Raw genomic sequence first — 576,716 nt, 5'->3', positions numbered from 1 at the left:
ACATGTATTTCTTACATTTGTCTTAAATGCTTATAATTGATTTGTAATGTTTTGTTGGAAACATGAATAAATTGAAATTGAAATTGAAATTGATATAGAAGTAGCATGCATGTATTTAAAAAGAAGAAATAATAAAAAAAGAGTTGAAGGCGAAGAAGAATAAAAAGACGGAGGAGGAGGAGGAGAAGAAGAAGAAGAAGAAGAAGAAGAAGAAGAGGGAGGAGGAGGAGAAGAAGAAGAAGAAGAAGAAGCAGAGGGAGGAGGAGGAGAAGAAGACGAAGAAGAAGAAGAAGAAGAAGAAGAAGAAGAGGAGGAGGAAGAAGAAGAAGAAGAAGAAGAAGAAGAAGAAGAAGAAGAAGAAGAAGAAGAGGGAGGAGGAGGAGAAGAAGACGAAGAAGAAGAAGAAGAAGAAGAAGAAGAGGAGGAGGAAGAAGAAGAAGAAGAAGAAGAAGAAGAAGAAGAAGAAGAAGAAGAAGAAGAGGGAGGAGGAGGAGAAGAAGACGAAGAAGAAGACGAAGAAGAAGAAGAAGAAGAAGAAGAAGAAGAAGAAGAAGAGGAAGAAGCAGAAGAAGAAGAAGAAGAAGAAGAAGGAGGAGGAGAACGAGAATCAGGGGAAGGAGGAGGGATAAGACCTTTCTTGCAGGTGCTCGGCCTCATGACCGACGGGCAGGAGGCGGCTAGGAAGGAAGGGAGGATGATGCCTCAATCAACCAGTGACATTTCATAACATTCACAAACTCAGCTCTATATGCCGGGCTGTCATAACACAAGGCATGCTAGAAACGAAGTAATCTCAGCTTTAGCGAATGTCACATCTATAGGAATTAACCCTTCACAAATGTTGGCTAGAAAGAAGATGAAAAATCACAGATACATGACTTAAGGTTTGAGAACATAGAAAGAAGATTAGTATACGATTGATGAGAACACACACACACACACACACATTCCTCTCTCTCTCTCTCTCTCTCCTTCTCTCTCTCTCGCACTCCTTTTTTTCTTTTTCTCTCTCCCTTTCTGTCTCTCCCCTCTCTTTAAACAATTGGGGATATTGGATGTTTTGGGTTTGCATTAACTGGCAGTTTTAACATTTGTATATGATTTGTATAATAGAAATTTGCCACACACATTATTAGATTATTGTAAGATTGTACACCATACTTAAACAATAGAAAAAGAAAAACAATGCTACCCTTTTTGTAGGACGACACAAGGTACATTCACTATTTCTTTTATTGGACCGAAGCTTTGGAATAGCTTACCTCAGAAGATTAGAGACTAAAAAACAAGATATTCATTTCGCAATACCCTCAAAATGTATTTGATAAACAAATAAATTATCTGTTATGTTAGCAGTTAGTATTGTTTTGTACTTGAATGTATACAACATAATTGTAAGAACTAGTATAATGCTAAAGTAATGAAGAGATACACTATCGATATACGTGAACAGAGAAAACCGATCTCGACTAGCACTTGTGCTAACTTTCGTTTTTCTTTTAGCAACAACTTGAACTTTTGTATAAATGTGCTTTATGTAAGCATTAAATGAGCTTTAGCAGTAATTCGTTGTTTTGTACATTATGTACAGTTTGTAATTTATTGTTTTGCCTTACATACTTTGTTTTATGATGTTCTTACATTTTTGTTGTTGTTAATAAACTTCAAACTTCTGTTTTGTTACAGATGATTTCAACTGTATCCAGATAATTATGTGGTTATAGGGAAGAAGCATTGCATATTACGATGGAACAAGATCAATTCAGTATGACTTCAACGCCTCTGCTCCACGGTAACCGGACTCACTTTGAAGATGGGAATGGTGTCCGTTCTCATCAAGACAACTGGCTACTACTTTGCGAGAGTGTAAGGTAAAACAATGTTACCCGTCTGGCGTTATGATGATAACAAATGAATTAGAAAGAAATAAAACCTTGGCATTGTATCTTAAACTCATACAAAATGCACAGTTTCTCAACCAACTACTAATTCTTCATTAGGCGAAGTATTCAGGAACATTCTTAGTATTGAGTTTACATTTGCTTACGTATTTACTGGAATAGAAGTCCGTTGTAGTTTTCACAGTTTTACTAGTAAAAAAAATAGTGTATGTTAAAAACGCTTATTAACCAGTATTGTGATATTCAGACCATTATTTGGTAGTATGAGGAGAGTGGGTTGTGAAAACGGACAGCGCATGTGTCATTGCCCCATTCCTAACTTGAATGGTTAGTGAGCTTTAAACCTACATTTGAATCATACTAGATTAAGTTTGATTAATTCCTATCCTTAGTTTTAATTAAATCTCCGATATGCGGAAGTTCACAAGGACTGACGGAGTTATCAATGTCAAAATGTTGAAAGACGGTAATTAATGAGTCTGTTTATCTTTAGACTCCATGAAAAGTAATAGATTCCTTTTGATAATCATTTGCGACTTAGGTGAGCATTGCTGCAGTACGGTATTAAATAATTGCTAGTTACAGTATCAAATAATTGCTGGTAACAGCAAATACTGAGAGCGCAATGCCTTATTGTATACCAATGAAAGAATATCGTTGTAGTAGTATGTAAAGCAAAGTGCAAGCGTGCACTTTGTCCCCCCCCCCCCCCCCCTCTGTAATTCAAAATGATATCATCTCCGTGGAACTGCAACAATTTGTTATAAAAGGTTAGGTTGTAAACGTATGCCATGAAATGTAAGGCACTTTCAGTCTTTCTTCTAATTAGTTTTGTTTTATAAAGAGACGAGTTCTGTGAAACACAAAGTGTTTTCCATTTATAAACATGAGCTATTTCAACTTCCCACAAAAATGGTGTTAATAAGGTTAACCTATGAGCATGTTGAGATCAGATTTCCATTGTGTTTCAAATATGGTTGATTTGACTTAAAGGGCAATCTAACCCTTATGATAAGTTCATTATTTTGTATAAAAGCATAAGAATAAGCGAAGCGGAATGGCGAAAGTTTTAATAAATCAGACCAATAGTAAGAAAGTTATGAATGATTGAAAGATGAGATCACTAATACGTGCGAATTTCAAATTGCTAGTTTGGTTATTGGATTGTGACGTAATCGAGGATAACCCTCCCGTTTTGTCGTGAACAAATATATTATTTATTTACTTTTCTCTCACGCGCTTCAAACTTAGAGCATTACTCGAAATATATTTGGATATAGCATATGAGAGAAAAGACCTTCTGAGTCTTACGTTTAAAACAAAATCACCAGTTGTGTGTTTGGAACAAGTGGGAGAGTTGTTCGCCTCTACATCACAGAGATATTACCGATTCAGCTAACTTTAAAAAATGTATAATTTATTTCATTTCTTGTCCGATTTCATTTAAACTTTCAACAGTCTTTCTGCTTTCCTCTACAGTAGTTTCCTATCAATGTTGAATTTCCCTTTAGTTTAGTTGCAAATGCGCGCTTTTAAAAATGTGTACGTCTTCTTTCACACTGACCACTCTTCCAGTCTTGGGATAATCATCATCACATCTTTGGTCGCCAATACGGTTGCTATAGGAACCATTCTACGCCTGCGCAGTCTGAGAAACGTTCCTCACCATCTGCTCGTCTTGAATCTCAGTGTTGCCGACTTGGGGATCACACTAACCAGCATGCCTTTCGCCCTATATTCCATCTTCGACGATGGGTTACTTTTGCAGAACAATCCAATTCTTTGCAAGGTATGTAAAATCTATTTATAATTTATGGTAGACCTCTACCGATATGGAAATATTGATCGTGAATACCAGAAAGTTTAATTGTAACTGTAATGAAAATCACTTTCATTTATTAAACATACTCCAATCACTTACTGATAAACACCGACGTGTACTAATGTTCACTAGGGACTTTTAGATTTGCACGACGACATAGTGGACTGCTACGTGTGACATCCTAATAAAGCATTGGCAGTGCCTTAAAAGGACACCACAGTGCCTTAAGGACGCCACACGTAGCAGTCCACTATGTCGTCGTGCAAATCTAAAAATCCCTATTGTGATTCTATCGTGAACATCATGATTCAAAGTGTAAATTGACTGTTTTAGTAGACCATGTCTAAAAACTGATATTTAATATGACGAATCGTGCAAGTTTCGTCCTTGTTATCATGAAAATTCATTATTTTAACTGAGCATTAATGACGTAACTGTTACATAATGCCAGACTCATGCAGGTTTGACTCACTGGGTGACAAGCGAATGATTGTTGATGGATTGGTCATGTATTCAGTAACAAACCACTGCAAGAGATAGAACACAGATATTGAGCAGAATGTAGTTAAATGACAGAGATAAGTACAGAGCATGGGCGTCACTGACAGTTTTATAAGAGGTGGGTGTGACACCCCAATAGACCATTTTCGTAACGTAATCAAATTTAATACATAAATCTTTGCCATGTTACAAATAATGTCTATCACCTGATATGTATAATTGTATCTGAATAGTCAGAATGCGAATTGCACATATTACGTGTTTTTAAGTAGGACAAGTCGTAAGGTTATTTTTTAACAGTTCCATCCTTAATGCTCAGTTAAAATAATGAATGTTTGTGATTACAACGCCGGAAATTTGACTATTTATCGGCTTAAATATCAGTCTGTATATGTTGCAATCATGATGCTCGCAATAGTTTCACAATTAATACTTAGTACAATTCCGTGGTTAATTACTTAATTGTTGCTAGGTAGGACAAACATGATGGCTCATCCTACCTAACACCACGTAATATATACAATTCGCATTCTAACTGTTATGATACAACTATATGTAACAGGTGAATGAAATAAATTGTAACGAGGCACTTAACTAAGATGTGTACATTAAATTTAATTACATTACGAAAATGGCCTATTTTATTATTATGTCGAAAATGTAAGGGCTAGAGTTGACTCACCTGTTTACAGTTTGATCATGATTGATTGATTGGCTACTCAAGAGGTCAGTGCCTGACATAACACCGCACGAGACAAAACAGTTAACACTTTTTCAGCATACATGATAAAGAACAGAAACTAATTAAACGATATGGATATTTACAGAACATGTGTGTCACTAAGGGGAGAGATGTTCATTCAAATAACATTTACTTACACATGTATAATTATATGCACCTGCACAACAAGAACAAAAAGTTAAAATGTGGAATAACAGGATATGTGAAAGTCTCCGCGTTTATCTTCATCACCTTGAAGCAGCACTTAACTGGAAGAAGAAGAAGAAGAAGAAGAAGAACATGTAGGATTTAAAAAAAAATGTTGTCACCTTGGTCAGTCTATTTGTAAAATTTAGACATACAGGTTTTTGACCATTTGATTTTCGGTATGATTGAAGTCCGCCACACTAAAAGGGAACTGAATTAGTTACCGACTTTTAACTATGCAGCTTGTACAGTCTCCAATTTACATTACTAAGTCCTGGTATAATTACTGACCCCATATAAAGTACAGTCGTATCCGAAGTTTCCTGTGGCTATTTTATTCTGGAATTAATCAATGATAAATAGTACTTTCCCGCACAGACTGATCAAGAGACAATCTAATTTTACCCTTAACTTATAACAATAAATCATTTAACCTGCTGACCTTGACAAGGGAAGTCTCTCATGACATTTAGTTGATTTGACCAAAAAAAAAGGTCACTGCAATTTTGACCCAAATATGACTAAGAATATAAAAGTAATAAATGTCAGAGTATATAGACTTCCACTTCAACAATGTTGGTCAATGGGCTATAACTTGGCTTTAGGCTGGTTTTGTCATCAAATTCAACACGACATGCACATTTTCCAACGTATTGTAACAAAACGCGGATAACCAATGTATTCATATATTGCAAATGTTTTTTCCGAGTAATACCAATCAATACTAAACATTTAATGAATGGGTAAGATTATTTTTTTGGAAAGTTATACCAAACTGTATTGAAATATACGAAATTTGTACTTTAAAAGAATAAGAAGGATGTTTCATTTTTCCAACGTCACGGTGTTTTCATAAATATTTTTATAGATATATTCCAGTTAACGCGACAAAAATAATACAGATCGCTGCACAAAGCTATCGATCCGTGATCTTTCATTGAAGAAAAGAGTTCAAAGATGTAGAGATCGCTAAAAACGTTGATATAAACATTTCAGAAAATGATCCGGAAATAAAATAAATATAGACGAACGAGTGCCACAAGGAAGTCTAAATTTTAAATTTGATGCTTGCGACCTCGAAGAGAAATTAATGTTAGAGTTCTGCTCTTAATTTCCAGACTGGACTTAGAGCTCAATGGATAAATATTTCAAAGAACTGTTTTCCTCATAAGGAAATGACTGGGGCTTTCCTGGTATCAAAGTTTCCCCACATTACGTAACACTTTCCATCCTGTCCACTGTAAAAGGCGGGAAATTTTAGAGTGTTTCGTTTGGGAATCATATGTTGTGAATGAAACTAATGGCAGATTGTTTTCGCTTTACGAAAAGTAGATTGGTAAAACAAACATTACATTGACATCAGAGAGCGGGCGTGGAGGCATCCTGAAAAAGTATTTTTAATTTGAACAACAGCCACCCCCCCTCCATTAACAAGTAAAATGGAGATTTTAAAAGTATGATAGAAATCCTTAGATTTTTAATTTTGGCAGCCAAGGTTAGAATCCCCTTCGAACAAGAATGTGAGGAAAAAGCTTGATGTCGAAGGATAAAAGGACCCTCAAATTCATATTTTAGCCCTAGTATTACCCAAATTGAGATTTTTCAGTAGAAATTCCAAACATGGATGTTACGCCCTCATAATCACTAAAGCGACATCGTACCCCTTGGTCAATAATTTCGACTACGTGGACCAATTCTTCGAAAACTATCTTCTGTTTTACATTTTTTCGGACTGATTAATCATGCATGGATTGGTTTCCTTTTTAAAGGAAGTAGGAGGGGTAATAACGATCACCATGGGATCACTGTAATGACCCATGTTTCCGGGTTGAGGGGTGCATCTCGTCTGCGGAAACCGTCTGGGTCATGTCGTTTGATTCAGAACACTAATAGACTCATCTAGCTTGTCTGACGCCCACGATGGACAATAATATTCCGGAAATGTTTCTTTTCAATTTACCATCGGGAGACATACATGTGAATCCTTTTCTTAATGAATGCCATGCTTATCACAGTCATTGAAGGATGATGCACACGATGCGTCACTTCACTGACGGAGGACTGCGTCATTGACTGGCGGAGTCTCTGACGCACCATGCGAGAGTGGTCTCGGCCAAAAAGTGAATGCACCATGCATAGCGCAAACAATAATTGAACGTTGGGTCAATCCACCTCTGCAGATTGAATAGCGCAGGTAATAGCGCAATGGAATTAACGCCTCGTGTGCCAGGGGCAATATGTATGGTCCCACTAGCGATCTAATCATGTGTGTTTGGGCGCTCGTCTTCCTCTCCTTAAAGGGAACAATAATCCGATCCCACTCTAAGGACAATGATTATATCATCTTATGTCCTGGGACCGTAATAGCCATCACCAAGGTTATTTTCATTACTCTGTCTGGATAAGTAATCGTTTACCACGATAGTAAGGCAGTCAAAAGAGAAAGATAAAAGGTTATGCGGATTTATGAATCATGTACGGGAGCACTAATCTATACCAAGGACAATCAAGAATGAAATGATTATTAACATTGTCGACTGCATACATGTCTCGCGAGTAAACCTACCATCAACGGAATCATTAATTGCAAGGTTTCTTCTGGAAATAATGTGTCTATCTTGGAACATGCACGTTTCAGACCTTCAGAACTAGAAACTCATATAATCCAAACCACGAACAGTTAGAAAATCTGCCATGTCGTTTAATCACGGGACCTTCTTGTGCATGGCCAGATGATTTTTTTTAATAATAGCTCACATTTATAATGCGCCTAATACTTTGTTTCTAGGCGCGGAACATAATTATTGCCCCGGTCATCGGATTCAGGCCTACCCGCAACACAATGTATGCACATTTTCCACTCCCTGGGGAGTATTCCAGCCAGTCGCAATTTTACAAGCGCCATTTGCTTATCCAACCACATTAACTTTCGCATCCTACCGGGTACCCATCTTAACACCTGGGTGGAGAGTGGCAAATGTAGATCAATGTCTTGCCAAAGGACATTAGTGCCGCGGCGGGACTTGAACCGCGGACCTTGTGATCCACAGTCCGGTGACATATCCACTCGACCACGACACCTCTACTTTAAAGGAGAAAAGGCTTGATGGTTATCCGTATTCACAGGAACAGTGCGAAAATTACATTAAAATTGTGGCACAGTTCTTCTTGTTTATCATGATGTCCGAAAAAATATGATGAGCATAATCATTTCCGACTTTCAATGTCATTGAGTCATGTGCAGAAGTGTTCACGATAAACCAAGTCAAGTCAAGTCTGGGAATAAGTTTCACTTTTTTTTTAAGGATGTTTTTTTTTTTTTTAAATAAATGGGATGCCTTTACCGAGCCAAAATGTTTTTTTTTTTTTTTTTTTTTTGGGGGGGGGGGGGGGGGGGGTAGGGCTCTCCCTTTATTTGATACGAACACAAAGCTCATAGAGAAGATAAAATGACAGGTGTTTGATATTTCTTGTTTATATTTTCCATATTTATAGGTCAACGGTTTCTTCGCAACGCTGTTCACCCTAGCAAACTTCCCGACAGTCCTAGCCATAGCCATCGACCGATTCCTGATAGTAGTCTACTCAAGCCGTTTCCCTCCGAACCGTTTTCGCATCTTCATCATGATCGCCTTCTCCTGGAGTTCTGCTTTCCTCATGGCGTTCATGCCCGCTGTCGACGTCCTTTCTGAGTATTCCTACTCGCTCAACACATGGCACTGCTCTCCACGATGGGATCACAATATTTTCCGCATCGTCTGCGCGATATCGATCTTCGGGTTAGCGATACCGATGGTTGCCGTCTGCTACGCGGCGATTGTGTACTTCATCTGGACCAAACAGAAGCTTCTGAGGTCTTACAGCAAAAGGGAATACTCGGCCTACAAGGATCGCAGAAGGATGTCACGCAGCAAAAGACAGTCCATGCCTAGCGGCTATAATTCGGCGATGGTCTCGCAGCAGCTGCCGACATCACCCACGGATCAATCTGCCGCTGATGATCAGAAGTTCCAATCGGGAAGCCAACCGGGTTGCCAGCCAGGCTGCCAAACTCTAGACCAATCACATGGTCAGATACAGCTCAACAAGCAGAACAAGATAAACCTGAGTCAAGACAAAAGGCAGGAACCTCACCAGCAACAGCCAAACGCTCAAGGAGATGCCATAGATAACAAGGTATCGCTAGAGTCAGAGAAAATGGAAATAATATACAATCTGGAACAGAAATCTTACTGCAATAAGGCCGGCAGCATAGATACGTTGGCAACGACAGCGATAGCGAACAAGTCCCGTACGCAGTCCGCCGTACCCGAACCAAGCTGGGAGGACTCCGACTTCGTTGGTCAGGATCGTGATCAGAATAGACAGCGAGAAGTGAGACAGAGTCAACTCTCTATAGACAAGAGGGTAGCCATTATGGGTAAGACTGCTGATCATTCTGTACGAACCGTCAACAACCTGACTTGGTTTTAGATATGCAATCATCGTATCCGGACACCTACCCCCTGGATATCCACCCCCGGATAACCATACCCAGTCAACTACATCATAGGGCAACCACCCTCTAGGACGAATACCCCCCCCCCGGACTACCCTCGGACAACTACCTACTGGGATAGTTGTCGGGGGGGGGGGTAGTTGTCCTAGAGGATGGTTTTCGTAGGGGTAGTTGTCTTGGGGGTAGTTGTCTTTGGTGTAGTTGTCTTGGGGGTATTTGTCCGGGGGTAGTTGTCCTAGGGGGTGGTTGTCCGGGGGTAGTTGTCAGGGGGAAGTTGTTCTAGGGGGTAGTTGTCCTAGAGGTAGTTTACTGGGGGTAGTTGTTCGGGGGTAGTTTCCCCATGGGGTAGTCGTACTAGGGGTGGTGGCCCTAGGGGGTAGTTGACCTAGAGGGTAGTTGACCTAGAGGGGTATTTGTCCTAGGGGTAGTTGACTTGGGATGGTTATCAGGGGGTGGATGTCTAGGAGGTCCTAGAACCATCAAATCATATCAGAGTGAAATATTTATGAATGCGGTTTGAACCATCATTATGCATGATAAAACGTGTTTTTGTGGAAACATGGACAATTTGTTTTGACGAAAAAATTTCGGTTCTGGAAAAGGCCGATACGAAACGAATCTGTTCCAGACATTTATATTCAGATGATGACAAAACCCGCAAATTTGGAACATCTTTATATGCAAGAATTTTCAAATATTTTCAAGTTCTTCCAAAATAAGTTCGTAGCCGGTACCTATTTGATCAGCCTTTGATGACCTGATGAAAGTTTTCATAACCTATCATACAAATTAACATACATCAGCCGTCGCAGAGTTTGTTGTGTTATCGGATGTATGAATAGCCTATTTAGATATTTCAAGTTATCTAATAAATGGGTAATCATCAAGTCGTTCAGACTTTCTTTATGGAATGATGAATATTTTTTATTTTGTTAAACGCAGATATCTACATATTTTATTCTGCAATTTATTTTCCCTTTCTGTTCTTATGTTTGCCAGGCGCCCTCCTCGTCCTCACCACGCTCATCTGCTGGATGCCCTACCTGCTTGTCCATTCCAACTACATCCGGGTCGGCGAGGGTCATTGGTTTGGGGTCTTCACCATGTTGCTAGGATACACGAATGCTATCTGGGATCCGCTTATTTATACTTTCATCAACAAGCGTGCAAGGAAGGAATGCAAGAAATACTTCGGGTACATCGCACCTTTCTCAAGAAGAAGCATGAACGGATCAGTTGTTAAACAAAACTAGAGGGCGCTCTATATCTTCACTGGATATAATATATCGACTTCAACATTAATATTAATTTTTTAGGCTTAGAAGTTGTGAATCCAATAAATAGAGAACGAATATAAAGAAGAAGTAAATTGATTTAAGAACGTGTTATGACTGTAAAAAGGCACTCGATATTTGTTTTCCTTTACTCGATTACAGCGCCCCATCGCCCAAATAATGATTGAAACAGGGGCGTCTCTATGCCACAACAAAGAGCAAAATCTGGGATGAGGAGCTTCAGAGACACTTTACTGCTATACTGTGTGGCACCTATGCCTACATGACTTGATAAGGCAAGAGTGGTGCCATTTCCGTGTAGGGACCCTATATTTTGTATTTGTCATTTGTTATTTGACTGGCAATAATAAATACATATAATTATCGTACCCGAAGTCGTTTCCGATTTTTTTTTTCTTCAGACCAGTATATAACAAAAAAAGAGACGGCAAATAGTCGGGGAAGGAAGAGAGTGAGAAAAAAAAACGGATAAAATGATAAGAAAGAGTCAGTGGCGGATCCAGGGGGGGGGACAGGGGGCGCGTGCCCCCCCCCCCCCCCGGATAAAAAAATATGTTGAAATCAGCCCCAAATTCGCCAAAAAGGTACTGGCAAACAAAAATAAATAAATAAATATTGCGCACCCCCCTCCCCCTGCCCCCCCCCGCTTATTCAGCTGCTAGCTGAGTCGTTGCGATTTTTTTGGGAACAATATATATATGCCCTCTTACCCCCCCGTGTGCCCCCCCCCCCCCCCCCCCCCCTGGGAAGAAATTCCTGGATCCGCCCCTGAGAGTGAGGAAAAATATAAGTAAATAGGTTGGTTGGTGACAGAAAAATGTAAAGTAGAAAGGGACGAAGAAAGGAAAAGAGATAGAGAGAAAGAGAGAGAGGACAGGTAGAAATCCATGTATCCACTTAAAACATTTCTTCTTTTTTTCCAACTTTTCTTACGCCCAGCCCCCCCCCCCCCCCCATCACCACCATCCCACCGCCCGCCGAAAGTATCTAGAGAGAGAAAGAAAGAAAGAAAATATGTTAAGAGAGTATAAATTCTTCAGACAAAGGGGAAACGATTGGGAATTACGCATTGTACATCTCAATTCTCTTACCCCCCCCCCCTTTCCATCTCTCTCTTCTCCGCCCTACCCCTCTCTCTATTTCTCTATTTCTATTTTTGTTTCTCGCTCTCCCCTTTTCGATAACCAGAGGCGTCAGTCCGTGTTCATGATCGGGGAAGGTAATGCATCAATCGGAATAATAATTATTTTCCATATATAGTGACCCACATCCTTATAATTATGCTGATGGTCGTTTCAGGTAGAGTGGTGGGGGGGGGGGGGGGGGGGGGGGGGAGGGGGAGTAGATAACTTGCTCCACGCCCCACCCTCCAAAAACAGAAATCGGCAGTTAAGACTGTGAATTCAAAAAAACACTTTAATATACATGTACATGTATCATGCAATATAAAAGGACGGGTGGATTTCTTCGAAAGATTTTTAAATGGGGAGATTTTTGGCGTAGAGGACGTACTTCCATCATATGAATTCAGTCAACATTGGGCTAATCTGTTCTGCAACATAAAATCTGTTTGCAAACAATACATTCAACTAAAGACCTAAAGTTCGTTTACCTACACACTATCCACATGCCCTAACCTACATAATGACACATTTGCATACAATATCAAGATCGACAGTCACACTCTAGTCTGTTTATTTGCTGCCAAATTGTAGTTTTTTATACTAGGTATATGTTGACTTGCTGGCCTACATACTTATTATTCTTGACCACACAGATAAAAGGAATAAGCATACTGGCCTATATGATAGTCCATCGTTTAGGAAATCGCCAACGACTTCTTGAAAGGAAAGGCTCTCGCGACAATTGCTCCGGAGTTTTTTTCTTCTTTGAAACTAGTCGAATTTCTAACATTAAAACTAATATCCCTAACCCACAATATCTCTTAAATCCAATCGCATACCTAACCCTGCCTCCTTCACGATATCAAATCGAAACGAAATTTTAACAGGCCTTGATATATTGTTTACTAATGAATATACTACTGTTTTTCTTATTTTTCAGAAACCCAAACATTTTTGTTTTACAGGGTATTTCAAACATAATGTACATCTACCTCTGATCGATATAATACATTCCAATAATCTAGTTGAAATTCTAGCACAGATTGTCACTTTCCTTTAGATAGGAACTTGGAGAAAGCTATCGGATCATTACATAATAATATTAATAATAATACATACGATTTATAAGGCGCCAAATCCACTTGACAATCAAATGCTCAAGGCATATTACTGTTTGATGGTAGAACCAGGACTCTACTTCAATTTCCCCTTATACCACGGCTACTCTTTTTTATTTTGGTTCCATAAAAGGGGCAAAAGGTCATCTGATATTTTGTCCACTTTTTAACGAACATGATCAAGGGTCACCAAAAAGCTTTTCAAAAATTATGAAAAGATTTGCGATCGTGTTTCGATGCTTTTAATCAGAGTCAGTCAGATCCTCTTAAGCCTACACCAAGAAATTTGAAGAATTTGTTTATTGGATCCGACTATTTATAATAAACGGAACTTGATGGGTTTAACAATGCGCATTTTTAATCTTATTTCATTACACTTCGTCTAAACCGATTTCTGGAAGATTTTGTAGTTTTCCTGATTTCATCATCACGCAACATCCCAAATTTGTCTGATCTATATATATTTTGTTATTCATTTTTTTAAAATGATGTATGAACCCCCCCCCCCCCCTCCAAAATATACACTGCTGTAGATATGAGCTTTCCAAAATATAAATGAACTAATGGATTCCTATTTCACACAAATGATCCTTCAGTATTTGTGTTGCTCGCGACCTCTGGCTACTCATGTTGCAAACAATACACCAGACACCAGGCGCGTACACAGGGGGGGGGGGGGAGGGGGTTGAACCCCCCCTTTGGTATTGTTATGTGTGTAAACCCCCCTAAAACCCCCCCCCCCTTTGGTATTTTTATTTTTTTTTTATTATTTTTTTTAATTATATTAAAAATTAAAAAAAAATTATGCCCATGGCTGACCTAAAAAAGGTGACCTCACCCCCCCAACAAAAAAATGTCAAATTTCCAAATTTCGAGACCCCCCCCCCCAAAAAAAAGGGTCCTCTTGCCCCCCCCCCCCCCTCCGCTTATTCAGCGGCTGGCTGAGTCGTTGCAATTTTTTCGAGAGCAAAACAAAAACAAAATAAATGTCCTCTTACCCCCCCCCCTCCCACCCCCCCCCCCCCCCACTGAGCAAAATAATAAAGCTGAGTCGTTGCAAAATTTTGGGCCCGATTTTAAACCCCCCCCCCCCCCTTGAAAAAATCCTGCGTACGCCCCTGCCGGACATGACCTTCAGTTCTTTTATATCTTACATTGTTCGAGTCTTTTTTATATTTTTTATTGTGCACTTATTGTGCGGAGTTTCTGCAATTGTAATTTTACACGCGTGATCTTTGGTCGAATCACCCTGATACTAACAGTGTGTGCGTGTGTGCACACATTCGCATCCATCACACAGTATGTGCAAATAAAATAATGTGTGCATGCACAGTGAAGAAGGAAAGAGGAGGGAAGGGGAGGGAAGGGAGTTTACAAATGGCGGACAATAACGGAGAGAATGAGGAAGCAAAATAGAGAGCAGCTCCTGAAAATAGGCTAACAATCTTTGGTCAGTCAGCTGATCGCGATCGAGCCAAGGCAATGGTCATTCTGTCATACACAGTTCGTTGATCCTAAAAATCTCCGCTGTATGACAGGTTACATATCTGGTATAATGTTTGATGTTTCCTTCAGTCCTCGAAAGAAAGGAAGCTGATTCTCTGGCACTGGCGCACAGCAGTTCGTCTCATAAAACGTGTCAGTAGCAAATGTAATACTACCTCTACATCATGGTATGGTTTAGTTCAGTTCAGTTCAGGACAATGCTTTAGCGCAGGAGATGTCAGGTAAGTATTTACAATTATTATGTTTGAAGGATTCTTGATATTGAGAGAGATATTCGGGCAGTGTAACATGGGAAAACAAAGAACCTTTGTGATATTGTTTTTCTCAGCCACACATTATTTTTATAAAGATAGAGTAACATAATATTTCAGTGATTTCATTCTATTCAAATATTTCGAAAATCCGGATTAATGTTTCTGCGAGTTGGAACACAACGTATGCTAAATTTTGTAAATAATTTTGTCATTTACAGTTTTGATGTTTGAGCCTGCAATCCTTGTCCATGTTGCTGTCATATTTCTAAATTTGTCTGTAAATGAAAGGACCAAATATCAAGGACAAGTGTATTTCTTGTAATGTTTTCGTATCAGTAATTAAGAACATTACAGTATTACACTTATCCATGACATGTAAAATTATTCCCCGCTACTCCTTATTTTGTAAAGCGGCCTGGACCAGTTTATGACAGTCTGTGTTCCCATTGTTCGCATAATTCTAGAATTACTTTATGTTACTCTAGACTCTTGACTTCATCTCAGCTTGCAACCCAACCCTTGTAATAATAAGTCCATTGTGCAAAAGATAGGATAAACAGAATGGTGAAAGTGAAGTCGATCGGACCAATGATAAGAACGTTTATTTATGAGCGCGTTTATCTAGGCTTGCCACTAGATATGTACATATCGTACCCCACTATCGAACCCCACTATACGATCGTGATTTGCGGATGTCGCGTTTATCGACCCTTCACGATTCAAAATAAGGGTCTTGTGTCTGCCCAGCTGTTTTGACCCGGGAAGCAGACAGTTTCTCGGAGGTCAACTTCACACGTATGCTTGTACACAACACCTGGGTGATCATATTTGTATGTGAGGTTCAAAACAGCTTTGCGTTTATCGATCTCTCAGAAACGTGGTTCTGGCTGTATGTCACATTCAAAACGCACCTTTTTGCGTCTTTAGATAATTATGCCCATATCTAAAGACGTTTGAAAAAGGCTTTGCGTTTATCTACTTCTAAATTTGCCTGAAAGACGTTTGAGAAACCTGATTCTAGCCAAAAATTTGCTAGATAAACGCAACCTATGATATATGAGATATCTGTATGCGAATCGCAAATTGCCAGTTTGGTCATTGGATTGTGACGTAGTCGCTGAAAACTCTCCGGTTTTATCGTGTACAAAAATTATCATCAGTTTCTGTTTTTCTTCTCCATTTGGGCACTACTCAAAATATATTATGGATAGCATATAAACTAGTATATATCCCCTAAAGAGAATAGATAAACGAAGAATTTAAAGTTCAAGATGGTATATTTATTGAAGATAATACCAACAAGATGAGAGGGTTATAATATATGACATAAAAGCGGTTATGAGCGGCCACCCTCTATCATCTGCTTCCTAAAGGCAGGGGCCTTTGCTGTTGAATCCTCACCTGAAGGTAGTGAGGACCAGAAGAAGAACACCGATTTCTTATTTTTACAAATCATGTATAGGTATGTGCTAGGGCTTAGTAACTCATAATATTTCTTAAAGTACTAGGAATATTATTGTTGACCGTGGAACAGGGAGTGTGTCCGAAGGAGCCCACTGGGTAGAAGCAGAGAAAGCGAGAGAATATAAAGACGATATACATAGGGCTGCATTGTGAAGGATGGTCATTTCTGAGGAATAAAACCTTGGCTAAGAAGGAGTGTACATAAATGCACAAGCGGTAAACAATCCCCTCTTATAGGTTATTGATTTTCTGGGAATGCAGTGTTAAATACATCATACATGACAAGAAATTATGAGGGATGTTTTATCTCTACACTCTAAGAAAAAAGGGTGCAAAAGAGGGTGCAAAATAAGAGTTTGCACCCTTTACATAAAAATGAACCCTATTGAAGGAAAAGGGGTTCAAAAAAGGGTGCAATATAAAATTTTGCACCCTTCCCACAAAAATGAACCCTAACAACCCAAAAAGGTGCAAAATAAAAGTTTGCATATTGCATGCATATTCATGATTACTTTCCACGTGTTAACATAAAAATACATTTATCATATGATTTGTTAAGCAAATTATGACAATGCACATCAATTTTGTGATTTGTATTTTCCTTTTCGGCAATCATTAACCAATAGATTATTTTGTCTGATCATGTTACAATTACATTCACGTTTTAGCAATATATATATATATATTGATTATATGATTACTAACCAAGAAACATCATGCATGTTTAATATGTATATGTGTACGGGCAAATGGCACGAGTATTCCTCGATGATGGGTGCAGGATTACACCTTTTAAAGGGTGCAGGATTGCACCTTTTAAAGGGTGCAGGATTGAACCCCTTTAATAAGGTGCTGCTATTGCATCGGTTTGCACCCCTAAAGGAGCAGGATTGAACCATTAAGGGTACTAACATGTCTCCTAAAAGGTGCATTCTGGCACTCTCCTAAAGGGTGCAGGATTTAACCCCTAAAGGTGCTGCTATTGTTGCATCGGTTCGCACCCCTAAAGGTGCAGGATTGAACCATAAAGGGTACTAACATTTCCCCCAAAAGGTTCAATCTGGCACCCTTTTGAAGGGTGCAGGATTGCACCTTTAAAAAGGGTGCAGGATTGCACCTTTAAAAAGGGTGCAGGATTGCACCTTTAAAAAGGGTGCAGGATTTAACCCCTAAAGGTGCTGCTATTGTTGCATCGGTTTGAACCCCTAAAGGTGCATAGTTGCACCATTTTTTCTTAGTGTGTAACATTAATTTCAGGGTGGACTTCAACCTTAAAATGTGAGACATGTATTTGTTTATACTATTCATGCAGTCTGTTTGCAATGACTTGTTGCCAAAGAGAAAGTGATGTAGGCCAACGTACTTTGACAGGACTACGGGTATAGCCATTAGTTTAGATCATGGTAGATAATGAGGCGGTAGAAGCTGGGTGCTTGCCATAGAGGTGGTGTCGGGAAAGACGATGATCCTCGTCTGGTGGATAAGTTTAGTCATCGTGTTGTAGTTCACAAGGTACAGGGTTCGAATCCTTGTCATTGCGCTCACGTCATTTGGCGAGACATTTATCTATAAATGCGACACATATACATGTGGTTCCATAATGTAACTTTATTTCAGCCTGGGTTTGAACGAAATACAATAGGTTCGACCTTATGAACTTTCGGATATACAAACCTTAGGAAAAACGAGTGCCTCCCAGTCTTACTATATGTCGATTAATGCTAGAGAGTAGCGACCGAGCTGGGGACAGTGGTAACAACAAAAAAATAAAATAAAAACCTGAAGCTTTATCTCAAAACTATACTTTGAAGGAGCGTCATACAACATACTGAAAAAGAAATCAATACTCTCTAACTTTTCAATGTCCAAACGGCAGTATACAAGCTGTAGGTTTTGAGTTATTATCAATCAAAAGAGTAAATATTAAACGCCGAGTATATACTTATGCGAAATATAGGGTGGGGGTAGGGTATAAATAATGCTTCAACACATATTGTAGCCTGAATCAAAATAATATCTTTTGTTTTAAACAATGTATCGTTGGTGTTTCCTCATCATAAACAAAAGAGTAACGCATGAACGTTTCATAGCGGAGTAAAAAATGATCCCTTTTTTTCGTAAAATTTCCCGTACATTTTTCGCGATATGACCCTTTTCTGTTTAAAACATACTATCGTAACTCTTTTTGGGCCATCGAGTATGCATTTACAAAAAGTAACCTGACTTGTTTTTCGGAAAAACAGGTATATTTGCATTCAAACACTCGAGAATGTTGTGAGAATGCTTGTATTGTTCCTTTTCGCGAAACAAAAAAGTACCCTAAATTCCAAAGCCACACAAATTACCCTTTTGTATGCGAAATTTCTTTCGTCCTCGAAGTTATTGTGAATAGATACCATCGAGGTTAAAGGGATTGGGTATCTTTGTCTCAGATTCTAAACAAAATCCTGGATTTAGCTCATGCTGCAATCATAATTATAGTCATAGTCATGAATCCCATGACTTTTACAAGCCGATCGCCTGTCTGATTATCAAGACATTCATGATATTGGTTCATTGGTATTGGTTAATGGTTGGATTTCCAAAAGTTTTGATGTCGAAAGAGGCATACGACAAGGATGTCCATTGTCAGCACTGCTGTTTATCTTAGCTGCCGAGCTCATGGCAAACAAAGTGAGAAAAAATAATATTATTAAACCAATAGAAATGGTCGGGTATGACCTTAAACTAAAGTTGTTACAATATGCCGACGATACATTATTTTTTGTTCCGGATGAAACTTCATTAAATGGAATTTTACATGAACTGAATCAGTTTGGCGAAGTAGCAGGTCCAAGAATAAATAAAGAAAAGACAGCCATTATATGGCTAGGAGACACTGATAGAAGTTAGAATTTAGAGAATCATGATCTGAAATGGTCCCACAAACCTATAAGATACTTAGGTCACTACATATATTTTAATAATAATGAAGCTCTAAAGATGGACTGGGAGCAGAAGTTGATAAAATTGAGGAAAATTCTTGATAGCTGGACAAAAAGAAGCTTAACCATTTTTGGAAGAGTCACGGTACTGAAAAGTCTAGCACTTAGCCAAGTTACTCACTTGATCATGGTTGATTCCATCCCTCCAAACTTTTTGAAGTTGATAGAAGGCATTATATTCAAATTTATTTGGAGTGGGAAAACAGAAAAAAATCAAAAGGGTTTCTCTTATGGAAGACTACAGTAAAGGTGGTATAAAAATACTTGACATACAAAGGCAATTGTTCAGCTTCCGACTGAAATGGTTAGGTAGATTTTTCAATGAGAGTAATGGAGCGTGGAAAACATTTTTTTCTTACTGGTTCAACTTATTGGGAAGCATCAAGCTACTGCTGAACTGCTCCTACAATATAACCACACTTAATGATATTCTAGTTCAAAAGAAAATTCCGTCATTTTACGTAGAAATCTTAAAGGCATGGGAAATGATTAGATACTGCACTACAGTGAAAGATGTTTGTATATCTATACATGAACCAGTTAAAGTTTCAGATCAGATTATTTGGCACAACAAACATGTGGTGTATGATAATCAGTCGCTCTTTTATAAAGGCTGGTATGACAGTGGTCTAGTATATTTAGGAGACCTTTTTACGAGAGATGGCTTTCGGTCAACAGAATATATTAGATCGCAGGTGCATTCCAAACGAAAATGCAATGCAATGTTTGACTATGCAAGACTTAAACTAGCGATACCTCCTGTATGGGTCAATAGTTTAAAAGAAGAATTTATGCATGATTATACTAGACAAGAAAATGAAAACAATGTTCCATATCTGTTGGTGGCAAATAAGGTGAAACATGTTACTGATATAAGTAGTAATCGTTTCTATAAACTCATTCCTTCGAGAACTGTATTAACTAACACATGTTGCCTTTATTGGGAAAAAAAAAACTTAATGTAGATATTGATTGGTCTAAGGTATTCAAGCGTAATCTTGCTCAAATTAGAGAAAGCAAATTACGAGAGTTTAATTTGAAATTACTGTATAACCTATTGCCAGTAAGAAGTAATCTTTTCAAATAGGGAATATCCAATGACGATGTATGCCCAACATGTAATATAAAAGAGGATATGAATCACGCATTTATAGAATGCAAACTAATTGAGCCCTTCATTAAACATATCAAAGAAATATTAAGAGATATATACAAAGTAAGGATACTGACGCTCAATATCCAACACCTACTCAAAATAGATTGTGAAAGTCATTGTATATTATTCTTTACAATAGCATTTTGGACCATTTATAAATTGATTGTTAAACGAAATATAACTGGGATAGACAAGAGAAAAGTTGCTTCTAAACAAAATCTCCATAGAGAAATTATAAAAAGAATGGAAAGTAAATCAAACTTAAAGATGAACAGAAAGCTTTTACCAAAAGAACTGTTGGGTGTTATTTAAGAAAAGAAAAGAAAAAAAAAAGAAAATAAAGAAAAACAAAAGAAAGGGAATCAAAACTATCAGTATAATTTGTATGTTAATTATGATAATATCTTAATTCAATTGCTTTGCAAAGCAAAACTTAATTTCAATGCTTTGTTATGACAATAATAATGTTTTTGCGATTATGTAAATTTGATTTGTAGTATTGTATCTTTGAATGTAACCATGTATATATAATCAATAAATCCTCTGATGAGGCAAAGAAAAAAAAAAAAAAAGACATTCATGATCGAAATTCAAAATTTCCGAAACCATTTTCCCAACGGTTTTTATAACACTACAGTCTACTAGGGAAAATAAGTATGGTAAAACTGGTCACTTTATGATTTTAAAAAACTTTTTTGAGGCACTTCATGATCATTTTGTAGCGCAATTTTTGTAGGGCTTCAATATTACACCATAACAGACACTGAGAACACGTAGGGCCATGCATCTGAGATTTGAATATTACTAAACAATGCCTTTAATGTGCGGTTTACTTTTGTGACGTACCATTGATGTAATAAGTCATGTCAAGTGTTCAACACGATCTCGATTACAGACTTATCGTCATTTTCAAAGAACTGATGCTATTTTAAACTCAGTCACGTACGTGAAGTAAATTAAGTCGCCTTGTATATTCCGTTTGTTGTTTATCAGTCAATATTATTAAAGGTAAAATGCTAAGTTCGGTGGATGAATTCTTGAGAAATCAAACCAAGCTTACATCAAGAGTTTTATACTACACATAGGCTGATAGTGGCAGACAGTGTCCCTTTTGCAGCCAACATCAAATTCTGTAGAACTTTGCAGGAATTATGAATATGTCATGTATGATCCTATCTGTGAAATTTAAACGTTAGCAGTGTCCTAATATTCAAATCATGCAAGGCAACCCGTATACTTGCTAGACTTCACTGTCAGACACTATTGAGTGACAAGCTGGCCTTTTTCTTCTTTGGTAATAACATACATAAAATGAGCTGTAAAGGCTACATGAGCATTTGTCTACATCAATAACCCATTTATTGTAATGGCCAAATTTAAACTGATTGAATCTTGGCGCAGCACACAACGTACGACCATTCGGTACAATGGTCTGAAAATCAGACTATTACTTAATGACTCGGTAGCATTAAAGTCGATTTGACAACTAATGGTCGTTATTTTCCCACTTAAAGACATTTTCAACCCCCCCCTTTTTTTTGGGGGGGGGGGGGGGGATTTCTAATTTAGTATTATCTTTCAACTGCCGTTGGAATCTAGGCCTATCCTATTCATTTTTTGGCCTGCAAATGGGACAGAGTAGATGAGGGGTGAGTAAAGGATTGTAAACAAATCAAGTTTTAGTCTCAACAATTGGAACAATAAAATCAAACCGGCCAAAGTACAAGAGAGATAGCTGTCTTGCAGAATCCAAAAGTCAATGAGATCATTATTTCAAATCAGCCTCCACTGACAAAGATCATGACACGTAACGTGGTTTATTGGTTTTGTTATTAAACCGTGCTAGTATAGCGCAAATCACATTATAATATCATATCAGTATGAGGCCGCCATCCATCTCCAGCCTATCCGCTCACGATGGTGGTCTCCTGCGTTCTAAATTACCTCTCTAATTTATTGAAAAATATTTCATATTTCTTATCTTATCTGTATGCTTCGTACATGTTTATCGTATGATATAATTGTACATGATTTTCTATTTAATTACTTTTGTAAACATTGTATTCATTGTATTTGTTATTGTTCGAATTTTTGTACTTTGAATTTGAAATTGTATCTTTTGAACGCAGAAATAAAATCAATCAAACAAACACAATATCCCTTATTCGGGAACATGATGTCTTTAATGACATAACTCGTTCATACAAGAACTATGATTCTAAATGGCTAAAAAAGACACATCTGCATATAATTATTTTTTCGATTGGCGGAAAAAACATCGAACATTGCACTCCAGATAACACATTTTTTTGGCAGCCTTGACATTAATTTTTGGCAATAGCAGAATGATTCAAAGGAAAAGGAAAAACATGGAGATCCGGTTTCTGGTTTGAAAAAAGAAAGTAAAACAAACTTTTACATGACTTTGTAGAGGCATTAGATTGTATATATTTGTTGTAAACAAGTGCAAAAAGTTACCTCCCACCCGTACCTAAATATACTTTAACAAGTGACTTTAAACTGTGGTTTAATATTGGGACAAATTTAGAATAGAGACAATGAACCCGAATGTTCGCGCAAAAAAAAAAGGGGGGGGGGGTGCTTTTATTTATGCCTATTTATTACCGGTAGTCAAATATATCGTGTGTGTAGTTTGTTTGTTTTTCATGGGGGAAAACAAAAATTGATCCTGGAAGATTTAAGTACTTGATACTCGTGACCTTTCCTTAAAAACGATGAATCTTGGAACGACAAACTATGGATACTATGGGCTATGGGCTCATTAATCCATGATATGTTATCAAAATAATTTTATATGCTTGACATTAACATGAATTTACGCCAAAATAATCTCAATATTTCATGCGTTTTTAATGTGTCATTCTTCCGTCGTTGGCTTGCTTGCTTTGAATATTGAAGGGTGTACACACGTTCGTAGATAATGTATAGTTTGAACTTTGAAGGAAAATAATAAGTCACGCGATCAAGTCACTCTGCAACATATATGAAGACATCCAGGAAATGCGTGAAAATACACGTTTGCGTTAATTAGATACAAAGTTCATTGCTTGATTTGATTTAGTTCATTTTGCATTCATTGCAAGTATAATCAAATTTTGTTTACATAACTTACATAAAATGCTAAAAGGTACTTTCTGACGATGAAACATAACATAATAAGCAATGTTATGCTGCGCATAAAAGTGTAATGGCAGTTTAATATTAAGACAAATTTTCTTCTATATCAAAATTTCTAGTCTACACTTCAAACAACAAAGGTGAAACGTGACCCAAAATATGACATAGAAAAAAAATATATATACATTTCGAAATTTTGTATTGCCACTTCGTTCTGTAAAAAAGTTACAATTTTTTAAAATCGTGAATAAATATATCTTCAACTAATTGAAACACATAATATAATTCCAGCCAAAGATAATGATATCGCAAAAATACGCTTAGTTGTGTTAGAGAAATATTTTCATCAGATGTTTTTTTCTTCTTTAGTTGAATTTATGTGCCAAATTAGTTAGATAGCTCGCTCAAAATATTAACGTAATACCTGTTTTTCTTCAGCTGTAGACGTATTAATGGGTTGGTGGTGGGGAGGGGGGGGGGGGGTGGTCGATATTGGGTTGTCATAAACTTGGTAAATGTTTCAGGAGCACATTGTGTAGCTATGTCCTTCCTGTACATCCTTTATGTGACATCAACACAATATTCTTTTTCGGGTTAACGGACTTTGCTTCTTGTACCAGCAATGTCATTCGCCTGCATACTATGGGATCAACTGTGCATAAATCAGATGTTGCTATGCCGGATCAGCCTCTGACAAGCCTTTTAGTTGCAAAGAGAAAGTTTTGTTTAAAAAGTATGCATCAAATTAGCAAACTGGTATAATGTTTACGGGTAATTAGGACATCAAATCCTGAATCTGATGGGTCAGATTTAAATACACATAAGTGGCCAGTTATCAGATGCTCCATCGACATTGACCTCGATTACATCGAGCTATCCTTGATAAAAGGTATTGTTGTGGAGGTTGCCAATGGTTCGGATGTGCACGTGGTTTGACCAGGGACTGCTTGCCGAGACCCTGGGTTAACCATTATCTCATCCGAGGTCATTTTGCACGATAAACATATTTTCATTAAAGGAAAATCCAACCTTGATAAACAACTACTCTATAGAGAAAAGCAGAAAATTATGATAAGTGTATATATATTATAAACTATAGTAATGGTTCAAATGAAATCGGACAAAAATTAAGAAAGCTAAAAATAATGTTGAAAGCAATCATTATACGTATGGGCACTTCAAATCGGCTGATTCGTTAATGTCACTGTGACGTTGTGCTGAACAACTTTCTTCAAATGTAAATTTTTCATTATGTATAAATGACTAAAGCAGGGCTCCCACTTAACCGAGTTGGAGCCTCGAGTTGTGGCGAGCTGGTGCGAGCTTATGTCAAGCCGTTTTTATCATTAAAACATATTTCTTGATATCAAGAATTGAATTCTTGATATCACGAAATCGAATTCTTGATATCACGAAATCGAATTCTTGATATCAAGAATTACCATTGCTTTACAACGTAAAATTATTTCTTGATATCAAGAAATATGTTTTAATGATAAAACGGCTTGCCATAAACTCGCGCAAGCTCGCCACAACTCGAGGCTCCAACTCGGCTAAGTGGGAGCCCTGCTTAAGGATTGCCTTTTATTTTGCCTTGTGATGGAGATAGTTTGCATCTTCAGAAGGACAAGATCCGAGGCGGATTTGGTAAGGGTACCTAATTCGTCTAGAAACCGTATTTGCCTTGACACCGACCCTTCGTCCACCCCCCCCCCCCCCAAGGGGGAGGCTCTAAAAATCTCCTTATTACCAGTCCATGCCGGGCATATCTTGGCACATGTCGTTATCAGTCATTCTTTTTAGGGATTTTTATAGATTTAATTCAGTTTGAACTCTTTTCTAGAATTTAGACAAAAGTACATTATTTTAAGCTTGTTACCAGCTTACCAGAAATAATTGATAATTCAGTTGACTGAAATTCAAGTTCACACCAAGTGATGGCTGTGATGGAACAGAAATAAAAGTTATAGAAGTTATGAAATAGCTATTTGTATTATATAAAGTGCGAAATTTAACCTGTCTCGAACTTGGAGTATTTCCTGAGAACTTTAAAGTTGAATATTTAGGATCCCAGATTTGGCACCTTTCCTTAAATCAATTGTAATAGATTTCTTCTTTAATATTAGGTGAATGAACACGCTTGATTGACATCTCTCTCCAAACGGGTTCAGCTCATATTTAGTCATCGTCGTCTTCGTCATCGTCGTCGTCGTCATCGTTGTCGTCGTCATCGTCGTCGTCACCATCATCGCGCCCGTCATCGCAACCGATGTCATCATGGCAGTATTCAGCTTCAGGCTCGGCCTGTTGACGGTGATCATATGCGGGGTCGTGTTCACATCATGGACACTGGATGCGTTGATATCGGAGCAGGAGACTCTTGAGAGGTAAACTCATACTTTATTTGATTCATGATTTATGACTGAAAAGATTCTGGTATCTTGTATTATACAAAATATTAAAGATATTCAGGCAACCGTCACCCCATTAGGGCAGAGGGGTTCCCAATTGTGTAATTGTATATGTACTTTTTTCCTAGTTCACTTAGCTCACTTGCCCCCCCCCCCCCCCCATAAAAAAAGAAAGAAAAAGGATTAGAAAGTTGACAGTCGGGCAAGATGCGTCAGCCCCCTCCCACAACTTGCGTAAACGTGCCCATACATTTTTTTATTTTTTTATTTATCGTTATGTCACGGTGTGGAATCGGGGGAATCTAACGATTATAAACGCCCACTTGCACACATCATAACGCACGTATTTGTAACCTTTTTAAACCCTGATTGGAAAATGAAATGAGTCCTTTAATTAATCATTCTTTACAATAATTATCATGTCTGAATTTAGATTTGTAAATAATTAATGTTTATGTGAAATGGACTGGTAAAGTAGATATAATGTTTAGCTTGATTATTTCTGTTTATCGACGCTGTAAGTTTGAAATAAAGTATGAGTGTTTTTTTTCTTTTATCTGCATACTGTTTTTCTTTAATATTGTAAAAATAGGCTACATGTAGGCCCGATATTTATTTATTTTTTTATTATAATTGTGTAATGAGATTGGAATCGTATAGCTGTGGAGAAAAAAATGATTGATGCTTGAAATATAGTGAGTATAACCATGATTACTATAAAAAAAAAAAATTAAATCCATACAATTCGTATAATTTGTCATCATTGTACATGTATTTTGTTTGTTATAGCGCTTAGAGCTTCGGTGATAAGCGCTTTATTTTTTATCAAAATGCTTGATTTTCACGTAAAATCAAATCATTTATTTGTTTTCCCATCCTTTAATTTGTTTCACTCAGCAGCAGCAGCAGTATAAGCAGCAATATGCCTAGTGAGAAATCGTTGAAAACAAAGACTGTGATTGGTGTACAGAAACTTGAGAACAGATTGTTAGCCAATAGGAAACATGCTAACGAAATGACATTAGCCAATATGATTCATGAAGATACGTCTGATTCAGCCTTCCCCTTTGATGAGGAAAGCATTGATGAGGAAAATGAGAAAGAGGACGGAGATGAAATCAGGTCCGATCGTGAAAGTGGAAAAGCAAACGATGCTGCTCTGCCGGAGATAAAAACATTTTACACAGCGGTGAAAACAACGTGAGTAAAAAGATTAATAATTTGAGGATCCAACTAAAAGCCGCCGAGAAACTGAACAAATGGACTGCTACTACTACTATTGCTACTATAACTACTACCACTACTACTACTACTACTACTACTACTACTACTACTACTACTACTACTACTACTACTAATACCATAACTACTACTACTACTACTACTACTACTACTACTACTACTACTACTACTACTACTACTACTATTACTATAACTATTACTTCTACTTCTACTACTACTACTACTACTACTACTACTACTACTACTACTACTACTACTACTATTACTTATACTTCTACTACTACTACTACTACTACTACTACTACTACTACTACTGCTACTACTACTACTTCTACAACAACAAGAATGGTGGAGATTTGTAATGGTTTTCTTTATCTTATCCAGGTTCAAAGATGTTCCAATTTTACCAGACAAGTCGCTTCCGACTCTTAAATTCCTTGATGCCTGCATCGATGCATTACAGGTATTAAGTAAGTATTCATTGGCTGTGATGTCCCAGTGGTAGAGGAGTGGTCTCGTAACTAGGTCCTGGGTTCGAATTCAAGCCGATGCAAATGCGTATAATGTCACGCATTAGTCCTAGTTTATCATTACCAAGTCCCTCGGTTAGGATTCAGAGTCGTTTCTTCCGTAGTTGCCAATCTAAAAGCTTTATTTAATTTCTTAGAAGTCATGTAGAGAAACGTCTTTATTATCATTCCATTCCATTTCATTCCATCATATCTGTGTCAGCTAACATGTGGGATAGGTCCATTGTACCAAAAAATGATACTACACCAAGATTTTGTATATTTAAATTTATAATGGGCTTCGGAATCGTGATAAGCCCCCTTTCCTCTCCTTGGTAAAGAGTGGCAAAAAGTAGATGAATGCCTAGCCCAATTACATTGATGTTTCATGTAGCCCACGAAGCCAGTTGCCTTTTTACTGTGAGCTTCGATATATTGGTTGTTTTCTTTTTCACTACAACAGTGAAAATTAAATTTTAGGGTCTCTTGATGTTCTCTCAAAAAAAGAAGATAGTCCTTGTATAATGTGACGTAACTACAAAGTTTTTAAAAGGATGCATGTACCCTCATTTTTTAGGGGGGGGGGGTGTATTTGCTGTCAGTAATATATGGACTTATAAGTTTATAGATAACTAGAGTGCCTTAAACGACTGTAACAGCTCTTGACAGTCGCATTGTGAATCACTTATTACTGAAATGAAAACATGGTCTCGGCGATAAGGGACCTTTATCAAACAGTTAATGGAGGAAATGTCTTTTGGTTTGTATATGTTTTATTTGGGACAGACAGGAAAGTAAGGAAATTATATTTGGTGGCATTCATAAACGTGATTAATCATTTTGTGGTAATTAAAAAAAAACCTTCTTGGAATAAAGTAAAGGCAGTTTATTTTAGATTTTTTTTAAAGAATTCCATCAAATCCGATGTGCCTGTTCTGGTGGATACAATCGTAATATGGTGACATATACAGTGAGACACAGACAGAGACAGAGAGAGAGAAAGAGACATCAACGCTCAGATTAGCAATATTCCTGATCAATGGGCCCGATCCTATCGCACGTCTAATCGTTATTTATTCATTGTTATCGTTTTAATATACCTGATAAAATAACTTAAGAGGGCGGCTGCAAGTATTTTTTTAAGGATGTGGAGGGGTGTATAGTTATTTGAATAAAATAAATGTGAAGTTCTTTAAAATCGTTATGAATTTATTGCAATGTTGTACGAGGAGCTACCTCCTACCCTACCCCCATCAACAACAACAAAAAAAAGGGGGGGGGGGTCGTAAACCCTACGCCCCTTAATATCCCACCGATGCCTAGCACACTGTAATTTGCCGAGACATTGCTCTACATTTCTGCCACTTTTTGGTAATCTATGTATATATTTTTTTTTCCAGTCAATATATTTACATGTAACAAAAAATTATGTTTGTCATTATTTTGAGGGATCCACATTTTACAAGCTCTGTTTTTGAGTGGATCTCTCCATTTCCACAGGTTTATCCACAAAAACCCATTATACTGGATATGTAGACACATATCATTGTATAATTATTCATGTATTGGCATTCAAACCACTACTCTCCCTTTAATTTGTCATACGCTTGATTTATCCAATATTTTGAAAGGTCAAGTGGTTTGGGGTCCTCGTACTGTCCAAAGGTCAAGATTATATAGATAATTATAATTTTACTCATAAGTCAACAACATAACCCGTATTATTTTTGCTTCGTACACACAAAGAGATAACAAAGTTTGATATTACTTATCGAGTGATACGATAAAGACAGGAAAATTTGATTATGTGTGATAAATTATTTTTTGTGTGTGTGTTTTAGTTGTGCTTATTTGTTTATATTCATATCTATTAGTGTGTTTGTATTGCCTTGAAATAAACATAATATCATTACAAGATTCGGTATCTTATTTAAACCTGTCTGCACTAGTTTGGCCAGGAGAGATTAGACCTCCCTGCATGGTCATTGACAGGTGATTATCTCATCAAATCAGCTCTCAATTAATATAAGAAAAAGATGATCATGGGGGGACCAACTGGTACCGCTTAGGCATTGTTTGCTATAGAGGGCGCAAGTAGCTACACGTAGTGCAGCCCCGCTTTGAAAATACTTACAGGGTGAGAGCACTGTAGTATATCCACGAAGGCTCTTGACTCTCATATGAGATGTCCCAGGTTCCTGAGGTTCGATCCTTGGCTTGGTGCTTACTTCCTTGGACAAGGTGTTTTACCTACATTTTGTCCCTCGCGACCCAGGTGTACATTCTAAAAACTGAAATGTTAATTCACCATTTAAAAGGGCCGAGGGGTGACCATCTTTCAAAATGGTGAATTAACACTTTAAAACTCGATCCAACACTTTAAAGGTTGAATCTAGCATGATAAAAGAAACAATCTGACATTTCGAAAGAGTGGTCACTCCTCGGCCCTTTTAAATTGACATTTAACATTTCAGTTTTTAGAGTGTATAAAATAATGGATACCTGGCAATGCTGAGGTAGTTATAGCTGCAAGGCCCTCAATACAGAGCATAAATACCGACGAGGCTATAATATACACTGGGTAATTAGGCCATTGTAATATATATAGATGAAAAGGGCCCCGATTTCATTACTTACACCTCAATTGATATCATTCTGGTAATTAATCGTTTGTTTGGTGATCATGAGAACAGAGAACAATGGTCATCAGGGTCATTTCGTTTGTTGAACCTTATTCCAAGTCATTTTTAAATTTAAATTAATGAAGATTTATTGCAGTTTCTGTTTTTTATTTAATTTATGGAAACTGCCCCCTACCCTAGCCCCCGCTGCGTACAGTCATGGTTCAGTGACAAAGCAATGGCCTCGTAACTGTGAGGCCCCAGGATCAAAACCGTGTCGATGTGCTATATTAGTGCCCTTTTGTGGGGCATTAATTCTCATTACTGTCATTTATGACTTAAGGGCGTAGGTCCCCTAGTTGATAAGCATAGTAGCATACACATGCTTTAGCAGTCACGCAAAACACACATTGTCAAATTATTATTCAATAAAATCTGAGAATGTAAACTATTATCTAGATCTATTATTTTTAAATTATTTTAAAAATAATTCCATAAATTGGGGTAAAACAAAAATAGTCCAACTATATGAGCTACAGTGTATCACAATCCGTCCATTCTGTTGTCTTGTTTGTTTACAGCAAATATGAGGAAAAGGATATTCGATGGGGTTGTAGGAGATATACAAGGAAATATACAGGTAACTATCATCTACTTGAACTTAAATGGGGTAAAATTACAGTTCTTTTGCTTTGTATATGTGCTACTAGTTCCAATAACTATCTCTGTTAAATTTGGATCTTCTTGGCTATTATTGGCGTCAGTCTTACGATATATAATCCAACGCTAATTCCCTCCGCACTCGATATCCTACATACACAAACCAAAGTCTTAACTTCAACACTGGACCAAACACTGGACCAAACACCCTAACCTTTATACTCTAATTCTAAACCTAAACACCGATTTTATCCCTAACCCTTGCCTTGCCCCACATCTATGACGAAATGAATCCCGGGAGCGTTATTTTTTTCGGCGGCACAGATCGGGGTTAGGTGTGTGTTGAGCCTATGGGAAAGTTTAGGGTTAGGGTTAGGGTTAGGGTTAGGGTTAGGGTTAAATCAAGACCTCTTAAAAAAAAAAAGCCCCGATCTGTGCCGCAGAAGAAAAAAAAAAGCATCCCGGGACATTTATCGCCGGAGCACCATTTCCTTCTTCCCTTCATGTCTCTCGTTTCAATCCTTGCAAAAGTCCGACGACAACAATAATCTAAAATATATTTAATCGTATTTTGCCCTTGAGGCAGACATAACAAAAGACGTCTATTTGCTTTCTGTCACATGTGCTATGATTACCTGTGTCACTGTTGTCTCAAAGTTTGTCTCTCTCCTCTACATAACATAAATCTCTGTTTGCCTCCTAATCTGTATGCGTATTTATAGATTTGATGCAAAATAATCACAAGATATTTCTTACAAACAAAATAGGAGATCAGTTTAAAAAAAGAGGATCCATTCTTTTAATATCTGTAATGAATTTATACTTTCGTTTGACTATTGCAGCAAATTCGTCATAACTACGACGCTCGTCCAAACGAAAGCTATACTCTTCAGTCTTTGGTTCTGTATGATGTAGAGCAGTTACGTATACTAAACGAAGACCCGGATTATTATGCAGCATCCACACTTAATGCCCTAAAATGGGTCGTCAGGTATAATTTGATCTTCTAGATAATTTAGTCGTTGTTTGTTGATTGATTTATCAGGCAAAATTATACAATATTATAAGGAAAATTTGAATCTGTTTAGCTTACCCAATGCACAACATGTGAATGATTTTTATATTTTTGGGCGAAACCCGTTTTTCACTAACAGTTTTGTGTAGTTGCATGAGTACAGGGGGAATAGGGTCACCGTCATTCCAATAAAATGCCAAAGCCCCCCCCCCCCTCCACTCAAGCAACAACAAAAAATAGAGAAAGGGGCAGAGGGAGGAAATGAAAACGAGATTTATTTCCCCCCCCCCCCCCGTTTTCCAAAATCTGGTGAATGACCTTGTTAAAATACGTTTCGTCCACCTATATAGTATACTGATGCCCCCCCCCCCCCTCCTCGCTCCATGATGCCGGTGCCTTCTCTATATCTTCGCCCTTGCTATGCCACTTGATGAGTGGTATTATCCGTTATTATTAACGGAACTTGCATTTTTTTCATTTTAATGTGCCTTTAACTTTTAATTCACTCCCAACGTTTTGTTGGATGACCAACATTCATCTTTGTCACTCTAACCGATTTGTGTCATGGTATAATCTGAATATGGAACACCAGTGTGATTATTATCATGAACCATGAACATAATAGACTCATTTTGCTAGTTTTATTCTCTTTTTCTACAGAGCATTCCGGTTTATATCCAGGTTTGCGACACATATAAGTGAGGGCCAAGAGCAAGGTCCGAGCGCAAGTGAGTTGCTTTGTGATCTTCAGAAAACAATGGAACATTATATCATTTATAATTTTATATTTCGTTGTTAAGTAATGCCTATAGGTCACATTTGCCGCGGCGACCGTGCGGTCTAAAATATCTACGGCCAATAGCAATTACCTACGGTATAGCGGTCTTTATGTCTTTAGGTAGCCGCACGGACTATTTTGAATTTGTGGAGACAGAAAATCTGCGGCTGCCGTACGGACTTTTAAGTGATGACGCACGGTCGCCTTAGGGCGTCCCTGCGGCGGCCGTAGGTTTTTGACAAATACCAAGGCAGACGCAATGTAGCCGCAAGGTGCCCGCAAGGCGGCCGAAGGGGGACCATTCGGCGACCGTGCGGCTAGACTGATGCTACCGCTTCACACCTGGGGGTGTTTCACAAAGATCCTAAGTTGAACTTATCTCTAAGTTGGACTTAAAATTTATGGGAAGCCATTAGCATCCTTGAAAATATTTTGTAATTTTTTTTAGAAGGCATAAAATGTTGATTCAAATCATTCATATTTTCTATTATCATGGGAGATTTCATGTTCTTGATGTGGAATTGATGAAAAGTCTAAAATACTCCCAATTTTTGCTTTTGAATATATTTCATTTTAAGGCTCCAATGGCTGTCCATACTTTTTAAGTCCAACTGAGTGTTAAGTTCTACTTAGGATCTTTGTGAAACACTCCCCAGGAGTATATAAAACGCAAGGCCAACGTACGTCCGACGTATACAGTCGTCGTGGAATCGCTCTACGGCATGGCTACGGCGTGTCTCATCGCTACGCCGAACCTAGAAATAAAAACAGTTATAACTCCGCGTTATAATCCCACAGCGACCCGTACGGCCTGTAAAGATAGGGATACGCCCTAGGGTGACACTGAGGCCACCGCCGCAAGTATCTCTCGATTTCCGAGGCGTACGGCCGCCGTATCCAAGCCGTAGAGAAAATGTGACCCAGGCATAAGTCTATATTAGAGAAAAAAAGCCGCAACAATATATAATTATATTTTGTTTCAGGGAGTATACTATATATTTAAGTATTGTCATGCTACAATAATTTTTTATTCATCGTTTCTACTCAGGTATTTTAAACGAGGGGGCACTTGCGCTCCCCCAGTGGCCAAATTCAATCCGGAACGGGTAAACAACGGGAATGGAAATAATGTGCCCTCCCACCCCCATGTGATGACCCTCTTACTTTTTGACTTTCATATTTTATTTTGGATTTGTGCCCCCTCCCCGAGAATCCTGGATCTTCCACAGAAGTAGCTAAGTTGCCATGACAATCGTTGTTTCACATAACTCCATCCCCAAATGGTTATTCTCGTGTTTCTTTATCGGACATATTGTGTGCAGGTAACAACAGAGTTGCTTAAACAATTATTAGAGATAGTGTGTACCTATGGAAACACTATGGTAAAGATAATTATTCTCTAACGGCTTAATAATTCCATGAATTTCTTTCTTTTTCGTACACCTCATGTACAGGACTGGCCTATGATGAGACTTTGACAAAGCACCATGGGTTTGTCGTCAGAGCATGTTTTAAGGTAAGACATCATACTATAACTATACATGTATATTATAAGTGATAGAGTAGCCGGTCTCGTTACCGATGGTCCTATAGATTCGAAACGCGCTATTGCAGTTTGGAAAGGCAGTAAGCCTTTTTCAGATATGCCGCGGCTAACTGCAGCAGGTTCGCGGTCAACTGCAGCAGGTTTTATTTTTAAGATATGACTTACGGTGTCATAGGCATGACATTTCTCTATCTTATAACACAGTTTACAGCTCAGTGAACAAACTCTGCACCTTTGTCGGGCGCAGTTGCAATTTATAAAGGCGTGAACAAACAACAACAACAACAACTTGGCGGCTTTTTTGTTGCGGTAAACCGCGTCTTAAACGCGTCATATCTGAATGAGCATATACAGTGCGTCCCAGAAAAAAACGAAACCGAGAATTATCGATGCTTTATCATAACTTAATCACGATTATAATTGATAAATGACACATGATTTGTAAAGCTTAGATCCTCCTCTTTCATTTGATGCAATTTATATGATGCATAATTTATTTGCATAATTCCTGGCTCATTTTTCCTGATTGAGGTGTCATATGAAAGGGCAGATGTTGAACTTTTTAGAAATGTGATTTTCTCTAAATTCAGATACCGCCCGCCAAATGACTTTTTGGTTTCCTCGCTTCAATTTTATTTTAATCACTTATGCGTGAAATATGCATCATATGAGTTGCATCAAACGAAAGAGGAGGATCTAAGCTTTACAGATATGTGTCATCTATTAATTATAATTGCGATTAAGTTATGATAAAACATCGATAATTCTCGGTTTCGTTTTATCTGGGATGCACTGTATAACCCCCAATTTCTCAAGTCTGTAGGTTCCCCTGGTTGCTTTCTGACAAGTATCTACATGTATTTGCTTTATTACCTGTATCTGTCCGGTTAATTAAAAATAAATCATCATTATCTGACGAGAAGGTCCCGGCTAATAAAGATTAAGACAAAGGTCGTAATAATGATAAGCATACCTGAGCTGGGTTCGGGATATTAGTTATTGTTAGTGTTTGAGTTGCAAATTGCGGGTGGATGGGGAGGGGAGGGGGGGGGGGGGGTGGAGGAGGAGTTCACTGGCATGCAAGCTGTTTTCCATGCACGACAAGGCGCGACAAGGCATCTCACTTTCCCCTATTACTTGTTGCATATGATGCGCTATTTCGATAGCGTAATTACTTACGCTAATCAATTATGTGAAGGTAACTAGTGCATGCGCCATTACAGAAATGTTACGCTTGCACTGTTACATTCACTTTATGTACGATATCGCTCCCTGTCATTGGAGCATGGAAAAACGCGCCAGTTCTAGACGCAGTCACTAATGACGTCTCATGTGCAACTACATGCAGTGTAAAATGCGTAATATTATAATGTATAAGCGGATGAATAGTGCACATCTTTTTGACGTGGATATCGAGAACAGGTTGAAATATGACTCCAGAGCCTGTTGTTCGTGAGGTGTCATTCGCCTGACGTAGCATTGCGTCAGTGACTCACGGGGTCTCTGACGCGCCAAGAGAGAGTAACATCGTATAATGAGTGATTGCAAAACGAATATTGGAAACAAGAATAATTATGATAGCTGACGTAAGGCTAAAGGCATTTACAGACGTGATTAGCGCAGATAATATTAACGCAATCGAAATGACGCAACGTGTACAATGGGAATAAAGGGAAAATATAATTTCTACTTTGTTTTTTTCCTGCAGGCTGCCTTCCTGACGCTGTCGACGCGGCAGGACTTTCTAAAAGAAATTGCTGTGAACAAGGCTGACCTCGATCGACCCGACTTTGAAAAGACAGCAATAGCCGACTCCCGGGATTATTTCTTCGCCTTGGAGGAGAGATTAAAACTCATTGAAGAATTCTATACACGACATCATATAGAACCTTAGATTTGGATGATTGACAGTGGTTCTTATTTTTCCCTCTAGAATTGCAGTCACAAAGTAATTCTCTTGGATAATATCCTTACAAGCAATATAAAATACGTTGTCATAATATGAATACGCCTACATTATTTGTTATTAACAAAAAAGGTGCATGTTTCATTGCCTAAATGACTGTTACAAAAAAGTGTTCATTACGAAACGTGTGCAATATCGCGAAAGTATTTAAAATTTCTGCAATTTTTTTATACAGCTTTCTCTGTTTTATTAATAGGGGTTACGGTGATGACTTGTTTAAATCCATTGACGTACAAACAGGAACCACTGTCTGTGTCTAGATAAAGCTTCTTTTATACTATGTTTTGAACATGCCTTTTTGGGGCGTAGTTCCAGGGAGCACGAGGCCCAAATCGAATTGCTCAAACGGAAGAAGAAGAAGAAGAAGAAGAAGAAGAAGAAGAAGAAGAAGAAGAAGAAGAAGAAGAAGAAGAAGAAGAAGAAGAAGAAGAAGAAGAAGAAGAAGAAGAAGAAGAAGAAGAAGAAGAAGAAGAAGAAGAAGAAGAAGAAGAAGAAGAAGAAGAAGAAGAAGAAGAAGAGGAGAGGAAGAAGAAGAGAAGAAGAAGAAGAAGAAGAGGAGAGGAAGAAGAAGGAGAAGAAGAAGAAGAAGAAGAAGAAGAAGAAGAAGAAGAAGAAGAAGAAGAAGAAGAAGAAGAGGAGAGGAAGAAGAAGAAGAAGAAGAAGAAGAAGAAGAAGAAGAAGAAGAAGAGAGAAGAAGAAGAAGAAGAAAAGAAGAAGAAGAAGAAGAAGAAGAAAAAGAAAAAGAAGAAGAAGAAAGAAGAAGAAGAAGAAGAAGAAGAAGAAGAAGAAGAAGAAGAAGAAGAAGAAGAGGAGAGGAAGAAGAAGAGAAGAAGAAGAAGAAGAAGAGGAGAGGAAGAAGAAGGAGAAGAAGAAGAAGAAGAAGAAGAAGAAGAAGAAGAAGAAGAAGAGGAGAGGAAGAAGAAGAAGAAGAAGAAGAAGAAGAAGAAGAAGAAGAAGAAGAAGAAGAAGAAGAAGAAGAAGAAGAAGAAGAAAAGAAGAAGAAGAAGAAGAAAGAAGAAGAAAAAGAAGAAGAAGAAAGAAGAAGAAGAAGAAGAAGAAGAAGAAGAAGAAGAAGAAGAAGAAGAAGAAGAAGAAGAAGAAGAAGTTTACGATGAATAGCTGAATATACTCCTAAATTATCTTATGCTCTATCTTTATACACATTCATAAAATAAAAAAAAAACCGGTTACGTAACAATCGGAGGGGTAATATTTACACTGTGTCCCCGAAACTTATTTGGTTCTTACATTTTTTAAAAATTGATTCTTGTTTTACACCGATGCCTACTTGGAATTAGCTAGTAAAGAGCTATTCGATATACATATTTATGTATACTAAAGATAGATAAATAGATAGAAAGATAAGTAGGAAGGAAGAGATATTCACTTTTGTGTAGATCGTCAATCTCGAATTGTCGAGGTCTACGTTAGCGTGTATAATTAAAGAGTACATGTAGGAAGTATGGTAGAGATCCATATCAAAAATAGAATCATATATTTAGTCACATTTTTTGAATATTTCGATTTCATGTAGCAATGATATAAATTGTCATTTCATAGAGCCCAATACACTTGCCATATTTATATATCTCAGAATATAATGTGATTGTGATCAGTTTTCATGAAACTCATTTTGATAGAATCATTTTGTGATTTAAAGGAATAAATTGATTTATGTGATGGGAAATTATACCATGTGTTCTGAAATATCAAGAAGAAGAAGAAGAAGAAGAAGTGTTTTCTTCCAAACATTTTTATATATCTGAGCAATGATCAATAAAATATGAGGAAATCGGGTTGATTGTTTGTTATGTATAATCATTTCTGTGTTTTGCTTTTAAGTGTATTTTCAGTAAGTTTTTTTTATCATCTAGCTAAGTTATGAAGGAAGAGAAAGGGATGGAGAGAGGGAGAGTAGGAGAGAGGGAGAGTAGGACGCAGAGAAACACTCTGGTTATGAACATTAAAAGCAGAACGAAGTTTTCAATTTTAGAGAGTTGTCAACTGTGAATCCGTGCCAAGTTCATGTATGTGGGATGAAACACTTCAACATCAACAGGGGGTCTTCTTTTCTACCAGAGCAGGGGTAGAGTCATTTCAAGGGGAGGGGAGGCAGGTATTAGTTGGATGTTTGAGATTGGGGCTTGTTAACAATAACATTAGACAGGGTTACATGAAAGCTATTGCAAGCTAGGGAATGAAATCTTAGACTTCAGACTTTCTTTCTCTTACTTTATGAAAACACATGAGGGAACTAAGTGGATTTACACATACTAATAAAATCAACTTTAAAAGAAAATGCAATACTAGCAACAAGAGTAATTTCACAACTCCACACAGAAAATGCAACACACGAGAAACGTCACACAACATGCGAGGCAAGGGACACGAGAAGTAACTTAAGAATTTTTTAAGTGTATTTTTTGTTGTCTGCTTTATCTCCCAAGCATTTCACAAACCCCAAATGCACATCCTTTGTTATACATACAAATAAACAGCAGAACAATAATACAAAACTCTACATTTCATCTCTTCATCTCTGTGTACGCAGCACGAAATGAAAGAACATTATAACAGAAAATAAAGGCAACATATCCCGCTATGATTTTGGCATTAAATGATTCACGAACAAAAATAAAAAAGATGCAGATGTTGTCACTAGATACTAGCTGATCACATTATACATGTTTCGCATTACATAAATAAACAATTACATATTTACTTTAAATTTATAATCTTTCATGTCTACATTTATGCATGCATCTTTTCTTTCCGATGATAGCTCACCTCCAGTTAGAAGAAAGTACAACCAGTTTCTCAACTTTATTTACCAATTTTACATCTATTTTTCTCGATATAAATGAACAATTCTAACCCTAGAGCGAACATTTGGATGTAACTTTTTGAATAATATAAAATTTTGCTTCTACTATACTCAACTTTACAAACATGTGGAAGATAAAGATATATGATCATATATAATAATTCTTGTCTGTCTTTACATGTAATTGCAAGATATTTATAAACACACAATGCTAGAGTACATGACAAATTCATACAAAATATTCACAGAAAATTTACAGGGAGCACTAGACATATATTGGTGGTTACAGCTATACAAATTGCGAACTTCAAATGAACTACTTTGGGCAGTAGCGACAATGACAATCTGCAGAACAAAAAAAAGATAAACACAAGATGTCTTATTTATAGAGTGCATTCAAGCAATCGCTACAGATCATTACCAAACAGTACATGCACATAAATGACTATTTCAAATAGTGTATTTTACCTCCAATATTAAAAGTTCAATGAAAAAGGGCTGTACCAAAAATAGGTGCAAATCTACATGTATACATTTGACTTACCACTTGACTCAGTGATATGATGCATTATTTTCATTTACACTGCCAGAATTTAGTCTAAGGATAAAGCACTAAAGGATACAAACTACAAAACAACTCAAAGCATGTGCATTTATTGTTCCAAGCATCCAACCTAATGCATACATTGATTGATCGTAAGCACAAGTTTGCACAAAATTACCTTCACTATTAGAGATCTTAACTATCAAAATCTTGTTCTTCTGAAACTTAATCAATTTCTCTGATTCGTTTCTCCTTGTGTGTATGTGAACTTGTCATAAAGGATGTTCCATCCAAAGGAAATCCTGTCTGTATTAAAGTATGGCAACAGGCCTGCAAACTCTTTACTTTTTAAACACTGGAAAATGTTGGCAATGTATCAAGAAAGGTAAATTACATCTATCAATTATTGAAACAGAAATTACATCCTTCAAGATTTCCTCTATACACATATACATATGCAGGAGCTATATTCTGCAATTGCATACATGATTACATTAATACTTTCTAAGTTAAATAGATAATACCCATATGTGATTTTAATCATTAAACAATTCGGCCCAATGGAAAAGGCAAGTATTACCCCTTTTTGTCACACTCGGTTTACTGAAAATTTTCATAAATTTTCATAAATGGACTTCACTATTTTAAAAACCAAATCAGGCACATAATAGACTTTAAAGTATGTGCACCCATTTCTCTTTCACAAAAATATCACTGCTTTTAATAAAACATTCCAATTCTAGGATGGGCTTTGTCACTCACAACATGAAAGGGGCACCAAGAGTTTATCTTGTTTAAATTTTTCGAAATACTTCACAGTTTAATATTATTTACAGTCCGCTGTATTCTAGGGCTTTTTAAAAATTTACAATTAAACACAATCAAGCTGCAACAACACAAATACTCACTGCGCAACAAATCAAGGCACATTTCATTAAAGCAAAATAGATCAAGAATAAATCATAAAAATAAAACGAGATGCTTTTTATAGAATGGTGACACAATCACATTAGAAGAACGCTAGGCTCTGTTCATACCACTCAGACTAAATGGTTTCCATATGTACAATGAACACTGGACCGCTTTATAGTGTGAACAAACCCTCTTCTGTATGTTGTTAAAGATACATACAGCTTGACCACAATTTAAAACGAAGTCTAAGCAATGTGAACATGCCGTGAGACATACAGATTTTCACACGACACCTGGTATAATATAATCATCTCTTTCAATCTTACAAGCTACAATTGCACAAGAAACTACCGCACCACATTGTATTCTCTTTAGACACTTAAACTGCTTTTCGAAGGTACATCTACCGACTTAGCCTTAATAGCAATATATATATAGATATACATGTACATATACCATATGGTTATAGAAGTGTGTACAAAAAACATATACCATCCAATAATCATAGCGTAAATTATGTTTTTTACAAAAAAATTATCATGTGATTGTAAAATTATACAAAAATATCAGATTCAATGGCAACCAAGTCCAATAAGTCATATTTCAAAACTCATCTTTGATTTTGTACAGTATCTGAAGATTAGAGAAAAAAGATCAGTTACTAATGATCGAACATGTCCCTTTTCTGTATCTCAACTTCAAGGAAGAGATGTTTAAATATGATAAGATACATGTAGACAAACTTTTTCTACCGAGATCCATTTGAAACGCCTATACAATTTACATGGAATAAATCCACTTCACTTACATTCTATACAGAAATCTTCCTGTATCCAAGAAACTTAGAACAGTAAAAGAAGACTCAATATGAAATTTGTTTCAAGTGATTGTCACACGATATAATAAAATAAATGATTATCAATAAAGTTCATGAGAGGAAAAAGAAAACTTCTTCCCAAAGTGAATCCTTCTCTGTGTGTCTGTACACATACCTACAGGTGCATTTACTCACTATTTGCATGTACATTACTTGGAATAATTAACAAATAAACCAAAATGGAGCATGGGTATTAATGTACCCTGGAAAAAAAATCCTCTCAATACTTCTTTGTTTTCATAAGTGAATACGCCACCTACAATAGAAAAAGAGCAATATGGAAGAATATCTACTGGCAAAAAAGAGACATTTGACTCCATTAATTGGCTTTGTGGTGCCTTTGCGTTTCTTGCTATAACAAAACGGGATGAGGTGCACGATATCAATTTGGCTGTGAGGCTAAAACCAAACAATCGATGTGTTCCTCCCCTACTAATTTTGTTGCAGCAAGACACTGCAACACAGGCTTTGTCTTCTTTCATGAAGTTGTATACCATTTATCCATGCTCCTGTAACATGTCGCAGGCAACACAGCCATGCGGCCTCAACACGCTACAACTTCCACGGAGAATGGGGGCGCAACTTGTGGGCACAGAACACGGTCCAGCCGCATATGGTCACTAAACCAATAAGGTTGAAGGTTCAAACCTCTACTAGAGTTTTTACATCAGAGGCTTTGACGCTGACATTATAACTAATTCCTCTCTGTTTCACTTTGATTTATAAACACATGAGAGGATGCCTTTTGAAGCGTCCCTTCTTCTCTGTCAGATAACAACTAGAAGGTATTAAGAAATGTATTAATTAGACCTTGATCTACTGTGGAGTTTAGGCATTGATGGGAGCATCCAAAAGACATCTGCACTCACATTTATACCATTTATCCATGCTCCTGTAACATTATAAACAAGTAGTGCTATTTAAGCATCTTTGAGAATGACTGAAAGATAGTATTGATGCATGATATCATGAAATTTAATAGATTTATATCTGCCTCTAAACTTGATACAATTCACTTTTAGTTACACTTCTTACACTAACTTTTGGAAAAGGAGCCATTCTAAAAGTCAAGATGTTACGATAAAAAGTAGTTCCTATTGAGTAAGGAGTCATTTGCCATGGCTTAAGAATTATCAGAGCTTACAAGAAGTTTCTAAAAATTCATTACACAATCATCTCTATCATAAACAGATCTCCAAGGGAGCTTAACCCAATGAATACTAGGCCTAAGATAACTCTGGCTGGCGTCTATTGAATATGAATGTTACACCAAAACTAAAATTGTAGTCAATGGTTTAAGATAGTAAGATCATCAAAGGCATCCTCTGCGCAGAGATCTAAATAGATATCAAGTGAAATCTACCTATCAAGGGTACCTCTTCTATCGTCACATTCAAAAGACCGTGTGTGAAAGGACCTTCCCCCAGCAGATCAGCCTTACTACCTGTGCCTGTGCCACACAAGACAGTGTGCCCACCACTCTCCTTTGTTGCTACCACACGAGGCAGGCAACGCAGGATGTGTTGCCTCTACATGTTGTAGGCCACATAGATGGGGTCTAGCTGGTCGGCGAGGAAGCCGTCCCTAAGGTGCATGCGTTGCTTCTCTCCCCTGGAGTTGATGGGGATGACGGCAGGGTCTACCATCACGACCACGCCCACGATGAGGTAATGCTCCTCCAGGACGGCGTTGGTGACCAGGGGCACGAGGTCAAGGGCCTCGGACTCCTTGCCATCGAGTTCGACGACAACCACCAGCAAGTTGGTCCAGGTGAAGACAGCACTGAAGAGAGATAAAAAGTTATTTATAGAGCTTTGATTTTCATTGATTCCTCTTTATCAAGTTCCACAAAATCACAGCTCCATATCATCAAAGAACTCTTTACAAATCCCAGGAATATTTTCTCTCTACAACATGTGTAGCACAAATTGTTTTCATGTTTAAAGCTGGCATTATCACTATGCAAACCTTTAAACATATCAATATTTTTTAATGGCTTTTACTTTACCCAAGTCCTCATCAATCTACCACTCTATACCCTTCTTCTCTTCTCATTTATTCACATCATTTTAGTGGCATAATAGTGAAGTGTTCTCGATGGATTGTACAACATATTGACACAAGTACAGAGTCCTGAATGTTACCTGGGCAATGTACACATCCTCCCCATTATGCCATCATTTTGTCGCCCTATGTTACCTCCTGTCTCTATTCCATGAGTCCTTCTTATGAAGTATCCTCTTACCATCTATCCATTCTTCCTTCATCAATCTTTATAAATATATGTCCTTTTGTTCTTACCATTCACACACATTCTTGTGGCATCTTAGTACGGTGTTCTCAATGTCTATGGGATGGTATCTCATTCCTCTCATCATCAACGTCTCATCAAGAGAGCCAACAACAAACAGAGCATCATGACGATCTGAAGAAAACAAAATATAAGATTCCAAGGGTTAATATGTTTCAATACACCACTTTGAGGAAAGAACTTAGGCCCTATATCATTGGTACAGGCAATCTGTTGGTAAAATATCTACCATTTTTGTGAATTCATTATGCACATCAGACCTAATTTTCAATCCAGTCCAATCTACAAATCTTAATTTGTAGAGCTCTAGTATCTACATGAAATTATCTAATCAATTTCACTAGAAATTCATAATGTATTAGGGAAAGACTAGAATAGTGGCTATTTGTGAGCAGTTTCGTATTATGTAAAGGAGAGTTTTGGATGTAGACATGACAGCATATCACACAAGCGAAGGAGCAGAGAAAGACTGTTCTTTAATATAGGTACAGAAGAAGAAAATCCTTATTGCATTTCAGAACACCTTTTTAATATTATTAAAGAGTATGACAAATTCAACAAACATTGACGAAATAAACAAATTACTCACAATGAGAGATCATGGAAGTTAGGAGACTTGAAGATATATTAAAGGCCGTCTGTACTAGTTTGGCCAGGGGGGACTAGACCACACAGGGTGGTCACTGACAGGTGGCTATCTCATCAACTCAGCTCCCAATTAACATAAGAAAAAGAGGATCATGGGGACCAATGATCACCGATTAGGCATTGTTTCTATAAAGAGGGAGCAAGTAGCTACAAATAATACAGTGTGGCTTTAACAATGAAAACATTTCCTTGAAAGGTTGACAGACATACAACCCACCTCCATCAGCCTGTGTGAGATCCGTTCTCTTGAGGAAGCCAAGATAACCAGTCCTAGCGAACGTTCCGCGGGTCTCACCCGTCCTCAGCTGAGCACTGAAGTGATCGTTGTGAAGCGACTCATCCCCATAGATGGTGAAGTAGCCGCACGAGTTGTGGGGTGATGAGACCCAGATCTAAGTGATAAAATTATAATAAGTACATGTACAGTCAAACCTGTTTTTAGTGACCACCTGTCTACAAAGATCATATTTGTTTTTGTTTCCCTTGCAAATGGTTTCTCATTGACACATGTACAAAAGAAATCAGTACATAAGGACCGATTGCCTATAAAGACCACTTTTCTTGTCTCCCTTGGGTGGTCTTTATAGACAGGTTTCATTTTATATCAAAGATCATGGAATCATTTGTGCACTTTAGTAGTCTGGATATCCGGTTCTGCCTAACTTTAGTGGATGGGCAGGGTAAGAACTGGAAGTTATCTACACTGAATTGCAAAAGCCTTGGTAAAAATTATTACCAGTCACTGAATGCTGGCTACTTGTTCTGAAGGCATCATCTACCAAATAGAATATAAACTGGCAGAAATTTAACTGAACATTGAATATCATGCCAATGAAGATACATGTGGCAGAAGTGGGGCGTGGGGATGGTTAGTGGATAGGTGACATATTGCAGTTTGCATATAGGTGACATGAATAACAGTGATGTATTTGATCTTGAGAGTAAAGCTACAGCATTCTATTCATGTCAATTTACTCTACACATTACCTCCAGCTATAGCCGAGCAATACCACGATCAACTTCTTGTTTCATAAGTAGAACACAGTGACTACTAAATTCTCAAATTCCCCTAGGCATGATAATAATACACTAAAATTAATCTATTGACAACTTAATTCCCCTGTTCCTCTTGGCAAGACAAAGAGGCTTTTTGGCCAAATAGGCAATGGCTTTTAAAGGCTCTGGATACCCTTACCTCTCCAAGATGGGAGTCTGCACACTGGCCCATGGTCTCAGGGTGAGCTATTACAATCTTCACCCCAGGCAAGATCTAGTAACAAAACAAAAATCAGATAGAAAACATTAAAGCTCAACTTAAAGACAGGGAGGAATATATATAAAATATAATAATCATAATCATCATCATAATAATGATAATAAACATAATCATAATCATCAACATGTTCAACACCATCATAATCATCTGCTAATTGCTTTCCTTTAACCACATAGTAAATGCCCCCTGGCTCTCTGACAGGCTAAATGTCTAGTTAAAAGTAGTTTTCTGATGATGATTTTATATTCTTTAACACTGCATATCTTACCTTTCCAGACTCCATGACACAGAGACTGTGAGGGCTCCCTTTCTCTACGATGGTCACCCTGTCATTCCTCAGAGCTCTCGTGTCAACATAGACGGTGGTGGGGTCTGGACTGGATGCCCCCTGATACAAAGACAATTACAAAAACAATAAACATTAGCATAACCACGTACAAATACAGTCAAACCTGTCAAACCAATGATTCTTGGTTTATAAATGCATGTGTATGCTGGATAACATATCAACAAGGCCTGCTCACATGAACACATTTCCTTGTTTAAACTTTAGATGGAGGGATATCTATCAAAACCATACATTTTTTGTGACCCAACAGATTTAGGATTTAGGGTTAGGTAGATTAATTCATGAATCAATTTAGGGTTGGAAATTGCCCATAGATTAATTGGATTATTCCTTGAAATGTTCTGTGCGTCGATAACGGCTCCTGGAGCTAGGGTGATAATTTCCAAAGTTCTTTGGAAGCAGATAGAGATATTATTTCATAATGTATTTTGCGCTATACAAGAACTGAATATCATTATTATTATTAATTGTCACCTAAGCTCATTCCATAGAATCATTTTACGAAGTGCAAAAGGCCGTGTTGTTGAGCATACCTGTAATGCGATGGCCATGTTGACCCTGCAGCCAAAGGATGTACTGACTGCTCTAGGTGAGAGACCAAGACTGGAGAAGAGCTTGGAGAAGGAGTTTGTGAGAGCTACTCTTGGTCTCTCCTCTGCCACCACCACGCAGTACCGCACAGCTGACAGTAATATCCCTCGTGTCTGGAAATTAGATCATCATTATATGTCATTATTTATTTGGCAAAGAAAAACATTAAAGATTACCGATAAAAGAAACGGTTGTATAAAATCCGATGTTACAACCAATGGAATGCCAGGGAATGATTGAGAAAATTGAATGAAAAGTGTTATATTTAGTCTCCAAATGTTCTGCTTGTGTAAAGAAACAAATGTGGATGTTCCATCCATTACTTCTCAAGAAATTTAAGTCTAAGTATCTGAAAGGAAATTCCAAATCAAGGTCCTATGCCAAGATTCTTCTACGCCAGCAGATCGCGTTATCTCAAGAACCGACCGATGGATTCCTACCATCTGCATGTTGAAATAACTGGATTATTTTTTCAAAATGATTTAAATCCAGTATACCCACTGACTGCTACATTTTCTCATTCCCCCTCAGCTCAACACAGAAAACACCTTGCCCCAGTATGCAATGTGTTTGACGGAATTCCATTACCAGAGCTCCACATTAGTTTTGATAATAGAAAATACTTCCTACGGATGAAATGATTCATGAAAGTAACTTTTGGGGCGTGTATTTACCTTGAGTGTGGAGACACTCTGGCCGAGTCCCTTAGTACAGATCTCCATTACTGAGTAGGAGCAGAAGGTATCACGAACTGTAGGATGGAAGATAGAAAAAACATACATAAGAAGAGAAATATAAACAAAGCAAAACAGGTGTATGTTGTAAGCTAGACTTTCACATATGGAAATTACACCAAGTACAATTTAAAGGCATCGTTTAACAATGTTAAATTTGAGATGCATGGCCCTATGTGTTATCAGTGTCTGTTATGGTGTAATATTGAAGCCCTAAAACAAATTGTGCTTCAAAATGATTATGAAGTGCCTCAAAAAAGTAAATATCTTTGAGTGACCGGTTTTACGATACTCGTTTTCCCCAATAGACTGTAGTGTTATGAAAACCTTTTGGCAAACACAAAATTTGATTTCGATTTTCAATCATAAATATCTTGATAATCAGACAGGCGATCGGCTTGTAAAAGTCATGGGGTTCCTGACTGACCTAAGGGTTTATAACTATCATTGCAGTATGAGCTAAATCATGGATTTTTTTAAAGGATCTAAGACAAAGATACCCAATCCCTTTAATGGAAATTGCACCAAGTCGCTTTAAGCCAACTGTTACATACACATATTGCATTAAAAAACTCACAAAAGGCCACCTGTAAGTTCTTACCTTTGTGTTGGCTGAGAGCGGTCAACCAGAGGGCTGGATTGGTCTCGATTTCAGTTGGAGGAATCAGGATCGACTGATGGCCGGAGTACACACTGATCAGGAAAACAAATGATATTTGCGAGAATGTTGTAAATACAAATTTAAGTTAAAAATACAAAAATCATTATTGCAAGATTCATTTTAAGAGAAGGTTGAGTTCTGGGAAAGAGTGAAAAATAATTTGTGAGCATTATCATTGTATTATGCAAGTGTGGACAATTTCCTATCATTTTAATGATTCAAGAACCTTGCAGTACACGCCAATACTTGTATCCTAGATGATCAACCTTTTCTGATCGATTCCTCAACGTTTCTTTCACAATGCAATCATATGACCAGAACTCAACTTTATCTTTAAAATGGTATACAAGCAAAAAATGTTAAAAGGCGAGGCCTAGTTTCCCACTGTATCAAGTTGATATATTGGAGGCAAGCACCCCTGGTAAATGGGAGTTTTCAGAGGTTTTTTTTTTTCCTTCCAACCCAGGTGTTAAATGGGTACCAGTAGGAAGGAATTCCTTGAATGCTGTGAGCACTGAAATCAGCAGCCTAGCAGAGCTGGATAATATTTAGAGTGTCTTGAGCACCTTGCATGGTGGATATGTACGCTATATAAATATCTGAAATTATTATTATTATTACCTGCTTAGTACCCAGAGGACAAAACCTAGCCCACAGTAGGGATCTAGACACAGACACACAACCCTGGAGGGGTAGAGTTCACAGGCAAGCTTCTGGGCTCGGCACACCGCACTCGCTGCTGCATGAGACATCTAAAAAATGAAAAATAAGAATTTTTTAATTACACGCATCCCTCACCATAATGTAGGTACAGTCAAATCCGTCTATAGCCACCGCGCAAGGGAAACACAAAATTTGGTCTTTGTAGACAGGTTTCTTCAGTAAATGTTTCAATGAAAACCATTTTCAAGGGAAACAAAAAATGTGGTCATTGAAGAAAGTTGGTCTTTGTAGACAGGTGGTCACTAAAGCAGGTTTGACTGTATTAACATTAAACTCCTACCTACAATAATGTGTATCTCAAAAGCTGTCTGTACAACGCAAGATCTGGCAACATTGCTCATTCCATTGCATGTTTTTTTCTTAACAACCCTAACCCTAACCCAATACTTGATTTCTCAAGCTGTCAACAACCCACAATGTGGTATCTTCCATCTGATTCTACAGTCAAAGTACAATTATAAGCAATGGATAAAGAAAGAATTTGAACTTCTTCCAAAGACTTCTTTTTCGATGCTTGAAATTCATAATAAAGGCAAAATCATCAATGCGAATACTCTTTTTAAATCCAAAGATGTTACAGTGATGTAACCAGGAAACATAGCAATTCTTTACAAGTCGCAAGTAAGCATTGACATATTCATAACCTTTTCAGTACCCTGGTACACGTACAATGCAGGATAGAATAGAATACTTCCTTAACTGGGCGTTCCAATATTTGGTATTAGCAGCAGGGCGAGAACCCTGGGGGGCGTTTCACAAAACTTGTCATCAGTGACAAATAACAGTTTTTGTTATAAGCTACTGAAATCCTTGCTTCTGATTGGTTATCAGCAGATTTGTCACTGATTTTGTCATTGACAAAAGGCTTTGTGAAACGGGTCCCTGGACGTTGTCACCCTTACCTTGACCCCAGCAAGCATGCCTGTCGTTGAGACACTGAAGTCTAGGAAGCACAGCATCTCAGGGGTGGGGGCTTTGTAGATATTGGACAGTTTCTTCTTGGGAAGGTCATCAGTGTCTAGGAGAGGGGGCCACGTCTTGATATCCACCGTTCCCATCGCTTCCTGCAAGAGAAAATACACCAAGGGCACTTAGGCTGGAGTTTTTTTCTTTTCTTCTTCTCATTAACACTCTAATGGACATGCCTATCATTCGAGGTGATTCTGTAGATCTCATGTACACTGGAATTTGACTTGGATAGGGTCAATTTATCACAATACATGTAGTTCATCAGGATAACTTAGCCATTTTACTACACTGTACAAAGAGGGTAGATGTCACTTTAGTGCTCTGGAACAACAAACATCACAGACCATATTATAGAAGTTCATTTCTGCATAACCATTTAGGATGCAGAAGGGAAAAGTCATACATCAAATTTAGAACCCATAACAGTAAGTTTTGATAATCACTGAAAACTTCTTAGTTATAGTTTGCTTGTTTTCCTCTCAGCAAGCTGCGTTGAACTGTATCAGCAGTAACTCCCTCCATATACAACAAGCAACTGATAAAGGTTGCGGAAACAGCAGCAAGCAAAATCTAAGCAAACAGGTAATTACCACTGTTTTGTAAGAATAACTTTCTCACATTCTTAAGGAGATAATTTCAAAGAATTACAATAACGCTGACTGACCTTTGACTTGAGGAGTTTAACGATGGTTGCCGTGGAGAGGACCACCACTGATTTGCTGACCTCCACCACCATACGCACTGTAGGCAACGTCGTAACAAGGCTCTGGGCATGGGGAGGACGTACAGTCACCGGAACAGCACCTAGAAATGAAATACAGGGAACTATATTGTACGAAACACTGTCTATCAGGGGTATTGATGTTACTTGAAGTCAATTGGCAATGAGTTTTGCCATCAGAAAAATGTCAAACTACAAGTATTCTCATTGTGTGTTTCTTTGTGCGGCTGCTGCAACTCTACCTGATTATAAAGTTTTCTATGATTAATCCAACATGGCATGTCCCAGGGAGATGCAGTATTCAAGACTTGACCTGACCCAAGACCTAAAGCTAAAGAGATTGAGCTACCCATTTTCGTTCAGGTCTTGGACTTGGGGATCCTGTTTTGCTACATCACTAACAGGTACTACCTATAAACTGGACAGATTCTGCCTGGAATGACTTCTATGAAAAATATGGGGAAAAAAGAGAGAAATATGAAATAAAAGAAAACCCACTTGACAATGAAAGCATGAAATCTTAAAAGTAGCCAGTCTGAAACCATGTGGCAGATAAAGAGAAGCTTGAGGTAAAACTGTGGCCTCTGGCAACAAGACCTTAAAGCCTGTCTGTACTTGTTTGGCCAGGGGGATTAGACCTCCCTGCAAGGTCACTGACAGGTGGTTATCTCATCAAATCAGCTCTCAATTAACATAAGAAAAAGGAGATCATGGGGGACCAACAGGCATCGATTAGGCATTGTTTGCTATATAGAGGGCTTAAGTAGCTATAAGTAGTGCAGTGGGGCTGTAAGATGGGGGAAATTCATCTTCAAAATCTGCATTATGGGGAATACGGTCGATAAATGGATATGGATGATGATGAAAATGGTTGATACTCACCAACATAGAGACATCCATAGAAGGCTACGATGAGATCCAGGCCAGGAGGATAGATGAGAGCCACATGGTCACCAGAGTTGACCTTACCCTTCTCCTGGAGCAGCAGGGCTACCCGCTCTGACCGCTTGTGCAGCTGGCTGCAGTTGAGCGTCATTCCGACTTGACCCTGCAAAGGTACAACAAAAGAAGATAAAAGGTGAATTTGAGTCATTGAGTCATTCATGTTGACATAAAAAGAATGTTTTGGACACAATTTGATTCATGACAAAGGCAGTACTTTTTAACCATTCGCAAGTGTAGAGGCAGGACTAGGATCAATAGAAGCACAAGCAAAACAAAAGGGATAGAATGATAAATACTGTATATATACGGTAAGCAAGAAAAGAAAGAGAGAGAAAGCATAATATTAAAAACAAGAAAAGAAGGGAATCCTCTTACTATGCTGTTATCAAAACACAATCCAATGAAACATACCAAGAATGTTCAACATAAAGAAGAAAAGCAATCTTCAAAGAAAATTCATCATTATGTACATATTACTTTAATAAAGGTTGCAATGAGAAACACTGTACAACAAACACATGTGATTTTTATTGACAGAGGGTCTTTTTAGACAAATAGTTTTACTACACATGTAGCCGCTAGGGCAGATATGATTGCATTAGTACATACCTTGTTGTTTAGGAGTGAGAAGAGGACATGATCTGGTGTGCTCTGCGCTCTCCATTGTAACACCTCTGCCAAGAACTGGTTCTATACATTGTAAAGAATACAAAAGGTAAGTTACAAAAGTGTGAACATGATTCAGTGACATAAAACAAAATGGAGGTTGGGAATAACTAACAGAAATATACTAGATCATCATAGATTCTGTAAATATGGAGGTATGTTGTAATAATGAAAAATTAAGAATGTCAAATAAATTAAAAAAAATATTGTTGATGTATGTAAATAAACGTTTGTGAAAGAATAATGTAAAGAAGAAAAAATTCCATCACAACATAGATATTTTGCAATTCATGAGTTTTTTTGGGGTGTGACTGTTATCAATAATACAAAGTTTAGGATGCCACGATTGTCATTTTACAGTAGTGTTCTCTGACCTCATATCAAAGGTGGCTCATGTGATATCAAATAGGAAAATGGGCAATAGAGTACCGAAGCTGTGACGTCATAAACATCTCAGTGTTATTTGCTCTGGCTCCTAACCATGAAGAAAAACAAAGAAATTCTAAAGATAAATTTTGGATGACGTCACACTTCACCACTCTATTCATGTGTAAGTGTTATAGCTAACCTTTCTTGATGTTTCTGTATCTTCATCCCATGATCCGATCTCTCTTCCTGATGCTCCTGCTATGCGTGATCCTGCTACCAGGTTACCCATCATCACCGAGGCGGGACCAACGTCTGTAGGCTTGATCCTTGGCTTCGGTAGATTGGTGACGCACCTGCAAGTCAGTTAATGGAATATATATAATTTCTTTGAAATCGGTTCCATATCTTTGTCTTTTAATTCGAACAAAATCATGCTACTTTGGAATACTTGACTTATAACAGAAGAACAGGTTTATCAAATTCAAGGGTGATAGTGAGCACTAAAAAAAAAAAAAAATTTTGTTTTCCCCTCAACCAGGCCCCCCTTGATTAAAAAAAAGAGGAGGATTCGCGGGGGGAAATGGCATCTAACAACATTCCCCCTTTCGAGTTAGAAAATTGGGGGAAAAATAGGGCAAAATATGGAAGATTAGAGAAAATAACGGGGATATCGGTAAAATCAGGATAAAAGAGGAAAGAAGAAAAAAAAATCTAGTAAAAATAAAAAAATTTTTTAAAAAGATTACCGGTAAAAAAAAAAAAAATTGGGAAACCGATTTAAATCAGGTTTTTATCAGGCCTGCAATCAGGCCTGCAAATTAAATGTACTTTGATTTTTTTTAAAATTCATCTTTTTACTAAACTACAAGAGAGTTGCTCTGAATATGAGCATCTACATGGACATCTATTTATTTATTTATCTATCAGTCTGTCTGTCTGTCTGTCTGTCTATTTATCTATCTATCAGTCTAATGTATCTAGTCCGTTACCAATCTATCTAGAGAATATAACTATCATGTTATCAATCTCACTTCTCATCTATTTATCTATCTACATGCACCTACTTATTCATATCAATCTATCAATCACTGTTGGAGGTCTGTATAGCAAATTATTTATCAGTGTACCAATAAACATAGCCAATCGACCCATCCATCTACTTACGTATGAGGGCACATGAGTACATTAGTAGGATGAAGAGTTCCATTGATGAACCTTTGTTTCGTCTCTGACAGGTGGATTCCACCAAGAGGAGTCTAAAATGGAAGAAGAATAGATCAAAGATAAATCAGTGTTATGAAGATTATGGACTCCATAAAACATATTTTACAAGCATCATTGAGGAAGACTAAAGAGGCAGTTCTTAAACATTTTACCCAGCTGAGGCTATTAATGCTTTTAAACAAAAAGGAGTATGATTTTATAGTGTGGCTGAATGATTCTTCAAGATACAGTTCTTCTCTACTGAAAATGGGACACTGAAAACAAAAATTGCTATTTCATTTTGTTCTTCTTCATATCTCGCTAAAGGGAACATTCTCAGCCCAAAACCCTAACATTGATCAATATATTGGATTTTTCAAACTGATACTCTGCTTTAATGGAAACAGAAAGTGAATCTTACCTTGGGGAGTGAGTTTGGAGGAACTAAGGCCAGACAGTAGACTCCCACCTGATGAATGCTATCCACAGCCTGTAGTACTCTACTCATCCATTGGAAACACTGTGTAAGAGGGAGGAAAAACAACACATGTAATTTTTTTTTTCTTCCTCACTTTATTAACAATTAGTCACGTAGCTGACCTATTAAGAAAATATTTTAGATGTGAACAAAAGCCCATTGGCATTAGGCAGAATAGTATGATAAAGTCTTTTTTAAAAAGTTTAATATCTATTTTCTTCTCGTAATATATCTAACAAATTTGCTCTATTTTTTAACCTGTAGTCTGACACTAATTACCCTTTCAATGCAAATGTGAATTCGTTTAACCGTCATCCATTCCATAAGTACCACCCAACGGTTTTGTATCCTAGTCTGATAAATGGATTGTCCCATAACACAGCTCTTGCTGTTAGGAGTGGACAGTCCCATTCATACAGAGAGGGGTGCTTTACCTCTTCTTCTGAGGCTTCTGGTCTTTGCTCAGCAATGATGATTATCCTATCATCCTTCAGAACCTTGATGGAGAACACTGCGATTCTGCAGGAGAAAGAAAAAAATAGGTGTCACGATAGATGTCAAATTTTACAACAGTAGGATGGGAGGTAATAAATAATGAATGAAGAGAAACTGACAACATTTAGTAGAACATCTATCATTTATACATGTTATGGTCAATTAGTTCATTCACTTGAATTTCAATGCAGAGGGTTGAGGGTTCAAATCCCAGCCCTTGTAAACCATAGTTTTGACTTTCACTAAAAGAATACTTCAAAACAGCAATTCAGAAAATTCTTGAGAAATTGTGCATGGTTACCGACCAATAATTTACATTTCAGCCAGCAGTCATTCTAGACATTATCCAAAGGAACACTAATTTGAATCAATATTTCCTTGACACAAAGGGGGGGGGGGGGGGGTGTCATGTAACAGGGAAAATAGAGCAAAATATTTGAACATATCAACATACCTCCCTCTGTAGATGAACTTGAGTGGTTCGACAGCCAGTACGGTTGCAATGATGTCATCCATGTTGTGTCTTCTGCCGCTGATGATCATAAGACCATCCACCTTCCCACACACAAAGACCAGTCCACCCTGATAAGAAACAATAGAAAAAATGGTGTCAGTGGAGCTTCAAAATGGCAGATGCTTATTTATCTTCAAATAAAAGCATGTTCCCATGCTTCTCTACTTTCAACCATCTCTGAGGCAATCTTTAAGTCGTTCCCAAATCCAGTTTTTAGGTTCAACTTAACTTCAACTTTACTTTTAACTTACAAACATGCTTTGAGTTTCCAGAATAATACTCCTGGTAAAGTACCACTAAAATTAATAGAATTCATACCAATCACAAATGACAGACATAGAGACAAACAGATGGAAGGACAGAGAAAGAGACTCACAGACAAAAAATAATAGGCAGACATTAACCACAGAAAATGTATCTCATGATATAGGTTTATGAGATGAAAAGGAAGAGGGGCAGACATACAGGCATGAATAAAGTAAAAAATATGAAAGAATATGAGATTTCAAATAGACTGTCCAGCAAACAACAGATAAGATGGAGAAAGAAGTGGGATACCATATGCATTAGAGACGAAAAGTTAGGAAATTCAAATTATTTTGAGACTTACAGGTCCAAGGAAACCAAGCAGTCCCGTCCTCACAAAGTGCTGATCACTGATTGGCTGCTCAAAGTCTGTCAACGCTGTCACCTGACATTCATGAAGAAGAAAAAAAAAGAAATATACAAATTCAACTAACAATTCATAAATGATTCAGTAAAAGTTTCTTACATTCAGGATGCAAAAAATACCCATCATATTAAAAAAGTATAATCTCTTTTTAATCATTACAGACTAATGTCTTAAGAGTTGATACCTAATCCTATGTGAGGTTTTAGTTTTGTTGAAAATATATTTGGGCTATGACCTTGATTGGTTGTCCCATTCATATATATTGTAACTTTATATTCTTGGAAAATCATGGACAGAATAATGAAATATCTGGGACAAGTATCATTTGGTAGAACAATGTGACACCATATTTAAAATTACATTTCAATTACCTTTCACATTACCATAACTGAATATCATCTTTGAATACCAAGTATCACATTTTATGTACACACAGTGTTCAACATTGTTTTAATATCAAATGAACAATAAAAGAAAGGAGTCACTTACATTGAATGTACCATTAGTCTTGCCCTTCAGACCCCAGAACGATCCTCCGACTGATTCTGATGAGACGCAGAGTTCTCCTATCTCATCTGTCTTGCATAGTATAGGTGGACCTTCTATCTTCACAACTACCATGGCAGCTGTAGGTAATGGTAGCAGGGGAGGAAAAAAGGATGAACATTTTGCATGAATGACAGATGATGATGATGATGGGTGTCCAGATACTTACAAACAGTAATTGCTCTGGGCTTCATTATGTCAAAAATATAGCATTAGGGTTGCATGTATGTAGTACATTCATCATGAGGAGGACATAACATATATACGATTTTTATAACACTACAGTCTATTGGGGAAATGAGTATGGTAAAACCGGTCACTCAAAGATTTTTAATTTTTGAGACACTTCATGATCACTTTTAATCACAATTTTGTATGTTGTATGTATCACAGACTCTGATAACACATAGGGCCCTGCATCTCAGATTTAACATTGTTAAATGATGCTTTTAAAGCAATTTATTTGGCACTCACCTCCTGGCATGACCACTCCTACATCCTGCAGCGTTAATGATGTGAGCTTGTCGTCTGTATCTACCCTGACCACACCATAGGAGAGACCAGCCATGGATAACACCCCTCGTCCTGATGCTGTCATCCCAGTCTTACCCGGCCTGTTACCATCACGATAGAGAATGCATTAAAATGATATAGTAAATGTAGGAGTGGAAGATTGGAAGAGACAATCAAGGGACAGTAACATAAACAACGATTGAGGCAAAAGACCCCCATCCAAAAATTAAAAAAAAAAAAAAATGGTCAGAATATCAGAAGACTTGAATTGATCTTTGTTTTTAATTTCCCTAAAATTATTATCGCATGAATAAAGTGCCCCTTACCTGGAAAGAACATGACTTGGAGAAATGTTAAGTTTCAGATTAAAAATAAAGTTGTTGTACTTAACATATTGTATAAGACTAATGCATATTTAGAAAACGAGTCATAATTATCTTTTTCTTTACCTTTCATTTATATATAACAGATATTTTGGATAGAGGAAATGGATTGGGGGTTGGGGAGGGGGTTAAGGTGCATAGTTCATAAACCATCAATTGAAATTAAATTATATCTTTTGGAACAAAATTTCATGCTATGCCATTTCTGTCCTACCGGTATATGCAGTTTCAGATGAAAATGTTGACACACTGTGAGGTTCTATTGTTGGTTAGTCTGTGCTCATTTACATAATGCCATGATCAAATCATAAATCACCCAACGTGAGAGAACACATTCAAACCACACCCACCCTTCCACCTACATGTACACACACAAAGCAGTATAGTAGGGTGCAGTGCTGCATCAGTTTGACCCCAAAACTCATGTGTATATACATTCATGTGTGTGTGTTTATACTAGTATTTATGTGCTAAAATGGTATAATCATTTATAATTTACATGTACTAGTGTTAATTCTATCTTTTTTCTGTCAATAAATTGTTGTAAAATTCGATTCCATTCTAAATACACTGCAAATTCAATTCTAAATTCATAAAGTAAGTCCAATATCTTTGTCCCTTTGTCTGAGATATGACTATGCTCCAGAGGTGTCACATTAAATGTTGTCTTATCTAACTTGCACCAAAATCAGGTGTAATGTTGTATGTCAACTTATGTTCAACAATATACATGTTTATGGTATAATGTAGAGGATAAAAGGAACCGATAATGTTAGCTTGGCCTTTTTAGCATGCACACTGACATGTCTTTGGATTTTGGAATAGCAGAACGACTTTTATTTTCTTCTCCTTCTGTACTACACACATTTTCATTGGGAAAAATAATTCATACAGCAAAGGTCATCACTCCATGCCTACACTGATACCTCAATATGATAAGAAATATAAATAAAGAACAGGATTTTAAAGGGGTAAAATCATGCCTTTCTTGAATATTTATTAAGGGGTATCTGTTGGCCTAAAGCCCTGATGAGCATGAGATGACAATAAGCTATTTTAAAAGAATAAACGGGTTTCACAAAGAATCACACGCTTGAACAGGCCTTGGACATAATTTCTGCATTCCCATAAAAGATGCACGGCTTTCATTGTTACGACAACAAACAAAACACTTAGACAAGGCCAAAGGTCAAATCGCTTACCAAAATTTAGAACTGTTGACAAACAAATGAAAACACAAAGATGATGATGGTTTGTTTGACACCTACTGCCTAATGTAGCATCAATAATCGCAGAGGGAACTGGCAAAGAATTGTTATGATGAATGCCTCTATACAAAACTACCCACTGAGTGTGAAAGAGGTACCACATTAAATCATCTGCCTGTTCTCATAGAACAAACTTCATCGCCAAGGCTTCGCATTAATTATTTCCTTTGCTGACAAACTACATAGGCTGACAAACTAGCCTCATCATGAAACTCCTCTTCATGGTTTGATTTGGGATGTTCGAATGTATCGTAGTGTTATGAATTAGATCATACACTGTATGGGTACTTCTCTGGGGTTAAATGCTCTGTTTAAATATAGGAGCTATTAGCCAAAAGTATTGAGATGTAAAAAAAAATACAAATAATAATACAAAATACATATGGAATATGGAAAGGACCGGTAAATAGATTCAGGTTGAAATTTTGAAAAAGATGGAAGATTTATTGTAATTTTATAGTGTTCACAATTCCTTTGAATTAAAAGAAATGGTAAATGGGGGAAAATAAAGAGTTTCGTTCAACAACACAACACTGGAATATAACCTCGAACAGAGCTAACAGAGTAATTGTCTAACTATCATCTGTTGAGAGCCAGAAGGGTGTTAACCCATATTCTTGAGCAAAGAGTTAACACCCTTCTGGCTCTAAGCAGCTTCTATTTGTTCTTTGCATAACTCTTAAGTTCTCATTTTCCTTTCCAAACAGCTTGAGTTGTGAATTACCTTCGTATTGAGACAGTGAGGGCTTCTGCAGCACATGCACACGGACATAGCACTTCAGGTTTGAGACCTTTGCTCTGGAAAGTACTCAGGAACGCATCGCACGATGACAGGGACCCTAGAAAGAAGGAGACAAAATAAATAATCATAAAAATAAATCAGGATTTATACAGTGTTTGATATGTAATAATGTCTCTAAGCACCTCATAGATGCATGTATTATTACCTTAAGTCAGATAATTCTTTCATGCATATAATGTGTACACAATCTCCATTCAACAGGGAGTATTCCTATGAAATAGTTATAGTGAGGACACATGGCAATCAGTATGTGCTTTGTCATCCTACCAGGTGTCTATTTGTCTCCTGTGTATGGAGTCTCCATTTTAAACCACTGTTCTGCAAGTGAAATGCTCATTAACACTTTTGAAAGGATATTTGTCTCCTGGGTATGGAGTGGCAAAATCGAAAAGGTCACTTTGTATTGGACCAGGGCTCTGTCGCACAACTTCACATCTCCAGTCTAGTGTTCAAACCAGTTGAATGGAAAGCGAAATGTTCATGACACTTTTTAAAGGACGTATGACTTACATGGGTTAGCTCCGTCAGCAACTAGAAGCATCCTGAGCGTGCTAAGGTTGATTCCTTTGTGTTCTTTCTGGGCCATCAGACCCCAGTGCATGTCTCTCGACTTCACAATGGCAAGGGTGGCTGTAAAGGAAAAACAGAAATGGAAAATATAAATCATGATTTCAAGGGTTATCCCAATTATAATGTTCTTCGTATTTTTCTCATTGATGCTGCTTTTGAAAGCTAGTATGAGGCAGGGGCTTTTAGAAGTCATAATAGGCATGGAAAGACTGAAGCATGTATCAAAAAGAGTACAAGGGCACGTGAAATAATGTAAAAAGGAATATTTTGCATACAGAGGGGTGGAACATTTGAACACATGAAGTGGAAAATCTCAGTTGACATTAGCTTTGAAGAGGTGATTTTGATCCTGATCTATTGTATGAGATTTCTTTTTGGAACATGGCATAAAGACTGGAAAGAGAAAACAATTTCAATTTTTATTGCTTACCTTTGTACTTGGTGACGATGTGCATCCATGATGCTGGATTGACTTTCATGAGTGAGTAGGGAACAAAATAGACTTGCATCCCATTGAAGATACTCTGCAAAATAACACAAAAGCAACAGCATACGACATAAATTATCATTCATTCATTCCAAAAATATATGGTATGGCATCTTTTAGATAGTACCTGCCTTTCAGGAAGGGTGTTTACAGTGAAATATGTATTAATGAGACGATCCAAGGGAAGCAGAACAATAAAGTTATGTCAGTAGAAAATGATTTAAACATAGCTGCCAAACATTCTTATTTTGGAGGAATGAGTCTGATTTTTTGTTGGCCTTCAAGCTATTGTTTTGAACCCTAGATTCCTCTCTTTGTCTGAAATATTCTATTTACAAAGTATACAAAATTCACTATATTCCTAATTTTCACTGTGAATGGTTGGCAGGTACGCTTTAATGCCCGGACTGCTCAGTGAAGCGAGAGAAGTGGTTTATCATATCTAATGAGAAATGCTGTTTTTCAAACAAAATATGTGGTCTTTACAGATAGCTGGTCAATATGCAGTGTTGACAAACTACCTTTAAATGTCAAAAACTGTCAGACTGTTAACCAATTCAAAACTTGTCTGAAGACACATCTATTTGAAATTGCTTTTGATGATTAACTTACTCTGTTCACATTGATGTATAATTGCATATGTATTGTAATTTATAGGTTTATTTGCATTTTCTTTTTGTTTTGTTTTGTTTAATATGTAATTGTTTATCATTGTATTTTGTTTGTTAAAGCGCTTAGAGACTTCGGTGGTAAGTGCTTTATAAGCACCGTTTTTATTATTATCATTATTATAGTAATTTAAGAATAAACAGGAGTTACTCACGGCTTGCACGCTATGCCATAGTCCCACGTCCCTCTTGAAGTCCAGAACGTTGACCATGGTCTCTCCTTCTCCGTAGTTACAAGCTACCGTCAGCGTCCGACAGTGGTATACCATCGACCGCCTCGGGATGGTCACGCCCATTACACTGCCCTCGTTGTCAGTTGTGTACTGCAAAGCAAATAGAGAAATAAGCATGAATCATGCCATATCTTGTGTAAGGCAATTTATTATTTTCTTAATGCCATTCTTCAACTCAAATCAATTCAATTTAGTTCAATTCAATTCAATTTCAATTCAATTCATTCATTTCAATTACAGCAAATAAAGTATTCAGTATAATACAGTACAAGTTTTCCAATCGGTATAATGGGACTTAGGATGGCCATTAAAAACCAGATGAGGGTTTTGTCAAGATGACCAACCGGAAAAAACGTGTAATGAATTTTATTTTTTCAAAGCAAAGAACAAGTTCTTATGACTAATGTGAACAGCTTGCTTGTAAAGGACACTTGTCTAGGGGACAGATTCAATAATCCTTGCGATCAAGAGCCAGTGCTTCAACAGCACCTTTGATGAGTACAGAACACCCCCCTCCCCCCCCCCCCCCTGCTCCACTGTATCAATAGCACTTTCACTAGTCAAAGAGAAGATGAGGTCTAGACAGACCATTTCTTACCTCAATGTAAGCAGCCATATCGTCTGCTGGGCGGGGTGGGATCTGCCAATCCTTGGGAGGTTTTGAGAGATGCTCTGTTACATGCCATGCAAGCTTGGGCCAGCCTGTAAACAAATACATGTAAATAGACAAAAGAACGGTTAGTGGTCATATATTTGATGAACAGCATGATGGAAAAAAGGAGGATGAGTTCTGATGAAGTGAAGAGTAATTTGTGAGCTTTCTCATTCATTTTATTTCTATGAGAAAGACAATCATAGAAGCTGAATATGCACCATGAAAACGATCGCTCTTGACATGCTACTGCTCTCATACTTTAAATATAACTAGGATTAGTATGGAACTTTGGACCAGATTATGAAGCAAATGTACCTTAATCTATTTCTGGTACCTTTCACTGTATGTGTTTTTCAGAAATATAAAGTCCATTTGTTATGGTATTGATGATTCCATTGATGAGAAAGTTGGTAGTCCAGCAGTCTTCAATAGCACAAACGTTCAAAGGAAAAGGTTCATATAAATGACTTTTTTCTAAAGGTCATATAAAAACAAATGTTTACCTTTGAACCTTGACACCTCGCCGGATTGCGTCTTTGGTAGCTCCTTGAGACAGGCACTGGTTGTCAAGGCAACGGAGATGCCACAACCTCCAAGTAAGAAACCAATCTGTTGACTACCAGCATCCTGAGAGGGAAAAGATGGAAGGAGAGAGGGTGAGGGAGGGGCAGACAGACAGAGACAGCCAGAGAAAAGAGCATGAGATGAGATGAGAGAGAAAGAGAGAGAGAGAGAGAGAGAGAGAGAGAGAGAGAAACCAAGAGAATGATAGGTTTCATTTAACACCAGTACTGTAAGCATGTGGTTGAAACACTTGTTAATCTTTTTTTTTAATGATGTGGTTGAAATACTTGCCGTGATACAACCATTATTCCCCATAGCATTGACGTAATTCTATTCTGCTATACAGTACATAACCAAAAACTTCATTTGAAAGAAGAAGCACTGAGATACATGTACAGTCAATCAAAGACACTGAAAATACCTTTTTGGTTCTCGAAGCTTAGAGTGACATAGACAATTTTGTTGTCTTACTAAAATGTTCCTGATAGCTGATAAGGAGAGAGAGAGACAGGTCAACTTACCTTCTTAGTGACTGGAACATCTATTGCAACTGGTACAATCCCTGCAAAGAGACAGCCATAGAAGGCGCACATGTATGCTGCTGGGTCAGAGTTGGGGTATACAAGGGCCACCTGGAACAAAGAATACCACACAAAAAAAGGACACAAATTATTATTTATGAATACATTGCAACATTGGTAGTGATAACAAATATTAGCCAAAAGGTAACTTCAAACATATATACATGTATATACTCCAGGCCATTTTACTTATACTAGAAGTAATTTCTGCCTTTTTGTCAAAAAAATCTGCCAATACTCATTATCTAATACTCTGGACACCAATGTTATGGTGTTTGAATATTGGTATTACAGGTACATGAATATTAACGTGTTATCCAAAGAAACATGAAAACATATATTGGTAAATCATCATATAAACCTTCAAACCCTCTCTGAAAGAAAGAAGAAATGTGGTTGGACTTACTCTGTCTCCTGGTTTCAGTATGGGTTCCTTTCCACCAATTTTATTCAGCAAGAAATAAGCAATTTTGTTGGCTCGGCTTAGTAATTTTCCTGTTGGGGAAAAAAACAACATTCAATTGATTACACATTATTAACATCGGCCTTCTGGGATGTTAAAAAATAAATAGATGGTGAATCTAATCAGAAATTTCATTTCATCAATTTCATGAGTTCTGAGGCAGCTTAATAAAGTTACATTCATTATTTTTCTGAATTGTCTGAATTAGTTACTGATATAATAGAAAGGTATTATGGTATCTCTTTTTCAAGAACTTATGAATCTATCAAAAGCTTAAGGGGTTATTTAAGAAGAATGTTGGAAGGTATATTATATACTTACTCCAGATTCTACACTGATCAAATGCACAAATGCGAACTTCATTTTATAATGTGATGATTACATATGATTGGATGTATTTACATAATCATGATGAACATGTATAACTTCGTTTTGTAACAATTTCAATAGTAGTTTGTAGTTTCTGAGTTATATAAACATGTCATATTTTTTCGCAAAAAAGATATAACCGATATGTCTCTTCACATATACATCAGATGTACATGCAGTTCATTTTAATTCATAACAAAAACAGATTAGTTGATTGATTTACATGTGGCTTACCGTAAGTCAGCTGGAAATGTACTTTGCCGTTGGCATCTAGTGATGAGACGACCGGAACCTTGGGGGTTGCAGTCCCATATCTCTGGACCGCTGACTCCAAATTCCTGGGCAGGCCTGTCGGAACCTGTACCAAGGATGAGGATAATGCAAGGTGATAGCTTCGGATGAGTGGAAGTAATTATAGGGTTGGTGTTGACTGTCTAGAACCTTTGATATCTATGGTGATATTTTGATGACTTGTGATTCCTAAACTAGAATTAATTATAGTTTGAAGATCAACTTAATAAATTGCATGTGTATAAATGGATGTATGTCAAAGTTTGTCATATTTTTTAGATGAAATTCCAGCCATGTGAATCTGATTGTGTAAACAGAATGTTTTTTCTGATCAGCTCTACCAATCAAATGAACCACTTTTTGTCAACACCAGTACCACCACCATCATCATCATCATCACTATCTTCATCATCATCATCACCATCACCGTCATCATTATCCTCATCACCACCAGCACCATCATTTTCATTATCATCATCAAATCATCACCATGAAATCATCATTGTGATCATATCATCGCCATTGTTATATATGGATGACGTCATACGATGACCCACGATTGTAAAGCTGCGCATGCGCCTTGCGCAATAAACTTGCTTTGGAATCTTATACCATGAGTATCAAACATGTGCTATTATCTGTCTTGAGTATTCATCTGTGTACCTTAAGTAAGAGTACATAACAGCTATCATTGCCATCGTCTATCAATTCCAATGTCATAGAAACAATCATCTGTTCCACTTACATTCAGCTGCTCTCCAATGGCTGGGGTGATGGTGTTACCCTCTGGTTGAGGGGCGTTGGGGTCCATCTCGTTTGCAGCTGAAGGAAGAAAACAAAAACATAATTCAAAAGTTTGTCCAATTCATGATCATTTTCTATGTTGTCAATGAAGGAAACTATCTATTTTAATGAGAGGTATGTATGTGTCCAATGTTACATATAAAGCACACGTATACAGAATTATTCTCTTTAAAGAAAACAAGTAATTCATTTGATTCATTTGAGTTAGTGCAGAAAGACTGGAGATAATCCTAAGGTAAATCGCAGTTCCCAATTTTGTATAGATCAATTGCAACTTTTAAAATTTTTGCACTCTCTTATCTTGTATTGGCTTTCCACAGACTTTCACTGGTCAATTTCTCCCATGTATACTTGTACCAGATTAGATTTCCCTGTTCAACAGTGTTTTACAGGCCCCTACTATTACATAAAACAGAGTAAAGCCTACTTAAGGTATGTTAGTACAACAGCAAAAAAAGAAAAAAAAGAAAGAAAAGAAATAAAGACAAAATTTTGTATTACCTTCTAGTTCTTCTTCTTCATCTTGGAAGAATTCTTGGAGTGGTTTTCTCTTGGGTCTCTTCAGTGTGTTGAGTAGCTGCTGAATCTTTGCAGACACCTTACTGTTCACCATCGACCCTGTGAATGAGAGACGCGAGAGAGAGAGAGAGAGAGAGAGAGGTGGTAAAGTAGAGAGTTAGGGGAGGGAAAAAAGGTAGGCTCAGAACATGTACAGTACACTAGGGTGACAATTTCATTATCATGATTGTAAGTGGAATCTCTTTATTTTGCAAGCCATTGGCTTTTTAATGCGTTTTCCTAGGCACAATTCTAACATATATTATATCTTTGTATTTCATGACATTAATGAATCAAATTGAATTAAAATCCACATTTTGGTAACATTATCATTGAAGGTACTTTTTAAAAACATATTGGCAGAGTAATAAAAGTACATTAAAACATTTGTTCATTAATTTTGTTAAGAATGTAAGAAAATTAATCCCTGAAAGTTTGAAGACTGATCAGTGTTTAGAAAGGAAAGAATCATTTTTTTTTAAAGAGTTCAGAATAAACTTACATGTAATCTAACCAAATATACGATATGAGTGTGAATAATCCTATTCATGTACCATATTCACAATTAAATATAATCATCAGGTTACATTTTAACTATGTTATCAAAGGAACATATTTTACATCATCTTTATAATGTAATTAATCTTATTATTCCAAATGCCACTAAATTGTAATCATTACTATAATGCATTTTTGATAACCAGTTCTCATCATTACAACATTGAAAATTAGAAATATCAAATACAAGCATGAAAAAGAATAATACAAAACATAGAAATTAATTCTATTACTTGCACTAGAGTATAACAATATTGCATGAGTCAGTGACTTGGGACTGTCAAGGATAATGTATTCAATGTCATTAGAAAGTAAGAGCTTTTCATGATATTAATTTCATACCAGGCACAAGTTGCTGGTACATAAACTGTCATGCAAAATACAATTTGTATAAACTCCAATAGTACAGACTTCCATTCAAATCTACAATAATGAATACAATATGCATTACTCTACTGTACCTTGAATATTCATATTTTACAAACATAAAAAATGTAATCAATAAACTGCATATAGTGAACCATACTCAATGTATTACACCTAACACCATACTTTAACACAAATATTTAATAGCAAAAAAAAAAACATTCATATATATATATATATATATCCAGAAAAATGTACAAAATAATATATTTTACAATATAAGAATCTTTGAACGATACCAAGTAGTTAACTACTTAATTCTACAGACATAATTAATAAAATAGAACTCACAATCAGATACAGTCCTACACTTCCAAAATAAAGTAGTCTTTCAATATGGCACCAAACTAAGGAAGCAAACAAACACACCCAGCTGTCTGATTCTATTCCTCAATCTGTTAGGAGCTGACATATGAATTTATCGTCGATTCAATTATCATCTATAAATCCGTAACCTTGTCCCTGTTCATACTTGTACATGACCATGCCAGTTTGATTTATTACACATAGGTACAGTATAAATAAACAGAATGTGGTTATACTGATGTTATGGTTGGGTTGGTACCAGTATCTACATGATTGTACAAAATCCTTGTATTAGGCAGTGAGAAGATTTTTAACACACAATCCGGTGACATTTGCTCTGTGGTATACACTGTATATCCTTCACTAACCACCTGTATTCTTTTAACTTCAATATCCTTGATCGCAACCCAACCCTTAAACTAACCTAAAGGTAACCTAAAACCAGATTAAAAACCTACCTCTAAACCTAAACCTAACCCTAACCTAGATCCAATTTCAATCCAAACCCTAGCCTCTGATCAAATCACATCCCAGCGTGATTCCCACTGGGCAAATTTCAGAGCACCTATGTGAAAGGTCACAATTTTGAGTAGAAAAGATAAGCAGGTCTGTAAGACCTAGCATATGAACAGGGTCTGTATAAATTCCTTCATCCTAACAATAACTCCACCTTCCTGTATGAATCCATCAATAATCTTTTGCAGATTTAAACATAATTTTAATGATTTCAGATGATTCTTCAGACCTTGGTTGCAGGATAGCCTTTGTTGTTTTAGAAACAAGTGCATTGTACAAAGAAGCAGTGGTTTTACAGATATACACCGTATATTACTGTAATAGCCAAGAATGCTTTATATCTATCACATATATATACATGATATCTGAATTGCTCTCAGCCTCCACCTTTCATCTACATGTGCAAACGAATGAAATAAAATGAATGAAATCTAGCTTCAGAAAGCAATAAAATATGTACTTACATGATCCACAGGCTTCATCAAATTGTTTATTTGTAGCCTTTGCAAGAGATCTGACCAAAAAAGGGCACTTTTTAAAATCATAAAATGTGATAGCAATTCATGATGCACTGCATGTATATTCTATAGACAATCAAAATAATCTACATCGATAGAGTTAAAATCCAAAACAATACAAAATATATCCATGTTAACATCAAGCATTAACTCGATCATTATGTTCTTTCCAATAAATTTCCAAGACAATGTAAAGACAGCTGTCCCTCACATTTTGTTGTTCTTTATCATGTGCTGGCTTTTATCAAGACCAATTAGAGGAGTGGAACACTCAAGTGTACAGCAATTACATACAATAAGAACTTGCGAAGAGATAGTATCCTCTTTAATAAACACCTTTAAATACAAGTACATGTATCTATAAAGTGAGTCACTGTTCCATAGTGTTCAGAATTATGATTTGCAGGCATGTCTGGCAGCTAAATTTTTAAGTAGGACTCTCTCGTAAGAGAAAATTTTCTGCAGGTTGTTCATTCTGTCAACCTTGGACAATAAATTCCCTGGAAAATCGCCCCTTCCTGTACTTTTCTCACTAGACAGCATGCATAACAAACGTACATGTAGCCTGTATCAACTGTATTAGGCCCGGCAGACCAATGTGACTATTCGTCTGTACACAGAGCTTACTGCATGGCTCAATATGCGCTAATTATGGAGTATAGATAAGTCGTAAGGCTCCTAAAAAGATAATTTTGTCTTGTCGATAGTGCGAAGTGGGCTAGCTTACACAATTTAAAAAGCTTTTGGTATCCTATCAGCCCCTTTCTCAATAATAACCTCAGAATTGTCCTGATTATTTTATACATTCAGCAAATATAAATGTACATGTATCATATGAATACATGTATACAATGTCTACAAACCCAATATCGTTTGTTCTTAGACTGTCTACAGTTACCAGTGTCATCATGACCTACGCATTCCTGACAATAACGAACTGCTAATTGATCAGTGATAGCAGTACAGATTCTACACATGCTTCTTCAACAATGATATACAAATAAAAAACAAGAAGCAAAGTCTTACAATTGACCCTCTATGATCTATCTGGTGTAATGGAATCTTGCCCATGAAATGCCATTCACTTACGCTGAACATGGACACTCCATAACGAATAGCAATGATGCCTTGCGATTTATCCTTTCCTCAAGAGAGCACTGACTTGCACCAATGCAGGAAGCGTTTGCACCTTCCTGCAACGTTCCAATGGCAAGCCTGCACCGCTACGCATACAGTACTCTGCGTAGATCGTTCAAACATCCAGTATCCGTGACAACGTCGGGATCCTGCGCCGGATGACAACCCACGTCGCCCAGGAAGCACAAGACGAACTAAGACTCTCTTAAGAGGCTCTCCAACTCATTGTTAAAGACACGGCAAGAACACTTTTCATGTGACTTGAATGAATTCTGCAGTCCCACCTAATCAAATCGGTGTCACATCCATTATACACACATGTATAACCTTTGCTAATTGTAACTCACTTCCCCCTTCAAATCACCACCATTACTGAAGATAGTTTTCCTTGAACGAGCGCATGCATCCAGTTTGCTGCTGCTCTCCTTGCAGTATTTTCAGGGGGAAAGAAGAATTCATGTAACCCTACATGTTTGTTTATGAATCATCTAGGCCATTCCTTAAATGGTCTAGGAAATTACCAATTTCTTCTTTGCACTTCACTGCCTTTCAACAAAACATATGCCCTGTACATCTACATGTATCTAATAATTAACTATTCACCCTATTATTGAGTGTGTAAAGTTGTAAACACAATTTGAACATCAACATACAAAATCCTGAACAGACCTGAATATTAACCTGCCTGTATAATGTATCTCAATTAAATCTACGCTTAATATTGACAGTGTTATTTTAATTCATAACATTGTTCATTACATTGTTCATGAGTATGATTTTATTTTCAACACAACATGCAACTGAATATCCATGCCAGCAATTCTTTATCAAGGAGCAATATATATTCTTTAAACGTAAAAAGCTATGATACTTACAGAACATCGGTATCACAACAATAAGAAAGAAATACAACCGATAAAAACTTAATGAAATAAGACACTGTTGTGGAGTTCACAATATTAACAAGTCCTCCTTTAAGATGATACTCACTATGTACATGTAGTTGACAAAGCATATTTTGAAAAACATAATAAGCCTTTTTCAAAATACAAATAACTTTTTCTCTCAATGATGCAAAACAAAAGATATCATGAAGCATAACAGTTCCAAGGTACATTCTACAGCAATAAATCTGTCATATCTTTGTAAAACAGAGACACACTACCATCCAACTCTAAACCTACCATGGTCTTTATCAGTGATGTGCAGCCCCAAGTTATCATCAGTTTCTTAACGACAACTCTAAACACATGCTGCTATAGTGAAAGCACACTTGATTACTCATCCCGGCTGATCGAGAGAGTAACAAAAATCCTTGTTGCTACTCAACAAAACTGAGAAAGGAAGGAGAGAAATCACGAGGATATCTCGAAACAAACGTGAGAGGAAGCCGGGGCAACTCACCTGAATCGTCAGCGTGCTTGCTCGTTCCCTGGACGTAAGCGATGTGACCCGAGCTCGCTGTCACGTCGGGAGGCGGCTGCACAGCGCCACCAGCCCCTGTGAGTTAACAAAGTCGGGATAAAGGAATAGTACAGTGAGAGGAAGGTGATGACGGCTACCACACTTTACTTTGTCTTGACGAGTACTGGAGAGGTGTACATGCCGTATTAGAGAACTGGTCTCAAGGGCATTTCAACCTTCTCCAGACTCAGACCAAAATTACCTCACAGATATTATTACACAAAGGAATGCTCCTGTGTTGGGTATGAAATGACAATTAGATAAGATCTTCTTTGTTTCAATCAAAGAAAGAGAAGTGTGCATCCAATCATACTAGATGAAATATATCCTGTTATGTCCGCTACTGAACCTGAATGGTCTCATTCATACTGAATACCAGCAAGAATGTTTTAATGTAATGTATCCATGAGCAATAGCCAACATTTAGCAGAAAGTATGACAGATGTGGAGGTGGGGAAAAGATTTGTTTTAATCTTTCTTTTCCAAAAATATTCTTGAACAGCCTTCAAGGAGTTTGGTAAAGTCACAATAATTCAGGGATCGTCATTATTCTCTTAAACTATTTTAGACTAGAGGAAAATGTGAGAGGAGGCTGGAGTTTGACCAATATGGGTTGTGTTCGCATACAGGATATTTCCAAGGTTAGGCTTTAACGAGAAGCCGCAGCACTTTGTTGGGTGGGTGTGCTATTTGCCACATCCAACCCCCGGGCATTTCGGGAGGAAAAGATCATTTAAGACAAATAAGGCAATAATTTCTTTTCCATTCTTTCAGTCTGCTTTGTCTCCTCTTTTCTTAGAAAGCAATTATGTTGTCATGTTCATAGATGAACTTTGAACTACATACAATGCTCATGATCTAGGAACTAAGAGGAAGAGCACTTAAACTATAATTGTCAATGTTCTCTAAGATGCAAAACAACTGTCCTACACATGTTTAAAATTACTCTCTTGAAATAGATCAGTAAATTGATGCCTTATGTATCCATGTCACTCATCAGAGATGGTTTAGTATACATAAGGAAGGAAGGCCCAAGAAGTAGCTGGAATGTTGTTTGATAACAAAGTCCTGACATCCATGTATATGTAATAGAAATATCTGTCAAAACAGAAAAACCACGCTTGTAAGCTTTGCTGTAAAACCATTTTAAACAATTTATTGTTTTGTACAAGACAAAGTAAAACATCATTGTAGGAAGGATTAGGTTCTCAAAATAACTCTTGTACATACTTACAGTGAGCAAAACCTTCATCATAGCAATGTAAACATACTGATCTGTCTGTGCTGTATATTTGTGTATGGTTATGATTTTTGTAATGTATGGGAAATAGCCTCTGTTGGGTATCAAGTCCATATACATGCACTACATTAGTCTACATTTGCATCATATGACTTTTAGTGTAGATCCAACAAGCTTTGCTGTGTATTTTGAGTCATATTTATGTCAAGATATTTCATGATGTAAACATAAAAGTCGTTGCCATCAGTCACAGAAAGGGAAGATATTTTGTAACTTAATGCCCATTGCATGATTCATACATGACAGATAATGAAAGAGGAAGAAATGGATTGAGGTCTTAGGAGGTGGGTTCAAGTTTCCGGTCCAATTTTGTCTATTACATGCCAGATATTCTTCATCAATATGATGATTTTCTACATGAAGATTATCAATATTCCCCAATAAAGATATAGGACACCAACAAGACTTTTCCACTAGCTTGAATGAAGTGGTCGAGTTGTGCTATGCAGCTAGCCACCTCCTCATGTATATAATAAGCTAGATGAGCCCCTCCCCCATATCACAAAGTGCCCTTAAAGGGATCTGGTAAACTTGTCTCAGATTCTGAAACAAAATCCTGGATTTTGCTCATGCTGCAATGATAATTATAAACATTTAGGTCAGTCAGGAACCCCATGACTTTTACAAGCCAATTGTCTGTCTGATTATCAAGATATTTATGATTGGAATTACAAATTTTGAAAACCGTTTGCCAAACGTTTTTCATAAAACTAAAGTCTATTGGGGAAAACGAGTATGGTAAAACCGGTCACTCAAAGATTTTTACTTTTTTGAGGCACTTCACGATCATTTTGAAGAGCAATTTTGTCTAGGGCTTCAATATTACACCTTATCTCAGATTTAACATTGATAAACGATTCCTTGAAGAGAGAAGGAAACCCTGACTTACAGCTGCTTGCAATGTCGAGCCCCCTGGCTCCAGAGGCAGCCCCTCGGCCAGCACTGACGTGTCCATTGGCTGGTTGTAGTCTGTGGTAATGTGGATTGAGGCCCGGCTCGCCACTCCCCACATAGTGGAAGCTGGATGACCCCGCCCCAATGTCGTGGGTGTGGTGGGAGGATGAGGAGGAGATGGAATCGTCATCGTCTGTCTCTGATTCTAAAGATGAAGATGAAGATGAGGAGGAAGTCGTTAGCAGGGAAAAAATAATTAAACAATTTCGGGGGCTACTTTTCAAGCTTGCTTGCATGAAAATAACACTCTTTAATTTGTTTTGCATATTTTTGTGGGCTCTTTTATGACTTTCAGGGCTAATTCGCCCTGAGCCCCAATGTATTCCCCCCCGGTCGTTAGTGTCTAAATGGACAGAAGCTTGTCGAACATCTATTACCATATTGGCATTTATACAGAATCTGAATCTGTGTGCTTTACAATTAATCGGAACATACACAAAATTATACAATTTAAGAATGGCATTTAAATTGAACTTTTTGAATATGTGTATTGCAGCTGTGTACAGAAAAAAAAAGAGGAAAGAGAGATTTATGGCTTGTGTATATGAGGTTGATGGGACTTTATACAGATATAATTTATCACTGAATGTCTTTAAAGCCCATTCAAGTGTTGGGAACCCCAAATTTGCCAAAAATTTGAAGTCAAAATTTCACTTAAATTGTACCATAATGGTAAGAGGACACACTTTTGCAAAAAGTTCCCCCCCCCCAAAAAAAAGAATATAATTTTGGTTTTATGTTACACGCCGAAAATCTAAACTGTCTGGGTATTGAAATCTGTTATATAAATAAAATAAAATAAAAAAGACGACTTTCAGAATTAGGGGTGGGGATAGCCTTTAAACAAGGCCACATGCCTGATAGACGCCGAGCGACTAAAAAGAGACTAATCGCGAAAACCTGAATGAACGCCAGTGCGAATTGTCCTGACCTGTGGCCTTTATCAATCTGGTTTGGATTTCTTATGTTAACCCTTGTTTCCGACTGGAACTCGCTTCAGAAAACGTAGTGTCCAATCAGCGAACGTATCCTAGCACGACGTCAGCATATAGTATCCATCACACACACACACACACACACACAGTAAACTCTACGTAGTGCGAACATGGACCTACATGCCTACTATACGTACGTGCTAAGACCACTGACCACTGACCTCTACATGGAATGAATCACGAACGAAGCCAACTAGGAGATCGCCGTTCTGATTGGTCAATGAATCCAAAGTAGGCGTATTGGCCTACTAATATGTATCTATGAATAATTCATGCGGAGCAGTGAAACCCACTTTCCAAAAGGCCTCATGACATTCGTCATTCGGTCGCGCGTTCACTCCGGGTATCTAGACTCATCTCAGCCACTTAGCCAGAGTCAACGAGGCCTTGTCAAAAGGCTAGGGTGGGGAAGGAACTAGTCAAGGAACTTTTCATAAATGTATGTCCACTACAGTTCACATGTGCTAATTTCCCTCCAATTCTAAGAGCGAGCTTCCTATTTCATAGGAATACAAATCTGCACAACAATTGCAAAGTCTTACCATTGTATCATAACAACAAAAAAGTTCACTGACCTGGTGGTGTTTCTATGGCAACCACATTGGCATGCAGCGAATGTCTCTTGGATGGTAAGGGCATCACCAGTTCATTGTGTTTGGCGAGGGCCACCTTCACCGCCTCCTCCCGAATATCTACATGGTGTACAGGAAGAGGGAGACGAAGGATGAGAAAGAAAACACAAGCGTGCTTATTAGCAACAAACGAGATAATGCACAAATTCCTAATCAAGTCATAAAAGTTCACCCGTTCTAATTACAACATAAATTCAGATTGGCGTGTTGACTTGCAGATGACCTGGCAGACTTCCAGATTCCAACCGTACATACCTTTCACTTCTCTTTACACGGTCTTTTGCTGGAATCCCCTCTTAAAGGGGTACTGATGAAGGACATGTATCTGTCTTGATCAACTACATGTATGCTATGAAGTTTACAAACTAGATTTGAATCATTGCCAAGGGTGCAAACAACATTTTTCTCATAAATACTTAAAACTAAAATTCAGAAGAAAATGAATACATTAAATGTTAAAAAAATAATGGTGATTTTTTTTTTTTTTTTCAATGTCAAGAATTTTGTATAAAAATTGAAAGAACGTCACTCAAAACAGAAGAAGATAGTAACCCTTTCATATTCACTGCCATAGAGGATTAAGCCCAGGACTCAGTCCAGACCCGAAAGCTAATATGAATGGTTGAAGCTCAACTGTATCACATGCTCCACACTCAGTATGGACCTCTTATCCCGCATTGATTTAATAGGATGGTAAAAGGCAAAACAACACACCATAAATGGATTCTCTGTTACAGATCAAAATATAAATAATTCCTTCTGGATGTACTGTAATATTTTCATACTGCATGGAAGGAAACACATCAGAAAGCATGGCAACAAGTTATGGTCATTTGGCGAAAGCTATGCCAAACCCAATTTCCGCAGCCAGACTTGATAAGCTTTGGTAGATTTGAATATGAAAGGTACAAGATTTGGGTGGAGATTGTATCTGTAGCAATGGTACCCTTTGGACCCAATCGTGAAAATGAAAACTGTGTGAGGGACCAACCTGATCTATATCGTGTCTCTGGTTCATGATGTTCTCTCCTCCTACTCCTTGAACTTCTGCGCCCCACCCCTGAGCCACCTTGGTCCGGTGGTCCTCCTGGAGAGAGAGAAAGAAAATTGGGAGATGCAATGAAAATGACAATTGTTTATTAAAGATGTACAAAGATAAATTATTGCAGCAAGAGCCTGATCATAATCTAAACATCATGATTCCAGAGCACCTGAACATCCTGTGCTAAAAGTTTGTTGACATTTATCACATCAATTTCTTGTAACCAGACTCTTCGATGCACAGGGTGTTGCAGAACATCTACATGTAGAGTATATGTACTGTTGAACATATGAGGAAAAGTGGATACCGGTACTTCTACTTCTACTTCTATGGTAATACTCATTAACGCCTGTTCATCATCTAGATGAGGGTAATACAATATTAACCAAGTCAAACACTCAGTAACAAACAAATGATTTAATGTTAACACCTACAACAATTTCAAAATAATTACGTCATCTTTATCATGAACAGAGTATCAAGATAATAATAATAATAATATTTCATTTACAAAGCGCCTTTTCATTGGATATAAAGCGCATACAAGTACCAATGAACTTACAAATGTTAGCATTCTTCTCTACCGGTAATTAAATTTATTTATATTATATACAAACTCAATTTCATATTACACCATTTGAAACTTGTATTTTTCTTTAGGGTACACTGTCAGTCAAGTAGAATACAATTTTGAATAATTTTTATACAAAATCATCCCATGAAATGCCCCACTTTTGACATCTCATTTTCTGTGGATGCTGAGCATATTGTACCTGGTTGAAAGACGAATTCATCGTTGCCTTCTAACAGGAAATGAGAAAGTCGTGATCTGGCGACTTGATAATCCATCACTATGACGCCTTAAATCCTCACAGATACTTGGTCCAAGAAAACAAGATTTCAATATGCTTTCAGCAAAGGCACAAATCGAGCCTGGTAGCAAGCAATTAGAGGTTTGTTTTGAAAATGTTTTTGAGAGACAGTTTGACGGTTTTTGTCTCAGCTAGATACTGTTCATCGTCTTCAAATTTCAGGATTCCTTGCCTGGTGAAGTTATAAAATAGTTAGGTCCAATTATTCACATCCAGTAGCTTTATCAAGAAATGTATTGCACCTTGCATTGTTCAAACATGTGAACTATATTGCAAGGATCTGTTGGCAAGAAGAACTACAAAGCATTGAAAGGAAATGTTGAAATTAATCACTCTCAATTTCTGGAAGACTCAAAAATGGTTACAACGGAACGGAAAAACTTGAAGAATCTGAAGAATAGATACTTGTACGTGTATATTGTATGATCCTCCTGTAGAAAACCTAAAAAATTATGATCCGGAAAAAAAAAGTACTGCGTACTGGTGCAACCAAAGCGTAACTGAGCAGTTGCTAACATTGAGTTACAATGTGCCTTACATATACCCCGTGACAAATCTTGAGCGGTGAGGTATGAAGGTGAGTATGATACATGAGTTTCTACGAACGAACCAAAGTTCAAGCAATGACTAATAGGACATCCACATTGTTGAATGCGTACACACAGAGCATTGTAGAATGCACCACAGGCGATAACAATAGATACGAAACCAACTGTGGGCAGAATCAATTGGTAGAGCAATGGCCCTTTCACTCTCCAGACAGCAAAATTTGTGAGCTTCAGAAAAATGTGTGATATACATGTATGTCCGATAACAAGCGTGTCTATAGCAACTTAGAAAGGTGTTTTTTCCTCAATCAATTACATGTAATCTTACTTGATCATAAAAATTGAGACTTCATGGATGTTTTACTTTTAAAAATAAGGGAAATTGTTCATAAATTTGACAAAGGAATTACAAAAAACTTTCTTTGTTGAGAATTAGGAAAATTTCCATTTGGTTTCTACCATGACAGGGACAATTGGTGACCATGCATACCAATAACATGAAAGTGCCGCAGAGATGATAAGTCTATGCATGTTTCAGCCTCGAACAAACAAAAGGTTATTTCTAATTAGTGGAGGGGGGGGGGGGAGAGGGGGGAGGACGCACAGGGTATGTGCCCCCACTTGAACCAAATCTACTCTACCTTCATACAAAACTGAGGGGGGGGGGATGTGTAGTAATATTTCCTTATCATTCTGAAAACCTGTAACCCCCCTCCCCCCCAAAAAAAATATCCTCAGTCAAAGGATAACGAATCCTATGCCATTGTTCAAATTCGTGTTTTGATAAAGGCAGATGTTTTGAGAGGACAATACTTCCAATGAGACAATGTACACAGATATGGTTGAGACAATGTACACTATATGCTTTAGACAATGGCTTTCTTTTTCCGTGAGACGCCAGCATAAATGTGAAACTCCTCAAAAACCATTTATCACATGACTGCTTTAAAGGTAGTGTAGCGTTGACAATCATAAATCAAAATGGAATCTTGATAATTCGTAAGAAATTCTTTCATAGTCACTGATAAATCTATCTTTTTGATCTTTAGAAATGGACAAACTATAAATTAAATGAAAACTATGAATTAATTAAACGAAAAATATTTGCATATCGAAGCACAGCTACAGGCCCATGCCAGGCTTGTTAGCCCCCTACACAAAATTATACAGCAACTTTCTTTTATTTTAGCTAAATTCCGATAATTTACAAAGTTTTCCTATCTTTCAAAAAAGTATATCCATGAATAAGTACTCACAAGGATAAAAACCATTAATAGATTTTAAAGCCGTCATGTGTTATGCACTTATATTAGTTTTTGTTATATTTGCAATAACATTTATATTTTTTTCCTCTCAGAGCATTTCAATCAAATGGCTGTACTGATTTTTCTTTGCTCCACCTCCCTCCCCCCCCCCCCCCCCCCTCAAGGAAAACCAGGATCGCAACTGAAAACAAATCAAATGATTGAAAATTAAAATTTAACTGGGGGAATCCCAGAGGATAATAAAAAAAGTGGTACCAATATCACTGGTATCTTAAAACAACATAATGTAAGATTTAATCATAACAGAACCATGATTAAATACAAGCCCCTGGGGGCACTTTATAACAAATATGTAACTATGTATACACTTTCACTCTCGATCGGTTCATTCACACACAAGAAAACTGTGAGATGTTAATCTTGAATAAAATCTCACTTTTCTGCGGTCGGTCACTGAGCGGGATATCAGAAATGGATTTTTTTCTCACCTCACTTTTGCTGACAATGGCTGGCAAATGACTATGGTCATGCACAAAAATGCAATAATTGTAAGATTTGAAATGCAGTTGGAATTTCACTAATTCGGGAGATAGTTTGGTTCATAAATAAGAATTGAGATTAAAATGCAAAGTAGATGTAAGACAAATGGCACAGGTTTTATACAATTCTCTCATAGGTATGCATCGTCCAGCGATAACATTTAATTAACTTCTGTTCTAGTTGGCATTCTAACTGACAAAACACACTTCATAATAAACATCTGCCAGTGCCAGAGGAAAATACAGCAAAGATCATAACAAGAAGAAGAGAATTTTCAAAGTTACAATAATCCCAGAAAAATTCATTCTAACACATACATGTACGCAGTCCATCAATCACAACACTCATGTAAACCAAGTCAAACAAGAATAGACAAATCTGAAAGTAATTCCTTGCGACCTGATTTCAGCTTCTAACAAAGCAAAAAAATTAAAAAATAGAATCTGATTCCTAATCCCCACAACGGTACATGTGCAAGCACACCGCTCTTTATATCTGCTGCAACCAAATTGAAGATAACTTGTCACATCCGTTTCCAAATCCACAAAAGGGAGGTTCAATCGGCAGAAAAGCAAACGGCTCACAAAAGATTGATATTTACAAGTACTAAAACTCCTCCATTGACAACTGTATATCACACCACCTGAAGTTCTGCACCTCGCTTCTCTAGCCTCTCCAATAAACTTTGCATTTACAAAATTACACATTTAGCAAACTTGATATGCTTTAGGTGCCAAAATGAGGACCATGTCCTTGATGAAAATGGCAAAGAAATTAATAACCGATCAATCTCGAATCCTGAGGAAGCGCTGAGCACTGAAACTGAAAGGTTTTGCTCCTTCACAGACCATGGATGGGTGGATACATATATTCCAGGGAATCATACAGTTCCATGCATTTTCCAAACAGCAACACGTTGGTTGTGGTCTGTGGGTCGTCTGCGATCCTTCGCTAACGAGATCGAGGTCTGCGCGAACCCTAGGTACTGTATGATTGATCCCTTCTGCCCAGACAAGTAGACACAACAACAAGGGTCACTCCCAAATTCCTCTCCTCACGTTCAGTTCACCAAGTTGATTGGCAAGAAAGAGAGAGATGGGGGGAGGGGGGTGAGAAGAAAGACAGAGAAAAGAAAAGAGAGGGAAAGAGGAAGAGAGGGAAAGAGGAAGAGAGGGAAAGAGGGGGAGAGGACAGAGAGAGAGAGAGATAGGGGGGGGGGTGAGAAGAAAGACAGAGAAAAGAAAAGAGATGGAAAGAGGGGAAGAGGACAGAGAGAGAGAGAGAGAGAGAGAGAGAGAGAGAGAGAGAGAGATAGAGAGAGAGAGAGAGAAAGAGAGAGAGAGAGAGAAAGAGAGAGAGAGAGAGAGAGAGAGGGAGAGAGAGAGAGACACACACACACACACACATGTAGACAGGACTGGCTGTAGAGTTACATTTCTGAGATCAGAAATGCAAAGTAGGCCCTAGAGCCAAAGGTTTTAAGACTGTATTACAGTTCTGCCTCCTCCTATGGACTTCATAAACAATCTCAACTGTGGCTGCTACAAAATCATGAAAATATGAGCACTTTTGTGACAAATTGCAGCAATAGAACATCGGGGCCACACCATGGTTGACGGACACATCACTGTAAATTTTAGATATTATCTTGGTATAGGTATGCACAAAATACTAACCACATGAAAGTGCAACTGAAAAAAAAAATGATAAAAGACCATTACATCCTTGAAGCCCTTTATTATTCTACACTGCACATTCACCATAGTCTTACATCTTATGTTCAAGATTATAATATTCTCCCCCACTCAACTGGATGACATTTCAAGCACCGGTAAATGCTTTATCAATTAGTACATTATCAAAATCTATCAAGGCATTTGCGTGTCAAGGAGGGAGGAAAGAGAACATCAGCTGCTTGTAACGATTTTTGTTCTCAAACATGGCAAATTAACTGTGCTAATTGGCAATGTTCACCTGGCTGCTAGCATGCAGGCACCAATCTATGTCATACTGATTTGATAATCATATTAGTGAGGTTCACATGACAGTCTTTAACTTTAAGTTTAGGCCAGGTTTTAAACCTCAAGTTATCTTGATATCAGGGACTGTACATACACACTTGTGTAATGTGCTGTTCGGACACGATTAACGTTGTTGTTACGTCAGCTTGTAGTTAAAATGAATACTTTCCGTGGCTTGTACCCTGTAATTAACTTTTAAATACTTGTTGTTTCGGTCCCGTGTAAAGGCTCATCATCGTAATAGTGGATCATTTTTTATAAATTTGAGGTTTCAGAAAATTAAAGTTCAAAACTAAAATGGTACTTTGTACCATATGAACGTAGCTATTGACAGTGAAAAGACATTGGTAAGATATCAGCTGTGCAACTACTAAAAGCAAAAACGGTGGAATTATCTGGTCAAAGGTTCACCAGTTTAAGCCCAGAAATATTTCTCTCTTATAATCCTTGTCTGGGACGGCGATGTCAGAAGTACAGCTGCGTCCTCCTTTTCCGATCATGCCTGCCTGCCTATCCCTAGCGTCTCTTTGCCTCTCCTGCCCTCGCGCTCTCTCTCTCTGGTTTAACCATCTAGAGCACATGGATATAACTTATAAATGTAACATGGCCGTTAAACCTTTTGAAGGTAAACCACAGTGTCTGTGAAAGCCACAATATAGAATTTATTAATTTGATCAAAATTTCATACCATGGGACACCAGGACATGTATGAAGAAAGAAAGAAAAGTTCATTTGTTTCTGGATTACCTGCATTTATGATGAAGCACACCTTTGGTGTTCAATTTCATTTCTGCAAGCCCCTGAGATTATAGAATTTCTTCAAATTTACATGATGTACTAGAAATTCATGATGCCCTGCATTATGAAATTCAATATTTCTCCTCCAAAAAAAGTTGATGACTCATTCAATATCACCACGGCAACCATGAACATATAACTATAAGGGTGGAGGGGGGGGGGGGGGGACTGAAGATCAATTTATCTTTTACAATCTGATGTCAATAATGGAATACAAGTAATTCACTTCAACATTGAACAGAATGAAGAAAAGTCTGAGCTTTGGCCTTATGTTCTGCCTAATATTTTAATCCTTGTTTTCAGTGTTTCTTGTAACTCAGATTATGTTGTGGTAAAGGTGGTGTATGAGTCACCCCATGACTCAAGGGGGTGGAACAGCACAGTGGTTTGGGGGTAGTGGTCTTCAAACCAGAAGGTTCAAAGTTCAAACCCAAGTCTGGACCCTGCTGCCCCTGGGTATGACATCGATGCTACCTAATCATAGGAGAGAACTTTTAACCCCCAAATATTTTACTTTTTTACTTTCTGACATGTGTTTAAATCAGCCTATCCAGACAGAATACTTCCAAGAGTAACACCCTCCTCCCCCCCCCCTGAAATCCAATGACTGCAATTTAAGGACAACGATATGCTAAATTTTCTCTTTCAAATGCTACTTGAGATATATAAATTACCTCAGTAGCCTATCATACCCGATTGATTGAAAGAAATGGATTTATACATGTATAACCACATAATCGCTGTGGTCCAGACAATGGTTTCCAACCATTTCATAGCCATTTCAAGGTACATGTACATGTAAGAGCTCATAAATTATGATACCTGTCACAGCTTAAAATGTTTAGCCTTCCAGAGCACAATAGAGCTTTGTAAAATTAAGTTCTTACAATGAAGGATCGTTGTGTAAATACAAGCCATAAAAGAATATTATGAAATAAACCATATATTGTTGTCATTCCGTTAACTTGGATGTTATGTAGAGTTTACCAAACCACGCCCTATCCTGTTTGCTTCGGGCACACAAGGTATTGAGACAGCAGATCGGCACATAATCAACCCTACTGGCACTTCCAACCTGTAAATTTGGACCATAGCAGACAGCAATAGAACATAGCTACATCATAAATGATTTACTCCTCCCCTCTGCACACAGAAGAAAGTGTGTTGATCAAACACAACACAATTTCAGATATTCAATTTTCCAATCTTCCACCTTCCAACTTTGACAAATTGAAACAGGCGATCCTTTGGTTAGTTTCTTGAAATTTCCAAAGCATAGGTGATCACAAGAAAATTGTTCCAACGACGATTAGGACCATTTGCAAGGTTTACCGGCTCAACGCAATTCATTGAGATTAATCACAAGAAAAGATCACTGCTATTAAGTTCAAGATGAAATCCAACCACAAACAACTTGGTATGAATATTGTATCCTTTTCTAGTGCAAAATAGCCCCCCAAAAGAACACTCAGGACACACAATTAGTAAATGCAACCATCTCTTCTGAAAGTCCAACTAAGATTGCGAAGATTGAAAATACCAGCGGAGTATAAAGACCTAGGAGGTCTTCTTCAACGGGCGGCTTTGATAAGTTTACGATAACACAGCCGCTAATCAAACTGCATGTAGTTTCTATGCTGTACCCTAAGCATCCATGTGTCACATGCAGGATCCAACGCTAACTGGCAAACCACATCTCCACTTCGCGTGTGAGGCAGGATGTACATGTATTTGAAGCTCCTTAAAGGGAGACATCAATCATATCCGATACCTTATTATCATTCAAGGAAGTTTCAAGCATTAGCAAGCTACATGCATCCCCATTCTAAACAAAACTTCAAGAACATTTTCTACATATGAATCAGATGTAAGGAATCGCAAGATCAAAGTAATTTTTGAAAAAGAAAAACTAATGTCTGGTATTTATTGTGCAGATCAGTTTGAAATCTTTGCCGTGCGCATGCCTTGCTGGAACTCATGTGATCATTGCCTGCTCTATACCGCTGAACAAGAAAGAACATCTCAAATCTTTATCTTTTGTGAGACAAATGCACTCAGGACTTGCTCTCACCAAAAAATTTAGGCTCATATTATAAGTTTATAACCTCTTTCATTGTTTGTCTGACATCTTGATGATACAAATATGTTGTTATTCTACTAACTGGACCAAAATTCTTGTCAACAGAACAAAAAGATAAAGAAGATTCCTACACAGATCTACCATTAAGGCATTTACTTGAGTTTCATTTGTTATCTAAATTTTGTTGAAGGTTTTAGGTCTTGCTAGTTGTCCTCCATTCATCTATTATACTCAAGTTCACATTAGCTAGTAACAGGACATTCAAATTGCGAGACAAACAGGAAGACTATATTTTAAAGGACCATATCAAGGAGGGTAAAATAGCAAGCTAAAATATGAGCTTCTTAGCACTTGATTTCCATCCATCTGAGAAGCAGACATGTGTAGTTTGTCAGGTCATTTAATAACTGCATTTACAGTATACTATTATCCTGTGGATGTTAAACTAGGAAAAGGATTTCCTGGTATGAAATAGACATTCCAAATATTTCTTGGCATTGATTCTTATGAAAAGAAATTATTATTCAACCGACCACTAACAAAACAACTTCTACTGTTAATCGTCAAACATGAGAAAGCATGACAATTGATCATACTAAAAAAAATTAAAAACCTTAAGCCCCAGTCCCATATAAAGCCGGACCAGCACGGACGAGCACGGACCACTCCGGACCATCCCGGACCATGGTCTGGGGTGATCCGGGATGGTCCGGGATGTTTTGTTCAAAAAAGTGTGATGCTTTAAAAGCTACAGTCCCATATACGTCCCGGACCGTCCCGGACCATCCCGGACCCCATCCGGGGTGATCCGGGATTCGGTCCGTGTTGACACCGTGTTGGCACCGGGGTGGTCCTGGGTGGTCCTGGATGGTCCTGGATGGTCCTGGATGGTCCTGGGTGGTCAATAACTCACTCCCGGACTGCCACGGATCAACACGGACCGCCCCAGCGCCACTACAGATGACCCCGGACCCAGCACGGTGGCTACACGGATCACCCCGGATCAAACTATTGTCCCGGACCGTCCCGGACCACCCCGGCAGTTTTTGACCGTCAAAAACATCCGGGGTCGACTCCCGGACCGCCCAGGACCATCCAGGACCATCCAGGACCATCCAGGACTACCCCGGTGCCAACACGGTGTCAACACGGACCGAATCCCGGATCACCCCGGATGGGGTCCGGGATGGTCCGGGACAGTCCGGGACGTATATGGGACTGTAGCTTTACTCGAACAATTGGCAAATTTCTAATTAGTGCCATTCAACTTTCAAGCAGCAGGAAACTTCTTGAATTGCACAACTTTGGTGTCGTAATTATTAAGGTAAATTTTTCTCAACATGACACCCTCATAAATTTGGACCGACTGCAATATTAGGAAATACTAAGTTACCGGTACACAGTATACATGTACATACATGTACATGTATGCTACTATAAATTCCTTTACATGTAGCACAGCAATGATTGCGCTAGCATAGTTGGCACACTTTCCTACAATTGCATGGAAAATTATGAATCTACATTAGAAATTGCTTGTTTTCAACATAATTTAAATAAAAAGGCCGTTTGTCACTGGATTAAAGGTAAAGACCAGTTATGGTCATGCGATTGCATTGTGAAAGAAACGTTTGGGAATTGATCAGAAAAGGTTGATCATCTAGCATATAAGTATTGGTGTGTACTGCAAGGTTCTGGAATCATCAAAATGATAAGAAATTTGGCCCAGTCTTCGTAAAGTTACAAACACTGTACACAGAAAGATGTATATGGGACTATACGCACACGTGCGCGACACATGCGTTTATCTCTCACAGACCATGTACATGTAGATAAACTAATTTACCAAATATATCAATTAGTAGGCGGTTTCCCGACAAAATTGTTATCATCATGTATGAGTCAAAACATATTCTTTCACATGATTGGTAATAAGAGCTTCCATTTCTTTTTTTGAAATTGGGGCGTTTCCAATACTGGTCTTTACCTTTAATGATCGATCAGATTGTGATATTAGATGCCATTTTCTCTCCATCTTTGAGTTAATAGTGTCATGAAATACTTGTACCTGAACCACTTTATCATTCAATGCAGTTTTTTGTCATCAAGTACCCTCCAAAACAGGATCAGAATACACCACACAATTATCCTACCCTGGAACAGAGAGCTAGTAAAAGGTTCATGGCTTGTACTTCCCTATATGAGCCTTTGAAAGATTGAGCTTTATAATAAGACACATATCAGCACTTCCTAAGAAATTAGTCCAAAGTTGAAATTACCCTGTTTCCATTATCCTGAGATGAACAAGATTAAACAGGATTGTGGAACATGCACACTCTACATGTATGTACAGTACATGAGACATGATTTTTCAAACACGCGTATACTCAAGACGACAGCGATGCACCAAATCCATGAATTTGGCCACGTTTCGACAAGCTAGAACACAGCTGCATTTTACACTACAAGCAAGAAGCATCGAGTTTTCTCATATTCCAGTGTTTTGTCGGAAGTTGCTATTTAAATTGCTAGGTTACTACCAGTATAAATAATAAGCCTCTCTGGAGTGTGATTTTGTTTTAATCGCTGGGAGAACTTTAACGATTTTTGCAGTGTTAAATGCTCACTCTCAAAACATTTATGAATGCTTCCGTTTTCAGTCACGTGACCTTTCTTGCTTCTGTGCAATAACACGCAGAGCCCCCAAAACAGAATGAGAAAACACCAATGGTTTTTATGGGTTACGGTATTCCAGTAGTTTACATAAATGGCAGTAACAAAAAATGATTTTGGGGCTGTGTAAATGGGCCTCACGATGATACATGGTAGCTCATGTACCTTGAGGTAATTTATGAAGTGCAGTGGCGAAGAAGCCTGCAAGCTTCACTGCAGATAATAAAGATTACTTGAGATCTGGGATCCGTCTTATAAAGAGTTCTGATTGATTCAAATCGATTGCAAATATTAGTAAAAGGGCCCTTGCAATTTCCCCAGATGAGAATTAATTGCATCAATGCCGAAGCTGTTTTTGAAATCTTGGGCTAATGGAAACACACCCATCTTTCACTACCAACAACAGTTCGGGGAAATTTCAGGTGATTATACTCAGGGCATGCATGATTATGTAGTTTTCATGCCATATTTTGAAGAGATTTACTTTTCAACACAGCATATCAAGTGTTATTTCCTACAAAACACATTTTAGTCTACACATTCAGACTGTTTAATCATCAGACTTTCATAATAGGTGAATCAAAATTATTTAAATAAAGTACATTCATGGAAATTAAAGTCTAAACAGGAAGTGATATACATGATTAAATATTGCATGTAGCTCCATTAGAATGTATAAGAATTTATTTATTTATCGGTTACTCTTCTGTTGACTGATGGTACAACCATACCTACATGTACGTTAATGTGCAAATGTTTAAGTATGCGATGCAAGCCTAGCTGAAAATTAAAATCATAGAGGGTGTACCGCTTGGATTTTCTGGCAGAGAAACTGACAGAATCTGAGGTTTAAAGCATGAACATATTAGGTTCATGTTTAAAGACCGTCATTACTACTGGGCCAGAAGGGATTAGACCACACAGCGAGGTCACTGACAGGTGGCTATCTCATTAACTCAGCTCTCAACTAACATAAGAAAAAGAGGATCATGGGGGACCAACAGGCACCAATTGGGGAAGTTTTCTATATACCGGTAGAGTGAGCAAGTAGCTACAAGTAGGACAGTGGGGCTTTAAATAAAATTCACTGATTCCGGACAGGGCTTTTAAATGACGAGCAAAGCTGTAGGAAAATTCTCACTTCATCCGATGAAAACAATCTCAACATGGTTAATGTGGATTGTCTTACCTCTCATTCGCCTTTAATCATGGCAACAAAACATTATCTAAAATTCCCAATTACAGAAATTTATCAGTCCAGTCTTCAGGCATTCTGAGATTTGTTTATCATTTTCACTCAAATCATAAGTGTTAAAGTTATTGGTAGCAACAGTTGAAAAAAAATGAAATAACCAAAATAGGACAGTTCTTATTGTAGGAACTCTTTGTACAAATACCCCAAACTTTATCGTCACATCAGTCTTAATAGCATAATAAGACTTCCTCTGGGCCCTCGAAATATGTCTCTTTTTTTTTAAAGGAAAATTATTTTGATTTTGAAGTTCAACATACATATATAGGCGAGGGATTCAATATGGCACAAGATACTGGGGTCAAGCTATCCTTAGCAGAGGAGATAACGGCGGAGACACCACTGAGACAGGATATGGGCCCCCTTCCTCGCTAATTTTCAAAATGGACTCCCCACCCTTTTCTTAAAACCCACCCAACCTCCGACAACAGGACCCATAACCATCATCCGAGCCAGCTGGACTGTTGTGAAGTAATATCATCCTGTTTCAGTGCTAGTGCTTCCATTCGTTGCCAATTTTTTAATTTTTTAAATGGTGAATATTTCATTAAGACAGAAGTTTCTGGATTTTCAGCTTTGAGTTTAATTTTGTTCCTCGGCTGCATCAAAAATATAATCTCACCGAAACAAAAATGTTTAATATTAAAAAACTATGAGGATACACAAATACTTTACTAAGTCTTATTTTATACATGGTGCAGCATGCAGACAAAATCTTCATCCCAAATTTATGATTACGTGTATACATTTGTACAAAATGTAGGTGGCAGCAGTTCATATCACACATCTGATTCTGGAAATTATTCTTAAGAGGGCATCCAAAATCAAGAAACACTCTTTCTAAAAAAATTGTTACCACTCACTCTTGAAATACATTCTTCTTATTGGCATCACTATTCTTCCCCAATCATAAATTTAGCCAAGACTTTTTTGTATTTTTTTCTATGTGTTTACACCATAAAGTAATTTCAATAAGTTCCTTTTATTTTCTGAATTATTTGATGATCTAAATTACCTCTTCCCTTTTTTTGTCAATCAAAAAGATGATGAACTCTGTACTTATTACTTTAATTTACTTACCATCCTCTACACTGCATATACTATCATCAAGCGACCACTCAGAGAACATTGTCAATTTTTTCCTTATTTCTGGTAAAATCAGTCTTCAAAGAACTTTCCAAATTTTATGATCCAATAGTGTTCTAGGAATGCATATTGAGCCACAATTCAAAATGTTCACACACAAAGAAAAGATCACTAGTAGCCAGACAGTTGTTTCACAAACGCTTACTGTTCCTCAATATTTTCCATAGAACTGGTGTAATAATCACAGATCAATTTATAATGTACGTTCCTGTCTAATATCAGAATATCAAAAGGAAAAGTGAAGATAAACAGTCTACAAATGTAAACTTGTTATTCTTGTAAATTAATCCAACTCGAATTTGATATTGCAGTCAGTTGCCTTCCCTTCACAATGAACTTTGTAACAAATTTTAAATTGTTGAGCGTTTTTATCCAATGTTATTGACGTCACATGCATTGCCTATGGAATACCACAAAAATCATGCTTGGCCTTCTTTCAGACTCCCTGTATAAACATTTTCTAATGGTCAGAGATTTACACTTGGTGTGCAACAAATAGCACATCTCTCTTTCACTTCTTTTTACTTGACCATGTTGAATAAATTAATTTTACACTATTTTAGCGAGAAATGATAGGAAGTATGAAAAATCATTGAAATCATATTCACTTATTGTCTTAAATGAGCCTAAATTGAACACAAATAAGCATGCCCTCATTATTCCTATAACACCACATTGGGCAAGAATTGTACAGCTTATCCTACCCTCATGTTGGAGTTAAATGACAATTTTAGGAAGAGTAAGTACCATCATGACCTTTTACACATCAACAGGACATTGAAATGCGATCATTCTTTGAGGAGCTGACGACATTGTGGGGAATTTATAGTGCAACAGGGAAACAAAAACATAGACCCCGTTCTCATTCACTTCGTTGGAGCGGTCTAACTAAGACCCATTCCTCAGGAGCAGTTCTTAGGTGAGTGAGAACGGTCAAAGTGGTCCAGGAAGTGGACTTCTGGACCGCTCCAGAAGACCACCTCGGGAGGTGGTCTTGAGGAACGGGTCTTATTAAGAGCGGTTTGGACCGCTCTAACGTGCAATGTGAATGAAGCGTACCTTGACCGGAAGTGAGCTAGTGACGTTCCGTGCGAAACATGTAGTACGGTACATACGGTTTGTATTCCGCGCGCGAAAAAATTGACCTGCTGACCTAAGCTGCCATAGCAACAAGACCACTTTGACTCGTGGAGCGGTTTGAGCCATAAAAAACTGCTCGGAGTGTGAACGCTCGCAAACCGTTCCTCAAGACCCGTTCCTCAAGACCCGTTCCTCTGGAGCGGTCTAACTAAGACCACTTTCAAAGTGAGTGAGAACGGGGTCATAGAAGACAATTAACTACCACAGTTTGTTCCGATTGTTTGAACTTATAGATCCACAAAAGTCACACAACAGATGCTCAGTTCTAAATTCAACTTTTAAATCTTACAAATACATGTAATTGCTCATTGCTGTATCCCCTGCATATGTTTTTAAAAGTACGGTACTCAAAAAGTTAGTGTTCTCTCTCTCTCCCTCTCTCTCTCTCTTTCATGCTTAACACTACCTGACTAATAATGCTATAAGACATTCAAATAAAATTTTCAATTATATTACCCTTATATTTATATGTAAGTAGAAAGTTGCATTTTTTTTAATCTCATGAGATCTTGTCATGAATGACAAGGAAAGAAAGAAATAATAAAGCATATAGTGTTATCATATCTTCACTGGCTGCACATAGATGCAGTCCCAATGGTTTATTTTCATGTCAGGTGCATGGACTACAATATGACATTTATAATTGGAAAAATACCCTTGATTTAGGGTTGCATCGCAATCAAATTCCTGGAAAATATGAATGAATGAGTTCGTAACTGACCTCAGTTGACAGTTTAGATCCTCTCTGAAATGTTTGTTTTGTTTATTACCTCTTTGATGAGTAAATTTGACGAAGAGGAATCTTTTCCCATATAACAAATGGTTTACTGACCTTTGTATGAAACCAGGACATGTAAACATCTACGTATGTATACAAACATGTATATCTCCATAAGGGAATTTTGAGTAATGATTTTGTTTTTCAAAATACGCTTTAACAGTTTTCAAGCACCTTTAAATAATCCTCTTTGTCTGTATCATCAGCCTGAATGCAAATGTTATATGATTATTACTCCAAAACTACATGAACATGGACAGTCTGTAAAATACAAAATGAGTGTTTTCTTTTTCAATACATAGAAACTCAAACATGTGATGACCAAAGTGAAACCCATAAAGTCAATGAACCCTATGGAAGAGACACTGAACCCTCTAATTGTCAAAAGTTGCTGTTTAACTTAAAAACAACATATTTCCTGGTATCTTTTGTAAAACAAAATCAATCTGTGTTGTGACTCATGACATTGAAATACACACCAAAGAGCGCAGTGATTACCTGGTTTTGAATATACAAAACGGAAGACAGATAATAAATTACAGAGTTTCACAAAAGTAGTGGTACATGTAACTGATAGGTCTCAGCTAGACACGACATAAAGGGAGCAAAACTTTACTTTACATGCACCTTTCATTTTATTGCAACAGAAAAAATCAGACAAATAAGATGGCATGATTAATGGATCCTACCAGTATTTTAGATAATCCTTTAATATTCAGATTAGTAGCTGTTCATGGTATTCTTTGGGATACCTGTAGGCGTGTCTGCACTATCTCGAGATTGCCAAATATCCAGCTATTTTGAACTATCCCGATCGAAACTATCCAGCTATTTGCGTCTTCATTAGACCGAAGTGGCAAATTAGCTGGATAGTTGGTCGGGATAATATCCCAAGATATCTCGGTCTAGTTTGCAAAATATCCTTCTATTTCCGAACTAGCGGGATAGTTTGCGACCGTCTTCATTAGACCGAAGTACGGAGTCAATTATCCCGATCCCATCATGCACAACGATTTCCGGTTCGCACATGCGATCTATACTGCTCAGCGCTGACCTCGCAACCACTGACCTCGAGTAAACACGGAAAACCGCAAACTAGACCGAGATATCTTGGGATATTATCCCGACCAACTATCCAGCTAATTTGCTACTTCGGTCTAATGAAGACGCAAATAAGCTGGATAGTTTGCGATCGGGATAATTCAAATAGCTGCATATTTGGCAATCTCGAGATAGTGCAGACACGCCTTGTGTCATCTTCAGTCACAGGGGTGGTTTCCAAAGAGGGAATTTGTCCTTAGGGTGTAGTTACATGTATCCAGGGGTTAATTGTCCTAGGGGGTAGTTAATGTTATCCTAGAATCAAAATAAAAGATGTTTATAAAATGGTAGAATTGAATAAAGAAAGAATAAATGACATGACTTACCTATCTCTGAATCGTACATAATCATGTACGTTCCCGACAGATATTGGTTGGGGGCAGGCCATCGTTTGGAATGACTGTCTTTCATCATCATTTTGAATAGTTCCAATTTAATGCTGTTCCTTTAAATCAGTTCAGCTCAGTTCACATTCAAACATGGAAACTTTTAAAAGGCATTGCTTTATCCAGTTTGTAATGTTATTTTGAATGTGTACTCCATTGTTTATAAAATACTGATAATTCCCCTCGACATTCTGATCCAATCTTTCACATCCTTCAAAGGGTTACATGCAAGTAATGTTCCTTTATTCCGATCGATACTCGCTGGAAGATGAAAACATCCTGGATTAAGTTTCATTCATAAGTCTTCCTTCTGACGAGAGTTGAAAAACAGCAATCAAAAGTAAACATGAAGGTCTGGCACTCAAGACTAATGATGGATAGATATAAACAAAGAAAAGAGACTTGAGAATCGAATACAACTTCCCTTGAAGCAAGGCTATATACAACAAGCCTTGAATCAAGGCTAGAACACAACAAGCCTTGAAGCAAGGCTAGAATACAAGCTTTGGTAGAACTTTCGAGGAAAAATCAAAGTAACGAATGGTGTCAATGCCATGAAGCCGTTATCCTATAGTGATGTAGGCTACAACTAGGAGAAATTTCCTCAGGCTACCGGTATCTGAATTCTGTTTCTTCAGGGACGAGTTCTTTATCTCTTCGTGAATTTACATTCCATTGAAGCAACCCCGAAAATGAGATACCGCACAAAGGTGCACAAATAATAAGGATTACATTTCATGAAACATGAACACAAGTAAGATCATGTTCATGAAACTCAAAGAAGCTCAAGTATTGCCATCCATCACTACAAAAGGAAGAAGAAAGGGAGAGAGAAAGAGTGTGGGGGGAGGGGACAATGGTTACTCCTACACCGCATATGTAATAAACAGAGACTTCTCTGAGGGCTTCATCGAAAGTCACCAAGACAGTAAGCAACAACAAAGTACAACAAAGTATGAGGGCCTGTATTTTTTCATATATTCTCCATCTCTGTGACAGACATGTTAAGCCTAGAAAGCTTTGCTTGGACTCCCAAGTACAGGCATACCAGAAGCTGGCCACATACCGGTTTATCCGCAGATGAGACATCACTCACGCAGAAATTATCCCCATAATTAGCTCCAGTTGGTCAGCTCACCAGCCAGTATTCCTCCGGTATAAATTGCAAAGAGGCACCGGTCGGGTGATATGTTCTTAGAGTTTAATAGAGAAGATGGCACAAGTCTGCATCAATCAAAAAGTTATAAACCAGCTTACGTGTAGGTGACAGCTACACGTAATGGGAGTTGGCAGCACGATCAGACTATTCTAGTTCATCAAATATAGTTTTGTAGACCACACAGGTAACATTTTATTTGAAATACTAATTTAGAAATTATGCATCTTCTAGGATGATTACAAAATATAGGATCATCTCAACAGCCAACACAACTTCATGTGATCAACTTTAGTTCATGGTAAAAAATCTAGATTTACTGGTCAATATTAAGTCAGCTATTAATGTAGTTCACATAGGCCAACTGAAAACATCCTACATATGGTCATAGTCCTGTATAAACTGTAAACTCTCAGTCTTCTCAATATTAGCTGCAAAATTTGAAGAGTCACAGAGTGGTATCAAAGATTAAAGGTCTCTCAGACATCTATCACTTTATTTACAATTGCAAATGTGTCCTTTTATTACAATTATCCACTAAATCGTCCATCTTCATCAGGGAAGTTCAAAACACTGCTTTCCTTCATGGAACCATTTATATAAAAAAAATCATATCTTGAAGTACATGCAGGGACTTGGGATACATGTACCTTCCAAAACCAGAAACACATAAAAACAAAAGTTATCACCAAATGCCATAAAAGATGAGAGAGAAAAGTGCTGGCTGAGAGCTGTAGAGTGATGTCACTATAAACAACTGAAGAGTCCTCATTTCTCCAAAACTCAAACCACAATGACCTGTCAAAGGGCTGGATGACTGACGAGTCATGAACTTTGTATCTTCTCTCTCCTTTCACCCATCGCAGTCCCATCCATCTGGATTGGTGTCAGTTTGTAGCTCTACGCAAGAAGCAAGCAAAATTAGCATGTGCGCACCTGGCAGAACATATAACGTCTCAAGATTAAAAGGTCCATCCAGTAGACTGCACTTTCAAAGATAGAACAAACAAGGATTCAAATAAGCAAATTAGATATTTCTGCTTATCCAGAGATCAACATATCACCTTGCACCTTTTTCCAGTTTTACAAACTTTCTGAAACTTCAGTGTGAGACAGCATTTCCAAAATATGATCCATGTTCTTGAAGTACTGATGTGACCGTGAAGAAATCATGCATGGCGTCTTAATAATACTGTGCGATGTTGTTCTACTTCATTGAGTCTATCAGACAAGCATTGTGCATTTGAATTCAAAATGCCAACTTTTAGTTCAAAGATCATTAATCTCACATATGTATATCTCCTCTCCTGACAGCGCAAGACAGACTAATCTGCAAAATGTCAGGCTCCTTTAAACATAGCCTGGTTGACAAAAAGCAGAGACAATGGAAGATATCATGCAACAGAAGGGTCATGTATGCCAAAAGCCTGTACGATTCTGCAATCTGTATATTGACGCCTTCCTGCAAGAAAGCTGTTACTGCCACTGACAATACACACCTCCAGCAGCCTTTTTGCGGGAAGCTGACAATATTTGGTTATTACATTTCAAGACCTGCACAATGAAATGCTAATAGTAATATGGAGGACTATAGTACCCCTTGTAGATCTATTTGACAACACTGTCAGGTTATGATATTAATCTAAATTTGACTCCAACCATGCGTGCTTCTGAACGACTGCGGATGACATGGCACAACAAATCCAGACCCCATCCATATAAGGAGTGGTGTAATTTTGAACCACCAGTACCATCAAGAACGACCACAATCAAGCTTCCACAAGACGTCGTCCCTTTCTGTCTGGAGAACTCTTCCAAAATGAAATTGCTAGTTTCTTGATTAATTTCAGTTTAATCCAACTGATCGATGCATGCCATAAGGCCTCACCTTCACAATATTGCAGCTTCTCCTATTAAACATGTACCATACCAATGGATGCCACATACAAAAAACATTAGAATCTCACCAACAAAACGTGACGTAGATGTAAATTTAACCCCTATACAAAATTATCTCCACTCGTTCCAATCTGGTACCAGAACAGGGCCATTTTTACACAGGAAACACCCATGATAAGCTCACCTGATACAACACAAATCAAATCCGCTTCTTTACTAAAACCCTCTCCACATTCTCTTCAGAAACCACTGCTCCATGCCGATCAGTAATTCATTTATGGACAGTTTGGGGTCTGCAGTGAGCTAACCAAAAATCCCCCACTTTTGGGACTTGTGAATGGGAAGAAAAGAGAAGAATAGGAGAAAATCTGAGGGCCTTTTGTTGTGTCTCTTGACAAACCACAGATTACGGAAGCCCATGGTGCATGAAAAGGACCTCTGCATGTATGCATTTAATCCCTAACTCTACCTCCTTCTCTTTCCATGATTTGAGAATACGAAGAAATAAAAATAAATAAAAAGACAATGGAAAAAAGAAAAAAACATCACTTAGACACTGTCGTAGGGATTACTATTTCTGTCTCCATCTCTGACTAGTACCTCCTTGGTTGTAATAATATGGTATTATAGGTCTGTAAGTATCATCTGCTTGTTCTTCCAGTAAGCTTACATAGTTTTTGTTTAAAAGTTTATCTTTTGCTCTCTTCTTGACCCACTAAGCAAAGTAGCTAACATAATCTAATAATTAATAATAATAATCACTATTGACATGATAAAAAAGAATCAAATTGAGAGCTGTTCGAAATGAATGTCTCTATGTTAATCGTAGCGACACATAGGCCTTTATCCTACCATTATATCATGCCCATACAGTATGTAAGTAGCCTTACCTGAATGCCTAAACTGAATTTAAGGCTTCTGAGGCTGGACATAAATGACAATGACAGGCTAGATGCAACATACAAGATTGGTATCAGACAACTGAATCAAATAGCATCAATCAGGATTAGTCTTCAGTAAGAGTTTGGACCATTTAGAACGTAATCAACGCAACCTGGTCCACACCGAACAGATACAAAAAAACCCATCAATATCAAGATATCATTTAATAAATTTGAAAATGATCCAATGATACGTATGTATCGCAACCTTGGAGATGACAGTGATTCTCCCTCTGCAACGACAAAGTCCCTTCTGCCTAAATCAAAAATATATTGTAGACTAATATTATAAAGCAAGGATGCTGTGACTTACACATTCAAATATTCTTAGAATGACCAAAACAAGTAAATAATCAGTAATCAAGTGCTTCAGATATTTACTTGTAAGGGAGCTCTCTTGAAGACAAACAAAACATGAGATTATCTTTACCCCATTCCACTGAAGTCAATGACCTTGGACTGTGAAAACTACCGGTAATCATCCTAAGGTAGGAGTTTGTAGTAAACAATTAGTAATCATGTTTGTTTTGTAACTGGACCTTTGTAGAGCTCAACTAACAAACATTTAAACCATTTTTGGTGGTTTAAAGATTATAGGAATGAGATGATGACAAAATACATACATGTACCAAATCTACAACATGAAATCGGTTTAAAGCTCTGATGGGAAGCCATTTTGGAGGAAGATACATAAAGGGCATTCAAAACTGTAAATTAATTTACCGGTAATACACTTTAATGATCCAATCAATACATGTGTTGTAAAACAACAGGGACACAGTTTCACTACATCTCTCTACAGAATGGAAATTCAGTTTTCTGCTAAAGTATACATTTCTGGCAGGTGTTTTTTATTATGAAATACATGAGACATGATTTCCCTCAATTTCAATAACTTTGTCAAGATTTTTCTTCCACCAATGAAACAACAGTTTTTTAGTATACAAATAAAATGTTCAAAGCAAAATGCAAATGCAAGCCAAGTCTTAAGCCATACACTCAGATTAAATCATCTATGGCAGTAAACAACTGTACCTCAAAAGTGATTAGGTCAGATCCTGAAAGAATTCATGCAGACAGATGACTTCGCTGTTCACAAAATAAAAATGCAGCATGCAGCCAGTGCATTCAAAAACCCATATACCTGTAGAAAAATATGACTATCACAACTCTGAAGAAACATATGGCGTTCTCATTAAATGGGTGGAGTACTTTGAAATATGAATTGCAGTGGCTTGGAAGTTGGATTCAATTTTCATATCTGCAGTGTTAGCAGACAAAGACCTGTATGAGTCATTGAAATTTATCTCTTTGAATTGGAAAGCATTTTAAAGTATTTTATCAATACAGCCAACACATTAGGAACAGCTGGGTGAGATGCAAAGGTAGTCAAACTAAACAAAATTCTAGCTGTATTACACTTACAGTAAGAATGTCCTAACATATTGTTACAAATTTTCTTATCCCTTGTATATACATGTAATATCCTTTGTTTTCGTCAAATTTTATTTATCACTTTCGTAACTTTCTTGTTCTGGTCATGCGATTGCATTGTGAAAGAAATGTTGTATTGTGGAATCGAACAGAAAAGGTTGATCATCTAGGATATAAGTATTGGTGTGTACTGCAAGTTTCTGTAATCATCAAAATGATAAGAAATTTGGCCCAGTCTTGGTAAAGTTACAAGCACTGTACACAGAAAGATGTATATGGGACTGCGCGACATGTGCACGATATCTCTCCGGTCCAGATAGATATAATAATTTACCAAATATATCAATTAGTAGGCGGTTTCTTAGCAAAATTTATATCATCACGTATTGGTCAAAACATATTCTTTCACATGATTGGTAATAAGAGCTTCCATTTCATTTTTTAAGAGGGGGACGTTTCCAAAATTGGTCTATATCTTTAAAGTTAAAATACTTTTTTTTATATTCTAGCTGTGTAATGTAGTAAGAATATCCTTTAAAAATACGTTTAAAGGTAAAGACCAGTATTGGAAACGCCCCAATTTAAAAAAATGAAATGGAAGCTCTCATTACCAATCATGTGAAAGAATATGTTTTGACTAATACATGATGATACAAAATTTGCCGGGAAACCGCCTACTAATTCATATATTTGGTAAATTTGTTTCTCTCATGGTCTGTGAGAGATATAGGGTAGTCCCATATACATCTTTCTGTGTATAGTGCTTGTAACTTTACGAAGAATGGGCCAAATTTCTTATCATTTTGATGATTCCAGAACCTTGCAGATGCTAGATGCTAGATGATCAACCTTTTCTGATCGATTCCACAACGTTTCTTTCACAATGCAATCGCATGACCATAACTGGTCTTTACCTTTAATATTTTCCTGTTCCTTGTATATTATATCCTTTCATGTTTCATCAAATTTCTTCTTTTATCACTTTCCTAACTAAGTTTCTTGTACTTCATGCTACCTGCTCTTGCTTCTTGCTTCTACAGTTGAGTTCAAAGCAAACTATCCTGTCTTGTTTACCAGACAGATGGACAATCAAATAGCAGGGAGCGAGTAAATGGGACGTTGGCTATATCCTTACCGTCATACATTCTTCAACATGACTCATCAAATCTACTAGACTTTCCTCTTCCAAAAATAGAATTATTTCTTTGGCATACCATCCATATGACAGTATAAAAAAAAACACAAAAACAAGCAATACTTGCTTCCTCTCACATATGTAAAATCGACTGCCAAATTAATGCAGTCTATCACAAATAAATGTTGTAAAACAAGTTTTAAAGTACATGACAACATGAAGTGATTTTACTTTTTCCCTGTTTTTCAGATTGATACAACATGTACCATAACTGCACCCCACAATTCTTAAAGCTATTCTGGTAACAGTTTTCCATTTATTAAGTACAGTGTACATTCAAAGAAATAATTTGATATTCAAACTGTAACCATTTTCTTCAAAAATACAAAAATAAACAAATGTATTGTATAAGTCTACTTATGAATAATACAGAAAGAAAATTATACAAAAGATACAATCAAGGAAGGTCTTCTTATTGGACATTGTAGACCCTATTGGCTCATTTTGGAAATCCTTTCCATTCATTCCTTGTAGTACAATCAGATGACTGAAGTGTCAATCTCGTGAGTCATTCAATCAAACTTTGAATGCATCTTCCAGGAGCCAAATAGGTAAACAATTTGTTCTTGACCAGCTCCTGACCTAAACAATGGACCAAGGATGACACACTTATGTCCAGTGTCTCAAGAGGGTTAAAGAGGTCTTAGCAAACAAACAAAAGTTCTTTCTTATTCGTAAAGTCTATTTCAGTACTAATCCTTGAAAAAGTACCAACAACTATAACGCATGACAAATAAAATAATGTATATAAATACAATGTTTCCCCAAAGGATCGCTACTACTTTGCCGGACAAGCATCAACAAAAATTAGTGAAAACAAATTAAATATCGTTGACAATAGACGGATGAAAAGGTTGCAATTCTAGAACATCACTCGCAGAAAAAATTGAAGAGATGGGTTGTTATGTTCCAGTGTAATCCCATAATGCAATGGAAAGGAAAGTGATTATGAGTACATCCATCATCATCATCATCATCGTCACAGGCACATGAAGCTATACAGAACCAATCAAACTATTCATCCAAATATGGGAACAGGAGCACAAGCTGGTGACAAGATATCCTTCTTTAAATTCCCAAAACAAGGTGTAACCATGTAAGAAAACATTATTTTCCCCTAAAAAAATATGACTTGAGAGTCATTAAAACCTGCCATGTACAGACGACTGTCCAGATGCTGTCTGAAGTGAAGGGAGTATGAAATACAATAGCTCATCTAGGAAAGACGATTCTGTTCACTTGAGCAGAACCACAATAACCCTATCATCTTTGAGCCTTGGACGAAAGAGACAGGAGGATCAAGGTGGTAATCGGAGAGGCGAAGGATGTGACTACCGTCTCTCTGGTCTTTCCCCCATTCTGAATTGGTTTGTATAAGATGGAACGTTACATATGGGACTGTTTGTCATGTGCTTGGAGCTGGTCTGTAGGTTTAATCATACAGGAAGGCAGTGTTAGTGCTCCGTCTTGTATACCTATTCCAGATGAGATTGATACATCATTCTCTTTCACTTTCATCTATTCTCCATCCCCCTATACCTCTGACCCATTCTTCTCTACCATTCTTCACCCCCCTCTCTCTTTCACCTTTCACCTTCTTAACTTGAGAAGTAGGACATGGATATTCATGGTTGTTTACTCCATTTTCATACATTTCTAATAGTTCTAACATACATCCATCATTTCCACCACCTCTTTTATAAAGTGAGTTTTAATTCTCTTTCTTTCTCCTGGTTTTTCATTACCTCTGCCTGCTGCACCAGTCTGGCAAACCCATTACCCCCTCCCCAAACCATCTTTGCCTTTTCCTTTCATCGACCCCCCCCCCCCCCCCCCCCCTCCTCTTCCAGTCTCTGACCATTTCAGTTTCTAGGAAGACAGAGAGCAAGTTCTGAAAACAAAAATGTCTTGAGCATATCTGATTCCAAAACTAGTTTTTCTTCACCACCATTATCTGTATTTTTAAACATTTATTGCATTTGACCAAAGTTTTTCAAGCACAAACATATCAATCAGAGTATCACATGTTCTAATAAAGCATTGATCAGTTTAGAATGCTAAGAAGTAGTCCACGTGGGATGACTATAATATAGGGATTGATGCAATCTGCAATTAATAATGACATCATTCGACTTCTTAGCCTTAGAAGAAGACTAATTGAGGCATCATTGTTTCTCGTTGAGATGGATAGATTCATCCGGTCTCTATAGGTTATCCCTCGATGCCCGCCATCACATCTCTAGCTGTCTCTTTCGGTTTGTGATTGCTGCTGATGCATGGATCGTGTCGGGTTTACCCCACTTAGATGCTGACATGAAACCCTTTTTTCTTAATTTGAAGATATCATAGTAAACTGGCATATTACAGGGATTTTGCTTTTATTTGAAAATAAGTAGAAGAGTATTTAAAGTGTGAATGTACAATTTCAGCTCTTCAATATGCCACTTGGATATTTATTCCTCCTTAATTAAGATGTGGTGTATTACTATTAGGACCTAAACATTAACATTTATCTTGATACTTATTGTCCAATGCCATTTCAATATGAGTCTTTGAAAAGGTGCGAAAAACTGCACTGCACTAAATTGATAGGATTAAAGCAGCCAGTAGTTAGAGGGTTTTTTTAAATCCTAAAATGCCTTGCTCTACACATAGACCTACCACCAACTCTCTATGCTCTACAACATTGTATCCGGTACCAGGGTCTGATGGTCTAAGACTATTGACCTCAGCTTGCCTTGTAACAAAGATAGCAGTATGTTTCTAGCACAACACCATCAAATAGTAGCACATGAAATAAAAAAAAAAATAATAAACTCCATAATATTCATATTAAGCAATCTTTGCCATCTTACTGTAGGTCAATGCAAGAAATAACTTGGAAACATGCATTAATTTACAAATCAATGACCAGACAATGGATATTCACCAGATGTGTAAATACATGATTTAGTTTACTTGGCTGTCATATTCATATCTCATAATTCTGTCAATACTTAGTTACTGATATGTGTGGTATTTCCTCAAAATTAAAGGAAGGATGGATTAATCCTCAAGGATATGACTTTGGAAAGTCATTTTTAATGTTGCTTGCCTTAAAGATGCTTATTTTTAAAAACACAGTTGTTTTTTCAGCAAAGATCAAAAATAGAAAGAAATCTCAAATGTATTGGTGTCGCATCAAGTGTAATAAAGGTCTTCATGTAGCTAAAGCTCATGCATGCACACTAAAATGGGGGCACACAGGCATGTCTCAAGATTTGAGCAAAAGCCAATAAAAATTCTAAAATTGGAAAGGGGCAGAGGGTGCCCCCTACTAATCTGGAAGAGGGGGAAATCCACATACAAACTGTTCCAACATACAACGTGTGAAGTTGTTTTGCGGAGGGTGTTACTGTGTTCCTCATTACTCTGCGGTCTTCACAAACCCCATTAGCATTTGTTTTTGAAAAAATGATGTGTTTTCCATCTTTCCCCACACACTGTAGGAGAGGATATGTCAATTTTCATCGAAGCGAAGAGTTCACTGGGTTAACCGATAAACTAATCAAATGAGAAATTCTAAAGCGGGGCAGAACAATGACTTCATTGTGATTTTCTTTCTGCGGTTACGAGCCTTTTCCTTTTACAAAAAAGGAATCCAACTCATGGGAGGTGTTGGGAATACTTTTCCCCATGAATCTAATGAGGATAACACAAATGTTATTGCTGGAGATGAAATCAACTATTGTGCCTTAATAAGAATGAATATCAGTCGAAACATATATCAGAATTGCATCTTGATTTTATGGGCTAGACATCTGTTAACATATGCATTGTAATCAACACAAGCACAAACCAGAAATAAAATTCACTCTCGATAGGTATCAACATTTTCATTGACTTTAAATTTACAATCAGTTTTGGTAAAAATCCCAAGCCTAAAGTCCTATATAACAGATACGTAGCGTTCATTTCAGATTTTACAGATACTAGATGTGGTTTTGGTGTTGATGACATCATCAGAGGAATACAACCCTGAAGCTATAGGTAAGACAATTGACCTTAAATTGAACTTGGCCCTGCGGCAACAGGTCGAAGGTTACACCAAGCCTTCAATTGATTATGTTGAAAGAAAATTATATCTGGGGTAAAGGGCGACCACAAAACAATTACTCACGAATATATACCACAATGGCATAAAGAACATTTAGTGTCATACTGTTCAGAGCTTTGGTACAACAGTCTAGACATCTTGAAAAGTTTCTGCAAAATGCATCATAGTCAATCCAAAAGGTTGGGCAATTATGGTTGAACAACTCACCCTAAAGGAGGTCTCCAATTCAATAAGATTTGCTAAAAAGGCCAACACCCTCTTTTGCCTAAATCCCAAGACATTCACATTAAGAATTCAGTCGCATAAATAATGACTAAGAACTTTGTGAATTATTTCAAAGTAATTTTGAGAAAACCATCATGTACTCAACTTCTGAGGTTTCAAAATAGCCTGGTACTATTCATGAATTATCTGTTGTACCAAAATACAATTGATTTCTTTTTATCATTTATATATCTACTTTATTATATTATCAACATTATTTTTTATCTCTACCCCAAAAAAAGGAAGAAAAAAAAAGTAGAATTTAAAACAGGATATCCTGTCAGGGTGTGGAATCAACTTTTGAGTTCACAATTTCTTCAAAACTCAATAAAGCTTATTATAAGGTCAAGAACATTTGAATAAAAGGGTCTAAAAAAGCTCAGACCGTAGTTTAATTGATTAAAAAAAATATTTGATCAACAATACCAGGCCTGATACTGCTAAATTAATTAAAATCTATGTTCAACAAGAATAAACTTTCATTGTTTTGTGAGTATCAAAGTGTGACACAATTTCAGGACGAAGGCTACACACAAACCTAGCGTATCAAATACCAGACATATGAGTGTTTGGATGATGATGTCATGTTTTGGTACCCAGCTGAGCTGAGGTTAGATGGACAACGTGGAAGGAATGACATCATCTCTATTTTAAGCATGCTCAGTGGTGGAAAGGAGTTTCCTTGGACAGTGAGAGAGAGGGAGAGGGAGAAAGAGAATAAGAGAGGGAAAGAGAATAAGAGAGGGATAGAGAGAGAGAGTAAGAGAGAGAGAGAGAGAGAGTAAGAGAGAGAAAGAGAGAGAGAGAGAGAGAGAGAGAGAGGGAGAAAGAGAGAGAGGGAGAAAGAGAGAGGGATGGGAGAGAAGAAGCATATAGTGAGGAGGGAGAGGTTGGGGGAAAGGTGGGGGAAAGGTGGGGGAAAGGTGGGGGAAAGTAGGGGTAAAGAGGGAGAGGGTGGGCGACAAGAATTGAAAAAGTAAAGAAGAGAGGTACATGAGCCAAATAAAAAAGGGGGAAGATGGCACTGTGAGAGAAAATATGTTATATCAAAAAGAAAATTGATAGATCATGAGATAAAAAATAGAAAGGAATATCAAGATGAGGAGACAATGAGGAGGAGACAATGAGGTGGAGACAATGAGGTAGAGACTCAGTCCACAGTACATACAAGGGACAAACCTTGAGTCTTCATTTTTCATTTTCCATGTAGGTATGTTTAATGTTTTTCCACTGATTAATAACATCCCATTTTCAAGAATAAATGAAGTGATTCAGGTCGGTAATCACAGCATTACCCTTCAAAACAACTCGCATCGATGAACCACTGTATGCTCTGGTATCACCACGAGATGGCACTGTGCACTTTTTAGCATGACAACCCCATGAACAGGAGAGGGTGCTATACAACTTCAGCACATCTGCATGATTGCACTGAGATTGATCCATTTAGTAAGGCAGCAAACTGAAAGTGACAAGGCAGGTCAGAAAGACCCACCCTGACCTGGATTCGCTCAAAAGGTTCTATGGCCAAACAGTGAATGATTGAATTGTCGTTAGCCTATTAACAGCTTATTAGCTGACCAATGGCCAACTTGAAAAGATTGCTTTATGGCCCATTCAGCCTCCCCTGCTGTGCTATGTGACTTGTGAGGAAGGTTTTCTTCATTCAAGATTTACTTTACATGACAAGGTTTCTAATATATCTTTGATAGTGATATGTGTAAGAGGATTTAAATAGTAGGCCTACTTATTCTATTTGCCATATGAAAAATAAAATGTATAAATATTTTCTGATGACGATCAGCCATGCATGAAGTCTTTCATCTTCTTTGTACATGGCTGATCGTCAACAAAACACAGTTAAGTCTTTTGTCAACTGTTTGTTGCTACGGCAGGCAGCCAGTGAAAACGAACTTGTTTAATCAAATTATGGAAATGCAAGCATTACTTTAAACAAACAGAAACAAACAGAAATTTGTTATTCCTGATTGAGGTGTCATATGAAAGGGCAAAACTTGAACTTTCTATAAATGTGATTTTCTCTTTGAAATTCAGATACCGCCTGCCAAATTACTTTTGGGTTTCCTCTCATCAAATTCATTTTAATCACTCATGCATGAAATATGCATCATATGAAAGAGGAGGATCTAAGCTTTACAAATATGTGTCATTTCTTAATCATAATTGTGATTAAGTCATGATAAAAAAATGATAACTCTTGGTTATGTTTTTTCTGGGACGCACTGTCTATACATGTCAGGAGAAAGCCATAAAACATTATGAAATCAACCATGTTTTTGGTGAAGTGGTGAATTGACTTGGTATTGGGCCTAGAATCATCCATTTTCAAAACCCCTTCAAAAACCACTGAGCCAATTGTTTTCCACCAACGGTGTAGTATCATCTGTGTATCAATGGTTGTAGTACTCTGACAGCAGCGGCATCCCTTAAACTATTTAGAATAGGGAGGTGTCAGCCTTAATTTGACCATCACTTAGCCGATAACACTCACAGGAGATACCCATGAAGAACAGACCTTAAAACTCATGCAAAAATCATAGCCCTTTAGATGACCCCAACATATATAAGCTTTCTCAGTAAAATCATAATTACCATTCCAGCATTAGAGTCATTATTAGCCACTAATCACCTGCTATTAACCCTCAATGGCTATCTAACAGGCAGATCAATGTATCAAAATATGACATGAGGGAATATGAGACCTTGCATTGTGAATACATAATACAGGTTGATAGTCAATTAATAGAGGCTGCAGTAAGTGTAAAAGAGAATAGCAATTATGATGAGAAAGTGCTACAGGAGTGTCAAGGCTCATGGTAGATTGGAGATGACAAGCGGGCTGGACCATACTCCCATTTAAAACATTCCCAGGCATGTCATCACTCAAAGGTCGGGCTTGATTGTCAGTCTCGCTGCATCATACGGGCATTCACTGTCAAGGTGGGCCGACACAAATTTGAGTACATGGGACAAGGAATAAATGATGAGTGCACATACATTGTATACCCCTACCAGAGATCTAATAAATATTGGGCTCATGTATGGCACTCATGTCTGTCATGCATGACAGGCACTCGTGTGACATACAGTATATTGTGTCATCTGCCTACGACATTCATGACATTCAATGTGTTATCAAATTCAAGGTCCTCAAATATTTCAGCATAAGATGTACATGCACATCAACTGAGATAACACTAAAAGATAATTATACATTGTACATTTGCCTGCATCCTGCATAGGAAATTAATTACACATCAGCCTTAATTTATTATTGATTGCAACAAGAAAATAACTTTAAATTTTCAATATATATTAAATGAAATAAGGACCGATACCAATTAACACAAAATAAAGCTAAAAAACGGCAATCAGTACACCTCAGATGCTGCACGTGTCATGGCAATACAGAAAATGACTATAAGCAAACAAATACATGTTTAGGGAATGTTATCATCACTACATTATAACATCATTTCATTGGTCTGAGGCTGAATAAATGACCTGATATTTAATTTATCGGAATGACATTTCATGTTTATCTAAGGAAAACATTGCCAAATAAGAATTAAATTGTGTAGATGAATTGTTGTAAATTGCTAGCATTTGCTACAATATGTGGAGCGCATATGCCGCTATGACAGGCATACCACCTCTCCTTTTTTTAAAGACAGTGAAAAGCAATATTGGTCCCGACTGATAAATATTTTATTCCAAATACCATTGTGTAATGGGTAACTGCTCATAATGAACAGCTATCTTAACATGTATAGTCAGAATCTAAACTATTCATTTGTCTCCACTCTCCACATGACTGTGAGGATTTCTGGCACAGATGGAATTGCTCCTAAAATACACAGGATGTCTGCATGCAATAAAGGTTCCAATATAACGAGTTTGACTAGCAATAGGGCTATATATAGCAACGAGGAGAGAGATAGATAGTTTGATGACCTCTGCTCGCTTTCCGCCATGTAAAGTGCAAGGACGGTATGATAAAGATTCATACAAACACGAAAGGATTTATCAAGGATATTACATGATTCAATTTGCTCCAAATTGAATGCAAAATGGATGGTATTGCACATGTTTTTTTTATAAATCACACATGCAATACAAATACAAATATAGATATGTCATCATTATTTTAGTTGCAATTGTGTTTCAACTTACTGTCAATGTATGATAAAGATTCATACAAACACGAAAGGATCAAGGATATTCCATGATTCAATTTGCTCCAAATTGAATGCAGAATGGATGGTATTGCATGTGTTTTTTTGTAAATCACACATGCAATACAAATATAGATTTGTCATCTTTATTTTTGATGCAGCATTGCTAGTTGTGTTCCATATTACGTGCAATGTTTGACTGAGGGTAACAAGTGACCACAATATCTGCAAAACTATGGCAAATCCTGCTCAGGTATTTACACACTTTAATCATGTTTCATCATAGAATAAGTAATCCTTTTTTCTTCCAATGACCGGGCTAAAAGTATATTTGTAAAGTGCTTAGAGACATAAAAGCGCTATATAAAAGCTAACTATTATTATTGTTATTACACACGACATGAGATTTTATTTTTATCTAATGGTAATGTAACACTGACACCAAAGATTAAATCCATGCTCCGACTCTATTACAGTTGTTCAAGTGGCAGAGAAGGCCTTTATATTTCATATTTTTATCAAACACATAGAAGCTAATACTGGGTAAAACTACATTTATATAGAGGCATGCATTTGTACACGTTGTCACTTTGGAGCCAGAAGGGCATTAACTCCTATAATTTTACACAGAGCTAACACTCCTTTTTTGGCTCCGAACAGACGGTATGAACAATTTCAACGATCATGTGATTGCCTTATGGCAGGTCACATCCACAATTTTTTAACCTTGAAGAACTTTCATTTGGAGGAAGTGACAATTTTCAAGTCAAGATAGAGGAAGGAATACTCCTGAAAACTATCTGGAAGTGTCTGAGGAAATTTGTGCCCTTCCAATACCGGTTTGGCACTGACAAAATGTCTACTCTGACATATTGTAGGTTCTTTGATGCAAACCCATTGCCTAGTTGTAGCAGTGTATTTAACTACAATATTAATATACAGTCAAACCTGTCTATAGCGACCGCCCAAGGGAAACACAAAAAGTGGTCTTTGTAGAAAGGTGGTCTTTAGTACATGTTTCAATGAGAAACCGTTTTTAAGGGGGGAGGGGGGGGAAGAATGTGGTCTTTGTAGACAGGTGGTCACTAAAGCAGGTTTGACTGAATAAACATCCATGAATCAATAGAAGGTACAGACTAACCCCGTAAAGATTTGCAGCTTGACAGTTGAGCACACATTTCCAGGCATCCAACGCATTTGCACATTTCGTCCCTATTTTCACGAAGTGACGGTAGTGAGGAAAATCGTAACGCAAAGTGAATGCAATTTTTTTTCACTACCGTCACTTCGTGAAAACAGCGACGATTTGTATGCTAGCTTTTTGGTTATAGCTTAAAGATGGCTAGATGGTTTAAGCCCACTAAATGCTACATCTCTTAAAATAATAATAAAAATGTTGTTTACACTGGGAAACCTCGGTTTAAATTCTGTCTTCCTGAGGGCCCTGCAATTATTTTTACCCCAGTGATTGCCAGGTACCTAATTACACCTGGGTGGAGAGTGGCAAATGTGGATTAATGTCTTGTCAAAGGATGTTAGTATCGGGCTGGGATTTTATTCCTCAAACCGTGGATTGAAAGTCAAGTGAATGAACCACTATCCTACGACAATGTTGCCAGCTGCGTCCAATATCTTGGGTTGACCGCTATGAAAAAAATTCATGTTTTTATAAAAAATTATATTATTTTCAAGAGGTTAACATGGAATATGTTCCTACCTTGTGGTATGATGATCTGTGGCGGTCTGAGGTATGGTTCCAAGAGCTTTGCCTTCTTCTTTTCAAATCCCTTTCTTGTGATGTCACCTAGAAATAGAGAGCGAAAAAGAGACATACAATTAACTGCAAAGGAACAAAGCCAAACGATAGCAACAATTATGGTAATTGCAGCTAAAGATTGTTTACCATAGAATTTCCATTGCATGCAACATTTTGCAAATTTCTCTCTTGGTTGAAATTCGCTACAGTTTCATGTCACAAAATAAATGAATAACAATTAACAGTGAATCTTAAAACTTTGTGAAATTTTCTTGCTACCAAAAACTGGTTGTAGTTTACTATTTGCGAAAATATCAGGTTGCAAATGTTTCTGTGTTTTACAGAATCCATCTCGGCACCTACAAACAGTGGAACGTACAAGTAGTTCAAATGATTAATGATATTTAATGATGGAGAAGAACATTGCAAGGTGATGTCCAAGTGACCGTTGGTCCCATTTGTTTAATTGTTAATGAAGCGGCATCCCATTACTGATCCCTCCCAGGCTCCATCTAGGGATGGCATCATCACCTGTTGCCTAGCAACTATCTCTTGGGCTCCTCACAACAAATCACACAGATATCTCTTCCCATACAGATGAAGAGTCACTAAAGCCACCCTGGTGATAAAGCAAGCTTACCTCGATGGGAAAATGACCCTCAACAATTAAGAATTTTCCAAAGAATATCCTTTTTTATGGAATAGAGCATGACCCATAATTTCATAATATCATTGAAATGATGATGTTACATAAAAGGATAAAGTAGAATCTAAAATGTACCTCTACTCTACTCTCATATGAAGATATTTGAGAAAAAAAACAGGTAAAGAAGGGTTTGACCTCCGATTGAGATTCTAAGATGTTACATAAGTAAAGCGTGCTACATGTTTATTTTTATTAGAGTGGTCAGGATATTCAAAGGACAGCACAGGCTTCACATTAACTTGGAAACATAGAGCAAATCCTTTTTACATTAAATTGCAGGGTAGTTGCCGGCAAACAAGCTGCTATAATGTAAATAGAGAGAGATGTGACAACCCCAACTTTAATATTAAAATGAGATGATTAAACCAATCAAGCACCATCATCTCATGTAACTCAGATTCTTAGTTTGTAGGACACCTTTGTGGATACAGCCCTATAGAATACACTGTTCACCTCCCCATTCCTTGGCCTCTGTGGCATGGATCAACTTTCACACCAGAGTTTAACTCAATTGATTTATGATAATTGATGAATGCATAAGATAGTGGCACCCATGTCCATAATATTGTGGCCACACTACCGACATGATACAACACAAATATTAGCACCGCTGCACCCCAATTAACTGCCTTGCATATAAAATAGGTGTAGGCCGAACGTGTTCTTGATTTTCTGTTTTTGCTGGAAACGTTCATGCCAAAATATATTTGCGTAAAATAATGACTACCTACTGTATAATGGTTCATGAATAATCAAGCACAATCTAATATTAATATTTGTACATGATAATACATGATTCACAACAGGAAAATATTCATTGCTGTCATCATCACCATTATAATCTTACCACCACCACCACTATCATTATTATCACCAGCACCATCATCAGCCTCATCCACCTCCTCCTCCTCCTCATCATAACCTTCACCAATATAATCATCATCAAATTAATAATCATCATTACCTTCACCTTCATAATCACCACCACAAATCCTAATCACCATTGCTTCGAAATTTCTATTATCATCATCATCTTCTTTGCTATTTCCTTAAAACCTCATTTATCCACCGTTATTCGCATCATCATTCACACTCTCCATCAAATGACATGCTCCATTGGTACTTGCATATTTGGATTTGACTGCATGAAGTCAATATGCATGATTCTTTTCTATTTCTGGATAGCATTCACCATGCTCTTCATTTCTATTTTTAGATTCTGCATCATTAACATACCAGCCAGACACACCCTTCCAGGCACACCTGTAGCTACTGTAGGTCGAGATGGCTGCCCATATGATAATCCTCACCGATGGGAGTTACCACGGCGACGATGCAGCAGCATCCATTTGCAAGTCACTTATGCCCTTATCAATGAATTCACTCTCCATCCTCCCTCCCTCCATCCTCCCTCAATCTCACAACATTCAAGCATGCATCATGTGTGATGATGTCAGGAATGTAGTAATGACTGTACATTATGCGCCCGCTCACCCGCCCGCTGAGAATTGCCATTTTCCTGAATTATTTCGTTCTGCGCTTGTAATATTCCCTGATGTCGTATTTGTTCCCTTTTTGCTCTCTACTCTCATTCGCCTAATGCGACAGACTTCCACTTTTTTGTCCTCCCTCTCCATTTTTCCGTCTTTTCTTGCTTCTCTCTCTTTCTTTTTCTTTCTCTCTTGCAGAAAATGTCTGGGCAACGGGCCACCTTTCCTAGCATGAACAATCAGTCCTAAGAGGCAATGCCCTCACATTAAATTGTCATGTTCTGTTTATGAATAATTCAATAATGATTCTTTTCTCTTTCTTAAGTGTTCCTAGACAGTAAAATTTTTTATGAAGAATATGTGCCAACCTCTAATGAAAAATGAGGCACCACTCAGGGTATAATCATTATTGTATCTAATTTTCAATATATAACTGCTATTTTCTCCTCTTTTGTTAAATATCGCTTCCTTTAATCTACAAGTCCCTTCTTCTTATCCATCATTTTCTACTTGAATCATCACCTTCGCCATTTCTCTCTTGTATCCTCCTTATCTTTCCTAATTTTCTCTACTTTCTGAGCTTATTTTCTCCTCCTTATCTTATTTACCCATATACCTGAATTTCAATTTAACCTCATTCATTAACATACATTAGCCTGTTCTACATCTCTGCCTCTTCTCTTCTCCACTCCACCCTCTCCTAGAAGCTAAACATCTCTCCCTCTATCATTTATGCCCTCTATAAATCTCTTTATGGGTGTGAGGCGGTTAGCACGGCAACCGTATCCCGCCCCTAGGAACCGAGCATCCTCTCATTGTAATAAAGCAGCCTATCTCCTTACACACAGAGGGTGCCGCGTGCTGAAGATAGCATCCAATCAAAGTCTACCCTTAAAGAGAGGAGTGAGTTCCGGTAGAGGTTACAAATCATTTAGGAGTTTGATCCATTTTCTTATTCATGTTCAAAGCAATATCACATGAAAAGAATCGTTCTTAAAATGCTCTATTATTTCAAAGATGACAAATATTTGATAACTTTGGACAAAATATCTGAAGTCACAATTCATTGAGTCCTTCATGTACATGTATGTACATCTATCCAATATGCAGTGATTATAACATTGTTTACGAGCTTCAGAAATATCTTGTAAACCTGTTTTTATTCTAAAACCTTAAAACTCCAATTATTCCTATTTACTAAATAATCAACAATTCACCTTAATCAATAGACAGTTTCTTTTACAAAGCCACTGAAAAAACAATATCAAATATCAACCTTTTAAAGGTAAAATCATCTCCAGTTCAACATTTCCTTGATACATATATTTCTGCATGCACTCACAAGTAGGCCTACATGTATCGGCTTACCTTACAACATGGATCGATACATTAGTTTAGAAAGCTCAATTCAAAGCTTAGCTTGTATGCAGACTAGTACACTATATTTACAAATTCAAAAATGATATGATGATGACGATGAACAGCATATGTATGGCGCCATATATCTGTTTAAAAAACATTCAAAGGCGAAAAAAGGCCACAACAGAAGGATAATGAGAAGAAAAAATTATGGACAACATCACGATCATTCTAACAAATAAACATTGAAATTCAACCTAATGTCTTGAACTTGGATTTCAGCATTTCTCTGACCTTAAAAAATAGAAAATCCTTATCTCCTAGGCCTGTCCACCATCCCGTGAAATTTGACCACAAATTCAAACCCTTAATGTCATGGCTAGTTGACACTGCTGACTACTGAATCAACAAAGCCCATGCCCATTTTCAAGATCCCCATGGCGTAGGATTGTTGTCAGAGTATGATCATCTTTAAGATGCAGAATGAGTGATAACCCCTTGTCTATAAAGCAAACAGACTGTTTTAATGACCTGTTCCTTTGTCCTATGAAAGATGTCTGTTGAGAGCCAGTAGGGAGCTATTAATTAAAGTTAAAGATAAACTTGAGTTCTGGTAAAAAAAGAAAATTAATTCTGACAGAATCTAACGAAACTTACACTAAATGTTCAAGATTACAAATAAATGTCATGTGCCAAACAATTTTGGAAGAAAATGTATACTGGCTGAGTAATGAGCATAGAAAGATAAGGAAATCAGGGTAGTACTAGCCCCAACACCATGTGTGTTGTCCCATATACATCTCTCTGTGTAAGTGATTGTTACTTTACCAAGACTCTGCCAAATTTATGATGATTTTGATGACTCCAGAACCTTGCATTACACACCATTACTTACATGCTATATGATCAACTTTTCTGATCCATTCCACACCTTTTCTTTCACAATGCAATCGCATCACCAGAACTCAAGTTTATCTTTAACATTTGAGTTAACACCCTTCTGGCTCTCAATAGTTAGTACATGTGTTTCTTCATAATTTGAATGCACCTGTCTTATGAATCAAAACTATTTTTGTTAATGGTATCATATTTAATTAGAAACAAAACAGGCAGTAGTAAATACATATAATTATGAGAGAGAAAAAACAAAGGCATTCCCAGTCTATCCCGATACACAAAAACTGTATAAAAGAGCACTTTGAAAACAAAAATGAGAATGATTAGAATTTATTAGATTTTACCCTTACCTGCACTCAGGGTATTTTTAATATTTATCAGGTGTATGTAAACTACTGAGCACAACTGTATAGTTGAATCACTTTATCTACAGGAGTACATGTGAATTAAAGTTACATTACAAAGACTCTTCAAGGCAGAGACATTTCATGTTAGTTTACAATGCTTGCTCAATTACTAAATTTTCCTGCCCTGGTCCTCACAAATTATGATTACATACCATACAAACAGACAGACATGGTCAGGTAATTAATTAGCTGAATAACAAGCCTTGTGTCAAAGGCATAACAGAAAGCCATCACATTATCTCACATTATCCAATAGCAGAGATTCGCAACAGCTGAAATCAATTAGCTCACAGGACTCATTAAGTTAATTAACATCAGGAAATCAGTTCAGGATGAGGTTAATTATTGGACCATATGAAGTTCATAATACATTCAACATAAGAAAACTTTCTGTCTGACTGAAATAATGAACATTTTTCATCTTAAAAATTACTAATTTAATGGAATATAAAGATTAATATACATGTAGATTAAAATTCCTCAGATGAAATTAAATGTAGAAAATGTAATGTCAAACAATATTTGCATTTATTTTCAATTCAAGTATTTTTATATACAAGAACACTCTCATTGGGAAAGGGGGTTGGCTATGATCTGAATCAAATATAAATTCCATACATTAACACATTATTGGAGGGCGTTAACATGATTTAACGAGATGAATTTCCTTATTTGATCATATAATGTATATTTGTTATTGTATACTTCTTTTGTATGTATGATTCTGCTGTTACATGATCTTTGTTATTGTTAAACCTATTAAAAAAAAAAAGTAATTCTATCGTATGACAGATGAATCAATAACTTAAATCCAATTCAATTAAAAATATGTGAGTTCATGTACAAAAGTATGTAGTAATGTTCAAAGATTTATGGATACTGCCACACTGCAGCATGCAATTGAGAGGGAAAAGGATTTACCTGACAATTACAAATCTGCACAAGCATGTAGCAAGAAAATTTTCACAAATACTTGTAATATTAAAGCAAACATTCAAATAAAACAGACTTCAATCAATACAAACTTTCATATCACCATGGCAACTAATCATACATTTCATCATATCGTATGACCCTAAATGATATTCTGTCATCTATATGATCCAAGCTTTTACTCCTTTCACTTACGTGATATAAGGTGCTTCTCTTCATGGCATTAACAGAAAGCCAATTAACTAATATACTTTAGGGATTTCTACCCCATCAAAGCATGGCCGGGGACACTGCACTTTGCCCATGAGCGTGTACATGTACGTAATGGTGGTGAGAAAGTGATATGGACACCGCTCCTGTTAGTAACAATACTTTTTCTTCTGCTGAAGACGTACTGGTGTCAAATACATCTGAATTACCAGATGTAAAGCATTAATGGGAAGATTGATCATGAATGTGTAATGATTTTATTTAATGAATGTACCACAAGTGCATTGCTATTTCCAAGCATCTGACAACCTGTATCATACTTGTCCTGTTGAGATAATGAATCTAAATATTTAGGTTGGAAATGTTTCCATTGACCGAGTTCTTCCTACTCCCCCTCCCCCCCCCCAAAAGTCTCTCCCTCACGGCAATGGTATCACGCCCCTAGGAACCTCCCCCCCCCCCCCCCCCCCACAAGAAAAAAAAAAAAAACACATCCCTCAACACCCATTGTGAATTCCTCATCCTATTCTCTTCACTGTATCTAATCCTTCTTTTTATGTATCTTGTTTAAATCCCTCCGGTCCTTGCTCACCCTCCCCCTCCCCCTTCATACCCTTGTCACCCCATCACCATTCCTCAACCCAAAAATGTTTTAACTGGCTAAACCACCAAGTGTGTATGGGTGATGTCATCTAGAAATCCCTGTTAATTGGTACAGACTTGGACCATTGTCTACTACTCGGAACCAAAAGTGTGAAAAAGACAACAGATGCTTTTAACACTTTGTAAAAAAAAAAAGGAAAAAAAGAAATAGGTTAAATCCCTGTTTACAATGTCACAGCTGATGGTTTCATACATTTCTATGAGTACAAACGACACTGTACATGATGTAATCGTTTGTAACAATTTGGACGATAATGGTCATCATTGCAACAAAGTGCACACCCTTTGTGTATAGAGCAAGGTCCTGTAAGAATACTGTACCAGCAACAGTTCTAAATTATGTAAATGATATCCATTGTGTCCCATCAGTTTCAGACAACGCAGGTGCACAGAGTACAAGGCTCCGGGGTTGCCGTAGGCTATATAGTTATATTGCACTCATAATTTGATTATCCCTAATACATTATTATCACACCATCATACTGTAATAGTATCACACTCTACATGTACATCATAAATGTCAGGTATCAAGATACTGAACATTCATATGTTTTTGTAAAACTAAAAGATCAACAAGATCTGCAGGGGTGCTCATCTGTAATATGTATGGAAAGCCATGCAGGGACGTTGCTTTTATTTTTTGTAATTTTTTTAAAGATAAATTATTTAATATAAATGTATACATGTATATGTACAATGACAAGGATAGAATTAAACTCAAAGAGGTAGAATTTAGTAAATACATTTCGCCAGCTGTTTTATGAACCAACAGATCTGTCTTATACATGTATATCAATGTATAGATTAGGCAGTTCATAATATTGACAACAATTTGTAAGTGGGTACATGTAGGTAGATAAACTTTACATGAATATACACACTTATTCATCCCTGAAATGGTTAAATGACAGTTGACAGCAGATAATTGATACAGCATGAAATAGGGTTTCAAGCATTGTAACTGATGAAAAACGAGGGTGTTGACAAGTATCTGCATGATAGCTACATTGTACATGAAGCTGGCCAAAATAAACAACCACTTCCTTTAATCTCCTTCCGGCTTCTCCCAGTATCTAGCAATAGGCCATTTACATTGCTGAAAAGCCAATTTGAAATCCCTCAGTTGTTTGAACTACCATTTATACTACAGTAACGGAAAAATCCATAAAAAAACTGTCTGTATTTTTACAATTCTGTTGTTTTTTTGTAGGTTGTGAACACATACATGTACGCCTTTTGTCGCCGCTCTGCATGCGTTAGCACGGATGCGAGGAATGTAAGGTGACCAAAATCTGAATAACTCACCAATGTTTTGAGAGTGAGCATTCTGGTTAATGAACACACTTTGCTCGAATAACAATTTTTTGTTGTTTTTGGTATACATGTTGAAAATAAAAAAGTTACCAATTTATCTAATTCAAAATAACGCTACAATTCCATGTTCTAAAGTCTCATCATTAGTGAAGCAAGTGTAGAGCTGCTATAATATAACGTTTTCTCCACCGAAAAAAATAAGAATATTTAAAATAATTGCAGTACGGGCAAAGCACCATATTAATTCAGCTGGAGCATCAAATTTTAAAGGAGTGTATCAAATGAAACAATAAAAGGAAATGAAACGTAAACACACTTCCATTGATGGGGTAATAAAAGAAGATTCCCATTCCACTGTTTGCGCTAAGATTTATCCAGGAGATTTATCCGAGACTATAGAAGATGAGGGAGAGGCTGGAGTCTAAAGGTCAATTCTTCTTCCCAAGTTTGCTTCAGTGGACATGTATCCTACCATCAGGGACGAAGCATAGGTGTAGGCCTACATGTACATCTTGAGATTTTGCTGGCATGCAGCAGTATACAGCAGATATTGCATTTTGGAATTTTCATTTAAAGGTACATTAGTCTTTGTGGCTGTAAACAAAATGTTAATTTACTTTTTACACGAATGAAGAAGGGGGTGTTTCTTGAATCAATGACCCATTTAATTATATGAGAATAGTATCCTGACTAGCCTCTGTAGTATTTTGTTGGGGATGAGAAAAAGAAACAAAATGCTGCAGTTAGATGACTAAGTCTATTAAGCAGCCCAATGAACAAAGATACTGAGTTTTTATTTCCTATTGTTAGAACAATAAGAAGTTTACACACTCAAGAAGGACTGTAACTGTGAGGGTCCACTCCCTTTCATTATCCCCACTTCAAGGCCTATTTAATATAACAGTAAATGGTCCTATTCAAATAGCACACCACTCACTAGGACCAAGTCCTTTGTAGACCAGTGGTGACTCACTTCTTAGAGCACAACACCACGCACACACCCACACCCACAAGTTCTGAATGGACAAGCAATCGGTCTTTTGTACTGGAACAAAGAAGGTCTCCCATTTCTTTGTGACCTAAAAACACCCAACACTAAACTCTATGAATAGGACTGTGTCTACGTACTGCCTGTGTCTCGATTTCTTTGTGACCTAAAAAGACCCAACACTAAACTCAATGAATGGGACTGTGTCTACATTGTACACGTACTGCCTGTGTATACAGTTCTACATCATGGACTTCATTATGTTGTACTGGATGGTTCAATTCATAGACAATGTAGGTAAATCCATGTAAAGGGAAGTTTGGAGTGATAATCATTATGAATTATCAAGGAAACAAAAGGCATGAACATGCAAATGATCCAGAATTACAAAAGATTTCTGAACAATAGGACTTAAAGGTAGTGTTTCCCTTTTGCAGCCTACATAAAACTCTGTAGAACTTTGCAGGCATTAGGAATATGTCACGTACTGTATGTCCTATCTGTGAAATTTAAATGTTAGCAGTGTCCTAGTATTCAAATAATAGACTTCACTGTCAGACACTATTGAGTGACTTTTTTCTTTGGTAATAACATACATAAAATTAACTGTGAAAGGATACAAAAGCATTTGTCTACATCAATAACCCACTTCTTGTAATGTCCAAAAATGAAACTGATTGAATCTTTGCGCAGCACAAACATACCACCATTCGGTACAAGGGCCTGAAAATCAGATCATTTAATTAAACGAGCGTGCTCGCTAAATTTGACTTGACAACTAACTTAAATTATTTTTCCACAAAAAAGACATTTTCAAGCCCTTTTGTTTTGAGGGAAGTTCTAAATTAGTATCATCTTTAAAATTCCGTTGGTATTTAACCTTTTCAGTTTTTTGGCCTGCGAACTGTAGTAACTTTAACCTAATTATCTTACATTCAAAAGGTGGTTTGCTATGCCATGTGTGCATGGGGAGTCATTGGGGAGTCATTGGGGGATGCAACCCCTCCCTTATGGACCATTTATTTTTACCTAACAAATATGATATTGTCTATTGGGATCCAGAAGAGTGTTACAAGTCTGTGTATACATGAACATGTAGGAATTAACACCCTTCTGGCTCTCAACAGAGTGAATAGGTATTATAATATGGGCAAACTATACACTTCAAACTACATCATACATGTACATGTTGGCACACATTCCTGCCTGAAAAGGGACAAACAATGACAGCTGATTCAGCCTTGAAGACAGCCTATGTCTGACACCATTAAATAGACGGAGCCAATTGATTAGGCAATAGAAAGCAATACTGTGTACTTAGATGAACTGAACGAGACACTCGTATTGATTTCTACATGCAACAATAATCAGTTATTCAAGAATACAATTGTGTATGCAATTGATGACTCAACTTAATATACACCGGTATGTATTACACCCATCAACATACAGTAGATCAACATTTAGTTAGCTCTACTTACAAACAAGAATAATTCTTATTCTATGGGTGAAAATATCCTAAAGGGGATATTGAAAAGACTTTAGTTGAAACATTTGGTACTTATCCTTAACATTCAAATTTACGATATATAATGGAGAAACAAAATGTACACAGTAGGCCTATGATACACAGGAACCTTTTTTCATTTTAAGCAAAGTAAAGTTCATTTTAAAATATAATTCTGTGCTAATTTTCTTATTCCAAAAAGTAAATTTAAATATTTCATACACACTAATAAGAGAAATAAGCGTTTACAACTTTCCTAAATTGGAAACATTCATCCCCCATTTAAGAATCCTCTATCTAATGAAGGGAAACATCGGATATTCGGATTAATTCACATAATTGGTTTATTTCCGATGAAACTACAATATCCCTCCAGCTTTGGTTTGTAGACAGAAGACATTAAAATATAGGGCAGGAAGGTTGCATTAGTACTAGTCAAGATCCTTCGCCAGACTCAAATATAAGGTGCTAGTGCTACCACATAATCCAATCAGTACAATATTAGCATTTTGAAAGGAGTAGTATACCCTGATATTATCAACCTGTTGTTGTTTTTGAAGCAGCAAATGAGAAAACAAATTAATGAAAGTTTGAGCAATATCCAATTAGAAATAGGAAGGTTTTGAATTTTCGAGGTTGTCGTTAGTGAAACACAATTTGCTGTGGACACAAAATATCATAAACTTTCATTTTCTTACTTATTGATGGTGGAATAGATTTGTGTCATATTATCAATGATTATATTTAGGGTGAAATTTTCTTAAGGGTGAAAATTTTCTTTGGGGGAAAATACTTATTTTTTTTTTAAGTATAGGGCAAATGGAAGGGAACCTTGCAAGATATGTCACGGAACTGCCATTTTGAGTTTGATTGATGGCACCTTCAAAAGTTCATAACTTTCTTTAATTTTTTCCTCTCATTTTTCTACTCTTATTAATACTTAAAATCGAGGTGGTGTTCCCTTTAAATACTCCATGAGACATGAACAGTGGTCTTTACCAATTCTACTAAGACAGAAAAAAGGTACGGTCTTCACAGAGTTAATTTGTGTCTAGTACATCTCTGATTACATCAATGGAATAACACCCACAATACAAGGGTGTCATTTTACGTTGATATTAAATATTTTGGTAAAATGACACCTTCAAATTAGATTTACCGGTATGTTCATTATTCCACTGATGCACTCAGTGACTTGAGCACATTATGTGCAAATACATAGTTCATGTCTGCCAACAATTACACTGTGTGTGGTAATACCAATAACTCCTCTGGCAGTATCAAAAACTTGGCCTACACTAACAACCTGTACAAACTGTATATGAAGTACTGTAGGGCCATAACAAGTTTATAAACAAGGCCTTCAACTTCATAAACTTCTTGGATACAGGAGGATTCAAAAGAGCAACAAAAACGACAAAGTCATAATAATGTGATACATTGTCATGAACATTACCTTCATCTGGTTCCTGGCTGGCCATAATTAAAGTCCTCAAAAACAAAACTTGCAAAATTAGATGATTATTCCCCAAAACTCACTGTTAGCTGTAGAGCACAGTGTACAGTTGTGAGTGGTACTGTTTGTACCTCCACGCATAAAAATACCAAACTTTTCCACAGTACTGTAGCTTGTCCTGCTCTATTGCTCATCTGTGCAGTGGTATTCCAAGGCTTAGAACTCGACCTCTATACCACTGGGTCATGTCAAACGAGACCCTTTGTGCCCGCCCATCGTGGTTGCTTTCACACCCATCAATATTTGACAAAATGTTTATAGAAAGGGTCAGGTCAGACAGAGGTCTGATGTGAAGGGATGTAGCTGAAGATAGAAGAAGGTGAAAAAATAAAGAGCACAGAGGAGAGAGAGAGAGAGAGGGGGAGAAACGAGATGAGAGAAGAGGAGCCAAACTTTGCAGAAAAACAGAGAAACCAGAATTATCTTGAAAAGAGATGTAACCTCAATTCTAAAAAAAAATGAGAAGTTCTAAACCGCAAAGGTATTGTCATAAACCAATACCAAATACATGTAGCTATTGATACTAAGCAATCTTCCTTTTATGATACTTTTTCCTGTCTTTTCAAAGAATATGAATAGAAATGTTACAATTATTTAGGTGAAAACGCCTCAGAGCAACTGAGGTCAATCACTGACCTGTTCAGTAATTTTGAAATAATAATCATACTGGAAATGGTCCTTGTTCACACAAAGTGGAAATATCTTAATACTAATATTAATATAATGGTTTACATTAGACCTCTATCAATACTAGATATTAAGACACCAAGGGGATAAAGGGTTTATGCAATTGCATGATGGTCATGTTTATCCTGTCTTTCTGGTCATGTTGAAAGTCTAAAAGTAGTCTTGATTTCAGGTATAATGCTCCAATAAATTACATACTCTATGGCCCAAATTCACAAAGGAGGTTTGTCGACAAACCAAGGTTTATGTACGTCATGTGACGCGTTGTGACGCGTTTTTTACAAACCCGGTTTGTTAAAAACAAAAGGAGGTTTGTCGACAAACCTCCTTTGTGAATTCGGGCCAAAGAATCCAATAATTCTACATGAATGTTTGAAACTGCTAGAATAAATAAATAAATAAATAAATAAATAAATAAACAAAATTTATGTATTAAATTGTAATGAAATGAATCGTAAGCAGTTGTGTACAGTGGTCCCATATAACTCATATGTGTGTACGTCCATTTCAATGTATGCCATTTCAGCAAGTGTGAATAAATCAAGTAATGTGTTACTTTGCTGCAAGCATGTGTATTTACTGGACGTTACACAGTTGAGAACTCGACCTTGAGAACTCAACCTTGATTACTCCCAAAGCATTATTTTTTCAAATGAATTATTGTACCTAGTGAACAGGAAAGAAAAGCTGTATATTAAACCAGAATCATATTTCTGTGCGATCTTACAGGTTTTACCAGTGAGAAAGAGCCCAACAATACATTTTACCTTTAAACAAGTGAACCGATCACATTCAGGGCTGTCTAGACAGACTTCAACTTCTAATCTCTCTCTCTCTCTCATATCACATTCCAAAAAGGTGCATAGCATGACAGACAAGATCTGGATGACATTTCTGTTGTCATTCTCTGATCTTGGAAATGTGTTTGTTGTGCTGACAACTTGTTTTGGAAGTCTTGTTGCAGGTGAACCTTGAAAAATAGGGCAGTTTGGAGAAAGAGTCCAATTTTTTTTTTTTTTAATGGACCTAAGAAAGAATATGGGGACAAGTATATCAGCGTCATCATTCCATTGATATCTTTTTCACCAGTATATACAACAACGAAAAATTGGATAGAATTTTGCAAATATGTATATGTAATTCTGAAAAAAGAAATAAAAGTCTCCTTTTGCGCTCTGTAAAGAAACTACAATATTTGCTGCTATGTCAGGTAAATGAGGCAATGTCTTAAAATCTCTCAGAAGAAGTCTTTGGATATTTGTTGGCAATTTCTATAAAAGAAATAGAGCCATTGCATCGACAAAAGTTTGAAGGCTAGAAGATTTATTAGGAACAACGCCTAATATCACATGATACCCGTTGTTGTGTTCCATTGTCTTTTAGTCAGCTTTGATTGTTGTGACAGATAGCTTATTGCGCTAGCTAGGAAACGGTTCCCAAACAGGAAATCTCTCCTAAAGTGGAACTTTGGTGTCACTGATTAACCTGAAAGCACTACAAAATCTTTGACGTACCGGTAGTCGATCACTGAACCCTTTTATCAAACAAACCTGAATTGTAATTGAGTTCAATACATGTAGGCTGGAGGCCCATGCATACACATAACTTACGATAGGACCAATTTCACACTGTTACACAAATGAGCTCTGAAACTCAGGACTGAAATGCATTTCATATGTTTGAGTAGAAAACTAGAAATGTAAAGTTTACATGTATGCCAACACATACCAAATCCATACTATTTACAGTACATTAAAAATATTTTTTCAGCCCCCCCCCCCCCCCCTTGTACAGTTCATCTATTCATTGGTGTATACAAAACTGATCAGCATTGTAGGCTGAATAGATCAGGAAAAACAAAAAAACAAAAAACAATTGACATACAAAATGTTTAAAAACTCAATCCATTACAAAGTTATCACTAGTAGAGGTTTTTCATCAAAATAATTCTCTTTTTTTGTACAAACATTGTGAATTGCACCTTTAAAGCAGATTGGCAATAATTCTCTGCTGCAATCTCTCCACATTCTGGTTGACATTCACAACACGAGCTCATGAATGCTCAACGCAGCGTGTGACCAGCATCCAAGCGGAAGAGATGGTAAGGAATAGCCGCAATGTACATGTACATGCTAAGGATGATGAGGAGGATGAAGATTGTGATGAGTATAAACCCCATGATGGTGGTGGTGAGATGGAGAATACACGGGAAAAGGGTGGGAAAGAGAAGATGAGGAATTGATGGAGTAGAGTGAGGATGGTGATGATGATGATGATGATGATGATGATGATAATGTTAATTACTGGAAAGATAATAATGATGCTGATTTTGATAATGGCGAAGGTGATGTTGCTGATGATTATTATTATTATTATTATTTATTTGGCAAAAACAAAGAAAATCATTGAATATAAAACAAGAGAACAATTGGAAAAGATTCACATGGATGCCTGGAAAAGAAAAAAGATTAACTAAATAACTGTAACCCGAAGGTCTTCTTTTCCAATCCATGTGACCTTACAGAAATGGTAACAATGATGATGATGATGATGACGATGATGATATGGATGAGGCAGATGTTAAAAACCTCAAACTTTCATTTGGGAGCCGGGAGATTGAACCTAGATTGTGTGTTAATGGCAGGAACAAATAAAACTGTAGGCCTGTAATAAATGTTTCTAACCAAAGAATAGGCTATTGAGTATTGAAAATACCTTATGTCAATTTCTTGAGAGTCTTTATGATCGATCGCATTATTTGGATCCCAGCATTCATCCTCTCATATCCGCTCCTCCCCTGCAAGCAAATCTCCTACAATTATTTTTGGTTTTGTTTGACATGGGCAGCAAAATCCTATGAATACTAATCACAGCATGGGACAGGCATGCAAGAACGAACTAGTTTATATTCACAAACCCTTTTCAGTTTCAGTAAAATGTGAACATCCAGTTAATTTGGCATATAGTGGTAATGTTAAGGTAACAAGCTAATTCAAAGATAGTCTTGACATACAATGTGGCCCACTCATTGTAAAGTAAGTATAATAACTGATTTATTAATATCAATTAGTGTCAGTACAGTAAATACATGTAAATATCAAATTGTTTTCATATCTTTTGTTGGATTATTTGGCCTAATACAAATACCACTTCAGATTATACACTGTACTCTATACATGTAACAGGATTGACAAGTATTCAAGAAGAATTTGTCTCCATTTTTACTTGCAATTTAAGACTACATTGTACATCCAAAGATGGAACATTGTATATTGCTTCAGGGTTCAATTATTTCCTTGGAAAAGACTCATACAACAACCAAAATCTACCAAATCGCTAATTCAGCTTCCAAAATTGTTATCAACCATTCTGATGGCAGTTTCTAGGTGTAGCTTAGTACTGAGACCCAGATTTACATATAGATCAATTTTACCGATACAGATAAATTTATAGATTTGCAGATAGAGAAAATGCATGTATTGTCACTGCCTGTACTGCAAGGAAAAGATCTACAAGAAAATAGGGGCCACAAGCCCACAACTAACATCACTGTCTGCCTACTTGTAATTATTTGGGAAACAAATTACCGGCGACGCTATAAATTGACATCAATTACACAATTATTTGTAATTGAGACCCCTTCCCTCCCTTCCCTCCCCTCCCCCCCCCCCCCCCCCCAATTAAAAAAATTGAATTAAAATCCAGTGGCCCTTCTTAACATTCTAATTATAGAAATGCTAACACAAAATGCAAATCGGCAACTTGCTAATTACGCAAATTGCAAACATTGCTATACATGTATTAATTATCTTTTTTAAAATGTATTTATGAATGTTTATTTTTTCTTTTTAATAAATTTTGGGGTAAGAGATATGAGTATCGTAGAGATGCCCTGAATGATGAAAGTAAAATAATTGTTTTTAAACCTGCATGGTGGGCCCAGAGACCTACACGTACATATAATTCTATCTCGAGACACGTAATCTTTTGTGTACATGCACAGCCAACCTAATGGAATGGCCTGGTATATATGTGCCCTGGTTGTTTTAATGAGGCCATTAAAGAGAATCCATGCATAATGTTTTAATGGGAACGAGCAGTGCAGTGGAAAGACTCCCTACATGCATCTCCTTCACGGATTCTGAAATGCACGAAATTTTGAGACCCATATATAGTTATCTTGACTTGAGATTCTTGGTAAAAGGAAACGACAGGTAAAAATACATTTCATAAATTTACATTTCTCGGGTATTGGGCTAGAATTTAGAACATGCACGCCTTACAGTATGTCATCTAATGACAAAGAATATAATTCTCTGTGCTTGGAAGTATTAATGAGCATTTTTACATACCGGTAGAATTGGAAAGGGTACATTTAAATTATTCTACTGGAAGGCCAGACTACCAGACTAAATCAATTTTGGAACAATAGATAAGCATTCAGCAACTTTCCAGTACAGGAAATAAATTATAGAATTAAAAAATTTAAATCTAAAATTGTGATAACTAGACCCAAATCCCATTTTAACCTTTGTTCGCCCTTTTCATTAGTAAAAATTTAGACTCTTAAAAGCGGGGAATCCATTTCATTACCAAAGATTAATCACACTACATTAAACTCTATCACCTCTCTATCCAGCCTAATGATTCCTAGAATACCTCTGTCGTAGACTTTTCCAGGGAATTTTTATATATTTATTCATAGTTTTCATACACTGCCATTTTATACACAAACACGATTGGAGGGTAGAGTAGGCCTACAACGGTAGTATACATGTAATATAGTTGAGGCCTAAATTTTAATGAAAGATTTATGCTGGAGGCAGTGGAGGGAAATATTTTGTAATTATGTTTAATCCCTTAAAGTTGTAGCCTTCATTCAAGCAACCTACATGTACATGCACATGCACATCAAACAAATATCTTTACAGTGTTATAATACAATTTATGCCATTCCAGATGCAAGTACTCCATATCTAACCAAACTCATAAAAGAAAAATTTCAATTTTCTGTTCAATTTTACTTTCTACAAATTTAGGGCATAGAGGTTGAATACATCTCAGATAATAACACACCAGACTAACGTTAGTCTAAGATAGAGCCTTGAGGAGGAAAACAAAATCATGAGGGCGAGGAGGCCAATGAGACTGACATGTTGGTATCATGCCTTGTGGACCTCAGAAAATCTTTCTTCAAGTCTGCGACACTGACATTTTCAGAACCATGTCGTCAGTCTCTGGGTCGTGGTGGAGAATACGGGGACTTGGGTTACTCCGCTAAAAATAAGGCTACATTGTAGAGCACACAAACCATGCACAAACAAACAACAAACACACAATGACACAAAGAAACAAATGAATTGAGCCTGAGGACAAGCCATAAACTTATTCATCTGATCATAACAAATGGTCTCAAACTTAGGATAGTCTGAATGAACAGACACTTGAATAACAATTTCAGATGATTTGATTTGAAAAGATTTGAAATAAATCATCTGTACAAGTATTGTATTCTTGAATATCAAAATGTTGATAAAACAAGCATAAGGTGCAACATTCATGACATAAAATCACACACACACACACGACAAATACCAACGAAAGATCAATCAATCAGGTGAAATATACGCCATCTTTATTCTAGATCCATCACACTGATCGAATCGGGTCTGTAATGGTAGACTACCGAGGGTCTTTGATTTGACTTGGGAAGCGACAATATGTGTCCACGCCTCTGAAAACATTGACACTTCTGGACCAACCAAGAATTGGTAATCAATGCCTTCCCTGTCTATGCACATAGGCCTACATTTTCAACATGCATCTACACATACCCTATTATGTACACTGTATTAGAGGACACCTACTGTACATAGCATTTGTATTTCTACACACCTGGATCGAGATCAGATGTTCTCCCTAGAATTTGTGTTTATGCTCCCTGAGTGCATACAAAAACAGCACTTTACTAGCTCCATCAATCATGTGTTGTCATATTTTTTTTCTTCAAACAGACATGGCTACCATTTAAAGCTAATTTATGAAACTGTCAAAATCCCGGTAGACCTAAATGTTGATGATGAATTCACTGTTTCTTTGTTTTCTTTTTTCACCAACCAATCTATAACGTAGGCTTATATAGTTATATCCTTGAAGTGTTTTAAGCAAAGCCTCACCACTTCCAAACACATACATCATAGCAATATGTACCCTAATAAAATTTAAAGAAATATTCAAAGAAGGACACAAAACTTAGCATTACGTATTTCCTACAGATCTAGAGTTTTTTTTTTAAAGAGATAATATATGGAAATTACGAACATTAATCAATCTATCACTAGCAAAATACACATTTTCCAGCAGCATCTCCTCCAAGGTTTACAATCCCCTCTCCTTTTGATTTGTGATTTCCAATCAATCCACCGATAAATCACTTTCACTGAAAGTGGCAAAATATCTAATCAGCTCGACTTTACTGCGGCAACATGGAATGCTCGCTATGTGCAATTGGAGGGAGAGATTCAGGGCCCAAAGAGGGGAGCCGGTTTAGTTTAGATTGAGGGAAATGACATAAATTATGACTATTTGCGGCACATCTGACCTCCATGCACAACACACAGTCAGTAGAAACATGCATGCAATGTACCAGCCTAGTATGATTTACAATGTAGTCTGCTGAGAGCCAGAAGGGCATTAACTCATATATGCTTTTACATAGAGCTAACTTCCTTGTTGCTCTCAACCGACATATACACTGTACATGAACATGTATGTCCACATTTCAAAGATGCCGTTTACAACACAAAGCATGATAAAGACAAAGCATGTTCTTTTCATTAAAAATTGATATTGACAAGAAATCTTGATTCTTTTGAACTTTAGTTGTTGCTGTTGTTGTTGTTGTTGTTGTTGTTGTTAAAATGTACAGTGTACTAGAAATAGTTGCTCTCTTATGAAACAAAAGATGAAAAAGTTGATGCAAAACATGTTGGCTACTCTCGGAATACAATAAAGATATCTGATGATGTGGGCGTTTCTCTGAACAGGAAATCCTACTGCTGCTTGTCAACATCACAATTTTTTGTGGACCCCCCACCCACGAACCCTGCTACACGATTTCTATGCCCATATCACTCTCTCTATGATGAAAAAATGGTTTAATTATCTCCTGCTCACAATAGACATCATATTGAGTTAACTCCCCACTATGCAATCGTGATCTCTGATCATCTTCCAATTTCGAGATGAACTCAGCGTGAACTCCGCAGAGGTAGAGGGAGGTAGAGGAAGGAAGAAAAGGAAGGATGGCTTACAGCGGAAGAGAGGAGGTACAAATAGAAAGATGAGAAGTGGGAAATAGAACAAGTCCCTGCATGCTGGTGTTTGTAACAAGAACACAATGTAGCCTGTAGGAATGTTGTTCATTGATAGTCAAATAGGTCCTACTTATAATAATCGACTTGTCGTTTTACCATTGCCCATTTAGGTTGCGTTTATCGACCAAATTTTTGGCTAGAATCAGGTTTCTCAAACGTCTTTCAGGCAAATTTAGAAGGTGATAAACGCAAAGCCTTTTTTAAAGGGCTTTAGATATGGGCATATCTAAAGACGCAAAAAGGTGTGTTTTGAATGTGACATACAGCCAGAATCACGTTTCTGAGAGATCGATAAACGCAAAGCTGTTTTGAACCTCACATACAAATAGGAATTCCCAGGCTAGTTTCCGGTTCGGAGAAATTGCGCTGAGCAGCTGCGAAGAGACAAGACCTTTATTGTGAATCGTGAAGAGTCGATAAACGCGACATCCCGCAAATCACGATCGTATAGTGGGGTTCGATAGTGGGGTACGATATGTACATATCTAGTGGCAAGCCCCGATAAACGCGCCCATACACAACCCAAACACCTTTTTGAAGAAAAAAAATACATAAAAACCGACGGTGTTTGTTCATTCTAAAAATTTTGGTGAGTAGTACACATGTGCGACTTGTCGCTGGTCTGCATGCAATCGCACAGAAGCAATGAGATTAATGTGACCAAAAATCATTCCCAATCATCCAGTATCAACAGTTGCTTCTCTTTAAAATTTTGACCAAGTATTTTGCAAGAAAATAAAAAGTAAACTCATTTATCTTCTTCTAGACTAATAACAATGCACTTTTCCTTTCTTAATCACCACTACACTTCTTCAAATCAATAAAATATTATTACACCATAAAAGAGTAATATTACATATTCATCTCGAGAGGGACTAATAAACCTGTATTATTTGACTTATTCTGGGAAAACGAAAGAAGAAGAAAAAAAAATCAATAGGGGATAGTGGAATGCCACTGTTAACATCCAAAAGTGTTTTAATAAAGAAAGGGAGAACAAAAATAGAAAGTCTGAACTCTGAAACTCTTTCTACTAAACTTGTCAGCTTTCCAGATTGTGTAAAGCAGTGCAATACGTTCCTTGAGCTGAACAATGCTCATTTTGTATTCTTTTAGGTATTCTATTTCTAATCACTGATTCTAGCATTGGTGTTCATGTGGAGCACAAGGGGTCAAAGGTTATAGCTACCCATAAAACTGTATTATGACATCATCATTATAGATGATTCAAAGCAGAGGAATGCAAACCAAAAAGAAGTCAAAATACTGACACCACACACACACACACACACACACACACCCTTATTCTATAAATAGAGGATTATGTCATCAGTGGCCTAGGTACCCCATGGAAACATCCATCTACGGAGTTTGACCCTGTTTTCTTCTCTTGCATAAACGTAAAATAAAGAGGGTTCTCATATTATCCTCGGGTGGGGGCATCATGATACATGTACGTACAATGTATGTATAAGAAGATGCACTGTTCTTTCTTCTCAAATTTTATAAAGATTAAGCAAGCAACTCCCATTCTTTTTTGGACAGGCCCTACCCATTTCTTTTTCCCCTTTCCTTACCCTTTTTTCTCTTGTATACAATTTACATCATCATTTTACCTCCAATTTCCTGTGATTTTTTTCCCTCTACGCAAGCCCCTCGCCCCCCCCCCCCCCACCCCCCAATAAAAATTCTGTAATTCATTCCAACTCCATGCGTCTACTCTCCATCATCTCCTCAATGCATATTCTGTATAGGACTACTTCACCTGAGCTTCGATCATGGAATGAACATTATGCACGCAATACTCTGTAGGAGCAGGGTAGGAGAGTGACCTAGTATGCACACAGCTGCTGGGGGAGGGCACAACTTAGTTAAAGCTGCATTCTTATATTTACATGTTATGGGCTAGTAACTTCAATTTCCATACTGGATGCATCATACATGTACATGTACACTGATCTCTTTAAAGACTATAAAGAGGAAGAAAAAAAAAAATCAAAAATCAAATAACTTTAATAAAACTTGAAACTCTTTGGGGTTGAACGAAAGTGAAACTGTCGTCAACAAAGAATGACATTTATAAATCAATTTTCAAATGTGTTGAGTTTTGTTTCGAGTTATCACCATTTGAAAAACAAAGACAAATTTATTCAATTCAAAGATATGCATGTCCATTATGACATGGAGAGTTAGAGATATACATGTAACCTACATGTATAACATTAGAGAGAGAGAAAAAAAGAGAGAGAAAAAAAAAGAGAGAGAGAAAAAAGAGAGAGAGAGAGAGAAAAGAGAGAGAGAGAGAGAGAGAGAAAGAGAGAGTGGGGAGAGAGAGGAAGGGAGTGAGTGTGTGTTTGTGGGGAGGGGGACATACAAAAAAGGAGGAAGTTGTACAATTAAAACTATGGCTTAGTGAGAAAAGAGGATATCGTATGACAACAGGAAATATCAACTGCCATTAAAATAATAACAAAAGAGACTCATAACAGAACACACAGTGTTCTATGGAGCTGTATATTATTCCATAGAATATACATGTACACGCAGAATGTATAAAGCCATTCACAATGCAAGTAATAAACATAACAATCAGCTGTTATAACACTTATAATGGAGTGTTCTTCTTTTCTCGAAATAATTTAAAAGAAATAGATCATGTATGGCTTAGGCAAAAATCAAATACCGTTGTGACATTATTTTTTATTTGTAAACAAAAGCCATTTTTGCAGCATGAAACGTCTGCCAATTGGTAATATTCAGTATGATCATTCTATTTCACAGCATGGTCCTTTATTTTAAATTTCAACCACTCACAGAATGCTTTAAAATTGTGAAATTATCCAGGTTTAAAATAGGCATTTTCTTGTGTTGCCTTCAAAGTTGGATTCTCTCTTTAAGGCTAAGCATAGATGTGAGATGATGAATCCAGCCAGCCCCATAAGAAATACCTGCATCCTACTGAGCTACATGTACAATGTACCAACCCGGTGTTTGCTGGACATCTCTCTCTCTCTCTCTCTCTCTCTCTGTCATTTACACTATGCCAACACAACAAACAAATACAGACCTACACTGTACTGCTGAATTAAAAAAGGGAAAATAAAATATTCACTTTAATAATTAATGGAAATCTTTTGTAATAGGCCCCTATACACTTTGTCATGACCTTCCTTTTCTTACAAATGCATTTATAACTCCATTGATTAGGACTCATCTTATACGTGTAGGCCTACATGTACATGAATAAATATATCTAGTGTATATGCATGTATATATGCAAATAACAGGATTTAATCTAGTAAGTGTTTACTATTACATGTACAATGTACAATTTGACATGGCTACAAGGAAGAATAGCAGATCAGTTGAAGTGTTCCAACAAAAGTGTACATGTACATGTATCTGTTTATTAATTTCAAGTGGATTTGGTGGCTTTCTAATCTTGATATTATTATTTTACTATTTATTAATAAACTGGCCAACATTCACTTGCACAATGATGAAGGCCTTCATCTAATGACATACCCCTGCTTAGTTTTGTGCAGTTAACCAGCATTGAGTGAATATTACTATCAAAATGCTCACCAATATGTACAGTAAATGTATCTGGCCAGATAAATTGCAGTGGTTTAAACATTGCATGGCTAGATCCATTGTAAAACATGAGATGTACATGTACATGTACATGTACAAGTGTATAATGTGATTGTGTTTCTCCAACAAAACAAAATTAAAATAATGCTTTGTGCATGCACTGAAATAAAGCCTCGTTTTCCCTAAAGGTCATTTTAAAAGGCACATCTTTAAAACATTCAAAGTCCATACCCTGAACAAATATGTTAATGTAAAATGTAAATACAAAGGATTTCTATACAGTGTTGACAAACGTACTGTATGTATTTAGTGAAAACCTGGAATGTCCTGTGAAAACCTGGAATGTCCTCCAAAAACAGTGTTGCCTTGTTAGAATACACAATCAATGACGAAGGCAGACCCATGTGGAGAGGGACCAACCAAAAACGGCGAGCTGGTCAATTGGAATGACCCTTGGGGGCTTTCACATCGGTTCGATTTCATTACAACAAAAGCCCTCTCACAAAGCCAAGTGTGCGTTGTTATTAAATTTTCTGCATTGTTGCCAGGGAGAATCCCAAGAAATAATATTAGTGCTTTGGACGAGCGACTAGGAAGGCAGATGGCGCTTCATTTTGTGCATCATAAGATTCTGTAATAAGTCAATCTTACGATAATAATGGTCTAATATGCATCGTTCACTGAATTTAATTAAATGCATTCAGCCACATACACAAAAGACAAAGGACATTAAACATTTTTCTGACAGTAAGAAAAAAGGAACTCAGATGAAATTGAAATTTTAATGATGGTCATGCATCTTACATGAACTACCATACCATACTAATCAAATCATTTGGCACATCAGGAGATTTACCCTTTAATATTTTTCTTTACAAAGTCAGCAAAGTGAGCTACTTACAGTCATCCAGGTATTACCAGTATTGAATAGAAATACATACACAACAATTGGATGCTCGGGCTATCAATATACAGTAACAAAATATATATGAACCAACATACATTGTATGTATAGATAATGTACATGTACATTGCACATTTGTACAATTACTTTTTTTAAAGCGCAAAATCCAATCAAATATTGCTCAATGCGTTTGAAAGATGTAGTCTTTCACAGAGCCCGCAGGCCGAGGTTGAAATATAATTGCACGAGGGGATTTTTAATTTGGAGATGAACAACAAAATGCACAAAAAATTGAAGGTATTTGCAATTTCAATAAAGATAACTACATGTAAATATTTTATCCAGAGTATGGGGCCTGAGTTATACACAAAAAAGCCTCCATTCTACCAGAGTGTGACTGTGAGACAGGTTCCCCACAGACATGAACATGTACATATAACTGTCTTTAACAATTTTTTTTTTTTTTAAAGATGCCCCTCTTTATGTGGTAAGATGTGTTACGATGCACATAAACATGTACAACTGTATGTACTTTGAATCAGTTTGATAATAAATTTCCATTTCATTTATGTGAAGTTTATCATGTACATGTATTTACAGTATGCATCATATTGTACATTGAAGCTCAGTAAGCATCCATATTAGCGAACTAAATGTGATAGGTTCACAAATCAGAATACATAGTCCCCCAAAGCCCTTGAACAGGTGAGAGCTCTGCATCAGTTTGATCAATTTCATGTTCATCCATCAATATCTCATGTGAAGGTATGCAACCTCCAGCTCACAAGTCAGAAAGTCATAGATCTAGGCAAGCACCCACCCAGGGGTCATGGGTCACTATTACGGGTCAACTCAGTGACCCCATTAAGCTTTATTATGAGAAAATAAGGCACCAGTTCATATCAAGTTTCAAGATCATGATGTATTTTTGTACCCAGGTAGCACTTTACCAAAATACAAAACAACCTTCCCTCCCCCCTCTCTCTTTTTCGCTCTCTCTTTCTCTCTTCTCTCTCTCTCTTTCTCTCTTTCAACCCCCAAATCTACAGATTCCTCTATTTTTGCTCTCTGCATTCAATTTACTCTTTGACTTGCTCACTCTTTCTTTCTTTGAGTCACCCCACCTCTCTTTTCTCTCCTTCTCTTTCTCGTATCAGTTTCAGGACAAGAAGGGAGTTGACATTACATTTAAATTTAAGTGAGTTAAGTCCCTTTAGGCTCTAAGCACTCTCAATTTCCCTTTCTCAACTACTTCTTTGTTTGTCTGTACATGTACATGTCCGTCTGTCTGTCTATCTGTACCTTGTTATCTTTTCCCTTATCTTCCATCTTTGCCATTTTCTGAAGATGCAGAGAGCCATTATGAAATACATTCCTGTTTTGATTCAACTTGGACTTTGGACTTGGCTGTTTTCTTGCTTCCCTATCTAAACAAAATCTACCATTGTATGGCTCAATTGATTGTTTTCAACACATTGCTTTACTATAATCAAACATATCATTGGAGAGCCATAGATATCCCCTATTTTTCATACGCACTCATTTGATGGAAACTCTAGTAGACATTCAAGTACCGCCTATAAAAATGCAATCAATCATGGAAAGGGTTTTAAAAAGTAATTTACTTCATATCAAGGAAGAGCTTAACAATACATTGATCAAGCATTATGACATGAATTGAAAGGGAAATTGTGCTTTAATTTTTAAAGTACACTGTACCAGAATAAATACAATATAGGTCTGGTTATTCTGAATAAGAATATAAATAAATCACTAGTTACAATAAAATAATTGTGAGAACTGTCTTCTAGCAGTATTTACAGTGTACATTCTTCTTTAGATTCACTCAACAAAAGAAAAAAAATTGCTGCAGTTTTATCACCCTCAATGTTCCCTTCCTAAATGATTTTGGCACAAAGTACCAAACTTATAAGAAAATTTCCCCCAAAATAAACATGCACTGTCTGTGGTTATGTGGTGCATCTCATGACGTTTCTGTGGCACAACGCAACAGATATTTTGGACACAATTAGTCATCGCTGAATCAACCGATATCAACCATGCATACACAAGAAAACACTTGATATGGTTGGGAATGGGTGTCACACAGGGTTGCTAAGGGTGGTTATTCTGGACGCACGCTGGTTTTGAAAATGGTAAAATCAACAAATCGGTTTCGGCACCTGTAAGTTCAAAAGTGACGGTCTATGGATTTCATTGTGTTGGTATTTGATTGCAACCATTGTTCTTCCATTCAGGCATAACGGTCATTACACCACATACATTCAAAACTCCCACAAGTTTATCGGTCATGTACAGTACAGTGAATTCTTTTGGCAATATTTATCATCATTTTTCATTACAGAAGGAGCATTTTTTAAATATCACATCATGATATTTTAGCTTCTGGTGCTTCATTTTCAATGATGACCAGTACAAGAGATTTATTGATTACAAAACACAAACAAAAAATTAAATACTTAATATCTGGAAGCCAGCATGCAGGAATTTACCTTTTTACTTTGTAAAGTGCGTAGAGAAACTTCTGTTTATTATGCGCTCAATAAATCTATCTTTATTATTATTATTATCAGTGTCAAATACCTTTCTTCATAAATTCTGTTAACTTAATGCCATGATTGAAAATGAGCATCAGTCAAACTTGGTGGTCACTGACTCTACTGTATGGACCGTGTCTACGGTAGATTTGTGATGAAGACTCAAGGCCGAACATCCATTGTAAATCTTTGTCTTTCTAAACAAAAGATCAATACCGGTACCTGAAAGCAGCACTTGGCCAAATGTACAGGTACATATATTCACATGTATTCACCTGTCATGTCTATTTTTTATTAATATACTGTAGTTACATTGTGTACCGGGTAGTCGGGTACACATATTTTTCTCATCAGTTTAAATCAGTGTAAGGCATGCACTCTGGTACAGTATTAATATAACCCTAGAGCAGGTATAACTAGAATCAGGTGCAATGATACAATCTGGTCCAGGGGGGATGTCAGGAAAGGAAAAAGGAAAAGGATCAAGGTTCTAACAAATTAAGCTACCATCCTGTCTCCCTACAGACTACAGTACTGCAAGCCGTTAGACGAATACGTTAACACCTTGAGAAATGCTGCATACATGTACATGTACTTTATACATTTACTATGCAGTATTATATAAATGTACATCTAGATGATGTCATTGGAACTATATTTTGAAAAGCTCTTTGTATTGTATGTATTTAAGTATTAAGGTACTGAACTTTTGAGATTACATGTGATAAAAATCAGTCCAAAAACGTTGGTGCTAATCAAGATTATATGGGTAGTGAGTACTAATGACAGTATTACGGAATTCCAATATACTCCTCAACATATAGTTTTATATCATATGGGCAATTTTTTATCATGGTTATTTCTCTGTGATTTACTAACTGTGCACTTATCCATGTTACCCAGTTTAACTACTGAATCCTCTTGTTCCCATATATAGGCTTAAAAAACAGGGACCATTCAGTTCCCATAGGCAATGGGTTAAGGTTCATAAACAATGGACCAATGAGCTGAAATTGTCACTGCCCTACAATTCATCAATTTACAAGTTATGTCTTTCATTGTTGTTTAATTTGTCATAATGTTTCTACTTTGTAATCTTACATTGTTGGTTACAAAATTGTGTCTAACAGCTTTTAGTTAGTGACCGGAGGGGGCAGCCAAATTGGCAACGTCTAGACAGGGGAAAGACAAGGGGCATAACCAAGTTTATTAGGGTGCAGGAAGTGCTTGATGTGGGTATTACTTCTTGAGCAATGTCTGAGACGAATGCTGTGTTTCACAGATGATAGACGTGATAACTACTGGGTAAAGCTACAAAACAAAAAGATATTCTAATTTCTAAGTAATCATGTTTCAAGATGGAACTTCTCCTAAGGTCCAGTTAGTTTTAAACAATAAGTTTATTTTTAAAAAAAGAGAAAGCAAAGAAATAAGAGCTTTAAAATCAACTAATTTCTGGTGTGTCATAAAGTTTGCCTTCCATGACATGGCTGAAATTTATTTGCAATTGCCAAAAGTCAAAATATTGTGACCACATTCAGGATATGACATTCCAACTTCAAATATTCATAAAGAATACAACAACAAGAATGACATTGAAAGGTGCTTTGTATTGTATTTTATCTCATTCCTTTAGAATATGAATCTCAAGTTGTCACTTCAATTTCAAGACCTTTAACAGTCAATCATGACAAAAGTATTTTGGGGAATACACCTGTAAATAGTTCCATCATGAAGAAATGTGAATGTTGATTCATCTCTCAAAAAAAAAAATACACAGAAGAATAATGGCTGAATTTATTCAAAATTATGATGAAATGCTCATGGAGACATTATATTTTGTTAAGGAATTTTGTTTAAAAATCCAGATATGTAAATATACATCAGTCTCTCCGATCATTTCTTTAAAATATTCTCAATTATACAGTTCAGAGATCACATCAGGACAATATTTGTTTACAAACTGTACAGACTGTGCATGTCTTCTTTTAACTCTACAAGCATGAAAATCATCCTGGATCACAAGCCACTACCTAGACAAACATTCACAAGGCATGCACTACCTGTGAACCGCATATCTCTACACACCATCACCAGAAATGCGCAAGGGAATCGAGGCAAATGAGAGAAAGGAAATTATCAAGCTTCCCTGGATGAAACCCAACTTCCTTCAAGTTCCTCTCAGATCCCTCAAGATCGGATAAGACCATGAGCGACACTGATCTTTATGAGCTGCTGAAGTACGCTTGCTCAGCAGTACATGTACCTGTATGAACACATCCCGAATGGTTTGTGGACACTGTCAGGTACACAGTTCACCTGCCAAGAAAGTCTAGAAATCTGCCATTCTTGTTCTGACAAGATTTTTCCATGTCTACAGGCTACTTTTTGTTTTGCACAACCAAAATACAGATAATTGACAATTTCAGGTAACATGAGAATTTCTATACATTTTAAAACCAAATTTTCTTTTTTTTTAATGATATTATAATAATTATAGTTTATATTTATATATACCATATATTCAACAACAAAATGTAAGTATGACATTTTCTTTCATGGGTCCTAATAGGCTCAGTTACTCATGTGACAGCCAGGGCTCTTAAAAACATAACAATCCACCCAAATTGTGAGTTGTACAACTTATAATAGCTGAAGTTACCAAAGTGAGCTTTTTGTTTATGTGATCATTTACAGGTCCCTGATTCTCTCCTGGGTATGGACTATGGAGGTGCCAATGTAGATTGATGTCTTGCCAAAGGACATTAGTGTCGTGTCAGGGATTGTGTTACAACTATTTTATTTCCAGTCATACGCTTAAACCAATCCTTAAGTGAAAAAATCATAACAAATGGAGGGTTTGACTGAAATATCATAATTTTGGTATCGAAAAAAAAGAAGGAAAATTGCAAGCTTGCTCGTCGCACAAATATCTTATAGCATTGAGTGAATGGAAAACAGCGATAGCCAATAAGAAAAGCCCTTGTCTGCGTTAATTTAGTAAAATGAGGCTGTGATTTGCCAAGATCGGATGAACGATTTGCACATGCGCTAAATGTAAGCTAAAGTTCTATATGCCATTGTGCCATGTTGACTTTTTCAAATGCTAAGGATGACAAATTTCTTCATCGTTAAACTCTCTGGTACTTCACGTTTTCAGTAGATCTAGTCTACAATTTTACTTTCCTTTTTTTAAATTTGAAATTTAGTCTACGGTAATTAAATTCGACCCCAAAATCAGTCTATTTCCTTTGGGGATATGATCCCATGAGATTAGCTACGTTGTATGACGTATGTCTGGCTCCCCTAATTCCCTCACAAGTCACTACTTAAAAGACAAATATGTTTTTAGAATCTCTTCCAAACGACGGTGGACACTCCACCATGCACCATACACATCACATGAGTACATCAATTACAATTTTAGATCTACATGAAATAATGTATCTAGACTCTAGATCTAGTAATTCGGTATAGGAATGTGTTATTCATGATAGAGAAAGTATTTCTTTCAAAATGTTATGTTAGATGAAGTCTTCAAGTTTCAGCAGTGTTAAACATGTCATTATTATCATTGGTTTTGAAATACTGGAATGCAAGTGCTCACATTCAATTAACAGGCCACACATTCTTCGTACACACCACACTCACGCCAGCACACGCCCGTAGCGCTGGCTAAAATATGCGGCAGCGTATGGACCTTACCTTCAGCTAATTCTTGTTCCAGTTCGCCTAACGACTCCTGAATGTGGGTCGGAATTTGAAACCGAGACACGTCCAGTCCTCTCTCCGCCATCTCTGAAAAATAAGAGCTGACGCCACTCAATTCTCAAAATTAATAAGGGCCTAAAAGCAAAAACTGTTGGGCCTCCAGACCTCCGATATACTATTTTCCGAGATTTTAAACAAGTCAGTTTGAGAAGATTTTATGATCTCGGAGCTGTTACCGTACTGCAAAAAGCCAGCGATCAGGAATATGCATGTTGTACACAGATTACACACTCACGAGAAACACACATCCGCATCTCGTATACGTACAGCACACACACTTTATCTATACGTCGATTCTCGGATTCATATATCACGTGACTAAACAAACCTTTCTTTACCCCCCCCCCCCCCCCCCTATCTCCAAAAAAAAAAACTTCCTTCTATGGAACGCTAGCGGTTCACAGTTTACGATATATTCAGAGAAAGTGTATATCATAAAAAGTATAAATTGTAAAATCAGTGGGTACCGGTGCATTTCAAAAGTATCATAACTAGTTAAGAAAATCCATATCTCATTTCAAATTTCATTTAAGACAAAAAATTAAATTATACCTGTTATTTTCTTATCAATAGATTGTCAACATTTTATCAGTTGTTTTAAATTCAATTTTCTGATTTAAAATCCCAACACCATTGCTTTACCTCACTTTTTCTCTATGATTGGAAATCGAAATCAAATTTTGCGTTTTCCTAACGGTTTTCATAACACTACAGTCTATTGGGGGAAACGAGTATGGTAAAAACCGGTCATTCAAATATATTTACTTTTTTTAAGCACTTCTTGATCATTTTCTTAGGGCTTCAATATCACACAATATCACAGACACTGATAACACGTAGGGCCGTGCATCTTACAGTTAAAATTGTTAAACGATGCCTTTAACATCACATTCAGAATAATCAAAATGCAATACAAAAGTATAATTCTTAATTTAACATCAATTGCTAAACAAAATGGCAACTCTTTCATACATTTCCTTATTCATTTAAAACAAAAATAGTAATCATACAAATGATAAGATACCTTAGTAATTTCATGTTCATTTTTCTTCTTTCAAAAACGCTTTATCTGTTGAAGTAAACAAAATAAATAAATGCTTGCACCTGAAATATTATAATCTGTCAATTTTTGTGTGTGTAATACAGTACTACTTCTGAAGAGAGAAAAAAAAAATCACTCAGAGAGAGAGAGAGAGAGAGAGATAAAGATTTTTTTAAATTAAAATAAACCGACAACAACAAAAACAACAACAAACAAACACAAAGCAAAGAAAGACTGCTTGGATAGAGGGCTGGGAAGTTGCCTCTTTCACACAAAACCTTCCAAGACCTCCCATTTTTAAAAAGTGAATAGAAAGAGTAGCCCTTTCCATTGCAATTTGTTTTCCTCTTTCCTCAAGGTATAGTTGAACTTGAATGTTCGACTGGGATGTTCGATAACATGCATTGGTGTAATGACAAAACCTGAGGGGGGGGGGCTTAATGTCTTGAAATGCAACATGGTCTTAAATTGTAAAACGGTGCCTAAGCTCCTCATATTTTTCTGGGAAATGTACCGATGTAAAGAGTATTTTGGCAGTATATATAGACCTTTTCAACTTCTGCTTAACAAAAAAGGTTCCCGTTCTTTCTTATGAACTGTTGTTATTTCATGTCTTTTATTGCTTGCATCTGATTTCTCTTTCTTTCTTGATTCGTTTCATTTCTTTCTTTCCTCCTTTCTTCTTTCCTCCTTTCTTCTTTCCTTCCTTTCTTCGTTACTCTCTATCTCTCTTTCTTTTTCTCTTTCTCCACCACTATATTCACCACACGAACATTCTAGCCTACTTTGTTAGTCTCTCATGCAGGAAAAGAATAACGATTGTGTTATGAACAAAAAGTGCTTCTCTTTTCAATTTTGTTCTCTTTATGTTTCCTTATCTTCATATCCGAACACTTTCTATGATTTTCTTCTTTTGGTGAGTTTTCCTCTTTCCTTATCTGATTTGGCTAACATGAACAAGGAACTGGGAAACTTTTCAGATCTCTCACACTCTCGCTATTTCCTTTCCCTTCCCCCGATCCCATTCCCTCAAAACCTCTATCTAGTCTCTTTCTCTCTAGTCTCTCTCTCTCTCTCTCTCTCTCTCTCTCTCTCTCTCTCTCTCTCTCTCTCTCCCGAGTTACAATATGCGTATCGAAAAATTGTGCATCCTATCCTTTTCTTTGAACAAACAGTCCGTGGTCGCCTTTTCTGCTGAAATTGAAACCCGACGCTGGCTTTGAAGTTCGAGTTCCACCAAGGCATGTCTTGTCGCCTAACCCTTAAGTTTCCCTTTGTTTAAACGTGAGACTTCGCGTCGGATTTAATTTAGTAGAATGTGGGCCAAAACGACCCCCAAAATAGCTGAAATTAATAAAAACTAAAACAGCAGTTAATCGTTTAACGATCTCTACCCATGTTTTCATAAGCAATACCTGAAAAAATATGTTATTTTAAATATTTAATTTTGTTTACAACCGGATAGTTTTCCATGTGTGATATTATTAGACATCCTTATCCTATAGAATTTCGTTGGGTGGTTAGGGGGGGGGGGGTGATTTTATTCCTTGTCCGATTTTTCTCGAAGATTCATTATGTTTTCTGAGTTTTCTACTCCCATTAATTGGGAGCCCCAAAGATTTCTTGGAAAAATTTCACCCAAATTGTATAATGATAAATAAGGATGTCATTCAACACAAACTTCTGCAAGGAATTTCAAAATAAATGTGTTTGAAAACGAATATTGATGAAAGAAAACAAAACTCTGTTTTTCTGCGTACAACAAAAATCCCAAATATGGTATTTTGTCATCAATATTCGTCTTCAAATACATTTTTTTTTATTCCTTGCAGAAGTGTGTGTTAAAGACATCCTCTTTCACATCATTATACAATTTAAGTTATTTTTTTTAAACCACAATTCTTTTAGCAAATTTTGGGCTTCCAACATTTTCGGTGCGTGAAGGATCATTACAACAAAGTTCGACATAGTTCGACATAGTTTCATAACAAGAGATGGCGCTCTTTCATTAGATCACAGGATCCTCATTGAGATAATATAGTTAGATGTCACCATTGTTTATCATTCAAGTCAGATCAGCTGTCGGTCCCTTCTTGTTCTGCACCAATCAGTGACTCGATGTAGTCATTGGACAACACTCTAAGGACTCAATGGGGAACACATGGGGAACACATCTTCCAAGGATAAAAGTACAGATTATTATTTAATCTTTAATAAACTATAGGCCCACACCTAGATTTACAAGAAAGAGTGAACATCATTAACACCACTTCTCTCTCTCTCTCTTTCTCTTCCTTTCTCCCCACTCTCTGCCCTGTTCTATCTCTCTCTGCCCCCTCCTTTGTACCTCTCTCCCTTGGTCTGTCTCTCCCTTTCCCTTACTTTTTACCCCTTATTTTTTTAATTTTTTTTATTTTTTATTTATTTATTTATTATTATTTTTTTTTTTTTTGGGGGGGGGGGGCATGTTCATGATAAGCCTCTTAACTGCAACAGACAAAAATGAACACAATGAGAATGCACGTACATGAATTGGTAAATTTATTCTGTGCAAACACATCCACACAGGCACTTTGGTAACCCAATTCACATTGATGTATACAACAATAATAAATAGGAAATAATCATTTTCAAAACGTTCTGTCATAAATTCATCTGAACAACATTTAGCCAGATGTCCATCTATTACGATGTGATGGGTCTTATGAGCTCTAAAGCTCTAGTACGTTTTGTAACAGTGGTATTCCCTAATCTCAATCCAATGTCTGTACCGAGTCTGGGAGTCAACAACTAACCATCACTGGCCTGTATTCCACCAGCTTGGTCTATCTACATCAGACTCTGCGCTCATTTTTCCCGTTTAGGAAAGAAATTAGTATATACATACATACCGGTAATTGGTCAACTTTTGTCCTTAATTGGCAAAACTGGCACCTATCTTTTATTGCTACATTTATATAACAAGAATTCATGTATGTGAAAAAGATATACATGGACAGAAACTATGTCAAATAAAGGAGAAACATGGATTTTGGACTTTACAACATGTTGCCAATTTAAGAATTTTAATGCTATTTTATGCTTAGTGATTCCTGAAATCAAGAGCTATATGGTACTGTAAAAAAGTGTGGGCAGATTTGTTTTTTCTTCAGGGTTCTGAATCAAAAATTTATAGAGCCATACCACAAAATGTGTGTGAATATCCTCAATTTTAGCTAAGTAAATAATTTGACAAGTTGTAAATATTACAAATACAAGAAATATGCCTAATGATACACATGTTTATTAATTAAATCATATATTGATTAAAAACAATTTGCATAGACTCATTGTTAATCACAATTAAACACAAATAAACAAACCTTGGTCACAGTATAACTTGCCCTCCTGTGGTTAAAAGATATATACCGGTATTCTCAACCCTTCTACTCCCCCCCCCCCCCTCTCTTTACCACCCTCCAAATCCCCTTTATTCTTTACATTGGCTACATGTTCACAGAATACCTAAAATCATATTTCAGATAGGATAAAGCTAAGAATTTCTAGTCAACTATCTACAACCCCACTGAGCGACTTTTCGGCCGGCTCGATTTTCAAATTTTCGGGAGCAAAATATTTTGGGCCAGATTTTAAACCCCCCCCCCCCTTGAAAAAATCCTGCGTACGCCCCTGTATGCACATATACCTTATGTAAAATAGTTCCCGCACAATGCCAACTACCCTCCTAATGCTAATACACTGTAGTAAATATCACTCAAATATAGCAAATTCTATGAGATATTAGTAGTTTTGGATAAATACTGAAAACAAATTTCTGATGACATGCATCATAAAATCATCTCTGGTTGAACGGCAGAGCTTCTTTTAGTAACACAAAGTAAAGCATTTAACATAATGATGATAAAAAATAAACATAACAACAATATTATTTAAACATATTTGTGGCTTACACCCAGTAAATAAGATTGATTGATCGATCTGTAATTGAATCAGGAGAGTCTGGGTATTTGTTTCTAGTTCATCGTGACTGTGCCATGGACAGTAGATGGCAGGTTCAAATCGTGCTGGTTCCAAGATTTTTTCTGGCTTGTTTTTCAATACAGATCGATCAATCAATCTTATTTACTGGGTGTAAGCCACAAATATGTTTAAATAATTGAAATTTCTGCCAGGAAGCATTAACCCTACGTTAACTGGGGGGGGGGGGGGTCAATTTGACCCCCCCCCCCCCAGTAGAAATTTTGCGACTACTCCGAAACCGCGGCAGATATAAAATTTTCCTTTTATGACTTTTTTCTTTTGAATCTTACGCATCTTTTAAAACAATTTTGTCAAAAATCGGACGTATAGTTACAAAGTCACGTGACCTTTTATGTTCGCATGTCAGCCCGAAAATCGCTCATTATTGTGATTTGTATACAAAACATATGGAAATGTCATTTTTCCTAAAAAGAGATAAAATATTGGTTATTTAGTCTTGTTTAAAGTTTAGGTGTTTGTTTTGGGGTCAAAATAGTTGAATTGTAGTTATTACAGAAATAAAACAACAAAAACAACAAAAACAATAAAATACATAAGTTAAAAAACAATGAAATACATAAGAAATTATCAAAACAAGAGATAACATAAGGAATAACCTGGCTCTTCCAATTTTTTGTGTTGTATTATTATTCCAAATGGTCTAACAAATATATGTATCGAAAAAGAATGCTTAGATATAAATAATGTATGATATATGGGCAAAAATGGGAATTTTATGACCTTATTTGCATCAATTACCATAAATATGCAAATGAGTGAATTTTTCAAAAAAATTGAAATTACCATAGTATTCTATACACTTCACTTGACATGAATGCAAATTTTCGCGGCGATCGGCTGTGAAACGGCCGAGATCTTAGGGGGGGGGGTCAAATTGACCCCCCCCCCCCATTAAAAACCTGGTCTGAAATAGCCCAGTTAAAATAGGGTATATTGATAAAAACAATAATACTATTCAGACTTGATGGTAGCTCAAAAACAATGCTTTACAAAATGGTAATTGTAAATGGAATTCAAGCTGGTGAACAATGCATAAGTGTACTTTCTCCACTTCTGAGGGATTATAGTTGCACCATTTTTAAAGAAAAAAACATCAAAAATTGTCTCCTGCCTACATGACATATTCTTGTGAAAAAGAAAGGAAATAATATGATAACATAAATATCTTCAACACTGCAATTTAAACACAACAGGTATCATTTGAACAACATCAACAAGAGACAAACTCAGCAAGAGCATGTTTCATAATTAGCTTTCAAAACATTGCACTAGCATAAGAATTTGTTTTGTGTGTACATGCGCACAAGGAGGGATTGTGAATAGCTTACTTAACCTCAAGTCTTATACACAGGAACTTCTTTATTGATTTAATGCAATTGCTCTCCCATTTGCACTCTCTTTGCATCACCCATTAGAAGAAGGAAAAAAACACAATTTCTGGAATGACCATTCATGTCAGATATGTCTGCAGAGTGCAGAGCTTAATTAATATGCGTCAGCTGCATCCAGAGTAAATTCTGTTCACTTGAATTTCCATCTAAAGTGGAAGCCACATCTCGGCACCATGGACTACAGAGCATGTATTGTCTCCATATGGCATCTTGATGATGCCTCGGGTTGCTCCATTCACCAACACGGTGCGGTTTCCTTTCGCTCATCCATCAGGATTCTTCTAGTTTCTTTCACTTGTCCTTGCTCGATTCTGCCACACTGCCCTCTAGAGTCCCGTTAGTGAGAACCGACATCTCCATCTGGATCTTCTTGTCTTGGCGTTTCTTGATGGCGCGTCCACTCAAGAAGCCTATAGCCCCGCCCCCAATGGCAGCGGCCGCACCGACCTTCATACCAGCCACGAAGCCAACAGGGCCGCCACATATTCCTCCTAGAATGGCGCCACCTATTGGTAGCATGGCTGCTTTGTACGTAGATGCCTGTTTTAATCAAAAAGCAAGTGATTTGAAAAAGTGAATCTCCTGGCAACACCATTCAAATCACTAATATCAACAATTTTTTCTTCTTCTCAAAATTGAAATAATCATGCTGCACATAGCAAAAGATATGGGTAAGTGGGTGATGGGACTACATACAAAGTAATCATGTGACATAATTTTGGATTTTGGCCCACAGTGATTAACTATTTTTTAACCATATTTGATATATGACAACATTGCCACTATAACATTTTTACACGAAAATAAAAAGAATGAGTAAGCTCATGAATTATTTCATCATTACTAGAAGTCACTCTTCTTTTTACCATGTGCTTAACCCATGTACGGTACACAAATTTACAGCACAATCTTCACCCATCCTTTGTTAACCCATTAGCAACAAGAGATTTTGAAAAAAAATTGCCTCTTACTCACTGGAAGATGTTGCAATGTTGCTCTTATTTTGACATTGTTCTCAACAATATGAAACATGCGCTATTTTTCATTTAAATTGTATAATGATGTGAAAGAGGATATCATTTAAAACACAAGGCTTACGTACGTATAACATTTTCACGGTAGACCCTAGAACGGATACTACAGTGCATTAAACGGAGGGAAACGGATGGGTAGTTTAGGCCAGTTCAGTGAGTAAAAGGAAGGGTGGTTTCAGGCGGTTTGGTTGCTAAAGGGTTAATCGTCACCCATCCCTTGTTAATTCACTGATTTTACTTCTAGAAGGTCTCACCTTTAAGAGATGTTTCACACCAGTTTGGATATTTGTCTGAGCTACCTGAATGTTGTTCTGTATACTGTCCACCTGCTCTTGCTGTGCCTATGTCACATAATAAAATAAAAAGATAAACTTTCTTTAAGTAGGCTTGCAATGATTTTCAACAAAACACAGGACTTACAGGCTCACACTAGTATAAAGTTTAGAAATGATATAACACAGTTTAGAATATAAAAAGTGACAAATCAATAGAAAGAATATAATCACAACAAGAACCTGAACTATCACCCATTCCCATGTTGTTGCTTAAACCTTATTTGAGAATTACCACTAGCTCAGGGTAATTGGAGGCAGGTAAAAATAGTCACATCCACTAATTCCTTTAACAAAAAATAAAGCTTTAATTTTCAGAGAGTTTTTGTTTTTTGGGGCAGCCACCCATAATTCAAAGAGTACATTTAACTGCATTTCAAATTTTTTATTTAAAGCCATGATTAAAAGTCGAGTGCAAGACACTGTTTACAATGGCCAACTGAAACAACAGGTGTGAGGAGAGAATTGATGAATAATAAATGGATCTCTTGATTAATCCATTAGTTCAATTACTTGCCTGTACTTGGGCAGCAAACTCATGCGTGAGGCTGTTTAATTCAACCAGCTCATTTTTCAGCATGTCCCATGATTCTTGGACTTGCTCCGATGGCATCGCAGCTTCTTGAGTTTGTTGCTGCTGTTGTTGTTGCTCATCGTGTAGAAGGGGATGATGCACTTCACTGGCTTCTTGTGTTAAGTCTTCTGGGATAGCATCCGAGGACTCCATGGAAGAACTATGGCTACTTGCTAAGAGTGGGTATAGGGGTAGGAGGGAAAAGGAAAAAAAAGTTTTATTCGAATATTCCTGTAAACTTTAGCACATGAGATACTACATTTGTGCATTATGATCGATTCAACATTTTTGCCTCTTTTAATTGGCTCCACATGCACCAAAGTAAAAGTTTTACGGATGTAAGGTCTATGGTCGGAAAAAAAGAAAGTGATAGTGCATAGTACATTTTTAGTTCATCTATAAATGCGCCTCGGAATAGAATTTCTAGATAGACGGCGCTATAGAAATGCCTATTATTATTATTATAATTATTATTACCCCCATTCCATCTTTCCCATTAACTGGTGAAAATCCCTAAAATCTGGCCAATGATAATCTCATATGCCAGTTTTACCACCGAACTAAAAACTCTATAATGTGGCTTTATATTATCATACATACCGTACCTTCAAGTGAGTTTGTATGTCTAAATCTAGATCGCAGACCCTCGTCAGTGCCAAGCAGCGATTCTGTGAGTGACTGGGTCATGATTGGTGGGTCTAGCGGTGAACTCTCTACCCCACATAGCTCAATGACCTTTACTACAGCTTGGATGACCTCTTCCTTGACCGGTGCGACCTGGTCATCAAATGTCTTCTGGTCGTCATCACAGACCTGCATTCTGACCTTCTCCATCTCCCGGACATTGGCTTTGAGTTGCTTCAAGACGAAAAGAAGAGTAGAACAAGAGGAAGATAGGATAGGATATAATGCCATTTGAGTTGAAATGAATTAGATCCTGATTTTGCCTTCACGAAAGGCATCAGTTATCTTAACATTGGATGTCTTCTTAATAATCTAATGATGTCTCACACACCAAGGTATCCATGAAGATGAAGAAAGTTTCAGATACTTTTAAAAGCTATAAAAGAGCAATGATGTTCTTCAGATAGGTTGTTAAATAGAGGTCACACCCCAAGTACAACCCTAACCCACTGTACTCTTAATAAAGAGTCCCATTAGGGGGTCGAGACCCCTCTTTAGTGGTACTCCTGTATATCTAGTCAGGTCAACTGGGAAGAGAGACACCCAGGGGTCCAAGTGATCAAGTTCACTTATCCCATCCACGGACATCTCTGTCTGGCCAATTTTGAGTACTTCTTGTCTCACAATTGCTACTGTAATGCTAAGACAGTACAGCCAGCAACGTGCAGGGTTATGGATAATTGTAGATGCCTTGAGAGCTATGAGAGATCAAGTTGGATGATACATGGGCTAGCTGTAGCTAGTAAGTAGGGTATAACCTGTCTTACTAGAGCACCTGTGAATGATGTTCTAGCTGGTCTTGTACCTTAACTTGCTGGAGAATAGTGAATGATTAACCAATACTTACTTGTACTGTTCTCCTGGCATTAATCTGCTCCACTCTTAGTTTATCCCATTGTTGTAGTTGCTGAAACTGAACAACAAAAACACAAAAGACAATTGCAAGATGAAATTCTACACAATTTGTTATCTTTTGAACGAATTGAATTGCCCAGGTGATAGGGGTTGCAGAGCAAAGGGAGGGAGGAAGGAAGAATGGGATGGGAGGACATAGGAAATATCAGAGATAGACAATATTCCACAAGAGCATAGGCAAGGTTACTCTATCATAAAAGGAGACTATATTGTAAACTACTGAAACCTGTGTGATTTCCAAAACACTTGCAATCTAAACCAATACAACAATGATCTGAGATGCTTCTCTGCATTTCTGTATTAACTTAAACCAATTTTCTATGAATCATTGAATCCCCCCATCTCAATGCATGCTTCAACTTTAAACTGGGGTTATTATTATGGAAGACACTTGAGTGTACTTATGGAGCAGAATGTAGCTGGTAGATGGTTACAAAACATTATGAGAGTTTCTACAAATTGCGACATTGTATCACTATGTGCCCATCAGAAGGGTGCCAATGAATGCGACGGCAATAAACAACAAAGCTTAGACTACATTTCCCACAGTTTGGACTCCTACATGTTTGGACTTCTACATGTTTGCCACATATACGCATCACCCAAAATGTAAATTATCTGCGATCGACAATGAAGTATAATCACAGTTATGCACCTTCTGAATGTTTCTGCAATGATTGGCAAGCCTTTCTAGGTCCACTGGTATTGCGATCTTGGTGAACCTGTTGATTGCAGGTTCAAGCTTCTTGATAGGCTGTTTCATGATATCTGTGGGTTCTTGGTCTCTGCAACTTGGGCTTTCACCAAACTCTGCCATTGCTCTTCATGGCTAGGTCTAAAATAATCAAAGAAAAAAAGAGATATATTTTTGTGATTTAGACTTTGTTTAGAATGTTGAATGATTCACATGCAGACTATCGGCAGATATACAAGAGACAGAGCTCTTAAAGGGGGTGTAGCATGGCACTGGTTAACACCATCTATAACTTCTTTTGGAGAACTGCACATAAACGAATAGACTTGATTAATGGTCAGCGCGCACAAGCGTTCGTGAAACAGACCAAAATTCTCCTCACGCTTTCGGTTTTACGTATGTTGCACAGACGAGAATACTGTGATGCATCGTCCGTAGTCGCATTATACTCGATTGTACCCAAGTCAGGACACGGGAAAGACGCGTAGTCTCGTCATGGAACACCCCCTTTAATGAGGATCTAGTATTTAAATGTCACAGTGAATAATTAAAATACTCGGGTCTTATGTACCCTTTAATCATGCCAAAGTTCACGCATTCATGTTTGAGGTCATCTCCACAGCGAGAGAGATACATGGAAGTGGTGAGTGATTTAACTCTTGAAAGCGCCAAAAGTCCTCTGGTACATTGAAGAAGAATTCTGGTTAAATTAAGAATCACACTTACATATAAAGAAAAAACTCCTGGGGAACACTGCTACTCCATACATGTATTTTTACAAACCTCCTGCTCCTAGCCGCCTCCTACTATTACAAACCTCCTCTTCATTACAGCATGGGATTTTTTCCATCTTCTTGAGAATCTTATCTTTTGTTTAAACAAATTTTATTAATCAATTACACTGGACAGCATACCATAATTAACTACCGTGTAAGTTTTGTCTACATTAAAAACAAGCCAATATGGAATTCTTCATTCAACCCCCTTCCATGAACTAACATAGCCAAAATATATATGTTAATGCGTGATTGACAATTGTACATAAAAACAAGCAAGTCCTTATCTTAGAGGTGTCGTGGTCGAGTGGACACATCATCGTACGTACTGTAGATCACAAGGCACTATATGTCCTTTGGCAAGACATTAATCTATGTTTGCCACACTCAACCCAGGTCAGGTAAATGGGTACCTGGTAGGATTATTCCTTGAAATGCACTGTGCCCTGATAACGGCTGACGCATGACGGAGCTAAAGCTAGGGACGGGTAATAATTTCCAAAGCTCTTTGGAATCGCATAGGCCTAGCTAGGGATGTTATATAAAATGCGCTAAATCTATACAAGAACTGAATATTATTATTATCATCAGTGACAAAGGCATGTTCCTGAATTCAGTCATGACTCTTTGATGATTAGTTTGAATTTATTCTTGTAGATTCTAATTAAATTGTAGTTGTACTTGTACCGGTACTTGTAGAGTCTACAGATATCAGAATTCAGAGTCGTAATCTTGCACAAATTTTGAGCACAATTAAGAAGACAATGAAGCATAGAGCAACCTAATAGAATATCATAATTGCAGTCATTTTATATAATTTCCAATTTCTTAATCAATCTAAAATTAAAGAACTATTTATTAATCGTAAGGCATAACTTTGGCAGAGCGTAGGCCAAGTCCTATAGCATCTGCTAGCTGCTCAGCGTCGGGCACGTTCCACACCGGGCTGGCTCCCTTTGCTTTAGACCGAATTTTTCTGTCTCTTTCGTTCGTTAGCCTCTGATTTGGGTAGGTCGGCTCTAAAGAGAGAGCCGACCTACCCAAATCAGAGGCTAACGAACGAAAGAGACAGAAAAATTCGGTCTACCTTTGCTTTAGCTTTGGTTTCACTCACTCACAGTCACACGACCGAGTCACAACCATACGTCGCAAACATGAATGCAATTAATAAGTTTTACCACTTACAAGGAAACTCTTGATGTTCATATGCTATTTCCTGTCCATCAGAAAAATACAGGTAAATTTCTTTCGCATTGATATATGATAAGAAATGGAACAAGAGATGGAAAAGCTGTCTTCGACTTTTGTTTACGAAATCGGCCGTGGGAATTCCCGCATAATAATATAACGTCACTCGAGCTCGATCGTCCTCTCAATTTAAACAATGTCGCCCTCTATACAGGGCTAGTTGTCCAATTCCAAACGCGCAGAAAAATAATAAAGGTATAGGTCTAGTTTAGAATGCTTTTTTCATAAATTCTTAGGAATTGGTATATCGGAATATTTACATACAAACATTAATTGATACATAATTTAACCATTGGCATATATCAGACATTGTTAGAAAAAATTACAAAGTGATCAGCAGCTTGAAATTTCTCCATGGCTTCTTGTTGTTGTTGTTTTCATTAATACAACTAATTAATAATACCATTAATACCATTAATTCCTTGCTGTCGTAATGATCGTTGTTTTTACTGATGGTGGAGTTGGTGCTGTTTGTATTATTATCATCATAATAATCATTATCATCATTTGTTGGTTTCAATCTCAGTTTTGCTTTCAGTTGATTCCACATGAATTTTAAAAAAAACGTAATTAAGTACATACAATATAATATCAAATCAATTCGTTTCCTCAGTACCTCAGTAACTTATAAGTTAAGGACTAATTCAAAATGTAAATGAGAATATAAAAAAGGCTTTAGACTTACTAAATTTCTTTTCTTGTTGTTTTTATGGGCAAGAGTTGATAAGTGGATAAATGTGTAATTAAACTGCATCTTTAGGCACAACATGATTACGATATGTATACCTATAAGCAAGAAAGACATACTAAGTATATAGGCCCACAATTAAGTTATGGACATCCAATTACCTTCGAATCGTTTTACTGACCTTCTTATTATTCATAATATTATAGCTGAATCTCATAAATCATATTATGATAATAGCGGAAATAAACCACGCTTTTCTCATCAATCTATCAGGTGATGCAAATCGTTTCCTGGACATACTAAGTGAGATGAATGCATCCGTATAATATTCACATAATAATGACTATCCTGCCAAGGAGCTTTCATCCCATATCTGATACGCTTTAAAGATTTATTTTCTATTTTGGGGATATTCCAATCATAATTCAATTTTGTCAGATTTATGACTGGCGCCCGTTCGTATTTACAGTTTAATATTCACGTAATTCTTAAATAGGCCCATTCCTTTTCTTTTAGTTGTTCTTTTCTAATGAGTGTCTTTTCCCCCTTTTGATAAATGCCCATTTCCTTTCACCAAAAATGTGTCCCTAATTGACAGCGACTAAGAGCAACTTTTTTCTTTAATTTACCCCAAAGCTCGCTCACTGTTTAGGGTCTGTTCAGCCTTCCATTATTAGGTTGTGCTTAAACCTCCATCAGGATTGATTTTTCATCTTTGTAAGATGATGTTTTGTTTGCACTGCAAGTCTGCAGCCACACAAATCTTAAAATTTTACTCGCTTGCTTCGCTCGCTCGCTCGCAAATAAATATTCAGACCGCCACACCTATAATTGCAGTGTATAATGCTTAAGCAGTGAACACTCCTTTTTTCCTCAACATCCACCCCCCCCCCCCTTGAGTAAAAAAAAAAGGGGGGGGGCATAGATAAAACACAGATAAAGGGTGTCTTTAAAATTCTAAAACACCCCCGATACGCCGATGATCCTATTTAGTTAAATTGGCGTATAGCTACCGGGAAGGGGAGGGGGCGGCATGTGCCCCGTGAATCAAATGACAAAAAGTTAATGGGAAAGTGAGAATGAGACAGATTGATAGAGAGAGAAAGAGAGAGAGAGAGAGAGTGAGAGAGAAAGAGAGAGAGAGGAGGAGGTGGGGCAACATGAACAAAAATTACACGAACATCTTCATACCCTCCAATCACTCCATGATATTGTCTCTCATCCATGAATGAATCATTTTTATCCATTATAGTAAGGCAGGTGTCGCCCCGCCCCCCCCCCCCCCGACAAAAGCTCCCTTTCAGTGCTTGGACCAACGCAAGTCCACAGCACATCATATTCATAGGCTACTACCATTCCTGTTCCCTTTCACTACCTAAATTTCTTCACATTCCTCCATTTTGATCTAGAAATACCCTCCCTGACATCGCTAACAGAAACAGCCATAAGAGATCGAGACCGTCGTCGCGCCGGAAGCTAAAATATGATCTATGAACCCCTTTGAGAGCAATCGTGCGCTGATAAATTGGTCAATTGATCATCATGAGCTGTTTACGGGGAAAGTTCAAGACGATCGACGGCGGGGGGTAATCATTTTATATTAACCTCTTTGTTTTTTTCCTGATTTCCTTACATTCATGAAACTGCCAATCAACATCTTCTTCAGAGAATTGAATATCTTCCTAGACATGCATACGTCAGAAAATAATCGCCGTTTGAATTTAGTTGCTGTGTGCATGTTCAGATTAACCAAATTTTATTCTTAATCATCCCCGCAAAAATATATTAGACATTGTCTCTCTTTCCCTCTCCCCCCCCCCCCTCTCTCTCTCTCTCTCTCTCTCTCTCTTTCTATATATCTATATCTCCCCCTCTCTCTTTCTGCATGTTTCTTTCTCTGTCTTTATCTGTCTCTCCATTTCTCTCTCTCTCTCTCTCTCTCTCTCTCTCTCCACTCTTCTTTTCCTCTTCCTAACTTTCTTTCTCTCACATATTTGCTTTTACTTCACCCCTCTATATAATTGTGTCCGCTTTCTCATCATAATAATGATAATAACATGGAGTATTTAGGAGCGCTAAAACAAGTTGTAGCGTAGCGCTTACAAAATGTGAAGAGTAACATAAAAGACAAATGCTCCCAAAAACATAAAATCCCATTACGTTACTGATGGAAGAAGTGTTTTAAATTGATCTTTTAAAAGGGGCAAGACAGGTTTAATTCTCTCATAGGAAGTGTGATATCATTTAATTAATAACCCACTCACCCATTGCCCTTGGTCATCCCTTGGGGGTCAACCAAAAAACACACTTGACCGCAAAAAGACCAATAACAACGTATTCCACGCAGCAAAACCGATGGATTGGGGGGGGGGGGGGGGAGGGGGTGGTGCAGTGCCCCATCTATTAAAGGACACTAAACAAATGGCATGATTTACTGCAAAACGTATAGTGTATCTCTTTAAACGTGAAAATAGCCTTTTAAGGGTGCAATTTTGTATGTAACACAACGTACTACGGCAAAAGAAAATAACGTGCCCCAGCTCAGCTACGCTTAAATCCTTTCATAGATCACAAGTCATGCCTTTTTATTACAATATTAAAACTCACATGTACTTCCAAGCCAATCATAGTATGTCCTTGGAAGATTGACCTTTCAAACTTTATGTGTTACTATTTGTACTTCTGAATTCCTCGAAAATGTCACATTGAAAATTTACACCAAGTGCCCCTTTTTATATGAACATATTTCTCCCTTTCCAACGAGAACCGCACAAACATAACATACCCCATCTGTCGGCCTATATTATGTATTCACCTCACGAATCCCAAGTCATCCTCTCTCTCTCACCACGAGAGCTCTTGTGCGTAGGTTTGCACATAAGAACCACCCTCGCCGTTCTGCCATTTTCTGCACTTCCTAAAATAGTTTGACCTTTAATTATTCTGCGTGAATGATTAAATTTTCTACAATGTAAAATCGGTTGTATTCAATAATATGCATTTTGCCTTTATTGTGTAATTTGATGACAAAATGACATGGCGATTAGAATAAAGGGTCTAAACCGATCTTGACTTGCTTTGTTCTCTCGCAAAACAGTTTAGAAACCGATAGGGAGATATTCTGGCAAGATCCCAAGCATCATTGTGCCCGCATGCCTTTGTGCCAGTTAATGCAATGCGTTTAATTCTACTCGGGCTTGATAGTAATTTGACGTTGAAAATCTTGACAGCTTGTTTGATAAAATACAAAATTGAGAAATCAAGAGAATGATAGTGAAAACGGATATTGAGAAGAGTGAGATTTCTACACAGTCATATTCAACGACCAGTGCGCATTATCTCCAAGAAGACCGTGTAAAGAGAGGAGGAAATAATTCGGAACACTGATTATATTTTGAATATGTATCAAACTGACAAAGTGCAAATTATCCTTGGCGACGGGGAATGGATGGGGTAGACCTATAGTGATATATTTCACTGGAAGAAATTATGCAATCAGCGTGTTTTTTTTCTTCTCAATACTTCTAAAGATTGAATTGCTGCAATAAATCAGATTAATAGTTTCTTCTTGTCGTTTTACGTCGACTATCTTCCGGGTCATTTATTCGATGAATATCTTCATCTCCTTGGTTGTGATCATCCTGGTGACCATCCATCAAGAAGGCAACAATATTCATCGTTACCATGGAAACCATGCCTTGATGTGCGGGTCCACCCTGCGATTTCTCTTTCTAATAAATGAAAAACATATTTTTTTTCAATGCCTCTTTTCAAAATAAATGGGGGAAGGGGAGGGTGGGAAGGGGAGGTTACGAGAAAGAAGACAAATTGTAAGACGTTAAAAAGTGGGTGTATATGGATACAGAAAATAGAAGAAGATAGCAGGGCTTCATCAAGTCAAATCTCTTTCTCCTCATGGATTCAAATCTTCCACTTCCCTATCTCCAATGTCTTTCCGACTATATTCTATTTATCTCTTTTTCTTGTCTCTTCGTCTCCGTTGATTTTATTAACTCTTTCTGTCTCTTTTCTTTTGGCCTCTCCTGCTTTATTTCGTTCTGTTGTTGTTCCCTCTCTCAGTTCACCTCTCTATTTCGCTTTTCTCCCCCCCTCTCTCTCTCTCTCTCTCTCTCTCTCTCTCTCTCTCTCTCCGTCCCTCTTTATCTTTATATCTATATATCTATCTATCTATCTATCTATCTATCTATCTATCTATCTATATCTATCTATCTATCTATCTATCTATCTATATCTATCTATCTATCTATCTACCTATTGGTCTGTCTATATTCTAGCGATCTCCTATTCTTCACGGTAAATCTATATATGGATTAATCTTTTCCCCTCATTCTAAATTTGGAATACCCTGTCCTCTATCTGTTACCAGTTCTCTCCTTCTTATCCTCATATAAGTCGAATCTTTCATATTTATATCGAACGATTCTATATTAAAGTATTCTACCCCTCTTCCCTCCACGAAAAATCCTATCTTTGGTCTCTCGTCGGGGGCTAGGGTTTCTTTCCTGCTGGCACTGTGGCAAACGGGAATAGAGGACACTTTCCCCGGGCGGTTTACGGGGGAGACTTTGAAAGACTTCCGTTAGAGCGAACGGTCACGAACCTTCATGGCGAAACTGGACCGTTTTAAAAGTCAAAATTGGAAACGCAATACCCTTTGTCAGGAAAGAGAACTGCATTGTATGCATGCCAATGATCGTAATATTCGGCGGAGAACACGAAAGAATATTCTAAGATTCAACAAGAAAGCACTTTGATATGGCATAGGCCTAGTTTTTTTTTAAACTGAGGGCGACTTTAGGATGTTTTGTTAAAAATCATGCTTAACGGAGAAAAGGAAATAATTAACCCTGTGGTCCGTCCTATATATACGAAAAATTGTTTAAAGTGTCGAACGTAGCATTTTTAAGGAAGTCCTCCTTCCCAGGACAAAACAGAAACATACAGTGTGAGCTTAGGCAAATCACACTACAAAGTGCATAACATTATTATGTATGAAGAAAAAAGAAGAAAGACTTATTCTGTTTGTGAATTGGAATAGTTTTTACCATGAAAACATTGTGGAACATTGAATACCACTCTACATCGATTCACACAACTTGTTTTAATAAAGGAAAGACTCATACATTTAATTCCGTATTATAATGCGCGAAGACAGGTGAACATCGAAACTCTGAAGACTATTTTGGCTTTTCTTCTGAAAAAAGCAATGCTTATTCTTCTTTTTGATCATTAACTAACTGTGTTAAAGGTACTATGTCCCTTTTGCAGCCAACCTCAAATGCTGTAGAAATTTGCAGGAATTATGAATATGTCATGTATGTCCTATCTGTGAAATTTAAACGTTAGCAGTGTCCTCATATTCAAATTATGCAAGGGAAACCGTTTACTTGCTAGACTTCACTGTCAGACACTATTGAGTGACTGACAGGCTTTTCTTCTTCTTTGGTAATAACATACATGAAAAGAGTTGTAAAGGGTACATGAGCATTTGTCTACATCAATAACCTACTTCTTGTGATGGCCAAGATTAAACTGATTGAATCTTTGTGCAGCATAAAACGTATGACCATTCGGTACAATTGTCTGAAAATCAAGACTATTACTTTTGGGCTCTATAGCCCTAAAGTCGATTTGACAACTAATAGTCGTTATTTTCCCACTTGAAGACAATTTCAAGCCCCACCTTTTTTAGGGAAGTTCTAAATTAGTATTATCTTTCAAATGCAGTTGGAATTTAACTTTTTCATTTTTTTTGGCCTGCAAATGGGACATAGTCCCTTTAAGCGATAATATGTTCATATCATGTAATTGTGCTATAATCTTAATAATATATTTCTATGGATAATATTTTGCTTTTATGTTATGTACGAAACAGAATAAGAGTTTTAAGAAATAAAATCAATAAATAGAACCCAAAGACATACTGTGAATACATACAAACATACATACATACACGCGCAATGTCAGTTATGTAACGGAGGTGGTCATGGGAATGTTTTACTCAACATTAAACAGCGTACTGTATCGATAAACTCACATGCATAATGATGGGGTCATTCTCTCAGTTTTATTCACTTTTTCTTTTTCGTCTTCAGTAGATATGAATTGTTTAGGTTTCAAATTGTGGGGGGAAAAATATTCATTTACTTACATCATTTCTCACGATTGTTAAAGTAATGTAGAAAATCTGAGATGCATACCATCATACTATTCAACTCAGCCGTGGCTACCCGTGACTGGAGGTTTCTCAAATGATATGATTGTTCATGATATTCCTTCAGTCCAACGAACTAAGACAATGCGTGAAGAATGAGACTTTGAAAGGATGTAAGAAATCAAAAGAAATCTTCACTTTCTTACATTAATTGATATATATTTCTTGAACTCTTCAGCCTATTAAAATTCGTATTTTGCTAACGAACTAAAGTTATTTCTTTGAATAAATTATGTGCCATTATCCACATTATTAAAAAAAGGATATTAATCCTTTTGTCATGTATTATATTATATTTTTTATTATATTCATATTTATTTAATTTCCAACAGAAAGGTAAACAAAGATATTACATTTGATTTCATACATAATTCATTTTTTCAAGAAACTATACAAATAAACTTTGCACATAATAAAATTATTACAAGAATTTCTTAATTTCTGAGGAAATGGGGGGGGGGGGGATCCACTAAAAAGCAGTGCTTGTAGGTTGTGGATCCCCCAGACACGATGTAGTCCGTTACACTCTTTAAATTTATTTTTTTCATCAAACTCCTGAGAAATCACTAAAATATTTAAATTCCTAAAAAGAAAGTTGATGATGAATACTGCAGCTACGTCAGGATAAATGTGCAGTGACGAACGCATTTTCTACGAAATTCGTTCCATCGATACATTCTCCTTCTTGATCTGACACTGTCATGAATGATGTCGTTGATGGCGACAGACAATTAAAAGGAACCCAATCCCTTTGGGAGGCATATTTCTGACGAAATTTGACATTCTAAAGAAAACAACCAAATTACGGGTAATGATTGACAGTATAAGATGAAAGATAAACAACTTATGGTTAGCTCTGGGGTAAAGGAAATTACACGATGTCTGCGGTACTCTATGAAAAGAAATGAAAAGAAATGGAAACGTGAAAACAAAATCATTCTGGACCTCTCCTAAAGATGTATTTTTCATGGTAATTAATTTTTCTCGACGATATGGGATAACAAAATGCTAATTCATTTCCGATTTGAAAGCAAAGTTATTTTTAAGATTAAGATTTGATTTATCTTTCGCGCGCAAACAAATTTCGACCTTCAAGATATTGCACAAAGAAGACCAAACTCAATAATGCAAAATTGTATGACTGCATACAGAAGAATAGCATTTCTAATCCTTTCATTATAAACATGAAACGCCATGTCGGGCTCTTGGCTGTCGGTATAAATTTCTGTGAAGACTGGGACGAAAATGGGCCAATTTATAAAAGAAGTGACACAATTCCTCAATTAAGCCATCAATTAGACAAGTTATAAGTTCAGCTAGAAGAAAACACAAGAATGTCTCGTATTAGTGATTCAGAATTTTTGCTCAAAATGACATGTTTCACCAAACTAATAAATGAATGACAAAATTTATATAAAAAATAAAAACAAAAACTGGTGAACTTGGGGTCAAATCCCTAGGAATCACCTATAGTAAGCCTTTTAGGTGGACCAATTTTGCCTCTTAAGTATTATAAAAAGAACACACCACAAACACATGACTATTAGAAAGCACTAAATATCTTGAAAATCGCATTACAATACAATTCTATTTCTAAGTGCTTAAAATGAATATAGAAGATAATCATTTGGCTTAAGCTCCACCTGTCATGGATGAAGGTAGGATGCAGAATTAATAAAGAGGATTAAGTTGAGCAGGTGATCTAGATCGGTAAAAGGTAGAGTGACTTTTAGCCGGATTAAGCGCTTATATACGTCCAAGCTCGATTATCTCTTTCTTGCGGATATAATGTCAGTTAGAGAGATAATATTATTTGATGTTTATTTGATCTGACAGCTAAATAAGCAAATATGGTTGTAAGTATAACTAAATGGACTTATAAAGCATACCAATGCCTTGTCTGTCTGTCCAATCCGAGGGATGCAATGAACAAGAGTATGAACATTCTCATGACAGAGTGCACGTGCATATGACATGGTTCTATATGTTTGGAACCTAGCTAGGCCTTCTTATACCGAGGCCACTCTTTTATTATAGGGCCATTGCGCATTCAATTTATTACAGAGTCAAAGTGATTAAATTATTAAAGGCTCTATGAAATAACAATAATCATAAGTCAGACTGTTTGAGTAACTAAATTCGCCTGAAATGCTTTGCCTTGAAATGATTTTGCCAGCCTCATAACATTTGGAAATTCGATTTAAACGAATCGTACTAAATTTGGGCAGTGAGATTTATTTGTAGAATCCAATCCAATCCAGGTATTTATAAATCGCATATATCTAGTTGCCTATAATCAAAGGCACTGCAGTGAATTAGTATAGGAATTCGTTTTCAGCAGGTTTCGTAATAAAGTCATAATGTTAATACCACAAACCTAAGATGTCTCATGATGTGGACTTCTCTGCATTTTCTCTGTTATACTCAATAACCATTAAAGGCCTACAACTGTAGATCATAGGCTTCTAAAAGAAGGAAACTATAACTATCCCCATCCCAATGATAAGATGCATTTCACATGACATCCTATATAAGTCCTGAGTTTCGGGTCTACTATTACGAATCTATTTTACGGGGATTCTTGAATCATGAATCAGAAATTAAAGGTCCTATCAATGAACCAACCAAAATTGTGATAGACTACACAAGACATGTGTAATCAAGCCGAAATACTAAAGTTAACCCTCCGTGCAAATATTTTATTCGTCATGATCTGATGATAATAATAATGTACGTAATGCAAATGAACGCAAAAAAAGGAAGAAACAAACAAACATACTCAATAAGCCTAAATTATGTATCAGCAAACCAAACAGAAAATTATATAATAGTTTCTTTTGAAAACCTTCATCAATGAAGCTTTCAAATATAAGGAAAAAAATGCAGATGCGTAAAAGAACCACTTTTTCTTCTCCTTAAGAATTGGGTACCTTTAAGGCCTCTGCTGACAGGCCAGCTAGCAGGTGCATGTAAATAATCAGTTATCTATCTTAACATCATGGATACAGTGATACAAGTATATCACCATCTTGTTACCATCTACTTATTTATCTGTTTAGCTTTTATGCATCGCCCTATTTCTTTGCACGCATAATGTAATTGATTTGTGTGTCATTGTAGTATCATCTAAATATCTCTTGACTGTGGTCAAATTCGTAAGCTTTGAATTTCCAACTTACACGAGAGAATCAACGATGACAGAGCGGTGACTTTTTGTCTTGGTTTCATAAATATTCATTTTCAATATTAAAGAGAATATCTCGTAATCGTATGCATGATGGGATTTGCTGTGACAGTTAGCCTACATTAGAATTGTTCTGGAAAAAAATTAGGGCGACTGATCGAAACAACTGGAGCACAACGTTAAGCTATTAACTCGGGTTGTCTTTCTTGAACTCTTGATTGCGCTAACTGTATTAAAGTAACAAATCTGCAAAAATCAAAAGGATTTATGCAAAAGGGTAAAATATGATTAAAGTAAGGTGAGGTGGGGGAAAGGGGGTGGATGGGTATAGGGAGGGACAGATTCAGTATAAGTGCATACTTCTGGTTTATATTTTAACTTAGCAATGAGTGTCTATTATGAAGAAGTCAACATAATATTCAATTAAAAACTATTCACGAATCAAAGTTTTATTGTCTATAATTGATACAGAAATATGTTTTCATTGATGATACATGCATCATAAACATAGACAAAATATGGTACCGCAAAAAGACGTCTTTATGGAACTAACTGTACTGAATACTACAAATTAAATATAAATGTTGACCGTTACATTATTGGTTTGAAAGACAATAGCAAGTGTCGCCAAAATAACGTGGTTTTTTATTTTCCTTTTTTTTTTTGGGGGGGGGGGCATTAATACGCTTCATAATTTTGTCAAAATTGGACCCTATAAAAGCTTTTAAAGTACACTTAACCTGTGTGGTTCTCCTTTTTTGCACAGTTCCATTAGGAATGAAAAAAGGAACTTGATAAGGAATTCTTAAAAGAAGTTCCCATCTGCCTCATCCAATTCGCAATCTAAACACGTTCCTTATCGAGCCGTGTCACTTCTCGCTCGCACAAAAAAGAGGGAAAGAGAGAGGAAATTAAACCATGAACAGTTTCCGCCATTCCGATCGAAAATGTTATTATATTCTACGGGAAAACAATCGGTTGGATGTGAGCAAGAATAGCCGATCGAAATCAGTGGTCGTGTCAGTGACCAATGAGGAAAAAAAACATGATTAACCTGCGCTAGCGAACTAAATAATATCCTTGCACGGCGGCAGAGAGTTCATCTTGATAGTTTTAACATCTTCAATTGTATTATTTTTAGAATCAGCATTTTCTTATTTTTGACCCTTCCCTTGTACCTTGACTCTCTTTCTCTCTCTCTCTCTCTCTCTCTCTCCCTCTTCTTCTTCTCTCTCTCTTCCCCTCAATCCCACAATGCACCTTCCCATTATCTGTTTATCCCCTCTTTTTCATCGCTCCCCCTCCCTATCCTTCCCATATACTTTAATCGCATGGCAATCATTTGCTTTCATATATAAAATTGATAATTATCAAAACAAATCACATCAAAAGAATATGTTCATAATACCTCTTTAGTATAATATTTAAGGATGCAATATTACCAACACCGTGTCAATATTAAAATACTAAAATATTAAAGACAATGCATATATAAGTTTCCATGCGGCCGTCATAATTATGGCCAGTGACACCTTCAAAGCTCGTTTGAACCCTTTAAACGAATAAAGTCTACTGTTATTCTAAATTTATGACAATTGAGAAAATAGGGACTCACGCATTCAAGCAACATTTATGCATATTTTAATATTCAAATATAATGTATGACTTTTAAATATTTCTCTTGGGGTCATGCTGAATATTTTTATAGGCTCCCTATAGTCCCATTAGGCACCAAAATTTTTTTTTTTTTAATTAATCTTTTGATTAATATTATTCTATATATAGAGTAAAAATAGGTTTTGACAGAAAATTTCGTAAGTGATTCAAGTTGGAAGTTAGTAAGTCGCTCGTTAATATTAAGAAATGGGCTTGAAACCCCCGCCAAACGTTTCTGTCAAGGATAACTGTGATTTTAATCCGTGGCGTAGCTAAGGGGTCACGGGGGGGGGCGCTCCCCTATTGAATGGCGATAAAGGGGTAAAAGGACAAAGTGAAAGGCAAAATGAAAATGAGAACCAAGGAATTAATCCTCCGTGACCGAATTTCCTCCACGTTTTTTTTTTTTTTTTACCCCGGGCCCTTTCCGTGGATCACGTGCAGTGAGTTTATCTAGAGGAGTGTTTGTTTCTTTCCAAACTGCTCTTTTAACGTCATAGGTCAAAGATAAGACGAAAACGAAAAGAAAAGAAGAATGAAGAAACGTTTAAACTCAAATGTCATCCGTCATTGATCGCTTCCACAGAAGGCGGGTATGCAAACATTATTTTGAGAAATCAATTAAGGCACTCGAAACTGAGAGAGAGCCTCATTATCATATTGCCATGCAATCAGAATAAAAGAGATCGGATGTGTGGTCCGAAATCAAATTCTAATTATCTCAGCTCTTTGTTGACACTTCCTATTAGTCTCAGATTTGCGTTATTCCCGTTCGATTTTACGCACCGTAACCGCCGCGGCGTTCGCAACGTACGAATCGGAAGGTAAATATAGGACTACATTGGCATGAATTCTGACCATGTTGAGTTTTACGCAGCAAATTTACTCAAAGGGCATATAAAAACAAGATCCCAACACAATGACAGAGAGATGTGTGTATTACATTTTTTTGTAAAAGTTACCGCAATTTTCTTCTGCAACGGCCGTAGAAAACATGAAAGAGACACATCTGTTTTAGCACACTATAATGATCTTATATGATGCTCGAACCTTGAAAGTAGAAAGCCGAGATAATTTATGAGCCATCAAAACACGATATACGCCGAATATCTTGAATGAAAACATACGCATATAATTGTATTCATCTGATTTTTTAGCGCAATGTTTGCGGATTTAACATAACTTTCTCATGCAAATCCAAGTTGCGTTTAAAAAATAAGGGACAACTGTTTTGGGCTACTAAAAATGTCTACCGAAATGAAATTTATGTTATAGGGTGGTTGGACAATTTTCAACGAATATATTGAGATAAATTAAAAATTGTCAGAACGCTGAACGTCCGTATTTAATGTTAACAAAATGTATTGATTTTTGATGGGTTGAGAGCTCTTCACGTGATCAAAAATAAACACACAATTTTGTAAAGAGTACTATTTAGGGCTAGCAATTTTTGTTATCCAAACTGTAAAATATTTAAATGTTACATTTTTGTTTAAGTTTTTTTTGATAATTTTTTTTTAAATTTAATAAATTTTTATTAAACAAAATGTTAAAAGATTTAATTTTCAATAATTTTAACAAAAATCTTTATATATATATATATATATATATATATATATATATATTTAATGCAAGATATAAAACAAAAATACCCAGCAAATAGTACTATTGGAGTTACCTCTTGCCCATGGATTCAACCAGAACCTCTTAAGACAGTATGTATTCAGCATAAGAAAATGCCATACTCTACCAACTTACGCCTAGCCTTCACGCAAACATGTAATCCAGGATTGATATGATTGCAAGTGGAAAGTGAAATACTAATTCGATATAAAACTATTATTCCTAATATAACCCATAATAGCCAGACAAAATAAGAATTATATGCTATTGTATTCCATATGCGAATTAAAATGAGGTTTCTGAAAGGAAGATTATTTCCAGGATCTCGTGCCCAGGGTATACAGGCTAGAAAAAAAATATATAAAACAGATTATAACACTCGAAAGATTCAGGGTAATTTGGGTGCAATATTTTGATGACGATATTCTAGTCAGCTCAGAGGATTTTGATCTAGGTATATGGATCATTATCATTGGTATTCATCATGATAGGCTCTGTGAATTATATACATGACGATTGAGAGTGGAGAGAATGTAGAGAGTGCGATACGAAGCATGATGGAACAAACTAATTATAAAAGGAGCAGAGGATGTTTGAGAAGAATACTTAATAGTGTGTGTGTGTGTGTGTGTATGTATGTGCGTGTGGGTGTGCGCGATTGTGTGTGTGCGTGAGGGAGTGTGGATTTGTGTGCGTATGTGCGTGTGGGTGTGCGTGATTTTATGTGCGCGTGGGTGTGCGTGATTATCGGTGTATACGTGTTTGCGGGAGTGTGGATGTGTGTGCGTGAGGGTGGGTGGGTGTGTACTTGCGTATATGGCTGTGCGTGTGTGTGTATATACATACATATCATTACATACATATAATTATGATCAAAGGAATGCTAGGTTAATTCGTGTAAAATATCAAATTAACTACATGTAGATACCTGTGATTAAGACCACCTAGACATTCAAAGTTTACGAATTCGACAAGACTTTTATCAGGTCCCACGGATAAAATTTATTGTGTCTTTTTGTCAATCACAAAATTAAAGGAGTGTTGTGGTATCGTTCAGTAATCTTCTTGCAAACAGATAAAGAGGTTTTCATCTTTTATCTAAACATCCGTTTCCGGAAAACCCCAATATGAAGACCCCGTCGCACACTGACCGTAATCTAGCGTATTCTCGAAGACCAATGACGGGGAAACCATTTTTTTGTGCATAAAAATGAATGAATTAATCAATTATGATGACTTTCAGCATCATTTGTTCATTATGACATTGTTTTCAGTTCGCATCATTATCATCATCATCATCTTCTCCTTTAATGTACTGGACATTCTATTTAATTTTATAATTTAAATTAAAAAAACGGCTAAATGTGAGTTGCTGTGTGTTAGATTCTTGTTAAAAATAATGTATATGTATTTACATATATATTGCTTAGTTCAGTTATATTGCTCAGTTTAGTATTACTATAAATCATATCACTACTCGCGTGCACACAAGCAAACATAAATAAATTTAAATATTTGATTTTTTTCCCTACTTTTTGTCATTCTTGTCGCTATAGTATCACTATAGTATCACTCACGTTAAAAAAAAAAAATCTCCTTTTTCTTCAGAGTAAATAACTTGAGCTTGGCAATATATATTTAAAAACTAGTTTCTCTAGTTGTCATACGAAACATGGCTTATTATCCGATTTGACTGACTTATGATTAGATTATTATAAGTCTATCACATGAATAATCAAGTTATTAAATTACAATTGAAATAGACTTATAACTACATGATTACATGTAAATTACTGTGATGGATCTCTTATGAATTCAAGAAGACTATGGCAATGTTAACCACTCCGAAGGTCCGGTAGATATTCTCCAGAAATTGTGTCTTTTTATCTGTACTATATCAAGCAGTTGGGTGCTTCTGGAAAAACATGTATTCTCTCTACAAAATGTGACTACATTACACTTAAGTTGTTATTTACTCCTTGTTGGCGTTTTGGGTATTGTTTTTTTCTTCTTGATTCAAGGTCTCATGGTTTTGCTTCGAAAAATCTCGGACAAGAGTCCCTTGGTTGCGGACATCACCCAAACCTCTACCCATCTAGCCCCTGGCTGCTTCATATGCGTGTGGATACGATCTCCAGACTCACAGTCGATTAGCCGAGGTTCGTACCAAAATCGAAACAGTATGCTATTTTGATTATCCTGATAGGAAAATGATGGGTAAAAGTGTAAAACGTCCACGCGTAACCTCTCTTGATATTCCAGATCCATTTCCTTTGCTATGACATCCGAAACCTGTACCCCAAAATATCACAATCTCTAGACCGTCTTTGTGATTATGCACCTTACTATTTTATCTCGTCTGTTCTAATGATCAAGCCTTATCGATTACATTTTTTCTTCAAGCACCCCATTAATGGCAGGAGAGATGAACATGTTTTTGTTTCTAACCTTGAAGATCTTACCAACAAAAAGTTCATTTGACAAACTGAGAGAAGAGCCCCAACCCCTTCCAACTACACCCACTTCGTTAAAGAAGGTAATATTCCATTAACCTATACAAAAGAGGGGGAAGGGGGAGGGGAGGGGTCCCCTAGCGCATGTCTCTTCACTCTTGCTCCTATAATCTTAATGCAGACATATTTTATTTCCTGTCATTGCAGTTTATGACCAGCAGATGTCCAGTGATATTGTTTATTATTATCAGTTTACAGTCGCCCCAGTGGCCTATAGCACCAGCGCTTTGGAGATCGGTGGAAATGATTCTCATAACATTTTTTTTACAACTAAAGTTTATTTTTTGCCATCTCATGCACCAACTACTACCACTACGTTGATATTAATTTCACTGTCACTACACACTTAGCGATGTACCTTAAATATGAATTAAAGAAACTGTGATTGAGAAAATTAAGGTTTGAGCACGTTTCATGAATTCTGCTTTACATGTGTCTGTAAATGGTCGATGCTTTCACCGAAGACCTATTGCTTCTCATCAGCAGAAGGAGCTTCCCTGCATTAGCTTAATTTAACAATATCTACATGTGTGCGTATGTGTGTGTCGTGTGGGTGTGGGGGAGGGAGGGGTGGGGGAGTGGGTGGTAGCCCCATGTGCACTGTAAAATGTATCGGGTAAAAAAAGTGCTCAATAACTGTAATGATGTGTACAGAAGGCTTTAAGGGCATTTAAATGCCCAGAACACTGGATATTTGTTTTAGAAAATGTGATCGTGATTCAGCAGAAACTACCTCAAGTCGAGCACAATATTGCCCATCAAAGTCAGTCGGATAGACTATAATTCCCCTTATTGGGCAATTTTTTGACCCTGTCTCTTCAGTATTGTGCCTATACAATTTCATCAAGAATAGTAGCTATTCCCGACAGAATGTTAAATGTGTGTATCAAATATTGATGCATCCATTAATTCATATCTCATATCAAGGGATCGCCTCTTGAGCCCCCCCCCCCCCCACCCCACTCGATACGCTGAGCTAATGGTAGCTTGTAGATGACATGCATAGAAAGATCATAATCTGGAACAATCATTACAGAAGTCGTTACGAATAAGGGTTGTGGGTTTCGTTCCTCTTGGGTGAACCTACAATTAACTTATATACGTGAAAGATTTGTTATTTTCAATCTTCCCTAAAGTCAATCACTGTTGGTTGAAGGCTTTCCTATTCAAATGATTCTGATTTATAATGAGAAGTGTGACGTGTGCTCGGTATGAAATTCGAAATAGGCTTACTATTTACGGGAAGACAATTTTACAGGCAAGAGAGTAAGGACGAACGAAATATGACATTGTGGATAAAATCGAAATTCCTTGCGGGAGCGAAACTTATATGATAACGTTAGAATAATGTATTCTAAATAATCAATATGACAAAATAATAACAATAAAGAAAAAAGTAATTTGAAGAACTCTCAAAATCTATAAGAGTGACATTGACGCATTCGATGTCTTTCCCAAGATTCGTCCACCCCAACACGATGACAGCAACGTGATTTGCGCGTACCTTTTTCTGATCCTCCTCTAGTCCTTATAATGTACACATTCTTTATTTTGTTTTCTTCCATCACTCATGATGTTGTGGAGAGCCCCTTTATTTAGTGCGTCTCGCTTTGTGAATCACACACCAAACAGTGATGGAGTACTGGCGTATTAAACTCGCCTGTGAGGAGAGGCGCGGTGACAGAGTTGGGGCCATGCGAACACCCCCTCTCTGTGGCGTCGCGGGCCTTCCACGGTGTGTATATAAACCGCCAAAGTCGTCCGGTATGCGATCATTTAAACATCCCGAACAAGAAGCAACGCTACGACACAGCGCCTTAGAACCAACAAACCAACCTCAAGTCAAAACACCAGAGAGGAAAAGACCAGACGTAACACTTGTTTTTATTTCGTCGACTTCTTTATTACCTCTTCAGTTTCAAAGTAAGTAAACCGACATTTTTCCAAATAATTCTTTAGAGGATCATTGGCCTCTTAGGGCTTTACTTTTTTTCTTTCTTTAATTTGTTTTTATACATTTATAAAAACCAAATTATTGTGTGCATTGTTGAAAAACTTTTCTATCACCCTGATGAATCTGTATCATTTTAATGCTGCTTATTCTTAACCATTTGATAAAGTTATTTCTCAAACACTTTGGAGATGACAATGCCTGAATAACTTGCCTGTTGCAGACGTATTTTAACTACGAATTTAAGACGTTTGGTGTTGAATGGTTATTGGGATGATTTGAATTATGATGATGTTGGTTAAGGTGCTGATAGTTGTGATGAGGAGTTTGATGATGGTTCAGAGTAGCGGCGGCGGTGGTGGTAGAGGTGATAGTGAAGTAAGTGGTGGCGGTAATGATGGTGGTGGTGGAAGTTGTGGATGCGGTAGTGATTTTGGTTATGGTAGTGGTCCGTAGTGGTCGGGATAGCTTCAATGGTACCATAATTATTGTGCTCAGAATGGACGAAAGAAACGATAACAATAGTAAGCGTGTTGATAATTAGTGCGAATTATACATTGTTCAATAAGGAGCATAAAAAAGGTGATGACGATCAACAAAAATGTTAGTTGGATATAATGTGTGATTGCTTAAAATAAATTTCTGTTTATTTGTAATGGAATATGTCGCATTTCCATGATAAATTATCCACCTTTCTGTATTGAGTATGCTTTCACCTTAACTTAATTTATTGTGAGTGTTGCACCCCCTTCCCGGGGGACTTGTCTGATGTGGATATTTAGAGACAGAGAAGCCACAAAACAACATACTTCCGTCACTCGTCAGAAATATGGATTTTGTAAATGACTGCGTGATTCATCTATTTTCACATTACTAACTTCATTCTTCCACTGACATGACAAATTGCGAATTTAGATAACTGATTATCACAATTATGATTATTTTACACGAATTCCACTTCCATTGGGGAACTCTATACCTTTAGTTAGCGTCTACAAATTACCCAATACATCAAAGTATTTGATGCCATTATTAAGGATAATTGGCAATACATACTATCCCAGAATGTGATGATTCCATGAAAAGTATGACTATTCGTCTCCTTTTCATTCGAATGGTGGACCACGTCGGTGGAATTACCAGGCCAATTATGAGGAAGGTCTTCTATCAAAATGGGGCCTAACGAGAAATGAGAGAAGAAGCGATTTACAATCCAGCCTGAGTTTCAGACGGAGAAAATTGGCATTGGACACAAGGGAGGGTGAGAAGGGGGTGAGAAAATTAATGTTCGGGAGAGAGAGAGAGAGAGAGAGAGACAGACAGACATAGACAGACAGAGGGAGAGAGAGAGGGAAGACGAACAATAAGAAAACGAGAGGGAGAACCAAAGAGAGAGAGAGAGAGAGAGAGAGAATAAAAAGAGAACAGAAAGAAAGCCGAATTAATGAATGGTGTCAATCTTGTACTTCGACATCAAAATATGCCTCCACTGGCTAGTAGCCCAAATGCATGAAAACTAATAATAGGATGATATTGATATCTGTTTCATCTTCTTGACTTTCCATGAAGACATTTCGAATCTTAGACTTGTATTTTATACACATTATATTTCAGCGCGACATTTATCTGTACTTACCACTTTTCATCCAGAAGAAGAGGTATCGGCTAGGAATAAAAGTTTATTTTTATTTTAGAGTGCTGCAATTACAAAAGACATCTGAAGGGGCCTCTTATTAATTGTTTACTGTGACGTGAATGATATTGAATTAGACAATAGTGGAAAGCGCCTCGCGTGCGACTGCCCTAAGTTAAAATACGTATTAGATACGATTGCGTTACATTATTTCATCGTCAAGGTTGAGATTTTGAAAACAATCATTCAATAAATGTTAGAATCGCCAGGATTAAAAAGAAAAGATGACGTGCCACACGCGATCCTTGGACGTTAGAGCTGCTAATCTCGTACTACCCTTCTTTTTCTACTACACAGGATAATGTTACAAATGTGAGATATCCTTGAGTTTCCTAAAGTCATTAGTTATCTGGGAGGGTACGGTAATGTCACACGCTTCTTGATGAATTTTTATCCGTCAGAAACTTTCAAATGCGAACTTCGATTTTGTTAAACAAAGAAAAGAAATTTTAGATTGCGCATTTTCACCCCTCTGTTGGCACTCATACCCTTCTGTAATTCCCCAGTCGTAACCCCATGCTTCGGTAAGCATAGGGCCTGATAACATTAGGACCTCTTTATGAGTATCTGGCTTCGAGAAAATTAAGGATCGTGAAACATCAGATGAACCTCGGCTGAAACACTGTTCGGAAAAGAAAAAAAAATCATATTCCGTGGACTGCCAACGTCATCCATTAATGTCGTCCATTCCGTTTTGGTAATAAAGTGTAGGCTCTAATGATTTTCTGCCTAATGCTACATTTCGGAAAAATTTATTCATAATCATGTACCTGACCTATAGAGCTGAAACATGGTATTTTCTCCTTTCTCACTTTTCAAAATCAAGGACGCAACCTTTAAACGATTGCCGGTGGCGTCACTTACATCCCCGCGTGTTTCATGAAGAAAATCAAGACAAGAGAAAAGAGGGGGCTGTAGAAATCTGTTTTTACTTAATAATTTCACATTATTAAGTAAAAACAGATTTCTTAATAATTTCACATTACCAAACTGTTGTGTGTGTTGCGTAAGCACATCAAAGGCACCAAGAGGTGTTTCAGTCTACATCATGTCATAAAATATCAATAATAATCAATAAGCTCCTTCTCTGTCGTTAAATGCGAGGGTGCCCTTGACAAATTGTAAAATTACGTGTTAATCGGGACAAACAGGTATATAGACAGCATAAATACCAGTACAGATTTAGTGAAAATAGCATGAGAGAGAGAGAGAGAGAGAGAGAGAGAGAGAGAGAGAGGATGGATGGAGAGAGAGAGAGAGAGATAGAGAGAGATGCAATGACAACAGAGAAAAAGAGACGAATGACAAATGGAGATGGACAATATATCCAATTACTTGATTTGTAATAAAGTCAATCTTATGCGATGGTTTCTAAGCCAGTTTCAAAAAGGCAATCACATTTAGAAACTAGGAATACTGATTTCTTTTCTTCAGTTAACAGTCATTGCTGAAGTCATGGAAGTCAAAGAACTTTCCTGAAGTGCTATACCAACGCAATATGAGAAGTGTAAAAATTTAGATTTTTTCCTTGAGCGTTTCAAATAGTGAGTCGTACGTGCTCACGTGACGTGATGGGTTCAATGTTAGAAATTCGATCTTCTTAAAATTGTCCGTGAGCTGTAGAGACCACAGTATTCCGTGGTCATCCACATCTTTGGGTAAAGTTGCCATGTAACTCAGTAGAGAAAATCTTATGAAACATGAACGGAACCCAATCTTATGAAAAGTCCTTTTGATAGAAATAGATAAGATAATTTCTCTTGCCTTGGCCATGTCCCTTACAAATCGATAAGCTATATCACATTACAGAAGGAGAGTGCGTATCATCACAATTAAAGAATAGAAAACCTTCCTTTTCAACCACAAAATGAATATAAGTACATTCAATAAATGTTCATGTTTTACAAGAACAATAATTGTTCATTGATGTTTGAAGAAAAGTTATCTTTGTAGGTCGATATAGTGTATCGCTTGACTTTGAGTCTATCATGTAATAAAACAATAAAGAAAAGGTCACAACTCTTACCTGTTTCCCATATAGTATAGAGCTACTACATATAAAACAAATTTATTTCCGTCTTTTTCTAATTTATTTCATGGTTAAAGCAGGTTTTTTCTCGATATACCTTATTCATATGATTCATACCTGTGCTGCTTGGGATGACTGAGCACTAGGGTTTAGCAACAAATGTGTAGATTTTTTTTTCCATCACGTGTTAATGATTAGCTCTTACACGTTCTTTATTGATTCACGTTCAAAGTGATAATCTGATAATCTCAGCATTTTCATGATTCTGAGTCAGTGCTTCTTCCCAACCAATATGAGTTCTTTTTAATCAACCATTTTTTTTCTTCTTCTTGTTCATCTTACCTTGTCGAGGGAAACCCTGCTCATTTCAATGTCTCCAATTTTCCTGCATAAAATGTTTATCTTGATTACAAAATGGAGAAAGGTTACCTCATTGAAACAGTAAATACAAAGGAAGCCAAACTTGTCTCATCATGGCAGGGAACGACTCATAACTTCTGCTTGCGATTTCAATTTTCTTGACTTCGGATTGAAATTGAACTTTTTTAGTCAAAAATCAAAAGCGCACGATCGATTGCAAAAAGAAACTTTGGTCCATCAATAATTGTTGCGAAGATGATGGAAAGCGGAAGAAGAGGAAGGATTCGGAAAAGTAGAAGAAGACGAAAAAAGAAGAGTTAAGGACAACCATAGGAATGCAACCCCCTAACTTAGCAACCCACTAACAGGGCAACATTATAACTTCCACGGGGGTACGTCATGCAGCCCTTTCAATAAAATTAAAGAAAACAGTAATTTCGGGTGACGATGGTTAACTTTTATTCGATTTCACGTCCGGTCTGAAAGGGGTATATCAGACGGACGTTTCACCCACCCCTGCGAAAGGGCCTCACCAAAATGAATCGAACGCAGATCTGGGCGAAATGTGTCACGTGACCTCTTGAATCAAGATGATTGATCGTAACGGATTGTTTCAAGTATGGTAGCTTTGCTGAAGAACCCTGAACGGAAAGCAGGCGATTTTTGCCTCAGGAAAGTCGGCGTAGCGCGGGAAAAGTATTTTTTTTTTTGTCAAAGCAGATTTTTGTTTTTCTCTGTGTTTGCGTGGAACAAAATAATCAATAACAGCAGAAATTTGGCGTAGAACATCTTTGTCCATTAAGCCCCTGGCATTCGCATTTCGTGTCATTTGCTCTTCAAATAGCATCCGAGTTTACATAATTGATCGAATGATATGGGGTAGGAGAAGGAAGAATCTCCCCGAAGTAAAACGGTCAAAATGGGATTGGGCCGATAGATTTGTGATTTTTTTTTTGTTTGCTTTTTTTTGGTCTTTGGAGGGTATTGATCCAATCGGAACGGATGGTTGATTATGGTAATAACGATGACCCGTTAGTGAGGTAGCTACGGGGTAACATTGATAGTTAGAAAAGATTGAATATAAAGAGCCCCATCCTCCTCTATCGTACTCTATATTTTTGGATTCTTTCAGACACAGAGTCCACAGAGAACTGCCTTTTCCAACTATACACCACCCGCAAGGACAGAGTTGCAAAAGGTCTATCCTCATTCAAGAATACCCAACTGAATAATGATAGAAGGAATAGATAGAACGAACCATGATACCGCGATGTAATGTTATCCCAAAACTGGATGCGCACACTCTCATGAGATTCGATCGCGTGTACTTTAGTTGAAATGTTTCAGTATATTGTCAAAGACGTTTTTAAAGGCATTTTTTTTTTATCTGACTTCTTTCATAATTACCAATTCAAGAGAATAAAACAAAAGTATTGAAAAGCAAGGGGTTAATTCCACCTGAAATAATGGAGGATTTGAGCATTATCCCTGTCAACTCGAATCTAGAACGCAATGATGAAATATACTTTAAAAACATTCCCCACGACTAATAATCGTTCCAACGAGATGGCAAGTCTGGGGTTCTCCCTTCCTGTTCCCGGATAACATGTTACAGTTTTTCATTCATTCGCCAATACAAATGTAATTCGAACCCAAAATAGATCCCAGTCCGATTTGGCTTAAGCGTGGATTTGGGCATAGTTGGGGAAACAAGGGTCTTTCTCTCGGCTGCCAGCGCGTTAGAAAAAAAAAGAACTTCGTGCATACGCACTCACTCACTCTAACTTTCTGCATCCTTCCTTTTCGTGTCATCTTCCTTTCCTATATCTTTTCTTCATCTTCCTTTTAACGCGCCATACAATTTCTTCTTCTTTTTGTTCACTTATTGTTATTTTTCCATTCATTTTTTTGCTTTCAAGACAAAACCATTAACGACTTCACAAAATTTGGACTTGTGAATGGACATTTTCTTTTATGTTTCAATAATGTTTATTACCACGATTAATAGACCAATTGAAGGCACATCGTAAGTCAATCTCTTACTTGATTGTAATGGATTGGAATGGAACTTGTTGAATATATCTAATTATTGTTCTACTCTTCTTGAAAGGTCCATTTGAATGATATTTTGACGTGATATTTACCGTGAATATCTTAAAGGATTGCTAAATCAAGACTACCGGCCATCTCTGTCTGCACTCAAACGCACCTCTAAGAGTCCTATAAAATGATGAACTTTAAAGGGAAGGTCGTGTTAAAGGCAGTTCCGTTGGAATAGAAAATACCACCTATTCTTAAGACCATGCATATTCGTGAAATTTTGTGTTGGAAACTAAATTTGCCGAGTATTGCTTCGACCTGAGTCACTTAGTTTAAACACTCCAACTTGTCTATAGGATCTGTGCTTTCACAGGTAAATCTGATTATCGATATAACAAGACGTGCAATGAACTTAGGGGTAAGAATACATATAAGTGATGTCAAAGGTGAACTGTGCCTTTAATGGGGAACAAAAGGCGACATAGGGGTGCGAGGGTGGAGGGCACCTCTGCAGGCAAGATCACGGGTGAGTGAAATGTCTTAAATGCGTAGAGGAAGAGAACGCTTGAGAGTTCGTGGGCTGGTATAATCATCCCATGTTCGGACATGATGGAGACATGGAGATTGACTATGTTGGTGAAAGGTAGAATTATCTTTCAAGGAGGGAGCATGGGCAATGGAGGAGCCTACGGTGGCTCGAGGCTCCCCACCCCCTCACCCCCATGGATATTAGAGAAGTTCTGCCAGATAACCATCCGCCGACCATTGTTTGAAGTTGGTGTTCAATTCATGTCGGTTTCGGTCCCGCCAACATAGACAAAAAACTTTGTGCTCACAGAATGACCCGATTGTGGATGGGGGTGCTAAGATTGTTCGGGTGTGGGTGTGGGTGTGGGTGTGCATAACACGACCAACAGGTAGTCCGGGTGACAGTGGGTAAGGGAATCAGAGAGATAGAGAGAGGGGAAGAGATATATTTGGTACAGAAGTTGAGGGGATACAGAATGGGCAAATATTTTGGTCAATTTTTCACCTGAACTTATCGACAGTATTCAGGTCCGTAATCTGCCGAAGGTAGTAACCTATTTTAAGTCACTGTGGAAAGAGAGAGAGAGAGCGATGGTGGAAAGGGGGGGGGGGGTTGCAGAATGATTTAGAATATGTTTCATCTTCGGAATAGTATATTCACAACCTGTCATTGGGGCCAGGAAAATCTATTTTCACTCGAAGGGGATATTGAATAGGTCTACAGATGAAAACAAAAAGGGGGAAAAGATGTGAAATAGATAAAGAGAAGGTGAAATTTACTTTTTAAAAGGAGAGAGAAAAGAGAGAGAAAGAGAAAGAGAGAGAGAGAGAGAAATAGAGAAGAGGGAGAGGGTGAGAGGGGGAGACAGAGTAGGTGAGTGAAGAAGCGGCACTATATACAAATGCTTTAGGAGGTGATAGAACTATATCACTTAAGTTTTTGAAGACGGAGTTTTATGGTTATATCATCAACATTAGCTAAGTTATCTTTTTTAAACATCATCTTAGCTCGTTTAAGGGTACTTAAAAGCAGCTGGACATACGGCACATCGCCTTATAAGTAACCTATCCATATAAAGCGAGTGAAAAAGCACAGTTATCTAGTTCCCGGTTGTACCCGAATGTTGTGCTTGCAGGTGAACGGAGGATACTGAAAACAGCACAATGAATCATCAACATCATCACCACCACCATTATCATCAACATCATCATTTGCATCAATTGCCAGGTCTGTTACAGACATCGGCGGTAAAGGCCCTCTCTCCATTCCTGTCTATTATCTGCTGTTCTTGAAAAACGAAATTCGGTCGACCAATTGGTCGTTGACTTCCCCCGCTTCTCTTTCCAGCAATCTTCTCAAAGGAGTCACAGTAGAATAAAAGACAGGACTAGCTAGTCTTTAAATCCAGTTTAAATTCATTCTTTTATCATCCATAATCCATGAATCACAGTTCATTTTGCTTATATGAGTGATCCAAAATTGGATAAAGGATATAATGATATTACAATGCATAGCATTTGTACAAAATCAACAGATATCGAACAAATGCAAATGTTGAAGTAATCTCCTAAACTTATCGGTTTTCTTTGATATCATCCTGATCAAAGGCACTATAGACCGACAGAAATACCCTTTATATATATATATATATATATATATATATATATATAGTTTGTTTTAAAATTGAAAATGTCAGACAGTTAGTATTCAGACTTGGCTACTAGTACTGCATTTGACAAACCATTCATAGGTTTTGTCATCTTTCTCACAACCCCCTCCCCCCTCTCTCTCTCTCTCTCTCTCCCTCCCTCCCTCTCTTTCTATTTTTACCCTGTCCCAGTGATATTGAAGGAAATTCAATATTATAAGCTTAAAACCGGACAGGTGTGCAAACTCATCATGAGATCTGAGCTGATCGCCCTCAAATATAATCAGCACAAAGCTACTTTTAGTTTTTAATCGCAGCCTGTTTCAATAAACCGAAGTGATCTTTATTGAACCAATATCCTGTTTCAATACCACGGCAAGTTATTAACGATATTTTATCTCTTAATGTATCGGCGCATGAACGGTGAATTGTAATTAAAGTGTAATCGGAGTTTTCGACATTGTTTGAACTCAAAGGAACCCGTCATTAAATTGCAAATGACGTTTGACTGCATTGTAAATGTCGCACACGATTAAATAAGGAGTAGAACATTTTATAATGGAATCATTAGTTTTATATATCATTCAATCAAAAATGAAAACAAAAACAGATTAGATGTCGAGTTGACTTATTGACAGATGCCGTCTCATTGATTTTTTTACATTTGAGATCGTTATGTGCTAACAATTAAAAATATTTAAATGGCCTATCTCGATTATGCATGCAGATTGAAGAATGGCCAGTCTTTATTCTTCCTTTAACCACAATTTTTGTCGGTCTGTTACAAATTAATGTCATTATGCAAACAAACAGCATTCGAAAATTAGGCAATTAAGGTGCTAAATTTTCATATCGTTTTCAGTAATGAGTACATGCGTCACGCTTGAGTAATGAAGATGATATTGACGATCGCTTTTCATAAAACCCATAATGTGAGCAATATTAGCTTCATAAATATTTTAATGATGACGAAAATGGAATATAGTTTGTTGTACTGGAAAAGGGCTTTAACAAGAACGGAAGGAAATAAATTCTTCTGTTCGAAAGCATTTTGGTGACATAAAAAATATATGATATTACTGATGCTATATTAACATTTTTATTTGCTACCTGCATGGTGAACATTCTTTTTGTTTTGATAGAATTTCATTCAAAATTGTAGCTCTAAAAAAATAAGGGTTTTATGCATTTGACTATTCTTTTTAATAATGCGAAATAACAGTATACAAAGCTTATAAAAGGTATTACATGTACAAAGTTTTGGTATATGGGGTCATGAATTTGGTTCAAATGAACATACATACTAGAAGCATATGCGATTTTAAAATATTCAATGATCGTTGTCGTTGTTGAAATTGAGTCTAACGTGATGAAATTGTAAATAATAAACTCTTTATTTTATATAGCTTCCTCTCAAGACTGATATTACTTTAGCTTTAAAACAATGTTTCTTGACTAGAATCGACCAATTTGCTATTCCCGTTTGGAAATTATATACCAGTACTGCATATTCTGAGATTTTCATGGTCGCAACTACCATGGAATGGCCTTTTTGAAATATTTAAAATTTACCGGGAGCACCGGTAAATTTTTCATTATACAACTTCTCGAAAGCAGAAGTGTTTTAGGGGCTAAATTTTCTAGTGCTTATAATACATCCACAGGGGCATCCAAATACATAAATATTTTAAAGAATTACTATCAATCCAATTTTCAAAATTTCCCAAAACTTTGTATTACCTTTAAAGTTCCTCTGGTGGCTTTGCTGTGTGTTGCCGCGTAAACAGAAATGACCGGTAACCTAGATTTAGAGTGTTTGCACTAATAGTCACTGGAAAATCAGCAACGGAATATTCAGATATAATTTACAAATGTCTCTGATACAGGAAGAATAATATGGTGCCATTTATATTTGTAAAGAAGTCTCGTTCCAATATCCCTTTCACGACCATAACTTAATATTGCATCTAAGTCCGCTCACACTTTCCTGTACACACAAACACGCGCGCACGCACACATACACACCCACGCCCACATACAAAATCTCACACACAACGCACACCCACTAACTCACCCATACCATGCGACGCACCCAATGCACACACAAACCAACTACCTGCTTAATGATCTCTTGTCTGATGGTGTTGATGTTGTTGTTTCTGTGTTGCTGTTGTTGCTGTTGTTGTTCAATTGTCCATTAATGCTTCCCACTGCACCAGAAAGCAAAGTTTTGTAGACCACCGATGGAAAGAAATCATTTAATTAGGGCAACATGATTTACCTTACTTCAAGACCTAATTATTGCTTCATACATGAAATCTTTCTAAAGCAATTCAAAACATCTAAGACCGCAACCCAAAAGAGAGAATAAATCAACTTAGTTGAGAAATCGTGAAATTGCCAAGGTTTTTGATGGCTACATTCCATGACCAGAATTGTTTTTGAATAAATCAAGAGGTGGATATGAAAATATAATTTTGTCTTTTGTTGGCAGGGCAAAAAACGAATTTTATGGATTATTTTGTGCGAGACCTGTTGCATGAACATTAAATTCTCAACCCTGTGCCCAGCTTCAGAGGGACCCCTCCCCCTCCCCCTCTCCCCGTCTCTCCTTCTCTTTCATGTTTATATAGTTTTCGCATCTTCCCATGTTTCTTTCTCATTCCGATGATTATTTTTCTCTCTTTGTCATTGTTTTGCTTTTCCATTATTTCTTTCAACACATGTGACTAAATATCGCGTGTCCCTATCACATTTTTACTTTTGATTTCTCTGTCTTTTCCCCTGCATCTTCTTTATTTGTCTACTTTACTTCTAAGGGTGGGTTATGGCAACTTTTAATGCTTTTAAAACCCTTTGTCTTCTTTAAAGTTCTTTCCCCTTCCATCTTCTTCTTGTTTTTCACGCATTGACGGCACATTCCAAACTTCAAAAGATTAAAAGTCAATAGCTAATCCCATCTAACACTCGTGCTTGCGCAAACATCACTCAATTGTATTGATTTATTTCAATTTTATTTTGAATCTTGAGTCTCTAAAATCATTTTCCCCCTCTGTGTTCCCCTCGCTTTCCCTCTCTTTCTCTGAGGAATAAATCGTTTTTAATTGCCAAAGACCGGAAAATGTTTGCCGAACATTATTTTTATTCAATAACGACTACTAATACCCGTAAATCAATACACGCGTTGGAGACGCTCGCACCCGCAGTCACGGGCTGGCAGTCGAAAACGCCACACACTTCACGCTCGCCCGTGACTGCGCGGGGGTCGGTGCTTACTTTCCACCGGCTGATATGGCTCCCAGTGGAACCGGGCCAGTTGGGCCCCAAGTCGTGAACTGGAAATCTCAAGTACACCGCATGCATTGGCACTGGCCGTCACGGGATGGTTATATACCCTTAGCCCGCTGTGATGGCGTCGTAGGGTATAAGGTTTCATCACGATCTCCCACTCTCACTAAGAAGTCATAACGGTATGGCAAAAATCGAAAAGAATCAACAACAACATTTCTTTAAGATCATGAGTAACCATTGGGGAGAAGTATTGACATGAGTGATGAAGAAAAGTATGATTCTCCACGGTGAAATTGAGACAAAAACATTATCAAAGTCAAATGAGGTCATTTAAACCTTCAGTATTCATGACCATTTCTCGACAAGGGATCAGGGTTATAACTCTTGCCATTTATCTTTCGGGACAAGCCGACTGACGTTTTTTTACATGCTTGTTTTCTCTAGAGCTCTCTCTCTCAACTTCGTCCCATTTCGTGAATATCGAAAAAGTTGATATGGTGGATGGAGACATCCTGTGAAACCTTCGTCTCAAAATGGTGCGTGATGGCGAGTGACGTCACAATGAAAAAATTCTCTTGAGAATTTAAAAAAAAGTTTTAGATTATGAATAAATTTAATATCATAAGATCTATTTTAGAATTCTCAAATGCGTCTAGAAGATGTGCATCAAGACCTTAGCAAGAGAGAGAGAGAGAGAGAGGGAGAGAGAGAGGGGGGGGGGGGGGTGGGAGGCACAGAATCCTCGACGATGGAAATCCATGTAAATATGAGAATATCACTTCTTCAGGCCCTTAAGGGAACGTGATGGGGCAACAGACGACCCTTTATCCTATACAATAGACAATTTACACGATATTGTAGTTTCATTAACAAAAAACGAGCAAATTTGTTGAACCTATTAATTATCTGAAACCACATATTTCATATAGGCCTACTAATGCGAAAGCAGAGTGTTTCAGGGCTACACAGACATAATACCATATTTTAAAGGCGAAGAGCTTTCATATGGAACCAATATCTAAAAGAATGCTTTTCACCAATTTTGTCTCCTCTTACTCGTACTCAGCTTCATGTAGGCCGTATTTTGTTTGTTCTTGCTTATGCATACTAATCGGTCACCATCAAATATGACACTGTTAGGGATGATTTTATGACTTCCGATTATACTACATGTATGTGTGATGTGTCCCCTTAAATATAGAATTTGACATAGTTACCTGTTTGACAGGGGTCACTCACTTCACACCCGTCCGTACTTTTGTTTCTTCTGATAAAGATCCGATGTCATTTTTTTCCGTCGTTCCAGCGTAAGATAATTCGAGAGTCCTGGTAATGATAGCGATCCATCACTATAATGAGAGAGGCAAAAAAGCTCTATGAAAGAAGCCCCGAGGCCTGGGAGGAGTTTTGAGATCAGTCTATCAATTTTAGGGAAATTAAAAGAAAAAGGGCCCCGCGAAAGAACCAAGTGGATATCATCTTCGAATGACAGTATTGGAAGTTGCACCGGATGTGTGATATGGGAGGAAAAATACTAGCTGACAAAACGTCTTTGACCGGAATCTGAACTCGCTTCAACTTGGTCTTGTTTTTCTTTTCTGTGTTGATGATCGGTGTTGAGCAGCTATCACTGCTGCTACAAGTAACGATACATGACACGTGTGTGTGTGGCTTATTTGTGGTTGCAACTTACAAGCATACACCTGCTATTTTAGGAGGGAAAAAATCAAACCATCGAAGCATTGATTTGACTTTCTTCTTTCTTTGATCCTTGTTGGTTTGTTTCCATACTCCATTGCAAATTAACTTGTATTTTTCAGAATATTACTTTAATTTCAATATATGAGAGAGAGAGAGAGGTAGAGAGAGAGAGAGAGAGAGAGAGAGCAAAGGGGGAGGGGTGTAGTCGGGTGGAGTGAGAAGGTAAGGTGCACAATAGCGGTCATAGACGGGACCTACAAAAGACTTTATGCACGAATTTAAGCGAGGCACAGATAGAAAATGAATGCAAGAACCTCCGAGCCTTTCAGCTTCAAAAGCCCCCACCCTAACAAAAAGAGAATATTCTAGAACCGCGCCTGAAGGACTTGAAAGCGGTACAGTATGTCAAGAGGAGAAACAGTGGTAGAGATAGCAAGACATTGAGAAATGGAAGATAGTGCTAAAGAGAGAGAGAGAGAGTGAAAGATATACTGAGATGTTCGGTGAGTATGTGAGATATATATATAATTTATATAGGTAATGTGAATGGGTACCTGGCAGGAATTTAATTCCTTAAAATGCTTAAGCGCCTTACTATATAAATATATATGAGAGAGAGAGAGAGAGAGGGAGAGAGAGTGAGAGAGATACAGAGATGTTCGGTGGATGTGTGAGATTTATATATATGATTTATATAGGTAATGTGAATGGGTACCTGGCAGGAATTTAATTCCTTAATATGCTTTAGCGCCATATTATATAAATATATATATGAGAGAGAGAGAGAGAGGGGGGGGGGGGGGGGGAGGGGGAGGCAGAGAGAACATAACATAGCAGCAGATTGTTTATAATCCAGATTGAACCAAATTTCCTGGCATTTTCGACGGACACGAGTGCGAGAGGCAAATGACACTCGTGAGTATACGCGTAATAATAATATACGACTAATGTTGCGTGATGTTATGTTTATACTTTATAGCTCATAAGGGAGAGTCTCCGTCGTCATCACATGGGAACACAAAGCGACATTCATGACATTGTCATTGGGAGAGCGAAAGGTGGATGTGCAATTTAAGCAGCTTTTTTAGTTAATGCTGTTGTTGATACGTGAACTACTAATTCATTAATTCCCAAATGTTAACGCCAGTGATAAAAGTTAATTATAGTATCTTTAAAGTCTGTTTCAAGTTTTTATTCGAAAAGAAAATGTATTTATCCAGGTAACTATTTAACGCTTTTACAATGGACTAATGTCACTCCGATACAAGGTTATCATTTTGAGTTAAAGAAGTGTTGATATTCTCTCTTACACCAAGTGTATCCAGGCAAGTCTTGCTCTAAATCCAAATATCATTGACAAGATTGAGAACGACGTAGTCGCCATAATTGCGTAATACCCGGTGCATGTGAGGCGCCAATTTGATTGTGGTATTATATGTATACGCAACGAGCATAATGACACACGTCATCAGCCGTGTCATAATTATGGTCGGGCATACACAACACATTCCCTCCTTTTAAAAATGTTCTCGGCCCAATTCTTGACTTTCGTTGATGTCGGCGAGAACCGATAATCCCATCAATAACTTATTTCATTTTTTCGAAACTATTAATTACACCGTTCCCATTAGCAGATTCTTATTTTTATTTCTTCGGATGAGACTTTCATTTTGAAGTTACTCGCACTTTGACTAAATTAAGCTTGACAATCATTTCATTATGATCTGTTTGATTGTTGAATCCTGTGTCTGTTTTGACATTTTGCAATGAAGAGAGATGTGTACACGGACAAATATTTACCTTCGAACGATAAATCGATATTTGTGTTCACTGACTGTCTTCCGTCATCACATCCACTCGTACCGGTACACACTTTCTTAATTGGAAATATTCATTTAATATATCGCACTTACTATACTCACACTTTCACGTAAGGCCTCGCGTTATAAATAATACCAATAAATAAATAATAATGAAAAAATGGGATCGTAAACAGGAGAGCCCTGGATAGCCACGCCCTGCATCCTCGACTTCATACCTATAAATAACCCGTATCCGTCACGTAAGATCACGTACATTTTACAGGTAACTGTCACTTAACACTACGTAATTCCACGTAAGGCCAGATAAAGCTACGTAGTACGACGTAGGAGCCACTGCAGTGAACAGGACTGATTGTATAGGTTGGACAATTTCGAACCATGTGAAATAGCAACTTCATATTTTTCAGGAAACATTTCAAAAGTTGTTTCTTCCCCTTTTTGATTTTCGAATTGTGGAATGTGCAGTTGTGCTGATGCAGGTGTAATAGGAAAGGTCAGATGGGAATAAGTTATTTTGGATTATTTTATGCATGGATGTTTGTGAAATGGTTTTTAGACATTTCGTTAAAATTTATAAGCCATAAATGCCATTGGGATCATTAACAAGGGACATGAACAGAGGTACGAATGTCAACGTAATGATGATAACATAGTAACATGAGAGATGTTATCAATCAAATTAAGATTTCCGAACAATTTTGGCGAGTTTATTGGTCTCTCGCCTTTCCCCCCCCCCCCAAAAAAAAAAAAAAAACGCAGATAAAAGACTTCCCTTTTCGCTTTTTTGTAAAGGGGGAAAATGAGGCCTAACCAAAGACACGAACCAAGGGTAAAATAATTAGGATCGTTTTCTTATATTTTGTTTCTTAATCTCCATTCTATATGTATTAGTTGGGGACAGATACTGAAAGTGCTCCGAGCAAGTTTCGCTCGGGAAACATACATACGATTTGAATACGTAACGAAAATGGCGTGTTTGGCGGGGGAAAAAATTCACTTGGTTGTTTGGCGGTGAAGTGGTACCGCGTCTGCCCTCCTACATTCCCGTGGGCTTTGTCTTGTAAGCCCCTCTCAACCCGGTGAGTTAAGAGCCCTTGAATTTTAGCCGTCGACTTCTCATCTTACGCTTGAATATTCAAAACCGAGACCCACAGGAAATGCTAACAAAACTGGATAAACACCTACTTCAGAATATTGAATAAGAGGACATATACCACCCTTGACTTTGTTAAAAAGGATTTTTTCACCGTCATTCCAAAATGATTACGTCTCGAAGCCATGGTCACATACTTTTCTGTGTTTTTTTTTGTGGGTGAAGATACTTGGCCAACCTTCTAACAAAATGACTCAGAGTAAACCTTGATTCTCAGCCCACAGGGGGCGAACACAGAAGGAGTATGGTAGTTTGACCATGAACGTCTACCTCAGCTAACAAATTGAAAAAGACAGATCAATGCAAGATAAAAAAAAAAATCCACATTTGCCACTCTCCATACTGCTGGTGAAGTTTTTTAGGACAATTACCGTATCGGAAGTAATTCTTTAAATCAATTGCGTCACTTCACTTTTCTATTCTCAAATATTATGTTATTTAAATCTCCAAACCACATGGTCAAACTGCTAAAGCATGAATGTTTAGGCGCGTGAATTCAATAATCACATTATTATTTATTATTAAGTTTATAATAAATGAATCCTCGAACCGTTACAATAACGGGTCCAAAATAGAGACATGCTACTTTTAATTCCAAACAAATTTTCCTCATGTAGCTGAAGAGTACTAGTTTAGCTCTTCATCCATTTTAAGACATCCATGACACAGATTCCCCGGTTTTTGGAACAAATCTTGTAAGCGCACTTATACTTACTATGGGAGGTTTGTATTTGATTTCATTTGCCGACAATGTAACTTAAGAAGCTGCATTTAAGTCACTTGAGTGTGTTAGCGTGTATAAGACTGGTGTCCTAACGCAGGCTCGTGTAATCTTTACCAGTGTGGACTGTCTTAAGGAAATGAAAGGGAGGTGAGAGATAGGATTAAGAAGGGTACACGTATTGAGTGTTATTAGAGACTTCCTCTTGTCCATTCCGTAAGCTGTTCTAAGGGGCGTCTCTTGATATTTTATATGGGGGGGGGGGGTGTCGAAGAGGGTAACAACTTCCTGGAAAAAATTTGTCCGTTCATTTTCCAAAAAGTAGGGAAATTTAAAGATTTTGTTCACATTTGCAGAAGATTTTGAAACGTGGTTTGTCAGACATTTCAATTTTAAGACAGAGATTTAAGTTTCTATTTTACAATGGCGTAAATTAATATTGAGGGTTGTTTTTATGGATATCCATCATTCTGATATTTTCTTAAAGATGGTTGGGCATCTGTATTAATAATTAATCGCCTTTTATTTAACCCAATATCAACTCAGATTCCCTTGCCCTCACCAAAAGTATTAGTTTATATTTCAAAGAATGGTTTCATGATACGTGGATTGATGAATGTTACGGACAATTAACCTCATATCTTTAATCGGTATCAGTCTGCAAATCAATCGATATTCCTTTAACATTGTCTAAAGATGTCCTTACCAATCCCCGTTTCGAACCACTCGATAATCTTGTCACCACTTACTCATTTCCCTTCGTCAACGCAACCCTTACGAAATAAAATGCTTGTGTGACGTCACTAGCTTCCCAAGACTATCACCACGCATCATGAAAGACATTATCGATTGAATTGGTGACGTCACGACCGCTGACGTCATCCGGCTGTTGTTGAAGCACAAAGACGAGTAAAGCCAAAACATTTTTTCCTTCTTTTCTTGTCTTGTCATCTATTACTGAAAGGATTTAGCAATAAAACTGGTTTAACAGACGTCATTATTATTTCAAAATTCATAATCAATACCCATATTGATTTTCTAGCCGATAGATAAAAAAATGTCTTTTTCTTACATTTTGGGACATAGGCTTTTCTGACCCCAGAATTTCACATTCCTCATATTTTCCACTAAAAAGTGTAAGTTTTAATACTTACGAGATAAGTCAATTTCAATTTTTTTTTTTCGGAAATAAAACTATGATGATTATTGATTGGCCATATAAAATGTGCCCCTCCAAATTAAAAAGAAACAAACATGAAAGTGGAAAGTACTTTGACAGGACAGATATGCCAGTTCCCTCGAAAATCTTATTTTAACCTTATTATCATTATTATTCCTGAAATAATTGTAACAATTTAATCTCATAGCACACACACAAGATTACTCTAACGCAAGACTCCAACGCTTAATTTCTTCGAGGAAAAAAGCAATTATTTTTGCAAAATGAGAACGCTGTCGCCGAATATCCATTACATTAGCTTTCTGATACAAAGTAGGCAGTTTTAATCTTATACAAATTTCAACTCGGTTAAATTTACTCCTCTTGTGAATCACGCAAATAGATATGATCGGGTATGATCGCGATGATGGGAGTGGGAATGCTGAAGCAAGATGAAATTTCCATGATGGCAATTAAGGGAGATGGTGTGTCCCATTTAGTCTTAACGACATCCCTTGAGTATTCAGGTAGCATACTGATAATTTCACTTTGCTGGAAGAATATGAATAAGGTCAACGACATTATGGCCCGAATATATTTATAAAGAAAGAATTGCAAAAAATATGTATTTCATAATTGACTTGATTTCCGTCAGGGCAATGTCACATAATTCCTCATTAACTATTTGCAACGTGGTCAGATTTCTAATATTAGGTACTGTTTGAGTGTAAGAAGTTATGAATTAGGCTTTCGACTAAACAAAGGTAGAATAGAAAAGACCATTAAAGGAGAAATGAAACGAAGTTGTTTGCGTTTCGAAGCTAAAACAAAACCAAACAAATTCGTAAAAGGGTTTACATTTTCACCAAATATTTTAGAAAGTGGTAAAAGAGTTTAGGTCAGTATTTAAGATTTTCAGAAAGGACATTAGTTTTTTCTCTTAGCATGTAAAGTTTGATATTGAAGTTCTTTTTCTCCGGACATAGAATCTTCGTATGTAGTTACGATTCCCGTTTCTTAATATTCACACACTCTCACAAAATGATATACAACTTCGCATTGATATAGTTGCTTCCAGTACTGCTTTAGTTCAAACTTTTTAAGAAAATAAAAAGTTGTATCGCTTTTGTTGTTGTTTGTGTATTTCCAGTTGAGTTCAGTTTGGAATGTCGAGTCGAGTTCAGTTTGGATTATTTTAATATTTTACTTTTCACTTTTCACATTGCGGAATCGAAGTCTTATTAAAGGAAAGATCAAAGACCATTAGTTTGAAACTGCGGGGCAAAACAGGACAACAAATTCATATTTTCTCCATTTACTTCCCTTTTCCCTAAACATGTATAGGCTATATCGTGACAGAAAAAAAAAATATGCATTCGCCCCGGGATATAGCTCGTAAGCCATGAAACTTAAGAGCTATTTTGCTGGAATCAACACTTTGTCGATGAATTATGATTTATATTCCAAGGAGAAGGACACGCTATTCGTTATGCTTTTCTTGATACCACAGCGAGGGGTATCGAAACTATAACTAAACATTATCAGCAGTTCAACAACCTGAGCAAAGTTCCTTGTAGTATGGGCTGGACACTAGCATGCATAGGACCAAGGAAGCTAGCTTATGCAGCTTTATTAATGGAAAATAGGTGGTAATTTTTGAGGATACATCCATGGGCTTTCATCTTTTGAAATTCATGAGGCGGAAAAGAAAGGCCATCAATCTCCATCCCGAGATATATCCGGGTTTTGGGCGCGCGGCCGGCGTAACGAAAGAATTTCATAAACAGTCCGCATTGATGGAGAGATCGGCCGCCGAACTTAAACAAAGTGCCCGTGGTATAGGAAGATGGAGAGGGGAGAAGGTTATGAGAAATGGAGACATCGTATGAGGAGTGATGGTGAGAGAAGGTGAGAGAGGGAGGATAGATAAGCAGAAAGATAGTAAAGAGGGATGAAAAAAGAGGGAGAGAGAGAGAAGATAAAGATGAAAGAGGACTGAATTTAAGAGATAGAATCGACAGCAAGAATAGAGAAAAAAAGTAGAGTAACACAAATGCAAATAGCTTGTATAATTTTTTTCTTCAATAAGACAGAAAGACAGAGAGAGAGACAAAGTCTGTGTGAGAGAGGAAGAGAGATAGAGGGAAAGAGAGAGAGAGAGAGAGAGAGAGAGAGAGAGAGAGAGAGAAGGCAGATAGTGAGCATAACATAAAAGCAGATTGTTTATAATTTAGATTCAACCAAATTTCCGGACATTTTAGACGGACACGAAAGCGCCACCCAGTTATCTATTATAATGCTGTCCAAATATACGTTCACGCAGTCAATTCGTTATCCCCTCTCCCTCCCTCATCGCAGGCCCTCTCGATGACCACCGATCCTTTATTTACAAAGGATTCGATGGTCTAATGAATCGGTCGACGACAGAAGTCTAGAAATCTCGGCCGTCTCTTGGCACCCCGACCCGGATTCAAACCACAAGTTGCCCCGGCGTGTGTATACAGTGTTGTGAGAGTTAATTTGAAACACTTTAATCTCGAGGAGAAGGGAGGGGGGGGGGGGGGGTTGATTTCACTACCTTGATATGGGTAGATTGAAATAAACATGTATGGAGTTCTATTTATTTTAGTAAACGGTGATTTTGTCCATAGTGACAGTCAAGTGATCAGCTCATAAAACTGACCGAATGCCCAAGTTGTCAACGCCTTCACTATTATCACACCGACCCTTAATGATTAAGAATTTCCTCCCTTGCTGAGTAAAACGAAATTCACAAATTCCATCGGGACTGCCCACTGAAAAAAAACTAAGTTTCAGAAAGTGACTAGATTTCAAGAGCATGTCGAGTTCATCGTCAGTCCTTTTATGGTTTGATATGATAACTCCGCTTGAAATAATGTAACATTCATGTACATGCGATGTTCCGCATGAAAAATAAAGTATGAAATTGAAACAGAAGAAAACCTGGGACCCGTTTCACAAAGCCTCCTTTCAATGACAAAAGACCAAAAGCAGTGACAAATCTGTTGATAACCAATCAGAAGCAAGGATTTCACTAGCTTATAACAGAAACTGTCATTTGTCACTGTGAAAAGTTTTGTGAAATGAGGACCTGATAGAAGTTTATTTACTATCTTGGGTAGATATGAAACTATTAATGACCCTGTTGTTTACTTTATGAACCGGAAGGAGTCAATTTTCCCAGATGACATCAGGGGCGTTGACTTGCTACGTTATAAAGCTGAATACTGGCTGAAAAGAAAGACAGAACAATTCATTATTGTTCATGTATTTCATCCAGTTATTCTCGAAGACATTCTTGCATGACGGTACAGCCTCGCGATAAACACTTTACGATATTGATAAATGAATTAAAGCTTGCTAAATATGGACAGCTGACCTTATCAAACATTGTTATCAAATATTTGCGACGTTTAGTTATTGATTGATCCGTGTCGTAATAAGAACCCTCGTTAAGGAACCGTAATGTTTTAAAGTTGATTCATAAATGGAGATGACCTAACTACCGAGTAACGCGACCTTTGATATAATGTTTCTGACTAGATGTTTATGATGTTTAGTCTAGTACATATCTACCGTGGTATGCCCTTCTCTCATAATCTGCCTACCTGTGTGTTTTATTCTTGTGTCTGCTTTTCACTTCTTCTTCTAACATTATTAATTGTTCTTTTACTGTCTTTGTCATATAAGCTGTTTGGTTTTGTGGAATATACCATCGTAATTGTATATCCCTTACCGCCTTCCTCCCATCTCTCTCTCTTTCTCTCCCTCTCTCTATCTCTCTATTTCTCTTTCTTTCTCTCTTCTCGCTGGCATCACACCCCTCTCCCCTCTCTCCTTTTCTCTCTCTCTGTCTCTTTTTCTCTCTCCATCTCAATTTCTCTCTTCTCGCTGCCAGTGCTCGTACACGTCCACGTAAAACCACGTAACTCATCGACTTACGTGGTTTACCAAATCAGCGCGTAGATGTCGTGTAAGGCACTTGCCGACTTAAACTTTGTTTTTCTAAAGCAGCGAATGCATGATACGTAGAACGTACTCATTGACTTGCGTGGTTTTACCAAATTACTGCAGAGTGGTACGGATGAGTGTTTGCTGTTAAAACAATGTTTCTCTACAAAATCTTCTGATAGTTAGAGGGAAAAAAGAGAAAATGTTATTAGCTACATACAGTTAATGTGTCTTGTAAAATGGCGAAAACAGCAGTGATTAAACACCTAACGTGTAAAACTCTCAAATCTATTACCTCGAATATCTTGAAAGCGCCGAAACAAAAATATTTGCTTTTAACGATTTCAGCCGTCTCTCTCTCTCTCTCTCTCTCTGTCTCTCTCTGTCTCTCTCACGCGCTCTCTCTCACTCTCTCTCTCTCTCTCTCTCTAAATCTCTACCAATCTCCCCCTCTCACTCTCTCTTCCTCTCACTGCTCATTTGCCCATCTCTCTTTTTCCATTTCCCCACCCCTTCCTCTCTCATCATGCACGCTGCCTCCCATTTCCATTTTCCATTTTCTCTGATATTCCTCTCTATTTCTTCCTAGACATCAATGTTGTCATTCTTCGATCAATTTTTTTTCCTCTCTGTTCATTATTCGTGAAAGGTAAATAGTACTATTAACGAATGCGGGTGAGATGGCAAAGTACTCATACCCACCCCTTCTTCGTCTCTAATTCCCTTTCAGGACCCTGTCATTTTCATTGTAGCTGATATTTAAAACTCCCGGGAAATGATGGATTTTAGCTGCATGTCATCGAAACTATGTAATAAGATCGCTTGTCTGACGTAGTAGACTTTACTCGGCTGCGAGTCACTTCATCGAGCTCAAGAGCCCAGTTCTCACAAGATATCATTATGGAGGGGGATGAAAGCTTGTATTTTTTTCTAAATCAATATATTTTTGAAATAATTTGTATTCCATCTATCTCTTGTTCAAGATTCAGGATGTTAGTGTTAATCATTTGTCCACCCCTTCTTCGGATTTGCCTTCTCCTCATGATTCATTTCCACACTCTCTTTTTGTGTGTGTGTGTGTGTGGGGGGGGGGGGGGTAGCATGATACATCAATAATAAACATGTCTGTCTTAAAAGGTGATGAATTACATAAGTTTGAAAAATCAGTCATTATTTCTGTATAATATGTATTTTGAAAGTAAAATTCGTTAAGTTGCCATCTCCATTTCCTGTTATTTCTTTTTGGTTCGCTTGATCTTCTTCTGACTTCTTCCGTGACAACGGTAACATCATTAGCGCTATCATCAATTTCAATTCGTGAAAACGGGGTCATTTGGCGCTGCCCGTGAGTCGGATCACCAGTCAATTACGAGCTCGTATTCACAACCGGTCTTGTTTACACTGCTATCCACAACGTTAACAATTTATTCTAGCTTCAATAACGGACTCCGTACGGTGGCCTTAGCGCGCCCACACGAAATGAAATTTGTTCCTAACCAACACAAATCCATCATAAATCAGTACAAACAAGTCAGTATTATGGCGAGCCGTGAGGGTTTATATTGGTACTTGGGAAAGGTGATGAAAGACTATATTCCCCTTTTTTCTTTATTTTCTTTCTGGGATTCCTGTGTGTGATTGGAGATAAGTCACGATCTGTTTGAGATCTCTCATCCCTCGTGCGCCTAATTGGGATGTCGTGAGGGTTGTTCATATTATTTGGTCAGGCTAATTTTATTTTATTCTTTTATACCCTTATCTTTCCCACTTCACTCTGTTGTCGATTTCAGTTTTGAGTATTTCCTTATGTATTTTATTCTTTCATTGCCTCCCTTTTTGTTGCTTATAGACTGCTTATTAGAGCTTCAGTGGTTGATGTATTTCAGTTTTCCCTTGCTTTCCCCCTATTTAAAAAATATTTTAAAAATTCGGGGGGGGGGGGGTATATTCAATTTTTTTCTTCTTCATTTCCCTCTCTCCTATCATACATCTCTTCTTTTATATTGAATTGATTTATTTTCTTTCTCTATCTTCTCTATCTATTTGTGTCCTGCCGTCCTTCTTTCCTTCTTCTATTTAATGTTATGTAAAGAGAAGAAACTAGGAATACGACTAGATATCGGATGGTTTGTCAACGGAACCTGAGTCGTACATTCTCTGAAGTGAGTTTCGGTTCTGATATATCATATTATTATTGCTTTAAAGTCTAAAACCTCTTCTTTGACTTTTTCTGATTCAATTCTTTCAGATAACACCATAATTTCAGATCTCTTAGTCCTGTAATCTTTCCCACCCTGCTTTAGTTGGAGTTTAATTATCTCTCCCCACCCCTTGTCCCTATATGCTATACGAGTCACCATGTTTATGAGTTTAGGCAGACTTTTATACATAATTAAGCTTGCTCTGAATTAACTATAATTATCTTTTGTGCCTTACCATGTTAACGTACGCCTGTTGGTACGGTAGCAGGGGACATGATTTTTACCGAATCTTAAGAAGAGTTCCTATAACGGAACGTATAAATTACAGCCAACATTATAGGCCTACAAACTGTATTTAAGGGCTACCAGTCGCGGAAAATGCAAATAAAATGTAAAGGAGTCATACAGGAACCGCATGGAAAACTGCACTAATAAAAAGAATGTAACAAAAAATTGTGCAGGAAACGCCGGTTTTGTGAAGTAGAGGTTTTCATTTAAACGGCGTATGACCATGGATGACAATGCAAATTGAGATTTTGTTACAGATGCCGCTTTTTGAGATACCATAGTTGACTTTGTGTACTGAGAGGACAATACAAGGGCCCTCCATTATGCTTAAAAGGTGTACCTGCTGCGATTTAACATTCCAAGCACGAGCCACGCACGTCTAGTCATTGGCCGACTATATCTGACCATATCTATAGGTTCGCTGGCCAGCCAGTTGCGGTATAGTCATTCTCCTTGCTCTCAAACAGCTTGAGCAGCAGTCCAATCATGGCCACTTTGCAGAGCTGTTCGTGAAGGGCCCTTGCCCCCTCCAAGTGCCACTAGAGGATGTGCCCCTCGCCCCCTCGGGGACTCCCTAGGGGAAGACCCACAGATCCTCACCTTTTTTCTCTCTTCGCTATATAATTTCTCCCACTCTCGTTTTCGCGGGAATTAATCTCCTGGGAAGCGATTGTGACGAACCTGAGAAAAGTTCATATGCAAGGGAGATGTGTGGTTTATATTTCTAATGTACCTCGAAAAGGAAGAATTCTCTGAAACTAGAAGATAATTTCCGTTATGATAGCGTCCTAGCATGGAAACCTTCTGTAATAGATATTTCCTTTTAGTTTGGTAAGCTTACTATTCACAGTGAAGAAAGAAGTGAGGTAGAGAGAAAGTAAAAGAGAAGAGAGAGAGAGAGAGAGAGAGAGAGAGAGAGAGAGAGAGAGAGATGAATAGAGCGACAGACAGACACACAGACAATCATTACGTGACGTGACATGACGACGATAAATGGGAAATCTGGAACCTTTCCTATACAAATCAATAACAAGTTAAAATAAGTGTTATAAGCTTCTGAAATCGTGGCACTTGATTGGCTGCGAGCAAATTTTCCATTTAGCATTTGTTATTGATAGCAAGTTTAAGAAACGCCCATACCTGCTCCTAAAAGAGCGAAGCTGGCGCTCTTTAGAATTAAAACAGACTTATTTTTAGTTCGTTTTGCATGAAAACATTAATTTGTGAAATTCGCATTGCTGATTGGTAATTTTTTCTTGTTTCGGGTTGTTCGTAAATGTTGTTAATCAGTGCATGTTATTGGTTGGGTAATTCGCAATATTATAAGAGTAAGTTGATTCCGGAGGGGAATGGGGGAGGTGAAGGAGGGGTCGATTTAGGATAAATCGGTCTGTGTTTAAACTTTAATCAAAGTACTAATTGTCGGGGAGTCATTTTCCTAGGATGTGTGTACAAGTACGCTTTTGCTAATTATAAAGCTCATAATTTAATCAATATAAGCGCTTTTCTTGATAGGTTCAACCCCTTTTTTCGTTAGAGCTCCAATGTTGTGCTATGTTACAACATAAATTAAACTAATTTTACAATTCTAGAAAAGTTTAGGCTCATTCAGTTTCCAGTGAGGTTGAGCAAATTCAACATTTTCGTTTAATCAAAATATATATCATACAATTATATTAAAGAATAACCAGGTAAAATCAAGTCAAGCTCTAATTGCAGGTGCTGTTTTTAGTTAGTCCATCTAATTAGTTCATCTAAGTTTCGTCAGTAATTTTATTTATATTAAATTCTGTATGGACATTTCGTCTTAAGAACCACTTTCTCCACCGCTCCTATTTTTCAAAAATATTTTAGTGATGCCCTGTACTGCAGAGGAATGGAAATCCATTTTAGAAGTCATGTTAGGAATCACTTTCTTCTAAAGCCGAATCCACTCCAAATTAGTGGTTGAAGTACTCTTCTGAGAGTGGATTCCACTATTTTGAGCATGGATTCCACTCCTCTCCGAATTAATCCCTAATATGACTTTTAAAGATTTATTTCCACAGTCCTCAGAGAGTACGATTACAACAAGTTGTGTTTAACCCGACTGTTTTTCTCCTTCTTTTTCTTCTTCTACTTCCTTGTTCTTGTTGTTCTTTTCCTTCTCCTCCTTCTTCTTCTTCTTCTTCTTCTTCATCTTCTCCTTCTTCTCCTTCTTCCTCTTCTTTGTCAATCTAAACTTTTTCCAGCTGACCATGGCAAACAGACAACTCCTCGCCCTCGCCTTTATCGTCTCTCTCGCCCTCGCCGTCGTAGAAGCAAGGAACTTCCATGCGGCGATGGGGGGTCCTCGCCCGTGGCAGGCCGGAATGAAACAGCAAAGCGCACTACCCGATAAAGGCACTAACCCATTCCTGAAGAGGCTCAAGCAAATCGTCTTCCAACCTGATGGCTTCTACGATCCAGGCATGGACCACTTTGCCTTTGGAGAGGCTTTCAATGCCGATGAGTAGGTAGTCTGTTTTTGTTAAGGGACGGATCCTAATGTAGAAGAGGGGACAACTTAACCCTAACCCTAACACTAACCCTACACTGTGAAAATGTTGGGCAATATTTTCCAACACTTTGCCAAAAGTCAACCCAACTATCTATTGGGCAATATTTTCGTATTTTGCCCAACAGTTGGTCAAGATTTTCCCAACAAGTGGGCTACCGTAGTCGGGCAGTTGAAGTGTCATATCTTTGCCCAAGTTTTGGTCAAAATACGAAACAATTATGACGTGTGAAGTAGAGTACTTACGTTTACCAATACAAAATATTGCCCAATAGATGGTTGGGTTGACTATTGGCACAACGTTGGGCAAGGTTTTGAAAAAATATTACCCAACCTTTTCACAGTGTACCCTTAACACCAAACCCTTAAATTAATTCTAACCTTAACTCTAAACTTAATCTTAAACCACATCTTTCTGGCGAGATCGCGCGCAGCACCAATGCTTAACTTTATCCGAGAACAGACTCAATACCTCAATCTCGCCTAAAACTACATTTTCATCCTAATCCTAACCCTATTCCTCTGACGAGTCCTGAAACATGATTGGATGAGTCTGGATGGACTTGGTATATATAGGCTTATACATTAGACACACCGCCAAACTGACTCTATTAACCGACTCTAAAGCAGCCGATTTTTGGCCATTCGGGATATTGAAAGTTTTTTTAATCGGTTTGATGAACACAAATGTTTTGTATATTAAGCATTAAGAATTCTTTATTATAGCAGCAGATACCTGATATTGAGGGAAAATTCTTTGGAATACCTCTCGATATATTTTCTCACTTTTGTCAATCATGTGAAAAACTCTTTTCGCGTGCGAATGTAATAGGCTGATGATGTTAATATTAAAAGCGCATTACCTTAATCAAAATTGTATTATTCCGATGGGCTTATTCGCACGTAGCCAATCTGATTATTGAAAATGAGAGAGGAGACTCAAGATTTTATAGAAAACTAAAAATATATCCAAAAAGATTTTACGATCTATTTCACATGCATGATACGGTGCAACGTTAAGTTATATTTATTTACTTGTTTTCTAAATGTAAAGTAGAAACACGGATCAATTTCGCTGAGTTCCTTGCAATTATTTTAAATCCATCTCAATATCATCCAAAAGAAAAGCATCAATGCACGTGACATCCAATCACGGACGAGTATTTTGTGTTATAGTTTGAAACCTCTATATTATGACATGCGAGAGAATTACCCTTAACCAGTAATGCAAAAAATCCTTTCTCACGGTATCTATTTTACAAGAATTGCCGATGCCCGTATTACATAATGTATGATATCGTGTGTTTTGGAGTTGTTGTTTTTTTCTTCCCCTTTTTTCCTCATTCATATCACTTTTCCATCGTAACCATCATTACACAAGCAGGTCACAATCGCGAAGTTTGGCTTTCGCGAGTGTTTCTCAATATTCCCTATCCGATTAGATATATTCTTTATCTTCCCTTCATATTGCCGACGAGGAAATCCCAATAGTGCACAAGCCATGAATTTGAGAAGACTATTTCGCTAGAAGCATAACTGTATTCATGACTTGTAACGAGGAGAAAAGGTAAAAATACCTAAGCAAAGATGCAACCGATCGAAGCGCACTATCTAGCCCTGGGCAAGAGGCACACGAATTGGGCGACGGAAGTAACGTCTGCGTGCACAGCGTTAGAATTTTTTCTGATTGGTTCCTGTGACTTATAAGTAGAAATCATGATAATCCGTTTGAAGAAAGAAAATTCCATTGATGTGAGAATTCTTGTAGAGCCCATTAAAATCTGTATTGAGATAAATCCCAAATATTGATAAGAAATTGATAAAAAAACTACAAAACACTGAACAAACTCCCACTGTTTGTGTAATGTTTATTAGTAATAATATTATACGATGAAAAGTATCACAGGGTCGGTTTAAAGAAATAACTTGAAAACGGATATCTTTAAGTGAAGAACGAATCATTTTATATCAGTAAAAATATATATACGATGCAATGAAAATGGATTTTCGAACGGACGATGAACAATTAATTTGGTTTTCATTTTAATTGTTCAGAATATGTTTTATTGCATTCTTGCAACTTTTACCCTTTGTTTTCTTTCTGGTCTTATTTCAGATAGAGAACCCATCGACCACACAGAAGATGCTGAGTAAACATTTATTTTTTCAGGTAATATTTTTGTTCTGTATGCTCCAAAAATTAACCAATGCCGTGTTTTTAATCCCGTCTAATTGAGTTTTTTGTTTTCATAGGTTTTAATTCATTTCTCTCATAAAGATAATTGTACATACTTTATAACATTGTATACCAAATAACAAAATAATCTTCACATAGGTCTAAATAAATTTGCAAGTGAACTTTTACATTTCCATACAAAAAGGTTACAAATAAAGTTACACATTTACAGATGAAAAAAATATACTTAACCAAAATTATATTTTTACATTTTAAACAAATCGCAAATAAAGTTTGTACTATTTCCTCAAATATTTTGAAAAAAAAACATCTGCATCATTTATAAATCACCATAACTCTGGACCTAAATAAGAATATATTAACATGTCTCTACCGCTTTCCGAAATATGGTTTGTTGACTCTGCCTGTATTCTACAAAACTCGTACTGAATAGTAATTTTGGCAGTAATAAGGATAAAATATATTCCCTACATGTTTAAGAATCCTTATGTTTTGCCGTAAGTAGGCCTTATATTATATTTTGCTCTCTCTCTCTCTCAAGTAAATATTCGTCCAATTTTGCTGTTTAAAATCCAGGATTGAGTTAATGACAGATGTTTCATTGATTTTTTTCTTTCGTAACCCAGCAATATGAAAACAATTATTGATCGTTTATAATGGTCATCTAAGTAAACAAGCCATCTATTATCTTAAACAAGTTTTATGGTAAACCGAATGAAATGGGTATATTTAGTAAGATATAAAAATGTTCAATTTTTACACACAATTCATAATTAGCAGTAATGCCTTGTTTACCCAGGGTAGCCACATAAGTATTAATACTGCTCTTCCTGTGATCCCTGCAATTGCCTCGTACCCATACACACCTGGGTGGAGAGTGGCAAATGCGGATTGATGTCTTGCAAAAAGACGTTAGTGCCGGGCTTGGATTCGAACCCTCAGCCCTTGTATCGAGAGAGTCAAGTTAATGAACCATTGTACCACGGCACCTTAAATTGAGTTATAAGGATTGCATAAATATGGATTCAGAAACGTTATTTGACTCTAATCATACTAATGCAACGTCTTTTCGCTGTTTTTCCTTGCAGAAACCCCCCCGGCTAACCTTGCAGATAAACTCCTTCGTCCTCTGTCGATTACCTCAGCACCAGAATGTGCGCTACTCCTTACCATGATTCCAGAATTTCGTTCTCACCCATGTAACACCTTAGTCGCAAGGCCGCCATTTTGTTTCCAGCCTAGGACAAATGTATGGAAACCTGCCAGCAACTGTTTCTGCGATAAACTGTTTTTTGAAAAAACAATTTACAAATTAAAGTGCTCATGCCTGTTAATAACTTAAGATATTTTATCGAGTCAGATGGTCATAATGCAGATCGGCTTTTTTCAGGTGGTAGTTCATGCTTATCATGCTTACCATGCCGCGCTTTGGGTGGATCCTGTCGTGGCCAATTTGGTGTTTCCTCTCAAAGAGAGAGAAAGAGAGAAATAGAGAGAGAGAGAGAGGGTAAGGTGTCACAGATGTGATTAAAGTTATTTAGGCAGGACATAAATGAACGAGCCCTGACGGAATTGTGACTGTTTGTAATGGTGAAATTATCTTTAGATTCCATGAGCACGTACTATTGCGTTCTTGGACAGCATCTTATATACAATTATGATTGCGTTTGGTCTGAATCGATCGCAAGTCTATCATTGCAAATTCCATGTTTTATGTTGGCAGTTGAACTGATAGCAAACTCAGGTTGAGTTGCAGTCGATTCTGATCAATCGCAACTCCATTTACGAGACCGAACACAACCTTTATTCTTTGGAAATCAGCCGTTACAAGGGTAGTTACATAATGTTGATGGTTCCAAATAATCATACCACTGAGGACCAAATCATGAGATGGCGACGACCTAATACCACCTTTATACCCGATTTGCGATAAATCTAATGCAACCTAAATTATACTTACGTGCAATCTCTATTTGTTCTCTCATGTGCAATGTTCTTTTAACTTTAACTTATTTTTCTAGTACATGTACATTCCTCCCCAAAAAGCGTAAACACTCAATTAGGATCCCAATTTATTTTACCACCGGTAGTTGTAATTAGTTTCTTTTTTGTAAATAATAGAAGTTTAGCTATGGTTTATTTTCTACATTGTGTAAAGACTTCATGAATGTGTGTACCCACCCTATCATGTCTATAAATGTAAGCAGATATTTTATGTTTGTCATACTGCATTAGTTATATGCATAGAAAGGTATGTAGCGACGTCTACGACAGCACTTATTTATAAATACTCTGTGTAAATTAATGATAATTCCACAATCCTTTTTACAGACTAGGACCGAAAAAAAAAGAAACTTTGGATTGTTAACAGTTAAAAAGGGGGTTACTATATATTTGATGAACCCAAGCATTTAATAAGAACAAAAAATATAATATTCAAAGTTGGATTAAAATGAACGTAAGTGTATATTAGGACGCTTAGTTAAGTTCTTATCAGTAAAAAAAATCAGCCAATAACTTTGTAACTTGTAAAACAAATTAAGCGAATTATTATCATCGTTACCTTAATCTTGTCTAAAATCTTTGTTATTTTTTAGTATAGTCTTCTCAAGTTTTAAATAAATTATTTCACAGCCCAAACTGTGCTTCTATCCCCAAATAAAAACTAGAAAGCAGTATTTCTTCGTAGAAAAATCGGATTAGTGTATTGTGTAGCGTGAAAAATGTTTTGGGAGATTTTTGTAATCTTGATAATAAAAATACCTGTAAAATGAAAAGAAAGATTCAGAGGAAAAGAGAATGTGTGCATTGTGCGGCGGAGGGGTTGTGCGTATGATTTGCGAGTGTGTGAGATGTGAAAGTGTGCAGTGCGCGGCGGATGGGGTGTGCGTGTGATTTGCGAGTGTGTGAGATGTGAAAGTGTGCAGTGCGCGGCGGAGGGGGTATATGTGTGATTTGCGAGTGTGTGGGATGTGAAAGTGTGCAGTGCGACGCGGAGGGGGTGTGCGTGTGATTTGCGAGTGTGTGAGATGTGAAAGTGTGCAGGGCGCGGTGGAGGGGGTATGTGTGTGATTTGCGAGTGTGTGGGATGTGAAAGTGTGCAGTGCGCGGCGGAGGGGGTGTGCGTGTGATTTACGAGTGTGTGAGATGTGAAAGTGTGCAGTGCAAGGCGGAGGGGGTATATGTGTGATTTGCGAGTGTGTGGGATGTGAAAGTGTGCAGTGCGACGCGGAGGGGGTGTGCGTGTGATTTGCGAGTGTGTGAGATGTGAAAGTGTGCAGGGCGCGGTGGAGGGGGTATGTGTGTGATTTGCGAGTGTGTGGGATGTGAAAGTGTGCAGTGCGACGCGGAGGGGGTGTGCGTGTGATTTGCGAGTGTGTGGGATGTGAAAGTGTGCAGTGCGCGGTGGAGGGGTTGTGCGTGTCATTTGTGAGTTTGTGAGATGTGAAAGTGCAATGTGCGGAGGAGGGGTATGTGTGTGACTTGTGAGGGTGTGGGATGTGAAAGTGTGCAGTGCGCGGCTGATGGGTATTTGTGTGACTTGCGAGGGTGTGAGATGTGAAAGTGTGCAGGGCGCGGTAGAGGGGGTATGTGTGTGATTTGCGAGTGTGTGGGATGTGAAAGTGTGCAGTGCGACGCGGAGGGGGTGTGCGTGTGATTTTCGAGTGTGTGGGATGTGAAAGTGTGCAGTGCGCGGTGGAGGGGTTGTGCGTGTCATTTGTGAGTTTGTGAGATGTGAAAGTGCAATGTGCGGAGGAGGGGTATGTGTGTGACTTGTGAGGGTGTGGGATGTGAAAGTGTGCAGTGCGCGGCTGATGGGTATTTGTGTGACTTGCGAGGGTGTGAGATGTGAAAGTGTGTAGTGCGCGGCGGAGGGGGTGTGTGTGTGATTTGCGAGTGTGTGAGATGTGAAAGTGTGCAGTGCGCGGCTGATGGGTATTTGTGTGACTTGTGAGGATGTGGGATGTGAAAGTGTGCAGTGCGCGGCGGAGGGGGTGTGCGTGTCATTTGCGAGTGTGTGAGATGTGAAAGTGTGCAGTGCGCGGCGGAGGAGTATGTGTGTGACTTGTGAGGGTGTGGGATGTGAAAGTGTGCAGTGCGCGGCGGAGGGGGTGTGCGTGTGATCTGCGAGTGTGTGAGATGTGAAAGTTTGCAGCATATATAGTCATATTTTATCACGTTACCGTGTGATAAGACTTGTCTCTGAGACAAAATAACCAAATGATTGATGTGAACTACCAGAAGTGAAGTGAGAGAGTGGGAGAGGGAGAGAGAGAGGGAGAGGGAGGGGGGGTGGGTCATAACAAGGCATTGATAAAGTCATATTAGTAGAGACAGATACGGAATACGAGGAAATACTGATAAAGAACGGAAAGGATAAACAGCTAGAGAGAAGGGGGAGGGGGAAAGATAAACAAAAGAGAAAGGGAGCAATAGAGATAGCGAAAGAGCGAGAGAGACATGATGAAGAATGGGGTGATGCTGTAAAATTAAAATTGTATATTAAGCTTAAATTGATTAACAAAAAACATTTAGGTTTTGAAAAGGCAAACCAGACTAGAAAAACTGGAATGCTACTACAGGGTGTTTTGGTGACAAATAAAAACATGAGATTGGTATCCTGTCTTGCAAAACAGCAGTATGGTGTAAACTAAAGGAACATCATGATACAATAATAAAAAATTCTGTTATACAGTGCGTCTGATAACAAAGCCTTTAATTTTGCCAAAAAGAAAATCCATATAAAGATGCAATGAAAGAGAGATAAAATGAAAAAAAACCTATCTTGATATGTTACAGTTCAACAGTGAAGCTAATTAAGACTAGAGGCTCGATACCATTATTTAACTTGTCATTTGCTTGTGCTTCGTGACGATAAAATAATATCACAAATCAACTAGTTGTTTGCCATGTCATTTTGGGCGTAACAGAAAGCGTGAGCGACACTCGTTCGACAAATGGCATGATCGTTCAATTATGAGGAAAGTGATGAGTTTGTTTGTTGCATAGATTGATGGTAAGAAGATGTGATGACACATTTAGCGCTGACTCTGAAGGTGGAAGGATTAACTGAACGGTTTACTCTTTACATGTTCGGGATACACTTGAAAAGGAAGCAACGAAAGAGCATTTTTGCAGATAGGTCGTTGTAAATTACAATCAGCTAAAGAACATAGCCACGGTTTGTGCTCTGATGCTAAAGGAAGGGACGTTATCGACCACACTCGTAGTTCTGGTAGTTCACATCAACCATTTGGTTATTTTGTCTCAGAGACAAGTCTTATCACACGGTAACGTGATAGAAATATGACTATGTGATATGCTCCTAATCCATGGCAATCAGGAATCTCGTAGTCATCAAATAGATGTATAACTGAACAAGAGGAAAAATATCTCACCTAAGGCGAAATATTCCGAGAGAAGAGTACTTAGACTTTGAGAGGAACGACCATAGTATATATTCTTCAAGATAGGCATAAGTACTTTAGTTTTGCGTTTTAAGTTTACAGATCATAGCTCACACGTACATGTACAACATAAAGAGGGGTATATCATATTTATTAAGCCCGGGTGAAGGGTTAAACTCTGTGATTAATCCACTTGGAAAAGGGGCACTGTCTTACTAACTATTTTTGCTCTATTACAATGGGTGCCAGCGGCTTCGCACTCACTTTATGCCGAATCTTGTTGTGCCTATTCAGCGGCTTCAACTTTTTATCCTATATCTTCATTATCGTGTGCATCATCCGACATCCTTATCTTCAAACTATCACCAATTACACCCTGTTCTCGACGGGTGTGGCTCATATTGTATTTCAATTCATGTGCGTCATCTCAATCTTTGAACTGCAGGACATCTGTTCCGTCAGCAAGCCTTTTACTCTTATTGCATTCCTCTACATCGGTATGGTAGCAGTCTTTGCTAATACTGTTCTGGTCACTATAGAAACCTATCTCAAGGTATGCCATCCCTTCTTATACGCCCGCGTCATAACTGGCCGGAAGTGTTTCCTCTTGATCGCCTTGATCTGGGTAATCAGCTTTTGCTTTGCAGCTATAGCTGGAGAAGCTGGAAACAATTTGGAACATGATAAGTATAGAGATTGTCCTTTTTTGGCTGTTCAAGATCACGATAAAACCATCGGCAACATTTTGAACATAGTCCTCGTGCCTTCTTTGGTCATCATCAGTGTCTTAAAGTTTCTAGTGATCCGTACTGCGAGGAAACAAGCCGTTAGGATAGGAGCTTTGGGCGAAAGAGAACCTTCACAACCTCCACACCAACAACCGAACGGTGACATAGTCGAACAGCTCCAACAGAAATTCAAGAATATTCGCAAGAGCACCATTAATCTTACTATCTTTGTCGGAACATACATCTGCGGCTGGGTACCCGTTCTTATCATTTCAAATATCATTTTCTACACTGATCACCCGGTGGGTCTCAATGCATCAGTCATCATTTTTATGGCTGTGGCTAATCTGACATCGGTAGGACCATTGGTCTATACTTTAAGACAGACGGAGTTCTCGCGTCTGCAGAAGCGCTACGTTCAACAAATAAAAGCCTACGTATGTGAACGTTTTGGGGACATACGCAAGGAGGTTCATGTAAACGTTATCCAGACCAAAACAACAACAGAGACCGAGTTTGGCGCCTCCGTGCCTCAGTAATGCCCATTCGCATTACACACGAGCAAAATATTAAATTAGTATCCTGTCTTGCAAAACAGCAATATGGTGTATACTATAGGCAGATCAAGATACCGGACTCACTAAAAAATAGCAAAAGTAATTCCAATACACAAAAAAGACGACTCTTCTCTAGTTTCAAATTACCGACCTGTATCTATATTACCAAGTATTTATAAAGTCTTAGAAAGACTGACTTATAATAGACTGTATGATTTTCTAACAAAACATGAATTGTTGTATGAAAATCAATATGGTTTTGGAAAATTTCATTCAACGGAGTTAGCATTGTTACAATTATTTGAAAGAGTGTCAAATGCCTTAGCTGATCATAAGCAAGTTATTGGAGTATACATGGATCTGAGCAAGGCATTTGACACTCTTGACCATACAATACTTATACGTAAATTGGAATACTATGGATTGAGGGGTGTTGCTATACAATGGTTTAAAAATTATTTAACAACTAGAAAACAATATGTATGGTATGATTCAAATGAATCAGAATTAGAATCTATTACGTGTGGAGTGCCACAAGGGTCAATCCTCGGCCCGTTGTTATTTCTGATATATGTAAATGATATTTATAATTCATCAAATGCACTACAGTATATTTTATTCGCTGATGACACCAATGCATTTTGTTCCAATTCAGATATTCAGATTCTTTTAAGAAATATTAACGCTGAATTACCAAAATTATCAAAATTGTTTAGAAGTAATAAACTGTCTTAATTTAAAGAAAACAAACTATATATATTTCTGATACTATTTCACGTGATATTGGTATTCTCTGTAAATTGAAATATTATGTCCCTTCAAATATCTTGTTTATGTTATATAATTCATTAACACTGCCTTATATTTCATATTGTAACATTGTATGGGCAAATTCGAAAAGCAACGTTGATGCCATTTTACTGTTACAAAAGAAAGCAATGCGTATATGTACTGATTCTTCCTATCGCGACTACACCAATCCCTTGTTTTAAAAACTATAAACTCTAAAAGCTGATGATATAAATATTCTACAAATAGCACTTTTCATGTTTCGCTTACAAAATGGTCTACTACCTTCATACTCCCCCCCCCCCATTATTTAATTTGAATAAAACCATCCACTCTTACTCTACAGGGGAAACTGAAAAAAAAATCCATTTAAGAAATCCAAAAACCGCATTGGCTCTCAAATCGCCGGCCCAGACATCTGGAACTGTCTGCCCATTGTAATAAGAAACCTTAGGACATTGAACTCTTTTGAGAAGGCAGTTGAAACTATGTTATTGTCTAAGTATTGATCCTGTCGTGTGTAATTGTATTGTATTCTAGTTCGTATGAACATTGACTGTATATTCAACAATGATGTGTAATCGTCCATGTAAACTGCATTCAATCAGCAGATGTATGAGATTTATTGTATTATTACCAACGTTCCTTCTCTCCTCTTTCCTTTTCTTCTCTGCAACTCACTCTTTTGTATTGTTATTATTGTATCTAAGTTAAGGGCTGGCACGTCAAGCTACTTTGCTTATTTCTGTAGCCCTCCTGCATCTAATGTATGTTAATTATGCATTCAATATATTTGTTTAATTTCGTTTAGCTGTATAAAATTATATACACTTTCTTAAAATATTGTATCAAACCATATTATGTTCATGAAAATGTATGATGAAAAAAAGAAAAAAGATGCAGAAACCAACAAATCAAATCAAATCAAATCAAATCAAATCAAATCAAATAATCCAGAATTTTGTTATATTTCACTTAAGAAATCGGCTCTTCTTCTACTTTTAAGAGGGTAACATATCTAACAAAGCACAACTTATTTGAAATCAAAGGGTAATGGGTTATTGCCTTTCCCATTGGTTGTTAGAAATGTCCCCCTCCCACCAAATAGTCCTCATCCTTTGCTGTAAGCGAGTTTTGAAGAAATAAAAAGGAAGAAAGGGCGAACATTTTGATATCGTATCAAAATTGTATTAACAGATTGGGAACATTAGGCAATTATAATTAGGCAATTTGGTAGTACACCAGGAACTCGTTTGCTATGTTTGAAAGTAATGCCATCCATGGACGTCGTTAAACCATTGACAGTGGAGATGAGGGGGGGGGGGGTCGGGAGCTTAATGCAGCCATAGGCGTATAAGGCTGGGTACTGGGCTGCAGCCCAGGGTTTTTAAAGATCCAATATTCGGGCAACAATCACCCCAGATTCGGGCAAGAGGTACCCGGTAATTTAATTTTTTTAATTTTACTACAAAAAGTGTGAAAATATTTGCGTGAAAAGTCTTTTTTTTTAAATCATTATTTTTGTTATATTTCCAAAAACAACAATGACTAAAGAATACGGTGGAAGACATATGGAATAATAATTTGATTACACCAGATTTTTTTCACCACCCAAAATTGTGTCGTTTGTATATTCATTTTTTTTGTCCGGAAATCTGACATGGATGGAGATTTTCACCTGCAATACCAGCGGGGTAAAGTGAAACACCAGATTGTCAGATTTTCCATACAAAAAAAAATTGAAATTTAATTTTGTTGTTGAAAGGTTTAAACGAGGTCCGATACAAGAGAAGTAATCGGAGATCTGTCACATCCCATTCCTTCAGCAACACAGTGACAGGGAAGGCAACAAATATTCCAATCTTTAAATTGGGGAAACATCCACCTGCAGCACAACGCATTTATCATGCAACAGCTTTAAGAACACGATCATATTCCGATAGGCATATTTGTTTATTGCTCCTCAAATTTACAGGTTCTTTTGTTGCTTGATAACAAGCCTTTAATTTTGTCAGAAAGAAAATTTATATAAAGTTTCAATGAAATAGAGATACAATGAGAAAACCAATCTTAATCTGACAACGTTCAATAGCGAAACTAATTAGGAGGCTCAATACAATTATCAAACGTGTCATTTGCTTGTGGCCTCGTGACGATGAAACAACTTTATAATTCATCTGGTTGTGTACCATGTCATAACAGAGAGCGTGAGCGATACTCTTTCGAATAATGGCATGATCGTTCAATTATGAGGAAAGTGAAGTTTTTGATTGTAGCACAGTTTGATGGTGACACGATATGATGACACACGGAGCGCTGATTCCGAAGGCGGAAGGATTATAAATTGAAAGGTTTACTTTTTACATGTTCGGGAAACACTTGACAAGGAAGCAACGAAAGAGCATTTTGCAGATAGGTTGTTGTAAATTATGGACAACTTAAGAACATAGCCACGGTTTGTGCTCTGATGCATCATATTGATTGAGCCCGAGCGTAGGATTATATAACTCTGTAATTAATCATTTTGGAAAAAGGGCACTAATCCCGGTGTTTTATTTTCGCTCTGCTACAATGGATGCCAGAGAATTCGCACTCACTTTATGCCGAATCTTGTTGTGCCTATTCAGCGGCTTCAACTTTTTATCCTATATCTTCATTATCGTGTGCATCATCCGACATCCTATTCTTCAAACTATCACCAATTACACCCTGTTCTCGACGGGTGTGGCTCATATTGTTTTTCAATTCATTTGCGTCATCTCAATTTTTGAAATGAAGGACATCTGTTCTGTCAGCAGCCCTTTTATTTATCTAGCATTTATCTACGTCAGTATGGTAGCTGTTTTTGCTAATACTGTTCTAGTCACTATAGAAACCTATCTCAAGGTATGCCATCCCTTCTTATACGCCCGCGTCATAACTGACCGGAAGTGTTTCCTCTTGATTGCCTTGATCTGGGTAATCATCTTTTGCTCTGGAGCCATAGTTGGAAAAGCTGGACATAATTTAAAAGATGAGAACTATGAAAATTGTCCTTTTGCCGCTATTATAGAACATGGTAAAACCTTCGGCAACATGTTGAACATAGTTCTCGTGCCCTCTTTGGTCATCATCAGTGTCTTAAAGTTTCTAGTGATCCGTACTGCGAGAAAACACGCCGGTAGGATAGGAGCTTTGGGCGCAAGAGATCCTCCCCAGCAACTACAACCAAACAGTGACATAGTCGAACAACTACAACAGAAATTCAAGAACATTCGCAAGAGCACCATTAATCTTGCTATCTTTGTTGGAACATACTTCTGTGGTTGGGTACCCTTTTTTATCATTACAAATATCAATTTCTACTCTGGTAACCCGGTGGGTCTCAATGCATCCGTCATCATTTTTATGGTTGTGGCTAATCTGACATCGGTAGGACCATTGGTCTATACGTTAAGACAGACAGAGTTCTCCCGTCTGCAGAAGCGCTACGTCCAACAAATAAAAGCCTACGTACGTGGACATTTAGGAGACATACGCAAGGAGGTTCAGGTAAACGTTATCAAGACCAAACCAACAACAGAGACCGAGTTTGGCGCATCCGTGCCTCAGTAATGCCCATTCGCATTGCAACGAGCCGTCATTCGCCTGACGTAGAACTTCGACGGAGGTTGCCAAGGTCTTTGCCGCTCCATATGAGTTTGACATCGTACAAAAATGGATTGCAGAATATATAGTGCATTGGATTACTGGCGGATAGGCTCATTGCCATCGGGGTTGATGAGCTCAGGTGAAACGCATCCTTTATGCCGCCTCATGCGCAACAAGATGAAGAACAATTCTTGGTTGTTATTGAACAAAATCGGTCAAACACTGTTCTAAAAATGTTTGAAGAAATTTAATATGTCAATATTTCCTAAATGTATATAACATGAATGAATATTCAAAGAATTCATGTGAACTGAGAGGGCAATGTGCATTACAAAAGTTGTATTATTATTATGACATTCGCAACCCAAACTAAAGGACACACCAATTGGCAGTATAAAAACAAAACAGGGATATCAAAGATATTGAAATTCAAACATTTCTTTTGGGTTTATAAAAAACATGGATGGTTAGTCCGTTTTTAGTGAATTACCCTATAATATATTACGAAGATTGTGTCTCTATCCATGTTAACCCATTAATGCATTGAAATGATCTGGAAAAAATCTGGAGTACGTGAGAGAAATTTAATTTCAATAATTTAAAAACTTCATGTTAAATTGAAGGATTAATAAAATAAGTCACTTTTGCACTAAAACTGTGAATATGTAAGATTTTGTTGTTTGAAGGAGTAATTTATACCCTTATTGTGCATACCGGAATTAAATATTTTAATGATGTATTCTTCAATGTATTATCTTTCAACTGAAACAAAATTTAAAAAATAAATCACAAAAAAAAAGAGTTTTGGCGCACTTTGGTTCCTCTCTGGCCCACTGTGCGGCTTTAAGAACACGATCAGATTTCGAATAGGTATATTTATTTATTGCTCCCCCTAATTACAAGTACTTTTTGTTGCTTGATAACAAGCCTTTAATTTTGTCAAAAAGAAAATCTATATAAAGTTTCAATGAAAAAGAGATAAAATGAGAAAACCCATCTTAATCTGATAACGTTCATTATAAGCGAAGCTAATTAGGAGGCTCAATACAGTTATTAAACCTGTCATTGCTTGTGGCCTCGTGACGTGAAATAATATTATAATTCATCTAGTTGTTTGCCATATCATTTTAATATAACAGAAAGCGCGAGCGATACTCGTTCGAAAAATGGCATGATCGTTCACTGTAAAAAAGAATTTGTTCATTGGTAATTTTTACGTATTTTTTCCATGTAGAATTTACTTGAAAACATTAGTTTTGCCACTTACGCACTAAATTTAAGTCTTGCTAACTCAAACTTTCAATTTAGTAGAACATACGTGGAATATTTAAGTAAAATCAAATACATAAGAACTTTAAGTAATTTCAGCTTGTATTAATTAAGTAATTTTAACTCAAAATCAGAAATTATACGTATTACTCAAACAATTTATGTTGATTATTCTTATCTTTTTAAAGTAAGGACCGATGCAGTGCGTAATAGAAATATTTACATAATTTATGAATATTCATTAAGACCAAATTAAACTCTTTTTTAAATAAAACAATTCTTTTTTGTGGTTGAATGAAAATTTAAGGACTTTAAAACATTTACTAATTCATTTAACATGGCTAAGCAAAGACAAGACAATTTTTAATTGTTACCCAGTTCAAAACAAATCAAAACTTGATATTTCAGGAAATTGTCAACCAATTTTCCTTTTAAGATGCTACGATCAAGTACATATAAAATTTGGAGCCTTTCAATATGTGTCGAATTGAAGCGTATGTAATAATTTGTGATGGTGGTAGATATATATACGGTTAAATCTTAAAGAGAAGTAGTGTTAGTGATTAGTGATTAATCTTAAATAGAAGTAGTGAATGATTAGTGGATGTTACTTGTTAGATTAGATGGGTACCAAATCGTGCAATATGTAATCCTATCATAGCTTTTTTTTAATTATCTTAAATGATTACAATACTTAAATTATTTACGTTAATGTAACTCGATTTAACTGAGTAAAAATTTATTCAGCAAAATAGGTAAATTCTACTAAAGATGCCGTAGGTAATATTTACTTAATAAAAATAAGGCAATTCTTTTCCTCAATTTTATTGAGTTATTTCGACTATTATTTTTTTACAGTGTTCAATTATGAGGAGAGTGAAGACTTTGATCGTAGCGCAGTTTGGTGTTGACACAATGGGATGACACACGGAGCGCTGACTTTTAAGGCGGAAGGATTAACTGAACGGTTGATCATTCACATGTTCATGATCATACACTCGAAAAGGAAACAGCGAAAAAGAGCAATTTTGCAGATAGGTCGTTGTAAATTATGGACAACTTAAGAAAATAGCAACGGTTTGTGCTCTGATGCTATGGGACGTTAGGCCTATGGGCCACATTTGTTGCTGACAAACTCTGCTTTCAGGTAGTTCACATGAACTATTAAATTATTTTGTCACAGAGACAACTCTAATCAAACAGGAACGTGATACCAATATGATTATGTGATATGCTCCAAATCCATCGTAATCAGGAATCTCTCAGTCATCAAATGCATTTTTAACTCAACATGAGGAAGAATACTTTTCCTAATGCGAAGTATTCCGAGGGAGAAGTTAATTAGACTTTGAGAGGAACGACAACAGTATATATTCTTCAAAATAGGCATAAGTACTTTTGTTTTGCTTTTTGAGTGTAAAGACCATGACTCACATTAACAAGTGAAAGAAGGGTACATCGTATTGTCTAAGCCCGGGTGTAGGATTATATAACTCTGTGATTAATCCATTTGGAAAAAAGGCACTGTCTTACTAATACCGCTGTTTTATTTTCTCTCTGGTAGAATGGAAATACTCACCTTTTGCAGAATCTTGTTGTGCCTATTCAGCGGCTTTAACCTTTTATCCTATATCTTCATTGTCGTGTGCATCATCCGACATCCTAGTCTTCAAACTACCACCAATTACACCCTGTTCTCGACGGGTGTGGCGCATATTGTATTTCAATTCATGTGCCTCATCTTCATCTTTAAAATGGAGGACTTCTGTTCCTTCGGCAGCCCTTTGACTTTTCTAGCATTCCTCTTCATCGGTATGGTAGCTGTCTTTGCTAATACTGTTCTGGTCACTATAGAAACCTATCTCAAGGTATGCCATCCCTTCTTATACGCCCGCGTCGTAACTGACCGGAAGTGTTTCCTCTTGATTGCCTTGATCTGGGTAATCAGCTTTTGCTCTGGAGCTATGGCTGGAACAGCTGTAAATGGAAATGGAAATGATAATGATGAACGGTGTCCTTTTGCGGCTGTAATTGAAGATCACGGTAGAATCCTCGGCATCATTTTGAACATAACCCTCGTGCCTTCTTTAGTTATCATCAGTGTCTTAAAGTTTCTGGTAATCCGTACTGCGAGGAAACAAGCCATGAGGATAGGAGCTTTGGACGTAAGAGAACCTCCACAACCTCCACAACCTCCACACCAACAACCGAACGATGACATGGTCGAACAACTCCAACATAAAATCAAGAACATTCGGAAGAGCACCATCAATCTTGCTATCTTTGTCGGAACATACATATGTGGCTGGGTACCCATTCTGCTCATTTCAAATATCTCTTTCTACACTAATAAGTCGGTCGGTATTCATGCCCCAGTCATCATTTTTCTGGTTGTGGCTAATCTGACATCTGTAGGACCATTGGTCTATACTTTAAGACAGACGGAGTTCTCACGTCTGCAGAAGCGCTACGTACAACAAATAAAAGCCTACGTATGTGGACATTTCGGAGACATACGTATAAGGATCCAGGTAAACGTTATCAAGACCAAACCAACAACAGAGACTGAGTTTGGCGAATCCGTGCCTCAGTAATGCCCATTTGCATTGCATACGAGCCGTCATTCGCCTGACGTAGAACTTCGACGGAGGTTGCCAAGGTCTTTGCCGCTCCATATGAGTTTGACATCGTACAAAAATGGATTGCAGAATATATAGTGCATTGGATTACTGGCGGATAGGCTCATTGCCATCGGGGTTGATGAGCTCAGGTGAAACGCATCCTATATGCCGCCTCATGCGCAACAAGATGAAGAACAATTCTTGGTTGTTATTGAACAAAATCGGGGCAAACACTGTTCTTAAAATGTTTTGAAGAAATTATATCATGTCAATATTTCCTATATGTATAAAATATAAATGAATGGTCAAAGAATTTATGGGAACTGTGGGGCAAAGTGCATTCGAAAACAAGTCGGTACTTTATGCTTGCATTCGCATCTAATGTTCAATCTTAAGGGAGTTTACAAACATCATACCTTGCATATTATATTTTCAATTAGATTTAGATAACTTTTGATTGTGCGTCCATTGAATGGACCTTATTTTCAGCGTCATTATCCATTGGAAAATAATACATAGTCGAGTAAAATCAATGTTGACTATGAAACATGAAGATAACTGTTGAATTATAATGTAAAGTATATATATGGAAACTTTTTTCAAAAACCTATTGCAGAAACGTGTATACAACTGGCTGTCGCTGTGAAACTATGGTCACATCAAATACTAATACGAATGGTGTTCTTATTAGCTATTAATAATATTTCCTACTCTATTATTTCTCATTCTAGTAGCATCCTGATTTAAAAACCCATATATTTTCATTAGAAGTGTCGACTAACCTGAAAACACTAAATATTCTTTTTCTTTGGCTGCCAGAGAGACAAAAAACAGGAGCGCCTAAGGTTTTTCAATGTAGCCCGCATCCATTAACTTATTCTTTTAGTATTGTGCTGCAATATGTGCCATTAATATGACACAACGCTAACAACCCAGTCACAGCAACAAACCGATAACAGACGGTTTAGTCGATTAGGAGCCGGTTTGGTGGTTGACTACGGTGTAATGGCTGTACTCTATTCATTATGACCAACGTACATTTATGGAATGGAATTATTGCTAAATCATCCAGTGCATAATGCTCTAATGGATAAGACGAAAAGCTTAATGCATTAGAAGGGTACATAATTTTATTGCATGCCAAAGTAGTTGATTATCAAAGACAGAGAGAGAGAGTGGGAGAGAGAGAAGGGGGTGAGATAGAGGGAGTGTGAGAATTAGAGAGAGAGAGAGGGGGGAGAGAGAGAGAGAGAGAGGGGGGGGGGGCAGATGGAGTAAAAGCGGAGGGACCCACGTTCGTATTCATTAAACTTCGTGAGCTTTTTTGCTTTGAGCTATTATGATGAAGCCATTTCTACCCTTAAAATTGGTAATGAAATTTACTACCAGGAACTAATTTTTGTTTGCGTAGATACTTATCAATATTCGTTACTTGCATAAATCATTTGTTCTACTACATTTTTATTTGATACTGTTTAGTTTATAAACAGTATTTTAAGTTTGGATATTTGAGTGGAAAAATAAATGAATCAAATCAAATCAAATCAACTAAAAACGAATAATGAAATACAACTATTCGACCGATCATTAATTTGCTTGTGACCTCGTGTCGAGAAAGTAATATTATAATTAATGTAGTTGTTTGTCATCTAATTTTGGGCATTAGCACGAGCGATGGGTCGTTCGAAAAGTGGCATGATCACTCAATTATGAGGAAAGTGATTATTTTGATTGCAGCACAGTTTGATGGTGACACGATAGGATGACACACAGAGCGCTGACTTTAAAGGCGGAAGGATCAACTGAACTGTTTACTCTTTACATGTTCGGGATTCACTTGGAAAGGAAGCACCGAAAGAATACTTTTGCAGATAGGTCGCTGTAAATTATGGACAACTTAAGAACATATCCACGGTTTGTGCTCTGATGCATCATATTGATTAAGCCCGAGCGTAGGATTATATAACTCTGTAAAAAATCATTTTGGAAAAAGGGCACTAATCCCGGTGTTTTATTTTCGCTCTGCTACAATGGATGCCAGAGAATTCGCACTCACTTTATGCCGAATCTTGTTGTGCCTATTCAGCGGCTTCAACTTTTTATCCTATATCTTCATTATCGTGTGCATCATCCGACATCCTATTCTTCAAACTATCACCAATTACACCCTGTTCTCGACGGGTGTGGCTCATATTGTTTTTCAATTCATTTGCGTCATCTCAATTTTTGAAATGAAGGACATCTGTTCTGTCAGCAGCCCTTTTATTTATCTAGCATTTATCTACGTCAGTATGGTAGCTGTTTTTGCTAATACTGTTCTGGTCACTATAGAAACCTATCTAAAGGTATGCCATCCCTTCTTATACGCCCGCGTCATTACTGACCGGAAGTGTTTCCTCTTGATCGCCTTGATCTGGGCAATCATCTTTTGCTCTGGAGCCATAGTTGGAAAAGCTGGACATAATTTAAAAGATGAGAACTATGAAAATTGTCCTTTTGCCGCTATTATAGAACATGGTAAAACCTTCGGCAACATGTTGAACATAGTTCTCGTGCCCTCTTTGGTCATCATCAGTGTCTTAAAGTTTCTGGTGATCCGTACTGCGAGAAAACACGCCGGTAGGATAGGAGCTTTGGGCGCAAGAGATCCTCCCCAGCAACTACAACCAAACAGTGACATAGTCGAACAACTACAACAGAAATTCAAGAACATTCGCAAGAGCACCATTAATCTTGCTATCTTTGTTGGAACATACTTCTGTGGTTGGGTACCCTTTTTTATCATTACAAATATCAATTTCTACTCTGGTAACCCGGTGGGTCTCAATGCATCCGTCATCATTTTTATGGTTGTGGCTAATCTGACATCGGTAGGACCATTGGTCTATACGTTAAGACAGACAGAGTTCTCCCGTCTGCAGAAGCGCTACGTCCAACAAATAAAAGCCTACGTACGTGGACATTTAGGAGACATACGCAAGGAGGTTCAGGTAAACGTTATCAAGACCAAACCAACAACAGAGACCGAGTTTGGCGCATCCGTGCCTCAGTAATGCCCATTCGCATTGCAACGAGCCGTCATTCACCTGACGTAGAACTTCGACGGAGGCTGCCAAGGTCTTTGCCGCTCCATATGAGTTTGACATCGTACAGAAATGGATTGCAGAATATATAGTGCACATTGGATTACTGGCGGATAGGCTAATTGCCATCGGGGTTGATGAGCTCGGGTGAATCGCATCCTATATGCCGCCTCATGCGCAACAAGATGAAGAACAATTCTTGGTTGTTATTGAACAAAATCGGTCAAACACTGTTCTAAAAATGTTTGAAGAAATTTAACATGTCAATATTTCCTAAATGTATATAACATAAATGAATATTCAAAGAACTCATGTGAACTGAGAGGGCAATGTGCATTACAAAAGTTGTATTATTATTATGACATTCGCAACCCAAACTAAAGGACACAACAATTGGCAGTATAAAAACAAAACAGGGATATCAAAGATATTGAAATTTAAACATTTCTTTTGGGTTTATAAAAAACATGGATGGTTAGTCCGTTTTTAGTGAATTACCCTACAATATATTACGAAGATTGTGTTTCTATCCATGTAAACCCATTAATGCAGTGAAATGAACTATCTGGAGTACGTGAGAGAAATTTCATTTCAATAACTTAAAAACTTCATGTTAAATTGAAGGATTTATAAAATAAGTCACTATTGCACTAAAACTGTGAATATGTAAGATTTTGTTGTTTGAAGGAGTAATTTATACCCTTATTGTGCATACCGAAATTAAATATTTTAATGATGTATTCTTCAATGTATTATCTTTCGACTGAAACAAAATTTTAAAAATAAATCACAAAAAAAGAGTTTTGGCGCACTTTGGTTCCTCCTGGCCCACTGTGCGGCTTTAAGAACACGATCAGATTCTGAATAGGCATATTTATTTATTGCTCCCCCTAATTACAAGTACTTTTTGTTGCTTGATAACAAGTCTTTAATTTTGTCAAAAAGAAAATCTATATAAAGTTTCAATGAAAGAGAGATAACATGAGAAAACCCATCTTAATCTGATAACGTTCATTATAATCGAAGCTAATTAGGAGGCTCAATACAGTTATTAAACCTGTCATTGCTTGTGGCCTCGTGACCTGAAATAATATTATAATTCATCTAGCTGTTTGCCATATCATTTTGATATAACAGAAAGCGCGAGCGATACTCGTTCGAAAAATGGCATGATCGTTCAATTATGAGGAGAGTGAAGACTTTGATCGTAGCGCAGTTTGGTGTTGACACAATGGGATGACACACGGAGCGCTGACTTTTAAGGCGGAAGGATTAATTGAACGGTTGACCATTCACATGTTCATGATACACTCGATAAGGAAGCAGCGAAAAAGAGCAATTTTGCAGATAGGTCGTTGTAAATTATGGACAACTTAAGAACATAGCCACGTTTTGTGCATTGATGCTAAGGGACGTTATGGGCCACATTTTTTGCTGACAAACTCTGCTTTCAGGTAGTTCACATGAACTATTAAATTATTTTGTCACAGAGACAACTCTAATCAAACAGGAACGTGATAACAATATGATTATGTGATATGCTCCAAATCCATCGTAATCAGGAATCTCTCTTTTAACTCAACATGAGGAAGAATACTTTTCCTAATGCGAAGTATTCCGAGGGAGAAGTTAATTAGACTTTGAGAGGAACGACGACAGTATATATTCTTCAAAATAGGCATAAGTACTTTTGTTTTGCTTTTTGAGTGTAAAGACCATGACTCACATTAACAAGTGAAAGAAGGGTACATCGTAATGTCTAAGCCCGGGTGTAGGATTATATAAAAAAAAAGGCACTGTCTTACTAATCCCGGTGTTTTATTTTCTCTCTGGTAGAATGGAAATACTCACCTTTTGCCGAACCTTGTTGTGCCTATTCAGCGGCTTCAACCTTTTATCCTATATGTTCATTGTCGTGTGCATCATCCGACATCCTAGTCTTCAAACTATCACCAATTACACCCTGTTCTCGACGGGTATGGCGCATATTGTATTTCAATTCATGTGCCTCATCTTCATCTTTAAAATGGAGGACTTCTGTTCCTTCGGCAGCCCTTTGACTTTTCTAGCATTCCTCTTCATCGGTATGGTAGCTGTCTTTGCTAATACTGTTCTGGTCACTATAGAAACCTATCTGAAGGTATGCCATCCCTTCTTATACGCCCGCGTCGTAACTGACCGGAAGTGCTTCATCTTGATCGCCTTGATCTGGGTAATCAGCTTTTGCTCTGGAGCTATGGCTGGAACAGCTGTAAATGGAAATGGAAATGATAATGATGAACGGTGTCCTTTTGCGGCTGTAATTGAAGATCACGGTAGAATCCTCGGCATCATTTTGAACATAACCCTCGTGCCTTCTTTAGTTATCATCAGTGTCTTAAAGTTTCTGGTAATCCGTACTGCGAGGAAACAAGCCATGAGGATAGGAGCTTTGGACGTAAGAGAACCTCCACAACCTCCACAACCTCCACACCAACAACCGAACGATGACATGGTCGAACAACTCCAACATAAAATCAAGAACATTCGGAAGAGCACCATCAATCTTGCTATCTTTGTCGGAACATACATATGTGGCTGGGTACCCATTCTGCTCATTTCAAATATCTCTTTCTACACTAATAAGTCGATCGGTATTCATGCCCCAGTCATCATTTTTCTGGTTGTGGCTAATCTGACATCTGTAGGACCATTGGTCTATACTTTAAGACAGACGGAGTTCTCACGTCTGCAGAAGCGCTACGTACAACAAATAAAAGCCTACGTATGTGGACATTTCGGAGACATACGTATAAGGATCCAGGTAAACGTTATCAAGACCAAACCAACAACAGAGACTGAGTTTGGCGAATCCGTGCCTCAGTAATGCCTATTTGCATTGCATACGAGCCGTCATTCGCCTGACGTAGAACTTCGACGGAGGTTGCCAAGGTCTTTGCCGCTCCATATGAGTTTGACATCGTACAAAAATGGATTGCAGAATATATAGTGCATTGGATTACTGGCGGATAGGCTAATTGCCATCGGGGTTGATGAGCTCGTGTGAAACGCATCCTATATGCCGCCTCATGCGCAACAAGATGAAGAACAATTCTTGGTTGAACAAAATCGGGGCAAACACTGTTCTTAAAATGTTTTGAAGAAATTATATCATGTCAATATTTCCTATATGTATAAAATATAAATGAATGGTCAAAGAATTTATGGGAACTGTGGGGCAAAGTGCATTCGAAAACAAGTCGGTACTTTATGCTTGCATTCGCATCTAAAGTCCAATCTTAAGGGAGTTTACAAACATCATACCTTGCATATTATATTTTCAATTAGATTTAGATAACTTTTGATTGTGCGTCCATTGAATGGACCTTATTTTCAGCGTCATTATCCATTGGAAAATAATACATAGTCGAGTAAAATCAATGTTGACTATGAAACATGAAGATAACTGTTGAATTATAATGTAAAGTATATATATGGAAACTTTTTTCAAAAACCTATTGCCTAAACGTGTATACAACTGGCTGTCGCTGTGAAACTATTGTAACATCAAACACTAATACGAATGGTGTTCTTATTAGCTATTAATAATATTTCCTACTCTATCATTTCTCATTCTATTAGCATCTGGATTTAAAAACCCATATATTTTCATCAGAAGTGTCGACTAACCTGAAAACACTAAATATTCTTTTTCTTTGGCTGCCAGAGAGACAAAAAACGGGAGCGCCTAAGGTTTTTCTATGTAGCCCGCATCCATGAGTATTGTGCTGCAATATGTGTCATTAATATGACACAACGCTAACAACCCAGTCACAGCAACAAACCGATAACAGACGGTTCAGTCGATTAGGAGCCGGTTTGGCGGTTGACTATGGTGTAATGGCGGTACTCTATTCATTATGACCAACGTACATTTATGGAATGGAATTATTGCTAAATCATCCAGTGCATAATGCTCTAATGGATAAGACGAAAAGCTTAATGCATTAGAAGGGTATATAATTTTATTGCATGTCAAAGTAGTTGATTATCAAAGACAGAGAGAGAGGGAGAGAGAGAGAAGGGGTGAGATAGAGGGAGTGTGAGAATTAGAGAGAGAGAGAGCGAGAGAGAGAGAGAGAGAGAGAGAGAGGGGGCAGATGGAGTTAAAGCGGAGGGACCCACGTTCGTATTCATTAAACTTCGTGAGCTTTTTTGCTTTGAGCTATTATGATGAAGCCATTTCTACCCTTAAAATTGGTAATGAAATTTACTACCATGAACTAATTTTTGTTTGCGTAGATACTTATCAATATTCGTTACTTGCATAAATCATTTGTTCTACTACATTTTGATTTGATACTGTTTAGTTTATAAACAGTATTTTAAGTTTGGATATTTGAGTGGAAAAATAAATGAATCATATCAAATCAAATCAACTAAAAACAAATAATGGAATACAACTATTCGACCGATCATTAATTTGCTTGTGACCTCGTGTCGAGGAAGTAATATTATAATTAATGTAGTTGTTTGTCATCTAATTTTGGGCATTAGCACGAGCGATGGGTCGTTCGAAAAGTGGCATGATCACTCAATTATGAGGAAAGTGATTATTTTGATTGCAGCACAGTTTGATGGTGGCACGATAGGATGACACACAGAGCGCTGACTTTAAAGGCGGAAGGATTAACTGAACTGTTTACTCTTTACATGTTCGGGATTCACTTGGAAAGGAAGCCCCGAAAGAATACTTTTGCAGATAGGTCGCTGTAAATTACGAACAACTTAAGAACATAGCCACGGTTTGTGCTCTGATGCTAAGGAAGGGGACATTATGGGCCACATTTGTTGCTGACGAACTCTTCTTTCATGTGGTTCATATGAACTATTTAGTTATTTTGTCACAGGGACAACTGTAATCGTACAGGAACGTGATAACAATAAGATTATGTGATATGCTCCAAATCCGTCGTAATCGGGTATGTATAATCGAACAAGTGGAAGAAACCTCGCCAAAGGCGAAGTAATCTGAGGGGAAAATCAATGAGACTTTGAGAGGAACGACCACAGTATATATTCTTCAAAATAGGCATAAGTACTTTTGTTTTGCTTTTTGAGTGTAAAGACCATGACTCACATTAACAAGTGAAAGAAGGGTATATCGTATTGTCTAAGCCCGGGTGTAGGATTATATAACTCTGTGATTAATCCATTTGGAAAAAAGGCACTGTCTTACTAATACCGCTGTTTTTTTCTCTCTGGTAGAATGGGCGTACTCATTTTATACCGAATCTTGTTGTCCTTATTCAGCGGCTTCAACATTTTTTCCTATATCTTCATTGTCGTGTGCATCATCCGACATCCTAGTCTTCAAACTATCACCAATTACACCCTGTTCTCGACGGGTGTGGCTCATATTGTATTTCAATTCATGTGCCTCATCTCAATTTTTAAACAGGACGTCTGTTCCTTCGACAACCCTTTCACTATTTTAGCATTCTTCTACATCGGTATGGTAGCTGTTTTTGCTAATACTGTTCTAGTCACTATAGAAACCTATCTAAAGGTATGCCATCCCTTTTTATACGCCCGCGTCATAACTGGCCGGAAGTGTTTCCTCTTGATCGCCTTGATCTGGGTAATCAGCTTTTGCTCTGGAGCTATGGCTGGAACAGCTGTAAATGGTTTAGAACATGGTAGCAATTATGAAAGATGTCCTTTTGCGGCTGTTATTGAAAATCACGGTACAACCCTCGGCATCATTATAAATATAACCCTCGTGCCTTCTTTGGTCATCATCAGTGTCTTAAAGTTTCTGGTGATCCGTACTGCGAGGGAACAAGCCGGTAGGATAGGACCTTTGGACGCAAGAGAACCTCCACAAAAACAACAGCCAAACGCTGACATAGTCGAACAACTCCAACGGAAATTCAAGAACATTCGCAAGAGCACCATTAATCTTGCTATCTTTGTCGGAACATACTTCTGTGGTTGGGTACCTTTTCTTATCATTTCAAATATCAATTACTACTCTAAGAACCCGGTGGGAAGCCATGCAACATTCATCATTTTTGGGGTAGTGGCTAATCTGACATCGGTTGGACCATTGATCTATACTTTAAGACAGACGGAGTTCTCTCGTCTGCAGAAGCGCTACGTCCAACAAATAAAAGCCTACCTATGTGGACATTTAGGAGACATACGCAAAAAGGTTCAGGTAAACGTAATCCAGTCGAAACCAAGAACAACAGAGACCGAGTTTGGCGCATCCGTGCCTCAGTAATGCCCATTCGCATTGCACACAAGCTGTCATTCGCCTGACGTAGAACTGTGACGGAGGCTGCCGAGGTCTTTGACGCTTCATATGAGGCTGACGTCGCGCAAAAAATGGATCGCAGAATTTATAGTGCATACGATGCGACGGATTACTGGCGTAGAGGGTGTAACGTAGCCGACATGACACCTCATGCGCAACAAGTTGGAGACAAATTCTTGGTTGTCATTGAACAAATGATATCATGTCAATATTTTCTTTATGTAATATATAAATGAATGGTCAAATTATTTATGTCAACTGTGAGGGTAAACTCCCATCTAGACGGACATTACAAACATCATACCAGTTGCAAATTGTATTTTCTATTGGATAGATAACTTGGGATTGTTCGTCCATTATAATGACATTTTTTCAGTATCATTGTCCATTGGATATTGATACACAGTCGAGTAAAATCAATGTTGATAACTGTTGAATTAAACGAAAAGTATGAAAATGAAAACCTTTCTAAAAACCTATCGCAGAAACATGTATACAACTGGTTGTCATCAATTACTAATACGAATGGTTCTAATTAGCTATTAATAATATATCCTCCTCCATCCTTTCTTATTTTATAGTAGCATTCTGATTTGAAAGCCCTTTATCAGAAGTGTCAACTAACCTGCAAACGCTAAATATGCATTTCTTTGGTTGCCATAGAGACAAAAAACTGGAGCACCTAAGGATTTTCTTTGTACCCCGAATCCATTAATTAATTCATAGAGTCCTGTGTTTCGATATATGCCATTAATATGCCACAACGCTAACAACCCAGTCACTGCAACGAACCGATAATAGACGGTTCAAACAATTACATTACCCCCCAATGGCAAAAGTCAGTCGATAAGGAGTAGGTAAGGAGTTGGTTTGGTGGTGTGACAGAGGTGTAATGGCGGTACTCTATTCATTATGACCTACGTACATTTTATGGAATGGAACTACTGCCCATTCATCCATTGCATAATGCTCTAATGGATAAGACGAAAGGCTAAATGTATTACAAGGGTACCTATGGCATATCAAAGTAATTTATTATTAAAGACAGAGAGAGAGAGATAGAGAGAGAGATATATAGAGAGGGGGTGAGATAAATAGAGAGAGAGAGAGAGAGGGGGGGGGGAGTGAGATAGAAATAGAGAGAGAGTGAGAGGGATAGAGGTTACTCTTATCTTTTCACATTGGCTCTCTCCTTCCAACCAAAAAGTCATTATTTATTCCACCTTTCGCCAACCGGCAATGCATTTTCAGGTCTTTGCTGAAAGGACAATGCAAACCACACAACTGAAAAAAATTAACCTAAACATTACAAATTTAAGCCTTGAACTCGTTTTCACTTTCTTTTACTTAAACCGGGCCTAATTAATGATCGAAAAACCTGGCGCTAATCTTATTTCACAGACCTCAACAATTATTCATTTCCGTCACTAAATAAAGATTGTGTACCCTTTATACCTTACACACCAATCACACCAACATGACTGACCAGAGACCGACAAGAAACCGGAAAAACCGAATGGCCAAGAATCGGTACGTTTGGAGTCGATTTGCAGTCGGTTCGAAGGTGTGATTGAGGCATTAGTCACACTGCTAAACCGATTTCAACCCGGTTCCAAACAAACCGATTCTTGTACATCATGGGAAATGTATTATTCCAATTTTGTCTGTTGTGGATCTCGTGTTGGTTTCGTTGTTGTCACTGTGGTATTAGCCCAGAGACCAGTGGTGATTCGATTACAGATCGGGAGGCACTCGTTTTTCTGAAGGTTCAATTTCGAAGGTTCGTAGTTCTAACACACAAATTCCCACATCAGAGAATTCATATTTTCGAAAATGAAGCGGGGTTTATAAATCCGAACATTTGCTGCGTTATCCTGTTTTTTTCTTCCCGTAATTCCGAAAACCGATACAAGTTACATTTTAATTTTCGGAATTATGAAACTTTGGAATTATGAGCCCTGGGAGTGTCGTGGTCGAGTGGTTTAAGGCGCTTGGCTTGGAGATGCGAAGGTCGAGGGTCCAAATCCCGACACTGCACTAATATCCTTGGCAAGATATTAACCTGCACTTGCTACTCTCCACCCAGGTGTAAAATGGGTACCCGATAGGATGCGACCGTCATTGTTGGTCAAACAGTTTGTGAGCGTCATGTGACGCCTGGCTGGAATGCTCCCCAGGGAGTGGAGATTGTGCACACATTGTGTGCGGTTAAGCACTGAATCCAATGACCGGGGTAATAATATATTTGTAAAGCGCTAAGAGGCATTTGTATTAAGCGCTATATAAAAATTAAATATTATTATTATTATTTTCGGAATGAAGAACCCTATTTCTTATCTCGGAAATACGATCCTCATGAATCTTCTGAAAAACATAGATCATAACATCGTGATGTCATCAAGTGTTGATTTCAAAGACAGACTGATAAATATTCATGTCCACCTTTCATTTGATTATCCTAGGGCAACAATAATAATTGGCCTTTATGTGAAAATCTTTCATAACCTGATTGATGTATGCTGTAATATGTTGTACTGTTGTGTAATGTATATAAGGTAAAAATACTCAACATGATAAAATGGAATATGATAGTAAAGTTTGAACATTTTGATTTTATTTAGTGTAAAATACTAACTTATACTGTATACTTCTTTATCATTGATAACATGACTTATCCGTCATCGAAGCTACTATTTTTCTTCTAATGGTTTGTTCTCTAAGTCTTACATATTGTTTTATTTATTCGAATTTCTGTTCAAACTTGCTTTTTACATTTATTCATATTTGAGAGGAATAGCTTCAGTCTTTGTTCAAAGCTATTTTTCGATCTTGCCGTATAAATCATATTTACTTGTTTATAGATTTAAATTTATGCGAGAAATATATCTATCGTGTTGTTTTCGTTATTCGAAATATCCTGTTGTCTAAATTGGTACAAACAATTCTTCAATATATATCTACAATTTAAATCATTTTATTTTGTTCTCCCTAATGTAAGTATTTAATCACCTGTACATATTAAATGTTATCATGCACTTTCAACCGGAGTCTCATCTTTATATTATTACTAGGAAACCCTGCGTTTTTGTTTTGGTAATGATATTGTGTCTTAAAAAAGCTGATTTTCTGAAAAAATTATCTTGCAGAAGATGAAATAAATATATATACATGTAAGTTATATGATGATGTAAGAAAGTCTATATTTCTGCTCGGAGTTCGAGAAAATACATAAAATACAAGAAATACTGATGCTCCGTAGACGAAGAAATAATATTATAAAAATAAATGTTCGCCCTCGGGGCTTTGTTATGATTTTATTTTACTTTGAAAATGGTATTGTTATGCATTAAAATATGCGCATCCAATCCCCATAAATTTCCCTGTGCCTTAGCGCATTTTATGGGCTGGCGAATGTTCATAATTATGGGTGCGCGTGAGGGCGGATGTGTGTGTGTGCGTGTGTGTGTGTGTGTGCGTGTGCGTGTGTGTGTGTGTGCGTGTGTGTGTGTGTGTTAGTATGTATCGGGGGGGGGGGGGCGGGTGGCTGCAGATGGGTTTCATTGGTGTTGGCAAGCATTTTACCAAATGTGTGAGTGAGAGTATATTAGTATATTGATGATGGCTCTTTACCCCTCATACGAGTCCTTAATTCGATTTTTGACCGGTTCTCACATCCTTGGGGAAGGCCTTATATTTTTTTACCCACTAAGGTCATTCATTAGGGTACCTGTGGAAATGATAATTTCATGGCCCTTTTGGTGAGCATTATTATACTGATGAGGAAATTAAAATCACTATAAACTATGTCTTGTGAGTTTTTTGAATGGAAAGAAAAAGACCCACACTTTCTGAAAATCACATGCACCGCATACATAAATGTGTAAATAAGAATCAAACAAAATGTAGTGTGAAAGTGGGGTCCTAACTTTTCAGCTATTAAAACAAAAATATATTGATCATATTTTAGAATGTGAGGTCATTTGAAGAGCAATTTCTATCAGGGACATTATTTTCTTCTAAGATGTTCTTCAACAGTGACATACAAAGAATGAGACAGCTCAGTCCCAATTCAATCCTCTCTTCAACTCAACTAGGTTGACGAATTAATTTATTTGTTAGGAATTGTGTTCTTCTCTTTAAATTTCATACATGATTTGCAATTAGTTTGAAGGCTTACGTTCTTAGCACTTTATTTGGAAAGCAGTTAATTACTGTGACACGATGTGTCTGTCAATATATATAGTTATTAATTTGGATATTAGAGACATTATTCCATCCGCTTTCAATTTTTGCAGTAAGCGATGAATTGTCAATCACGAGCAATTATATGATAATGAAAATGGTATTTTACTGGTAGCATACGGAAATTGCTTTCGCCTTCAAACACGAGTATGTCAAAGTATGATGCGAGAGATAAACGAAAGCTGGAAATTAAAGCTCTTTGCTAATAATTACACCGGGAAATAAATATAGAACCACATGACAAACAAGAAAAAATGAGTCGTTATTTGCAGAAACTCGCTAAGGTTATATTGCCCCACCCTGATCGAGTGAGAATGTGTGGGTAGGAAAGGACATCAAGTTTTATATATTGTCCATACAAATCTATTCAAGAATATTAGATCAAGCTTTGAGTATTGTTCATAATTATAATTTTTTAACGTGACATCATGCTTCAAATATTGCTCATTAAAGTGTATTTAGAAATTTGACGTCATGTTTTAATTTTTTTTCTTCATGTTTTGGTCCCTCCAACAGGCCATTTTATTAAAAATCAATCTCCAAATAACATATTTGAACACTTGTACCAATGAATATCATATAATAGTTCAGAATAAGATACACATAACGAATATCAACCATAATAAGCGATTATTGAAACCGAAGCATATTGATAACAATAATATGATGATAATACTGCATATACAGAAATACATGTTTTAAATATTGTTCATAAAAGGAACTATATTAATGAATATGACATAATTCTTCACATATTATTAATAAAAGCATAAATACTGTTCATAACAAATAATTTGAATATATGGCATCAAGATTTAATATTCATAATACTGCAAATATTGTTCTCAAAATAAATTAACAAATATGGCATCGTGCTTCCAAATAATGTTGGTCATAAAAAAGGTTAAAATACGACGTTGTGTGTGCTACAAATATATTTTGATAGATTGAAAAGCTTTCTATTATGATTGCACTTTGCAGCCAAATGGCTGAATTATATACAATTTAAATTGGCAATAATACATACAAATGTGTTTGATATTTGCACAAAGTATAATATGCAGTATATAACAAAATTCATAACCAATATTACTAGGCAATAACAGACAATGTGTGTTCACAAAACGTCTGATACAAAAAATTCACCGATTGGTCCGCTAAATCCAATAATATCATTCACTGATAGAGAACTCAAACAAACGTGCTGCTGCCTGCCAAGCGCCATTTCCCGTTTATTGTTATATGTTCATAAAATAAACATACGAAACGTGTTGATTTGTTACATACGGACATACTGTCGACGCGGTGCTGTCTGTCTGGGTATCAAATTCCTGTTTTTTAATATTTTCATCATCTTAAAAAAATGTTATCTTGTCATCAACATAATATGGTAGATACTAGATTATGTTTATATAGACAGCCTCCCGCCCGAAATAAGATGGCAGGTGTCTGAATATTTTGCTAATCTCCAAATCCTGGGGGATGTCTGTCGGTTTAGGTCATCAGCCATCCTCACCCGGTATGCCTATTCTTGTAGATGATACCAATTAAATAGATTTCAAGCCTACTTCCTAGCTTTACCTAAAAAAAAATAACCCACCAAACTCAACTGTTTCCCATTTTTCTTAGTTTGATTAGAACAAACGGCTATGTAGGGTTAACTTTGCGCTACGCTTTTTCTTTCTGATCTCGCCTAGTAGACTTCAGAAAATGAATCAGCTACACATTATAGCCCAACTTCAATAGATTCGTTAATCAATTCGTTTAATGAAATCAGTTCAACAGTTGTATGTATTCGGAGCAGGATCGGTAAATGGATTTTGGGGCTAGATTATGAACGTTAATGCCAAATGGTAAAGACTACATTAATGAAAGTGCGTGGTAGCCTTTTTTCCCCTTTCCTTCTATATTTCTTTCTGCCTTTCTTCTCCCCTTTGTAATTTTTGTTATTTCATTCCTTCTTTAATTAGTTTTTTCTTTCTGTCTTTCTTCTCCCTCCATTTAATAATGATAATAATAATGGTGGCTTCTTATATAGCGCACATGTCCGTCAGGTACCCATTTACATCACCTGGGTTGAGTGTGGCAAATGTAGATGAATGTCTTGCCAAATGACATTAGTGCCGCGGCGGGACTCGAACCGCAGACATTAAGATCGACAGTCCGTCGACGTATCCACTCCACCACGACACCTCTATCTCACAGAAGAGTTTCTATTTTCCTATTGAATCTATGCTGAGACTAAAGGTGAATCTTTGGTTAGCCTTGTTTCAGGCTTCATGGTTCTGTAATATGCCAACGAGTGCCAAATTGCCAAATAAAACTCTTAAAACCATCACGTCATTGGCACATTTATGATAGATTGGTTGAAACTGCTCAGAGTGATCAGCCTGTCTGTTATTTCTCTAATTACACAATGACAATCATGGCAACCGAGTATCGGGTAAATATTATTTACCTGTGTGCACAAGTCAGAGTTCATACTTATATTTGCACTCTTGTTACTAATTGAAAGTTTTTTGTCACGCGATTGCGTTGGTAACGGTGGACCCCAAGCTTTAGTCAACTGACAGAAACTGGAGTGTCTTTTTAACAATCATCACACGTAGTGGTTAGTAGCAACATAAGCACTTTTCAATTTCATATTAGCCTGAATACCCATTGATTTAAATGACATTTCTACAGTGGTGTTGCTGAATATTACGGTTTACTTCGCTAGAGAACAGCATGTAGTATTTCCTCAATGTGGTACCTTCTCGATATGATTGATTTGTAATCGAAGCTCTGCGGATGTCTCCAACTTATGTACTTAGATAAACAACAATTGGACTTAACTACAAAATAGGTTGCTAAAACACATGTTTGTATCTATTTCAATACGTTCATAACCATGCTGGTTTCGACTCCCAACATATTGTGGGATTATGATGTGGATGTGACCGTTGTATCTGCTACATATCCTAGTTCGTCGGATGATAAGGACTTGTACAATGTTTCAGTCGTCCCAACCGATGTGGATCAGTTACCTGGAGGCCTACCACCCTGGTTTAGAGTCATTGTTTATATATTATTCAGTAGTCTTACTGTTCTTGGTGTCCTCGGTTTAACCGCCCTGATTGTCGCTTGTTACAAAATGAAATACTCCTGGACCCCGACGCACAGCGTTATCTTATCAGCGGCTTTAAGCCAGCTTTGCATGGACATTACAGTGCTAGTTTCACTGCCAAATTTGTTGGATATTTGTAAATTCAAAACGCAGAGTGGAATCAAAATTTACATCGCCGTCATGTTCACGAATGCCGCCAATGCTCTTTTACACACAACGATCTTCTCCACTGACACCTGTATGAAAATACGATGGCCGTTCTTCTATACGCGGGTGACACGTTCTTGGAAGACTAACATCGTGCTGGCACTCACCTGGATCGTAAGTTTGGCAATGGGATGTAGCATGCTACTGTGGGTTAACTTCCCGCCAGATTTAGATGACATTGACTGCCTGGTATACAGCGGCACCTTCATCGAGAACAAAGAATCTATCATCATCTTCACGAACGTGGCTGCGATATCGTTGGTAGTCGTCAATGTGGTGGAGGAGATCATTGTGATTATGACAGCAAGAAAGCAAGCCATGCAGATCAGAGACCAAACCCGATCGGTAGAGCGAGCACTAGAGCGACCACATGCCAATACGGAGGAATCTACCGAAGATGTAGAACAACCGCACGCGGCATCGCGAATGCGCAGACGCATACAGGAACACGTGGGACCATTAACTCTCCGAACCATTGTTTCATTTGTCTTTGGCCTGTGGTCTATGATCATCTGTTGGAGTGTTTTAATATCCATGTTTAACCTATTCGTTTTGTATGGGTGTGATTACATCTACCATGTTGTCTTGACATTCATAATAACGTTCAATGTGTCAGGATTCGGTTTGATTATCTGTACTAACAAAATGTCGGACTATAAGGTGGTCTTTGAGAAAACAAGAGCTGGTTTCATGATCGCCATGAACAGTTACTGGCTATTCTTTACTATGCGTCAACAAAAGCAGTGATCTCTTCCTTTCGTTGAGTCTAAATAAAACATAGGTAGGACAGTTATTAGTGGAACCGTTTCGGTGTACCTAAAACTTGATTTTCAGACAGATAAATCCCCAAAATGTCCCTACTCTACTCTATAAGAGGTGCCTACGCCCAGGCGCTTCGCGCCCTCGAAAGAGTCCACCTCATAATGTATGCACCCCCACTAAAATCCTAGTAACAGGCCTGTTGGTTTTATGTCGTTTTGTAGTAATTATTGTCTAAAACCTACAATTTTCATTTAATGAAGCAATATTGAAACTCTGTTGAAATTAGCCAATTTATAGATCAAGGGCTGTATGATGTCTTTATAATTATTTTGTAAATGTGCTATATCTGTGTATGAATACATCTCGGGATGGTGATAATAAATGTGTTGTAAAGTCAGAAATAATTCCTCTGTAAAAAAACGGCCTAGTATTTTGTAAAAGAGTGTATCTATCAAAATAAGTATCCATGTACTGGTACAAAAAAAAATAGGGCACATGACGTCTTCTGCCCAAATAACAAATTGTTTAGAAAAAAAGATGGCAAGAGAGAGAAAAAGAGAAGGAAAGAGAAGGGTAACCGAGTGAGAGTGAGAGAGAGAGCAGTGAAAGAGAGAGAGAGAGAGAGAGAGAGAGAGATACAGCGGAGGGGTGAGATGAAAAAGATAGAGAGATAGCGGGCGAAACAGAGAAAAGGGAGAGAGAGTGAGGGGGAGATGGATAAAGAGAGAGAGAGAGAGAGAGAGGGAGATAAAGCGGAGGGGGTGAGAGAAAGAGATAGAGAGTGGGCGAAATAGAGAAAAGGGGTCAGAGAGAGAGAGAGAGGGGGGGGGGTGAAAAATTGTCATTACTTATAGCAATCCATTCGTTCCAACACACAAAATGACTAAAAAAATCATTAGAAAAAATATATATAACTCGGGAGGGTCCTTTCTCTTTAGAGGACCTATACTAATTTGCTATCCAACGTATATTTTGAGTACTGCTCCAAGGGAGAAGGCACTTAGAAGATAAACTGAAGTTACCCGCGACTACGTTACAACAATCCACTGACCAAACTGCCGATTTGAGGTTCGCATAGACTTAGTGATCTCATATGTCAAACATTCATATCAAACTTTCTTATTATTGTTCCGATTTATTTCAAACATTCGCCTTTCTCTTTACCTTATTTCCATGCTTTGATACAAATTAACAGTTATTACAAGGGTAGGATTGCCCTTTAAGGAAAAAAAACCTGAGGCAATATCAATAGCCATGTCCATCACTGAATTCGCGAGCATTAAAATGCACATAATCCAAACATAGTTTCTATACACAATACAACGGGCTATTTAAATTGCCGTTGAGTTTATTTCACCATAGTCTTTTTCGCTCGTGTTCGAATTGAATGAAGAAGAAAAAAAAAGGGGAAAAACAATATCAGGTATGAAAACGAAAACATAGTCAAGAGTTGTTGTTCACTCCATGTCTCAAGTTCTTCTCATCTTCATAAGATTTATGACAGCCATTTTCCCGCCTACGGTAATTAAAAGTCTGTTGCTGGGTTTGGAGTGCTTTGCAATCATTCAGTCACACAACAATCCATTATAGTTTGTATTGTTTATGAAACGAACATTATAGATGGCTATGACTGTGAGGGCGTTGTGAAGGCGAAGCATAGAGATCTTATATTTTAGGATTTTTATGAGTAGTAGACCCATCAGGGGCGGCGATTTCTTTTCATGGCCGGGGGGGGGGCGAAATCGAGGGAAATCTGTATTTCGTTGGTATCACGATGATACCAACGGAATTCAGATTTTATACATTATTTTCTTGTACACTTTGAAGGATATTATGTAAGAGAGCGTAGTGACCGAGTGAGAAGATTTTTGCATTTTTATCAGTCTAAACGCTGCACTCTTGGGCCCTCCAGGGTATAAAAGTGTGTTGCAGTCTTTAGTCAGTATTTGCTATAATTTTTGTTGCACTTTTTCAAATTTTCCGGAGGAGGGGGAGGGTACGATTCCCCCCTAAAAAATGGAGGGGGACGTGTCCCCACCACCCCCCGGACCGCCGCCGTTGACAGCCATCGTGATATAAACGAGTTTCATTCTTCCATTATAGTTAAAACGGCTTGGACTTCGTTCCTCTGTACACACATGAACATTAGAGACCTACGTTTCTCCCAAAACTATCTAGTGTTTTTATTTTATCTCATGTTTCTTAACACATTGCAGATAGGATACAAAACAGAAACACAAACCTTCAAGACTAAAACATATCAACACTTCCATTTTAACTCAGATGCATTCGCTCAAACAAATCTCTTACAAAATATTGTAAGGTAGACCTTACAAATGTAAATTTCTGTAGGCTAATTGTTTTAAGTTAATCTCGCAGCTCTGCAGTGATCCCTGAACTTCTCTATCATATTCATGATCTTCTCTTAATCAGTTATTCTTTTGATCCAAGTCAGAATAATTGCTTGACTGATAACATTAACCTCCTAAGAACTAATGTGATTGTTGATATTTACAAAGCAAAAGAATGATAAAGGATTGCCTATATAGGGAACTTCTAAAATCTACAAGATTCTAATAATAAACACCCAAAACATCCTTATTATAAATATTTATGATTCGTTATGCATCGTTTACTGATGGATGTTTTAATAATGATTCGTGAAATCGAATACTAATATTCAAGGACAAAAAGTATGACAGGCGTAAATGTCAATAACATTGAGATTATTGTTTGGTGGCGCTATAACATCAAATTTTAATTCAAAGGCCAGACATAAATTTTATACAAAGAGATAAAGAGATGGAGAGGGGAAGAGGAAATTCATCTTATATCGAACATCGTACCCAAACATGGCCATGACATAAGTAGTTCGCGCCTTACACCTTCGATCTCAAGTAGTATAGATATTACTTAATGGAACTGATCTACCAGGCACTCGAGCGGGTTGCGTGAAAAACTGTCCGGGATGGATCAAACCAACTTTTTTTTTGGATAAAATATAAGAAACGTAACATGCTGTTTTTTTAATGCTTGAATTCTTGTTAGACTTTATTTAACCTCTGACCAGGCCAAACCTTGATTTTAAAGTATTACATACATGTAAACTTATCAAATAAAGTTAAATCTTAACTTGAACTTGTATAAATTAAGTGGCTAATAGTGATTCCAACCAAATAATTGACTGTCGCATACATTTTAAAAGGAAGAACTTGCATGAGAAGGGACAACAATATTCTAGCGGACTGTATATACCCTAATGCGTAAGCTATCTTTCAAAATCATTTGGTGGACGCGGGGGTGGACGGTGATCATAACAGGGCTCTCCATTAATTTCTATCTTAAAATCGATGACAAGCGTGGATTGAGAAGCTAACAGGAGCATGATTTGATGAAGAGTGAGCAAAGCAAGCATTTAAACTCTTGAAAAAACAACATAAATAGCACATGTCGATCAGCGTGGTGCATAATACAGAGCAGGAATTAATAACTAAACGTGGTCTGGTTTGTTAGTGTTTGTGACCACAACTGTTAACGCCATTGGTCCATTGTCATTCTTGTCACGCTCAAGATCACATCGATGCAGTTTCTTCAAGTTTACCTTTTCTGGATTTGTCCTCAAAGAGGGGCTGAATTTATCGGCTATTATGGTGCTTATGCAATATTCTTTTTCAACTGGAACATATATTGATTCATAGATGACAAGTTGAACAGGCTTTGGACTGGTATGGAAATAGTTAGGAAGTGACAGCATCCGGATTTCACTAGAAAATACAACAATCCGTCGACAGGAAAGTTATTTGGATTTTCCGTTGTCATTTTATTTTCATTGATACGAGCTCAATTGATTTATGCTGTGAGGACACACAGAAGATGGACAATACTCTAACTTTATGCAAACTAATGAAGTAGCACTTCGTCGACATAAAAACTTTGATTTTGAATTGTGTTGTGACAGGGTTTCCACAATAAATTGCTGTAAAAAAGAGAGAACACACACACATTCTGATGAGGTCAGCATTGCATTTTAAATGGGTAGTTCCTCATATCAAATCGAAACTTTGATCATAAACAGCACAATGGGAAGTTTCAGCACTGCTTTTGATGGTACGTCCCCTTCGGTTGAACAGATACCACCTTTCCCGAAGTGGTGCAGGTACTTAATTCAATCCATGTTGGGTACAATGACAGCGCTTAATTTCATTGGATATGGTATAATCGTTTTTGGCAGCATCAAGTTCAAGTCGGAGCTGACACCAAGCCAGATGATCACCCTGTCTCTAGGTCTCAGTCAGATCGCACTCGACGTCATCATGTTGGTGTGCCTTCCATATGTCCTGAACGTATGCAGACTGGAAACGCGAGGAGAAATCATCTGCAGACTGGTGTTTCTGGTCGGCTTCGGTTCCAATGTCTTTCTGCACACAGTCATCCATTCTTTGGACCTTTGCGTCAAGATCCGCAAACCATTTGCATACATCCGTAAAATGACTGAAAAGCGAGCGTTAATTCTTGTCGTTTTTTCGTGGATGATATGTCCTTGTATTGGAGGCGCTATGGTTCCATTCATTCACTTCGACACGGACATTACCAAAACGAGATGCCTCATAAATTACATGGAGTTAGTGTACAAAATACTTTTCCTATTTTTAGTGAATAGCATGATCATCATACTGCTCCTCCTGGTATTGGTCCCCGCCATATTGGTAGTCAGCACTGCCCGAAAGCAAGCCCGCAAAGTACGACAACAGGAGGATATGCTTCATGGAGTCCGCAAGAGAAATGCAACACAAACAGCTCGCGATGACGACATCCGCCGACTGAATCGCTTGATCGCTCAATGGAAACGTCTACTCAAGTCGCGCCCGACGTCGGGAAAGGCCATCAGGGACTTCCTGATTTTCGTTTCCAGTTTCATCGTCGCCTGGATAGCTTTGCTTGTCGGTGCCGATATCATAGTCCTAAGCCATGACGAAAACATCCACAAGATTAATGTCTTTACAGGACTGGTCATGTTGGTCTACAACCAATGCGCCATAAGCATCTTGATTTATACGCTTCGGCAACCCGATTTTAAGAAAACTAGACAACTTTTGAAGAAGAGCATTTGTACATCGTTAACACGTCTCCGTAACGTTTTCAAAGACTAACAAAAACATAATATTTATAGATACACTGCAGTGATGCTGCGTGCTCAAACGAACCCTGAATCAAACAATAGCATAGATATGACTGCTGTAAGAGGCATCGCTATTTTTATAGGCTCAAGGGGTCAAAGCAAGATGTAACGTCCCCGCGAGCCAGTATAGAAACAGCTATGATTCGAATATTAACGCAGAGAGACCCCCCCCCCCATCCCCCCAAAAAATAAAAAAATCTTACTATCCTTTTCTTGAGTAAGGACTGGTTAAAACGTCACAGAAAATCTGAGACACTGTCTATAGATCTTTGCTGGAAAGTTTCCTGAGTGTTACGATCATTCGGGAATCGCAGACAAAAAGCACTGTGTATCCGCGCTCGCACAATGAAACGTTTTACACGTAAACCAATGGGGATCTCAGCAAAATTTATTTATGCGGCCCGCTCCTAGGGGCAACGGGCATCTTGACCGGTAGGCGCAGTGGAGGAGCCAGGGGGGGGGGGGGGGGGGGGGGGCATCAGGCCCCCCCCCCCTTGAAAAAAAAAAATGTAAAAACACGTGATTTTTACCTCTTTGGGGGGTTGGCCCCCCCCCCCTGGCGCTCAAGGGGGGGGGGGGGGGGGGGGGGGGGGGGGGGGTGCAAATTTTTAAATTTTCGAGGACCAAAAAAAAAAGTGCTCACTACCCCCCCCCCCCCCCCCCCCCCCCCCCCCCCCCCCCCCCCCCCCACTGAACGACTTTCCGGCCGGCTCGTCGATTTTCAAATTTTCGGTTCGGGAGCAAAAAAAAAAAAAGTTGGGCCCCCTCTCCTAAGAAATCCTGGATCCGCGCCTTGGTAGGCCGGCATGCGGGCATCTTTAAAAAAAAACTATTGACCGGTAGGCGGGCATGGCTAAAATCACGACTCCAATTTCGAACAATCAGATGACTAGATTTATTCAAAATACTAAAGAGAGGTATATAATCAGTAAAAAAGCATAGAAAGATCCAGGGAGAAACGGTCACCCGATAAAGGGAAAATCGGAACAAAGACGGAATGGATTCTCCCTCCTTAATTCCACACACGAACAAAAATAATAACAATTTAAACGAAGTCATGTATGTAACCTCTACCTCACCCCAATGAGACTGGAAGAGTTGGCGAGATTCCCAATTTATTTCATTCCCGGAAGAAGAAGAAAAAAATCACGCCAAGATATCGTTTTGTTCCTACTCCTTCCTCCCAAACACTTGGGGTGGAACACTGAGCTCCCTAAAACCTTGTTACTGGAATGAAGAAGAAGGAAATAAAAAATCACCCCTCCTTTTTGACAATCCTTGCAATGATTTGCGGACCTTGACGTATCATTGTTCATATGAAAATACACAATAATGTAACAAAATATACTTCCAAACAAACTTTATATTGTTGGCAATAAATAAATTGTAAAATACAATGCTCTTCGATTCGCTTTCGATTTTTAAGAAGCTACCTGATGATGACGAATGTACTGTATAACAGTGACCCGACCACCAACAAAAAAAATAATAAAATGAAAATAAAACTATAAACTATCTACGGCATGGTTTGCATTCTCTTGTGTAAGGTTATAAGACGTACGTTCTCACAATATCCTTAGTTCATTTCATTATTCCTAAATAGTTCTCAAAATTGTTTAAGATTTACATTATTGAATATTATTGCTTGTGTCTGGTGTGAATTTGAATGACCGTTCTTTTTTTGATTAGTTGTTAGTCGGTTGGCAGAATAAGAAGAAGAAAGAGAAGAAGGAGAAGACGATGAAGATGAAAAAAATGAAGAAGAAGAAGATTGAATGAAAGGAAGAAGAAATAAGATGTTGAGGAGAAAGAGGAGGAAAGGGAGGAGGGAGGAGGGAGAAGGAGGAGGGAGAGAGAGGGGGGGGGGGGGAGAGATAATAGAGAGAGCCAGTGAGAAACATAATACAGAGAGAGATAGAGCAACATAGACAGTATAAGAAAGGAGAGGGAGAGAGAGGGAGAGAGAGAGAGAGAGAGATAGTGTGTGTGTGTGTATGTGTGAGAGAGAGAGAGAGAGAGAGAGAGAGAGAGGCAGAGAGTGACAGACAGAGACAGAGGGGAGGAGAGAGACAGATAGACAGATAAATAATATATTCCACATTTACCTTTTATGGCTATAGATTTAGACCGAGTCAATAAACAAAGCCGTCGATTAATCTAAATCTTTTTTTAAATTTCCATTTTATTATTTTATTTTGTTTTGTGTTTGTTGTGTTGTCTTGTGTCGACTAGGGTTTTGTGTTTGCTTTTGCTTAAGTTTTTCTTCTCTATTTCTTTTAATTTTTAATTCATTATTATTAATATTTTCTTTTCTAGAGCAAGAAGCAACTCGCCTGCTATGCTGACTGTTGAAACTTCACTTCCAGTACTACAGAGGGCGCCAGTCTAGTTAAACTTTCGTTTGGGATGAAACCATGAGATGGATCAAAGGGTGGATTGATGCGTGTTTCGTATTCGCTATTGTTAACAAAATAACAATCATAATAAATTCAAGTTGGACCCATGTTATTTAGAGGGGGGGGGGGGGGGGGGTATGTAAGAAGTGAAGGTGAGGGTCTGACGTCTTCAAGTTGAATCCACCTGCTCCCTCCATCCAATTATTCAAACTTTGTATTTTAGAGCGACTTTTAACCAAACACGGGCAAATCCACTGCGCCAGAAAATGCCGTAGAAAGAAAAAAAAAAAAATCTCCAAACAATAAAACAAATTATTAGGGAGTTAGTCCAAAATATTTGAAGACCTGACAAACATGTAGGTTTACGTGATTTCTATAGAGTAGAGACTAGGCCTGTTACGTGTAATAACAATACCGTTATTCAAGGTACTATGTCCCATTTGCAGGCCAAAAAAATGAAAAAGTTAAATTCCAACTGCATTTGAAAGATAATACTAATTTAGAACTTCCCTAAAAAAGGTGGGGCTTGAAAATGTCTTCAAGTGGGAAAATTATGACTATTAGTTGTCAAATCGACTTTAGGGCTATAGAGCCCAAAAGTAATAGTCTTGATTTTCAGACAATTGTACCGAATGGTCATACGTTTTATGCTGCGCAAAGATTAAATCAGTTTAATCTTGGCCATCACAAGAAGTGGGTTATTGATGTAGACAAATGATGTACTCTTTACAACTCTTTTCATGTATGTTATTACCAAAGAAGAAAACAAGCCAGTCAGTCACTCAATAGTGTCTGACAGTGAAGTCTAGCAAATAAATGGGTTTCCTTGCATAATTTGAATATGACGACACTGCTAACGTTTAAATTTCACAGATAGGACATACATGACATATTCATAATTCCTGCAAAGTTCTACAGCATTTGAGGTTGGCTGCAAAAGGGACATAGTACCTTTAAGACCAGGGTAATGGTATTAAGATTAGGTTGATTAAATTTTGTTATGAATTTGGGCCTTTATACATTAATAAGGTATATTATCATGAAATCATTAGAACATATTCGTGTCAAGCATAAAACAAAAAATTGAAACAAAAAAGCACCACGAAGCATGCAAGCAATCAAAAAACTCTACCACCACCAACGAAGAAGACGACGACGACGACGACAACAAAAAAAAACGACAAAAACAAAATACCGAAAGCTACAGCAAGCCCCTCTGCAAAACATCATCTCCCACTCAAATTGATCAAATTCAGAGCTGGTTATCTCGCTGCGATCAAATCCAACTGATCAAATTTCATATAGATCCTGTACGGAGGACATACTGTGTATGATCGAATCTCTTTGGTATCAAATTTGTATAGCGCCATCTGAGTTTCGCAAGTCACAAGCGCAAAAATCAAAAGTAGCCGACACATGATCATGGTATAGATCACGCCTAGCTAGCGTGCATATCGTGTGTGTACGTACGTAGCAGTATCGCGATTCAGATCAGATGACAGTCACAGCAGCCCAGTTCAAAATGGTTGACATGATCTTAAAGATACCAAGATCTAGAGGAAATCACCTATTCGACACCCTTATTGTCCAAGTATACTAAATTCATAAAGGTAAGAACTAAGACTGTTAAGAACTAAGAAGATTGGTTGATAAATGAACAACACAACTGTAAAAGTTAAATTTAAGTGGTGAACTAAAATAGATTTGTCTTCAGCCGATACTAACTTTACTTAGTCTAGTAATAGTACGAATATGATAATGATGCCTTGATTTTTGATGGCCATTGTGATTGTCATTTGTCAAAATCTTAATGGCAAGTCACAAGTAACATTTAAAATAGATTTTCTAGTAATTTTAGATACACACAGTTTGCATAAATCTAGATTCAAGTAGACCTCTAGGCCCCTAGACCGAAATTTCTGTTTCTTTTGTTTGTTAGCCTCTGAGTCTGACTCTCACTCTCAGTCTGAGTTAGTAACAGTTAGCCTAGATCTAGACCAAATTTTTCTGTCTCTTTCGCTTTCGTTCGTTAGCCTCTGATTTGGGGAAAAACAGTGCATGTCATTACGAACTCGTAGCTTGTGCACAGTTTTTCCGTTATAATCATTTTGCCTTTGTCTGATCGCGCACCCGATGTTGTGTGCTAAAATTCTTCCCATAGAGATTACACGCATCCCTATGCAGCCTACGTGCATTGCGCGACCATGCAAAAAAAGTCAAATTTTTTTTTTCAAATCGAGATTCAAACCTTTATCAGTTGTGATCCTGAAGGTGATAATCAATGAATGAGGTGTCATATGAAAGAGCAGGTGAATTCCAATATTTCCAAAGGGGCGTAGCCCCCGAAATTCTAAAAATATCTTGGTCAAAACAGCAATTTAAACATTGTGTCCTGGCTAACTCTGAGGTTTGTCACTTTTGAGATATGACGCCCCGATCGATAAGTAGTCCCAGTCCTAAGGAACAATTCTATGTGATTATATTTTCGCTAGCCCCCAGGGATCACAACTGATAACAGTTTAAAAATACCCTTCTCGCTATTTGGTGGATCAGCTAATTAGGAGGCGTGCGCTCCGCTCAGTCCAAACCATGGTTACATCGCGTAACATCTCCGCGCACGAACGAAACCCCAAATTCAATTACACGTTATAGTGACTGAAATTATGGTTGGCAATTCCCTCGATAAACCCGGAAGTGAATACACGTTATAGTCAATGGCAATATCGCGGAGACAACGTGCGTTGTCTCCGCGATATTGCCATTGACTATAACGTGCATTCACTTCCGGGTTTATTGTGCGACGAACGCCAACCATACTAGTCAATCGCACATGTCGCGGAGACAGCGTAGCTCAAGCTGCAAGTCGCGGATTGGCTTAGCAGCATGCGTACGATATGCATACGCTTGCATATCGCGCGATACAGCTGTTTGGCTAAATTTAGCAAAACAACATCACTCTGCGTGGACGTCTTTTTCGTCGATTTTGACCAAAATGATATGAATATACCAGCGTGTTGGAGGGGCTGTAACTTTTGATAGAAACATCGGTGAGACTTGAAATTTGAAATGTATTATTCTGATAACATTTTTATTCAAATATCAAACAAAAATGGTGAAAAACGATCCCAAATTGAAAATTGAAAAATCGTTCAGACACCCTACGATAGACTAGAACTTAAGGAATGAGACCCGGCTGCAAGATTTTCTTCATGGATGTCGATCTGGACCCATAATTTCCTGAAAAGGGACCATTAAATGGATTCAAGTAGATCTAGTCAAGTTGGTATTTGGTAAGTGGAACCGAAGGAGTTAAGCATTTAACTAATTTAGGACTTTAAATGCATCGGATACGCATTCGGTAAAATATCAAAATTAGGGATTAAGTTTGGCCAAGTTTTGTGTAACGTTTCTTTACACAAACGCGCGTCCACTACAGTATATTATTATAGGGCTGTTCTGTCTCTAAAGAGAGAGCTGACCTTACCCAAATCAGAGGCTAACGAACGAAAGAGACAGAAAAATTCGGTCTAAGTCTGAGTCTGATTTGAGTAAAGAGACTACTGTAGCCGAAAACCAGATCAGAGGCTAACGAACGAAAGAGACAGAGATTTCAGTCTAAGATTCAAATTTTCAAGATGTAGTTTCTTTAGAAGGTCTACAAGACTTTAGCCTTAGGACTTCAATAAATTTTTGGCGGGATACTTGGCATGAAACTGTTTTCTTTACCAAGGTTGCAAACACTATTCTAGATCTAGATCTAATCCTAAGTATAGTGTAGGCCTAGTCTAGGCATTGGCTACCACAACAAAATTCTGACTTGTTCAAGTCCGACAACTGGGCCCTGGATCTGCTATACTGCTAGTGCTGAGTAGTACGAACTATGGGGTTGGGTGTCAGACACTTAATAAACATAAACGATTAAAGCCTTCTTTCTTGCGCTTGCCTTCATTCAGATTGAACAGAATATGTAGGTCTAGATCTAGACTCTATATATTTCTTTTGCTGGATATTCGTCTTTTATAATATTATCCAACATAACTCATAAGTTTTAGAAGACTTATGAAATATTGTTTGGAAACTTCTTCAAATTGCTGTTTTAAATCAACTGTCGGGATATGCAACCTGTCCGGACAGACAACGTCTGGGCAATGTATATGGGTGAGGAGTGGCACTGTGACTCTGACAAGCAATGGATAAGAATAAGAAGAAGGTTTTTTCATGAACTTGTAGGTCGATTTAGAACCAACAGATGGTGATTTCACATACTAATGCCAAAATGTCCTGCTGCACAATAATTTCTAAGTTAAATAGACATAACTTGTACTAAAGGTTTAGCTCTAAGTTACTCAACTAGGCTACTCTACTACTAGCCTAGGACCAAAATACTCAACAAGTCAAACCTTTAGTTACTTAGATCTAAAGGATAAAAAACTGTTCCTGTACCAGCACTTGTCCTCTCAGGGAGAGTTCCTCTTCTTTTGTGACTAGCTAAACCATAAAATAAGAAAAATGGCATTTAATATATTAAATTTGGCCTTTTGTGTTTGTTTGATGTTGTTTTTTGTAGGACAAAATGACTGGGTATGTGCTGCCATCTTGAGAGGAAAAGTGCATGTTCTTCTTGCTGTATGATCTTGCTGTATGAGTTGTAGCAATTTTTAGTAAGTTTTCTCGATGGCTATACAGGGTATATGTTTTGGAGTAAAAGTTCATACTTTGGATGAGTGTTTTTATTTGGTGGTAGTTAAAAGGAAATATGATTGAATGGAACTTGTTGAACATTGTCTTGACTCTTTTTCCACTTGCATTGGTCTAAAGATGCATGAGCAAGATCTATTTTTATGTCCCGTGACATATTCTTGTTCTTGTTCTTGTTCTCCTTAATGTCCTTTTGCTCCTTCTTCTCCTTCTTTTTCTCCTTCTTCTTCTCCTTTTTCTATTTCTTTCTCTTCTTGTTCTTCTTGCTCTTGTTCTTCTTCTTGCTCTTGTTCTTCTTTTTTCTTCTTCTTTTCTGATCCTATATCAATGGTTTTAGCTACCCCCCCCCCTATCCTGATTTGTCTTGATGCTTATTTATGCATTCATTCATGGACAGTAATATGATATCAATTAAGAGCCCTTATTCTTTGTCAGACTTGTATCATTTTCTGACCCTCAATCAGCTGTATAATGATGTGAGTTACATGTACACATGATTGATTGATACATATCACATACATTTACTGTTTATGTCAATTCACAGGTGTTGTCTGAACCCCCCCCCCCCCCCTCCTTCCAACCCAAGCTGAAATCTTCTCTGAAACTTGATATTTGGCATACTGGTATCATCGTATTTGTCACCTGCACTCTCTTATTTGTATGATAAAAATGTGTCCCCTGTCCTTAGATCTATTTTTACTTTGATTTTTTTTTCAATATGCACTTTGCACTGTTACTCAAGAGATAATCAGAATACCTCTCTTCTTTTTATGTCTCTGTATATTTTGAAGTCACAACTTTAGCTTTTGCTTTTTTTAATATTGCAACAACATTAATTATTTAATCATTTTGTTGTCAGAGATGTGTGAGACTTGCCCCAAGCCCCCCTCCTCCTCCTTTTCTCACTGGGAGATCCTGTATCTGCTCCTGGGTTGAATTGCATTAAGACATAACTTAAAGTAGATATTCATTGATTTTAAAAACTAACTTTATTTTTATTATTGTAAAGTTGAAACTTTGATTCGACAAGGTTGTCAAAATTCAATGCTTGGAAACATGCGAATTAAAGATTATTATAAATTACAAAACGCTTAAATACAGCCCCGGTATAGCACCTGAAGAGCTCTCCGAATGCTGCTGAGATGTGTGAGATCACAGTATGGACATGACTTGCACAAGCAGACGATGTCCCATGACATCTCACACATTTTCAGTGCCTGTGTTTTCATCTTCTCTTGAGTTCTTTCTCTTACTTCACTACCGTCAGGCTAAATGTATAATCTATTGCCTCACTCTCAACCCCCTGCATGGTTTTATTTTGATGACAAATGCAGCGATACAAAAATAAAGGAATATGTCGCTTGTAAACAACAAAAGACGCCATTGTATATTCAGCTGCACACACCGGGGTATGTTCGGCATTTCAAGAGGTAACAAATGCCGTCCTTAATACCATTCCGGGGGTTTTTCAATTTGAAAGTCTGGTTTCTTTGATTGTTAATCAACCCCTATCCTGTGTATTTGCAAGCAAAAGATTTTAGTTATCAGAATTGGGTCATATCCCCTTTTGATTGGTTTGACATGCCATTACATTTATTATATACACTAAACTTATTGGCCCGTATTCTGAAGTCGTGTCTAACTTAGCCACGTCTAAAGTTAAACAACTGTTTAGTTAGACACGACTTAGACAGGACTTAGACGCGAGGTCGTGTCTAAGTCCTGTTTAACTAAATTTCGTATTCTGAAGTCGTGTCTAAGTCTCGTCTAACTAAACAACTGTTTAAGTCCTGTCTAAGTGGTGTTTAACTAAACAACTGTTTAAGTTCTGCGCAAGTCGTGTTTAACTCTTAGTCACGACTTCTGGGCATGCCCAGTTGGCGTTAATTCTGACGAAAGACCTAATGCGCATGCGTGCGCGCACCGGATAAATAAATTAACGCGCACAGCTAGCTGTGCGCGTGCTGGTACCATGGTGATGTGATCGTGACGTAATGACTAGACTGCATGTACTTTGTGTACGTACGTACGTAGTACACGTACTGTACTGTACACTGAGATTGACAAACACACTACTTATCGGTGCCTCAGTGCTCGGAAGAACCACAAAAGAAACTTCTCCAACAGAATGGTTAGTTTATTATAGATTATGGAATTTCCAAGATGTCACCAGTAGATAAGAATAGTTAATATTATCGAGAAAAAAAATTAGGCTACACGAGAAAAAATCCTGCAAAACGTATTTGAAATTTTGGAGAATGCACGTACCATCGTTCTCCCCCGCAAGTTCGGGGTCAGCAAGTACAGTGTACCGTCGTTCTTGAAAAGCAGCAGAATCGCGCCCTTAAACAGGACTTAAACAACCCCTCGCAGTTGTCTGAAGTTAAACAGGACTTAGACAGGACTTCGTGTTTAACTTTATTTAAACACAACTTCAGAATACCAAAAAAGTTAGACACGACTTCGTGTCTAAAGTTAGACGGGACTTAGACAAGACTTAGACAACTGTTTAGTTAAACAGGAGTTAGACACGACTTCAGAATACGGGCCATTATAATTTGACAAATAATAGCTTTGCAATTATGTTCATTCTCTATGGGATGTCGTCTGCTTGGGCAGTGTTGGTCCATATACATGTAGTGACGTCATTAAAACATCGTTATTTTTCCGGCGAATATCTCGTATATCCCAGGTGCTATGGAGGTGGTTGTATTTGCATTTTTATAAATCACCCGATATGTATAGTTGACCTAAAACTTGTTCGATGGCCATCTGTTAGCTTACCAGTTTCTAGTGATACATTAGTTGACATATTTGTGATCTTCTTTGAATTTCACCTTTAAGTAATCTATATTTACTAATTCAAATCTCAACATGTTTCTCCCCAGAGCCCCTGGTTATTACCTACATTTACCTGCTATAAATGATATCTCTTTTGATTGAATCCATGTGGCATATATTCATTGCTATGTCTAGCAAGCCTCTTGCAAGCTTTTGGGATTTCAAGGGAAACCTTTCTTCCTGACATATGCATAAAATTAGTAAAAATGTCTTTTGACCAGTACCTGTAAAGATACACCTTAGAATGAGTTAGAAAGTAAATACAGTTCTGCAATCTGCATTTTAGTTCAGCGTCTAGTAAACATGACCAGATAAAAATCACAAGAATCCTTTGCCCTTGAGACAAGACAAGACAATTATATATACCTTCCTTTGAGACCCCAAAAGGATAATTCTTTCTTCTCTAGTAGAGCCCCATTCTTCATCTGTATGCTTAGCCTCTTAGCTTCAATACCTATACAGGGAGACTATTTGCACAGCAGCTGCCCATGGTCTGTCAGTCAAAACCCTAGCAAACAGTTTGCTGTCCTCCCATTGGCCAATTGTTCAGGTGTGGGCGGTCCTACAGCAAGTGTAAACAGACAGGGCTGTGTTTCTCCCCCTCCCTGACTGGAACACATGTGCTTAGCAACTTCATTCATTGTAGCACACATCTGAATCAAATATTGCTGTTTGCTCTGTTTAGGCTAGGCATGCATTCACCCTTATGTGGACTGTACTGGATGAGTTTTAGCGGAAGATTGCATTAAAATTGAGCTTCTCCTTGATGAGTTATTGTGTCATATTCATCAAGTTTAATATTCTTCTCTTCTTGGAAGCTGGAAAACAATATTGTAACACAGCATGTGTTATGGATATCAATATTTAGCATTCCTTCTTTGACTTGGAATGGATGATTATGAGATCACTTATACAGCTGTGGCTGTATGGTATGGACATCACTACATATTAAACATCGCAGGAACAAGAATTGTGATGGATTTTTGATGATTGAGCAATCTGATTATTAGCCAGATGTCTTTGTGGAGTTCTGCTTGACGTTCCACATGAGTAAACAAAAATGTTCCTGTGACCTTGGAAAATGCAGGCCTTTGCATAATTGCAACGAGCTTGGTTACTTTGTGTGCTCTATAGAGTGAAGTAATATATTCTTCGCCTATATTTGCATTGACCGTTCATCTGGTCAAAGTCGGAATATCCTGTATAGAGGGGGTTTGGGTGAAGGTCATTAGAGCCCAGGGGTCAAGTAGGATATACAATTAACTTGAGCCCTAAGGTTCGGTACTGCTACTAGCGGATTGCTACATACAGTGTACCTACATACAATGTACATGTACAGCGTCGAGGACAATCAAGGATGTCATTATCTTTCAGTGTAAATTGCGCACATCATCCTTTGGCTGAAGTGCTGAAGAAACTGTAAAACCTACATGTACATTTGATATTGGATTATTGTTGCAGATATCAAGACTAGAAACTAATCTAAGTGATGACTATTCAACCCAGGATCTCAATCAAGAAATGTTTAACACCTGGCCTAGAATGTTCTACCACTCCATGTTGTTTGTAACCTATACCTGGCCATGATACTTGTAGAAAAGAGAAACCTTGAAAGCTTTTAAAGATTTCAGCAAGAGCTTGAAATCTGCTACATTATGAGCTCCGCTCGGTGATAGATGGCAGGTTTTGATTATATTTACCATTGGTATGGATTTTACACTTACAGACTCTAAAGGGAAATCAAGTTGTGAATGGATTTGTGTTCCCTAGAAACACCCTCGGACCGGTGCAGAGGAAATGAAATGCAATTTGTTGAAGTGAACCCCAGCTCATTTCTGTGGTTGATACTTGAGTAATTATAGTTTTAGTTGCGCCACAGCGCTCTTATGCAAATTTATTTCAAGAGATTTTCGTGTGAGCTTCTCACCCCAACAGGAGGTTTTAAAACCCAACTCTTTGCAATCAAGACAGATTTGTTATTTTGATGCCGCTCTATTGGAATCGTATAATGAGGAATTATTCAGATCGTGATTTGCTGGAATAGATCAAGAGAGAGCGAGAGAAAGATGGATGGTCGTAAGAAAGAGAAAAGGCGCTATTCGAGCTATGAATCAAGGAGTCTCAATACTGAGGTAAGGCTGTAAATTCATGAAAAATCAAATTCTAATACATAAATTTCTTTGAATTTATGTGTACTCCTTGAATGAAGTTGAGCATCAAGTGTAAACAATGTGAAATTGCAGTATGTGTTGCTTGTCACAGAGATGCCAACCAGTACGATTAAATCAAAAGAGCAAACATTTTACTGGACTTTTCTTACCAGTAAAACATTTTTCTGCAATTTTACTAGCCCGGGCCAACGAGCCAGTGGTAGTGTCGAGTTTTAGTGAAAATCTTATATTTCTCTCCAAAATCTGATTATTTCTCTCCAAAATCTGATTATTTAGTATACTCAGTCTGTTTTTTTGTTTCAAGAGGTTGGCATCTTTGTTGTCAGATTTCTTGGGGTTGTCTTTGCCAAGTGAGTAGAATGCTAATGAGCAAACAACAAAAGTTTGCCCAATTAACTTTTACCAATAGAGACTTACATGTACATACTGCTATGACTCTAATGAGGCATGTTCAAACTTATGTCATAGGTGGTGAATGAAAGGCGATGTTGAGTACAGGTTGGAAGAATTTTATGTTTAATAAATATTGTTCAGAAGACTCTTCTAAAATATTATCATCACCACTTATTTAGCATTTCGATGAGACATAAGAGTACATAATTTGCTTTAATTTCAATGTTAACTGTATATTTGTCCAGTGACCAGTGTACGTACAAAATGGATTTTTGTTTCGCTCCCATGTATAATAAAGGCTCAGAAATTTTTTACAAAACACGGATACATACACATGTAGATAACAATAACATACTTTGCTGTATGTAACCATGTTTTAATCACATACATGTGGGCACCATGGTAGGCAGCCTAGGTTTAGGAAAGGTTAACTGAATTACGGCAGTCTGTCTACAGACTGTCCTCCCAGTAGCCACGTTTTGTCTGTGAATGGTTACGTTCCACTATCTATTCAATTGCATTATTCAATCTAATCATGCCTACATGTGGTATGCTAGTCCATTGATTCTATGAACCCAAGAATAGCAGAGAGATTAAACAAAGTGTTGATGAAGGAAATAGAGAAGTTTATAAAATAGTATATTTGAACCATCAAAATCACAAATGTATGCTGAATTCACAGACACATGGCTCTTAACTAGTCTAACACTTTGTAAAACCTTGTCCAGTGAGTAACCTGAGATGTATCAGTTGACAAATTTATATCCTTATATTTTCAAGATTTTGGTTACACAGAGTTTTGAAATTTTATGAGCATAACGAGCAACAAGATAAAAGCATTGATCCAGGGGCTGAAATTTTGTTGAGAACACTTTTACCTGTATGATTTTATTTATTACTTTTGCATTGAAAACAGTTTGGTGTCTGAAAAAATGATGTCAGAACTGGGAAAGGGGAATTCCTTTCATGCATTAAGATTAAAATGCATGATTAAAAATAATCATATTCCCATTGCTGCACTGTGATGTCCAACTGACTAAGCACCTTAAATTTGAAATGTAAACATACTGTGAGTGTATCAAATTTCTGTGGGTGGTTTATTTCATTGACCAATTTATAAAGTTGATGATCATGAATATGATTGAGGAAAAATCTCATTACCGTTGACATAATGATGGATGACCCCCCCCCCCCCCCCCCCCTGAATATAGACCTTGAATTTTTCCTCTGAATGCCTCACCATTGAATGACCAAAGTTTCTTTCTGGTGGATACAGTGTTCATAACTATAAAGAGGAGTGAGAGAAATGTTGTGGATTGGCATTTTCACTAGGTTGCTTTCATGATAACGATTTATATGATCGTGGCATTTTGACTTCTCAGATATCAGTTATGACATTTGCAATATCATACCGGTGGTGAAATTAGACCCTTTAGTATTGTGGGCAGGCAGTTTATTCATTTGAGTCAAAATGATCTGAATATGTGAGTGAGTGTGGCAACAATTTGACATTATGGTGAATATTTTTTCCTTTAGTTGGTAAGTGCAATATTTCAAAAGGAAACAAAATTTAGAGGCTGCATTGAAATGGTTTAATGTAAACTTGAGATGAGGAGGGGGAGGTTGTTCTATTATATCATTTAAAGAATTTAAAGGTTTAACTGACAGCAGAGATTTTGATAGGGAGGGAGGGAGGGAGGATTAGAATTTGGCTTATATGAACAAAGGTGAGACCGTCATTTTCCCTGCATGTGCCATTCATACTGCCGGTGAAATTCAGGCCACTATGAAAGGGTCAAGGGAGATAGGGGACAAAAGAGAGGGAGCGGGGTAAATAAGAGAGAGAGGAGGGGGAAGAAAGGAGAGAGAGAGAGAGAGAGAGAAAGGAGAGGGAGAGAGAAAGAGAGAGGAGGGGGAGGGAGAGAGACAGAGAAAGGCGGAAGAGAGAGAAAGAGAGAGAGAGGGGGGGGGGCAGGGACAGACAGACAAATACATACGGTAAGGTTGAGGGAGTGGGGGGGGGGGGGTAGGTTAGAGACAGGATACCAATGTCAGGTTAGTAATTTTGATTTAATCATTTACTTGATACAAGTACAAAGAAGCCAAGGAGTCATAACACCAGAATTCAATCAGGTGGAAAATATTTTGAATATTTACATGTATGCTTTCACTCTAGAGCTGTTGTCTGTCTAGTTACTATTTGGCATTGGCCTGTCCTCATCAGCTCGAGATTGCCAAATATCCCGCTATTTGAACTATCCTGCTATTTGAACTATCCTGATCGCAAATTATCCAGTTAATTTACGTCCTCATCAGACCAAAGTTACAATTAGTGGGACATTAGGTTGACATAATCATCCCAAGACATCTTGGCTAGTTTGCAAAATATCCCGCTATTTGTCCGGTGCGTCTTCACCAGATCGAAGACTCGCCCTATGCACGAACGCTGAGCAAAATATCACGAGCTTAGTTCTCGAGCTCAAGTTTCAAGGTTCGAGGTCAAGTCTCAAGCTGATGAAGATGTGATTTGTAACTTCAGGATTATTTCCCAAATCAGAAATAGCAGGCTATTTGGCAATCTCGAGCTGATGATGACAGGCCTATTACATTGTTTTTTTAGTACGGATTGTTATTATAGTGGCATAGTGGTAATTAGTACCATGACATTGGATCAACATGCTTTTAAGTATAAAGGCTCCTCAGTCCAGGGTGATAGGGATGTAGATGTTTAAAGGTACAATCTAACTCTTTTTAATTTAATTTTTAATTCTTGTTTTAATGGAAATAAAGATTGATTTTTCCATTATTAAGTGTTGGTCCTTTTTTTATGGATGCCTCTTCATATATACATGTATGTAATGGAAACATTATGATACAGTGCAACTACTGTCACTCCAGTGTCTAATTTTTGAAATAGCTAAACAGGGCTACGCTGCAGGATGTTTCATTTTTGCATCAAATGGAAATTTGTGATGACTTTGAACTTTCAATAGGGGCAGGTTTTATGACTAGGCTTGTACATTTACTTTTCCATACATGCAGTCTACTAGTGAAGGCTATACTGCCTGTGTGTAATGATAAATGGATAAACATATATGATATTGATGATGTAAAGAAATCATTTTTTTGAAATACGAATGCAGCTAGAATTTGCAAGAAAAAACAGTTAATCACCTCTATGGCTGATGTGTGTGGCTTCACATGAAGCAGTATTCTACCAAGAAAGACCATAGAGTTCTTTATATTCTTATTTTATCTAGCTCTTCGGATAACTTGCCAAGCAGTGGAATTATATATAATTTTAGAATCAGTTTGAAATGTGGTTTACCTGTTTTTCCTCAAGCATAAAAATGAATGAAAATGCATAAACCTGACAAGTATGTACATGTACGCAATATCCTCCACACTTTTCAGATATGAAAGTGAGTATAAGGTATTATTACATTTTTATGAAAAATTGTTTTAAAGGATAGTATCTTTATCAGTTGGTTTTAATGTATTAAATCTCTGGGCAAAATTAGAGCAACACAGCAAAAAGAAATTTATCTTCCATATGCTCTCATTTCAAATGTAACTGGAAACAGTTTATAAATCCACCTTGAACAAATATTCTTGCAGCATCCAGATATCCAGGGAATAATTTTCCTCAAATTTTTTGATTAGCAATTTCAGGCGATGGATAAATATTTCAAATGAAATTCTGTACATTTCTATGGAAGAAAACTGCTACACAAAAGATATTTTGTATAGCAGTCATGCAAAAATGCATAGCAAATTGCGATGCGATACCAGGAAAATTATTCCCTGATATCTGTAACATTGTCCACCTTTGATGATTCAAAAACTTAATACACAATTCTCATGATTGTTCCATGATCATCTTTCAGCATTACCCTTTTAAATGTAATTTTAGTTTTTAAAACAAGCTTCCAGAAGATTGCCTTTTGATTCCTTGACAACTCTCTAGATTGTCATCTATACATTTGGTGCTTGAGGCGTTAATATCTGAAAAGTGATTTGAAAAAAAATACATGACATTGTTCAGATTGTAAGAAAAGAAGAAGATAGATGAGGAGGGAGAGAGAGAGAGAGAGAGAGAGAGAGAGAGAGACAGAGAGAGAGAGACAGAGTGAGAGAGAGATATATGATTGCACATTATTAGCAGAAATCCTACGACAACGACCCAATCTGATAACGATTCTGTGTAAAATGATACCAAAATCAAAATATACACTCTGTTCAGATTATAAGAAAACAAAATAACAGAGTTGGCAAGAGGCCTACAAGATTTTGTCATCCTTTTGAATAAACCCAGGAAGAAAAAAAAAATTGTTCTACATTATGAAATGATTTCAAAACATGATTTAGGCATACACCTTGTTATCAAGATTGAAAGAAAACCCAAAGATTGTGAGGCGTAAATGACATCAAGAACCTTTCTGAAAAACTAAGAACTGAAGTGACCTAGAAAATAGCTTGAACCAAACTTCTTACACATAAAATCAGAGAAAAAAAGAAAAGAAAAGAAAAGAAAAGAAGAAAGGACAAAAGTAAAATTATAACATTATGATATAATATAATACTTATATAAAGTTGTAAATACAAGTAATTGCATATAACTCTTATATATGTATATTAAAATGACTTGCTGTTTGAAGGAGAGACAAGGGTTGCAGTTTAGTGTGTGTACCACTTTTTTTAAAGATATTCCTTTCCCAATCAATCTGAATGTCACATTAAATTATCATTATGTTTTGAATATCTAATACGCTATCCTACTTAAAAGACAAACTCATTGGAATTCAATGATTAATCTAGATGATTATAAATAGCCTTTTTATTTTTCTCAGATAAAGTGGGTTGACTTTATATTGCATTGGTAGAAACGTTCATCGTTTTCCTAGTATTTTGTATCCATTCCTTTGAGCAAGGTACATGTATAAACTGGTCTTGAATAGCTCCAAGACATCAATTTTAACATCAGTATAGATTAATCTTACACTGGAAACAGTTCAATAATCTTGAAGTCTTTGGTATATATATATCGTAATAAATACAGTATGGCACAGAGATTATTTTTACAGAGTTGACTCATTCTAAAAGCTCCCAGAAAAGACTTCAACTCTATGCAGAAGGATATGAGTTTTTCTCCTCTGGCTCTCAGCAGATGACATTAGAAATGCAATCCATTGTCATATAACTGACACCAGACATTTTCAAGAGAACGTTCAACTGTCCCACTACATATACATGTATGTCCCGCTGTTGAAAATTAATTAAATCACTACTGTTAATGATAAAACAGAAGTACTTTGATCTACAGATAATAATATTTACAGCTCCTTGCAATCTGGCATTAGCAATAGGGAAGTCAAAGTCCAGAAATACTGGACCCAATCAGTGTAAATATTTGCAGCAATTCAAGGAAATCTATTAAAACTAATTATCCCCTGTAGACAAAGATATGAATGCGGTCACATGCAGTGACATACTTCAGATTTGCTGCTCAGCAAATATGTTTGAAGTTGAAACCTGATCAGGAATAGTCTCTTGAACCATTTTTACATTCGTATCTAAAGAGGCTCGGGTCTGTGCTCCGTCACGATGATAGCTACCCGCTGCATTTGCACCTTTTCATTTGTTACATCAGCTAGAAATTAGCACATCTGCTATGTGCGTTTGTGTCCATGGTTGCGTAAAAGGCAATGCCTATGCCTAATTATGGTCATGCTTTCTGATTTGTTATTTCTTTGTAATGACTATCCTTTCAGAAAACATAGCTCATCCACAAGGTCATACACATACATGTTTACATTGCATCTCAATCTACATCAACATTATTTATATCATTAAAAATCAACACCTGGTTTGGATTCTGTGCCGACTTGGTGCGGACTTGATGCGGACTCTTGCGGACTCCCTCCCGTTTAAGCCTGTCGAGAAGCCTGTACATATCAAAGTGATGCTGATACCTATTGTATAAGCTTTGGAGTCCTATTCTGGGGGGGGGGGGGGGGGGGGTGTTTTCACAAAGATCCTAAATTGAACTTATCTCTAAGTTGGACGTAAAATTTATGGAAAGCCGTTATCATCTATGAAAATATTTTGTAAAATTTTATTTTTAAGGCATAAAATGTTGATTCAAATCATTCATATTTTCTATTATCAAGGGGATTTCATGTTCTTGATGTGGAATTTATAAAAAAGTCTAAAATACTGAATTTTTGCTTTTGAATATATTTCATTTTAAGGCTACCAATGGCTCTCCATAATTTTTAAGTCCAACTTAGAGTTAAGTTTGACTTAGGATCTTTGTGAAACACCCCCCTCGACTTTCAAGAAGCTTTTTGACAGTGAATGTGAAAGGGGTACTAGACTTCTCTCGGTAAGCATTCCTATAAAACCTCATGTCATTCAGTTGCTTCTATGCTCAATAAACTGTAAGGACTTGGCAATGAGCTGGGAAGGTAGCCAGACCCATAACTATGTACATAGTTTGTAAGTGAATTATTACATGAAGCCTTCATTTGTATTGGTTAAAGGTAACAGGAATGATGAAATCTTTAGGAAAAATAGCAATTCTTTCATAAAAAAAAAAAAAAAAAAAAAAAAAAAAAAAAAAAATTGATTTTTTGTGTTGTTGTTGTTGTTGTTGTTGTTATGATGAACAGTATACAAGCTTTTACACAAATTGTATATCCATTGAGGTTAACACAATAGTTTGATTCGAAAAAAACAAAACAAAGGACAAATTAACAAGAGCTTTGCCATAGTAACCTCAACTTTAAAGCCCCACTGCACTAGTTGTACATGTACATGTAGCTACTTCGGCCCTCTATATAGCAAACAATGCCTAATCGGTGACCATTGGTCCCCCATGATCCCCCTTTTCTTATGTTAATTGAGAGCTGATTTGATGAGATAATCATGTATCAGTGACCATACAGAGAGGTCTAATCTAGTCTAATCCCTCCTGGACAAATTAGTGCAGACAGGCTTTAAACATATCAATAAAGGGAGAAGAAGGTGGACAGATTGGAAAGTAGAAAATAACCTTTTCATATCTAACAAAGATGTTCATTTCAACCAAGATGGAGTGATGAAACTGTTCTTTCCTTTCAAGCTACATAGTTTTTTACAGTCATTTATGAAAAGTATGCAGAAACTATTTGAATGAAGGATATTTCTCCTATACTGATACATACCCTGTATGTTGGAATATTTAAAATATATTCCTGCAAACTTAAACTACATGTACAAGACTTCCAAATTGGTTGTATAAGATGGATGTACATTTAATAAGTCTGATTTAGTCCTTAACAGCTATTTTCATGAGTAATTACCACTATTTGGCCAAAAAAAGCTATGCGAGATGAAAATTACCATTTTTATTTTCTTCTTACATCCGGAAAAATCAGTATAATTCTTTAAAAAAAGAGTAACTCTAAAAGTGTCTTTGAGTAAAAGATGACTCCAGATGAGTTATGGTAATGCTATTGCATTGTGAAAGAAAAGATGTGGAATGGATCAGAAAAAGTTGATCATGTAGCATGTTAGTATTGGTGTGCACTGCAAGGTTCTGGAGTCATCAAAATCATAATAAATTTGGCCCAGTCTTGGTAAAGTATACAGCACTGTACACAGAAAGATGTACATGGGACTACACAAATGGTTTCGGGGCTAGCTTACCTTGACTTCCTTATCTTTCAATGCTCATTACTCAGCCAGTATACATTTTCTTCCAAAATTGTTTGCACATGAAATTTATTTGTAATCTTGAACATTCAGTGTAAGTTTCGTTTGATTCTGTGAGAATTCATTTTCTTTTTTTACTAGAACTCGAGTTTATCTTTAATGCTCAATCAATATTTTTTGTTTGTTTTACTATCTTGTGTAAATTTCCTGCCTCTATATCTCGTTCCCTATTCATGGAATTGCATGCTCTATCTCTCTTTCCCCCCTCGCCCCCCTCTCGCTATCGCTCATTTCCTGACTACTACTTTAGGATTCATGTGATACCAGATTTATGCTTTGAATAGAAGGTTCTTAGCAGGAAACTGTTGGTTTATACACCATATACCTGATAGCGTACTAAGAATTACCCTGAGAAAGTCCTTTTGAATGTCGCACGCCCTTTTGCTGGGCACACTTAGCAATACACTTGCAAAAGGTCAATAGATACTAGCAATTTGAAAGCTCTTCACAAACACTTCTCATCTGAAGGATTTGACTAGACTCAAAGACTCTAAGATGAAATGAGAAATCTCTCTTTAAAATTGGACACTATGGATGCTCAGAATAATCTTTCTAGGTTATGTACATGAAGACATCGTCATATGTGTATCAAGTAAAGCGTCGGTTATGCTTTCAGCTTAATATCATTAACATTGAATGTGATTGAATAACTTAAGATTTTGGGCATAAAGCTCATTCGTAGACTTTTTTAAATCAAGGCAGGTAGGCTGTTAATTTTTTAAGAGCTTAAAAGCAGGGGAACATGATTAACATGTATGCTAAATGTGTAGAAATCGAAGGAGGATTAGGCTTAAAAAGATGTTAATACCTAAATTATTCATACTGGCTTTTGTTGGAAAGGAATGTATGAAAAATGATTTCTTCCATTTCTCAAACATTTTTTTCTCTCAAAGGTATTAGAGCATTCACAGTATATAAGTATATCCCTGGGCAATCAACCACTCAAAATGTGGGAATGTTCTTCAAATAGTTTATCAAATAAGCATACTTGCTGAAGCTGGAGGATGAGAAAAAGGGTCAAGAGAAGAACCTGGGATGGGAGAAAAGAAAATGGCTTTGGGATGAAATTGTTGATGCATCTATTATCATATGAGGATAATCGGGTCCTAAGTAGCAATTTTTTTTCTTTAAAAAAAAAAGTCAATTCACTACTCAATTCCCCTTATCTCATGACATACAACTGCAATGGAACACCAGCAATTAATCATCATTAATTAACAAATTTATCAATAAGTAAATACTTACATATATATCTCTTTTGTCTATTTTTTAGTTGAGTTGATTAAACATTTGATAAAACTACAATGTTTTTACAGTTCAAGTTTAAAATCTTTTGAAATGTATCTTCCTTCTTGTTTGAAGCTGTGAGGGAGGTTAAAGATAAAGTTGAGTTCTGGTCATGTGATTGCATTGTGAAAGAAAAGATGTGGAATGGATCAGAAAATGTTGATCATGTAGCATGTAAGTACTGGTGTGTACATGTACTGCAAGGTTCTGGAGTCATGAAAATCATAATAAATTTAACCCAGTCTTGGTAAAGTTACAAGCACTGTAAACAGAAGGACTACACAAATGGTGCTAGGCCTACTTACCTTGATTTTCTTATCTTTCTAAGCTCATTACTCAGCCAGTATACATTTTCTACCAAAATTGTTTGGCGAATGACATTTAATTGTAATCTTGAACATTCAATGTAAGTTTTGTTTGATTCTGAGAGAATTCATTTTCTTTTTTTTACCAGAACTCAAGTTTATCTTTAACAGTCTTCCAGTGTCTCAGAAGCATCCTCTCTTTTATAGACCTTCTAAGAAACCTAATTTAAAGAAGCGGAACGGAGGTAGCCAGGCGGCAATGGACAATTACCACAAATACCCGAGGCGCGATAAAGCGGAGGTCAAAACCCTACTTTGCGATAGGCAGCTTATTGGTCTAAATCACTCGCAGCAATTAAGTTTAGGAGGGATGGAGTCATCTTCATACTAATGATGCAGAGATGGAGGGAAATTACCACCAGATGATGGTACTGGCCCTCCTTGGGATGGGATAAGATAAGAACGGGTCACTAAAGGCCTGGCTTCATCAGCTCGAGTTTGCCAAATATCCCGCTAATTTCAGACTCGGAATATTATCCCGAAGCTCGAAATTGCGTCTTCACCGGATCGATATGCTTATCACAAACTAGCTCGGACGGAGCAAATTAGCCTGCTATTTCCCAAATAGCACGATATTTTGGAAACAAGACCAATATTTCTCAGGATATTTTCTCAACCAAATATCCCACTAATCGCAACTGCGGGCTGATGAGGACACAAATTAGCTGGATAATTTGCGATCGGGATAGTTAAAATATCAGGTTATTTGGCAAACACGAGCTGATGAGGACAGGCCTGAAGTTAGGAGAGCTGTGGTTGATGGAAAATAGGAGAAGGGATGATTCTTCATCAATGGATAGATTTTTTAGATAATGGTTATTAAAATGACAACTGTATTGGGTGTGTGAAAAGAGAATACAGCATGAAGATGCCAATGATAGCACTGGCCCTCTGTGAGAAAGGATAAGATTAGTTGAGAATGTGTTACTTAGATATGCTTTAATTGATGAAAAATTGATGAAAGTATGATGGAAGTAAAATAGAGGATATTCTGTAAAAATGGTTGTTGATAAATCTATATTGGGTAGGAGAAAGGAAATCAACAAATGATGGCGTTGGTCCTCCTTTGGAAGGGGTGAGATAAGAAATGGATCACTAAGTTATGAGAGCTTTAAGAATTGATAAATAAGGTCTTATAGAAAAAATGGTAAAGATATTACAACAGCTGGATTGGTAGAGGGTGGGAGAAAGGAGGAATTAGAAAGGAGAATAGAACATGCAGAACTTTTCATAATTGTAAGTTGGTATGTGAATCACAACCTCAAATTTGTGGGGTAATCATTGAGGTAACTCAGTTACTCTCTGGGTGCGGGAGGAACTGATAGCCAGTCTACAGTGTAATTCAATAGTCTGTTTTGCTAACGAGAAGGGAGAAGATGGTGTGTTGAATCAAAGTTAAAATATTCAGTCTTTGTTGAGCATGTATATGATTTATTTTTTTGGGTGTGAATCCTGTTTTTGAACTGTTGATGAATATGCTCATGAAGAAATATTTGCATGTTTCAATTTGATGAACAAAAGTGATCAGACATATTGTGTTTGAATATCTTCGCTTCTAATGATTGTCACTGGGAAATGGACTAATTTTCTGATTTTGACAGAAAACGTTTGGATATTCATTCAAGTTTATGTTACTGATCTGTACTAGAGATACACTGTATGCTATTAGCCGATTTCAATAACCCAAGAATTCCATTAAGAGATTAGGTGTTAAGGTTTTGCAACTTTGCAATTCCTTATTGTGGCTAAAAATAGGTTTCTCAATACAAATTCTATCAAACTCACATAGTATTATACTGATAATATTGCAATCCAAGCCTACTGAACCAAAGACAGTTGTATGCTTCTTTTTCATATCTAGCTGATATTAGCAACCAAGTGATCATTGATTGATTGATGATACCAGTGTTATACAGGACCAGTCTGTCCAGTCATCATTAATTTGATTGAAAGAGTTTAGAAATGTAATATTTCATAACTCTTTGCTCCTTGCCTATACAATTATAACACGGTTGGATATATGAAATGTATAGTGGCAGATGGGATTTAGAAGGTGTCATATCTAATGGGTTGAGGTACATTTCTTGGGAATTTAGAGAAAATTTGCTTTTTCAACAATCCATCCACCTGCATCTAACCCTTACCCTTTCATATCATCTGCTGAGAGCCAGAAGAGTGTTAACTCACATCCCGGTACACATAGTTAACACCCTTCTGGTCCTCTGCAGGCAGTACATTCTCTGGGGGATGTTTCTCAAAGATCCTAAGTTGAACTTAACAATTATGGAAAGCCATTAGCATCCTTCAAAATGTTCTGTAAATTTATTTTAAAAGGCATAAAATGTTGATTCAAATCATCCATATTTTCTGTTATCAAGAAAGATTTCATGTTCTTGATGTGGATTTATGAAAAGTCTAAAATACTTGAATCTTTTATTTTGACTATATTTCATAATAAGGCTACAAATGGCCCTCCATAATATTTAAGTCCAACTTAGAGTTAAGTTCGACTTAAAATCTTTGTGAGACACCCACCTGATCTTAAAGTCAGACAATGTAGGCCTACGTGTTTCCTCCTCTTAGCGCCATGGTCAAATGTCGTCTCCTGTTTCCTAGCCTCTCTCACATTACATTGTATGAATTAAACATGAACTTGCAATTTAGGTGTCTGATGATTTAGTATCCCAAGGGGGAAATATTTTACATCAGGTTTTTTTTTTTTACAAATCTTCCTTCCTTGGCTTTTCCTTTGCCTTTCCTTTGCTTTCTTTGTTCAAGTCTGTCTGTGGCAAGTGTAGAGGAAAATTTAAAGCACAGACAGTAATATTTAGTCATTTACATGTAATGAGATTTAAGTTTACAATATTTGTATTTCTTTATATTGTTGGGGACGTTAAAGCTGAGCTGATATTATGGTACAAAATGGAATATCTTTGAAGATTCCTTACAATTCAATATTGCCTTTATTACGTTTAAGTTCAACACTCTAACAATATAAGAAATTAGAACAATACACCTGTAAAAACAAAATGTGATAGAATACTAATTCGTTTCAGTTAGTAGATTTAATACTGATGAAAGATGTTTTTGCCCAAGATAACCAAGACATATACTGTTTGTCTTCATTAAGTGCAAACATTGGTAAAGTCCTTTTAAAGGGCAATCCAAACCTTGTATAAGTTTAAGTTTGCATGAAGGCAGAAAAATCAGAGAAATACAGAACGGCGAGAGTTTAAAAGAAACCAGAGCAGTAATGAGAAAATTATGAATGTTTGAAATACAAGATCACTACAGCAAGATGTGAATCTCAAATTGGCAATTTTGTCAGTGGATTGTGACGTAGTGACGAAGAACTCCCTTTGTTTATTGTGTACAAAAATATCACTAATTTCTGTTTTTATCCAAACTTCCGAAGTGCTTTCACCCTTGGGGCACTACCGGTACTCAAATATATTATATATGGAGAGTATAGCATTGCAGGGCCTATAAAATGAAAAGGTCATCCTGAGTCAAACATTAAAAAGAAGAAGAAGATTTTAATGAAATTTTAGTCATTTTGGGTGTTGGAACAAACAAGAAATGGTCCGCCACTGCATTATAGAGACAGCGATTCAGTCAATTTGAAGAGCCCATACCAATAACTTTTTCATTTTTTGTCCGATTTCATTCAAACTTTCACCCGTGTTTTAGTCTGATTTTCGCTATCAAGGTTACGGTACCCACTTACTTCACCTGGGTTGAGAGTGGCAAGTTCGCATTTCACTTCAAAGGTGCTTTGTTAGGCAATGAGGAGATTGTCAAAATTCTTTCTCAAACATTGCAAAAAATGTAGGAAACTTGAAGTCATGATATTCCTTGGTGAGTGGCCTCATCATGCTATCATGAGTCAGAGGAGGGAGAATGCATTATTGAAGTGAATAAAACTGATAGAGAGGAACAATTTCAACAACTAGTGGGGGGAGGAGCAGAGAAAACTGTGCAATCAAGACATCACTTTCTCACACTTCACCGTTCGTTTTTCCACCTATAACATACAGACCCTGAGGCCTTAATTTAAACAGGTGATTAAATATACACCATGTTCTTATCACCAATATAGGCAGCCAACAAATCAGGAAAACAAGTTCAACTAAAAGATGTTTGTTTTTCTGTTTTGGGGGTGCTGAGAGATAATCAGTGATTTATACCATAATAGGGGCATTTACACTGTCTTCCAAACACGCCAAAAAATGCCAAACCGGAGCCTGGCCGCGATGTTACCAAGGGCAACTACGCTTTACCGGCAGAAACGCCAAGCCCCAAACATTCCAAAACGAAGTGTGATCTTTTGGCGTGTTTTGGCGTGTTTTGGCGTGTTTGGCAAGTATAAACGCTCGCAGTTGTAACATCGCGATGTTAGGTAAAGTGACTTGAGGAGCGGGGCTAGATGTCGTCCTTTTGAAGACAATGATAGAACGATTAATACAAAGAATAACATAAGAGAAGGTGACAGAAGGAAGAAACTAAGAATAACATAAGGATAGACAGAAAGAGAAAGTAATAGAAGGAAGAAACAAAGAATAACATAAGGAAAGACAGGAAGAGAAAGTGATAGAAGGAAGAAATAAAGAATAACATAAGGAAAGACAGAAAGAGAAAGTGATAGAAGGAAGAAATAAAGAATAACATAAGGAAAGTGATAAAAGGAAGAAATAAAGAATAACATAAGGAAAGACAGAAAGAGAAAGTGATATAAGGAAGAAACAAAGAATAACATAAGACAAGGTGATAGAAGGAAGAAACGAAGAATAACATAAGGAAGGACAGAAAGCGAAGGTGATAGAAGGAAGAAACAAAGAATAACATAAGGAAAGACAGAAAGAGAAGGTGATAGAAGGAAGAAACAAAGAATAACATAAGGAAACACAGAAAGAGGGATTGATAGAATGATAAAAAAACAAAGAATAACATAAGAGAAGGTGATAGAAGGAAGAAACAAAGAATAACATAAGGAAACACAGAAAGAGGGAGTGATAGAATGATAAAAAACAAAGAATAACATAAGAGAAGGTGAAAGAAGGAAGAAACAAAGAATAACATAAGGAAAGACAGAAAGAGAAAGTGATATAATGATTAAAAAACAAAGAATAACATAAGAGAAGGTGATAAAAGGAAGAAATAAAGAATAACATAAGGAAACACAGAAAGAGAAAGTGATAGAAGGAAGTGATAAAGAATAACATAAGAGAAGGTGATAGAAGGAAAAACAAAGAATAACAAGAAAAGATAGAAAGAGGAAAGTGTTTGCATCGGAGTGCCGCGCATGCGCATTACCAACTGAAACACGCCAAAACATCACTGAGCTTTTCAGTCGGTGATGTTTCCGCACAAGTGTAAACGGCTGCGCGAAACATCGCGACTTTTCAAAATGAGGTATTTGACAGTATAAATGCGCCTAATGTAGATTTAAAGCATCTTCATCAATTCAGGCTCTAAGCTTGTAAAGGAAATTACAGGTAGTATAGAAGAAACTTGATGATAGCATCGTAGTAAATTAAGTTTTTCAGGTTTGTCTCCTTCTCAATTATTTGTGTCCCAAAGTCAGAAAACATCTGGAAATTTACTGTTTTACTCCTTCAAGTTTCCACTGACACTGTGCACTGTGCATTATTAATGTTGGTAAATATTATGATAATCCCTTCTGCATCCCTGTTCAATGAATGCTTAATGTTCAGATGATGTCACTTTAGGAAGTGATGGATTACTAATGTCACATGTGATTAACGGAGGCTAGTGTGTGGTTTCCCACAGGACACACCTTCATCACCCCCATGGCCCCCCTCCCACCTTCATGTTTGCACACGTCTGCAGACTCTGTCTCTATTTTCACATTAGAACACATTTTAATGATGGCCTTGGCTTCTTTGTGTTGTTGTTGTGTCTGTCCCTAGATATTCTCACAGAATTTCTAGTACATAGTTGGCACGATTCTTGAGATGCCCTTGGGACAACCCCCCCTCCCCTTCCTCTCCCCACCCTTCCTCTCCCCACCCTGAATTTATGATACATGAATTTACAGCTGTTATAGAGTACCGAAGCTGTGACGTCATAAAAATCTATTAAATATACTCTTCATAGGAACTCAGTGTTATATGCTCTGGCTCCTAATGGTTAGGAGCCAGAGCATATAACACTGAGTTCCCATAGGACATATATTCATTCAGATGGTCATATCTCAGCCAATTCTCAACATATTCAATTGGTTTTCGATATTTGGACATTAGTTTTGATGTTCTTTCGGAATATAAAGAAAAAATTGAGAAATTCTAAAAATAGATTTTTGATGACGTCACACTTCACCACTCTATATCATGTGTTTGCTTTCCTCCATATGGATTAGTACCCCTAATGTGCTTCCGTCGTTTGGTTAAAAATAAAGAGGCTAAATTGATGTGCAAGACTTTAAAGATAAAGTTGAGTTCTGGTCATGTGAAAGAAACAGTGTGTACTGCAAAATGGTAAGAAATTTGGCCCAATCTTGGTAAAGTAACAAGCACTGTACACAGAAAGATGTTAACAAACATGTGGCATAGAAGTTGGGCCTCATTTTTAAGCTGTTACTATCTCTGATGTTCTTCCACACTTGCATAATACCAATAATAACGCTCACAAGTTTGTTGTCACCTCCCCCCATAGCTCAACCTTCTCTTAAATTTCATCTAGTTTAATAGTAGTCCTTGATAAGGGATGTGAGCAGTTGATCCAATTATTAGGATTCAACCTTTGATGTGGCCATGAGATGGGAGTTAACAGACTTCTTGCCAAAGTAGATAGAGTTTTCTCATTCAAGGTTTTCTTTTAAAGTTAGTACACTCTAATCATTGTAGTGTTAAATTTTAAAGGAGCTCTTTTGCATCGCTGATTCATAACTAAATATTTTTCACATTAATTTTGTATATATATATATATATATCAGTGTTCCTTCACCACAGTTTCTCTTTGAAGTTTCCCACATTTACATGTATTTCTCTTGCTTAGCTTGTATACATGTATTTATTTCCCTCTTATTATTATAGCTGTTTTGCACAAGATTTCTTCTGCCTTGGAAAATGTCATTCATATCAGATATTTGAAAATGCTAAACTCAACATTTCCCTGTAGTTCAGTGCCTTCTCAATGAAATGAAATAAGGACAGATTTTTCATTCATATCAGGGATTTAGTTTTGTGCTGAGTGTATTTGAGAGTAATTACAGGCAGTATATGTGTTTGGAAAAAAATTGCCCCAAATACTATTTCAAGAATAATTTGTTTGATGATAATCATCCTCTGACTTTAGTCCTAAAATTGTGCACTTATGAAAATTTAAGATCTAATATCATTACTACTGTATGTATCATAAATTATCAGTGTAGGAATGGGAAGTTAAATCATATTTTCCTTGAGATAATTGTGGAGAATAGCCCTCAAAATTTGATTTGATTTGATTTGATTCATAGTCATTTATATGAGTTAGCAAACTAAACTCAGTCATGTTTTGATTTACTCATGGTTTAAAGTATGGAATTTGCTGAAATACCCACAAGATACAAATCCATTTAAAACATATACATTCAATATAATTATACCAGAGACAAGTATTGTCTCTATTAAAGAAGAAAGCAAAATCCTAATCAAGATCTTTTGTTTGTTCAAGAATGTGTCCTAAAGAAAAAAAGCTCATTAGCTGTTTGAAGGCCCAGTTTGATTGCAATGATTGTTCTAAATTCTAAAATTGACCTCAAATTGTAAACAAAATATTTTATGCTAAAGTATTTTTAAAGTTTTTTTTAATGAGGTTATTTTCTTTATTACTATTACCTGTTAAAGTTCACCCTCATATATTCATCTCCGGAAGAACAATTATCTGTCAAAAAGAGTTGTGAACTAAATTACTGGGAACCCTCGGTACCAGCATTCATTGCAAGGTTTTTTTAGCTAATTAAATCTGTCAACATTTTAGTGTGATGGATTTTCAAGGGTTTGAAATGATTTACAGGAAGGTTGCATCTCCTTAAAGATAAACTTGAGTTCTGGTAATGTGATTGCATTGTGAAAGAAAAGGTGTGGAATGGATCAGAAAAGTTGATCATATAGCATGTAAGTAATGGTGTGTAATGCAAGGTTTTGGAGTCATCAAAATCATCATAAATGTGGCAGAGTCTTGGTAAAGTAACAATCACTTACACAGAAAGATGTATATCGGACAACACGCATGGTGTCGGGGCTAGTACTACCCTGATTTCCTTATCTTTCTATGCTCATTACTCAGCCAGTATACATTTTCTTCCAAAATTGTTTGGCACATGACATTTATTTGTAATCTTGAACATTCAGTGTAAGTTTCTTTAGATTCTGTGAGAATTCATTTTCTTTTTTTACCAGAACTCAAGATTATCTTTAAACTTTTATTATTTGCTGATTCACAGTGAGAATGAAAACTAAAAAAAAAATTTAAAAAAATGTCCATATTGAGTTTACCTATGATAGCTGAGATAATAACATCATTGGAAGTTTCATGGTATAGTGGTTCATTCACTTGACTCTCGATCCAGGGATTGAGGTTTCAAATCCCAGTTCGGCACCGACATATTTTGGCAAGACATTAATCCCAATTTTCACTCTCCACACGTGGGGAATATGGGTACCTGACAATTGCTGGGTAACCATCACTGCAATGCCCTCAGCAAGAACAGCATTGATGCTGATGAGGCTTCCCTGGGTAAACGAAATTATTGTTGTTATCATTATTATTAATAACAAGTGTGTTGCAAGCATAGATATTGTATAAGAGAAACTAAGTATTAAGCGCTATACAAATGCATCAATTATTAGAAATCCAGATTTTCTTTATAAGAAATGGGAGTTAGCAGACCAATGCCAAATTAGGTTTAAGTTTTGTTTTGATCCTGAAAAAATGTATCTTCTGTCATTTATACAACAACTTAGAATTACTTTTAAGAAATATAAGCCGGCCGGCTGGCCGACGAAGAACAGATTAGGTCAGTTGATAAGAGAAGTCTAATCTTCCGGCTGCCATTCTGCGTCACACGCAGGTAGTGGACTGTCTGCTCTCAATTGATTTTTTAATGACCCTATTAAGGTCATCTCTTTCATGATTCATTCTTTATCACTAATTACAACACCAGGCAATTGGCATTGCAGCAGTCGATTAGAGATGGTTATTTAATGTGCATTCCCAGTGGGAATGATGAAGATTATTCTGTGCCCCCATTCACATTTTTTTTTGTGGTGTGAATGTCTTATAGTGAACCATTGTGTGATGAAATCTCATCAAGGTTTTTTAAAATCCTTTTGAAACAGCTAAAACTTAATGAAAAGTGTTGATTTGTCATTTAAGTGTCATACAGTATTTAATTGTACAGAACCATTATTATATTATTCTCAAGTTACATTGTCAAAACCAATTCAAAATGGAAAAATAATCATAATATTATTGGCCATTTTTGATAATTTATTTTTTTGGGCTGTTGTTAGTATTGCGTTGGTTTTTGGCAAGAAATTAACAATATCTTGTGTCTTGCAACTTAAGGGGGTACTTGTCTTTGTTGAAGGTAGGTTTGTATTTGAAAATGATGTAAGAATGTTGCTGTTCATTTACTTTGCAATCGGGAATATTGTATGTCATCACGGCCAAGAGCTTTCTGCTAAAACTATGGGTGTTAAGCAGGGCTCCCACTTAGCCGAGTTGGAGCCTCGAGTTGTGGCGAGCTGGCGCGATCTTATGGCAAGCAGTTTTATCATTAAAACATATTTCTTGATATCAAGAATTCAATTCTTGATATCACGAAATCGAATTCCTGATATCACGAAATCGAAATCTTGATATCAAGAATTACCATTGTTTTACAACATAAAATTATTTCTTGATAACAAGAATTGATTTATTGATATTAATTAATAATAAAACGGCTTGCCATATGATCGCGCTAGCTCACCACAACTCGAGGTTCCAACTTGGCTAAGTGGGAGCCCTGCTTAAAGCTCACTCCTATCATTTTACGGAGAGTCATTGACATGTTGGCTCTCAGCAGACAATTTCTTTGAAAGATAACAACTTTTTTTTTGTTTCGAGTGCAGGTCCTTATAAGCAGACTCCCAAGTAAAGAGGTTTTCAAGAAACCGGTGACGAGTGTGTATGCGTTTCGCACCATAGAGAGTGCCTATTAAGTGCATGACACATATCTTTCAGACCTCTTAATACATGATTATTGCATCTTCCATTGCTGGTACTTTGAATGTGTGTACCCCTTGCTCAGGGTACTCAAAATCATGAGCGTGAAATTAAACCGTATGAATTCCTGCTGGATTGAATCTTCTGGTCTAGTAATCTATGCGCATCTAAGAGGTCCCTTTAGCCTTGAGAATGCTCCATTTGCAAAATTATTCTTCCTTATATTATCTCTCTCTTACTTTTCTCTTCACATCTCATGAATTTATAGAATTTTCTTAGCTGCCTCATTCTCCCGACAATCTATTGATTTTTCTTTGTCAGGTGCATTCATTGTGAATCACCTTTATATATGGCAAGAGCCGACAGCATAGTCTGCAAGGCACAGACTCTAATTTGACACTTTACCTTTAATAAATCCCGAAGCTTTCAGCAGAGCCTAGATCTGGCAGTTTTTGACTGGCAAATAAGGAACAGCTACTAAAGTGCAGAAGTTATTGTAGTTTCATATTGCAGACACAAAACGTTTCACAAGGGTTTGTGGCCTCAAGCTACTAACTGAATACAAAATTGCAGATGTGTCCAAATTCTTTCCTTTTCTTTGCTCATTGGACCTTTTTTTTGTTCAATGAAAAGTTGAAAAGTGAGTATTCTGTGGAAAATGTTTCAAGTCTTTTGTAAGCCTTCCAAAGATAAAATTCTATGCTGCATATATGTATCTTCTAGGCTTTTAACTCACTGTATGCATCTTTTAGGCTTTTACCTCACTGATATTTAAATGATAGTACCAGCCAAGACAATGATTCCACCTGCACAGTATTACAGATTATATGCATAATGTATTCAATGATGAATTGTAGGCAACATGATTTTTTTTTCCATTAGACATTTTGAGATTAGAACTTGAGTATTTGGTAGAGGTGTTGAAATGGTATTCAGACTGTCTTACATGTTTATCTTTGTCCTGCTATATACAATTTTGGCTAGTATTAATTGTTGGTACACTTTTTAAAATACATGTACTGCCCAATAAGCAAAATTCTTGCCTCATAACTATGCAAGTACAACACAAACAATTTGTACCAATCTTCTAGCTTTCATGAGCCACCCTCTATCTTTTTCTTTTTTTCTTTTTTTATAGTCACACATTCATAAATTTCTTGTTATCTGTCTTTACCTTCTTCTTTCGTATCTGTAATTTCTCTTTATTTTAGTGTGTCATTCCAATCTCCATTCCCCCTTTAACTGCAGCCAAAAGCTATTTTGATGTGGATGGAAAGCTTTTGAAACATTTACAGAGCTGACAGGAAACTTTTATTGATTTTTATCTACAGTAGATATCAACATGCTATTTTCGTGTCCTCAAGAAAAATAGGCCTCTCAAATAGGCCTCTAAAATATGTCTAATATCATGCCTGTGAGGGGTTTACAATATTAATTGCTCTTTTTTGTTCTACTGCAAATTAACTGCAAATCTTCTTATAATTGTTGAGTAGTAATCTCTCCCTACATGTACAGGTATTTACATTTTCAACATTCAATGTCATAAGCATACATGTAGAAATGTTTATGAAAGCAGGTTGATAGAGTATGTTAAGCAATTTTTCTGATATTAACACTTTCTCTTGTCTTTTCTTTTTTAATTGCATGTTTGTTAACTATTTAATTATTTTTCTTGATTATTTGTTTCCTCCCACCTTTGTCTTAAATCATTTAGCCGTTTTCAGTTTTCAGAGTTGTCTTCCCCTTTTCTTCTTCTTCATACCGCATATACAAAACTGTTTACTTTTTTTTTTTTAATTCTCTCCGATGTTTTCTGTGTCTTTCTTTATATTTCTCACTCTCTTTCTCTCTCTTTGTCTCTAGACTTTCTGTGTATCTCTTTCAAGTCCGTTTTTATCCTTCTAATCTTAATTATTGCTCACTCAATTTTTTTTTCCCTCTTACCATTGGGCATAGAACTTGATTACCAGGATTTGTCAATTTCAAATACTTTCCAGGCTTGAATTGGAGATAATGAATCCCACTCTGTTTTTATTTTTCATTTTCGGGGGTGAAATACTACACCATAGTCCAAATTAAGTAGAGGAGTTCATGTTTTTCTATTTTTTCTGTTTCTGAATAAGTCAAAATTCTTTGCTTTGCGTTGATATCACCTGTAGAGGTAATTTTCTAGGTCTATGGGTTTTTACTTGTGCAGATCAATTATTGCAAAGAGGCATACACATTTAAGAATTTTTTTTCACTCAAATTTCTGCTTCAGCCTGTGTCTAGACAACCAAAATTTATTTTCCAGGTATAGAAGAAGAAAAAAAAGCTATTTACCTATACAATGAGTTATTACCTGTTTTCTAGTTTGAACAAAGCATGTTTCAGCATCATTTTGAACACTGATGATTAGCCAGCTGTCATGTTAATTGATCACTTCAAAATGAGTTTTTTAAATTGTCAGTAATTGATTGTAATTGAACTGGTTAGATTGATTGAAAAAACATACATTCAAAATAGCAGCCAAAGGATGAAATAAATTGAATTTACAAAAGATTAAGAATTACAATGGAATAAAATACATTGAAGAGTGGTTGGATAAAATACAGTAATATGCAGATTAATATACCAAGTACTAGTAGGAATAACATTGCACACAATATATCAATGAGAGAATGAAAAAGACAGGGAAATGAAAAGGAAAGACGAGTTAAAGCTTTAAATAGAAAAAGAGGGATAAACATTGAAATTCAGAATAACAACATTATTTCAACCAAGGACGTTTCTTTATACAATTTTCATACAAAATTATTTTAGTGTGAAGTTGTAAACGGGCTATAAATGTAGAGCAGAATGTACATATGAAGGAGTATGAAGTACTAGCAAAGTGTACAAAAAGTGCTGTTACCACTTGTGCAGCACCTACGTTGGTTGTACTTTAATACTCAATGCACAGTGATTGCAACTCCTCACTTCAGAATTCATTTCATTCGCAGGTACATTTAGCTTGTCTGTTTAAATCAAACTTTCCATCAGTCACAAACTGTGGACTAATAATTCACTCATGAGACAGTATGTTTGATTTTGAAATTGAGTTTTGTTTTTATAAATTGTGTGGGGGTGGTTTGGTGGAAATGTTGGTGGTAGTGACGTTGGTGCTGTGGTGGTTGTAGTGAAGAAGTAGTAGTATACAGGCGGAGGAGATGGAGGAGGGGGAGGGGTAGGAGGAGGGGGTGGGGAAGAAGAGGCAGGGTAGAGAGAGGGGTAGGAGGAGGGGAGAGGAGAAGTACTTATCCCTCTTTCCATCTGTGGTATGGCCCTCGCAATTGAACAATGCATCTGTTTGGAGCACAAGAAGGGCATTTACTCTGTGTGGAGTATGAGTGATACCTTTCCTTCTCCAGACAGACGAATAAGTATAGCAATATGACTGATGAGAACTGACAAACCTTTCTTCCATATCCTTGGCTCACTATTCGTACAAATACAAAAAAATAGGCCCCCATCAAACGCCTGTAATTTATTGTGCCAATCTCACTTTTTGCGGTGGAATGGAAATTGTCGGTTGTTGGAAAGATCAAAGTCAAGGATTACGCCATGATGAAGGATGGATAGGGGTACGAGTGATAAATGGGGGATTAGTTTCTGATATGAGACTTCTGATCCATCTTGCGGTAGAGATGATGAACTCGCTTTTAGGCATTTATAGATCAGCAGAACAGCCTAGTCTGCTGCAATGCCTGCAATGATGCCAATTTTCAAGCTATTGCCCGCTTTCTTTTTGATGCCTGATTTCAGGCTCTGTCACTTCTGCGTGTAGCCTTTCTAGGTTAATACTGGCAGAAGTGGGCTTTATACCGGTGTATAATGAAGGTACAAACCCCTTTCAGTCATATTTAGGTCTGAACTCCCTTTGCTCTGTAATCCTTGCAAGTTGGAAAAGGAAACTTATATCTACTAGAATTCACATATACCGGTATATAGAAATTTCCTGCCTAGAAGAGTTTTTTGAAGAGACCTAGATCAGTAGACAGATTAATCTTGCGACGTCAGCCAAGTTGGAATACAATGTTTGCAATGTAAGGCATCGCGGGAGAGAAGACAGAACTAGATGTTGACCAAGTTTTGCTGAAAATGTGTGAGTGCTTTGCATGAAGGTACCTGTTAATAATTGTGTGGAGAATTCAGTATTGATGAGTGCTAGTTGGTATCCTTGAAATCTAGTTTATTTTATTTGCATTTTAAAAGCGTGAGTATAATCATTCCACCATCCACAGCGATACAGAAGCACTTGCAAATCACTGTACGCAGAGATGCTCTGGTCATGGTATGAGTCATGAAACCTTATGCTATATTCTGTGTTTAACATTCTAGTTTATTAAATCATCCAGAAACAGCCTTGGAGAACCTCTAAATGTAATTGGCCAAATCATTTCCAGGGTCCCTTAGTAGTTTAGTAGTCTCTTAACCAGGGTACATAGCTGGATGGACAATAGACCGATTGACACTGCAAAAAAAAAAAACAAAAAAAAACTTTTTAGTAAAATACAATATCCACTACAGGAAAAACCTGTCAAAAATCTTTGGTGTTTGCTTATTCTTTTTTTATGCGTGAGTAGTGCACACTTGGATCTTGTAATAATAATAAGATTACCAGATTGTGAAACCAGTGACAAACGACACCTAGAGGGAGCTCCTTGTTTTCACGAAGTGACGGTAGTGAGGAAAATCGTAACGCAAAGTAAATGCAATTTTTTTTCACTACCGTCACTTCGTGAATACAGCGACGATAAATATGCTCTTATCTTAACCCTTTATATACTAAGCCCGGAATGACTCAGGTTTGGGGTCTACATAATTAATCCATGTTCTGTTATTCTATGGGTTAATGTTCATGATATACCGAGTATTGTCTAAATCACAATATTTGCACAGTAAATACAATACATGCAAGTGATACATCTCAATGCATATTTAACAATTATGTCTGCAAATTAGCACTGCATCATGAGGTAACATTCAGGTAATGAATGATGGCAAGGACATAATATATGGGGCAAACCTTGAATTTGTTAAAGTTATTGTTGCTTATTATGTTGAACATCGAGAGTAAATTTCACAGACAAATTGTCAATTCTTTGGACCATGACATTGCTTTGTATACCAGTAATACAATAAAGCCCTTACGATGTGATCTACTTGTACAGTATCCCCAGGGAGTCCATTCAGAACACATTCAAGTTTTTATATGTTGGTATTCCTGACAATGAATCAAAAGAAAATGATAAAGGCCATTTTTGATGAGTTGGCAACAGGCGCTAGAAACACATTTTAAAAGTGGGTTGCTCGAAGCAAGCAAAGTTTTCTAATATAACATAGGATCCAGGCATAGGTTTTAAAGATAAAGTTGAGTTCTGGTCATGTGATTGCATTGTGAAAGAAACGGTGTGGAATCTATCCGAAAAGGTTGATCATGTAGTATATAAGTATTCGTGTGTATTGCAAGGTTCTGGAATCGTCAAAATGATAAGAAATTTGGCCAAATCTTGGCAAAGTTACAAGCACTGTACACAGAATGATGTATATGGGACTACACGAGCACATGGCGAAAAAAACCTACGCCCCGATTTTTACGATGTTTCGTGTCATATTTAGAATGTGAAGGCATTTTAAGAGCCATGCTTTTCAGGGAACACGTTTAATCTGATGTTCTTCCACCCTTGTATAATAACAATAATAATGCTCACAAATTATTTTACCTCTTCCCAGAACTCAACCTTCTCTTTAAATAGATTAGTCATAAAAGATTGTGGCTATAAAGCAACCTCCCATCTTCCCAATGGACCTAGATTCATTTTCAAGGCAAGAAGCCCTTGCATGGTGAAATATCACTAGGAAGTAAATGAATGTGAGAAGAATATTCTTTTCTTCTTCTATGGGGAGGAAAAATTACTACTGTTGGCAAAAATTTAAGTATGGAGTCAGTCAGTCTGATTATATTGTACTGTTCTGTTCTTTGAAGGAGATAGGGTACTTAGGGAAGAGTGGAAAGGATTGAAAGTAAGCTCTAAAGCAGGAGATTGAGGGCAAGAGATACAGAGAAAGAATCAGAGTTAGGAGGATGGAGGATTGAAAAGAGAGGCTACAGAGAGAGAGAGAGAGAGAGAAGGAATGAGTATGTGAGAGTGGGATGAGAAACTCAATTTATTCATTAAAAAGCATGACAGATATATACATGTATAGACACATGTTCCAATTAATATATTCTGCTTCTTATTTCAAGCAGGATTGTTCTTTCTGTTTTTACAGCACATACCAGCCATGTCGCTGTTATTTTGTTCTTAGGAATACAGCATCTGATAGTTCATACAAATTTACTTTGTAACTGAACCCCTTGCATGTATTCATATCGATCAGGTAGACTCTGGGACAGGAGTTTGCCATGTCTCCTGTTGGTCCAGATTCTGTCCAGTTTTCATTTTTATGCCTCCGCCACCGAAGGTGGTGCCGGAGGCATCATGTTTTCGGGTTGTCCGTCCGTACGTCCGTCCCGTTTGACCGTTATCACAATATCTCAAGAACCATTTGAGATTTAAACTTCAAACTTAAGGATAGTATGTATCACAATAGGAAGACGATCTGATTAGATTTTGGAGCACGTATGTCAAAGGTCAAGGGTCACAGAGGTCAACTTATGAAATTCCATACATTGAGATTGTTATCATGATATCTCAAGAACCACTGGAGATTTAAACTTCAAACTTAGTGATAGTGTGTATCACTATAGGAAAACAATCTGATTACATTTTGGAGCACGTAGGTCAAAGGTCAAGGGTCATAGAGGTCAACTTATGAAATTCCATACATTGAGATTGTTATCATGATATCTCAAGAACCACTGGAGATGTAAAAACTTCAAACTTAAGGATAGTATGTATCACCATAGGAAGACGATCTGATTAGATTTTGGAGCACGTAGGTCAAAGGTCAAGGGTCACAGAGGTCAACTTATGAAATTCCATACATTGAGATTGTTATCATAATATCTCAAGAACCACTGGAGATTTAAACTTCAAACTTAATGATAGTGTGTATCACCATAGGAAGACAATCTGATTAGATTTTGGAGCACGTAGGTCAAAGGTCAAGGGTCACAGAGGTCAACTTATGAAATTCCATACATTGAGATCGTTATCGCGATATCTCAAGAACCACTGGAGAATTTTCACTTCAAACTTAATGATAGTATGTATCACCATATCATAATATCTCAAGAACCACTGGAGATTTAAACTTCAAACTTAATGATAGTGTGTATCACCATAGGAAGACAATCTGATTAGATTTTGGAGCACGTAGGTCAAAGGTCAAGGGTCACAGAGGTCAACTTATGAAATTCCATACATTGAGATTGTTATCATGATATCTCAAGAACCACTGGAGATTTAAACTCCAAACTTGTTTAAATTGCTCTATGGCGGAGGCATCATTTTCGACTGCGCGCAGTCAAAATTCCATCTAGTTATTCTTCTATCACACGCATTGATCCCGCACACAGCGCCGTATCTCCACTCATAGCGCAATCCCCCAAAGTACAGTCGAAAAGAACGGGTACAGGATGAGAGGAATGGCAAGGTCTATCGTCAAATAAAAGTTGAGGGTGTGCTATTTTATCAACTGATTGGGCTGGCTCGACACAGAAACGGTACAGAGGCTGGGCTAGTCTCCTGTGTGTGCTTTGGGACAGATGCTCTATAACTACTGATGATATTTACACACCCTTACATGCGCTAGGGGGTAACAACTGGTGTGCATCCGTTCCGTTGAAAAATTGGGGCATTGCTTGTGCCAGTGAAGTCGATGATGATCATAATTTTGTTAAAGGGATTACATCAATATTCCAAACTTACTGCTGACCTGTTAACTCATTTTAAGCATATATTTTGAACAATTTTTTTCTCTCGACAACTTAAAAGCTTGCCAAAGGCTTGCTTGACATAGCAACAATGGATGTATATATATGCAAAGTGGATTTCATCTACAGAGATAACATATTCATAGCAGGTGAATGAATTGGGTTGTGACCAGGGGTTTATATCTAGAGCATGAATTTAAGTACAAAAGAGTAAACAGGTCTAACATTTCTTGCAAAAATTCCACTTTTTCCATTTTCAAGAGAAAAAATCATGACTGAACAAGAGCAGGTGTCAACAAAAACATAGAGACTAGAGAGTCTATCCCATAAAAACCTGTTTGATATCATTGAAACTGTGAGCTATAGTATCTAATGCAAAATATCCAGGTTTTGAAGAAAATTACCAATTGTTGACTAAACTGCAAATTAACAAATTTCATATTCTAAATAGTTATTACTACTGATTTGTATTGTAACTTAAATTGGTTTTACTATTCAATTTCAATATTCACATGATACAAGGCTGCTGATTCTTACTGTGGTTTAAAAATTGAGATAATTGTATAGTACTTGTAATTTAGTTCAAGACATTTGGTATTCAAATGATACAAGGCTGCTGAATCTTACTGTGGTTTAAAAATTAAGATAATTGTATAGTATGTGTAATTTAGTTCATGACATTTGGTATAAAAATTCAGGTAATTGTGTGGTACTTCTACTTTCTGTCATACCATTTGTTAGGTATTGATAGCCTAGATTGATCAGGCTATCCCTACCTAACAAATGGTACAACAGTAATGTATCATTACTCTCTCATGTCTGAAACATTCTTGTAGACCATGACTGTGTAAACATGGTTGCAACATTCTACGTAGGTATGCTAAAATACTCTTTCTTTGATCAAAACCAGTCCATTATTCCTCTCCACTGCATTGGTATGCATTCAATCTTCATGCAATTTCTTTTCATACCATTGTCATATTTTCATTTGATGTACATTACCGATGGATTTATCTCTTTTTTGGTATTCTAGTGTTAAAATTCAGAGCAAATATTTGGTTTCTGTGTGAATTTTGATTGTTGTCAATGTTGTGACATGACTACCTGGGTAGGGAGGGAGAGAGAGAGAGGGGTGTGGGAAGTAGCACAGAGAGAAGGAAAGAAAGAGAGATGGCGAGGTGGGGGAAGATAAGAAAGAAGGAGAGAGACACAGAGGCAGAGAGAGAGGCAGACAGGCAGAAGAGAGAAGAGAGACATTAAAGGGATCGTTTAACAATGTTAAATCTGAGATACACGGCCCTACATGTTATCAGTGTCTGTGATACGGTGTAATATTGATGTCCTAAAAAAATTGCGCTTCAAAATGATTAAGAAGTGCCTCAAAAAAGTAAAAATCTTTAAGTGACCGGTTTTACCATACTCGTTTTCCCCAATAGACTCTAGTGTTATGAAAACAGTCAGGCGAACGGTTTTCAAAATTTGTAATTCCAATCGTAAATATCTTGATAATCGGGCTTGTAAATTTCATGGGGTTCCTGACTGACCTAAAGGTTTATAATTATTGCATCATGAGCTTAATCCAGAATTTTGTTTCAGAATTTGAGACAAATTTACCGGATCCCTTTAAATGCCAGGAGAAATTGATTGAGCTTCTTGTCAAAATACACATGTAAAAGGTTAATGTGTAATAGGGACTTCTCTCTCTCTCTCTCTCTCTCTCTCCCTCTCAAAACATCTACTGAGAGCAAGAAGGGCATTAAGTTCTCTAATAAGGTTGTGAAGAGTCCCATTCTGTCATCCCCATGCTCTCAATTAACACAGGTTATAAAAGTGTCAGGAGCTATGGCTATCTTATTCCCAGAAAACCTCTGTGCACCCCTCTCTTTCCACATATGATTCTATGGAAATGTTTGTTTTGGCATGGGAGTATTTCTGCCAGCTAAGAGTAACCTGATTGATAGCAAAAAGGTGCAGCCTCCATTCTCATGTATAATGAATTCTGTTTGTGTCAGGTGTTGCGCCCCACTTTCCTTTTTTATTTTAAGGCCAAATAACCCAGTTTTTTACAGTCCCTGATATTGGGGCACGCTAATTAAGAAAGCTACATTGAAAGTGGATTTCGGTTCCCCGGTGAAAATGCAGTAGGATGAAAATCAATATTATTTTGTCTCTCTCTTTTCCTATTCTGTTGATAAAGGAAGCTGTTTTTGCAAATTAAAGTAGAATGGTTGTAAATCTAAATGAGACTAATTTTCTTTTACTCTGTCTCTGTCAGTTTTTTTCATATTTGAACTAGATCGATAGCCCCATCAGTAATCAGGCAATATTTCCTCAAGCTTGTGTCAGATATTGTGGACCCATGCATATATCGTCCCTATTTTCACGAAATGACGGTAGTGAGGAAAATCGTAACGCAAAGTGAATGCAATTTTTTTCACTACCGTCACTTCGTGAAAAAAGCGACGATATGTACCACCTCCTTCACCCCTTCCCTATTCCCCATTCCCCCTTCCTCCAGCCCTGGTCAATCAAATAAATAACCCTGGATCCACCATTGGGTTAGATGTGGCTGCTGGTTGTGCAGTTTTTAATTTTCTAAGATCGTGATCATAAAATTATGTGGAATATCCTACTTACCAGTAGGTCATGATGGCCAACATATGGTGTCATGAAGGGGGAAATCCCTAATTGTTTTTTATATGGTATAAAATCCTATTTAGCTTTATAGATATTATGCCATAGGTCAATGTGCCTAATTACTTATCATGTGGAAGCTATTGCACTTGAATACTATCTCAAGTGGGCAACCAAAGATTAGACATTTGCTAAGATCGTGATCATAAATTAAGTACAATATCCTTCTTACCGGTAGGTCATGATGGACAATGTATGATGTCATGAAGGGGGAAATCCCTAATTGTTTTGTATGTGGTTTAGAATCCTATTTAGCTTTATAAATATTATGCCATAAGTCAATGTGCCTAGTCACGTTGATGCCATTGCACATAACTACTATCTCAAGAGGGCAACAAAATATTCAATATTTGATGAGCTTTACAAAACAAATAATGCCCTATTCTACTGTTGATAACTGTCAGCTTGAGCTTGAGTTGGAACTCATCCAGAGTTCAAAGTCTACTCAAGGTATCCTTGCCTTACCTTACCTACAAATACAGTAATTGCTTATTTCCATTATGTGTATTTCTTTCATCATTCATTCATTCATTCTTCCTGTTAACATTTAACATGTATTCATTTTTGTGCGTTTGCTAGTATGTCATTTCTATTTTGTTTCTACTCTTCTTTATGTATTATGCATATAAAAATTAAAAATCCATTGATATGGACCACATATAAATGGCGTTGTGTTGAATGTTTATATTTATGCACAACTGTTTTGATATCTGAATTAAGCATGTACATATACACATTTAAAGGTAATCCTTAGTTCTGGTAATCACAACAAATGTTTTTCACCGAATGCGAGAGAAAATCACACCTAATATCAAGGAATGCCAATGAATAGTATTTGCTAGAAGAATTGAAAAGAAATTCCATGTTAAGCTAACCTTGATAAATTGTAAAACTCTATAAATCATTATTGTCTTCAATCTAATCTTAATTATATGGGCTGTGCAAACGTATCATCCTATATATTTCTGTTCTGGTTTGGAGAAAGCGATTGTTTTATAGTTAAGCGAAAGTCTGTTCACAATAGAATTAATTCAGGCCTGATAAAAACCCGATTTAAATCGGTTTCCCAATTTTTTTTATTTTTCCCGATTTTTTCCCGATTTTTTTTTTTCTTCCTGATTTAAAAAAAAAAAAAAAAAAAAAAAATCCAGATTTTTTTTTTTTTTTTTTTTTTTTACACCACTTTTTTTTTCTTCCCTATTTTCCCTCTTATTTTCTATATTCTTCCCTATTTTGCACTATTTTCCCCCCAATTTTCTTACTCGAAAGAGGGGGGGATGTTGTTAGATGCCTTTTTTCCCCGCGAATCCTTCTTTTTTTTTTTTTTTTACTCAAGGGGGGGGGGGGGGGGGGCGTGGTTGAGGGGAAAACAAAAAACCTATTTTTTTTTTTAGTGCTCAATATCACCCCTGTTAATTGTAAAACCACTTTGTTAGTTAAATTGAATATTTGCCACATCAAACATTTGTTTTAATACTGAAATATATTATTTTACCTAGATGTACCCACTGTGCCTGATTTATAATTCTTTTTAAACTAGGAAGTGAACTAAAAGTAAAATGTAACTCGTGAAAAGAGAAATGCTGTTCAACAACAAAAAACAAAAAAAACAACAACATAAATGATATATCGTAGATTGTGTGCAGTGCACCACCTAGGATGATGTAAAGAGCACATGTATAGTTATGTATAAATACACAATAACATTACAATTACTAGTTAATTTGATGTGAAAGCAATGTATCACATGAGCATATATCATGAATGTCGCAGCTAATGGGTTACACCTTGTACATTGTAAATACATGTAGATAACTTAACACTTGACCAAATGTACGTGTTTAATTCGGCATATAATTGATTGTTCTGTCATTTTTGTTTGTTCTCTCTCGGTTCTGTTTAGTTTTTAATATAACAGATGTATTCTGCCTACCAGCTGGAAAAATATTTGCCTTTTACTATTAACTTGATGGACCTCTTCCTATTACTGTTTTGTGCAGATATTACAGACATGTGAACCAGGTTGTATCATTATGAGAAAATGAGTGTAGCCAGGTGTGTATGATAGACTGTATTATATACCTCACTTAAGAAATCCAGCCATCTGATTGGTCGAAATTGCATTCATAAACTTCAACTATTTCTGTAAAATTCCCAGTAACCATGGTTAAAACAGTTCTATAATCCCAGTAACCATGGTTATTGGGAAAATAGTTCAGTCTCCATGGTTACCCCATAGGTTTACATATTAAAAAATGGTCTGAGCGATCGAGGATACCGTACGTGTGCGAAGAATTAGTCGGTAATTTCAATACAATTGATTCTCGATCGATCTTACTGACAATTTTATCTTGCATTGTTGACATGAAGACGAAAATAAACTTCCAAAAACAAAAAAACAACATCTGCCGATAGATCTTGATCTAAATTTGTGCCAATATGCATTGCAAAAGTAAAAGAAGGGCCTGTTTAATGGAGCAGCCGCGAAGCATCCACCATGCGAAGCCGTTTTCAATCCATTTTAATGTATATATAAAAATAAAATGCTATGTATGGTAACAGAGCGCGAAAGCCGAGCGGTTTAAGGCGGTGATTTTAGTTTCATCACCTTTTGTACGCAAGAGATCGAATCCCATCTTCGACAAAAGTTTTTTTTTTTTTTTAATTTTATTTATTTTTTATTTTTTTTTGGCATATAAAAGTATTAATGACTGCTTTAATATTCGAGAAATAGTTGTTTTTATACCCTCTCGGGAAGGTTACAATTGGGCTATTGCCCTCGGCACGCCTCGGGTAATAGCACAATTCTAACCTTCCCTTGAGCGTATAAAAACAACTATTTCTCTCAAAGCAGTCATTAATACTATACTGTATCTTTGAAAGGGATAAAATGGATAATGTACATCTTTTTGACCACCAAAAAAAGAGGCTTTTTTGAGAAAAAATTGTGAAGGAATATGTAATCTGTCCGTTTGAGAGTGAGGATATATTTTTGCTCCCTATCCAGTATCTAATTATGAGAAAATTTGTGAGAAAGACAGGAAAAGGGAGAAAAAAGAGAAAGATAAATGTAGAGAGAAAGAGAGAGGGGAGAGGAGAAAGAGAGAGAGAGAGAGAGAATTGTGGAGATGGAGAAAGCGAGAAATAGAGCGAGAGGGGAAAATAGAAGAGTAAGTGATAGAAAGAGAAAGATGTAAGAAGTGGCGCCCATCATGTCTTCTCATCAATGAGGTCAATGGGATGGAACCGATAGACAGGCTCAAAGGACACCCTCTTTGACACTTGATACCAGCGATCAACACTTCACCCACACTGTCACACGTCTTATGAGGAGTCAAGTAGATGTATTTTGAACTGATATGGTCATTCATTGGCAGCAATTCTTACTCGTAAGAGTCTGTGTTTAAAGATTTTTTTTTCTCCAAAGAATAAAATAATTCAAAGATTCAAACTTCATTGCCACTGTGATACATCTTGCCTAGTATCATAATGACTGCAATAGGTGATTCTTAGAAGTGTCGTAGTCAAATGGTTTAAGCACTCAACATGAAATTCAAAGGTTGTGGTTCGATCCCCTATACGGCACTACTCCGTTGGCAAGGCATTTATCCTCATTTGCCACACTGGACCCAGGTGAGGTAAATGGGTACCTGGCAGGAATTAATTCCTTGAAATGCTAGAGCACTGTAATGGCAGCTAGGCTAGAGCCGGGGTAATAATAAATGCGCCTCAGAATAGAATTTCTAGATAGACGGCGCTATAGAAATGCCTATTATTATTCTTGCAGTGTTCCATATGGTCCCATTGATGCAGCAATGCTCACCCATAAGAGTCTCATGTTTATTGTTAATAGTAAGTTAATGCAACAATACTCGCTAGTAAAGATTCTTGTTTTTAAAGGCAACAGATAGGAATAATAATGGTGGAACCAAAAATAGTCTTGTCTTGCAATGCCTCAAATAACTGGTAAGCCTACAAAACTGAATATATTGAAAAAAAACTACTGGTATTCCTAAATAATTAATCTATAGATACAGACTTTATAATTTCCTGATCACCCCAAGGCCCCAACTACACCCTCCTACGCCCCCACCTACACCCTCCTACATCCACCCCTACACCCTCCTACACCCCCCACCCCCCCCCCCCACGTTTCTTTTTCCTCTACCTTCCCTGTTTGCTTCCTAGCTATACCAACTTGTTGTTGTTTTCCCTGTTTGTATTCCTCTTTCCAAAGGTTTGTTGCCATTAAGGCACCATCAAGAGCATAATACATTCTCATCCTCTCAAAAGGTGTTCTGAACATTACATAATCTGACAAAGACCCAGCATGACCTATTGATCTTCCCACCCTCCAATACTCCCCAATTGGGCCTTGGCAAGATTCATGAATGGTGGAATGGGACTATTGATCGTTAGGAGGTGAATAGCCTATTGTCAGACAAGAATGGCAATCAGAAAGAGGTTAAAGCAAGAAGTATTAACTGTGTGATGAAACAGTTGTAGCTGTCGCAATTGATCCAGCAGTTAGTCTGTTTCTTTAGACCGAGAGTTTTGCTAAAAGATAGAACAGAAATACTAATTTCATAAAAATCATTATTGAGTACATGTATAGGTACTAGCACCTGTGATATACATGTATATGTACCTGCATGACACCTGCTGTGATGCTGCGCACTGTAGATATAGTCTGATGTTGTTCTAGCATGCAGTGCAATAGACACTGGGGAAGACAAAAGATCCTCTACTAATCTTTTTACAAATTTAATTTTTGTTACTAGTGATCTTAACTGGCTATTGTTTTTTTATGGTATGTTACTTCTATACTGTCTTGATTCATACCAGAGTTGATGATTTGGAAATTTTTGACAGTAACTCTTTGTAATTAGAATTAGCTACTCAAATATGGCTATTACTTAGACTAATTATTGTCTTTTATATTCCCGATTCAAAGGGAAGGGGGGTATAACCAGGGAGGTACGTGACTGCACACCCTCGGCACAATATTGAATAGCCATCATTTCACTTTTATTGTGCCCAGCACAAATGAAGAATGCCTTGGAACTATAAACAGGTGTTTTTAAAAAATACGCTCTTCCGTGAGGTGAAGGAGAGTGCTCCCGGGACATACAGCAAGGGATTATATGAACCGATGCCTGTTCAATCAAGCTTACGGCAGGACACAAGTTTAACCCAATCACACCTGGAGGAAGACATACAGTGTACTCATCAGAGCTAAGGGCTGTTCATGTATTGGGACAGATTCTGGACGTCACTTCATTACCTTCTTAGGCACTTTGGATACTAACAGATTGCATTTGTGATAAGACAATCACAATACAGTTGTCTTAAATCTGAGACAGACGCGGAACTGTGAAATACCAGTGTGAATGTGTTTACGATGTGTTGAGAGAGGACGACATAGTCGCAAAAAAAATCATCAAGCAGATTGCTTAATTGACAACGAGCATTTGGATGCACCCGTTGAAGTATTGTTCAATTAACTCTAGCTAATGTTTACATTAGACAGGAGCTCAAATTTCCATTCAAGTGCGATGCAGCAATCATGCAGTGTTGACAACGCTATATCTGTTTGAAGAAGAGGTACTCATTAACCATTGGTTTGCCTTTACCAGATTTTGATGTAAAACTGTCGGATATTGCTCGTTCCAATAAAAGGAATAAAAAGTTTGCTCTATTTATCTTTCAAAACACTTGGAACTTGAAAGATTTGACATTCGTTTGCATCACCGATGTGTATTAATCCATTTATCTGGCATCATTTCCAATCTAGACATTCTACTTGATCATCCCACTCCTATGATTATTTCATCTTTTTTTGTCTACATCTGATCATTCTGATGTGTGAGAGCTCTCCAACAGTGGACAACCATCTTGAAAAAGCGACTGAAGGAAATTAATAGGCCAGCAGGCATGGAATAAAACTATTCAAAAGTTCATCATGCTTCAGGCTCCAGACTGACAAGAACTCGATCATAATGGACATCAAGAATTCCGTGCAATTATTTCAAGATGAGGCAATGTGCATGAAATTAACAAAACAGGTTGATGGATGTTAGGTAGAATCTTGTCTTGTGGAGAAGACGGGCCAAAGAAATTTCTTGAACTTTTAAAAGGGATCATATGTGCATGAGGAGTGGATGACAAATCTAATGTGTTTTGCGTTTGGATGATGAATACATCAGGATGAGTCGTCATAGCAAAACGTCATCTCTGGTAAGCCAGGTATAGATGGCATGATGAAGTAATGTTTGTTCATTGCTTTAGTAGAGTCATGAATTATTTCTTCTCTCTTCATTTTCTTGAAATGAAAAGATAGATGAATAATATTTGATATTGATGTATACAGAGTACTCCAGACTAGCTAAATTTGTGTGGAGATGTGTAATGTACTATTGTTACGTGCTATATCATTACTATGATATTAAACTGTATTATACAACTCCTAAGTAGATCTTTGTCATTTGATTGGAGGATTGTTGGTCACATGATATTCAATGAATATACTATTGCACGGGTGTGCAATTTTAGTACTATTTGCCTTAGTACTATTCAACGAGTGTGCATATTTGGTTATATGCAGACTGCGTACCTCTCTGCCCTGCGTGTATCCCATTGTATTTATAGCTGCATGCATCTGACGTGAAGGCAATCTGAATGTAATCGAGAAGGCCTGACTCCAACTTTAATTTATCTTTAATATAAGGAGCAAAGCATAATTTGTTGAAAGATTAACGTTCTATTAAGATCTATGTTGTATAAAACAAATATTGAATGTTTTTCTTTCGTTCAATAGTGCGAATATTTTTCATTTGTTGAAAGATTAACGTTAATTCTATTCAACTCGAATGACGCCTCATTGAATAGAACGCTACTCTTTCAACTCATGATAATATTTGCACTATTGAACTCATAAGCATTCATTATTTGTATACTATTGCATATTATCTTGGGGTCTTTTGATAGTATATAATATTGGTGGGGTGGGGAAAGGGGGAGGGAGGAAGGGGGAGGAGTCCCTTGATCATCATCATGCTTGAAAATTTGCAGTAAGATCTTTCTACTGCATCTCTGAATAGATATAGGCATAATCAAGATCTTTTTTAAATACCAAAATTATTGTATCCTGGCACTTTCCTACCACCTCAGGAAAAATTGTAAAAGTTGAGACCAAGCGAATAAACCGTGATGAATTATTTTATCCTTTGATTACCAAATTAATCTACTGATTACTTTAGGCAATGGATAAACTTGAGTTGATTTCAATTAATTTGATAAAAAGCCTCGCACAAAGACACACGGCCAGGGCCTACAAAACATGTGAACCAATAGTACCGGTATACTAATCAAAATTAGCCGGAGAGTGATTAAAACGAGGATCTGTCAGTTGCTGTTGTTGTTGTGGTTAGTAATCACTGCATCATTAGACACACAAATGCATTTAATGCAATATTCTTCTAGAGAAATTTTGGTTAGGGTCTTCTCAATTGGATATCTCTGCAACTCTGTAATCCAAGTGTAATGAGAGAGAGCTCTGCTACGATTATTCACTGTTTGCATAAATAGTTACGTGGAATGGGGTCACCTTGTAACTGATATCTTGGCAACAAGAAGTCCAAGTGGTTGGTGTTAGACCATTTTACATTTATTGGAATTAGATCATCTTGTTTCTACCACGAGCAAAAATACTTTAAAGGGGAAGTCCACCCTGGTGTTCAGTTGGTTTTAATAGAAGCAGACAAATAGAGAAAAAAAGGTCTGTGAAAGTTTGAGCAAATACCGATTAAAAATAAGAAAGTAATGATTTTTTGAAGGTGCGACCAAACAAACATAGATTGTTTACTCTGTGATTTTTTTTGCAAGCTACCCTCCCTTTCGCCCTGTATTTAAACAACAAAAAATTACATTTTCCCTTAAGAAATATTTAAGTCATACATTCACCCTAAATATATTTATTTCATATGTTTTTATTCAAACCCTAGATATGAAACAAATCTATTCTGTCATCAGTAACAAATAAATTGAAATTTTATGAAATTTTCTGCACAGAGCAAATTGGAGAGGAGCTCGCAAGATATGTCATAGTGTTGCTTAATTGTGTTTCACTGATGACAACTTTAAAAAATCATAACTTTCCTATTTTTAATTGTATATTGCTCAAACTTTCACTTATTTTTTCTCTCATTTTTCTGCTTTTATTAAATCAATTTAATATAGGATGAACTTCGCCTGTAAATATTTTTTACCCGTCATACTGTAACCTGAACTACATGATCCTGTACATGTATATAAAGACAACCTGCCTATACATTTTTTAATTTATTTTATTTATTTTATTTCCAGGTACCGTACATGTATAAACAAATAGAAATGACAACACAGAGCATATAACATGAAAGAGTTATGAGACGGTGAAAATGCAATCAGTGGACGCCTGAGGATTACCTGAAAGAATTTCCATTCTGTCACGAGGTTCTCCACATCCACTGGTGTTACATATGAATAGATTTAAGAAGTAACAGTAAAATAACAGAATTCAAGTACATTTACATCCATCAACATCAAGCATAATAAGACTTAAAATAAGCTTTCATACTGTCTCCCTTGAGCTGTCTCTATGTACCGGGTTTAATTTTTCTTGTTATTAATCGATGAATTTCTATTTTGTTTCTGGTCTACAGGAGGATCTAGAGAGCCATGTCCCCCTCTTTGCTGACCACGAGGCCATCAGTGAACTCTTAGGGGGGTCATCTGCATTTGGAAGATCAGGCCGGGTGCAGGCAGAGAAACGGGACACACCCAGGACCAGGTCCCGATTCATGTCCCTGGATGTTACTGGCTCCTCCCCCAATCCCTTCCGAATACGGTCGCTTAGCAACCCAAAGGGGTCTAAACCTAAAGGTAAGAATATTGCTACAAGTTTTTTTTCTCTGAAATGTTTATGAAGTGCCCCTTTTGTACTAGCCTCAGGTAGTTTTTGTTGTTGTCTTTCTTTGTGTGTAGTGAGAGGGAACTCTGTGTACACTGAAATGATTAAATACCGTACCAGTTTTTGTTAAAACCAAACCATCTTATAAGTCTTAAGAATTGACATACCATAGAAACGCATGTTTATTCTATAACACATGTTCAGTTAGATGTCCAAGAAGTTAGACTTGGACTGATTCAAGTAATGGCCCTCTTAAGAGATGATTTTATCTTACCAAAACATATATTAGGAACATTTAAGATGTGCAATTTAGTAGTATGTATTGTAGTTTGCATTAGTTGCAAAACATACTCCCTGTTTGTTTTAAAAGTCACCAAAATTCTCTAGCAATTGACCCCTAAAAACAAACAAAAATGCCATAACTTTCTCATACCAATTCCATTTTTGTCTCAAATTTCCAAGGTATCTTTATCTCATCATTTCACGCTCCAATGTTCAACTTGCTCTAAATTAATGAGCTTTAAATACTTATTGTATGTCTATGAAATCTGGTACACATGTATTATTTATAAATGACAACTGTCTGCCAAGATTGATTGTCAGAATTTGATGATGAATATAAAGGCTTGCTTAATTACTTTGATTATGAAAAAAAAATAGAAAGTAAGTCAAGCATCGTTCAATGCATATTGATGAAAAAGATCTTCATTCTGTATCAGGATCAGGGATAGCAGATATGGACGTCATGGCATGCATATCGTTCTAACACAATTGCAGTTCTAGTTTTTCTTACTTGTATTATCATCAGTGATATGTGACTAGTGGAGTATACATGGAAGGGAAAAAATGATCGGGGTCACTCGGCTACTGTACATCAAAGGATGGGCTGCATAGACATCAAAGTATGAAAGGTTTAGAAAGTGTTCACATCCTGGCAGTATGGGTCGTAATTTGTTCAATCTCCCAGCCGATGCTTTCATCTTGTTGAGCCGTTATCCTCTGTAGAGCAGGATTGATGTAACCGCAGGTAATACGATCTCTAACAACTGTTTCAAGATAGCCTGGAGGCAGGTTGTTAATCAGTGAAATCTGAGACTGTGTAACACCCTCTTCTAGTGTCTTAGCGGAATGAGGGGAAACCCCTCAAAGAAACTGACCAAATTAAGCAATACAATTTTCTTTAAAGGGGACGATTAACACCCTTCTCCCCAAAACAAATGCATTGTTAAAAGACCTAAATCTCCATCCGAATAGATTAAGGTGATGAGATGATACATTAAGGAGGAAAAAATTATCATATGGCAAGGCCCTTTTTAAAATTTGCAATTATTTTCATGTGTTTGTAGGAACAAGTCCATCACTAGTCTATTCAGAAGCCACATTTACTTTTATTTAATTTCCCTAAATACTTCTAAGTATGTTGAAGAAGAATATATGATGTTACAAATTTGTGGGTTCTATGCTAATTTTCCCTTTTGAGGGGTGGGGGGGGGGGGGGCAAAGGACAGAAATGAAATATTGTGTCGCACAGGTAATTCATATTGAACTTCAATTTTTAAGTTAGTGTATTTTACATGGAATATCCTCAGGATGAACAATCATGACTTGTTTAACATTATGCCGGATAATTAAACGCATAGCGATAATCACGAAAATTCAATCCAAGAGTACCAATAGATCCTCAGTTTATCAGTACCTTGTTGCCGTCCATGGTCAAATGATTTATTCACTGGACCACAACTACTGTACTGCATGTACATGTATATTCTTGTAGAATACTATTCCTTCGATTTGCTTGTGCATCTAATTTATATTCTCTGGGGCTATTAGATACCTATAATCTGTTTAGAGCCAAAAGTATTCTAAATTCATATGAAAGTATATGAGTTAGCGCCCCTCTTGGTGTTATTAGGAGTCAATATCTTAACTTATGGGGATTTTTCAATAAATCCATAAGGATTGGCTGTGGTAATCTACAGTAGATCTGGAGTTAGTGGAACTAAAGCTTACACTACTGGTAATTGCTTTTGCTCCCGATTATGATTACATTTTTTCCTTCTAATTTGTTTCGTACTTTCACTAATTTTGCTGAATTCTTTTCCTCTTTATACTTTGTCAACATAATCTTTTATGTCAAATTGTCAGTTGGCCTACTATTTTTATGCCTCCGCCACCGAAGGTGGTGCCGGAGGCATCATGTTTTCGGGTTGTCCGTCCGTACGTCCGTACGTCCGTCCCGTTTGACCGTTATCACAATATCTCAAGAACCATTTAAGATTTAAACTTCAAACTTAAGGATAGTATGTATCACCATAGGAAGACGATCTGATTAGATTTTGGAGCACGTATGTCAAAGGTCAAAGGTCACAGAGGTCAACTTATGAAATTCCATACATTGAGATTGTTATCATAATATCTCAAGAACCACTGGAGATTTAAACTTCAAACTTAATGATAGTGTGTATCACCATAGGAAGACAATCTGATTACATTTTGGAGCACGTAGGTCAAAGGTCAAGGGTCATAGAGGTCAACTTATGAAATTCCATACCTTGAGATTGTTATCATGATATCTCAAGAACCACTGGAGATGTAAAAACTTCAAACTTAAGGATAGTATGTATCACCATAGGAAGACGATCTGATTAGATTTTGGAGCACGTAGGTCAAAGGTCAAGGGTCACAGAGGTCAACTTATGAAATTCCATACATTGAGATTGTTATCATAATATCTCAAGAACCACTGGAGATTTAAACTTCAAACTTAATGATAGTGTGTATCACCATAGGAAGACAATCTGATTAGATTTTGGAGCACGTAGGTCAAAGGTCAAGGGTCACAGAGGTCAACTTATGAAATTCCATACATTGAGATCGTTATCGCGATATCTCAAGAACCACTGGAGAATTTTCACTTCAAACTTAATGATAGTATGTATCACCATATCATAATATCTCAAGAACCACTGGAGATTTAAACTTCAAACTTAATGATAGTGTGTATCACCATAGGAAGACAATCTGATTAGATTTTGGAGCACGTAGGTCAAAGGTCAAGGGTCACCGAGGTCAACTTATGAAATTCCATACATTGAGATTGTTATCATGATATCTCAAGAACCACTGGAGATTTAAACTCCAAACTTGTTTAAATTGCTCTATGGCGGAGGCATCATTTTCGACTGCGCGCAGTCAAAATTCCATCTAGTTTTTTCTGTCATTAGTTTTTTTCTGTATCTTTGTGGCCGTCCCCTTCCTTGTCTTTTTCTTTCTCTCTATTCAGTAACATTTGCTTAGAAAAGTAGTATGCACGATGTTACCATAATTTTAGTGTCTCGTTACAGGAACTGCCAAGAGGCTACAGAATATAGGACAATTCTAAAACTCTTAATTGCATTTACTGTCCATCATTCAATACAAGTTAACCGATTCTGCTTTCAAACAACCTACTCTGTCCGCTTCAGAGGCACGCCAAAATGGAATAAGAAACAAGATTGGCGAAAACTGGTGTATTAATTGCCATCAGGAGGGAAATCCTCTCCTTCGTCCCCGGGGGGTAATTGAAATTGGACTGCACCAAGAATTGATTGATCACATGATTTCCTCATGAAAAGGGTATCAGAAAATTCTTATTGTTCTGTAATGAATCATCTACGTGACTGATTCAAAAGCTATTCTGCAGGTTCAGAGGGGATTTAACCGCAAGTCCTGTTGACCCCTTTCTCAAAGATCTTTCAATTCAATATAGTTTATGTTTTTTTTAGCAGTCCTTTTTATCATTTGTAGTTGTTCATAGGTTTAGTTGTGTTACATTTTTAGTGGGACTGTTGTATATTATGCCTTCGTGCAAGTATTACATCATCCATTTGACATTCAAATGATTAAGTCCTAAATTGTACAATATCGTTCCTTTCCCTATTGTCATTATTTTTATTTTCTTGACATGGTATTATTATAGCCTTGCTTTACCTTTTGGGAACAGAACTTTGTTGCTTAATTGCAATCATTGTTCTTTCTTTCTTTCTTTCTTTCTTTCTTTCTTTCCTGGTCTCCATTTATTTAATTATAGCAATTTCCCCTTTGCCTCTTTTTTCCCTTTTCCCTTTTCCCTTTTCCCTTTTCCCTTTGCATCCCTTACTAACTTTTTATTAGTTTGTGTTATACTCAAAGTACTCTGTCTCTATTGATTATGTTTTCTATATAATTGTAATGCGGTGAACACACCATATCTTTTAAGCCTTAAAAAGGAAATTCTGCACAGTACTTTGATCTATTTATAATTGTTTGGGTTGTTGTAAGTATTTAACCACTGCACCTTGCTACCCAGACTGCTCCCTGTTTAATATGCAGTTAATGCTCTAGATCAGGTTTCCCCCTTCTTCCAAGAATCACTTTCTCCAGAAAGGATGTACATACACTTCTTCGGTCTTTACTCCTACTCTTCATTACCGCCCTCTCAAAGTTGCTCAGATCCCTTTTGATGAGGTGAAGTAAACCATTAGCGTAATGGACTGGCTAATAAACCGTCCGAGTGAGAACCTAAACATCATTTCATATTCCTTGGTGGCTTTGTTGGCTGTGGGTAGTGGGGTCATTCCATCGGGTTGGGTCATAAATTGTGACATGAAGGTTCAAAATTCAGAGTTGTTGAATAATTTGTTTATTGTTATATCCTGTTTTTAACACTCATTCTTCAATAGATTCCACTGGAATTGTGTGTATTCCTTCGTACGCTTTCATTTAAAATGAAAAAACAGACACACCAAAAAACCAACGTTACAAGGACATCTTTTTTTACTTGCTCATTTATTTTCTGATCTGAAACTTTGTCACAGTCTGTACTCCACTTTTTTGTGTGTGGAAAACATTTAGATGATGGGAGCAATAGTTTAGAATACTTAAAACTTGAACACAGCAACATTATATCAATTTATAAACATGAAACAAATGAGGAACTAGCAATCTTCAGATCATGTTTTTTTCTAAAGGGCAATCTTTTCTCTTGCATAGAAAATCTTGGCTACATTCCATGAAATGTGCCAATTAATTGATGCATGAAACATATTTAATGAGATGATAACACAATTGAAAGGAAACCTGCAAGATTTATGGTCTATATTCACCTCAACACCTCCAGTTACCTATGTTACACGGACATCATGTCCGAGTAACATCAGTATGGTATTAGAGTAACTATCCTCTTATACTCATTGAAAAATGACAGACTACATCAAATGTCATCTGAAATATATTTTATCCCTTGATCAGTAAATCAAAAAACAGTATTCATACAAGAGGTATATTGATAGATATCAATGATCAACTTTATATCTTCTTCAAAATAGTGATTAGATTGGAAAGATCTTTGTTTTCCAGGAAGGTTTCGATGACTGGTCATTTTGCCTGCTCTCTTGATCTCTCTCTGCCGGAGCTGAATCCTCAAGGGAGGTATAGGAGCCATGAATGAAATGGATGCAGCAATCTAATAAATATGCATGAAAAGAAATAAATAAAAACCAATGATTAAAGAATATTAAATGAGATAAAAATAAAACAAAACTGTAAACTGTTTCTGTGATTTTTCATTTCAAACGTGTGTTGTGTTTGCAATTATCAAGTACTTCTATCTAGATCTGTTGTAAAATCAAATTGTAAGAATTAAGGATGGAACAACTAGACAGAGGATTGCAAGATGGATAGGGAGTTCCTCACTTTTGGCTTGTTGCATGCCCAAATAGAAGTAGGTATTATTATTGGTTGTTCATTTTGATTTTTCTTTTAAGTTTAATGTTTGTGTTGAATTATAAATTTTTGTTAAAAAATTATATTTGTTATTTATCATTATTTGGAGGGGGAGGGAAGGTGTTGAAGCCCCTTATCCCTCACTTCAATCTTTGGATGAGGGGGAAGGGGAGCCAGATCAATGATTATTTAATTTATTTAAAAAAAATTAAAAAAAAAAAAAAAAAAATTATATTAACAAAAAAAAAAGGCTCATTACATCATTATGTATCCAATTTTAATTGAATCGGAGGGGGGGGGGTGCCCTCCCCCTTTAACCCATTCTTCTCTATCTCAACCCCAACCCTCAACCCCCTTTTTTGCCCAAAAAGTTGTGTATTTCGGGTCTCAGATTGAACTTCCTAACTTGAAGGAAGCAATGTTCAATAACTTGTGTTTTTCGTTAGGCTTAGCCATCATTGTTCAATGACAATTAATGGCACCATATAAATAATATTAATTAATTTAAAACTTGTCAGAAAAAATCTGAGGTGTAGGAACATCATGAATATCATTATTTACGGGATTCTTATAACTAAATTCAATTTCTGTTTAAGAAACTAGCTTTTTAAGGGTAAAAGTCCGGCATTGATTTTGCATGTTTCGTTATAACACATATATCAGTATGTGGGACAACAGTAAAATATTCACTCACATGTGATGGTTTGAAAACCGGTTTAAGTTGAAAATAACACAATTTAAAACGGAATTACTTTTTTAAAACATGGAATTTCATTGTCCATGATAATAATTCGGGCCATAAAAATAACTTAAAAAACATATTACGTACCAATTTGGGCGCTGACGGGCGAAAATGGCTGCACCACGTTACAAAGACATCTTCACGTTTGTGGTTGCACTGTAGGGGTAGGTCGTCGCAGTCCGGCAAAAAACATGTTCTGCGCATTCGCGAATAACTAGCAGGTCATTTTAACACCGAAAACTGAAGCTAGTGGGCTGGTTTATATCTCAAACACCGTAATTTCACACCTACGTTACCAAATTACGAAGGACATCGCGCCCGATTTTCGCGGTAAATTAATTGTTTTCTTATATTTACCGACCGATTTAATCATCATTCTTTCTACATATGTTCATGAGGGGTTGTACCTTCCTAATAAGATGAAACTTTCTGAGAAAATATCCTGCTAAATTTGTGTAAAATGCTAGAATTACCGCCGTTACGAAAAAAGTGCCTAGGACATCGTTGGTAACGTAGGTATTGTGTTTTTTCAATATGAAATAACTTGCCGATTTTTTGCACATTTCACTTGAGCTTCTCAGACATAGTAGGGGTACTAAAGGTGACATGTTTTAAGTAGGAAACATTGCATTATGATGAACTTTTTTCCAGAAATAAGTTCATGAAAATGACATGTTTTCATGTCACAACTTTCACCCTCAAAATCGCTGAGACATCGGTAGTAAAACTCTCACCAAAAAAAAAATATGATGAAGAAGTTTCTGTTTTCATGTTTATTTATTCTGTACTACATTACTCTTCAATATAACATACTTTTATTTTTCTAAAAATACATTCAAATTTGAGTAAATAGCTTCTAAACATTCAAACCCGTGAAAATGCTGAAAAGACCCAACCCGATGGAATGACCCAGTGAAGTATCAGTTTATGCAGGGTTGTTTATATATTATTACGAGTGGCATGAACGCTTGAAATTATTTATCAGGTGTATATGTTAGCCTTTTGTATGTCTGCCCCCTCCTCTTTATTTATGCATTTAATTTCAATTCCATTTTTTCTTCAGATAGGATCAGTCATTATTGTGCTGAATCGTGAATCATGCAATGGAATATCCATTGACAACTAGCAATGGAATCTGTATGAGATACCTGTACTTTATTATCACGTGTTATCACAACAGTGTGAAAAATTATTCAGGAATAAGTAAGGTTTAGCGTGAAAGGGTGTTCGTAATCTTTTAAAGGTGTTGGATCATATTGAATTTTAAACCATAAGGCCACTTGTTCAAAGGATTGATATACAAAGCTAATTTGTTATTTGAATTGTTTGACTGCCAATTGACCCATATAGCCTACATGAACCAGGTGTTCCCTGTTTAAAGCATATGGGAATGAACGAATTCAACAGGTTAAGATCATAGATGTTAAGTTGAAGACTAGATATTTTACTTGTAGTTGCCTCTCGTAACCCAGGTCTAATAAATGGATTTCTAGTGTGACTACTGTATCAATTCCTGGTAATAAAACATGTAATACTAGTGGCTGTCAGAGCAATTTGGGATATTATTTTCTCAAGCACATGAATATGTGATATTGTGGCTTGACAGCTCAGAGCCAGAAGGGTGTTAATTCACATTTGTTTAGTAGGGATTCAGCTGTATTCTGGCTCTAAAAAGCTTACACAGAATATCATTGCCTGGCTGGCAGAAGGGGGTTAGCTCGAATTTCAGGTAAAAAAATGAAGATGTGTTGAATCATAACCTTCAATAAATCCTAGAAAACCTTTGAAAAACAAAGGTAAAACATGATTTCCATGCCAATTTGAGCAAATCAATGAAGTAAGAACTAACATATAGATACAAATGATTAGAACTTTAGAGCAAGTGGAGTAGCAGTAATCAATGTATTCAGGCAAAACAGTCTGACAATCAATAATCAAGATTAAATGCCCCCATTGAGTCTGAAAGACTATGTGATTAGAACTTAATTAACCGCATATGTCCATCAAGATTTGTCTTTTGATATACACATCCGCTTCTGTGAGCGTAGGCCTTTTGTAGCTATCATTAGCAAGGACCCAGATTTCACCAGACAGTTGGAAGCTAAAGATGATTGATTTTTTTTATTGTCTTTGATTCCGGTTTAAGATGGTCACTTGAGGTAAAATTTTTGCCAATTGAACAATTTTGAAATGATTAGTAATGAAAGAAAAGGATGTCCCCTGCAAAAACTAACATGCTTCCTTCTCATCTGTGTCAGTTCAGTCTACTGTAATAATTTCCTTTATTTATGACGTATTGATTTCTTTCTCTTTGGTTGATGTTTGATATAATAGTTGTTTTGACTGCTCTTTTGAGGTTCAGGCTGGTAATTCATATATTGTAAACTTGGTGATGTGTTGAACTATTCATTCAAAACTCACATTGAGATGTTTTTTTTTGTTGTTGCAATTTTGAGGAAATGTTCCTAAAATTGAAAGATTTTAATTGAAGAGGCAGTTTATATTTTCTAAAAGATTAAATGAAACTTACCATTTCCACCAAATCTGCATTTTTAAAATTTGGAAATGGCCACAATTTTCTGTACCATAACCTATAAAAGTCACTCTTTAAGCAAATTGAATGCTTGCAAACTATGTATACCATGCCAATGGGGATTTTGCTTTAGAAATATGTGTTTGTGAAGTAAAACAAAACAAAATACAAATTTAATATATTTTAACACGTTTTCCAGAAAGAAATTTGAACTAAAATGTGCACTTGATACAAATTGTATATGAATGATACAAACACAAGTAATATGTATTATCAAGAACAATCTTGAACCATGAACAATAGATCACTTCAGCATCACGCTTACAAGAAGAAGAAGATATTATCTTGAATATTTGATGGACAGATGAAGTGTACAGCTGAAGAGAAGATTAATAATGCAACATTTAATATTGACTTGGCTATCCAAGACCTGAAGAACAAAAGAAAAGAAAGTTGTTCTTCCGGAGTAGTTCGTCTTGCATCTCCAAATTGATATTCACAAGAGTTAATGCAATGTCACTCTGGCATCATTAAACTTATTGATTTAGTTTCAACTGATTGCTCTTTCTAATCAGCTTCATATCATTCCCATTAACGGTGAAGATCAGTTTTGGAAACACTCCCCCTCTCAAAAAATGAAATGGAAGCTCTTATTACCAATCTTGTGAAAGAATATGTTTTGACTAATACGTGATGATACAAATTTTGCTGAGAAACCGCCTACTAATTGATATATTTGGTAAACTATTATATCTATTTGGACCTGATAGATATCGCGCATGTGTCACGCAGTCCCATATACATCTTCTGTGTACAGTGCTTGTTACTTTACCAAGACTGGGCCAAATTTCTTATCATTTTGATGATTCCATAACCTTGCATTACACACCAATACTTATATGCTAGATGATCAACCTTTTCTGATTGATTCCACAACGTTTCTTTCACAATGCAATCGCATGACTATAACTGGTCTTTATCTTTAACCCTTTTGCTACCATAGACAATACAATATAGAGATCCAGTTATATGGATGGCTTGAGATGGTGAATAAATTCATTCTGCACAGCTGCATGAGATAAGAACTCCTTCTGTTCTCACCCTGCATCTTTTAAATAAATGGAAACTTAACAGAATGTTAACTCAATCTGCATGAGATAACAACTCCTTCTGTTCTCACCCTGCATCTTTTAAATAAATGGAAACTAAACAGATCTGCATGAGGTAACAACTCCTTCTGTTTTCACCCTGCATCTTTTAAATGTAATGGAAACAAAACAGAATGTTAACTCAATAACTTGTTTTCAATTTAAAGCTCCAATGAAGAGAAAATTAACTTGTCTGCTGAGCTATTAGCTCTGTGGCAATGTGCCTTTCTGGCTTTCAGCCAGGTGAAATGTTGAATCATTTTCAGCCAAAGTGATATATAGTGAGTGTATGGTTAAGGGGAAATCCAACCCCCCAAAAAACAACTACTGTAGAATAAAGCATACAAATCAGAGAAGTAAACTGATGAAAGTTTCAATTAAATCTGACTAAATATAAGAAAGTTATGAATTTTTGAAAATTATAATCACTATACGTATGGGCACTTCAAACTGGCTGTTATTTCAACATGATATAGTGCCGGACTACTTTTCCATTTGTTCCAACATATAAAATGACTAAAATTTAATAAAATTTGTTGCTCAGGAGGGTCTATTCTTTTAAGAGGACCTATAATAATATGCTTTCTATAATATATTTTGTGCGCCCCAAGGGAAATGGAACTTATGAGAAAAACAGAAATTAATGATATTTTCGTACAAGGCAAATGGGAGAGTTATCCACGTCCTACGTCACAATCCACTGACGGAACTACCAATTTGAGCTTTGCATTGACTTAGTGATCTCATATTTCAAACTTTTGTCATTCTGTTGTTGTTGTTTTTCTACTGTCATACAAATCAACTTATTACAAGGGTTGGATTGCCCTTTAAGTAACTTAGCAGTCAATTCATGATGTGTTTGGAAGCAAAAGCTTAGGGGGTGTGAATCTCCAAATCCAACAATTTTTGTCAGCCAATTTCAAATATTTGTTTTTTAAGTGGCAAGAGTTGATGGTCAACTTTTTATGTTGGTCCCAATTCAGAATGGTCTTGCAAAAACTCTAATGAAGCTTTGAGAAGAAAACATGTTTATAATGATTTATGTGCTTTCATGCCTCAAAACTTGGCCCATTTTACTTTTCAGTGTCACTTTACAAATATATTTTTGGAAGCAACAATTGAGTTTGACATAAACTTGGCAGTAAGTAGGAGACAGTCATTGCGTGTAGCATAATATAGGTATTAGCGAATTAAGTAAGACTTGTGATGATCAAGCTAGTAGAGAGTAGAGACAAGAGATCGTTTTTTCCAGTCATGACTATCTTGATTATTATCATCATACAATTGATGTATGAAATTATGGAAAGTTCTCTAATACCAGAGTATAAGGTTTCGTATTACGAATACATATACATGTAGACCAACCAGGAAATCAGAATTGTTAATTGGTAACATATTGCTTGGTGGCTTTTAATTTTGTTAGTGAATCTTTTTTTGTTGTTGGGGGGGGGGGGGGGGGAGGAGGGGTGAGGGGTGAGGGGTGGGGGGGGGGGGGTACACACCTGAGAAGCAGATGCATATTTGCTCGAGGAGGGAAGACAAAGGTCAAGCATCTTCTTGACATTTATTAGACCGCAGTCACAATTGTTGGTCATTTCCTATAACCTCCTTTCATGTTGTCATGTTCTTCTGTAGAAAAATTGAGCTCTATAAGGCCTGTCTACATCAGCTCGAGTTTGCCAAATAACCCGCTGTTTCAACTATCCCGATCGCAAAATATCCAGCTAATTTGCGTCTTCATCAGCCAGCAGTTGCAATTAGCGGGATATTTGGTCGAGAAAATATCCCAAGAAACCTTGGTCTTGTTTCCCAAATATCCCGCTATTTCGGAAATAGCGAGCTAATTTTCGCCTGTCCAAGCTAGTTTGTGATGAGTGTATCGGTCTGGTGAAGTCGGAATTTCGAGCTTCGGTATAATATCCTGAGTCTGAAAAAAGCGTGTTATATTTGGCAAACTCGAGCTGATGAAGATAGGCCTATAGATCAGTATTAAAAAGCACTCATCCTTTGATACTCTACAATCTCAGTGCTCATCATAAAAGACTCAGATAAGAACCTTTCCTTTTCCATCAGTGTTTACCTAGATTGCCTGTGTGGAGCTGTATTAAAGCCCCTCTAAAGTGTTAGGAGCCCCAATTTTGTAATTTGTCGTCTTCCCTTTTTGTTGCTGTTTACATTTTTAACAAATATATATTAAAGAATATAATATCTCAATGATATGTCTCTATTAATAATTCGCTCAAATTTATCATTCTTATGTTTCTCAGATTTTCTGCAGTTACCTTCAGTAACTTTCTACTGAAGCTTAGTTTCTCTTTCACTATGAGTATGCAAATGAATGTGTATATATGCAAATTATTGTTTAGTCATATTAAAATGTCAAATAGAAGTTGAAAGGTGAAATATCTAAGCCATATGTCTTGTGTAATCAACTTTATCCCGACTTTTATTTCCTCCAGATTTCTAATACATATCTTCCAAAGCGATTTTACATCATATTTTTCTCCCAAATGTCAAGAAGTAGCCTTAATTCATCATTTGAAAAACAATATGTTGAGCCTGAAGGCTTTCTTAATTAATTCACTTATCAGACAAGAATTTATTCATTGTCTGGAGAGAGAAAAATCCACAAAATTGAGCAGGAGACAGAGAAATAGTTCCTCCACAAATTCCTGAGGCACAATATAGAGTGAGAAAGGAGTTATCTATTTATAATATATGAGTTATGACCTTCTCGGCACACAGTATATGGTCTGTCTTTAACTCCCCCTTTCCTGTGCTCTGCCATAGACTGTGAGAGCTGCAATAATGGTACCTTATCTGTAACATATTTCAATGAAATTCTATACTAGTGGCAGCCTAACAATATTGAAATATGAGAAAGTCTAAGGTGGTCAATGAGAACAACAAACAATATTTCCTTTGGAAAATATCCATTATCAAACTGTTATGGATCTAGTAGAGGCGAGTCATACTCAATCACCCAGGGGCTGTATCAATTGCAAGCAGTAAGTGATGTTGGAAACTTTAGTGAGTGAAGGTCTTCTTTCACAGATAGGACAAAGGTGTAAGAAAATACCTTATTTTCAAGGTGTCATCAGCATATACATGCTGTTTTTATCATTCCAAGTCATCTAGACTCATGTATGTAATTGATACTTCATCATAATTGAAGGGAAATGTTTCATTTGATGTATCACAGACTGAAACCTTGGTGTTAAGCTGTGCTACTTAAACATGGAAATATAAAGTCTTGAAATAGATACATTTGTATTTAATACTTGTGTGAAGCAATAATAATGTAGAGCTCTAGTTTAGTTGCATTATGTTTCCTGAACAAATATAGTTTGTATCACTTAAACATTAATATTCTGTTTTTAACACATTATAATATAGCCTTCCTATAAATTTTTACCCCAGATTTAGCTCTGGCAGCCGTTATCAGCGCACAGTGCATTTAAAAAAATAATCCTAACAGGTACCCATTTACCTCGCCTGGGTGGAGTGTGGCAAATGTAGATTAAGGTCTTGCATACCTATATAGAGGAATTGGTTCGGATGTAATACTGATACTAACTGCTTTTAATTGGTTGTATATTCTTCTTTCAATAGAGCTTTAAAAGCAGAGCTTTAAAATTTTACGAATTTTACATTTTGGAGAAGTTCTGATTAAAATGTTGTTCTCATCAGTTATGCGGCGGAAGGACATATTATTCTACATGTACATGTATGAAAGGCATTGTTTAACAATGTTTCCAGTTTTACAAATCTGAGATGCATGGCCTTACGTGTTATCAGTGTCTGTGATATGGTGTAATATTGAAGCCCTAAAAAAAACATTGCGCTTCAGAATGATCATGAAGTGCTTCAAAACGATCATAAAGACAAAGTGCTTCAAAACGATCATAAAGACAAAGTGCTTCAAAATGATCATTAAAAAATTGGGTGACCTGTTTTACCATACTCATTTTCCCCTATAGACTGTAGTGTTATAAAAACGGTGTTTGAAATTTCTAATTCCAATCATAAATACCTTGATAATCAGAAAGGCAATCGACTTGTAAAAGTCATGGGATTCCTGACTGACCTAAAGGTTTATAATTATGATTGCAGCATAAGCTAAATCAAAGATTTTTTTTTAAGAATCTGAGGCAAAGATACACAATAAATATTTGTTAATTTTTTTATTTTAGCAGAGAATATTCCGTAGGCTTTTCAGGGAGTAAGAAAATGACTTGGGTATTTAATTTTCATTTTTGCTTGGCTTCTCTCCGTCACATCGTTATGACTAATTTCTATTGGTGAGCACCAGAAGGGTATTAATGATATAGTGTTCTTTCTTAAGCACCCTTCTTGCTCTCAGTTCATTACATGGTTCAAAGCTCAGAGGCATCATTTGGATTAATGATTTTTTTGTTTGCCTTACTCTTCTCATCACCTTCATAATCATTGGATATTGAGGAGAGATCTGTCAAACAAATGAATTATGGACTCCTTAAACACTTCATAGGAGCATCACTCATTTATTTTTATTCTCGAAGAGCAGGACGTTTTAATTGGATAGTGAATCATAGCGTGCATGACTGTGTGCTGTCCGTGTTAGATGTGAAACTGTTCTTTCACTCAGCTTATTAGCTCTGTGCTGTGATCAAGGTATATTCTATCTCTGTTGTCTCCTATGTTATCTTGTGTTTGATTTTTTTCTATTCTTCTGATCATCCATCTCCCCCTTCTCTCTCTCTCTCTCTCTCTCTTTCTCTCTCTCTCTGTGTTAGTCTCTCTCTCTCTCTCTCTCTCTCTCTCTCTATTCTGTCTTTATTTTTTGTCTTCTGTTCATTTTCCTCCACATTTCTCCTTTAGGTCATCCATCATCCTCCCAGCTCTCTCCTTTCTGTCCCATTTAATGTTTTTGTGATTTCCCTCTTTCACCACAATCTCTCTTTTCTTTCTCTCTCTCTCTCTCTACCCCTGAATACATACCTGGGAAATCACACTGTAGAGAATTAGAGATGTTAAGCTGATTACCAATATGGATCACAGTAATTTGGTGTCGTAGAGTGACTAGAAATGTGTGCAATGTCTGTCAAGCTGTGACACGTTACTGGTAATTGGCTTTGGGCTGTGACATCATCAGCAGACCCCAGACATTTGCTCTATTCTGATTTTTGACTCCTTGTCTTTCTACAGGTACCAGTCCCTTGGCTACGTCCTCGTCTCCACCTAAACAGGCTGCGTCTTCAGAGGAGGTCTGGGTTGTTGATGAGCAGAGAACAAAGGCCACTGATGAACACCTTACAAGCAGCACAGAGAACAATCTTAACCGACCTTCAAAGCCAACCTCATCCAACGTGGCTCATCATCTATTGAACCGGGGAAGCAGCGAACGAATAAGGGGCGATCGAAGCGCAAGACTCCACCCCCAGAACATTACCAGGGGTTCTGTTAGACACACCATGAGTGTTTCGGCAGAGAACCTACCTACGATTCCTAGGAGCGGAACTGGTATGGAGGACAGGCCAGGCATGGAACCCCGTAGCAGTTCAATGAACGACCTCATCAGGATGGACCCTGCCCTCCAGATCCCGGTGATCGGGATCGAGGAAGCTTCTGACCAAGAAGACGACAAGATATCTTCCGAAAGGACGGGACAAACAAAGTCCCCCGCCAGCTCTCCACCCATGCCAAGATTCTTGAATCTGGACCTGGCAAAACGACTGTCGCTGCCCAATGAAGGGAGTGCTAATAGTCTTTCTACTAGAACTGGAAGTGACAGTGATCTTAGTTGCAGTGGTAGTATTACACCAGACGTCAATGAGTGCAGGAAGAATGTTGGAGAGACAGGCAAATTACGTAAAAGCAGGTAAGCATTAAAAATTTTCTCCCATTTTTCTTCCTCACCTCTCTTGATTTTACAAATAAATTGTCAATTGCAGTCCTAACATATTCTAGTGATTACAATTTGATTGGTATTGGTATAATGTAAGAGATAATGATCCTCTTTTTTCATTGTAGAGGTTTTATAACCTCTTGCTTTATGAAGAAGTGGCTTATAGGACAATCTGTTCCATTCTCTCTTAATAATTGCAGTTAGGTCAAGCTGAACAATTTAAGGATCAATTTTTTGGTGGTGCCTTCTCTGAAATTTTCTCACTGGAGCTGTGGCCAGAGCTATTACTACTGATTATTCAAAACATGATACATATTGCAGTTCATTAAGACCTACTATCTCCAAACTGAATCTAAATATTTGCTATCACGTAGACCTAATGCAGTCAAAGGAGGCCCCCTCGAGTGCTCAGTAATAGCCCCCGCCGCAGCTCCAGTAACAATATTACCCCGACATCAGAGAATAAGTCACCAAGGAATTGACCCTTCCAACTTACAGAGTTTCTAATTATAAGATAGAGCCCTATTTGCCATCGGCCATGAATTGGTAATCCACTCAACGAAGAGTCCCCTAAGCCTTCAACGACACAGGCCTCAACTACAAGTAGACTGAGGTTTATTCCCACTGCTCTGTTGTGTCATGAAGTGATGTGGTGTGAATTTGATATCTTACATCTACCTAAGATATAGTTTGAAACAAAACAGAGAAACAAAAAGAAACGTATGACTTGGAGATCGAAAGGTTATTTATGTAAAGGATGTGAGGAGAGAGAAATTTGGATTGAATCTGTGGATATGATGGTGAATGATGATGATGATAATGATGATGATGATTATGATGAGGCTAAAAATGATGATGATAGGCAACAAGAAGAAAGACGTAAAGATTAGTATAGAGTAATTTAATAATATTATGAAGCTGAGTACATATTCATTTTTAAGGCAAACTCTGTAGAGATCAATTTTGAAATCCAAAGCTTTTTTTAAACAGTTTCCCAGCAAAACAGACAATTTTGCTCAACTTTGTATTCATAAATGTTCCAGTCATTATAATGAGAGCTTTCAATTTTTCTGCTGAAAAAATGTAAACGTTATAGCATCTCTCTGACATTAAGAAGTGTTGCACCCCACTTAATACACACAACACATTGCTGTCGGCAGGCATACAGGAAGATGAATTAATGATGTTTTGGAACTGGGTTATCCTTCAGGGGAAAAGAGATCCAGTAGGTAGATGATGCTTGCTTAATATACCATTTATCCATGTCCTGGAGCTGGAGCACTTGCTTGTTTATCTTTAATTTGTAACTGCCCTATACAAACAGTTCAAGTGGCGGACATCAAAGTTTATGCTTCAAATCATGTACACAAGATTGATGATCGTTGGTCTATACCATCTTCATTTTAAAGTCTTCGAAAATATGCAGTAACTTTAATACCCACTTGTGTCACTAACAGATTCTACTTGTTTCTCTCAAGCAGTACATGTATTATTCACACTTTACAAAAACGTGTTGAGACATCATTATATTACTATCTGTTACTAAGTTTAAAATTTGAAATCAATTTTCCAAGGGGAGTTTTTCAGTAACTGATGGTAAGTTTTCAAATATTTTGGTTGAAGTTGAAGTGAAGTTCATTTAAAACATACTTAGTTCTGTATTAAATAATTCCTTCCTCAAAGTTGAAGTCTCAGACTCGAAATTAAAAAAAAAAATGTTTGCTCTGTGATGTATGATTTGAATGTCCCTTTGCCGGTAAAAAGTGACCTTGATATTCTGCCATACTTTTTGCTTCTGTCTTTTGATCATCTGCTGAATTACTATTTTGGCTGTTGTAGCATTCGGCGTGGACAAAAAAAACATACCAGAATGTTTGTTTGTCACCTTATCTGTGCTATGTTATCACAGTGTATCATTGCAGAAAATGCATATAATGAAGGAAGAAGTGAAAGTTTATCACATTGCCTGCAATCATGGCACTTCAGCAGGTGGCCTGTGGCTTCCGGTTGCCTGCAAAAGGGATCATCTCCACAATTCAAGCATATCAAAAATATGGACTTTCTGTTTATTGTCATGTCTCCCAAGTGTGTCTGTCAAGTCTCTCTAATGTGTGATATTCTGTGGGTAAGGTGATGACAGAACGGGCTCAATTTGTTCAGTCATCCGTAGTGTGTCAGGCAATCGTTATTAATTTCAGAGAACAATAAACACTTAATAATAATCAAGTTCCCATTTAATGAAACAATGGTCCTTCTAATAAAGGTTTGTGGATGGGAGTTTATTTTTGGAGGGGAATGATTTATTCTAGATGTATATCTAATCTCTGTTGTAGTGACATCTCTACATGCAAAATTATTATTGTTTAGGAGACTAGTATGATCTGGTCATCACCCCTCCCCAATATGTATGTAGAAATTGTGTATATCCTACTGCTTCATTATAACTCTTAGTTTGGGAAATCATCTTATTGTTTTCTATATTTCATTGATCAGCATTGAAAATGCTTTCTTCAGGTTGAAAAGGCATACGGCAGCGATATAGGATATTGATGTATTGCTTGGTTCTTTTTTGTATTGTAATTAGTTAATACAAAAACATTAACTAGAACTAAATTTAAGAATTTATTCTTACAAAAGTTTGCATGACAATATCATTGGAGAAGCCAAGATTTCAGTGGCTGAGTTGAGTGGCATTGTGTTGCCATCAATCAACATGTCTATAATTAGATAAATAAAGTACTTTAGTCCTGGAAGGTGCAGCTGTTTTGTTGTTGTAGTCTGATTCAAGAAATCAATGTGGATACCGATACAGGTGAAGACGAAGGACAGGAAGGGGGAAGAAATCAAAGGAATGATGGATAGGACTAGGAGATGGAAGGTGGAATGGCAGCAGTTCATTCATAGAGAATGATAAAACTATTGAGTCATTGAATCTGGTTTTAAAGGCATCGTTGAACAATGTTAAATCTGAGATGCATGGCCCTACGTGTTATCAGTGACTGTGACTTGGTGTAATATTGAAGCCCTAACAAAATTGCGCTTCAAAATGATCATGAAGTGCCTCAAAAAGGTACAAATCTTTGAGTGACCGGTTTTACCATACTCATTTTCCCCAATAGACTGTAGTGTTATCAAAACCATTAGGAAAACAAAAAAATTTTGATTTTCAATCATAAATATCTTGGGATTCCTGACTGCCCTAAAGGTTTATAATTATGATTGCAGCATGAGCTAAAGCCAAGATTTTGTTTCAGAATCTGAGGCAATGTTACCGAGTCACTTTAAGGTGTACTGTAGGGTGAGGCATGCAGGTAGATTGAAAATGTGCTCAGAAAACTAAGCAGGATTGAGAGAGAGAGGGAGGGAGAGAAAAATTTGCATTTGATATCAAACAACTTACAGAGTCAAGGACTGTGACTGAGAGTGATGGAAATGAGGTAGAGCGATAGAGAGAGATAGACAGAGACAGAGAGATAGAGAGAGAGAGACAGAGACAGAGAGAGTGGGGAGAGACAGAGAGAGAGAGACAGAGAGAGTGGGGGAGAGAGAGAGAGAGATATGGAGGGAAAGAAAGACAGATAATAGCGAATAGGGAGGGGGCAGGGCAGTCATGAGCTGTGCTCTCAGTGGTAGATATGAACTGAGAAACAATGAAATATTTCATTTACTTTGGGGAGTGTACTTTCACTCGTATGGTTACACTCATACACTCACACTTACATACATACATTTATGGTTAATTTCTTGCTGCAGATTAAACCATTGAAAAAGGATGAGAAAGGGAGAATGATAGCAAAAGAGAGGATAGTTGTAGCTGGCATCATGAAAATGAAAATGAAATTCTTGGTTCTGACTCTAAAGCAAAAGAAGCTTGATGGCAAACTGTGATCACTCCACTTGTTCCTGCCCCTGTGGTGGTTTAGATGTCCTGTGCACCTGACTTACAATTATCCCCAGAGAGGATAGAGATTCTACCTGAACATTGATTACTGGTGTAATGTTGATGTTATTGATTCCGTCCTTAAGAAACGGGAGAGGGTACGCTTAAAAGGCAGGGTAACTTACCGGCATCGCTTCCTCTGCTGTAATGTATTTTCAATTGGGTCGTCTTTTGGTGAAGGCGTACTTAGAGCGATTACCTGTTTCTGTACCCAAGCATCATCAAGTTTGCATCTTGCAGTTGATGATGCATTGTAGGACATGGTTGTTGACACATCAGGATATCATGAGCAGCAGATGGCAGTATACATGTACATAAATTTGAAGTAGGGCCAGATAACAAAAACGAAGTGTTTTTCTTCCCGCTCGCCTCCTTTTTGGCCGCTAGCTGCCTCCTTTTTTAAAACTATTTGCTATTCAGAGAAAAAAGCACACACACACTAAAAACAGCCAGTGATATACATTTTGTTTAAATAACTTCTAAAATGATACAAATCATTTGTTTTGTCATACATTACACCATTATACTTACATAGCACAATATCTGTGAATGAATAGGCTTGGCCAGCTATAATAAGCATGGTAGCCATCTTGGAGAAAAAAAAGCAAACAATTGCAAAATAGTAATGCCCTGCCTCCTCCCTTTTTTTAAAAGTCAGGACGAAAAACATTATTTTTTGTTATTTGGCCTTTACATGTACATGTCAGTAGAATATCTTACCTTTAAATTTTGAGACATCATGAAGCGATGTCTCCAAAAATGTTTGAATCTCTTCAAGTATGTGATGATCATCTGACAATCCTGAATCAGTCTTCAAAATGTTCTAAGAATTTTTTTTTTAAATATGAGTGTTGTGATTCCACTAATTAAAAAAAACTTGATCCAGATAACTTGTTAGCATAAATTAGAGAGATTTGGCCCTCAAAGTTGATATCCAACACCTTTTCAACATAAACTTCAGGAGACCAGTTTGGGAGCGACTTATCCGCCTCATAAAAAGAAGGCCAGTTCAGTCACATTGAAGATGATAATTTTCATGATGATTGTGTCATGTTAATTGTTGTTCATTATTCCATTTTAATGGGAGCTCATCTTGCCTATACTAGAAAATAAGGCTACCCTCATTAATTTTGAGGCGGGCACTTTGAACCAAGTGCTTAACATTCCCAAACACAGCTGGAGACCGATTGATCGCACTTCTCAAACATTTTTTTCTTTCCACTGGAGATTTAAAGAGATGATCTTGAGTATTAGGGATCCTATCATCTGTGCCGTAGAATCAGGCCAACTGCATCGGGTAAACCTTTGGGAGCAGAAATGAAAGGTGCTATTATCGGCTGCTGCTTTGGAATTAATACTGCCACGATTGATCAGAAAGGGATGAAGTGAGGGTGGGGAAGGGGGGGGGGGGGGCTGGTGATAGGTGTGATCTTGAAGATAATACTTTTGATGGAAGAGATAAAAATAAAAAAAAGGACTGCCTCAGACTTCTCTGCACTTATCAAGTAGTATTCTGGTGGTTGACTTTTTGTGAACAGTATGATGTTTATTTTTTTGTGGGATGAAGGGTGTTTATTCCACCACATAAGGAATTGCAATGATGTTTAGGTATTGTAAAGTTAGATTTAAAGGAAACCAAAACCTTCATACTAAGTTACTTTTATTGTAAAGTTTAAGATATTTGAAAAATATCAGTGAAAATTTGAACAAAATCAGGCAAGGAATAAGGAAGTAAGAGCTTTTTTAAATGAGTAGTCGCTAGAGGGCGGTATTCAATTTGATGACATCATCTGTGGACAACTCTCCATGCCTTTTGTACATCAAATTTCATGTTTTTCCTTCTTTCTTGAGATTGAGATAATGTACTCCCCCGAAAGCAAGATATAGAATGCAAAATGATATTCTACTTCACATGTTATGAAGTCGGATCAAGAACACAAATAAATACAAAGAAAACAAAAAAATTGTGAAATTTTATGTACAAAAGGAATGGAGAGTTGTTCACAGATAATGTCATCAAATTGAATACCGCCCTCTAGTGACTAGTCATTTCAAAAAGCTCTTACTTCCTTATTCCTTGAACGATTTTGTTCAAATTTTCACTAATTTTATTCAAATCTTTTAAACTTTACACTAAAAGTAACTTAGTATGAAGGTTTTGGTTTCCTTTAAGATGCCTCATTTGTAGAGGAGTAATATTAAGAATTTAGAGGGTTTTATGTAAACATATCAATAACTTGAAGCAGTTCTGTTCAGGTTAGTATGGACATGTCAAGAATTTGTTTATGAATGTACATACATACAATATCGTTTTCGCATGCTGTCCTGTTTCATAATAAATTAACTTTATCCTATATCTCTTTATATATTTCTAGAATTGCATTTATTGATTTACTAATGCGGCCTTTTGAAGAAATTTTTTTACATTTGTATGACAAATTAAATCAAACCCTTAATGTCACACTACTACTAGCACATGTAACTCTACAGCAATTGTATTCATGGCTCATTGAGTTTTTGAATGTTATGCATGACCGTATGTTTTGTTTGAATGCTCATTGACATTATTTGAAATATGGTAGTTTCATTAAATCAATATTTCATGATTGATTAATGGAGCTTCATACAGGTATAGTAAAATAACTGCCGGTATTCAAATACTAGTGTATGGCATTTATCTGTGGCAATATCTCAGTAGTGGTTCATTTCCCAACACGATTATTTATGACAATATGCCTAATTAGGGTTATTCTTCAACTGCATTGGTGATATCAATACAAATCAGCCATCAAGGTGTCTTGTACATTTCAGCCCATATTATCCTGGTGATTTACTCCACAGAAAGTGAGATTTTGCCATTCTTTCTTTACATTTTAACCCTTAAAAGCTGACTTTTATTCAATTTGTTTAAATCATATTATTCATGTTGATATATATGCAAGTATGTTAGAGGACATTTTAAGTAAATTGTCTTTTCAAGTAGTGAAATGGGACTCCATCTTCTTTTGTAACACACTTTTTTTGAAGTGCAAATGTTAATTGAAAATTAGAAATTCATATCAGTACATTTCGTATTCACTTGGGGTATTGCACCAATGGGTGAAGTGCCCAACAGTGCAGTTAAGGTTGGCTGCATGTTAATTGAAGAATTAGATCTGGATATCATCTCAACAACCATGTTTATGAATTAGCTGTTGGATTCACGTAGAGTGAGTGAATGAATGTGACATTTGATTTATGACAATATTATCTCTGATGAAACCCCTGGGCCATGCATGAGTTATGGCTGATGCAAACGATAAAGGATGTTCTACAAACAGTTCCATGACATGAAGTGTCCATCATGGCCTCTTAGAATAATAAGATAGACCTTCTCCACCTCCCATGTGTCTAGAATTGTTGATGAATGGATTTTGTTTTAAAGAGGGGTTGTGTAAAAGCATATACCAGTATGTGCAATGATTTATATGTACAGGTATGACTGAATATTTATTTAGAAAAAAAAATTCATGACATTTTATGAAATTTTTAGTATAGAGCAAATGGGAGATGACCTCAAAAGTATGTCACTGAGTTGCCAATTAGTGCTTGCTTGATTTCACTGTTTGAAAAAAATCATAACGTTCCTATTTTTATCAGATTTTGCTGATACTGTCTGTTTTCTTTGATTTTCGCTTCTATTAAAATCAACTTAATATCAGGTTGGTCTATTCCCCTTTAACAATGTGATATTCAGTCCCTTTTCTCTTTTACAATGTTATAAATTTACAATGACTTTGTAGGTACGGTAATGTGCAAAACATCATGAGCATAATTGTGATCGTTTTACCATCTGAAACGATCCTGTTGATGACCATGATCATGAAAAATGGCTAATTGAAGTTTCCGGATGTTGACCTTCTTGTAACAAATCAAACAATAGTAAGGTTCACATGTACTTTCAGTCTAGCTTGTGGTATTAAACTTCAAGGTTAACTTTGGCTTTTGTTTAAGGATAAATTAATATAGCAAATGTTAACATTTCCATAATTTCACTTTGATTTTTTAATGAGTTTTTCAAGTCTTTCATCAACAATTAGTGGATAGTATTTGATCAGTTACTCTTTTTAGATAATCTTCTTACTGAACTATGGGAACTCATATAAATCTTTAGATCAACATGCCGATGCTCTGCTGACTGAGCCAACTCGTCTGTTCAATTAGAGATTCCAACACTGCAGCTAATAGGGCCACAGTCTCATTGCAGATCAAGTATCATTTAAATCATAGTTTCATAGAAAATATCAAAAATATCATTCCTACTACAATTATTCAGCAAATGTTACTTAATTTTCATCAGAAGACCAAATGAAACCAATTCATCTCAATTTATTTGTTGTCTCTATGGCTGCGTTCATGCTTAAATTTTGAAGGCAGAATGAGCGATCTGAAACGCTCATCGTAAACGCTCATCGTGATCGCAGTTCCACGATGTAGTGTTCATGCTTACTTCTCTGGCTCCCCAGGCAATTCTCCGTGTGTGGCCTTAATTGGTCTTCCAGCTGGATTCGCAAACCTTCACTGTGCATGCTACGTAGACCCACTAGAGGTCAGTGCGTTGACCCCATTTAAACGCGTTTACAAATTGTAAACGCATCTTTTTGTGAGTTTACGATCGGCGATCGTGATCGCCGTTTTTCGGTGATTCTACAAAAGTGAGCTAAGACGCAACCGTGTTTTAAACTAAACGCGTAACAGATGCCTGATTCTGGCCGTCAAAATCAAGCATGAACGCGCCCTATGTGATTTGAGCATCATTTTTCTGGTACCAATTCATGTTAATTTTCTGCAACATTTTTCAAAGGATCATGTTAAAAGTACAGCCACTTAATTTTTTTGCTGTATTCCCCTCTCTTTCAATATCATCTCGTTCAGCTTAGAACATTATAAAATTCATATTTTTTCATCTTGATTGAATGCTCAGTTTATACATTAGGTGGATAATTATAGTGGGAATGACAGCTATGTTAGAATGTACTGCAATACTGAAATATGATTTAAAAAGTTATTTGATCTGAAATAAGACTGCAGCCTGGGAAATGGTAATTGAATTTGAGATGTGCAAATACTTTTCTATCCAAAAGAGAAATAAGGCCAGGAAATAGCACAAGTCAATACAATTATGTGATGAGTAGTGTCGAGTGTTAATAGGAAAAGAAGTCACTGCGGTACTTGTAACAGAAATACTCTTTTTCTTGGAGTTGATATTTTGAGGAAGATATTTTGAAAATATGATTTGTTCAAATATTCATGATGGTGCGTGCTATCCAAGGGAACCAAAGTATCTGGTGGGATAAAGAAGATATTAATTAGCAAGCAGGGAGTGGGGGGAGGTGAGGGAAGGGACAGTATCCAAAATATGTGACAAGTAAAACTGCCAGGGGAGGGGGGGGGGGGGGGGGGGGGAGGTACAGTGTCGTAGATATTTGAAAGGGAAGCATAAAAGGCCACCACTCTAGATCTTTTTATGAAATGAATCAAAAATTTGAGAGATTTTTTCATCATTTGCTCTGAAAGTACATCTCCACTTTATCAGATTTTGTCTGACATTTAATAATTTCATGCATTTTTAAATCGTTTGAGAGCAACTGCTTGTACATCAAAGAGGTAATCAAGTTGGAGTCTTGAAGAAACCTTTATTTTAATGAATACTGAAACTACTGATAGCTGCTTGATTCAATCATCCCTGCTCAGTCATCCCTGCTCAGTCATCCCATGCTTAGTCATGGTGCCAAGGGAAAGATTCAAATGTTGTGGTTCGATCCCAGACATGGCACTAACGTCCTTTGGCAGGGCATTTATCTTCATTTGCCACACTCGACCCAGGTGAGGTAAATAGGTACCTGGCAGGAATTAATTCCTTGAAATGCTGGAGCACAGCTAGGCTAAAGACGGGTAATAATACATGCGCCACAGAATTTCTAGATAGACAGCGCTATAGAAATGCCTATTATTATTATCATTAAGATTTCAAGTTTTCTTTTGTTTAAATTGTCTTTATATCAGACTTTAGGAGGTGATATTATATCAAATGTATCATTTGATTAATATACAAGGTAAATTTGGGGGATTATTACCTCTATACATCATCTTTTCTGAAGGAAGGTTAAAGAAAAGTGGAAGTATTTGACATTTTAGAAGTAGTAGTCAAAGTCGTAGAAGAAGTAGTAATAATAGTAGTAGTTGTAGTTGATAAAAGCAGCAGGGGTGAAGATTTCAATATTTCATTACATACATTGAGGATGAGCTCCATAGAATTTCACGGCACAGTTTATTGCAGTAAATCTTAATTTCTAAGTTCAACAATATCTAAAACATTTGATGTCATGAACAAATTTGTACAAAAAGTTAGATAGTGCAAGATAATCCATTTAATACCCGAATTGGTTGTCATTGCGGGGTAAACTGATAGTCATAATGCATAATTCAATTTATTAATTTCTTCTGAGGAACCTTCCTTGTCACCCTGGCAACAGCTATTTCAATACGTTCGCACCAACAAAAATGAGGCCAAGTAAATCATCTTCTTGAGCAAGAAAAAAATCTAGCAGTTTCTTCAATTTTATAGTAGAGGGATGGACATATGAATAATAAGGGTTGGCAGATAGGGGAAAAACACCCTCTGAACTCATATTCCCAATTTCCCTTACTTGAAGGAAAACTGAGCAGATGACCTGCTAGAAGATTCTCAATGTCATCTTAAGGCTGTTGGTCAGTTTTACATGAAAGTCAGAAATAAACTGAATACCGCGGTAACCTTAGGCCTAAAAAAAAGATGTTGTATTGCCCTGCAGGTGCCGAGGTCGGTCGATCGGAAATCTTTTTTTTTTTTTAATTTTTTTTTTAAACTTTTTTTTTTAATACTCCCTCTTTGGGCTGATATTTTTCAGTTTTGAATGCTTTAAAACATTTTTTTTCTTAAAAAACATTTTAATTTTTTAATTTTTTTAAAGCCGACCGTGGATTTCACGATTTTGGGGTCGGTCGCAAAGGGCAATACAAGATCTTTTTTTAAGGCCTTATTTACATAAACATGGATAACACTTGTAGGTTTCATTCTGTCATAAAGATTATGTCGGAGGTGCTATGGTATAGTGGTTCATTCGCTTGACTCTTAGTCCAAGGGTTGAGTGTTTGAATCCCAGCCTGGCACTAACACCCTTTGGCAAGACATTAATCTACAGTTGCCGCTCGACTCCTACATGTAGGTGTTTTTTGGCACTTGGCAATTGCAGGGCCTTCAAGAAGGCTGGGGAGACTTCCCTCAGGTTAAACAAATTATTATTATTATTATTATTAAGTAAAGATAGGTCAATAAAAGATCAACAAGTCAATCAAAGTTCAATAATTCTGTATCCTTGTTGAAATTGATGAAGGATAATGACCGATGTCAGAAGAAGAAAATTGACAGGACTCTGATCTCATATTTTAAATTTCCTGTGCTTCATATATATAGAAAGTTAGGATGTGACCTGCTAGTGGCCAGGTCAGTTCATCTGGACTTAATTTGGTCAGAGAAGAAGTGACCAATATCATTTACGATCCTTAAAACCATGGATTTAATCTTTAAAGATGTCATTCTTTTATTATTTACTATTGCATTTTAATAGTATGTAACAGTACATAAATCATAGAATTAAATTTTAAATCTGCTTTGATGAAATGTGAAATGGTATCATCATTTTAGATACATTACTCAGTTGATATCTCTCATCTTTTCATTTGCTCTTTGAAAAGGGTTGTTCATTTCATGGGTATACTGTACATTTTCGAGTCTTATTTTTTTTAAGGGGGGGGGGGTATCCCAGACTTATTGTTGACTGCTCATCGAAATAGAATAAGCTGTATCCCATGAGACACTTCCGCTGAAGAAAAAATGAAAGAAATAGAGAGAGAGTCGAGAAAGAAAGAGTGGGAAAAAATAGCATGCCGGCTCAGTGAATGTGATCTGATGTTCTGAATATCACATGAGCTTTGATGACCTTTTCCACCCCAAACTGTACCGAAAGAACCACTTTTCGAGCCAAGTATGGAAATGGCAAGGACAGCTCAAACATGAATCATGAATGGTATGCTTGCACTTTCATGAAAGTCAGCAATATTCTACAATCATGATAGGAAGGAAATGTTACAGGAAATGTTGCAATTAGACGATCCATTTTTTAAAACCTTTTTGCATGTCAGCACTGTTAAAATAATGATGTGAATAGAAATATTATGGAAATAGCAACACGTATTTATAAGGCAAGTAATTTTTTCTGTTTTGAGAGATAATGAATGAAAAGAAGAAAAATTGTGAATAGAGACATATTGTAGACAGCGTGACAAAGAGACACGTAGACAGGGTGACAAAGAGAGACAGAAAGACAGAGAGAAAAATAAGGTAGTTGTAGTGTGAATTTAAATGGGATGCAATCATGCATATGTTAGATATAATCCAAACCAATAGTAATTAATTCTGTTCAATTCATACAATCACATACATGTAGTCAGGGTAATAATTGGGAGCGCCAGCTAGGAGTGTTGCGTATGCTATACAAGAACCCACTATTATTATTATTTTAGTTGTGACAAAGGTTTTATTTTAAAGGAAATCCCACCACTGAGATAACATAAGTTCAGCCAACCATAATTTCATTTGTTCTGATGTGGGAAATGTGATACCCATGCTTAAAACACAGAGGTATTGCTAGACCTTTTTTTTTTTGGAGAGGGGGGGGGGGGGGTCCTCGCATTTCAAATTTGCCATTAGCTTGAAAATAAAAGAAGGGAAAAGAGAATGAAAAGGTTGATAATTTTTAAATTTTTTTTGTGATAAGGCTAAAATATTAATGTCCAAATTCACCAGCATTAGATTTTGAAATGGGCAGAGAGAAGAGTGGGGGGGGGGGGGGGGGGGGGGTTATATCCCCCTCCTGGTGTAGCCTCCATGAATGTGATTCCCATATTGGTAATATGTACCACTAAGTATTTACTCAGACCAGGATGTGATGGTTGACTTGAAGTTCAGTGAAGCCATCTCAAAGACTTAATGAGCTGTGGTGTCATTTTCAATTTCTTGCATCTCAAACCTGCTTTCATCAACATGTAATAGAGCTCTCTTTCTCTTTTTATGTATATCTTTATCTATTTCTCTTTAGCTTTCTCTCCCATTCCCTCTCTTCCCCCATTCCCTCTCTTCCCCTTCCCCTTCCCCTCCCTCTCTCTACTCTATATTTGTCTGTCTGTCTCACTTCCTGTATATATTTCTTTCTTCTGCAGCATATAAGTTAAACGTTTAAACACCTTTTCCATTTCAATTCTATTCAAGTTATTGGAGCATATGAAATAACACAGGAATTCATGTGAGATTCTAAGTGATATGATCACGTATGATACAATAACAACAATCTTTTCATTGTCATCATGATCCATCAAAATATTTTTTGAATGACTGTCCCATATGTTGACTGGCCTTAATCCCACTTCAGAAAGAAGTACACTGTAGTTCAATTATCATGCTAGTATGGATGATGTCTAGCGCCATCTATAGACAGAAACATAACAATACTAGATTAATTTCAGCCTTGCTGCCTATTCTCAGTTGTTGTCTGAGCAGTGTTAGCAAAAAATATTAACAGATACCCTTTTTCCCCTTTTCATTTCTTTCCTATTGTTTTAATTGTATCAACTACGGATTGGTCAAATTCAAAGGACTTGGGTCAAAGTGTCAATAATGATTCAAGGCCAATCTGTAGTTGTTGTTTTGTGTATTTAGATATCTGTTGCAATAGATCTCATTTATTTACGTCTGGGTTGGTTTTCTGACCTCAACATGGAACCCTGAGTTTACAGCTATGTATATTAAAGGGAAATCCGACCCAAATAGACAACTACTCGAAAAGAAAGCATTTGGGGAAGAAAACTGATGAAAGTTTACCAATTAATTAAATCCCATAAAAATGTAAATAAACAACCCTATTCTAAGAGCAAATGAATAGATTAGAGATATCAACTGAGCAATGATCTAAAATGATGATACCATGATGATACCATTTCACATTTCACCAAAGCAGATTAAAAATTTCATACTATGATTTTGTAATGTTACAATGTAATGTTACATACTATAATAAAAAGAATAAAAGAATGACATCGTTAAAGATTAAATCCCTGTTTTTTAAGGATCTTAAATAATATTGGTCACTTCTTCTCTGACCAAATTATTTCCATATGAACTGACCTGGCCACTGGCAGGTCACATCCTAACTTTCTAGGAAGCACAGGAAATTTGAGATATGAGATCAGAGTCTGTCAATTTTGCTTTTACTGACATAGGTCATTATCCTTCATCAATTTCAACAAGGATACAGAATTATTGACCTTTCTTTCCTTAAAGGGAAATCCTACCCAAATAGACAACTGCTCTAAAAAGAAAGCATAAAAATCAGAGAAGCCGCAAAATGATGAAAGTTTCAATTAAATCTGACTAAAGTTATGACCTTTTGAAAGTTGTAATCACTATACCTACATGTATGGGCACTTCAAATTGGCTGAAGCGGTTTAAATGTCAATGTGATGTAGTGCTGGACTACTCTCCCATTTTTTCCAACATATAACATTACTAAAATTTAAATTTGTCAAAAATTCATTGCTCAGGAGGGTCTATTATTTTTAGAGGACCCATAATAATATGCTATCTATAATATATTTTGAGTAGTGCCCCAAGGGAGAAGGAACTTATGAGAAAAACAGAAATTATTGATATTTTTGTACATGGCAAATGGGAGAGTTATCCACGTCTGACGTCACAATCCATTGACGAACTACCAATTTGAGATTCGCATAGACTTTACGGTGATCTCATATTTCAAACATTCATAACTTCTTTACTATTGGTCCGATTCATTTCAAACTTTTGCCATTCTATTTTAATTCAAATCAACTTATTACAAGGGTTGGATTGCCCTTTAAGGTACTGCAGAGGGCTGACTACCCCACCAGCAACGTTTCAAAGAGTAACTTGTGAAGGATTTATCCATATCGATGTTTTTGTTAGTATTCCTTATAAAGTCATTTTTTTATCATTATTTTGTTGTATCCAAAAAGATTTGTTTACATCTGTCTGTCCTGGGTCTGGGTGGAGCTAGTAGTGGCGCTAATGTCATAGCATGCAAGTAAAAGAAGAAAATAAATTGCTTAGGTAAACTTACAGCGTGTCCACACACAAAACAATTTATCCCAAAACTCTATAACGAAACGTCGTATAAAGAATCATAGTATAAATTTCAAAGTGTCCACACACAAGAAAGGTCATATAAATAATCATCGTATCAATTCAAGGATGTCCATAAACAGAAGAAAGTAATCCTGAACTCTACAGTCTGGTCTCCTTTCACTCGAGGTCACGTTAAGCCCCGCCCAGTTAGTTACACGTACTACACTCCCCCTGTCCACACACAACATTTTCCGTGATTAGGCGTGATTAGGCATGATTCTTTATTGAGTTTCAGTTCGAAACGATGCCCAAACCTGCGTTTCGGTAGACTAGTTTCGTTATACGATGTATCGTTAGTGAGCGTCCACACACACAATTTCATCGTAAAACTATCGCGAAACGGTATAGCTAATCACGGAAAATGTTGTGTGTGGACAGGGGGTTAAATACCTAAATATTTCTACTGGCACATCGAGTCCTCTTTCATTTCCTGAAAAAAAGATAATAAGGTACATGTCCTTGTAATAACACAGCTATCCTGTTCCTGATCAATTTAGGAAATGATAATCAGAGAATTAGGAAGTTAGGTCATTGAAAAATTACAACATGGCATACCAATGCAGGAAGAGGGCTAGCCTTTAAACAAGGCCACTTGTCTGATAGACGCCGAGCGACTAAAACGAGACTAATCGTGAAAACCCAAGTGAACGAGAGAGCGAGAAGCCCTTCCAAGTAGCCTTTATCAATTTGGTTTGGATTTCTTATGTTAACCATTGTTTCCGACTGGAAATCGCTTCAGAAAATAGATCGTCCAATCAGCGAACGTATCCTCGCACGACGTCAGCATATAGTATCCATCGCACATACACACTCACACAATAAACTCTACGTAGTACGAACATGGACCTACTATGAACTATTACGTACGTGCTAAGACCACTGACCTCTACATGGAACGAATCACGAACGAAGCCAACTGGGAGATCGCCGTTATGATGGTCAATAAATCCAAAGTAGGCGTATTGGCATGCTAATATGTATCTATGAATAATTCATGCAGAGCAGTGACACCTACTTTCCAAAAGGCCTCGTGACATTCGTCACTCGGTCGCGCGTTCACTCCGGGTATCTAGACTCATCTCAGCCGCTTAGCCAGAGTCACAAGGCCTTGTCAAAAGGCTAGAAGAGGGCTGGAAACAGTTTCAAAATATCCCAAGCAAGGTCTGAATTTGTCAGACTAAGCATTCCCTAGCCATCACAATGCATTGACCCTGCACTTATCCAGCTGGGGAGATACCCACAACAATAAGCACATGCGTGTGTTGTTTGTACCGATTTGCTGTTCCTTAGAAGTATACACAGTATTATAAATTCACAAACTGGTACTCGTGGGAGTGCGGGAGAGCTGCACACAGCACAACAATACAGAGTCATAGCACTTGCACATGTTTGTTTATACTGGTGGAAGAGAGATATCACTGAGAAATATGGATGAGGAATACGGCTGATATTAAACATTTTATGAGCTGTCTGGAAGGATATAGTGAATGAATTGGCTTGGAATGGTTTCACTTTCTGACAGGTCTGGATGATGATGGATGATCGTGTTTAGTAAGTGTGATAATATGTTGTTTGTAGTGGTAAAGGCGAGGTCAGATAACTTGGTACCTGCATTTGTAATGGCATTCATTCAGCACTAGTGCTTCACCTTATATACTTGTATATCTATTTTCCTCTCCCTATATCAGATTTGTATGGTATCCATGTTGATTAGCTTGGTTTTAATTGTCTTTACTGTAATCACATGTGCACACTATTCTTGTTTGTCAATATGTGTATCTCTGTCTGGCTTTTTATCTGCCTATAACCCCCCCCCCCCCTCCCATTCTCTCTCTCTCTCTCATTCCAAGATTTATGATTATTTCACGAAGATCTTTAATTAAGCATATGCCAACAACCTGTAATTTGTTGTAAGATTGTTTTTGTGTTATTGCAGTTCCTTTTGACATCTCAACCTTTACTTAGATCTTGCCACATCTCACTAATTGAATATGGTCTTTGTCCTTCAGACTACTTGCTTGTTTCTATAAATAGGTGCAGCGCTCAAGAATTTATGATTTGTGTATTTTGGTGGATAGTGTCTGGAGAAGAGAGAGTGTAAACAAACAATATTCTGACAGAATTAAGAATGAAAAAAGTTGTTATAAAGTGATCTTTTTCATCACATTTGGGAGCATAGCTAACACTATGAATATGACGAACAAAGAAAGCGGACAAAATATACAGTTCCTCAGGTAGATAAAGGAACATCCCTTCACTGCTATTATGTAAAAAGGATATGCATGTGACACCTGTTCCTTTGTCTACCTGAGGAACTGTATATTTTGTCCGCTTTCTTTGTCAGTCATATTCATAGTGTAAATGGGTGTGCAGGCAGGGTTCGACACCACCCTGTCGACTCCTCTTTAGGGGTTATTACCTGTATTGAATGAAACACACATTATCAGGAATTATTTCTATTTCCTTATTTGTTGATGAAGTATTGGATCTGTTTCACACAGGGGTTGTGTAAAAAATATATCTAAGGTGCACTATATTTTGTGTAAATTGTTATTTTGTATGTGTATGAATTGAGATTTTTGTTACAGTAGGTACAAAGCAAATGGGAGAGGTCGTTATCACGGAACTGCTAATTTGCATTTGATTTTAAAATACTAATTTTAGACATTAGCTTCTAACTCATTGAATTTACCTCGACCTTTCCCATATATGTAACTTTGCGAATATGTCATAAAGGTGAACATGATCATTTAGTGAAAGATGACTTATGGCCTTTAAATTACGTTCTGTAAATTTACTTTATAAACTGACAGCAGCTGTGCACTTGGAATATGGATCAATAACATATGCTTGACACAAGGTGATATTTACAAATTAATTACATTCAGGTGAAGCTGTAGGATGCAGTAGACCTGTACTGTATACCTGTCTTTTCAATTTGGATTCTTAATTTTTCAGATTTTGTCCATTTGTTCCTTGCTTTAACCCTAATAAGGCAGGGGGAGGGGGGCATTATGCCCCCCCTCCACGATTTTTCTAAATGCTCGGGAACGCATATGGATGGCGCCCCACCGCTCGCTGACTTTATTTCTTTCCAGTCTTGCGCAACTTTTAAAATAATTTTTTTGAAAATCGGACCTACGGCTACAAGGTCACGTGACCTTTTGTCTTTGCATGTCAGCCAGAAAATCACTCATTTTCGTGATTTGTGTACAAAACATGGAAAAGTCATTTTTCCTAAAAACAGATCAAACATGGGTTATTGGGTCTTGTTTAAAGTTTAGGTAGTTGTTTTGGGAGTCAAAATAGTTAATTGTAGTAAGAAATGAAATAAAACAACAAAAACTATGGAATACATCAGTTAAAAAAACAATGAAATACATAAGAAATTATCAAAACAAGGGATAACATACGGAATAAGCTGGCACTTCCAAATTTTTTTGTCGTATTATTATTCAGAATGGTCTAATGAATAAAAGTAGTGAAAAAGAATGCTTAAATATGAATAATACATGATTTATGGGTAAAAATATGATTTTCATGACTTTATTTGCATAAATTACCATAAATATGCAAATGAGTGATTTTTTCAAAAAATTGAAATTATCATATTATTCTATACACTTCACTTGACATGTGTTCAAATTTTCGCGGCGATCGGCCGCTGTGCGGCCGAGATCTTAAGGGGGGGGGGCAATGGCCCCCCCCTGGCCGTACTAAGACCTCAAATAGCCCGGCCTTTTTAGGGTTAACTTAAAATACAGTGAAAATGTCCATTTTCACCATAAGAAATAAGAAATTTGCTTTTTAGTTTGATGCTACCTTTAAAAAAAAAATGAAAGTTTAATATAGAAGCTAGTCACTCATGGCTAGATACTAACAGGTGCCCTTGATACAAGGCTACCCAGAATCTAAGTCAAGAACTCCAAAATTATTTTATACAAATTATATCAGATTTTGGATTTAGTCAACAAAATTAAGTCTGGACTCCCTATAAAAAAAAGATAATGTGGAGCCCTTGGTCACTTTAAGTTTACGATGTACACATGAAGTGTAATTTAGTAAGATCAGCAATGTCCATTATCAACTAGAAACTGCAAGTATATCAACATCTGAGTTGAGAGCCAGAACGGTGTTGACTTTTACCACTTTAAATTGACTTAATACCCTTCTGCCTCTCAAGAAACTATATGGAGGGATTTTGACATAAATAATAGGCCCTCATGATTGTAAATTCTGCACATAATGAGTTTAATTGCGAGTATAGCCAAATGATAATTTATTGTTTAACTGATAATTATAGATCAATTATACATTATAAATTCATCATTATTCTAGTAACTCCTTTATTTTCAAGGTGAACTGGAATAAGGTTGTAAAAAAAATAGAAAAACAGCAACTTATTACACCCAATAAATCTACTTATTGGGCATTAATTTTATCACTCCCCTATTAAACAGGTATTTAGCGAGACAACATATAATTTGAACTCTTTCTGTCCTTTGGTATTGTCATCATAAATTGCAAAGTCCAAAGTCATAACGATCTAGACTAGGAATAGAAATTTATGAACCCCCTATAAAGATTTCACATATATTGCAAAATAAAGTTGTATAGCTGCTATTTGCTAGAAATATTGTTTGCTTTTAAGATGAGCAGCTCACGTAAGCATCGATATGAAACCGTCTTTCCTTTACTGATCGAATAAAAGTTGCAAATTGTACATTGTTTTAGTAGTCACGGAGCCGTTATATTCTTTAACGTGCACATGAATCATGTTTGGGAGTCCACATTTCAGAAGATTTGGTCTACAAACATTTAACATAGGAAGAAGTGTTGTGTCTAAAGGAAACAGGAAGAAAATTACTTTTCTTTGACTATTCAAATGTTAGTGGACATTGAAGTTACATTCCCTAAATTCATCCATTTTTGTTGATGATGTCGCTCTTTGTGAGGATACTGGTGTCATCGTCCGGAACTAGACGCTGCTGGATCAACCATTTCTCTTTGTTTGAGGCCACATAACTAGACCTTGCAGAACTACAATTGAAACCACAACTTTTTGACAATTTCCGCAGACTTTGTCAAAATGTCAAGATTAAATATTGACTATTTCACCCCGGGACCTCTCCTCCCCTCTCTTCTCTCTCTTCAACTTGACAGCTTACGTAAGAAGTCGCGACCCCATGACCCCACCCGGCATGTCCAGCTGGCTCTGGACATGGTCAAGGAGGAGGGAACGCCCCCAACCTCACGGAAGTACAAGAAGCGGGACGACGGCCGGCCCAAGGTGCAGATTCGGATCGGGGACGATGAAGAGTCCGAAGAGGAAGGCGATAAGGTGGATAGCGGAAGAGATGATCTTAATGAGAATGGTGAGTACATGCAGCTTTTATATTTAAAACAATTTCAAGGAATATAGTTAACCACTTTTACTTGGTATCTTAATATTAAATCATAGGTCACATTTATTAATATAAAGAAAAGCAGGTTATGTGGTGTAAGTAGTTGATTTTATGATCAGAAATTTTTTATCATTGAAGGCGGCAGTTTCAACACAAAGAATAGTTTCATGAATTTTTCGAAATTTGATGTAAAAATTCCAGTTTCTAAACCCTCCTTCTCCCTTTTTTCTGTTTATTTCCTCCGCTCATTTCTCTTTCTTTTTTTTCGCTACTCCTCTTTATCTCTCATTCTTTTCTTTCTCTATTTCTCTCTCTCTCTCTCTCTCTCTCTCTCTCTCTCTCTCTCCTCATGCTTTTACTCTAGTATGTATGACTGAGAGAAGAAACACAATACACAAACCTCCCAAATAACAAACAGCTAATAGTACAACCAATATTTTTCCTTGAGAGCGGGCGAATACAATACCAACCATGATCAGTGAAGTGAAACCACTTGTGAATTGACAATAACCAGTGTAGTCAGTAAAACTACAGTTCGAGATTAAAGGTACTACAAAGTTTTGGTATGGGGTCAAGAAATTGGTTCAAATAAACATATTGGAAGCATATGCAAGCCTGTATACCGGTAGCTCCCTTTATTAAGCTATAAAACAATTTCTTGACTAAAATCGACCGATTTGCTATTTCCGTTTGGAAATTATATATCACAAATACATATTCTGAGATTTTCATCGTCGCAGCTACCATTGTACGGCCGTAGACGCTATTTGAAATTTATCAAAATTTACCGGGAGCACCGGTAAATTTGTATATTAAATTTTTCTTGAAAGCAGAAGTGTTTTAGGGGCTTAATTTTCTAGAGCTTATAATACATCCACAGGGGCATCCAAATATATCAAAATTGTAAAGAATTACTATCCACCCAATTTTCAAAATTTCCAAAAACTTTGTATTACCTTTAAACAAAAGCTCTCGAACATGTTTTGATTATGTCGCTGTTCATGGTGAATATACTTGCATTGTTCAGATATAATTGAGCATTGGGCTTGAATGCCGTTATTATCATGTGACATATTTGAGGTAGCACATACAGATGTGTTTATTTTGGCTCAACTTCTTTATTTCAGTGGAACATTAATTGAGGGGATTTTATCAGTTTTTTCCTCCTTTATCCAAAGCTGTGGGTAGAGTCCACAGATCAGGTACTACATGTACTATAGTCTCTATTGAATTGTAAATCAGCATTTGTTTGCGGATTAGATTCGTTTGATGAATAAGTTGCTGGTATGTACTGGAAATGTTTCAGCCTGTGGAAGTACCTGCTATTTGTATGTAATCATGCATTGTTAGTTTCATGAATGTGGCTACTTGACAAAGAAGGATTAATAAATTAGTTATGTGAACGCAGTGCATTTGAGACTTTGAGTAGCTTTGAACCGAGACCCACTGTGGAACTGTTTCAGGAATGACGGCAAGAAGTCAATGCACATATGGTTCCCGGAACTTTGAGTTTGGATCCTCTCTGGAACTGATTCGTCGAGGCCGTCAAGAAGGCAGTGTCTGTGCTTGGTTCCACTTCCAGTAGCCTTTCTTTTGATTTGTGGGTGGCATACAAGAAGGCAATTTCCCTTGGTTCCATTATCTTTGTGCATGGATCCATTCTAGAACCGATTCATGAGTGGCCTCAAGCAGACAGTTCAGTTAATTCCAATAGCTTTTCACTGGAAATGGTGAAATGGTGATTTTACATTTGGCATACTTGGCATACTTCGGTCTCTGCTTGAAGAATCCAAAGATATCATTCTTGCAATGAAGTGTGACAGTTGTCCTGGCCTAGTGATGTTCAAAAACTTTTGAGAGCATATAACTTCGGCATATTTGTATTTCGATATACCCTGATGAAAATCCTGGTGAAAATAAATCAGGGATAGACAATCGAATTTAAACCATCAGCAACAAGAACAACTAATCAATTGCTACGTATCAAGTCTTATGAAGGCCTAGAGTCTCTGAAGTAGAATGAATGTAGAGGAAAATGCCAGAAAATTTCCAGAAAAAGACAGCAGATATGGTTCCTGGCAACAGGAAGGAATCGAACTGAAACAACGTAAGTCAACATGATATGTAGTTCAGCAAGGCTCCACCAAACTTGGGATGACCATAGAGTGAGATAGATGGTGGTTTTGATTTCTAATGTTTCTTTATCTCATCAAAATTGTCGTCATGTTAGAGTGTTCAAAAGTGAACAGTTGTGTCGATTTTCTGTTTTGCAAGTGGGAGGAGGGAGTTAAATCAAATCTGGGCTGACTCAATAATGTCCAAATAGTGAGGCCAAGTTAATATGCTTGCATATTTTTGAATGAGATTATTATTTTTTAGACTGAATTTAGTTTTCAAGTTTTTATAAAAAATGTGTAAAGTACAAGTACATCCATTGTGTTGCTTGCTTTTTACCTCTCACAACACAATCATGATGTGATGCTGGGCTAATACAATGCCATCACAGTTCACACTGTATTTAACTGTTCAACATATTAAAACAGAATTTTACGCTCAGTAGATGTGATATTGAGGAAACTACATGTATGTTTCTCTTTTGCTAGTTGCTGAAGAGATCAAGGATACAATTTATGGCTTAATTACGAAAATGAAATTGATTCTTGCCCAGGCAAGCTCTGACTTCCTGTTCCCAAGCTGAACAGAGGAAATCAAAATTGTTTTGTACATGTACATATACCGTTTCTGTTTTACAACATTGCATTTTGGAAGGAAATTGTACAAGAATGGTCACCCTTATTCAAGCACAGTGCAAGATTGCCAACGCTATGAGGTATTTGGTTGAATCATGGTGGTCATGAGGAGGAGTATCCTCATTATCTCTTGGATATCAAAGGAAAGAGATAAAGTACATTATCAATTTGAAAGGAGCAATTAATAAGAAATTATTTCATGTTTCAAGCTTGAAAGCAATGAAACAGTACCAGTTACTGTCACAAGGTATGTTGAAAAGTAACGTGTTTCATTCTTTTTAACTCGTTGAGTTGACTACTGATTACTTTTCAGCCTATTACATGAAACACTTTTTTTCCTGTAGGCAATGGGTTGATTTAGAGAAAATGAACTACTAGTTAAATGTTGGTTTTTCTCACCAGTTAGCAAAATTTGTGTGAAATAGAGGTAAGATTATGTATCAGATGATGTTTGAAGGTTTGCATGGTGGTATGAACAATCGCGGAAGAGGTTTACGGTACACCATGTGTAAAGTCCTAGAAGGACTAAGGAAAGTGGATAGAAATAGAAGTGAAATGGAAAGGCGAGAAAGTGGAGGTTGGAAGGAAGAGTATCTTTCGGAAGTGAGTATAGTCCTGAAAAGGACTGTAAACCAGAAAGTTGTAGACAGCATGAGAGGTTTGAGTAGAAGACTGGATTGAGTTGGAGAGTTGAGTAGGTTAGCGAAGCTGGCTTGAGTCGGCGAGTAGAGTTGCAGAGCAGGAGTAGGAGAGTAGACTCGACGTTTCGGACAGGTTGACTGTCCGTCTTCAGGAGTCACTTTACAGTCCTTTTCAGGACTATACTCACTTCCGAAAGATACTCTTCCTTCCAACCTCCACTTTCTCGCCTTTCCATTTCACTTCTATTTCTATCCACTTTCCTTAGTCCTTCTAGGACTTTACACATGGTGTACCGTACCTCTTCCGCGAAGATTATGTATATTTTGAAATGTCTGCAAGCATCTTGACAGGGCTTCTGTGGTATCCCTCGAGTTGGAGCTGTTGTAAGTTGAAATTGTACAGTATTGTACTCTTTCAGGCTTTACCCATTAGATTCTTCAGAAGATACTGCTATAAAAGTAAAATGAAGTACTTTATCAATCCCGAAAGGAAATAGAAATGGCTGTTTGTTTTTCTTTTTTTATTCCTTTCATGGAATTCACGTTCAGTATATTAGTCATTTTCAAGGGAAGGGGTGGGGATGACATAGCAAAACTGTTCTCTGTTGTCTGGGAGATATTCTGCTCTGTTATATGTTTTCTCATGAAGTGCTACAATGTTTATTGTATATTATCAACATCTGACTCAAAACAAAATTGAAACTGTAATCAGACCAGATCAAATTTCCTGTGTGTCTCCTTGGTTAGGGGAAACAGTTATGCAATTTAGATAAGCAAGTTTACAAAATAATGATCATTGAAAAAACAGGTAACCACTAGTTCGTCATTAGATGTTTCATTATATTGTTGGACATTGGAAGAACACTACATAAGTTTAGGTCGGATGCACAGATGAATGAGGTTTTGATGGGAAGGGAAATTTATTCAAAGTAGAGATTATTTTCAAGTGGAAAACTCTATTGGACAAGGATGAGACGACGCTTGCTCTCGGCAGAAGAAGGTATTCTTGAAAGAAATTGACCATTTGCCTGCTGGAGTGGAATTGGTGGATCCTAGATTGACCCTTTAGGATCGAGAGAATCAGTAGTTCAATGTTTATGCTATTGGAGACCAGCTAGCATCTATTGAATTCTCTAATAGGGCGTGTGTTTGCGAGTCGTGTATTAAAGCTATCTTGATGTGGATTTGTTTGTATGGTACTGTGTTGAATGCATCAACTCCAAACAACTTTTGCCCTAATTTCAGTGGAAACTAAATCTTGAAAAAAGAAAAAGAAAAAAAAGCATTACCATATTTGCTTTCTGCACCACTTGGGGCAATCCTTTGTGTCGCCTATATTTGCGTTAGAAGTTGAAATACAAGGTGACTCTGCTACATGTATCTCATGTAAATTGTGATTGACAACATGATCTGTTGCCTGTTGGTATTGGAACAAAATGCAATACTTTATCCTGCAAAGTCCTGTGTCCTAGGTTTTGGAAGTGATATCCACATTTTCGGCGTTAGGCAACATATACTAACTTCAATACTTAAAAGTAGGACTAGGATCAAAGTGATCTGTCTCTGCTGAATATGGTGAAACTCATATCATGGACCACAGAGTCTAATATCGACAAGACTCCTTTTGAAGGTTTAATAGAACTCAATGATGACATGAGACATGACAGCTAGGCTTTCAGCAAGCCATACCTAATAACATCTGTTGATGAATGTTGGTGACGTGGGACATTATTGGAAATGCTCAAATATGAATAAGGCAGGCATAAAAGTGGTTTAATTCTAATGATTTTGTTCCCCTTGTTTTTCTTTTGCAGGCTACAGTGGAAGGAGGAGAGGTAATTTTAATGTCACTCAAGAGAGGTTTCCTATCAATTTCAAGAGAGCACATGAACCTCATGAGGTAAGCCTTCCAACTCCCAATTTTATTTTTATGTTTTTTAAACTTTATTTATGCATCTTTTAAAAATCTGAAATTGGATTGTATTTTATATATGTATCTATTTCAATAATCTGCTTTGTGTAGAAGAAAAACAAAAACATCATAAAACTTTTTCTCTATTCGGTTGTCACTAAAAAAAGACTCATAGAGGACTTTTGAACATTTATATCAAATAATACATCTAGGGCAAAAGTATGATAAAATTATTACTTTTGAGAAAAATGCAAATTCATGAATTTTCTATACTTTACATTTTGGTATCAGTCGTCATAACCATAAAATATCAACACTTTCATATTCTCTATCAGACTTTTCTCAACACTCACATTGACCCAATTATGATATCAGGGTTGACTTCCCCCTATAAAATGATGGCTCTCACACACAACTTCTTTTTAGAATTTTCTTTATTTAGAACCACAACGCATTTAAACTGAAAAGAACAATACTTGCCACTTATTGATTTATTGAAATACATAATTGATTCATATATTTTGTTAGTATATAACATTATTAGTATTGAATTGTATTGTAGCATATTTCACCATAATTTTTGTATCTGTATGTTTTTATGTTTGGGGTTGCTTGTTTACAAGTTTTTAACTTATTTTAGCAATCACGGTATTTGTAATGATTTCATTTTGATTTTTATCTTTTGCCAAATAAATGTGAATTGAGTTGAATCTATTATGTTTTATTTTGTGGTGTCGTACACAGCTCTTTGTGCAGCTGGACTCCTGGCAGTACAACCAGAACCAGTCCGAGGAGGGCTTCGTGGAGAAGATCTGGAAGGAGACGGCAAGATGGATCAAGTTTGAGGAGGATTGGGAGGTAGGGTCAGAGAGGTGGGGTAAACCTCATGTAGCCTCCCTCACCTTCAACAGCTTACCCCAGCTCAGGAAGGGGCTAGAAAATGGTAGGTGCAGAACAGTACAGTCTAAACCTGCTTTAGTGACCACCTGTATAGAAAGACCACCTGTCGTTAAAGACCACATTTTTTTGTTTCCCTTGAAAATGATGCCTCATTGGAACACATACTGAAGGAACCTGTACATAAAGACCACCTGCCTGTAAAGATCACTTTTTTTTGTCTCCCTTGAGCGGTCTTTATATACAGGTTCCAATGTACTTTAGCTTTGGTCCCACATTGTGATGATATTACAACACAATAGTTGTTTTTGTCTGAAAGTAAATAGCTCCATCTTGTGTTCGTATGGTTATAATGTAACTTATAATTATTGAAATGTATGGTGCTACAGATATAATTTACTGATAAATATGTCTCAACCATGAAAGGTTTAAAACAGCTTACAACCCAATGTCCAGCTTATTGTTTATAGCTTATTAATTTCTTGCAAATGAAGTTGATATTCATTGTGAAAGGGTTTGGTCACTCCATGACTGGAAGACAAGACATCTGCAGGAAAAAGGGGGAGGGGGTGGTTGGAGATTTAGCTCTGGAACATGTAAACGTGTAGCATTCAGTTTAAGTTGTATTTGATTCTGAGTGACTATATTTTCTATTACTACCAGAATCAAGATTATAGACTTCATAGATATATATATATATATATACATCAGATGAAAGATTAAAAAGTTTTTTCCATTGATGTTGTCAGGGTTGATGCTGTTGGATTGTAAGAGGACCACCTTACAAGGCATCTTTGACGCTATACTTGATGGTCTGGAGGAGGAACACAACATGGGCAGAAACGATCGTATGCTCATCTCTAAGATGCTCAAGGCAAGCGCTGGCAGGTTAGTAATCTCTTACTCAGTCGCTCATCATAGTCCCATTATTTAGACTTAAAGCCCCACTGCACTACTTATAGCTACTTGCGCCCTCTATATAACAAACAATGCATAATCGGTGACCATTGGTCCCCCATGATCCCCTTTTTCCTATGTTAATTGAGAGCTGATTTGATGAGATAACCACCTGTCCAGTGACCTTGCAGGGTGGTCTAATCCTTCCTGTACACTAGTACAGATGGGCTTTAAGACTTAACCCTTTGATTCCTGGATGCTGTGGTTCTGGTACTAAATCTGTTGGTATGGGAGAATTCAGTCATTAAGGGGGTGCATGGGGACTGAACACTGTATAGAAACTTGGCTTGAGCAGTAGAAGCAGAAGATTCTTAAAAATATTAGTGAAAGCCTGAGAACTAATCGTCAAGGAATATGAAAGTTACAATTTTTTTTAAAGCTGAGATCAATGAGGGTTTTGAAAATCTCCCATTGTCATTGCATTCATTTTTATGATGTCATAGTTGGTCTCCATGTGTTTTGTACTTTTCCTTATTGAAAAAAAGTTTTTTCCATTAAGAATGTTGAGAAAATAAGTAATGTGGGGTAAAAGGGAGAACAGAGATATGTGATGTTTTCCAAATTATCAGTGATCTCAACTTTGAAAAATGTCAATACTTTCTAATTTCTTATTTTTCCTGATCTGTCTCAGGCTTATACTTATCTGTTTCTCTGATATTTCTCTTCCTACTCATACCCAGCAACTTTGAGAAGTCAGTTCCCTTTATTTCATAGGTCTCCTAGTTTATTTCATTTTCACAAACACATTCTCCCATCAGTTGTAATCATAAGGTGTAGGTTATTCATTTTTCCATCTTTTTAATATCATACCCATTTTAGTCATTGTGAATTGTAAGACCACCCATTCATTCACATAATACACATGTAGTATTACGAAATGCATACAAATTAAAGTAATGGTCCATCAAATCAGGAGAAACCCCAATGTAATGGATAAAGTAGGTAAGTAAATTTTGAGAAAGGATACAAAAACTGTAAAACAAAGCAGTAACCGGTATTTAATTGTCAACATGTTGGGATAACGATTGTGCTATTGATTACAATTCTCATTGCCTTCATGGACTCATCAGCATTCATCTGCATCATTCTAAGTTGCTAAGAGCAATGAGGTAAGAGACACTTCATATATCACTAGTTTCATGCAATCATCCTTGGTGGCTTGACATTTGCTCTATTTCATTAAAAATCTAGGGTTTAGGTTAGTGTTTCAAGTGATTTTTTAGAAGAACTCAACAATAACAGGTGCAAGTGCGAAGAGGCATCAAACTTTTCACTCTGGACCCCTCCCCCCCCCCCCCAAAAAAAAAAAAAAATAATAATAATAAAATCTTGATCGTTGGGCTACTTGAGTTTATGGTTAGGTTTGGGCATTATGTTAGGTCAAGGGTTGAAGTTAGGAATTTGAGACCAGCAATAAGTGGGCTTGGAGCAAATGTCAAAGTTCATCTGTTCATTTTTATCATCCCCCCCCCCACCCTACTGCCCTCACTGTCACTGCTGTTATCAAGCGTATTCTCGTCTCAATAATGCACATTGTTGGTTTGTTTGTTTTACCTGACTGCTAAGAAAGCTTGTGTGTGCTTGTAAGTAAGCAAACAGGGGACCGACGGCTTTCGGTCCTCTCCGAGGGACTTGGTAATGAGGATAAATAATGCCTTACCAAAGTGTACTACTGTATCGACATGGTTTCGAACTCAGTCGGGACCTTCTGGTCATGAGACCACTGCTCTACCACTATGCCATCATGCCTCTGTGTGAATCGGGTAGAGCTAAAAGTGCCTGCTGAGAGGCAGAAGGGAATTATATTACATTCTTTAATACAGAGATAATGCCCTTCTCGCTCTGAATAGATAAGAAGTGACTTTCTGTGTATGAAAACAGTGCATTTGCTGTTAATGAGGACATATTTGCAGTCCTGTAATTGATAACCCATCTCTTTTTCCCACAGGCATTGTTTTGACTAACCGTATTACGAATGGCCTCACTTTCAAATGGCCTCACTTACAAATGACCATGACCACATATTATCCCTTGCAAGCACTTTTGGTGTCTCTATACCTTTATTTTAGTTTGGTGCTATTGTGATTGTTCATTGGCTGTTGTCTTACACCAACATGTATGTGCAGTTGTCTAATAGTAATGAAAATACATGTATGCTATTTATACCCCCCCCCTCCCCTCTTTTCCTCCTTTCTCTCTCTTTCCCTCTTTCCCTCCTCTCTCTCTTTCTCTCCTCTCTCTCTCTTTCTCTCCTCTCTTTCTCTCCTCTCTTTCTCTCCTCTCTCTCTCTCTCTCTCTCTCTCTCTCTCTATCTCTCGCTCGCTTTCTCTCCTCTCTCTCACTCTCTTTCTCTCCTATCTCTCTCTCACTCTCTTTCTGTCTTTCTCTCCTCTCTCTCTTTCTCTCTTTCTCTCTCTCTCTCTCTTTCTCTTTCTCTCTCTCTCTCTATCTCTCTCTAACTCGTTTGAAACTTTGAATCTTAAATCTTTGTTGACTACTCTTCAGGATGGAGTAATGGCAATAGTATGTACAATGTATTTCAGTTTCTGCTTTTGTGTTTGACTGTACGCACATTTTTGTATTCCTGTTTTTCTTTTAGTCAAAAAAAAGCAACTGTATATACATTCATGTATTTCTGTGTTTGACTGTACATACATCAATTTCATTCTCTATCTTGCAGCAACCATGAAGAGCCAGCTGGAATCGTGAGAGCATCCATAAGACGGCTGTCTACCATCGCTGATTTCAGCCACCACCGCACCTCCCACCAGCATCAGGATCCGAACTCCACCCCTCTAACCACCAGTAGATCCATGAGCGCCATGGAGGATTCCAGTCGTACGGCAATCAATGGCAACGGGGTAAGTGATGAAGTTTTTTTCTGTCCTAAACAAATCATTTGACATTTTCCAAGCTGAGAAAGATGTTGAATATATATATGGCTACTTGGTCACAAAGACAGGGGAAAATATAGAATTTAAGTATGGAATCTAGATGTAGAATTTTAAGATTAAATACTCCACATAAATTCTGAATCCTTTCAGTGGTTAGCCTTCTAGATTTCGGGAGTCTTATTCAATGGTTTCATTTATTAATATTCCATCGATCTAGGGCAAGCAAATCTGCTCCTTGGGGGGGGGGGGGGCATTTTAATCATTTGGAGATGATTTCATTGTCATTTGGAATGTACATCCAGAGGATTATCTCAAGATATCTTTGGGTTAATGTTAAGAAAGGTTGTTTTACACAAGGGACATTCTAACAAGGAAAAGACTGAATTCTGTCAATATGAATTGATTGAAAATCGAAAGAAAAGCAGTGTTTGCTTCCACATTTTAGTTTTCAATCATTTCATTAGGTTTACAATAGCCTTTAAACTGGATCTGCAATAGTGAACAAGGTAGCTGAAACTTTATGGCCCGAATTCACAAAGGAGGTTTAAATTTAGACAATGGTCTAAAAATTAGTGCAAAATAAGCGTGAAACAGTCAGATGTCCAATATTAGACGCGTGCAAGGCAAGGTATGCTTATTTTGCGCTAATTTTTAAACCATGGGTTATGTAAATGAGGGTTAACCTTAACCTCCTTTGTGACTTTGGGCCTATTTGTCCATTATCCACTTGTAGTTCATGGAATTAGAATCCAAGGCCTCCATGATTGAGGCTCACCAGCAACAGGAGAAGATCATCCACCTCAAGGTCGCGGGTGACAACAATGATAACAGGCCGCCCATCAACCGCAACCTCTCCTCCACAACCCTAGCTGCCATACAGCAGCACAAGTCCGACGGCATCATCAAGAAGATCCCGCCAGACTCGGAGGGCGCCCTTGTGATGGTTGCTAGGGAGGAGTACCTTGAGGCACCGTACATGGTCCTGGTCCGGCTGGATGAACCCATCCTCTTTGAGAACTTACTGGAGGTGCCAATACCACTAAGGTAGGTTTAAAGAGAGAGAGAAAGGGTGGTGGGGGGGGGGTTGTACAAGAAAGGAAAGGAGAGTGAGAAAGAGAGACGGGGAGAGAGTGAGGGAGAAGAGAGACATCTTCTAAAATATTTCAATTTTAGGTGTATTTACATTTTTTTTTAAATCTTACTTGTATGCTCATTTAAGCTTCGTATTGGATATATGTGGTGGACATGATATTTTGTTTCACAAATCTGGATTGACTTTTTTGTTTTGGGGGGGAGTGGGGACTTGTCGCAGCGAAATTCATAATTCCAGTTTACCAATCACCAAAACATGATTTGCTCTTGATGTCAAAGTTTCATGTTGCTGTGCTGTCTTCAAACTCTGAGCATGGATTATTACATCTACAAAGAGATATTAAAGTTAAATACACTCTCAGTGAACATAAGAATGGCTCGTTGAGTAGAATAGGAAACGCACACATATGCACTTCCTTAGGATATGGCACAAAACCCAAATCAAACAAACATGGGATCTGAGCACTAGTTATCCTTTATTTCTTACATACTCCTTAAGCATTAACCTATAGAATGCCCTTTTAGGTTGATTATATACATTCTACATATAGTTATACACAAATTATTTCCCCCCATGATTGGTACTCTTCAAAAGTCATGTACCATTTACTTAAAAATGTCAGAAATGATGGATTATAATTTGATTGCCTCTCATGCTTCGAGTCCCAAAAGCAATCACTCTCTGCTATTTTCTTTCATCAGGTACATTTTCTTGGTAACCGGCCCTCCCATGCCAACCCTCAACTACCACGAGGTGGGCCGCGCCCTTGCTACCCTCTTCTCTGACGAGGTCTTCCGGAACATCGCCTACTCCGCCCGTGAGAGGAAGGACATCTTGGTAGGCATCAATGAGTTTCTCAACGACACCATGGTGCTGCCGCCGGGAGATTGGGATAAGGAGCTGCTGATGCCTATCACCAGGTTACAGAAGAGAGAACAGGAGAAGGTGAACAGGAGGAGGAAGACGCTCAACTTGAAGGAGGAAGATACAGCGGGTAAGGGATGAAATAGAGTTGTGTGTTTGAGATAGAACCATTGTGTTCATGCTAAGTTGTGTTGATGTTATGAAGTACTGTTAGCAACTGCTTTGGATAATTCTCCGATATCAAAAATATGATGGTAAGGGCAGGGCCCGTTGCACAAAACTTACCATTGATGGTAACTTTGCCATCAATGATAAGTACCATGGAAACCTTGATTTTGGTTGGCTGTTGAGCCCTGTTACCATGGTAGTTGCCATTGATGGCAAAGTTACCATGAATGGTAAGTTTTTATGCAACGGGCCCAGGTTTATAAAAATTTACAAAAATTTACCTAACTATTTCAATCAATGTAATTTACAGGTGCTATTCAAAATTTGACTCTGCCATGAATTTAATCATTCATCATTCTGGTCTTATATAAGGAAAAACAATGGGGACTACTTTAATTTCACATTCTTAACTCTGTTTATCTCAAACCAGCCTTGCAGCAGTTCCTAACAGCAGAGAAGATGTATGGAGACCCCCTGCAACGTACAGGATGCTTGTTCGGTGGTCTCTTCCGGGACATCAGAAGAAGATATCCACACTACCTCTCTGATGTCTTAGACTCCATTAACATTACCTGCCTGGCTGCCTTTGTCTTTCTCTACTTTGCATGTCTCTCACCCGCTATCACATTTGGTGGTATCTTAGGTAAGTTGACAATCCTTGTGCCATTTTGATGATCTGAGGTTTGCACTCGAGACATTCGCTTTTAGCTTTATTTTGTCAGGGGTCTACAGTTGGGGTTGCGATAAGATTTAGATTAGGACTAGGGTTAGGTATAAGGTTGGGACCTAGAGAGGATAAATCTCAGATGTCCTTTAACATTACTTATCTACCTGCCTTTGTATTTCTCTACTCCGCTTAAAAGTGTATAGCTATCAGCTTTAGGGGTATATTTGGTAGGTTGACCCTCCTTGTGCCATGGTGATGATGGGACATTTGCTCTGGTGACATTTGATTTAGGCTTTAATTTGCGAATGATCCAAGGTAAGGGTTGTGGTGGGTTTAGGATTAGGGTTAGGCAATAGTGTTGGGTCCAGATTTGAAGTAAGGTATTAAGCTAGTGTTTGGAATTAAGCATGGAGCAATTGTTGCTAGACCTTGCACCATTGGTTGATGGCTTCCTTACCCCTCCCCCCCCCCAGGTGTCATTCCGAATGTAACTGTTGATAGAAAAGATGTATCCTGCACATTTGAAAGTTGTTTCTTATCTCCTTGCTAGTCCCCAATACTTCCTTGAATGCTTTTATTTTGGCAGGGCAGCTTTGTTATAGTCAGGGTAATAATAGTACTTCGTAGAAGCATTGAGCATCACCTGAGCTGGATATTTCATTTAAATTAATGTTACAAAAAATTGATAATCAAATTAACTCATATTTTGTCACTGTTTATTTCATTAGGCCATCATTTCACTAACTTTTGCTTTTCTTGACTATCTTAATATCTTTACAGGTGAGATGACCGGGGGTTTGATGGGTGTGTCGGAGATGATCATCTCCACGTCTCTCAACGGCATCATCTTCTCTCTACTTTCAGGGCAACCACTCATCATCGTTGGTCCTACGGGTCCAGTGTTGGTCTTCGAGGAGAACCTCTTACTGGTAAGGGTATGAAGGGGATGTGAAGGATGGCGATGTAATGATCTGTTGGTCATGGTAGTGTTGGTAGAAATGGAATTGTATGCTAATGGTAACTGTTTGATGATGATGGTGATGATATATTGGCAGGAGTGATGGTGGTAGTGAAAGTGATAATTATGGTGGTGGTGGTAATGGTTGAAATACAAAATTAATTAAATCTGTTTAAAAAAAAGTTTTTTTCTTTTTTTTTCTTTTTTTTTTCTCAACAAAATCGTTTATCAGAATGAAATCTTCAACCATTCTTTGGATGATTAATTTTTTTGACACAAAACTGCCCACAGAAATGTTATTATGCCAAAGTGGTCTTCCTTGTAATATATACTTTTAGAGCAGTTAAAGATAATGATTCTCCTCACCACTTAAAACTAGTCTACACTCATCTTAATATTACAGCTGTTTGATAATGATAATTACTGATTAAATTGGCTTGAGAATGATTAGTACAGGTAGTTAAAAACATGTTCTTATCTTTGGTGACAGCATACTATGTAGAACATGAATATTGAATGATGACATTAATGTCTGCATATCTTTTTCTTCTGTTTCTAGTTTTCTAAGGCGATGAATATCGAGCTGTTACCATTCCGCGCATGGATCGGTATATGGACGTTTCTCATAGCAACCATCTGCGTGGCAGTAGAGGGCAGTGTTCTAGTCCGACATTTCACCAGATTCACTGAAGAAATATTTGCTCTTCTCATATCCATCATCTTTATATACGAGACTGTCAGTGGACTGAAATATGTAAGTTTTTTTGCTTTTTATCGCTGGTTGATGAATTTGAACAATGCTAAAATTGTACTTTCACGAATCAGAAGGTTTGTATTATGATAGTGGCAAATTGGTTTCAACATGGAGGTAGAAAATTCTAATCTTTCTGTGTGAGCAGTCTTGTCGAGAACAGCATCAGGGTACTACTTCGTTTGCTGTCCAACAAGAAATTATACGAGCAGTTGTAAGGAGTTGTTATCTACCCAGTAAGAGTACTGCTAAACCTGATTAAGTCTTGATCCTTAAAATTTAATGGTTTGAAATTGGCAACTTCAGGTTGGTTCTTAACTTGGTGCGTTCTGTTGCATGTAGCATTCTAGTCATGGTAATCACTCCCATTTAACTACTGTAATAACAAATGATTGTTTATTATTCAGAGACTTTGTTCTGGATTATTCTTGATATTAGCTTTCACAAGATTATCTCTCCTTTATTTTCTCCTTTTCTATTCCTCTCTGGCTTGGTGTTTCTGTCTCTGTGTGTCTGTTTATCTCTCTGTCTGTCTCTCTCTCTCTTTGTGTCTCTTTTTCTGTCTTTCTCTGCCTTGCTCTCTCTCTCTCTCCCTCTCTGTCTCACCCTGTCTGTCTCTGTATTTCTCTGTTTCTCTCTTTTCTTTTTATGTCATTCTCCAGGTGGCATGTCAGAATCCCTTTCAGGAGAACTACTGCCTCGCTGATCTGAACACCACCATGTACCCACCTATGTACAACGCATCCAGCATCTACGCAATACCCACCGATGCCAGCTCCATCACAGGCTCGTCAACACCACAGCAATTCGATGTTACATACTTTGATGACATTATGATGAATGCTACGGCTCATTATGGAGATGATAAATATGGCGAGAAAGGGGGGAAGAAGAAGAAGAAATGTTACGTACCAGCTGGATGGGATCCCAAGCCTAACACGACACTCATGTCAATCATTCTGACGTTTGGCACGTTCTTTATAGCGTTCTTCATCAGGCAGTTTAGAAACAGCAGATTCTTGGGGAGAACGGTATGTTAAATGTTCCTCATTACGACAAACTGTTGGTTTTGCAGATATAATTAGATGAAACTCCTCTAAAAGTATTCAAGTTCATTTAAAATCCGTTCTTTTTATACACCAATAAGTATGAAATCTCATTGTGATATTGAAACTTTTAATCCCTTTGGTCCAGTTAAGTATGAAAAGAACATACCTTATATAAATTTTATCAGTGTACAGAGGTATGTAAGAAACTAAATAATATATTTCCAATTGACCATACATATTCAGATTTGACATATAAAGTTATGGTTTCCTGTATAAAATGAAGCATGATATTTCTAATTTTGAAATGTGTAATAATTCATACAATATAAACTTATTGGGCCTTTACCACCCAGAATTTTTATAGAAGAAATAAATAGCATAAACAACAGTAGACACACATTTTCCATCACCACTTTGATAATAGTGCATCTGTTTCTTGACTAATAATTTTTTCTTCTTTTTACTACAGTCAAGAAGAGCTTTTGGTGACATTGGCATCGCCATAGCAATCACTGTCATGGTAACCATATCATACATCACCAAGAATGTCTATCTCCAGGTGAGTTCATAGAAACTGTTTTGCTTTATTCATGCTTTTATACTTTTTATCTAAAAACACATATATATATACATATGATGTATTGAAAATACAGTGAAACCTTTAGCGACCACCTGTATAAATAGACCCATTTTCTGTTTCTCCTTGCTATTGTTTCTCATTAAAAATGTACTGTAGGAACCTCTACATAAAGACCAACTGCCTGTAATGACCAATGTCCTTGTCTAGCTTATATACAGGCTTCACTGTAAAAAAAGAAGGAATTACGCAGTACCCAGGCACAACTTGCAGAGCCATGGCAGATTTCTTGCCAAGAATAACATTGTTATGAAAGATAAATTGTCCCTTACTTGACGTTGGTCATTTTTCATTGAACTTTCTGTAATTGTTTTTTCTTATATTTTAAATGAAATTCAACGATTCAACTATCCCTTGAATATTCCTTAAAATGGGTCAATCCCAACGTAATATTATGTGATTTCAATTACATTTTCAATTTGTTTTATATTATACCAGCTCTGTGTTTGTGTTCCTCTCTCTCTTTGTTCTTCTTTCACCCTCTCTCTCTCTCTCTCTGTCTCTCTCTCCCTCTCTCTCTCTCTGTCTCTCTCTCTCTCTCTCCCTCTCTCTCTCCCTCACTCTCCCTTCTCTTCTCCCCTTCTCTCTCCACTCCCTCTCTCTCAACATTCCTTTCCTTCTCTCCTTATCTCCCCGCTCCACATTTGTGCTTTACTTCTTTCTTCCCTTTATGAGTTTAATTGGGTTTTTTTTCGTTGAATTATTGTTAAATAACGAATTGTAAATATAATGTTTTTTATTTTTTTAATAAAATCTCTGTAATTCAGCCATTGGCTGTGAAATGTTGATGACTAAATACCATACCATACCATACCATGTGATTATAATCCTGTACCATTGTTTTTAACCCACAGAAACTCAGTATTGGCAATGGCTTCGCTCCTACGGATCCATCCCAGAGAGGCTGGGTTATCAATCCCATGGGTATGACCCAGCCCATGCCAATGATTGCTATTCTAGGTGCTTCTGTACCGGCATTCCTTGTCTTCATCCTACTCTATATGGAAACGCTTCTCACAGGGTAAGTGTGTCTGTATGATGATGATGAGGAGGAGGATGATGGTTAAGATGATGATGATGATGATGGTGTTGGTGTTGATGTTGAGGAGAAAGAGGAGAAAAGTTATGATGATGATGATGGTGTTGGTGTTGAGGAAGAGGGGGATGAGGATAGTTATGATGATGATGATGATGATAACGGTTATAATTGTAGTGATGATGATGATGAAGATGAAGATGGTGATAATGATGACGATGATGGATAATAGTGGTAGTGGTTGTGATGATAAAAATTATGATGACGATGTTATGGGTCATAGTCATGGTCCCAATAATCATTGATAATTGAAATTATAATGAATTACATGTATTTCAGAGTAAATTTAAAATTCAAAAATTATCATCTGGCTTACCGTAATTTCTTCATTTTCCACCTCTTCAGGGTCATTGTTAACAAGAAGGAGCACAAGCTTAAGAAAGGGACCGGTTTCCATCTCGACATGTTCATCATGGGGTTCCTCACAGCCCTCTCAGGAATCCTAGGTCTCCCTTGGATGTGCGCTGCTACCGTCCGGACAGTCTCCCATGTGACCAGTCTCAGCGTCAAGACCAGGACAGATGCTCCTGGTGTCAAGCCAAGGCTTGATCATATCAAGGACCAAAGGATGACCAATTTCTTTGTCAGTCTTGCCATAGGTCAGTTTCAATGATAATAATACATTTAGGCTCATTCTTGGGGAATGAGAGAATCCAGCAGTGAATGGGTTAAAAGCAAATCTTGGTTTCTGGTGATAAAATCACACTTTTTGAGAAACGGGCTTGTATTTGCTTCTGCTTATACCAGAAATATATGAACGAACTTGCGGACATTTGCTGGAATTGTTTTCGCTGAAATGCACAGCTCATATGATTTGATAATAAGAGATGATCATTTAATTTATCACAAGGAAAATGCATCTATATTTTCAGCTGCTTCCTCAACCCTTATATGTACTGCAGTAAATGGAGTGTAGATATCTTTCACTTTAAAAGACTTTTGTTGCCCCTTCTAATGATTTTGAAGAAAACTGTGACCTTGTAAAATCCCTGCCCTCTTCAAATGACTTTGCAGAAAATATGATTGACAGATATTAACAAGAAATATGCTATTGGAATTTTAATTGAAAATATTATGGTGAAATTAACAATAAGAATGACAGGTGTGCTTCTGTAATGAACAATCTTGTTGATTTGGAATGTGGGATAGAGAAGGTACGGTGTTCATTACAGGAAGGGTGTTGATTACAGGAAGGGTTATTGATTTAATTCTGTAAGGGTAGTTTGTTACATTCTCATCCAGTCATGACCTCTCTATTTGTGCATAACATTAAGCGGGTCGTAATTATTGAGGGTCATATTTCCTGTTCGGGGCCAGAAGAGCATTGATTTGTATACTTTTAACACAGAGTTAACAACCTTCTGGCTCCATCCAGACAAAATAACTCTTTCCAATCCAATATCATAATAAGATCAAGATAAGGTCAACAACAAAAAAGAGCAACATGTACTGGCACTTACTTAAACCAATGATTACATGCCTTACATGAGAAGTATCAAAAGTTATATTTACCTGAAGATGTAGGTGAAGGGAAATTTAAGACAAGTTCACTTTCATTTTATTAAATCTTTGAGGAAAATATTGATCTATTAAATAATTTGTTTTGATAGAAATTCTTGTTTCATGATTTACAAACTTTAAACTGTTGTGTTATATTTGGTTTTAACTATTCTTCTACAAAAAGTATAAATTAGAGTAAAGACCTGTTATTAATGTTATCGTCTATATTTATTGTGATTTACAGGTTTATCATTATACATGGCACCGTTATTAAGAGAGGTGCCTATAGCCGTTCTACTAGGAGTCTTCATGTATCTGGGTCTGTGCTCATTGAGTGGTCTTCAGATGATTGAGAGGATAAAAGTCTTCTTTATGCCAAGTAAACATCATCCTGATGTCAAGTATATCAGAATGGTAAGTAGAGGAGTGAATCGATGATGGTTGAGTGGATAGATATATGTATGGATGGATGGTTTGATTGGTGGATGGATGGATGGATGGATGAGTAGATATGTGCTCATTGAGTGGTCTTCAGATGATTGAAAGGATAAAAGTCTTCTTTATGCCTAGTAAACATCATCCTGATGTCAAGTATATCAGAATGGTAAGTAGATGAATGGAATGATGATGGTTGAGCGGATAGATGGAGGTAGACATGAATAGATGGTTGGATAGATAGATGGTTGGATGGATGGTTGGATTAAATGATGGGTTGAAGGGTGGAAAAATGGATGAAAGGGCAGATAAATAGATAGATTAGATCAATATATAACACGAACATAATTCCTAACATCGACCCTGGCCCTAACGCTACATTATACATGAACATGTACCTATCCCTGACCTAACCCGAAACCCAGCATTAAACACAAAGTCTCAACACTGATTTAAACCCTAATCCTTTGATAAAGTAATGTCTGGAGCAAATGCAGGACCATATGTCATATCACTGTTTGTATACATGTATATTGAGCAACTAAATTACCCATACCCCTTGTAAAGTTCATGTTTTTTGTCATTACGTAACTCAACATTAAAAGGTGGATTGGTTGAATCGGGGCTTTGTTGAATACGTTTAGATGTAAACTTTAAAATGTCACATTCTCAAGAAATATAAATCAGGAGAAATAAATTTTTCACATACTAGAAATATTACAAAACTTGGTAAGGCTATGAATGATTTAGTTGTTACTGTATATGTAGTAACACAGAAAGAACTGAACTCCTAATTGTTTTTTCTCCAACTTTTAATTAGGTGAAAGCATGGAAGATCCATCTCTTCACCTTCATCCAGCTGGTATGTCTAGTAGCTGTCTGGATGATCAAGACTTCCGTCATCGCTATCTGCTTCCCGTTCTTCTTCATCCTCCTCGTCGCAATCCGCAGGCTTATGAGGTTCATCTACACTGACCAGGAGCTTGAAGCAGTAAGCCTTCATCCTTTCATATTACTGGACTTTCCAGTCTAGTTAATCAAAGACTTGTTCAGAACAATATTCCACAGTCACAGTGACAAGACCAACACCAGACTGACAATAGACACATCAACATTTACATAATTCTGAACTGTCAAGTTATTGGTCTGTTTGAAGTGCTGTGTTGGTGTAACTAGGATAATAATATTTTGCTTTTCATTACAAGCCTCTGGGAAACTCTTTTGTTTTTAGTATTATGCATTATTTGAACACAGTAAACCGATTCTTAATTGCATACATGTACATATATTTAGAGCCCAGTTTTGTGATTTAGGTTATTTTTTCAAGTTTAAGATGAGCTCATAATGTATTGTAAATTGTAGATTGCATTATCGGTAAACTAATGGATGTATGTGTTTTTTGCTTTTTCTTTCTTTGTACAGTTGGACAGTGAAGAATCTGAAGAGGAAGGGGGTGGATCAATGGCTGATGAATACCATGCTACTCACATGCCTGTTTAGATGTACACTACCAACTATACCAAGCTGAAAGAGTGTCAAGCACCAAACATTAAATGTCAAGCACCAAACATTTAGTGTTATAGTTTATAAACACCCAGTGTTATTAAACTGGATCAAGTATATTGCATTAAAGGGAGAGGAAATGTGCAATGCTTGTAACTGTCTTTATAACAGATTTATCCACATGGCATGCATTTTATATTAATTGGTGTAATACCATACACTTGGTGCTACATTTGGTGTTGTATGCTTCAGCACTCTGGTGTTTATAACTGAAGAAAGTACAAGCTAGTTGTGCTGGCTTTAATTTGCCAGTGTATCACCTTTGTAGTTTGCAAAGAGAGCACTCTCGGAGTGTTAATAACTGAAAAATGAACAAGCTAGTTGTGTTGGCTTTGATTTGCCTGAGTATCACATTTGTAGTTTGCAAAGTGAAGACCTTTAAGGTGCATGATTTTCCTCTTTTTTTCACTTGAAGGACATTCTAAAGTAATGTTCTGCAGGACGTCCTTAAGAGCTATCTGAAAAGACATTTGTTAACATCAATTACCAAGTCCTAGTGCATGAATATCACCAATGTTAAAGGTTGCTCTCTAAGAAGGTTCCTGTGTATAGACAAGAGTAATATTGAGCTTTAGATCACCAAGCTACATGAGCTGTGCTATCATTATTGTCATTGAAGTCCTGTTCATTTATGATACAATAGATGCTCACAATAATCACCTTAACCAACAAGAAAAATGAAAAGCTTAAGAGTCAATGAATGGCTAAAGGCAATATCCTGGGGATACACCGAGTACAAACCAAAGCTGTGTGTAACTATGTCCCCTGTGTGTACCCACTGATCTGTGTTTTAAAAGATCCTTAAATGTGAAGCTCAATTCACTAATCTAATCTGGTTTTACTAGTCTGCATAATTTTTTTCCCTCTTCATCTTCCTTTTTAAAGCAGTTTATATCTGAATAGACCTTCAGAGTAGACAAGCCAAAGTAATACTAATGCCAAAGCTGTATGAAAGTAATCTATATGATGATTACAGTAATTTTGTGCTGTAGTTAATGGCTCTACATTTGTCTGTAGAATCAAATGCGCAATCAGAATTCCAAATTTCCAATTATTAATATGTATATATTTGTGTATCCCAAACTAGGTGTGCTTGTACAAGAATTTTTGCAAATACTACTTGCAAATATTATTTTATGCATTATTAGGATACATGTATACATTATGTAGAATTAAAAGCTCTTAGTGACTGTGCAATTGATTATTTTCCAAGTATTGATACATGAGCTGGCTGTGTGCCAATTAACTGTGTGCTCTTCATGAAACCTGGGGTGTCAAAATCCTGCAATTCATAGTAGATTGTCTATGAACAAATTTCCAGGAGTCACAATTATGCTAAACATATATGCTGTGTATCCATGTCGGAGTTAGCTTACATATTGTATGCTGGATATTACAAGCTTCTAAATGTAGCATCTTTCAGTAGTTTGGTTGGTTGTTTGGTTTGTTGGTATTACCTGACTGCTAAGAAAGCTTGTGTGTGCTTGTAAGTATATAAGCAACCTGGGGGACTGATGGCTTCAGTTCCTCTCCAAGGAACTTGATAATGAGAATTAATGCCCTCTACAAAGGGGAATAATGCATCGACTTGGTTTCCAACTCGGGACCTTCCAGTTACAAGACCATTGCTCTACCACTGAGCCATCACGCTTTCTTCGTGATAAAAATGAAAATATAACAATTATAAACGATCCCTGATAGTGTTAGAGCACTACAAATGGTGATAGCCAAGCGTTTAATAATGGGTATAGGTAAGTTCCATTATTTTATTATTGCATTCCCTTTAAGTACTGAGACCTTTAGGGCAAGGATGCAAATTACTTTGGGAGCATACCTGTGCCTATATCAACATGTTCTTTCAATACCATAAGCATTGATTACTATTCTAGATTTCAAAGTTGCAGGCAATTTATTTTAACATTGAGAAATGTTCAACTTCTTGAAACAGTCAGGCCTAAATAGGACAAATATTTGGAGTTAAAATGTACATATGTTAACTTCTGATGGTATTGATATTGTTAGCTCATGGTATATTTAAGAATTTGATGAGCTTTAAACATTAATATTCTTGTTCCTACACACATATATGGTCTGCTGAGAGCCAGAAGGGCATTATGTCCTATTATACTGTAATTATACAGAGTTAAAACAAAATTTATTCTTTGTTTTTAGTCTTGCCCTGTGATTTTGACTGATACTTTTATACATTTTTAGGGGTTCCTTGATTATGTATATTGCATTATCAATTAGTTTTGCTTGCATGCCGGTAGAAGATATGAGAATTTTTGTGTTAAAATCATTTTTATTGTAGTTATTATTATTGATCTATGAGCTTCCATATTGCAGATAACAGGTGCAATGACTGTGAAATGTAACTTGATCTAAAAAAATTCTTTCTCTTGATTTGAAAACTAACCTATTTTTCTTTACAAATAGAGTCATGAATAAAAATGTATTTAGGTCTCGTTTCTTTTTCATTTTTTGTTTCTAAAGACAATTTTTGAAATAGGGGAGTACATCCTTCATCAATATTAAATATTGAATTGCAGATAAGCAGAAACTATTTTTATGAAACTTTCTCTTCACTGTTCCTCTTAGCAACATTTTATAAAGGATGAATTGCCATTTTTTGCATGATGTTTGGAAGTGGTTGCTATTATATATTCGAAATTATTGTATTATACTTAGATAAAATACATATATATATATATACATGTATATTTCACTTGTGAATTGTTGACATCAAATCTATTTATTTTTTATATGTTGCCTTCTCATATGTTATGTTTTCATTATATTTTAACAATTTTACATTGTGTTTTTGGATAGGTATATTTTGTGTATACGAAGCCAAGATTGATATAGAAGAATTTTTTAAAACATGATGAGTCGACTATACTTCATGCATACATCCATCCCTTTGCATTTTCAACTGCTTTATTTATCTTCTTTTTTTTAAAATACTTCTACGTACTTAACCTTATTACTTTCAGTTAATAACTACAACTTCTTCCAGACCAAAAGTGGCTAGTATAGCTACACTAGTTTAGGAAATACTAAAAGATATGTATCAGAGCTTCTTAATCATTGTTTGTACTTTTATAAAGAGGATGAACTAATCACCTTCTTTCTATAACCTTTTCTACTGTTCTACACATTTTAATGATTACCCTTTTTTAAACAAAATTTTTATTCGTCTTGGGAATTTTTCCTTTGTATGTGTATTTAGTATATAAATGAACATAAGCATGTCCTTGTGCATGTTGAACAAGACATTTTAAAGGTGCAACTACCCATCCACCAGAATTCACTAAAATAGATTAAAACATTATTGGTCAAAGTTTACCCAAGTTTAATCTGAAGTACTGGATTTTAAGCTTTTTTCTTTTCTTTTACAAATTCTAAATTATTCTACTCAGGTAGTAAGGCATTTGATTTGTTTTTAAAATTTGTTTTCAATTATTATATTTTTGATTTAGATATGAGAACTACAGATTAAATCTTTGTTTTTTTAATATTGCTTATTGCTTATTTTCTGGTAAAATGTTTAGATTTGCCAAAGTTAATTGTCATACATGTATATAATGTAAATATACATATATATTCTTTGATATTTCTTTCCCATCATTGTATGCATACTGTGTTTGCCATACTTTTTCAGTGGGTGAGGTGCAGAAGGAAGTTTTGTGAAGTTCATATGTACTGACTTAACTCCCTTTTGCTCTTCACCAAAATTCATTATGATCTTCCAAGCAATATGTAAATAAGAGAGAATGTTTAATCTAGTGACTACCTAGAACAAATTATGTTATGTCTTTCAAAATGTGAAGATAAGAACAGTCAAGGTAGATCCAAATTTGTTGAGGATAATTTTGAGAATTTGTCCTTTGTTATTTCAGAAATAAAAAAGAATGAGTATTCATATCCTCTTTGTTATCTAATCACAGATCTGTGTGACTGTTTCTTGTAAAAAGATTTATTACATACCTGCCAACCCTTCCGAATAATCCGGAATATTCCAATTTTTCAACAACGAATTTTTTAAATTTTTGTGTGCTTAAAGCCAAATTAAGCTTGTTTTATCATGTGTCGCGATTTGAGAGTTTACGTATTGCATGCGTTGCGGCTGCATAATAGAGCAGGGAATTTGTCTTTGCTTTTTGGTACATATTTATCTCGTATTGCCAGTTACACTGCCATTGCATTCTGGTCGGGACGTTCTTATTGCATTCGAGCCGCATTCGAGCGGCAATCTAAAGATTCCGACGGCATTCGAAGTGCATTCCAGTTGGATTATTTTAGTACCCAAAATATTAAAATAGATTCGTGCGGTAATCGAGATGCATTCGTGACGTACGGTTCCATCTGCATTCGAGCCGCATTCGAGCCGCATTCGAGCGGCAATCTAAAGATTCCGACGGCATTCGAAGTTCATCCAAGTTGGATTCTTTTAGTACCGAAAATATCGAAATAGATTCCGGCGGCAATCGAGATGCATCCGAGGTACATTCGTGACAGTCTTGCATTCTGGTCGGGACGTTCCAACTGCATTCGAGCCGTATTCGAGCCGCATTCGAGCGGCTATCTAAAGATTCCGACGGCATTTGAAGTGCATTCAAGTTGGATTCTTTCAGTACCGAAAATATCGAAATAGATTCCGGCGGCAATCGAGATGCATCCGAGGTACATTCGGGACAGTCTTGCATTCTGGTCGGGACGTTCCAATTGCATTCGAGCCGTATTCGAGCGGCTATCTAAAGATTCCGACGGCATTCGAAGTGCATTCAAGTTGAATTCTTTTAGTACCGAAAATATCGAAATAGATTCCGGCGGCAATCGAGATGCATCCGAGGTGCATTCGGGACAGTCCTGCATTCTGGTCGGGACGTTCCAACTGCATTCGAGCCGTATTCGAGCGGCTATCTAAAGATTCCGACGGCATTCGAAGTGCATTCCAATTGGATTCTATTAGTACCGAAATTATCAAAATAGATTCCGGCGGCAATCGAGATGCATCCGAGGTGCATTCGGGACAGCCTTGCATTCTGGTCGGGACGTTCCGAATGCATTCGAGCCGCATTCGAGCCGCATTCGAGCGGCAATTTAAAGATTCCGACGGCATTCGAAGTGCATTCGGGACATTTATACATTCTGGTCGGGACGTTCTAAAGGCATTCGAGCGGCAATCTATTAATTCCGACGGCATTCGAAGTGCATTCGGGACATTCTTGAATTCTGGTCGGGACGTTCCAACTGCATTCGAAGTGCATTCCAGTTGGATTATTTTAGTACCGTAAATATCGAAATAGATTTAGGCGGCAATCGAGATGCATACGAGGTGCATTCGGGACATTCTTGCATTTTGTTCGGAACGTTCCAACTGCATGTGAACCGCATTCGAACGGCAATCTAAAGATTCCGATGCCGGCAATTCGAACTACATTCCAGTTGGGTTCTCTTAGTACCGAAAATATTGATTTGGGGGGGGGGGATTTTTTTTTTTTGTGATTTTTTTTTTTTAAATATTATTTTTTTTAATTTTAATAATTTCCTTTTTTTGAAGGCATACCGTGCTAAAAATTCCTAATTCTTTTTTTCAAATGTTGGCAGGTATGTTATTATAGCGAGAGAAAATGGTGTGTTAGTGATTTTTGTGTGTATGAATTTGCCCCTCTTGCAATTTGCAACTTTAAAAGAAGATAAAATATAAGAGGTTTTGAAAAGCATGCAAAATGTAGATTATAGTAATTCTTCAACAAAATACTAAAAATAGTGTATTGCTTAGCCTTCTGCACAACATTTAGTCTTCTTATTGTGGGTATCTGTACGTGTATTTAAAAAAAAAAACACTTGCACAAATTTCCTGACACATCCGATGTGGAAATAAAACCACGATGTTACAATTAAGTTATTTTTGAAATGTCCCAAGTTGAACAACCAATTAGATATGTCTGAAAATTTCGAGGTTCAAGCCGCAACTGATCTTTGGGAATACACCTTATCATATAATTAATGATAAACATACACTACTTATGACAGAATTGGTTCTCATAGTCCCATAATTGTAATATGGAACACATCTCATAGAAGTTGCTATATACTTTAGCTGCAAAAACAGCAGAAAATATACACCAGATGGAATGTTTCTGTTTAAAGGAAACTTATGCCTTTTAGTGATCATGACAAATTTATGCTGTGCTTTCGATGTATGTTATTTCTTTCAAACATGTAAATAAGTATGTACCTTTGTCATCTATATTATAGAGAGAGAAAGAGAGAGAGAGAGAGAGAGGGGTGGGTAAAGCAAGACAGGCAGACAAAAATATGTATATTAAAGGAAAGAAAGAGGGGTGAGCAAAGAAAGAGAGAGAAAGGGTGTGGTATATGAATAAACTTGGACTTGAAAGGGAGTTGGGAGAAAGAGAGGAGTGTGATTATTAAGAAGACATGACAAATCACTACCAAGACATTTTAATCCATTCTTTGTTAAACAAAGAATTAATTTGTAAGCCAGTAAGCTGCAATTTAATGGTACCTCGATTAATACCTCGGAACGATTAACCTTTGAAACGCTAAATGAAAGGATTTTAGTCTCAAAGATTGGCCAATTCGAGGAATAACAAAAGGAGAAGAAGACAACAATAAAGCAGACTCCGGGTTTCTCCTCGAAACAAAGTTATGCCAATTTAACCAAAGAGGACCCATGTATTGAAGTGGGATAAAGAACGTTTTAGGCAATGTAGTCGGTTTCAATAGATAAGTCAAACCCACGAAGATGTAATGGCGTAAAGAGAGAGAGGCCATTTACGTGATGCAGACATGCCAACTGTTTAGATTAAAGAGGAACATTCCTCTTTTTGGGAGAAGATAATTATCATTTTAATGCAGGTGTTCCTCTTCCTATGCAAATTTGTCTGTAGTATTGAATAGGAGAGTTAGGACTGTTCCTCTTTTTTTTTTTAAATAGCATAATTTGTACAGATTTCTGATTTTCAAATGTTGGCATGTATGGTGATGTAATCAAATTCAATGCGTGCATGTTTGTGGAATGCTACGATACAATATTTAATTCATTCAACAGCTGTTACAGTCAGAATGCGATTTGCATACATTAGTTGTTGCTATGTAAGACAAACATGGCTTGCCCTATATCAAACAAAATGTAATATACGCTTTTTGCATTCTGGCTAATGAAATTACATCATTCGTGACATGTGAATGGAATCATTCGAATCGAGGCACTTTAGAAAGACGTAATTATGCATTAAATTTGCATCACGAAATAGGTTTTTTTTTGTAATATAGCCTCAAGACGGTAGCTGGGAATTTGAGTAGGGGTATGTTTTGGTTACATAATGCAATGATCAAACGGGGAACCCGGTTATTTATGGTATAATAATAACGAATTTACTCCTTTGCTTGATTTTAGGGTTCCGATTTTCGAAGCACTTGTTTGGGATTTGTCTAATAATTTATAAAAAGAAAAACGGACTAAATTATGCTTCTTCGCAGAATCTGCAATGCAGCACAACCAGCTTATAGAAAGAGAGAGTCGAAGGGGCAAATTTTACCATGCACTTATATCCAGTTCAAGATATCAACTTTCAACATATTTATATTTTATAAACATTATTTTGTAGGCAAAGAATTGTAAATGTTAAATCGGAGGTACATTCGCTTGATCCTACGTGGAAGAGTCAACTATAGGCTAAAGGATGTAAAGTGCTGTAAACAAAAGTCAGAAACCATGGAAAACATAGTATTCGACAACTAAAGAGAAAAATAATGCAATTGTAGCATGTGAACGTCATGATTTAACAACTATAAAGTTGTCAAAAGATACACATGTACACATCGAAATTTAAAAAATAACATATTATGCAAAGTTGCATTTCTGAATTTCGCATAAACTTTTCAAAAACCAGTGTAGAAAAAAGAACGTGGTAGATATACTCAAGAAGCGTAATATAATAAGCATGTGCATGCAATGTTATTAGGTAGGACCGGGTGTAGGACAAGATGGGAAAGGGCAAAGAAAGAGAGGAGTGTGAGAGAAAGAAAGGAAGGGGGAAGGATAAATCCTATTTCAATCTTATAATGAATAATCTGAGCTTGCATTTCACAACTATGTATAGTATGATGCACATGGATGATCACAAATAATGCTCAATGTATCACGCAGAGATCATGCTCCAGTGCAACTTCCCCATTGGTCAAAGTTCTCACCAATATGATTGTAGTGTTTGCATGAAAATAATAGGAAACCCAATTTTAAGATGTGTGTACACTGAAGCGTATAAACGTTGGGTGAGAAGTTCATGCAGAGCTGAGTTCAAGTTTGGGCTTTCTCATCAGTCGCTTGTTGGAGGGCTTGATCGCTGGACTCATCGAGCATTATCTCTGGTTGGCGTGTGGAGACAAGATTTATCAGCATCAGACGACTCGCGTAAGGTAGGATAAATTTAGAATTGGCATTTACAAAAGGAGAAAGGTGCTTATTTCAATTATAGGTTTGTTGATTTTAAATGCAACATGGAAGACATGAGTTTTTACTCATTCTTAGTTCTGAGAAGTTATATCTTATCATGTGGTATAAAATTAAATTAAAAAACGACTTTTAAATGATTTCATCCAGTTGATTTTTATGTTTATTCATCCATTAAAACTTATCAACCAACTAGGAGTCCTGTTACGGATTGTGGTTTACTCTTTAAGACTCGCTCCTATACATGTTTTCACCAGAAAGAAAGTTGATTTTTATGTTTATTCATCCATTAAAACTTATCAACCAACTAGGAGTCCTGTTACGGATTGTGGTTTACTCTTTAAGACTCGCTCCTATACATGTTTTGTTGAATTGTACGTATTTGTTTAATGATGTTGTTGTTGACAACATTTCTTTTTAAATATTTTTTTAGGGGATTGGTGAATATTTTGTCTTGCTATTTTGAGCTGATTGCCACTTTGTATATTTCAAAATTGGCAAAAGGCAAGAATATCTTCAAATGCAATGTAATATGGCGGTATTTTTCATTCAGTCTGATCAAGGAGTTGGTCTGATTATGTGAACACACGTGAACGTTTTTTATTGAGAGCATTGGCGTTATAATGTTTGCGTGATTAGTACGTTAATGCCTACGCTTGAAATCTTATCTTTCTTTAAAATATAGGGTAATGTGATTTGTGAACATAGACAAATCTTTACTCTCTTTATCTTTGTCTGTCTCTCTCTCTCTCTCTCTCTCTTTCTCTCTCTCTATCTATCTACTTCTCTCCATCTTTCTCTCTTCGATGTCCCTCATTACCCTAATGATGAACTATAAATGCATACAGTTATCTCAGAATAAAACGTGTCCATTATTTTAATATTATTTACTGAATTTTACAACTTGGTATATATTTGCATTTGTAACCTTTGATCAGTGATCAACATTATTTGGTCTGACTCTCTTGTAATTACCTTTCGCTAAAGAGCTATAACATGCAAAGCCTTAGGGCATGGCACAGGCCCGGATGCCCCCTCCTGTCAGTAAATGAGCTGACGGTCAGTTTTGAAATGAACGTGATATAATTACCTTTACCGCAAATACTGGAAGAATGCTGAGACAGCAGTCGAGCTTCCAGGTCTATCTTCTTGGTTATGATTATGTTGCTTCATGTGGAAACTGCAAAAATCGTCAAAATTCACACCAAACACACATCATTTTCACTTCCATGTCCACTAGGTTTATTTGCGTGATTAAAGTTAAACTTTTATTTAGTTCGGTGAAACGACATGCAGGGTCGCGTGATTGTTTAGATTGAGACACATCATGAAATTAGGTCTTGACACATTAATTCTGGTGCTCCGAAATTGCATGCTCCTGCGACAATTATTTCTCGCGCTTTTAGTCAATGGTATATTGCTATAATAAGGGTTATAATTTTTAATGTTGGGTCCAGATATTATGTTTAGGTTGGCTGCCCCTCTAATATTGAAAAGCTGGCTACGCCTCCCATGAAAGCCACTCATTATACATCTTATACTTTGCTTATATTCTTCACCATGCAGAATAATCACTATCTCAATGAAAGAAGGTGTATTCCAATTGCAAACAAAAAAGAGAATGTTTACATGACTCTTCTGTGTCCTATTTATAGACTGTGGGGCAAGGGCCAGTTAACCATCTAAAAAAAAAGTTTCGTAGTCCCATCTTTGGCAGAGAAAACTAACTATACCAAATGATTGTGATGAAGTTGCTGATGAGAAAACACCTTTGTTCTCCAAATTTCGTACACCCGTTGATGAGATAACATGCTAATTAGTTTAATTGGATTTTAACAAGATTTCCTTGAAAAAGACTAGCGCCAACTATGGTAAATAGTCCATTTTGCTGATTCAAAGTTGCTATTTCTTGATTCTTTTTTTGCAAAATGTTTATTTCAGACCTCTATGAGACTGTTCAGGTGTGATTTTTCTGCGCAATTAATTTAATCCGCTAATTAGTTTTATTGGATTTTAACAAGATTTCCTTGAAAAAGACTAGCGCCAACTATGGTAAAATAGCCATTTTGCTGATTCAAAAGGCATTCAAATTTGCTGTTTCTTGATTATTTTTTGCAAAACATTTATTGAAGACCTCTATGAGACTGTTCGGGTGTGATTTTTCTGCGCAATTAATTTATATTTATGCTGTTGGTGAACTTGAAAACACTAATTGCAATTTTCCACGTTTTTTTAATATTTCAGCACGTCATCAAGACGAGTTTTGTTAAGCCCAAGTTATGTAATTTCTTGCATCTTGTTTAAGTTACCATCTGTTTGTATATTCATGTCACTCATTTAACTCTTCCTTTTTTCCCTATTTCTCTCTCTATCTCTCTCTCTCATCACACACGTTTTTTGTTCTCATGTCTCCTCTTAAAAATCTCTTTTTCTTCCCCTGTTGTTTTCTCCTTACTCTTCCATTCTCTTTCATCATAATTTACCTGATTATATTCAACATGTCTTATTGAGTTTCATCAACTGTGCAAACTCCTTCCAATCAAATCATCAATATTGTTGCTTTTAGTTTATTTTCCACTTCCCCGAAAAATATATTGCTGTTCAAAACTTTGTTAATACTAATACTAGGTAGTACTAGCAACACTGCTCATGGTCTGCATAGCATCAGTTTAGAACAATACAAATTTCAAAGAGAAAGCTAACAACAAATTCATACCAAAACTGCCAAATAAATTATATTCTTCTCTGTTTAATTTGATTTCATTCATTACGTAAAATGTATTACCGTACTACCATTTTGTCAATGACATTTATCTACAAGTAGATTACCGGGTACTTTTTCTAAAACCGGTACTTGCCACTGCCAGTGAAATCAGAACTATGCAGGCGCGTACGCAGGGGGGGGGGGTTTGGGGGGTTAAACCCCCCCCCTTTGGAAATTTTTTGTGTGTAAACCCCCCTAAAAAAAACCTAAAACCCCCCCCTTTTGGATTTTTTTTTTTTTTTTTTTTAATTATTAAAAAAAAAAAAAAAAAAAAAAATTATTCCCATGGCCGACCTAAAAAAGGTGACCTTACCCCCCCCACCCAACGGAGCAAAATGTCAAATTTCCAAATTTCGAGACCAAAAAAAAAAAAAAAAGTGTCCTCTTACCCCCCCCCCCCCCCCCCCCCCCCGCTTATTCAGCGGTCGGCTGAGTCGTTGCGATTTTTTTGGGACCAAAAAAAAAAAAAATGTGTCCTCTTACCCCCCCCCCCCCCCCCCCCCCGCTTATTCAGCGGCTGGCTGAGTCGTTGCGAAATTTTCGGACCGATTTATAAATGTTAAAACCCCCCCCTTGAAAAAATCCTGCGTACGCGCCTGGAACTATGGTACATGTATGTTGTAATTTACAAATGCAATTTAACTTGAACTGCAAAGATTGTTAACAGTTTTTACATAAATATTGATGGAATTGAAATAAATTATGAAACATTGATAAGATGTGTCTAGTCATTTGTTGTCTTTTTTTTTTTTGGTTCAAAGAAAATGTCCTAAAATATGTTGATAGAAAAATTGCCAAAAAGCTGTTACTGTTGAGGAATTCATAAATTTTACATATTTCGATTAGAACAAGTGTCCAAAGAGTGTGATGGAAAGTTTGAAACGACCCATACATTTGAACGTAATAAAGTTTTATATTTGACTATAAATCTTGGCAATGCTTCAACATGGCAAAATACATGTATGCATAATAAATAATAAATGTCCATATTATTATTATTATTATGAAACAAATGAGCATGCAATGCAAGTACAATAGTACATTACTGTAAGTGATTACTTAGTAAACATTTTTCCAGCTCTGAAATGATATCTTTACATATATTTAGTATATTCTTATATTACAGTTGCACATAATGTATATGTAAAACACCCCAGTCGACCCATACATTTGTATATGTCTATTCATGAAAGGTTGGTTATTTTGTACATAATTTACAAAGGAACCATAGGGATATAAAAATCTTTTTTTTTTAATCCCCAAATTGAATAAGAAATATCAGAGAAAAAGTTTCACAATGATCTTGCCTTTGTTCATTTTAATTTTATCATATATATTTGTTGTTATCAATAGAACCAGTTAATGTTGAAAAATCTACTGATAAACAGCAAAAAATATTGCATACATCTAGTGCTCAATATGAACGCGTAAATTTTATGCTGATGGTCTCAAATAGGTCCAACAAATCAAAGCTGGCAGATGAGCGCCGAGATTGTAGACTCCTACACAGCTTCTTAGGTTGTGAAGGGATATCAGATGGATCTGGGGGAAAAAGAATATAAAACACTAGGTCAGAAACAAAGCTCATATCAAAAATTGGCGATAGCTTCGCTGTCATTTCAAAAATTTCAGATAGCTTTGGCGTCTTTTAAAAATTCTTTAAATGTTTCAAAAACAAAAATTCATATTAGTCTACAAGTCATTTCGAAAATTGGCAATAGCTTCGCCGTCTTTTCTATTTTAAAATTAAAATTGTTGATACTGATAGCTTTACAGCCGCCATGTCTATCTTCATGTTAGAAAAAGTGCCCCTTGTCTAAATATGCTTTCTATTTTGACCCCTATTGAGTGTGCAACTATAATGGCTTCATGCACTGATTACAAAAAAATGTAAACAACACACCACATCCCAGCACTAAATAAACCAGTTTAAAATAATGCTGTTTTGACCAGGACAATAAGTTAAACTAACTAGGAAGGCATGTCTAAAGTTAAGTAAAGCCTGGCTCAATGCGTCCAACTTGTCCGACATTTTTTTTGTTTTCCATTAGACCTAGGCCTATTATTATAATTTACAGCTAAGGAGGGTCTACATGTACGTACATGATTACATCAATGACATAACAAACAAAATTGATGTCAACTCACAGAGGCATTGTAAACGATTCAATCAACTGACAGACTTCATCATTCAAGCTCCATCATGCATGCATAAAGGGCCTAAATCTAGGCCTAGCCCATAGGCCTAGGCCTAGAGCCTAGAGCCTAGAGCCTAGAGGGTCTAGAGTCTAGACTCTATTCTCTAATTGTTTTTTTTTTAATGAGGCTAGAGCTAGATCAAAGTAAAGGCAGGGCCTTAATTTTTGCTGGGTTATCATGGTTATCATGGTTATTGCAAACAAAGAAATTGAAACTCACCTTCAAATTCAGTCTTGTTAGAATCTCGAGGTATTTTACGGAGAAAAGTGGAAAATTGAGACGGATTTCCTTGCCAATGTCGCCGGTATTGAACCGTATACATACAGCGACAGTACCAGTGCAGCGCAAATTACAACATTGTCATTTGCAATGCACCACTGGTACTGTCGCCGTATACAACAACCGTGAAGGCACGTATACGGGCGACATTGGCAAGGAAATCCGTCGCAATTTTGCTCTTTTCTCCGTCCATATTTTTCAAAATATCAGCAGAAGCAAAAGCTTTGGACCATTTTGTGTCTGTAAATTCTTTCAAAACGACATCATTCACAGTCGGGAAGTGAATAAAACACCTCTTTATCTCTGTATCGGTGACGAAACTTCATCGGTGTCATAATTATGGTTGTTAGATGTTTTTATGTAGCGAACGAGGACAATGACGTAGGGAAAATCCCGCCTCGTGATTGGTTGAATTGGACACACCTCCGATTTCCCGGGATATTACCCACGATTATTAGGAGGCAACATAATTATTATCTTTAATTAGTTTTCACGAAAAACCGTAAAGAAAATGAGGAGAACAAACGGTAAATATGTTTGTAATAATTTTCTTTATATTTTCATACTGGTTTGGTCGACTGCCACTGATGGGACTACGAAACAACACAATACAGTGACTTGCCCTACAGTCTATTACCTCTGGAATAAGTTGATTTGAAGGTCTTTCGTTTGATTTTTTGCAATAAATAAATTAATTTTATTTTATGATTACCATATCTTTATTTTTTATGAATTTATGAAATTCAAACTTCGAATTCGAAAACCTCTTAAATGATTAGTTGAACTGTATATCACCGGCCAAGGGTCAAATGAATCTGCCCACTCGAACTGATTAGCATTTCGAATCGACCCACCATGTTTGTGTACTGAGGTTTAATTTAGGAAACTCAGCTAAATCTTGCTTCTTTCTCAGTGGTGCCACAATATGCTCTTTTCTCGTCCCACTTCACTTCCCAACCAACTAGTTCCTATTAATGTTCGGCCTTCTTCAACTCATTGTAACTAGTAACCACCTTACGAATCCCCCGCCTCCCGCCCCCTTTATTCTTGAACATTTTTCTTTTCGGAAGCTGTGGCTCTTAGCTGAAATGAACGCACAATTCTATTGGTATACTTATTTTCAAATTACACCATAAGTACCATAACAAAATAAATCAAAGTTATAAAATGAACACAATATACTCCGATTTACATAAAAGAGATTGCCAAGTATCTCCCTGGATTTACGATCCAGACTGACTTATATTTCGGATTGAATAACTGAAAAGTTAATAAAGCAGTACGTGATATTTACATCATATAATCCTGTCTTGTTATCGTGTTTATTTGAAGAGAAAAGGAATAGAGGAATAAAAACAAAATATTATGGTCGACTCGAGGAAGAAAATAGTCAGTTGCAGTTTATTTTATAGTTTATTCAACTTCTCATCCACATCCCTCTACAACAGTGACACACACTATAATATAATATTACAGGTGGTAGGCCCGATATTGATAAATAGGTACTGAAGTTACTTTATTCGAGTCGATATCGTCTAGATTTATAGCTGTGATCAATATTTAAGAAAATTATTTACTATAATAGGTCAGCATAGTTCTACTCCCGTTTCTCACATCAGATTTCATCTGTCCGTGTTTTTTCGTTTTTGTCTGTGTTTCAGTCCTGTTGCTCGTAGTTTTTTTCCCGTTTCTCTTGTTTAAAGCCATTATTAAGTAGTCAGTAGATTTTATTATACTTATTTATGTTTATATTTTCTCAGTTGTTTAGTTAGTTTAGTTTGTCAGCATTTTAATGTATGCATTATTCTTATCTGACGAGTTTGTTCTTTTAGGACATACTCATAAGCTACTCATGAGGGACCTTAAATCCACAAGTCTTGCTTTCAACAAGGTCACCTCATCTTTCTATTGTAACGCCATATTATGTTAAACTTGTTATATTCATGTCATATTTGTAAAGTGTGTTATGAAAGAAAGATAAATAAAACTTGAACTTGAACTTGAACTTGAAATATATAAATAAATAATGCTACTACTTGTATACTACTAGTCGACTACTACTTCTTTTTATTGTAAGGATTTTATGTTCTGCCGAATTTAACATTGTCATTGTGTTATAGTCTACAAGTCCAGGAGTGCCTTTCCATGAAAACACTTGGAGTCAATAATGAGATTAATTTCAGTGCAATGTGAAAAGTTTTAATTGGACGAGGAGTCGAAGAAGGAGAAAGAGTTCAAAATCACAAAAGATGACGGGTTATTGAGAGGGTCTTGTGGTAATCTGGTGACGAACAACTTATTTTGTGTTTATTGTTTACATGTTTCAATAGGACGAGCTATAAATAGGCACCTTACCATTCGGACTCTTAATTCGGTCTTAATCTCCGTTCATTCAGTCGATAGAATTAGGGTGTTGGCAACTTAATTGGTAGCGGAGAAAGTGGGGATAGTGGCAGATGTTGGTTTCAGGGAATTATTTTAAACAGATTATGTAGTTTCAGTGTTGAATTGAAGTAGGACACATTATTGTTGAAAATCATCGAAAGTATCGGCCTACCGCCAACGAACTTCTAGGGAGTTGGAATCCCAACTCCCTGGTAGAGGATTGCTGTATTCCTGTACAGGAAATTGTGATTGCCTGGTTCCCCCGACCCACATTACAAATGAATAAACACCTCCAATTATCGAAAATGTAAATGATGATTGGAAGCTGCTTACCATATACAACAATTTCCATCAATTTTCAGACCCCGTAAAATAAAGTACTGAACTAGAAGGACTTTAGTTAGATTTTGTTTTCTTTCTTTAATCAAGCAGTATGCAAATTCTTCTCATAGGGGGGGTGGGGTGCCCGCTGGTGATAAACTTCTTCGAATGTCGCTCCTCTCTCCGGTCATGGCAAAAAAAAAAAAAAAAAAAAAAAAAAAAAATCGACTTTTACCCCCCCCCCCCCCCCCCCCCCCCCCCCCGCGGTGAAAGAAGGGTTTAGTTATGATTTGATAAGTGATTAACTGATTATCTGTCGTTGAGAGATATGGGGACATTTGCATGAAAAGCCAAAGAACAATAAATTAATATAGCGCCCTCCCAAGACTGTTCACGCTAAATTTAATTCACTTGACCTACTTTTCACACAACCTTCTATGACTTGTTTTAGACTATGTCTGGTCGCTACAGGTACTGCAGGTCGCTCACTATTGTAGAATAAATTGATGAAATTCCCAGCTGTTAAACTGACACCGTTTGTCAAATCTTCATTTCATGTAGCGTCCATGTCGGGAAAACAAAGGTGAGGAATTCGAGATATTTAGTTGTTTCTTTCTGTAGGAAAGTGGTGTTTGTAAAGGTTACATGATAGACGCGCGATTGATCATTGCTAGCAGTTTCCGGAGCGAGCGTCCGCGGGAAACGCCAGGCAGCTTGACTGGTATACTACTGGTAGAGTGGTACGTACCGCACTGGTAGCATAGATATATCGCGCTTTGCGCTCTGCCTGTAAGCTCCGCTTTACCAGCTCGCATTCATTCATATCAAGACAAGTGGAGCTAGAGCTAGATTGGGATCTTCTTCTTCTTCGATGCAGTAATAGTATCTTCATTTGTCATTCTTCCCCATACAGTACATACACAGAGCCAGAGAGCTCGAGAGGGTAACAAACCCTTGAATTGTAAGTTGTTTGTACAAATTGTAGCCAGAATCTGGCAATAATTTTCTTCATCTTGACCTTCGAGTCTAAGTTAGTAGACCCTACAGTTTTATTTAGAAAAGATATGATTGGAAAGAAATATCTTTCTTTCGTACAGGAATTTAGGATAGGAATTTAGAGTATTAAAATGGAAAATCACTGCACTCTAGAGTCTAGATCTAGACTTTTAGCTAATTTGTCCATTTTCTAGAGGTTGAAGCTATTGTCATCATGAACAACGCAAGATTTAATCTCTGAAATCAATAGTTTTTCTGCTTAGTCCGCGGCTGGCTCCACTGATCGACCTCTTTACAGAGACTGAAATATATTGTACAGGTTAGTGAGAGGAGGATTTGCAATAAAATAAAAAGGGCAGATTAGATCAAAGGCTATAGAAATAGACCTATTATGATGTCTCATAATGATTTTATGATTATTTTGAAATTGTATGAAAATTCCAATCATATTAAAAAAATATATACTGTTAAGACTAGATAAAGGGAAAAATTGTGTGAGCTGTAAGGCCGTCTGTGTATGTTGAAGATCGACGGATGTCAGTTTTATTAAAGATTTCCCCATACCAGACGGTTATTTCTGCCTACAGCGCTCGACTAGTATGTTGCGCGTGATCCATCTATCTAGTGTGCCCTCAAAGTTGTTTTCGTCTGTAAATCAGAAACATTAAGAAGTAGCAACCGGAAGACCAACAGGACTACCTTTTCTTCCTTATACTGTCGATGTCGATGTTGATGTTGATGTTGATGTAGATTGGTAATCACACACCAACTGCATTGCGTAACCTCCCCTCACTAACCGATAGTAGGATGTACTTCAGTCTCTGTATAGGAGCTGCAATAGGAGCCGAATGTAGTCTCGTCTTAACTCTCAGCGGACAGAAGCTTGCAGTCTAGATTCAGAATGAGGCGGTACTGTTTAATGTTACTACTGGCTTTTATACTAGCCACACTAGCAGTTATATTACCCCTGATGAGAATATAGTAGAAATGGCTGATATTATCCCTTATAGATTTTAGATTATAGATTCCCTTATAAGTTTGCAAATGCACACATTAAAAAAAAAAAGAACATTTTGACACCATTGCATTTTGATTTCTTTCTAATCTTGTGAAGTTGTACTCCATGGAGATTTGCCTATAAAATAATAGTGGGTTCGCCCCCCAAAAGAAACCCCAAATTTCAGTTAATGTCGAGCCCTGACGATAGTTTGTAAGCTAGCTCTGAATGTCTGAAACCCAATCACCTTTTGGTATCGAATTTGTGCTGGTGCCTACAGTGTAGTTCATTAGCCAAATGCCCTAAAATACCCTCTTAAAACAAAAACCCGTAAAAAGTAGAGAACGACTTCCTGCTGCTCCTTTTTTTCTCTCAAGTTTCAAGTCCAACTGATGAATTGCATCCTCCAAGCAAGGTATGGTACAGACAATTAGATCTACATAACTTATCATATGTAACGGTCAACAGAGAACTTGCTAAGGACACATATGACCTGTATTTTGATGACACATTTGTGCTTTTGAATCCTAATAAGTTAAGAGGCATGGATGACTAACTGTTTTTGTTTTCTTAGGAAGTCTAAGTCGTATTGGTCACAAAGAGGATACATGTATTTTGATCAGGTATTTTGGTTGAGATGCAGTAATTTCTAAACTAAGTCGAAGGAAAGCATTGCCCATGACCTTCCAATTGAGGAAACGTGAGTTCATATGGCTGCTATTTTCTGATTGTACAGCTGGACTTACATGTAGTACAGGACACATGTTTGTTCCAAATTTAGATAAGAATAATATTTACAGTTCTAATGTGAGTGTAAATGTACCATTATTGGCTTTATTGACTGTCTAATGTAATAAAACTGTAGGCTAAAAACAAGTTTTAAGTGTAACAAAAGGGTCTGTTGTTACATTGGCAGGGAAGGTGAATACACAAGAGGTCACAACCCCGAGTGTCGAAATGGATCCTGGCAGTGAACTTGGCTCTTAATTGGGCTTAGTGACTTACTTGTGTGGATCGTAAGACAACCATGTGTGAGGACCGTGTTGGCTTTGGAAAAGGATCGTAGTGGCACGGACCGAATATGGTGTGCACAGAGATGAAAAGGCTTAATCCCGGATTGAACATGGGGCGGTCCGTGTTGGGTCCGGGACAGGCCCTATCTGATCCGGGATGGTCCGGTGTCATCCTTGTTGACACCGTGTTGGTCCGGGTCATTTCACCCAGGATCACCCCAGATCAAGATATCTCTTGATCCGGGGTGTTTCGTGTTAATCTGGGATGCTCTGTGTTGGGTCCAGCTAGTGTGCGACTTGGGCTTCAAGGTTTACAGTAGGTCTGGCTTTTGGTACACTTATACATTGTTGAGAATAACTGAGAACCAGATTAAGAATCTTTTTGTTTTTTACTTCACTAAGTTTGAAAGTACTTTTACAGCACTATGATTAGAATCGGAATCAAGAAACCTGTTTCAATCTGAAGCCTAGGGCCTAAGATATCTGTTTAACTTTTGGATCAGGTAGAAGTTGTTTGGCAGAGTAGACCAACAGATGCATGACAATAGGCAAGTTTTGTGTCGTTGGTCAAAGAGCTGTGTAAATGAATAAATTCATGTACTTGAACAGTTGTGCAGCAGAGAATGATCTTTTCCTGTCTTTTTTTGGCAACAGGAATGTGTGGTGTACTTTCAACAGATGTTATCTTATCTGGAACATATGTTGATAAACATTATAAATTGCCTTGATAGATAGTTTTCCTCACATCACAGTCAAAGGGATACTTGTAGATGGATGAAGTTTTAGATGGTACATCTCCAAGAATAAAACTGCTCCTGAATAGTCTACAGCATCTTTTGCTAAATTCCCAAAGATGCAATTTCAAGAACCTTAATTTCTTCTTGTTATTAACCTCTTCCTCTCTTCCTTCCAAATGCTCTCTCTCTGCGATCCTTTTGTAAGCAAGTTTTTTTTTTTAAAGTAGCTTATGAACCCTCTCTCTGTCCCTCCTGCTCTCTTCTCTCACTACTTCACTCCCTCTCCCTCCCTCTTTCCCTCCGTCTCTCTCTCTCTTGTTCCCATGAACATCTGTATTAGAACTAGAAACATCATGACCAATAGACTGTCATTGTTCTGTTAAACCACCTTGGTAGTGTTTTGAGTCATCTGTAACCAGTGACTGACTACTTTAGGAACCAGATCATCAATCAGTTTATAGCGGAAGTTATGCAAACAAGTTTAACTTCTTTCAGTAGCCCTGGCTGATTCAATCCTGAACCTTTATCTTTTGCGTCACAGGGAAAGATTTGAATTTCTATCTCTTTCCAGTTACAGAAGTAATTATTTCTGATATGAGTAGTTCTGCAATTAAAACTACTTTTGTTAAGTTTAGAACTGAAATGTTACAGTAAGACAATTAACATCATTCAATGGGGCAAGGGGCAATGTCTAGAAAAAAAGAGAATATTCAAGGCTGCCGATTTTTGCAGAATTTCCTTATCTACTTATCTATATATGAGAAAGTTCAATATACCGGTACATGTAGTTCTGTGGCATGAATAGTTCCACCCTGCCCCCTTCAATGAAATAGGGCTACCGGTAATTGAGTCTTGCAGTATATAGACTGAGGGAGTAGCCATCACCAGGTCCATCAGAGAGGACCTAAAATGTCGGCCGTCTGGTTCCTTACTTACAAGCATTTGTGCTTTCTTAGCAGTCGGGTAAAATAACCACCACCACCACCATACTACTGGCATACTACTGTATCATTCAAGCTGGATGGTACAGGTATTGGTTGCATTAGAGTATTAATAGGGGGTACAGTGGGAGGGGGAGGGCAAGAAACTAGGCTTTAAAGTTGGTTAACGTGTTAGCTGTAATATGAAGTGTCCACAAAGTTTAGTTTTTACCTTCATCTTATCCAATAAACCTTTGAAAAATGTAGACCAATAACCTCCTTAACCTCAAACTCAACTCTAAAAAGTACACAAGCACATTCATCACTACATGTTTTCCAGCCTTCATTGGATCCAATAATTACTCATCTATTTTCAACAACAATATGTACCTACATGTAAGGTCATTATATTCCTGACATGGATTGCATCATGGACAGATGTAGTAATATGGGTGGTTTCCTGTAAATGTTATTGCCCTTCTCTGGTTGGCAACGCTTAATTTTGGTGATGACGCTTTTCTAGATTCTGGCTACCTGTAGATGGTTTCCTGTTAGTGGTTTTGAGTATTATATAGACTGGGGGGATTCACCTAGGGCCATTATTCTACATGCAGACGACAGGACGGTACCTTGTGCCTTTTCTTTGGAGGCAATTAATTTTGAAATGCACAGTTGGATCAGTTTCTTTTGACAAGCATTTTAAGAAGAGGATCAGTAATTGTGTAAGATATGTTTTATTTGTCTTTAATATTTTTTGTTCTGTTTATTTATATATTATAAACAATATATAAACCCTTTTGATTACATATCTTTATTCCAAATATTGTTTTTGAGATGTTGCTTTCATAACAAGAAATTTAGAAAGGTGTCCTCCATGTATTTCATTTCAGAGCATGTAATGTAAATAGTGTTTTGAATTATTTGTCTCTTTTTTTTTTTACAACTGTATTTGTTTGAATTGAGATTTTTAATGTGAATGTGGGCTTTTATAAAGCTTATTGTTCAGTTTATTTTCAACTTTGACACAGTTTCATGCTATAGATAGTTGATCATGGTTACTGGAGGGGAAAAATGTGAGATGTTTTTTTTTTTGTGTACAACTTTATGTCATTATTCTTTTATTTTACAATGAGCTGTTTGACAGGATCTTGTTATGAGGGCTATCATATATCATTTTTTTATTTTTTCAAAAGTGTCTACAGTAGACTGTTATTCAACATAATTGATTACCATTTTATTTTTTGGCTGATCGATCAGCTGATTATTAAGTGAACTCTTGAAAAAACGGGACAATATTTTTGTCAACGGATCGGTGCTTTCAGCTTTTGTATTTTTTATTTACATTTTACAACTTGTTTTTATGCACAAACAAATCCAGCCCATTATTTTTTGTCCCAAAAATAGAGGGGAAAAGGGATTTTATTTTTCTTGCTTGTCAACTTTTTAGTGATGCTGGATTACCTGTGAGAAGGTGGAGATCTTCTTCCTTGTTCTGTTTCAATTTTTCTGCAACTTGCCAAACATTAATGAAATTATACTGATGGCCAAATGTTGCTTTTGTTGTGATGCCAGTGTGGTAAAACATGGCTTTAATCATGATGACCATTATGACCATTTTTTCCATTTAGATGTCTTTTATTGTTCATCTAATCCAAGAAAAAGAAGAAAAAACAGGGGGGGGGGGGCCTATTATAAATAAACATTTTAGAAACTACTTTATGTACATGTATTTACAGCATTTTTCAACCTTTCATCGCCTCATACGTGTATATCTCTGCATATTTTAATACTCTCACTCTGATGTGATGTTACTAAACTAGAGTGGCTTTATATGTTTTATCATTTCACAAATCACTGATTATCTGCCATTGATAGGTCCTCTGCAACACAGTCAGACAGATAATACCATGAGGGTTATGATGGTCATATCTAAACCTAGACCTTCCTGCCAATTTGGTTTAGATTTGAATAGGTGATTGTAACCAATGACTGTTTAAACCCTGTGTTTTATTCTGTATTTTCTTATTTGCACATATAGTCAAAAGGTCAGTGCTGTTAGATTTTTAACTCTTCTTATTCAACATATAATTGTCATCCTGACCCTCATTAGTACATATAACTCGTAACCCATTTTGTAAAGGCCCTGCAGGGAGTTGGATTTTCTGTCATTAACTTTTGTACATGTACTTGTATATGTTATTGTAATCACAGGAGCAATTTTAAGAGTCAAATCCCTGTCCGTTTGGTCTGTTTCTTTTTGTATTATGCAAATAGAGTTGTACAATAAAACTTAATGGCCAAAGCAGGTGTGAAATGAATTGAATACTGCTCTTGATAAAATGTCCTCCTTTTTGACAGTTTTCCAGTTTGCTGTGCAGTGGGTTAAAAATAGATGTGCCCCTTATATTTACTCTCTCTCTCTCTCTCTCTCTTTCTCTCTCTCTCTCTCACACACTCTCTCTCTCTCTCTCTCTCTCTCTCTCTCTCTTTGCAGATCTAGAGCTAATTTGGTACATGAGAGTTACAACCTTATTTAGGCAGTAAGGAGAATAACCAACAGCCAAGATGTCACAGAATGGCCGTCCCGCTACATCAAAGGTAATGTTCATTTTTAATTCTTTCAGTCGACTGAAAAATAAAAAAGATTCTGAATGAAAAACTGACATTTAAAACTCTTTTGATTGTATGAATTGAGTGTTTTAAAATCGACCAAAGAAAAAGAAGAAAACAATATAAGTGGAGTTCATATGAAAATGAAAACAATAGACATGTCATGTTCAGTGTGATGCGAGAAATAATAATTTTGCATACTTTTAAGTCTTGACTAAAAGGAACTGTTCAACAAACCTTTCTGTTTCATACCAATACACAATTCTTTTGTCTGCTATCAATCTGTGTTTTGTGATAAAGTACATTTAGGGCCATTTGTCTGCTTATCTATAACGTATTATTGTTTCCACTTTTCTTGTAATGATTTTAGGAGAAGAGTGATGCAAGTCTTAATCTTCAGGTTGAGGAGCTGTTAAAGCCGCCTGAAAAGCTCCCTCTAACAAGCAGTCCCTTGGATGGGGAGCCAGAGACTCACTTCCCTCAGTTCGGAGAGAAGGATTATGAAAGTAAGAATCTGCTTATTATTTTTTACTCTTTGTACATTTTTTATTTGTGTGTTTGTGATTGATATACATTGTGACTTATGATAATTTGTTTGATGACATGTGGCTAAGTTTATTTATACTCCTGGGGTTTGTAAGTGAAATGGAAATCACTTTTCACAATTGTGAAAAGGGCAAGCAAGCCACAGCATGATTTGGAAATATCACCCCCAAAAACATAGAACAATTATCAACTTTTGAAAGTGAAGAAATAAAGAGTTTTGCGAAATATGATAAACATGTATGTGACATAAACATGGTAGCTTTCATATTGAATAATTTATTCCAAGAAAATATGCAAAAGTATTCCAAGGACTTTTTGAATCCGATTTTAAACAATCTAAGTAATATCTTAGAAATCGGTATTTGAAAATCGTTAAAAGTGTAGGTTTTACTATTACTGTCATCGTAAATACAATAATTGTACATTATCGTGTATGAAGTCCATTTTCTGTTTATCATGTAACACATAGAATGCTATTTATGCCTGGAATAATTGGGTCCAATGGGTTTAAGTACCTGAACATGTAGTCATGCAGACTTCAATTTATTTGCAGTCTGTCAGTGGTACTGGTAGGTACTCTATACTGCAGTAATGACTGAACAAATATTTGATAAACACTTTTGCATTGCATATTGCGTCCATAAGCAGAAAATTATGTTTAGAACTTGGAACTGTACTAATGATGGTTTGTGAACAGATTTATTATGAGTCTGGAGATGGTGTTGGTTTAAAAAAAAAAAAAAAAAAAAAAGTTTTTTGATGGTCTCATTGGTACCGGTGCATGTATTGTGACTGTGAATGTAGTTTTGGATGCAATAGTTGTGATGGGCCTTTCTAGTGTTACACATACATTTTTGTAGTAAGAGTTTAGTAATGGCAGTAGTGTTATAATACTTTCACAAAATATGCCATCTTGAATACATAGTTTTATATCTTACAGTTTACATACCTATATTATTTACAAGCCTACATGTATATTCACAAGATATACAGCTTCAAATTGGATGGGTAGTTTTATAGCTTGATGTTAAGAGGAAAATTCAGACAGTTTTCTTTCACTCCTTGACTTGTTTACCACTGTTTTTGTCAAAATACTAAGCGTTAATTTGTTAGGGGCACCTAGCGGTCTTACAGTGTATGTACCTTATTTTCAAGATTTTCATTGATAACTTGAATAGAGCAGTGCTAAATAATAACAAATTGTTTGGCTGTCTGCAAGAAGGTTTTAAGCTTTGTATTGTCAATGGCAGTCACAGAATTTTACAGGCAGTCAGCGTGATCTCTCTCACATTCCATACATGTCATTGAGGACCCCTTTAAATCTCAGGATAATCTGTGAGCCACCTTAAAGGCTATCCTTATCAGGTAACCTTCAGATAACCATGAGCTCATTTGGAAACATTATTGAATTAAACCTTGGTTACAGTGTCACCTTACAAGTGTGTTATCAATGTCAAATCAACATGAACATGTACCTCTGTAGATATCATTAATGTAGTTATACATATGTACATGTACATGTAGGTATGTGAAGTGCATTTGAAAATTGTCCCTATGGATATACAGACAAATTCTGTCTGGTGTAAGTTTTAAGATGCAAGAATTGATAAGTTTCACTAACAGGCATCGGACAGTTACTGAAATGATTATGTAGATTACATATTTGCACAACAAATCTTTCCTCTACCCTCTTCCTATACTAATGGAATATCTCCTTGTCCAAATATGGAACACGTAAATTGAACGCTGTTTTTCTTCCTCCACCCCCTCTCTACCCTTCCCTTTACCCCTATCTCCACTCCCTCTCTCCACTCCCTCTCTACCTCTACTCTCCTCCACCCCTCTCTACCTCTCCTTCCAACCCCTTTCTACCTCTCTTGCAAACCCCTTTGTACCATCCCTCTCCCCCTCTCTTCTCTCCCCTCTCTCTACCTTTCCTTTATAAACCCTGTTGTACCCACACCCTCCCTCATCACTTCTTTACCCCTCCCTCCCTCATCACTTCTTTACCCCTCCCTCCCTCATCACTTCTACACCCCTCCTCCTCCTTCCCTCCTCTCCTCGCAGGCCATCGAAGCGAAGATGTCCTAGTCCACCACCAGCTGGATCCATTACCACAGAGAGGTTCTTCCAAGAGTTTGAAAGATCATGATGCACAGCACCAAAAGATACGCACCAGCCACTCCAGCAAGAGCATCGCCGAGGCAACGGAGGAACTCATCACCAGTATTGCTGAAGAAACTATTGGAGATAGTGTGGATGGGGGAGAAAAGAGTACACCGAAGGTGAGAATTTTCTTCCTGTTATTTAAAAAAAACTTTTTCTGCCATTGCAGTCTTCATCTCATTTTGTGCAGTGATTTTAAAGTGTCACCTATTATTTGACAGTACTTAGTAAACCCATAATACAGAACTTGCTACACGCACTAGAATTACTTGGTTTCTAAGTCTTGAGCTTAAGCATCCCATGACAGGCTGCTTATTGTAAAGACGTAGAGCCATCACCATGGAGGTAAATATGACATAAAAATCTACATGATTTTAACCATATGGGACCAAGGACAATATTACTGCAAGTAATTTCAATCTTTGAAGTGATAAATATTAGGCTGTAATATACATATAAAGAGATTTTCACTGAAAGTTCACAATTTTACAGGTTTGTAGTGATGACTAAAATAAATTTCACTATTTATCTTAACCTCTATGGTCAGCAGCGATTATTAATATATTTGGAAATAAAAGATTAACCCAAGGCTAATTATTACGTGATGAAATATCAATTTTTCAATGCCATTTCAATTTCATGGAATCAACCTTTTTGGATTATGATTATGCAGAATTCTTTGAATTCAGGATTAAAAAAGGATTCTAAAAGATTAAGAATCCTCAAACAGAATGGTTTAGTCAGCACGGTCAAAAAGTCTTTCAAATAACCTGCTTACAAAATGACCATGATATGATTTTGGTTGTGGTTGAATTTTACTTGAATAAAAGCAGAAAAACAAACAAACAAAAATGCATGTATATCACCTCAGAAAACAACAAAATTGTAATCCAATTATCAAGGATCAGATGTTTTTGCAACCTGAAAATGAAATTGTAGGCCTTGAGCCAACAGGGATGAAACAGCTTGGCACAGTGAAATATTGCTATAAAGCTGTCACTCATGCAACCTAAAAGCAATTCATGTCAACACTTGTAATTTGCTACCGGTACTTACAATGTTTTCCTAACATCCACTCTCCCGGGCATTATCTTAAACTGATTATTAGGTAGATGACATCACATACTAATACAGAGAAGACTGATGTACCGGTAATGCTTTCAGAGCAAGAAGTTGCTCCTCTTTCTTAAATCGACAACTTCCTTCCTAGAGGAGGGTAGAGGGAGAAGAAATTTGAGAAAATTAGGCAACTTCTCGTCTTTCTTGTAAGGATGACTTAGGTTTGGAAAAAAAAGCTATAAATTTGTCAACCTCTACATCTTTTTTTCCATGATCAGCATATTGAATGATAGTTATATTTTCCCTGTCAAGTGTAGCTTACTTTTAAAATTTCATGTTTTTTTTCTCCAATATGTCAAACTGTTCTATGTATTCATGGTGAAGATCCTATTTATTGCATGAACCTTTTTTTTTGTGGTTTTCATGAAATAAGATGACATTTCGACCAAACAAAACTGCTTTGTAACCTCTCGCGCAACATACATGAACATTTTCCATCCAATCAGTTTAAAAGAGGACCTGTGTTCCTTATCAAGAGAAAGAACCGTTTCGTATTACGGGTATGAGGAACGGCACTGCATGGAGATGTTAGAAAGCATGAAACGATTTCTATGAATGATTTTTGAAATTCAGCAAAAATTTGTCTTTTGTCAAAGGACAGGCCATGTGTTTCTTTATAAGACTGGGAAGCAATTGTCAATAGTACTGCATGAAAATAGCTCTCTCTTTGTTGTCACATTGAATAGTATGCATTTTGAAATTCAGCAACTTTAGTGTCTCTTTTGATCTCGTACCACCGAATGAAAGATATTCAAAAGCAAGATGGAAATCTTCATTTTCCCCATTTTCAATACAATTTGAAACTTCAGCAATTTTCTTTTTTTTTTACTTGTCAAGAAGGGTGGGATAGCTCGGGGCAGGATGATGTTTGATAAACGGTTGTTCTTTGTTCAACTCAATACTGACACATTTGCACAAAGGTTCTCAAGTTCTATTTAGTCTTTTGTAGGTCATGAACAAATGTGGAAGGTCACTTTGTTGTTGACAATTATGTAGATGAATGAACTTTTTTTTCCTAATTGAGATGCAATAAATTTTTGCAGTATATGCAATTTTCATAGAAATTTATGTATCATCTTAGGCAAGGTGCATGTTTAGAAAAACAGTTACTAAAAATACCCACAATGGTTATCCAAGGACTTAAAATGAGGATTAGATGAAAAAGCTCTCATGTCACCAAAATAATATTTGATAATGAACATGACATTTATTGGATAATTGAGTGATATCAATTAATGTCATTTACTTCAGATTTAAAGATATTGAGACATTTATTTGTTGGTGCACCAAATAATTGAAAATGAGAATTGACAACTAACCAGTTTTAAACAAAATTGAGTTGCCTGTTGTTGCATTAAACCATCCAACGTGTATGGATGGGACTGGAATGTGCATGTCATCAGGGTCCACAAACTAAAAAGGAACGGATTTTAATATTAAATACCTGAACCGTTATATTGTCTTTTTTCCCCAATAATCTCTTTCTGAATGTCTATATTTTTGTGCATGTGCATGTGCTTTTTTCTGAAGAAGAAAAGAATCCCCTTCATTCATATCACATCTCTTGACCTCCATTCTGCCATTATTTGTTCTTTAATTTTGTGCATTTACCAAGAACAGAAATTGTGTAGTTAATACCTAGGTGCCTACAGTTATTTCTACCTGTGTAGTTTAAAAGTCATGAAAAGAGAAGAAAGGGGAAAAAATGCATGGTTAGTATTCATAGAATGCAGGGCTACATGTGTGAATATGCTTGTGTACAAAAAAAGCATATGAAAATTGCTTTTCATTCTGGTATGGAGAGGATTGAATTTCAAAGTTTATTATGTAGGATGAGATCAGCAGGAAATGTTATTTTCCTGTGGTGTCTTATAAGAGTTCGGCATCATTTACCTTTCATGCATTACTCATTCTCCTGAGCCCCTGATTGCATTTTTTAAAAACCAAATTTTTTCAGCATGAAGATTGTACTTACTTGGACATGTACAGTGTCCAGCTTATGAGGAAATTGTATTAGACTGCAAATGTCAACAATTTATCCTGCTGTTATATCACCCCCCCCCCCTCTCTCCTTAGATGGACAAACAAAGGGTAACAAAGAAAGAGAAGATAGGGAGAGACAGAAAGAGAGAGAGAGAAAGAGAAAGGAAAGGTTAAAGAAAATTATAGGAAACTTCACATTTTATCCACCTAGTGAGACCCGTGTGCATTTCCCCATTTGCTGGGCCATTGCTTCTTTACTACCCCCAATTACTTGTAATTTGTCTGGTACAAATCTTCATCTGGGATAAGCCCCAGATAGTGTTTTATCTGTGGTTCATTCTTATTGAAACCATCCTGTCTATTTCTGGTCTCTTAATGGACATTTTTTCAATGTTTGTACCCTAATGCCTTTGTATCCATGGCTACTTCTTGCTGTTCCTCCATCTTGTTCCCTCTCCATTTTTACTATCTAAACCCGATTTGTTCTAAAAAATTCCTTACATCTCTTCACTTTTAAGAATAAAAATGTATTTCAATTTCATAATTTTTTTTCTTCTCTTGTTCAGTTCATCATTGGAGAAGACGATGGGGCTGAGACACCAGTCCGATCTGAAAGTCAGTCAGATGAGAAGGGGCTTCATGCAGAGGCAAACTCAAAGTTCAATGAGAAGTAAGTCATACAGAAAGAGAGCAAGGGATAGATGGAGAGGGAAGGAGAAAGGGAGAGAGAGAGGGAGGGAGAAAAGGAGGGAGGGAGAGAAGCAGAGAGATGGAGAGGAAGAGATAGAGAGAAGTTAAATGTACAGGTATTAGTGTCAAAAGCTTTTTCATTTTTCCTTAGGTGTTTTATACACACATGCATTTAGAAAGCAAAATGACCAAAGTATGATGTGGTAACCGAATACAATGTAGTCATATTGAAATTTAAGCGTATATACATTTTAGCTTACAACAAAATAATCTGAGTTTAAGAGCGTAAAATGGCATATTGTATGAGTTTCTTACATGTCAAATGATCCATATCATTTTTCAGGCCTGGATCTCACAAGCACCATCGTCACCATCACCACGGCAAGAAGCAGCGCAATCTGTCCGATGACCCCAACGAACGTCTACGACAGGGTAGCGATGTCAATCTCAAGATGCACGACATCTCCATCAAGATCGGCGGGGATGATGATGAGGAGGAAGGAGAGATGAATCCATCCATTAGGGAGACCATGGCTGGTAAGAATCATCTCATCCTTGCCGTCCATCTGTCAAAACTAACCAATGGATTGATACACAATGCCCCACCCCCACCCCCCCCCCCACCCCACCCCCACCCCCTATCCCAACCATTTAACCGCCAACTTTCAATCTAGCAGGGGCCCATGATAACAGATGCTTAACCTGTCGATCCAGACCTCCTCTAAGCAAAGTTAGTGTCGAACCCTGAGATACGCTAAGGTTTCCAACTTACTAAGGCATTTCATTTTAGAAAATGGTTATGTGGTTATATGTGTGTACACCTTTGTCAATCCTGAGCTTTTGATGTGAGAGATAACATGCAAGACTGGATTTTTAGTATGAATGCGAGTGGCACAATAAATGGGGATTGCAATCTTGAGAAATTTCAGCCATCTGAGACTCAATCAGATAGGTCTGAGAAACTTTTTATGCCTTATTACTTTCGCTGATAACCTATCACCTACCAGTGTTGCTTCGGAATGTGAGCCGTGTTTAATACTCAAGCATGTCTCCTCTTTCTTCCTGCTAGTCCATCGTCTTGGTGATATGTCAGGTGGAGGACGCCACCACCATTCTTCTCGCAAGCACAACGTGAGCTCCTTTGTCCATGTGCGCGGGAGAACACCCTCAGGGGAGAAGAACACATCACCGCGAAAGAAGAAGGAATACGATCATCGGCCCCACGAGGTAGGAAGATATCTGAGAAATACAATCTGAAGTTTGTAGTTTTTAATCCTGGCTCAGTGCTAATGCTGTCAGGACAAGGCATTTTAATTTTAACTGTTCTGTACTCTGGTGTAGCATGGGAGTTGTAAGAATATGGTACTTTAATATGCAGTCAGATCAGACATTTTATCTACAACTCTTTCTGTTTACCCTTTTGTGTAACAAGTTGATTGTAGGATTAATGTATTTACATGTATGCTATGAAAGAGACAAAGCATTTTATCTCCACAAGTTTCTCTTTACCCAGGTGTAGAGCGAGTGAATTGTAGGATAGTAAGGTTGTTTGTGATGTCATGACAGCTAAGATGAAGCCAAAGTAAATGTACTTACAGATTCGGATAGATGTTTGTTGGCACAAGATATATCCTTCCTATTGAGTGTTTTGATGTCGGCTCTTTACTTCTTTCAATGTGAATCCCATGACATTTACAAGTCGATCGCCTGTCTGATTATCAAGATATTTATGATTGGAAATCAAAATCAAATTTTGCGTTTTCCTAACGGTTTTCATAACACTACAGTCTCCTGGGGAAAAACGAGTATGGTAAACCGGAACTTTGTGGAACTTCATGATCATTTTGAAGCGCTATTTTTTTAGGGCTTCAATATTACACCATATCACAAACACTGATAGCATGTAGGGCCATGCATCTCAGAATTAACATTGTTCTCTTTGGTACCAGGTCTTTGTGGAGTTGGATGAGTTGTACAAGGAGGAGGGCCATGAGATGCAATGGAAAGAGAAAGCTCGCTGGATCAAGTATGAGGAAGACGTTGAAGAAGGGGCGCAGCGCTGGGGTAAACCTCACGTCGCTTCCCTCTCCTTCCACAGTCTGGTGGAGCTTAGACAGTACCTAGAACATGGTGAGTTGAAGTAGTGCTACTGAACCTGCTTGTCCTGGGCAACCTTAACATGTCTCTGGGCTAGTGTATTCAACTTTTACATTGACTTGTGACAATTGGGTAGCCTAGGGAATTTGAATTAAACAGCAAGTTGCAAAATTGTGATAGTCAACTCATAAGGGAATTTATAACCCTCACTGATTTCTGACATCTTGATTTTTTTTTATGGTTATGGTTTTATGAACCCACTTCCCTTTGGGCAACCCAAATTCCTAATGATGCAGGGGAATTAAGAAGCAAACCGTGGCATTAGAATTGCATGTATTTGTGGTGTCTATTTTGACGAATGTCCTTTGACCCACTCTTGTGTCACCTCACAAAATATTAGTTAATCTCCTTTACCCCCTTTTCTCTGTCTTTGAACTTTTGTCTGTTACTGCCTTAGTCATGTTGGTCATGAATTTTGTTATATACATGTATATTATACTGTGTGCAAATAGCATTATGTTCTTATCTAAGTTGATTTGTTTTTCAAATCACATTTGTATGTACATAATTCAGCCATTTGGTTGCGAAGTGCAATCATAATAAAAACCTTTTCAATCAATCAATATAGGAACTGGTTATGAGATCAAATCTGACTGAATCCTCTTATGTTTCATTACAGCCACCGCTTTGTTTGATTTGGAGGAGACCAACCTCTCCAATATCTTCCACCGTATCGTTGACAGCATGATCAATGCCGATCAGATCAAAGAAGAGAACCGAGCGGACATTATGAGGGCGCTATTGCTCAAACATAAGTAAGTCAGGACCCTGGATATCAATAACAAGTTACAAGCTACTGTTATAAGCTACTGAAATCAAGGCTTCTGATTGGCTGAGAGCAAATTTGTCATAGAAATTCAGCATTTGTTATCAATAAAAAGTTTTTTGAAACGGGCCCCGGGTCTATGAATCATCATCATTTGGTTGCTACGGGTGACAGTTTATGGTTTGATGGGTTTTGAAGGATTGGGAAACCCAAATTATGACCCATTTTCATCCTAATGTAATACACTTATCTTTTACATCAATACTATACCCCAAATAATTACAAGTACGTGTTACTCTTCCTATCCATTGGTATTATTGGAATCCTTCATTGGTATATATTATTCTGTTAAGACAAACTTTAAACCACCAGAAATGTTATAATGGATCAGTAAGTCGTTCAAATAATGCAGGTATAAACATTACATTCTCTTTGGCATATCTCTCACTCTGCTTGTGCCAAAATGACTGTGACGTGTGAGCTTGTGACATGCGAGCACTTTCCCCAAAAAATGTGCCGCTATGGTGTATATGTCGTCAAAATTGAAGTGCAGTTATGTTTTGTGCTTTAAATCCATTGAAATTGATCCACGCACTGCTTCATTAAAGGCCTATGAATTTTGATTAAAATGTAAAAATTATGTTTTTATGTTGCGTGTGAAACAAAAAATTCACCTTTTACTACATACATTGCATCTGGAGTGTGTATTTCATGCATGGTGTTTTCGTTTTCTTTAAATGTTAGAGACGTTTTATTCGTTAAAAGAAAAATTGAAAGAAAAAAGTGTTGATTATAATGAAGTTTTATCCTTATGTTGAGGATATGCATGCTTTTTACATTTTATCTTTATTTTTGATGTGATTTGATATTATATTGTGGTTTTGCTATCTACATGTGTTTTATATCATGAAGGTAATTTACTGGAATTTAATCCTTTAATTGGGTTGTGATAGAATAATAAAATTAAAAACAAATTTATTCCAAACATTAGATTGATGAAACAAGAATCACTGAATCGCAAATGAGTACATGAATTGTCCTTTAGGGCTGACATAAAATATGACCCCTAACCATATTCTTTTCACTTACAAACAGCTTCAAAAAGTTTCCAATGAATTATATTATTACCAAAAAGCTTAGGTTATTCCCTGTATCATTTTTTTTCATCACGCTATATGCCCAGGCATCTCATGAATTTACCATAAAACAAAGAGCTTAATGAAAGCATCTTCACTATAAAAGCATTTTAATAATATGAATATATATTCATGTTATATCCTCCATAAAAAACATAAATTCATTATACAATTATTTTTCCTCATAAAAAGAGATTAATGAAAAAAAAATTAAAAACTATCATCCTAGGCACCATGATAAAAGCTTCCATCACGATAGCAAAAATCTGCAAAGGGAATATTCAAATATATCATATATTGAGAACTAGACGGCCGTTTAGCTGAATGCATATACAAAGATAGAACTGAACGTCATTTCGGACTCTCAGTAGATATGTATAGATTTTTATATATTTATATATATATATATACCAATCTATACGTTATATCTCACTGCCAAATACAATGTACGGTACATGTATCACTAAGCATCATCATCATCACCATCATACCTCCATTATAAATCTAGGCACGTGAACGATGGCGGCAACAGTATTCTTCGAAACTTCTCCACCATTTCCCTGGGTTCCATGGATGACAAGAAGGGTGAAAGGTATTCTTAAGATAAACATCTCATCCTCCTTTTATCATATGTATCTTCTTTCCTGGTTTGTGTTTGCCTGTTTTGTTTTCTTTTGTTTTGTGTTTTTTTAATAACTAATTTATTGTCATGTATTCTGCTCTGGGGGGGAGATACTTTTTATACAACTTCCCTTCCTCTCTAACATTTGAGATTGATACTGCTGATACCCCTCAAATAAATCATAACAAATAATTATGATGAATTGAAAAGATAAAATGAATCTGAATAAGTTTAGAACAGAGTGAGTGTTTTCTGTGCTATAATATGGAAAGGATGTGTTGAGAATGGTCCAGGTTTAAAAAGAAAACTTTTATAGAAACAAAAGAGTATTGATAATGAATATAAAATTATTGTGTTAAACAAAAAAAGAGAACAAAAATAAGAGAACTTTGACTGTCCATGGGGAACAGTGTCACTCTGTTTTGATGTATTTGGATGATTACTGTGAATCCCAAATCATTTTGTAAATATAAACAACAACAAAAGAGCACATAGTAATGTAGTGTCGTCTGAGGTATTTGTATAAATCAGATGGGACTCTTCTCCAGAGCAGATCACTAATTTGTATTCATCGTTTGCTTCTGATATTCAATATTAACAATAACCATACATGTATCTTGAATTTCATGCTATGAATGCATTTATTTAATTTGAAGAGTTACTAAAGAAAGAAACATGATGTTGAACGAAGACGTGCTGAAGATTTGTTGTCATGCACATTCAGGTAAAATCTTCAAGCCAAAGACAGAATATACCAGTCACTAAATGAGCACTGAGGATGTTATATAACCACATCTCACTGTTCAGGTTGTTGCTGAAACTCTTTTACACCCAAAAGGTTGTACATTTGCAGTGACTTGTACTGGTTAATGACTAGCTAGAGCTTAGCAATAAAAAAAAAGCTTCAGTATGTCTCTCCCCCTTTCTCTCTTTGTTTCATTCCATTATCTTCACGATGTACATATAACTGTGTATGAAAATGCAAGCTTGATGCACCTATCACAAATTCATGTACACTGTATGTATTATTTATCAGGAAAAACATTTGGTGTTTATTCTTATCCTCATATCTAGTGAATGAATAAAATTGGAATTTATCTTTAACTGTCACTGATAATAACAATGATTTTAATCATGATATGCCCATGTCAATTCAACTAACTTGTAACTCATTCTCTTTTTCATTATTACAGCCATTAATTAAAAAAAAATGAACATTAGGCATCAATTGTTATTGTGTAATTAGTTGGCAATCAGTCTAATTTACCCCAAGATTGTATTTCAACTGTAGGAACAAGGATTGATAGAGAGATAAAGCTTTTCTCTAAACTTGCTTCCCGTTATACAAGCAACTTCACTGAAGATCTGGCATCAGCTCTTCAGTCTTTCTCTCCTAAAATTGGATAATAATTATTCACATATAAGTAGAACATGATTCATTGAATATCAAAATGATTAAAACCCATGAATGATCCAAATTACAGTTCATTATTCATATATGCCCTATCATCATCAATGTGATAGCAACCATCATTATTTTGCCTCTTATATGTGTCACTATATAAAATCCTTGTTTTCTCCTTGGCCGATTAGTAAGGTTTTAATAGAATGCTGTATTTAATACATATACATGTATTAAATATATGGGCAACGTGAATATCATAAGGGAGAAATGTGTCTGTACATAGACTGGAGTATGTTCTTATGACTATAATATTGTTTTACCACTCACAGACACAATGAGAAACATCATCACCACCCCTCTGGCATCTTGAAGAACCTGTCATCGATCAGTCTGACAGGACACGGTCAGACAAAGGTAATGAAAGCTATATTTGATAACTGAAATCTTTGTTCAAACTTAAAGAAATGAATACTGCGCTTGCAACAGCGTAAACGAAAAAATATATAAGAAAACATATCTTTATTGAGGATTTGGAAAGGTATATCAAGATAGTAAGGATTAGATTTGGTGATCAAAATTCAGATGAAAAAGGGTATTTCATTTAACATTTCATGAAAGTAACAAGAATATTGAAAATGTACAGAGGGATCCAACTTTACAAGATTCAGGTATGAAAAGTCAGTTCAGTAGTCTGTGTTGTCAAATATTTGATCAACATGAATGCTATTAGGCAAAATCATGTTGGTGACATTTCATGTTCGAAGAATTTTTTTAAAGAATGTTGAATTTTTGTGTCATGTCCTAAACCTGTGACTGATTTTATCCTACCTCCGATTTAGCCTGAAGCTGAGGTACGCATTCCGATGATCAACAAAGACGGCAAAGCCAACACCAACGGCTTGTCCAACGAGAACCAGAATGCATCGTCTGGTGCCTTCAAGACCACACCCTCTTCAACATCTCTGATGAAACTTGCCCATAAGCTGGACCACAAGAAGATCGAAGGCATCATGCGCAAGATCCCCCAGGATGCTGAAGCAACCTCTGCCCTGGTGGGCGAGGTGGACTTCCTGGAGACCCCGGCCGTCTCCTTCGTGCGCCTTGCAGAAGGAACCATCCTGGATAATTTCTCTGAGGTGCCCATCCCTGTCAGGTTCCTCTTTGTGATGCTGGTGCCGACCCATTCGGACATCAACTACCATGAACTTGGAAGATCTTTCTCTACCCTGATGTCCAATGATGTGAGTCCATTTTTTGCTTTGGTTATGAGTGTACAAAACTTGTATTGTTTCGGTTACAAGTTAGTTGATGTAGTCTTCCAGCCCTTTCTTCTCTTGATGAATACTGAGTAATATCATCTGAAAGGATTGTTACTGTTACAGTATTAGTGCTGGAGATAGTCGAAGATGATACAGTTATTAAGGGAACTGTATAGAGATGAGGATAAGAGAAGAACATGCATGCGCATGTGTATGTATGACAGGGTTCGTACGGGTCATGGAAAACCTGGAAAGTCATGGAATTTTACTTTATTGCTTTTAAGGCCTTGAAAGTCATGGAAAATTATTTTTTCCATTGGAAAGTCATGGAAAGTCATGGAATATCAAAATTATGGACAACTATAGTATTTTCTCACTATACAAGTGAATAAATGGAGATATTTCAACCATTTTCTTCTCGTATTTTCTTTCATTCGTAACATACCGACTGATTGTACTTGTGAATGTGTTCACTATGATCGATGGATAAGCGCTGTGTACGTGGGTGTGTACGTGTACGATACGAACTACGTGTGTATGGTCAGTGTATGGCGGTACGGTCCACATCGTGCGCACATGGCTAGCTTGCGAGCGAGCTCGCTAGCGCTAGCTCAGTTCAGCAAGCTAGCGCACGTGTACGTGTGCAGTGTGTGTGTGCATATGATGATGGTGCCAACGCGACATGTGACACTCCAAGAACGAATGTAATGCCTCGATTGCACTTTGGCTTTGCATTAAATTGCGACCACTTAGACTACTACAATTTTTACACTTCTCCAATAAATGAGGAAAAAGTAAATTAGTAATATTTGTTTTTTAATTTTCATTATTTAAATAAAAAAGGAACAATACTGACGTGTCAACAAGGCAAATTGGCAGCGCTAGCTCGTTGACGATCTATATATCGACGCGACGGCATGTGTTTTGAAACTTTTGTGCATGTGTTGATTCTTCATGAAACGGAGTTGTTTATTTTCACAGACCTTGGAACTCGTCACGTGGATATTTTCACCATTACAAATTTTGTGGAAGTGATATTCAAAATGCCTGGAAATTGTCATTTTAAGGATGCTTGGTTAGAACACCCGGATTACCGTGGCTGGATTTTGAAAGAAAGTTCCGATCTGGGGACTGCTAGATGTGCTGTTTGTATGTGTAAATTCAGTGTCCGTAATATGGGCGAAGCAGCCGTCAAGAGCCACAAGAAGAGTGAAAAACACACAGCAAACCTCCAACAGCAACAACGTCGTAAGTGAGCATTTTTAATGTGAATTTTACCGATCCTTTATTGAGCATGAATCCAAATAATGACTGATAATAATTATATAAAAATGAAAGATTTGAGATTATTTAGCGATGCGATGTCACCTCGCAGGCATTGGTTACTGCTTACTGCGACCAGCCCGTTCGGGAGCGTCCCCGGCCCCGGGCCGGGCCGGCTAGGTTACTGCATGCAACAGCCCGAACGCTAACCCAGGGGGCTCCGCACTCACACGCCAGTGTTGTACCGGGCACTGTATGTGGACTGCAGAAAAAAAAAATAATAATAATTTACCTTAAAATTGACCCCAAAAATCATAAAACTAAATTTTGTACTTACAATTGGGTCCAACAGTTTGCTTGCCTTGAGAAGTATTTCCTCCTTTCTATTTCTTTAAAATATGTTTTTAAGGAATGAGTCAAAAATTAGTCCACTTGTCTTAGTGACTTACATCAATTGGCCAAAAGTTGCCGTGAATTTTTTTTTTTTTTCCTTCCCCATACTGTCAAACGGTTGTCAAAATAGGAAAACGTTTATGCTTTTAATGGTCGTTTGAACGGCAGTTAAACGTTTTGACTCGGCCCTAAATCTTACCAAATGATGATATTTATATTTTATTTATTTTAATAGACATTTTTTTCTTTTCTCCTAGATTCTACTCTCTCACTCAAGAGCTTCTTCAAGGCAAAAGGTGCAGAAAGTTCATCAGTATCTATCACGTCTACAGATGCAACAACCAGTACTTGTGCGCCATCAACCTCTAAAGTGACAACTCCCATTCCTGTTGCTGCAAGAGAGGAAACTTTAAAAGCTGAAATACTCTGGTGTCTGAAAGTGGTGGAGGATCATTTATCATTTCATTCTTGCCAGCACAACAGTGAGCTCTTTCAAAGAATGTTTCCGGACTCAGCTATTGCTAAGGGTTTCACGTTGTCAGAAACAAAATGTCGGTATATGACGGTGTTTGGTTTGGGCCCATATGTGCAAGACCTCCTTTATGACAACATAAAACAATCAAACCACTATGTGATACTGTTTGATGAAAGCCTCAACAAGAAGCTCCAGAAAAAGCAGATGGACTTCCTCATAAGAACATGGCAACACAATGAAGTTTGCACTCGCTACTTGACGTCTGTGTTCATCGGACATGGTTCAGCTGTTCACCTCAAGGAAGAACTGAATAAAGTTCTGCACACAGTTGGCTTGGAAAAATTACTGCAAATATCAATGGATGGTCCCAACGTTAATTGGAAGATGTATGATGACTTTACGCGAGAGTACACTGCTGACCTGACCAAATCCATACTGAATATAGGCTCATGCGGGCTCCATATAGTTAATGGTGCTTTTCTGACAGGTGCCAAGGCTGCTGACTGGGAGGTGGAAAGCTTTCTATCATCCTTGTATTACCTGTTTTCTGATTCCCCTGCCAGAAGAGAGGATTATCAGAAGATAACTGGAGATCATACCATGCCACTTAAGTTTTGCAAGACCCGATGGCTGGAAAACCTTCCTGTTGCAGAGAGAGCAATCAGCATCTGGGAGAGTGTATGTGCGTATGTTAAAGCAGTAGAAGAGAAGAAAATCCCTCACCCAAAGAACAAGTCCTTTGAAACTGTTTCAAAATGTACTCATATAACTGATTTCTTAGCAAGACTGTACTTCTTCATATCTGTTGCAAAGCTGGTCAATCCTTTCCTAACAGACTATCAGACTGATGCACCAATGCTGCCCTTTTTAGCTGAAGACCTTACTAGAATGCTTGCATCCCTTATGCAGCGATTTTTAAAGCTGGACAGGAGTACCATTACTTCTCCTTACAAGATAATGCAGGTAGATGTTAGCAGTGAGGCCATTCAGCTGCCCTTGGCCAAGTTGGACATTGGATTCTACACTGAGAAGAAGCTGAAAGATCTGAAGGCGAAAAATATCATCAGTGAGCTGAAAGTTCTGGAATTTCGCACTCAAGCAAAGAAGTTTCTTGCTGCAATGACCCGGAAGCTCATTGAGCGATGTCCGCTTAAGTATGCACTTGTGAGAAATATAGGATGCTTGAGTCCAAAGAACATGGCAAAAGACAAAGAAAACTCCACTGCAAAGCTGAAGAGGGTGCTTAACACCCTTAGTGATGCCCACAGACTTAAGGATTCATGTGACGATATCCTAAGAGAATACTCAGAAGCATGTGATGAGGCATCAAGAAGTGCAGAGATGAGAGACTTTGATCCAAAGAAAGAGAGATTGGACTCTGTAATGTGCAAATTTCTGTCCGAGTCTCGCTATTCGACCCTCTTAAAGTTGGTCCGCATGTTGCTTGTCTTGTCCCATGGACAAGCCTCCATTGAGAGAGGTTTCTCAATCAACAACGAAGTTGAAGAGGACAATCTCCTGGGACACTCACTGATATCATTGAGGGCCATTTATGACCATATCAAGTATGTTGGAGGAATCAAGAATGTGACTATTGACAAATCAATCATGTTGGCTGCGTCTGCAGGCAGGCAGAAATACCACATCTATCTCGATGAACAGAGGCGTAAAAAGGAAAAGGAAAAGAAAGAAGGAAAGAGAAAAGGACTGATGGATGGTTTGGAAGAACTAAAGGCCAAACAAATGAGACTGCAAGCAGATGTGAAAAGTCTTCACACCTCAGCAGACAAGTATGCTGAGGAAGCAGAGTCACAAGGAAGATTGACTTGTATTTCCAAATCAAACAGCCTCCGACGTACAGCAAAGGAGAAGGCATCCCAGTTACAAGTAATTCAGAAACAGATTGATGAACAGCTGAATGCCATTAAGAATTATTAAAGAACTTGGACAGTTTGTTACCAATGCCACCAAATATTCAGACAGGTGCAATGTGTAGAGGGATTTCTTTCAAACAGCTACATGAAGATGTCTCAAGAAAAAACTCATTCAGAAATTATTGACCAGCTTAATGCTAGCGAAACAAGAATTCATCAGCTGATGTGAGTAGGCCTACTGTGTTTTGTTGGTGAAATCAAAATTGGTGATGGTATGTGTGTGAGTTTGTGTGTTGGTGTTGTTTTGTTTTCTTTTTTTTTTGGGGGGGGGGGGGTAGTTACCTTGTACATGCAAAGGAGAGCTATTGAAGGAATCATGGTGGTCCATGAAACCAGGAACAGGCAATTTGTATTCTTTAGAAGTGAAAATTGCCATTAAAAAATGGACAATTGTTGATATGAATACATGTATGTGTAATTGTAAGAATATTATATAGCAGTGCATATCGAATATGATGAAAAAATAACATGTAATTGTAACAGATGAAATAACTAGATAACAAAAGCTGCCTTTCTATTAGTAGACTTGAAACATGCACTTTGCTTCGCTTTGATTTGAGATCAAATTTTCAGTCTACCGTGTAAAAAAAATGTGTAAAAGTCATGGAAAGGTCATGGAATTCTGGCTAGAAAAGTCATGGAAAGTCATGGAATTAAATTTATGAGAAAGAGTATGAACCCTGTATGAAGTCCAAGCCCTTGTACAAATAATAGAATACATGTACCAGTACCTAAGAACTGTTAATATAAACAAACATCAAATATTTGCAGCACTTCCATGAGACTGCGTACCAAGCAGAGTCAATGAGGGATCTCCTGACAGCCATGAACACCTTCATCGATCACACCATCGTACTACCCCCGGGAGACTGGGACAGGGAACTGCTCCTTCCGGTACTCCGCATGCAGCATGAGAAGATGAAGAAGATGAGGGCCGAAACGCTAGCAGAGGAGGCTGATGGGGACATGACGGTCGTTGATATCTGTAAGTATTCTCTTGATTATTGTAAAGAGAAGTAACAAGTCATCAATCGAAAGATGAAAGTAACTCTTTATTTTCAGTGCAGTTTTCGATGTTGTCATCGAAAACAGGTACAAGATACAGTTCTATAATTGCTGTTCATAAACTTTTACAGAACTGTCCTGTTTAACATTCTGGGCTCGATTCCCATCTGACCTGTTCCTGACCTCTCTCCTTTGTTGTGATTGGTGTGGTTGTTTTGATCTTTTTTCGGGCCTTTGTTTCATTTCTTTTCTTAAGTGTATTCACATGGAACCTGATATTTTAACTCCTTTCTTTACCAATGGTCATCAGTGATGCAGACACGAAGGATTCATATTAATTTTCAATCATTTAATTTATTATCAGACTCTGATTTTTAAAGAATGTTTTTTTATTTTGTAATTCTATTCAATGCGCCTTTACACAGGCCCACGTATAGACACACGTAAGTTCTCTTTCTCTTTCTTACATGTTTTTATATTAAAGGTATTACAAAGTTTTGGTATGGGGTCATGAATTTGGTTCAAATTAACATATTGGTAGCATATGCGTTCCCACAATATTAATTGATCGTTGTTGTCGCGGTTGAAATCGAGTCTAAAGTTATGAAATTATAAATAATAAACTCTTTATGTTGTATAGCTACCTCTCAAGGTCAAGATATTAATTTAGCTATGAAACAATGTTTCTTGACTAAAATCAACCGATTAGCTATTCCCGTTTGGCAATTATATATCACAACTACATATTCTGAGATTTTCATAGTCGCAGCTACCATTGTACGGCCATAGGCGCTATTTGAAATTTATCAAAATTTACCGGGAGCACTGGTAAATTTTTACATTAACTTTTTCTCGAAAACAGAATTTTTTTAGGGGCTAATTTTTTTAGTACTTATAATACATCCACAGGGGCATCCAAATATATCAAAATTGTAAAGATTCACTATCCACCCAATTTTCAAAATTCCCAAAACTTTGTATTACCTTTAATTTAATCCATTCTGTTTTTCGAAAATGCTTTATTTGTAAATTTGGTCTTTCCGTATTTCCTCATTAATTTCTAGACGTTTTCTTTTGGGTCAGTGTCAATTTCAAGCTCCATGTTGTGTGCATTTGTTATTTAACTGTTTAGATCTCCTGCCTTTTACCCTTGACTGTTATCCTTTGCTTTTTAGTTGATCTTGCCAGTCTGCAGTTATATGTTATTAACATATATTTGACATCTGCATTTTGAATTGTGATGCGTTGACTCGCTAGATATATTAGGCCTGATTTTGCATTTGGAGTGTTAATCGTTCAAATCATGAATCTGCTGAACATACTTTTTATGCCTCCGCCGAAGGTGGTGGCGGAGGCATCATGTTTTCGGGTTGTCCGTCCGTACGTCCGTCCCGTTTGACCGTTATCACAATATCTCACCATAGGAAGACGATCTGATTAGATTTTGGAGCACGTAGGTCAAAGGTCAAGGGTCACAGAGGTCAACTTATGAAATTCCATACATTGAGATTGTTATCATAATATCTCAAGAACCACTGGAGATTTAAACTTCAAACTTAATGATAGTGTGTATCACCATAGGAAGACAATCTGATTAGATTTTGGAGCACATAGGTCAAAGGTCAAGGGTCACAGAGGTCAACTTAAGAAATTCCATACATTGAGATTGTTATCATGATATCTCAAGAACCACTGGAGATTTAAACTCCAAACTTGTTTAAATTGCTCTATGGCGGAGGCATCATTTTTGACTGCGCGCAGTCAAAATTCCATCTAGTTTTGTATTGCATAAATCCCCTGATCTGGCATCAAATGGTTCAAATGTGTAAAATATAATGATGTACCATAGGCATTGTGAGCTATGGACTTGTGACTTTATACATTGAATATGGATGTATTTGTTTTTATAAATCATCTTTTCTCTTGCCTTACCAGAGTAACTAAATGTTATGGCTTGCCTTTTTGGCTTTTCCCTGTGTACATGTTTTAGAGGCTGTTAATCAACATTTTGCATGGCACTTTTTGTATTAGTTTTTAGGCATTATCTGAATACATTTATTGATAAGTAAAATTTATCTTCCTTTTTCAGTTTTCTAGAATCCCCCCCCCCCCTCTCTCTTGTGGTTTCCAATTAATATTAGTGGTATGTGTTGTCTTTTTCTCCCTCTCTTTCTCACTTTCTCCCTTCTCAGTTTCTCCCCCCCCCCCTCTCTCTCTCTCTCTTTCTCTCTCTCTCTCTTTCTCTCTCATTTTCTCTCTCTCACTCTCTGTGCCTCTCTCATAGATTTCCTTTCTTTACATCACTAGTCCCACATACTGATTTACATGTACCCAATGCAACAAACTCTAATTGTAATTGCTTCTTGTTTCCCTTAACAGCTACCAAGCAGCAACCGTACTCAAATCTCCCTGATCCACTCAAGAGGACAGGTAAGATCTTCGGAGGCCTGATCAACGATGTCCGACGTCGCTACCCCCACTACTGGTCCGACATCAGGGACGGAATCAACTTCCAGTGCGTGGCTGCTTTCTTCTTCATCTTCTTTGCTGCTCTCTCTCCAGCCATCACGTTTGGCGGTCTGTTAGGTGAGAAACAGCTTTCACCTCATCCTATAATCATGATCTCATCATTTGCCATATTGCTATACAGCTATGTATTATTACTGAAGTATCTCTTGTGAGCAATGTGGATGATGTATTGACTGATAGAAGTTGTTTCGATGTAGAGAATGGACAAAACATGAAATGCATTGCACTCAAAATGTACATATACTTATCTGTTGTCCGACATCAATTTGTGACCTTCTGCTGGGAACATAGAGGCAAACTTGCAGTAACTCAGTGTGAGACAAAAAGTTGTGCATCGTTTTGCAATAAATGTATATTTTGTATTTTATGAAGAAAGACTGGCTCATTACAGTACAAATTGGATTCTGGTTTTAACTTTATTAGAGGATTTCATTTTTCTCATACTTACTGATGTCCCTTTTCTATTACTTTCCCTTAGCTGATAAGACTGAGAACTGGATTGGTGTGTCTGAGACCATTGTTGCCACAGCGATCAATGGATGCATCTTTGCGCTGCTCTCAGGACAACCGTTGACCATCATTGGAGTGACCGGTCCTATTCTTGTCTTTGAAGAAAATCTGTATTCGGTGAGTTAGAGATAGATATTAGATAACCAGGATTCCTGCAAAGAATAAGAAAATATATTAGTTCTGTGATAGTGTGTCTTCTACAGACTTTACAAATTAAAGAGCTTGTTCATACTGCTATAATCATATTTTAGTTATTTTGTTGTTGTTGTTGAAATTATCTTTGTTAATAATTTGAAAAGCCAAATATGAAATTTGTTTATTAAGCAAGCTTATTGACATGTACTTGCGTTGTTGGGCTAGCAAAGTGATTGCCCTCAGAGAAGTCTGGCACCCAAACTATGGCAAGCCGACAGTTTAAAAACCTGTCACCTTACCGTATACTGTAGTATAGATAGTCTCCATGATTCCATTAACTTATTCTTTATATCTCTCCTTCTTTTCACTCAAACAGTTCTGCACCGACCGCAACATTGAGTACCTTCCGTTCCGGGTTTGGGTCGGTATCTGGCTCTTTGTGATCATCACCGTCATGGTGGCGTTTGAAGGGAGCGTTCTGGTTCAGTACTTTACACGGTTCACAGAGGAGATCTTTGCGTTCCTCATCGGACTCATCTTTGTCTACGAAGTATTCAACAAGCTTTACAAGGTCAGTTTGTGGATCAATGTTTTTAGGAAGTCACACAAAAAAAGGAGGCATCGTTTAACAATGTTAAATCTGAGATGCATGGCCCTACATGTTATCAGTGTCTGTGATATGGTGTAATATTGAAGCACTAACAAAAATTGTGCTTCAAAATGATCAAGAAGTGCCTCAAAAAAGTAAAAATCTTTGAGTGACCGGTTTTACCATACTCGTTTTCCCCAATAGACTGTAGTGTTGTGAAAAACGTTTGGCAAACACAAAATTTGGTTTCGATTTCCAATCATAAATATCTTGATAATCAGACAGGCGATCGGCTTGTAAAAGTCATGGGGTTCCTGACTGACCTAAAGGTTTATAATTATCATTGTAGCATGAGCTAAATCCAGGATTTTGTTTCAGAATCTGAGACAAAGTTACCGGATCCCTTTAACATAATGCTTTGTGTAGTCACTATCACTCCTCATTCACCACGTTTCAGGAGCACCCACAATCCTGGGCATGTGTGATGATATCATAATGTACCAAGATTGTAACATTCAATATGATTAGGTTACTGCCCTCACTGTTTTACAAACCTGCCAGCTTCATGAAAGTAAATGCTATCAGTTTTCCTTAGTACAGAGTTTGACTATTTGTAAGGTTTTCTGTTTCCAAGTCTTTCCATCTTACCCATGCTTGCAACAAAAAGAAGACAAAGTCAATTCTATTGAAGATACAATAAATGTTTGTGTATAAATAGTAAAGCAAGTTGTGATTAAGCTCACCAGATGACTACGGTGTGTAGACCAGTCCTTGGACATAGTCCTTAGAAAGTAGAATACCAGGGGGGTGTTTCATAAAGCTGTTCGTAAAGTTACGCATGACTTTACGAACGACTTGTATATAAAACCCAAATGGAATGCTCAATCATTATTAACTGCATCAACTAAAGTTGAACTGTGCAGATGTAGATTAACATTCTTATTATTACAACCATTTTTAATGCAAAGTTTATTTTTTGCCATAACTTAATTGAGGTTATTGGAAATATCGGAAAAACTTTTGGGCATCCTATCTGGCACTTCATATGTGAGTCGTTTGTAAAGTCATGCGTAACTTTACGAACAGCTCTATGAAACTCCCCCCCGCAGAGCCTTCAAAACTTGAAAACATTAAACAAGCAAAAAAAGCAAGACACCTTAATAATAGTACCTGGGTAATTCCATGATTTAATAGTGGAACATTTCAAGTGGAACATTATATCATTACTGTCATAACGAATCCCCCTGCCCCTTCCCTCCTCCCCCGATGTCTTCAGACCTTCAAGACGCATCCTCTCTTGGAAGACTACTGCGTGGTTCCTGGAACCGATGACCCCATGAACTACACTGAGCTCTGGACCACCTCCTACACTGAATACACGGATGAGAACGGAACTGTCGTGTATGATCTTGCCACGCCTTCATACAACATGACTGGCAACATGACCGGCAACATGACTGGTAATAATTCCTTGATATTGACTGGTAGGGTGTGTAATACAGTCAAACCTGCTTTAGTGACCACCTGTCTACAACAAGCAAATTTTTTGTTTCCCTCGAAAATGGTTTCTCATTGAAACCTGTACCAAAGGAACCTGTCTACAAAGACCACTTTTTGTGTTTCCCTTGGGCGGTTGCTGTAGACAGGTTTGACTGTATAACAGTTTTGTTGACTGCGGAAGGGAGTTATATTTTCAAAAGGGCTTATATTTTCACAAAGCGCAGGGTTGCCTGGATGTGGTTTGATGCAAAAATTGACCGGTTGGTCAATACAACATCAAAAAATGTCTGGGAGTGAAATATGCTGATTACGATCCTCGCAATTGATATCATGTGATGAGATTTGGACCAATCGTAACTTTGTATTTGTAAGAGCTTTCTAGTACCCCTTGATATTGTACTCCTTACAATATCTTAATTAATTTCAAAGCTGGCCAACCTGGCACCTGTACCTCTATAGAATATATGAATATATAAAAAAGTGTAAGTAAACTTTAGAAAATACAAATATAAAATAAAAATGTATTTGAATAATATATTGATAACATTTGATATAATAATAAATATATTGTACCGGTTAACAAGTTTGATATAGTATGGAAACTTCAGCAACGTAATCCCAAATATTAATGAATACTTATTAGTTTCTGGAACGGATTGTTTTTTGCTATTACAAGGGATTATTACAGGACATTGAATGTGTTTCAATTTTTATTTTCTTTGTAGGTATGGGTGTCTGTTCTTCAGCTAAGGTGGTGGTAGATGGCCAACCAAACACTGCTCTCTTGTCAACCATTCTTACACTCGGCACTTTCTTCTTGGCTTACTTCCTTCGCAAATTCCGACAAGGACGTTTCCTCGGAAGGAGTGTAAGTATTCAGAGTTTTCATCGTACTGTTTCACTCTTCCTCTGCTTCATCCGAGTCTTGTCTTCCCCTCTTTCTCCTCTTGTTCTCCTCTTGTTCTCATTTTCTTTCTTTTACTGCTGTAAGAAAGGACTTGTGTTTTAGATATGAAGAACAAGACTGCCTCGTTTTTTGTTTAAAAGAAAATATAAATTTAATATCATCACTCCACTTCTGTTAATTCTGTTTCTGGTATAATTATTTAAATGACTTCTTATAATAATATGATGATATATATATATAAAATGATATAACTTCTCTACGTAAGCTGTTAAAAGGCGTATTTATCTTATCTCATTAGAGTATATTGGCAGCGTAACTGATGATATGAATTTATCCTGGTATTATTGTTATTATCAATATGACTACTGCCTCTTTTGCTGTATTTGTATTTTTGCTCTTGTTCATTTATGAATTTCTGACTACAAAACCTAATGTACTAAATGTTTTTCTTTCTTTCTTGTATTTTATTTCAGGCAAGGAAGATGATTGGAGACTTTGGAATCCCTATCTCTATCCTTGTCTTTGTGAGTGTGGACTTCTTAATCAAGGCTACATACACACAGGTAAACAAAACAGACAATTTCACCTTCTAAGCTATAGCCAGTTGACATGGTGCAACAATTCTTTTGGGGGAATACTAAAATATTTTACAAGAGTTTCTGGATAGCACAACAATTCCATGGCCCATCTGCCATGTAAAATGTTGGGGCGTCTTGAGTATCTAGATTTTATTTGGATACCACAATCAATGTTTTGATAAATCAGATGAAAGTATGAATTGTGGAAACATCATTTCCACTTGCCCATTGAAAACTAAAGGATGTAAATTTGCATTTTCTGTGTTTGAGATCAAATTTAAAGATAAAGACCAGTTATGGTCATGCGATTGCATTGTGAAAGAAACGATCTGGAATCATCAAAACGATTAGAAATTTGGCCCAGTCTTGGTAAAGTTACAAGCACTGTACACAGATAGATGTATTTGGGACTTCGTGACAAGTGTGCGACAGGTGCGCGATATCTATCAGGTCCAAATAGATACAATAATTTACCAAATATATCAATTAGTAGGCGGTTTCTCGACAAAATTTGTATCACGTATTAGTCAAAACATTTTCTTTCACATGATTCGTAATAAGAGCTTCCATTTCATTTTTTGACAGGGGGGGGGGGGGGGGTGTTTCCAAAACTGGTCTTTACCTTTAAAGGTATTACAAAGTTTTGGTATGGGGTCATGAATTTGGTTCAAATTAACATATTAACAAATTAACATATATTCCTACGATATTCATTGATCGTTGTCCCGGTTGAATTCGAGTCTAAAGTTATGAAATTATAGATAATAAACTCTTTATGTTGTATAGCTCCCTCTCAAGGTCAAGATATCAATTTAGCTATGAAACAATGTTTCTTGACTAAAATCAACCGATTAGCTATTCCCGTTTGGAAGTTATATATCACAAATACATATTCTGAGATTTTCATGGTCGCAGCTACCATTGTACGGCCGTAGGCGCTATTTGAAATTTATCAAAATTTACTGGGAGCACCAGTAAATATTTATATTCAATTGTTCTCAAAAACAGAAGTGTTTTCGGGATTAATTTTTTTAGTGCTTATAATACATCCACAGGGACATCCAAATATATATCAAAATTGTAAAGATTCACTATCCACCCAATTTTCAAAATTTCCCAAAACTTTGTATTACCTTTAATGAGCTTACAATTTAATTTCACCCTTTTGCATATGTTATGGTTTTCTCCTGCAGAAACTGGATGTCCCCGATGGTCTGAAGCCCTCCGATGTGTGCAAGCGTGGTTGGTTTGTAAACCCTCTTGGTATCAACAAACCTCTTGGTATCGGTCTCATGTTTGCTGCAGCTATCCCTGCCCTACTGGCCTTCATTCTCATGTACATGGAGACACTCATCACCGGGTATGTTGTCCAGGTCTTTTTTTACTTAACTTTCATAGATGTATTTAGCTAATGAGAGGGGTTTTCATCGCAGGAAAGTAAGGGAATTGCATCCATTTCATGTTGTGATTCAATCATTTTGTTTTATACAAAATGAATCACACAATAGTTACATTCTAATTTGTTGTTGCATATAAAATGACATACTTTCTTCAGAATATATGTGACAAGTATATATGGTGTAATGCTAAATATATTACTCATTGCGGATATAGTATTTGAAAATAATATCACTAGTGACATTCGTTTGTCTTGCAATGTATGGTCAACAAGACATCTAAAAGATCACGACGTTTCGTGTGCCACTGCTACACTTTGTCAGGTGATAAAATATATTGACAAAATATATTAACTTTGATATATGGTGTAGTTAAACATTTTACTTTGACCACACTCAATGATTATTCAATATCAATGATTCTCATACAGGTGAACGATATTGACATTCTCATACATGTATTTTCTTTCTCTGCAGACTGATTATAAACAAGAAGGATAACAAGATGAAGAAGGGATCCGGCTTCCATCTCGACACGTTCATCATTGGTTGCATGGCTGTCATGAACGGTCTCTTAGGATTGCCCCTGGTCTGGGCCGCCACCGTCCGGTCCGTCACCCACGTCGGGGCCCTGTCCGTCTTCAGCAAGTCCCACGCTCCGGGAGAGAAGCCAAAGCTCATGAAGATCATCGAGCAGAGGGTCACTGCACTTCTCATCCATATTGTTATAGGTAAGCTTGCTGTCGAGTTGTAAGATTGAAAGAATATGTTGGGAAGTTCGGTGAAATGTAGTGGCAAAGATATTTGTGTCGGGAACGGAATAAGCAGAATAGTTGGTGAATTCAAGATTTAATTTGACAAATCTGAATGGCAGTTTAGGAAATGTCAAACCTAATCGAGGCAGTAGTCCTTGATATTCATATCATATGTGTTACTCTTAGAACACCTTGATGAAGATTGTTTAAAGGTAAAGATCAGTTTTGGAAACGCCCCCTTTCAAAAAATGAAATGTAAGCTCTTATTACCAATCATGCGAAAGAATATGTTTTGACTAAAACGTGATAACAATTTTGCTGGAAACCGCCTACTAATTGATATATTTGGTAAACTATCATATCGAATGCACTGCAACATTGAACATTTGGGCATATTTCTGCTTTTTTGAAAATTTAGGTTGAAGTATGGTCATCTAAACCTCTGAAGGCGATATTGAAACAATATTGAATGGATATTTTGCACCCAAAACCCTTGAACTGCAATTTTACCACTACTGGTCTTTAATACCTTTAAGTACTTGAATTGCAATATTTCTTGTTTGATACCCCACAGGTGCGTCCATCGCCATCTCCCCCCTCCTCCGGCAGGTGCCTCTAGCCGTTCTCTTTGGTGTGTTCCTCTACATGGGTGTGACCTCACTCAATGGTATCCAGATGGTAGAGAGAGCTAGTCTCCTCTTCATGCCCGTCAAACATCATCCTGATACACGCTATGTCAGGGAGGTATGTACCCAGCACAGAGTTTTGACAGTGATCCAGGCTTTATTTTGTAAATGTTACCGGGTCAGAGATTAGATAAGGTTATATTTGGTGCTTGGTCGAAGTTAGCGATTCAACACGCTATGTCAGGGAGGTATGTAGTCATCCCAGAGTTTTGTCGGTGATCCAACATTTGATCCAGGCTTTATATAGTAAATGTTACAGGGTTAGAGAGAAGGCTAAGGTTTTGTTGGTGCTTGGTAGAAGTTAGCGATTCAACATGCTATGTCAGGGAGGTATGTAGTCATCCCAGAGTTTTGTCGGTGATCCAACATTTGATCCAGGCTTTATATAGTAAATGTTACAGGGTTAGAGAGAAGGCTAAGGTTTTGTTGGTGCTTGGTAGAAGTTAGCAATTTAAATTGACCATGATGCATGTGTCAATTAGACTTTCATTTTATTTGAAAGGAGGGGAAGTGGTTAGGCAAGGATGGGAGGGGGCAGATGGATAGAAAGAGAAAGATTGGGATTTTTAATGGTTTCAGGGCAGGTTCCTTGTGTACATTTAAGCAGTGATTAAATTAGTTGTCGTAAATATTATTTATTCAGAAGGAAGGAGACTTGGTGTTAAAATGGAATAAAAGTTTACTACTTATTGTGTTATCCATTCAAATTAGCAAAATTCACATTAAAACGTGAAGAATGATTTAATGTCTTCTTAATGTTCTATCTAATCTGTGTTGATATCTGAACATACTTAGACAAAGTCCATCAGTTGTTAATAGTGTTAATTCTGTAAGTCCCCTTTGAGGCACATCATCGGATAAACAAATCAATGTAGATAAGTGCATCATCAAGCAATTCATTTCAAACCCCACCTTCAACTCCCATCCATCCAAGCAACTCTAATTCCATCCCACTCTCTCTATCCAGGTGCGTACATGGAGGATGCACATCTTCACCATCATCCAGCTAGGCTGCCTTGCTATCCTGTGGATCATCAAACTCACTCCGGCCGCCCTGGCATTCTCTTTCTTCCTCATCCTCCTCGTACCGATCAGGAGTCAACTCAAGAGGATCTTTACCAAGCAGGAGTTAGACGCGGTATGTTCTAACTATTCTGTTTTCTACTACCGGTATTCAAGTACAATAATAAATAATGATAATCAGTTCTTGTTGAGCTCGTATCAACTACCTCTGTCTCGATGGGCTTCTAGTGAGCATAAGATTAGGTAATAATGGCATTTAAGAAAGCTAGTGCTAGAGCTAGCCAACCTGATAGCCACTGGAGCATTCAAGGACTTTCTTTCTACAGGGTACCAATTTACTTCTCCCGGGTGAAAACTGGCAAATGTAGATTAATGTCTAGCTACAGGATGTCACTTTCCTGGTCTGATTAAGATGGGATGGGATGTAATATACATGTAAGTGCATGATGTATTTTTGATTGAAGATCTAATAATACTTATTTGTTTTCTTCTTTTTTTTCTCACCAACAGCTTGACAGTGATGAGGTGGATGCTAATGAGGATGAAGACGATGAGTATCAAACTGTCCACATGCCTCAGTAGAGGTCAAAGGTCATCCGCTGCTTTCTGTCTCCAAGGGAGAGTGTTGTGTTGAAATCTTGCTGCCAATAAAAAACGCACTTTCAACCCGAAATGTCTTCTCTGATTCCCCACCGAACTAATTCTTCAATATCATAGTTGTATATCAATCGTCATGAAAGGTTCAAAGGTCATGTAAGGTTAAAAGGTCATATTGGCCCTTTGTAACATAATTAGATATCAACTTTGTTTGAGCCTTGTGTTGAGCTACTATTCTATTATTGAAGTTTATTGCTTCTAACTGCCTTCCAACCTCTTGCATGAAAAGTGTGTATTGTTTGACGTCTAGCCCCCCAAAACACCACAAAATGTAATTTGATTCCTAAACCTGTATATCAAGTAGCATATTGCAAACTATATGTAGTATGTAGTATGTTGCTAGCATTACCGTTCATGATAAATGGATGTACCCCAAAATACACAAAAATTTGCAGAGAATTATTTCTTAGGGTGCAAAAGAATTGTGCAGAAATATGTATCATTTACCATTGTAATAACAGGGTTTGAAAATCATTGTATCACTGTTGGGTAACGGTATCTGTGCAGCACTTCACATTATTCAAATATTAATTGTCTTGATAAAGTATGATATTGTCAACGTAGAGCCAAATGGGTGTTTACTCTGTGTTTATGAGTTAATGCCCTTCTGGCTCTGAACAGTCAATATGTACAGTATGAAGAGTTGTTTCTGTCTGACAGTGTACCCACAGTTAAGTTTGCACCTTGGTAGGCACCGAGTAGTTCCGACGAAAGGACAAGTAGGTTAAACCCCCATGCTCTTACCCTACATGATATCTACAGACCATCGGCTCAGAGCCAGAAGGATGTTAACTCGTATCATTGACTAAACACCCTTCTGGCTCTCAACTGACGATTTGTTAATTAATAGCTCATTATCAGAAAGACCTTCACGTTGAAATGCATTTATAGTGAAATGATAGATGCCTTTCAGCGTTCATGTATTCTCGCACAAACTCATGAGGATTAATCCAACTATCTGGCTAGGATTGCATTTATATATATGTTATTATTTCATGACTGCATTGTACAGTTCTATGGGACAAAATTTAATTGTTAACGTCATTGCATTGCATTTTTATCAAGTACTTTTTTTCTACTCTGCCTTCAGTACTATGCAAATGAATTTTGAAATTGAAAGAGCACTTAGGCTCCAACAGAGGCTTTGTAAAAAAATATATTAAAAAGTAGTGTAAAATATAATTAAAAGATGTGTTATTTATCTTTCCATAGTGTTAATATTATAAAAGTGATTAAAAAACTATTTTGCCTATTATTAAAGAGTACTTCTTTCTAAAAAAAATGATTTGATTAAAAAAAACACTCTTTCTTTGAGTTGTCTTTCTGTAATACCAACTTTATCACTATTTTCTCTTCGTTTTCCCCAGTCAGTGATAATTGAAAGAATGTAAGTTTGACTTTAATGATGTAAAAATCATCACTCTTTTGACTGAAAATGACACCAAACTGTACTTTGTGAGACAATTATTGCATCGCTTTCTCCTCGCTGAAATGATGTTTTTGAAGCATTTTGTGGAGAAAACTGAAAAATAGGTGTGAAGCTTTGGCGTATTTATAAAGATAATTCTGTTTGTGATTGTGTCTTTGAGTTGTCATTTTCTGTGTAGCTGTGAGAGTTTTCACATATTTTGTACAGGCTTCCAATAACTCAAAGTCTCTGTGAAATATTATATAAATGGTGCTTTCATTAAAGAAAATATATTTAATTTGTTTATATAAATCCATATTATTTTTATACCCTCCTAGTAATTCTCTGAAGCTTTACTGAACCTAAATATAATCCTATTTGACAAAGTTATCTCTCAGATTATTTTACTATTTTCATCAAGACCATTGACCTTAAATAGCCATTTAGTTTTTGACAAATGAAATGATTATATTCTTGTTTTGAAATAATTGAAGATTGTTATGAGATTTAAATAGTAATTTGGTGATAGAGATTTTCATTCCATTAACTGACAAACTACATTTTTTATCAATCTTTTTTCTAATATTTGTTATGGTTTTCACTGAAATAAGGCTGTAATTTGTAAGTGGAGATACAAACAAATTACACAAACAGAACTGAAACACATACCTTTGAATATCATTATCTACTGAAATTTAAATATTAGTATTTTCTTGATGTTTCTATATATTGCTTTAATTACTTTGGTACTCCTTTTATAAATGGAACATTATGGTAATTTTGTACTGCTTTCTTTGTTTGATGAAACACGTTTCTTTTGGCGCTACTAAATGATATCTACTAAACCTTGTACTTGTATGGAAAGCCTTTATTTCAACATGTATCCTTGTGTAGGTATACAAACAAAAATTGTGCTCATTGTTTGCATTGTGACATTTGCTGATTTTGTATATGTATATTGTGTGATTCACATGTCTATAAGCATGAGAAGCGTTAAATTACAGTCAAACCTGTCTATAGTGGCCACTTTTTCTGTTTCCCTTGGGTGACCTTAATGGACAGGTTTGACTGTATCTCATTCTTCACTTTTAGCAAAGATGGTTGATTATATGATTATACATGACGGAAAAAGAAATTTGTTTAACAATTTTGTATGCAAGACGTTAAGAATTGTGCAGCTTGAGGTTACATGTATGGAGAAAAAAAGATTTTAAAAATATGACATTTTATGGCTTGTGTGTGATGAATGAAAAAAGAAATGGCTGGAGGGAGCATTATTTACATGGCTGGAGGAAGCTTTATTTTAATGGTGCCAAAGTTTGCATTTTTGTACTTTATCAATCAAATTTATTTTGTTATGTAATACTTGTATATATGTAGAAAATATCAATTATCTTGTTCGGCAGTCCATGTTATGGGGAGCGAAATATTTTGTGTCTGCAAAGAAAAATACTGTATATTCCTGCATATTGCACAAAATTGTAAAATAGTTCAAAGGTTTAAAGAAAGGAAAAAAAATCAAAATCAATTTTGCAGTTTTTATTCTACAGTAAAAAAAACTTTATCATATGAATTTTGTGATAATCTTTTAAGATGAAAAAAAGGCACATTTGCTCTATATATTTGTTAATATTATGTGTGGGTTCTTTCTATCTCTCTTTCTTTTTTTTTCTTTTTTTTTATGAGACTGCATAGATGCTATTTTTGTATGTTAGTATATTCACGGACATATTGTATACCATGTTTTATGTATTGATGCAAGTAATGTATGATTTTTTTTTACAAATTGATGTTGCTTAATTGGAGTTAATTGCATGGGTTTGGAAAATTTCATATTCACTTGTTCGCAATATAGTGTTTGTCTGTGCTATTTTTTTGTTGCACAAGATTATTAAAAGAAATGGAAAAAAATTAAAAAAAAGTGTCTGTGTTATTTTTAATATTTAGTGTTAAAATGAGAGTTGCAAATGGTCCTGAAATAGTGATGAAAATAATTTTGTAATTTATGAGTTATTGTGGTATTTTACATTACTCAGAGGCTTGCCTTATACTGCATGTATTCTTGCATCAAATATAATGAAAAAACTGTTTCCCTTAGTAAGGCATTCTAGCTAGATTGCTTCTCTTCACCTAGGTGTATAAAAGAGCAAACATAGAATGAAAAACTGTTTCCCTTAGTAAGGCATTCTATCTAGATTGCTTCTCTTCACCCAGCTGTATAAAAGAGCAAAACTAGAATGAAAAACTGTTTCCCTTAGTAAGGCATTCTATCTAGATTGCTTCTCTTCACCTAGGTGTATAAAAGAGCAAAAATAGAATGAAAAACTGTTTCCCTTAGTAAGGCATTCTATCTAGATTGCTTCTCTTCACCTAGGTGTATAAAAGAGCAAAAATAGAATGAAAAACTGTTTCCCTTAGTAAGGCATTCTATCTAGGTTGCTTCTCTTCACCTAGGTGTATAAAAGAGCAAAAATAGAATGAAAAAACTGTTTCCCTTAGTAAGGCATTCTATCTAGATTGCTTCTCTTCACCTAGGTGTATAAAAGAGCAAAACTAGAATGAAAAACTGTTTCCCTAAGTAAGGCATTCTATCTAGATTGCTTCTCTTCAACTAGGTGTATAAAAGAGCAAAAATATAATGAAAAACTGTTTCCCTTAGTAAGGCATTCTATCTAGGTTGCTTCTCTTCACCTATGTGTATAAAAGAGCAAAAATAGAATGAAAAAACTGTTTCCCTTAGGCATTCTAACTAGATTGCTTCTCTTCACCTAGGTGTATAAAAGAGCAAAAATATAATGAAAAACTGTTTCCCTAAGTAAGGCATTCTATCTAGATTGCTTCTCTTCAACTAGGTGTATAAAAGAGCAAAAATAGAATGAAAAAACTGTTTCCCTTAGGCATTCTAACTAGATTGCTTCTCTTCACCTAGGTGTATAAAAGAGCAAAAATATAATGAAAAACTGTTTCCCTTAGTAAGGCATTCTATCTAGGTTGCTTCTCTTCAACTAGGTGTATAAAAGAGCAAAAATAGAATGAAAAACTGTTTCCCTTAGTAAGGCATTCTATCTAGATTGCTTCTCTTCAACTAGGTGTATAAAAGAGCAAAAATAGAATGAAAAAACTGTTTCCCTTAGGCATTCTAACTAGATTGCTTCTCTTCACCCAGGTGTATAAAAGAGCAAAAATATAATGAAAAACTGTTTCCCTTAGTAAGGCATTCTATCTAGGTTGCTTCTCTTCACCTAGGTGTATAAAAGAGCAAAAATAGAATGAAAAAACTGTTTCCCTTAGTAAGGCATTCTATCTAGGTTGCTTCTCTTCACCTAGGTGTATAAAAGAGCAAAACTAGAATGAAAAACTGTTTCCCTTAGTAAGGCATTCTATCTAGGTTGCTTCTCTTCAACTAGGTGTATAAAAGAGCAAAACTAGAATGAAAAACTGTTTCCCTAAGTAAGGCATTCTATCTAGATTGCTTCTCTTCAACTAGGTGTATAAAAGAGCAAAAATAGAATGAAAAACTGTTTCCCTTAGGCATTCTAACTAGATTGCTTCTCTTCACCTAGGTGTATAAAAGAGCAAAAATATAATGAAAAACTGTTTCCCTTAGTAAGGCATTCTATCTAGGTTGCTTCTCTTCAACTAGGTGTATAAAAGAGCAAAAATAGAATGAAAAACTGTTTCCCTAAGTAAGGCATTCTATCTAGATTGCTTCTCTTCAACTAGGTGTATAAAAGAGCAAAACTAGAATGAAAAACTGTTTCCCTTAGTAAGGCATTCTATCTAGGTTGCTTCTCTTCAACTAGGTGTATAAAAGAGCAAAACTAGAATGAAAAACTGTTTCCCTAAGTAAGGCATTCTATCTAGATTGCTTCTCTTCAACTAGGTGTATAAAAGAGCAAAAATAGAATGAAAAACTGTTTCCCTTAGGCATTCTAACTAGATTGCTTCTCTTCACCTAGGTGTATAAAAGAGCAAAAATATAATGAAAAACTGTTTCCCTTAGTAAGGCATTCTATCTAGGTTGCTTCTCTTCACCTAGGTGTATAAAAGAGCAAAAATAGAATGAAAAAACTGTTTCCCTTAGGCATTCTAACTAGATTGCTTCTCTTCACCTAGGTGTATAAAAGAGCAAAAATAGAATGAAAAACTGTTTCCCTTAGTAAGGCATTCTATCTAGGTTGCTTCTCTTCACCTAGGTGTATAAAAGAGCAAAAATAGAATGAAAAACTGTTTCCCTTAGTAAGGCATTCTATCTAGGTTGCTTCTCTTCACCCAGGTGTTTAAAAGAGCAAAACTAGAATGAAAAACTGTTTCCCTTAGTAAGGCATTCTATGTGGATTGCTTCTCTTCACCTAGGTGTATAAAAGAGCAAAAATAGAATGAAAAACTGTTTCCCTTAGTAAGGCATTCTATCTAGATTGCTTCTCTTCACCCAGGTATATAAAAGAGCAAAAAAGAAATGGTAGTTTGACAGTTACCAAACAATTTTTTTCTACATTTTTCTTCCTGGGAGTATGTTTACATAATTTTTTCTCCAGACATCCAACACCTTTGGCCTAAAAGTGGTGTGACTACTGTATTTTTTTCCATTCTACTGAATATAAAATAAATCCTTTAAAAAAAAAAGATTATAAAATAATAATTATTTTTTTGTCTAGAGGTATAGGGAGAGGACATGGCCCTTTTCTCCAGATCCATGCACCACCATCTCTCTAGGGTCTTTTTGCATTAAAAAAAAGAGGTGATCAAAATCAAGAAAATTGGTTTATCAATCAACCGCCCCCCCCCCCAAAAAAAAATGTGTACTATTAATTTGTCTCGACGATGGCTTTTACATGTTTGCCTGTGTACAAATTAATATATCCCTGAAGAGAATATATGGTGAATTGCCGTTTGATCTACTACCAAAGTCTATTCCAATATGGTTTACACCCAGCCCGTCTAATATATCCACTAGTCTAATGATAGTCATTTTGTCTACTTATCATTTGGTCTAATGACCATTTAGGCTAATAGTCATTTGGTCTTATTTCCACATGGGCTATATAATCTCCAATTAATTAGTCTACTACCCAGTATCCATTTGGTCTATTAACTGCATGTTCATCTAGTCTGATAACCAATTTAATTAGCCTTATTCCCAGTGTTTACGGGTGCCCTAAGCCCATATCGTGTATATACCATCCATATCCATATAGTAAGATTATAAATGTTTTGTATTTTCCACATTTGTCATTTATGTTATGGGTCCACCCAATTCCCTCAAGCCATATTGGCTTTAATTTATCGGGTGCTAATGATCCAGTACACTTCTCAAAGTCTAGAATGTGATTCTTTTATGAAATAATAAATTGAATTGAATAATAAATTAAATTGAATATTATACTAGTTCTAAAAATCATTTGATGATTAATTATCATAATTATTATCGTTGCATGATTATTGATATTGATAGACCATATGGATAAATAAATGGTAATTAGACCAAATGATTTTAAAAAAAGTAGATGAAATTTTATTAGAAAATGTAGAGACGGGCTGGGTGTATAGACCAAAGGGCAATAATCCGGTCGAGACTACTATCATGATCGTTTGCATATTAACCTTTGAACCCAACTCTCATAACGTGGCTGCCGTTGGTTTGTTGCTAGACAGGACGATCACCAAGATGGATTCCTTCAGGTTGAAAGGCTGCGGGTATTTAGTTTCTTCAACAGTTTTCTTGGTTAGTATGGGTTGGTGGAAGGTCTTGAGAGTAAGAAGTATTACAGACATTATTTACATATCCAATTATATTTGATTTGATAAAGTCTATTTGACTTAAAATCGGGTAGAACTGAGCTGAGTTTGAGACGAGAGCCCGTGAACTGTGTGTGTGAGTCATTACCGAGTGGGGGTGTAGCCGCCCGATAGAGCACGACCGTCCCGGGTCCGGCCGCTCGAGAGCCGGGCCGGCTGATAATGCCGGTGACAGTTTGCTTCCTCATTCATTTGACTTTATCTTGACTTAAATGAAATAGGATATTGGGCGCTAGTTCAGAATCATATCCATACTTTGATCTGTAACTCCGTTGTGGAGATACCATACCAACAATCAACTAAATCTTCATCAAAAATAGTTCAAATAAATAATGCTGTCAAGTGTCATGATTAAAAAAGTTGTGAATTGCGTAGATCTAGTTCTTCATTAAGTTAATCTAAGCAATTCACCATTACGGCCGCTAACTTCACACATGCGCGCCCGCCCTCACCCTGCTGTGCAATTGTATTGTGCAGTAGTTTACGAAGTATCAATCTGGCGTGATGACGGAAAATATGAAAAATACTGCAATATTTTCAACCAAAACAAAAATGGTGCTTCGTTTTGCCCAGTTTTTTTCAGATTAAAACAGGGTTTAACAACTTACTGCAATAATAATGAGTAAGAACAACTCTTCTTCAATTTGACATTTCAATCATTTCATTTGGTGGTTTCTAAGGCGGGATTTTACAGTTTAGCTGAGACTCTTTAGTAGCAGTTAAGCGTAAACAAGTCGTTTACTTTTTGCAAATTAGGCTTCAATGATGAATCAGACAAAAGCTTTCATACAGTTAATTGTTTCCTAGCCCCGCGCCTGCATGGGCAGATATTGACCTGTAACTCTGGGCTGGCATGGAGATACCCTACTGAAACATACCAGAAAATGAACTGAATCTTCACCAATTGTTCAAATAATGGTTATGATTTAAAAGTCGTTATCTTTCTTGCCTGTTTCGTGTAAATTTTCTTATCATTTTGAGAGTATTTTTCCTAAAAACAAAGACATTTGTACCTTTTATACACTTTCTCATAGGTTTCACAGCAAACCGCTTCACAATACAACGGTGGGTTTTAGGCGTGCGCCTGCCTGAAGCTAGCAACCGTATTGATCATCATCAATTCATAATGTGAATTACTTTCATGAATTTAATGAGAATCTGAGATTACAGTCGCCAACGTAATGGGTTGTTTTTTTTAACTTCCTATTTTTCTGTCATAGATAATATTTTTTTTCTTTGTTTGTCTCCTATCATATCTTATATTTTGATCTCCCTTTTTGTTATCCTTTGTATTCTTCCTTCATTCCCTCTCAACACATGCTACCACAAATTTCTTTTCTTTTCACTTGTCATCTTCCATTTCTACCTCTCCCCATATTTCTCTGTTTAACTTCCAAAGCTCATTACTGAAAAATTTGCTTTTGGTGAAGGCACGCTATGAATTCACACTTTCTGATTCTGATTCTGAATGATTCTGTTCTGATCCTGGTCCTGATCCTCAAGAGGGATATAAAGATGACCAATAAGAACGTTATCGTTCGAGAGAGAGTGTTTGTTGCTTCTAGAACACACTGCACGCTAGAGTAGTCTAGGAAGCAAACCAGTCCTCCAGACCACGCACTTGATGCTGGACTGGTTCAGTAGTACGCTTCCCTTTATGCTTGCGTCTTCACGCTCTCGTTAGACCGTTCTTATGAAACTGCTCCTCCTAAGACCGTCCTAATATAATGGGATGAGTATGAATGGGGTCTTGGATAGCCGAGACTCAAAGAGTATCGTTGTCTGTGAAATACTTTGACATTGAAGATACTAAAGCTGACCTGAATGTACCCTTGGATATGATGTTAAAGTGCACCATAATTAAAGTGGCAGTAAATTTAAAAAATGATTGAAAACAGTTTTAAGAAGTACTAATCAAATGTATTTACCATTTTACAGCTATGTTGTGTGGTATGCCATACAAATCAGCAAGCCACTGTGGATCTAATGGACTCCAACATGGACAACATTCTGCAGCACAATGACATTGTCTTTGTCAACTTCTATGCCAATTGGTAAGATGCTTGCGATCAAAATAATATTTCACATTTATATTTAATACTTTAGTGGGCTTTACAATGCTACATGTATTTCCTCCTAGTCAACAAAATTTGAATGAACTTCCTTTCCCCAGTTTCTTCTCCTTTTGGGCAAGGCTCCACACAAACTTTCTTGGCAGGGGGTCCAGATGGGGGTCCGTATGCTTCAGGGGTTATTTGTTTGTCTTTTGGTTTTGGTTTAGTTTTTGTTTTCTGGAAAAGGGAAGTCCTCAAATTCGCTTTCATTATTAATAAATTATTCTTACCGGTAATTTGCCTTTAATCATCATTTGGTACATGTTTATAAGGCTTAGCAATTAATTTGTCTATAGTTTTAATCTATAATCATATTATTGTCTCTTCAGACCAACAGGGTCTATTTGGAAAGCAGTTCTGTAACTGACAATGCTACCCTGTAAAATAAAACTAACAATAAATAAGTATATAAATAATAAATGAATATCTGGTATTTTATTAACAAAATGATAAATTGCGTGTACCAGTATCCCACCTGTACATGCATTTTTCTGTACCGGTTTTCTACAGTACAACACTTTAATCATACCAGTACTTTAAAAGTCTTCCTTGGAATACCCACAATGTACAATATACAGGCAGGCAAAAGAAAATTGGTATATTTGATCAAACAGGTCATCACATTGAACAGCCATATTGTGCATTTCCTTTAGTATCTTTGTTCAATGCTCAACCGCTTAATTTCATACATTTAAAAGAGGGTTATGGAATGTGTAATTTATTGAATGTTCATTTTTTTTTTTTTGTGTGTGTGTGGTTTATTTCCTTTTTGTTTTACTATACATGCATTTTTTTCTGTACTGGTATTCTACAGTATGACACTTGAATCATACCAGTCCTTTTACAGTCTGCCCAATGCCCACAATGTACAGGCATGCAAAAGACAATGGGTACATGTATACTGTAAATGCAGTTATTTTTGTGTGATTAAATATTCGCGTTGAGCCACCCAAAACATATTTGCTGATTTTCACGAGTTCTAATGGGCTGTGTAATGTATTAGTGTTCATTGTTTTTTTGTTTGCTTTTGTTACATTTTGTTTTGCTGTAACCAAACACTTAGTACACATCAATAAACATTACCGTGTACACAAAAAAATTGAAGGCATAATTGACATTGTGTTCAATTATAATGTACATGTACATGTAGGCGTCATGACCTTCATGAGGCATTTAATGAAGCTTAGATTCCAGGACATGTACATTTAGTCCTCATAATACTAGGAAAAGGGGGCTAGATGCTCTAACGCCTCTAAGTGTCTAAATCCACTCCACAGTGTACAAGGACAGAACACTTTTGCACTCCCTCTAAAATCACAATTTGAACGCCTATAGTACATGTATCTGCAGAATGAAATGTATCTTTGCATTTTAAGGACATGTTGCTTTATGGAGGATTTAATATTTCTGAGTCATCATGTGGGGGATTCTACAGAACATTGTCATTTGATTCATGCATGCATGCATTCAGCAGGAGTTGCTCATAAAATATCAATGAAAGTGCTTGGGGAGAAAAAAACGGGAAAGAAGGAAGAGACATTGATTAAGATGCATGAGGAAATTGCAACTTAAAGGAAGTACATATACTTCATGTTTGAAAATGAACAATATTACATGGGTTGGGACATTGCAGTGGTTATTAATTTATTCCAATTACTCCTCTAATGTTTATATTTAAATTTACATGATTTTAGTAATTATAGTACATACATAGAGATGCATTTAAATTTTGGTCACTTGTGATCAAATAGACCGTTTACTTACATGTATACTACAATTTATGGACGTTTCTTTCATGGGGACCTAATGATAATTTGTTCATGAATCTGTTATTAATGAATGAAAACTACAATAATTGGAATCCAGTCTGCATACACTACTTGTACATGTAGCTACATGTATGTTGGGCAAGCTTTCAGGTTGTCAAGAATGACATTTGTTCAAAAAGTATCCATAGAATAAGACGCCTGGCTGGAATGCTCCCCAGGGAGTGGAGAATGTGCATACATTGTGTGCGTGTAAACCTGAATCCTATGACCGGGGTAATAATATATATATCTGTAAAGCGCTTTGAGAGGGCCTTCGGTCCTAAAAAGCGCTATATAAGAACTAGCTATTATTATTATTATTATTATATATTAGTAAATTAAACCTGTTTATTGAAATGGTAGGTACCCTTGGAGAGCTTTGGCAGAGCAAAATCATATCCAGTTGTCACTGCGTAACAGCTGTGCTCAAGTTTATTTATTCAGTGGTAAATGTGCAAACGAGTCTTTTCAGCATTATTGATTTTTTTAATGAGACTTTGTAAATTATAACCGAGACATTAACAACGGTAGAATGAATCAGTAATTTATCAAAGATAATCAAACCATATATCACCTCCTATACTGTTTCACAATATTCTTACATCAGTTTTGTTGTACAAATTACAGATCTATAATCCTACTTTCTGGTAACAACAACCAAATATACATTTATCAGAAATGATAGTTATCACCAAATCTATGTGTAAATAAACGATATCTGCGAAATTAATCTGAATGTACATATCAGTGTCAGTGATTTTCAGGGTTTGCAAGTTTGTCGGCAAAATGTTGCTGTTTTTTTCTTCATTTGGCTGACCTAAATTAATCACCAACTTCAGTTCATTACAAGATAAGAATTCCCAAATGATTTATAAGGTTTTCTCAAAATGAATGAGCTCTGTGAAAATTAGCCTTCAATATATTTGAAAAAAAAGTACTACAAAATTCATTCACTTTTCTTTTAAATTAGAGGGGTCATATTTGAAGTAAACTTAATCTTTTTTCCCTTGATATGTATCTAGTATATTAAAGTATTTGGATAAGAAATGTTTCGATGTAATGAAAAAGAAATGCATATTTAAGAAAAAGTGACTGTTTGCTCTTCTTTATTTTTTGACTACTCTTGTATGTAGTAAATTCTCCAATGACTATGTGCAATGCAAGACATGAGAATAATCTCCTTTCTATAATATCCTTTAACGCTGTAATACTTTTTGTTTCTGTAAAATTGTTCATGTTTTGTTCAAGACTCGACAAGGAAGTACAGGTATCGGGTTTCATTATAACAACTTTCCTGCTTTGATGATTGTTTCAGAAGTATAGTACGATGAATGCACAACTACACGCATGTGTGAAATCGATTGACACAGTTACATGAAGTATGGTGCAGTACAAAGCACAATGCAACAATATTTGTTGTACAGCCTGAGTTATACAATTTACCAGATTTTGTATGCATATTTGTAAATTGCTACATGTACCTTGCAAATGTAAATTGACATTGTGGTTTCTATATTTTTGATGTACGACACACATTAAAGTGTGCATGTACAATTGTACTTGCATGAATGAGCAAATGCTCTGCAAAGCACTTTGATTATTTATGTACCGTAGTCATCAAGTCATGTAAAAACAATTTTCAATTTGTGTTTGTATTTTTCTCTTTCTCAAATCTATAACTGTTTCTTTAATTTTGACCCGATTTTTGATGATACAGGTGTAGATTCAGTCAGATGTTGAAGCCTATCTTTGAGGAGGCTGCTAAAGTTGCCCAACAAGAGTTTCCCGGTCAGGGGCAGGTTGTCTTTGGAGGCCTTGACTGTGACAAATATCGTGAGTAGGCTTTATCTCCTTGTGGGTTGTGTCATCATTACCCAAATATCCACAGCGTTCAATGACTTAATTGAAACCAGGTCAAGAACTTTGATCAAATTCTGTTAATCATTATCAATTCTCGAACAGTTTGGAATAATTAACATGATGTGTCAGACCAACATAATTGCATATATCATATTTCATATTTTCTCGAAAATGTTATGACCTCTTACTTTGTTATGTCCACATATTTTTGTAAACTTGAATATCATGAAGACAAAAATGTTATTGATTGCATAGTTACTTAAAATGGCGTTGAAACATGTCACAGTTTCCGTCTGAAATTTTGAGCTTGGCTTTCAAGCAGAATTCTTATTTCTGCTGACAGAATGATACATGTTTTTTGTCAATTTAAAAAAAAAAAAAAATTATTTTTGGCGTTATTTCATAACCTACTGACAACATATTTCATCAGATTCGATTGTGTGTCAGCAAATTTGTGATATAATAAAAGACAGTTGTTATTTAATTTCTGAAAATTGTCTAAATACAGCTCTGGCATGTATATAGGGAAGGTGAATACTCATACATGTACACTGTTTTCCAGTCTCAGTGTAGATGAATGTAGTCTATACTGCAAGACTCTATATTTCTTATATTCATTGAGTAGGGTATGGTAATCAGTTATAGCAACAAAGTAAGACTAAGAGTAAAGAGAATAAGAGATACATTAATTAGATTCTGGAAGCTGTAGAGAGGGAGACATTTTGAAAAGGAATGATGGCAGTGTAAATATAAATGTGACAGCTGGTGTTGGTTGACTAGAAACCAGTAATCTTCTCTTCCTAACTATTAGTGCATTTTTTTGAGTGGATTTTCAGACAACTTAAAAGTTAAGAATTTGTTTTGTCTTCTCTTTTGAGAAATTTACAGTATTTAAATTAGTTTGCTTGATACTTACCAACATGTTTCTCATGAATTGTAGGATATACACAATTAAAACATATCTTTTCTCCTGAAAATTTGCTAATTGTACTTTTAAAGTTCTGCCCTAACCGTATTTGAATTGATTATCAACAATTATATATGGGCCCTTTCACTTGATTGCTTATCCATACAACACACACATTTTTGAAATTGCTCAATAAAGTAACTTCGTTTATAATTCTTTAACTTTCTAGCGGCCCTTGCCAAGAAGTACCACATATCCAAGTACCCGACCCTGAAGTTATTCCGAGGAGGTCAGCTTGCTAAACGGGAGTACAGGTCACAGAGGTCAAAGGATGCTTTCGTCTCGCATATCAGGGACAACCTGAAGGACCCGTTGGTCAAGCTCACAAACCCAGATGAAGTACCAAATCTAGATGTAAGTTCAACTTCTTAGTCTACTAGACCACTTCGGAGATGGTACATGAAGAAATGACTCCCAAATATTTTGAGATCTTTTAAACATGGAGAATTAAGTGTATTTATGTATTTGAAAATAATCCTAGCTAAAGAGATTTTATCATAAATATAGAGAGTGAGAGAAAAATTATCTGTAGCTTGTTTTGTAACACATGAATAAGGATAACCTATTTTTCAAGAGCCCTCCATTAGTATTATTTCAATTTTTATCAACAGTTTATTTATATACTTCCATAAATGAAGAGCCCTATAATGGACATGTTAATATCATGCCTATTTTTATTTCTCACAGGAAAGCAAGCGTAAGGTTATTGGTTATTTCAAGAGCTACGAGGATGCTGAGTATACTGCCTTTAGAAGGGTAGCGAGCAGTCTACGAGATGACTGCTCCTTCTTTGCTGGGTCAGGGTAAGTCTTATCATCATAATATTATAAAAAAGTGGATACCCACCTGAGCTCCCCCCTCACCCTTACAAAAACAATATTAATAATAAATAAATTAAAAATAAATTTAAAAAATGAATAAAATGTAACAAATTAATTCAGTAATTAAGTAAGTAATAAAATAAATATGATAACATTTTTTTAAAGGAAGAAGAAAAAAAGGGAAAAAGAAAATATTTGTAAAAATAAATGAATAAAAATAAACAACTTAATAAAGTGATAAAATGAAAAAGACCCTGTGGTAGAGTAGAATCTTTCTTCCTTGTGAATGAATGGATGTGGGGCAACAGATATACATTTTTTTAATTGAATAATTCATAAATAGTGTGAGGGATTTCTTTGACTACATTTGCGCAACACATTTCAGTCAGTACATTGTTTCAATTATTTTAAAACCCATCCAGTACATGTTATTTGTAAAGTTGAACGATGTAATGATTTGTATGACACAAAGTATGATTACAGTATCTCTTTCTCCTAATTTGTTTGTGATTTTCAGAGAAGCTTTCAGTAAAGAGTTAGCACCAGGAAACAGTATCATGTATCGACCTCCAAGGGTAAGTTTACAGCTTCAAGAATATTTTATTTAAAAAATAATTAATGTGGCTCTCCCAAAAGAACAAAATCAAGACAGATTCCCACATTATGCCTTTTTTCTAAAGTTTGATTGAGAGCCCCCCCCCCCCCCAAAAAAAAAAAGATGCCAAATACATGAACTGTGTTTAATCTGTGTATACTCTGTGAATTTTTTTAGGAAGATAGATAAATGCAAAGCACATTGTGTGTATTTGTTGTCCGGCAGCACTTTTCAATTATTGCAACACATTATGTGTGTATGAGCACTTAGACATAATATGGCTTGATTTCCAGATGAGTAGAAAGGTCAAAAATATCTGCAACACACTGCATTCATTTTTGTTCAATGGCTATATTGCATTTGATGCCCGGAATTTCACAAAGGAAAATAATCTTTAAAATCATTACAATGGCAACACTTTGAGAGATTCAAAGGAGGCAATTTTTTCATCTTTTTGACAACATTCTTGCCCATGCATATAGAGATTACATTTTTTAACAATGTAGCAATAAAAGAAAAATATTTTTGTTGCCAATTTGAAGAATGATATATGATCAATTGAGCTGTAAGAATAAATCCTGTCTTGAAAGGGCTATGTGATTGACTATGCATGCTTTTCTGCTTATCCTTTTCTTCTCTCGACAGTCTATAGATCAAGACATGCTATTTATGGGATCCATGACCAATGTTGAACTTCTGAGAGCTTGGTCCACTGACAAATGTATTCCACTTGTTCGAGAAATCACATTTGAAAATGGAGAGGTGAGCCTGTTCTAACACTTTTCAATATCCGGTGGAATTAAACATGAAATGAACAACGTTGAGAATAAGAATAGCTGTGTATTTAGAACACTAAAAGAATGCACACGTACCACACGTATGTTCAGTGTGACAGAGCTTTATTCGCTGTCCTCAGTTTTATAGTGAAATGTATGTTACAATGCCAATTGCATTTCTCCTAATATGTACTAATTTGACAATATAGCAATGATTTGATTGAGCAAGTAGATGGAAGGCTGTGTTTTGAAGGAAGAGAAGTGACGTGTAAATTGTTGAAAGGAAAGTGGTACAATGATGGAAAGGTATTTAAGAGAGAGAAAATTAAAGATAAAAGGAAACAGCGATATGCAAAACAATGAGATTGCAAGAAAAAAAAGAAAAGAAAGTATAAAATAAGAACAGTTTTTAAGGACTGAATAAAAGAGATATGCCAGGATAATTTTTGAAAATGTAATGGAAATAGGCATTAAGTAGGATCATGAATTATTATTATTATTGTTTTGTTTTTTGTTAAATATATTTTTTTTGAAAATACAAATGTTATTAATAGTATAATGATTTGCCAGAAGAATATGAGAACAATCTCTCATCTTCTTATCCTTTTATCATAGGAATTAACGGAGGAAGGACTACCTTTCTTAATTCTATTCCACAAGCCAGAGGATACAGAAGTAGTCAGACAATACAATGATATGATTTTAAGAGAGCTTATATCAGAAAGGGGTAAGAATATTAAGAATGTTATCTACTTCACTACCAATCATAAGATTGAATGATTTTGATATAGTGCATGTGTCTTTTAATAGAGAAGGCATTTTGAATACTGATTTCCCATGATGTTGGTTGAGTTTTGTTCATTTGTATTTATTGGGAACATTCAGATTCCTTCACTGAAAGTGTCGATGTTAAGCCATTATGATATTGGATTGTGAAAGTAGGCAGCTTTGCAAAAGTCGATTCAAATTTGCTTCATGTTGTTTCACATGCACTTATTTGGAGACAGAAGGGCTTTAACTGTGTGTCAAACTGTGAGCTAACTCCCTTCTGTTTACAAACCGACGATATGTCTTTTAAAGGGAACCAAAACCTTCATACTAAGTTACTTTTATTGTAAAGTTTAAAAGATTTGAATAAAATCAGTGAAAATTTGAACAAAATCGGGCAAGGAATAAGGAAGTTAGAGCTTTTTTAAATGACTAGTCACTAGAGGGCGGTATTCAATTTGATGACATCATCTGTGGACAACTCTCCATGCCTTTTGTACATAAAATTTCACAATTTTTTCGTTTTTTTCGTATTTATTTGTGTTCTTGATCCGACTTCATAACATGTGAAGTAGAATATCATTTTGCATTCTATATCTTGCTCTCAGGGGAGTAGATTATCTCAATCACAAGAAAGAAGGAAAAACATGAAATTTGATGTACAAAAGGCATGGAGAGTTGTCCACAGATGATGTCATGACTAGTCATTTCAAAAAGCTCTATTTCCTTATTCCTTGCCCGATTTTGTTCAAACTTTCACTGACATTTTTCAAATATCTTAAACTTTGCAATGAAAGTAACTTAGTATGAAGGTTTTGGTTCCCTTTAACTTTTAAGCAATTTCATAGACGCATTTGATTCAATGGTGCACGTTCCATTTTAAGCTCCCTTTTTTATCCCTTTGTTTATTTTCACTTTTTTACAGGGAACATGAATTTCTTGACAGCTGATGGCACAAAGTTCACGCACCCCTTACACCATTTAGGGAAAACCCCTAAAGACCTGCCAGTTATAGCTATAGACAGCTTCAGACATATGTATCTCTTCCCTAATATCGCAGATGTACCGTGAGTATCTTGACAAAGTTTCAGTGATATCATTTTTTTCCAGAATTTGAATGTATATAATTTAACATTGTAATGGCTTTATGCAAAGTAGAACAAAAGTAGGGGGAAAGCAAGTCATATCACAGTGGTGCTGCAAACAAGTATTGAGGACTTTTAAAAATTATCTTGGAATTGAAGATCATGCACAAGAACGGGTTGAAAAACATAGATTTATAAAAAATATTTGGTATTTAAAAAGATATCAGTGTGAATGTTATACAACCCCTAAATTGCTTGCTCAGGAAAGCCTTCATTTTTTTGGGAAAATAGTCTCAATTGTGATGGTAAAATAGCCTGCAATTTGTATTTTCACTGTAATGAGTTCACGTTTAAGTTTAGTTTGAGGTCTGGCTAGTTCTGATTGGTGGAATTTCCTTGGATAAAAAATAAGCAGGCTAGTTTTTAGACTTCGCTAAATGAAGACGGACCTAATCAGTATACAGAGATGCAAAGATTGTGTTTGACAGCATTTTTGTGCATTTTATCTACATTGCTTCTCTCCACCCAGAGTTTAAGTTTGTACCCAGTATGATACGAACGTGACTGTTTCTTCAGGGTTATGCATTTCTTAAATCAGCCCCTAGCAAGAATGCTTCCCAGGATGCATGCATTGTGTGTGGCGAGCCGTAACCTGATGACAGGAGTAATACTTTTAATGAAGGGCACTGGATGAATTTAGCAGTATATAGATGCAGAATATTGCTATTATATTTGTTGTTGTTGTTGTCATTATGTATAGAACCCATCTTTAATACTGAGAGTATAACGTATAATTCTCACATCGTAGTCAAAATTGATTGTAATTCAAAGAACGATTGACTAAATTCTCTCTTTTTATTAAACCCTTTCCTGCAGGGTACCGGGCAAGCTGAAGCAGTTTGTGTTAGACCTCCACTCAGGCAAACTCCATCGAGAGTTTCACCATGGCCCTGACCCAGCGATCCAGAAGACAGTACCAGGCTCACCCAAGACCGTCATTGACACTGACCAAACCGATCCTCCCGAAAGCCAGTTTGTAAAGCTCATGCCCAGTGAAAATAGGTACTCATTCCGGGACGAGCTTTGAGAACGGCCTTCCTTTTGTCATGTCCTCTAATCCACTCTGTGATTTCTATTTTTACAACATTTGCACAACAAAAACTAGGACATTCAGGAGGGGACTATTCTTCCTATTTTTTAGGAATGCTTTCTGTAGTACCCCCTAAATTTTACTGTAGTTAAGATACGAGCATATGAATATTCTCATTATTATTCAGAGATCTGAATGTATTTTGATATGATAACATGGATTAGCCCGATTGATCAGCAGATTCATCTTGATTAATGAACCTACACGTATTTAAGCATTGAGCATTGAGCATGGGTTTTAATTTTGTGATTACACTAGGACCCACCTTCTAAAGAGTTGCATTCCTACTCATTCTCAAATTAAGTTGTGATCTATTTGAATCAATTGCAACTCCTCAGAAGATGAGGCTCTTATCTAACACCAAACATGAATTCAACCAGAGTTGTTTGGTCAGTCTCAGATATTTGACACGTAATGCTTGCGGGACCTGTTACCTCTCGTGTACAAAGCCTGGCTATCGATGTTAAAATCTGATCGACATATTACAGTGTATGCCATGGTGTGTGATTGACATGCCCTTTTACTGACAGGCTTAAAGAGAAGGTTGAGTTCTGGGAAGAGGTGAAAAATAATTTGTGAGCGTTATCATTGTATTATGCAAGTGTGGAAGAACATCAGATAAAAAATGTTCCCTGAAAAGCATGGCTCTTCAAATGCCTTAATATTCTAAATATGGCATGTAACATCATAAAAATCGAGACAGATTTTTATGCCACATGTTCATGTAGTCCCATATACATCTTTCTGTGTACAGTGCTTGTAACTTTACCAGGACGGGCCTAATTGCTTATCAATTTGATGAGTCCAGAACATTGCAGTACACACCAACACTTATATGCTAGACGATCAACCTTTTTTCTGATGGATTCCACAACGTTTCTTTCACAATGCAATCGCATGACCAGAACTCAACTTTATCTTTAAATTTGATTCTGATGTCCAGAAAACGAGAAACTCTGGCACACTTCAGGGTAGTTGCATAATGTACCAAACCTCTCCCCCAAAATACTCACAAGGCACAACAAAACTTCGAGATTCCCATATGCTGCAAACACTTACCATAACTTGAGAAATTACCTGATTCATTAAATTTTTATTTTAAGTTTTGTCACTTGGAAGTGTTTTCAACATTCACTAGATTTTGAAGGAAAGTAAGGAATTATTCTGATTCATCATTATTTTGAAATGGTAGATGACAGAAATAAGTGGGAAAATATCTGTGTTTGTTTGCAAACCGAAGCCTGCGTTGTTTATATTCAAACTGTCTTTCCGTTTTTGAAACACATAGACACTAAATTTATTCTCGTTATCTTTTGTCAAGCAATAAAATGATGTGATATCTTTTTTTCCATTAGAGATGTACTGTTGCATGCATTTTAGAGTTTGTATATATTTGGAATATTATCTTTGATTTTGTTGTATTCTCAAAATTATGACACAAATATAAGACACAAAGAGTCATTTTTATCAAGCACTACATATTTAAATTTCAAGGGCTTCAAAATTGTGTTCAAGTAATTTGTAGCAAATGCAGCAGATATTTGTATTTGGTAATTATTATCCTTTTCAGCTGTTTGATGCAAGAGCTGAAGTCTGTTTCTCACAGTCATGCACATACTACATATCCAGCTTGTGGTATGAATAAATTCTCTAAGTACCGGTAGTTTCAATGTTTGACTCAGAGATGGCACAAAGATAATGATTACATTAGAAATGTGTCGATTTATCGTAATTTTTTAGGACTTTGTAAAAGGTAGTGATTCTTATACATGTACACATTCTTTGAGGCACTTTAGGCTGTGTACTGTGTTCATAGGGAATTCCTGAAGAAGCAGGAGCATGATATACTGATATAAATAAAAATTTACTGTACTAAGCTTTTATTTGAAGGAGTAGGGGCAGAGTCAGGTTCTCCCCCTCTGCGATAAGTCTGGGGTGCAGAACTCTACTCGTATGAATCCATACGATACACATGGACTTGAACAACAGCTTACAAGTTTTATGTTTGCGATAAATATGGCACAAAATATTCCACCCCAAGCCTATGAAGGTCTGATTGAAGAGAGAAATCAGACCAGGGTCCTGAAGATAAGAACTGACACACAATTAATATTTAAAATCTATTTTGTCTTCAGACTTGCTGCCATTACCTGTATCGGAAGGTGCAGTGTATCTGGCTGTGACATCAAATCAATTGTAGCCTAAGCACTTGCTATTGGTCGAACCATGTTTTCAAAAAGGAATTCTTATAAACTTTTAAATTGGCAAGTGTGAATTTATGATGGGCCAAATATCTCATAAATACCACCATGTTTCAAATAAAGCATCTTTCAAAAGCACGCAAGCACCCCGGAAGTGATTTGATCTTGATCATTTTTCAATTATAAAATTGAGTAGGGGCTTTGTAATCATGTCGGGACCTATCAAAAGGGAGTGCTCTGAGGAAAACGCCTCAATTGACTACAGGTGTGTACAAGTGCTACCAGACCCTTGAGGCATGTACCTTGGTTTGCGTTTTGATAGCGCAACCGCACAGTCCACCCTTTAAACGAAAACAGAGTCTTCAATAGTTATCAACTTTTTGTGCTTTTTGTTTTAATGTTTAAGGCCCTTGTGCTTTAAAATTTAATTATTTGCAATACCAATATAAGTATGTACATGTTTGTACATCAAACTGCAATTCATTTAGGGGATGCGCTTTGTATGATTGTATAAACTGTTGGGTTACAGGGGAAGTTTAGATTTTGTATCAATGAACCGTATATGCTAGATGTTACAGTCCCAGAAGAAATTCATTGTTTTCAAATATATGTCGAAGAGATTCATATAAGGATTTTTTTTTTTTGTACAGCTCAAGTTCTAGTTGAGAATTTCAAATTGATACTTTTATTTGTTTTGTAAGATAAAATCTTGATAGCATTCATAGCCATAGCCATTACTTTGTGTTTTAAAGAATACTCCATAGGTCAGTGATTAATCTGTGTAAAGAATTCACCTGATATATATACAACAGAATACAAAATAGAAAAACAAAGGGTGTTAAGAAATACAAGATTTAAGGCCTATATCTATTCAGAGTATCATAATAAGTTCTTTTGGGGGAAATTGTTTTACGGTAATGGCGTTTTATTTTCCTTCTCTGTATTTCCATTAATCGTAAATTTGTTATGTTTAATGTAGTTAGATTTTGTTTGCAATACATTTCGATTTTAAAAAAATTGTAGAGGGGAAATTATGTTTGTATTTTATTTTAAATTTTGTGTTGTTAATTTCTCTTCCAAAAATGCTTTTGTAGATACATTAGATTATACTATACTAATGTTATTTATTAGTTTGTACAATGGTTAGGGACTGTCTTTAATAGTAATTTTTTTTAGAGCTGGTAATGCTTATTGACATCCGATATCGGGTGAAAAGAAATTTGTCCTACAGATGTTGATTTCCAAAACTGATGTTTTCAGAGGAAAGTGATACTATTTTTCTGTGTGTTTTAAGGTAGGTCAAGTAATGTGTAAGATCAGGATATGTTGCAATACATAAATTGTGTTGAAAACATATACATGATAGGGGAATGAACAGTGCAAGATGAACATAACTCTTTTCTTGTTGTCTTACATTAATCACTTGAAATTCAAGTATGTTTATAACTCCAAGGTCCTATCTATAAACTCAACATACTTCAACCTATAAAGCAATTGTGAAGATTTGACTTTCTTCCATTTTAAGTGTAGTTGCTATGTGTCTGTGAGGGATAATCATTATTTCTTCTTTTTCTTCAGTACGAGGGAGACACAGACAGTCTGTAGTTGCCATGGCTATATGCTACTAGGCATGTCCAAGTATAAACGACTGTCATGGCTTTATGTACTTGCAGGTACACTTCAGTTTATCAGTATGTTTTTCAATGAGTAAGGACTGAACTTTTTGCTGAGAAGTTTATAGAAATGAATCTGACAGAAATCCATATTGTTTTCAGAGAGTTTATGCCAAAATCTTATTCTTTTCTGATTGTTTCATTTCCTTGTGATTGCTGAAATTCAATAAATTCTTTCTCTTTAAAATTAAACATGTTTTAATTTGGTTTGTCCATTTAATGCTGCAGTGGTGTCACATACCTGCCAACCCTCCCGAATAATCCGGAATATCCTGTTTTCCCGGATTTTTAGGACCCCAAAATGCGGGATCTCCTGATTTTTAAAAAAAAAATTTTTGATTTTTTTGATTTTGTGTGTGTGTGTGTGTGTGTTGCTCAAGCCAAATTAAGTTTGTTTTATCATATGCTGCGATGTGAGAGTTCACGTATTGCGTGCGTTGAAGGGCTGCAAGATTGAGCAGCGAATTTGTATTCGCTTTTTTGCACAGATTAACCGTGTATTGCCAGTTACACTGCCGCTGCATGTGCGAGCGCATGTTAAGGGTACAGATTTCTTATTTTTGAAGACATACCGTGCTAAATATTCTTAATTCTCATTTTCAAATGTTGGCAGGTATGGTGTCGTGCTTTACAAGCCTGACAATATTCAACCTATCTTGCTAAAAAGGTGTCACTATTGGAGTGATGATGATCTCCATTCAAAGTAGCCTGGTGTTGATGCAAATCTGCCAACTATTCCTACATTTATGAGGAAAAAAAATTCTACATTTATTTGTGAAAAAAATTCTACATTTTTTTAGCCTTCAAACTAATGTCACAAAGTCTAGATTCCCCTTTTTTATGATTTAATCTGTACAGGAAAAACATATAAAATATTCTGGATTCCAATTGTTGCCTTCAGAGATTCCTAATTTTTGGTGTGGAATCTTTGAGGGTATGTGATGCCCTTGCAAGTATGAAAACAAAATTGCCAACTAGATGTTCATTGATAAAAAAAAATTGATGGCCCACAAGTTTATTTGTATGAATATTAATCCGTATCACCTGATAAACTGATTGAGTGGCCTTCTGAATGCTTTTAATCTACTCTGAAATCAGTTATACCACACTAGCTCCTGCGACGGTTGTTTGGTCTACTTCAATTTGCTATACTAACTGGATTAACTTCAAATGATTCAAATTATTTTATTTCTCATGCAAAACATAATACACGAATAATTATATCACAACGAATATGCAATGAAACGACAAATATAATGGAAAAAAAGCAAGAGAAAAGAGGAGTTAACTTGAAGCGGAGCTTGTTGAAGTGTTTGTTCCTCAGATGCTGTTTTGCAATAAAACATGAACAAAGTATGCTTAGAAATCAATAAATGGACAAATATGTAGCTAATTAATTCTACATAAATTGGGGGGGGGAAAAAAAAAAAGAGGAAAAAATGGAGGAAAATAGTAGAAGGCAAAAAGAAAGAAAGATACAAAAAAGGGATAATGAATGATTGCAAAAGCTCTAGAAAAGGGAAATTAGATCAGTAGAATGAGGAAGAAAGAGATTGAGAAAAAGATTTGAGTCGAGAGTCAAACAAACCGAGATTCGATCATGTATATGTGTTTAAAAGTTCAATCTTTAACTTTTTTTTAAATGTGTATAGACTGGTACTTTGTTTAAAAGATGGATCTATGTTATTCCAAAATACTGGACCGGTGTAAATAATTGTTTTTGTGCGAAAACTGTTCTCATTCGAGGAGTGTGGAAGTGGTTTGACTGTCTTGTGGGTATGAATGTATCTCGTTATTTTTTTGGAATATAGAGGAAATCGGGAGAGGTAACTCGTTATTAATCAGTTGGAACATAAAGATACCGAGGTACCAAGAATACGAATAATTAATTTCAAGAATTTTGTCTTGTAAAAATAAGAGGTTAGTGTGGGAACGAAAGTAGACATTATGGATTATTCTTAATGCACGCTTCTGTACAATTAATATTCGGTCAATAAGAATCTTAGAAGGATTTCCCCATGCTAAAATCCCATAATTTAGGCAGGCGCGGATCCAGGATTTCTTAGCGGAGGGGGCCCAACTTTTTTTTAAAATTTGCACCCCCCCCCCTTGAGCGCCGGGGGGGGGGGGGGGCCCAACCCCCAAAAAAGGTAAAAATCGCGTGATTTTGCATGATTCTTTTCTCAAGGGGGGGGGCCGGGCCCCCCGGCCCCCCCCCCCCCTGGATCTGCCACTGAATTTAGGTAAGGCAAAATAAGGGTTGTATACAGCGATGATAAAACTTGAGCTTGCTCTGAACCCATTATTGCCGTATCTAACCCTAACCTTAAACCTAACATAAAACCCATCTGCAATCCTTACCATACCTCTATGTTCCTTTAAAGACCAAGTCCACTCCAAAAATAATTTGCTTTTAATAGATGCAGAACAACAAGAGAAACGGAGCGAAACAAATTTGAGTTTAATCGGATAATTAATAAGGAACTTATGAATTTTGTAAAAAGTATGAAAAACTATGGAACAATGTAAATCACTACACAAATTGCCAATTTGGATATCAGTTTGTGACGTCATTGCCTCACTATATATTTTTATCCCATTAATTTCCCTTTTTATCCCCAAAACTTGATATCCCCATGCCTTTGCCCAGATGATATTGCGTGCCTGACAATTTACAAATTATTTTATAAACTTTGAAGAACTGATAATATTTTCTGAATATATTGTACATGTATAATCATAATTATTGACTTTTTATGTAAATAGTTTATCAAAATTCTGTTTTTCATGATTTAACTGAAAAACCCCTCTATATCACAGCCAGGTGCGCCGGAAGCAGTTTGGGATGGGGGGGGGGGGGGGCAAACATTCCAGGGGGCTCACTTTCCAGGGGCACTGGCGTAATGAGCAAAAACGTTCGGAAGGGGGAGGCAGAAGAAAATTCTGCACCATCACCACTCTTGGACGTTACATGCAGGCCCCGCGGAACGTTTTTCAAAGTGGAGTATTAACGATCAGGTAGAGCGTAAGTTGGCGTGGGGTCCAGGGCCTGAGCCTAGGCGCGGATCCAGGGGGGGCGAGCGGGCCTTGCCCCCCCCCCCCCCCGTAAAGAGAGAGAGAGAGAGAGAGAGAGAGAGAGAGAGAGATAGAGAGAAAAGGAAAAGAATGGAAAGAGAAAGAGGAGAGAAAAGGAAAGAAAAAAAAAAGAAAAAGAAAGGTAGGGGAGATCAGTTGCGATTTTCCCGCCAACAAGGTGTAGATCGGGGGGAGGGGGGGGGGGGGAGGAGGAGCGCTGGCGTACTGATAGGTGATAGGAGAGGGGGGGGGGTTGGTACAACAAATCGTCTTTTTTTCTAATGATTTAGTGAAACGTATAAGCTTCCGCGCTTCGTGCGGGAGGGGGTAAACTGAATTCAGACGAGAATTTTTTTCGATAACGGTACAACGAATCGTCTTCTTTGTCTAATAATTTAATGAAATGTCAAAGCTTCCGCGCTTCGCGGAGGAGGTAGGGAGAGTGAAAACTCGCCCCTCCCTGCACCCCCCCCCCCCCTTTACGTCACTGCTGATCACCAATACGTACCAATATTTGGCTCAGCATAATTTCAAATTTGGGCCCCCCCCCCTAAGAAATCCTGGTTCCGCCCCGGCAGCTCAGGGTTTTTAGGCATTAAATTACGGTCAGATAAGCATATTTAGATACCTTATTTGTGACACTGGCAGTTCACTAACTGGAGTCCAGGGGGTTGAGCCCCCGGAAGCTCAGGGGTTTTAGGTATTTATTAACGGTTAGATGAGCATCCAGGGGCCCTCTTTAAGGGCATTTGATTTGGTCCAGGGGACAGATTCCCCGGCAGCTCAGAGGATTTAGATATTTAACCAAGGTCAGATGAACATCCAGGGGCCCGCCTCGGGGCCCTTGGAGGGGTCCAGGGGGCAGAGCCCCGGAAGCTCAGGGGTTTTAGGTATTTAACCAAGGTCAGATGAACATCCAGGGGCCCGCATCAGGGCCCTTGGAGCGGTCCAGGGGGGCAGAGCCCCGGAAACTCAAGGTGTTTAGGTAAGTACAGTCAGATGAGCATCAAGGGGCCCGCCTTAGGGCCCTGGTGGGGTATGACTCACAAAAAAAATTGAGAAAAAATACCGGAAAATCATGTCTTTTCAGCAACATTTGTAAATCACTGGTATCGAATGAGAAATACCCCCCCCCCCCCCCTCTTTCAGTACGCCAGCGTTCAGGGGCTCATATATTCTCATCCCTATTAACAAAAACACACACGCTTTCCCGTCCTCTCACAATATTTCCATGATATGTGCGTATCGCTATTATAAAAACCTTCATTGATAAATATAGGTGGCATGCGGAATGTTTAGGAAATTTAATTCCTGTTAACTTTCCTTTTCTTTTAATGGAATTTTATATGTAAATTAATTCAGGTTTGTATTATTGTTATGTTATTTTGGGTTAAAAATACAAACCACCTTTACTCCTTTACTGCCTTTTTTCCTTTTTGGGGAGGGGGGGGGGCGTTTTTTTTTTTTTTTAGGGGGGGGGGGCGTTTTGCCCCTCCCCCCACGTCCGGCGCCCACTTCCGGCGCCTATGATTACAGCAGTGCATTCACACAAAAGCATATTACTATCAATATACCCCTAGCTCTCCAATAGGAAGCATGGTCGTCAATCGTACTCGGGTACAATGGGGACACTACCGGCTGCTCGAAGAGCTGACAAACCAAAATTGTCCGTCGTTTGAAAAAAAAGGAAGACCCTCCCCCCCCCCCCCCTCCCCCTCCCCCACCTCTGCTTATTATTTTAAAAATCATCTATGAACAGTAAATTGTTATACATCTTATGAAAATGCGTTTTATCCCAAATCTTTTGGTATCATTTCTGTGTGGAATGAGTTCTCAGAGTTCACACTTGGATGAACAGGAGGCATTGTTTGCGAGAGTGCAAAAATTAACTTGCGCCAAAAAAGAGTGATGCGTCCAGTGTATGATATGTTGGGATGAAAGTGAGAGAATGAATTGAACGTGTCAAATGAAATGCATTGCATATGCTTTTTTGCAGAAGGAACGTCACACTGGTCATAGAGATCCATAAAGATCTATATAGATCTCTACGAGTCGCACACACACGCACACACACACACGCACGCACACACACGCACGCACACACGCACACACACACACACGCGCGCGCGCGCGCGTACGTGTTCGTTTGTATTTGATATTCGATATTTGATGTGTGGCAAGATTAATTTTGTTAGGGATGTAATTTGGATCTGCAATGACCGAATTAATACCCAAATTCCAATATTGTTTTATTCAGACATCACATAAGCAACTTCAAGCGGCATACCAACAAAGTGCCCTCAGGAATTTCTGTCCTCAAGACATGTTTCAGTCGAAAAGTAATGTCGAAAACCAGATTGAAATTCATAAATAATTCATTTCTTAAAAGTATTTTTCAATTTGAACACAGACCGATTTTGTAGAATCTTTGATGCTACGCTGATAGGTCTATATTTGCTAAGATCAGCTTTATCTTTCTACACTGTTGGTCATAATGGTCGAATAATTATTTTTACCCCAATTTATTGAATGATTTTGACAATGGTTTATTCCTAATAGATCTAGATAATAGTATACATTCTTAGATTTTATTGAATGACAATTGGTGAGTGTTTGTTTTGTGTGACTGCTAAAGCATGTGTGTGCTACTATGCTAATCAACTAGGGGACCTACGTCCTTAAGTCATAACTGACAGTAATGGGGATTAATGCCTCATAAAAGGGCACTAATATAGCACATCGAATCATTGTCAAAATCGTTCAATAAATTGGGGTAAAAATAATTATTCCACCATTATGACCAACAGTGTATTTATAACGTGGAGTCACTTTTGCTATTTTCATATCCTCTGGAAAAGTCCTCGTCATGATAAATATGTTCATTAAGTAACTTAAAGGCTCATATAAAACCTTCACACCAATTTCTTTTAGAAATTTAGCTGGAATCATGTCTGAACACACACTGTGAAACATCTGGGCAATATTATTTCAATATTTTGCCCAACGTTGTGCCAATAGTCGACCCAACCATCTATTAGGCAATATTTTGCCAAGTGGTATTGGTAAACGTAAGTACCCTACTTCATACGTGCATAATTGTTTCGTATTTTGACCAAAATTTGGGCAAAGATAATGACTCTTCAACAGTCTGTCCGACTACGGTAGCCCACTTAGTTGGGAAAATCTTGACCAACTGTTGGGCAAAATACGAAAATATTGCCCAATAGATGGTTAGGTTGACTATTGGCACAACGTTAGGCAAAATTTTGAAATAATATTCGGTACCTCATGCTTCATGGAGGAATTGTATACATCCCCTCCCTGGACTCCTACGCGCGTTTAATCACTTTACCAGGCCCCATGCACAAGCACAGTGTGGGGGGGGGGGGGGCTTGGAGGCCAGTTGTCCCCCTGCTCATGATTGAATACAGGGAGGGGAAGTCCACCCTGATATTAAGTTAGCTTCATTAGAAGCAGACCAATAATTTGGGTTTTCTGTTGCACGCAGAAAAATCAAATTTTGTATTCTTTCATCAATCTTCGACTTTAAACGCATTTTTTTTTGAAAACCCTCTCAGAAATATGTCTTGAAATAGATCCTCTTTCACATTATGATACAATTTGAGTCAAATTTTACCATCAAACTTTTGGGGCTCCCAACGCTTAAGAAGCTCTACAACAGGCGCGGATCCAGGATTTCTTAGGGGTCCCACATTTGAAATTATGCGACCCAAATATCAGTACGTAATGGTGACCTGCATTGACGTAGTAGGGGGGGGGGGGGTGCAGGGAGGGGAGATTTCCCCTCCCTCCTCCGCAAAGCGCCGAAGCTTTGACGTTTCATTCAATTATTAGACAAAGAAGACGATTCATTGTACCGTTCTCGAAAATAATCCTCGTCTGAATTCAGTTTACCTCCCCCTCCCGCGCGAAGCGCCGAAGCTTTTACGTTTCATTAAATCATTAGAGAAAGAAACCAATTTGTTGTACCGTTCTCGACTCTTAATCCTCGTTTGAATTCAGTTTCCCCCTCCCGCGCAGAGCGCGGAAGCTTTTACGTGTAATTAAATCATTAGAGAGAGAAGACGATTCGTATTACCATTCTCGACTCTTAATCCTTGTGTTTTTTGTTTTTTGTTTTGTGTTTTTTCCTACGTCCTTTTCTTTTTCTCTCCTCTCTTTTTTTTTTGGCCGGTGTTTTGTTTTTTGTTTTTTTTTGGTGGGGGAGGCACCCCCGCTGCCCCCATGGCTACACGTCTGCGGTCAGATGAACATATTTTCTTGTCCGCTCCCGGAAACTCAGGGGATTAAGTCAGACAAGCATTCAGTGGCCCGCCTTAGGGGCCCTGGTGGGGTCGAGGGTGCGGAAGCCCCGGAATCTCAGGGGTTTTAGGCATTTGATTACGGTCAGATGAACATATTTTTATACCTTATTTGTGACACTGGCAGGACACTGATTGGCGTGAGGTCCAGCGGGCGGAGCCCCCAGAAGCTCAGGAGTTTTAGGCATTAAATTACCGTCATATTAGAATCCAGGGGTCCGCCTTAGGGCCCTAGGCGGGGTCCAGGGGGGCAGATCCCCCGGACGCTCAGGGGTTTAGGCATTTGATTACGGTCAGATGAACATATTTTTATACCTTATTTGTGACACTGACAGGACACTGATTGGCGTGGGGTCCAGCGGGCGGAGCCCCCAGAAGCTCAAGGGTTTTAGGCACTAAATTACGGTCAGATGAGTATCAGGGGGCCCGCCTTAGGGCCGTTGGTTGAGTCCAGGGGGCAGAGCCCCGCCCCGGAAGCTCAGGGGTTTTAGGCGTTTAATTACGGTCAGATGAGCACTTTTTGATACCTTTATTTGTTGTGACACTGGCAGTTAACTATTCTTTCTTTCTATTTCTCTTTAAAATACTTTGTCAAAAAAGTGTGGGGGGGGGGGGGAGGGAGCTGAAAGCTCCTGATCCCCGCCGTTCCGCGGACCCTGACATGACTGTAGGCACCTCAAGAAGCACATTTCTTGCCTGGCTGTAAATTTAGGAATTTGTCATTTTAGAACAAACGCATAAAAATGTATAATTTACTAAAAAATGAGGAAAAATCTCAGAAAATTATGTTATTTCAGCATTATGTGTAAACCACCGTAACGGTTATGGAATAAAAAAATAAACCCCCTCCCCGATCAACACGCCAGTGCCCCCCGCCCTGATCTACACTTTGTTGGCGGAAAATCGCAACTGATCTCCCCTACCTTTCTTCTTTCTCTCTTTTTTTCTTTCCCTATTTCTCTCAACATTTTTTTTTTGCCCCGGAAATTGGAAAAATTACGTCGTCAGACATTTCGTTCGGTTGCTTGGGGGGAAGGAACACTTTTTTCAAAAAGAAAAAAAAATCTTTCCCCTTTTTTTCCCTTCTTTTTTTTCCTTCTTTTTTGTTTCGCCAAAAATACCACCTTTTGGCTGTTACCCATTTGCACTTTGAAAGTGTGTCTTTTTTCATAAGGTGTTATAGTTACACAATATCTTATGCCATATCTTTTCATGCCATCTGATAGTTTGTTTTGTTTGTCTGTCCTATAATCTCACATATTATTTCGTCTGTCATCCCTCTTGACTCCTAATACACACAAATAACACAATAATACACTTCAATTATTGTGGAATAGCCTGACAACGACTACTGAGAGCCGACCGTTTATTCAGTATGAATGTTTAACAAACATTTCTTCTCGTTTCCTTCACTGGAAACCGTTTCCTTCACTGGAAACCGGACCTATCATGGTCCAGGATAAAAAACCAGAGATAAAACTCAACGAGCATAAAAACTCTGGAAAACCTTATTCAAACACAGTCATGTAACACTACATGACACAAGCACTGTTATTGTAAATAAAAGTTGTCTCGTTGACAGTTCAAGCTAGAATGATTCAATTACACACTAATTCATGCCACGCCCTGGTCTCCGTGGCAGAATTAGCTCGCACACCTGTACGAGCTGCCTATGCAAATTACATTCCATCGGGGCACAGCCCCGGACCCAACATAAGTATGCATTCATTAACGATACAAACAACATTTGTCTGCTATACAATCGTACCGCAGACAAATAATATTATCTCCACTCATTATTTTTTTTACGGCTTTAGAATCGACCCAATAATAGCGATACGAGAGACAAGCGTAACGCGTTTTTGAAAAACAGCTATAATCATGTGCATAATTTTGCCTCTATAATTCATATATTTTAGCATTATATAACTTGGTAATTGGTTTTATTTTCTAAGTAACATGTTGTCCTATCATCAGAAACAAAAAATCAAACATAGATACAAACTTTATTAAAATATATGCCGATATTGCATTTATAAATTTTATCCGGAATTTCCTGTAGTGTCCGTAACGGTGTCATTCCTGCTATATGAAAATGTTCTTATATAGTTTGCTTTGTGTAACTACCCCCGGGGACTAGCTGCGGTGTAATAATATTCAGCTAAGCATAACAGTTTTAAAAAATGCAGTTTAATAAATGGCATTTGTAGTGTCCGTAACGCATGTAGTGTCCGTAACACAAGCGTATGATGGTGTAAAACTATAGCTTGATAACCGATATTGCTAATTTGTAATTCAAATTTGATTTGATACAGTTGCTTTTCTCAATGGATTAAACAAATTCTCTTTCCCTGAAAGGTTTTCTTCTGGAAATGATATCTCGCAAACAATTAAGCTATTTTACATCATGAAATAGTTTAAAAGACAAACAAAAAAAACAAGTGATTTACGAGTAATTTAATATTAACATTTTATTTCAACAATATTAGTTAGATGTAATAAAGTATAAAATTAAATGCATCATTGTGTTTTAGTTTCAACATCGAGGGTAGAAAAGAGTAGGGGCCAGTGTTACGGACAGTACGACAGATCTGTGTTACGGACACTACAGAAGGAGTAATATCAAGGCCTGCAAGCCAAACTGTACCTCCTTTTCTGGATAACAGTTGTTCTAACATAAATTTTAACAATGTAAAAGCTGTCTATGACATCGTGTGTGTGTGTGTGTGTATTGGGTTTTTACAGACGTGTATCAATCAGATATGATTATTTACGTCTGGGACCGACCTTTAAACGTCACCATCCGAAAGACGTGGCTCAGTTTCGAACCTGCGTCCTCGGCTGAATCAATTTGTAACTTCCACTTTTTTAGCTGGATTACAGGCGCACGCCACAACGCCTAGTCTATGTCTATGACATCAAATATGTATGATACATGAGAAATACACAATTTTAATTATTTAATTGCCTACCTACAAAATGTATTGTAGTGTATGTCCACACACACACATAAACACTTGCGCGCACAGTCATGCTATAGTACGTGTGTGACTAGTGCCTTCTGAGGACTATGGAAAATACCTTCTTTTGAAGACACCCCCTTTGAGGGGAGTTACATATAAATTATGAAATATCTCATCGTCTACGTTTTTGCTCACAATTTCTCTCGATAAAATAAGCTTACTATTTGATGGAGAGAGAGAGAGAGAAAAAAATAGACTGAGGTCGCTTTTGACTTGCTTACCGACATTTTGTATAATAGCTGAGGATTTTATGAATACTGGTTTAATTGCCACCGCACCACCAACAACGATCACCGAACATATGAGGATTATTGAATAAACGTATCAGAAAAGGTTATTGATTATACCATAATAATTTTGCATATAGATTAATTATCCCTTCTTTTTTTTTAATGCTTTGTTCCTGTTTTTCGGCGTACACTGTCCAAGGTTTTACAAGTATACCACCCAGGTCGAAAAAAAAAAACAGTTAGATACCAGTTGAACCAACCGGTACTGGTACCAGTTGATTCCAGTTAAGTGAACTGGTTTCAATATGGATTTTGGAATACTGGAATCAACTACCAGTTGATTCCGATTGGAATACCAGTTACCATCTGGTACCAGTTGGATCCAGTTTACCAATTTCCATATTGGAAACAACGCTTACTGTTGAACAGTTGAATAAACAGTTGATTACCAGTAGCGACCAGCAATCAGCTGATAATCAATATTGCTTAGCATCTGGCAACCAACTAGACCACATTTACTTAGACTCTTGCTATAGTTATGGGGCCACCCCTGGAACTGCATAGAACAACCTATGTTTCTGTTTGTCATATTTTTCTGCTTCTATTGGACCTCCCTTTAAATCCTATCCAGTATCCAAGAGACTTGGTAATGAGGATTTGAAAAGATACTCTCTGTTTGCATCAAGATAATTATGCAGCAACAATAATGTTGGCAGAAAAAAAGCAAATGGATTGCATCAAAGAATAGCATGCATAAATTATAATAAAAATGTAGTGTCCGTATAGGATTTTATTTTGGACAACTTAATATGAAACGAGCTTTCCTAGCAATTTGATCTTTTTTTTTTATATATATACAGATGGGACTAATGTTTGGAATATTTACCAATGTTTGGTTGGCTTTTAAAAAAGTGTTTAGGTTTTCGAAAAATGGCATTTATCAGATTTGACCTTGTGTTACCTCTATACTGCATCTAAATTATTTATTTTTCACAAATGGCCAAGAAATTCCCCAAAGAAGATCAAAATATTTGTGTATTAAATAATTTGTGGTAAATAATGCTTGAAAATTTCATTTCAGTAGCTTTGTGTATAAGTGTCCGTCTACCACTCCCTTGCTGTTCATAAAATTATAACCAATATCGTTCAGGATCTATCTCCCGGTTCGGAGGTTGATTGCAACCAGGGGCGTAGACAACGGGGGATGAGGGGGATGCATCCCCCCCCCCACCTCACAAGGTGGGGGGATGGCATGTACAATCATCCCTCCAGGTTTTGGGGAATGATATTTGCTTACTTAATAAGTCATAATGATGATAATAATAGTAACAATAATAATGATAACAATTGTAATATTAATGATAATAATAATTATGATGATGATAATAATAATCCTCATCATTATTGTAATTGTGTTTATTGTTATTAGCCGCATTCACACGGTGAAAGCCAATTCAGACGGTAAAAAAAAAGAAAATCTTACAAGTATCTTGTGGTTTGGAAACCACAAGATAACCACAAGATTAAACAAGCGCAGATCTACGGGGGGGGGGGTTAGGGAGTTTAAACCCCCCCCCCCCCTTGGGCGGCCCAAAAAACAAACAAACAAAAAAAGGGGAAAAAAGAAAGAAAAAAAAGAGAAAAAAAAGAAAGAAAAAAAGAACGCACGCTGGAGAGAAACCCTTTCAAGTGCAAATATTGTGAGAAGATATTCAACTCATCTGGTAACTTAACCAAACACATGATAACTCTGGATATAACTGTGTATTTAACTGTTACTTGATTTAAAAAGACGTTATCATGCACTGCTTTTTATGGTCTCCATTGTGTTAATAGATTAATAATACTTCTGCCATTCTGGTGCACTCTTGCAGTTTTAGTACTCCACTCCAGTTCTTGACATTCTCTTCCCAGTTGATTCTGGGTCTCCCTCTCGGTCTACCTCCTTCCACTCTTCCTTCCAATACAAGCTTTGGTGCCTTTTAACACTTGTTTGCGCCCTGCCATGTGTGATATCTCTTTGTTGGTTTTCATTCGTTTAGGGTTATTATGGATGAACAATAAGGGGTTGATGAATCTCCTCTATTGCATACTTCATTTTTGGACCCAAGTGCAAATGGTTTTGCACCCTGGTCGTGACTATGTCGATTGTATTAATAATATTTTATTTTATTTTTTTGCTTTTAAGTTATACATGTTGAATAATTTTACTGAGTTAGACAGTACCACCTGTGCGCTTAGCTTAGAAACGCCCTATAAATGTGATTATTATTATTATTTTCTAACAATTCAGGGTGTAAACTGTATACTGCCCCCATCGTGAACTATAGTAACTCGACATCGTACGCGCCGACCGTACGAAGGTGCTATAGCTAGCTATGCAGGGTAATAGCGGCTGGCTATATGGCATGGCTGGTACGGTACGGTGTACGTTAGAAAAACCAAGACTGCACGAAGACTGTTAGTTACGTGAGATGCTCGTTGGGTATGCAGTCGATGCTTGACTCCTTGAGGTTTTCTCTCTCATCTTTTAGGATTTAGGTAAGTTCAACTGTTTTAAAGGCTTTAGTGTTGCCACTTTATATCTAGAAGTTAACTTTAGAACTAGACACTAGACCGAAAATTTCTGTCTCTTTCGTTCGTTAGCCTCTTTTACAGATCTCGACCTTCTACTTTTTCTTATTTGGATAGGGTCAGCGGCGCCAGTGTATACTTTCGTATCCACTTTTTAACCCATAACTCCGGCGTGGAGATACCCTACTAAAACATACCAAAATATTAACTTAATCTTCATCACTTGTTCAAATAATGGTCATGATATAAATTCATTATATTTCATATCCCTTTTGTGTCAATTTTAAAATCTTTTTGAAGTATTTTTCCTGAAAACGAAGACATAATATTCACTTTCTCACAGTGACAGTCACACAGGTTTCTCCTGCACAACTAGAATACAATACGAATTACGATGAAGGGGTGTAGGCGCACGAGCGTGCGTGAAGTTGTCTACTTCACACACGCCCGCACCCCAGGCCCTTCGTCGGTACGGTATGGTGTAATTGTGCAGCGGTTTGACATAGATTTCTAGATCTAGTCTAGTCTAGATCTAAAACCTGTTTTATTTTTTATTATTTTATTTATTTCTAATCTTTTGTCAGGGTAGCCCATTTACGAAGAACTTTGCGCATTGAGCGCTGTACAGTGAGTACCTGTACAGTGAGTTTACGCGCTCTCATTGGCCGATCCGCTCGAGTGGCTTCAAATTTAAGTGAGAGAGGGCCTACTTAACTTAAGCGCAACTTGAGTTCAATGCCAATGGCAAAGTCAATATGTAATATTACCAGGGCTCAAATTAATTTTTTGTCCACGGGGGCTCTTCCCCCCCAAAAAGAGCCCCCGTGAGCCTTCTCACAGGTTTGTATATAAACCTCGGTTTGTTGACAAACCTCCTTTGTGAATTCGGGCCATAGTGTCTACATAGACTGAAGATCGTCCTATGGGGAACTGTACGGGAGGAATGGTTCGGTTCGGCCGGACCACGATGAATGAGATATGCAACAAGTTTTTCACTCTTTATGTCTTCATATATCCACTTTGGCTACAATATTACACTGAACCTTATTTAAAATTAAAAATAACACAGACAGAAATATCTACTTTGACTAATATGATGGCTTGCTCATTTAGATCCTGAATTAATGATTAATCCGAGAAAGTCTTGTAGTCAACATGATTTGTTGTCAGCCATCTTGGTTTGAGTTGATCGAATGTCCGATAGCTATGTATGAGTCAGCCCGGCTTGACCCAGTAATACCGGTATACGAATATTCATAAACCCAATATTAAACAGCACACCTGTAGATTCTACTGTGCAACCTTAGGAAACGGCAGCTGCTTGGAATAATGTTGCCAGTTGGGCCTGGAGACCCAACTAGCAGCAAATTATTCCAAGCAGCTGCCGTCTAAAGTTGCACAATGGAAAATACAGGTGTGCTGTTACCTTTGATGTCTGAGGTTCAAAGCCGCCAATATCATTGGAAAGCTTGAGTACCGGTAGTGATTTTTTTCACAAAGAAATATCCTAAATATTAAACTTTTTATTTGAACTAAGTGGAAAATCGAACAGATGATAAGATAGTACATGAATACAATTTAAGTCTAATTGTGTCAAGAAATTTTCTTACATTGTGTGACAGCAGCTTAAATTAGTGAAAAATAGTTCAATTTTACAGTTCTATAACCTGCATTTTGACACTTTTCTGATTACTCCGGCTCACGAAAATAAAAGTGAATTTGTTCATGTACATGTACAGTTCTTTATGATGTCAGATTAGTGCCCACACATGCCCAGTCAAGTAATTTTGATCAATATTTCAACAAAGTTAGCTTCATTTCCTTTCGCTTGCCTACAGTAAAGGTACCGATAAGCACTGTGTACTGCTCGTATTATCAGACGATTGGTAGCGAAAAGTGACTATCATTACAAATTACAAAAGCATATTTCCCTTTGAAAATGGCCTGTTAGTTTGCAGCTAGGCAGGAATCTTTTGTCTACGTACCGTATCTGCAAGGAAGGTCCTGTTAAGCACATGCCTCACATATTTTCTCCTGGCGACTTCGAAGATGGTACAAAGGGAATGGGCTAGATAGGACTCCTTCTTTAAAAATACTTGGTTTACTGGTTATTTAATGTTAACCTGTTGACTACTGAATTCTCTCATTGCCATAGGCTTAATACAGGGACCACCCGGTTCCAGTAGGCAATGGGTTAAAGGCCCACTGCACTACTTGTAGCTACTTGCGCCCTCTATATAGAAAACAATGCCTAATCGGTGACCATTGGTCCCCCATGATCCTCTTTTCTTATGTTAACTGAGAGCTGAGTTGATGAGATAACCACCTGTCCAGTGACCTTGCAGGGCAGTCTAATCCCTCCTATAAACTACGGCAGATAAGCTTTAACAAGTGTGCAGCTTTTCAGAATGATTCCATCTCTTGTGTACCCAGAGCATTATAAACAAATATGAACCTTGCAAATTTGTATTTCTGTTCTGCTACAGTAACTTATCATTCCAATTGAAAGCAATACAGGTAGTGGTTTATTTCAATAATGGTTTGTAAACATTGGCTGCATGGTGCATGTTAAAGTCACATAGGAGTCAGCTCTCATGGGGAATTCGACACCGTTCGTTCGGGTGTTTACCCAATAACAGGTGTTGTCAATCACCAGGGTTAGCCTTGAGTTTTATGACCATTAGACCTTATGCTTTGCTTTTCCTTAACCCGAGAAATCTCCGAGCATGCTCCGAGAGACTAGGGGGTAATTCTTGACAGGCCAACGGGTTTGCTGTGTGCAGATTTGTACTCCCATTAATGGTATTTCCACCAAGTCTGGTGTCAGCGAATTACGACCTTCTGCACATGGAAACTGACTACCCACTCCCTTTAACAAAATGCTCTGAATATAAATGATTAGGTATTAAAGCCGGTAAAGACTAGTATTGGAAACGCCCCAATTTAAAAAAAATGAAGTAGAAGCTCTTATTACCAATCATGTGAAAGAATATGTTTTGACTAATACATGATACAAATTTTGCCGGGAAACCGCCTAATAATTGATATATTTGGTAAACTAGTTTATCTATTGGGATGTGATAGATATAACGCACGTGTGCGTAGTCCCATATACATCTTTCTGTGTACGGTGCTTGTAACTTTACCAAGACTGGGCCAAATTTCTTATCATTTTGATGATTCCAGAACCTTGCAGTACACACCAATACTTATATGCTAGATGATCAACCTTTTCTGATCGATTCCACAACGTTTCTTTCACAATGCAATCGCATGACCAAAACTGATCTTTATCTTTAACAATTGTTTTCAAATTACATGATTTATCACAACAATTTCATTTTTTAAAGCCATTCCAATTATATATTCATTAAAAAAATAAAAATAAAGAGGAATTTACATGGTGAAATATCCCCGCCAGAATTTTGGTAAAATATAGTGTTCTAAATTACCAATTGACTTTTAGAGCAAAGCGTACACCTACATGTATGTTATTGCAGGCCTGATAATTACCTGATTTAAATCGTTTCCCAATTTTTTTCCCAATTTTCTTACTCAAAAGGCAGGAATGTTGTTAGATTCCATTTTCTTTTCCCAAAATTTTTATTTTTTTACTCAAGGGGGGTGTGTTTGAGTTTTTTTTTTTTTTTAGTGCTCACTATCACCCCTGTATTGTTAAGGTATGTACATGTATTAGGGACTTCCTTCCAGTTCAATGTTGGTACATTTATGTTTGCCAGTGGTATGAATCAATGAATCCCTTTCAAATTGAAAATATTTACATTGCAGACAAAGTGATGTTATGTTTTACATCAATTGTTAACTTTCTTTCTTTCTTTCTGTCTTTCTTTACTAGTATACTGGTGCCTGAATGCAACAATAGAGAGTGGTTTGCTGCCTGGAAAACCCATCCAACGTTTGCGATTGTAGGTCACTATTATAAGGGCCATTGAGAATAGAGAGTAGGATTTTTTCCGCCTTTATTAAATGGGAGGCGCTAATCGGTGGAATGAAAGGGGCTTCTGCTTGTAAATTTCATCCAGAACTACATGACATGCACATGTAGATGAACATACACATTTAACCACCAAAAAGTAATGGAGCTACATGTATGACAGATACGTGTACAAAATGGTGAAATACTGAAATTTGCAAATAGCTTGAAGGCAGAGGAACCATTCAATACTTAAGAATTAATCATCAAGCATCTAAAAATCAATAAATACTGTGTCTTGCAGTGGAGCTGTTTCGATATATGCAATTATAAACTAGCATTGCAAATGGAAGGAAGTGGTGAGTGAGGATATGATGAAAGTTGATATTGCTGTTCTGCTGAAAGTTCTCTAGCTTTGTGGTGGACTGGTAGTGTCCAGAAGGCGTTGAAATTCTTTTACCTGCTGGGGAAAGTATCATCGTAATAAAGATGCTTTTGCAGAGATGATATTGGAATAGTGGACTTGGACTAGTCCTCTGCAAGATTATTCTGGGCTACAAGTGAGGAGGAGATACAGATACATCTTGTACTAACGGTTAGAGATTGATCGGAATAATGCGAAACCAAAGCAGAACTCGCAGATCATGGTTCGCGTCACCACCAATCCTATCAAGACGCTTTGGAATCATTGTATTCCTTACCATGATTATGTGGACGTATACCTTGTTCACATTTGCCCTGTACCGCACGGAGCCGGATGTTCCAGAGAGTGTTAAACTCAAGGAGCAAATATTGGAACTGAGCAAGCAGTATGTGAAGGCCTTGTCTGATGAACAAGGGGCCGGGGAGGGCAAAAATTTGCCAGAAGCATATTCAAGTTATGGTAAGTTAACATTTTTCATTAGGGACTTTTGGATCGATTTGCGTGGACGTGGACGTGTGACTTCCTTTTAAGGCACTGGCAGTCACGTGTGATGTCCATTAAAGGCTCTGGCAGTGCTTTAAAAGGATGTCACACGTTGCAGTCCACGTTCTCGTCGTGCAAATCGAAAAGTCCCTATTATCTCGACGTATGTCGACTTTATACGTGTAACTTACAAGTTCATGTAACGTGTGTAAACGTGTGTCAACAATCGCATTACTTACAATATACCTCTACATGTACAGTAAGTACTAAGTTGTTCATGTACTGTATACCAGCGTGCTCACTAAAATACAAAATTTACCCATAACTCATTTGACGTATGTATGTCAGCGTATTTGCCAAATTTTTCATACATCAGAATACGCTGGCTAAATCATCAAAAGAGTAATAAGCAGTGATTGCTAAATTTTAGCGACAATCTTTCACCATTGCTGCTCTTTAATATTACTATGACAAGCAGTAGCAAATGAATATTTCAGGACTCGGGATGAATTTGTTTAAAGGAGAATGAAACCCTTCATTGTAACCTACGCCAGTATTTAGAGGTCATTTAAAGGTACTACATTTATGTCCCTTTTGCAGCCAACCTCAAATGCTGTAGAACTTGGCAGGAATTATGAATATGTCATGTATGTCCTATCTGTGAAATTTAAACGTTAGCAGTGTCCTCATATTCAAATTATGCAAGGAAACCCATTTACTCGCTAGACTTAACTGTCAGACGCTATTGAGTGCCTGACTGGCTTTTTTTTCTTCTTTGGTAATAACATACATAAAATGAGCTGTAAAGGGTACATGAGCATTTATCTACATCACTAACCCTCTTCTTGTGATGGCCAAGATTAAACTGATTGAATCTTTGCGCAGCATAAATACAATACAATACAATGAACATTTAGGGCGCCATTCCCATAAGGCTCAGAGCGCTAACATCAAATAATAATATTGGTCTTTACTACATGTAGTAATTAAAGGCTACAATTAGATATTCCATATAAAATATTAAATTCAATTGATTAAATTAAATAATTAAACATAGAGGAGAATTCATGTAAAGAGATGAGTTTTCAGAGCCTTCTTAAAAATATCGATAGAGGCAGATTGTCTGATGGACATGGGGAGATTATTCCACCCTTTGGATGCTGCTACCGTGAAAGTCCTATCCCCGGCTTGGACACGTGTAATTGGATAATTTAGACGGAGGTTATCATTTGAAGATCTGAGATTTCTGCTTGGTGTATATAAAGTTAAACAATTAGACAGGTAATTAGGAGCTAGGTGGTGCAATGATTTATAGACATATAAGAGTAACTTAAAAATGATTCGCTGTTGAATTGGAAGCCAGTGAAGGGAATTAATTAATGGTTGAGCTGAATGACTTCTACCGACCTCAAACACAAGACGTGCTGCCCAGTTTTGTAGGCGCTGGAGACGGTTTACATGTAACTTTGGTCGCACGGTCGACAACTACTCGGGTACGATTTTTCGTACCCGAATATTCGGCCGCAAAAAAAAAAAAAAAAAAAAAAATGTCCAGGCCCACGTTTACCCGTGCCAGGGAGAGCGGTGGCCACTGGCATGGTACCGTCGGTAAAAATGTTTCCCAACTCGAGCGCTGTCAAACTCACCTTTCAGAAACTCGGACTAAATGTCCAGATTTCTGTTTGGACTCGGAGGACAATGGATTATTCGGCCATCTTTGGTTTTTAAAACAGCATTGTTTACTGTTATTATTCTTATTAAATCGGCGCCTTCAACTGCAACTCTAGGAAAATTGCATGCGTTTTCGGCGAGGGACCTGGGAAACTGCCGAGTGGTATGGTAGTGGTAAAAAAATCAAAAAAATCAAAAAATCAAAAAAATCAAAAAATTCAAAAAAATTCAAAAAAATTCAAAAAAATTCAAAAAAATTCAAAATTAAAAAAAAAAAACATGGCGTCCGAATATTCGGGTATTCGCTTGTGAGCCTGGGAGTGTACTCGGTTACCTCATTACACTGTTGTGCACAGCCTTACCACAGAGTATGTTATGGACATGTAAAAGCCTTGGTTATACAGTGTGTCCCGAAAAAAACTATACACTTTTAAAATGGCTGCCGAATAAAAAATATATGATTCTAGGGGAAAAAGTTGTATATGTATGGAAAGCCCATAAACTCAACTTTCATATGACACCAACAAGTTCGAAAATAATTCATGCTTGGGTGAGCACTGCTCACTTTTGTAAAGGGTATGAAAATTAGGTTGCGCAGGAATTAGCCTTCCAATGTGTGAGAGGTAAATCCTTTGGAGCTTACAACATTGAGGGTGATATGATAAATTCATGATTTGCTGAGTGAATTCCATGGTTTATTAAACCAAACTTTTATGCACGGAACAGGAATTTCATTTTTCTATTGTAGCATTGTAACTTTCCCTGGTAGACTCAGTGGTGTGTTCATGAGAGTCAGGATGGGGTGATGGTACATGTTGTAATTTCCATGTTACAAACTGTTATTTTTTACATTTGTGACTTTGAATAAAAACCTTCACCCCACATTTCAGTTACCATTTACCTGAAGAATAAGTAGCCGACATCTTGGACATTCCCTTTTTCAACAAACCGTATTTGAATATTCGATTTACATTATCCCTACCTGGGTATTGAATAAATCAATGAGATGTTCAACTAATCTTACAATAATTGAAATGTGGGGTGAAGGTTTTTATTCGAAGTCACAGATGTAAGAGAATAACAGTTTGTAACATGGAAATTACAACATGTACCATCACCCCATCCTGACTCCCATGAACACACCACTGAGTCTAACAGGGAAGTTACAGTGCTACAATAAAAAACGCAATTCCTGTTCACTCATGCATAAAATGTTAATCCCATAAACCAAACATTTCACTCAGCAAACTCAAACTCATCACAATTGATCATAAATTGGTCATATCATCCTCAATTCCGTAAGCTCCAAAGGATTTACCTCTCACACATTGGAAGGCTAATTCCTGCGCAACCTAATTTTCATACCCTTTACAAAAGTGAGCAGTGCTCACCCGAGCATCAATTATTTTCGCAACTTTTGGTGTCATATGAAAGTTGAGTATATGAGCTTTCCATACATATATAACTTTTCCCCTAGAATCATATATTTGTTATTCGGCAGCCATTTCAAAAGTGTATAGTTTTTTTCGGGACACACTGTATAGAGAAAATGAATACTAATACATGTACGTATGTAATATCGCTGAAATTATAAATAATAAATTGTCATGTGTTGGCCCTATCCTATCCAAAGCCCTATTCGGAAGAAAAGTGTATCAATGCACTCTGGTTTGGGCAGGAAATTCATACACCATACCATGTTCAGTTGTACACCCTACATATTTTTTGAGGTACTGTACGTATTTGAGATGAGGGAGAAGATTGTCAACTGACCTGAAGTTGAACTTGGAAGGGCAGAAAGAGGAAATAATTCATTACCTCTCTTCTGGCTTTGCAGGCCAAGAACAGGCTAATTTGGAATGAAATCTACAATTCCATTCCAGACACCTTTGTCCGAAGTACATGCACGTGTAGACGGATTTAGCACTGTAGAAATCTTTTCAACAATCAACTTTTGATACATTCAAATAATATAGTACTTACATGTACATGTAAGAATGGTCAAAAGAAAGTAGCACTAAGGTTACAATTTTCATTTTTGAAATATTAGAGTACCGATATACGAACAGTCTACATGTACATGTACATGTTACATGTACAGTACATCAAATTTTGAAATTGACATGATGCAAAATCGGCCTGACATGATACACTGTATGCACAGTAAAGGCGCATACTGTACAAAACCCATAAAATGAGAATGTACGTGTACTGTACATGTAAGTACATGGAAATGTGTTGAATTTTTGTTGATGTTGATATTACATGTAGGTTCCTGCATAGACAATGAGAAGGTCCCCCCCCAAAAAAATGACATCAAGTTTGCTCCTCAACAGGTATCTACATAATAGTCACGCAATACATGCAGGCCTATCACTTTCCTTCACTTGCTCACCCCCATTGCATGCTGCAGATCTCAAAAAAACCATGGCTGTGCTGCTGGACAGCATATTAGAGAGACTGGGTAAATTAGAGAAGAAAGTCGACCATGCAATCAGCAATGGCACACAGAACCTTCTCCGGAATATATCATCTGGACTTCATCAGGATGGAGTGAGCATGGAACACAAAGACGGAGAGGGAGGTGGAGGAGATGGAATGGATTCAAAGGAGGCCGTTAACAAAGCAAAAGGTCAGTGATCTATTAGTATACATATGGAAGGAGCAAATCCAAAAGTAAGAGAACAGTCCAGTTCACAGGCCGCTTTTAAATTAAAAGTCGTTGTTCATTGCATCGTGAAAAGCCAAATGCATGTATGTCAACGTCAGTGATGTGTGATTTTCATTCAATGAACATCAAGTTGTGCTTCATGTCATTATTTATTGCATTGAGGCCATATGCCCAATAATTTTACAATGTAAGTTTATCTAAATATTCTCAAACACTGTAGACTGTAGAATTATAATGAAAACTGATATTAAACACAAGCGACACATCCATGTAATAAACATACATGTACAATGTACGTGTACATGTACATGTACATGTAACATTCATATTACTCTGATAAGGACTTAAAGGCCAAGTCCACTCCAAAAATAACTTACTTTCAATCTTAGAAGCAGAAAAACCAGACAAACCAATCAAATAAAGTTTGAGCAAAATCGAATAACTAATAAGAAAGTTATGAATTTAATGATATGAAAACTTTGAAAATCACTAGACAAAATGGCCACTCAGTCATGAGTCTGTGACATTATGTCCTCACTCTCCACTAATTATTTTCTTTATATTGATAATATAAATTTCCTATTTTCTGCCTAAGAATCTATTTCTTCACACCAGCATCCATGTTAGATTGATGCAAGTTAGATTGATAAAAGATTTTGTGAAATGTCATGCACGCAATATGATACAAATCATATAACCTGAGCAAAGGCATGGGGAAATCAAATTTTTGGGGATAAAAAGGGAAATTAATGGGATTAAACTATATAAGCAATTGATAAATAGTGAGGACATGAAGTCACAAACTTATGACCATATTGGCAATTTGTGTTGTGAATCTCATTGTTCCATAGTTTTAAATACTTTTTCAAAAATTCATAACTTTCTTATTAGTTATCCGAGTTTGCTCAAACTTTTTTTGATTGGTTTGTCTGATTTTTCTGCTTCTATTTAAAGTTAGTTATTTTTAGAGTGGACTTGTCCTTTAAACAAGGACAGTACAAAGTACTGACTTTGACTATTGACTCACTTGACTTTTTCTGAATGTTTACTTATTGGCACTCTGAACGTTAATTTGTGGATGAGGTACTGATGAATCACTTGTTTGAGAGAAAGTGTGCAATGTTACTTTGAAATGTTCATAACAGGGTATAAAATGATCCTCATTATTATGAATGTATTCCTTACTACTGTAGTTTTATGGTTATTGCTAATTAAATCAAAGCTGTAAACCTTATCATTATGATTATGTAAACAATTAATTATGTTAGCTTGATTAGCAAAGCGTGATGAAACTACAATGGTGTACAGAAGAACAACAAACTAAAGGCAAACTCCACCATTCTGTATGTTTTTATAAAAGCAGAATGAGAATGAGAGAAACAGATCTGTGAAAGTTAATGGGAAATAAGGTTTTAATATTTTTTTTAAATTGATTAGTTTGAAATACATGTACAGGCCAGTCTGTGGTGTATGCTTTGAGCACCTCTCAAATTTTCCCTGTACTAGACAGTAGAACCTTAAAGGTAATACAAAGTTTTGGGATGGGGTCATGAATTTGGTTCAAATGAACATTAGAAGCATATGCGATCCTACAATATTCAGGGATCGTTGTTGCAGTTGAAATGGAGTCTAAAGTTATGAATTTGTGAATAATAAACTATTTATGTTATATAGCTCCCTCTCAAGGTCAAGATATTAATTAAGCTATAAAACAATGTTTCTTGACTAAAATCGACCAATTAGCTATTCCCGTTTGGAAATTATGTATCACAACTACATATTCTGAGATTTTCATGGTCACAGCTACCATTGTACGGCCGTAGGCGCTAATTGAAATTTATCAAAATTTACCGCGAGCACTGGTAAATTTTTATATTCAATTTTTCTCGAAAGGAGAATGGTTTTAACCGCTAATTTTTCTTGTGCTTAAAATACATCCACAGGGGCATCCAAATATATCAAAATTGTAAAAAATCACTTTCCACCCAATTTTCAAATTTCCCAAAACTTTGAATTACCTTTAATAATTTGAGTTTACACAACCCCTTTATGAAATATGTTTATTCTTGCATCAACAATGGTGAAGGACATTTTCAGTATCAAGCAAATAAAGGCCTGTCTTCACGAGCTCGACATTGCCAAATATCGCGCTATTTGAACTATCCCGATCGCAAACTATCCGGCTAATTTGCCTCTTCATCAGCCCGAAGTTGCAATTAGTGGGATATTTGGTCGGCATTGTCATCCCAAGATATCTTGGGATAGTTTGCAAAATATCCCACTATTTGGCAAAATATCCAGCGGTTGCTATCCAATTTTTATGTAATGAGAAATCAAATTGTAATGCTTGATGTTTCTGCTGGAGAAAAAGAACAGGGAGTGCAATAATCTTTATTTTGTGATTAATAATTAACTTGGTTTAATGTGATCTTTTATGATAAAAACATTTATCATCCAGGGAGCACGGTGAACAGCAAACATACATGTACATGTTTATCTCAGGGATTATGTTTTAACGATATAAATAATTATCAAACAATGTCAACGTCAAGGTTATTGATTATTGCTAAAATGTCAAATATGGCAAATGTACATGTACATGTGAGCTCAAAATAGAGACTTAATTCTAGGAACAGATGTTCCTTAATGGATAAAATTGATAGAAGTCATTAAACTTAGAAATACCTACATTTATAAAGAACTTATTCAATTTTATGAGGCATTTCAACAAAAAAATCTATATGAAAAAAAGAAAGGATCATGGCTTTTCATTCATGTAACCCAACCCTTGGCCAGCCTGCGGAATGTGATTTTGCTATGCATACATTGTACGTGCCTCTTGCTTTTAATAATGAAGATCCCGACTTTGTCAACCTGGTGGAAGCGGAAGTTAATACTACCTTGACAATGATGATGATACGCAAGTTCGTAGTTCGTAGACTGCGTGGTAAGGAGTCTCATCTGTATTCCCTATACATGTATGCTACTTGTGATTTCACAACCATGTGCAGCTTACATCATCATATTTCAGAAAATAAAGAAAAAAATGTCTCTTTCTTTACCATACAGGTACAATACTACATGTATAGTGTGTATTCTACATGCTTTTTCATTTCATAATCTGCAATTCTGAAACCCTGCCTCTACGCTACATGTGATAACAGAAATAAACTGTACATGTAGATGCAGCTTTACATATTTCAGGAATTTAAACAAAAGTTGTATCGCTCTTTTCCATATCAATACTTGTCCATGGTGTTTTCTTTCATAATCTGAACCCCCTATGCTACTTGTGATTACAGAAATAGGTGCAGCTTATATTTATTTCAGAATGTAATAAAAATTCTCTTTTTTTCCTCAATCTATACATGTACAGTACACTGTACACACATGCTGTTTTCATTTCATAGTCTGAAACCTCTTTACGCTACTTACAGAAATAAGTGCAGCTTGGGTATTTCAGCATTTAAAATAATTTGTATTTCTTTCATTCCAATACCAATACATACATGTAAATGTTTTTAAAAAAATACTATTCTCAACTTCTCATTCACAATCTGAAACCCCCTATGCTACTTTTGATTACAGAATGCTCTGCTTATTAATGTATTTAAAACAAAAAAAACATCATGTCATAACTTCTTCAGTTTCGGTCTCCTGAAACATGTTTTCATCCTGTGGTTTCCCCCAGGTTGTAAACTGGCAATGTACAGTAGTATGTTTCTTTTGAAATCAAATCTTTTTACATTTATCAAATATAACACTGTGACTAACATGAATACAAAGTGTTTTTTTGTTGTTGGTTTCTGGGTTTTTTGTGTTGTTGCTTCTGTAGGCTAGAAAGCAAATTAATGTGTGTGATGATTTCATTTTTCTACTGAAATGAACATTTTTTTTCTTCTCCTGCAGTTGATATACATGTACATGAACAGTATATTAATATACAGCCTTGGGAGGTTTGCATTTATTCCAATACACAGATCTTGGTACATCAGTGACTCACTACTGCAGTAATGCATGTATCACATGAATAGATAGAGCTTAACATATTATATGTATCTTAAAGGTAAAGACCAGTATTGGAAACGCCCCAATTTCAAAAAATGAAATGGAAGCTCTCATTACCAATCATGTGAAAGAATATGTTTTGACTAATACATGATGATAAAAAAATTGCCGGGAAACCGCCTACTAATTCATATATTTGGTAAATTTGTTTCTCTCATGGTCTGTGAGAGATATAGGGTAGTCCCATATACATCTTTCTGTGTATAGTGCTTGTAACTTTACGAAGAATGGGCCAAATTTTTTATCATTTTGATGATTCCAGAACCTTGCAGATGCTAGATGCTAGATGATCAACCTTTTATGATCGATTTCACAACGTTTCTTTCACAATGCAATCGCATGACCATAACTGGTCTTTACCTTTAAAACAGATGTAAAGCCTAAATACTTCATCAGCTATACAGTGTACATGTATGTACATGTACATAACTACATAACTAAGTAAAGCTAAAACTAAAAGGGGACCACTGATTAAAAAAAATTGCTCTGAATGTTTTGGGTTCCATCCTGAAATACACTGAAATGCCATTTTGTCTAATAGAGTTAGCTCTGACAAGCAGGGTGGGGGGAGGGTATTTGATCCATGATTCTCCCCTCCCCCTCCCCCTCCCCCTCCCCCCTCCCCCTCCCCCTCCCCCTCCCCCTCCCCCTCCCCCTCCCCCTCCCCCTCCCCCTCCCCCTCCCCCTCCCCCTCCCCCCTCCCCCTCCCCCTCCCCCTCCCCCTCCCCCTCCCCCTCCCCCTCCCCCTCCCCCCCCCCCCCCCCTCCCCCTCCCCCCTCCCCCTCCCCCTCCCCCCTCCCCCTCCCCCTCCCCCTCCCCCTCCCCCCCCCCCCCTCCCCCTCCCCCTCCCCCCCCCCTCCCCCTCCCCCCCCCCCCCTCCCCCTCCCCCTCCCCCCCCCCCTCCCCCTCCCCCCTCCCCCTCCCCCTCCCCCTCCCCCTCCCCCCTCTTTTTTATGAGGGGGGGGGGGATGACCCTGGATGACCTCTTCTTTCCATGTTCATATACATTTATATATATTTGGATTTTGCCATTACGGCTCTCTAGCATTTCAAGGAATTCATTCCTGCCAGGTACCCCTTTACATCACCTGGGTCGAGTGTTGCAAATGTAGATTAATGTCTTGCCAAAGGATATTTGTGCCGCGGCAGCGGGACTCGAACTGCGGACCTTGCGATCCAAAGTCCGGTGACATATTCACTCGACCATGACACCTGTACGAATCTGAATGATTCTAAAGTAAAGATATAGAAACAGGGGACTCCCAAATGTCATACACGTAGTGTATGATGGTATATCATCAGATCCAGGAGAGAAAAATCAATAGTATTTAATTTATATAGGGCTACATGTACGTACCATTTTCAATTTTCTTCTGCATTTCAAGATTTGCCTCTGCTCAGGACCGCTTTTCATCTCGCATAGTTTGCAGTAGGTCTGTAGAGTCATAAGACATGTCATATTGTTTCACTTGTGAAAAATATGCTGATGTAATATTCTGTCCATGCCTTCTGAGTAAATACAATATATGTAGGCCTACATGTACATGCATCAGGCCTGATTATTACCCGATTTAAATTGGTTTCCTGATTTTTGTTGATTTTTTCCAGATTTTGTTTTTCTTCCTGATCTTTTTTTTCTTCCAGTTTTTTTTCTAGATTTTTTTTTCTTCCCAATTTTATCCAGATTTTCCCCATATTTTCTCCTTATTTTCTCTATTCTTCCCTATTTCCCCCCAATTTTCTTACTCAAAACGGGGAGGGGGGGGGGGGGGGGGGTGTAAGATGCCATTTTTTCTATGAATCTTTATCTAGAACACCAATATCCCATTGCCCGAAGGTTATTTGCTCGCTACAGGATAAATAAAGGTTGGGAACCTCCTCCCCCATAAAAGAAGTAAAATCTATTGCACATCTTGCAAATTGGATCTTTATGATTGGCTGAACTTTTGTGATCTCTCTTGGTATACTTTGAGACATGCCAGGTTGTTTTTACTCTTCAACTCCCCAGGGAGTGTAATCAAAACTGATTCAGAAATAATTTGTATTCACTGCTGAAAAGGGTTGAATCTGGATACTTCTCAAGTGATAGCTAGCCAACCCACCTGATCTGCGTCCTGGCTTCCAAGTCATGCAAACTGTCATATGCATGGCTTGTCTTCTGTTTTCCATTGTAGCATTTTATTCCAATATGAATAATTCACAAAAAAGAATGCTGAAGTTTAGTGTGTATCTGCATTGTGTTTGTGATCAATTAGAATTTCATAGAAATATGCCATACAATTCATACTACGATTACTAGACTTTTGAGAAATCAGCTTAACAAAGAAGATACGGTAGATGTATCATATTGCACAGTCATTTCTTACAAAAATAATTCATGACGCATGAACCTTTTACTTCACTGCAACAGAAAATATTTTCAACTGTTATACATGTACAGTACATACACATGTAGTAATAATATAAAAATGCAGTCAGTATGATACATGTACATGTACAAAGTTCTAAGAAATCCAAAGTGGTGAAAAGTGTTGAAAAAGTTTTTTTTTTTTTTAATTAAGCAACTATGGAGCCAACTTGGTTTCAGTTGAACATACTCATTTAAAATATTTTGTTTTGCAACGGATGGGAGGTCATTTTCATAAATAGACTGTACTGATGAACCCCCCCCCCCAAAAAAAAAAAAAAGTAATACAAAACAAAAACAAAACAAAACATACAAAATGATAATAATAAAGTAGTGCCGTCTGCCTACAACAAATTTATGCGTCAACTTTTCAGAAGGTGATATAATTTCAATTCATATTCAAGGTACTACATGTACATGTATGTCCCATTTGCAGCCAACATAAAATTCTGTAGAATTTTGCAGGAATTATATGTCCTTGAAATTTAAACGTTAGCAGTGTCCTAATATTCAAATTATACAAGGAAACCTGTTTACTAGCTAGACTTCACTGTCAGACACTATTGAGTGACTGACTGACTTCTTTTTTTTCTTTGGTAATAACATACATAAAATGAGCTGAAAAGGAAACATGGCATTTGCCTTCATCAATAACCCATTTCTTGTAATGGCCAAAATTAAACTGATTGATTCTTTGCACAGCACAAAACGTATGACCATTCGGTACGAGGGTCTGAAAATCGACTATTACTAAATGTATTGCAATCACTAAAGTCGATTTGACAACTAATGGTCGTTATTTTCCCACTTAAAGACATTTTTAAGCCCTTTCATTTTGAGGGAAGTTCTAAATTAGTATTATCCTTCAAATGCCGTTGTGGAATTAACCTTTTCAATTTTTTGGCTTGCAAATGGGACAAAGTAAGCCTCATTCAGATATGACACATCAAAATCACGGCATTTAAAAAAAATGTTCATGTTAAGGGAAATATACTTAACATTTCTGTAACATACAACTCAAGAGCTCGGTGAATACCATACACACATGTTAACTAAAAACATGGCAATATTTTGCTGTGGTTTACACATACATGTACAGCAACATATCTATTAAAACAAGCCTATGTTGTCTACAAACTTTCTTCCGGACTATATAGCGGCAGTATAGTATTTCTTAGTTCTATATTGATTATTGATTAATGTTGATTATATTTATCTTCTTCTTCTCTCAGAACTTGTTGGAGGAGGTGTGGATTGTTCTCTCACAGAAGCCGAGCTTGGTGGGTTCTCCAGCTGCAAAGCAAAAGTAGCGGTAGGTTCAGGGAAAAAATAAAAAATAATGATCTGTTGATCTGAATACCACCCATTCCAAACACGTTCCAAAGAAACATCAAAACCTATCTTGTCAAAATATTTCAGTTGAAAAAAAAGTGTTATTTCTCGGTATGGTACCAAAAAAAAAATTATCAACATGGGACTGATACCCAATGTTTTACTGGTGTAATAGAAAGATAATTGATATAAGGTGTGCAAATATACATGGTTTAACATTATAACCACTCCTAGGTATTAGTTCCATGAATAAATATTTACCAATAGGGGATGAAATCCTTGAGTCTATAAAATATTGACAAAGTTGTGTTCACCATTTTCCAATTAGCCACTTATGTTTTTAATGTAGTCCGTACCTTGTTTTCTCTTTGATTGCTATACTTGTTTTGTTTTCTTCTTAATCGTTTGATTGAAATGTCGTAGTTGTATAATGTTTTTATTGCCCATTGACTGTTTTTTACATATTGTTTTTAATTAATTAATGTTGGAATTTGGAAATAAATGATTTGATTTGATTTGATTTGATTTGATTTGAAAGTGACATGACACCGAGATGTATTAACTGATAATACAGGATTTTGAACAATGTGAATAAAGCAGATAGAACAGATAAACAGATAAAACCATTAAAAGACGTAAAAATCCTCTTTAGCAGTAAGAGTATGAAGTGAATTGCAATCCTCATAAAGTCCTGTTTTTTGCTATTCAAAGTAAAATTACAGGTGTGATTGTCACAATCTCATTATTAGTGTTAAATTATTGAATTTTAGTTGTGTAGTCACCTTTCATCACACATACAATCAAAGTGTTAAAATAATCACCTCTGATCAGGCAATCTATTATTTGACTACCAATCTTTTTCTTTCACCGCTGAAGGTCAATTGGGATTGATCTCTTTATAGCTTAGTCTTTTGTTTAGAAGGTATTAAAGCAGATGAACAGGACTAGAGATCGAATAGTAAAAAAATTGCTTTCATTTCAGACAAATTTGATATTGCCACTGATACATGATGAACGTAAAATGTAAAATGATGATTGTGATGAGGAAGGTGATAGAAAGGGGGAGGACAAAGGAGAAGGGGACAAGTACTATTAAAGGCTATAGATAAAAAGAATGGAGAAAGAGAGAGAGAGCGAAGGGGAGGGAGAAAGGGAGAGAGAAGGGGAGAGAGAGAGAGAGAGAGAGAGAGAAGGGGGAGAGAGAGAAGAGAGAGAGAGAGATTTTCTGGGTAGGAAAAATCAATGTCTTTGTACAAGCAAGTACAAATTGAGAAGGTCAGATATCTGTCTGTGTATTTTTAGAATGTGTGCAGCCATATTGTATATATATCTACCTTTATATTCACAAAAGAAACATGATCAAATATTTATACATACATGTAGTCATCTCTTGATTCCATTTCCATTTCCATTTTATTTTTTTACTCTAACAAACAGTGGATGAGGCAAATGTGGAAATCCGATTCATGCTATGCACAGTATGGAGTAGACGGTACCGAGTGTTCCTTCCGGGTCTATCTCAGTGAGGTAAGAGCAGTTTCAAATGAACGGTCAAATTGAATGATCAATCAAGCATAACCAAACACATGCATTAAAGGAAACCTCACCCCAAAGAATAAGTGGAGGTATTCTGAAAAATGAGATGTATTCCTGCCCTTTGATGTACAATATTCCGTACAAAAATGTACAAGAGATAAATAATACAAATATTCTTGGCATGATGTGATGCCTTTTAGCACGACATGGGCCCAGCCATTTTCTTAAAATGTGGCATGCCAGTTGAAGTTATACATGTAAATGAATCATGCACCAAGCTTTAGTTATAAAGACTTTTTAAATCAATAACAAAACCTTTACTTTTCAATGAGGAAAAAATCTTAGCTGAGAATATGGAAATTATATTTGGTGAAGAATATAAAACAGGGGAACAATTATTTGTAACTAATTCATTTAAAAATTCTAAAATATAGCAGTTAACAAATCTATTTCATTTATGAGAAACCATCAGCCTAGAAGAGCACCAAATAATTTATGCAATATGTGCTCTGGCAATTGTAGTATAAAGTATAATTCATTCATCTGCTATGAATAATTGTATTTCAATAGTCAGAATGTGAACTGGGTACATTAGTTGTCCCCAGGTAGGACAAACGTTACGGCTTGCCAACCCCTGGGAAACCCCCTTCACAATCCCCTCGCCGAATCCCCTATACAAATAACCATGCCCGCATGAATACTTCCTCTTTTCTTCAGCCGGACGTGAATTTGCATTTCTCTCCCCAGCTGCACTCTCCCCAGTAGACAAAGGGCTTACACATTCCTACGAGGGAAAAAAGATAGAGGAAAGCCTAAAAGAATAATGCTACTCAAAAATTCCCCAAATCCACAACATTGTCAGATAAACCTGACTCTAAGATTACCACTGCACTGGTAGTTTAATGTACATATTAGCATCCATATAGATACAGGGTGTACATGTACAATGTGGTTTTTAGCATATTGTATTTATCTATATCAATATCTGAAAATATCTTTTATTCTATTTTACTTTGTTCCATCTCTTATTTATACATTACAGTATGTTAAAGTTGTAAAAAATATCTATGAAATATTTGTCTATGTTATAATGTAATTGACTATTTATGAAGACATTCATACATTTTCCTATGATTCCCTTATTGAATTTTTTTCTTATCACAGGTGGAAAACTGGTGCCCCAGAGTAAAAGGCAGAGATAATATTTCTTTGAGTTTAAATCTGCAGGAATCTGACAAGGTAAGAAGATTGCATACTGTATGTCTGTGAATAGGTTTGAGAAAATGAAACTAGTCTAGGGAGAATGATCAGTTCATACCAATATTGGTTTGAAGTTGTGAATATGAACTTTGTTGGCTGTAAAATTGTTTGATCTACAGTATTCAAACTTTTGGTTGTAGATTTCACATCCACGTGCAAAATATATAGGGAGTCTATCTGTATATTCTATCGTAATCAAGAGTTACATGTACTGAATTAATTTCACTTCATTCTTCAGTTATCTGTCTAAATGTACATGTACGTTTAACAAGGATATTTGTTTGGCTCACATGTAATTAAAAGGCTCATCAAGAAGAGGAAAAGATTGATAAAAATGAATAATAAAACCATTGATCTGTTGATGATATAATAACTAAAAAATTATAATTAATGTTTGTAATTATTAACAAAGAGGTTCTGTTTACTAAGCCAATCACTATGTTAGATATCAAGATATTTATGATCAGGAGTAAAAATTGAAACATATCGTACATACATGTATATGTTCTCAACCAATGGGACAAATTTTGCATATTTAAAATAAACTCAAATTATACAGAATACTAATTTGCTGAACCTGTCTTTATCAAATGCTGCCTTTATCAAATATCTATCGATTGCTGGAGACTTTTTTAATTATCTGTTTGCTGATATCATTCTATCCCCAATCTCTTCGAATTTGAATTCAATGAAAGAATGCATTTCTCGCTGTTCTTTTTAAAGACAGAGGAATCTGTTACCATGCTCTAGCATGTAGACATTTAGACATGGACATTTTTGGGATGTAATTTATGTCACCCAGTAATTTTGATTTAGATTGAAAACATTTCTCTGTAACTTTTTTTTCTCTCAAGAATCAATGCAATACATCACTTCTGAAAATATCCCTATAAATAATTTAGATATCTTTCTCCAAATGATATTGAGCTGACGTTGATGAATTTTTGTTGTCAAGCTTATTTTCTCTTTCTTCCTGAGGACTGCCTGGCTGCTCCAGGCCTTATCCTTTATTCATGAGGATGAATTTAAAAAAAAACCTGTTCTTTGTGGTTCTCTCTCTGTTAGTCTTCAGTTCAAGTTGTGGAAAAATAGAACTTGTTCAATAAGTGAGAGAAAGAGTTGCTAGCCTAATCTTGGGGTTCATTTTGCCACAGCAATGAAATGAAGCAATCTTTAAAATGACTGCTTTTCACATCAAAGATTTAGGAGTCTAGTTGTGTAAGACTAATGATTCATGTGTTCATTCATTCATTCGTATAATATGCAGTCAATCCGTTCCCGCTGAGTGGCTGTATAGGTACCTACAATAGTATCGGTGTTCATGCATTCATTCGTATAAATATGCATACATGCCAACTGTTCAGATTAAAGAGGAACATTCCTCTTTTTGGGAGAAGATAATTATCATTTTAATGCAGGTGTTCCTCTTCCTGTACAAATTTGTCTGTAGTATTGAATAGGAGAGTTAGGATTGTTCCTCTTTTTTTTTTTTAAATAGCATAATTTGTACAGATTTCTGATTTTCAAATGTTGGCATGTATGTAATATGCAGTCAATCCGTTCCCGTTGAGTGGCTGTATAGGTACCTACAATAGTATCGGTGGGGTGACAAAACCTTGTATCTCAATTTTTTGAGATTTTGATTTTTTTGCATAATTTTGTACCTAATGGCCTACGACACCACCTGATAAATCCATGGAACGCCTCCTGTCTCGGTTTTTTCACAAATTCCAAACAAAGGACGGTGTCACAGCACTAAATCTGTTGAGACAGGAAAGGTTTTTGCGCTCTCCTGAAAATTCATGATTTTTGAGATACGAGGTTTTGTCACCCCACCGACAAATATATACTCAGCCTGATTCAACTCGAGTGAACTCGTATTAGCATGCATCATTTGTATTATATCAATTGGAAATCAATGAGCCAAGAATTTTTTTTTTTTTTAAATGAGCAATTGATTTTTTTATTTGTACATGCCTTTCACAATGATCACATGTATTCTTTTCAAAGAGGTATCATAAGAGTAAAGAAGAATTATCAATGATTATCTATAAAGAAATACCGTAGTCAGTTTACTATTTTTCGTCACCTCGGTTGGATTTAGGGAGTGAGGCACTCTGTGTGCAATGCTGTAACGATGCACAGGCATGCCTTTTTAAGAAAATACCCTAGCCTGAATTAATGGTGCAGCTCTAAGTAGGATGTAAAACAGATCTGCTATTTTGTTGAAATTCTTCAAGTTTCATCTACTTCATACAGTTATATAATTTGCTGGCAGAAAAAAACATGGCCTTTAGACCCTGTACCCATGCAGATACTTGCTATGATAATGTTACTTTAGTTTTGGGAAAAGTGAATATGAAGAAGATCTTTTCATTTGTTACATCTGTTTATTATTGAAAAAGAGCCATTGCAGAAAAAAAAAAAAATTGTGAGGTTATATCACGAAAAGATTAATATCATCGAAAGATTATGTAATGGAACAGGAACTAAATTTGTTGTAGATATGTTATCATACAGTTCCATAAAGTCTCAAACTACACATACATATACATGAAATCACAGAGTTTGTTTAATGTTTAGGAATGTATCTTTAATATCAATCTTAAGCTATGGTCACAAATCAGAGCAGCGACCGACCGACCGATCAGTAGCCTGCTCGGTCGCTGCTGGAATTTAGGCATCGCCCAGCGATTAGGTCGGTGCCCGGTTGGCGACCGCCCAGGCACCGAGCGTATTTTGGGCGGTGAGTGAAAAGTGAGCAGGCGCCGCCCAAATTTTAACTCCACGCTAAAACTTCAGCGGCGACCGAGCGATGCCCTAAAATCGAGCGGTGCCTGTGCGGCCGCCGCTCGGTGGCCGGGCAGCCGCCGGGCAGAATTGGTTAAAAACTCGCCGCTCGGCCGCCGAGCAGGCTACTTTTAGGTAATGTGACCATAGCATTACTCTCCTGTTGCTACCCTTTTTAAAGTACAATTTTAGGAGTGTATATGAATGACCTTTTAAGATGCATTGAGGAATCCTTGCCTTCATCATTCATACGTTGTGTTTGTATCTTGTATATGAACCATCAATTACAAAGTGAATAATTAATGGTGAAATGACATTTGTAATCAATAAGAAGCCTGTGTTATTTACACAAGGACATTAACTATTTAGACACTGGCATGTTTAACTTTAGGCTAGAGGTGAAAAGGTCAACTATTGAGAGCTAAAAGAGCTATAATTTTGATTATTTTCAAAGAGTTTGTCGCTTTTAGCAAAGGGCATTCAAGTTTTTGTTAGTAAAAAATGAAAATTGCTTTTAAATGATTCTCTTTTGTAGAGAAATAGTTCAGTTTGTAAAATGTGTTTTCATTTTTTTCTAGACCTAACATTAAAGAATACCTGAGAAGTGGCAGCATTTTCAAAATGTTGCATCTCATCCTTTTTGTTCACTGGATTCAACATTACAAAAATTAATACATCCATCATGCTAGGCAATGTTAAGTCTGACATTTTAAAACAATTCCGTCACTCCTTTGCTCATTTAATTGTTAATCTAATACTTTAGTTTTGATAGTATATAGATGACACAAACCATTCGGATTTATATAGTTATGTATTTGTTTTTACAAAAATTAAACAGCCCTTGAAAAATACGTCTTTTAGGAATGCTATTGAAGAATTTTAATCTATTGCTGTATTCTTACACTCACATTCAGTTTAAAAGAACTTTTGTATGCAGGAATTCTTTTACAAATTATTATTGCCAAAGTGAGCTTTTATCATAGCTACATGTAGCTGTTCATATTTTTTTGTTTTTTTTGTTTTTTTTTGTTCATTGCTAGTGTTATTCCATAACTTTCCAGAGATAAATTGTTCTCTGCTCCCATGTGTATAGAAGTTGCAATCTGTTCAGGAATGAGAACAACCATGAATTTGTGATTTTTAAATTTATTTTTATAGTTGAAGTGTGAAATACATGTAGGGTATGTGATTGTGCATTTAGCTGACCTTACTACATAGTACATTATGTCGAATATTCATTTAGAATGTAGAGTTCACAACGTTATCATTTCATATAAATGATGAGAACACAAGTTCATATATCGAATAACATGGGTGTTTTCCCTGATATGTCCTGAAAGATATGAAACCATAGAAGCTATGTTTGTTTTCACCTCTCTATCAACCTCAATATTTGTAAGTTCTATTGGAAGAGGCTTTACAAATATACAAGCTGTAGACAATTCCTCATGCAGCATTTCTTTCATTACATCTTATTTGTTTTTGTTCACATTCTTTCCTATAAATATTTGCAATGAGGATCTTCGTCATTGCATTGTTTTTGTTCACGTTTTCCCTATAATATTCTTCTTCTTCTTCTTGTTCTCGTCAGGAAATCCCATTTTTGCACGTAGTGCTTATTATCACTAGTTAGGCCCTTTAAGCTTGTCCTTTTCACTCATGCGTAACAGTCCAGGCGCCATTTTGTCAGTTTCTGCCTTTCTGGTCCGTTTTTATTAAAGGTCTTTCTCTTATCCTACCTATCTCCACTATCCTAGATCCTACAAACTTCTAACAAATTTTTTTCTAGAACGTCGTAGAAATGATCTTTCATCTGCGACGTATATCCTGACCTTTAAAATGCCATCTTCGTATGCGAAATTCAATTCCAAAACCAACTCTCTAGACCCCTAAAAATCTAAATTCCCATAACTTTTTAATGCCAATCTGTTTCGTCTTAATTTGTCACAGTATCTTTGTCTCATAATTGCATATATACATGCCAAATTTCAAGCTCAAATTGCAATGAAAAAAAATAATGAGTGCCCTCTAAAGTTCTGGGAATCGTTGTCATCATCATAGTGAAAATTCATTTCAAGGCGACATTTTAGAATTTTCTTAATTTGCGTCTACGGGAGGTGAATTTTTCTGAAATCTTGATTCTGCATTCCAGTTCTGTTCGAGCAATATTTCAATTATTTTTTAATGACTTTTTTCCAAGTGGGGATATGATGTAGCAGAGGAAATCCTGGACACGGTAGGTGACATTGATTTTTTAATCAGATGTTGGAATCATGGTGATATTTAACTACAAAATGTAATTTGAGAATCCCATTTTCTATTTACGTGGTATGTCTTTGTCGAGTATTTTGGTAAAGTGGTTATTAATAAAAGGCATGAGTGCACCCTCTCACTGAATATACATATAGTGTGTTAGTTGACTAAATCACATAAACTGGATACTGTATAATCGTTGTCATCCCTATCACCATCATCATAATCATCAATGTATACCTCATCATCAATTTGTCCCATATATATGATTCTACTCTCCTTCAAATATGTTTATAGTCTTCCAGTTATTCAGATTAAATAAAAGACCACCTAATTCGTTCCAATGATGGATTAAATTTCTCATTATTATTATTGTTGTTATTAATATTTTTTAAAAGTCTTTTTAAGTTATTAATATTGTTAGTATTCTTATATATAAAGGCTTGTGGTCACGATAACAATCCAGTGCAATTAATTAAAGATAAACTTGAGTTCTGGTAAAAAAAGAAAATGAATTCTCACAGAATCTAACGAAACTTACACTGAATGTTCAAGATTACAAATAAATGTCATGTGCCAAACAATTTTGGAAGAAAATGTATACTGGCTGAGTAATGAGCATAGAAAGATAAGGAAATCAGGGTAGTACTAGCCCCGACACCATGTGTGTTGTCCCATATACATCTATCTGTATAAGTGATTGTTACTTTACCAAGACTCTGCCAAATTTATGATGATTTTGATGACTCTAGAACCTTGCATTACACACCATTACTTACATGCTATATGATCAACTTTTCTGATCCATTCCACACATTTTCTTTCACAATGCAATCGCATTACCAGTACTCAAGTTTATCTTTAAAGATAGTGCTCCATATATTTCACATCCACTGGCATATATAATTAACTTGTCATCAGAAACTGTCAAGATTCCAGATGAATTAAAAATTGCAAAGGTTACTACCCTACACAAAAAAGAGCCAAGAGAAGATCCAGGTAACTATAGACCAATGTCGGTTCTACCTAAAAAAAAATGTATATATATTTTATTACCATCAATATGGATTCCGAAAGAAATATAGCACTAAATTGTCATTGATCTACTTGATAATAAACGAAGTCGTTTTCACTGGCTGCTTGCCGTAGCAACAAACGGAATTGACAAAAGATTTAACTCCGTTTCGTTGACGATCAGCCATACACGAAAGACTTCATGCATAGCTGATTTTCAACGAAACAGAGTTAAGTCTTTTAGTAATTTTTCTTGTTGCTACGGCAGGAGGCCAGTGAAAAAAAACTTTAAAATCAAATTATGGAAATGCAAGCATCACTTTAAACAAACAGAACTTTGTTATTCCTTGCTCATTTTTCTTGATTGAAGTATCATATGAAAGGGCAAAAACTGAATTTTCTAGAAATGTGATTTTTCTCTTTGAAATTCAGATACCGCCTGCCAAAATACTTTTTGGTTCCCTCTCTTCAAATCCATTTTAATCACTCATGCGTGAAATATGCATCATACACTATGAACATGACTGACAAAGAAAGCGGACAAAATATACAGTTCCTCAGGTAGATAAAGGAACATCCCTTCACTGCTATTATGTAAAAAGGTGAATATGCATGTGACACCTGTTCTACACATTTTTTACATAATAGCAGTGAAGGGATGTTCCTTTGTCTCCCTGAGGAACTGTATATTTTGTCCACTTTCTTTGTCAGTTATATTCATAGGGATACCAGTTGCATCAAATGAAAAAGAGGATCTACACTTTACAAATATGTGTCATTCAGTAATCAAAATTGTGATTAAGTTATAATAAAACATCAATAATTCTTGGTTTTGTTTTTTCTGGGTCGCACTGTATATTTAAAATCATTGTATGAAATGTATTGCTGTTGGTAAATAAATAAATAAAAACTGTGCATGCTCACATTGCGCGATATCAAGAGCGAACCTCAAACAATTCTCGCTTGCTAGTACTCCAGTGAAATAACTCTTTGGACAAACCAATCAAAAAAGTTTGGGCAAAATCAGAAAACTTATAAGAAAGTTATGAATTTTTATTGACAATGAAAAACTTATTAGTTATCCGATTTTACTCATAATATTTTTGCTCTGTTTCTCTTGTTTTTCTGCATCTATTAAAAGCAAATTATTTTTGGAGTGGACTTGCCCTTTAAGATAAACTAAATAAATATCAGGCAATGACACCACCTTCAAGTAAATTAGCCATCAGATTGATAGTTGAATGTGCTGTACAACACCAGAGCTTTATTTGTTTGTTGTTGTTAGATCATCTCAAGATGGTTGACAGTATTAGGGACATACAAAACATGTATGGGTAATTTTCAGCTTTCCCTGCAAATTCATTGATAAACGTAGACATAGTTACGGTATACAGTAGAACCAGAAATGCACCGTCAGACTATATTGATTTCATATTATTGATTTCCCAATAGGAGATTCTTCTGGTTAAAACCCCTGTGAAGTAATATTCAAGATGGAAACGCATCTTGCCTACGGTCGGGGTTAATAGGCATATAAAATGGCCGACAGGTGATGAATATTAAAGGAGGAACTTGTCTTTCACGCCTCCATGGCCCCTTGGCCCCTAAACCTTCATGCAGTATTCATGAGTGGGCTTGCCAAAGTGAAAATGGTGGTTAGAATTCTCTCTCTGCTTCAGATGCAGGCTAGAAATACTTAGTGTAGGGCCCAATGTCCTATTGCTAGTCTTGATCCCAGGGGCTCTTACTGTATTCATTGGTTTTGGTTTGACACCTCTGCCAGTGAGCGAGGAAGGCTCTTGCGCCACTGTGAGCTCTGATGAGAAATCAATTCTCACTTGACCAGGTACTATTGAAGGCTACAGACACAAGAATGGAGAGAGAGAGATAGACAGAGAGAGACAGACAGACAGAAAGAGAGACGGGCTGGAGAGAGAGAGAGAGAAAGGAGGCAGAGAGAGAGACAGAGAGAGACAGAGAGAGACGGGCTAGAGAGAGAGAGAGAGAGAGAAAGGAGGCAGAGACGGAAAAAAAGCTTACTGGTACATTTCAGCATGGAGCTCATCAGCTGTATGGTTTCAAAACCTATGAATCTAGATAACTGGTCAGAGAGTGAAGAAGACAAGAGAAATGAGTACATAATATTTGAGAGAGAAAGAGGGAGAGAGAGAGAGATAACAATGGATTCCATAAAGCTACCAATTTAATCGGAGAGAAAAGAATAGAATAATCGGAATAAGAAGTAAAGAGGAGAAGTGAGTCCTTATTCATGAAACTATTTATGACATGAGAATAACAGGTAGGAAAAAGTTTCAAAGTTTCAATGAAAAGTGCCCAATCCTTGGTTTCTCAAATTCCGTATGGAATTTTGAATGCACTATTCTTTCAATGCCCCTATCTTCCTTTCTCCCCCCTTTCCCTACTCTCCAGGCTGAGATCCGGCTAGAAAAACAAGGGCTTTTCAATCTGATGCAGGAGCCCTCAAAGTTCCGCTGGATCAAGACGAGGATCTCAAGGATGTGGGATACGATGTGGGTGCCCGCTGCAGAGGAGTTCAGGAAGATCGATGGAGACAAGACGAGAGTACGCAAGAAGGTAATACTACTCGTTAGTCAGGGGTATTGTCCTACCATTTTTGACTTGGTTCGGGGAGAGGCAAACAAATAAAGGAGGGTCACTTTTCTTATAAAGGAGGGTCACTTTTCTTTGTTTTCGTCTTATCATGTTTTTTATACCATTTACTTTAGCCGTTTGTGTGAAAAGTGACATTCTGAACCAATTAATTCACGGTTGTTTCATAGTGTTATCTTTCAGAATTAGTTTAAAAGTGGTTGCAAAGAAAGCGCCTCAATTGATATATCATTATTCATCCAGCCAATGTAATGTAATATTAGATAGCTCTTACAGATACAAAGGTGTGATTGGTCCATAGCTTGTCACATGATATTGATTGCGAGGATCATTTTTTTGATGCCCGCATTGACTACCTGGTCAAAAAAGTATATATTTTTGCGTCATGCCAGTGATATCGGCATTCATTTTCTTTATTTATTTATTTATTTCCGTCAGCTTACTTTTTGTCATAAAAGCCTGTAATATCAACGATTTTAAGAGAGTTTATTTTTTGGGGGTGCGGTTTATTACGGTATCCTATTTTCCTGAGGGAAAATAAAATTCAGTGTGCAAATATAACCTCCTTTGGTGGTCTACAAAGTGTTACATTACACACCCTACCAGTCAATATTTGTATACAATTTCAAAGTTGTTTCAGTTGTTTGTGACTGACAAACCCTCCTATGAAAATCATAAATTATAAATATACAATCATCTTCCTGTATTATTTAGTTACTATTGGAAATACATTGGATAAATGCAGTATATGCGATGATGCTTGCTGTTGAACCTATTTCCTTTAAAGACCATGAGCTGTATACATGATACCACGCATGGTTATCAGGTCTATTGCCATGACAACCAACTCTGATTGTCTAACCATCCTCCACCTCTACCGCCTCCTCCTCCTCCTGCATGCTATAATCACATTAACAATATGTTTCATCATTGATGAGTTGACTTTACCAGATTGAATGCATAGCTCAGGCATTTAAAAAAAATATAGTTCTCATTTTGTATCATCCAACACCAATTGTGAGTAGAGCCTACCCTAATAATTTGATTGAAAATGAAATCCATATGCCTGTGCTGGAGCAGTTGTGATAAATCGGTTGATTGAGGGAGAAATATTAACTGATGCATTCGAATGAAGCAGTCTGCCGAGCTGTGCAAGAAAGTATTGCAGCAAGATAGGTTGTATTTATAAACTGAGATTTTGATCGTCTTATATACTTGAATGATTGCAACATGATAAACCTGCAAATGCAACTTGTATGAATTTAAATAATTAAAAGAACTTGGAGGGCATTACATCTGTTTGTGAAGGAATTGTACTGAATGGAATATCATCACTCTATAGCTAACAACCCTATATTGATTGCATCATGTAGAAGGCAATCTTAAGATTTATTGTACATTTTAAATTGTAATTCTGATGAGAAAGCCAAATGTATCAATGCCATCTAAAGCTAGCAGAATATATATGGTAAATCTACATTTTTAGGCAAAAAAAATGTTGTCTTTCTGCTTTGAGTTAAACCTGTAGGCCTATAAAGAGATACCCCATAGTCTTTTGGAGAGTCCCCCCCCCCTTCCATTTCAATACTAGACTTTCATCTATTTTTTAACTTCTTGCCAACGCGTCTTATGATTTATTTGTTTCTGCATTTAATAGCATTCCAAAGAGACAAGGGGGATTGTCCAAGTTAGCATGATTTACATGTAGGAAGGCAGATGCAAATTACTGTAGCTATTACAGTCGATGAGTCATGAGGGAAATGCTCTGCTTTGATGTCGGAGAACATATTAGGAATAACGGAGGGAGGAGAGAAGGAGAACAATCATAATGAATCGATGGAAAAGGGTGAAAAAGAAATTCAAAGTGGAGAGGATAAATTTAAGATAAAACAACCCTATGCCATTATACATTTTGCATCTGATATTGCCATGAAAACCGATGATGCTTGTGCATAAAAAGAACAAAACCTTGACTTTTTGGTGGTGCTGTGCCTCTCTCTCTCTCTCTCTCTCTCTCTCTCTCTTTCACCTCTCCCTCTCTTTCACCTCTCCCTCTTTCTCTCTCTTTCTCTTTCTCCCTCCCTCGACCTCCCTTCTAATTCTTTCTCTCTCTTTCTCTTTCTCTCTCATTAAACTGAGACAGACAGATTGAAAAATCATAATTTCAAAAGCTAAGCCTGAGGCAAAATTTATAAATTTTGTTATTGCTTTCTGAATTATCCCACCATGAGTCACTGTCTTGTGAGTTTGCTGGAGACTTTCTTTGACTCTTCTAGATGTATTTCACTCTCCTTTAAAGGCCCACTGCACTACTTGTAGGTACTTGCGCCCTCTATATAACAAACAATGCCAGAGCTGAGTTGATGAGATAACCACCTGTCCAGTGACCTTGCAGGGCGGTCTAATCCCTCCTGTAAACTATGGCAGATAAGCTTTAAAGGAACTAAGTTCCATTTGCGGGCCGAAAAGTGAAAAGGTTAGATTCCAAAGGTATTTGGAAGATGATACTAATTTAGATCTTCCCAAAAAACAAAATGGCTTGAAAAATGTCTTTTTGTGGGAAAATAATCATCTTTAGCAAGCGCTCATTTAATTAGATATTCTGATTTTAAAACCCTTGTACCAAATGGTCGTACTTTTTGGGCTTCATTGTTTTATAGCTTAATTAATATCTTGACCTTGAGAGGGAGCTATACAACATAAAAAGTTTATTATTTACAATTTCATAACTTTAGACTCGATTTCGACCGCGACAACGATCATTTAATATTGTAGAATCGCATATGCTTCCAATATGTTCATTTGAACCAAATCCATGACCCCATACCAACACTTTGTATTACCTTTAACAGCTCATTTTATTTATGTTATTACCAAAGAAAAAAAGAAGTCAGTCACTCAATAGTGTCCGACAGTGAAATCTAAAAAGTAAATGGATTTGCTTGCATAATTTGAATACATGGACACTGCTAAATTCTAAATTTTACAGATAGGACATACGTGACATATTCATAGTTCCTGCAAAGTTCTACCGAATTTGATGTTGCCTGCCAAAGGGGTACACTACCTTTAACTTTACTTCACCATAATAAACATTACAATACTCTTTCATTCTCGGTCTTGAATGAATTATTACATGTATATATATATATATATATATATATATATATATATATATTTTGCAATTTATGATGGTGCATCAACGAAACACATTTTGTTTTCATTTTGGGCTCATTCATAAAACACCTCAAAAAAGTTCTACAATTCAAGTTTGAGCATTGGTATCCCTCTTGTAACTATCATGCTTGATGTTGATATCATTGAAATGCCTGTTTATTCCCCTTTACAGTGATGCCTCGTTGGTAATAATTATTTTATCATGGAACGTGCAGTACACCTCAATATGGGGCTAGGTCAGGAGTGAAATATTTAAAAATGCGTCGTTATTATCAACAGGGAATTTTTTTGTTGTTTGGAGAGTGGATTGTGATTTGAATGCTTTTGAGGCAGTCAAATTGCCAGTGCAGGAATTTTTTATTCTTTGTTGCCTCAATATCTTTGAAAACATGTTTCATTCTCCAAAGAGTAGGAGAATACACCATTGACATGCATACATGACTGCCTCAATATCATTAAACACAATCCATCATCCAAACAAATGGGAGGGGAAATAAGTTGGCCTTTCAATGATAAAAAATAGGTCATTTTTGTAATGAAACCACATGTATACTGTACTTCAATTGTTAGGTATATAGGGCAAGCCATTATGTTTGTCCTACCTAGTAACAACTAATGTATGGAATTTGAATTCTGACTATTGAAATACAATTATTCATAACGGATGAATGAAATAATTTGTATGGAGGCACTTCACAAAGGCATATGTGCATTAGATTTGGTTTCATTACAAAAATGGTCTACTGAACCATGCAAGACAAGTTCTCTGTCAACAGCATAAAGTGCATTCATGAGAAGAAAAGGCCTTTGTGTGTACCCTCTGCAAAAACACCTGAAAGGGGGCAACATGCATTTACACCTGTGTTTTGTGGATTCAATGTTCACTGAATTCATTCAATTTGACTGCATTTGAACAGATGCCCGGCCCCCCCACTCCGAGAACGGACGGACCCCATGCGTGTTGCCAAAATGTCCTTTTCGTAACAAAAGAAAAAGGTTGACCCGTATTGAGAAAAAGGCTCGTATACAAAAGAAAAAGGTCGAGCCGTATTGACTTTACACACCGGACTTTTGCTGAAAAGGGGGGGGGGGGGTCGGTTGGAACACGCATATGTGTACCCTAAATAACACTGAGTGGGGGGGGGGCCGGGAACAGATGAAACTGCTCTTACCTCACTGAGATAAAAAATAAAATGGATTTTCAATGATACCATAAAGGTCATTTTCCTAATGTAACCAAATCTAAACTTATAGGTGCCTCGATACTAGATCTTTCATTCACCTGAATACAACTAACTGTATTTCAAAGTCAGGATGCAAACTGCACATACAGCTTTACTTTGTGACTTTCTAGGGGCGCGTTCATGCTTGATTTTGACGGCCAGAATCAGGCATCTGTTATGCTTTTAGTTTAAAACACGATTGCGTTCATGCTCACTTTTGTAGAATCACCGAAAAATGGCGATCACGATCGCCGATCGTAAACTCACAAAAAGATGCGTTTACAATTTGTAAACGCGTTTAAATGGGGTCAACGCACCGACCTCTAGTGGGTCTACGTAGCATGCGCACACAGGTTTGCGAATCCAGCTGAAGGCCACCCAAGGAGAATTGCCTGGAGAAGTGAGCATGAACAGTGCACCGTGGAACTGCGATTACGATGAGCGTTTACGATGAGCGTTACAAATCGCTCATTCTGCCTTCAAAATCAAGCATGAACGCGCCCTAGGTAGGGCAGGCCGTACTCTTTGTCCTACCTAGCAACACCTAATTTATGCAATTTGAATTCTGACTATAGAGATACATAATTCGTAACGAGGCACTTCACAAAGGCATATGCATAGATTTGGTTACATTATGAAAATGGCCTATTCAAGTATGATAAAAATACCTAAAGAGATATCAATGCTCAAACTTGAATTGCAGAACATTTTTTAGCAGTTTATATATATACCGCTGCATTTTCTTCTTCTTTATTGTGTCACTGAATAGCAATTGGGTATGAAAACTAAAGCCGCGCACAACATGTGAAGCGCAGTATACAGGCCTGATAAAAACCCGATTTTTTAAATATATTTTTTTTACCAGATTTTTTTTCTTCTTCCCTCTTTTATCCTGATTTTATCCTGATTTTATCCTGATTTTACCCTGATTTTACCGATTTCCCCATTATTTTCTCTAATCTTCCATATTTTACCCTATTTTTTCCCCAATTTTCTTACTCAAAAGGGGGGAATGTTGTTAGATGCCATTTTTTCCCCACGAATCCTATTCTCTTTTTTTTTTACTTAAGGGGGGTGTGGTTGAGGGGGGAAATTTTTTTTTTTTTTAGTGCTCACTATCACTACTGAGTATAGGTAAAACACCCTGTGGAAAATTGAGGCAGTTTACAATGTGGACAAGGCTTTACAGTAGATGTAAGGTACATGTACATGTATAGTATCAAAAATATACTGATCCCTACACACTTTAAAAACTTTGTGAAAAAAACCCACTTATTCAAATCCCTCTAAGCACTTAACATTTTGTTTAAATCAATGCTTTTATTGTGCTTTTATTGTGTAGTAACTCTGTTTGTATCATTTTAATTATGTCACTGCTGTCTTAGCTCTCTATTAGGTACATACATGTAGTACTACATGTACATGTGATATGTACTTGTAGTAGCCTAATGGCTGCAAGGAAAACAGCACCCTGGCGCCTAGGAACGTAGTATTAGGCACATTAGAAATTAGTCTATTATTATCATGACTTATAACTTGGATTAATTATATTATAAAGAACATTGCAAATCCATTTTAACTAAATTATCTATACAATCAATTAGTAGTGAGTAATATATGTACTGTACATACATGTAATTGACGAATACCCTACACTCCCGCAGGGCTTGTAATTGGCATTTATAAGGAGCATATGGGGAGGTAACGGTTCATTGGTCTGCAGTAGGAAAATGTATCTTGTATACCGGTATTTCATTTCTTCTCCAGGACAACCAGTACTTGCTGGAATGCTCCCCAGGGAGTGGAGAATGTGCATACATTGTGTGCGGGTAAGCCTGAATCCGATGACCAGGGTAATAATATGATTGCAGGGCCCTCAGGGAGAACAGTATGAATACTGATGAGGGTACCCTGGGTAAACAAGACATTATCATTATTATTGTTGCCATACCGGATATAAACCGCAATTTAACACAATTAAATACAGGTTTTTTGCTATTCTTATCTTATAAATGCTATGCAGATGACATCAGTTTATTTATAAGGTGCTTAATGGCCATGTGTGCATCATGTGAATATAAGCAGCAATATTTCTATTACAGGGTCATATAGGTGATTACATTGCCGTTTGCATACCAATAGACACTGAGTTTCTAAATGGTGTTTTGATACTCTAGCCATGTTTAGACGTGACTTCCTAGTCGGCGTAAGATTTTTTGTGCAGCAATGAATATTCCATAAATATTTGACTTACACCATTAGTTGTCCATACGCTCTTACTCCGACCAACTTGCCCGATTAAGTTAACACATTATTCCTTCCACCGACCCAGTCTTACTCAGCATAACTTCTGGAAGTGGTTGGGCCCGCACGAGTTGACCCCAACCCAGCTTCTGCATCTAAACCGCGCTAAATGTAATTTTCGATTGTAAACAAACATATTCCTAAATCATGAAAGTCACTCTGAAGGCATCAACAAAATTGCATGCGGTAAACACTGTAGGTTTGACCCCGGAAGTTTTAAATTTTAGATCATACAACCCTTGTGAAAGGTCACAGATAATCTGAGTGTGAAATAAGAGCATCCACACGATCAACTTACGCTACACTCTAGTCGTGTTTCGCGTTACTCCTGGAAAAATCCAGAAGTAAATCAGTCAGCATAAACATGACTCTCGTTCAGATGGTCACTACCTTTACGCCGACCTTTAATACCATACTCATGCCGACTAGCTCTAAACATGACCTTTACGCAGATCAAAACCACCGTGTGAACACGGCTACTATGAGACAATTTTCCATGAATCATGTACCCGTAAATGTTGTATGATGGTATTCATACAAGCTATGGTTATTGATTGCTGCATATTCAATGGCGGAATGAGGTTATCTTCTATTCTCCATTTTAACTGCTCTAGAATTCATACTAGGCTATTAAGGCAATTAATTTGCGACATGCATTTTGAGGACCACTCCGCTTTTAGATGGAATTGAAATACATGGCCTATTTATTATCACTAGACGATCCTTGTGTTGATCAGAGAACAAGGCGCTGAAATTTTCTGGTAAAACATTACTTGACATTTGCCATTCTCCACCAGGTTAAGCAAATGGGTACCTGTGAGGTGAAATTTAATTGACTGTGTGCATGGTAGATTTATGTGTAGAGGTTCATGTATATAGCTCGGCTAAAACTGGCTAAAAGCAGTGGCTCGAAATTACATCCAAGAGGCTACATCCGGGCAATTTGGGTTTATTGGCAATAGCGAGAATTACAGGGTCCTTGAGAACAATCTTAATACCGGTACTGATGAGGCTACCCAAGGTAAACAGGAAGACACCCCCCCCCCCCCCCCCCCCGAAAAAAAAAAAAAGAAGAAAAATTGTTATCATTGTCTTCATAATCAAATCAAATCAAATAATCAACATCATCACTGTTATTAATATTGTTATTATTATATCTATTACCATCATTTTCAACATCACCGTTGTTGTTATTAGTCCAATTGTTTACAATATTTTCATCAGTGATGAATGTTATTTTTAATGGTTTATTCCCACACTGTCATCTATGTTGTACGAAATGTAGCTACGTATATCTAAAGCATGAATAATCTTTGATCAGGGGTGTTCATTCACTGCCCTCAAGTAGATCTACAATGAACACAGATTTGCCCTTTACACATCTCATACCTTGGGGTAATAGCATCACTCATTCACCCACTCCCTGGGCCTGAGGTAAAACAAAATGGCAAAGATCGTGCTACACTATTTATTTAATCCCTTGTTTTGACACCATGCAAGTTGCTGTAACAGGGACCCGTTTGCACAAACAAGGATCTGAGTACTAGGTCCTGGGGGGTCTTTCATAAAGCTGTTCGTGAAGTTACGCATGACTTTACGAATGACTTGTATATGAAGTGCCAGATAGGATGCCCAAAGGTTTTCCTGATGAATAACAAAGTGTGCCTATATTTTCAATAACCTCAATTAAATTAATGCACAAAAATATACTTTGCATTAAAAATGTTTGTTATAATAAGAATGTTAATCTACATCTGCACAGTTCAACTTTAGTTGATGCAGTTAATAATGATTGAGCATCCCATTTGTGTTTTTCATATAAGTCGTTCGTAAAGTCATGCGTAACTTTACAAACAGCTTTATGAAACACCCCCCCCCCCTGTTCTCATCGCTGATTCAAAAGGTAAATCTCAAGTACTGAACCTCTATTTTATTCTTTAATTGTCAAGCAATTTGCATTTGTGAACCTACAACACTTTCCTGCTCCCTGTGAGATGATTTTTAGCTAGAACTTTAGAAGAAGTGCACATCTGTGAGCAATTTGTACTATTGACGAATTTGAGTTGGAATAAATTTACAATGCTAATTTATTTAGAGCTGAAGCATGGTTTTATGGGTACCGGTACTAGGATGCAGGTTTTTATTAATTGTAATAAAATGAAGCGTGAATACTTTGAGTGACTCTGTAGGCGTGTCTTCACTATCTCGAGATTGCCAAATATCCAGCTATTTGAACTATCCCGATCGAAACTATCCTGCTAATTTGCGTCTTCATTAGACCGAAAATTAGCATATTAGCTGGATAGTTGGTCGGGATAATATCCCAAGATATCTTGGTCTAGTTTGCAAAATATCCCAATATTTCCGAACTAGCGGGATAGTTTGCGACCATCTTCATTAGACCGAAGTACAGAGTCAAATATCCCGATGCCATCATGCACAACGATTTCCGGTTTTCCGTGTTTACCAGTTGTACCAAGAAGTCACCAGGTAACTTCTTGGTTGTACTAGTGCGCTGAGCGGTATAGATCGCCTGGGATCGGGATATTTGACTCCGTACTTAGGTCTAATGAAGACAGTCGCAAACTATCCCGCTAGTTCGGAAATAGTGGGATATTTTGCAAACTAGACCGAGATATCTTGGGATATTATCCTGACCAACTATCCAGCTAATTTGCTACTTCGGTCTAATGAAGACGCCAATTAGCTGGATAGTTTCGATCGGGATAGTTCAAGTAGCTGGATATTTGGCAATCTCGAGATAGTGAAGGCGGGCCTATTGTGTATATAACTTGTGAACGACACAATTGGTGCAGGGCATTCTTAACCTGAACTGCATGATGCTGCTCTCTGTGTGCCGTTCAAGGTTTCTGGTTTCCCCAGCAACACTTCAGTTGCTTTCTTCATCTGTCTGCACACCCACTTGTTTGCCACATGTGCATTTTAACCCAAAACAATAGGCACCGGTTGAGGGAAGGATTGCTTTGTGCAACACATTGGCTTTACAAAATTACCGTAAATCTCTGTGTCTAAGACGCGCCCCTATTTTTTGGGGGGGGGGGGAAGGAAAAAAAAAATTGTTTTTTTTCTTCTTCTTTTTTTTTTCTTCTTCAGACTCCGTAGGCAGCAAGCCAGGTCCGTGTTCAAAAACCCATGTGGTTAAGGACCTTTATTTTACTGCGAATTGCAGTTAATGCGCCAATTTGTGCTTGTGAACTTGTCAGAAATAATAGTATCAATGTCATTTTTAAAACTAAAGATGACAGATTACAGTCCAAACAGAAATTTGGCCTTACAGGTAGTGTTGTTCTAGTTTCTGAGTGGTGAGTCAACACACCGTGTACGACTGAGCTGGGAGACATTGCCATGCACAGTGCCAGGTGGAGGGGCATAAACCGACCTTTTTTTTTTTTACCCGTGTATAAGGCGCACCCCGGCTTTCAAAAAAAAATTCGGCAGGGAAAATGCATCTTGTACACAGAGATTTAGGGTACCCATTTCCAGTGTTGATCAGCTCCCTGACAAGCTGTTAGATTAATCTTGCTCTGAAAACAGTTACAGAATCTTGTAGCCTTAGCCACATCTATCCCATGATATAAATGGAATGTGGCACAGGCAGATTGTTTATATGGCATATAGAGGGTGAAATACACAGCTGTTAGTACATGGTTTTTATTTGTTCCTCTTGAGAGGTTAAATACCAATAGAATAGTCTTTGAACTTTGCCTCTAACTGCCATTGTGTAGGTATTTGATTTGGTAAGAGCATGATATCTGTTGCTCTTCCAAAGGTGAATGAGTAATGCGTTATGAGTGCTCGTGCACCTAGAACATTAAGTGGATCAGGGGCCCGTTTCATAAAACTTGTTTTCAATAACAAATGCAAAATTTCTACGACAAATTTGCTCTCAGCCAATCAGATACCATGATTTCAGTAGCTTATAACAGTAGCTTGTAACTTGTTATGGATAACAAGTTTTATGAAACAGGGTCCTGGCGCTGCTCAGTGGCTGCTGGGCTCACGATCAATTGGGCAAAAAGAATTTCCATTTTCGGTTTAACTTAATAAAATCGGGAGTGGACTTTAAAAGATTATTATTATTATTATTATTATTATTATGAATCCTATATATTATTATTATTATTGTGTCTCTATGTTTACATTCATGCTGTAGTCTGAGTGTGTCCTTGCATTCAGTTCAGTTCAGTTCAGTTTATTGAATTCCATCTTTAAAAACATTTTTACAAAGTAAAAACATACAATTTTATGTACAATATAATACATAAATTGGGATAGTATATACATGTGAAATGAATTAATACAAAACAGAATAAGGCACAGCTGTAAAAAAAAACAAGAAAAGGTTTTGTCTGGACATTCTTTGCACACTCTAAATATCGAAAATGTTATATCAACATTTCAAAGGTTTACACGAGTGACAACAGAATGTTATCTTAACACTTGATATGCAGGATGCAAGGTGTGTCTTACAATGTTGGTTTTCCTCCCTTTTAACCCAATGTAGGGCTTTCAGAGGTTTCATATTTTCCATTGTAATCAGTTTTTTCCTCGTCAAATTGGCAGCAATTGATCCTTTCCATTTTAATTTTTGTACTTTGATGTTGTTGATAAAAAAGATTTAATTAATAAACCAATTCGAATGAAAATCTGAAAATTTAATCAAAAAAATTGCCAATTTGTTCACAAAAAGAGTGGTTACATGTATATATAACACCACGTTGCAAAGTTACAATAAGAGCGCTCTTATTCAAGAATAGCACAATGTACTACATTGCAATAGCCTCAATTTCTTTGATTTTTACTCTTTCTGCCCATGTACATGTATGATGTGTACATCCTAGCATTCTGGATGAAAAAATAATGCAAATATGTCACTAAAAGGTGACGCTGTACTGCTATGGGTTGATATACGATACCGTTATTAGTAATTTCAATTTGTTGCCATATGGTGTGTACTCGATCCTTTGAGTCATGTCCATCAAAGGGAACAAAAATGTAATATGAAATGTGTTGAATGTAATATTTAATTCAAAAGAAGATTGTGCATTAATCATTGAATTGATATAGCTTGTTATCTGGGATGAAATTTTGTCTAGGTTTGGAACCTAAATTTTGATTTGTTTCAGTAAAAGTGAGATTGCCCCACTCTATTAACAAACTCTCCTTATGTGCTCTTTCCCAACCTAAATTGCTCACTGCTCATTAGTAGTTTGTGCTGTTGCTATCTGCATCACACGTTGTACTTAACTTTCACCTCTCCCTCCCTTCCTCTCTTGCCATCAAATAGCCCCTGAATAATTAAAGATAAACTTGAGTTCTGGTAAAAAAAGAAAATGAATTCTCACAGAATCTAACGAAACTTACACTGAATGTTCAAGATTACAAATAAATGTCATGTGCCAAACAATTTTGGAAGAAAATGTATACTGGCTGAGTAATGAGCATAGAAAGATAAGGAAATCAGGGTAGTACTAGCCCCGACACCATGTGTGTTGTCCCATATACATCTTTCTGTGTAAGTGATTGTTACTTTACCAAGACTCTGCCAAATTTATGATGATTTTGATGACTCCAGAACCTTGCATTACACACCATTACTTACATGCTATATGATCAACTTTTCTGATCCATTTCACACCTTTTCTTTCACAATGCAATCGCATTACCAGAACTCAAGTTTATCTTTAAACCTGTAAATAATGCAACATTCTTTTCTTGTTTTATACTTTCTAAACTTGCTCAGATCTTGGTTCATATTGGAGCGTTGACCAAAGAATCTGGATTCAAGATCGCAGACAATGCCTTCAACGGTGGTCCACTCGGGGAGCTTGTTCAGTGGAGTGACATCCTATCCACTCTCCACATCCTGGGCCATGACATAGAGATATCCACTGCAACTACCACACTCGGAAAGTAAGTCTATGGGTAGGCAGAGCTGCCAACTAGTACGGATTTCCTGTTATTGATACGTAAATTAACGATCATTACAGAATGATGTCTCAAATTACAGATTTTAAAAAATTTTAAAAAAATAAAAAAACTTGTCTTAATAGAAGCCATTTTTCAAGGAAAACTGTGTTGTGAACTTGTTGTGACGACCTGTGTGACGACTTTGTGTGAGTAAAATCACCCAAAATTTCAGACAATCATGCGTCCGCGCATAGGAAATTACTGATTTATACCAAAAATTACTGATTTTGAGCCTTGTGATTACTGATTTTCTGTTCTGGAGGTTGGCAGCTCTGGGTAGGAAACAAAATGGAAATAGTGGAAATGATGTACATGTCTGACTATTGAACAGGCTCTGTTGATTATTATACGTCTTACTCCTAGATCCTAATCACTTGATTGGTTAAACATGATCACCTGTGATTCATTTAATGAGACTATCCCACTTTTTTTTTTCTCATGAAAAGGGCACGCACTTATAGATTCCAGTACCATCTGACGATTTTGAACGATTAACGAGATGCACTAAAATGCGCTAAATCTATGTGGCGGCTAATACACACGTAGCACTGTGTGTTTACACAAATTGTAGAGGTATTGTGCTTGTTCTCTGTATGTGCACCTAAGTACCAGTAAATGTACTCAACTTGCCATTGATAATGATATGATTGAAGCACTCTTCAAACCACTCCATTCTACATCACATACGAGGATCGTGGGGTTTCATCGTATCAAACAAATGATGCGTGGATACAATCTCAATTCGAGTGGGGATAAATGGTGTAATTATTACTTGCATGAATGACTTGTATAAGGGTTAGGTTTCCAAGCCAGTCTAAGCTTCAAATCTAGATTGTATGAGACAAGCCAGTAAAATAGTGAGAAGTAAAGTAAGTGGCCTGAAACCATGTGTCACTCGTATTTTTCATGGCAATTTTATATTTGGTGCCTAATTGCATCATATGTTAAAGAGGTTTGGCAGTGAAACCTTTTTATGAAGACCACTCAAGGGGGTCAAGTTGTCTTTATGTATGATAGGTTTCTTTGATTTCTTTTTAAGATAAGAAACTCTTTTCAATGAAAACAAAAATGTAGTTCGAGTAGACAGGTGGTCATTAAAGCAGGTTTGACCTTTTCTTGTGATTAATATTTCCTGTCAATAAGAAATGAAATATTTCTTGTTTTCTTCTTTCTTCCAGTCTTTTGAGAAGGAAAGGATTAACCAACAAGATGAACTGTCCAGTGAAGGGCAAGAACCTTTATGATCTGGTCTACATTGACATCGTTGGTATGAAACAGCTGAAGAAGACTATTGGTGGACAGTGGCAACAATTCAGGTAGGCTAGTATGGCATTTTTCAGTTTAAGATCAGCACCAATACACGTTTGTGGAAACAACCATTTTATATAAAGCGCCATCAATAATAATAATAATAATAATAATATGGATATTTATATAGCGCCGGTATCCGCCAGGCTCTGACGCTCATGGCGCTGTACATAAATGTATTACTATCACAAAAACATAACTTTCTTAACTAAAATAAAGTAAACTAAAACAACACAAATTATTACGCTACATTGACATGATTAAATAGCACTGTTTAGAAAGAGATGGGTTTTTAGAGCAACTTGGAAGTTACAATAAAACCGACCAACTTGCGTGATACTTTACAGTGCATCCACACTCTCCACTTCCAGCCAGTTGCCCTTTTAAGTGCACAGATACTAGGCCTGTCTTCATCAGCTCGAGTTTGCCAAATAACCTCTTATTTTAGACTCGGGATATTATCCCAAACCTTGAAATTGCGCCTTTACCAGACGGATACGCTCATCACAAACTAGCTCGGACGGGTGCAAAATAAGCAGACTATTTCCCAATCAATTTGCGGGATATTTAGGAAACAAGACCAAAATTTCTCGGGGGGGGGGGGGGGGGGGGGGGGGGGTAAATATAGGTTAAGGTGGAGGTCAATTGTGAACTTATTAAAGCCTATTGTCATGGTTGCAGCTGTGGTTTACATCTAAAAACCAAAAGTTGTAGACCTAATAAACAAGCCTTGACTTCATGACATCGTTGTATGTGGAGTAAGCATATTCACAGTGACTTTGCATGAATTAAGTACAGCTCATCGCCTCAGCCATATGTAGGTGAGCTGATCAGGTGCATGTGTGATGTTGTCACAGTAGCTGCTGCAAATTCGAACCCTGTTGGCCTTCATTTTGGAGGGTGTGGAAAAATTATGGTTTAGTTTGCTTTTTGTGCAATATCTAAAAGGCAAAATATTTTTATTCCTTTACGATATTCTACATTCATCACCTTTAATAGTGTGGCTATGAATTTTATACTTATTATCTACATATTTAGATTATAAAGTTTTTTGTTATGTGTTATCTACTGTGACCTAGAGGGGTGTTTACTTGTATGCTTTAACAGTGCAGAGTCTGATGAACTCTGAGGTCAACAGTTCTAGTTTCTTGTAATCAGGACAAACCACACAATGTGGTCAGTTGACGTGAATGAGTTAATACCCTCCAGGCTCCCAGCACATGGTGCTAATGTTTTGTTACCTTTGCATATTGTGTGACACTATTCCACCATTGGAATTTGTTGTATTCTATATGGACAATAAAATTGGAATCTTAAAATTAAACGTTCTTGGAATTTGACCAAAAATCTAATATATCCAAAGTGTTTGGTACTGCATATCAAGACAGTCAATTATGACAAACATCTAGTGATAAAACTCTTAAACTATTTCTGCTGATATGGTAGATCCCCAAATGCAATTTGTGGAACACTCCCTGAAAATATAGACCTTCCAAAATTGCAAAACAACTGATCTTTTATTAATCTTTCAATCTTTCAACATATTATATTATTTTATTTATAAAATATTTACTCGGCAGATAAACTATTTTCATATTTCAATTCATAGATTACCTGTAATCATAGCTATAATGGGACTAGGTTTTGAGAATATGAAGAAAACATGTTTGTTGAAGAGACATGGTGATAGTAACCTCTTGAGAGGGTAGGAAATGAGATAATCACCTGTCTTTGGATATGGCACAAACATAAACTGAAAATGATCGAAAGATAAAGAGTAAAAAGCAAGGCTGCCGGTTGTTTTTTTAGAACGAAAATGGCCTTGAGCCTGCTCAAGGGATACCCTTTTTCCCCTAATTATAGAAGTTGTCTCCAAACAAGTTGAAAAGTGTGCGTTATACATGTATATTGATGCCTTGTGGGGATTAGCATTTCATGCGTGTTGTGAAATAAAGTCAGAATATTGCGACTTGGGAGAACTGATTGAGGGATGTTACTGTCAATGATCAAAATGAATCATTGTATATATTAGGGAATATCACTATATCAGTGGTGAAAATGATGAATTATAGATAGGAGAAGGATTAGAAGAATATTAATAGAATAAATGGAAGAGTATTGTAGATGGAACATATATTGAACCAAAATTATGTGAAGTAGTGTAGTCAAGATGAAAAAAAAGTAAACTCAGTTGAGATCGATTTAAAGTCTAGAGTTTTGGAATGTTGATAGATCAGACCTGGATATCTAATTAGGCAGAAAGTGAAGACAATTGTTCATAGCTTGCTCATGTCCCTTTCACATTCATCACAGCCTGGTTGTACATGTACATATAGAGAACATTCAACCCAAATATTTTCCATTATTTTGCTAGGTCTGACGTGCATACACGCATGAGTGTGTGTATTTTTAACGACTGTAAGCAGATATTTATGGAAGCTCATAAAGTCTGAAGGAAAAAGATACACCATTAGACACGTGACATATCACGATAGAAATGTCATCATGACCTTTTAATAAATATGAGCTAGAGACTTTATTATCGAGGCTACAGCTGTACGTACTTATGAATTATTTGAAGGACAGGCAAAGTGTACATATATGCACAATGCTCGATTGGATGTGTATGAAATTTGTTGATTGTACAAACTGAATTAGATATGTTATTACAGTATACATGTAGATGTGGACTTTATGTAAATATACGTTTTTTACAAATATATGTCAAAATTAAACGTTTATGATAAGAGTTATCAAAAATATCTTTAAAACCTGTACACCTTGATTCAAGCATTGTTTATATAATATTGGATGGCCTTGAGTGTGATACAAAAATATATTTCTCGAGCTATGACAACATTGGAGTCAAAGACGAGTCTAATATTGTCTTAGCGAGAGCAATATATTCTTGTATCACACAAAAACAAAGCCATACAATATTACTATTATTATTATTATCATCTATATTAGTCTTACCTCAGTAAATATGGCTTTGTTTTTGTGTGATATCGCCATGATATTGAAGTTTCCGGATGACTGAACAATACAAAAACAATATTGGTCAGTCATCGGGGTACTGCGCTAAAGATATTGAATGCATTGATTTATTGTACCACCTGGAAGTCTTATATAGATAATAATACTTGATATCTATTTTTACAATTGATGAAACTGTATTTGATAATTAAATTACTGACAAAGTCTTCTTTATCAACACAATTTTCATGCAGTACTAAATTTGGGCAGATTATGGTACTTACTGTACTGAATAGCTACAGGAATTACCAAAGACTTCAGTGTACCGACTCAGTTTAGATATCACGACCTCCTAGTTAATAAACTATTCCTCAGCTCAATAACTTTTTTTCATTTCTAATTTGTAATCATAACTAGTTTTGCATTTTCAAATTATGCCTTTTTTTTCTTCTAATTTTACTTGAAGTTTTGTTATTATCACCATTTCACCCACTCTTCAAGTCACTTTTATTTTATTTTTTTCTTCCCTAAAATTTTCAGTTGCATCCTCAGGGTTATAGACTCTTTTGGAACAGAGCCGGCGTACAATGTGGATGTTTACATCAAAAAGGCTGGTACCAAGTCTAGCTGGGGGAACTGGAACCTGGTCCCAAGGCAGTTCTTCACTATGTTTCGTAAGTCTCTTTTTTTTTCTCTGTCTCTCTCTTGTCTTAGGATGTGACTTTTCCATGGAGGATGTGTACATTTCACAGAGTATTAGACATCTGAGAAGAGTTGAGCATGATGCTAGAGTAATTTAATATCATAATAATGCTGCAAACCAAAATAATAGTGATAGTAACAATAATGTTAGTGATGGTGATAGTGATATTTATGATAATGATACTGATGATTTTAAGACTGATTTAGATGACCATGATGTTGAAATTGATGTTGATGTCATTGTCTATGTTTTGATATCAATATAATAGTGATAATGATATTAAACTGTAATAGTAATGATAAGTGTTATGCATTATTAAAATGGTTTAAATTTGGAAGGATGTTTTAGTTTGTAACTTTATCAGGATGTTGTAGTTCCTATTAAACTCTTCATAAAAGACATTGATTTTTACAATAAACTAACTCATGATGACTGTGAAACACTTCCTAAATCTCAATGACCAATACTCAATTAAAAAAAAATCAAATTAAACTATTGAAGAAAGGGAAAACTTAGACCTTTGTCTAACCTCCTTGTTAAACTCTATTTTAGACCCAACCTAAATCCAGCATTGGTTTTAATTGTTTGTAGAATATGGACCAATAACTTTACTTTTTCATGATTTTCAATTTCTTTTTTTCTTCTTCAGCTCATACACCAGACAATTCTTTTATGGGTTTTGTAGTAGATCATCAGATGGATACAACCAAAGCAGACAGTTCCACCAAGAGAACAAACCGTGCCCTTGTCTATGGAAAAAGTGCTAAATTCTGGACTGTGAGTACATGTATGAAATACTCGTATGGGATTCCTAAGAGTGTGGGACAAGAGGGGAGTACTGTAAAAGTAGAAACTGGCTGGAATGCTCCCCAGCGAGTGGAGAATCTGCATACATTGTGTGCAGGTAAGCCTGAATCCGATGACCAATTGTTTTTCCTCGATATATTAACCCTTCCATGTGGTTCCTTTATTATTTTAGATGCACATATGGAATGATAGTTTGGACCATGCTCTTCAGCTATGTCTGATTTTATTTTGAATGTGAGGGTATTTAAAAAACATTCTTCTGTGATGTTCGTCCAATCTGAACCAAGAGTGAGAAAGCTCACTTTTACCCAGAAAGCATCCTGGGGATTATCTCTTTAAGAAGAGATAATTGTTATTGTTATTGTTGCTATTGTTCCAATTATTCTTATTTTTACCTGTTTACTTCTCTTTATATAGGATCCTTGGATTAGAAGATACCTGGACAAGATTCACAAAAAATTTGAGATTCATGGCACAGTGTTCATGAACCAAACCACTCCCGCCATGAAGAATGTGATACCCGACTATGTGGTAAACCATGGCATCGTATCTGGTGCAGAGATACAGAATTTATTAAAAGAAACAAAGGTTTGTGCTTAATATTTCTCTCTCTTTATTTCTCTCTATTTCTCTCTCACTCCCCCCTCCCCCTCTATCCCCTCTCTCTCTCTCTCTCACTCTCACTATCTCTCTCTCTCTCTCTCTCCTGTTCTTTGCCTCTCTTGTTCTTTCTCTCTTTAGTCCCCTCTCTTTTCTTCATTTTTTTAAAAACAACTTTTTTTTTTGCTATGACTGAACATCTTGGAACTCTTGCAAATTTCAATAATATTTGAGATTCAAGATTGTTTCATGCCAAAAGATAAGAGATGTACAACTTGAACTTGAGGAACTTGAACTTTGGCAATTCCCTATAGTTTCTTGCTCTGAAAATGATCTTCACTTTATAGAAATCACAAACAAATTCTACAGTACCTATCTATCCTGTCTAGCTTCTTCTCTCTGTATTGACGAATGTGAAAATTAAGCATGTGTTATTTGAATTTTATAATCCTTTAAAAACTAAGGAATGTTGTACTTATGTCATACATGTGCAATCACATTGATGCCCATGCCATACATATATATTTGATTTCTCCATGACTTGCATAAGCCCAACAAATACAACAATCTTGTGTTGTTCACATTCCGTCATGAAAACATTACAATATTTTCAGAACAGTGTCCTGTTTCAAGTTTTATATTACACTTTGGACACTTTGGATTGATTATACACAAAAAGTTGTAAAACACCTTTTTATTATATTTTATTTTGAGCTTTGGACTGGCACAGGTGGTAACATCATATGATGTGAATTTATATGTTATGCATACAATTCCATGGCCTTTTTTCTGTGTCATATAATTTAGAACAATATTCAGACAATTTGGTTTCATGATAACAATTAATGATGGTTATAAATCTGACTCCAAATATAATTAATACCCTCATCTTTACAATGTGCAAACTTTAGGTCAATCTCAAGTGTCACTCTAGGTAATTATTGACGAGACTTCACATATTGGGTATCTGGCACGTTGCCATAAGGTCTGCAATGGCTCATGCAAAGAGCTGGCATTTCTGTAGAAGGTTCTACAATATTGGGTTTAGTCAATAGTTATATAATATGGACTGGCCTTGAGGGAGATACAACATATGTTTCCCAAATTAGACTCATATTTCCCCAAGTCAAAGACGAGGGCAATATGGGTCTTGTGAGGGAAATATATGTGGTATCTCCCGAAAGTTAAGCCAGTCAATATTGTTAATGTTATCCAACTCAGACATCTAGAGCAAATACATAAATCAACCATGACAATCTCATAGAAATGAAAAAACTTTGTGAAACCAGCACTGTGTATCCAGTGCTTGACAAAATTTTTGATACATTGCAAACAGTGTGCATTTGGTGTGATTATTACGTCTCAATAGACTGCGCGCAAAGAAACGAAAATGACAAAATACGGCGCTGTGAATATAAGACTTATTTCCTGCTTTTTTAACACGTAAAGTCCATAGGCTTTTCATGAGATGGTAATATGGTCTCATATTTACTGATTATCTCTTTTAGGATTACAACAAGTGTAATATGATTTTGTAAAACCAGAATTTTGTAAAACTGCTCAGATGTCTGATACAGGTAATAATTGGTAGTATCTGTGATTCTAATATATTGTGTCTTCTCCTCACCTTCATCTTGCAGCTTTTTATAGGTCTTGGGTTTCCTTACGAGGGTCCCGCTCCACTGGAAGCTGTGGCCAATGGCTGTGTCTTTCTCAACCCCAAATTCAATCCGCCTAAAAATTACCAAAACACCAAATTTTTCCAGGGCAAGCCAACAAGTAGAGCGGTAAGAATACTTATTCTATCGATTAAGGGTACCAATCACTTTAACAATTGTTTACAGCTTTAGATGTATTTAATCAACCTGAAAAAACTGAATCTGGTATTGTATGAGCTAGCAGTCAAGGAGTATGAATAAAATAAGCAATAACATAAAGCCCTGTGGACGGAACCCGAGTCAGGGTCTGTGGAGACCCTTTTTCTAGGTGAGCATTTATGGGTGCTCTAATTCGTCTTCACACGGGTCACTTTAATGTTTAACTAGAGTATTTAAACTTGCTATAACTCTTTATAGAAGGAACATTAAAAAAAAAATCTTATTTTGAATATGTAGTTTAGCGACAGGGATCCTCTAACATAGAGAAAAAAATATTTGTAGTGGTTAGTAAACTTTATAAAGACCCATTGATGTAATGTTATAAGACATAAGGTGGTAAACGACCTAATGGAAGAAAGACATCTCAGAAAAACAATGCCTCTCAAGGGAGAAATAAATAGCAAGTGGTAATATTCATCGTGCGTGCTTGATTTGATCTCCAGTGCAGCATTAGTGTCCTTTTATAGCTAGACATAAATCAACTTTTGCCACTCTTCACCCTGGTGGTACAAGTAGGAAAGAATTCCTTGAATGCTATAACCTCCAAGTCAGTAAATTGAGATGGGGTTATGTTGGAGCACCACTATACAAAGTTCTAATATCATATATTTTAATAATCATCATTATTATATTACTAATACAGTCAAACCTGACTATAAAGACCACCTGTCTATAGTGGCCATGTATTTTGTCTCCCTCAAGAGAGAAATATGTGTTGTAGAACCTGTCTAGAAAGGCCACCTGTCTTCAGTGGCCATTTTGTCTGTTTCCCTTGGGTGGTCTTTATAGACAGGTTTGACTGTATTGTTATCATTATTCTTTTTCATATGTCCCTCACAGCTGACATCCCAGCATCCCTACACAGAAGTTTACATTGGACAGCCCCATGTATGGACAGTCGATGTGTTGGGCAGCGAGCTGGACGTAGCACTAGACAAGATAGCCGCAATGAACACAACAACACCATACCTTCCCTTTGAATTCACATGCCATGGCATGTTGGAGAGAGTCAGTAGTTATCTTCAAAAGCAGGTGGGTGAAATGATGAGTAGACAATGATATATGTTCTTTTTGGAAGGGGTGGGGTGCGAAGGAGGTGGTTGTACTTTCTGGGGGGAACAAAATCTATTGTAACGGCATTGAACCTTGAATTAAAATTGCCCATTTGGGAGCCTCGTGTTATTTTTCTTCCAAGTATTATCAAAACTGGAGTAATAATGCAACAATGGGGAAACTCTAGAAGTATTGTACCTATCTCCCGGCAGGCTTTATTGTTTGTAGATTAAAAATAGGAGAATCAGAGAAGTTGATAATCAACAGATTAAAACCGTCAGCAGTATACCTGACATTTATTTGCATTTTGGAATGGTATTTTACAAACAGATCACACATATCTCTATATGAATTAAGTTGTTCTTATCACATACTTTTCGATACCTGTTTGTTTCTGTTTTGTTGCATAACATTGTAAAGTTTCTTTATTGTATAGAAGTTCTTACTTTTGATTTAGAACGGCCCTTTAAATTATATCTGCACTAGTTTGGCCAGGAGGGATTAGACCTCCCTGCATGGTCACTGACAGGTGGTTATCTCATCAAAACAGCTCTCAATTAACTTAAGAAAAAGGGGATCATGGTGGACCAATGGGTACCGCTTAGGCATTGTTTGTTATATAGAGGGCGCAAGTAGCTGCAAGTAGTGCAGTGTGGCTTTAAGGCATTCAATAATACATCAACAATTATTTTATTCATGTAAAACTTAACACTCATGAAGTGGGGTCCATGTGAGGGTATCGGTTTGATGCTATTGTTGGTTGTGTACTGACTTTCATATTTTTGTTGACTCTTTTTTCAGGAATTCTGTACGGGAGAGAAGCAATGGCCGCCATTGTCCACCCTCCAGATCAAAGTGTCAGGGATAGGACAGTCGTGTAGAGATAGATGCATGGAGGAAGGTAAGTGCATCCCTAAAGGTCTTTCAATTTCCCTTAGGCCTAAAAAAAAAAAAGGTGTTGTATTGCCCTTAAGGTGCCAAAACGTGGGTCGGTCAAAAATCTTCTTCTTTTTTTTATTTTTTATTTTTTTTTTTACTCCCTCTTTGGGCTGATATTTCTCAATTTTGAATGTTTTAATACATGTTTTTTCTAAAAAACTGTAAAAAAAAAAAAAAAACTTTTTAAAAAGCCGACCGTAGATTTCAAGATTTTTGGGTCGGTCGCAAAGGTCAATACAACATCTTTTTTCTTTAGGCCTTATCATATGTCATGTATTATGAGATATTGAGTTAGCATACAAAAGATGCGTTCATATGAGTTCAATTTACAATCTATTTGCACTCGAGTTGGGAATGTGTGCAGCTGTCTTAATACGAGGCAGTCAAGCCGAGTATGTTAGATGCATATCCTGCCTCAACGATGAATGCATGCATTATTTGTTTTGTACAACTCCTAGATCCTCATTTGAAGATTGGTCTATGTCCTAATCTATGACAAGTAAACCCCTCATGCAACCAGTAGCATCCACACACGAGTACAAGCGAACTTTCCTTCACTCACATTACACACACACACACACATGGGTAGTATCCCCCACACAATAGAAGTGCCCCTACCGCTACATGCACAGCCCTGCATGGCGTACTTAAGAAAAATACTGGATGGAATTGGAAACTATTGCACTCCTTTTTTCAATACAAAAATTGTTATATGTCTCTGTAAATAAATCACAAGTGACTGTGTTTGACCATTATTTGATATGATCTAAGGGTCAGTTGTCGGTGATGTACTGCACTATGTACAAAATCTTGGTTTTAACTTATAAATGAATTCATGAATTGGCACCAATTTATCTGCAAGAACTAATCCAGGAATACAAAATCTATGGTCATCTTCACAATGAAACCTCTTGTCCACTTCGATGTCAACTCTTTCTTACGGTCATTGCTGTTTTTGCAAAGCTCCTGCTGAACTTGTTCCAAACTACCTTTACATGTCAAAAACTGTCAGACTGTCAACCAATTCAAAACTTGTCTGAAGACACATTTATTCAAAATAACTTTGGATGATTTACTTACTCTGTTCACATTGATATATATTTCATATGTATTGTAATTTGTAGGTTTATTTGTAATTGTTTGTTTTGTTTAATATGTAATTGTTTATCATGGTATTTTGTTTGTTATAGCACTTAGAGACTTCGGCGATGATCGCTTTATAAGCACAGTATTTATAATATGGATTATACAACACAAATGTGGAAACAATTGCTCAATTGTCAATGTTCAACATGAACAGAATATCTTCACTCATGGACTCTGAACTATTCTTTACCCAAATCGTAAACCTAATCTAAAACTCAATGACAACCTCAACCCTACACCAGCTACATGTATATCCATAATGAAATAAAGCCTTTAGCAGGGTTTTGTCTGTATAGAGACTAGAACCTTTTTTTATGAGGAACACACAAGTGAAGATTAATCTGAAACAAATAATGAGCACCCTGTTCTTGTGTTCAGCATCATTATACTGCAAGTTTTCATCTTAAATGTAACCACTTAAATGTGTAAATGAATGTCAAGAGGCAATGGTGTCTGAGGGGACAAAATAACCGCTTTGCACATGCTACAGATCAGTACTGTCATTAAATGTTGGATAAACAGTATAAATATTTGCTGCCCTCTCATGACAAGAAGATGTCAAGTCCTAGACAGATGATGTATCTGATGCTTTACTATGTGTACAGCAAATATTACATCTTCACAGCACTTCAGGTCTGATTAACAGAGGTTTAGGTGCAAAATAAAGAAGACAGTTTGGCATAAATCTTAAAAGTAGGGCATCATTATGATACAGGTGAATGTATTGCTAAAAATGCAGTCCAGATACATATATTTGCTTGCACATGCATAACAGAGGAAATAGCATACGTTTGCAGTGTTAGTAGTAAATGTACAGCTGAAAGATTGGAAGTTGAAAAGAATGTCAATTTGTGCTGCTAAAATCCAGATGTGGACATAGATTTTGTTACCATGTGCACACCTACATGTATATGCCCCTCCATTCACGAGTGTGGGAATAGCAGCGCAAGGCCATTTTGTGACCTAAATTTCACTTTTGCGCCTACATTCTTTCCGTCTTCTCCTTTTATTAAAATATGCATTTTTATTCCCCTTGAACAGCTGTCCGATAAAAAATAAAAAAGAGAGAGCAAACCAAGCTCGGTCCAAAAACATAGAATTTTTCATTATTTTTTAAATATTAGAATATTCAAATGATCATGTCTGGCATATATTTGATTACTAAAATTATGGTTTAATTTGGTTGCCATGGTAATTATTTATCTTATTTTTAAAGTACTCTCATGAACTTATTTTATCCTATCTTCCCTGCTTGAACCCATTGTTTGCAATGTGATAGCTGCACACATCGGACGCAAAGGCAACCTGTATGTAATTGTGAGGGCCTGACTCAAAAGGAGCTACATACATGTATGAGATTGCAAATACCCAAGATTTTACATTGCAAATATTGCATGCATTTTGTTGCTTAAAGGGACTTACCGGTTGTAACATTGTTCAGATGAGAGAAAATGGTTCTTCAGGTAGTGACTTCAATGCGAGATGTGCAATTAAAGATAATCTGAAAGTTTGAGTGAAAACAGACCATTATTAATGATACAAATTGGGAAAAACTGATCTGATCAAAACCTTATTTCTCCCAACTATATTATTACAATTTATTTACGTTTTAGGTGGATGTCAATCCATTCCAAACGTTTAAGTATTGAATTATTTTTAAAAGCCTGTTTTATGTCTTATTTTTATGGGAAAATGGTTGTGAAAATTCAAAACTGGTTGGGAGAATTTACTGTTAGATGGTGTTGCGCAGTGACGCCTTCAAAGAAAACCATAAATAACTTTGCGGTTTGAGAATTTTTTTCAGGATTTTTTGCCTGTTAGAGGCCAAGTACAGTAGAAGGAATTATAATAAGGAACATTTCAGACAAAAATTATGCAGTTTTTTCCTCAACCTTCAACAATGTTACCGAGTCACTTTAATATTGCATATATTCACCTCCAAATTCAGAATGTCTCTTGTGCCATTATAGTTACCAAGGCCTGCCTGTGGCTGCGGCCTCAGTGAAATATAACATCAATCTGGAAAATCCGAATTTGTCATATATTTTGTTATAACGAAAACCCTGAAGCATGCAATATTTGTATCATACATGATTGTATGTGCACGCATGCCCCAAATCTGAAATTCATACACTGTAATGGGTTGGCGATATCTGTTCTCAATCATAAACATCTTGATGTCTAGAGAAGAGAAGCAGTTAAGAAAACTACCCCGCCCACCATAGCTCACTTACGAACAAATTTAAATCTTGAAGGGCTCCGGAATGATATCTTCCATCTTGTTTATTCAAACAAAATGTTAATGCCGGTATGAAAAATGGAGAGCATCCACCCGCCTTTCTTTAGCTATCAAGTTGAATCTTTGAATCCATCTCAACTCGCTTTAACAGTAGCAGGTGGTGAAAAGACTTGCGGATCCTGGATAACAGAGTTACACGAGCAAAGATTTATATAAGATTACCATTTACAGGGATTGTTTTCTGTCATAAAAAAACACATTAAAGGATTGTGTTGCTGTTGTTGCTAATGGTTCAGTGCATTTTAGTTAAGCAGCAATCTATAGGTCTTGGAAAACAAGCGGGAAAAACCCCAGGAGACACCTTTCACATTAAAAAAAAATGCAAAGCTACAAAATTTAGATTGTTTTGGTTCCAGCAAGATTATTATGTGATAATTTCCAAAACAGCTTTTTTAAAAGAAATAAAAAAATCTCACTTTAATGAGAAAATGTGTCTATTTTCAGAACGTCGCCATTGTGTTTGCGCACGGCCCACTCTGTGATGTATCTCATGGAAGTCGACAGATTAGTACGTTGGATTGCATCCGTAGGTTTCCCTGCTGTAAACTACATATACAGCGCAATGAAAACAAAGATTTTCTAATAACCACTGCAATTTGTAGCAATATTGCACACAATTGGGACATTAAATTACAACCTTTTTTGCCTCTATCTCAACTATCCCCTTTTCTGTTGATGACGGGATTTTGTACCGGTCTATTGGCGAAAATTGACGGAACTGCATCCTCTTTCAGCAGCCCCTGTGCCTTTCTTCCCATCAATTTTGCTCTCATGTCAACTCGGTAATCTGCCTCTGTAAAATGATCACTGCAGATCACATCCCTTTTCCTGTTGTACTTGTACTTTTCGTCCAGAAATTTCTCCACCTTCAGAGCTGCTACCGATAGCTGGAATATTTCACTGTGATTGTGTGGGCATGGAAACTGGTGAAACAGTTTCCCCTTGGTTTCCGAGGAGCAATTATTACAACCAAACACTTGGCAGAACACCATGTTTGATGTGTATTGCTTATAACGCATGCTTCTAGGCATATCGCCGCCCTACATCAGTACTCCGTGCGATACGTCACAACCCAGAAGTTTTGAAGGGGAATTTTGACAAAATAGCATCTTCCTTGGGCAGCAGACGACGTAGTAAATATGGCGGAGTAGGGTCTCTTTATTGTACTTGCAAGACAATATTATTTGGCCTACAGCAATTCTTTTTATATCATATTAATAATATGGTTATTTATATAGCGCCAGTATCCGTCAGGCTCCGATGCTCATGGCGCTTTACACATATTACCCTGGTCGTAGCCGAGCTGCCAAAGTTAACTAGCGCCCAAGCATATCTGGTACCCATTTACACCTGGGTGGAGAGTGGCGAATGTAGATTAACGTCTTGCCAAAGAACCCTGTACCTTGTGATCTGCAGTCTGGTGACTGAAACGTTGTTTTACTCTATGTCGTGATAATGCTTCCTTATAAAGAGGTTAATTCTTCTTTAAGTATAAAGGACATGAAAAGAATACTGTGGCCTCAAAAGAGAATCACTTTGCATTCAGAAAGATTCTTTTTTTCTCTTCATGAAACTACCAAGTGCAAATATTCATCTTTTGAGCATAGCGATTATGGGTTATGAATGAGATAGTATTTGAAAGTGACAGCTTATCTTTTGTTATATCCAGAATGCTGATTATGCTTAAGCTTACTTGTAAAGTCATATGCTTTCAGTGGATGATAAAGGTACTTGAAACTAGCATGCTGTCAATGGATGTAGGCAATGGTTAAATCTGCTGTACAGAATTATTCAAAATTATTTCAGAACAGAAATGTGGGAGAGTGTGAGGTTTGTCTTTGTATCGGAGGTCGCCTAACCCATTCAGGGCTATAGCCTACATCTTCTGGTTTGGCTCAAAAAAAATTTGTTTCAGAACCTTAAAACATTTTCCAGATGTACATATATCAGTATGAGGAGTATTCTTATTGCTTTCCCATGATGTTTTATGCAAAGTTGTTCTAGTACAAAATCATGCAAAGGAATTCTTAAATTGTCAACCACATTGATTAATTGGGAAAGGGGGTGGGGGGGGGGGGGCTAGGTGGTGTACAAATCGTAAGTCTTGACAATTTTATGAGTATTATTAATTGATTATCTTTTTGTGATTTTCATTCTTTCAAATATTTGTTTGTAGATATTTGAATTTGTTCTATATTTGTTTGTCAATGTTATTGTGTTTAATAGTTTTACTTGTTTTTTAACAAACATGTGCATGGACTCGCTGAAGAGCAGTATGTTTTGACTGATTGTGAGTTTAACCATGAATAGACGAATAAATACAATACAAGTTCAGAAACACTTTTTTCATACATATTGGCTGTGTTGAAACCCCTTTCTAACATAATTCCTTCAATGTTTTGTATTTAGGTGCTTGGCTGTTTCATATATTTCAAATAAAATAATGCCTGTCCTGAAAGAATGCAAGGTGCATCAGTGGCATTTGATTTAATCTTTCTGATTAACCTTCCTCTTTTTTTCTAAAGAAAGAAAACAAATCATGAGGATAGGTCAACTTCTATATGATTTGCTCTTATTATCTACTTATGCACACATTGAACTTATGTTTAAAAAAAAAGATAATAATAATAGCTTGTTCTTATATAGCGCTTTTCAGGACCGAAGGCACTCTTCAAGCGCTTTAGATATATATATTATTATACCGGTCATCGGATTCAGGCATATCCGCACACAATGTATGCACGTTCTCCACTCCCTGGGAAGCATTCCAGCCAGGCGTCATTTTTACAAGCGCACACTTGCTAATCTAAGTACATTAGCTTTCGCATCCTACCGGGTACCCATTTAACACCTGGGTGGAGAGTGGCTAAATGTAGATCAATGTCTTGGCAAAGGACATTAGTGCCGCGGTGGGACTTGAACCGCTGACCTTGTGATCCACAGTCCGGTGACATATCCACTCGTCCACGACACCTCTGAGATGAATATAACAACTTGCTCAATGCTCATATCCATGTCTACTCTTGTTCTTTCATTTTGCAGATCTTATATGTGAACCTGGATTCTTTAAACAATTGAATAGCAGGGAGACTGTTGAAAAGTAAGTAAACTATGTATGATAACCGTTGTGTACAATTTAGCCTTATGATGTAAAATACAATTAACTAAGAAAGGAAAATGGAGTTTGAATTACGATTTAAGTGTGGCTTTCCCACATCATTTATGAACAAGCCATATGTCTGTTTTATCTTTAAGGAGAAGACAATATAGGCAAATGCAAGCTGTTACATTCCGTACCATACTGACCTCATCTCAGATTTGAGTATATCTGGACCCTGTCTTTAATACAAAGAGTTGATATAAATCACAACTTATCGCAACTATGAACGCAAGAGATCGCAAACTTGCAATTGATTGGAGGACTTGCGATTGATTTGGATCGATCGCAACTCTTTGTATGACAGGACCCTGATCTTTGTTTTAAATTAATTGCCCTACTAAAGATTAGACCTGGGGGGCGTTTCACAAAACTTGTCATCAGTGACAAATGACAATTTGTGTTATAAGCTACTGAAATCCTTGCTTCTGATTGGTTATCAGCAGATTTGTCACTGATTTTTGTTATTTGTCATTGAAAAAAGGCTTTGTGAAATGCCCCCCAGACCATGTATGAGGTGATGTGATGCAATTTATATCAATTTCCTTGCAGAACCCCACATTCCTGAACAACATGTAGGACACCAAATTAACAAATACTGACAGAGGACTTGTCCTTTTCCTGGTCAAGGAGTTATATCATACCTTACCCGTCATTAAAAAAAATTGATTACATAAATGGAAAAAATCACAACTGATTTCTAAGAGGGTGGTAGTCTCGACAAATCCTCATGGTTTTTTATGACCACCCAATTCCAATAATGCTCTATCTTGTGTTGTTATCTGATGTATCGCTTTATTGTTTTATCATTTTTCTTTATTTTGTACTCTTGATGGATTTATACTGTTATTCTGTCATACTTGTATTCTGTTTTGTATATTTTATAGGAATTGAATAAAACTGAATTGAATAATAAAAAACAAATGTCATTTTTGTTGTGAGGGAGCTTTTGAAATATATGAACAAGCCTTTATATGTAACTCTTTCTTATCCTGTGCTTTAACCCTTTCAGTGCCACTGCAGTAAAGTGTTCCAGTGCATATGCTGTAGAGGAGATCTATGCCCCAGCCATGGAGTCTACACTCTTATCAACCAAATGCTACACACAGGCCCACCACCTTCTCTACAGCTGTGCTGGGGGTGGCTCCAACCACAAGCGGGTGTGTCCATGCAGGGACTACATCAGGGGGCAGGTGGCGCTCTGCAAAGAGTGCAGAGGAGAGTGAGTCAGATTAGCCGACGTTCACCTGGGCAGCGTATCATCGAACCGTCATAAGTTTAACACGCGTTTCAATGGGATGTCGGTGAACTTGTACTTACAGCAGTTTCATGAGACCCTGCGCTGTTAAATACCAAGAGATGATGTCAACTCTGGCTGGAGCGTATGGACAATCCTTGTATCACATCAAATGGTAATCATCTGGTTAAAAAAAGATGAAGTTGAAATTTACAATGGTTGAAACTCTTATGGATGACTGATGCAGTGGACGTAACTGAAATTGTTCTCAAAGTTTGGCAGAAGATAGTGAATCTCCATCGGACAACATGATTCTTTTTGATGACTCATATGGACTTGCTTCATATGTTGTGAAGTGAGTCGGGCTATCTCGGACCCGGGGACAACTTGGGCCGCTGCAAAAATAGTCAGTTTTTGCAGGTTTAGGGTTAGGTTTAAGGTTAGGTTTAGAGGTAGAGTTAGGTTTAGGGTTAGGTCTAGGGTTAGGGTTAGAGTTAGAGTTAGAGTTAGAGTTAGAGTTAGAGTTAGGGTTAGGGTTAGGGTTAGGGTTAGGGTTAGGGTTAGGGTTAGGGTTAGGGTTAGGGTAAAATGACCGTTTTTACAGCGGGCCGAATTGTCCCAGGGTCCGAGTTAGCCTGGATCCGTTGTGAAGGACCTCAATCAGGGGAAGTTGTGCCCCCCAATAATGGATCAATCAAAGATACACCCTGGATAATGGGTTCTGTAGGCTTGTGTGACCAACCTCATTATCCTGGTACTTCAATACAGGGCCAAAACATAGGATCAAAATATCATGTTAATACACTCAAGCTTTAAATAATGTTACTCTGTCTTGTTATCTTATGTCCAATAAAGTCTTCATGATTTATCCTAAGGGCTAAGGAAACAACTATCCCAGTTCCAAGACCAGCAACCAGTATCGTCACTTTAATAGTTCATTCAACAAATAGATGTGACTACCTTGGGTTCAAAATTTACTTCCATATAATTGAATGTTGTTTTTTTAGAACAAATATTCAATGAAGATATCCAAGAACTAATGGTCCCATTTTTACAATGTACAAATCAAAATGGAAAATTTTACTAATTTTGTTTTTCTTAATAAAAAGACAATTATACAAATTCATGAAAAACATTTTAATGCTTCTTAAAAATTCAAATGAATGCATATTTGGATAGGATGGCATCATTTTGTCTCAGGATGCAAATAGAATAGGATATATTCATAATGCGTCAAATGCAGATTATTTTCTTCCCAAACTGATAGTGTCAAGCTGGGTCATCTCTACAACCGCGTTATTTCCGGTCGCTCATGAATGATTTATTGAAAGCCCATATTTTTGTTGGATGATGGGTAACATCATACGGTTTGAAATGCCCAATGAATGTGTCCAATGAGTAAAACCCTTTTATGACTCTATGATTGAGTAATGATGATCTGTACTTCTTTATCAAATGTACATGTGTGTGTGATGGTACGTGTTGTTCTCTTTAAGCAAATGTGTTTATGTCGAGGATGGATCAAATATTTCTACCAAAGACTGATGCTAATATTCTTGTGTGTATAATTAGTATCTTTTAGACATTAAAATCTGGGCCCTGGCTTATAAACAATGTACATAAGAGATAGAAGACTGTAAGCTTGTGATTGATATTAGAGGACTTGCCATTGATTCAGATCAATTGCAACTCTATATGGTACGTGGCCCAGATACAACTTCAAGATGATATTTATTGTATTGAGGTCGATATTTTGTTTGACCCTGGAAGGTCATCATGTCATTTTTCCTGAATTTACATGTATTAAGAAGAGAGTAAGTTGCTATAATTTATATATATTTTTGGATTTTTATCAACAATGTATGAATTCTAAGCTGTATACCGCATTTCCACTAAATTATTAGAAACTTGTTATACCAAATCACACGCACATTCTTGTTTCATTGCTTGATATGTACATTTTGGCTATTTTGTAATTTCTTCAGCTTGTAGAATATAATGATTTATTTGTACATATGCTCAACTGGTGGTTATATGATTGTATTATATCAAAGGTGTGTATATGTAGGTTCCTGTTGTCTCAATGTAGATTTAGCTGCATGTATATTTTGTTTTAAGGGCGATGTGATTGAAGGATATATAATTTTGACTTGATTTCAGTATATTGATTTGCTGCGAGAAGTTCCAATGGTTCATCTGTTTACCATGAAAACCAATATTTCTTGCCTAAATGTAACAGGTATAACACGATCAGACCTCTTACAAGTTGATTTTTAATGACATTGTATTAGGTCTTCATGTTCTTACGACAATCTAGAAATGTAAATACTATCAGATTGCTCTCCCAAATGGTCACATGAGCTCTAAGTAAGGTCTTGTATATGAGCCTTTCATTGAGAAAAGACTCAATCGGCTCTAGTTGAAAGCCATTCATGACAGCAACACAAAAAAGGGTGCATGATATATGGTCACAGATATTTAGTTGGATTTCCTATTTTCCACTTTCCTACATGTATATTTGTATATGGAAATATTGAATGGATGAATCTGGTAGAAATGATGGATGAGATAAGTACATGTATATGTATAATTCCAGTACTGGGGATCGAGGCTTTTCAAGATATGCGTATGAATTAAATATAGTTTTTTCTTTCTGTTACTTTTTATTGTTGAAATGTATGAAGTTGTATGCTTTTCATGCCCAAAATTGTTGTGATGTTTTGTCAATGTGTAGTCATGTTTTTTGTTTGTCAATGTAACAGTAATCTAGACTTGTGGTTATGATGAAGAGTAAAATACCACAAAATCTTTAGGAGTGTATGCTGGATGTAATAAAATATGCATGATTGTGGTCTGTCAAATGATATGATTGAGAATGTATAATAGCTGAGTTACATACACAGAAAAATAACTAGTTGAGCTCTGTTTTGTAATACCTGTTATTATTAACAAGTTACAATGATTGATTTTAGCTACACAAATCCTTGCATTTTAAATGGCTATACACATACTTGTTACATAATCATGGCCGTTGTAATTCCTTTTGTTTTATGCAATACTTTTCAGTACTGGTATAATTCGGCTATTTGTGTGAGAGAGCTTTTAGTTGACCTGAAAACTAACGGTAGAATTGCAGATTTATGTCCTGGTACATGTATGTGTCAGCATAGGCACATACAGTAAGGTGATTTTCTGCATTTAGATATGACTCCACAGAGTATTAGAGGTGTCTGTATACTTTTTTCAATTGATGACTGTCGGACCATAATCGGTGACAAGTTAGTCTGGTGAAACCGTTACAAAAACAGCATTTTCGGATATTCAAATTTACCACTATACATGTATAAATAAATTTTGTTAACATCCCCCCCCCCCCTCTAAAAAAAGGGAGAATGTTTTGTTGTAGTACATGTATACAAACCTTAATCTTGAAGCTGAGATGAGGTAATCCCTGAAGCAGCTTTTCCAAGTTAAGACTGGGATCGGATGTGGTTTGACAGCAACAAACCAGTGAAAATCACACATAAATGTAGGGTATTGGTGTAACAGTATTATATATGCAGGTAGAATATTAGAAATTTGCACACAATCAAAGATTTAGGAAAGAAAAACAATTGAATTGGGTTGGGTGTTCCGGCTTCTCCCCAGGATACCCAAAAAGGATGCCAAGCTCTGTGCATGAAACAGGTGTCCAAACCTTACAAAGTGTTGTCTTTACTCTATATTTGGCATTTTGGGTTTTTATATGACTTACAGGAGATCTAACCCCACAGAATAACGTTGGTTGTTCTGAGGGATTTACTGCAATCTTGCCCATCAATCTACAAGATTCCCCAATATAGTGTATGAGAAAGGCATAAAGAAAGAATAATGTACAGTTTCTCAGCAAGACATAGGCATCGCCATTTTCTTGATTGCATGACGTACTATGGGAATCGTTTATCAACTAAATGTATTCAAATCTATGGATGCTTCCTTCCCAGGTGTTTGTAGTGTTGAAGCATTTCATTCACCTGCTATTATCCTTTATACTCCAATTGCCAGAATGCACATTGCATGAATAAGTTGATGCCGTTCTGGGTGAAGGTTTCGCAAAAATGAAATGGATTTTTCAACCGCTGTATTTTAGTATTTTAAATAAATGAGTTACAATTGTTACCCTATTATATATTTTACTTTCACAGCTATGGTTTTCCCTCATTGGACAGTTAAGGTTTTGTTATTGAATTAAAAGTTGTTCCAATTAAAGCTTGGCGTATGATACAACGGCTGCGCCCATGTCATGCTAAAAGGCATAACATCTTGCCAAGAAATCTTCATTTATATATCTTGTGTACACGTTTTTTAAAGATATATTATAAATCAAAAGGCATGAATTCATCTCGTTTTACAGAATATCTACACTCATTCTTTGGGATTAGTCCCCCTTCAAGAAACTACTTAAGTATTCCAGCAAATTTGTGTATTGTAATATTACTTTTATTATGTGATGTTAATGTGTTAGTTTGATTGTTAAACCTATTTGCAATTGTCATATATATTCTTTTTAAATCTTCATGTTTTTATCGTAGTTAATTATCGATTCTGTCCTTTTTATCATATCATAGTGTAATACTTTGATGATACATTATGTGCAAAATACATGAAATTTAAAGTGTGTATTCAAGCATTTCATGTCATTAATTTAGCTTAACTGAGTGCCTTGTTTGTATATATTGCTGAGTAAGAATAGGGCTATTTGTAATTTATTTATAATTGAAAGACTTTAATTGAATCAATCATGTTGTAATTAAGTAACTTTAGACCAGCAAATGTTTATAAGATACCTCAAAGACATTTTCCCATCTGCATTGTATCATAGTTTGCATACACACCGAACAATTGAAGAAACTTCTGAGGAATTATTAGTGGTTGTGTGTGCAAACATTGCACGCAGCTGCAAAACTTGGGGTCCAACAGAGAGCTTGCTGTGAGAGGCTTTGTCATCTATCTTTCAGATACTGAATATATATGATGACTTTTCCTTACAATTAATTTGATATATGTTAACTCATTTATGTAAAGTCTATCTTTTACAAAGTGATATCCACTCTTGGTGATTGATGGCAGTTGTCATCAGGTAAATCCAAATAGTTTTAAATTTGCCCCCCCCCCCCCCCCTCCGAGAAACAATGATAACATGTCTTCAACTTTCCCTTTAGTTGGCATTTCAAAGGCTATGTGATCACAAGAGCTATCTTTTGGTTCAATCGATGTGAAGTTTGATAATGTCATGGGTCTATTTCTTTTTCCATTTAGATTCCAATATGTATTATTGTAGTTTTGTGATCATTTTGTTGAAAATATTAACTTTTTTTAACTAATTAATTTTATTAACAATAGAATATATTTTTAATCCTCACTGTTTGTTAAAATATAAATATTTTGTTGTTTTATGCACCTTAAGTATTTTTTGTTATTTTAGAGATAAAAGTGACAATATCACAATAGGTATTGCAGCTTTGTTGGTGAAATATTGGACGAAATGGTATTAAATGTATTTTTCAAAAATAACAATTCTGTACATTGTCTAGTATGTATACATGTGTTATTTCTCCTTCGCTTCTTTCTCTTTCGCTTCTTTCTCTTTCTCTCTCTCTCTCTCTCCCCTTCTCCACCTCTCCCCTTCTCCACCTCTCCCCTTCTCCACCTCTCCCCTCTCCATCTCTCCCTTTTCTTTTCTCTCTTCCACCCCCCCCCCCCTATTTCACTTTAAAACAAAATCTAGAGGAATGAGAAGGGAGATTGAAAGAAAGACAACAAAATGTTGACACTGTAATATCTTTTTATTGTTATGTGCAAAACGAATACCCTTAATAGAATACCCAAATGAGCATCTTCTTACAGTGTTTTACCAGGGAGTTGGAATGAACGGACATATACCTGTCCAAGAGGCCCCTTAGAAGTCATCCGTGGTACCGCGCGTATTATGTTTCCCCTACCGGAACCCCCTTAATCCCACTCCGAGACCGCATAGCTCCCTGGTAGCACTAAGTCCCCCTATCCACCCAAAGCCTAGCCCGGCGAGCACGGCGGCATATGCTTTGCTGGCCCGTACTCGGGGTGAACAGTGGTGATGAATCGACAACTACTAACCCTCATCCAACACATGCGTAAACAAAACATATAAAACAATTTCATTGAGTTTTTTGGGGGGACAAAACATTAGACTACCTTCCTAGCTATCACCTATGAACAAAATTTTTTAAATTTTCGGAAAATGTCAATAATTAGATGAGAAAATCGTGATGATGAGAACCTTATTTTGTTTTGGTTCCAATGGCTATGTCTTCATAAGGTTTACCCGATCGAGCTCGAAAAAAACATTTGATAACCAATAGAAAGTTGCATTGGTCATATGTTGTGGATTCTGTTCTTTATATGTTATAGCTATATACATCTTCACTGACCATGACGTCATTTTTGCGGTGCCACGCATACTTTTAAGTTTGATGCCTCCAATTTTTACGACCGAGTGAATAGAAAACTTAAAGAAGCAGACGGCGTTGCGTAACATTACGTATGATTTGGATTTCCAGAGGGGATCTTTGGTTGAAATTCTTTCAAGACGGTATCTCCATACATCCCAACTCCCTGGTTTTGTGTAACATTAAAGTTAATAACATTTTGAAATTTAGTATACATGTCAAAGGTGTATTTAAAAAAAACATCATATTGCACCTCAGGCATGACTACCTCATTATCATTTAAAACACAATCCATCATCTAAACAAATCCACTGTTGACTACAATGCATTTCGCAACATTTCACTTTTGACTCGGGGGCCCCATATATATTAGTGCCGCGGTGGGATTCGAACCACAAACCATGTGATCCACAGTGTGGTGACGTATCCACTAGACCACGACACCTAAACGTTCTTCCACGTCCATGAACGTGTAGTAATAGAAAGGAATAGAAGGTATGAGAGAGCTCACATTTTTTCACCTGGACCTGATTTTCTTTTTTGAGGAGGAGGAGGCGCCCAGGTTTACAAAGGGTTGTCGTCTTCATGTGCAGAGCTTGTCTCATGTAACTGAAGGGGCATGGGCGTCAATCAGGGGGACACGCCCCGCCTCCAAATAAGAGTGGGCATCGACACAATAGGGTCCTTGTATATATACTAATGTACTTCGGTATTAATACAGGTTATCCCAGACGTGTTAAAAAGAATGGGGCTATCCGTTCCAATAGTTTGTATGATCTATGGATAGGATATACGAATCTACTAATTATAGATTTGGTAATTCTCACGATCCTCTCGCAAGATTTGTCAGATAGCTATAGAGGTAATCCTTTAATCTAATTAAATGCAGGGTGGTGCGTCAAGTGATAGAAATTAATCGCTGTAATGAGGCAAAGAGTTAAAAGCAGAAAGTTGATGACGCACGTTGGAAAAAAATTGTATGTTAAAGTTCTTATTTCATGCAGTCACCTTTTTGGAGGTGATGTGTTGTCTATTTTTGATTTAGCAGCAATGACAGATAATTCTCTGAGTTAAGTGACTTACTGGCTGAATTTTGTTGACGTTACACACTCTTTCTCTGCCTTTCGCGACTCGATTGAGTATTCATCAATTTCGCTTTTCACTTCAAATGCCATGTATTATAATCATTTGGGAATATTTTTTTGTATTGATCAAGCACTAAGTTATAATGTATAACATGTAAATGCATAATAGTTTTCTCTCAGAAAGAAGGGGCATAATTGACGAACAAGCTTACGCAACCACCCTCCCATGAATACACACCATCACACAATCACCCCCACACACTGTATGCCTTTTTATTCCCAAACGCTGTGGTCTGGATTTGCATTTTGTCCTTCTTTTCTTTTCTTTTCCTTTCTTTTTTTTTAATAATTCTTTTAATTATAATTTTGTTCTTAAATCCAGAATTAAAAGCCTCAACTGAGGTGTAACTAAAAAATAATTATTAAAGAAAATTCATCACCGAAAATCATATTCTTTGCTTAATAGCATATCAACTGTATCTCAAAATGTTGAGAAGCTTTTTTATAAATTTTGAGCAGATGATTTTATAGGTATTTTTGCTAGTTTTTCGGTTGTGGGGGGGGGGGGGGAGTGCCTCTTCTGTCCGAAGCACTTGTCATGACACTTTGAATATAATTTTGCCGGTAATTTTAACGTTGTGGAATTTTTCTTTTTTCGTTCGTACGTACAAAGAATATCAAGGAGTACATCATCTAAATACTTTTTTTTGGTACATCTTGGTGAGTTGACGACTCAAAAAGTAGCATACTCTTTGATAAGTGCAATGCATTAAAAAAGCAGTCAAAGTATATATGAGAGACCTACTCAGGTAATCAATGATATTGCTGATTGTTGTGGCTTATCATAGCAAAACCCTCCTGTGGATCGGGAAGGAATCAAGGTATGAACGCCACGACCTATCACTCCAATAATGAGAATGAAACTGGAAATGAGTAAGGATTTGTCCTAAATCTCTCTTTCCTTCCCTCCTCTCTTCTTACTTTCTCTCACCTTCCTTCCACCTTTCCCGACAATTTCCTTTCTTTCTACATGAATTTCTCTCATGCTCTCTGCTCCTTCTCCCTCCCCCTTTTCTCCACTCACCCCTGTCCCACTCCCACCCATCCGTTCCTCCTCCCTTTCTACCCTCTCTCTACTTTCTCCATTCCACACCTTTCATTTTTCCCAACAGCTCACTGTTGCCCCCTCTCTCTATCTGTCTTTTCTGTCTCTGTCTTTGTCTCCGCCTCTCTTTCTCTCCCCCTCTCCCTCTCTCTCTCTCCCGTCTCTCCCACTCTCTCTCTATCTCTCTCTCTCTCTCTTTCTGCCTCCTCTATATCCCTCTCTCCACTTACCCCACATCTCCCTCTCTTACTGTCAATTTAAACATCTAGTAACGTTAAAGTCTACCATACGATAAAAAGGCAGTTATGAGTTGTTTAACAAAATCATTATATTCTTGACCTACGTAAATTGATAATACGCACTTAGTTTTGGCAAATAGCAAAAAAAATAATAATTAAGGACTTATTATAGTAGGGCAAACGATACCGTGTAACGGAGAGGGAGGTTGAGAACGAGAGAGAGAGAGAGAGAGAGAGAGAGAGAGAGAGAGAGAGAGAGAGAGAGAGAGAGAGCATAATAAGGGACGAGTGAAATACAATCAATCATAGCATGAGCGTGGGAGAATCAGGTAGTATAAAGTCATCCAATCAATAGTAAAGGAGCTTCTTAAGCAGTGCCCTCATATTTCTTCGCATGTGAACAGGCATGGTATCTTTGTGTGATTTCGTAGTGATTACAGGAATGACATTCTTAAACGTTGTATGTAAATTTTCCCCGATTCATTTTGATCTTGGACCATGTTAAGAAACAGTGAGATAAAAAACGAGATAATCTGTCCCGTTTTCGTCCGGTACGTTTTCCGCCGCTTCTGCTTATCGCGATAGCAGCAGACGACAGGTTGACCGCTCTTTCCGTCGCTTCTGCAACCCGCCTACATCCACGGGTCTCTAGAGTGAGCAAGCTCCCTCAATGATGCTGCTGTTCCGAGCATGGACTATACTCGGGCTAAATGTCTTTCTCCTTGGTGCTTTTTCTCTTCTCTTCCTGCTTCCACCGACCATGTCCATTACAGTTGAAGAATCTTTATTCAAACGGCTTCGGGTGTTGCAAGAAGGAATAACTCAGAGAAGTTCCGAGGAGTCGACAGTGTACGAGCCGTCACCTTCGGCGGCCAAGGTAGTGACGACCCGGACCGTTACCGATAGCCAGCCAGAAGAACTGGTCAGTCAAACTGTTTCACATCTAGCTAGATTTATAGGCCAACTGAACATTGGACATGATGAACTGCGGAGTATGGTAATTGGATTATTTGGTGAGTATACGTAAAATTAGGTCGACTCTCACGACAACATAAAGAAAAATTGTGATATGAAATATAGATGAATGAAAATCGTCACAAAGCAAAGAATTGGCTCTGTATAACATTCAAGACACTCCAGTGTTGAAAGATTTTTTTTAAAGGTTGTTTTATGTCTTATTTTCATGTAAAAACGGCTGGGAAAATTCAAAAATGGTTGGAAGAATTTACTGTTAAGACGGTGTCGCACAGTTACGCCTTCAAAGAAAACCATAAATACCTTTGTGGTTTGAGAATTTGTTCGGGATTTTTGGAATGTTAGAGGGTTAGTACAGTAGAAGGAACATAATAAGTTACATTTCATTAAAAAATTACGCAGTTTTTCATCAACCTTCAGCAATGTTACCGAGTCACTTTAAGAAACAAAAGAAAGAGAGACAAATACATGTAAATCAATGTATAGAAAAAAACAAAGAACGGAGTGGGCGGAGTGTACCTTTCATTAATACCATTACCATGAAAGTGTCTAATGGATAGATACGTGTTACCGGATATATCTTTGTAATGTATTGTATTGGTCTATTGAGATAGAAATCATCGATCATGCAGTTGATAGCTGAAATTTTTCAATTTACAGAGAAAAAAGTACACGACATAAAATTACATGATAAGATATAGAAAATTTCACAATTATTGCGTATATTTGAATACGATTTACAAGTTTTATTGATAATACAAAATTGCCTCTTTTTTTAAATATAATAGAAATTTGATGATTAAACACTTACATGTTTATTGCAACAATGGTGGAGTAGGAAGCTTACGAAGATTGATCAAGATTTTGATTACTAAACCAAATGAGATATGAAGATTCATAGCTTAGTACAAACAGCAGAGAAATCGAGCTAACAAGGTACATGCAGGCACTGGCGTACTGGTGGAGCCCCCTCCCCCCACATAAACTCCAATCGTGGTTTATTTCTATTTCGATACCAGTGATTTACAGTATTGCTAAAATGACATGATTTTCCGGGTTTTGTTTGCCCCCAAAGGATTTAGCTCATTACGCCACTGCATGCAGGTGAAATAAAATGTGGATGTTTTTAAAGATAAAGTGCAATAAGAGATAAGAGATTAAAGCTAAGTTTCAACATTCGTTAAACAAAGTGATGTTCCCGAACTCAACAAAATTGAAAACTTTGGCGAGTATGCACTTTTCTGCATGGAAGCACAGCTGCCGCATTGCGATCGTTTTGATCATGAACATTACTACAATTATGTTGATATTTAATATTACCTGTATTATGAAGTGTTAAATTAAATTTATAAGGGCGATTCCTTTTTTTTATAGTATACATATGTATATATATTGGTAAAATCGACGATAACTACTTTTTGGATTTGCTCAAATATGTTTACGATTGTATTTGATTCGAATGCACACTTACTTTGACCACTATAATTATTAATACATGCCAGTATCTGGTATTCATTATATCCAGAAAGAAAAAGGAAATTTGCGGTATTAACATTGGCCGTAACCATACAACTAGCAGCGAACCCAATTTTGAATGGCCTTTTTGTGACTCTCAATCTTAGTTCTAAGTGTCAACAATTATCTCTTGATATCTAACATTCCTGATGGCTATTCCACAATATAAACAAAACAATTAACAGCAAGAACATAACAGCAGCAAAAGCGTACCAATTGCCTTTTCTATGCCTTTATTTGCAAATTCAGGTATTGCAACCGAGCTTGTTTTCTTGCTAGCATTTCCTATCCCAGACTCACTTTTGAACCACACATCACACTTCTTCTCATATACTTCAGTATTCAATCAGAATCAAATTAAGAGAATTGTTTCGTTACTGCAATTAAATGCTTGTCAAATTAGTAGATGCTGACTTTAAAAGGAAGAACTTATTTTCCTCATCAGCAAATTCTTACATTGTTGCAAGATTCTCTTCTGGTAGCGCATCTTCTACTTGCATGGTGATGGCAAGTTATTTTGTCATCTTGAGCTGCACCCCTGTTTGTAAAACTGCGTGATAATTCTCTTCAATTACAGGAATACAAAATTGTAAATCTCACCAGGCATAAAACTGTTTTGTAAGATTTAACAGCAGTAGGATAACTCACTCTAATGAGGGAAGTTGGAAATTGTACCAGGAGAAAATCATGTAACTTTAACTTACGCCAGGTCTTGTACTCTGATGTAAATTCATGGCTCATCCACACATTAAGTTTTACCGTCCTCACAAACAAAAGTGGGAAAAACCCAATCACCATTCCTTTATTCCCATCACGGCCACCAACACCATTAGCACCGCTGCCACCACTAAAACCATTACTGGCTATAAATATATTTATTGTCACTTTTTGCTATGCCTCATACTGCTGATTGATCAACAGTGTTCTGAATATGTAAAATACTCGATTTCCGTGTAGATTGTTATGAAGTAGTATCTTATTGTGTTACTACTAATATCGAACGGCAAAGTACTAATTCATTCTAGTATGCACTTTCACTCACCCCCGAAAAACCACCACAAACAAACGAACATCAATACTTATACAGAACGTCAACATAAGTATGAAGGTAAATTCATCCAACCACAACGCCATCACAATTGTCATCACACAAACACCAAAAATAACCCAAAACAACCATCGAATAGGGTAACAAAACGCTATTCTTATCCCCATCCCTATCACCACACCCATGAAAATCGTCATTGCTGTACACAAAATAATTGTAAAGACATTACCCATTATGTTCCAATAAAGGCGTCATTTTCACTCCAGCTTTAGGCCCATAACACAATCACTACACCCACCAAACCACACACCCACCAAACCACACACCCAGTCTACTGTCGCCATATTCATAATGTCACCATCACCACTCCCATCTACACCCGACCGTCTTTATACGAACTCCAAATACTGCACACACACCCCCACATCACTGTTACTACATCTACCCACACCGCCATCGCTAACCCACACGCACACACCACCATCACCACACCCATTTACACTATCATCCCTACACCCATTCATACTACTACAGTATTGCCATTACTACTATGTAACCTTGATCACTACACCCACTTGCCACATCTCTGTCGCTTCATCTACCCACACCGCTATCAATACACCCACACGCATACGCCACCATCACCACACCCATCCACATATCACCCCTACACCCTGATCACTACACCCACACGCCAAATCTCTGTCACTACATCTTGCAATGCCGCTATCACTTCACCCACACGCACACACCACCATCACCACACCCATCCACACTATCATCACTACACCAATCCGTGCTACCATTTTATTACCATCACAACATATATTTCACCCTGATCACCACACCCACACACCAAATCACTGTCACTACATCTACCCACACCGCTATCACTTCACCCACACGCACACACCACCATCACCACACCCATCCACACTATCATCCCTAAACCCTTTCATACCACCATATTATTACCATCACTACGTCTGTATCACCGTGATCACATCACCCACACGCACACACCACCATCACCGCATCCATCCACACTATCATCACTACAGCCATACATGCTACCATAGTATTACAACCACTTCGTCTATTTTACCCTGGCCACTACACCCACACGCCACATAGCTATCACGAAACCCAGTCACCCACACCCACACGGCCAGACCACTACACCGATCCATCCACAGTACCATCGATATACCTCTATGTCAACACATTCGCCACACTCACACGCCCACACAACGATCTCCAAACCCGAGGCCCTAGCCACTGTCAGGCCTAAAATAAAAATAAAAAAAGATGTTGCATTGCCCTTTAGGTGCCGAAACATGGGTTGGTCGGTCGGAAATCTTCTTTCCTTTTGTTTCTCTACCTCTTTAGGCTGATATTTTTCAGATTTTAATCCTTAAATTTAATTTTTTTTCTTCTAAAAAACGGTTTTCAAAAAAATTAAAAGCCGACCGTAGATTTCAAGATTTTTTGGGTCGGTCGCAAAGGGTAATCATTTTTTAGGCCTCATGTGAGACATCATTATTAAATGTTACCTGTCTAATTGTGTATTTCCATCGGCCCCAAGGTTTTATTCGATAGCGTTGTCAATCTCAAATGCATCCCGAAATAGACCATAAGCTTTTTAATGTATTGAGCAGACTTGATTGCTAGCTAGGGGGCACACAAAACTAGCTTTTAAGTTTTAAGGCTAATAATTATGTATACATTTTACAAACAAATGATAAACTATTAAAAGAAGTGCCTAAAGAATTGCAGCTAAATAACTTTTAAGAAACATTTGCATTTGCTGGATTCAGTGAAGCAAGTGATTGCCTTCATATATTCGGTATTTCTTGGTCCCTTTTTAGGCATGTTTTCCACTTTAAAAGAGAATAATTTAGAAATTTGAAAATAAAATCTGGTGTGAGACTTTGTTGTTTTAAAGCTATTGTTGATCGAAAATATGATTTACGTACGAAGCAGACTAGATGCATGCATGGTATAGATCCTTAGATATGTTTATCTTTCCCCTTTTTATGAGACCCAATGATCATAGTATGATGCTAGATAATCATATGTTATTCAAATTAAGCATAGAAAAGCTTGAGTGACATAAAGATTAAATATCAGGTGTGTAATTGTAATTATTTTCAGATTATTGCGTTAAAGGCACACTGCCATACTTGTAGCTACTTGCTCCCTCTATATAGAAAACTTCCCCAAATCGGTGCCTGTTGGTCCCCCATGATCCTCTTTTTCTTATGTTAAATGAGAGCTGAGTTAATGAGATAGCCACCTGTCACATCGACCTCGCTGGCTCGCTGTGTGGTCTAATCCCTTCTTGCCCAGTAGTGGTGACGGTCTTTAAAGTAATAGGACATTTTCGTAATGTAACCAAATGTAATGCATAAGTCTTTGTGAAGTGCCTCAATACAATTTTTTTCATTCACCTGATAAGAATAATAGTATTTCAATAGTCAAAATACAAACTGCATATATTAAGTGTTGCTAGATAGGTCAAGCCATAAAAGATGTCCAACCTGTCAACAACTAATGTTTGCAGTTCGGATTCTGTCTGTTGAAATACTATTATTCTTATCAGGTGAATGAAATAATTCGTATTGAGGCACTTTACAAAGACTTATGCATTACATTTTGGTTGCATTACGAAAATGGACTATTGTATCCAACTATGTAGTAGATCTCCAGTCCATAATACTTTGGGGGTAATTTTTGAAATCGAATTTTCTATTCGGATTCTTTGTCATGCCTCTTAAAGGTACAATGTCCCTTTTGCAGCCAACCTCTAATTATGAAGAATTTCGAGGAATTACGAATGTGTTATGTATGTCCTATCTGTGAAATTTAAACGTTAGCAGTGTCCTAATATTCAAATTATGCAAGGAAACCCGTTTACTTGCTAAACTTCACTGTCAGACACTATTGAGTGACTGGCTGGATATTTTTCCTTCTCCGGTAATAACATACATAAATGAGACTTGTCTACATCAATAACCCACTTCTTATGATGGCCAACATTAAACTGATTGAATCTTTGCGTAGCATAAAACGGATGACCATTCGGTACAATGGTCTGAAAATCGAGACTATTACTTATTGGCTCTATAGCTCCTAAGTCGATTTGACAACTAATAGTCGTTATTTTCCCACTTGAAGACTTTATCAAGCCCTACTTTCTTTAGGGAAGTTCTAAATTAGTATTATCTTTTAAATGCCGTTGGAATTTAACCTTTTCACTTTTTTGGCCTGCAAATGGGACATAGTACCTTTAATGCGTAGTAACTATAATTTTGTATCACGTAAGATTATACTATTCACGGCGTCCTTGCTAATTTTCAATGCCTTGTTAACTTTATAACCCTGTTTATTATTTTGTTACGTGATTCTTCTCTCTATTTAAAATTTATAATACCATGATAAATTGATAAATAACAAGCTATTTAAAAGAGAGATATGCCCTCAAGAACATATCAAATATCAATATTGTAATAAGACTAGTAGACTTGAAACTCGGTATAATGGGGGAGGGGGAGAGGCAATGCTCTTGTTATTCGGTGCAGGCGATTTAATGCAAGAGATTAAGGCAAACGGATTTGGTTTGAATCGGTTCCTATCCTCTCATTTTCACGTTTCTGTCCTCTCTCTTTCTTTAACTCGTCATGTTTTATATGGCCACATGCCCCTACCCCGTAGCTCGAGGACTGCTTGTCATGTACACAATCATGCAGGAAATCGTTTCTATTGGATACCTACATAAAAACACCAAGGAATATTGAATTCATAGAATTGTCAAATTTATTACAAATCAATTTACATTAACGATACAAGGTATATGGTTTATTTTCTTTAAAACAAGTTTTGACTAATTAAATTGACATTTTGGTTATGGTGGTTCATATTCAGGGTTCAATAACACGCTACAACTTATGCGATCGACAGCCCTGAGACTGAAGGTTTGGATGAAGACTGGAAGGGCCGTCTTGGAAAAAATACCTGATGGGTTCACGAGGCAGACATCTTGATTTTGTCGTCTTTCAGACAACTTTATGACGGTTCAATAGACCGACAAACTCGTGGACCTGGGATGTCCCGTCAGCAGGCTCCGACACTTTGTCACCCTAAATCCTATTTGTGTTGATATTACGTTCTTAGCATCGAAGGAGGGAGATCTGTACCTCAATCTGAAAAAGACCTTTCAAAGAGATTTCTCAGAAATATTCATTCAGATGCGAATCCATTGACTAACGAATTTCCCGGCTTTCACTCATACTTACCTGTAATAGCTCCCTTTTAACCGAAGACAAAAAGAGTGTTTCTCGGAAGCAAATTTTATTGTACAGTGCGTCCCAGAAAAGACGAAACCGAAAATTATCGATCTTTTAACATAACTTAATCACAATTATAATTGATAAATGACACATATTTGTAAAGCTTTGATCCTCCTCTTTTATTTGCTGCAACTCATATAATGCATATTTCACGCATGAGTGATTAAAATTTATTTGAAGAGAGAAAACCAAAAAGTCATTTGGCGGGCGGTATCTGAATTTGAAAGGGAAAATCACATTTCTAGAAAGTTGGGTTTCTGCCCTTTCATATGACCCCTCAATCAGGAAAATGAGCTAGGAATAACAAAGTTCTCTCTGTTTAAAGTAGTGCTTGCATTTCCATAATTTTATTAAACGAATTCGTTTTTAACTGGCTGCCTGCCGTAGCAACAAACGGAAACAACAAAAGACCTTACTCCGTTTCGTTAACAATCAGCCGTAGACGAAAGACTTCATGCATAGCTGATTGTCAACGAAACGATGTTTCATCATCGTTTGTGTTTGCATTACGATGAGTTATCTTTTAATTGAAATGTTTGACGAGGCAGTTTCTAAGGTTACGGGGAGATCAACCGTCCCCCGTCTAATGTAAGCTTTAACATGTAATATTCTCAAGAAACATAAATCAAGACGAATCAATTTTTAACAGTCTTAAAAATATTACAAAACTTGGTAAGAGAATTAATAATTTAGTTAGCTGTATAATGTTAATATTAATATTTCTGGGGGTGGGGGCATAACAATGGAAGAATTTCTTTGCACAACTTGAGAATACCCTGACTTCAAATGGTACTGTTCATGTGAACGAACCCTACCTCAATGGAAAGCAAAACCGTTCGACAGGAAGGATGAGTTCCGGTCGCCTTTCAGAGAAGCAGGTGATTGTTGATTGGGCGGTTTCCGAACGGAAACAAGTTTCACACCTGAACCATGAAGCCTCATCACATCTGTATCCTCACACACAGTTTTCATTTTAAATTAAAATAGTTCTGAACTAAACGTGAATGAAATTGTTAGTGATCTAGAATAGAGTGAGGTATATCACAATACGCATAGGAAGTCATATTGATTTTCGTTCACCAAGCTGGTAAAAAAAGGGATAATGTATTGACGAGAATGGTGGCCGCTTTCTTCTTGTGTATGGAGTAAAGATTATGCTAATTCACCGACGAAAATAACGATGTATTTTGCAATATTTCACCTTTGACTTAGCCCCTTATTCAGGTCTACTGCACATTCCATGATTACATAATTTTTACAAAATAATGTGGTATCAATGTCAACGGAAATTTAACAGGCTGTGCAAAGTATAATGATATTGTAAGCAGAGAGATATCAACGCTCATGCTTTAATGCAGAACTTTTCTGAAGAGTTTAAATACCCAAATCTAGAGCTTTCGCATTAACATGATATTATCTTAAAGGGCCACTCTAACCCAACTATAATATTCCAGCCTCTGAATTTTAAGAAATTATCTAATTTGACCTTAAAAAAATGATAATAACCATCCATTTTCATAGATCTCACGCTTGCTAGGCTACGCCCCTCAAAAAAGGTAATACGGTCACGTTGCTTGATGACGCATTTGACGTCATTGCGGGCATGTCAGATTTGTCATACAACTAAGGATCTTACAATCTCATTGTAATTCGTAAATGAAACGTACTGGGATTATCAAGTGCATATTATTTTTCGGATAAATGTCTTTTTTCCCCAATTAATATCATAGTTTGCCTTTTTAAAGACATTTTAATGCCTAAATCACACTCACTTTCATCGAAAAGTCTCCTGCAGTGACGTCATATGCTATTGCGCAATACAGCTCCAAAACTGGGCTTTTTTTCCCCTGAGCGTTCTGAGTCATTTTTAAAGCAAGATTCAAGAATTATTGATGATTTCTAAGAATAATCATTATCATGTTCGAAATCTCCGTCAAAAATTATTCCACATGTCTTTTTTCAGTTTTTAGCCCGTTTTTGTTAGAGTGGCCCTTTAAGAGGTTTTCAAAGAATTAATTTAGCATTCATATTAACTTTTGGATCGCAAAGACTTCCAAGAAATACAGTGTAGGTCATATTAGATATGCTTATAACGGTGTCACCTTTCAACGGGCGCTTTTCCTATTGAAATGGGCAATTTCCGTAATGTAATTAATTACGATTTAATATATTGATCTTTGTTAAATGCATGATTACAAATTATTTCATTCCCTTGTGATGAATAATTGTATCTCAATAGTCAGAATGCGATTGCATACATTGCGTGTTGTTAGGTAGGAAAAGCCATGTTTGGCCTACCTAGCAACAACTAATGTATGCAATTTGGATTCTGACTATTAAAATATATTTATTCGTAACAGGTGAATGAACTAATTTGCAATGAGGCACTTAACAAAGACTTATGCATTGAATGTGATTACCTTACGAAAATGGCCTATGCAATTCACGTTTGCACTGCGATAAAATATGCCGAAGGCGGTATTTCAAAAGTCAGAATGCATGGCATGAGAACGTGGACTGCTAGGTGTGACATCCTTTTAAGGCAATGTGACGTCATTTTAAGGCACTGTCGGGAACTGCCAGTGCCTTAAAAGGACATCACATTGCCTTAAAAGGGTGTCACACCTAGTAGTCCACGTTCTTGTCGTACAAATCTAAAAGTCCCTAACGCTAAACCGAAGACAGTCCTTGCCTTTCATTCTTTTTCACCCTTGTTTCGACGGGCGTATTTTCGGGGGTCGCGCGATCTTTGTGGGGTGTATGTATGTATCATGTATGTATTTCATCTTTTGCACAAGCTGCGCCTTGAGCATTTGACTGTCAAGTGGATTTGGCGCCTTATAAATCATATGTATTATTATTATTATTATTATATAAAGGACAGAATCTGGACTAGACGAATTCTAGATACGTGCTTATGACAGCTGTGTAATCATTATTCATTTATGCACCGATTGTACATTATATGGAACACATGTGAAAGTATTATTGTCAAGGGGCCAAACCATGGGTATTCATGGAGAAACTCCATTATTTTGGCAGTGACAATGCATAAAGTGGAATTTTTCCATAAATGTTTTAAATATCTGTAGAAATTTGGGGTCATTTATACAATTTTCTTATTACGAATTGGTTTATCAAAAACTTGATGATTGTTAACCAAGAGCACAAAAGTAAGATAATTTTCAAGAATTGCCTTTTGAATATCTTACAAGCTTGGTAGAATGCACCATTTTGAGACATTCGCCTTTGATATTGCCCTAAAGATAGACGTTTTCAGAGTTCTAATATACAGGCTATTTATTTTTCATTTGTATTTCCTTAGAACACAGACATTGTCCAGAGGACTCGAATCGGTGTAAAAATGGCAGACAGTGCTACCAGAAATTAAGAATGTGTGACGGGTTTCCCGACTGCCTGGATCTCTCAGATGAAGAAGACTGTGGTATGTACACTCTCACTCTCTCTATCTTATTTTGAATTTGTTACATGATTTAGTATTTAAATGATCGCATGGAACAAGCTTTGTGTTTTCTTGGTGTTACGGTTCTTGAATACGGGAATGAGGGCCGGAATTAACAAAGTGGTCCTGCAGACTGTCCCATGTACAGTGCAGGTATTACAAGTAATACACGGCATTGTAAACAGTCCATTAAATAGAAATGTAGTTCTAAAATGAAGTCGGAGATAATCTACGTCCTTTGGATTATGTAACTAAAAACACATTAGATATACATGTAATCACTGAAGACAGTTTGCAGGCTGTGGAAAGTGTATTTCCCACATTGAGTGACTCTGTTGAACTTCGCAAAACACTGTGTTACCATGGAGCCTAAATGTACACAGTTTACACTTTACATCAAATTGTCGTACATGTGACGACTTGATCGTGGGAACACACTTAGCCCACTACAAAAAATACAATTTAATGAATTTCATATAAAGACACAATATGAAACGTTGCCACACGTTTTACACCCACGAGAAATACATCATTATATTCCTCGCAGTGATTCTCACAACGAATGTTTGTTGTAAGAGCAGTGGCAAAATAAATCCTTTGAGGACCAATTAGTAAACCAAAAAAATGTGACTGATTGCTTTAGTAAGAAAAAAAACCTCTCTAAAGTGTTTCAGTTTCCTCGTTAGCCATTCTCTCACGGGAGCTGCCATTTTAATTAAAATAGTGATGTCAGTGTATCATAACTTGTGAGATACCCACAGTCATTCATTATGCAGCACCCTACCCGCCATTTTATGCAGGTCAATGGATATGTACTACTCTGATATCACTATTTTTCAATGGAAATGACAGCTTTCATAAAATAATGGCTAGCAAGGAAACCGCAATCTTCTGAGAGATTGTTATCCTAGTTATGTTATCGACATGATCAACTGGATTTTTAAAAAAATGGTTGACTGTCTTATTTAGATTATGAAATAGATACACGATATTATATTATCATGAGGCCGCTAAATTTCGAATTCAAGTTGACTTATGTTGCTCTGTAATAATGTATACATCACATATCTTTGGACTTTTTGATGTACATTTATTTCATATGTTTTATATCATTTTTGCTATTACTTTTGTTCTACCTGCTAAGCTTCACCCCTAAAATAAACCCTCCAAAAACAAATGACTTTTGTGACATCATCATGCCAGTCATTCAGCTAGATAAACATGAACAAAAGACAGTGAGTATCTTGTTGCATTTTGCACTGCATGTTTTCATATAATAGCCCATTGAGATCCTTTTTTTCATGGTGTTGCTTGGGGATTTCTGACATAGTATCTGCTTAAAATGTAATTGGATTTTGTGAGTGGGCATTGTATAAAAATCATGCAATGCTATTATTGTGAACAGGTGATCAGTTGATAGTAATCGAGATACCAATACGGTCTTTTGTTCATAATTATAGCTGATTGATGAAGGATTTGGAAACCAAGACTTTTATCAAATTATGTCTGCGGGAAAGCTACAGAGGCATAAGAACCACATATACTTGTGATATGAGCACGTGGAGTTGTAATGGATACCCAATCTGTCTCTGATGACAGGTATTGTTTTGAAAATACGGGTGGGAGCAATGTCAAATGGGGCACTCTCAGTTTGAACTCTTCCTCTTCATTAGGTAGGTAAGAGGGAGAGGGAGAGAGACAGAGATAAAGAGAGAGGGAGAGAGAAAGGGAGAGACAGAAAGAGAAAGAACTTTAGTTGGATGGGACAATTTAAATTTCGGGAGGGGCAATTTGATAACGTTCGTTAGGACGACAGAAGATGTTGGCCCCATCTTCATTAGGTCGACAGGGGATGTTGGTTCTCCACGTCCATCCCTAGTTCAGATGCCTGTTTTAGGATCCTTACCCGCAATTGAAAAATAAAGTGATAACCATGACTCACACGTCGCTGTTGACATTCAAGTTCAAGTTCATTTTATTTCACATCCAATAAAAACATCATTATAACATTAAAAATACAATTATACAAAATGCAATATATATAAAATATAATAAGAACAAATAAAACAACAACAGTAACACTAAAATTGATTAATGGGTGGAGTAGGGATGTGAGGGACCAGCAAAGGCCATTGACCTATCTAGGCTGGTCCCCTTTTTCTACAACCCCAAAAGTAAAATCTTCAATAATTAAAAGCAAAATATTGACAATATAGACATTACATTAACTAAGACATATAAACACACATACAAGGACAGGCAGAATTAATAAAAGCTAAAAAAGTATATTGTAACTTGATATTTGTTTGTGTTTAAAATTACGCTTAAAACTAGACAATGTTGGGCATGCTTTGAGAGAATCTGGTAAGTTATTCCAAATAATGGATCCTTTATATTTTATTACTGTTCTTGACAAATTATAGCGAAATGAAGGAACATAAAGTTTGTGTGAATTTCTAGTACTATATTGATTTATATCTCTATTGAAAATAAAATAATTATTAAAACAATCAGGTAAAGTAGTTATATTGTACATGTAAGAGAACATAAAAGCTCCAATACTTATATCATATAGATCATAAAGTTTTAAAAACTTCAGCTTAAAAAACAATGTACCTGTATGTGCTCTATAATATGAGTTTGTTATAACCCTGACGGCTCTTTTTTGTAATAAAAATAGCTTTTGAAGCAGATACGAAGCGCAGTTGCCCCATACAATAATACAATAATTAAAATAAGGCAAAATCATAGAGTTATACAATTGTACAAGTATGCGTAATGGTAAAATATCTTTGAGTCTATTTAAAACACCAATGACCTTTGACAGCTTGTTAGAAATATAATAAATGTGGTCCTTCCACGTCAAGTTTTCATCAATAATGACGCCTAAGAAAGTAACTTGGTGTACTTGCTTAATTTCTTTACTATTTATACAAATCTTGATAGCAGCTTCATTTACATATTTATTTCTTGTTTTAAAAATTACATAGTTTGTTTTTTCAAAATTAATCAACAATTTATTTGCAAGGAACCACTTGTGTATTTTAACAATTTCAGAATTCAATAGAATATTTATTTCTACGGGATCTTTACCAGATAAAAACAGAGTGGTGTCATCAGCAAATAAAATAGAAGATAAAATATTGCTTACAGATGGCAAGTCATTGATATACAGTAAAAACAGGAGCGGGCCAAGATTAGAACCTTGCGGCACACCAGTTAAAATAGTGCTGTGATCAGAGTAATAATTACCAAAGCTAACATATTGCTTTCGGTTTGATAAAAATTTTTAATTAAAAGAAGAGGAATTCCTCTTATACCATAAAAACATAACTTATTTATTAAAATATTATGATCAATACAATCAAACGCTTTGGATAAGTCTAGAAATACACCAATTAAAAATTCATTAAGTTCAAAAGCATTTGCAACTTTATCAATAAAATCAAGAAGAGCATGGCAAGTACTGTATCCTTTTCTAAAAGCAAATTGATTTTCATACAGAATATTATTTTTACTAATAAAACAAGTCAATTGATCACATAAAATCTTTTCAAATATTTTGCTAAAAACAGATAACACAGATACCTTTAAAATGTTATTCCTCATAAAAGTACATACCGTTTTCTGATATTTAGACTTTTTTGACATTACAATCTTTATCTCTGTGATTTGATCCCGGAAAACTTTCCCGTAAGACCGCCCCCTCCAATCAGTTACTTTCTCATAATAATCTCCTCTATGACTAAACCCCGGGCAACTACACGTTGACTATATATGACATTTCGTCAGATGGTGTATTTACTATTTACTTTAGAAGATAGTTTTACGGGAGTATTTGCTGTGGGAAAGTTATCGTAGTGTGTAGTGACCCGATTTGCGGTCGTTGGTCACAAGTTCACACCCGACCGATGGCTCACTGACTCAACGAAAGATGATCAAAGTATAAACATAGAAGATAAGTTAGATATTAACATAACACAACATAATATAAAAGTGCAGGTATCCAAACATTGCTGCTTTGAACCTTTGATTAATGTTGCGAGCAAGCGAAGCGAGCGAGGAAGACAGACACTTTGGTACCTTTAAAATGTTATTCCTCATAAAAGTACATACCGTTTTCTGATATTTAGACTTTTTTGACAGATTGACTTGCAAACGATTCCCTTTTGTAAGATATTCCAATTATTTTGATTTATTATTTTGTCACTTCATGACGATTTCTGTTCGTTTTGGCCTGAAAATCACCTTCACATCCATTCACTACCGCCGATGTTCATTATTTCTTTTTATACAACACCTGTCATTTGATTGGAGGATTGTTGGTCACATGATATTCAATAGATGTTATATTGCACGGGCGTGCATTTTTGGTTATATGCGCCATGCATTTTTGGTTATATGCAGAGTGCGTACCTCTGCCGTGCGCGTATCCCTGAGTGTATCTGACGCGAAGGCAATCTGAATGTATGTAATCGAGAAGGCTTGACTCCAACTTTAATATAAGGAGTAAAGCATAATTTGTTGATTAACGTTCTATTAGATCTTCTTTGATGTTGTATAAAACAAATAATGAATGTTTTTCATTCGTTCAATATACTATCTCTGCCCCCTCCATCTCTCTCCATTTACCCTCTTTCTTTCCTCTCCTTCCTCTCTCTGTCTCTCTGCCTTGTCTGTCTCTCTATTTCAGTTTCTTTCTTATAAACACAATCTTTGTCTTCTCTTTCTCACCTCTTTGATACAAAGAATATAAAAGGGACTCTTTTGCTTGGGGGGGGGGGGGGAGAGGGTTCGGAAAATAAATTCTATATCAAATAATGCGATGGTTTTTGCTCGTAACAAATGAGAAAGATTAAAAACAGGCACTTTTGTATTCTTTTCTTTTCTTTGTTTTTTGGGTGGGCGGACGCAACCATCTAAAAATGACCAATATTTTCCTGATTCTATTCTTGACAACATCCTCCAGAGAATGTTACTAGCTGATATTATAGTAATAACACACCAGAGTACCACATTTATCTCCCTCCCACGGGTAATGTGAGATAAATAATGAGGAAATTACTCTCCATACGCCATTAACGATCCTCATGTACACTTACAGGTTGTTAATTTGGACAACAGATACAGAAAGCAGAAAGACTGAAAGCTTTTGCCCTTTTAAGCTTTTCATTAACGGATTCTCAGAATGCACGCACATTGTTCCACCTTTGGTCACTTTTGATGAGGAAAGCGTAGAATCCTGAAAACACTTCGGAGAAATAAACAAATGACAGATCGATTCGTTGACTACGAGGATTGTCATAATAGTTTGTTCGTGTTTCTTTCCCACGAGTCCTTTATGTTTGGACTTGTCGAGGACTCTGTACATTTATTAAACCTTGAACCATACTGGGATTTCAGGAGACACCATATAATAATGTCAAGAGAGGGTAAGAGAATGGTAAGAGAGATAGAGAGAGAGAGAGAGAGAGAGAGAGAGTGAGATAGAGAGATAGAAAGAGAGAGAGAGAGATTAGGGGTCCTACCTAGCAACAACTAATGTATACAATTGTACCACTTGCATTCAGACTATTCTGATACAATTATTATTCGTAACATGTGAATGAAATAATTCGTACCGAAGCAATTACCTATACTTCTAATTGGGTCACATTACGAAAAAAACCTTATTTGTAAATTTGAAATATAATTCTGAAGGTAATGAATATCATGAATAGATTTTTTGTACAGCCAGTAGAATAGTGGGTTTGCGTGTGACGAGTAATCTGAGTTCGCAGAGCTTACATTTTGAAGAATTGGTGAGTTAATGGTAGGTTTCTGTGGAATTGACCCTCAAAAGAACAAAAAATGAATAGTAAATGATAGTCAGCGAAGAATGTATTATTTTAACTCGTACACTATTTAAACTCCACATGATACAAAAGTCACAACATTCGCAATTCCAGTTCAGTTTGTCATCGACAATATACACCTAAAAACTCGTGCTTCCTTTCTGTTGAAATTTACGTAATGTCTGTAAGAATGCAAATAGGGAGATTGTTATCCAATTCCGTTTTCTTTTTTAAATTTATTTACAGCTCGTTCATTGAAATTACGCTATTCATTTTTTAACATTGAAATTGATAGATTTCGCTATTCAAAATAAACCGCCGGAAGATATTTTGTATAAGGTGTATGTGAAATACTGTATGTGCTTTATTTGAATGATATCATAGTACTTTAAGTATTATGTATTGAAATATATCGTGATGATTTACATGTGTTACCAATCACTTTATTTGAATTATTTCAACACTATAATATTCCAGACAGCCTTTACTTCATCTATATAGAATGGCTCATTGGACCATATTTCATACAGCAACAATATTTTACACACTCCCTAATCACATTTAAATCTGTATCAACTGGCCAGGAAATCAAATAAAATGAGGAGAAGAAAGCCGATTGTATTAGGGATAAATCCCTAAATATATTATGAATGATTGATATACTTTTGAAATCACAATTATGTTTTATAGCGCTCATGGATAGGATATAATTGTATTTGTTTAAAAAAGAAAGGATAGAGTTATATGATCCACACGATACGGGCGAGGGTAAAAGCCCCAGGTTCAAATTAGAAAATGTCTCCTTCGGCTTCAACAAGAGAAGATATAATCATTGTGCTCTTGCTTGTGGTGATAGAGAATACCACGAGAAATGATTATGCTGAATCTGTAAGCATCTGAAGAGATGAAAATGTAAAAAGATAATGGAAATAATAAGTTAAAGTGAAGGTATATGAATAATGAAAAGTTAAACAAAATGTGTCGAAAGAGATTAAGCCTGTGAAATAATTAAGATGCAGTTCACTCAGCAAAGTTGCAGAAAGCTAACAACATCGTTTAGCAAATTTGGTTACTTTTTCTTATGAAAGATGGGACGATGCTATGTTAGATAGTGAGTTTTACAAAAAGATAGGCTCGAAAGCAAAATGAAAAGAAAAAGACAAAGACACACAGAGCAAATAAAGCGTATTCGAAAAAGAGAAATTCAGGGTGAAGTGAGTCGGCGGGAGGGAGAGAGTCGTGAGAAGATATAAAGAGAACCAAACAAAGTCGCCAAACCAAGACAGTTAACACTGACATCAATCCTGATTACACACATTCGAGAAGGGGAAGGCCTTTGGAATAGAACTCATTTGTGATGCAATGGAGCCAATGCTCCTAATCAGACATAATATACACTCGTATTCAAAGATTGTCTTTCTAATTTCCTGTCTTCATTCCTCATCTTCTTTTTTGGTTAGTTCAATAACATGCAGTATATTGACTCTTTGACCAAAAACACAACAGAATTTAAGCGAAAGTAAACCACAAAAAGAAACAGGATATACTATAAAAGAAGACTCATGAAGTCTTTTTTATTTGGAAGAGATGAAATACTCTTTTAGAGCAATCAAATTGAACGCGTTGGTTTCATATAAACTGAATTATATCTAACGGTTCCGCTTCCTATTGTTTCTCACATACGATACATTTGGAAAGTATTCCCTACTTTAATGTGGTCTCGATTCCATACGTAGTTTCATTAATGATAGATCCAGATCACCAAAATAATAATAATAAATAAATAAATAAAACGCAATGCAATCTTATTTGCCTTGGCCATCACGTTTTGAAATGTGCGAACATTAAAAGGATGTATTAGGTAATCCGAACATGGTTTCTATGAAACATGAAAATGGTAGAGTATTCAAATAACCCTTGAGTTGATTTCTCAAAAGTCGTTTCGATCGTGTTTAATGGAGCTTTATTTCACATTTATGAAAGAAATCTTATCGGTTAAAAAAAACAACTTCGCTTTAAAATAATTTCTACCTTCACAGCGTCATCAAACAAGAGTCCTTGAAAACCATCATCGCCTAGGAGATTAATTAGTATTTTCCATCGATTGCGCCAAAGGAGCATTGAGCCCCCAATATCACCAAGGCCATAGTTTCGGGTGTTGCACGAAAACACTAGCCAGTGCAATACTAATTATTTAAGACCTTATTTTAGTAGAACTATTAGTAGTAGTAGTAGTAGTAGTAGTAGTAGTAGTAGTAGTAGTAGTAGTAGTAGTATTATAAGAAAATAGTAGTTGTTGTTGAAGTAGTAGTAGTAGTAGTAGTAGTTGTAGAAGTAGTAGTAGCATTAAAAGTAGTAGTAGTAGTGGGAGTAAAATAGTAGTAGTAGTTGTTGTAGTAGTATTAGTACTGTAGTAGTAGTAGTAGTAATAGTGGTAGTAGTAGTGGTGGAGGTGGTGATGGCGGTGGTGGTGGTAGTGGTGGTAGTGGTTGCGGTGGTGGTGGTGGTGGTGGTGGTGGTGGTAGTAGTGGTGATTGCCATACCTAATTAGGCGCCAAAACGGTATTCTGGCCTCATTTTGACCAATGGTATAGCGCGATTCTAATCATGTGAGATATAATAGTTGATGTTTAACGACTTATCGACTTATATTTAACCCATACAATGACTTGGACAGCGTAACAATGTCAGAAAACAATCAAATAATACAGTATAACTTTAGATAAAGGAAGGAAGAGCAACGGGGAACTGTTTGATTATAATCATTGAACTAAGAGTGGATTTATGAAAATTTAAGAAAATGCGTATACTTGGTAAATGAACATATATATTGAATTCCAAGTGTCGAGCAATGAATTTCCTGATCGTGATTTGCCTAATCATTTAACATTTACTTGTGAAGACGTCTTGATACAGTAAAATGGTCAATATTGGGTCAACAACACGTCACGGCTTACGATGAAAGTTTATGTTAGATATCTACGTTAATACGTGAATACGCACAACTTGGACAATCGACGATTGGCTATCTAACTGCTGTAAGCCGAGAATCCATTAAAGACTTTTCAATCCTTGTCTGATGGAGAAACTTAATTTGTCGTGAAAGCTTCCCCTCTGGTAATGAAATGATCTCTATGGTATTGCATGAGAGATTTTGTTTATACAATTAGTGCCAATTGCAGGATAGGAATGAAGAAGATGGCACGAGACGGAAATTGATGAAACGAAGAAAGGTACGTGGAAAAAATATGATTGGAAAATAATATTGTTGAAGAAGACGACATGAATACTATTAGAGAAGACGGAGCAGGAGGAGGAGGAGGAGGAGGAAGAGGGGGCAACTAGAAACGAGAGGCTCAATGAAATAGAGAATGGAACGTAGTAAACAGTGGCGTAGCTATTGCCCTCCCATAGAAGGGCCAGTTTAAGAAAAAATGGAATAGCGAGAGAGAGAGAGAGAGAGAGAGAGAGAGAGAGAGAGAGAGAAATAGGGAAGAGGGAGTAAGATGGTCGGTTCATCCTATCCCCTCCCTCGAGGACCTTAGGCCTTGGTCTGTCGCATAGCCAACCTCTGCAGTAAATCCCAAACCCGCCCCCTCCTAACGTCACTAGTGCCCCCCCCCCCCTCGATGGCTTGAGGTTAACTACGCCACTGTGATTAAATGATGGTTTAACGGAACCAACTTTTTAGTCCGGATGTTTTTGAGACAATCCGAGAGTGATTCGAAGAATAAATCAAATGAATTGAATTGGCAAAATAAGTGTTTGCCTTTTTGGAGGGAAATACACATGTTTTCGTAGATTAAATGCGATTGAAACGTGCTACGTCAAAGACACATAATGACGTGAATAGAGGTGAATGTTTCGCAACGGGACGATAATGTTTTTACCGAAACTCTTTTTTTTCGACAACATAATAATTATTGCAGTGGAAGAGAATGTTTAATGTTGGAATATTATATGAAGAGTGATTGGGGAAAAAAAGAAATCTACCGGTCAAGATACTGAAACAGAAACAGTTTTTTTACATTTTAGAATAGATCAATAATTATCTTTTGCACTTGAATTGAATGAACTATTCATAGCACAAAATAACACTAAGCCCATTGATGATAGGAGTGGATTTCTGCGCTGGAAAACTCACAAACCATCCCTCAAAACTTAAATTTTTCCTAAGTGATCTATGTGATCTATTTCCTGTGAGACTGTACATTTTTCTCCTCTTTTCATATTTTATTTTGATTTGTAAGCGCTATGGTACTTATTGTTTTTAGCGCTCCTAAATAGAAAGATAAAACAAGAAAACCTATTTTTGAAGGGCAAAAGCAAAAGTTCCCCATCAATCTATGAAAGAAAGTTGAATGACAATACAACAAATGTCAATGCTCTCGAAACTCATATTAGATTGTAATGAGCAGTGCCAAAATTATGGAGAGATGGCGGAGAGTGCGTAAAAACAGACAGAAATACATTAAAAAAAAAGGAGAAGTGAAGTTACTGACCCTTGGACGTCAGTGACAAGGAGATCAGAACCTGCTTCAGTAAATTCTAATTTGGTCGGAAAGGTCAACGATCTTCCATTCATAGAGATCTTCTACTCATCAAGACCTTTGCAGAGGTGTGGGCGTGGCGGGCGATGAGGCAAGGGTGCACAGGGGAGTCATTTGAAACCCCTTTTGCGTCCGCTATCTGTGGCGATTCACACAACACACAGCTCTCCTGTGACCGCGGTACAAACACCGTCATGGATCAAATGGATCTATTGTGACACGGTCAAAGTGACAGTCAACGCAGGAGCAAAGTTTTAAATGCTTGGATCATTTGCATTCATTATCATCTTGTGTCCAGTCCCGGATATCACGTTGACTGTCAAATAGCAATCACACCGAAGCTTGTTTTTAAAAACAGTTTTCACCTTTTGTGCATAGGTTGTACTAACATGGTCTCAATATTTTCTAAATGTGCGATTATCGGCATACATTATTCTAAAGTGTGGAACCAGTGCTTGATACGCCCCCCCCCCCCCACAAAAAAAAGTAATGGGGTGGATAGCAAGAATGAACGATTTCTTTTTTTTCCCTCTCTCCTTGCTATGATATTAAAATTGAAATATCTTGCTTCTCATTTCATTTAGGTCTTAGAGGCTTCTCAAGTCGCGGTTATGTTTGATGTTTAGGCATTCGACCTTAACCAGAAAAATGGAAAGAGTATGTCAAATTTTTCAAGAAAATGAGACAAAAGCTTTTTAATTTTAGCTGTATGATAGCTGCCATCGGGATTATATCTACAAGTAAATATTGTTATTATGCATGGAGGGTTTGTGAGAGCTTTTTGGCTTATGCGTGTTCCCTTTTCGTTGATGAACATTGATGGCACATCCTAATTTTAAAAAAAATTGCGGTAGAATTCCAGGAACAGTTTTCTTTTCTTCTCTCCAAAGTGAGACCTTTCTTACTCCAGTTTTTAATTCCCACGTATTGAGATTATTTGTCGTCGAATAGTTTGTTGTTTCTTTTGTTCTGTTTTAGCCATTTCTCCCCACATCTTTGTCCTAATTATTGATATCCTATTATCCAACCTTATTAAAATTCCGCCTTCTATCAATATCCCCGTCTTTCTTTGTTTGTACTATTTATTTCCTTTCGTATTCTTCTATTTCTAAATATTTTTTTACCATTTGCTTCTCTCTGCTATGGCATCTTCTGTGGCTTTATGTCTTGATGACTAGTGTCATCAATTTGATATAAACAAAATATGTTATATTTTTCGATGCGTATGGTAATTACATTGAAAAATTCTCCCGAATCAAACTTTCAAAATATTCGAATTATTTCTTTTCTCGTATATTAATGGATGGGGTCTGTTCAATATTTTACGCTTGGATGAACACTGGCATCCGATTGTAGATTTTATTTTAAAAACTTGGCTCTTGCAAGAAATGATGAGTTTAAATATGTTAATAGCTCTGTATATAGTCATAATTAATAAGACAAAACAAAGTTTCGTCAGATTTTGTTAACGAGATTTCCGCGGCCCTCCCGTGAATGTCAGGAAGCGAGGCCGTGAGGTCTCTTTGGAACAAAATTGTTAATATTACCTGGAGCAAGTGATAATATTATTTTCATGTTTGCTTACCTAGGGGGACGCAGTCGTTTCTTCATCCTGGACCCATCTAATATGACACGATCATGACTACTTTCGAAAAATCAATTCAAGGGCAATACCCTATTGTATGTCCCATAGAAACCATGTTCGGATGACGTAGTATGTCATCGTCAGTAGGGACTTTTAGATTTTCACGACGAGAACGTGGACTGCTCGTGTAACATCCTTTTAAGGCAATGTGACGTCACTGCCAGTGCCTTAAAATGACGTCACATTGCCTTATAAGGATGTTACACGTCGCGGTCCACGTTTTCTTCGTGCAAATCTAAAAGTCCCTATTGTGACGAAGGACACCGTTGCATTGGGATCGTGATCTAGATGTATATTACATGAAATAGTGATACACATATCTTAAAGGATATATGAAGTACGATGAAAGAAGAGGGGGATACTGATGACGTAGAAGAAGATAAAGGAGAAGGAAATAAATACTTCTTTACAACATGTAGTGGAGGATTCTGAAATTCAGAAAATGGGCGAAAAGAAACGTTGGTGTACGCCGAATTTCTGTGATCCCTGGATAACGTGTAGCGCTCCTTTTTCCATTTTAAGGGGGCGGCCGACTTATTTCATTCACTATGAGATGAAGATCCGCCCACGGACTCGCTGTAGCCTCGTGTTGACGACAAATTTCCGTTATGTTTTCTTTCAGAAAATAAATCCTGCCCTCTCGAGACAATGGAAAAATGTGCTGACGACAAGCAATGTATTCTCACTTCAGATATATGTAATGGACAAACAGACTGCTTAGACGAATCTGATGAATTTCATTGTGGTAAGTTAAACCGTAAGGCAATTACAAGAATTACATGGGTGAATTATACCAATGTGTCCCATTTTATACATGTTACAAGGTCGTTCGTTATACGCCACCACACCATTACTTACATGGTCTGTATTTCAGAAAGGAAACGTTAAAACGTGCCAGTAAAGACAAAACTTATATGGTTACATTTTAATAAAACTTGCATAATTCATGTTATAATTATAATAATGGGGATGATTGATTATGATGATAGCAATAGCGATAGTGATAATGATACGTATATAACTTCAGCCCTTCTTTATCTATTTTATGTTAATCATGCAGTCCGCAATTAACTTTTTTTAATACGGTACATGTATGGAAAACGACATTCATCTGTACAGTCATTTGGTCATAGGCATTAAATTGTATTGATAGAAAATAGTTAAAAACAAAAACAATAAATCAAATCATATTCAAGTAACTAACTGCTAAATTGCGGGTTCTTCGTCCATTGTTTCATCATTGTACTGCTAACTAATCAGTTTAACTACCCTGTATAACTGCAGGAATTATAACTTCGAATAAGTAAAATGCATCCAAACATCCCATCTTCTTACTTTCGTGTGATATTCTCCTTAGATACAGACGACTGTGCAGACAACCCCTGCCACAATGGAGGAACATGTAACGACATGGTCCATAATTACACCTGCACGTGCCTAGCCGGTTTTATCGGAGCAAACTGTGAAATAGGTAACATAGTCCAGAGAATGATTAAAACAGGGGAATGCGAACAGAATCGGCTGAGAGGCCTATTTATATTTTACTTAGTTGTTGTTGTTGTTGTTTTGTTGTTGTTTGAACTGATTTCTTAGAGGTCAATGCCTCGGGGAAACGAACGTTTCTGTAATTAAGAACTCCTTGGCTGAAAAGTAAATCGACACAGATTAATGATTACAATTCGCCTTTAAATTTTTCCGTATATTTTTCCGTATATTTAAGGTTTTATAATGGTGTCCTGTATTTAAGATATCGTTTCTTAGTAGTATTTCTGTACAGATGCCCCATGTAAAATAAACAAACTGAACTCTGAATGCAAGTAGGTAATAGCATAGCGCCATAGACACGTTAACGTATATTGATGTATATAATAGATGATGATTTGAAAGTCTCAATAGGTTAAGGGGACATTTTTAGGTCGTCTAGGAAACCCAAATGTCAATGGTCGCTTTTAAGAACTAGTTGTAATGTGTGATGAATCTTTTTTCCCCTCAATATCAAACACTTTCTCCTCCAATTGCATTAATCAATGATCGCCAAGTAAATAATCTGTAAGAATGTATACCTCTCTATCCTTCGCATCCCCTCTCTTCCTCTATCTTCTCTCTTTCCCTCTCCTCTTCCCCTCTCTATTTATCTGTCTCTCTCTGTCACACTCTCTCTTCTCTCCCCCACCTATCTCTCTGTTCAATATCCTGTTTCCTTGGTCTAGCCCTGTGCCATGGAGGGGAGTTCATGTGCCTTGATGGATCGGAATGCTACCGATCGTCCTGGCGGTGTGATGGTCTCCTCGATTGTCAAGATGGATCGGACGAATTGAACTGCAGTAAGTACATATTTGTTATACCCCTGGCACACCGACAATAGGCTTGCTCACCACACAGGAGACTCCAAGTCAGCAGTAGGATCACTCAGCTAGATATCCTCGGCTTCAATCATCAAACCAAACGAAAAATTGCATTTGATTTTGTCGATCATCTGTCAGTTTGGCGGTGTGACTAGGTTATTAAGAGAGATATTACTGGTAGATGTGGAGATTTTTTTTTTTTTTTTGGGGGGGGGAGCTTTCTCACTCTTTTTAATTTCACGTTAAAGTATATCGTAGATAAAAAGAAAGACAGAATATATATATAAATATATATATATATATATATATATATATATATATATATATATATATACATTGTCCTACTTCTTTGGAATTGTGTGTCCCTTACAAATTCATAGCTCCGCCCTTGATTATCAATACCCATTCAAGTTTGATAAGCACTGTGATATTCCTGTGATATCAATGTCTGACATAAATGAAATATACAATAAGCAAGATAATTATGATAAGCGGTATTTTATGGAAATCTGAAAGGCTTGTATGCAAATTAACGTGTTGTGTGGGCTGATGTCAAATCTCTGTAAAGCTTGATAAATCCTGCAATCGATCAACCATACAAATACCAAGGCACTAAATAATATTGGACCTGAATCTTTTTTATACCGATCATTTCTAAATATTTACACGGATACCTAGAATATTAGGAATGATATCGGGGCGTTTTTTCATACAAAGCATAATCTTTTTTTCTGTTTGTTTGTTTGATTTTTATTTGTTTACTAAAACCATGATAATGAGCTCATTGTAAATGGAAGTTGACCATCAGCAGCATCGAAATTATCGATGTTAGTTTTTTTGTTTTGTTCATAATTTGCTATATTCTGCTGATACAGTGACATGTAAGTTTCAAAATAGGTGCAGTCATGACGTTTAAATGCATTTTGGTAACTCTTAAATGGCAATCGACTGGACTTGTGAATTGAATAAAGACTGGTCTTCTACCGAGGTATTCAATAATGACCACAACGATCGGGAAGGTGATTACGTATTCAGATGCAGCAGAGTCTATTTATTTTCCTCCATTATTCAAATTTCACGGTGGTCATCAAATTGTATTAAGGTGTTTTGCACTCAAATGCCATTTTCCTTAAGTGAAGAAACGACATGCAAGTTCTTTGTTTAATTTCCTTACCTCATCATTAGGTTGAAACTGGAGAGAAAGAGAGAAGACTGAGTGAAAAGAGAGAGAGAGACAGAGATAAAAGATTTGTTTTAAATAGAGACTGAAAGAGAGAAAGTAGAGAAAACGTAGAGAGAGCGAGCGAGAGAAAAGTGGTGGTAAGGGGATATGGATACAGTATGTGGGGGGGGGGGGGGGTTGAGAAGTTCGTTGTAAACAATACAAAGGTCGGCAGATAGAGAGCATATTTTCTTCAAATGAACTAAAGATGAGCAAATATATAGAAGAAATAGTAATGGTGGAATACGTTTGTATCAGATTATGTAATAGATTAAATATAGATATCAAATGAACTTGAAATTAATAGGTATTGATGAATGCATTTTAAGATATACGAGAAAAATGATATAAATGTACAAAAGACAGAAAACCTTCATTGGACCATTCAAATTCAAGATTCAAAACTCTTGACCCTGTTTATGACAAAGACGTCCTTCTCATACCTTTATGACGTATTTTAGACGCCATTTCGGACACCGTTTTGAGTTGGATCCCAGCTTCTAACGGATCAGATTCTAATTGATCACCAATTCCTTTTGACGTATGTCAGCTTTTCAAGAAATGGAACAAAATCCTTTCAATTATAATGTCATATTTTATGTTCATTCCTGTCTGCGTTCATGTATCATGTATCCTCTTGAAATTGAAGTTCTAATTATATATCCAGGCCAATGCAGACGGCTTTATTTGGTCGCATCCAAGTAGCTGAACATTTGAACTTTATTTTGCGTTTCCTTTTCTTTCCATTTCTGCATCAAAATTCTACTGCGGATATATGATATGCAAGAATTCGCAACTGTTATTTTGATTTCATGTTCAATATGATTCTTATTTTAAGGTCATTATATTCTACATCTACGAAGATGTTATGAAATATTGAGAAATTAAAGAAACTGAATGTTTTTTGCCGTTGAATATTCACTTTGCTCTGTTTCCTCTTCTCTGTCATTTAGGCAAATTTGAGTGTGAACACGGTCAGATCAAGTGTGAGGATAATAAACAGTGCATTCCACCTCAATGGCCCGAATTCACAAAGCAAGGTTTGAGCTCAAACCTCCTTTTGTTTCGCCAAACCTCCCTTTGTTAGGTTTGTAAATAACAAAAGGAGGTTTGGCGAAACAAAAGGAGGTTTGAGGTCAAACCTTGGTCTGAGCTCAAACCTTGCTTTGTGAATTCGGGCCAATGGGTTTGTGACGTAGAGCTTATCAAGATTTCTGTTAAATATTCCCTGTTCATTTACCCCTTGTTCTTCTCTGTCATTTAGGCACCTTTGAGTGTGAACACGGTCAGATTAAGTGTGAGAATGATAAACAGTGCATTTATCCTGAATGGCTTTGTGATAACTACACCCACTGTTCAGATGGCAGCGACGAGACGACCTGCGGTATGTATGCCAAGAATGGATGTCCACTGTAAAACAAAAGAATAATATTAGCTGAAAATGTTACCGAAATAAGAGTAAACAAATAGAAAAATCTACGGTAATATCAGACATTAAGAAAATCAATGGTAGATTTTCAGATATTTCAGTGTTCCTGTGAAAAGACTTTATCTGATTAAAGTTTCTTTAAAAAGTAACTTGTAAAATGTTAACCTGAAAGACATTTTGAGGTCTTGCAAAAATATACACCTTTTCTAAATAACTGAATGTAATACTATTGCACTCAGTCAAATTACAAAATGTGTTGGCATACAATGCTTTGAACATGCTGTCCGTATGGGACTGCCTCCCAATCAATTTTAGATCTACATATTACTATTTCATTAAAATTCGAGAAAATATTCGAGTTATTCCAGATCTTCATTAATTTAAGAATTAGCCCCGAGGTCTCTCCTTCTGTAACATTTAACAGAATGATTCTATAAACGTGTCTGTGTGTCATGGTGAAGTGGTTCATTCACTTGACTCTTAGTCACATGATTTAGGGTTCGAATCACAGCCCAGTAGCAACGTCCCTAGCTTGGCTAGACATTAATCCATGGCCTTTATCCACCCACGTGTTGAATGTGTACCCGTACGATGCGAAAGTCATGAAAGTCTGCTCAGCATTGTGAGCGTTTGTAAACTGGCGCCCAGTCTTGCTGGAATGCTCCTCAGGGAGTGAAGAATGTGCATACATCGTGTGCGGGCAAGCCTAAATCCGATGACCAGTGCATTTGTATAGCGATTATAGAGACGTCGACGGTGTATTAATATCTGTATTAATCCAGCATGTTATAATTTTTTTACCATGCTCATTCATTTTCCATACAGTCCACGATCCATACAACATATACCTCGGCCAGGCGGATGATAACTGGGATTATTGCTATGATATGAATGGTACAAGGTGCCTCCACGATAGCCTCTGCTTCTTCCCTCATCAAGAATGCGATGGACATACAGCGTGCCCAAACCGCAATGATGAGTGGTTTTGTAAGTCGTTGCAATGTTATTTATTCTTTCTATCAGAGGCGGCTACCGCGAGAGGGTGTGTGTGCGTGTGTGTGTGTGTGTGTGTTGGGGGGTATAATAATAATATTAATATTTTAAAGTCCACTCCAAATTTTATTAAGTGACACCAAAAATAGGAATTCTTTTTGCCCAATTGATCGTGAGCCCGGCAGCCACTGAGCAGCGCCAGATCGACGTTGCTCTATCCCTTATTGTTGAACGCCAAACAAGGTAGCAGCAACTCCCGTCTTTTAACGTCTTTTGGTATGACGCGGCTGGGGTTCGAACCCATGTTCCGGTGAAAAATTGCTAAGTGGTCAATTTATAAACTATCCTAAACTTAAAACTAACCATAGTTGTAATTTTAGGATGATATTCCCTTAATCAGTTACCGATTAATACCAGTACCAATACCATTGCCCCTAAAATTAAATGTAGATATCTCAAACGTATTTTCCCTGTGGATAGTTTTTCAAGGTGTCAATTATGGCATTCCTGTTGAGAATATTTTTGAACGACATGAAACCCAAACGGAAGACTACAGGCCAACTAACTAGAGACAAGTTTCTAGTAGCTTTGCAATATCAAGAATGCCAAGAGTAGGACCCATATAGCGTTACCGTCATCAAAATGTCGAAATATGATAGTGTTTCCAACGTCGCTGATGGCCAATATAATTTGTTTTAAAAATGATACGATGTCAAAAAGAATTACATGAAATAACCGTGTGATGAAACTTTCCTTGCTGTCCGGCGATACTTCCAACTTTATCATAATATTGACAACATTTTGCGTTCTATGCTCATTCCGAAAAATATGAAAATAAGTTATAAAATGTCTTTTATAAACACAAATTCTAGAAAGGCATGATAAAAACTTGAAAACCTAAACAAAAAATTGTACTATCATAAATTGCACACCATTTTTAACAAGCATTTGACCGCTCAAGAGAAGTGAGATCATCGGAGGAAAAGTTAATGTTTACAAAAATAAAAACTAAGAAGTTGGTGTCGTCTAGATACTTACTCAACGATCGCCTTAAGAAGTTAGTTTTACAATTTTGTTTTTGTTTACTATTGCAGGTTGTCCCGATGGCCAGGCACCGTGTCAGTTTGTGGACATGTGTATTTCAATATCTGGTTTGTGCAATGGTGAATACGACTGCCCTGATCATAGCGACGAGTACGACTGCCCTGATTATAGCGATGAAGACAGTGACTTTTTATAGTAAACCGTCTCGTTTTATATTGCTCCCTCTCCCGTCTATCGACAACCAATCAAACACGTAAGTTTACAACACGGTAGCAGACTGCAACCATGAACTGGTTTAGTCAAGAACATAAATAGGGACTTTTAGATTTGCACGTCGACATAGGGGACTGCTACGTGTGACGTCCTTTTAAGGCACTGGCAAGACGTCACACGTAGCAGTCCACTATGTCGACGTGCGAATCTTGAAGTCCCTAATAATTATTTATGATTGACACGACGTCATTAACATGCATATTCATTGACCTCCTTGTTTATGTGCCCAATTAGAGGCTAACTTACAGCACTGCACATCAGCGATGCGATCTCCAGGGTAGAGAAACTGAATTTAAACTCTTTTAATCTCTTTGGTTCACCAGCTCTTTCCAGGTTTCTTATTTCTTTGGGAGAATTACAGGGTTAACCCTGAAAACTATGCATACAACTGCAAATCTTTTCTAGTAAGTCATAACTTATCGTATGAGTTAACAGAAGGGGTGTGACCAGGGGCGGATCTAGCCGGCGGCAAGAAGGGGGCCCAATTCATGAGAAATGAGAAATATTTAGCGGCGAATCAGCCAGCCGGCGAATAAGGGGGGGGGGGGGGGGGGGGGGGGGGGGGGGGGTAAGCGGACACTTTTTTTTTTTTTTTGGTCTCGAAATTTGAAAATTTGAAGAAAAAAATTTCGTTGGGGGGGGGGGGGGGTAAGGTCACTTTACGTTAGCCGTGGGCATAATTTTTTTTTTTAATTAAAAAAAACAAAAAACAAAAACAAAAAACAAAGGGGGGGGGTTATTTTTTTTTAGGGGGGGTTTACACACATAAAAATACCAAAGGGGGGGTTGAACCCCCAACCCCCCCCCCCCTGCGTACGCCCCTGAATGGTATACTAGTACTACAGTAAACCACCCCTAAATATTAAAGTTATGGACTTGTGTCGATTCAAGAACTGTGAGTTCATCTATCCTCCTACCTACTTACATACATACATATTGTACAGTTCTTTATCTATATCTATTGATAATGTCTTTTTGCTATTCATGTTCACATAAGTTGGCTGTTGATGTATTTCTTTATTTTTTATTCCCCCGACATACCCGTCAAACTACAATGTAGGCCTACTATCTTACTGTTCTCAAGCTAAATATGTATCAAGACGATTTTATGTAGTGCGCCATCTTTTGGTCATTTCTAATGTCAATGCTATTCTTCGTGCCTCTACATCGAGCTAGAACCTTTTCCATTATAGATTTAGCTTATTTGAAATAAAACATGTTTATTTTTGTTTAAGAATGTCTCCAATCTTCAAATAACATTATTAATACATACTTTTTAGGCACCACAAATAGTGTAAGAAGTCAATGAGAATTTATTGAAGGCTGTGTCGTGTTTTGGCGCCTCTTTCACGTCGTACATTAAAAACAATAACATATAGAGAACTGAAATATTCTTTTGTAGCAACCAAGCTATTTTAACACAAAAAAACCATCGTAATGGCCGTATGAAGGACATTATACTCGACAAAAATCGAATATAAATGGGAGAGTTACTTACTGTTCGTTTCATTTTCATTTCTTTCTCTTCCAGCTCTCACGGTTTACAGTAGATATATACTATATCAACTTTGAAGTGCCACTCCATGGGATTGATAGAGCCGTTGAAATTCTGCGTCCTCTCTATGTATTTATTTGTATTTATGATTACAAATTTGTCTGAGAGTTCCAACATGGTAATCGATGCTGGTATTGATGAAATAAATTATCTTACCTAGGCTAGCCAACTTTTTTTCTCGTAACAAACTGATTTTGATTAGTACGATAATTGTGAGTGTAATGCCTTGTAAACCTTCGAATGTATCATTGATTTATAGAATGCCAACTTCTACAAGTATTATGTTAAATGTGGGAATACATTTGATATTGTTCATGAATGAGGGATGCATGGGTAAAACTCGAATCGACTAGACTTCTTGTCCTTGTCTCGACAAAGGATTAGGCGGGAAACAATGCGAGCCATGTACAACTAAAAAAAGTGAACCGAAAAGGAAAAATAAGTGAGCATTTCATGTGTTGTTAATATTCTGTAAATCAATGAAGGTTTGTTTAATACAGTTAAGTTTTCAACTCAATTTGTGATTGACATGTAATTTATTTAGCATTTTGATTGCTTGTTTAAATAATTTGATTTCATATATATCCTGCTTTCTTCAAAAAGGCAAAATTACATTTCTACAATTATAATAATTAAAATGGATCATGAGAGTCAAGTTGTGTATTGCCTTCTTAGGACTGATTCCCTTTGAATATAAATCATTTTTTAAGCGTTGACAAATCCACAGAATTGTTTTTATGTAAAACATCTTTAGTCTTTGCTCAACTATTATAATTATTTTATAGAAGATGAAAAGAGTACCAGTTAATTAAAAGGTTATGTTTGACGTCTAAACGTCCTATTTACAGAATTGCAACTTGCGAGTTCAGTTTTCTTTTTCATAGACCCTGACAATTTATTCTTTTCTTTTGGCAGATTTATAACTGGGCTATTATTCCCGAAAAAATGCCCAAGGTCAAATATTGTTTGACACTCAAACCGGTCAAATAGCCCGGAGAATATTATCTCTCTGACTTTTATCACCGGGTATCTATTTATAGGACAGTTATCTTTGGATAATTACCCTCAGACAAATATTTTAAAGTCAATCATCTCAGGACGAGTACTCTCTATTACTGACATGGTGCGACCCTTTCCCAGTAAACTACCATGCGAGGAAAACTTCAACGATGTCGGAGCAAGTACTCCCGGACCATTTATCTCGACAGTTACCTTCAAATAATTACCCACTAACAAATATTGGACAATTCCCCGGATAAGTAATACCGGTAAAATATTCATCGGACAATTATCTCCAAACGAGTAAACCCGGACAACTACCACTTATGATAATCAAGCAGATATTCAATGCCAAATAATTATCTTAAAACAATTATTACTACAAGACAAATACCCCAAGGACAACTGACGTGTAGGAAACTTACGTAGAACAATAAATCATTCCAGGAAAAACACCCTTTTGAAAATGACTCAAATTAATCGAAAAAAGTACCTCAGAACTATGAATGTTTGGGTGGAGAACAATCCGGAGCGGTTGTCTGGTTTGTCTTTAGTTGTCTCGGGATTATTACCATTGGATACAAATAACAGTAATGTGATTTAATCCCTATGTGGTATAAGGTTTTATGGTATATTGTACAGGGAATGCAGGATTAACATGTATGTATATCCTTAAATGTATTACATAAAATCATCTCGTAATCTAACTACGGTACTATCATCTTATAGATCAGATAAAGGTCGTTTACAGAAATTAATTGTTGCTATACCGAATCATATATACATGAATATATTACATACGGGAAAATCCTCTTCAGTTCTAACAGTTACATTTACATATTTATTTTTTGTGTATATATTGAATTATCATTCGCATTTTTAGTGCCATATAATGAATGATTACCTGTCATATTTTATTACCGTTAATGGTTTTATTTATTACTATTGTGTAAATAGTTAATGATTAACTTATATACCAATTCTCCGAACTGTTCCTTATTAATTGCGGGTATACCTATTTCACAGTTATTCAGGAAGATGCCGTATTTAGGACACGACTCTACTCTTCAAAAGAGCCGTGTATCCTATACTTGCATTATATGTACAAGAAAAGCACTAAACCAAACTGCCGAAGTTTCAACTTACTTCGATAATACTGTACTACATAAAACTATATAAAACAAAATGATGTAATAGTTAGATGAGGTGAAAATATGTGATCACTTAAAAAAATAAAATCATATAATGTCATTTTGCGGTTGTCCAGAGCTCTTATGGTTTCAGAGTCATAGCTTTGGATAATCTCAATGCAATGCCCGGGTAAAATTAAAATCCTGGCTGGACTCATATTCGTAAATAGTTAATGATTAACTTATAACCAATTCTCCGAACTGTTCCTTATTAATTGCGGGTATACCTATTTCACAGTTATTCAGGAAGATGCCGTATTTAGGACACGACTCTACTCTTCAAAAGAGCCGTGTATCCTATACTTGCATTATATGTACAAGAAAAGCACTAAACCAAACTGCCGAAGTTTCAACTTACTTCGATAATACTGTACTACATAAAACTATATAAAACAAAATGATGTAATAGTTAGATGAGGTGAAAATATGTGATCACTTAAAAAAATAAAATCATATAATGTCATTTTGCGGTTGTCCAGAGCTCTTATGGTTTCAGAGTCATAGCTTTGGATAATCTCAATGCAATGCCCGGGTAAAATTAAAATCCTGGCTGGACTCATATTCATACAACCTTACCAATCATAGTTGCCAAATAACTATGTTCCATAGCCCATGTCCTTAGTTAACAACTGGCCTAGTAAGACTTTATGCATTTGGGCCAATACTAACAACCAAAATGATATCTCAAAAGAACAGATTTCAAAGAAGCTAACAGTTTAGTTTATGGCACATTCTTTTGTTAATAATAATTTTGTATAAATATGGATAATAGTACTATAGACATAGGAGAGTAATTAACTAATATGCTATTTTGAAATAAAGTATTGCAGGGAGATAATCAAAGTTTGATTTTTTTTTTTTAAACGTTTGACGATTTTTTTTATTTTTTAAGGACCGGGAGTTTCATATTTGATGTCCATATTAAACCTACTACATCCCTAGTCATAACTGAGTGGAAACAAATTCTTAATTATTCTATGTACAATTACAGTACTTTACCTCAAATTATTGAGTGAATATTTATATCTATCCTATAGAATTCAAGGGGAAATATACAATTACAGTACTTTACCTCATATTATTGAGTGAATATTTATATCTATCCTATATAATTCAGGGGGAAATATTCTGTATGGCATTATTTTGTGAGAGTAGAATAAATCATATCTTTGGATATATACATTGTGATTCACGGTAATATTGATGTCAATTGTCTTTTCTTGGTTATCTCTTTAGGTTATATCGGAAGAATGAATAAATGAACGAGCAGGGAGTCATGACAATACATTTTCTATTGCCCATATGCTTACATTTATCACAAATTAATGATGCAGAGCTCCCTTTCTGCTCCCAAAGATTCGCTTGTCAATTATACTTTCCCCTTTTCTTCCCCCATTCTCTCTCTTTCTCTCTTTCTCGCTCAATCGCCTTGGTGTCTCCTACTCCTAGAATCTGGTTTAAGGTTTGAAAAACAACTCAAGAATCACAAATATAAACAAATTATATATTTATATATTGTTTTTTAATAATTTTATTTCACCCTTAAAACATTAAATCACGCCTTTTAATCATGTTATTTAACTTTTCATTTTCCTCAAATGCAAAAAAACAGACGGAAATCATCTTTGATATCACATTGAAATGCATCTGGTTTGAATGATTTTGAGAAAAAAAAAAAAAAAATTACGAACACTTACATCTCATTGACCTCAAAAGAACAGTCGTCAGACTGAATTGAGTTTTTACTTTGATTAAATGAACAAAGAAATGGAAGAGAAAAACTGGTCAAAATATGACGAAGTGCTATTCTCCTCTATCAACGCCTCGCCAATATACACAACTTAATTATGACACAATAGACCAATATCGTGTGTATTGAAATATGATATCTAGTAATAGTATAGTCATATCTTTCAGTGCAAATATCCACACTCCGAGCTTGGGGAGACATGGGGATCTCCGAATGTATAAATGCATTCTGCAACGGTGCTGAGCACTTAGTTTACTATCCTAACAGAAAACAGGCATATGTTACCATGGCAACGCATTAAGAATAGCGCCCCAGGGTCCTATGAAGTGAAGTACTGAATAATATCCTCCGAAAGGAAAAGATCTGCATGTTTAAAGCAAGCTGTGAAAGCAAGAAACATTAAGAAGGAGAATCAAATAATATTCAAGAAATGAGAGAAAACTACTGTTTCGTCGATATGAAATAATGTGTGAGAAAAGGAGGATGAATGAAACATTCTGGAAAATGTTTCAAAATAACCAACGTAATGTATTACCGTGTTCAAAAGATGAGTAAATGATAGGGCGTGTGGAAGAAGAAAAAAAAAATCGTTGTAGGGTTCACCTGCACTGCAAGGTGATGATAACACTAATAATAACAAAAACAACAACTATGGTAATGATAATAATGATGATAATAATAATAATAATATTGATAATAATTATGATAATAATAATGATAATAATGTTAATAAATTATGTTATTATTGTAATAATTAAATTGATTATAATAATAATAATGATGTTACTTCTACTTCTAATAATGATGATGATAATGTTAACAAAAAAAAGATCTGTAATTTCATGGTGGAAGAGAGGAGAACTCAATCGGAAAGATGATCGCGAATTCGAATGAAAAATGAAAAGATCACACTAGTACAGTGAAAACATCTAACGTTACACCCCTGAACTCTAACATCATTCCAACATCTGTTGGATTACTGAAGTGAAGCGATCGATGAAGGAAACACGATTGATTGATTTATTGACCTGAGACCTGAGCAATATTGACAGCAAATGTCATTCCATTGTGTCAGTGTTAAATTTGACGCCACTTTTCAAGTCACAACTATCTATACTACACAGTATGGAAGGTGGCATGTTGTCAATCACACGTGATTAAGCAAGAATTGTTTGATATTTGAGGCTATGATTTAGAAGCAAATCTGCAAATGTAGACATAATAGATACTATCCTTTTTAAACGCACCATTCATTCCTTCATTCTTCTTTTTCTCGACGAGCAATGTTTTCCATTCAAACTATAGCAATTCAAACTTTTACAATAAAACATAAAACATGACAAATGCTAACTTTGTTACCAAAAGATACCAATGATGAATTAATTTACCCAATGAGTGCAAAGACATAGACATGGAGACTATTACTGTAGAAACCAGAGTTTGGATTCAATAGATTCTTTCTGTGTGAATATATATCTAAAGGTCAGAACGATTAATGATTCTTCTAGAAAAAAAGATAGTAGAAGAAAAGAAAAGCGAGAGTAGGAGAAGAGAATAATGCAATTTGAACCTTGGCAAAAAAGCGTAAACCTTGTTACCTGTATGCCATTGCCATCCTGCTTTCCAATTTAATTTGCAGGCCCACGGAATGTCAATGCTTATGAAGGATGGCTAGTTCTGCTCGCCGTTGCTATGGATACGGTAACGTAAACAAAATAGTTCAAATTGAAATCCGAGCGTATAACAGTGTACTGCCACGTTAGTGTCGCCGAAGCTAGAGAGAACTCGTGATTATTATGACCTTTGACTTAGATTCTTTTGTTTAGACATTACTTGACATTAAATGATGTGCGTAACTAAGTTTTAATCTCGGCCGTAATAATAACAAATCTGACCTCAAAGCAGAAAGATGTCAGAGAATAATTTGATTTACGGAGATGCACTAAAAATGATGTTATTCACCTTATATTATCGCACACATATGATGCTATAGATTATACACAATATTGTTTTCGATAAAGTTTTAAATTATCAGTTAGTTATCAGGTGAATTGTATTAATATTGCAAATATCCATATTTTGAATGTTTATAAAATAATTTACTCCGCCGAATATATTTAATAATGATAATAATATTAATAATAATAATAATAATATGTCTTGTTTACCCAGGTAGCCTCATTAGTATTCATACTGTTCTCCCTAAGGGCCCTGCAATCATATTATGTCATCGGACTCAGGCTTACCCGCACACAATGGATGCACATTCTCCACTCCTGGGGAGCATTCCAGCCAGGCGTCATTTTGACAAGCCCACACTTGCTAATCTAAAGAAGTCGGGAAGATTTATATTTTAAAAAATAGAGCTACTTCTTTACTCGTACATCCTGAAATCTATGTAGAGTGTATCACAATGCCTAATGACTACCATTATAGTCTCACATTGCTCCGCCTCCTTCTCGAAATCCCACGAGTAAAATTATCCAAAACTTCGACTGGTCATTATCATCAATTTTTCATATCGAACTCAGCAAATGATTTATCGGGAGTCACAGGCCATGCACAGCAACGCCGGTCCATCTGCATAATAGATGAAAATCATTGCACACTGTCCATTGAAGCGATATTAAGTGGACTATAACGTCATACATCACAACAATCCCACTTGGACGATTGGAAAATCTTGGATATCAATCATTGCTAATACTCTCGTGATATGCGGTCAACGGAGTTACGAAGGCAGAAAGTATTCATATATGTGTACAGGGAACAGGGGGCATCTATGGATTTTTTTTTCGGGGGGGGGGGGGGGAGTTCAGACCTTTTCTCTCTGGGATGCATGCAAAAAAAAATTTTTCATTCTATCATGATTTGACAGGTTAGCTACTTTTAGCATTTTACACGCCGCTTAAAAATCAATTATAGAAGACAAGTCGCCCGTTGACAGGTAATAAAGTTAAGCTATATTTCCCGTATTTCATCACTGACCTTTGGTTTAATTAATTTTATATATATTTTGGTCAGTTACCTCTTTAATACCTCTTTAAAATGCAGTTACTCTTTTTTCGTAGTTTTACTGTGGTTTGTTAAAGAATAATTATCAAATTGCAAGCATGATGTAAACTTTAGATCTTCTCAATGGCTCACATTATCCTAGATGTTTAAATTCTTGGCCTATTGCTATTCTTAATGTTGTACATTTTTCAGGTTGATTATTGCAAATCATTGGATATCATAGTGAACACGCCAATGATGACACTTTTTAACTGAGACCAAATCAACCAAACTCTGAAATCCATTGAGGCACATAAATTACATGCTCACGAAAATTACGTAATCATTATTCATTCACATACAAACGGTGCATTCCAAAATATTCTTTTGAGAAGCGAAATTGTTTTTATTCATAGACTACTATTTAGTTACTAATTATTTAGATACACAGAGTGAGTCTTCTCCACGTTAAACGATTCTGATGTAATGTGGGGTCGATTGTGCCATGTGCTTACTATGAACTAATATTTTACCCCATTCTATGGGGTTGCTTATAAGCGAGAACTCGGAAGATTGTCGAGCGGTTTTCGTAGCCTAGTGGTTAGTTCATTGCGCCCAAAATCCAGGGGCCTGAGTTCAATAGCTGACGGCAGACTTTCGAACTTCGAAGTTTTGTCCAAGTTGGCAGCAATTAGAGGCCCCAATTTCAGGTAGTTGCCACGATTCTCCAAGTTTCATGTCTTGAAATTAATTTTTTTTTCCCCCATTTTTTGGACCCTCCAACAGGCCATTTATTGAAAATCAATCTCAAGATAACATATTTGAACACATGTTCCAATGAATATCATACAATATTTCATAATAAGATATACATAACGAATATCAACCATAATACTGTATATACAGAACATACATGTAAATAAGGGAAAGAAAAACAAAAATTAAATAATAATGCAACATCATGACTGAAAATGATGTGGGAAATTCAATATACTCCTATTAAAGGATCAAAATCCTCTCAAAATGTATCCATTTTTTATCGAATTTGTCAGTTTTGTTAGCAAATATACTAACTTGCCTCTCATTTGTGTAACTATTCTTGATATATTGTTTTATTGTCCGAAAGGACGGTACAGACTTTTGTATTCGAGAAAAATATAATTGTTGTTTAGTCCAAATTATTATACAGTTTAAAGCATCATTTCTTTTTTCAATGAAACCTAACAAAACATGTATTAAGGACAATTTTATTCTACAGCGTGTTACAATAGTTAACCAGTCAGTCAAACGACTCCAAATCAATTTGGTCACGTTACAGGAGTAAAAAAAGTGTACCATATCTTCTTCTTCTCTTCCACAAAGGGAACAGTTCTTATTTAAAATTATGTTAATTTTCACAAGATCTTTATTCAAATATAGTATCTTATTCAAAAGTCTGTACTGAAAGTACCGAACTGTTGTATGCGTTGTACAGCGAAACATAACCCTGAAATAATATTGCATTTATTTATCATCAAATAATACACCATCTGCATGCCATTTATTACATAATTTATTCAAATGTTCATCCTTTTCTTTTAACATAATTTGATAAATATGTCTACATCCTTTTTCATCTTTCAACAAGCATGAAATATATGCAGGGCACAATGGTCCATTTACCTTCATATTACAACTTTCCAATTGGGCCTTGTATTTGCATTTAATTATTTGACAGAGTGCATAATAATGAAGAAACTGTATTTTGATTGAAAACTTTTTTTCACACTCTTCTCTTGCTAAGATGTGTCCTTGATCATCTAATAAATCGTTTAAAAATCGAATACCTTTATCACACCATTCTTTTAAAAATATACCCTTTCCTCCAATTTTAATCTCAGAATTATACCAAATAGAAATAGCTTTCCAAAAAGGAGTAGTAGTACATTGAACCTGGCGGACAAAATAAGCTAGTATTTGGAAAAGTTCTTTCCAAAAACAGTTTCCTAGCATAAATGATAATTTAGTGAAATATATATCACCTTTACCCCATTCCAATGATGATAGTGGACATAAGAAAGCGTACATTAAATGGGTAACGTCTTCACATGAGTTCAACAATATTCTTCTAATCCAGGTCAGTTTCAAAGCTCTAGAAAATTGTACAACATCAACCATTTTCAATCCACCATTTTCGTAAGAACAAACCATCTGTTTTCTGCTAATCTTATCAGGTTTCCCTTTCCAAATAAATTTTAAAAAAAGAGACATTTGTTGCTTTTAAAAGATGTTCAGAAGGGTTAGGAATGGACATAAATAAATGGTTAAATTGCGAGACTAGCAGTGATTTCACCAAGACCACGCGACCAAAAACAGAAATGTTACGTTTCGACCAAGATATCATTTGCCTTTTTATTTTATCAAATATTCTTTCGTAGTTGAAATCCGGAAGCTATTCCCAAATACCTTATGAATCCCCCGTTAACCAACGATATGTCAGTCCCATGAACCTGATGTAAATCAATATTTACAGTTTTTTTTCAAGGAACCGATACACAATATCTGTGTCTTATTTATATTAAGATTTAAACCTGAATACTGAGAAAAGAACTCCAATAGCTCCAGAGCATAATGTAAACTTTCTGTACTATCGAGACACAACACTGTATCATCAGCGTATTGTAATATTCTATATTCCTTGTTTTCTATAACTAAACCTTTTATCTTGTGGGATTTTCTGACCAACATGCCTAAAATTTCTGCACATAATAGAAACAAATATGGAGAAAGCGGATCTCCTTGTCGGCAACCCCTTTTAATATTAAAACGCGAGGTTAAACAACCGTTAATTAACACATTTGAAGCAGAATTTGAATATAGTAATTTGATCCATTGGATAATTTTATCCCCGTAATTAAAGAAATGTAATACATTCCATAGAAAATCATGTGAAACACAATCGAACGCCTTTTCAAAGTCAATAAAAAGTAATATCCCAGGAATATTTTTATGATCTGCATAAGAAATTATGTCATAAATTATTCTTATATTCTCTCCGATGTATCTACCGGACAGATCTTTATGTATGTTTTCGTCTAACAATGGTTTTATTCTGTTTACAATGCAACTAGAAAGAATCATATATTGGACATTGAGCAAAGATATAGGACGCCAGTTTTTAAGTAGATTGCGAGGTTTGTTACCTTTAGGTAGTAGGGTTATAATTCCTAAATTTTGGAAATGTGAAAATCTTCCACAAACATATGCTGCGTTCAAACTCCTCATTAAATAAATCCCTATATCTTTAAGAAAAAACTTGAAAAACTCTGCAGTAAACCCATCCTGTCCGGGTGATTTACCAAGTTTTAAGTTACCAACAACTTTGCTAATTTCTTTAAGGCAAATTTCTTTACCCAACTCCTCTACTTTTTCATCTGAAATCTTGTTATGATCTGTTTCTTCCAGATCATGTAATATATCTTGAAAATCTGATACCTCTCGAAATCCATAAAGGTCTTCGTAAAATATTTCCACCTCGTTCTTAATTTCCTCTTCCGTATTCAATATTTTATCATTTTTATCAACAAGTTGAATAATTCTCTTTTCTACACGCCTTTGTTTCATAAGGTTATAAAAATATTTGGAGGGTTTTTCACCATATTGTAGTTCTTGTAGTAAAATACTTTCCTCCTTTCTTGAAATTAATATGTTTGTAACAGATTAATTGACTTTTCTTTGATATGTCACCTTTTTTTTCCTTCATATCTTTACTTCATATTTATATTTATAACTCTAGGAATGATAATACACTGTTTAATAAAGACCGATAAGAAAGAGGAAACGTAAAGAGGAGAAGTGATAACAAGGGGAAAGTGTGTGTGCGTATGGAATGAGGGATAAGGGTGTGAGCGTATGATTTTGTGTGAGTAATAGCAATTGTTATGATATAGATTAGTTAATGATGATAGTTAATTATAATAATAATGATGATGAAGACGATAATTATTATAATGATAATACAAATAATGATGATGTTGAAAACAATGAAGATGTTAATAGTGGTGGTGGTGGTTATTTTACTTGACTGCTAAAATAGCACAAATGCTTGTTTGTAAGCAACCAGACGGCTGACGGCTTTAGGTCCTCTCCGAGGGACCTGGTAATGATGATTAATTATTAATTAATAAAGGGCATTAGCGCATCGACTTGGTTTCGAAACCCGGTTCACCGGATTACGAGACCAGTGCTCTACCGACTGAGCTATCACGCCGCCTAATAACGATAATAATAACAATAATAATGGTAGTAACAATAATAATAATAATAATAATACCAATAATAACTGGGTCTTGTTAACCCAAGGTAGCCACATCAGTGCAAATAACGCTCTTTCTGTAGGTCCTGCAATGAAACCCTACCACCAGAGCCCCGCCATATTCAGAGTTATTTATGATTGATGTCAGTCGCAACTTTGTACACAAGAGATAACAGACTGCAAACTTGCGATTGATTAGAGGACTTGTGATTGTTTTGGATCCATCGAAACTCTTTATGCCAGGTACCCATTTACCCTCGGGGAAAGAGTGGCAAAATATTAATGTGGAGTAATGTCTCGCCAAGGGCGTTAGTGCTGGACTGGGATTCGAATCCACAACCCTTGGATTCAGAGTCAAGTGAATGAACCACCTGTAGCATAATATGTGTGTGATTGTTTGATATTCCTCTCGAAGTTAGGAGTTTATACGTTTTTCTTCTCTTTTTCATCGTCACTGACCAGGAAAACTGAGCTACACTTCCTCTCAATCTACTCTTCTCTACAAAGCCACCAACCTTTCAAATGAAACAAGTATTCTGCCCTCGTAACAAATCCCATGCCCCTAATCCACCTGTAGAATGAACCCGGGTATCATCTATCACAGAGGCTCGATTTACAATTCAAACCTGGAAAAGGAGACCTTCATTATGTGATTCAACACCACATTCGAAACCTCTTATTCGTTTGATTCATTCGAAGCCTGCTCATGATGTTCATGCCCTCTCTCACTCATCCACTCAGCATCTATGATGGTACGCCCTGCATAACCCCATGCATAAGTACTCGGACTGATTAATGTCGTATTTTCGTCCCACGGGGCACAATCCTACCACATCCCCTATGCTGCTACATACGTGTACTGCTTTTCTTGTTTCTCTCTCCCGTCCGCCACGCAATCGTTGACTGTCCGCAATCTCGTGTGTGTACTTGCAATGCGCTCGCTTCTTCGCATATCCCTTTTGGCACTATTTTCCAGTCAGTGGATGCAAGGTGCTGTATCAGAAGCTTGTGCGCGTGCATGTGGGACATAACCTTCTATCATTTCTACATCTCTACACGCTATCGTCTGCTTGCCGCGCAATATAAATTTGTAAACCGTCTGTCTGGATTGCTCGCTCCGTGAAAATTTTCTCAGCTTCATGAGCATAGTGGATGGTCAATCGCCCTGCGATTCTCAGTTATCTGCTAGCTTTCTTGGATGTCTTCTTTTATCTATTTCTTCCCTTACACGCATCCTTTCGTCGCGGTGAAATAAAGTCAATCGTGAAGCGCGGGGAAAACAACCTGTTAAAAATCACTCAGTGGTCATCGCTTTGCGACCCCTAGCATAGCAACGGCGGCGTCTTATGACTGGCTGGATGCCTTCACTCCTCCAAAGGTACTGGTATGTCATTCTCCGTTCCTTATACCTGTGCTGAGTTCATCTTTTAAGTGTGTGACGAAGAAAGGTTTCGTGCGATTCAATTTCTTATGATAATTGCCACCCACCGTGTCTCACCTTGTTGTATTAGGTGATGAGGCAGGCGACGTAGATTCACCTCGAGTACATTCATCTTCCGTTCAGCTCGCTCCGATGGTTACCCTGGACAAATTACCTCAGCATCTACGCGTACATTGCAGTAGTGATTGGTTCCTGATATTTGACGAGTTCCTAGAGTTAATACTTTCTTTTGAGAATAAATAGCATCTGCATTTGTTGGTCATAACATAGTTCCATTAATGCAAAAAGGGTCTCAGCTATGCGCATGACAATCCTGTTTTGCTTGGAAATACTCGCCCGTCAACAGGAATCCGAAATTATTGTATAGCTTTTGTTGTACAGCAGAAAGAGATATCTTCAAAAAGCTTCGTGAACTGGATAATTCAACTGTTGAGAACAGAAGTATAATTGAAATCATTGTATACATTTGTGTACAGGTACTTAAACATTGCTTTAATCGCATATACAGCATTGGCTTGTTAATTTACATTAAATGAAAACCTGTCATTATTCAAAAGGGATCTGAAATACGAGTGGAATATTTGCTGTGAAATCAAATAACATACTTTGACAAGGTAATATACGTCTATCCAAATCATACGACGGACGTCCGAGATCGCTAAGAACATTGATCATGTGTTCTGGAATTGCAAGAACCTCAGCTCAACCACTCTCTTGTCAATATTGATGTCTCACGAACTTATTCATCCTTCTATGATGTGTCTGCCACGTTATACGATAACGTAATTTAAGATATCTCTATTTCAGACGCTGTAAAGAATACAAACTATTGCTGTTTAAATTCATTAAATCTGTGTACAGGTTACCTTGTCGTTTGCGAATGATAACCATCACTGTGGTTGATTAGCTCACCTTTGTATGAAGATACAATATTGAAAGACATCACTAGATTCTTTCAAAAATACATCTCATTGAGGTCTCGAGTGACAGCAGATCAACCTGTTTCACAAAGCATTTTTTCAAAGACAAATGCCCCAAAACGTGACAAATCTGCTGCTAACCAATCAGAAGCAAGGATTTCAGTAGCTTATAACAAAAACTTTCATTTGTAACTGATGACAAGTTTTGTGAAACGCCACCCAGATCAATAGTTTGCGAACTGTATTCATATCTACCGAAGATTGGGGATTATTAGCTTCACATTGATTAATATTCCTGGAGGCTTGCATTACCTCACATCAAGGATTCACGAGTGAATAGTTAATACAACAGTAAACAAACAAGTTTCTTGATCGATTTGTGCTTTTATCAAAACCGAACTAGATCACCAAACTGCATGTTAATGTATATACATTCATTACGAGCTTACATAGAGAGTAGACCGGTACGTGAGGAAATTTTCGCGACTACTTATGATAAACTGTTTTACGCTTTTAGAATATAAATCACTGACGCAGAGTTGCGTAATTATTGTTTGTGCAAGAGATTATCTGCGTCAAATTAAGCTGCTGGTAACTTGTCATTCTACACAAGTCATAGCTACTAATTATAAAGGCAATTGGAAGGAAGTGGATGTAATCAGATTGCCCTGCATTGCCAATTTAAGGATCTCTGACAGATCACCTTGGAACAGTGATCTTATATAACTATCAACTGATACTTTTTTATCAGACCAAGGTGAGTTTAACCATTTTTTCATTACATTTCAAGGACAGAGTATATATACACAGTCGGGTTTTTAAAACCACTATCATAATCAGTTCTCGGCCCTTTATTATAAAGAGTTGCGACTGATTGAAATCAATCGCACCTTCCAACTAATCACAACTGTGCACTTAAAGAGATAGGGGTTGCGATTAATTTCAATTAGCGATTGATTCGAATCCATCGAAACTCTTTATAAGACGGGGCTTTAGTGTCAAACACCATATTCGTGTATATGGGTGTATATATATATATATGTCTTCATCTTCTGTCCCTTTGTTCTCGAGATGGGAGAAATGGTACCACGTCGACCAGCTGAAGAAAGGTACTAGTGTCGGTCCTGCGTATAAAGGTACAGTGGAAAGTAATATATCCACCTTCATTACGAGTCATGTATCTGAACTTCAATGTAATATTTGTATTGGTTCAAGAATGACTCATAAAGAAGGATAACCGTCGGTTAAAACAAAACACTTTAAAGCTTATCAGTACTAGTTTACATTTTATCTCATCAACTTAGCTTTCAGTTAACATAGGAAAAAGAGGACCATGGAGGACCAATGGTCACCGATTAGGCATTGTTTAATATAGAGAGGGCGCAAGTAGCTACAAGTAGTGCAGTGGGCCTTTAAGCAGTGTGCTATTTTTGACGACCCCGGGCTTGGCATCCCCGGAACACTACCCTTGAGGATAATCAACTCCGTAAATCTCCCCCGGATAAATACCCTAGATTATTATCCCCGGACAACTTCCTCGACATCTGCAACTCTTCCCACACGGGGCTAATATGGAATAGAAAGTTGTTTTAAAATTCAATGCGATGGACTAGTTTCCCTTAAAGGTACTATGTCCCTTTTGCAGCCAACCTCAAATTCTGTAGAACTTTGCAAGAATTATGAATATGTCATGTGTGTCCTATCTGTGAAATTTAAACGTTAGAAGTGTCCTAATATTCAAATTATGCAAGGAAACCTGTTTACTTGCTAGACTTCATTGTCAGGCACTATTGAGTGATTGACTGGCTTTTTTTCTTCTTTGATAATAACATACATAAAATGAGCTGTAAAGGGTTCATGAGCATTTCTCTACATCAATAACCCACTTCTTGTGATGGCCAAAATTAAACTGATCGAATCTTTGCGCAACATAAAACGTATGACCATTCAGTACAATGGTCTGAAAATCAAGACTATTACTTATTGGCTCTATAGCTCCTAAGTCGATTTGACAACTTATAGTCGTTATTTCCCACTTGAAGACATTTTCAAGCCCCACCTTTTTTAGGTAAGTTCTAAATTGGTATTATCTTTCAAATGCCGTTGGAATTTCACCTTTTCATTTTTTTGGCCTGCAAATGGGACATAGTACCTTTAAAGGATAGTTACCCGGAAATGTTTTTATTTGGGGAACATTATTTCGGAGGATTTTTAGGGGACATTCAGAAGCTAGGCCTATTGTTTTAAGGTGAAGCGTTCTACTTGCCATCGCCATAGGGGAAGATTGCAGGGGTGAATTATCCTGATACTTCTGACCAATGCCATACCACACATACACGCACACACGCCCACACAATCCCACGATTACCCAAACACACCCACACGCAAACATCAATACTCTGGTTAGATTAACGCTCGTGTAGCTATTCCATAAAATACCAAGCCGAAGTACATTTACCTTAAGTTAATACAAAATGCTGTTTAGAAGATATGTTTATTAAAACCTTCCACAGATACCCTAAGTCCTAGCCTTAAACGTCTTCTTTAGAGTGATATCCCTGGAGCGTTTTAAGTGGGAGCGGTAGAGGAAAAGTGCCCAAAACTGAGGAAACATCATTTTTCGACAAGCGAATTTTGAGAGAAAGTCCTCAGCTTCCGAGATAGCGAAAAAGGAGTCTTTAAACATGACTTTGCATTCTCTTTAAAAAAAACCTCACAGCGATACGAAAGCCCTACTAGGATTTTTTTAACAACAAAAAAGGGAGTGTCACAATATTTAGGCAGTTGGGGATATGTAAAAGATTATTTTTCTATACCGTCTTGTATAAATTGTATAACATGAAACATATCGATCGATCGATCCCCTATCTCTCGTTATCTGAAGATAATGTTTCTCCTAATCTACAAATGTATTTATGTTGAATCGTTGTTATAATTACCCCATTCCTATTGAAATTTATTTTACGATTCCAAAAAGCAATCCGGTAACAATCATTATTGGTCCGGGCTTTTTCTCTTCCTCTTCTTCTTCTTTTTCTCTTCTTCTTCTTCTTCTTCTTCTTCTTCTTCTCTTTGACCTCTCTTTGAGCTTCTATAAATGTTATGTTTTGAACATGATTTTTAAATAAATGTGCATACCACATATTAAACAAATCTTAGCTTATGACATTATTGCAGACCTTCAGCTTAATATTTCATTTTCAAATACATCATGCAAATCGAAGTTAGTTGTTTTAATTATTTTCGCACATATCTGTCTACCATCTAAATAGTGTACTCTGCTCCGCTCATGACCGTTGCTGGTCCCCTTGGGCGTGGATGGTGTGCAGGTGAAAGACATCCAAGACAAAGGTGTTTACCTCATCTCAAACATCTCCTTGTATGCTAGTCTATAGAGAGACATGTCAACTTTGACGCCACTGCATGTATTGGGGAGGTCCAGATTTTTGATCTCATACATTACCGACCAGATCAGAGATTTAGGTACATCCAATAATTGGATTAAGTTGGTAACCCTACTTTATCTGGAATCATATCACCAAAAACTATACTTTCTATATGAATCTTGTCTATTTTTTTTGTGATACCTGGTAACGTATTGGACTCTAACTATCTAATTCCTTTTATTGACACAGTTGTCAAAGCAACTTGAAATTGTCAAAATAAATTGTTTAAACTGTTGCATGTATACATAATACATATTCGTGTTAGTACACTAAGAACCTCATATAAAACATTGATTTGGCAGGATTCTACAATACAAATCTTAAAAGGCTATTTTGCAGTTTAATTCTACTCCCATTGGTTCGTATGGCTTCCAGCGATTTTCACGACCGATTGACGATTTCTACATCACTGATTTCAAGATCGGTCGAAACCTTTCATTAGTAAAGAATGAAACGAATGCATTTTACTCATCGGCTTACATGTTGCTTTCTCATTTCAGGGATATTGTATCGCAATATTGTAAACATGCCGTGATATGAAAAAGAAGTCATGCATGATGATTATGAAGAACGGTTGTCAAGGCCTATAGGGAGCATTTGTTACTGAAGCAAAGGCAATACGTGAGAAAAAAGAAGAGAAACGAGGATTTAAAGATGGAGGGAGAGAGAGAGAAAGAGAGAAAGGGGAGAGAGGGGGTGGTTGTCGTAATACAAATAAGAACAAGGGTGCTACAAGACCGTTTTAAATGTATATTATTTTCACCATTTCAATTTTAGCCACAAGGTTATAATTTTTTGAATTCACAATTTTTTTATCGAGGTTCCCTTCCCCCAACAACTTAAAACAAGGTTACCCAATCTATTGTCCCAGATTTGCCAACAAAGCTATACAATTTTCAAGCGTAAGTGTGTGAAGGCAGTTTTCTTTCTTTATTTAAAATTTAGTTTCAGTTAAACTTGTCTTTTCAGTAACTGTAGTGGTGTGTCTGAGAGCCCTGTATAGAAGCGGAATTATCTGCTTTCATGGTTTATCCTATCAAGATATATGTTTCTTTTCTCACTATTTGATAAGCACTCTTACATGGCGAATGAAAATCATATTACTGTAATGCTTTCTCCCTCTCTCTCTCTCTCTCTCTCTCTCTCTTCCCCCTTTTTCTCTCTTTCACTTTTTTGTGTTTGATTGGAGGGGATGGGATATACGCGTTCCCCGTGCCACCATCTCTCAGCAAAGCCTTTATGGAAAATGTGTGATACAAAGTATTGATTTAATATACGTGCTTACTACATTATCAAATCAATACGTCTTTAGTAGTTGCCTGGGACTTGATGTACTTGTATTTCAGCTCTCATGAGAATGGATTTGGGGAGAACGATAGAGGAAATAATATTTATATCTGCAGAATTTATGAGTACATAATAATGTCAGCAAAATATCAATGTGCTATTCTTTACACTTCTGAAGATAATCTGTTTTCGCTAAAGATGACTCGATTTATACACAAAAATATTAAAGACGAAACCATTGCAACTCACTAGACGATAGCGTTTATTTGATAAACCTGCAGTGTAGCTGATTACAATAGATGTATTCATAATTCAATTAACATTCTCTCCCGTCTTTGTCTTTATCATTTCATCGAGATCTTCCTTTAAAACCTGCCTTTAAAGATTGAAGTGAAACAAAATTATCGCTGATGCCCGAACCCCAGGACTTGCAAGGCCGAATCGATCACATTATTTCATTAGGTAGAGAGCATTGTACGCAGTGAATTCATTATGAAAAGACACTTCACATAATCATTTCGCGATGAAATACTCGCATTTCTACTGACATATTGATTTTGACGTTTACTTGCTGCAATGCTATATTGTTTCAGGGGATTTCTCTGAAGCTGTGGGGATGGAGGGGTCAATCAAATTATAAGTTAATATAGTGGTTAATGTAATGTTTTTTGAATATGCATGTCTCCTTTATAATGGTTGTACAGTAGTCACTCCGCCAAACCGACTTTAATCCGACTGCAAACCGACCAAGTGTTCGCCATTTCAAGAATGGTTAGTAAGAGTAACTAGGATCTTATATATGTAGGCCTTTATAATAACTGAAAAAGTTATTAAAAGGGAATTTGGTTTCAGCAGCGGTCAAACTGCATAGTACCTTTAAATATGCCAAGATAAGTGCGTATTATTCTCATGCTGGGCGATAAATCAAGTACATGCATGTCTTATAATAATGAGCGGATTATTACACCCACTTAAGTTTATTGGAGCAGGCGATCCAGGTGATTATGATATTTGACCATTGACCGCATTAGCAAACAAAAATTTCAGGAGAGTACTTTTAATATTGACATTTTCCTTGAAGTCCTATATAAAAAAAAATGTTCGTAGAATTAAAATTGAGTGGCCCAATAAAACATTCGAGGTGGAAACGATCATATATCATGCATTGCAATTCAAAATCTAAGAAGAAACTCTTCGAAATAGAATTGCCCTTTTCATAAAAAGCATGCACTTTTTACCTCTGCATGATTAATGATAAATTGAATGGTGTACGTGCCCGTCACGTGAAGTAGTCATAAAGAACTGTTCTAAGCTATTTCTTGGATGAACTATATATTTTTATAGGAAGAAGCGATACATGCCATTGCCAATCGAAAGTGTCCAATCTCTCCTCGTTAACACGAGAAATAATTCACAGTTTCTACTTACTTGTGTTGTTGCTATTTATTTTGCTATTCTGATAAAATATGGAATGCAACCATTGTATTATTGGATTTAGCTGCAGCCACTGGATAACTTTTATATTTTATTTTAAATGATGGGTGTGACTCGCATAAGGATATCGGATGTACAGTCTTCAAGTGAATGAAAACAGTCAGATTAAATCTTAGAATTTCCAAGAAATATCTCTCAATTTCCCCTGGGTTATCTTTCATTCCTATTGCATTTGTGAGGAGGAAGAGGAGAAGAGACAAGCGGGACAAAGAAAGAAAATAAAGATCAGCAAGAAGTAAGAAATAGAAGGATGAAAAGCAAACGAGAGAGAGAGAGAGAGAGAAAGGGAGAGAGAGAGAGAGAGAGGGGGAGAGAGAGAGAGAGAGAGAGAGAGAGAGAGAAGAGAGAGAGAGAGAGAGAGAGAGAGAGAGAGAGAGAGGGGGGATTCTCCATTCTCCCCTCTCCGGGGGGAGAAATATTAGACAAAGAAAGAAGTAATCAAGAACGAAACACTTGGAAATTTGACGAGAAAAACAAACCCGTTGCACACACACATTCAATAGAGCCCATTCTTCCTCCATTCACCAGACAGAATGAGTTACTTTCCCCTTCTATCAGTTTTAATATTGACCTGAGGTCAATTTAGAAAATGGTTGATCAAATTGACCCTCTATGTTGCCATCGGTTTTCCACTATATTACTGAGTGACCGAGTGACTATGTCAACCAATTCATCTTATTGGTTACGGGCGAAATTTATTTATTTTCATGAATCCATACCCGAATTCTCTCTAAATTTCTATTAAGTAACGAGTTAAATTGTGGTAGATATTTGAACAATCCTGTTTTTCTCCTCAGAGATCGGATATTTTGGAATTTAATGCTATGCTATGAGATTCAAGATTGAGTCAAGATTTATTGTATTAAATACTCGCAACCTTTACTGTTGAATTGTCACTGAATTTACACAATTGATAAAACATATAAAAATTACAAACAGAGGAAAAAACAGATCCAGGTAAAATACAATGACAGAAATACACAAAAATTGCATATTCAAAATGACGATTGAATTTAATCTAGAAATAGGAAACATTGTGAATTTCATTAAAATAGAAACCAGCTGAAAGAAATTGAGAAAATATAAAATAAATTAATTAATTGGATAATTTTTCAATATTTTCAATTTTCAATGGCATGATAAAATGTGGGGGGAAAGAAGCAACTATTCATCAAAAAGTATTGCCTCGCATTAAAAGAACAATTTCACCGGTAAATATAAATTAATTGGCGAAACAAGAAACAAAGTGAAGAAATAACAATGCCAATTATCTAATGTAGAAGAATTTAATGATTATGATAATTATTCACTGTTCAAAAGCCTAATTAAGAAGGGCAGGGCCCTTTTATACATATTTCACTGAATCTTAAAATCCTAATGCTCTGAGCTCAGACTGTCTCTGTGGTAACACATGTGGAAAGTTCTTTTCTTTTCGAGCGAGATGGCAAATTTCAAACGCAGATGCAAATGATACTACGAGCTTTCTGTAGATTACCTATCCTTTAAAAGAAAGAATAATCATTGCTTGCAATGGGGTGTAATGTCCTCTGAACTAGCATCTAGGCAACCCAAACAGACGTAGTCATTGACTTTTGATTTGGTTTGATTCGATCAGTATGTAGTCTCAGGCGATGGATCCAAGTCAAGAATTATTTACCAAGTGTTTTGGCAATCAGTGAAATAGCTACTTTTTTCGCCATTTGATTTGGAAGAACCCCGTATCCCCCATCGAATGGCGAAATGCGGGGGTAAGGGGGCAGATGGGAAGAACGTTATACAACCCCTTCATAAATCCTTTCCCGGCTGGTTTGTCCTATTATTTGTTTAAGACCTGTGTCCCCTCCCATTGACATCAGTGCCCCGTTACGCTACGCAACTCTTAGCAACTATCAACCGTCGAGACACATCTGAAAGAGGTTTTATTTCAGTTTTCAATCATTAACTCAGCCTTCAGAATGATAGAAGATTTATCGTATTAATACAAAATGAAAATGTTACTCATTATTCGATATCACGAACCCCAGAAACACATAATTACTGTAGTTCGTTCCGTAATCCTAATCAACCATACAAGTGTGTGGTGCTCCAAAAAGGCTCGTTTAGATTCTGAAGTGGTAATTACCGCGGCGTTTTTTCTTCTGCAACGTCTATATAAATGGCAACTGCGCAACAAAGGTCCTTCGCGTTTATTCACCGTGTATATTATGTTTATTACGTTTATCATATTTAATATGTAATGGATTTTCCATTGCCCGAGTTTGGGCGACACGGACATTGTGTTATAAGATACACAAATGTCAAGAGTACTACATCTACCTCACTATAAAAACAAAACACAACAAAATAAATCCGTGGCGGTTTCCTGCGTCATATCCAAACAATTCTTGACTCATGGATCAAATATATTCCTGCTCCCGTCAAAATCAAGTCTCACTTCTTAATGTAAATCGAAATTGCACTTCTTACGTTACCTGTGAAGAGAGAGTGAAAGAGTCCCCCGATCCCTTTTTATCCAATAATGTATTTTCTATTTTTCAAAACTTCTTCAAAACCCACCCGTTAATCATCTACATGCAGTATTATTAGACCATTTCCTATTTTCCCTAATCATTTCTCGGTTTACAAGCAAAATACTTTACAAGCAAAACGACTGCTTGAATGTCAGAAACTATAAGCGACATCTTGCTTGTCTTGAGTAAACTAAGGGACTCGAGTTCACCTCTCTCCAGTACCTAATGCATGATCTAATATCCATGGGACGTAACCAACACTCCGTAAAAGGATTAGGTGACTAAATCTCGCGCGATTTTCCACCTTTTTCTGCTAAATCCATCCCATCCATCTATTTAGCTGAGCTTTTCACACCTGCAATCCTACACCTACAAGTTGTAGCGGGGGCGGGGTTATATCGGGGTGCGCCTGCGCCCCTCAATAATTGTTAATGGCGAAAAGTTAAGAGAGAGAGAGAGAGAGAGAGAGAGAGAAAAAAAAGGGGGGGAAGAGGAAAAAACTGAGAGAGGCAGAGGAAGAAACCCAGGAAAAGGAGAGAGGAAGGAAAATAAGATTATATCCTGTCATATCCTGCCTCATCTATTCATTCGCATTCATACACATTAAGATAGGTGCCAACCCACCCTCATGAAATCCATTGCCTATCATCTCATTTTCCTTCGTTATGCAAGAACTTTGATTTTTTTTTAAAGAAACTTATTATACAAAAGGTTATGTAATTATGCAGATAAGATATTAAACCTGATATCATGGGAATATATAGTAGAAGCGATCCCTGCTGTTCTTTAATTGATCCTATTACAATAATGTAATGTGACCCTTAAATGCATAAAATTAGATATTACGCCTAAAATTGGGTTCCTACGTAAACGCTCCAATCACTAACTTTGATTATCCCATTAACATACAAACTTTTTGACTTAAATCCATTTGACTTATACCCGCTGCCTACACTATGTCATTACAGGTTATTAACTGAAATCAGGGGCGTACGCAGGATTTTTTCAAGGGGGGGTTTAAAATCGGGCCCAAAATATTTTGCTCTCGAAAAATTTAAAATCGCGCCGGCCGAAAAGTCGCTCAGTGGGGGGGGGGGGGGGGGGGGGGGGGGGGGGGGGGGGGTAAGCGGACACTGTTTTTTTTTTTTGGAATCCAAACAAAATCGCAACGACTCAGCCAGCCGAAGAGCCGTTAAGTGGGGGGGGGGGGGGGGGTAAGCGGACACTTTTTTTTTTTTTTTGGAGTAAAAAAAAAATCGCAACGACTCAGCCAGCCGAAAAGTCGCTCAGTGGGGGGGGGGGGGGTAAGCTTTCCTGAAGTCAATTTAAAAAATATAATCGATTAGGTATTAGCCACCAGTAAATGATAGAAAATGTTTTTTAAAAAAAAAGCAAATAAGTAAATTACTCTTTTGATCGATAGTATCTCTTAGAAGTTAAAGCTCGTATCATTCTGTAAATTAAACACTGTTAAGTTTGTTCTTTAAAAGGTACTGATGATATATTTATTACGTTTTATATCTATTTTTAAAAAGGTAATCTTTTTAGAGCCAAAAGATCTGCTTTGAAAAAGAGACCTGCTTTACCTGGGGAAAAAAATAAAGTAGGCCTATGCAGCCTTTTGAAATTCAATACCTCTAACAGGTGAATGTGACCGGAATTCTTATTCCAGCAGCGGCCCTAAATCTAATGTAAATCATGAACATCTCTTTAGATGAAATCCACTTTGCATACATTACAGTGTAGCTGTTGCTGGCAAGTTTCTGGCAAGCTTTGGAGTTGTCCAGGAAACCTTTTGTTCAAGACGCATGAATAAAATTAGTAAATAGATCTACCCTTTCAAGTAACAGCTAAGCGTTTTTTTTTCAAGTATTACCCTTCATTTTTCCTTTTTGCACGCATCCATGATTCTCATTTAGAGCATGAATATGGTAAACTATATGGTGTGATGTCAGGAAATTCAGGAATTTATGAATACTTGAATACGATTCGTGCTGGACTGACGGGTGCGTTCGACCATTCCCAGTCCCATCGAAATGGCGGATGAACCAAGTAATAAGGTGGTCATCATATCGTTTGCGACGACCTGTAATCCTTTGTCATTTCGTTGCTTCTACTGTGAACCAAGACAAAATGGCGGATCTTTGCGTGTCTGCTTGTTTCTTATGGCGGGAGAGACTTATTTGGCAAACTTTGCACTGAGTCAGTCGTCTTGACAACTGTTGTCGATGGATACATGCCGAATCTCCGATTGCATATGTTATGCACTAAATAAACAATTTCCCCTCTATGTCTGAGAGAATTTCAACACAAGTCAAATTCACCCTCCAATTATACTGGCAGCCTTCAATGCGTAGTCTTGGATTACAGTAATGCTAAGGTAAGATTAGAAAGGTAAATACATGGAAATGTCAGGAGAATTATGCCTTTTAGTTATTCCAATGCTCAGTGTAGAGTAACGTTATTTACATTCTTATTTTTAGAAAGAGAGGAGGAAACCAAAAGATGGGCAGAGAGAGAGAGAGAGAGAGAGAGCGCGCAAAAATGAATACAATGTTGAATGTCGTGACTTTGAGGGGAATTTGCGAGCACGCCTATTTTCAAACCCACCCGATTTGCTTCATTTCTCGTATTCTGTTTAGACTCTCATGTAATAAGAAATGAAGTGGAAATAGCCTGCAATCTTGAATAATTTGACAAATGCATGGATGACGGTTTCACTCGCGGCAAATGTCTTCTCTAATGTTCATTTCCTCTATCTCAACTGACTATTAGAATTATATCTCAGCACTGAAAGAGAATGGCTACGGTGAAACCTTGATCGATATAAAGATGCGAAGAAAAGGGTCAAACCTGCGATATTTAAAAGAAAAAGAGATGAAAGATATGATACAATATATGAATTGAAAGTGAGAGAGCACTTAAAGTTTTTGTTTGTTCGTTAGAGGAGAGAGTAAGAGAGAGAGAGAGTGTGTGTGTGGTGTGTGTGTGAGACAGAGAGACAGAGAGAGAGAGAGACAGGGTGAGGGAGAAAAAAGCAGGAGTGACGACGATGAGGGTGTATGTACCCAAAATGTTCTCTCTCTCTCTCTCTCTCTCTAACGAACAAACGAAACTTTAAGTGATAATGAGCCCAGGGTATTGTATAGCCCACGTAACTGGCCGTGACGTCAGCCCCAGAACTTAGGCAAGTCTAATAGAATTCGGTTACCTAGCAACGGATCGTCTGAGTTTGAGTGTCTTTATTATACAAGTATAGCATTAAAGCAAATTGCTTGGAAATTTATCTAGCAGCGATACAAATTATGGAAGTATCACGCCTCGTTTGTCTTTTCAGATCATTCGGTTGGTTTATCTGTTCCTCTGGATTCATGTAAATATGCATGTACATGTAAGTGCATTCGAAAGTACTAGAGAGAATTAACAAGACTGGAACGTGTGTAAAGAATGAGAAGAAGGAGGTGAACATACACAAATTAGAGAAGAAAAAGGAGACCCACTCTCAAAATGTTATTAGTGGATATTAATGCATTTGGAGTAAATGCTGTAGGTATCATCTGCTTTTTAGCACGGAGGCCTATGCTTGATGGAAGTGAGAAAGACAAAATGGCAGAGGAAGAGAGAGCGAGCGAGAGAGAGAGAGAGAGAGAGAGAGAGAGAGAGAGAGAGAGAGAGGGAGAGAGAGAGAGGGAGGGGGGGGGGGGAGATGAAGAGTTGGGGGGAAATATATTTTGAAAAGTGTTCTCGACAGGATCGACCCACAAAACATCATCATTTAGTTACTAATGCTGCAACGTTTTGTTTATTCACATATTTTATATCGAGCAAATGAATTTCTCTCCGCTTGTATGGTCATTGCAAGATGAATCAGATGAAATTGAAAATAAAAGTTGCTCTTTTTTATCAAACTGTTGTATTGACGGATCATGAGAAAAGAAGAACAATCACCCTTTTCCGGAGTTATATTTTCTATAATATCTATGACATATTATAAGAGAAAAAGAGATGAATATAAGAAAAGTACAAAAGCTAATAGAGCTTTGACAAGCACCATTTCTAAGTGCAGAGTGCATCAAAGTATGGAAGATTTGCTTCGTGGCATATGCACCCTTGGGCCCGCCTACATTGTCCTCATGCTATCAAAATCAGGAGTGTACATTACACTAACCACATATCATGATATATTGTATATGAAACGTAAGAAAACCACGTCTTTGCTTGCATTATGCATTATGGTCACAGGCACTTTAACTTGGAAAACGGATTAGCATTCGACTATGATATCTATAATATCTTTCCCAGACGTACGCCATTTTGATATCCATTTAGATAACCCTCCGCGTTTCGTGTAATAATATCCAACAAATACTTTAATACACATAATAAGGTCTTGGATAAAAAATGACTAAACAACGTTGATTTTACAACCCATTATAACGTCTTGAGCTTGCTATTGAGTTTCAGACTAAAATTTTTTTTTCAAAAATGAGTGACCGACAGTACTTTCCGTGGGTGCACAGTTTCTAACAGATACATATAAGGTGGAGGATATCCAAATACTTGAACATGAGAAGCGTCAAGTGAGAAACATGTTTGATTTTATTTGAGGGATAAATACTTAGAAGCCGTGACAAAGAAGTGTAACTAAAAGGAGGCAGAGAATCGTATCTTTTACCAAAATTTATGTTAAGATATAATAAGTTGTGATTGATTACATGAACTACACGACGTAATTCATTAATAGAAGGCTTTCATTAATATGTTAATGGCATTAACTAATTTCCTCTTGACAAATATCTGTACAATTGAATTTAATATTATTAGGATGAGATTTAAAAAAAAATCTTTTGAATTCCCTCTTGAATTCCATCACTTTGGTTTTAGCAATAGCTTCTACAGTAAACTCCGATGGCAGCTTAGGTTGAGGCGAAACACGCTGGCACATTTGTCAAAATAATTATCATGTGTAAATAACCAGTTTAAAGTCAAGTATGATTAATGCTCATATCCCCATTTTTAACATATTTAATGATGCCACCGCGTACATTTAGTAATGATTTAATGCTTTGAATATCAAACATCCATTGCATGTATCGTGAAGGCAATTAGGTTCAATCATCCTTGGTTGCGTAATTAATAATTATGTGGGCTTGTGTCTTAACAGTCAGTGAATGAACATGATGACTACACATGGTCCGTGACAATCATTACGGACAACATCTTTAACATGGATGAAATAAAAGGGACTATTAGAACGAAATGATGTTAATGAAAAATAATAATGATAAAAGTGGGTCAATTTTTTATAGCGCAACTATATGAATATACTCTACTGCGCTTAATATAATGTATTATGTATTACCAGGCTGTAGCTGAGTTGTCATATTAAGGCGCTACAGCACTCAATGAATGTCTTCCTACCACTCACTAACATCACCTGGGTAGAGAGTGGCAAATAAAGATTAATGTCTTGCTAAAGGACATAAGTGTCGCGGCGGGATTCGAACCGCGAACCATGTGATCTACAGTCAGATGACTCAATCATGTGAATGAATAACTTCAAATGAAAGAAAACTGAAATAAATCCCCCAAATAAAGGTTTTTTTTAAAGCAAATATCGTAGGTCATGCAGAATACTCGACTGTAAGTACATGTATATCAAAGTCTTCTTATCGTTTTAGTTAAGTAAGCAAAGCACGTTTTACTATAAAGCGTGATTGCAATAATTCCATATTTTCTTGGATTGTAAAACATTAAAAGAAAACGTGCCTATATAGAGTCTATTTGAAAATGCAAACCTAATATATCTTGTAAGATGGTTGTTATTTGATAATAGCCCAGGGAAGATCGATGTTGTAAAAACCAGGTGTCCATGTCCTGTCTGGTAAGCCTATCTATCAAAACATACATTCGCTGTAGTCCCACGTGTTTGAAGTTATGTCCTTCTCAAGCACTTTAACACTTGCCTCAAGCCACGGTAACACCCACTGATCACTCATAACGCCGATTATACGCCTTCAAGCTGACTGTAGTCGTGAAGGTGAGGTAAATCTAGGTTAATGTGCACCGAAACTACACACAATGGAATTAAGAAGTCAATACACCCACGAGAATGTAATTTGAAGAAGGGAAATGCAGAAAATGATAAAAAAATATGTTTTACAAAATATTGGGCATTTACATAAAGCAATGCAAAGGGGCATAAGACTGGCAGCCCTCATTATAAAGGAATTCATAACTACTTAAAAATACATACCCTACTTTGATAGTTTTGTACGTTACTCCACATACTCTGTCACCTTCAATTTTATTTCATGGTAAATATTAATTATATTTTGTGTAGTGATAGCTTAAAGGGATTTGGTAACATTGTTCAGATGAGAGAAAATGGTGCTAAGGTATGACGTCTTCAATGATAAAATGTACAATTAAAGATAATCTGAAAGTTTGAGTGAAACCAGACCATTATTGATAACATTTGGGGAAAAATGATCTATCGATTCCTTAATTCCTCCCAACTATATTATTATAGTATTAATGACTGCTTTGAGAGAAATAGTTGTTTTTATACGCTCAAGGGAAGGTTACAATAATTGTGTTATTGCCCGAGGCGTGCCGAGGGGAATAGCCCAATTGTAACCTTCCCGAGAGCGTATAAAAACAAATATTTCTTGAATATTAAAGCAGTCATTAATACTTTTATATGCCAAAAAAAAAAGAGTCTAATTATGACACCACCTTGGCCTTTCTCTAGTTTATCTGCACGGTTGTTTTTTATGAGTGTATCTTTGAGAGTAGACTAGATCTAGATTCTAGTCTAAGCAAGATATTTTTACAATTTTGGGGGTGGGCCGGCCCTGTGGGGAATATGGAGAAAAACCTGCGCTTTCATATGACACCTCACTTATTGAGTATCACCTTCAGGATCACGAGCAATATTAGTTTGAATCTCTGGTAATTAAAAAATCGACCAATTTAGCATGTGTGCGCAATTCGCAATGGCCAATGCATAGGGATGTGTGCAATCTCTACGGGAAGGATTTTAGCACTACTAGACCTACTTACTAGAATCTAGGCCTTCTAGATCTATTTTGAAAAAAATTTATAGAGAATTTAACGTACCCTTTTTTGTGCTGTTACTGTCAGCAAGTCTTGCATTTGATCATCATCAAGAAGTTGAAATCTTGGGAGAGTTTCTTCAGCCATTTTTGCCTTCGGTTTGGAATTGTGTACGATTGAAATTACCGACCAATTCTTCGCACACGTACGGTATCCTCGATCGCTCAAACCAGTTTTTAACATGTGAACCTATGGGTATTTCACCAAGACTGAACTATTTTCTCGGTAACCATGGTAACTGGAATTTAACCGGGAATTTTACAGGAATAGTTACAGTTTATGACTGCAATTTCGACCAATCAGATGGCCGGATTTCTTAAGTGAGGTATATAATACAATTTATTTACGTTTTAGGAAAAATTTAAATCGTCAAAAGCAATGAATTAGCTCTATATACCATTCCATTAATTAAGTGTTGATTTTTTTTAAAGTCTGTCTTATGTCAAATTTGTAAGGAAAAAACGTTGGGAAAATTCCAAAAAGGTTGGGAGAATGTACTGTTAGAGGGTGTTGCACAGTGACAAAGAAAAACATAAACATCTTTGTGGTTCGAGAAATTTTTCAGGATTTTTTGCATATTAGAGGGTTTTGTACAGTATAGAAGATTACAAAAAGTAACATTTCATACAAAAATTATGCAGTTCTTTCATCAACCTTCAACATTATTACCGAGTCACTTTAATATGACCCTGTTTCCACGGATGGCTGAGCACTAGGGTTTTCAGATACAAAAGGAGTGATTAAGAGAAAGATAATATGATAATCATGATTGTATTATTGCATGATAATTGAGTTGTCCCAATCATTAACGTCATGTGCCTAATGACACGTGCGAATTACCTCGGTTAGATAGATAGATAATTTATTGGTTTTCACAATATCTCACTTTACAAAGAGTGTAACAACATATTGAATATGATTATACTGTCATGTAGGCCTACATACAATACCGGTACACACTATTAAAAAAATTGTCCTTCAGTTGAACTTAGTGTCAAATTATGTCAGGACAGTGTGAAATGCTAAATAAACTGGACGTGAAAGTTCATGTAAATCAGTCAGTAGTTTCACCATAATAACAAAGTCAATGAGAGAGAGAGAGAGAGAGAGAGAGAGAGAGAGAGAGAGATGAGAGAGAGAGAGAGAGAGAGGGTGGGAGATAGAGAGAGGGAGGGAGGGAGAGGGAGGGGAAGAGAAGGCGATAAACGGAAGGTTATTTCATGAGATGGACAGATTAAAAAGCAGAGGATTTGAAGATGAAGAGTGAAGTTGTGAAAACGTGCGTGCTGGTTCATTAATTACAGACAGAAGCATCTGGTATGCAGGGTCATGTACATTAAGCTTAAAGGAAATCTCACCCAAGAAAAAAACTTTACTTATTCCGAGAGATTTATTATATTTTGCCATTAATCTACAAGATTCCCCAACAAAGTGTATGAAAGAGGCATAGAGAAAGAATAATGTACAGTTTCTCAGCACGACATGGGTATCGCCATTTTCTTGATAACGTGACGTACTATGACCCCCCCCCCCCCCCCCACTCAGTGTTATTTAGGGTACGCATATGCGTGTTCCCAGTACCCCCCCCCCTTCAGCATATGTCCGGTGTTTAAAGTCAATACGGGTAGACCTTTTTTTTTGTTACGAGCCGGAGATTTTGGCATGCGTTCCCTCGTTCTCGGAGTGGGGGAGGGGGGGGGGGGGGCAGGACTATGATAAGTCGTTTATGAAGTAAATGTATTCTATTCAAATGTATGGATGCTTCCTTCCCAGACGTGTGTGGTGATGAAGATTTTTGTATTCATCTACTATTGTCCTTTGTACTACAATTGCCAGAAAGCAAATTACACATAAGTTGGTGCTCCTCTTGGGTGAAGGTTTCTCATAAAATAATGTAATAGATTTGTCAAGTACTGTATCTTTGTATTGTTAAATGAATTAGTTACAATTATTCACCTGTTATATAGTTTTCACCAAATATATTTTCTATCAGCTATGATTTTTTCTCATTATTGATTTTAAAAGTCTTTCCAACTAAAGCTTGATGCATGTACAACTTCAACTGGTACGTCACATTTTCAGGAAAATGGCTGCACCTATGTCATGCTATTAAAAAGGCTTCACATCATGCAAGAATAACTTCATTTATATATGTCTTGTACTTTTTCCTAAGAATACGTACACTTATTCTTTGGGGTTATGTTTCCTTGAAACCACAAACAAGACACTTGTCTCTGGGATTGATGCACTTGTCTTTCGCATTATTTGGATGAAGGTAACCTGAGGGATAAAGATGAGTGAAAGAGAGAGAGAGAGAGAGAGAGAGAATAAAAAAGAAACAGCATACAGGATGGGAGTTTTAGGGCAGCACCCCCCCCCCCCCACCGCCCCATCGATTGTGAAATTACTACCAATATTTGCGCAAAAGACTCATTTTTTGGAGCGAGGTGATCGTTTAAAAAGTTTTGTACCTCATGATGATGTCACTGCTTGTCATTATAATAAAGTGTTGTATTTTTGCTTGCTCACTTTGCTCGCTCGCAAAAATGTCATAATCGGGCAAGAGACGTCAGCCCATGGTAAATTTCTGCTCATAAGCATAGTTTAGAGATAGATAAAGAGAGAGAGAGAGAGATAGATAGAGAGAGAGAGAGAGAGAGAGAGAGAGAGAGAGGGGGGGTGAAACAGGGATGAAAAAGAATTGAATGACAAAATGACATTCATAAGATTATAGCAGTTTGGAAGTGCGAACCGACCCTACACATGGAAATCGAACGAAACAAACCTCAATATTGAGCAGAAGTAAGTTCGACGTTTGTTTCCAATTGATGAATGAACCATGATTAATACGTTCAGAATAATAAACCAACGAGCAATAATACGACTTTCAATCTTACTTTGTGGGCGAGCCTAATGGGGGTCATTAATTACCATTACACTAAAAGTCTCTGTGATTCTCTTTTCCTGAACCCATGGCGTAACAGATTAACGTGATGTGAATACGTATACCGTGGCATAAGTGAGCAAGCGATACCTCAAATCAAAGACTCCCGGCGCCACAACTCACGACCAGCTCGACTTATTATTATCACAAACAACATGGTGAGAAGATGTGGGAAACGAGCCTGTGTAATGTATTCACGGAGCAACATGAGGCTTTGACACGGATGACATCATTTGAAAGAACCTTAGTTGGTAGCAATGAATCTGCTGATTCCCCAAGGGCTGTATGTACATAATGATGAGGATGAAATCAAGGCATAGATGAAACATGACACGCCGTGGCTGTTTTACTGTCTACTGCAATTAGAGCGTTACTTCATCTTTTCTGCATCTTTTTTAGCATCTCGTTCAGCATCAGATTTCTTTTCTCAATTAGTCTTGTCCTTCTAATCGACTGTTTTTTTTTCTTTTTTCCTCGATGCTTGTTTTACTTTTCACGTTAACAAAATGGTAATCAAGCCCCCCCCCCCACCTCTTCATCCAAATCATTGTCATAATCATCGCCTGCCCCCCTGATCTTCCCTTTCACATCTTCATCTCATTATCAGTATCTTCATGCTTGTCAAGTATGATGCTACAACTTTCCTACCGTATTCTCCCCCTGCATCGTCAGAAGAACGACAATGTGCAAACATTGTGTATCACTGGTTATGATAATAATGTGGTAAGAAAAGACAATTCGAAGACGGAGGGAAATTGTCTAAAATAGATGCCAGGCAAACGTCTCTACCGTTCACTCAAACTCTTGTTTACACTTCATCAGGCAAGTCTTCTCGCAGCTCATCTTGGTGCACGCAACCACCAACTCATCTCCCGTCGATCGCTAAACAAGACTCGGAACCCATACAGCCCCAACAGAGGAGATAATTTGTGTTTCCATGACAACTGTTATCACGTGATATGCCTGCAGGAGATTTTACACGCCAAACATCATACCCAAGCCAAGACTTTGGGAGGAGGACGTTTTTTGTAAGATTCTCTGCTAAGGGAACAGCTTGATGTGGTGGGGGTGGCCGTGGTGATGGTGGTAGCCGTATTGAAGTGATAGCGTTGCGGTGAATAATTGCAGGAAGACATTCAAAGAAAAAATGCAACTCCCAATTTGAAAGATAGATCAAATTTCATAATGTCATTGTATATGCATCTTGCGTTTCCGTTGACATTTCCTCTGTGGCAATCTTAGTTTCCTGACAAGCGAAATATGATAATAATTTTTGCCAACGGCGTAATTAAAATTAATTAAAAAAACAGCTGCATAAATGTTTTTTCAGATTTTAGTATTCTTGTTGTATGCTAGAAAGACCAATATAAAATAACAGTAATGTGAGGGAGTGTCGAAGAATAACCAAAGGAAATCTTTGGAACATGTTTTTATGATTTTACATTGTTTTATATTTCTTATTTATCGGATAGCTTTGTTGGAAAGAAACTGTATCTCAACATGTATCTTAAATACATCCGATATTATTCGCATCATCTGGTGTGTGATTAGAATAACAAGTATATGATAATACTTAATTTTGCATTCATGATTATCACGGTTTTTGTTAATGGTAGAGATAGTACAGTTTCCCTTTAAACACCGATTTGGCGTCATTCGTAGAAAATATAAATAGGTCCCTTAATGGATGGTGAAGCCCTTGCTATATGTCCACAGAACTGCTTGATGCGCGAAGCATGTCTGGCCTTTATCTCACTGACTCTCGATATCTCCTCATCTATCTCAATATTTTGTCTCCCCCCCCCTTCTCTCTCTCTCTCTCTCTCTGTCTCTCTCTCTCTTTCTTCTTTGCTTTTCTTCTTCTGTGTCCTTCATATTCATATCACCCAATTCCATCTCAGTCGCTGCTGGAATCTTCTGTGAAATATACCTATATTTATTTCTTCTTTTGTACCAAACCACTCTCCTTCGACAATCCCTTTTCTGTGTATTCGTTTATTTTAAATTTCTCTCACACTTTTTCATTTCGCGCCATCCAGTTCCTCTATCTCCCTCTCTTTCTCTCTCTCTCTCTCTCTCTCTCTCTCTCTCCCTTTCCCCACCTCTCTCTCTCCTGCCTTGTAAACTGTTTCACCTTTAAAACATTATGTTCGTTTATGATAGCCTATAGTTCTCTCTTCATACTTCACCATCTCCCCATCCATTATCATTATGCCATTACCTCCATACACCCGAATCAGGATGATGCATTCCATGATTTGCATACTCAATTACCATCCTGATTTGGCACTCCGTATTCTCGTCCATGTCATTTCATTATGGAATGCCATACATTCACACATCTCGTCGTAATGAGCACATAACCTCGGACACCTTAAGTTAGGACACATGCATGCCATGCATCATCTGTCATGATAGAAAGAGAGGAGAGATTAGAGCGATGCAAAGACAGTGAGATAAATAGATAGATAGAGAGAGAAGAGAGAGAGAGAGAGAGAGAGAGAGAGAGAGAGAGAGAGAGAGAGAGAGATAGAGAGAGAGAGAATGTATACTGAGAAATAGATCCAATGTGAATCTTTTATCTCTTCTTTTGACAACCATCCTTTTAATTTTTCCTTTCGCATACAGTCAAGTAGGACCTAGCTACTTTCTTTCGTTTATCCTCTTTATCGCATATTAATATTAATAGATAGACGTTGCTCTTGTATCACTCTCATTTGGCAACAATTCCAGAAAGAGAAGGAGAGAGAGAGAGAAGGGGAGGGAGAGGGCGAGAAAGGGAGAGGGAGGGAGATAGAGAGGGAGAGAGAGAGAAAGCATGACTCATAAGACTGATAGTTACATGGGTAAGAGAGACAGGGTTTCATTTTGGAGCATCATCGGAAGTGTGCAATGTGGGCCTCTAATTAGCTACTAATATACTTGTCTCCTATTGCCAAGGGGAAAGGAATGTCCATCTCACAGACTCAACACAACCTGCTTTCTCAACAATCAAATGGCACAATATATATTTAATAATGCACTTTTATAACTAGATATTCTGATCGTTTTCGGTACTTCAGCTTTACTAACTTGTTCAGGATAACGATATCGCTAAAATGTTGGAATAATTTGTTCTTACCCCTTTTCATGAAATGATTGCGAAAATATGGTTTATTTTTTATGTTAAGTTTTCTAAAATGTTGGAATAATTTGTTCTTAGCCCTTTTCATGAAATGATTGTGAACATATGGTTTATTTTTTATGTTAAGTTTATAACTTCTCATTCATTTCGTTTCGTTTATATTTCCATTTCCAACAAAATAAAATTACATGGGATTGCATTATACATAGTAAAACAATGAAACTTAACAATATATTTGTAATTGGTCCACAGTGTACAACAGGAACATAAAACAGGTTGGTCATGGAGGGGACTGCTGAAAAGCTAGGCTTGTAGATTGCAGCCCCCTTATAACTTATAATTGCACAAATAGTATATCAATAATAAGGGAACGCACAAATACATAAACAGACATAACATAGGAGTGAAAGGGACAGGGAAAGAAGGAAGACAAGGAACGAGAGAGGGTAGGACTCTTACCTATAACACACACAACAAAACACGAACCGATCGGAATACGGATGGCAGTACAAAAGGAATGAAAATATAAAAAGTATTTTATTGAGTGAAATACATTTAATGAGGGAGAGCTGACTTTTCAGAAGTTCATCGATCAATCTCTATGACTCTATTTAGATTGATCGATGACGTTATGAGATAAGAGAGAGAGAGAGAGAGAGAGAGAGAGAGATTTATATGATGTAAACTATATCTATCAAGAACAAAGCCGGAGATATAAATGTGGAGTGCCAAGAACGTGTCAAATCAGGCAGACATGAGTGCTATACAAGAACCTACTATTGTTATTATTTTATTATTATAAATCATGTTCTCACAATCACTTCACTACTAGAGGTAAGAATAGATTATTTCAACTTTATGTGGAATACCTTCACGGTACTCTCTCGGATCATTTCTGATTGCCATAGGAAATTAGAATCGGAAGACACATCTAACCAATGGAAACATATCAAATAAGAGTGTCGTGATGTTTTGGAGCGTTGCCATGGAAACGGGATTACAACTGCATCTTGGTGTGTAGAATTTCAAAAGGGTTCCTCTGTTAGCATTAGGCAATCCAAGGAACGGTATAACATATTTGCTTTGTCACAGGTTACATGGGGGTGAATGAAATATAGAGAATAAGAAGAGAGCGTTGTGATGATGTAAAAGAGACGGACCTATCTGAAAAGCCGTTCATGATGCAGATGTAACTTCGGTAAAATGTGGAAACCGGTGTATATGATTACAAATGTAATAAGAGACTTTGTCAATGATGTGAATTGAAAATGAACATGCAGAAGATATAAGATAAAGGAAAGGGATAAAGAGAACAACAGAAGTAGAGAGATGGGAACAAACAGAGTGAGAGATAGATAAGATACAGGAAAGAGAGAGAGAGAGAGAGAGATAAAGAGAGAGAGAGGGGAGAAAGAGAAAGGGTGTAGCTGTAGCATAAGGACTACCTGGTAGACAGAATAGAAAGCCTCATACATATATTATACATTTCACCACTTTAATTTGTGTTGCATAATTATATATTGTCTAATTTGCCCTGTTCATCACGAAATAGACTGCATGCTAGGGAAAGTCAAGAGAAAAAACACAATATAGACTATACAGTGTAAATGATTATCACATCGAAATAATGACGGAGTTTTACAAATATATTTTGTTCGCGTACATGCATCCGACAAAAAATTCGCTGCAACAAAAAACAAAAAGGACATTTATTGCTGTTTGAATGAATATTAATCGACTCGGCCATGAAATTTCTCTGACCATGCTAAAACGAATCTTTCGATTTATTTTGCTTGTGTTCTCTGCTTTCACGGTAGATGTGAGTTTTGTGGAGAGGAACTAATTTACAAACCTTGTATTGATTATAGTATTAGTGATTTTGCGCGCTGGACCATAATGAATCGTAAGGCCATTTTGGTGGAAAGAAGTGAGCAGGGGAAATGATTAATTCTGTTTTATCAGAGAGATGTAAAACCTCATTGGTTTTATGTTGTGCGGTTATTTTGCTGGTTAATATGAAATTTTCCTTTTTTTCTTCGTCAACTCCGAATGGTATAATAATTTTCTTTCTTTTTTTCCAAATATTCCTTGATATTTTTTTTTATCCCTCTCTTGACTTTTTCGTACTGCATTTTCTTTATCAGTCCGTTTATCGGTGTTAGTTTACTCTTGTTAACAGTTATTACTTCAAATTTTACCACTTCTTGTATCTTTCCCTCCTGGTTTTGTTTTTGTTTCTCGTTGTTTTCTTTTCTCTTTGGTCTTTGAAAGATCTTGACCAATAATTTTATTGGGCAGGATTCTATTCGTGTTGTTCCTGTTCGTCTTTACATTCTTTTTCTGTAATCCCTTTTAATCATTTATTCTCATTTTGTCATTTTAGCTAGTTCTTTAGAATCCTCTTAGTCTCGCCCATTAACATTTAATAATGATTAAAATGATATATATAAGGGTCAAGACCACATTATTTTCTTAACATAAAAAGGGACACTCCCCTCCCCCCCCCTCCCCCGTGCACTACCCACCCAAATGCACCGACATATCCTCGGTCCGAAAGGGCAATAGAGCCTTGAATGCAATTACTCTAGTATGAATTCAAGAATAAGAATAAGAATAACTTAAACCCTGAAAGTCAGCGATTATTCGCAAAGCTAAACAATTATTGAACCGTGCTCGTTAAAGAAATCTTAGAATTTTCAATTCCTTTTCACCCGCAATGCGATTGTGGATACAGGTGTGGGTGTTCGGAAATATCTTTTTGGTGAGCTGTAACTTTGAGTGATTGAATTCCCATATTACTCTGCAAAATTTGAGCTGAGAAATTATCACACTTGGACACATTGGTGAATGAATTTGGAATAAATATACATGTACCTAATGTTGGCCGGTCATATATACCGTCATACTTGGACAGTTATGATATTATATTTTGAGGAGTATGTTTAAGGAGTAGTTTTAAGTATGTAGTCTTGCTGTTCAGCTTATTACAGGTAAAGGAATACTATTCATATTGGAAATTCTCAAACTCAAGGTTGATAGAAATGCAAAGTAAATTTAAAGAAAAATAATCGTTATACTCCAAGTGAATCCATCGCTGGAATGAGTGGATAAAAGGCAGGACTTTGTAGACATTTTCTTTCGTCTACATTGAAGCCGAAGCTGGAAAATGCTTCATTTAATATTGACAGTATGACATGGTTACTGTAAGACTTTCGAATAAAATTCTCATATGTTGCGATATTGATTATCACGTGCCATGCTTTGCAAACATGAAGGCAATCATAATGGCAAGCTTAATGAAATGGAAAGCGAGAAACGTCGCCTACCGGTACTTGCATGTATATCGATGAGATCATGATTTTCTATAAGTGCAGACGAGAAAGTGAGGGGCAATTGAGGTAAAAGTAATTTAAAAAAACCTGAATTATCGGTGGTACTAACACCTAAGCGTTTTAGAATAATTACACAAAATCAAATTAAACTTTGTTGTCTAATCATCAGACTAGACTAGAATTAAAGTCACCTTTAATTTTATAGATGCAAACTGTCAAATGTATCCTTTAAAATGGATTCTCGTAAGTGTCTCTCGTATGCGTTTCAAAAAACAAAATTATTGATACTTTTGAGAGCTTATAATCGTATGCTAGTGTAATTTGGAATTCAATCCAGTAATTAGCTCCTTCAAAAAAAGAAAGAAAGGTACATTAAAATCTACCATGTAAGAGAAAA

The 576,716-nt window shown here is 36.8% G+C and overlaps 13 protein-coding genes, 2 long non-coding RNA genes and 1 pseudogene across 34 annotated transcripts; 13 read left to right on the top strand and 3 right to left on the bottom strand.

The window, feature by feature from the left end:
* Positions 1-1,689: 1,689 nt before the first annotated feature.
* LOC579062 (tyramine receptor 1) lies at positions 1,690-11,313 on the top strand. The gene is made up of 4 exons (XM_030975004.1): positions 1,690-1,871; positions 3,477-3,690; positions 8,648-9,572; positions 10,650-11,313. The coding sequence occupies exons 1-4, from the start codon at positions 1,747-1,749 to the stop codon at positions 10,901-10,903; spliced, it is 1,518 nt and encodes a 505-aa protein (XP_030830864.1). The 5' UTR covers positions 1,690-1,746; the 3' UTR covers positions 10,904-11,313.
* A 3,231-nt stretch (positions 11,314-14,544) lies between these two features.
* Positions 14,545-36,497, top strand: LOC576343 (glycolipid transfer protein). Of its 2 annotated transcripts, none has more exons than XM_011683080.2 (9): positions 14,545-14,914; positions 25,816-26,076; positions 27,001-27,300; positions 27,727-27,812; positions 31,054-31,112; positions 31,975-32,123; positions 32,808-32,875; positions 34,380-34,441; positions 36,180-36,497. In XM_011683080.2, the coding sequence occupies exons 2-9, from the start codon at positions 25,967-25,969 to the stop codon at positions 36,363-36,365; spliced, it is 1,020 nt and encodes a 339-aa protein (XP_011681382.2). In that variant the 5' UTR covers positions 14,545-14,914; positions 25,816-25,966; the 3' UTR covers positions 36,366-36,497. The 2 variants fall into 2 exon arrangements, with proteins under 2 accessions (XP_011681382.2, XP_011681381.2); XM_011683079.2 differs by having other exon boundaries at positions 26,998-27,300.
* Positions 36,498-36,529: 32 nt separating this feature from the next.
* LOC115919776 lies at positions 36,530-38,166 on the top strand (annotated as a pseudogene).
* Positions 38,167-38,832: 666 nt separating this feature from the next.
* On the bottom strand, positions 38,833-95,489 carry LOC755114 (disco-interacting protein 2 homolog C). Of its 7 annotated transcripts, none has more exons than XM_030973765.1 (39): positions 95,363-95,489; positions 92,064-92,490; positions 75,473-75,568; positions 74,425-74,541; positions 72,790-72,999; positions 70,541-70,636; positions 65,619-65,735; positions 65,059-65,135; positions 64,257-64,380; positions 63,597-63,685; positions 63,131-63,241; positions 62,549-62,672; positions 61,989-62,092; positions 61,313-61,480; positions 60,433-60,526; positions 59,943-60,062; positions 59,355-59,469; positions 58,565-58,576; positions 56,941-57,080; positions 56,410-56,546; positions 55,858-55,938; positions 55,188-55,315; positions 54,673-54,757; positions 54,182-54,280; positions 53,722-53,813; positions 52,757-52,910; positions 52,132-52,212; positions 51,460-51,625; positions 50,521-50,660; positions 49,790-49,951; positions 48,786-48,916; positions 48,105-48,196; positions 47,444-47,520; positions 46,712-46,882; positions 46,098-46,217; positions 45,749-45,823; positions 44,771-44,945; positions 43,896-44,019; positions 38,833-43,376 (listed from the first exon to the last, which is right to left on the bottom strand). In XM_030973765.1, the coding sequence occupies exons 2-39, from the start codon at positions 92,152-92,154 to the stop codon at positions 43,124-43,126; spliced, it is 4,548 nt and encodes a 1,515-aa protein (XP_030829625.1). In that variant the 5' UTR covers positions 92,155-92,490; positions 95,363-95,489; the 3' UTR covers positions 38,833-43,123. The 7 variants fall into 7 exon arrangements, with proteins under 7 accessions (XP_030829625.1, XP_030829624.1, XP_030829623.1 ...); XM_030973764.1 differs by having other exon boundaries at positions 43,124-43,376; positions 92,064-92,433; positions 95,363-95,446; XM_030973763.1 differs by lacking the exon at positions 95,363-95,489 and adding an exon at positions 95,247-95,356 and having other exon boundaries at positions 43,124-43,376.
* Positions 95,490-146,543: 51,054 nt separating this feature from the next.
* On the bottom strand, positions 146,544-152,786 carry LOC575615 (syntaxin-17). Its single transcript, XM_030974735.1, has 7 exons — positions 152,609-152,786; positions 150,609-150,788; positions 149,886-149,951; positions 148,960-149,212; positions 148,298-148,527; positions 147,703-147,789; positions 146,544-146,954 (listed from the first exon to the last, which is right to left on the bottom strand). Exons 2-7 carry the CDS (start codon positions 150,768-150,770, stop codon positions 146,706-146,708), a joined length of 1,047 nt encoding a protein of 348 aa, XP_030830595.1. The 5' UTR covers positions 150,771-150,788; positions 152,609-152,786; the 3' UTR covers positions 146,544-146,705.
* Positions 152,787-170,348: 17,562 nt separating this feature from the next.
* On the top strand, positions 170,349-202,540 carry LOC752580. Its single transcript, XR_143667.3, has 4 exons — positions 170,349-170,493; positions 197,361-197,620; positions 199,782-199,835; positions 200,951-202,540. It is a non-coding gene; the product is annotated as an uncharacterized LOC752580 (long non-coding RNA).
* Positions 202,541-205,508: 2,968 nt separating this feature from the next.
* On the top strand, positions 205,509-206,537 carry LOC756195 (D(5)-like dopamine receptor). Its single transcript, XM_001193876.1, has one exon. It carries the CDS (start codon positions 205,509-205,511, stop codon positions 206,535-206,537), a length of 1,029 nt encoding a protein of 342 aa, XP_001193876.1.
* Positions 206,538-213,997: 7,460 nt separating this feature from the next.
* On the top strand, positions 213,998-214,837 carry LOC756174 (D(5)-like dopamine receptor). Its single transcript, XM_001193790.2, has one exon. The coding sequence runs from the start codon at positions 213,998-214,000 to the stop codon at positions 214,835-214,837; it is 840 nt and encodes a 279-aa protein (XP_001193790.2).
* Positions 214,838-219,850: 5,013 nt separating this feature from the next.
* LOC756157 (adenosine receptor A2b-like) lies at positions 219,851-220,813 on the top strand. Its single transcript, XM_001193721.2, has one exon. The coding sequence runs from the start codon at positions 219,851-219,853 to the stop codon at positions 220,811-220,813; it is 963 nt and encodes a 320-aa protein (XP_001193721.2).
* Positions 220,814-285,495: 64,682 nt separating this feature from the next.
* Positions 285,496-350,872, top strand: LOC588892 (anion exchange protein 2). 8 transcript variants are annotated; one of them, XM_030974798.1, is made up of 21 exons: positions 285,496-286,690; positions 289,156-289,375; positions 304,756-305,428; positions 325,855-326,066; positions 331,302-331,387; positions 332,144-332,342; positions 333,046-333,184; positions 334,324-334,362; positions 335,934-336,114; positions 336,881-337,191; positions 337,942-338,234; positions 338,703-338,915; positions 339,720-339,868; positions 340,457-340,651; positions 341,311-341,679; positions 342,167-342,256; positions 343,189-343,355; positions 343,776-344,029; positions 345,175-345,344; positions 346,186-346,356; positions 346,788-350,872. In XM_030974798.1, the coding sequence occupies exons 1-21, from the start codon at positions 286,661-286,663 to the stop codon at positions 346,863-346,865; spliced, it is 4,239 nt and encodes a 1,412-aa protein (XP_030830658.1). In that variant the 5' UTR covers positions 285,496-286,660; the 3' UTR covers positions 346,866-350,872. The 8 variants fall into 8 exon arrangements, with proteins under 8 accessions (XP_030830658.1, XP_030830657.1, XP_030830659.1 ...); XM_030974797.1 differs by having other exon boundaries at positions 285,496-286,699; XM_030974799.1 differs by lacking the exon at positions 334,324-334,362 and having other exon boundaries at positions 285,497-286,699.
* LOC115919996 lies at positions 294,193-296,087 on the bottom strand. The gene is made up of 2 exons (XR_004062110.1): positions 295,975-296,087; positions 294,193-294,885 (listed from the first exon to the last, which is right to left on the bottom strand). It is a non-coding gene; the product is annotated as an uncharacterized LOC115919996 (long non-coding RNA).
* Positions 350,873-355,246: 4,374 nt separating the features above from the next.
* LOC587119 (band 3 anion transport protein) lies at positions 355,247-404,142 on the top strand. Of its 5 annotated transcripts, XM_030975023.1 has the most exons (25): positions 355,247-355,379; positions 370,519-370,622; positions 371,005-371,140; positions 373,248-373,465; positions 377,015-377,118; positions 377,482-377,675; positions 378,208-378,365; positions 379,088-379,268; positions 379,915-380,050; positions 381,706-381,789; positions 383,554-383,638; positions 384,064-384,465; positions 389,320-389,533; positions 391,933-392,139; positions 392,561-392,709; positions 393,104-393,298; positions 394,593-394,776; positions 395,542-395,684; positions 396,197-396,286; positions 397,495-397,661; positions 398,176-398,429; positions 399,028-399,193; positions 399,324-399,327; positions 400,107-400,277; positions 400,673-404,142. In XM_030975023.1, the coding sequence occupies exons 2-25, from the start codon at positions 370,590-370,592 to the stop codon at positions 400,742-400,744; spliced, it is 3,747 nt and encodes a 1,248-aa protein (XP_030830883.1). In that variant the 5' UTR covers positions 355,247-355,379; positions 370,519-370,589; the 3' UTR covers positions 400,745-404,142. The 5 variants fall into 5 exon arrangements, with proteins under 5 accessions (XP_030830883.1, XP_030830880.1, XP_030830884.1 ...); XM_030975020.1 differs by lacking the exon at positions 399,324-399,327 and having other exon boundaries at positions 399,028-399,197; XM_030975022.1 differs by lacking the exons at positions 355,247-355,379; positions 399,324-399,327 and adding an exon at positions 363,856-363,944 and having other exon boundaries at positions 399,028-399,197.
* On the top strand, positions 384,698-389,233 carry LOC115920065. Its single transcript, XM_030975025.1, has 2 exons — positions 384,698-385,731; positions 386,397-389,233. The coding sequence occupies exons 1-2, from the start codon at positions 385,401-385,403 to the stop codon at positions 388,550-388,552; spliced, it is 2,487 nt and encodes an 828-aa protein (XP_030830885.1). The 5' UTR covers positions 384,698-385,400; the 3' UTR covers positions 388,553-389,233.
* Positions 404,143-407,819: 3,677 nt separating the features above from the next.
* Positions 407,820-424,036, top strand: LOC587099 (endoplasmic reticulum resident protein 44). Its single transcript, XM_786852.5, has 10 exons — positions 407,820-407,952; positions 409,965-410,080; positions 413,666-413,781; positions 414,945-415,129; positions 415,463-415,578; positions 416,114-416,171; positions 416,837-416,953; positions 417,583-417,694; positions 418,661-418,802; positions 419,697-424,036. The coding sequence occupies exons 1-10, from the start codon at positions 407,896-407,898 to the stop codon at positions 419,905-419,907; spliced, it is 1,230 nt and encodes a 409-aa protein (XP_791945.2). The 5' UTR covers positions 407,820-407,895; the 3' UTR covers positions 419,908-424,036.
* A 12,898-nt stretch (positions 424,037-436,934) lies between these two features.
* LOC100888694 (alpha-1,6-mannosylglycoprotein 6-beta-N-acetylglucosaminyltransferase A) lies at positions 436,935-496,841 on the top strand. Of its 2 annotated transcripts, XM_030974714.1 has the most exons (18): positions 436,935-437,035; positions 440,925-441,885; positions 445,994-446,212; positions 453,959-454,038; positions 455,496-455,585; positions 456,759-456,833; positions 461,845-461,880; positions 465,342-465,506; positions 478,011-478,180; positions 479,416-479,553; positions 483,062-483,195; positions 483,874-484,001; positions 484,449-484,619; positions 486,272-486,418; positions 487,349-487,540; positions 488,363-488,462; positions 494,988-495,045; positions 496,115-496,841. In XM_030974714.1, the coding sequence occupies exons 2-18, from the start codon at positions 441,618-441,620 to the stop codon at positions 496,326-496,328; spliced, it is 2,385 nt and encodes a 794-aa protein (XP_030830574.1). In that variant the 5' UTR covers positions 436,935-437,035; positions 440,925-441,617; the 3' UTR covers positions 496,329-496,841. The 2 variants fall into 2 exon arrangements, with proteins under 2 accessions (XP_030830574.1, XP_030830575.1); XM_030974715.1 differs by lacking the exon at positions 461,845-461,880.
* An 8,750-nt stretch (positions 496,842-505,591) lies between these two features.
* LOC100891982 (low-density lipoprotein receptor-related protein 2) lies at positions 505,592-539,819 on the top strand. The gene is made up of 9 exons (XM_030974616.1): positions 505,592-506,248; positions 516,448-516,567; positions 529,237-529,359; positions 529,972-530,085; positions 530,825-530,938; positions 533,446-533,565; positions 534,436-534,597; positions 535,698-535,900; positions 537,452-539,819. Exons 1-8 carry the CDS (start codon positions 505,906-505,908, stop codon positions 535,841-535,843), a joined length of 1,242 nt encoding a protein of 413 aa, XP_030830476.1. The 5' UTR covers positions 505,592-505,905; the 3' UTR covers positions 535,844-535,900; positions 537,452-539,819.
* Positions 539,820-576,716: the final 36,897 nt, after the last annotated feature.

The sequence above is a fragment of the Strongylocentrotus purpuratus genome, unplaced genomic scaffold (genome assembly GCF_000002235.5).
Source record: "Strongylocentrotus purpuratus isolate Spur 01 unplaced genomic scaffold, Spur_5.0 spur5_scaffold_7, whole genome shotgun sequence".
Taxonomy (NCBI): domain Eukaryota; kingdom Metazoa; phylum Echinodermata; class Echinoidea; order Camarodonta; family Strongylocentrotidae; genus Strongylocentrotus; species Strongylocentrotus purpuratus.
Note: the sequence above shows the minus strand (reverse complement) of the source record. Positions and strands in the feature narration are given on the sequence as shown.

What these genes read in the sequence shown, in the direction of transcription:
- LOC579062 (XM_030975004.1), top strand. Translation starts at nt 1,747, where the DNA reads ATGGAACAAGATCAATTCAGTATGACTTCAACGCCTCTGCTCCACGGT. An exon ending in CTACTTTGCGAGAGTGTAAG is followed by an intron (nt 1,872 to 3,476) that starts GTAAAACAATGT and finishes CCACTCTTCCAG; the next exon opens with TCTTGGGATAATCATCATCA. An exon ending in ACAATCCAATTCTTTGCAAG is followed by an intron (nt 3,691 to 8,647) that starts GTATGTAAAATC and finishes CCATATTTATAG; the next exon opens with GTCAACGGTTTCTTCGCAAC.
- LOC576343 (XM_011683079.2), top strand. Translation starts at nt 25,967, where the DNA reads ATGGCAGTATTCAGCTTCAGGCTCGGCCTGTTGACGGTGATCATATGC. An exon ending in GAGCAGGAGACTCTTGAGAG is followed by an intron (nt 26,077 to 26,997) that starts GTAAACTCATAC and finishes TGTTTCACTCAG; the next exon opens with CAGCAGCAGCAGTATAAGCA. An exon ending in AGAGCAAGGTCCGAGCGCAA is followed by an intron (nt 32,876 to 34,379) that starts GTGAGTTGCTTT and finishes CCTCATGTACAG; the next exon opens with GACTGGCCTATGATGAGACT.
- LOC755114 (XM_030973765.1), bottom strand. Translation starts at nt 92,154, where the DNA reads ATGATGATGAAAGACAGTCATTCCAAACGATGGCCTGCCCCCAACCAA. An exon ending in TATGTACGATTCAGAGATAG is followed by an intron (nt 75,569 to 92,063) that starts GTAAGTCATGTC and finishes CTCTCTCTCCAG; the next exon opens with GAGGACCACCGGACCAAGGT. An exon ending in CTCCAAACTCACTCCCCAAG is followed by an intron (nt 53,814 to 54,181) that starts GTAAGATTCACT and finishes CTTCCATTTTAG; the next exon opens with ACTCCTCTTGGTGGAATCCA.
- LOC575615 (XM_030974735.1), bottom strand. Translation starts at nt 150,770, where the DNA reads ATGGCAGAGTTTGGTGAAAGCCCAAGTTGCAGAGACCAAGAACCCACA. An exon ending in ATTGCAGAAACATTCAGAAG is followed by an intron (nt 149,952 to 150,608) that starts GTGCATAACTGT and finishes TTTGTTGTTCAG; the next exon opens with TTTCAGCAACTACAACAATG. An exon ending in ATGCCAGGAGAACAGTACAA is followed by an intron (nt 149,213 to 149,885) that starts GTAAGTATTGGT and finishes TTCGTCTTGAAG; the next exon opens with CAACTCAAAGCCAATGTCCG.
- LOC756195 (XM_001193876.1), top strand. Translation starts at nt 205,509, where the DNA reads ATGGGTGCCAGCGGCTTCGCACTCACTTTATGCCGAATCTTGTTGTGC.
- LOC756174 (XM_001193790.2), top strand. Translation starts at nt 213,998, where the DNA reads ATGGAGGACTTCTGTTCCTTCGGCAGCCCTTTGACTTTTCTAGCATTC.
- LOC756157 (XM_001193721.2), top strand. Translation starts at nt 219,851, where the DNA reads ATGTTCATTGTCGTGTGCATCATCCGACATCCTAGTCTTCAAACTATC.
- LOC588892 (XM_030974797.1), top strand. Translation starts at nt 286,661, where the DNA reads ATGAGTCGTCATAGCAAAACGTCATCTCTGGTAAGCCAG. An exon ending in CAGGAAGGGGCTAGAAAATG is followed by an intron (nt 332,343 to 333,045) that starts GTAGGTGCAGAA and finishes TGATGTTGTCAG; the next exon opens with GGTTGATGCTGTTGGATTGT. An exon ending in ATGTCAAGTATATCAGAATG is followed by an intron (nt 345,345 to 346,185) that starts GTAAGTAGAGGA and finishes ACTTTTAATTAG; the next exon opens with GTGAAAGCATGGAAGATCCA.
- LOC587119 (XM_030975023.1), top strand. Translation starts at nt 370,590, where the DNA reads ATGTCACAGAATGGCCGTCCCGCTACATCAAAG. An exon ending in TTGAAGAAAATCTGTATTCG is followed by an intron (nt 392,710 to 393,103) that starts GTGAGTTAGAGA and finishes TCACTCAAACAG; the next exon opens with TTCTGCACCGACCGCAACAT. An exon ending in ATGGAGACACTCATCACCGG is followed by an intron (nt 397,662 to 398,175) that starts GTATGTTGTCCA and finishes CTTTCTCTGCAG; the next exon opens with ACTGATTATAAACAAGAAGG.
- LOC115920065 (XM_030975025.1), top strand. Translation starts at nt 385,401, where the DNA reads ATGTGTTTTGAAACTTTTGTGCATGTGTTGATTCTTCATGAAACGGAG. An exon ending in CCTCCAACAGCAACAACGTC is followed by an intron (nt 385,732 to 386,396) that starts GTAAGTGAGCAT and finishes CTTTTCTCCTAG; the next exon opens with ATTCTACTCTCTCACTCAAG.
- LOC587099 (XM_786852.5), top strand. Translation starts at nt 407,896, where the DNA reads ATGGATTCCTTCAGGTTGAAAGGCTGCGGGTATTTAGTTTCTTCAACA. An exon ending in GTCAACTTCTATGCCAATTG is followed by an intron (nt 410,081 to 413,665) that starts GTAAGATGCTTG and finishes TTGATGATACAG; the next exon opens with GTGTAGATTCAGTCAGATGT. An exon ending in AGAGCTTATATCAGAAAGGG is followed by an intron (nt 417,695 to 418,660) that starts GTAAGAATATTA and finishes ACTTTTTTACAG; the next exon opens with GGAACATGAATTTCTTGACA.
- LOC100888694 (XM_030974714.1), top strand. Translation starts at nt 441,618, where the DNA reads ATGCGAAACCAAAGCAGAACTCGCAGATCATGGTTCGCGTCACCACCA. An exon ending in TCCGGGTCTATCTCAGTGAG is followed by an intron (nt 455,586 to 456,758) that starts GTAAGAGCAGTT and finishes TTCTTATCACAG; the next exon opens with GTGGAAAACTGGTGCCCCAG. An exon ending in ATTTATTAAAAGAAACAAAG is followed by an intron (nt 484,620 to 486,271) that starts GTTTGTGCTTAA and finishes TTCATCTTGCAG; the next exon opens with CTTTTTATAGGTCTTGGGTT.
- LOC100891982 (XM_030974616.1), top strand. Translation starts at nt 505,906, where the DNA reads ATGATGCTGCTGTTCCGAGCATGGACTATACTCGGGCTAAATGTCTTT. An exon ending in CAGCGACGAGACGACCTGCG is followed by an intron (nt 533,566 to 534,435) that starts GTATGTATGCCA and finishes TTTTCCATACAG; the next exon opens with TCCACGATCCATACAACATA. An exon ending in CCGCAATGATGAGTGGTTTT is followed by an intron (nt 534,598 to 535,697) that starts GTAAGTCGTTGC and finishes TTACTATTGCAG; the next exon opens with GTTGTCCCGATGGCCAGGCA.